The 430,695-nt window shown below is 38.4% G+C and overlaps 5 protein-coding genes, 1 non-coding gene and 4 pseudogenes across 13 annotated transcripts; 3 read left to right on the top strand and 7 right to left on the bottom strand.

Annotated features, from left to right (window-relative positions):
* Nucleotides 1-19,879: 19,879 nt before the first annotated feature.
* Nucleotides 19,880-24,626, bottom strand: TCF24 (transcription factor 24). The gene is made up of 2 exons (XM_036263687.1): nt 24,237-24,626; nt 19,880-19,993 (listed from the first exon to the last, which is right to left on the bottom strand). The coding sequence occupies exons 1-2, from the start codon at nt 24,624-24,626 to the stop codon at nt 19,880-19,882; spliced, it is 504 nt and encodes a 167-aa protein (XP_036119580.1).
* Nucleotides 24,627-26,652: 2,026 nt separating this feature from the next.
* PPP1R42 (protein phosphatase 1 regulatory subunit 42) lies at nt 26,653-75,340 on the bottom strand. 2 transcript variants are annotated; one of them, XM_036264221.1, is made up of 8 exons: nt 75,142-75,340; nt 71,989-72,155; nt 68,828-68,966; nt 66,773-66,889; nt 44,491-44,608; nt 39,257-39,388; nt 32,709-32,868; nt 26,653-26,855 (listed from the first exon to the last, which is right to left on the bottom strand). In XM_036264221.1, exons 1-8 carry the CDS (start codon nt 75,268-75,270, stop codon nt 26,822-26,824), a joined length of 996 nt encoding a protein of 331 aa, XP_036120114.1. In that variant the 5' UTR covers nt 75,271-75,340; the 3' UTR covers nt 26,653-26,821. The 2 variants fall into 2 exon arrangements, with proteins under 2 accessions (XP_036120114.1, XP_036120115.1); XM_036264222.1 differs by lacking the exon at nt 26,653-26,855 and adding an exon at nt 31,944-31,992.
* Nucleotides 75,341-91,495: 16,155 nt separating this feature from the next.
* COPS5 (COP9 signalosome subunit 5) lies at nt 91,496-111,607 on the bottom strand. 2 transcript variants are annotated; one of them, XM_036263954.1, is made up of 10 exons: nt 111,591-111,607; nt 111,233-111,507; nt 108,877-109,111; nt 106,107-106,235; nt 105,411-105,476; nt 104,131-104,216; nt 98,842-98,953; nt 93,871-94,019; nt 92,485-92,527; nt 91,496-91,543 (listed from the first exon to the last, which is right to left on the bottom strand). In XM_036263954.1, the coding sequence occupies exons 2-10, from the start codon at nt 111,373-111,375 to the stop codon at nt 91,514-91,516; spliced, it is 993 nt and encodes a 330-aa protein (XP_036119847.1). In that variant the 5' UTR covers nt 111,376-111,507; nt 111,591-111,607; the 3' UTR covers nt 91,496-91,513. The 2 variants fall into 2 exon arrangements, with proteins under 2 accessions (XP_036119847.1, XP_036119846.1); XM_036263953.1 differs by lacking the exon at nt 91,496-91,543 and having other exon boundaries at nt 92,286-92,527.
* A 3,176-nt stretch (nt 111,608-114,783) lies between these two features.
* Nucleotides 114,784-235,062, top strand: CSPP1 (centrosome and spindle pole associated protein 1). 6 transcript variants are annotated; one of them, XM_036263916.1, is made up of 30 exons: nt 114,784-114,859; nt 124,527-124,635; nt 126,672-126,771; nt 148,152-148,255; nt 152,146-152,226; nt 153,255-153,356; nt 154,536-154,972; nt 161,757-161,855; nt 163,391-163,458; nt 168,224-168,317; nt 169,345-169,402; nt 171,056-171,264; nt 173,763-173,884; nt 174,241-174,319; nt 185,676-185,805; nt 189,218-189,365; nt 194,543-194,695; nt 198,089-198,201; nt 201,658-201,807; nt 202,656-202,802; nt 206,277-206,381; nt 208,103-208,169; nt 209,060-209,177; nt 214,365-214,504; nt 217,317-217,457; nt 219,704-219,750; nt 222,259-222,322; nt 230,872-230,981; nt 232,476-232,614; nt 234,795-235,062. In XM_036263916.1, the coding sequence occupies exons 2-30, from the start codon at nt 124,537-124,539 to the stop codon at nt 235,004-235,006; spliced, it is 3,636 nt and encodes a 1,211-aa protein (XP_036119809.1). In that variant the 5' UTR covers nt 114,784-114,859; nt 124,527-124,536; the 3' UTR covers nt 235,007-235,062. The 6 variants fall into 6 exon arrangements, with proteins under 6 accessions (XP_036119809.1, XP_036119813.1, XP_036119810.1 ...); XM_036263919.1 differs by lacking the exon at nt 114,784-114,859 and adding an exon at nt 125,988-126,029 and having other exon boundaries at nt 124,535-124,635; nt 234,795-235,006; XM_036263920.1 differs by lacking the exon at nt 194,543-194,695 and having other exon boundaries at nt 234,795-235,006.
* Nucleotides 142,505-142,638, top strand: LOC118631915. The gene has a single exon (XR_004959917.1). It is a non-coding gene; the product is annotated as a small nucleolar RNA SNORA31 (small nucleolar RNA).
* Nucleotides 182,372-183,546, top strand: LOC118631831 (annotated as a pseudogene).
* Nucleotides 235,063-236,874: 1,812 nt separating the features above from the next.
* Nucleotides 236,875-371,095, bottom strand: ARFGEF1 (ADP ribosylation factor guanine nucleotide exchange factor 1). The gene is made up of 39 exons (XM_036264377.1): nt 370,503-371,095; nt 318,355-318,385; nt 317,653-317,809; nt 315,421-315,567; nt 313,081-313,260; nt 304,703-304,979; nt 301,506-301,616; nt 297,415-297,587; nt 296,321-296,454; nt 291,476-291,710; nt 287,422-287,521; nt 287,173-287,312; nt 286,963-287,071; nt 286,130-286,331; nt 281,982-282,093; nt 281,420-281,625; nt 281,056-281,140; nt 278,103-278,274; nt 275,730-275,881; nt 270,135-270,263; nt 268,988-269,146; nt 268,602-268,752; nt 264,447-264,537; nt 259,480-259,520; nt 259,216-259,385; nt 258,508-258,659; nt 258,195-258,367; nt 256,948-257,108; nt 255,878-256,008; nt 252,939-253,068; nt 251,559-251,694; nt 251,338-251,476; nt 249,395-249,467; nt 247,672-247,804; nt 243,120-243,259; nt 241,521-241,689; nt 239,888-240,026; nt 238,804-238,921; nt 236,875-238,285 (listed from the first exon to the last, which is right to left on the bottom strand). The coding sequence occupies exons 1-39, from the start codon at nt 370,624-370,626 to the stop codon at nt 238,121-238,123; spliced, it is 5,547 nt and encodes a 1,848-aa protein (XP_036120270.1). The 5' UTR covers nt 370,627-371,095; the 3' UTR covers nt 236,875-238,120.
* Nucleotides 257,957-258,084, bottom strand: LOC118631970 (annotated as a pseudogene).
* LOC118631920 lies at nt 290,838-290,963 on the bottom strand (annotated as a pseudogene).
* Nucleotides 371,096-399,286: 28,191 nt separating the features above from the next.
* LOC118631881 lies at nt 399,287-414,654 on the bottom strand (annotated as a pseudogene).
* Nucleotides 414,655-430,695: the final 16,041 nt, after the last annotated feature.

Raw genomic sequence — 430,695 nt, forward strand, 5'->3', positions numbered from 1 at the left:
CCCGCTAAGGGCACGTACCTTGGTTGCAGTTTGTCCCTGGCCTTGGTTGGGTTGTGCGGGTGGCAACCACTCGATGTGTCCCTTTCACGTCGATATTTCTCTCTCTCTCTCCCTCCCTCCCACACTCTATCTGAACAAAAAATAGAAAAATGTCCTCGGATGAGGATTATATATATATATATATTCAAACTGCTTTCCAAGTGGTGGTACCACATCCTTGTCAACACTTGCTCTTTTCAACCCTGGCTAGTATGTCTTGGTTGGTTGGAGCATTGTCCCTTATGCTGGAAGGTTGTGGTCAGGGCACATACCTAGGTTGTGTGGGTTTGATCCCCCATTTCGGGGCATGTACCAGAGGCAATCAATTGATGTTTCTCTCTCTCTCCCACTTCCTCTCTCTCTAAAAAAATTAAAAAAACAACAAACATATCCTCGAATGAGGATTAAAAAATCAAAATAAAACTTGCTCTTTTCAGAATTTAAATATTTTGCCAGTCTGATAAATACAAGATGGTATTTACTGCTGTTTTAATTTGTATTTGCCATGAGGTTGAAAAGATAACTTTACTTTCTTTTTTCTCTTAAAATATTTTCATGTTTTTAATCATTTGTATTTTCACTTTTGTAAATATAGCTTTGCTTAATTTTTTTATTGGAGTATTTATAATTTAAATTTTTGATTTATTGGATATTATTTATTCTTTTAATCCTTCCCTGAAGATATGTTTTTCCTTGACTCTAGAAAGAGAAGAAGGAGAAAGAGGGAGAGAGAATCATCAATGTGATTGGTTGCCTCATACATGTGCCCCAATCAGGGATGAACCCACAACCTGGGTATGTGCCCTGACTGGGAATTGAACCCCCAAAAGGGTAGAGCAATTTATAGGACTTCTTTACATATTCTGTTTGCTAATCTTTAGTCAATCACTAGTTGCATGCATTGCAAATAACTTTTCTCAGTATGTTTTATTTTTCATTATATTTATGGTATTTTATGTTGTTTGGAATTCTATACTCTTCTCTCTGCTTACCAATAGTTCCTCAACCCCCAACACTTCTGCATTTCTATGTAAGATTTCTGGCTAAAGCCAAATCCTTTAATATGCTTTTAAAGGCCTTCCTTGATTTAAAAATTGGGAATGATATAGTATTTATTCCTAGGATTTTTGTGAAGATTAAATGAAATAATATATGTGAAGTACTCATCCCCTTCCCCATGCACTGTCTTTCAAAGCAGCATATTTTTCTCACTTGCTTTTCCCTGTGCCTAATATGCTCTTCTTGTCCCTCTTCTCCTTCTCAGGGAAGTCTTCCTTGATCTTTTAAGACTGGGTCAGGTTCCCATGGCAGATACTCTTGTTGCTGTCCCTGTAGCCATCTCCAGCCCTCTTCTCTGACAGTATAACCCTGAGTTTGTGTTATGGGTGTAGCTTAGTGCTGAGCCAGTGTGTATGCCAGCTTCCCCTGCCTCCTGTGGGAGATGATGGGGGCTGGCTCGCTCAGTAGCTATTCCAGTCTCCTTTTATCTGCATTTCTGTACTTCAGAGGCTGAAAAGCTGAGATTTTTATATTTCAAGACTCTCTTACAGATAGGATTTTGGATATGAATTGGGTCCTGACAAGCAAATACATTGGTGCAAAGTTCTGAATCCTAATTGAGTTATGTTGGGAGAAAAGCAAGCCAGGAGGGATCCATTTTGCTGACATATGTGCAGCAAAGACGTTGTGCTTCTGTAGTCAGCCACTGTCAGGGCAGCTTCGCATTTGACAGAATGCAGACCAGGGCAGAAGTATCAGCTGACGTGGCAGCCCAGGTTTGTGGAATGACTTTGGAAATTCTTCCTATAAATTCAGCTCCAATTTATTTTATCCCGATTATTCTGTAAGTCACTAATAACCTATAATAAGTCTCTTTCTTTTTAAACCAGCTGGAGATGATACCTTAACCAAACCCAGACATCCATACCTTCCTTACACCGAGGGTGACCCTGTGACCCAGTTCTGACCAATGAGAAAAAAGTAGAAGCCTTGGACCCTGATAACTTTATGAAGCCATCTTACCTCTTGTGGATTTCTTTTACATGAGAAAATAAACTCCTAATTTTTTTAGGCCACTATAGTTGGGTCTTTCTTATTAGCAGCTGAATGCAATTCCTAACTGATATACTAAGCAATAAACAATGTGTGCCATAGCATTAAAACAATATTTGTGAATCAACTGGTGATTGATGAACAAAAGCACTGAAGCATGAAATAGGAGTGTGTGTGTATGTGTGTGTGTGTGTGTGTGTGTGTGTTTTATAACTTAAAGTACATATAAAGTAGTAAGTGATAGAGAGTAAGGGTAGTGATATAGATAGGGGTTTTATAGGCGGTTAGGCATCACTATTAGATGCTAGTGAACCCTTGAAGGAATTTGAGAAGGTGTGTTACATTCTCAGATTTTCAATTTTGATATGTTAGTTGGGTGCGGCCAATAATGAAGGCAGGGAAAACTTTTAAATCTACAAACTGTGAGGTAAAAAATGATGAATACCTGTAATAATTATTCTGATATACATTTGTCAATGTAAGTGTATCTTAAGAGAAGTTTTTAAATATGAAATTACTAAGTCAATGTACACACTTAAAATATTGAAAGATATTGCCTAATTGTATTTCAGAGAGCTTATACAATGTAATACTATGCAAAAGAAAGATCTATTACCATTTGAGACAGCATGGAGGGACCTGGAGATGATTATGCTAAGTGAAATAAGCCACTCAGAGAAAGACAAATATTACCTGATCTCACTTATATGTGGAATCTAATGAACAAAATAAACTAATGAATAAAAGAAAACCAGAGGAGTAAAAACATGAAACAGACTGACAAATCTCAGAGGAAAGAGGGGATGGCATGAAGAGATTAACCAAAGAACTTATATGTAAATATGCATTGCCCATGGACACAGACAGTAGGATGGTGAAGGCCTGGGGTGGGGCAGGAACCGGTGGAGGGGAGCAATGGGGGAAAACTCCAACAGTGCAACAGTCCTCATTTCCCCATTGTACCCAATAATGGGTATTTTTTAAATTCATTATTTTATTTTTGTTACAGATATTTCTCCTTTTTTCCCTCACTGATTCCCCCCCTTCCCGCCCTGTCTCCAGCTTTGTTATCTATGTCCATTGTTCATGCATATAAGTTCTGTGGTTTATCGCTTCCCCACCACCCCCTCTTCTGGGGATTGTCAGTCTGTACCCCACTTCTACGTCTCTGGGACTACCCCATTCCTCAGACGGTTATGTTCATTATATTCCACAAATAAGTGAGATCATATGATACTTGTCTTTCTCTGTTTGGCCTGTTTCGCTTAGGATGATACTTTCCAGGTTCCTCCATGTCATCTCGAAGGATAAGAGATCTTTCTTTCTTACAGCTGCATAGTTCTCCATTGTGTATATGTACCACTGCTTTCTTATCCATTCATCTACTGATGGACATTTGGGCTGTTTCCAGATCTTAGCTCTTGTAAATAGTGCTGCTACAAACATGGGGTACAGATATTCTTTCTGATTGGTGTTTCAGGCTTCTTAGGGTATCTTTCTAGAAGTGGGATCACTGGGTCAAATGGCAGTTCAATTTTTAATTTTTTGAGGTAACACCATATTGTTTTCCATAGTGGCTGCACCAGTCTGCATTCCCACCAGCAGTGTACTAGAGTCCCCTTTTCTCCACACCCTTGCCAACACTTGTTGTTTGATGATTTGTTGATGGCAGCCATTCTGACAGGTGTGAGGTGATACCTCATTGTTGTTTTAATTTGCATCTCTCTGCTGATTAGTGATGTTGAGCATTTCTTCATATGTCTCTTAGCCATTTGTATGTCCTGTTTGGAGAGGTGTCTATCTGGTTCTTCTGCCCATTTTTAATTGGGTTCTTTGTCTTCCTTTTGTTGAGTTGTATGAGCACTCTATATATATTGGAAATTAACCCCTTATATGATATATCATTGGCAATTATGTTCTCCCATACAGTGGGTTACCTTTCCATTTTGATTATTCTATCTTTTGCTGTGCAGAAGCTTTTTTAGTTTGATGTAGTCCCATGTGTTCATTTTCTGCTTTGTTTCTGTTGCCTTTGCTGACATATCAGTGAAAATTCCGCTGCGTATGATGTTTGAAATTTTGTTGCCTACATTTTCTTCTAGGATTTTTATGGATTCATGAGTCACATTTCAGTCTTTTATTCATTTTGAGTTAATTCTTGTGTAAGTTGATGGTCTAGTTTCATTTTTTGCATGTAACTGTCCAATTTTCCCAACACCATTTATTAAAGAGGCTGTCTTTACTCCACTGTATGCTCTTGCCACCTTTGTCAAATATTAATTGAGCATATTGCCTTGGGTCCATTTCTGGGTTCTCTGTTCTGTTCCACTGGTCTATATGCCTGTTCTTGTGCCAGTACCAGGCTGCTTCGATTACAGTGGCTTTGTAGTATAACCTGAAATCATGTAATGTGATCCTTCCAACTTCGTTCTTCTTTTTCAAGATTGCTGTGGCTATTTGGGGTCTTTTTTGGTTCCATATGAACTTTTGAAGTATTTGTTCTAGTTCTGTGAAGTATATCGTTGGTATTTTGGTGGGAATTGCATTGAATTTATAGATTGCTTTGGGTAGTATGGACATTTTAATGATGTTAATTCCTCCAATCCATGAACAAGGTATGTGCTTCCACTTTTTAATATCTTCCTCTATTTCTTTTTTCAGTGACCTGTAGTTTTCTGCAAATAGGTCCTTTATTTCTTTGGTTAAGTTTATTCCTAGGTATCTTAATTTATTTGCCACGATGGTAAATGGGATTGTTTTTGTTTTTTTTTTAGTTTCTCTTTCTGTGAGTTCATTATTCATGTATAAGAATGCCATAAATTTCTTTTTTTTTTTTATCCTCACCCGAGGACTTTTTTTGGTTTTCTGTTTAGATAGAGTGGGAGGGAGGGGGAAAGAGAGAGAGAGAGAGAGAGAAACATCAACATGAAAGGGACACATCGAGTGGTTGCCACCCACATGACCCCACCAGGGCCAGGGACAAACTGCAGCCAAGGTACATGCCCTTAGCAGAAACCGAACCTGGGTCTCACTGGACTGCAGGCCAATGCTCTGACCGCTGAGCCAAACCGGCCAGGGCGGAATGCCATCAATTTCTTGACATTATTTTTGTATCCTGTTACTTTGCCAAATTCATTTATTAGGCCTAGTAAATTTTTGATGGAGTCTTTGGGGTTTTCTATGTATAGCATCATGTCATCTGCAAATAATGACAGTTTCACTTCCTCCTTTCTAGTTTGGATCCCTTTTATTTTTTCTTTCAGTCTGCTGTGTCTAAGTCTTCCAGTACCATGTTAAATAGGAGTGGCAAAAGTGGGCATCCTTGTCTTGTTCCTGTTCTGAAGGGAAATGCTTTTAATTTTTGCCCTTTCAGTATGATGTTGGCAGTAGGTCTTTCATATATGGCCTTTATTATGTCGAGATATGAACCCTCTATTCCCACATTGCTGAGCCTTTTTATCAGAAATGGATACTGGATTTTGTCAAATGCTATTTCAGCGTCTATGAAGATGATCATATAATTTTTTTTTAATCTTTATTGTTGGATGTAAAATGTATTACAGATGTTCCACATTTTTCCCCCATTGACCCCCTCCTCACCACTCCCGTCCTCCTCCCACCTTTTCCCACACTATTGTCTGTGTCCATTGGTTATGCATATAAGTTCTTTGGTTTATTTCTTCCCACCCCCTCAACCCCTTTCCCTTTGAGGTTTGTCAGTCTAGCAATGAATTTGTACTTCTTAATCTCTTCACCTTTTTCACCCATTCCCCAACCTCCCTCCCAACTGGCAACCAACAAAATGTTCTCTGTATCTATGGGAATGTTTCTGTTCTACCTGTTCATTTTGTTTGTAGATTCCATTGTCGATAGATATGTATTCATTGCCATTTTGTTTGTTCATATATTTTATCTCTTTCTTCAAAAAGACCCTTCATCATTTCATATAATAACGGTTTGGTGGTGATGAACTCCTTTAACTTTTTCTTATCTGGGAAAGTTTTTATATGGCCATCGATTCTAAATGACAGCTTTGCAGGATAGAGTAATCTTGGTTGTAGGTTCTTGCTTTTCATCACTCTGAATATTTCTTGCCACTCCCTTCTGGCCTGCAGTTTCTTTTGAGAAATCAGCTGACAGCCTAATGGGAACTCCCTTATAGGTAACTAGCTGCCTTTCTCTTGCTGCTTTTAAGAGTCTCTCTTTGTCTTGAACCTTTTGCATTTTGATGATGATGTGTCTTGGTGTGGGCCTCTTGGGGTTCATCTTGTTTGGCACTCTCTGTGCTTCCTGGACTTGTATGTCTGTTTCCTTCACCAAGTTAGGAAAATTTTCTGCCATTGTTGTTTCAAACAGGTTTTCGATTTCTTGTTCTCACTCTTCTCCTTCTGGCACCCACAAGATGTGAATGTTGGCATGCTTGATGTTGTCCCAGAGGCTCCTTACACTAGCCTCATTTTTTTGGATTCTTTTTTCTTTTTGCTGTTCTGATTGGGTGTTTTTTCCTTCCTTATATTCCAAATCGGTGGTTTGCTCCTTGGGATCATATGATTTTTATCTTTCATTTTGTTTATGTGGTGTATTACATTTACTGATTTGTGAATATTGTACCAGCCTTGCATCCTTTGGATGAATCCCACTTGGTCATGGTGAATAGTTTTTTTGATGTATCGCTGGATTCGATTTGCTAGTATTTTCTTCAGGATTTTGGCATCTATGTTAATCAGGGATATTGGTCTGTTTTCTTTCTTTGTAGTGTCTTTTTCTGGTTTTGGAATTAGAATTATGCTGGCCTCATAAAACAAGTTTGGAAGTCTTCCTTCTTGAATTTTTTGAAATAGTGTGAGGAAAATGGATATTAGTTCTTTGAATGTTTAGTAAAATTCCCTTGTGAAGCTGTCCGGGCCTGGGCTTTTGTTTGCTGGGAGAGTCTTGATTACATCTTTAATTTCTTTTGTTGTTATTGGTTTGTTCAAGTATCCTATCTTTTCCTGGTTCAGTTTTGGGGGACTATGTGTTTCTAGAAATTTGTCCATTTCACTTAGATTGTTGAATATGTTGCCATATAATTGTTCATAATATTTGTTAACAATCCTTTGTATTTCTGTGGTGTCAGTTATTATTTCTCCTCTTTCATTTTTGATTTTGTGTATTTGGGTTCTCTCTCTTTGTTTCTTGGTGAGTCTAGCTAAGGGTCCATCAATCTTGTTTATCTTTTCAAAGAACCAGCTCTTTGTTTCATTGATCCTTTGAATTGTTTTTTTGGTCTCCATGTCATTGATTTTTGCTCTGATCTTTACTATTTCCTTCCTTCTACTTGTTCTGTGGTTTTCTTTTTGTTTGCTTTCTAGTTCTTTAAGTTATGAGGTTAGATAGTCTATTAAAAATTTTTCTTGCTTCTTGAGGTAGGCCTGTAGTGCTATGAACTTCCCTCTCAGAACTGCTTTTTCTGCATCCCATAGATTTTGTGTTGTTGTTTGTTCATTTTCATTGGTTTCCAGGAAGTTTTTAATTTCTCCCTTGATCTCCATGGTAACCCATTCCTTGTTCAATAACATGTTATTTAGCTTCCATGTTTTCAAATGTCTTTACATGTTCTTGTTGCAATTGATTTCTAGTTGCATGCTATTGTGATCTGAGAAGATGCTTGATATTTCAGTCTTCTTGAACTTGTAGAGATTTAGTTTGTGCCCTAACATGTAGTCTATCTTTGAGAATGCCCCATGTGCACGTGAGAAGAATGTGAATTCTGCAATTTTGGGGTGTAATTCTCTGTAGGTATCTATGAAATCCATTCGATCTAGCACTTCATTTAGAATCTGTGTTTCCTTGTTAATTTTTTTGTCTAGAAGATCTATCCAGTGATGTCAACGGGGTTTTGAAGTCCCCTGCTATGATTGTATTACTGTTGATTTCTCCTTTGAAGTCCTCCCAAAGATTTTTAATATATGTTGGTGCTCCTATATTGGGTGCATATATGTTTACCAAGGTTTTATCTTCCTGTTGGATAGATCCTTTCAATATTATGTAGTGGCCTTCTTTGTCTCTAGTTATGACCTTCATTTTGAAATCCACTTTATCAGATATGAGTATTGCTTCCCCAGCCTTTTTTGCTTTCCCTTTGCTTGAAAGATTTTTTCCCATCCTTTCACTTTCAACGTATGTGAGTCTTTTGTTGTGAGGTGGGTCTCTTGTAAACAACATATATGTGAGTCATGCTTTCTTATCCAATCAGCTACTCTGTGTCTTTTTATCAGAGCATTCAAACCATTCACATTTAAGGTGATAATTGATATGTACTTATTTATTTCATTTTTGTTTAGTGTGGTTCTATTTTTCTTCCCATTTCTTCTACTAATTACAGCAGTCCTTTTAGCATATCTTGCAGTGCTGGTTTGGTGTTAATATATTCCCTTAGCCTTTTTTTTCCTCCCTGGAATGCTCTTTATTTGACCTTCTATTTTGAATGATAGCCTTGCTGGATAGAGTAGTTTTGGATTCAGATCCTTGTTTTTCATGACCTTGATTACTTCATGCCACTCCTTTCTGGCCTGTAGTGTTTCTGTTGAGAAGTCAGCTGAGAGCCCTGGCCGGTTTGGCTCAGCGGTTAGAGCGTCGGCCTGTGGTCCTGAGAAGTCAGCTGTGAGCATTATGGGGTTTCCTTTGTAGGTAACCTGTTGCTTATCTCCTGCTGCCTTTAGGATTATCTCTTTGTCTTTAATTGTTGGCATTTTAATTACTATGTGTCTTGGTGTGGACCTGTTTGGGTTCTTCTTACTTGGGGCTCTCTGTGCTTCTTGAACTTGAATACCTTCTTCCTTTGTCAAGTTAGGAAAGTTTTCTGTCACTATTTCTTCAAATATATTCTCTAACCCTTGCCTATTTTCTTCCTCTTTGGGGACTCCTATGATGCGAATGTTATTACGTTTCCAGTTGTCCCACAGTTCTCTTAAACTGTCTTCCTGTTTTTTAATTGTTTTTTTCCTTTTGGTTTTCTGATTGATTGATTTTTTTCTACCCTGTCTTCTAATTCCCTGATCCGGTCCTCAGCTTCCTCTATTCTGCTGGTTAGTCCTTCCAATGTGTTCTTAATTTCTGCTACATCATTCTTCATTTCCACTTGGTTGGTGTTCAGTGTTTCTATATCTTTACTCATGGTGCTGATGTCCTTACTCATGCTATTGAGCTTCCAAAAGATCATGGCTCTGACCTCTACCTCTGATAATGTGCTTAGCTGTATTTCATTGATCTCATCTTTGATAGAGTTCTCTTGTTCTTGCATTTGGGATTTGTTTCTTTATTTCACCATTTTGGCTATCTCAGTGGGTTTTGGAGCCTGCCAAATTTTTCCTGTGGGTGTTGGTGTTCTGCTGTTTGTGGCTCTCTCTACTGGGTTTGAATGAGCCTGGGTGGGCCCACGTTAAACACCACTCTCAAGTCTTACTTTCTTGGGTAGATTTGCAAGCCCAGGAAAGGTTCAGTTACCCTCTAGCTATTTCCTGGTGGCTAGTAACCTCAGTTACTTAGTGCCTTGGAATGTAGCCCTGGTTTTCTGCATAAGAGAATTTCCAGAGTGTGGGATAGATGCTGGTTGTTAATGAGCCTCAATTTGCATTCTTTTGCCTCACCTGGGAAAGGCTGAATCTCTGAGGAGGGGGGCTGTTGCTTTTCCTCACAGCTCTGGGAAGGAGCACACTGACCACTGTCCTTTGTGGACACATCTCAGCAAAAACTCTGAGTGCCCTCCAAATGCCGGGTGTCCCCACAGAGTTCCAGCCCAGTCTGCCTTCCCTTTGCTGTAGCCCCCAGGTGAGTGGCTGTGGCTATTTTATCACTCTGTCCTGGCTCTCTGTGCTATGGAGCCGGCTTGGTCTTTATTTCCCAAGGGCACTGCTCAAAGCTAAGACTGCTGCTGTCTGTGGGCTCCCAGCTCATCACCCTCTTACGCCTCCACAGATCCTACCAGTGTCCCTGGTTATATGGTCCTGTCCTGCTGCTTTTCTGTTGCTTTTTTCTGAGGATTTGTCTTTATTTTAGTTGTAATTCCCATTTGGTCCTGGGAGATCATCTGCGTAGCTTCTATTCACTCCGCCTCCATTTTCACATTCTCTATGCCTATCTTGTGCCCAGCTGGGTCACATTGCATGGACCTTTCTGGTGCCCCCACACCCTGCAGGTCCGGTGGGTAACTAAATTGCACAGTCCCTGCTGGGTCACGCAGGCCTCTCTGGTGCCCTCGCACCTAACAGTTCCTGCGGGTGAGCAGCTGGATCGCACCAGTCTCTCTTGGGCTCTGGCTTCCCACGGCTCTTGTGGGCTACTGGACCACACAGGCCTCTGTGCAGCCCCAGGTCCCGCAGCTGGTGGCTGGGGAGTGCTGCTGCCCAGTGGGACTCAACTCCTGCTCAGCTTTTGCTGTAGTTTTTGGGAATGGATCTCAGCTGCTGGTCTGTGCTTCTGTTGCCTGGGGATGAATGTCTGCTCCCCAGCCTCTGTTGCTGGGGGTATATCTGGACTCTGATCAGGCTGGTACTATGGGGGATGGTGCTGGGCTCCCGGCTGTCCGTGGCTTCTGTGACCGGCACCTTGGGAGCTCCACTACTGTGCACTGGTCTGTGTTGACACAGAGTGCCCACTGGTCCGATGGTGCCAGGTGAACTGGTGGGCTCAGGTTGCTGGGTTCTATCTGCTCCCACTGCCTCCTCCCAGGGAAGACCTGGGATCTTCCAAAATGGTGGGACCTCCCCTCGGCGCAGGAAGAAGTGCCCTGAAGGGCTGCTCACCGCGGTAGCCGGCTGCTCCGTCCACAGCACAGGAACCTTCTGCTCCATGGCTCTGCACTGCTCGGGTTTGGTTGTCTACCTTCATGTCCACTCACACTCTCATACACTCGCTCACTCTCTCACACACTCACCCTCCCTCTGGTCCTGTCCACCGCCATCTTCTCCTATATTCTAAATACCAATAATGAGTATTTTTAATTTGTATTCTTTTTTCCCCACATTCCTCCATTTAATATTATGTAAGGGTAGGGGAGGCATGAGGATAAAAATTAGAGATTTATTTTCATCAAAGACATACATGCTCAAACATTATGGGCCTCATTAAAAGAATTTAACTCTAGTATGCCAGAAAATAGTCATCATTACTTAGCTTTTAAGTCCAATTAGCCATTCCCTTCTACCCCATCTTATTGAGATATAATTGACATATAACATTGCTTAAGGACTACAACATAATGTTTTTTATATCTACGTGTTGGAAAATGATTACCACAATAAGGTCAGTTAAAATCCAACACCTCACGTGGTTACAATGTTTTTCTTATGATGAGAACTTTTAATATCGACTTTTCATACCAACTTTTAGTATTATTCACTGTAGTCACTATGTTGTACATTACATCCCCAAACTTATTTATCTCATAACTGGATAGCTTACATCATTCTGATAGGTAAAATATCTTATTTCATTGTTGTTTAAATTTTTATTTCTTTTTTTTTATTATCCTCACCCGAGGACATTTTTCCATTTTTTGTTCATGTAGAGTGGGAGGGAGAGAGAGGAACAGAGAGAGAGAAAGAAACATCGATGTGAAAGAAACACATCAAGTGGCTGCCACCCGCACGGCTGACCAGAGCCGGGGACAAACTGCAACCGAGGTACGTGCCCTTAGCGGGAACCAAACCCGGGTCTCTCAGGACCACAGGCCGACGCTCTAACCGCTGAGCCAAACCGGCCAGGGCTAAATTTTTATTTCTTAATAATGAGTGAGTTTGGGTATCTTTTCATAAAGATATTGACTGTTCAATTTCTTTCTATAAATTACTTATTCATACCATATGCAGAATTTTCTACTGAGTTGCTCTTCGTTTTCTTTTTAAATCATGAAAGCTTATTTTGTATAAAGGAAATTACTGCTGCGACTATCTTATAGGCTTTTTCACTGTTTTTCTCTTTATCTTTCAAATTGCTTATGGCTTTTTCCTTTCCTTTTCTTTTTTTTTTTTTTATCCTCACCCGAGGACATTTTTCTATTTTTTGTTCAGATAGAGTGGGAGGGAGAGAGAGGGAGGGAGGAAGAGAAAGAGAGAGAGAGAAACATTGACGTGAAAGGGACACATCTAGTGGCTGCCTCCAGCATGACCCAACCAGGGCCGGGGACAAATTGCAACTGAGGTATGTGCCCTTAGCGGGAACCAAACCTCGGTCTCTCTGGACCGCAGGCCGACGCTCTAACCGCTGAGCCAAACTGGCCAGGGCTCCTTTTGTTTCTGAACTTACTTTTATGTAGTCAAAACAACCCATCTTTTCCTTAATGGCTTTTTGGATTTTTTGTGTCACGCTTCACCTTGTTATCTTGAACCCTTCATCTTATAGAGCTCACTGGCCGGAGAAGACATGCTTGACTTGCTCTGAGCTGCCTACGTGCACTGTCTCAGCTATGATTCATATCAACCTTGTGAGATGAGAATAGGATGGCAAAAGGCAAGGGAATTTGTCGAGGCAATCACTAAGCCAAATGGTTATACAGTGAGAGACCTGCAGTAAAGATGGATGTTTTCCAACCAGACCGAGGGGCAGCAAACTAGAGTGCCTGAAGCACCCAGACAGCGAACAGGGCAGGAGGCCTACAGAGCAGGTAAGAGCCAGACTGCTTGAATCTGAATCCTGGCTCTGCCCTGATGAGGTGGGCCACCCTGGGCAAGCTTCTCATGCTCTGTGAGTTTTCTTAATCCATTTGCAAGTTCCATGACTATCCTGGATATCATCACAATCACCCACTTAGGTGTGTTCGAAACTATAGGTCAAACAAATGGAATACTGAACAATTAAGTTATAAAGTGTCAATGCAGGTAGTCATAAGATACATAATATATGAATAAGTGTGTTAAAATGTCCACACCATGACTTGTATGTGAGGAAAATAAAGCAGCTTTCTTCATGCCCTGTATCCAAGTCTCTCCTTGGTCAGGAATCCCTCCCTTAAAGAGGAAAATCATCTGTCAAACAGGCACACTGTTAAATATACAGTCAAGTAGAAGCTGAAACCAACGGGGCTGTTTTCCCCTCTCAGTGGGTTTCCTACCTGCCCTTCCTCTTCCATCCCTGGTTAGCTGTAGGGGGAAATACGCATCTAAGGAGGTGGAGAGAGGGACAGGCTTTCATGCCTCCTGTCGTCTGGGTCTAGACTTGACTGCCTGTGTCTGTTACTGCCCTGTGGTGCTGGTGTTACTGCTGTGGCCCTGACTCTTAACAACCTACTGTTTTGAGCGGCTCCCTATTCTACCATCTCCGATTCCCAGTTTCCTGGCCTGGGTACTCAGCATCTACGGCCCCTGGCTGCCCGGTCCAGCTGCCCTCAGGCCCTGCCCTCTCAGCCATCACCTCTCACCCTCTGCCCCTTGCGGGTGTCCCACAGACCATACCCCTTTAACTGGTATGGCTCTAGGCAGAATCCAGGGCTTCTCCAAGGGTCTGTATTCTCCCAGGCTTTGCCTAGAGACCTGAGGCCAGCCCTTGTCTCCATTTGCTTGCTGCCCCCATGCTTCCCCACTTTGCCCAAGGCGGATGACAGCAATGTCTGCACTGTGGCTGCTCCTTGCCTACACCTTGGCCTGACTTTCCCCAATCTCTGTTACCACTTAGGGTAAATCTCTATTTCCAGACATAGAGGGCAACTTTTGGAATTTAGAATTCTATTTTCTCTCTTAATGAAGTTGGAATTTCAGGTCCACTATCTTGCTAGAGATTCTGGGTCAGTGTCGTAACCTCAAAGGTGTATAATGACTTAATTCTAGAAGTCATTATACACACTTAATTCTACCCTTAACCAGAGACCCTTAGTTCAGTGAGTAGGGAAAACTGTGTGCTACCATGTAAGTTTAAGAATTAAAAATGTAGGATTCCCTCCTCTCCTTAGTAAAGGACTGGGTGCCCCAAGGAAATCTACTCACACGACTGTTCCCCAACTCATCCCCTATAAGGAAGTGAGATTTAGGTCTCTATGTCTTTTTCCACCTCTTCTTACCTCCCCATTCTTCACATCCTCAATTTGACTAAAGGTGGATCTTGAGAAACAGTTATTACCTTCCACCATTCACCTCCCATTCATTTTCATATATATATATATATATATATATATATATATATTTTTATATATATAATTATGTTTTTATTTATTTTTTAGAGAGAGAGGAAGGGAAAGAGATAGAAACATTGATGTGAAGAAGAAACATTGATCGGCTGCCTCCTGCATGTCCCCTTACTGGGGAGTGAGCCTGTAACCCAGGTATGTGCCCTGACTGGGAATCGAACCAGGACCTCTCTCAGTCCATGGGATGATGCTCAATCCACTGAAACACACTGGCTGGGCTATATATTTTAATTTTAGAGAGAGAAAGGGAGAGGGCTAAAATCAATTCTTATTTAGAATTCACATTGTTTTAAATGGCCTCCACTTTCCAATGGCCATAAAAATGGACACAAGTGATTTAAGTCCACCCCCAGAGCTCCCCATGGACATACTGCTTGGTCCTGAGAGGGCAGGAATGCGTGAGTTTCTTCAGTAACATTCATATGCACAGGAAATGACTATTGACATAATCTGTAAGCCTAATAGTTAAGATTATTCTTCAGTTTATAATTTAAAAACTTCTGACAGCTAAATGCTATGGTGTAATTTATAATGAAAGAGTTTGAGTGATTGAGGTGTATTTCACTGAGTTGGTTTCTCTTATGATTTGAAACTAAGACTTGTGTAAACATAGGAAGGGAAGCCCTTCCCAGGTTTATGTAGTCAGGCAAGAATACTTAATGTCCCTCATTCCCAACTGTGCTGCAGTACCATCTGGGCTGTACTCCAAGTTCACAGGAAGCAAATCTATAAGATTTAAGGGGCATTAATATTTTTCTCAGTAAAACAGCCACATACAAGACCACCATCTACCAGTATGTAATAAAAGTACACATTAATTTCTTTGAGATATACAATTTTACAATATTTCCCTAGTGCTCCTTTTAAAAGGTTGGAATCTTAGCTTTTGGATATATTTTTTTTTCTTTTTTGACCGTGACCTCTTGGTGCATGGGATGATGCTCAACCAACTGAGCCATACTGACCATGATAGCTTTTGGATATTTTTAAAGTTACAATAACAACAAAACTAATAAATTAAAAGTGTGTACCGTGGAGAAAGACAGTGATAGTATACTACTAATTGTAAGTAATTTGGGAAACTGTAGATATCGCATCTTCCAGCAATGATTAAGAGAAAAAGAATTTGTCACCAAATTAAGACAGAATTTACAGTGCTGGAAGAGTCAATGTTCATAGCTTTTCAAATAAAATACACAATTGACATAATCTGCAATAATCTGTATGTAGTTAGGAAAGAGCGTTTAGATTAAGGCATCTCCTCAAAATAAGACATCTAATGTGTAAATTCATATCAAAGCAATCTGTTTGATTTATAATTTCTTCTCCTTGACAGCTAAGAACAATAAAATTATTTTTTTTATTTTTTGGTATCCTCACCTGAGGACACCTCCGCATTCATCTTCAGATAGAGCGGGAGGGAGAACGGGAGGAAGAGAGAGAGAAACATCAATGTGAGAGAGACACATCGAGGGTCCGCCACCCACACAACCCCAACCAGGGCTGGGGACAAACCACAACTGAGGTATGTGCCTCTAGTGAGAACCGAACCCAGGCCTCTCTGGTCCATGGGCCAGTGCTCTAACTGCTGAGCCAAACTGGCCAAGGCTAATGTTTTTTTTGTTAGTTCTCACCAGAGGATATTTTTCCTATTGATTTTTAGAAAGGAGAGGGGGGGGGAGAGAGAGAGAGAGAGAGAGAGACCGATGTGAGAGAGACACTTCATTTGGTTGCCTCCCACATGTGCCCCCACTGGATATTGAACCCAGGTACGTGCCTTCTTTTTTTTTTTATCTTCACCCGAGAACATTTTTTCATTTTTTGTTTAGATAGAGTACGAGGGAGAGAGAGGAAGAGAGAGAGAAAGAAACATCCACGTGAAAGGGACACATCAAGTGGCTGCCTCCCGCATGACCCAACCAGGGCCGGGGACAAACTGCAACTGAGGTACGTGTCCTTAGCGGTAACCAAACCTGGGTCTCTCTGGACCACAGGCTGATGCTCTAACCACTAAGCCAAACCGGCCAGGGCACATGCCCTTGACCGGGAATCGAACCCAAGACCCTTCAGTTCAAGGGCTGATGCTCTAACCACTTAGCAAGGGCTAGAACAATATACTTTTATGCAATACCAACAAGCAACTTGTCTTATAATTATGCCAAATACAATTCATGAGTTGATTTCTAAGGTAATCATGTTGGCCACTGAGGTGATGTCTTTATTGGCTTATATCCTCAGAATGGCACTATGATACACCAAGGTCAGAAGAAAAAAATTAAATAATGTTCTGGAAAATACAGAATTACCTCCGCTTACTCCAGAGAGAAAGAGTCAGACAAACAGACCAAGAGAGAACGAGAGACCTACGGACTTTACTGGAACCTCAATACTTTCTCTTTAATTGATAATAACTGGTTAGTTGCTTTCATGAATATAAAATGAGGTCTTTTGAAAGAAAAATAAATTATTGGAATAATTTAACCTAAAAAGCAATTTCAAATAAAATAATTACTGTGCATTTCAGTAAGGTCAACAGCATTTATTTTCTTTTCCCACAGTTTCTTCTAAGTTTAAACAGTCTCCATGAATAGATAAAATCAATGTTAAGGATATCTGTAACTGTAGATAGAAGTTGTTGGGTCCAAAAAGCCTTATAAAAATGCAGAACTACTCTTTTTATTACCAAGTAACATGTGAACAGACATCCCCAACTTTATCCCAAACACCTACCTCCATTGTAGGACTTTTATTTTCCACTTCATTACTTTTATTATTAATTTTATTTTTAAAAAGGGGTATGTATATATTTTTAAGATAGATTATTGATGTATAATTGCTGTACAATAAACTGCACTGTTTCTGTAATCAGAAAAAGAAATAATATTTTTAAAGTCTGTTGGAATTCAGGCCTCTAAAAAGGCATTTCCTTCTCCCTCAAAATTATCATTATAGAGGAATTTAAATGTATCTCATATCATTGAGAGATCTGAGTGAACTGATGAGTGAACTGACAGAAATTTAACTTGCAGATTATAGAATAATATTGTGATCCAAATATAACCCCTCCCCAGTCTTAATATATACTCCACTAAGGAGAGCATGGTGATGAAGCTAATGCCAAGTATATATCTACTAGAAAGACTTTCAAATGTATCTTCAGTATTTGTTAAATAGCCACAGAGACATATGCAAAAAAATTGTTTTTAATCCTCACCTGAGGTTATTTTTTCCACTGATTTTTAGAGAGGTGGGGGTGAAGAGAAAGACCAATGTGAAACACTTCAATTGGTTGCCTCCCACATGTGCCCAGACTGGATATCAAACCTGCAACCCAGGTACATGCCCTTGACCGGGAATCGAACCCATGATCATTTGGCGACACTCTAACCACTGAGCCACACTGGCCAGGGCAAGATCGATGCAAATTTAACAGACTAAATTAATTTCAAATTAGTGCTTTATTTTATTTCAGTAATATCTCTTACCTGGACCATGCATCATTAATTAAAACAGCATGCTCCCTTGAACCTTTGGGTGAAAACATGCAATTTCTCCTCTGGTATTTTCCAACCTACCAAAATCTGTTAGTATATTTAGCAATTTACTAAAAAGTTATGAAAACATAGGACAGAAATATACTTCTTTGGCATTAAAACATTTATAACTGGACAAGAAGAAATAAAAAGTAATACTGTAAAAGGCAAAGTAACTGACAGGATGATTTGGAAAATTCTGACAATTCAGCAAAAGTCATACCCCCCCACCACCAATTAAATGCTTTTACAACTGTAACCAAATAGATTATAAGCAAGAAAGCCATTTTGCTGAAATTCCTGCTATCAAATTTAGTGTTTATAGTTCATTTTCAGGTAACTTTAAAGAAGTTTTTATTTCATTCCTTAAGGTAAAATATTATTCTTAGCACTTTTTATGATAGTGAATGGCTGAATCCATATCTCATTTTACTTTTTATCCCTTTCAATGTTACATGAGTAAATATATTCACAAATATTTAAATATACAAACACTTTTGCTACATATTAATATGTACAAAGCTTTGATTGTGTATATTTTCTTTTAAAGACATGCTTCCATTACATTATAAGGAGATATTCACATTAAAATAATAAAAGTTACAAACTATCAGATATGAGCAAAATATGCTCATGTTCGGTTGAATCAAATGAATGGTAGTTTTTGCCTTCAACTGATGTTTTACTTCATTTCACTGCCAAAAGCTTAAAGAAAACTGAGGTGAGAAGAAAATAAAGTGGTGTTTCAACTGCAATATTAATTCAACCAAGCCCATTAATGTGCCTTTGTATTTGCTAATCTTGGATCAAATTCAGCAACTTTAAAACAGGGTCACTGAGAAATAAATGAACTTTACAGTTGGAAAGTGGAATAATAAAAGACTGAGGGAAAAAACAAGAAAAGGAAATAGGAAATCTAAGTCAGCAAAGATATGACAAAAGAGACTGGAGATTTTTTTTCAGGTGTTTCTTTTGTACCTGGTTTTGAGATTCAGTATGTTCCCTGACCAACAGCTCTACTTCATAGCACCTGATGTGCAGTGTGGTGGGAGAGGCCCAGAGCAGAGGGCCTTCCCTGGTTGTAGGTTCAAATCAGGGCAGGTTCAGGAGGGCCTGCGCTGGCCTGATGTACCTCAGGATGGTCACTCGGTGTCCTCAGACCCCCTTGAGACAGAGATCAGTGACAGAATTCCCAAATCATACAGGATTTCTCCCATTTCTTGATGACCAAATAGGTAGACTGTGAACAGCGATTGATGAGGGGAGGAGCCTGGCCAAAGCTGTGACTGTGAGGGTAAAGGGAGCTCACTCTCTGTAGGGTGGCTGCAGCCACACCTGCTCAGCTAGTCCAGGACCAGAAAGAGAGTGGGCGGATATGGAATGAACAGGGAGGAGGGTAATGAACCCTGCTGCCCAGTGACACCCATCTGCTGTTTTGTACACTGGGCTGCAGGGATTTCCAATGCCTTCCACAATTTGGAAATATAATTAGATATTTAGTAATCTTCTAGGATGGGGGACAAGCCCTGTCCTATGAAGCAAACCATTTCTAATATTTCAAACAAGTTTTCTAAGAGGAAAAAATAACTAGTTATAGAAGTTACTGCATCATCATATTACCTCCGCAGTCTTTTCACACATATTCAACTGAAACTGAATAATGACATCACACCTTGCAACTGAAATGGCTTCTTAGACAAACTTTAAGCATAGACTGGTTTTTACAAAAATGAAATACTAGTGTATTTCAAATACAGCGTTTTTTTAAAACTAGAATACACTATAGGAAAATGTGTGCATTCTATAGATATATGTAGTTTTCAGCTTTTGTGTATCTTTTTTGTTTCAATAGTTTCTCCTGCATTATATAGTAGTGACCACTTCTCACACTGAATAGATAAACTGTGTGTTTTATACAAGACTATTTCATTCCACATTTATTTAGATCAGACAGATAAGTTTGAAAACTCAACGATGGATTCTTATGTAAACTTTCAGAAATGATGTTCGTTATGTCTGATGTAATAAATATAGAATTATTTCATACTATTTAAAAACAATAGAAATCACTTTCTTTCAGCACCCATCAGGGGACAGCCTAAGGCGGTGAGTCTGTTGGAATATTGCCATGATTTGCTTTTTCTCCAGAGACAGAATGCTTCAGAAACTGACCAGTAGCACCAATGTATAATCTTGATCGCATGGGCCATTTCTGAAAAAGAATATTTAAACAAGAACCTAAAAGTTAGTATCTATGACAGATATAATCTGTAACAACAATAAGAATAATTATTATAATAATAATAGTTCCAAATACTTCAATGCAAATGCAATCTTATGTAGCTAATAACAATTGTAATTATGAAGTCTAAGGGACATGAAAAAATATTTATTAATGTTAACCATAACAATAAAAATACAGCCCTGGCCAATTTGGCTTAGCAGTTATATCATCTGCCTGCAGACCGATTCCCTGTCAAGGGCATGTACCTGGGTTGCAGGTTCCATCCTGGCCCCAGTTGGGGTTGTGCGGGAGGCAACCAATCGATGTGTTTCTCTCACATCAATGTTTCTCTCTCTCTCTCTCCCTCCCTTCCACTCTATCTAAAAATCAATAGAAAAATATCCTTGGGTGAGGATTAACCAAAACAAACAAAAAAACAAATAAATAAAAATATACCCAAACTTTGATTATAACTGTATAAAATAGTATGTGTACATGCAGCCAACAAATCATCGAAAATGAATATAGTTAAGTGTAGGAAAATATATCTACCCACAATCTTTTAATTTCAAATGAAGCCTAAAACAAGATCCTTGGCTTTAAAGATATTTTTAAAAATTACGCTCGGCCTGGTGTGGCTCACTGGTTGAGTGTCGACCCATGCACCAAGAGGTTGCCGGTTCAATTCCCAGTCAGGGCACATGCCCAGGTTGTGGGCCCGATCCCCCATTGTAGGCATACAGGAGGTGGCCAATCGATGTTCTCTCTCATCAATGTTTCAATCTCCCTCTTCCTCTCTCTCTAAAATCAATAAAGAAAAAAATATTTTTAAAAAATTATACATTATGCCCAGCCGGTGTGGCTCAGTGAATTGAGCATTGTCCCAGCATCGTCCCATAGACTGAGAGGTCTGGGTTTGATTCCCAGTCAGGGCACGTGCCCAGTTTGTGGGCTCAATCCCCAGTAGCAGGTGTGCAGGAGGCAGCCAATCGATGTTTCTCTCTCATATTGATGTTTCTAACTCTCTCTCCCTTCCTCTCTCAAAAAAAAATCAATAAAAAAATATATATGTATGTATACACACACACACACACACACACACACACACACATATTTTATCCTCACCAGAGGACATTTTTTGTTCAGATAGAGTAGGAGGGAGAGAGGAATAGAGAGAGAGAGAAACATCGAAGTGAAAGGGACACATCGAGTGGCTGCCACCCACACAATCCAACCAGGGCCGGGGACAAACTGCAACTGTGGTACATGCCATTAGCGGGAACCAAACCCGGGTCTCTCTGGACCACAGGCCGATGCTCCAACTGCTGAGCCAAACCAGCCAGGGCAATAAAATATATTTTTAAAAAGTTATACGTGGTAAGTGACTTGCTTCAGCAGCATATATACCAAAATTGGAATGATACAGAGATTAGCATGGCCCCAAATTCCTTAAGGGTTGCATATTAAAAAAAAAAAAAATGTTATACATGGTAAGTATTATGTGTCTACACTTATCAAAGAACTATAGCAAAAGTGACTAATTTGACTATCTAAACATTTTATCTAGCTAAAAAGCAGTATCTGGAAATTATAAATATTAGAATGTTTGATGTTATATAGCTAGAACATACAAATTAAATGTCTGGTTATACTGGGATCAAACAGCTCTAATCTTTCAGTAATCATCACATTTGTATTCTAATTGTGACTTTTTAAAAATTCACCTTTAAAATGAACAACCTCTTTTTTTTTTTTTTATCCTCACCCGAGGACATTTTTCCATTTTTCGGATAGAGTGGGAGGGAGAGAGAAGAAGAGAGAGAGAGAGAGAAACATCGATGTGAAAGGGACACAGTGAGTGGCTGCCACCTGCATGACCAACCAGAGCCGGGCACAAACTGCAACTGAGGTACGCTCCCTTGCGGGAACCAAACCCAGGTCTCTCTGGACCACAGGCCGACTCTCTAACCGCTGAGCCAAACCATCCAGGGCAAAAAATGAACAACCTCTTAAACAATATAATTTATTGCCAAATAATCATGATAATGAAAAAAATATATTACATAAGTAGCCCTTTCAGATGGACCTTTTCTTTTTTAGAGGGTGGTATCATATAACCAGTTTAATTCTAAGGTCTTTGGAATGCTAAGGGTTAAAATACCTTTAGTTAACCAAAAAATACAAATAGTCAGAACATTTTTGTTTGTATTAGTTTAGTCAAAGATAGATTTCATATTTAAGCCTTTTTGGTAGTACCTGTAAAATAATTAATAAATAATAATATAAGAATAAACTCATTTTTGTCTTTGTCACTATTATGAACGAATACGTTCATTCAGGGCAGGGACTGAGTCTTATCCTTAACTGCATTCACTCTGCTCACACAATGACTTGCACATAGTAGGCACTCACAAATGATTTTAAAACACTCTAGTCATGTGTTCAATTGTAACCAATTTCATTAGGAGATAATCTTTGACCTTGTTTCATTATCCCTAGAGTTGTCTTTTAAAATCAAAATAATCAATCCAGAGGACAAATGAGATTTAATTATTCTTAAAAGTGTTATAGGACTACAAAAACATTTGGTACATGAATCAAGTTAAAAAAACCTCTTGTTAAGCTTATTGTTACCTGAAAATTATGGTTCTAACGCCATTCAAAAACGCACTGCAAGACACTAAGGTGCAAAACAACTTGATTTCTCATCTGAATTATACCTCTCACAAAGAGGCATTTAACAGATGCTTTTTGTAGTGAAGTCTACTTAATGTTTAAAATGTCAAGTCAAACAAATCTTATATTAATATCTTTGAATAGCAATCTAATGTACACTGTAATACAAACCCTTAATTAATAATGAATGGCTTTTCAGCTGACATTGTTAAACAGGATGGGGCATAGGTTTACAGATGAGAGTATGCAAAACAGTTTATTCTTATATTATTATTTATTAATTATTGTATTATTTTCCATATGAACAACTGTAAACCTACTTTTGCTCCACCCTATATATAACACATGACTGGAATAATAACTTTCATAATTATAAATAAATAATATTTAAGTTTTTATATTTAATATTTAAAATAGTATAAGCCTTTAATCATATTGATTATGTTTGCAAAATAAATTTTGCTAAACCTTACCACAGCATTTTAAGTTCAGTTAATATTAGAGGGCATACTTTTTAACCACATTTCAATAATGATTATTCAATAATTGATTGAACACTGATATAGGTAAGACTAACTTATAATTTTGTATTTTTGTGTGTGTGTGCATGTGTGTGTGTGTGACCAAATGCTTCAGAATGGTGGAACCAAAAATGTGAAAATTTAGGTTTAGGAAATATAGAGGATATATAGGGAATATGACATATTTTGAACAGAAAGCCAGATTAATGTAGAATTTCAAAACAATTCTAGGAGAAAAGGACAATGCAGAGACTAAATACTGAGTCTAAATATGAAATGTAAAAAAAATTATACAGATTCTCTTGGCTAACTTTATGCATTACAAAAATTGAATACAATATTTAATCAGCTCAACGTATATACCAATTTATTGTGTATAAATTACATAAACACATTATTATTTTTCTAACACTCTTGGTGGCTGTCTAATCCATGATGGTTAACCTTTATTAAAAGGTACTAAAATTTACTCCGTGGGGATGCAAAACGGTCTCATTTTGTTCTTACCAGTTTTACAAAAAATTTTCAACATTGGTTTCCTAGGATTACTACGGGTCAGATAATTCCATTACCCCATAGTTCATAAATATTTAATTCGTGAAACTTTTCAAACAGCTGATAAAAACGACAATGGAAATGTAATTATGTAAATTAAAAACACAAACAAAAAGGATCATAAATATAACTCTGATACTAAAAATTACCTGGACGTGCAACCAAGCACCTCACCAGGCGCCCCAGAGAAATCTCTCACCTGGACAGGGCATCCTGTAGGATGCATCCTCTAAGGAGCGTGAGACACACGTACCCAGCCACCCCCAGTTTAAACCTGCTAAATGGTTAGGTAGTAAGTTAAAAAAGTAAGCCTTTTGCAGTGGGGACCTCACGGCCGAGTTCCCTCGGCGGATCTGTTCCCCGCCTCACCCCGAGGGAGGGGTGAGAGTTCGGTAGCATCTGCCCAGGTGCTGGCAGACCCGGTATGTCAAAGTGCCTCGCTGCCCGCCCCAGTTCCGCAGTGCGTCCTGCCCCCCTACCTTGACGGGGTGCAGGTAGCCGTCGCCGCGAAGGGTACCCAATCCGGGGTCCGCCGGCGCCTCGGCGTCGTCCTGCAGGCTGCGGGTGAGGTGCGCGATGTAGGTGGTGGCCAGCAGCAGCACGTCCAGCTTGGACAGCTTGGTGTCCGGCGGCACCGACGGCAGCGTGCGCTGCAGCTCCAGGAAGGCGTGCCTCAGAGTCTGCACCCGGCTGCGCTCCCGCGCTGCGTTAGCTGCGGCGGGCCGCCCGCCGGCAGAGCGCACGCCGCCGCCTGTGCCGGTCAGCCCTGGCCCGGTCGGCACCGGGCTCGAGTCTCGAATGGTGGCAGCAGGGGGCGCGGGCTCGTTGCTGGCGATCAGGGGGCTGCCTGCGGGGCCGCGGCGGTCCATTGCGAAGTCCCGCGCCGCGCGCCCTGCAAAGGACACAAAACGCAGTGAGGCTGAGGCCCCAGTCGGGCTTAACCCGGGGAGGAGCAGCCCTCTTGCTATGCCTGCGCGCCCGCCCGGCCGCCCAAAGTCCTCGGTGCGTTCCTCGAGAGGAGGCTGTTCGGCTGGAGCGCGCTTGCCTCCCCGTCTGGGGAAGGCTTTGGTGTCAGAGTTCCTGGGCTCCTTAGAAGACCGAGGAGGGGCGCGGTGCGGGCTTTATTTTTCACCGACAAATTAAGCGAAAGTGCTACTCTACCAGGGAAGGAAGCTCTGGTTCGGAACTTGTTCGCGCTTCTGGAACGTTATCCTGCCAGCCCCACAGGAAAGACAGTGCTGATTATTTTCGCGGAGCCCGGCACCCACGCCCGCCACCCTCGTGCCATTCGTCCCAAGGTAGGGGCGGCGGAGGGAGCCGAGGGTAATTTCTGCCGGAGGAGTGGAGGACCGCTGGCCACACCTCGGACCAAGGCACCCGCTACCCTCCGGCCCGGGGCCGGCGCGGCCAGGGTCGGACTGGGGTCCTCACCTCTCCCGAAGCGGCGGTGAGGGGCTTTGATCCGCTGTGTGAGCGGGCCGGGAGCGTCGAGCCGGGTCTTCGTGGCCAGGGCCGCGCCGGTCACTCCATCTTCAGCCAGCCGAAGTTGACCGCCGCTTCCAGCCTCGGGGGGGCACGCCTTTTATGCAGGCGTCCCGGAGGCCAGACGTGCCTGCCGGCCAAGCTCGGTGTCGGGCCTCAACAGCAGGACCTGCGGAGGTCCGCGCCCACCTGAGGGCTTGTCCCCAGGGTTGTGCCCTGGCGGAGCCACCTTCTCAGCCGCGGGGAAAGTCATTAATCAAACCACCCGGCGGGGCGGGGCCAGAGGGGGTGGGTGTTCGGCTGGTCCCGCCCCCGCGCGTCCAGGATCTCCCAGGTCTCGCGCTTGCGGGGTGGGAGGCGAGAGGGGCCCGAGCCGGAGTCTGGGCTCTGGGACCCCAGCGCGGTGTCGCGAGCCCCCAGAGTGAGTCCGGGAGCCTTCCGGGAACGCTGCCGCTAAAGTGAGGCAGCGTGGAGTTGCCGGATCGCTGCGCTAGCCTTTTATTTCACCACAAGGTAAATGTTTCACGCCGTCCTAAGTGCTTAAAGCACGAGTGCCCCACCTCGGCGCGCCGTGACTAGTTTAAGAGCCGCGCAGAGGTGAACCGCACTCCCCTCGAATGCTCCCACAGCCGGCGAAGCTTAAGGAAATTCCCGAAACCTGAGTGAACGACCCTGGGGTGGCGGTCGCTTCTCCCCTGGGAGCGGACCCTTGGCAGGCCATCCGACGCCCCCGCGGGGCGCCGCTTATGTCCTTATTTGGACATAAAATTCGTCCTGGCCCCGTCCCCCCCGGGGAACTCGCTGAGGAGCCTTGCACTTGGGGACCCTCGGGAAGCGCGGCCGGCTCGGTGCAGTGCGGGGCTCCCCCGGGGCGCGGTCCGGGCTCCGTCAGGCCCGCGGCGCCCCGGCCCTCCGCGGCCTCCGCACGTCGGACCCCTCGCCTTCAGAGGCAGTCTGAGTGGACGCACAGCATTTTCTAGCAACTAATTCGTATATCCTCGAAATAGTGCCTACAAGTTATTCGAAGAGCGGGACATTTAAAAATCTTTGGGGTCAAGACAGAATTACAAGTTTACGATACCATTCATAAAATTGCTCTTGTATACGCGACATCACTTCATACTTTACAACAGATATTCACATTGCAACTACCAGGTTCTACACTAGTATATTCGTGAATCAGAATAATCCTCACTTTGTCAATTCCCGTTCAGTAACTGTAATTAGATGTACACTTTAGACAGAAGCACCCCAAAACACCATTGGTTCAAAAGAAGGATTACTTAGTAATGAAGGAGAAAGCACATCTTTATTTTTCCAATAAATGATATATAATGAGGAATAAAGCAATTGGGAGGCAATGTTTCTGATTCAATAAAGAAACAAATCTTAAAGGTTTTTCTCACATAAGATGATACCATGAAGATACAAACCACAAAAGATGATGTTGCCTAGTTCTATAAAGGTAAAGAAATCAAACGTTTCAGACCTCTTTAAGGCTGAATTGACTCGTTTTTTACAAATAAATTTTCTTTTATTTTTGCGTTATGTTGACAATGATGTTCATGTTCATCACTTTTTGTCACAACCTTTCAGATTCCTTCAAAGAGAGATTCCTGTAAATAAGGGAGGGGGGCATCATTAAATTATTTCAAAAATGAACGTTATTCAAAACAGGTAGCAAACAGAATCTAGGGCACAGTAGCAATGATTAGTCACAGTAGGCTAATGATTAGTCACCAAACTATGTAAATCTTTTCAGAATGTAAAGAAAGCAGAAACAAAGATTCCCATTCCCCTCTTCCTTCCTCCCCACCTTCCTTCATAGCCTGGATAGAGAAGAACAGGAAAGCCTGGGCTGGGAGAGGTGTGAAAATAAGAACATTGGAGGGGAGCTGAGGTAAATTAGGTGCCTAGGTCTCCCTAGCCCACCTTATGAGGTGGAGTGGAAGAGGGGCCACAACAGAGGCCAACAATGACTGGCCCATGGCCAGCTGTGTTGCCCAAGTCAGGTTCCAAAGACAGGGCTGATGTAGCAACTACAGCCACTGCCAGCCACCCCCTTGCCCTGTCTGCTGCCACTCCAAGTAGGCTCTCTGAATGATTCTAGATTACTCCTAATTCCTGCAAGAAACCAGTGTTTTTAGTTAAATTAAAAATAGAAGATGAAAGTCTTCACATTTTCAACATTATGTAAATGAGTAAGATAACTTATTTAACTCTTTATAAGTGCTTTTTAAAAAAGCATATTTTCCATTTAGTCTTTACAAAAATGCTTTGAGGATTTTACATTTTACAGTTGAGAAAATAAAGCTCAGAGGGATTAAGTAATTTGTCCAAGGTCACACACTAATAAGTGGTAGAGACAGGATTTAAATCAAGCAGATTGACCCTGATGCTTGTGCTTTTTACCACACCATTCTATTTAATATTTGTAGAGTTCTTCAAAATCTGCAAAACACTTTTTGAATCTATTATCTCAATAAAGGGCATACTTTAACCGGACTCCTTATTAATAATCTAGATACTATTTTCATAGTATACCAGTCTCTGAAGTTCTTGTCTAGGATCCCAGAAAGTACAAGGCTTTAGAGTGCTATAAATTTTATTTCACAGAGTGAAATAGGTCTTAAAATTATACTTGTCTTTTTTCTAAATATGTCAGATTACTTGCCATCTTAACTCACTGTCTGTACAATGTAAAATAATCACACAGCAGAGAAGAAAATATACTGCTTAGTTACATATAAGCATGCATATTATATCACAAAAGGTTTTATATAATTGGTGCTTTTTTCACCTTTCAACTATTTTCCTCATTATTTAAGATATAATTTACACAGTTAAATTCATTCTTTTGAGTATATAGTTCACCAAGTCTTGATAAACATGTACAGTCATGTAATCACTACCACAATAAAGATTTGCAGTATTTCCTCCCACCAATTACCTTGTGCTTACTCTTTGTAGTTAACCCCTAGTCCTTGGCAACTACTGATCTGTTTTCTGTCTCTATAGTTTTGCCTTTGCCAGAATGTCTTAGAGTTATACAGTATGTAGCCTTTAAGTCTGGCTTCTTGTGTGAATATAGGTCCATTTCACTTCAGAAAATACCTAGGAGTAGGACTGTTAGATGTGGTAAGTATATGTTTAACTTTATAAGAATATGTCAAACTATTTTCCAAAGTGGCCATACTATTTTTGCATTCCCACCAGTAGTGCTTGAGAGTTCTACTTGTTCCATATCCTCGTTAGCATTACTAGATTTTTAAAATAATCTATTTTAATAGATATTTTTTAAGAAAAAAATTGATACAATATTTTAAAGTCACATGATTTCACAATCTAAATATCTTGCTTGCCAGCTAGTCTGATTTCTCGAGTTCAGCATATATGCTTGACTACATAGTTTTGGAACCAAGTACCTGCAGCTGCCTTTAGTTGAACAGGTACTCTCCAATTCACCTCAGTCACACCATTACTGGCTCCCCTCACTTTACCTGCCTATACCTGAGGGTGTTTTTTGAGACTCCCTTGCCGAGTAGTTGAGAGCTTGGCTTTTGGAGTCAGTGACCTGGATTCAAGTCCCAGCCCTGCCTCATGGCAATAATGTGACTTGGGGCTCCTTTGACTGATCCTCTCCACAGCAAATTCACTTATTTCTGTATCTATAATATGGGGCTGATAATATTCTCATCTCAAAGGGTTCTACTGTATTTTAAATTTTTTTAGGTAATGAAGATTCAGCTTTCAAAATGGACATTTTAGAATGGAAAATAACTAATATAATTCTCATAAATTAGATCTTACATAAAACTCTTTTTCACAGAGTAAGCCATTGACAGAGTTGAGACTAGAAATCACAAAAGCTACCTTAGACTGTTTTTAAAAACTTTGTTATCACAATTGCCTTTTTTTTTTTTTTTTTTTTGAGGTGGGTTGTGTCTTCATTTCAAAAGAGTTCTTTGAGAACTGCAAATCAAAATCTTGACATTATACCTACATTACACATATTATATAAGTTTATTTTGCCTGTAAAACCAATTGAATTGAGGTTAAGTTTAACACAGCAGAAATTAAAAGCATTTAGATAAGATCATCCCAGAGTTTTGTGACTGAAAATATTTTGTTTTAAAAATTCTTCCTGAAGCACATAGGAGATCTGTTGTTACAACTGTTCAAACATAACTTAACAGTGGTGAAAGCAAATTAACTTTTACTGTTTTGAAGTTCACTTTTAACTCAAAGAAATCTAATGCTTCCATATTCTAATTAAAGATAATAGGTATTTTATAAATAGTTAAATAACATTCAGTTAACATTTCCTGAGAATTATAGGTCCCAGAGATTCACATTCCTTAAAGGTGTCTGAAACTAAGGGCATTCTAACCTAGCCAGAAAGTTACTATTTTTGCATTAAAAAGATGATTTGACTCTATTGACATTGCTTAGGCTTGAAAAATAGTTAAATAACCAAATACCAATTTGCTTTTTTCATTGCACAGTTCTGTGCAGTATTCTCATTGGATCTTATTTACAATATATAAATGCATTTAATGTCTATTTTAAAATTACTAAGGCTCAGGCACCTCCTAACGTGTTTGAAAAGAGAGGAAACATCTGTGACAAAACAGAAAGAAGCAATGTGTACATTTTTTGTTTAATACCATGTATTATTTTTAATTGAACCGTGAAGGCATTTGTTCAGAATCAGCCTTTAAATAAAAAATAGTTTTGAACTAATCTTTAATTAAAGTGTACATTGATAGTATCAAGTTCAGTTTGAGGGTCAAAAGCAACGTCAATGAGTCTGACTTTTTCCTCCCTGTAGGGAAAGCAGGCTTGTGTAAATATACACGAGCACAGACTGCACGCATTTATAAAGGAGGTGGAAAACATTCCCTTGTCATTGCACAGATGTTGCTTCACTGGGTTCCACAAGGATAACAGACTCAGCTCCGAATGTCTGGAACCTTAAAGGAGTGTGGGGCACACACTTTTAGCATTTTGGAAGAAGTGTTCTAAGTTCCTTTCCACCTCTGAGTAGGCTCCCCACGGAAATTAAATGTGGAACGTAGGCCATTTGGTCTGCAGATTCTACCCCTTAAGGTAATTAAGGGCAGGAGTTGCTTTAGTCAACTTTTTAGAAACTGAAAATCTAATCTTTGTGTCTGGGCTGGGTATTTTGTTTTTAACATTTTACTAACATTCTAGTTTCATTCTCATCTCTCAGCTTTACACTATATTAATAAAATGTTAGCAATAGGCTCACCCTAAAAATCTATATCAAGATCTTAATGAAATTCCATCATATATTTGGTCACCTTTTATGTTAAAGAGAGGTAGAACTGATAGTCCCAATTAAATAAGACAAATCTTTTGTGGTAACAAAACAGTATTTTGGCATATCCTTAGTAAAAATGCCACCTGAGGGAATAAACATTTAAAATATTTGTGTAATATTTTTACACATTATAAAACTGAAAACTCATGATTGAAAATAATCAACCTCACTGACAGCAGCAACAGAAGGACATTATGTTCTTCTCATAGGAATCCCTCTATTCTGCTGGCTTCTTTTAGGATAGCCTGTTTTAGCAGTACATAGTAGTTAAAAATGCATTTAGCTTGGTGTTGAGTGTTCCTGGTTAGGAAATGAGGATAGAATGATTTATTTGCTGTTTTTGTCAATGCATTCCTAGTGACTACAGATTTGCCTGGGCTGTAGAATATGGGGTGTGTGTCACAGTTCACAATTGATCTTAGTGTGTGTGGCAGTGTATAGAATTTACCAACATTGTTTTCTGAGTCTGTGTCCATTATATTGTTTTCTTTTCCATCTTGATGATATACTAGCAAGACCTTTCAAAATGCTTGGCAAGAAACAAAACTCAAGAACACTGTTATGGAATTTACATCAGTTGTGTAAATCTTTTTTTATCCTCACCTGAGGACATTTTTCTATTTTTTGTTCAGATAGAGTGGGAGGGAGAGAGAGAAAGAGAGAGAAACATCGATGTGAAAGGAACACATCGAGTGGCTGCCACCCTCACGACCAACCAGGGCCAGGGATGAACTGCTACTGAGGTACAAGCCCTTAGTGGGAACCGAACCCAGGTCTCCCTGGACTGCAGGCCGACGTTCTAACCGCTGAGCCAAACCAGCCAAGGCAGTTGTGTAAATCTTTAAGAAACTATTGGGGTTGCCCGGGCTGGTTTGGCTTAGCGGTTAGAGTGTCAGCTCGTGGACCCAAGAGTTGCATGTTTGATTCTGGTCAAGGGCATATATCTTGGTTGTGGTTGGTCCCTGGCCCTGGTGGGGGTTGTGCATGAGGCAACCAGTCAATGTGTCCCTCTCACATCAATGTTCTCTCGTTCTCTCTCTCTCTCTCTCCCTCCCTCCCTCCCACTCTATCTGAAGATAAATAGAAGAATATCCTCTGGTGAGGATTAAAAAAAAGAAGAAGAAATAACTTTTTTTAAAAAGTAACTATTGGAGTGCTATGGACAGACTGGCTAAGGTTATGATAGTAATCACTATGGACATAAGCAGTAAAGCAAATTTCACGCAGCTTCTAGTTTTGTGAATAAAGCATTTTCCAGACTGAAAGGACCCTTTCTCCCTTAGGCCTCCATCCTGGCAAGCCCAAGCAAGTCTTCAGGGAATGGAGGTCGGACTGCAGCAGTGTTGTTCGTGGGTCTTCTTCAGGTGGTTCTATTAAGGAATGCTAGGTCGTCATCCCTTGATTGGACCCTACAAAGGTCTCATGACAGACCCACCTGACCTTTAGCAGATAATTCTTGAAAGAGGAAATCTATTCCAAAAATTGTCCACTGTCTCCAATTACAGAAAACAATACCATCTTTTAAAACCCTGAAAGTAATTTTCTTCTCATCAGGAGACTTACAGATGATTCAAATAGAGCTAAATTATTTATATACTCAAGGTTTAGAACAGTGATTCTTAAACTATTTTTGGATCATAGGCTCCTTTGAGGATCTGATGAAATTCTAATGTCTCCTTCAGGGACACCAGATAAGAATCTTTGGTTTGGAGAAGTGGTGAAAGTAGCCAGCCTCTCCCCTCCTTTCTGCCACCAGATGCTCTTGTTGTAGTCATCTACTCACTTAGTGGACCACCCTTCATCAACTGGGCCTCAGGCTCCTTTGATACGATCTCTGCTCATTCAGACATCTTTTCTTGATGCTTCTGGGACTTTCCTGAGTCACCTGCCCTACCTCAGTGTCTAGTCTAGTGACTCCCAGCTCTTCTTGAACCAACTCTTCCACCTCAACTTTGACCAAGAATGAACTTTTTTGAGGGGGTTGTGGGAGGCAGTGTGTGGCCAAGAAGAATTGAGAACAGTGAACTAGGAGAAACAGCTGAAGGGTCTCTCTTTCTCTGTGTTGTTGACAGAGTGTCTCATCCTCTCCAAAAAGATAAATCACACAAAATTTGAAAGAACCTACCTGGTCTCTTCAATAATTTTAGGGTTATCATCTCGGGAGCTTTCTGGAGATGCATTTTCATTAGCAAGGTATCTCTGTGCATCAGAGAAAAAGACTAATTTTGGCTTACCCACCTGGGGGTAATAAACAGGAACTATGTGATGCATTGTTTCAAAGTTACCTGTAGCATACAAAGAATTAAAAACATTCTGCTTTAAAACTAATAAAGTGTAGATACAGCATTAAACTATCTAAAATTCTATTTTATGAAATGGAATTAAAATTAAATATGCTCAACCGGTGTGGCTCAGTGGTGGAGCGTTGGTCCATGCACCAAGAGGTTGCCAGTTCGATTCCCAGTCAGGGCACATGCCCAGGTTGTGGGCTTGATCCCCAGTGGGGACCATGCAGGAGGCGGCCAATCGATATTCTCTCTTATCGATGTTTCTATCTCTCTCTCTCCTTTCCTCTCTCTCTAATATCAATAAAAAAATTTAAATTAAATAGATCCACAGTATAAAAAATTAATATCCAAGATAAATGCCATAGATTTTCATACATAAAATCCTACACAGGAAAGTTTATAGTCAACTCTGAGACAAAACGGGTACACCAACATTAATATGAATATTAACTGCCCTTGCATTTGCTTCTTTGAGTTTATTTTTTCAGAGTGTTAACTTTAGGGAGTAGATTAGTCACATATAGTTTTAGGAATATGTTCATGCTTTTATTCTGGCACTTAATATTCCACACCATTATAGGTCCTTCTCCCTTTCTAGCAGTGATTTCCATTTAAGTGGGGTCTGCCTTAATTGTTTAATTCCCAGGGGCTAGCATTGTCTGGGACACATCCAAGATTCTCAATAAATGTTTATTGAATAATAATGTTTCCACCGAATCACTACAAAAGTAAATACTAAAAGATGTGCATATGTTTTGGATTTTGTTAAAGTGCTTTTGTTTTCAATTTTGAGTTATGTAGTTATATTTAGGACAAGATTTTTATTGTAGGATCCTTGAAGTCTGAGGTGACAGTCCTTATAATCTTAGCATGTCTCTCTAATATGGAACTTCAGATTTACAAGGCTATCAAAAATATGTACTAAAATGCCCTGGCCAGTTTTGCTGAGCAGTTAGAGCATCAACCTGCGGACCAAAGAATCTCGGGTTCGATTTCCACATGTACCTCAATTTCAGGTTCGATCCCCAGCCCTGGTTGGGGTGGTGCAGGAGGTGGCCAATTGATATGTCTCTCTCACATCGATGTTTCTCTCTCTCCTCTGCCCCCTACTCTATCTAAAAAATCGGGTAAGGATTTAAAAATAAAAAATATGTACTGAAGATCAGAGGGTACAAAAATTACTCTCTTCCTAAGAATCCCTGTTCACTTACAATGTATTTGGTTATACTGAGGTGTCTTTAATAGGTTCATCTTAGCTCATCTAAAGATCTGAAAGTATACTGTAGATTTTATTTAATTAAATTAATTTATTTTTTTTATTGATTATAGAGAGAGAGAGAGGAAGGGAGAGTTAGAGAGAGATAGAAACATCAATGAGAGAGAACATTAACTGGCCATCTCCTACATGCCCTCCAGTGGCGTTTTGGCCCACAACCTGGGCATGTGCCCTGACCGGGAATCGAACTGGTGACCTCTTGGTGCATGGGTCGATGCTTCACCACTGAGCCACACTGGCCGGGCTATTGTAGATTTTAGAAACATATCTTCTAGACTTTAATTCATGCTCTCCGCTTCTCTTGAGCAGTAATAACAGAGCCTTTGCATAAAGACCATGGTGTAAGCTATTGGCCACATACCTAAGGATAGAGCTGTTGTGTGTTATATACGTGTATTCAGGGATGTCACTGTTTTTAAGTCTAAGAACCTCAGAACTGTATCTTTTTTTTTTTTTTGGATGGAGATGGCAAATGTATAGGAGGCCAGAGAGAAGGAAGGGTATCTGTAACTGGCTAAGGGAGAATAAGTATTACTGAGGAACACTCAGATAATTTTCTATCAGTGTTTCTAACAGCTAGTCAGTGTTCAGTTTTAATTTCAGTTTTATTTTAATGGATCTTACAGTCTGTTTTTCAATATAGTAAATCATATACTCTATTTAGATATTTAAAAATTTTCTAAGTTCTTGCATAATTTAGTATCCCATTTTATCCCTAGCTTTTTATTTATTTATAGAATGTTTGTTTACTTGGTAGGGGATGTTGATGGTTAGGGGGGTGTACATGTGTGTGGGGGCAGCAGGTATATGGAAGATTTCTATACCTTCCTCTTAATGTTGCTGTGAACTTTAGCACTGCACTGTTACTCTCCCTCTCTTCACCCCATCTATCTCTCTTCCATATGTATGAAGAATAAATATGTAAAAATAAAAACATTATCGTCCGGCTGGTGGCTCAGTGGTTGAGCATCAACCCATGCACCAAGAGGTCGCCAGTTTGATTCCCAGTCAGGATACATGCCCAGGTTGTGGGCCCAATCCCCAGTGGAGAGCATGCAGGAGGTGGCCAGTCGATGTTCTCTCTCATCAATGTTTTTATCTCTCTCTCCTTCTCCCCTCCTCTCTCTTTACAATCAATAAACATAAAAATAATAAAAACATTGTTTGTTTACATATCACATGTTTACACATCTGCAGATTTTCCTAAATTCCCACCAAACTGAAGAGAATTCCTAAGTATAGCAAACATTATTGTCTTTCTGTCTAAGCACAATTCAGCCAGCCATCGTGAGTGGTCACTAGATGCCAAAGATGCTTCATGAAGTTAGATAACTTTGATTAATCACTGTGCTACCTGCTGTCTTTATGATCTTAGTTAAGTTATTTCATCTTTCTAAAACTCAGCCTTTTCATCTGCAAAATGGATATAATTGTCTGTCCACAGGTTATAATGATTAAATGCAAATAACGTGTATAAATATCTGAAATATTTGGCACAAGTAAGTATTAGCTCTCTTTTCTTCCTTTGCCTTCTATTCTTTGCCTCCTAGACTGGATTACTTTCCATTTTGAATTATTAATGATTCTCATAATAGGAACTACAACAGGGTATGAAATAATGTTCTGTACTATATAATATTCCATGTGGCTTTTTAAAAAAAACAAATTGTGGTAAGAACACTTAACATGAGATCGACCCTGTTAACAAAATTTTAAGTGTACAATACATTATTGTTGACTGTAGGTACAAATTTGTACAGCAGATCTCTAGAGCTTTTTCTTTTTGTTGCTGTTTCGTTTTCATCCTGCCTGACTGAAACTTTAGGCTCATTGGTTAGTAACTCCCCATTTTCCCCTCCTTCCAGCCTCTGGCAACCACCATTCCACTCTTTGGTTCTATACATTTGACTATTTTAGATACCTTATGTAAATAGAATTATTCAGTATTTGTCTTTCTGCAAATGTCTTACTTCACTTAGCTTAATGTCCTCAAGTTTTATTCATGTTGTCACATATTGCAGAATTTCTTTCTTTTTGAAGGCTGAATAATTGTACTCCATTGTATGTATATACCACATTTTCTTTAACCATTCATCTGTCAATGGACATTTAGATTGTTTTCACATCTTGGCTATTGTGAATAGTGCTACAGTGAATATGGGAGTGCTAATATCTCTTTGAGATACTCGATTCTTTTGGAAAAATACCCAGAAGTGGGATTGCTGGATCATATGGTAGTTCTATTTTAAAATGTTGAGGCACTGCCATAGTTTTTCATAGTAGCTGCACCATTTTGCATTCCCACCAATCATGTGTAAGGGTTCCAATTTCTCTACATTGTTGCCAACATTTTTCTTTCTTTTTTTTTTTTTTGATGATAGTCATCCTGGCAGGTGTGAGGTGATAGGTCATTGTGGTATTTGATTTGCATTTTCCTGTTGAATACTAACATTGAGCATTTTTTATATACCTGTTGGTCATTTGTAGGTCTTCTTTGGAGTTATGTCTATTCAAGTGCATAGCCCATTTTTTAAGTTGGGTTGTTAGTTTTTTTTGTTATTGAGTTGTAGGAGTTCCTTTTTAATTTTGGAACTTAATGTATATCAGATATACGCTTTGCAAATATTTTCTCTCATTCTTTAGATTTCCTTTGCATTCTGTTGTTTCCTTTGCTGTTCAGAAACTTTTTAGTTTTCCCACTTGTTTATTTTGGTTTTGTTGTTTGTGCTTTTGGTGTCATATCAATGAAATTATTGGCAAGACTAATATCATGAAGCTTTCCCCCTATGTTTTTTTGTAGGAGTTTTATAGTTTCAGGTCTTATGTTTCAGCCTTTGAGTTAATTTTTTGTATGGTGTTAAAATAAGATTGCAATTTCATTCTTTTGCATGAGGTTATCCAGTTTTTGAAACATTTGTTAAAGAGAATATCCTTTACCCATTGTGCATCCTTGACCCCCTTGCTGAAGATCAGTTGACCATTACTGTGTGGATTTACTTTTGAGCTCTCTATTCTGTTCCATATGTCTATATGTCTATCTTATGCCAGTACCATCTGTTTTGATATTTGTAGCTTTGTAACATATTTTGAAATCAGGAAATGTGATGCCTTTAGTTTCATTCTTTTTCAGTGTTGATTTGGCTATTTTGTGTTTTCTTGTGGTTCCATATGAATTTTAGAATTTGCTCTTATTTCTGTGAAAAATGCTATTGGGATTTTGATAGGGATTGCATTGAATCTGTAGACCACTTTAGGCATTATGAACATTTTAACAATAATAAATCTTCCTATCCATGAACACAGGATGTCTTTCCATTAGTTTTCTGTCTTAATTTCTTTCATCAATGTTTTATAGTTTTCCATACAATTCTTTCATCTTTTTAATTAAGTTTATTCCTAGGTATTTTATTCTTTTTGGTGCTGTTGTAAGTGGAATTATTTTCCTAATTTCCTTTTCAGATAGTTGTTTAGTGTATCTATATTACTTTAACAATTGTTTTTGTTAAGTTGGGGGTCTCATGAGATTATAAAGAAATTAATTAGAATTTTATTGAAAAAGTTAAATGACAGTATAATTTTTTAAATTGTAAACTTTAAGGCACATTGTATTATTTTGTTGAATTTCATTGGAGAACTTAAAAATGAATTAATCTAATTGTTACTGAATTAGGAAGAATTTTTAAAATCTAATTAAGATGAAGGGAATTACGTTATTTTTAGAATAGGCTTAATTTTGGGGTGAGGGCTGGTGTTGAATTCTATGAGTACTTCAATATTAATAAGGTACTTTGACCTGCTTGGTGCAATCCTGAAAATATATAAAACACTGGAATCCTTACCCTGGTTCTAGTTCTACCCTTCACAGACAGACAGAGATAAACAGAGGAGGAAAATGCCTCCTGTCCGTATTATAGGTTTCAGATCTTGAGAAATTCATATTGCCAATATAGTATCATTATTTATGAGCATACTGTCAGCTCAGAAAGTCCCATTTTTGAAATGATTTCCCATAGTTCATATTCAATAGACATGATATGGGAAAATGATCAGAGCTTCATCTGTGCTTTTCCTTACTTCAACTTCCTTGTCCTAGACTGATATGCTTATTCTAGGATATGCTATTCATACATAAAGCCTCTCTACACTGTTCCAGTTTTTCTTTCCCTATTTCCCTGGCCTAATGCCTTTCTATATTCCCATCCCCTCTTAGCTGTGGAACAAGAAGACTTTCAGCATTCAAACATTATCATGAAATGGAGGAAGGTGTTCATTCCAATGTATGTACTATAGAATCTGTGAAGAGTGAATTCTAGGATGCTCCCCAACCTGATAAAGGTAATTGTTACCCATTACACTTAGTACATTTAGTTGAATATCTTCAGTTAGGGAGGTTGGCATGTCCTTTGTAAAACAACCTTAGACATATTATAATAAAAATATGCAGTTTGGGGGTATGTACATAAGGGAACAGGCCACAGATGTGGTTGTGATATATTTTTATTTTCTATCCTGATGAAAAATGTAATTTTTTGCACTGTTGCTAAACAAACATACTAGTGACTTAGGTTTCATCTCATTTAAATAGCTGATTGTTGTTTCACCATCTATGTAACTGATACCATGAACTTTTGCCAGATATAAAAGTACACATATTCCCTCACCCTTATGGTTCTCTGTTTACATAGCTGACACAGTCATACTCGGTAGGAACTACACACAGTTTTAGCTGATAGTGGCTACCGTTTTCAGATATAAACATTACAGGTTAAATTTCCTAGGAATTGTAAATAAGTTAAGAAATAAGCCCAGCCAGCGTGGCTTGGTTAGTTTAGCTTTGTCCCTTGTACTAAAAAGTTGCCAGTTGGATTCCTGGTCAGGGCACAAGCCCAGCTTTCAGGCTCAATCCCCCGTAAGGGGCGCGCAGGAGGCAGCCGGCTAATATTTCTCCCTTCCTTTCTCTGAAATCATAAAAACATATTTAAAAAAACAAAAACAAAAAACCTTAAACAAAATCTAAACAAAACTTCCTCATTTCATGGCACTTTTTTTTGTTGAAAATATTCCCTTTGCTAGTAAAAGTGGTCAACTAATGAATGACAGCCTACTTACTTATGTATGAGTTACTGGAATCCTCTTTTTTACTGTTCTTTTTCTTGCTGATTTTCTTGGCATCTTTTGATGCTTTCCAATTTATTAGAAATTGTCTTTCCATATTTTTAATTTCTTTTCCATCAAGGCAGTCTAGACAAAAATATTTATGTTAAAAATACAATATATAAATGTCACTGTATAGGTAAATATATTTTTCTTTTTCAGGGCACACAAATTTGTTACACTATATGCTGAAATAAATTTCTTTTAAAATATCTTATTTACACAATTTCTATATTGTTTAGATTTTATTTTTAATACTTTTTTTCTGATTTCAAAAAGAATATGTGCTTATTATAAACAACTGAAACATGATGGAGAACACATGAAAATTACTATCTATACCTCTCCTTCCCATCACTGACAAAGATAATCACTGTAAACAAAATTTGATGTATGGTCACCCTTCTAGGGTCATATGTAAGTTATATTGTTATTTTAAAAACCAAAAATGTCATACATAACAAAAATTAAATATCTATTTATTTAAATAATATTATGATTATTATTAGGAAGTAAGCAAAATATTTTTATCTTAAAGTGAATAAGAAGTTTTATATATGTAACAATATTTTAAAAGCACATACATTAATAATGCTTATGCCAGGCCAGTGTGGCTCAATGGTTGAGCTGACCCATGCACCAAGAGACCGCCAGTTCCATCCCTGGTCAGGGCACATGCCCAGGTTGTGGGCCCAATCCCCAATGGGGGGCATGCAGGAGGAGGCCAATCCATGTTCTCTCTCATCGGTGTTTCTATCTCTCTTTCCCTCTCCCTTCCTCTCTCTAAAAATCAATAAAGAAAAAATATTTATTTAAAAAACAACAGGGGCCCAAGTCCTTCTGATCAAGGCCCCACCAAACAAGAAAATAAATAAAATAAAATAAAACAACAACAATGCTTATTATATTCTAGGACATAAGCTATAATATGAACAATTCATATAACTGGCCTCTTGGTTCTATGAAGTGAGATTTCAGCTATTTTTACATTTTATTCCTTTAAAAAAAGTTTTGAAAATCTTAACTCACGCAAATAATTTTTGTATGTTGTAAGATATTTGGAGAATACCAAAAAAAAAAAAAAAAGAGAGAAAAGAAAAAAATTAACATGGTCTACATTCTACAACCAGAAATAATCACTAAAAATCACTGATAACACTTTAGTATATTTCTTAGCATTTTTTGTTTTCTTTGTATGTATGTATATGTGTATATGTATTGTAAAAAATTGGAATTCTCTGGTTATACAGCATTGCACCCTACTTTTTAATATTGTATTGTGAGCATTTTACTATGTTTTTCTTCAAATACAACTTCTAATAATTTTATAGTATTCTATTGTATATGGATATACTGTAAAATTATAGGATATTTTATATGACCTTTTAATCACATGAATACAGCTGGCCTTCATTTAATGTAAAGACTGTCTCTTCTTGGAAAAATTGCTTATGTAGCAGTTTTTAAAATTAAAGATATATATATATATATATTTTATCATTGATGTAATATCTTCTGCTAGATTCCAGAATGTAGAAAGGGTGTAGTAACATTTTTGGGTCATATTCTTACAGGGAAAAATGACAATATTCTGATAAAATATTAATTGTACTATTGAAAGTATTAACTTTGCCACTTCAATATGATTTATAATATTGTGATACCCAAAATCAAGTGATGAAACTGGAAATGTAGAACCATAAACTCTAGAAGTATAATTGTTCTTTTGTACTTATTTTAACTGAATAATAGCACTTTCCAAATTGCAATGTAAGAAATTGGCTAAATGTTTTATCAGCATACATCCTACTACTTATAACTTTACATTAAAGACCATTCGTCTATGCTCAGTTTTCCCAACCACTTGTATTTATTGATGTCTTTCAAGATCTCTTTTTATTAATAACTGTATAATTTATTAATATATTTTTGGATGTGATATGTGTAAATCAGTACATGTTTTTAAAATATCTGTTATAAGGATAAGGAATGAAAAACCCAAGTCTTTTACCAAAATTCCATTGTTAATGTTCCAGACAAAACTGAGTAATGACTAGGAGACTATGCCTCAGTAAATCTGATTCCATTTCACTTTTAGCAAATTATCTCATTTGAGGTTATTAGGTATAGAGGTGGTTCAGGAGGGGAAGCCAGGTAATGGGCACAAGATCAGAGACCTATGAGATCTGTTTTAATGAGTTGCTTTCAACACAAAATTTGCTTCCACTCATACTAAGTAAATCAAGTGTATGGATTATCATTCTATTTGGTAAGGACTGGGTTACTTACTTACAAAACAGAAAATGGCTCCCTATAGTTCTTTTTACTGGAACATAGCAAACCAGGCCCTCAATTAATTTTCAGGGTTTTTTTTGTTTTGTATTTAGGAAAAAGAAGGAAATTAAAATAAGACAAAGCTAAAATCAAAGAGAATTTGTTATATATATATATATGCATAGAAAAAAGACTTTAAGGAGATATACTGAAGTCTAAACAACAGATTTATGGCTCATAAATTATATGATATGTTATAGAAAAGAAGATTTATTCTTTAAAAACTTTGATTAAATCCTCTTTATTTGGAAATCAGTACACTTATCTCCATATCTTTTTTTATTTTATTATTTTATTTTTTTCCTCACCCAAGGACATTTTTCCTTTTTTTTTTTTTTTTTTGATCAGCTAGAGCTGGAGGGAGAGAGAGGAAGAGAGAGAGAGAGAAACATCAACGTGAAAGGGACACATCGAGTGGCTGCCACCCTCACAACCCAACCAAGGCTGGGGACAAACTGCAACCAAGGTACGTGCCCCCAGTGGGAACCGAACCTGGGTCTCTCTGACTGCAGGCCGACGCTCTAACCGCTGAGCCAAACTGGCCAGGGCTTATTTTATTTATTTTTAATCCTTAGCCGAGGATATTTTTCTGTTTATCTTCAGGTAGAGAGAGAGGGAGAGAAGGGGAGAAGAGAGAAACATCAACGTGAAAGGGACACATCGACTGGCTGCCTCCTGCACGACCCTGGGCACAACCTTGACCAGGGCTAAGGACAAACTGAACCGAGGTACGTGTCCTTGGCTGGAATCGAACCCGGGACTTATTGGTCTGGGGGCCGATGCTCTACCACTGAGCCAAACAGGCCTGGGCTCTTCCGTATCTTTTTTTTTTTATCCTCATCCGAGGATATTTTTCCATTATTCAGACAGAGCCAGAGAGGGAGAGAGGAAGAGAGAGACAGAGATAAACATCGACGTGAAAGGGACACATCGAGTGGCTGCTGCATCTGCACAACCCAACTGCAACCGAAGTCCAACTGCAACAGAAGTACATGCCCTTAGTGAGAACTGAACTCAGGTCTCTCTGGACCGCAGGCTGACACTCTAACCGCTGAGCCAAACCAGCCAGGGCTCTTCCATATCTTACAGAACTGCTTATGGTATTGTATCATGAGAATGCTTCCAGAAATGGTTCATGAACATTGGAAGATTCTTAATTATCAAATATTAATTGCATTTACTTTACTCTGCTTCCTAAGGAAAGTGGACTAATACAATTGTGTTCAGTGGGCAGAGAGGGAAGGAGACAGACAGTTGGGGGTGGTGCATGGCAGAATCTTCTGTAGAGCTTTAAAAAGTATACGTGACTGTTCTCTGTTCCCTAATCTGAGCTGGTGGAATAAGGAGTGGACAGGGTATGACCCTCACATATGTATTGTGAAAAATCATCTTGGATTTTTCTGACATGCCTTCTCTTAATCCCTTCCCTCCCCAAGAGAATCACTGTACTAGCATTATGATTAATCAAGGCTTACTACAGCTATGAACTTTTTATTATTTATTTTTTTAAATGTTTTTATTGAATTTTTAGAGAGCGAGCTAGAAATATCCATGTGAGAAACATTGACCAGCTGCCTCCTGCACAACCCCCCAACTGGGGACCGAGCCTACAACCCTGCATGTGCCCTGACGAGGAAATGGAACCAGGACCTCTCAGTCCATGGGATGAGGCTCAATCCACTGGGCCACACCAGCTGGGCCCGCTATGAGCTTTGAAAGAGTCTTGCTATACATTAGTTTTCATACCCATGTCATAGAAGTTATGATATAGGGATTCGGCTCACAAATCTCTTTTGTGAGAGGGCCGGATTTGTCTCTCTGATGCTATATAACTTGGTCCCTATAAACTGGTCCATTTCCCCCTTATAGTGCATATTAAGGAATGTTTTTATTTGTAAGGGTCTCATAAAGGACTCCCCACCCTGCTCCACTTTCCAATGAAAGAAACTCCTGTATGCTTTTAGAGTACCATTTGACAAGTGTCAGCAGTGAAAACCTTGATCAACTTTATCTACAAAACCAAGAACTAAAGAGGCTCGGGATCTTCAGAAGATTTGTGCCTGTGGAAACTTGGGAAAAGTTGAGTAAGTTCTACATATTTATGATTAACATTTTTGTTGATAACAGCCACATTTTCTGTTTTGAAAGAAAGAGTATCTTGTACCTCTATTAATTATTTCTGAACAGCAGATATTTTATACTTTATTTCTTAATTTTAACTTGTGCTGTTATTAAAAAATATATCAATGATTTTAAAGCTGACTTTTTTTTTTGAACTGCCTTTTTGAATTGAATTTATTGGAGTGACATTGGTTAATAAAATAGTATAGGTTAAGGAATGTTTTTATTTGTAAGGGTCTCAGCCCTGGCCAGTTTGGCTCAGCGGTTAGAGTGTCGGCCCGTGGACCAAAGAGTCGTGGGTTCAATTCCAGTCAAGGGCATGTACCTTGATTGCAGTTCATTCCTGGCCCTGGTCGGGTTATGCAGGAGGCAACCAGTCGATATATCTCTCACATCGATGTTTTTCTCTCTTTCCCTCCCTTCCATTCTATGTGAAGATAAACAGAAAAATGTCCTTGAGTGAGGGTTAAAAAAAGTATATGGGTTTCAGGTATATAATTCTATAATACATCAACTGTATATAGAATATAGTGTGTTCACCACCCCAAGTCAAGTTTCTTCCCATCACCATTTATCCCCCATACCCACTTCTACCTCCCCCCAATAAAGTTAACTATTTTTGTAGATCCAGATGCCATATATTATATTTCTGAAGGCTTGCTGATAAATTAACTAGAAAGTGAACCAGATTTCTTTTGCTAAGAAAATTATATTAACATAATATAAACGTGTACCCAGTGATTTGGAGACCAATATCAATCTGTCTCTGTATTTTGGTTTGAGACAAACAGGATTTCCTTTTAGATCCATTTTCCACAGCTTTATCAACTTGCTCAGTAAAAATTCCAAATCCTATAATTGTAGAAGAAAAAGACAAAATATTTCATAATTATCAGTATTTTTTTAAATGTAGTTAACTGTTTATAAAGGTAGTTACTGCTTTTTGTGGAGTTCTAGCTCAGTGCCAGTTACTTAGGTGTACTCATTTTTGGATAAAATGGTCTATACTAATCATAGAGAGGGGGGCTAAAGAGAAGGCAAAAAGTGAGGTCCTGAGTTGGGGGCAATGGAACGGTTCTTTTTCATAGTCCCTTAAATGGACCCAACCTGCATGTCAGAGAAATCTTTTGCCCCTCTGGCCATGTATCCTGCAGAAGATGCCTTATTCTTACTGGGAGTTTCTAGATTAAGGCAATTAAATAGTAGTGAGTAAGCAGTCTATTGGCATTGCAGGCAATATATATTTGCCTTTTATTTTATAAAGAATACATATTCATTTTTTTTAAACCCTCACCCGGGATATTTTTCCATTGATTTTTTTTCAGATAGAGTGGGTGGAATGGAGGGGAGGGGGGAAAGAGAGAGAGAGAGAGAGAAACATCAATGTGGGAGAGAGACACATCCACTGGATGCCTCCCGCTGGGTACATGCCCTTGATGGGAACTTGAACCCGAGACTCTTTGAGTTCGTATTCATTTGGGCTGCGTATTCATTTTAGAAATCTGTAAAGAGGCCCTGGCCGGTTTGGCTCAGCGGTTAGAGCATCCGCCTGCGGTCCGGAGAGACCTGGGTTCGGTTCCCGCTAAGGGCATGTACCTTGGTTGCAGTTTGTCCCCGGACCTGGTTGGTTGTGCAGGTGGCAGCCACTCGATGTGTCCCTTTCACATCGATGTTTCCCTCTCTCTCTCCTCCTCTCTCTCCCTCCCACTCTGTCTGTACAAAAAATGGAAAAATGTCCTCGGGTGAGGATAAAAAAAAAAAATCTGTAAAGAGGACTTCTGGTTAAGATGGCGGCATAGGTAAACGCGGTATCGCGTCCTCCCACAACCACATCAAAGTTACAACTGAACTACAGAACAACCATCATTCAAAACCGCCTGAAATCAAGCGGAATGGAAGTTCTACAACTACGGAATTAAAGTAGCAGCCACATTGAGACTGGTAGGAGGGGCGGAGGTGGGACAAGCTGGTCCCACATGTGTGGTGAATAAAAATCAGGAGGCCACCTCGGCTGGGAAGATCCTCCCTGAGGACTGAGGGGTCCCCGTCCCACACCAGACACCCCACTCAGGGTTCCAGTGCCAGAAAGAGAAGTCCCATAACTTCTGGCTGGAAAAACCAGTGGGAACTGAGGCTCAGGGAAGGTGTCGCGGCTGGAGCCCCAGGCAGCTCCTTAAAGGGCCCACACACAAACTTATCGGACTCTCTCCCTCTAAGCTTTGAGGGGAGGCAGCTTGAGGGGCATCAGAGACATACAGGGAAGAACTGAGCTGTTTGGCACTAGAGCAAGGACTGGAGAGGGGCTTTTACCGGGACAGGTGTGCTGTCAGAGGCCTTTGTTCCTTTGGTGAGCCCTTCCCTGGGGCGGCAGACAGCCACCATATCTGGGACTCCAGCAACCTGGCTCACACTGGTAGCCCCACCCTGGTGATTCCCTGAGGCCCCGCCCTGCCCCACCCGACTTTCAGGCCCACCCAAGCTGTTGCCACTTGCTTAACCATAGGATTGGCCTGTCTTGGATCCTGCTTCAGGTTTTCATAAATTCTTTCAAAGAACCAGCATCTGGTCTCAGATAGCCCCATACCTCTCGTTAAGTAATACACTGAAACAAACACAGGGAGGCAGCCAAAATGAGGAGACAAAGAAACAGGTCCCAAATGAAAGAACAGAACAAAACGCCAAGAAAAGAACTAAGCAAAATGGAGATAAGCAACCTAACAGATGCTGAGTTCAAAATACTGCTTATAAGGATGCTCAATGAACTTAGTGAGAACCTCAGTGAACTTAGTGAGGGCCTTAAGAGCATAAAAAAGGACCAGTCAGAAATGAAGGATGCACAGTCAGAAATGAAGGAGGCATTAACTGAAATAAAGAATAATTTACACAGATTCAATAGTAGAGTACGTAAATCCAAGGAGCAAACCATCGATTTGGAATATAAGGAAGCAAAAAACACCCAATCAGAACAGCAAAAAGAAAAAAGAATCCAAAAAAATGAGGCTAGTGTAAGGAGCCTCTGGGACAACTTCAAGCGTGCCAACATTCGCATCTTGGGGGTGCCAGAAGGAGAACAGCAAGAACAAGAAATTGAAAACCTGTTTGAAACAATAATGGCAGAAAACTTTCCTAACTTGGTGAAGGAAACAGACATACAAGTCCAGGAAGCACAGAGAGTCCCAAACGAGATGAACCCCAAGAGGCCCACACCAAGACACATCATCATCAAAATGCAAAAGGTTCAAGACAAAGAGAGACTCTTAAAAGCAGCAAGAGAAAGGCATCTAGTTACCTACAAGGGAGTTTCCATAAGACTGTCAGCTGATTTCTCAAAAGAAACTTCGCAGGCCAGAAGGGAGTGGCAAGAAATATTCAGAGTGATGAAAAGCAAGAACCTTCAACCAAAATTACTCTATCCTGCAAAGCTGTCATTTACAATCGATGGCCATATAAAGAGTTTCCCAGACAAGAAAAAGTTAAAGGAGTTCATCACCACCAAACCGTTATTATATGAAATGATGAAGGGTCTTTTTGAAGAAAAAGATAAAATGTATGAACAAACAAAATGGCAATGAATATATATCTATCGACAATGGAATCTACAAACAAAATGAACAGGTAGAACAGAAACATTCTCATAGATACAGAGAACATTTTGTTGGTTGCCAGATGGGAGGGGGGTTGGGGGAATGGGTGAAAAAGGTGAAGGGATTAAGAAGTACAAATTCATTGCTGGACTGACAAACCTCAAAGGGAAATGGGTTGGGGGGTGGGAAGAAATAAACCAAAGAACTTATATGCATAGCCAATGAACACAGACAATAGTGTGGGAAAAGGCGGGAGGGGGAGGGAGTGGGGAGGAGGGTATCAATGGGGGAAAAAATTGAGGAACATCTTTAATACATTCAACAATAAAGATTTAAAAATAAAAAAAAAGTAAAAGTAAAAATCTGTAAAGAAGTCAGTTAAGGGGAAAATAGGAGGAAAAAAATCACTTGCATATTATCACCTGAAGATCATTTTCAATACAATATGTTGTCATATATCCTTATAGTCTTCTTTTTTGAGCATAGGGATTTCTTTCTTTTAAAATATATTTTTATTGATTTTTTTAGAGAGAGAGAGGAAGGTAGAGAGAGAGATAGAAACATTGATGTGAGAGAGATACATACTCCCTCCTGGGGATTGAGCCCAAAACCAGGGCATGTGCTCTGACCGGGAATCAAACTGGGACCTCATTCCATGGGTCGAGGTTCAATCCACTGAGCCCCACCGGTCAGGCGGGATTTATTTTTTAATTGTCATGTGGGTACAGTTTTGTTTCATGTATATCATAAATATTTGTGTGCTTTATAGTTACAAGAAAAACAGCTAATTGATATTTAAAGGAATAATGGTCTACAATCCAAATGAATGTGAGAAAAACAGATTAATAGCATTTAAGAACCAGTCTCTCAGTTTGCGCTCTTTACCTCCTCTTTCTCCCTTATTTGGGTTTCTTTTTCCATTGTCACTATCCTTTTATCCAGTGCCTTTTTTTTTTGAGTCATTCCTTTCCTTGCTTTCTCCCCTTCCTCATTTTGAAACATGTATATTTTATTTTAGCTATTTAATGGAAATAAAATATACTTGAAGGATTTCTTCTGTGTGCCCCAAAGTTCTGTTTTTAATTTAAAAATCAGATAAATTTAATCTGTAATGAATTACTCAAAACAAGCAATGCTAAAACTGTTTTACTACTCTGTAGCCTTCAGTTGATTTTTAAAAATTCAATGGCCATGGGCAAAAAATGAAGAAAAACCACCTTAAAAAAAAAAGTTCTTATTGATTTTTTAGAGAGAGGAAGGGAGAGAGATAAACATTGATGTGAGAGAGAAACATCGATCGGCTGCCTCGGGCACAACCCCCACTGGGGATCGGGCCTGCAACCCAGGCATGTGCCCCAACCAGGAATCCAACCAGGACCTCTCAGTACATGGGAGGATGCTCAATCCACTGAGCCACACAGGCTGGGCAAGGAAAACTACCTTTATTAGGGCAAAAACATTAAAGCAAATATTTTGCTGCTAATAAAAACAAATGTTGATAGTTAGTTCTGTGGAGAGCTTTCTGATTTTCTTGTACATGTCTAGGGAGATTGCTCCTTAGAGCATGGAGGTGAGCATTGCAAAGTTAATTCCAGAGAGTAGCAGCAGGCAAGTACCTGAGTCTTCCATTTGTTTTTTTTTTTAAGCCAAGACTGAAATTATCATAGGGTAGAAGGGAAAATTAGGGAATACAAATTATAGATTAATTTATACATGCTCTTAATTGCAAAGCTGAAAGTAAGTGACAGTACATTGCCTGGTATTTTTACTCCCTATATCATTTCTTCACCTTCAAAAGCTTGATACCTCTCTATTTAACCCATTTGTACCTTCCATCTTATTTTTTGCTTAATCCATGTTTATTGTTGCTCAGACACTTGATTTTTTCATTTTTTGGAAAAATTTATTATAATAAGACTGCACTTATTCTTTAGATTTTAGAAATTTTTTTTTTTTTTTTTTTTTTTTACTATGAAGCTTCGATATCCTTTCCCTTCCACATATCAAAAATTTCCACAAAACTTTCTCATATCATGAAGGTAACAAATTTGGGACACGCAGATATGCGCCTGCATCTACATGAAGAAATGCTATCTTTGGGAAATAATTTTAAAGACAGCTGGGTGTCTGGGGCCCACTGCAGAGTACCTGGTAGTCCCTTAATCTTCCTGAGACTAATGTCTTCCTACATAAAGTGGTAAAAATGCCCTGGCCAGTTTGGCTCAGCGGTTAGAGCGTCCGCCTGTGGTCCGAAGAGACCTGGGTTCGGTTCCTGCTAAGGGCACGTACTTCGGTTGCAGTTTGTCCCCGGCCCTGGTTGATTGTGCGGGTGGCAGTCACTCGATGTGTCCCTTCACGTCGATGTTTCTCTCTCTTTCTCCCTTCCTCTCTCTCCCTCCCACTCTATCTGTACAAAAAAAAAAAGTGGAAAAATATCCTCGGGTGAGGATAAAAAAATAAATAAATAAATAAATAAAAAACATAAAGTGGTAAAAGTATTTCTAATTCTGCCTGCTTCATTATTCAACAAAAAACTTATTGAATTATGGGCTGCTGCTTACTGTTTGACCTTAGGCCAGCCTGAGTCCTCATTTATAGTGAGTATAATTAGGATTAGTTGACACAGCATATAAATGCCTGGAACAAAGCAGGTAATAATAAATGTGTTAATTCTTTGCCTCTTTGCCTATCTTTCCTTCCCTCAGCTAATTTTCTTTCTTTTTTTTTTCCTTTATTGATTTTAGAGAGAGAGAGAAACATCGATGAGAGAGACCATCAGTTGGCCGCCTCCTGCATGCCCCCCACTGGGGCCGGGCCCACAACCTGGGCATGTATCCTGACCAGGAATCTAACCGGTGACTTCTTGGTGCATGAGTTGATGCTCAACCACTGAGCCACACCGGCCAGACTGATTTTTTCTCTTGATTTTGGTCAACAGAAAACAAAAATTGTTTAAGAAAGAATAAGCTTCTGATTTACTGTCATGTAGTTACAAGAAAGCTCTCTTCAAAAATTTTAACTTCATCCTTCAGTCCCAAGCCCTGCATTATGCTCCCTCTACAAGCATTTGATACAGCCATAATTATTTTATGTGAGAGTTTCTCTGTATTTCTCTTAGTCTAAAAACCTCTAAGGAAGGAATTGTGCATTGCATTTTTTAGTGTTGAACACGATGCCCCATCATCCATAAGTTAAGTAATAATAACAATAAGAGAACTTTGCATTTATATAGATAAAAGAGTCCTGTAGAGTTTTGTTAATTGTTCCTTACTTGATAAATGACCCTCGAAATACTCCCTCCAGTGCATGTTTATTTAAGACTAAACTAATCCTGTGCTGAAATACGATTACCCTTTGGATATGCTCTGGTTGTTCATTGCCTTCCTGTCTTTAATAAAATGCTTTCCCTTTCCTGCTCTTCAATAAGTTACTAAAGGGAGCAGACACTTTTCTGGGCAGTCTCTGTTTGATAAATGATCATGTCATGCCATCACTTAGAGGAGTGCTGCAAAATTCTGAGGAGCCAATTCTGTTTCCCATGCAGGACTGGCGCTAAGCTCCTGTACAGGCGCCTGCGGCATGCCAGTGCTCCCTCTACAATTAATGATGGCCACTGATGAACCTGTATTTGAACAGCATGCTCCAATCTTTATCGGAAATGTCTGGCCCAACTGTCCTCACTAAATCTAAAGACAGCCATTTGTCATCCCCCTGACTGCCTGTCATCATCTGCCTGGGAAAATCTATAATTTTTGGCTTGTTTCTGACTAAATTGTGGAGTAAATAAATTTATCTTCGGGTTACTCTGCTTGTCAGGATCAATATTGAGCAGAGGTTGTATAAATTAGAAACTGGAAAAACATGACAGGTCATATTGGTTTGTTCGTTTGTGTCTTATAAATCAAATATTTAGTTTATATAAGAGGCAAACATGTCAAAATTTCTATTTCCACCATCCATTCTGAAGACGTTTTACCTTATGATAAATGGTCATCAGAAAACCAATGAAGTAAGTCACTAATATATCTGACTGTGAGATGAACTTTTCAGATCATTTTATTTATTTAGCAAATTTTGCAGACATAAAAACTAGGCATAAATTAAAAGTATTTTTTGTTTTCCTGTCCAGTGTGGCTCAGTGGTTACAGTGCCAGCCACTTTGCACCAAAGTGTCACAGGTTCGAATCCCGGTCAAGGGCACGTACCTGAGTTGCAGGTTCAATCCCTGTTCTGGTCCTGGGAGTGTGGGAGACAGCCAATCAATATGTCTCTCTCACATTGATGTCTCTCTCTCTCTCTCTCTCTCTCCCCCTCCCCCTCTCCCTCTCTCCCTCTTTCCCTCCCTCCCTTCCACTCTCTGTAAAAATCAATGGAAAAATACCCGCAGGTGAGGATTAACAAACAAACAAAAAAATAAATAAATAAATAAAGTTTGTGTTCTTTCATGTTTCTAAACATTTTTGTGACCATGATATTTATTTTGACTTAATGGTGTCAGCAAGCTTTATAATGTTGGCCCTATTGGAGTTCATGGCTCATCCAACTACTTGGAGATATGCAAAGATTTTATTGTAAATGGTCATTAAATTATTTATTATTTTAACACATTGATGCATACCTATTTAAAGGAGCTACAGAAAAAAATGCAAAGAAATTTTAACTGAAAGTAAATGTCATTTAAACGAGAGTGCTGTGAGTTTCTAAACTATGAAATATTGTTTGGCCTAACCTCTCTTTCTCCTCCTCCTCAGGGGTTGACTTTGCCACCAATTTTATTGGGGTGAACTGGGTCCTTTGCCCACAGAGTTTGCTCATTTATCTGCCTTTGGTCTCACTTTTCCTCTTCTTTTCCTCTTTCCCATTTTTCTCAACCAAGAAAGAGTCCCACCTCTTTTCCCAAATTAATCGGTTCTTTCCATCCCCCTCTTCCACAGGCCTTCTTCTCTTGGGATTTTCTTTCTTTCTTTCTTTCTTTCTTTCTTTCTTTCTTTCTTTCTTTCTTTCTTTCTTTCTTTCTTTCTTTTTCTTCTTCTTCTTCTTCTTCTTCTTCTTCTTCTTCTTCTTCTTCTTCTCTCTCTCTCTCTCTCTCTCTCTCTCTCTCTCTCTCTCTCTTTCTTTCTTTTTTTGGTATGTGCCCCTTGCAGGAACCGAACTGGGGACTCTCTGGTCCACAGGCTGACGCTCCAACCGCTGAGCCAAACTGGCCAGGGAGTGAATTTCCATTTTCAATCTCTCCCTCTCCTCTGGCTTATATCCTGTGTTACCCACCATCAGTATACTTCTTGAAAGAGTAGTCCACACCAGTGCTTCTCAGACTTTATGTGCTTAAGAATCATCTAGGAATCTTGTTTAAATGCTGGTTTTAATTTGTTGGGTCTGGAGCAGAAGCTGAGATTCCGCATTTCTGAGGCTGATGGCTCTGGTCCTAGGGCCACATTTGGAGTAATAAGAGTCTTTGTCACTGCCTCTGCTTTCTCAGTCACTGGGCAACTCTGCTTCCTGAGACTTCTTCTGAACAGGCATTTCTAATCTTGTCGTTTATCACCTTATCACATTGCCAATCTCACTTTCTCAGTCTCAATTCTTTGGAATCCTTACCCTACTGACCGCTTCCTTCATAGCTTTGTGATTCCACATTTGTCTTTTTTTTAAATATGTTTTTATTGAATTTTAGGGGTGGGGGGAGAGAGAGAGAATCATTGATGTGAGAGAAACATCGATCAGCTGCCTCCTGCATGTCCTATACTGGGGATCAAGCCTGAAACCTGGACCTGTGCCCTGACTGAGAATTGAACCAGAACCTCTCAGTCCATGGGATGAGGCTCAATCCACTGAGCCACACTGGCAGAGCTGATTACACATTCTTTTTTTTATCCTCCCTTGAGGACCTTTTTGCATTTATCTTTAGATAGAGTGGGAAGGAGAAAGAAAGGAAGAGAGAGAGAAACATCGATGTGAGAGAGACACATCCACTGGTTGCCACCCACACGACCCCAACCAGGGCTGGGGACAAACCGCAACCGAGGTACGTGCCCTTAGCAGAACCGAACCCCAGGCTCTCTGGTCCGCGGGCAAACGCTCTAACCGCTGAGCCAAACTGGCCAGGGCATTTTTTCTAAAAAATTTTTTTTCTTTATTGATTTTCGAGAGAAAGGAAGGGAGAAGGAGAGAGAAACACCGATGAGAGAAAACAGCGATTGGCCACCTCCCGCATGCCCCCCACTGGGGATCAGGCCCACAACCCAGGCATGTGCCCTGACTGGGAATCGAAATGGTGACCTCTTGGTGCATGGGTCGACGCTCAACCACTAAGCCCCACCGGACAGGCTGATTGCACATTCTTTAGGCTCCCTGTGTCTTGCATGAACCTCTGACGCCACAAGTAACAAACTTTTGACCATAGGAATCCCTACTGTTTTTAGAAGTTGTTTTTGAGAATGGAGAATATATCTCATAACAAACAGTGCTATACCTGGTGGACTGTTGCCTGAATAGGGCATAAAAAATAACCTATTTAACAGAGGACAAAGTCCAAAGACTATGTGGTGATGGTGCTATAAAATCTCCCCATTATGCATCATCTTGTTTCTCAAGCACTAGCATTCTCTCTGGGGAGCAGGGAGCAGTTGTGGGATCAATTAACTTTTGTCCTTTTCTGTAGTCTACATTTATTCCTTTCAGTGTTTTTTAATTTATTTTTTCTTTTCCCTGGACCACAGCAGAATGTAAAATCATGCTTAGAAAAATGTTTTTCTCCTATAACCTACTATATTCTTCATTTATATGCAGACACTTTACAAAAAAAGAACGTCCATGTTGATGACAATAGTAAAACATCTATTACATCAAGGAAGGAAGGGTCATCTGTGCTTGGGGAGAAGGACCAGATTTTGTGGGACGCCACATTGAGCATCTATCATGCTCCTCCCATATCTAGGCAGTCTCATCCGCGCTGGCAGTTTCAGTGACCACTTAACCAATTTGCTGAATAATCCTACATTCTACTGTTCACTAGCCTCTGGCCTCTATATCCAACTGTCCACCTGATCTTTTCTGTAGAACATTTTAAAGGAACCTCAACATTGACCAAAACTCATGATCTCCTTCTTTCCCAAACCTGACTTGAGTTCCCTACTATCCACTGTGCAAGGCAAAAACCTGACTGTTGACCTCTACCCCTATTATATTCCTTATATCACCACCGAGTCCTGGCTACTTTACTTCCTAAACAGCTCTCCAGTCTGTTCATTCACATCATTTTAATTCCAACCCTATTCAAGTTTTCACCATCTCTCACTTCCTAATTAGCCAAGCCTCTTCCAATCTGTTCTCCACACTAGCTATGCTGATGCTGATCTTTTAAGAATTCTAATCTATAATTACTTCACCCCTGGCTTAAACACCTTTAGTGGCTCCCTACTGTTCTTACGATAAAGACAGCCCTCTCTATCATGACCTATGCAACTTCTACTCACCAATTTATTTGAACTGTGGTTCACCTTTGCTATCTCTGCTTCCTGTCCCTCAATTTTGCCATGCTCTCACCTGCCTCAGGGTGCTTACACATGCTATTCTGTTTACTTGGTAAGCCCTTTACTTCTCTCAGAGAGCAGCTCAGCAATCCCTTCCTAGGGGAAGCTGTCACTGAGCTCCCTAACTAAGGCAAACTCTCCTATCATAGGCTCTCAGCCAATACTTCCACTTTGTACTACTTGCCACATTGCATTTTTACATTTGTTTCTGCCTGATTATGTGCGTAATGTTTCTCTTCCCCTCAATGCTAAGAACTGTTCAGGACCAGGGACTGTGTCCATTTTTGCTCATTATTGTCTCCCCAATTGTCTAGCAAGAGTTGCCACATGGTAGGTGTTTTGAATGGATGGATAAGAAGAAATGAAGGAATGCATGGGCAAATGTATCTGAGGTTAAGAGTGGGACAGGAATTATAAAGAAGTAATTATACAGAACCATTTTGAAAAATTTGCTTAGAGGGATTGCATACATGGAAAGAGAAAGAATTTTTATTCTCTTCTTTCATTTCCTCCTCTATTCCTCCACTATCCTCACTTCCCCCTCTGCTGCCCCAAGTCTCTGCTGGAGACCAGCTTTGGACTAGGGAATAAGAGAGATGAGGGTGGGGCTAGAGGATCTTGGGGGAAGTTGTCCTTGGCAGCTGTGGGTCTGTAGAAGTGAGAGGGAAGGGAATGAAATCCAAAACAGCAGGAAGAACAAAAGCCATGTGGCCACCCAACTTTTTCCAGGTCCTTATCCAGGTGCCTCCACCTCCAATGTAGCCCCCCGCCCCGCCCTGCAGTTCTAGGCTAGGACATGGGCATTGTTTGGAAACATCTGTGTTTCTCAGTGACCCATTTCTCTCTCCTTTTTCCTTCCATAGAGCTCCAGTATTTCAGTTTGTCATGGCAGTACTTTTCCTTCTTATTTGTGTTCCCTTTAATTTTTCTTGAATATCTTTCTCACTGCTCAAACCAGAATCTTTATTGGATGATTCAAAGTTATTTAACCACCCAGGGGACCATTAATTTTTCATTTATCTTATTTCATGTATTTTCTGTAGATGCATTTGAGGAACTTATGGTTGTTCATATCAAAGCCACTGCTCCAATACTAAAATCCTTGGGTAATTATAGTGGTTTTGTGAGGATTCTCTAATGATGTTCATTTCTTTTTCCCCATGGCACAAAGCTGTCTGTTGCTGAAGTCTCTTAGGATGGATGTCAGTGACCTTATGCATGGGAATTGAGCTTTCTCTCCTATGGCACAGGGTTTGATGTCGAGCAACTTCTGGGCAACTTCAATCAATGAGCATAAAAATGGAAAAATTAAAGCCAAAAAATGGAGATCTGGCCCAGGAATACATACAGAGAAATAAGTTAATATGATAATGCTAAACTTCAACATGTCCTTTGATTAAACCTTCAGAAGATGATGTAAAATGGACCACATGGGTAAGTCTGTATTCAGACTTCCAAGAAGCTGTGTCTAGGCATTTTTAATTGCTTGTGTCTTCTTGATAGAAATAAAAGAACACCTTGACATTTTATCCTCACTCCCTATATATCTTCTCTGATGGGAGGCAAAAGCAACTTTTGGCATATGCCAGCCTCTGGAACGTGCTGAATGGTTTGCATTCCTTCTCCAAATAGTTGAATATTTTCATTATTCCTGTATTCATTCATTTTAAAACATGTAGTAGGTGCCTACTATGTACCAGGCACTGGGTTGAGCTTTAGGGAATTCTGAAATCAAGAACAATTTCTTTACTCTTAAAGGCTCTCAGACTAATGGGGAATATGGTGATATATGATAAAAGAATTATATTAACCAGTTCCATACCAACCAGTCAATCTTTTTTAAAATAGACTTTTTAAAAGCAAAGCAACAACACAATTTAAAAAATTTAATAAGACCATAGGGTTTATAACAAAACTTAAAGAGTAGAGCTTATAACAAGACCACTTTCAACTTTTTCAGCTTTTTTGTACAGATTTACTTCTACAATGCTAGATAACAACTGTTATCTAATGATTTTTAAATCTTAGATATTTATCTATTGAATTCCTGCTATGGAAGATGATGATTTAATTCTCATAAGTACTACTACAATCTCTATACTTCTCTTCCCCTATTTTGTCAATAGAGTTGTACTAAAATTGTTCATCAGATTAATATTCACTGACTATTATTAATATTCACTACTAATAGTCACTGACTAATTATCACTTACATATTGTTCAGGGCTATCCTACATAATACATTGTGATTGCTTTTTATTTTCCCTAGAGTTAAAAATTGGTTGGGCCCTAGCCGGTTTGGCTTATTGGTTCGAGTGTCAGCCCGCGGACCAGAGAGGCCCGGGTTTGGTTCCCACTAAGGGCACGTACCTTGGTTGCAGTTTGTCTCCGATCCGTTGGGGTTGTATGAGTGGCAACCAGTGGATGTGTCTCTCTCACGTTGATGTTTTTCTCTCTTGCTTCCTCCCTCTCTCCCTCCCCGTCTATCTGAAGATACATGCAAAAATGTCCTTGGGTGAAGATAAAACAAACAAAACAAAATTGGTTGGTTATTTATTTGCTTGGTTTTCTACGTATTTATCACCAACTCAGCCTGCAGCAACCTGGGCTGGTAGATGCTATCCCAGGACATTCCTTCACTTCAAATTCTTTCCAAATTCATTCTGGGAATTTTCTTAGTCTTTTTCCTATTTCCTAGATGCCATGTCTTCTCTTTTCACAGTTTTCTCTGCTATTAGGAGGAACACATTTTCTAAGAGCTGCCTTACATTTTCTTGAAAGAACATGGGGGTGTAAAATTTTTGAGAGCTTGTATGTTTAAAAATTGAAAATTTTACGATGTATGTAATTCTAGATTCAGAATATTTTTACCTTGAAATTTTGAAGACATTATTTTATTGCCTTCCAGATTGAAAAGTCTGATAATTCTCATTCCATTTTGAATCCTGATTCTTTGTATCCACTTTTTTCTCAGAAAAAAGGGCACTAGGAGCTCTTTACTCCTAGTGCCCTAAAATTTTTAAGGATGGACCTGGATGAGGGTCAGTTTTCACCCACTGTACTGGCAACTGGGAGACAGTTTAAATCAGGAAACTGTTCCTTTGGCTCTGAAAATTTTTCTAATATTATTTTGAAATTAACTTTATTGAGTTATAATTTATATGCAACAAAATGTAACCATTTAAATGACTAAACCAGCCTGGCTGGTGTGGCTCAGTGGTTGAATGTCGACCATGCACCAAGAGGTCGCTAGTCCGATTCCTGGTTGTGGGCCAAATCCCCAGTGGGGGGCATGCAGGAGGCGGTCAATCAATGTTCTCTCTCATCAGTGTTTCTATCTCTCTCTCCCTTCCTCTCTCTCTAAAATCAATATAAAATTTAAAAAAATAAATAAATGACTAAACCATATACATCCACATAAACACCATAATCAAGACAGAATGTTTTCATTATTCATTCATGGCCTTTTTCAGCCAGCCTCCCATCTAGCAATCATTAATCTGCTGTTACTATATACATTTGTTTTTTATTTTTCAAGAGTTTTATATAAATGGAGTCATATAGTACATACTCATTTTTGTCTGGCCTATTTTGCTCAATATATTGTTGTTGTTTTTTACTTGTTCATGCTGTTGTATTCATCAATAGTTCATTTCTTCTGGTTGCTGAGTGATAATTCCATTGTATGGAATATAGTTTACTTATCCATTCCCCATTTTTGTTGTTATTGCTAATTCTCACCTGAGGATATTGTTTCCATTGATTTTTTAGAGAAAGTGGAAGGGAGGGAGGGTAAGAAGAAGGGAGGGGGGCAGAGAGAGAGAGAGAGAGAGAGAGAGAGAGAGAGAGAGAGAGAAACAGAAACATCGATTGATTGACTCACACAGGCACCCCAACAGGGCCAGGGATTGAACCTGCAGCCCAGGATGTGCTCTTGACCAGGAATTAAATCTGCAATATTTGGAGATCTTAAAGATATTTTTCCTTTATTTCTTTCTAATTTAATTTCATGGTCAACAACATACTCTGTATAATTCCAGTTTCTTAAAGATTTTAAGGCTTGCTTCAGGGCACAGTATATGGACTACTTTGGTGAATATTCCAACTGCTGTTGTTAGGTGGAATGTTCTTTAAGAGTCAATTAGATTATGATTGGCTATGTTGTACCAATATTTTATATCATTACAAATTTATCATCTACTTGACTTATCAACTAACAAAAGAGTGTTGAAATTTTTGTTATAATTATGGATTTGTCTATTTCTTCTTTTACCTCTGTCAACTTTTGTTTCATGTATTTTGAAATTTTGTTGTTAGGAGCATAACTATTGAGGATTCTTACATTTTCTTGATGAATTGGCACTTTTTTATCATTATAAAATTTTCTTATTTATCTTTGGTAATATTTCTTGTATGAAGTCTGTTTTGTCTTTTATTAATACAGTTTCCTCAGCTTTCTTATTTTATTATTTGTGTGTGATTTGTATATATTTCCCTATAATTTTACTTGTAACCTTTAGATATCTTTATATTTAAAGTGTATTGCTTACATGCCCAGATGGTAATAAAACATATTTTAAAAAAAAGAAATAGCTATTGGACATTGACATGGATATGTCAAGTAGGCATTTGGAATTCAGAGAAGAAGTAAGATTGGAAAGTTTGGAGTCAACAGTATTTATATTATATTTAGAACCATGCAATTGGGTAAAAGACAGTAGAGATAAAGAATAAATGAGGCCAAGATCAAGAACAGAAATACTCCAATACTGAGACCTCATTTAGATGAGAAGGCACCAGGAGTCAAAGACACAAGAGAAGACAAGAGAAAAAGGAACACCGAGCCCTGGCCGGTTTGGCTCAGCGGTTAGAGCATCAGCTCGCAGTCTGGAGAAACCTGGGTTTGGTTCCCGCTAAGGGCACATACCTTGGTTGCAGTTTGTCCCCGGCCCTGGTGGGGTCGTGTGGGTGGCAACCACTCCATGTGTCCCTTTCACGTTGATGTTTCTCTCTCTGTCTCTCTCTCTCCCTCCCACTCTCTCTGAACAAAATATCGAAAAATGTCCTTGGATGAGGATAAAAAATAAAATAAAATAAAAATAAGAAAAAGGAGCACCGAGAAAGAGGGAGTGGCCACTCACACTGAAAGCTGTTGAGTGGTTCACATGAGGGCAAGTAAGATGTTAACAGAAATGCACTGGATTTAACAATAGTCAGACTATGTCTGGTCAAGTATGTATTATTCATGTTTCAGAACAGAGTGCCTTGGCAAAGGTTTGCATTGTTTTTCTTCTACCCAAAGCCACATGAAACCTCCTTCCTTGTTACGGTTTGAGCAACTTCAGGCTTTTCATGAAATATTTCCCCATACCTGAAATTTCAGTATATAAACTCAAAACAAGAGAAAGAAAAATTAAAAGTATATGGATATAGTGCCTTAAAAACAAAGTTGCAGGGGACTGGTTTAATTTGTGAAGAAGTAGAACCAGAGTAGCTGTGGTACAAAAATCACAGCAAAGGACAATGCTGAAAATGGGGATTTAGTGCAAGACAATATTAAAATATTAGAGGGCCTATGTTTTCCTCCCTCTTGTGCACACAAACCAGGCTTTACTTCTAAAACTCTCCCTCTGTGGCTTAAAAACTTTGGGCATGAGATTGGAGAAATCTTCTCTCGGTAAACTGACCGGCCCAAGAGAAAAAAATCTCCCATTTCAGACATTTAAGGGTTCCACAGGGAAAATGCTGGCAGCATACCCAATTGCCCTATAGTGAGACCAACCAGTCAGGAAGCCTGTCCTTCACACACAGCTCTCATTTACTTTCACGAATGAAAAGGGATCTCAGGATTACTAGTCATCCGAAAGCTTCCAAAATCAAAGAAAGAAAAACTCTGAAGAAACATAATGTGGAAGCAAACAAAAACAAAAACTTTTATAAATCTCACTGTAATGTCTTAAGAGAAATAAAAATGGATTCTGTAACCATGAAATAAAAACAGGATTCTCTCTCTCTCTCTCTCTCTTTTTTTTTTAAAGAAACAGGTGAATGAGAACACATAAAAATTTAAACTGGAATAGGGCCCTCGCCAGCGTAGCTCAGTTGGTTGGAGCGTCATCCAGTACATTGAAAGGTGGTGGGTTCAATTCCTGGTCAGGGCACATACCCAGGTTGCAGTTTTGATCCTGGTAGGGGCACATGCAGGAGGCAACCAATCGATCAATGTTTCTCTCTTTCTATCTCTCTCTCACACACACATATACTCTCTCTCCCCCTCTAAAAATCAATTTTAAAAATATTAGAATAGGTAAAGTTAAATATTCAATATAAAGCTTAAATGATTAAATTGGGGAAGTCTTCCAGAAAGAATAAAAAGAGAAAGAATGGAAAATAAGCAAGTAAAAAAGAAATAGAACGTTATTTCATGATAACCAATATATAACTAATAAGAATACAAGAATCAGAAAATAGGGAAATAAAATTATACTTTAAAATAATATAATGGGCCATGATGTATTAACCAAGACAATAATCATCCCCCCCACCAAAAATATAGAAAATTAGACAAAATATGCAAAACAACATTTTCAGGTATTGTATAGGACAGTGATCCCTAGGAGAAGGAAAACAAACAAGGTGAGCTCTCCAATTATTCCAGCTTTCTGCCTGAAGGCACTTTCCAGACCACAGTGCAGGAAAGGGAACAGCAAATAAGAGTCATAAAAATGTAAATCATAACTGGAGAAAGTCAAGAAAAAACATCCAGAAATGACATGGAGGATGGACTCTGAAGACAGGACTTCTAAAAAGCTGTTATATTCTCTAGTATTTAAAGAAAGCATCAACACAAACAGAAAAGGAATGGAGGATGTGAAAAAAGTAACTTCTGGAGCTTAAAAGTATATCTAAAATTAAATTTAGCTGGATGGGATTAAAAGATTAGCCATTGCAGAAGAAAAGATCAGAGAACTCAAAGATATAGCATTAAAATGATCAAAACTTCCCCGCCAGTGTGGCTCTGTGGTTGAGCGTCAACCCCATGCACCAAGAGGTTACCAGTTCAATTCCTGGTCAGGGCACGTGCCCAGGTTGTGGGCCTGATCCCCAGTGGGGGGCATGCAGGAGGTGGCCAATTGATATTCTGTCTCATCAATGTTTCTATCTCTCTCTCCCTCTCCCATCCTCTCTAAAATAAATAAAGAAAAAAATGATCAAAACTGAGGTACAGAAAGAAAAAAAAGCACTAAAAAATGAGCAGAGCCTCAGTGGCTATGGGATACTACAAGCATTAAAACGTATTTAAATGAAGTCCTAGGAGTAGTAGAGGAAATGCTAGGGACTGAATGTTTGTGTCTCTCCACAATTTATAAGTTGAAACCTATTCCCAATGTGATATTTGTAGGTGGGCATTTGGGAAATAATTAGTTCACGAGAGTCCTTGTAAGAAGAGAAAGAGACTAGAGATCTCTCACTTTTCGCCATGTGAGGAGAAAATGAGAAGATAGGTATCTGTAAACCAGGGAGAGTGTTCTCAGCAGACCACAGTATCTACCAGCACTTTGATCTTAGACTTCACAGCCTCCAAAATGTTAAGAAATAAATGTTTGTTTTTTAAGCCATCCAGTCCATGATATTCTGTTATAGCAGCCTGAACTGACTAAGAAAGGGGTAGATCATATCCTTGAAGAAATAGTGGCCTTGAGGTACCCAGGGTAGTCAAAACATTCTTAAAAAAGAACAAAGTTGGAGCACTCACACTTTCTTATTTCAAAAGTTACTACAAATCTACAGCAATCAAGACAGTAGCACTGTCATAAGTGTAGACATATAGGTCAATGGAATGAGACTGGGAATCAAGAAATAAACCCTCACATTTATAGCCAATTGATTTTTTTAAACCTTATCTGATCATATGTTTTTTGGGGGGGGAGGGGAAAATGTGCCCCTAGTGGGAACCGAACCCGGGACTCTCTGGTCAGCAGGCTGACCCTCCAGTCGCTGAGCCAAACCTGTCAGGGCTGAGCATATGTTTTTATTGCTTTTTTAGAGAGAGAGGAAGGGAGAGAGAGAAACATCGATCAGTTGCCTGCAGTATGCTCTCCAATTGGGGATTGAACCTGCAACCTTGGTATGTGCTGTGACCGGAAATTGAACCCGCAACCTTTTGTTGTACCAGACAACACTCCAACCAACTGAACCACCCGGCCAGGGCTATAGTCAATTGATTTTTTTTTATTTTTTCCTCACCCGAGGATATTTTTCCATTTTTTTGTACAGATAGAATGGGAGGGAGAGAGAGGAAGGGAGAGAGAGAGAGAAACATCGACGTGAAGGGACACATCGAGTGGCTGCCACCCACACGACCAACCAGGGCCGGGGACAAACTGCAACCGAAGTACGTGCCCTTAGCGGGAACCGAACCCGGGTCTCTCTGGACCGCAGGCCGACGCTCTAACCGCTGAGCCAAACTGGCCAGGGCTAGTCAATTGATTTTTAACAAGGGTGCCAAGACAAGACAATAGTTTTTCCAATAAATGATGCTGAGATATTTGGATAGTTGCATGCAAAAGAATCAAGTTTATCTATAACATAAACAAAATTAATTCAAAATAGATCAAAGACTTAAATGTAAAAAGTTAAAACTATAAAACTGTTATAGAGGAAAACGGGAATAAATATTTATGATCTTGAATTAGGCAAAGCCTCCTTAGATATGACACCAAGAAAAAAAAAAAAAGATAAATTTCAACAAAATTAAAAACCTTTGTACTTCAAAGAATACCATTAAGAAAATGAAAACAAACAAACAAACAAACAAGCCATAGACTGGTAAAAAAAATACAAGGTGGGGCAAAGGTAGACTTACAGTTCATATGGAAAATAATTCAATAATAAATAATAATACAAGAATAAACTGTGTTTCACGTACTCACAACTGTAAAAACCTACCTTTACCCCACCCAGTATTTGCAAATCCTGTATCTGATAATAGATTCATGTCCAGAATATATAAAGAACTCTTGCAACTCAATAGCAAAGACAACAGCAACAACAACAAAAAAACAATCCAATCCAATTTACTAATGGTCAAAGGATTTGAATAGATATTTTTATCAAGAAGATATACAAGTGGCTAATATGCATGTGAAAAGATACTCAACATAACTAGTCATTAGGGAAATGCAAATGAAAACCACAGTTATATACCACTTCACACCCAATGAGATAGCTATAATTTTATTTATTTTCTATCCTCACCTGAGGAAAATTTTTTTTTGTTCAGATAGAGTGGGAGGGAGAGAGAGAGAGAAACATCGACGTGAAAGGGACACATCGAGTGGCTGCCACCCACACGACCCAACCAGGGCTGGGGACAAACTGCAACCGAGGTATGTGCCCTTAGCAGGAACCGAACTCAGGTCTCTCCAGACCACAGGCAAATGCTCTAACCACTGAGCCAAACTGACCAGGGTGAGATAGCTATAATTTTAAAAGACAGATAATAACAAGTGTTGACAATGATGCAGAAAATTAGAATCCTCACACTTTCTGAGGTGAATGTAAAATAGTGCAGCTGCTTTCGAAACAGTTCCTCAAAATGTTAAAGACAAACTTTATCATGTGACACAAAATTCCACTCATAAGTAGGAATTTTGGAATTACAACATAGGAATGACAACATACGTCCACACAAAAACTTTACAAGAATGTTCATAGCAACATTATTCATAATAGCCAAAAAGTAGAAATAACTTAAGTGTCCATCAACAAATGGAAGGATAAAAGAGTATGTATGTCTATGCACATAGAATATTATTTAGCACTAAAAAGGAATCAAGTACTAAGTATTATACGGTTGCATTTGTATGAAATGTCCAGAATAGGTTAATCTATAGAATCAGAAATAGATTTTTGATTGCTTAGGGCTATGGGTTGATGGAAAATAGGAAGTGATATTAATGGGTACAGGGTTTCTTTCGGGGGGGGGGGTAATGAAAGTATTCTAAAATTCTGCTGATGATCACACAACTCTAAATATACTAAAATAGTGAAATTTTATACAGTGATACCTCGGTTCTCGAACATAATTCGTTCCAGGAGGACGGTCGAGAACCAAATTGTTCGAGAACCGAAGCAATGAAACCCAATAGGAAATAATGGAAACTGGATTAATTCGTTCCAAGCCCCAGAAAATGCCTATTTACTGGCCTAATTTGTATATAATATGTAGAAAAACATAAGTCTCAACAAGAAATAAAAGTGTACAGTATGTCTAAGGGTTAAATTCAGTGTAAAGCGTGACTCTCTCCACAAAGCGTGACTCTCTCTGCACTCACACTGATGACGCAAGCAAGGCGCGCTGGGCCGAATGAACGCCATTCGGCTCAACTCGGCTCATCTCGGAAGTTCGAGTTCCAAATATTTGTTCGGATTCCAAGACAAAAGTTTCTCGAATCTCCTGGTCGAATACCGATTTGGTCGAAAGTCAAGGCGTTCGAGAACCGAGGTATCACTGTACTTTATGTGTGAATGTATAGTATATGAATTATATCTCAATAAAGCTGTTTTTAAAAAAAAGAACTAAAACCAAAAATATAGTGACCCAGAACTCCCATCTTTGATGTAAATTATAAACCTATAGATCCATGAAAGTCAATAAAACCACAAAGAAAATTACACCACGGTACAATAATAAAATGCTGGAACCTAATGATATTACCTTGAAAGCAACTAGAGAAAAAGGCATATATACAAAGAAAGATAAGAATCATCATAGGTCATAGACCTATTAAAAGCAATGCAAGCCAGAAGACAATGGAATTACTTTTAAGATGTTGTAAGTTGAAACAATTAATTGTCATGCTTTCTTATTGGTCTTTTTATTTTAAACCTCTACCATGATTGTTCAATGGCATTTGAGGAATTCCTTTATAGTTGAATGCATTAATGCTTATTTTCATAATTATCTACTGCTTACAGTAGTTATGGGATGAGCCAGGTATAGGTCTGAATTTGTAAAGGCCAGGGTAACATTTAAGGTCAGCAGGAAGCTGTCTGGAAATAAGTTAGAAAACAACAGTGCTGTTTATGGAGGAAATAAGCCATTCTTTCTTTTGTGTTTCCATGTAAAGAAATTATACCACAGCCCACCAATTGCCAAGCCTGAAACTGAGATCATGGCAATGGCTCAGTTCACAGATGACTGTTTCCAGGAAGCCTTCCTTGGCCCCAGGCTGAGTTAGTATACCACCACAGTACTTGTGAAAACATTGTAGTCTTGTTATTTGCTGCCTGTGGGATTTTGAACCCTGGGATTGTATCCTCCCTTCCTCTGTTCTACACAAAGTAGTACAGTGCCTAAAAAATATGTAGGTGCTCAATACATATAAGCACCTATATATTGAATAAGTAATTGAATGAATATACCAAAATATGCTATAACATGCTATGAATATAGCTAGTACGAATTAGGATAAGTTCAAGATCCAGGTGCTTCCCCAAGAAGGAGTAGGCAGGAAAGAGTTCAAGTCTAGTCACAGATACTAGAAACTCATTCACTGGGGGATCAGAGGTAAGGGGCAAGAAATCTAGTCTCTAGAGGGGAATATTTGATGGAAAATAAAACAGAGGGAAAAAGCATAACTTCCTTCTCAGAGAAACTTTTTTCTGTTGATGAGAGATAGAGGCATTGGATATAGAAGAGAAAACCAGATAAGAGGGCAGAATTATGCTAATAAATACATTAAATAGTAGAGGTTCATAACCTAGTTTTAGAACAAATCCAGAATAATTTATATATATATATATGTGTGTGTGTGTGTGTGTGTGTGTGTGTGTGTGTGTATGCTATTTAAATCCAATTTCATGTAAATATTTTAAAATTAATTTTTTTACACTACCTTCACATGCAGAAGTTGATTGTCAACAGCTATGAGCTGATTAAGATTCTCCAATATTTCTAAGTCTCTTATGTCATCAATATTATTATTGCTGATATTCAATATAGACAGGGATTTCTGTAAGAAAATAATTAAATTAGCATTAGTTAATAGCCTAATTAAGTGCTATATATAGGAACCAGAAATCCTAATCCATGAAAATTTTAAGATTGATCAGTTTTGTTTTGTTCTTTAGGCAAGAAAATAAAAACTCATCAAGATTTTGTTTCTTTATTATATATTATTTTCAGATGGAATGTTCAGAACTATAGATATAACTTACTGTTTTTCATAAGTTTGATCAAGACATAAGAGAAACTTATGGAAAAAAAGAAGCTAAGAATCAAGAAGCAAAGAAAGAAAAACGATGTCCCAAAGAACAAATGGTAACAATGTAGAAAATATGCTTATTTTAGTTTAAGCAAATTATCATTTTATGTTAAAGGTTACTAAAACTTGTACTTACATAGAAATCATTTTTGTCTTTATTTTTCTAAATAGAAAACATTGATCAAGAATTAAAGTATATCTGGTCTTTATTTTTATCTTTATCTCTCTGTATAGTTTTCTCTTGATAGTCCACATGTTCAGAAGCCTCTTTGAATAATAATTAGCTAATTAACTAGAATTTTAACATCAGCTATTAATGAAGACACAAATATACAACAGGGCAACACTAAATCAAATATATCTTAAAATTTAAGGCCCAGGAATCTCTACAAAGATGAGTCTACCCACCCAGGCATCCACACACAGCTGACAAAAGGAGAAGATACTTCCTGATGTTTTTTAAGACCTGGAATATAACTTTAAAAATTAGGCCATAACCCTGGCTTGCTTGCTCAGTGGTTTGAGCGTTGGCATGTGGTCCAAAGGGTCTTGGGTTTGATCCCCTGTCAAGGGCACGTGCCTGGGTTACAGGTTTGATTCCTGGCCCCAGTCGGGGTTGTGAGGGAGGCATCCAGTCAATGTGTCTCATATCGATGTTTCTCTCTCCCTCCTTCCCTTCCACTCTATCTAAAAGTCAATGGGAAGGCACCCTCAGGTGAGGGTTAACAACAACCACAAAAATTATGCCTTATGGTTGGAATTTCAGAATGTGCTTGAATATATGCAAAAATTGAGTAAGCAAAAATATTTTCAGTGGCAAGTGGCACTTTATAGTAAAACTATCTGTCCCCACAGTGGGGTCAGTCTACTTGGGTCAGTTGAGGTTGAGCTGAGATACAGTTGATTCTATGTGAAGGAGAGACAGGGTAGGATAGAAACCAAGTTGCTTCTTTCTTTTCCAATTTAAAGCACTATCCCTTCGTGGTTATATATTTGGTTTGAAACCTCCATTTCTTGGTCCTCTAAAATAAAACCAACAAAATATGTAAATATAACAACCATATCCAATTTCCAACCTTTGCCCAGAACTGAAGGTAAGTTTATCCTTAACAAATCGTGCTTTAAGGATTAGCAAAAGCCTCTGTGGTACCCTCCGGCTTCTCAACTCATTGTGACACCTCCATGTGATGTCAAGTGACAGCTAGAGCATCAAACCCAGTGCTCCCAAACTATCTGCTTCTGGTGAGTCAGAGCCATAGGTAGTGCAACGTACAATCAAATCAGAATCCAGTGAAAAAATGACTTATTATAATGCTTGTCTAGATCGTTTAAATTTTGCCAAATGTGCACTCCTCTTTCCATAGGCTTTTTGAGATATGATAATCACCAAGGTCCAAATTACGAGTGAGTTAACATCTGTTAGAACTTCATCCTTTACATAACCTTTTAGCAGCCTTCTTTTGATCCTTCCAGGAGCCCTAGAAGCAGGTATTATCCCCACTCTATAGATGCTGAGTCTCTGAGGAATTATATGGGAAAAATTAGTTTTAACCCTCAAATAAAGTCTCAGTTAGCCTATAAATACTCATAGTATCTACATGTCCAAAAAAACCTTCACCACCTTCCTAGTCCATTATAACTGTTAATCATTACGTGCTTTGTTAAAATACTCCAATGTGGCCTTACTGCCAGAGAATGAAGAGTTCTTGGATCAAACAGAAGCTTTTCTCCAAGGGGAAGCCTCTGATTCTCAACATGAAGCTCTCTTAGTTTTTCTAATCCTTCTAGACCTTCGATAACAGCAATGTAATTGCTTCCAAGATACCTGCAAAATATAAGACATAATTGTAAATAGACATTCTGTGAACATCATGGTCTATGAACATGATAAAAACATAAAATCGAGACTTCCGGTCAAGATGGCGGCATAGGTAAACGTGGTATCGCATCCTCCCACTTCAAAGTTACAACTAAACTACAGAACAACCATCATTCAAAACCGCCTAAAATCAAGCTGAATGGAAGTCCTACAACTACAGAATTAAAGCAGCAGCCACATCCAGATTGGTAGGAGGGGCGGCGGGGGCGCGAGGGGCTGGTCCCACACCCACGTGTGGCGGATAAAAATCAGGAGGCTCCCGCGCTGGGAAGGTCCTTCCTGAGGACTGAGGGGTCCCCATCCCACACCAGGTGCCCCGCTCAGGGTTCCAGTGCCAGGAAGAGAAGTCCCCATAACTTCTGGCTGGAAAAACCAGCGGGAACTGAGGCTCAGGGAAGCTGAAGCGGCTGGAGCCCCAGGCAGCTCCCTAAAGGGCCCGCGCACGGATTTATCGAACTCTCTCCCTCTAAGCTTGGAGGGGAGGCAGCTCAAGGGGCGCCAGAGACATACAGGGAAGAACTGAGCTGTTTGGCACTGCAGCGAGGGCTGGAGAGGGGGCTTTCTCGGGGACAAACGTGCTGTAAGAGGCCTTTGTTCTTTGGTGATCCCTTCCCTGGGGCGGCAGACAGTCTCCATATCTGGGACTCCAGCAACCTGGCTCACACTGGTAGCCCCGCCCTGCTGACTCCCTGAGGCCCCGCCCCACCCCACACAACTTTCAAGCCAACCCAAGCTGTTGCCACTTGCTTAACCATAGGATTGGCCAGTCTTGGATCCTACTTCAGGTTTTTCCTAAATTCTTTCAAACGAGCAGCATCTGGTCTCAGCTAGCCCCATACCTCTCATTAAGTAATACACTGAAACAAACACAGGAAGGCAGCCAAAATGAGGAGACAAAGAAACAGGTCCCAAATGAAAGAACAGAACAAAACGCCAAGAAAAGAACTAAGTGAAATGGAGATAAGCAACCTAACAGATACTGAGTTCAAAATACTGCTTATAAGGATGCTCAATGAACTTAGTGAGAACCTCAGTGAACTTAGGGAGGGCCTCAAGAGCATAAAAAAGGACCAGTTAGAAATCATGGATACACAGTTAGAATTGAAGGAGGCATTAACTGAAATAAAGAATAATTTACACAGATTCAATAGTAGAGTACGTAAATCCAAGGAGCAAACCATCGATTTGGAATATAAGGAAGCAAAAAATCCCCAATCAGAACAGCAAAAAGAAAAAAGAATCCAAAAAAATGAGGCTAGTGTAAGGAGCCTCTGGGACAACTTCAAGCGTGCCAACATTCGCATCTTGGGGGTGCCAGAAGGAGAAGAGAGAGAACAAGAAATCGAAAACCTGTTTGAAACAATAATGGCAGAAAACTTTCCTAACTTGGTGAAGGAAACAGACATACAAGTCCAGGAAGCACAGAGAGTGCCAAACAAGATGAATCCCAAGAGGCCCACACCAAGACACATCATCATCAAAATGCAAAAGGTTCAAGACAAAGAGAGACTCTTAAAAGCAGCAAGGGAAAGGCAGCTAGTTACCTACAAGGGAGTTCCCATTAGGCTGTCAGCTGATTTCTCAAAAGAAACTTTGCAGGCCAGAAGGGAGTGGCAAGAAATATTCAGAGTGATGAAAAGCAAGAACCTACAACCAAGATTACTCTATCCTGCAAAGCTGTCATTTAGAATTGATGGACATATAAAAACTTCCCCAGACAAGAAAAAGTTAAAGGAGTTCATCACTACCAAACCGTTATTGTATGAAATGATGAAGGTTCTTTTTGAAGAAAAAGATAAAATGTATGAACAAACAAAATGGCAATGAATACATATCTATCAGCAATGGAATCTACAAACAAAATGAACAGGTAGAACAGAAACATTTTCATAGATACAGAGAACATTTTGTTGGTTGCCAGTTGGGAGGGGGGTTGGAGGAATGGGTGAAAAAGGTGAAGGGATTAAGAAGCACAAATTCATTGCTAGACTGACAAACCTCAAAGGTAAAGGGGTTAGGGGGGTGGGAAGAAATAAACCAAAGAACTTATATGCATAACCAATGGACACAGACAATAGTGTGGGAAAAGGTGGGAGGGAGGCGGGAGTGGGGAGGAGGGGGTCAATGGGGGAAAAATGTGGAACATCTGTAATACATTTTACATCTAACAATAAAGATTTGAGAAAAAAAAAAGGAAAAAAAACACAAAAACATAAAATCATTGAGCAATATGAAAATTATACATATAGAATGTTCTTTTTATATTGAATCAATGAAAGTTTTATCTGTATGATTCTTACATGTAATTTAGTCTAAGTGAGTTTATTTTAAGTGAGAGAATTGGAATAGTACTAAACTATCTACCTCATATGTAGGGTACAGAAGAATTACCTAAGCTGTAGGTTTATAAAGGAAAATTTCTGGGCCGAACTCCCAGAGGTTCTGATTTGGCTATCCAAGGAACCCAGAATTTCCCACCCAGCTCTTATCTGCCCATTCTAAGGCCCCTGGCTCACTTTTTGAGAACTACTGGTAGTTCTTTCAGTCTGGGGAAATTGGATCCACCAGTCTTCGTTGTAGGCACAATAAATGCCTTTTTACAATCAAATCTATATCAACATTAATTCTGTGACCCAACCCTCTTCAGATATGTGATTCTGAAAGGCGCAGAACTCGTTTGAGTTCCATGGAAACTTTTTTCTCACCATTTGAGCCTACATAAGGATGTTTTTAGGTATTCCTACAAGCCCTTAAGACAGCTCAACCTCCTACAAAAAAAAACTATACCAGGCTTAATAAAACACAATTGTCTGGTATTACACTTGAAACAGTTTATTTTGTATTAATAATACTAAAAGAATAAAAACTGTGGCCTGTTTCACAAAACTACTGATAATGGAAATACCTGCATGCAAAAATATTGCTGTAATGATGACAAACAATTACATTACTTAAAAAAAACACTTACAGTTTTTCCAGATTCTTTAACGACCTGAGGTTTTCTATACATGAAATGCAGTTGTTTTGTAGGTACAGGTGGGTCAGATTTGTGGCAAAATTCAAGTTAGTTATTTGACTAATACGGTTATCATACAAATATAAAACACTAAGATTTTTGCAAAGAGAGAGGTCTTCCTAAAAGAAAAACAAAAGCAGGTCATACTTAATTTCTCCTGAAAACTTACAAGTTTGTTTTTAAGAAAGTTTTTCACTTAATCATTCTGTAATTTTCTTAATGTTTTAATAAAAGAACAGTATTTCTTTCTTTCTTAGCACAGTCAAAACAAGACTAGAATAATTACAAAATTAGTTCTAGGTTTTAGTATTCTGTAACCATATCAATAAAATTGTATTTGTTAAGAAAGATTTTCTCAGTGTAAGCAGTATTTCTTGGAAGCAATTAAGCTCCTCTGAAGTTGAAGCATTTAACGAATTATTACTCCAACATTATAAATCAGGTCTTCTTAGTATATCTCCAGGATTGGAAGTAAACTGTTGTGATTTATAATACTGAAAATTGGAAGTCATCTATATATTTAAGAATAATGGGTTAATAAAAAAACTATAATACTACCATTGAAGGGAATACCGTATAACCATTAAATATCCTTTAGTTTCTTTAATATCTTGTAGATTTCATAATAAATGAGAACAGTATACTCATTGAACCACTGTTATAAAGTTATATGAATATATGCCTAGAAAAAAGACTGCAAGGACATTACCTAAATGTTAATAGTGATTTTCTCTGCGCGGTAGAATTACAAATCAGTTTCTTTCTTTTTTAAATTTATCTTTATTGTTGAAAGTATTAACAGATGTCCTCCTATTTTCCCCCATTGACACTCTCCTCCTGGCTCCCATCCCCCCTGCCTTCACTGTTGTCTGTGACTACTGGTTATGTATATATGCATATAAGTTCTTTGGTTTATCTCCCCCCCCCCCCCATCTCCCTTTCTCTCTGAGGTTCATCAAGTTTATTTTGCTTAGCGTAAATGCAGATCTTTCTTTTTTTTTTTTTTTAATCCTCACTCGAGGACAGTTTTGCACTCATCTTCAGATAGAGCGGGAGGGAGAGAGGGAGAAAGAGAGAGAGAGAGAGAGATCAATATGAGAGAGACACACATCAACTGGTTGCCACCCACACAACCCCAACTGGGGCTGGGGACAAACTGCAACCGAGGTATGAACCGAAACCGGTCTCTCTGGACCGCAGGCTGACACTCTAACTGCTGAGCCGCAGAGCCAGATCTTTCTTTTTATATATATTTTATACAAATATCCCCGGACTGTATGTGCCTTGACCAGGAATCGAACCTGTGACTCTCTGGTTTGCAGGCAGACACTTTAACCACTGAGCCAAACCGGCCAGAGCAATTAAAGGTATTTGAAAAGGCTGTCATTACTTGTGTGCTGGTAGAGTCAGCCTAGATTAAGTAGGCAAGAGATAGAACAGTTTTGCTCAAAAATGTCTCAGCTTTCATTAAGATCGTTTTTTTTGTTTTTTGTTTTTATCCTCACCCCAGGACATTCTCCCATTTTTTGTTCAGATAGAGTGGGAGGGAGAGAGAGGATGAGAGAGAGAAAGAGAGAGAGAGAAACATCGACGTGAAAAGGACACATCGAGTGGCTGTCTCCTGCACGACCCAACCAAGGCCGGGGAGAAACTGCAACCAAGGTACATGCCCTTAGCAGGAACCGAACCTGGGTCACTCTGGACCACAGGCCAATGCTCTAATGGCTGAGCCAAACTGGCCAGGGCTCATTAAGATCTTTTAAAATACAACCACATTGGGATCTTTAAGTTTACAAATTATTCTTATCTCAGAGTAAATTACTTTACATCAGTTTGCTTTCCTCCTAACAAAGGTCATCCACATGAAGGAACATTGATTGGGTGGCCAAAGAACTTGAAAGGGAAGCTTTGGAGAAAGCAGCCTGTATATAGTATGGTGAGGTAGAGAGCTTTGGGCAACAAAAGAGAAACATGAGGTTTGGGCAACTGGATTCATGGGTCCAGAGGCATGGATGCATTAAAAGACTGACAGATCTCAGAGGGGAGCAGGTGGCAGAGGTGGGAAGAGATTGACCAAATTACATATTTGCATGGCCCATGGACACAGAAAATAGTTTGGTGAAGGCCTGGGGTGGGGCAGGAGCTGTGTGGAGGGGGAAGTAGGGGTAAAATAGGGGACATCTGTAATAGTGTCAACAATAAAAAATAAACTAAAAAAAGAAAACTGCGAAGGGATATAGAACTGGAGCTGAGTAGGGTCTCTGAAAAAAAGACTTCAATTGTCTTAGTTGACAATTTTGCCTTGGGCTTTGGTGTTTTTCATTCATTCATTCATTCATTCATTCAATAAATATTTATTAAGTACTTAATATGAATCAGGCACAGTGTTAGATGGGGAATTTAGAGTGAGTGAATAAAATAGACATGATCCCTTTCTTCATGTAGGCTATATGTTTCCAAGAAATGGCCCCTCAACTGTAGTCTGGCATTTTATTATAGACAATGGATATCAACACAAATGACCTAAATGGATTATTGCTGCCTTTAAAATTTCCCAATTACAGTCAAGAATTGGCTTAACACAGAGAAAATGTAGTTTCAGAGTATATCCAAGTAAACATAATATTGTTTGATGTAACTAAAAGAGTATAATCTACATGTATATAACCATTAAATTATGTGCAACAAAGATTTCCCTGTTAAAGTTTTGAAATATGGTACTCACATAGTTAATTCTTAATATTTTGATATGTTAAAATTCATATTCCAAGATTCTGGAATTATATATGAGTAATTATCTTTCAAATTATATTCCAACATACACTTTCAAATCTAGTTTGCTGTACTGTAGAGTATTTTAGGGGAACATATATATTTAGCAAATATATGTAATAATCACAATGGTATATTTTATAGAAACTTAATTTTAATAAGTTTAACATCACAAGCAAGAAATTAAATGATAACACAATATAAAGCTGACTAATGAAAATATAGTTAATGAGTATAATCAAAATTAAAGTTAAGAAGGTATGCCCTGATAACAATTTCTAAACTTTACACTGCTAGTTATATAAAAATAGAAAATAATTTCAGAGTTCTTACAATTGCATCTATATTTTTGCCTGAAAAATTTATATGAGTTATTTTCTTCAGGTATTGTAAAGTGGTTTCTTCTTTTCTGGGTTTAAGGTTGCTGTTTTTGGCAATGAGATCCAAGGTCAGTCGAACCATGATTTCTCTATAAATCAAACTCTCATTTTAGCTCTGTTCTGATGCCATGTTAAGAAGCAGGTTTAAGTATTGTTTTATGCCCAACTTTCTAAAAATTAAAGAAGAACAAGGAGTATTAAATACATAACAATTTAGGAAAAATCATTTTTACTTTTCTGGTTTCTTATATAAAACTCTGATTAGCTAGTTCATAGACATTTCTAGGGGCATTTAGGTATTTCTAAGTTTATAGAACTAATTCTTTTTACTAAAAATTTTAAAACACCAAAATTAATTAAATATATAAGGCTCATTTACTTTTAAGTCTTTTCCTCTCCTTAGTATTAAATTTTTATTATGGGCATCTGTTAAAATATTATTTTTCTTTCTTAGAGTAGAAAAGGATCTCAAGGATTATCATCTAGTGTTCTCATGTGAAGAAACTAAGGTCCAAAGATTTGTCTAAAACTACTCAAGCTAGTGGCATGTAAGAATGAGATAGGTCTCCTCGCTCCTTTTTCCATAATATATGTGATCATCATATTTATTAAACCCCTAAATCAGAACAAATGGTGTGAAAACCTTGGATATATACATAGGACAAGAATGCACAATACTTGAAAATGGGGCTGGCTTTGAAATTTCGTTATGTTACTACAACTATAATCCATATAGAGGTAACATAATGCAGTGTTTCTCAGTCCAGACTGCCTAGTTTCAGATTTTCACTTCACTGCTCACTAGTTAGGCAATCTTGGGCATGTTACTTCAGTTTCTTATAAAATTAGGACAATATCCAAGGAATAGTATGAGGATTAATGAGGTAGTCATGTATAAGAGTGTTCTGCACAATGCTTGATACATAGGTCGATAAATGTTTGTTATCATCATTATTGTTCTACTGTTTTGTTCATGGAGAAGACAAACACTGTTCATTTCACTGTTTCTTCTGGAATATATTAGGGCTGTTAAATAAGGGGAACATGCTATTAGTCAAATATTGCTCTATGTAAGATATGCATATATGGTCCATGGTTTGAGATAACCCATTTTTTTGTAACATCTTGGAGGTTAGCTATTTAAGTGATACATATCCCAGTTTTCCCAATTTTGCAAGCAAAAATAGAGTTTAAAATTTAGCATTATAATTCTAATATATCTGGGAATTCATCAACCAAACACCTCAATTTGTGTGGTATTCTGTGCATGAAAAGATTATTGTTTATAAATCATATTTCAAACACGACAATATTATAAACAAAGTTTCTAATTAACTTTTGTTAACCTTGCTTTAAATACTTTATAAAAATATAAAGTATTTTATCATAAAAATATAAAGAATAACAACACACCCATGGATCCACAGTTCAGCTTAACATCTAAAACATTACAAGTACATTTGGAACCTTTCTCCCTCTCCATTCTTTTGAATTTAGAGTTTATCATAAACTTAGACATTCCTCTTCATGTCTTTATACTTCTACTACATATGTGCAAATACCTAAACAACATATAGTATTGTTTTTCACTTGTCATAAATGGTATTATTCTGAATCTAATATTCTTGTTTAATTTTTTGTTTGTGAGACTCATCAGAGTTTGTGTGTAGCTCTAGAATATTTGCACTGCTGTATAATATTCCATTGTAAGAAATTTCTTCTGATGATAGATCTTTGGGCTTTTTAATTTTTTTGCTTTTACAATGTTGCTCTTATGGTTTTTGTACATGTATATGTCATTTTACTAGTGATGGCCACTTCAGGGTTGCACATGTTGAAAATATGATATCTTTGACCACTATTTAAAAAATTTAGAACTTTTCCTGGAAATTTCAAATATGTTTTTTACACTAATAACTGGTGAAATGCAGATCTTAAAGAGATTATACATAACAGGGTTTCTCCCTTACAGCTGAAGCAGGAGACTGCTGTGCAAGTGGCCATGAAGGAGTGACCCTGTATAGGAAGGATGTGATGCCCTGTGGGGGTAACTTTGACCAATGGGACACTAGAGCCACGAATGATTTATTCTTCCTTCTTTCCCCCAAAGACTTTCAGGAGACACAACCATTTCATAAGGTCCCTCTGAAAACATGTTTAGAACTTTTTGCTCTCTCCATCTCTGTCTCATTCTTTTATTTTCCCTTTCTCCTGCTTCCCTGAGATAACAACCCCCAAAAGGTCTTATCATAGAGTTTTTGCTTCAGGCTCTGATTTCTAACCTAGGCTAAAACAGACATTTTGGATCATCTGAATCATGCTGTAAATGGATTTTGTCTCTAGGTTCCATTGCACTTTTTTTTTTTTTTTATCCTCATCCAAGGACATTTTTGCATTTCAGATAGAGCAGAAGGGAGAGAGGGAGGAAGAGAGAGCAGAGAAACTTCCATGCGAGAGAGACACATTGGCTGGTTGCCACCCACACCACCCCCACTGGGGCCGGGGACAAACTACAACCGAGGTACGAGGTACGTGTGCTCTTAGCGGAACCGAACCCGGGCCTCTGGACCGCAGGCCGTCGCTCCAACCGCTGAGCCAAACCGGCCAGGGCCCATTGCACTATTTGATGTTTAGAAATAAATTTAATTATTTTATAATTAGAAAAGGAAAGAGGTAAATGTAATATATAAATGACTTATTTATTAAACCAAGAGAAGGCCAATGGACATCCTCAACAAACTATAGGAAAACTTTCCAGGGGCTTGAATGTGGAAAGGGAGAGAATTGAATCAACCCATAGCATACGATAGTAGAGACTGTTAAATCAAAAGAACCTGCATCGTAGTCAGATCCACAAAAGATAATTTAGTTTCACCAAAACACCACCATTTATCTTGTTAATATCATACTTTAAACTTCATATAATAATTTAAACTTCTTTGGTATTACTGATTATTTTAGAGAAATTATAAGCTTCAGGAGTTTAAACTAAATCTAGTCTGGATTTCGATACATTTTCGAGCATTATAATAAAAATAATTATGCCAACACTTTGGGGGGAGGGTCCCTGGCTTTCTTTTAAAAGAGGTTTATTATTTTCCAAAGTTTGAGAAACTGCTTTTTCATATATTTTTTTTCCTACCAGATATCCTTGCTAGGATACCTCTTCAAATCACCAGTGGGGGACAGTTGCAGTGCTTTGGGAATCCATGTTGGGGGACCTCTTGGTTTTCCTCATCCTGGGGCTCCTACTGGCTAGATGCAGTGGACATTTCAAATTGAGTTTGTATATTTCCCTTAGCTAGCCCCAGGCTCAGTGGCTTCCAGATGCTCTAAATCGCCCTTGCTCTCAGACTTTCCCCTTTTCAAACTCAGATCCGCAACCGCAGATCCCGCTCCCTCCAGCTTCGCGGCCCCTCCTCCACCCGTGTTCTCATCCTCTAGAGCTGTTTCCCAATCTTGCCGGAGGGAAGCCATTTGTGTAAAATACAGACTTCCAGACTTTTTCTAGAAATTCTAGATGTCAAGAGAGAGGGCTCAGGGATCTGCATTTCAACAAGTTCTCCGGGAAAGTCTTACTGGCAGGCAAGTTTGAGAAACCTGGCTCTAGGGTTTCCTCGGTCCCCCGCTTGTTCCCTGAATGCATCTCACCGGTGTGGGACGAGCCGGGTTAGTGACTCCGGGTTGGTGAATTTCGCAAGTGCGAGTTCCTCAGCCGCTCCCCAGTGGTTGCCAGGCGACTAGACGCTCCCGTCTGTCCGCAGCTTACAGAGAAATCTCGCGAGGTTTCTGGAACCGCCCTCCGTTGTGGCGTCGCTGGGGTCCTGCTCTCTGACGCCGAGGCTGGAGGGTGGACCCTGGACAGTGTCTGAGTGAAGGCAGTTAGCGTGATGAGGCCGTAGGGAATCGGTCATATTGGCGTTGTAGTGGACCAGCCTTCCTGCCAGAACAGTGTTTGGCAATCCATCCTTTCCCCCTTCTGGATTCCTTGCTATCAGTTTTGAAGTTTTCAGTGCCCCCAAACGGACCACCTTTTCCCAATAACAGGCCAGGAAACAAATGGCCTAAATCCAGGTACAGCCCATACGTCACCCTTTACTCAGATAAAATTCAGATTCTTTAGGGAGACAGTGCAGTGTGTTCATCATGACCAGCCTCCCTGCTTGCTGCTTCGCCCCCCACCGCGATACTCCAGTAGTCCAGTCTGGCACTTGGCCCAACATGCCCTGTCCTAATAAACTTCACCCTCTTTCCACTCCTCAATGTACGCAATCGGACACTCTTTCTTTCCTCCTCAATTCTTAGTTTCCCTTTTAAGATTGAAGGACTCAGCTTGAAATGAGCACATCCTTTCTGAAGCCTTTCTAGGTACTGGGTCTTGTTAAGCAATGCTACTTTCTGCCCCCCAACAACTAGGATACATATATGAAATTGTTTAACACTTTACTTACCACACTACTATATGTTTGTTACCCATATCGTTAATAAAATGGTAAATTCTTTAAGGGCAGGGATTATGTCTTTTACCTCGTTATTCCCAGGACCTGACAAAGTGCTTTGTAGATGAGCAGTCATTCCATAAGTGTTTGTTAAAATAATAATTTATAAATGAAGGAGGAGAACAACACTAGAACAAAGAGCTGACATCTACATTAGAGATATGGTAAAGTGAGCAATCTGGATGTAAGGGACGGTGAAAACTGGAAAACAGTGGGTGACAGCTGAGGTCTCGGGGCAGGAGCATGCTGGAAAAGTTGATACTGCTGTTCCTTGAGCCGAGGGTCAGAGCAGAAGGTTGTTAGTGTTAAAAGGCAGCTTAGAGCCCATGTGGACAGTCCAGCTTGCCATTTTGCAGATAAGGAAACTCCCAGGCCTAGAGATAGGAAAGAAATATGCTGAAGGTCACATCTGAGGTGGCAGAGAGGGAATTTACCCTTGGGCTCCTGAAGCTTAGGTCCTCTTTCTTTATATCTCACTGACTCTTACAGTAAGAATAGCCTAGAAAGAGGGACAGAAGGATGGGGACAGGTGAATCCTAACTTCATTCAGGACACTGCTGATAAGTCCAGGTATAGGCAGTTTGGGCCTGGATTAGTGTGAAGGCAAAGAAAGTGGCAAGGAATGACACATTTAGGAGGCATCTTGAAGCAGGATTTAATAGAGATCAGATAGGATAAAGGGAAGGAGAAGTTGAAGATTTTTAATTCCCAGGTGTTCACTAGAATAAAAACACAAGACTGGAGAAAGAGGAGAGGTGGCAAGTAACTTGAGGGGAAGTGGATGAGTTTGGTTAGTACATGTAAGTGTGAGGTCAGATAGGTTTAATAGTTTCCAGAATAGAACTATAATCATTGAATCCAAGAGGCCATAAATAGTAAAGAGGGAGAAAGTAGGGAAAAGAGAAATATAACAAGTCAGTAACTATGCCAAAAAGTTTGGGTAGAGGGAAACAAAGATGGTTAAGATGTCAGAGAAAGATTAATCAGAAATGAGATATGTTCTGATAGCAAATAATAATTCTGATTGAGAAACTCATTATTCAGATTCAGACACTGGGGAAAGGGTTTAAGGAGAGAATTACCTAACAGAATAAAAGGCTACAGAAGGATATGAATAAGTACAAGTACAAGTATGACCAAAATAGTGGCTAAAACACTACGGCACAAATCAGATGCCCCTCTTACTGGATTTATAGGTCATTGGTTTGGAACAACAGCTTTAGCAACGTATGCAGGGCTGTCTCATTGCTTTGTGTAGTGCCCACTCAACCTGCTTCTAACATTACTTTGCTAGAAACATGTTTAACAATGCCTCATTGAAAATCAGTTGCTCTGCCTTGGCCGGTTTTGCTCAGTGGTTAGAGCGTTGGCCTGTGGTCTGGAGAGACCTGGGTTCAGTTCCCGCTAAGGGCACATACCTCGGTTGCAGTTTGTCCCCCGGCCCTGGTTGGGTCGTGTGTATGGCAATGACTTGATGTGTCCCTTTCACGTCGATGCCTCTCTCTCTCTCTCTCTCTCTCTCTCTCTCCCTCCCACTCTATCTGAACAACAACAACAACAACAACAAAAATGTCCTCGGGTGAGGATAAAAAAAGAAAATCAGTTGCTCTGCTAATCTTTGTTTTGTAATGATTTCATATGTCATAAAAAGGAGTATGATCTACTTTGTTACGACACACATTTAAATGTCTAAAAAAATATATATCTATATCTAGTAGTACAGACTTAGATGTTGAGCTATACATCTATACCTATACCTATAGCTATATACCAATAGCTATATACCAATATTTAATAGTGGTTATTTCTTAGTGGTGGGATAATGACTTTATTTCTCTTCATTTAGTAATCAGGTTTTTTTAACAATAATAAAATTATATTCTGAAAATCTATTTTTAGCTTATGCTCTTTGTGGAATTGAAAATCTCTTTGTGACTATTGGTATTTAAAATAGTTTAAAATAGTTAAATTATGAATTAATTTTTTAATGCAACAACTTAAGTTTAAGAGAAAGTATTTTCTCATTAACATGTGAAATATAATTCCTGTCTTGTGGTATATGGTGTTAAACAATCATCTGTGTATTTTCCAATGTGGCAGAAATTTGGCAGACTACAAGAAATACTTGTTTTCAGTGCCACATTTGTAAGTTCAGTGTAAAGTATTCTAAGAGTTACACTTTGACAGATGTTGGGAAATTTGTATTTATATATATAAAAAAGGAGACTTGAGAATCATTTTAAAAGGAGTCTCAGAAGAATTGGGCTAAAAGGCACATTTAAAAAGTCTCCACTAGAGTTTCCAAGTAACTTTAGACAGAAACACACTTTTTATTTCAAAAATTGTTCTATATATCTTTGTATATTTTTTATTTCTTGATCTTCTTGAGTACTAAGCAAACACTTTAATGATTAGTTATTTTCATTGAGACACCAACATTCTAAAGGGCCTATACAAGTACATCATCGCATAAATCTATACAGAAAAATTAGCTTTTATTGGAGTTAACTCCTCTTTTTTGTGTTGACCTTGTAGATTGGTAAAATATTAGTGAGTATGGCAGGCAGACTTCCAAAATGGTCTAAATGATCTCACTTTCTGGTATTCATGTCCTTGTGTTATCACCTTTCCTTGAGTGTGGGCTGGACCTAATGACTTGTCCCAACCAATAGATTAAAAAAAGGTTGATGAGATACCATTTCTGCAATTAGGTTACAAAAGACCGTGAGTTCTGTCTTGCTAACAGACTCTATTGTATTTTTAGCTTGCACAGGTTGATAGGGCAAGCTGTCATTTAGGAGAGCATCATGTGGCAAGGAACTGAGGATGGCCTCTAGCCAAAAAGTAGTGAGGATCTGAGAACCTCAGTCCCACAAGAAACTAAATGCCAAAAACTACTGTTTAAGCTTGGAATTTGATCCATCCCCAATTGAACTTTCTGATGAGACCACATCCTTGGCCAACACCTTGATTGCAGCCTTATGAGAAACCATGAAGCAGAAGACTGAAATTCCTGGCCCACAAAATCTATGAAATAATAAATGTTGTTTTAAACCACTAAGTTTTGAGGTAATTTGTTATGCAGCAATAAATAACCAATAAAGAGAACAGTGGAAACTTCTTTTCAGGAGGGAAGATTTACTTAGAAATTTGGGACATGATTCCCATTTTCATTTTACATTCTGAGTAGAAGGTATAGGAAGTTGTTGCTTAGCTGAAGTGAAAGATTTCTTTGCCAGGGTCTATTTATGAAAGCTGCAAGTTGAAGCATCGAGACAAAGGAAGTTTTTTGGTTTAGGATGAGGAAGTTTCTTTTCAAGGTATTAATCTTGATTTCTGTATCCTGGAATAATCATTTAATTGAGAGCTTCATGACCTTCTAATGCTATGGTATACACCAATAATAAATAATTTTTGAAAAACTTAACTTAGTAACTAATTTATGTCATTTATTAAACACAGTAATGTTATTACATGGGTTATACACAAAACAAACCAAAGTATTTTTCCTGACTTAGAAACATATCCATCCAGCTGGCTGCTTGCATGCCATCTGGATATGAATTCCTAGAGGCAACGGAAAGTGAACTTGTCAAAAACTGAACTCATTTCTAGCCTGCACAAATCTGATCTACCTCCTCTAGTTTCTGTCTTTCCCATGGTCCACCTCGCTATCCAAAGTAGAGCCCAAAGTCCATCTCCAGTACTCTCTCACATACTAGTACCCTCACTCAGTCACCAAATCAAGTCCACTTAACCTCAGAAACTTTCAAACCCAGCTGTCCCTCCACACTGCCCCCTTCACTACCTAAAAATGGATGTGAAGGACTTTGTCAAGTTCTATTTTTTTAACGTGCTATTAACTTAAAAATTTTTTTTTTAAGTTTTTGCTTTATTGATTTTAGAGAACATCGATTGGCCACCTCCTGCATGCCCCCAGTCAGCTACACCAGCTGGGCTGTTCTATTAACTTTAATGTATAAACTTTCTCAAGTTCTATTTTTAAAATTCTATTATATTTAATATACAAAAACTTTTTTCTAAAATGTTTCACATCCACCCTGTACTAGGGAGTCAAATTGTAATAAATACAACATGTATGAGATGTGACTATAAATTAAGAGATCTAAGCTGAAAAATCAGTTTCATTACCATTAAGTCACATTTATTTCATATAGTTAATATATCTGAAAAATATTTTTGCAAACATTGCCACTGATTTGCTAATTTAAATAATGTTTTTATATTTATTTCTGAAACATCTATTGTCAATAGAGTCTAACACTTTATTTTGAGTTTGAATTTTTCATGGAGCATTTTCAAGAAAGGGACTTATAATTTTAGAAAAAGTGCAGATTAGGTTTCAGGAACAGTTCATTGCTTAATTGTCTTAGGAACCAGGGGTGGGGAACCTCTGTCTTCTAATAAAGATCCAAGACTTTGCTTAAGTTTATCAGGCCAATAATAAGTTCAGCAAAAGTTTAATTAGTTGGTGATGGATTGAGGCTAAGAGTGAAACTCAACAATGTAATATACTCTATTCTCACATCTTTCAAAATAATTTGTTAAAATTAGTGAAAACATCTTGTGTATCTGTATACCTGTATTTAATTGCTTTATTTTTTTTGGCTCTTGTCAGCTTTTTATGGCCAGCTTGTTTGAAAAGAGTTTCACTCCCTCATGTTTTTTGAAAATGGCTGGTGTGCCCGGCCGGTGTGGCTCATGGATTTAATGTTGTCCCATAGACTGAAAGATCCTGGTTCAATTCCTGGTCAGGGCACATGCCTGAGTTGCGGGCGCAAGCCCCAGTAGTGGGTATGCAGGAGGCAGCTGATGTCGATGTTTCTATCTCTTTCTTCCTTCTTCTCTCTCTAAAAAATAAATAAAAACATATTAAAAAAAAAAAAAAAAAGGAAAATGGCTGGTGCATTTTTACAAGTGTGTGGCCTTTCGCATATTTCTGCAATAGTGACCCATGACTGAAAAAAAATTTATAAAAACTTTTTTTCACTCTTCTTTCAAATCTATTAAGATGTTTGGGAAAAGACATTCATTTTATAAGGATCTTATAATGCAACAAAAGTCAGTTTCCCATACAAAGACATGAACATATTTAATCTTGCCATTCTAAAAATACATATTGTTAATGTTTCTAAAAAAAAAAATTGAGCCCTGGCCAGTGTTGCTTAGTAGTTAGAGCACTGACCCATGCACTAAAGGGTCTCAGGTTTGATTCCTAGTCAAGGGCATTTACCTGGGTTGCAGGTTCCATCCCTGGCCTAGTCAGGGGCACATGTGGGAGGCAACCAATGGATGTGTCTCTCTCTTAAATCTATCTTTCTTTCTTTCTCTCTCTCCCCCTCCTTCCCTCCCTTCCACTCCCTCTAAAAAAAAAAAAAAATCGCCCTGGCCGGTTTGGCTCAGCCGTTAGAGCATCGGCCTGCGGTCCAGAGAGACCCGGGTTCGGTTCCCGCTAAGGGCGCGTACCTCAGTTGCAGTTAGTCCCCGGCCCTGGTTGGTTGTGCAGTTGGCAGCCATTCGATGTGTCCCTTTCACTTCGATGTTTCTCTCTCTCTCTCTTCCTCTCTCTCCCTCCCACTCTATCTGTACAAAAAATGGAAAAATGTCCTCGGGTGAGGAAGAAAAAAAAAGTAAAATCAATGAAAGAAATACCTCCGGTGAGGATTAATAACAACAAAAATGAAATGTCCGTTGCATTTATTCTTCATTGAACAAATATTTACCAAGTGCCTAGTATGCATTGTTCAAGGAGCTGGGAATGCAGAAGTTAGTTAGATCAAGTCCCCACACCACATGGAGCTTATGTTCTAGTAAGAGAAGACAGTGAAAAAGTAAATATATCAATCTGATTAAGGAAAATAGAGTGAAAGGAAATAGAGTGAAACTGGGTGTTGAAGTGGGGAGGAAGGAGGGAAAGGTGTTTCCTTGAGGTGAGGGAGACAGGCAAGGCCTCTGTGAGGAGCAGAACTTGAGCTGAGACTTGAAGAATGAGCCAGGTTTGAGAGCCTGTGAGTAGTGTGCCAGGCCCATGAGGCAGCCAGTGTGAGGGCTTGGCGAGGGGACAGAGCTGGTTGAGCAGAAGGACCCAGGTGACAGTGTGCCTGGAGCATAGTGAGGAGGGGAGAATAGAATCAGAGGCCAGCAGAAGCCAGATCAGCCCTTAGGCTACAGAGAGAAATCTGGATTTGATATGTAGCAGTATTTAACTCTTTTTTTTTTTTTATCCTCACCCGAGGACATTTTTCCATTTTTTACTCAGAGCGGGAAGGAGAGAGAGGAAGAGAGAGAAACATCGATGTGAAAGGGACACATCGAGTGGCCGCCACCCACACGAACCAACCAGGGCCGGGGACAAACTGCAGCCAAGGCACATGCCCTTAGCAGGAACCGAACCCAGGTCTCTGTGGACCGCAGGCTGACGCTCTAACCGCTGAGCCAAACCGGCCAGGGCGCAGTATTTAACTCTTAATGCAGAATGTAAATTTTTCCTTTTGTTAATAGGAAAAATGAACTTTATTATATTTATTAGAAGTTAAAATTCAAAATCTTGATTAAATGTAATGCTAGATTATTGTGATGAATATAGCATTTTCAAAGATGCTCTTAGAAATCTGGTAGCAGGAGCCTGAGAATTAGAAAATATAACTTCTACTTGTACTTTAAAACCTCATATTTAATATAACTTTTCTTTCAGTTTTGCTCTTTACTGAAATAGGTAAAGCACTTATTAATAAATTAATTTTAGATCTTGATATAATTAAAAGTCCATAGAGTTGATGTCTGTCTAAATGAATTACCATTTCAACAGTTCATAGTTCCTTAGTTTTTTTTGTTTTTTTTTTGGATCCTCACCCGAGGACATTTTTCCATTTTTTGTTCAGATAGAGCAAAAGGGAGGGAGAGAGAGGAAGAGAGAGAGAGAGAAACATCGATGTGAAGGGACACATCGAGTGGCTGCCACCAGCACGACCAACCAGGGCCGGGGACAAACTGCAACCGAGGTACGTGCCCTTAGCGGGAACCGAACCCGGGTCTCTCTGGACCGCAGGCCGACGCTCCAACCGCTGAGCCAAACCGGCCAGGGCCATAGTTCCTTAGTTTTAAGTGGTATGTTTTACTTTAAATATTAAGACCAGTTAGAAAGTTTAAAAATAATCTTCTCTAAAACGTGGTGTTCATGTATAATTCTCACACCAGTGGCATAGCAAGTTAACGTCTCTGAAACTATAGAACATTTCAGATGGTTGCAGTTATTCAGCATGGTGTGTCCTCAAATATAAGAACATAAATTAATTTCTTATTTAGTCTATTTTTGTTACTTTATTTAAGTCCTGAATCTTCAGATAATAGCCTCAAATATACTGGAAACACATGCAAGAAATGATGATAGATTACACAGGAGTTGAAGTAAAAGATTAAAGTTAAACACATACATGTTTTAAGGGAAGTATTTACTATCATCAATAATTCAAATAATGAATTGAATAAAATATGAGGATGGAGTATGAAGTAGCAAATTCTAGGAATAAAAATGAGTAATTTAAATTAAACATTTATTTGGAGATGAGCTTATACCAACTAATTTTTTGGAAGTTAAGTAGTTTAAAGTAATGACTATTAATGGTAAATATCTTCATAGTTCTATGGTAGATATTTGTAATCCTCTAAAATCTAACATAATGGTCACAGAGCTCTAGTCTAGACAATATACTTCTTTTTGCATAGGCCTCTTAAGTTATGAAAAGTACAACTGTAGTTCATCAAAATGTACCCCAAGGCACAATACCATTTTACTCAGTCATTAGAAAGTTTAGCATAATTGCTTAGCATAATCCAAAGAAAATATGAGTACTGACATCAGGGACTCTCCAGTTTGTTAGGCAATTGTTCCAAAATTTTTGGCACCAAGATAATCCACATGTTGAAAAAGCAATTAATCATTGGTGTTAGTTATCAAGCTATGATTTTAGCTGTTTCCTCCCCAAATTGACCCCAAATGACAGAGTTCCTTATTTCATTTTTGTAATATTCTGATTTCTGAGATCAAAAGTTTAAGTTGACCTGAGTTTTGTGTTACTAGTTTTCTAAAATAAGTATATCATAACTTGATATTTACAAAGATGAATGGTCTTTCTTCCACTAATATTTGAATTAAAGGTTTAGTAACCTTTAGAAACTTACAGACTGATACCTCAGAAGTTACTTGAAATCCTTAAACTAGTAATTTTGGCCCAAGAAGGTAAATGTATTTGCTGTTGGAACTTGTGTTGAAAAATAGAACAAAATGAGAGAACACATAGATTTTCAATTTTCTAACTACTATTTTGTAAACACAATGATGTAGCCATTTCAATTCTTAAACAGTGAGTGAAATAATTACCTCACCACAATTTGAACATAATCATCTTTTTCTTATTTTATATTGTAAGGATGAGATAAATCAGAGCCATCATTCTGTGTAGTATGTTATCCTATCTTTAAAAACCATCCCCAGAACAAAAAAGCCCCCCACATTGCTCAACAATGCATGTGTCTTTGGAATTCATAGTTAAAGCAGTCCAGAAATATAGAAACCTTGGAACTCAGCAGTCTGTGTTCAGTTCAGTTTATTCAGCTACGTGTGGATACAGTGCAGACTTAGCAATATAAATGAAGTCTTCTCTGCATGCATGACTTATGCATCTGTACCTCATCACTCACAGAAGTTTTTGGAAACCCTGAGCCTCTGCAGTATGTAGCACTCCAACTCCCAAACAGTTTCTCTGATTCATTGTAAAGTTACTATGCTCCTTCCCTTCTGTGTTTATTTTCAAGTGGCTGCACTATTGGCCAGTTTATTATTCTATTGTGCAATGCAGTGATTTTTTTCAAAATCCTGAATACTAACTAGGTAGTCATACTAATTTGTGACAACAATCTTCAGACTAGATCCCTTAAGTGGAGCATGTGTTGTTTGTCTCAGAGGTTATTTTGCACATTCAGAAACAATGGAGCACAAACAGCTTCTTCCCATTGGCTTTTTGTTTTTGGCAGTATTGATTTCAGAATAACAGCTTGTGCGGTGTTGTTAACCAATAAATAATAGAATAAAGTGCTCAATGGACAATGTAACCTAAAAAATGGTACTAAATGCATACATTCTCAACAATATACATAAGTTAATGTTGTTGAATTGTTTGGAACTGACTCCTCTCTCCATCTCTTCTCCAGCCTGTGCTTCTGGCTCCAGTTTTATTGTTTGGACATTGGGATTACGTTTTTGATAACGATTGACATTTCCTGTATATTATCACCAAAGAGTTTGAGAAATTATCTCTGAAAAAAGTTGAAACTGAACAAAAAACAGACATAACTTAGAAAATGGCCTATTCAGCTCCTGAATAGCTCAAGGCTGTAAGATAATACTTTGCAGGAAAAGGTAACCTCAATTTATTAGATCCTGAATGATGGCTGCAAACTGAAGCCTGATTTCCTAAAAGCTCACTAAGATAGACTGGAGCACTTATACAAAAAGTGGTCATGACAGTACATTAAAATGTAAAGATACATTCTCTAGCCAGTTTTGCTCAGTGGTTAGAGCGTGGGCTGCACACCAAAAAGGTGCGAGTTTGATTCCGGTCAAGGGTATGTAACTTGGTTGTGGTTGGATCCCCAGCCCTGGTCCGGGTTGTGTGGGAGGCAACCAATAGATGTAGCTCTCTCACATCCATGTTTCTCTCTCTTTCTCTCCCTCCCTCCCACTATATCTGAATATCAATGGAAAAATATCCTTGGGTGAGGATTTAAAAAAAAAAAATTAAAGATATTTGTAAAGGATCTTGCTTTTTAATAAAGTAACTACATTTACAGCCCTGGCTGGTTTGGCTCAGCGGTTAGAGCATCAGACTACGGACCAATGAGTCCCGGGTTTGATTCCATCCAAGGGCACGTACCTCAGTTGCGGTTCGCCCCAGTTGGAGTCATGCGGGTGGCAGCCAGTTGATGTAGCTATATCACATCAACGTCTTTCTCTCTCCCTCCCACTCTGTCTAAAGATAAATGTAATAAAAAAAATAAATAAATAAAGTAACTAATTTACAGTAAAATGCAAATATGCCCTGGCCAGTGTGGCTCTGTTAGTTGGGAGTTGTCAAATGCTCCCAAGGGTTTCAGGAGGCAGCAGATCAATGTTTCTCTCTCTCTCTCTCTCTTAAAAAAAAAAATTTAAAAAAAGCAAATGCTCCTTTTTGCTATTTTTGCCTGGGCTGAGCCAATGAGTAGAGGAGACATAGATGTCTCTGTAATATCCATTTAACCTCTCAATGTGTAGTAGTTATGCATTCTGCGTATTATCCCAGCTCCAGGGGCGGGCTTAATTGTCTAAAGCAGTCACTATATATAATCTCAGGGATGGGCTTATGACTCAAGTTAGACTAATAAGAGTGAAGCTCTTTCCCCCTAACTGCATGGTGTAGTATGCAGCCAGTTTGGTAAAATTAGCTTTAGGTTTAGGTCAACATGTCTCCGGAGAGCAGAGCTGAAAACCATTACCAGGAAGCCTAATTCCATTATGCATAAACCAAATTTGATTCTTGACTCTGGGGTTAGGTGAGCCTACACATTTTTATTGTTTAAGCAACTGGTTGTGTTACTTTTGTTATTATAGGCATTTTTCATCATACTAAGATGTCTTAATTGATTAGGTCACCAATGTCAAATTAAATGTGGGTAATTGTATTCTAGTCTTGGAATGAAAACTGCCAGTATGTTTTCATGGTGACTTCAATTATTTCTCTTTCATGTCAGAATGTTAACTATTCACTCATGTCTGTCAGAGAAACCTCAACAAGCTTGTGAGTGTTCCTAACTGAATGGCCCAGTATGGTGTTGTTGGTGTGGCTGAAGGCTGTAGCAGAAAATACAGATTTTGGCTGCTTGTTGGGAGCAAATTTCTTTTAAAATGGCACAAAAATGGAGGTCAGGTTGAGCCATCTGAAACTGGGGGTGCCTGCTTTTACTTAAAAGGGATATAAAACGAGACAAATATATCATGAGGTAATATATCAACTGAGCAAGTATTTGGACACTAATGGTAACTGGCTTCTTTATCTTGCCCAAGTCCATCTCATTGCTAAATCTAATGGAAGGAAAACTTTTAGGCTTTGCTTTCCTTGATTTCTTGACAGCATATAAAGTCATTGGTAAATTCCTTCTGAAAGTATTACTTCTGAGTTCTACTTCTCTGCTCCAGTGATCTCGTCCTCTGCCATTTTAAAATTTGATGTTTCCTTGATTCGGCTTAGGTCCTCGTCTTACTCTTTGCCACAGGCCAGCTCACCTGCTTTCACCCAGCCATCACCCCCAAATCTCTTAACAGAATGCACTTGGAAACATCAATCTGGCACATTTCTGCTCTCATGACTCTAACTCCCCACTGCTGTTAGGGTAGTCCAAAAGGCCCCTGAAGGATCTTACCCTCATCTTACCTATTCAAGTCATCTCTTGCCACTCTTCGACATTCAAGTCTAATGAATTTCAGTTCTTGAAGGTTCTAAAGTTCCTGCTCTCTGCCTCTGGCTCTGCACACATTGCTGTACCCTCTGCCTGAGGAAGTGATTGCCTCCCCATTATGCTTTTTCTGGCTAGTCTTCCTACCTTTCAGATTTCAGCCTGTCAGACACTTCCTCCAAGAAGCCTGCTTCGGTAACTCCACTCTGGGGTTTTTTCCCAAGAGTTCCCCTGCGCAGTTTATTTTCCCCTTCATAGAAATATACTTCGGTTCTTGTTAACTTAGTTCTGCAAGGACAGTGGTCGTGTCTATCTTGCTTAGAATATCTCCAGAGGGCGAAACTGGGCCTGGTTCAGTAAAAGCACTTGGTAAATATTTGAATGACTCAATACCCTGTGCTGGGCTCTGTCTCAAATAAGTTATTTGATTTTCAGGAAAATAATTTATGGTGTGACTTGGTTAATGTTTTATAGGAACACAAAAACACCATATTAAATGATATATTTTTACTAATGGGCTGTCAGAATGGAGATCTCAACAGTTTTATTCAGTGTCATTTCATTATAATGTTGATGAGATGCTCTAGGAACTTACTCTTGTTTGTATCAATTATCCTATGGTAAAATGGGTTATGCTGCAGGTCCAAGAACTACTGATGACCTTCAGTGAGGACTTAATATATAGTCAAATTGAAAAGTGGCTCTGATAATCAGTATGGCAAGTAAAATGCTGAAATTCTTTGACAAATTTAGAAAGGCAAGACTCTTCAAAAAATAGAAAGGTTCTAAAATAAAAATAAAAAGAAAGGTTCTGCCCTGGCCAATGTGGCTTAGTTGGTTGAGCGTTGTCCCGTGCACCAAAGGTTGTGGCTTGACTCCTGGTCAGGTAAAGGAGGCAACTGATCGATGTTTATCTGTGACATTCATGTTTCTCTCTCTCTCTCCCTCCCCCTTCTCCTCTCTCTAAAAAAAACAATAACAATATATTTAAAAAATAGAAAGGTTCTAATATTTCTGTCTCTCTATTCAAGAATATTAAAGGACACTAGAGAAATAATGTAACCCCTCCCACAAAACAATGAAAGAACAATTTCATTTTAAGGACTTTTATTACAGGATGTTAACATATTCAGGACACTTCAGAGCACCTTATACTTCTAATCAGATTTTTGGTAACTGGTTTAAAAGTGTTACTTGAATATTTTTCTCATACTGGCTTTCAGGCAAAAGTACTACTTAGTGATTGTTTAAGAGATGTTAATTTGATTAAACAGTTTATCCTTAATAACCTGAGACATCAATCCATGGATAGCTTCTATGGTCGTTTTACAGCTGGAAAGAAAAAACACATCACATAATGTCACAAGACCTGAAAACTGTTTCAAATATACAAGTCCCCCCATTACATCCTTGTACCCCCAATAATGATTTCAGCTCTATTCAGATTCCCCAAACCATACCAATTTATAGTTTACTCTCATTATTTTTAGCCTCCTGCAAGTCTTTTGACCATTTCACTACTTATGAGCACCTTCATAAGGAATGACAAAGTAAAATTTGACATAATTCATAATAGTTAATTTTGTTACTTGTCAGTAGCTTTGGTAAAAGTTCTGTTTTAGGAGGTGACTAACTTATATATAATTCATATTATATTGGCCCCAGTATTTATTATATTAAAATCTGTTATTCCTTTTGTTGTTGTTTATTACTTAAAATAATTTAAAAAATGATTTAGTGGGTGAAGTCTACAAATCATATAGACTTCTAGAAATGGAAGAGAAAAACACACATTTGGAGAAGTACCAAAACTGATAACTAATGTCAAAGGAAAATGTAATTTTTATCCAGTCTACTAGCTCTATCTATACCTTCTGAAAACCTATGGAAAAGAAAGAAGTGAGGTAATTCTAACCCAAGAGGGCTTCTGCTCCTGATACACTCTGTCTTCCCTTCTCCTTTCCACCCACCAGTCCAGTTTTAAAAAAACATGAACACCAAGGTTTTGGTTTATACAGATGTCAACATACTTCCCCCTTCCTTTCTGTCCCAAATTATCATATTAAAATTTGAATTTTTGTGAAAGTAAATGTTGTTTAAGGTAGTCTTCCCAATCCTGTATACATCTGACAGCCCACATAATTGTTTCCTAAGTTATCAGAGAACATATACCAAATTTGTTCCTAATGAATCTTGGTTGTGAAATCTGGGATACTAAACAAAAGATAATTTCAGAAGAATAACAAGAGAGATGCAATCATTACTGTGCTATTTAGGGGTTTAAAACTTTATAAAAATGTGAAAATATGACAAATTTAAGAAATCCTACTTTAATTCCTCAGAAAATAATTAGGTTAGAATGGATTAGGACATCCTTTAGTTAAAGCTTTTTTTTTTTTTAAGATTCAGTGATTGATTGGTTTTCTTTGTTACACTATCTAGCTGAACCTAGAAAAGGTGACTGGGAGTTTTTTATAACATTACCTAGATCTTTAAGCTTTTAATGTTCTTATATAATGTCTCCTAAATTTTCAAAGTTAAAATCTGCCTTTGACAACTCTTAAAGGTCCCAAGAAGTTAATATTCAGGCACTATTCTAAGTCATAAGTAAGTTAAATCATAAGGAATTTGAATTCTACTATTATTTACAAGTCTTGGAATAGATTTGCTCTTACCTGTCTCGTGTAGCTTTGGCAAGTTTGTCTTCTGACTTTCTGTCATGTGTTTCTAAACCCAACATGAAACTCCCTCGTCCCAGCTGGGCTTCTGACTGTTCTAATTTTTCAGACAAATCAAAGACCTGGCCGGTGGTATAGTCTGCATTCTGTGTAGAAAACGATACCGTGTCAGTACACAATACAAATCTACCATTAGACAATTTTAATGTAAATTAATTTTCCTATATAGAACATTTCATTTACAAGGAATTCCACTATGAAATCTAAGAGGAAAGTCAATGAATTAACAAGTCAAATGAAACTTGCAGATCTGACTCCAAAGTTCAAGCAGTGCAAATGTAGAGTTTTTTCCTCTTTTACAATTTCAAGTTTAAATTTAAAATTTTTCTTTTTGACAGTTGAAATCTAATATTTGTTATAATGAGAAGCTTTCACAGATCTGAGCCCAGGCTCTGGTTCTGCTGCAGATTAGTTGGGAGGCCTTGAGAGAGTGCCTTTAAGTCTTCTCCTAAAAATGGGGGAGGAAGGTGATAATTTCTACCTTAAGGCTAATATGAAGATTGAATTCAGTAACATATATAAAGCTATTTGGACAGTCCATGGCACCTGGCAAGACCTTAGCAATTGTTAGCTAATTTTGTTTGTTCTTTTCTTTTTTTTAAATCCTCACCCAAGGATATTTTCCCATTTATCTTCAAATAGTGTGGGAGGGAGGGAAGGAGAGAGGGAGAGAGGGAGAGAGTGGGGGAGAGAGAGAGTGAGAGCATGAGAGCAAAACAGAAACATGGATGTGAGAGGGATACACTGACTGGCTGCCTCCTGCACGACCCTGACCAGGGCCCCGGGAGAACTGCAACCGAGGTATGTGCCCTTGACTGGAATCAAACCCCTGACTCTGGTCCTCGGGCTGACGCTCTAGCTGCTGAGCAAAACCGGCCAGGGCTTGTTATTTGTTCTTGATGAACTTCTAGGATTACGTAGTACTTACGGCAACATTTAAAACATAACATTGTTTTTGCTTTTCTGATTATAAAATAGCTATTGCAGAAAATTTGGAAAATGTGGGGAATATAAAGAAGAAAAGAAACACATATAATCCCTGCCGGTTTGCCTCAGTGGGTAGAGCATCAGTCCGTGGACCAGAGTCCTGGGTTTGGTTCCCACTTGGGGCACGTACCTCGGTTGCAGTTTGTCCCTGGCCGGGGTTGTGTGGGTGGCGACCACTCTATGTGTCTCTCTCACATGGATAATTCTCTCTCTCTCTTTCTTCCTCTCTCCCTCCTGCTCTATGTGAAGATAAATGCAAAAAAAAAAGTCCTCAGGTGATTAAAAAAAAAGAAACATATATAATTCCTCTACCTAGCTATAACCACAGTTATATTTTAGAGTATTGCTATATTCTCACATGCACAACTATATTTGGTAAGCTGAAATATATACATAGTGGGGTAAAAGTAGGAGCAAAAGTAGGTTTACAGTTGTTTGTATGGAAAAAGACATACAGGTTGATTATTACAATAGTGAATCAACTCTGTTTTGTGTTCTCACAACTGTAAAACTACTTTGCCTAGTCTTGTATATATCACTTTTCCCTTTAATATTTCATACTTTTCAAAAATAAAAATTTTTATAGTTACATAAATACACTTAACTATTTTTTTTCCCAAATTGTTTCTTTATTGATTTTTAGAGAGAGAGGAAGGGAGAGGGAGAGAGAGAGAGAAACATTGATGAGAGAGAACATCGACTGGCCTCCTCCTGCATGCCTCCCCAGTGGGGATTTGGCCCACAACCTGGGCATGTGCCCTGACTGAGAATTCAACCGGCAACCTCTTGGTGCATGGGTCGATGCTCAATCACTGAGCCACACTGGCCGGGCTTAACTGTAATATTTTTAAAAAGGTTTTTGTGGGACATCTTTCTGAAAATGTGTCTACAATACAAAACAAATTTTCATAAAGATGAGTTGTGAAGTACATAGTTCCTTTTCTATATTTTCAATAGAAAAGCAGGAAGATTTAATAAACAACTTGGCAACAATTAGCATGTTATCTTATTTGCTCAGCTGATAAGACCGTGTACAGGATATACAGTCTAATCAGCAAACATGAAAAGTTATTTGCTGTCACCATAGTTACTACAGAGGGCCCTTGAAAATGCTATTAGTTCTTCAATGATTTTACAAACTTATATTTCTAAAAGATGCAATTATATTCACTTTGTCTGGATCTAAGTGACTTAGGACACCACCACCACCACCACCACCACTTTCCCCTGCCCCAAGTTTGGAGAAAACCCTAATGTTTATAGACCACTTCATATTTGGATGATTTAGTTCAAGCCATAAAAATGTAGGAAGGTAGAAACAGTGCTAGTATTAAAATGACATCAATTACATTTCAGACACACAGAAAACAAACACAGGGAAGTAATTTCTTAAATTACTTGTTTTTCCTGGTAGCCTTTAGGTTACATGCTTTAGTTTGGAAAAGAGATGATGTGAACATATATTTATATATTTTTTCTTGCTTCAATGTACAATATATATAAAACTACAAGAAAGGAAAAAACACAATTTAACCTTTTCTTGATGATTAATGTCAATACATGCAGTGCTGTAATATAGGGACAGCCATAGGCTGAGAAGGCAGATTTGCCTTCCACACAGGTTCGGGCTGCTCTTAGTGTTTTCTCCCCTTGCCATCATGTGTCACTTCTGGCTGCTATTAGTATACTTGCCTCTAAGGAAATAACACATATAAAGCATTTAGGAGTGTCTGGCGTATAGGAAGCTCTTAATAAATGTTTGCTGTTATGATCCCTCTCCTTCCTTCTAATATGCTACTTTTGACTGTTGAGGATAAAAAATAAGAACAGAAAACTTGTCAGAATTGTGTTTATTGTTTTTTTGTTGTTGTTGTTTTTTTATCCTCACCTGAGGACATTTTTCCATTTTCTACTCAGATAGAGCGGGAAGGAGAGAGAGGAAGAGAGAGAAACATCGATGTGAAAGGGACACATCGAGCGGCCGCCACCCACACAACCCAACCAGGGCTGGGGACAAACTGCAGCCAAGGTATATGCCCTTAGCGGGAACCGAACCCAGGTCTCTGTGGACCGCAGGCTGACGCTCTAACTGCTGAGCCAAACCGGACAGGGCCAGAATTGTGTTTAAAGTGATAGTAACTATGCTCAAGTGAGGTCTGTTCCCCTGAGTGTAATGAACCAAACAAAGACAAAAATAAATTATTGAGGCTTTATTATGTGCCAGGCACTTTATTAACTGCTTTATATAAAGAATTTCATTAATTCTTTTTTTTTTTAATTTTTTTTCTTTATTGATCTTCAGAGAGAGAGGAAGGGAAAGGGAGAGATAGAAACATCGATGAGAGAGAACATCGACTGGCCGCCTCCTACATGCCCAACACTGGGGATCTGGCCCACAACTTGGGCAAGTGCCCTGACCGGGAATTGAACCGGCAACCTCTTGGTGCATGGGTCGATGCTCAACCAGTGTGCCACACCAGCCGGGCAAGAATTTCATTAATTCTTAATGTATTTAATGATGTAGGTACTAATATCATTGAACCCAAGAAAGGCTCAATCACATTAAGTAACTTTCTAAAGGTCATACACAGTTAGTAAAGTCGCAGAGTTGTTTGAATTAATTTTACTCCAAATTTTGTGGTTCTAACCATTATACTAAATCGTACTATATGAAGTGGCCTACTTTTTTTTTTTTTTTTAAGTAAGAAACAAAATAAAACAAAACAAAAAACAAACAGTTCCTGGCTAAGCTATAGATAGAATCGCTAGAAGCTTGTTAAATAAATATCCTCTAAATATATTAGGTTTTAATGACGTATTGGAAAGTATTCAGCTATTTTCCCTCCTCTTTTATGGGCCTAGCATCTGCTGCTTTAAGGTGATAATATCCTGCCCTGGTCAGTGTGGTTCAGTTGGTTGAGCGTTGTCTGGTGCACTGAATGTTCAATGGTTTGATTCCTGATCAGGGTACATACCCAGTTTGCCAGTTTGGTCCCCGGTAGATGGATGTACAGGAGGCAACAATTGATGTTTCTCTCTCTCTCTACCTCTCTACCTTCCTCTCTCTAGAAACAATAAAGACATATTAAAAAAAAAGATAGTGATATCCTGATTTTCTTCTGGGACAACCCTTTTCCCATTCTTTGTCCATGTGCTCCTGAAACAGTTTCTTCTACTTCAGCCCAGTGGCAAAACACTTGCCTTGGCTCAGATCAGTCACATGGGTATGAGACTTAAGCAAAGCTCAGACACAGTGAGGCTTTGCCTGGGGGAGAGAGGGAGAGAGGCAGAGAGGGGGACAGAGAGGGAGGCAGAGAGGGGGAGGGGGAGGGAGAGGGAGAATATGTGTGTATAGTGACCTTCTCTTTTGAATGTGAACCTGAGGCTAGGAGGTCTGAAGCTAACGCTGCCATCTTTCTTTCACACGAAGCCTGAAACTGAAGCCAACTGACATGAAATTAAAGCTGACAGAGAAGGATCAAGACCTCATAATACTGTTTGAATGCAAACTTAGTTGAAATTGAACTAAGCCTCACTCCTGAACTTCGCAGCTTACATGATTCTCTTTTTGGTTTAAGCCAGTTTGGTTGGGTCTTCTGTCACTTGTAACTAGAGTCCTACCTGAAATACCTTACAGAGCAAAAACTATTATTTGTCTTTTTCTCTCTGTAAGTCTCTTTAAGGAAGGGGCAGCTTTCACCCTCATTTAGGCACTATATTTGCCATTTAGACTTGGTCTCAACAGTACATGACACAGACCTTTGCTTGGCCCATTATCCTAATGCAGCTCTGGTCATGCAGCCTGCTGTCTTGGCCAAGTGAGGTATAGCCAGCCATTCCATGGAAAAGAGTTTCAGATATTAAACATCTTATGTAGCTTAGATAAAATTCAAACGCATCTCCTAAAAGTATAGTACTTACAGTAAGCAAGCTAGAGGAACTCAGAGTATTCACCCAGTATTTATTCCACAAAAGCTCAAGCAATTTGCGATCCAAAGAGGACTTGAAATATGAGACTTCTAAGGCATAATATCTATGAAACAAAAGCACACATTTAGTAAATTTAAGTGAATTACATTTTATATCCAAATAGTCACGTTTTAGTTTTCAGTCCAATTAGAATATCAGGTAACCATGGTTTCTTTACTCTTCAGGGGTATGGTTTCAAAATCTTCTGCTTAGTAAACTTTATGTGTTATATTTTTTCCCCTTCCGTAGAGCCCAGAAATTCCCAAGAATTTATTAACAACCAATCAGAACTTCTGAACGACATATGTTCATTCATGATATTGAGTTTATTAGTTCCAGACAATACCACATAAGCTTAAGGAACTGCCTATCTAGGGTCAAGTATAATTTTTGTTAGGCTTTTAAAAATACTGAAAATGACTTGTGGATTCCCCATTCTTCCCATTCTAATCCCCTAATTAAGACCTACTGCTTTTTGGAAAGTAAACTATAAAGCAGGTCCTTAAATTACCTAAAATAATTACTATTGCTTCCAAGGGTACCTAATTTATAATCAAGGATAGCAAGGAAAATTTGCTTAAATGTCTTAAAAACATATTTTTCAAGTAATAAATAAATATTTAGATTCTGTGCCTCAATGGATACAAAGAAACACAAGGTACTTCTTATCTTAAGGAGCTTACCATTTATACAGAAGATGTGGTATGAATCCACAAGAAGTTAAATGACATACACTGAATAACAATAAGTGATACTATAGTGCATATATAAAATCAATCACCGACCAATTAACTGTTAGAGTTCATGAGCACTCTCAGTGTTGACAAACTGCCTGAGAAACTCCAGGGAGAAAGCAGGATTTAGAGTAACCCTTACATGAGTCTATGGTGTGGACATGTGGACAGCAAGGAGGGCATTAGGCAGAGAGCATCCACTCACAGAAAGGAAAGCATGAAAGGAATAAGTAAATCGGTTTGCCTGGACAATAGCAAAAACAAAAGAATTATGTGCGGGAAACCTAGAAAGCTTTGTTGAGCTCTAGTTGGTGGAGGATATTACATAAAAGGCTAAGAAATTCAACCTTTATCTTTTTAGGTACTTGGGACTCACAAAAAGTGTTTGAACAAAAGAATTATGTGCAGGAAACCTAGAAAGCTTTGTTGAGCTCTAGTTGGTGGAGGATATTACATAAAAGGCTAAGAAATTCAACCTTTATCTTTTTAGGTAGTTGGGACTCACGAAAAGTGTTTGAACAAAGCAGTGACATGGCCAAAGAGGTGTTAGAAAGCTGGCTGTGGCAGGACATGTTAGAGGAGAGAAACTGGAGGCAAGGCTACCACAAAGGATGCAGGTGCAGTGGGGTAGGTGTGAAGAGATGAAGGCTTAGGCTCAAATTAGTGATGTGAAAGACACATGGACACAACAAAAATGCTTGTTGATTAAGTCCAGGAGTGAAGAAATAAAAAAGAATAAGAATGTAAAGACATCAGAATTAAGCGAAGGTGTTTTCACAATTAAGACACTTGTACATTTCTGAAGATGGAAAGGGCAGAGCTAGTGAAATGTGGAACAGTGTATCTCTTGAGCACCTATTAAGTCCCAGGTGCTTTACATACATTCTCTTTTATTTTCCCTCCTATCATACAGGAAAGATTTATTTTCCCCATTCTACAGACAAAGGAACAAATTTAGAGAATAAAGGCCTTTCTCACAGCCACATAGCTAGGAAGTAGCAGAGAAAGGATACAAAAATTTATGGCTATTACCAAGAACCTCACAGTTTTTATTTTTACATTCAGAGTGTAGACATTTAAGAGAATATTTATAAGTGAAGCTCCAGGGGTGGGGGGTTAGGTACTTGAAGGGGAGGCAAGGGCTCAAGTGGGAGGATCAGCTTTAGAAAGGAGGAGTTGTACTTCTGATACCTGATAGAAAAAGAGATTAGAGGATGGGCACAGCAGCAGATATTTAGGTTTATAAAGGGTGGAAAATAAGGAACTCAAACTCAAGGGACTAGAATAGATTTTCATGTTTTTAAATGTATGGACTACTTTAATTTCATAGGTTTATACAATGAAATTTTTGGTCTAATATGTAATTAGCTGTAAATATGAGCAGTAGAGTTGAAAACAAGAATATGTAAAATTACTCGTGGAGCTAAATCCTTATCTTCTATATGAGAAGTCAATAACAGATCCCGCTCAGAACTGAAAATCAAGAAGCAGCACTATCAGCATGTTGTTTCAAGGTATTGGGGTAAATACTTAAAGTAATAACTGTAATAGTTTGAGTGACCGACCTCTAGGGGATAGGAAAGGGAAAAGTACAAGACTGATGTTTTTCATAAGTTTCCTGGAACCATTTTACTCATTAAACTATGTGTTTGTAGAACACTGATAACATACAAGCTAATTTATTTATTTATTTAAAAAAATTCTTTTTCCTTTATTGATTTTAGAGAGAGAGGAAGGGAGAGGGAGAGACAGAAACATCGATGAGAGAGAACATTGACTGGCCGCCTCCAATATGCCCCCAACTGGGGATCGCGCCCACAACCTGGGCATGTGCCCTGACCGGGAATCAAACCGGAGGCCTCTTGGTGCAGGGTCGACGCTCCACCACTGAGCCACACCGGCTGGGCCATACAAGCTAATTTAAAAAACATTTATTTTCACTAAGGTTCTTCAAAGTTAAAAATAAGACCTACATTAAATTCTAGATTTTAAAAAAACTGAGTGTGCATTATGATCTGGGATTTAAGGTAGGAAAGAAGAAAAAAAAAGTCAATATAAACTGTAGATAATGGCTCATCAGCAAACACTTTTGGAAGTAGTTCTATAACCAGCTTGCACAAAACCCCTGCTCTTTCAACTTGGCAGTATTTAAAATCATTAAACATTTGAAATAAGAATAAATTAAGCTATTTATTTGCCTTGTGACAAAGTTTTCTCTTTCTTATTTAGGAACTGATCCTAAGAGTACATCTTTGAATATGCTAGCAACTCCATGTTTAAAATTCTAGGCTGTAGCAATGTAGGCAGCTAGAAAGCGGCCACTCCTCTCTGTTAGCCTCATATTTTAGAAAAACAGGAAATGTACATTTGTTTGGATACAGAATGCAGAGACTGCATCAGTCTTTTTAGTTTGTTTCAAAAGCTGCTGGTGATGGTTAAAAAAACAGTAGAGGAGGTATTAAAAGTATAAGCTTTTGACCACTACAACTCAATATAAATGGAAGAAAAAATAATGATTACTCTGAAAATGAAATGATCACAGCAAAAGTGTTTCCATGCTCAGGAGCAATTCTCTCAAGCAAGAATGGCTTAAATTAAGTGATTTTATCTGAAACCTCTAACTGAAAAATAAAACAGAATCTTTTTCTTAAGAAGTATCTCAAGGATGACAGAAATCACATATATTTAAAAACTTAATTTTAGAAATTCTGGAATTTTCTAAGAATTTCTAAACAGAAAAATAAGAGCAGTAGTAGTAGCACATGGGTAGTACAGGTAGTCCTTGAAGTTGGGATAGGAGGCGTGGAGAAAAGGGGACACTGGATAATCATTTAAGCAACTTTTTTGGGTGGGGTGGGAAGTTGCTCACCCTTCTATGTGCCGTGCTGTTTTAAATGTTAGCATACAACAGTGAATCAATTCTACTTTCATGAAGTTCACATTCTAATGGAACCGATAACAAGGAAGCAAAAACAGATAGTGTCAAGTGCTAAGAAAAATAAAGCAGGGAAAGGGAACACAGAATGATAGGAAGATGTTATTTAAGATAGGGTGACCAATGAAGCTTCTCAGTTAGGATGACCTTTACACAGAAGCTCAATGACTGAAGTAGTTAGTGAGCCACACAGAAATAAGAAAGAATGTCCCAGGCAGAGGAAACAGCAAGTGCAAAGGGCCTAGGGCAGGATTCTGCCTGGCATGTCTGACACACCATAAGGAGGCCACTATGGCTGGTTTGGAGAGAGCAAAGGTTCAGGGAGAGGAGATGAGCTCAGAGAGGTTGCAGGAGCCAGACCACACAAGGTTGTGAGGGCCGTGGTAAGGACTAAGGATCGTATTCCTGGTGAGAAGGGAAGTCATTCTCGGAAGGAGGAATATGATTTACATTTTAACGAATCAGGAAAACTAGTTAGAAGGCTGGCACTTTGGTTCAGGCTCCAGATGGCTTGGGCAAGATGATAAGAGAGGTGCCAAGATACCTTTTAGAAAATGGAGAAAACTGTCCTTGTTAGTTTCTTTAACACTTTTAAAAATTGAGATGTAACTCACATACTATAAGATTCACTATTTTAAAGAAGTATATAATTCAGTGTTTTTTAGTATGGCTTCTTTAACTTTTGGAGTAAACATATTTTGGAAGAATTTTTGCTAAGTGGAACCTGGGTACTTTGAAGTTGCAGATAGGCTAGTGTCAGGCTGGCCCTAAATACTTCTTTTAACTGTTAGTTTCATTAACAGACCAAGTATCCTGTACACTGATAAAATGTTTATGGTTGTGTGAAAGACAAATAATATGTTAAATTAAAACAATTATTAATAAAAATTCAAATATTATCCTAAATTTGTACATTCTTACTATTATTTTATTATATTATTATTTTTTATCCTCACCCAAAGACATTTTTCCATTTTTTTGTTCAGATAGAATGGGAGGGAAAGAGAGGAAGAGAGAGAGAGAGAGAGAGAGAGAGAGAGAAACATCGATGTGAAAGGGACACATCGAGTGGCTGCCTCTGGCACGACCCAACCAGGGTGGGGACAAGCTGCAACCAAGGTATGTGCGCTTAGGGGAACTGAACCCAGGTCTCTGTGGACCGCAGGCCGATGCTCTAACCGCTGAGCCAAACCGGCCAGGGCATACATTATTACTATTATTTTAAAAGGTATTATGAAATGCATTTTGTCTGAACCTTTATTCTCATCTGTAAGGGGCTCAGACTGTATGATCTCTAAGGTTTCTTATGGTAACTCTAGCATCAGATAAATTAAAAAAAAATGTTTTCATTGATTTTTTTAGAGAGAGGAAGGGAGATAGAGAGAAAAACATCAATGTGAGAGAGAAACATCGATCAGCTGCCTCCTGCATGCCCTCTATTGGGGATCGAGCCTGCAACTTGTGCATATGCCCTGGCTGGGAATCAAACCAGAACTTCTCAGTCCATGGGACAATGCTCAATCCATTGAGCCTCACCAGCTGGCACATCAGATACATTTTTAAATTACTCACTGTTTGCAGTGTACACCAAAGTCTTCTATTTTATTAAGTGGGATAGTCTGGTACTCAGAAGGTCCTTCATCAGGAGGTTTGTAGCCCTAAACAAAAATGAAGAAAATAGACGATTTAAAAAGAAAAGGCAAACCAGAGGAAAAACATGTTTTATAGGCAGCTTTTTACTTACAGAAACATTAATTTTGGGGAGCCAAATACTGAACATAAACATTTTATGTTCTAGTCCTTTGGTGATGTGATGTACACTTGTGCTAATATCTATTTTAGATTGCAGGGAAATAGATGTATTTAGCTTGTTTTTCTACTACCTGTCAGGATGCCATGGGCATACAAATACTTATTAACAAATAAGACTGCTGCCCTGGCCGGTTTTGCTCAGTGGTTAGAGCATCCGCCCGTGGTCCGGAGAGACCCGGGTTTGGTTCCCGCTAAGGGCATGTACCTCGGTTGCAGTTTGTCCCCGGCCCTGCTTGGTCGTGCGGGTGGCAGCCACTCGATGTGTCCCTTCACGTCGATGTTTCCCTCTCTCTCTCTCTTCCTCTCTCTCCCTCCCACTCTTATCTGTGCAAAAAATGGAAAAATGTCCTCGGGTGAGGATAAAACAAACAAAACAAACAAGACTGCTTTTTTTTTCTTTATTGATTTTTTCGAGAGAGAGGAAGGGAGAGGGAGAGATAGAAACAGTGATGAGAGAAAACACTGATTGGCCGCCTTCTGCATGCTCCCCATTGGGGATTGGGCCCACAACCTTGGCATGTGTCCTGACCGGGAATTGAACCAGCAACTCTTGGTGCCTGGGTCAATGCTCAACCACTGAGCCACAACGAGCAAGCAAGACTGCTTTTCTAATAAAATTAACTATATTAAGCACAAATGTACTATCTTCTGCTAAGGACAATTAGTTCTAAGGACAAGTTGACTGCTATTTTGTAAATATTATTAAATTGTTTTAGGACAAAACAAGATACTAACCATAATACATCTTTAAAAATAGGTCAAATATTTGGAATTTAAAAAGTTATACAGACTTATAATTAAAAAAAAAATCTTTTTTCTTTATTGATTTTAGAGAGATAGGAAGGGAGAGGGAGAGAGAGAAACATTGATGAGAGAGAATATTGACTGGCTACTTTCTGCATGCCCCCCACTGGGGATTAGGCCCACAACCTGGGCATGTGCCATGACCGGGAGTTGCACTGGTGACCTTTTGGTGCATGGGCTGACGCTCAACCAGTAAGCCACACTGGCTGGGCTAGATTTATAATTTTAAAAATTACCTTTGGGTATGTCCTAAAGGCTCCAAGATTCACTTTTCCTGCAGATATTGTTCTTGTTGGATCAATCTACGAGAAAGATATATTTAATATCTGATTATAAAGTCATTATATACTTCCATTTGTTTACATATTATAAACCTAGAAATATATACATATATGTAACATTATATATACACCCACAAAATAGTTAAAATAACCAAATAGGAAAAAAACTAAAAATCCATAAAAGTTCAATAAAGTGGTAATAGAAATGTCTCATAGCTAACGATTAGATCTCATTATTATATAAGAATATTATTTGATAAGCTCCTCTTTTTCAAAAAATCTTTTTTCTTTTAAAAGATGAACAATTTCAGCCTTCCTCAGTAGCCTGGGTTGCGTCTAGAACACTGAACACAGCAAGAGCTGCTCTAGCAATTCCTGATTTACTCAATTCAGTCAGCACTGACTGAATACCTACCATGTGCTGGGAACTGAGACCCAGGTGCTGTGATCACCCTCACATTACAGAGTGGAGGAAGAGACACAGAGAGGTTAAGTAACTTGTTCAAAGTCCCAGTTTCTAAGAGGTGGAATTCAGATTCAAATCTAGGCAGGCTGATATTTGATTTTACCACACTAGTTTTATTTTTTGGTATATTTGCTTTAGTAATCCTTGTGAAGAACTTAATTAAAATGTGTTGTAAAAATACTTACCACCACTGCAACAAATGGCTCCTGGAACTGCTGATTGAGCATCTGAGTACTAACATCAATCCCAGAAAGCCAGCAGCCATAGCCAGGGTGGCTATGATACCAGCCAATTGCATTTTCAAGACGGCCAACCTAACAAATGAAGAGGGCAAGGGTGCTTGAGTTCCTGTTTAATCTGAGAGACACTTATTTGTTTACATGGCATTATGGTAAAATAATAGTAGGCAGAATAGTTCATAGAATATGCCTTCAAGTTAAAAAAAAAAAAAAAAGATGTTTTGAATAGATAATACATGCCAAAGCACAAAATTAACAAGATACGAAGGTTATTCAATCTCCTTCCTACCTCTTTTCCCTCAACTATCCAGTTTCTCAGCCCAGATGTTACCACTATACCCAGGTGCTTACACACCTATCTTCCAGAGATACTCTTTGCATATATGTAGGTTAATAAACACACATGATGGCATACCACATACAGTGTTCTACACTTTGCTTTTGCACTTAAAATATTCTGGAGTTTGTTTCATAAGAGTAAATATATAACTACTTTTTTATTTTTAGTTTTTTAAAAGCTGATTAACAGTTCATTCTATGACTCTACCATAATTTAATCAGTTTTCTACTCAGTAACATTTAGATTATTTCCAAAGTTTTGGTTTTACTTATGTATTTTAAAATGTTTTTATTTTATTTTTTTTTTAGAGAGAAATAGAAACATCTATGTGAGAGAAACATTGATCGGCTGCCTCCTACATGCCTCCTACTATGGATCAAGCCCACAAGCTGGGTATGGATTGCCCTGACTGGGAATCAAACCAGGACCTCTCAGTCCATGGGATTGGCGCTCAACCACTGAGCCACACTGGCTGGGCAAAAGTTTTGGTTTTATTTTTATTATTATTATTTTTTATCCTCACCAGAGGACTTTTTTCCATTCTTTATTCAGACAGAACGGGAGGGAGAGTGAGAGAGAGAAACATCGACGTGAAAGGGACACATCGAGTGGCTGCCACCCGCACGACCAACCAGGGCCGGGGACAAACTGCAACCGAGGTACATGCCCTTAGCGGGAACCGAACCCAGGTCTCTCTGGACCGCTGGTTGGTGCTCTAACCGCTGAGCCAAACTGGCCAGGGCAAAGTTTTGGTTTTAAACACACATCTGATGAGTGTGAGAATTAAAAAAAAATTTTATTGACATATAACACTATATTAGGTTAGGTGGACAATGTCATCGATGATTCAATATATTTTACGAAATGATCACAGTAAGTTAATTAACAGCCATCACCACACCTAGTTACAATTTTTTTCTTGTGATCAGAACTTTTAAGATGTACTCTCTGGAATGTGAGTTTATTTTTTAAAAAATTCATGCTAATCTCATGTACATTTTATATGGAGATTGTTGAAAATAACTTAAAATATAAACTTTAATGCAAAGAGGATAGCTTTAAGTTTAAAAAGTCGGAAGTCACCATGAGACTCTTTAACTTGCAGTAACAAGCTTTAAGGAACAAACAACAAGTGCTGGTGAGGGTGTGGAGAAAAAGGAACCCTAGTACACTGCTGCTGGGAATGCAGACTGATGCAGCCACTATGGAAACAAGTATGGAGTTTTGTCAAAAAATTAAAAATGGCCCTGCAATTTGACTTCATGATTCCAATTCTAGGACTATATCCTAAGAATCACAAAAAATCAACCATAAAGAATATATGCACCCCTATGTTCATAGCAGTGTTATTTACAATAGCTAAGATCTGGAAACAGCCCAAGTGCCCATCAGTAGATGAGTGGATAAAAAAGTTGTGGTACGTCCTGGCCAGTTTGGCTCAGTGATCAGAGCATCAGCCTGCAAACCAGAGTCGCGGGTTTGATTCTTATCAAGGGCATATATTTTGGTTGCAGTTCATCCTGGGCCCTGGTTGGGGTCGTTCAGGAGGCAGCCAGTCAATGTGTTGCTCTCACGTTGATGTCTCTCCATCTCTCCCACTCTATCTGAAGATAAATAGAGCCCTGCTGGTTTGGCTCAGTGCTTGGAGTGTCGGCCCGCAGTCCAGAGAGACCCGGGTTCAGTTCCCGTTAAGGGCACGTACCTTGGTTGCAGTTTGTCCCCAGCCCTGGTTGGGGTCGTGTGGGTGGCAGCCAGTTGATGTGTCTCTTTCACATTGATGTTTCTCTCTCTCTCTCTCTCTTCCACTCTCTCTCCCTCTTGCTCTATCTGAAGATAAATGCAAAAATGTCGAGCGAGGATAAAAAAAAAAGCTGTGGTACATTTACACAATGAAATACTATGGAGCTATTAAAAAAAAAGAAGACTCTGTGACCCTTTGAGACAGCATGGAGGGACCTGGAGATTATTATGCTAAGTGAAATAAGCCAGTCCACAAAAGAAAAATATCACGTGATCTCTTATATATGGAATCTAATGAACAAAATAAATTGATGAATAAAAGAGAACCAGAGGCATGGAAACATGGAATAGACTGACAGATCTCAGAGGGAAGGGGGCGGGGGGGTGAAGATGAGATTAACCAAAGAACTTATATGCATTGTCCACGGACACAGACAATACGGTGGTGAATGCCTGGGGTGAGGAGGGAACCAGGTAGAGAGGGGAGATGGGGGAATAAATAAGAGAACATCTGTAATACTCTCAACAATGAAGACTAAAAAAATGAATAGGAGGCAATCATGTAAAGAAAATATTCTATTAAAAAGAAACTGTATGGACACACACACACAAAACTTTAAGGAACAACATTTTTACCTGCTTGGCATTTTCTATATATGCGGCCATGTACTCATATGCAGCAGCCTGAGCATTTACTCGGGTTTCAGTGCCCTCTACAGGCAAAGCAAAACTGTCCATAATGATCATGGTTTCACCATCGACCTTTCCCAGCATCAAACCCATCACTTCCAAGTTGCCTCCTGATCTGGCATGCATCACCATTTTCAGTAGAGCCAACGCTGAGATTTTGCAGTACTTGAAGTAATGGTGACTATAAAACAAAAGCATGGTGTAATTAACTTCCTTATATAAAGTACAGTTTCAAAAGAATTTGTGTGAAGCTAATGAGTAAGTACTGAAGGAATTTAGTGGTACAAGGGGGAGAAAGTGTAGAATGTGGAAAAGAAAAAAGATGTAGAAAAGAACAGAGATTCTGAAGGGGGATGGAAATGATAAACATGTCAAAGACTTGCCAAATATTTCCCCTTGGGGCAAGGGAAGAGTATGAAATAGTTTTTTAGAATATACTACTCAAGTAGAAAAGAGCTAACTACATGACCAGTTCAAAAGACTTTTTCTCCATTAATTTTGAAATAACCAAATCTCTGATTGTGATTCTAGTTGGATGGTTGTGCCTAACTATTCTCAGGCCTAATCTCTGACCTCATGGTTGAGAATGTGGGCTCTGATATCCGTTTGCCTAGGTCTGAATCCTTGCACTGCCAAGTCCTAGCTGTGGCCTTGAGATAACCACTTAATATCTGTGTCTCAGTTTCCTCATCTGTAAATAGGGATATTTCATGCAGTTGTTAGGAAGAAACTAAATTAAATAATATATATAATGTGTTAGCTTAGTGCCCACCACATACTAAACTTCTCTCTGGTTTCAGCCTCAAAGGTAAAAATGCAGCTCCAATATCTCGAATTCTACTATAATCACCATTACAGAGTTTCTTATCTGTGGATGTGACTAAACTACTCTTGAATAATATACATTTGCCATCTAAGTGATGTAGCCCAAGACAGTTAAAATGAATGCAATTAGAGCCACAATCAGGCAGTAAGGCAAGCTGATAGTTTTCAAATATTTAATAGGCTACATCAACCTAAAATGTATAGGAGCAAGCAGACAACTAACCAGGCAAACTAACCAGTCTATATAGAATGGTCAGTCAATGTCACTGAGAAGCCTTTTTAAGGTGTCTGCCCATAGATTTCAATCACAAATCGAAGACATGGAGACCTGGTCTTGGGAGTCAAGACATGAATTATAATCTTGGTTCCTCCATTTACTGGGGAAAAGAAAAAAAAAAATGTATTGTGCTCCTATTACATAAATTCTAGGCCCTTTTTATATATTACCTCATCTAATCTTAATGACACCACCAACAGATCTTATTTCTATTTTACAGATTAAAAAAAAGAAAGATGTATAAGTAAATTTCCTAGGGTCAATCAACTAATTAGTGACAGTAGTGAGATTTGATTTTAGGTCTGACTATTGCTCATTTATGAGTTTTTTGCCTCTGTGATCATGAAATAAGTTAACGTACTGTATTTGCTTGGGTTGTCATGATAAGTAAATGACATGGAAATTTATAACTCAGTGCTCAGCTCATATTAATTACTCAATAAACACTGCTGGATCTGAACACTAACAGTTAAAAGCTTGCCTTGCAAAGAACTGAAAGACAGATGAAGTATGGTTTTTGTTGTTGACTACCACTCTCCTTTCTATCTCTCCATTAGAGAGACTGTGCTTTTACTCCCTCCCTAACAAAATCTGCTCTCAGGTAAAGAATCCTCAACTTTTCATCACTCCCAGGGACACAGGGGTTTTGGTAAGGGGCAAAAAGCCTTTAGCTTTTTAGATACAATTTCTAGTTTATGTGAACTCGTGGAGTAACATTTTGGGAGAACTTCGTGTGTTTCTGACATAACTACCAGCAACCAAAAAACAATTATAGATCTCTAAAAGATGCCTCATAGAGACCCTTGGCCTAGCTCAATTTCTGACGACAGCTGCACAATGTGGGATCAGGTGAAGGTCCCAACAAAGTGTATATCGACATAGGGTTCAAGGTAGAGTGGGTGGCATGTATTACAACGCGGTGTTGAGAAGTAACACCCCAAATCACCGCTTGTCCGTTTTCCTTTTCCATCCTCCGGAGGCAAACACGTTAAACAGAAAGGGGAGACGAAGAAAGCCATAGTGGAGGGGCTTAGGCTCTACTTGCGGGGATAAAAGACCAAAATTACCCAGGTGCATTTTCTTTCCTCTCCCTGCTCATGAAAAACCAAGCTCCCCACCCCCTTCAACTCCCACTCTCTCTGGGACTCCTTAACTCCCACCACCCGTCCCTCCCCTGCGTCTCGCCAGGGACCTCCTCACTCCTTAGTCCAGGGCTTCGCCGCCAGGATTTCTTGCTGCTGTTTCTTGTCGTATTTGTAGATTTCATCGATGCTCTGGGCTTCCTGCATGTTGTTGGCCAATTCCCAGGTTTTCTGGGCCATACAACTCCCGGATGCCGCCATCTCCAGGAATCCGAGAAGCTGTCGCCTCCACAATCAAGACACAGCTTTACCTCGCTGGGCCTCCAGGTGTGGGCTTCGGACCCCGCACCACGGGTGCAAACTCGTACTAGCTTCTCGAGGCAGCCATGACACCTAGAACCGGAGGTGAAGTTGGTGCAGACCACTAGGGGGTGGCGGGGGCCCTTCAGAGACGCTACGGTACAAACAGCACTTACAGAATAGTTGGAGACAGAGGAACCTTCTTGTGGCTTAGGGGAGAACATACTACCTTGGAAAACTATATGTGTGAATTAGGACAAGCAGCGATTAGGTATGAGAATGGTACAGCCTTCCGCACCGGAAGAAGGGCATGTTAATGTTGTGCCAGAAACCGGGAGCGTCCTTTTTCGTACTGCGCAGGCTCAGCCTCCGCCATATTGGAGTGGGTAGATCTTTAACTTGAGGTTGGGGAAAAGACTGTTTTTACGTGGGTGTAGATGCCTTAAATAAAGTAAGTTTGCTGAGAGACTAAAAATTAAGGATGTCTGCTGAAAAACTGACATGTAAGTAGTTCTGGATGTTGGCTGAAAGATAAACACGGCATCCTCATTTATTTACGGACTAACCGCTACACGTGCGTGAAATCCGACGGGCCGGTGGTGGTTTGGCGCGTTTCCCCAGCCTTCCGTCGAGGCCACGGAAACTCGTGCACGGGTTCACATGTACAGGACTTGTTCGTATTCTGAAAATGTCCAGTGCCTGGTTCTTACAGTAGCTTACAGTTAGTTTTCAGCATCGCTTCGTGAAACCACTTCTGTCCCCGAGACCGAATTAATCTCAACAGCCCATTTGTTTTCTTCCAACAGTAAATACAACGCTTAATCATTTTTTTTTTGCTTATTTTATGTATTCTTCCTCCCCCCCCCCCCCACCGCTCCGTACTAGATTCTAAATTCTAAATCACGGGGATCAGGTTTGTGTTCCTTGTTTTATCCTTAACATCGAGATGTTCAGTAAATATTTTTGCTTGGCTAGGGGGTGGAAGAAAGGGAGAGATGGGGAATAGCATCATAGCTCACCTCTCTCCCCAGTTTCTTTAGTCACCCTTAAAATTTTGCGTGTACGGTTAGCATTGCCTAAAATGCAGCCCCCTGACTTTTCTACCTGGGAGCTCCCATTGTTCAAAAAAGATAGCTCAGAGATCTCTACCATATTTTTCTCCTCTCCAGTAATCATTCCTTCCATATGGTCTGTATGTAAGTGCTTCTGTAACTGTTACATTGCATTGTAATGTATTGTTTATCTCGAACTTTTTTTACTGTAAGTTTCAGAGTGCGAGACATTCCACTCCGAATACAGTGTGGCATATAGTTAAAATAACATTAGAAGAGTCGAATTCGCACCCCGCCCGCGGCTTTGACACACTTCGAATTAAAGAAAAACTGCAGACCCTCTTACAAAGTAGTTTAGGATAAAGGACTCTTCTGCTTTCCGTGGAAGCTAGAGAGAGGGGTATTTTTTCTAGTGATAGCATATGGCCACTCACTCAGTAAAGGGGTGAACTGATTATGTTGAAATTGTTAGTAAAAGCCTAGGACAAAACGCCGACTAGACTCCAGGAAGAAGAGTAATTAATGCCCTGGAGAGATGTCAACAGTTTTTCTCTCACTGCCACCCCTCTCTTTTTTTCTTACCAGACTCTGACTCAGTTCCCAGGCCAGCTGGGACTTGGAGGTTTGGAGGGGTTGGAATCGATTTAGCCTGGGAAATGGTTCCCGCTGTTTAACAGCCCCCAGGAGCAGAGGAACCAGGCGACGAGGTACCCAGCCTGGCTGTGGGAGAGCCCTGCGAACAGCTGGGAGGTTTGTGCGGCCTCCGGGCCGGTAGGGGGCGCCCGCAGCCACGCGGCCTTTCCCCGCGTTCCCACTGGGGGCGGGGCCGCACTTGGCGGTTGGCGAAAGGCGGGCGGAGGGCTCGGCCTAAGAGGCGGAGCCCGCGACAAGCGGTCGCCGCCACCTCTTCCGACCGCGAAGAGCCCAGCTAGAGTACTGTGCGTCTCCGCGAACGAGACCCCGTTCTCCCGAGTAAGCGTTAGCCGGCCTCGGGCCGGGAACGGGACTGTCGGGGTGTGGCGGAGGAGGTGTCCCGGGACGGGGGCTCCGGGGGCCCGAGGTCTCGTGGCTGCCAGCGGTGTTGGTGTAGGGGGTTTGGTGGGCCGGGTTCCCTGCGGGGGGAGGTCTCGCGGCCGCCGGGGTAGGGGCGGTGGCCAAGCTACGGGGTTCGTGGTCTCGCAGTAGGTCCGGAGGCAGTGCCTGGCTTCCGGGCTCAGGGTTTCATGTGAGTGGGGGTCTCGCCGGGGGCCGGTGCTCTGGTTCTGTGGTCCCGACTCGCGGGGCCGCTGCAGGCGCCGCCGCCTGCGGTGCCGTAGAGACCCGGTTGCCTGACAACGCGGTGACGCTGCCGTAGAAGGCCGCCACCCACGGCGCCCAGAGACAAGCTGCGCCTTTGCTCGCAGGCGCTGTCCCTGCCCGCTAGCCCGGTCTCCACTGTTCCGCTAAGCCTGCCTAAGCACTTTCCCTCTTCCCTCGTGCTGGTTAAATGTTAACCTGTAAGGAGTAGTTGTGCGCCCGGCGCCGATCCCAGCGCTTTGTTTTGCAAGTAAAATTTATTTAATCACCACGGCCCTGTGAGGTCGTTGCTATAACGGTCCTAGATCCACCTGGCTCCTTGAGTTTGAATCTTTTCCAGCTGCCTTGATTTTAGGATTGCTATCTGGGATTTGAATCCACTTTTCAGGGACAGCCATGGGACTAATGGCTGTTTGTAAAAAGACATGGGAGTTTGTAAAAAGACAACTGTTCTCAGAGATGTCCTATTTTAAATGAAAGAATGACTTGTCATGTTGACAAGCTAAAAGAAATCCCATGGAAACCATTATGATGCTGTTTTTTTCCCTGCATATCATTCTTTTCCCTAGGAGGACACTGACTTTCTGGTGGTAGGATATCTGCTGAAATGCTTCCCAGGATGAAATTTTGGGTCTCCTGGTACAGGTGACCTTCTGGAAGGGAGCAGGTGCTGTTAGGGTGAATTGAAACATGCTTTCAGTACAGTTTTTCTCAAATGAAGTTTTCAGACAAATGTGATTTAACTGTTACAAACTTTGAGCAGATTTTGGCTTATCTTTTTAACACCATTCTGACTGCTTTCCTGAGTGGGAGACAAAGGTGTTTGAGCAACTGTTTTGGTAATTTTGCATTACCCAAAGGCTATCTAATTTATGCGTCTGTCTTTGGTCATCACTAATGATTTATTATTAACAGCTGGTAACAGACCTAATAGTACTTTTATGTACAGGCATATCATAGAGATATTGTGGGTTCAGTCCCAGACCACCACAACAAAGCTAGTCCTAATTTTTTTTTGCAGGTGGAGGGTCTTGCCTTCAATTTGTAAAAAATGCAATATCTGTGAAGTGCAATCAAGTGAAGCACAATACAACCAGGTATGTCTGTACAGTCGTCCCTCGTTTATCGTGGTCAATCAGTTCCAGACTAGCAGTTGCACCTGGCATTGAAGGATTCCTGGGGTGCTCCAATACATAGACCTACAGTCCATATGTACAGTAATTGTAATTGTAATTGTAATACAGGGATGTATAATTGATTCAGACAACCGAGTGCACACTGTATTATTTGCACTGTCTCGATCAACTTTTTAATGAATATATTTGAAAAATCTGCGATAGAGTGAGGCCGTGGAAGTCGAAGCGCGAAGTGGCGAGGGACGACTGTATTCACTTCCTGAAAACTGTTTATCATCTACATACTGTGTACACAGCTGGTGGGGGAAAAAAAATAAACCAGTTAATATCTTGAAAACACGTTATGAATGATTTAACAATGTAAAGAAAGATAAAGAATCACATTTAGGTTTCTTTCAACGGATCTTGTAACTTCATCTTTAAATTACAAATATTCTTACTCTATTTTGTACTTAGGCTGTACACATTAACTCAATCTCTGAATCACTAAGTAATTCATGTATAATTTTGTAGTTGAAACTGTTTTGTGTAAGTTGTCACATGCTTTTAGGAGTAAAGAAAGAGAAAGTCATGACTGCTAGAAGCTGGCTGTACTATCACCAAGGCCTTGGTGTTGCTAGGAACTGTTGCTAAACAATACTGTTTAGGCTTTGTGTTCTTCTGTTGAAGATAAACAATTGCATAGAACATTAACATCAGACTGAGGCTGCTTTGTGTCAATGATGGATCAAGACAAAAATGCCATGGCTCCATAATCATATCCAAACACAGACAAAACATGAATGTTGTCCAAGCCACAAAGTGCCAGACATTCCCCTCTCCCACCTAATATGACTGACTGGTGCCTCTACCAGTTATAGCTTTAGCCTCACCTGGTAGATAAGATTTTACTAAGAGGTCCCATCATAGAATTACCCTCACTTAAATCCAGAGCAAAGCTTCACTTTCCTTAAACCCTCTTCCAAATCACCTAACACAATCCCAAATCCTGTAAATCTTTTCCAATACCCTCTTATTAAAGTACTTCAGAGTCTTCCATGGTAGGCATCAAGGATGCTCTCTAGATGCAGTGAGTAATAAACCCAACTGTTTAACTACAGTAGTGTTCCTGTGTTCTTTGTCTGGAGGGCATTGCCAGGAGAAAGCTTATTAGCACTAACTTTGACTCTTCAGTTTAATAGTAGAGATATACTCTAATCAAATTAGACAGTAGAACAGAATTAGAAATGATTAAACATAAACATCTGATAAATCTTATGTTTTAGCTATTGCTTATATTATACTCACTACCATTGTTTACAAATGTGTTTTATTACTATTGTTACTGTTGTATAAAATCAGTTCTAAAATTTATAATTGATGTTAAATGATTATAGTAAAGGGAAATTTAAGTATGTATAAATTCAAGAGAGATCTTTCAAAGTCTGGTTAAACATGAACACGTTATATTAATAACAGAACTGTGTGGAGGCCTTAGTTCAGAGTTGAAAGAGGCTTGTTTTGTAAAATTAATGATGTGTTTGTGTGAATTATGTATAAAGTCCTATGGCAAAGCATTTGTGCATACATATATATAATCCAATCATTGTTTTATTTCTACCGGACATAAAATATTTAGGGACATTTAGGGATTTTAAGAGTTTTTTTTAGCATGAAAACTATTTGCTGTTGAGCTGTTTTGAATTTTTTTAGTAGGAAAAATCTTTTGTGAAAAATGGCAAATTAAAAATGGCTAAGCCTGGCTGGCATGGCTCAGTGGTTGAGTGTTGACCCATGCACCAAGAGGTCGCTGGTTCAATTCCCTGTCAGGGCACATGCCCAGGTTGTGGGCCCGATCTCCAGTGAGGGGCATGCAGGAGGTGGCCAATCGATGTCTCTCTCATTGATGTTTCTCTCTCTCTTCCTCTCCTTCCTCTCTCAAATCAAAGAAAAAAATTTTAAAAAATGGCTAAATATATTGATTTTTGTTGGCTTAGAATATATTTTCTGTAGCCATATTTTAAAAACAGTATTATTTTTGGAAGTAAGTAATAGAATGAAGTTCATATTATGTACTACTTAACTGATGCAAGTTTAAATATGTTTCTTTTGGGTAAAGCTTGCTCTTTGCATTTTTACAAAGTAGTATTTCCCAAACATTAAATTCAGTGGATGCTTATTTTAAATCTCTTATTTTTGATATTGCTGACTGCTTCTTTCTATTTATTTTTCTCCACAAATTATATGGACTTGGTTTTATTTATACCCTTCTTTATTTTATTATCTTTCTTTTTCTTAAAAATTTTTAATGTTGACATTATCAGGTGTCCCCTTGCCTTCTTTTAGTTATTCTAGTTCAGTTCTTCTGTTACCCCCTCAGGGGAACATTACCCAGAATTTAGTTCTGGTCCATTGCTTATTTCCCCTTGGCTGTGCTCATTTACCATAGCTTCAACTATTATCTTTAAAATAGTTAACTGTTAAATAAACATATCCAGTGTGGTCCATTTCCTTGAATTTGAGTCTTGAATTTCTAATCATCTGCTGGAAATTTCCATTAGCATGTCTTACTAGCTCCAGCTTAACATATCTAAACCAAACCTTTGCAAACCAGCCAGCTTCTTCTGACTTCTGTCCAGGATTCTACCCACATTTAGTTTCTAGGACTTAAAATTTTGGTCATTAGTGGTTCCTTCTTTCTTGCTACATACCGGATAGTCACTGAGTTCCATGGATTTTTGAAAAATGTATTTCTAAAAAAAAGTTGCAGGTTAAATGAGGAAAGGATAGTTAAAAAAAAAAAATGGTGCTGGAATAATTTTACATCCATAAGCAAAACAAAACACCAAAGAAACTGAGCCTTGATGGCCCTCACCTTACACCATTTGCAAAAATTGACTCAGAACAGATCATAGATTTAGGTGTAAGAGATAAAACTATGAAACTTTTAATTTTTTTTTTTTTATTTTTATCCTCACCCGAGGACACTTTTTCATTCCTTGTTCAGATAGAGCAGGAGGGAGAGAGAGAGAGAAACATCAATGCGAAAGGGACACATCGAGTGGCTGCCACCCGCACGACCAACCAGGGCCGGGGACAAACTGCAACCGAGGTACATGCCCTTAGCGGGAACCGAACCCGGGTCTCTCAGGACTGCAGGCCGACGCTCCAACCGCTGAGCCAAACCGGCCAGGGCAAAACTATGAAACTTTTAGAAGAAAATATTTGTGACATTGGGCTGGACAAAAATTTCTTACAAATGTCACAAAAACAAACAATTGATTAAAAGTTGATGAAATATGGATAAATTGGATTTGAAAAAATTAAAAACTTTTGCTCTTAAGAGATCACACAGATGTTTATAGCAGCTTTATTTATAATTGCCCAAACCTGGAAGCAACCATGATGATCTTCAGTTGGTAAAAGAATAGAAAAATAAACTGGTACGTTCAGACAATGCAATATTATTCAGCACCAAAAAGAAATGAGCACTCACACCATGAAAAGACGATGAAAAGCCTTAGTAATGCATACTGGTCAGTGAAAGAAGCCAATACTGTATGATAACTATATGACATTCTGGAAAATACAAAACTATAGACAGTAAAAAAAAAAAAAAAAAAAAATCAGTGGTTGGCAGGGATTAGAATGGAGGGTGGAGGGAGGGATGAATAGGTGGAGTACAGAGGACTTTTAGGGCAGTAAAATTACTCTGGACTTCCGGTCAAGATGGCGGCGTAGGTAAATGCACTATTGCGTCCTCCCACAACCATATCAAAGTTACAACTAAACTACAGAACAACCATCATTCAAAACCGCCTGAAATCAAGCTGAATGGAAGTCCTACAACTACGGAATTAAAGCAGCAGCCGCATCCAGACGGGTAGGAGGGGTTGGTCCCACACCCACGTGTGGCGGATAAAAATCAGGAGGATACCTTGGCTGAGAAGGTCCTTCCTGAGGACTGAGGGGTCCCCATCTCACACCAGGTGCCCCGCTCAGGGTTCCAGTGCCAGGAAGAGAAGTCCCCATAACTTCTGGCTGTAAAAACCAGCGGGAACTGAGGCTCAGGGAGGCTGAGGCGGCTGGAGCCCCAGGCAGCTCCTTAAAGGGCCCGCACACGGACTTATCGGACTCACTCCCTCTAAGCTTGGAGGGGAGGCAGCTCGAGGGGCACCAGATACACACAGGGAAGAACTTGTGTGGCCCTGGAGTGAGGCCTGGAGAGGGGGCTTTCTCTGGAACAAACGTGCTGTCAGAGGCCTTTGTTCCTTTGGTGAGCCCTTCCCTGGGACAGCAGACGAGTCATATCTGGGACTCTAGCAACCTGGCTCACACTGGTTGCTCTGCCCTGGTGATTCCCTGAGGCCCTGCCCCACCCAACTTTCAGGCCCACCCCAGCTGTTGCCAGTTGCTTAACCATAGGATTGGCCTGTCTTGGATCCTGCTTCAGGTTTTTCCTAGATTCTTTCAAACAAGCAGTATCTGGTCTCAGCTATCCCCATACCGCCCGTTGAGTAATACACAGAAACAAACACAGGGAGGCAGCCCAAATGAGGAGACAAAGAAACAGGTCCCAAATGAAAGAACAGAACAAAACCCCAAGAAAAGAACTAAGCAAAATGGAGATAAGCAACCTAACAGATGCTGAGTTCAAAATACTGCTTATAAGGATGCTCAGTGAACTTAGTGAGAACCTCAGTGAACTTAGTGAGGGCCTCAAGAGCATAAAAAAGGACCTGTCAGAAATGATGGATGCACAGTCAGAAATGAAAGAGGCATTAACTGAAATAAAGAATAATTTACACAGATTCAATAGTAGAGTACGTAAATTCAAGAAGCAAACCATCGATTTGGAATATAAAGAAGCAAAAAACACCCAATCAGAACAGCAAAAAGAAAAAAGAATCCAAAAAAATAAGGCTAGTGTAAGGAGCCTCTGGGACAACTTCAAGCGTGCCAACATTCGCATCTTGGGGGTGCCAGAAGGAGAAGAGCGAGAACAAGAAATTGAAAACCTGTTTGAAACATTAATGGCAGAAAACTTTCCCAACTTGGTGAAGGAAACAGACATACAAGTCCAGGAAGCACAGAGAGTCCCAAACAAGATGAACCCCAAGAGGCCCACACCAAGACACATCATCATCAAAATGCAAAAGATTCAAGACAAAGAGAGACTCTTAAAAGCAGCAAGAGAAAGGCAGCTACTTACCTACAAGGTAGTTCCCGTAAGGCTGTCAGCTGATTTCTCAAAAGAAACTTTGCAGGCCAGAAGGGAGTGGCAAGAAATATTCAGAGTGATGAAAAGCAAGAACCTACAACCAAGATTACTCTATCCTGCAAAGCTGTCATTTAGAATCGATGGCCACATAAAGAGTTTCCCAGACAAGAAAAAGTTAAAGGAGTTCATCACCACCAAACTGTTATTATATGAAATGATGAAGGGTCTTTTTGAAGAAAAAGATAAAATATATGAACAAACAAAATGGCAGTGAATACATATCTATCAACAATGGAATCTACAAACAAAATGAACAGGCAGAGCAGAAACATTCTCATAGATACAGAGAACATTTTGTTGGTTGCTAGTTGGGAGGGGGGTTGGGGGAATAGGTGAAAAAGGTGAAGGGATTAAGAAGTACAAATTCATTGCTAGACTGACAAACCTCAAAGGGAAAGGGGGTTGGGGGAATAGGTGAAAAAGGTGAAGGGATTAAGAAGTACAAATTCATTGCTAGACTGACAAACCTCAAAGGGAAAGGGGGTTGGGGGAATAGGTGAAAAAGGTGAAGGGATTAAGAAGTACAAATTCATTGCTAGACTGACAAACCTCAAAGGGAAAGGGGGTTGGGGGTTGGGAAGAAATAAACCAAAGAGCTTATATGCATAACCAATGGACACAGACAATAGTGTGGGAAAAGGCAGGAGGGGGGTGGGAGTGGGGAGGAGGGTGTCAATGGGGGAAAAATGAGGAACATCTGTAATACATTCTACATTCAACAATAAAGATTTAAAAAATAAAAAAATAAAAGCACTGAATAAAAAAAAGTTTATAGAAAAAAGAAAAAAAACTGTATGATTCTACAATGGTGGATACATGTCATTATACATATCTCCAAACTCATAGAATATACATCACCAAGAATGACCTCTAATGTAAATTGGATGTGTCAATGTGGGTTCATTGATTGTAACAAATGGTGGCAGATGTTTATAATGGAGGAGGCTATGTGTGAGTGAGGCAGGGGATATATGGTAAATCTGTACCTTCCACTCAATTTTGCTGTGAGTTTAAAACTGGTCTAAGAAATAAAGTCTTAAAAAGAAACCATGATCAAGAAAACTTAAGAAGAAACCACAGACTATGAGAAAATATCTACATAGTCCTTTGCTTGACAAAGGACTTATATCCAGTATACATAAAAAATAATCTTAATGCTCAATTATAAGAAAACAATTTAATTTTAAAAATGGGCAGAAGATTTGAAGACACTTTATCAGAGGTTATATATGGATATACAAATGGTAAATAAGTGCATGAAAAAATGTGTAGCATCATAGTCATTGTAGAAATGCAAGTTAAAACCACAATAAAATACACCTGCATACCTAATAGAATAACTAGGATAAAGAATACTGAAAATAACCATTGGTCAGGATGTATAGAAATTACAACCCTCATTCAAGGGTTTATTCATTTTTCATCAATTTTTAATCAGTTGTTTGTACTTTTTAATCACGTTTTGTGTCATATGTAAGAAACTTTTGCCTAGCCCAAGATCACAGGTATTTTCTTCTAGAAATTTTATAGTTTTCTTTTGTTCATGTAAGTTTATGATCTGTTTTGAGTTAATTTTTGCAACACTGTTGGTTAGAATGTAAATGATCCAGCCACTTTACATTTAGAGGAACTGTTTATAGTTCCTCAAAATGTTAAAGAGTTACAGAGGACTCATTAGTTTCACTCCTAGGCTTGTATAGAAGAGAATTAAAAACATATCCCCACAAATACCTGTATGTGAATGTTCATAGCAGAATTATTCATAAATAGCCAAAAAATGGAAACAAGTGTCTAGCAATGGGTGAATAGATCAACAAAATTTGGTATTTCCACATAATGCAGTAGCACCTAACAAAAACAAAACAAAACAAAACAAAACAAAACAAACTACTTATTGATGGATGCAACTATAAGGATACTTTCAAAAACCTTATGGCAAGTGAAAGAACCCAGACATAAAAGACAACGTATTATATGATTTGCTTATATGAAATTTCCAGATCAGGCAAAACTATAGAGACAGAAACAGATTGATGGTTTTCTGAGTTGGGGGTGAGAGGGAGGATTGACTACAAAAGGACATGAGAAACTTTTGGGATGATGGAAGCCTTATAAAGAGTGATTGTTATGATAATTGCATAAATATGAATTTACTAAAACTTATGGAACTGTTCACTAAGATGGGTAAATTTTATGGTATATAAGTTTTCCCTCAATAAGACAACAGCTTATGAATTTAAAAATGTTTCCAGATCTTACTGGAAAAAGTATGAATTCATGAGTCCATACTGATGATAAGTCAAGAAATAAATGCAGATGAAGGGTTGTTAGAATAAAGTAAGTGTCAGTGGGTAAATATGTATGGAGTGATGGAATTGGAAAATTTGCATTTTGCAGCCATCTAGAATCAGAGATTGGATCCGTTAAGAATCACCAGTTGATGTTAAAGCTCAGACATTTTGATCAGGAGCAGGATAGTTTCATGGTCTGCTTATTAGTTTCAAGGAAACTAATAGACTGATTATTAGTTTCAAGGAAAAGTAGTGCAGACATCAGATAGCATCTTGACCAGATGATCAAAAATAGCATCGTTAATAAAGGGCACATGGACATCATGTGTCACTAATTGTTGACACTTTGAGAAGGACACACCACCATCTAAGTAGTATTTTTCCTGAGAATGCGTACATAACCTGAATTTCATCATAAAGAAATATTAGGCAAACCTCAAATGACTGTTTTATTAAAAAGGGTGGGTGGTGGGTAGGCTGTATTAAAAAATACCAATGTCATAAAAGATGAAGGTGTGGGGAAATGTTTCAAATTAAAGAAGGCTAAAGAGACATAACAATGAAATGCAATACCTAACTTAGAATGGATCCTGAACTCTAGAGAGAAAAATATGTTACAAAGGACACTGTTAGGTCAGTTGACAACATTGGAATGTGGACAGTAGATTAAAGAAAAAATCAGCAGAGCACATAAATAGACACCTCTCCAAACAGGACATATAAATGGCCAACAGACATATGAAAAAATGCTCAACGTCATTAATCATCAGAGAGATGCAAAATAAAACAACTATGAGGTATCACTTCACACCTGTCAGAATGGCCACCATCAAATCATCAGACAAGTGCTAGTACACTGCTGGTGGGAATGCGGGCTGGTGTAGCCACTATGGAAAACACTATGGTGTTACCTCAAAAAGTTAAAAATTGAACTGCCATTTGACCTAGTGATCCCACTTTTAGGAATATACCCTAAGAAGCCTGAAACACCAATCAGAAAGAATGTATGTACCCCTATGTTCACAGCAGCACTATTTACAATAGTTAAGATCTGGAAACAGCCCAAGTGTCCATCAGTAGACGAATGAATAAAAAAGCAGTGGTACATATACACAATGGAGTACTGTGCAGCTGTAAGAAAGAAAGATCTCTTATCCTTTGAGATGACATGGAGGACCTGGGGAGTATTATGCTAAGTGAAACAAGCCAAGCAGAGAAAGACAAATATCACGTGATCTCACTTATTTGTGGAATATAATGAACTAAACGAACTGATGAACAAAATTGACCCAGAGACATAGAAGTAGGGTACAGATTGACAAACCTCAGAAGAGGGGCGGTTGGGGGGGGGAGATAAACCACAGAACTTATATGCATGTATGCATAACCAATGGACATAGACAGCAAAGCTGGGGATGGGACATGGGGGATGGGGAGGAGGGTATCAATGGGGGAAAAGGGAGAAACATCTATAACAAAAACAAATGAAAAATAATTTAAAAAAATTGGTGTTACTAAGTTGGTAATTGCATTGAGGTTATATAAGAGAATAACCTAATCCTTAATACACATTGGAACATTTAGGGGTAAAAGACCATGATATGTGTAATTTACCTTCTGAATAATTTTAGAAAAAAATTGTTTGTAAAGAGAGAACTTGTGTGAATACCACAAGAAAGAACAAGTGATGCAAAATCTTAACAATAGGTAAAAAGTGTACAGCTATTCTTTGTACTTATTGTAACATTTATGTAAATTCAAATTGTTAAAGAAAAAAGTGCTTTGACTTAAGGTTCAGAGATTTTTTTGGGGTGTGTGTGTGTGGTTGGGATGGTGGTGGTTTTTTGTTTTCTTTTTTCTTTTCAGATATGTTAAAGTACATAGTAGTTTTTTGCGGGAGTTGCGAGAGAAAGCAGGCAGGCATATTTCAGTCATGCTTGTTTGAAGTTCTTAATTTGATAAGTGAGGTTGAAAACTAAATATGTAGACTAAGCTTGCATATTAATAATCAGCCCCAAAATACTCTGATATAGCTGTAGCTGTGCTCACTGCCATGTTTTCTTTTTTCTTGTTACAGTATCTACCAAATGGCTGATAATTTGGATAAATTTATTGAGGAGCGTAAAGCCAAATTGGCCCAAGACAAAGCAGAATTGGAAAATGATCCACCTTACCTGGAAATGAAGGTAAAGTTAATCATTTTCTTCCAACATGTTTCATTGAAGTTATTTCTGAAGATTAGCTGTGTAAATACAAGCATCCTCTTCTCTGAGTCAGAATCTTCAGTTTCGTACTGTAGTTTGGTTGTGCTGTGAGAGCCCGACTCTGGACAAGATTTCAGAGGCAGTGTTTTGTTTGATGTTTTATATCTCACAGTTTCTCCTCTCTCTCATTTGAGTTTTAATTAATACTTCATGTGTTTCATAAAATTATTAGGAGAGTAGCTCTAGTACAAGGAACTTTCAGAATAGAAACAGAATACATGTGAAGCAAGTTCTCATTCTATGTGGAAAAGTTCAATATGTTAATGAATCATTATCTTAACATTTTTTGGAAGCCTACAAAAGTGAATTTATTACAGTTGTTTCTGTTACTTTATACTCTTGCTTTCCACATTATAAATTTGTTAAAATGTTTCTGAGAGCAGTTCTGAAAAAGTCTTTTGTTTTGGTTAATCTTCACCCAAGGATATTTTTCCATTGATTTTAAGATAGAATGGGAGGGAGTGGGAGAGAGGGAGGGAGAGAAACAAACCTAGACGTGATTGGTTGCCTCCCACATGACCCTGACCAGGAATAAATCCTGTGACCCTTAAGTCCATGGGCTGATGGTCTGACCACTAACAAACCTGTCAGGGCTGAAAAGCTTTCTTATTTTTGTTCAAAGCGATTTATCCATTTTAGCAAATACTTATTGAGGCTGTGGTAGGGTACTGTACTAGGCTCTGACAATACACCACTAATCTAGACAGATGTGACACCTTGTCTCATGGGCTCAGTATATGTAATAAGATACAGGATATAGATTAATCTGTGCCATATGGTTCATTGTAATGAGGGTAACCACATATATTGGGTTTCCCAAGACAGTCCTGGTTTACGTGTTGTCCGTATCTTATCTGGTTTTTAGCATTTGTCCTGGACAAATGTATCCTAGTTGAAATAAATAATATGGGCATCCTAATTATAAAAAAACTTACATAGCTAACACTTATTGTGTGCAAAATATGGATGAGTCACATTGATATTTCACATGAATCTATGAGATAAATATTGTTATAATTTTCCAAATGAGTAAACTGTGGCATGGATAAGTTAAGTAATGTGGCTACAGTGATACTTAGCAGAACGAGGCTTTGTTCCTTGGCAACCTGAATCCTATGCTTGTTCTCTTAACCACCACACTAGGTTGTCTTTTTGCCATAACACCTGACACATATAAGGAATGGTATATGGAGGATATTAGGTATATTTTCTCATTTAATCATAATATCCCTGTGAAGTAGACAGAATTTTTTGTTTTTGTTTTTGTTTTACAGATCAAGAAAGCGAGACTTAAAGGGGTTAAGTAATTTGTCCAGGTACACACAGTAGTGTATTCAGGACCTGAACCTTCATGTGTCCAGCTCCAAAGTCCATGCTGTTAACCATTCTCTAGTACTTAAGATTAGCTTTCAGTGTTTGGAGTTATTGCATAGTTTTAAATACAGCCTTATGATGATTTCTAATATTAAATAGTGCATAAATAATAATCTTTAAGTCTTAGTTCAAGTATCACCTGCTCAGTGAGGCCTTACAGTCTGTCCCCCATCATTTTTGGGCCTCCATACTCTCCTGTATTTTTCCCCATTGTCCCTCCCTACCACTCTCCACATTTTACATAGTTTAATTTTGTATTATGTTTATTGTTTGTCTCCACAATAGTTTATAAGCTCCCTGATGGCACAGATTCTTGTGTGGTTTTTTCACTCATATATTTCCAATGCCTGGGACAGTGCCTGGCAGGAACTCAGAGACTATTTGTTAATAAGTGAATGAGCTAAATATTAGAACATTTATTATAGTATTAAATGCTTTTGGTTTATTCCCCAAACCTTAAACTTAAATTTCTTCTATGATGTATCATGTTATTTTGTCAAGTTGTTTAATAAAAATACTGAAACTAAATGTATATTTTGTAGGGTTTTCCCCCTCTGATTTTGTAAATATTGCATCTCTTTCAGGGAAAGGCATCAGAGAAGCTTTCTGAAAACAGTAAAATATTAATCTCCATGGCTAAGGAAAACATACCACCAAACAGTCAACAGACCAGGGGTTCCTTAGGTATGTCATTAAGTGTGCTAAATTGATTTAAAGATATTTTTAGCAGGCTTTTGTGAAAGAGCTTTGTTTTGTCAGAAAAAAAAAAAAAGGTATTTTGGGAATCCTGGTAATGTTTTCCTTTCTGAAATCTTACATGTGACAGATGGACTACATGTGAAATATAACACATACTGAGAACTTTGTACCTTTTAAAAAATGTTACTGCCTTGGTTATGATTTCTGGAAATTATAGCAGTAAGGATAACTGACCCAAAATGAATTGAAACATTTGAATGGGGTGCATTAATTGTTGAATAAAAATGATGAACTTGCTTTTATTTAAAAATCAAAGAAATGTGCTTAATGGATACAAAATGCTATTTGGTGAAAGACCATTTTCGTTGTTGATGACTGTATTGGAATTGTAAAAAAATTAGTGCTGCAGCTAAACTAATTCTTTGATTATGGTTTGGTATGACAATATTTGGAAACTTTTTACTACATTTTTGGCTTGTTGGGAGGTATACATCTTTTTAGAAAAGAAAATGTGTGATATTTTAAAAGTGAATCTTGTGAATTATTGATGACTGAAACTTTTTCAGATAAAGAAAGTGAAATATAATGAGTTCATTTGGTTAAAATATTATTCTCCTGTGGTCTGTTTTTCATGGCCACTGGTATACTCCTAAATTGTTAACTGCTTTGCATTTGAATACAGGGGAATGTTGGCCAAGAGACTGAATAGTGGGCTTTGTCTCTGCTAGAAAACCAGCTCAAAGTGAATGCTATACTTTTAGTATTGGGTATATAGATAACACTTTCAATGTTGATTCTCAAATTATTGGCTAGTGTACAGCTTTGGTGAACTTAAGTATTATACATATTTTGGTTAAGTTCCTTAACCTCTAAGGCCCTCAACTTCTTAACTAAAGAACTCGGGCGATCTTTTAGCCCTAAATTTTTCTGAATCTGATTATTCTTAGACATAACATTTTTTTTTTCCTTCATTGATTTTAGAGAGAGGAAGTGAAAGGGAGAGAGAGAGAGAAACATTGACTGGCCTCCTCCTGCATGCCCCCCACAGGGGATGAGGCCCACAACCTGGGCATGTGTCCTGACTGAGAATTGAACTGGCGACCTCCTGGTGCATGGGTTGACGCTCAGCCGCTGAGCCACACCGGCTGGACGCTAGACATAACATTGTAAAAGCGAAATGGCAGGTTTTCTCAAGCACTAAGGTCAGACAGAAGTACTTCGAAGTTCTGGGGTTACAGGTTGCTTTGGACTGTAGCTGTTGTGGCGTTGTGACCTAGCATAAGTTATTTAAGTCGTTTGTTTCCTGGTCTTAAGAATTTGCGTCTAACTTAAAAGGTTATTGTGACAGTAATTGAATACACATGAAAAGATGACTGCACATAATTGGTGGACAATAAATATTAATTTCTTGACCTTTTGTATCTTTTTAAAAGTAGGTATTTTATTTTTGAGAATTACGTTAAGAATTATTCTTTGATTATTACATTTACAAATGTTGGAGAGTTTAAAATCTAACATCCAATGACCTCTGCCTATTCATTAGGGCTCTCTCCTAGGCCCTCTTTTCATTTTATATGTTCCCTGAGTGACCTCAAGCACTTAAAAGTCTTAGTTTACCATAAGTGTGTTAGTGACTCCCAAATCTCTATCCCATTCCCAGATTCTTTTGTGAACTCCAGACCTTTATATCTGATTTTCTACCGGACATCTGTATTTAGATGTCATGACCTGAAAATCAACATGTGCAGCATTGATTTTATTCCTCTCAATCTTTTGGTATTCCAGTGAGCTGGTTGCCTCGTCATCCTTTACTCCTCTCTTCCCTTTAGAACTCACAGCAAGTAATTCTACAAGTCTAGTTGATTCTAATGCCTAAATCTCAGTAAGTTTACTTTTCTTTAAGCCCATAGACGTTATTTTTTGTGTGGGCCTCCATTGTTTCTCACTTAGATTTTTTTCTTCCTAGTATTCTTTTGTTTTACAGTCTACTCTTTCTACTCAGTCCCTTCCAAAAACCAAATCTGATCATTAGTAAGTAGTTCTGCTTTAAACCCTTCAATGGCTTTTTGTGGCCTGTATGATGATTTTACCTTTGTATTACTTTTACCACATTGTGTTTATCATTGCTGGCTTGTGCTCCTGTGGTTTTCCCTTTGAAGAATAGTTTTGAACTTGTTGAGCTTTCTGTTGTACTGTAATGGTCACCAGCTTGCCTGATATTCACTGCCTAGCACCGTGCCTGGTACTTCAGTCTTCAGTGTTTAGAGAAGATATTTTGAATGGAGTGAAGTTCTCCATTGCAAAAATAAGCAGTTCTCTTGGGTGTGTAGGGTTTACTTTTCATGGCATTTTTTTTTATTGCCAACTGAAGCAGTAGTTGTTTTTGATGCTTATTGAGTCTTATTAAAGAATAATATGTAATTTGACTTATTTTATACCTTATCAGCATTCAGTTACTGACCTCTTGCCTGAATAATTGTGGCCTTAAAATTAGATTAAATACATAATAGTTGATACTGGGAAAATAGAAAATAATTTGACAATAGGGAGTGTTCTTAGGTGGTCTTATCTAAGAATTATAAAACAAACTGGAAGTAAAAGATCAGGTTTGGAAAGGATATATTGAATTAAAACGGTGACACCATACTTTGAGTAATTAAGCTATTAGGAATATATAATTGGCAATATTCACTTTAGCTAGTGAAAGTAATCTATTGATAACTCAGTACAACTCTCATGTAACAGTACATTTTTGACCCGTCCCGCAGGTCGAGCAACGAGGACTCTAGAGGGGGAGTGAGGATGAGGAGGGACAAGAGACACGAGAAATGGAGACAAGACAGGATTCTGATCAAGTCTCGTTTATTCAGGGGGAGTTCACATAATATATAGGGGAAAAACAGGTGAAACAGTTAATGAGTATCCCACCTGAAGCAAATTCCAGTAAATACCCCAAGTGGAACAAATGATAAGCAAAGAATGGAGTAAACAATTATCTAGAAGAATGCAGACACTGTATGCAGAGAGATCCCGCCCTGGGACCGGAGACAGCAGAGCAGACTAACAAGATGGATGCCATGCAAATGGTCTCCCACACATTTTTATGATTTTATAAATTCATCTGTTAGATATTGAAGCTATTCATGGATAATGCTTACTTATGTGGCTCATTTTCCCACTATTATACCTCTCACAAAAGGATTTGAGGAGCATTTCAGTGACCTCTGACACCAACTACCCAGAGTCTAGACTTTACAGATTAAGGGCACAGTCCTCCTTAATTCTACCCTAACATTAAGCACCAGCTGCAAGTTCAGGGGTCCACAGGCCATCCTTACATCTATCCAGCTGGCTAGAATAGGGGGCGGTTTACATGACCTCAAGTTTGGTAATTCACTAGAATGACTCACAGTATTCAGGAAAGTACTATAGTTATTATTACAGTCTTATTAGAGTAAAAGGATATAAATCAGAACCAGCCAAAGGGATAGATGCATAGGCCATGGCTTGAGAGAGTTCAAACACGGAGCTTTTGTCAGGCTCAGGGATGCGTCACCCTCCTAGCATATCAATATGTGACAATGTAAAGACTATTGCCAACTGGGATGCTATCTGAGATTTGGTGTCCAGTATTTTTGTGGGATTTCATTGTGTTGTCATGATTGATTGAATCATGGCCCATGTGTCTTAGTCTCCAGATTCACTATTTTCACCTGAGGTCAGGCTGATGTTTGATGGCTCAAAGGTCTAATGGTCTAATCATGTGGTTGGTCTTTTCTGGTGTGACCATCTCTTTAGCACAAACTGTCTAGGGGCTTACCATGAGTCACCTTATTTTAGTATAACCTACTAGGTATGGTCATAGGAACCTACTAACAAAGACCCTCCTATCATTTGGAAAATTCCAAGGATTTGAAGTTGCCTCCCAGGGACCAGAGACAAAGGCTAGTCAAATTCTTTGTTATACATAGTATGTACATGGTTTGGTCCATATAAGATCATGAAATGAGCCCTGGCCGGTTTGGCTCAAGTGGTTAGAACATTGGCCTGCAGTCGAGAGAGACCCAGGTTTGATTCCCGCTAAGGGCACGTGCCTCGATTGCAGTTTGTCCCTGGCTCTGGTTGGGTTGTGTGGGTGGTAGCCACTCAATGTATCTCTTTTGTGTCAATGTTTCTCTCTCTCTCCCCCTCTCCCTCCCACTCTATCTGAACAGAAAATGGAAAAATGTCCTCGGGTAAGGATTAAAAAAAAAAGATCATGAAATGATGTCCTTGGTAAGGAATGTATTAGAGTAACTCAGGTTTAAAGAAGTTATGAGAGGTTGCAGTTTGTCCCCGGCCCTGGTTGGTCGTGTGGGTGCCAGCCACTCGATGTGTCCGTTTCACGTCGATGTTTCTCTCTTTCTCTCTCTTCCTCTCTCTCCCTCCCACTCTATCTGAACAAAAAATGGAAAAAATGTCCGCGGGTGAGGATAAAAAAAAGAAGTTATGAGAGAGTCAGCTGAAAATGACCTGTAAAAGCAAATGGTATCTTCTATCTAGGCATAATATTTGTGATTATTTATTTAAAATTTCTTTGACTTACTCATTTTCATGTTTAATAACCATTGCTATTGAGAAATACTTTTATTAATTTTTTAAAATTTGGGACTGTCATACCTCAGTTAGAGATCATCTCCTAATCCTTTTTCTTTGAGTAAGTTGAGCATGTTCCCTTAGAAAGGTTGAGCATTAGCCCTTTGATTTTGATATTATATATCCTGCAAGATTTTTTAAAAAAACGTTTTTATTGATTTTAGAGAGAGAGGGAGGGAGAGAAACATCAGTGAGAGAGAACCATGAATCCGTTTGCCTCTTGCATGACCCTTAGACACCAGCTGGTGTCTTACAATTCAACTCAACACAAACCCACAATCTGGGCATGTGCCCTGACTGGGAATTGAATTGGTGACCTCTCAGTGCATGGGATGATGCTCAACCAACTGAGCCAAACTGGCCAGGGCTTCTGTAAGACATTTTGTCTTTTTTTTAGCTTTATTTATTTATTTTTAATTTATTTATTTTTGTTACAGATGTTTCTCTTTTTCCCCCACTGATTTCCTCCTTTCCCTCCCTCCCCGCCCTGTCCCCAACTTTGTTGTCCATGTCCATTGTTCATGCATTCATGCATATAAGTTCTGTGGTTTATCTCTCCCTGCAAGACATTTTTAATAAGTGAAATAACATAATCATTACTTTCAACATTTTTTTATGTACACATATATTTTGACCCAGCACTTTTGAAATGTAGTTCCTGAGTCAATGAGGATAAAAACATTGCTTTGTTTGAGGGCTTTTTGTTTTGTATTTTTCATTAAAGAAGTAAGGAAAGATATGCACACAGCAAAAACAATTATGAAGAGAACAGAAGTCTATAGCATGAAATTTTGAGATTCTCTGAAAAGGAAAAACTCAGCAGTTTTTCTTTCCTATGTGGGTAGGAAAAAACCCCAGTTCTTTCCTACTACATCTTTCTATCCTGTGTGTTTTCTTTCTTTAAACAAGGAACACTACTTCTGACACTTCAGGTCACCAAATGTGTGGATGTTTTTCCCCACAAAAATAAGCAATTCTGGGACACGAGCTGGTGTTTTATAATTCAACTCAATTCTGACACTATCTACTCAGAGATAACATCAGATCCCACAGTTTGAGTTCATTCCTACAAGACTACCCACCCCCTCTTAAGACCCAAGTCGCAAGCCCAGACTGTCACCTGTGCTTCTGACTAACCAGCTGTAGATTTGGGGTTCTAATGACTCCCTCCTTGAGTGTGGTTAATTTGCTAGAGTGCCTCACAGAACTCAGGGAAACACATTTACCAGTTTATTATAAAAGGATATGATGAAGGATGCAGATGAATATCCAGATGGAAGAGATATATATAGGGCAAGGTATGTGGGAAGGGGTGCAGAGCTCCCATGCCCTCTCCTGATTCATCATTTTCCCAGCACCACCAGGTCCTCATCAACCTGGGACCTCTCCAAACCCGTATTTTGGGAATTTTGTGGAGGCTTAATCATGTAGGCATCATTGATCATTAATCCATTTCCATCATTGATTCATTTTTAGTCCTTCTCCCTTCTCAAGAGAAGGGGAGCTGGGGCTGAAAATGCCATGCTTCTAATTATAGTTTGGTCTGTTCAGTGACTGGTGCTGAACCAGGAGCCCACCCAGAGTCACTTCATTAGAATAAAAGATGCTCCTCGTGCTCTTTAAAATTTTTAAAAAATCGTTCAGTTATAGTTGATATACAATATTAGTTTTTTGGTGTAAAGCATAGTAATTAGACATTTATATAACTTACAAAGCAATCACCCTGATAAGTCTAGTACCCATCTGATACCATGACTATTTTTCTTATGTTGTACTTTTTATAACTGCCAGTTTGTACTATTTAATTCCTTCAGCTTTTTCACCCATCTCCCCAACCCTGCTTCCATCTGGCAACCATCAATTTGTTCTCTGTATCTATGAGTTTGTTTTGTTTATTTTGTTACTTAGATTCCACATATAAGTGAAATCATATGGGATTTGTCTTTCTCTGACTGACTTATTTCACTTAGCATAAAACCTATAGGTCCATGCGTTGTCACAAATAGCAAGATGTCATTCTTTTTTATGGCTGAGTAATATTTCATTGTGTTTATGTACCACATCTTCTTTATTCATTCTAGTGATGGACACTTAAGTTCCTTCCATGTCTTGGCTATGGTAAATAATGCTGTAATGAACATAGGGGTGTATATATCTTTTCAAATTAGTATTTTTGATTTCTTCAGAGAAATATCTAGGAGCAGAATTATTGGGTCATATGGTAGTTCCATTTTGGATATGTCTCCTCCAGCAAGGGAAACAAAAGAAAAAAAAATAGTCAAATGGGACTACATCAAACTTAAAAGTTTTTCCACGGCAAAGGAAACCATCAACCAAACAAAAAACAACCTACAGAATGGGATAAGATACCCACCAATGATTCATATTTTCTACAGTGGCTGCACCAATTTACAATTTCACCACCAGTGTGTGAATGTTCTCTTTTCTCAACATCCTTACTAACACTTGTTGCTTGTTGATTTATTGATGATAGCCATTCTGACAGGTGTGAGGTAATGTCTTATTGTGGTTTTTCATTTGCATTTCTCTAATGATTAGTGATGTTTAGCATCTTTTCATATATCTATGGGCCATCTGTGCATCCTCTTTGATGGAATGTGCATTCAATCCTCTGCTCATTTTTTAATAGGATTGTTTGTCTTTTTGGTGTTAAGTTGTATGAGTTTTTAAATATGTTTTAGATGACAACCCCTTATCAGATGTATCATAGATTTGTAAATATCTTCTTCCATTTAGTAGGTTGTGTTTTTTGTTGATGGATTCCTTTGCTGTGCAAAAACTTTAATTTGATGTCCCATTAGTTGTGTTTTTTTCCCCTTGCCCAAGGAGACATATCCAAAAAATATTACTAACAACAATGTCAGAGAGTGTACTGTCTATGTTTCTTCTAGGACTTTTTATGGTTTCATGTCTTACATTTAAGTCTTTAATTCACTTAGGGTTTATTCTTATATATGATGTAAGAAAGTGGTCAAGTTTCATTTTTTTTTAATGTATTTGTCAATATCATTTATTGAAGAGACTGTCTTTACTATCTTTGCCGTATTATGTAGTCTTATCTCCTTTGTCGTAGATTAATTGACCATGTAGGCATGGGTTTATTTCTAGGCTCCCTATTTCTGTTCCATTGATCTATATGTCTGTTTTTATGCCAGTACCATGAGGTTTTGATTGATTTAGCCTTGTAGTATAGTTTGATGTGAGGTATCATGATACCTCCCAACTTTGTTGTTCTTCATTAAGATTGCTTTGGGTATTTGGAGTCTTTTGTGGTTCCATATAAATTTTAGGATTATTCTAGTTATGTGAAAAATGCCATATGTATATTGATAGGGATTGCTTTGAATCTATAGATTGCTTTGGGTAGTATGGACATTTTAACAGTGTTAATTCTTCCTGTCCACGAGCATGGTATATGCTTCCATTTATTTGTATCTTCATTTTCTTTCTTTGGTGTCTTATAGTTTTCTGAATCCAGTTGTTTTATCTCCTTGGTTAAATTTATTTCTAGGTATTTTATTTTATTTTTTGATGCAATTGTAAATGGGGTTGTATTTAAAACATTTTCTCTTTCTGATTGTTATTAATATATTGAAATACAACTGATTCTGAATACTAATTTTGTATCCTGCTACTTTACTGAATTTATCAGTTCAAATATTTATTTTTATCCTCACCCAAGGACATTTTTTCATTTTTTGTTCAGATAGAGTGGGAAGGAGAGAGAGAGAAACATCAATGTGAAAGGGACACATCGAGTGGCTGCCACCCGCATGACCCAACCAGGGCTGGGGACAAACTGCAACCGAGAAACGTGCCCTTAGTGGGAACCGAACCCGGGTCTCTCTGGACCACAGACCGACACTCTAACTGCTGAGCCAAATTGGCCAAGGCCAGTTCTAATATTTTTTTGGTGGAATCTTTAGCATTCTTTCTATATAGTATCATGTCATTTACAAATAATGACAGTTTTACTTCTTCCTTTCCAATTCGGATGCCTTTATTTATTTTTCTTGTGTGATTGCTGTGGTTAGGTCTTGAAATACAGTGTTTAATAAGGGTGGTGAAAGTAGACATCTTTGCCTTGTTCCTGATCTTAAGGAAATACAGTGTTTAATAAGGGTGGTGAAAGTAGACATCTTTGCCTTGTTCCTGATCTTAGATTTTTGCTGTTGAGTATAATGTTAGCTGTAGGTATGTCGTATATGGCCTTTATTATGTTGAGATATATTTCCTCTATTTCCACTTTGCTGAGAGTTTTTATAAATGGGTTCTGGATTTTGTCATATGCTTTTTCTGCACCTATTGATATGATCATGTGATTTTTATCCTTCATTTTGTTTATGTGGTGTATCATGTTAATTGATTTGTGGTATTGAACCAACCTTGGATCCTTTCACTTTTTTTTTTGCTTGTGTGCAGGAATAATCCCTCTTGATCATGGTGTGTGATGATTTTAATGTATTGCAGAATTTGATTTGCTAATATTTTGTTGAGGATTATTGCATCTACGTTCAGCAGAGATAATGACCTATAATTTTTTTTTTTTTGTAATGTCTCTGTCTAATTTTTGAATCAGAGTAATGCTGTCCTCGTAAAAGGTGCTTGGGAGACTTCTCTCTTCAGTTTTTTGGGATAGCTTAAGGAGGAAAGTTGTTAATTCTTCTTTGAAGAATTATATTCTGTGGCAGTTTAGTAAAATTCACCTGTTAAGCCAGAACTTTTGTTTGTTGGGAGTTTGTTGATACTGATTGGATTTTATTAGTTACTGTTGGTCTGTTCAGATGTTTTCGTCGTTGTTGTGATTGGTGGTGGTTTGTTTTACTTGTCTGAAAGTGACTGACAGCAATGGCTAAGGTTTGTTTAACATCACAAATGTCTTTTCTCTTGACAGAAAGAAAAAAAAGACAAATGTGCACTGCAAGATTGTATGTTTCTAGGAGTTTACCCATTCCAGGATTTTCAATTTGTTGGCATATAATTGTTCATAGTATTTCCTTATAATCCTTTGTATTTCTGTGGTGTTAGTTGTCACTTCTTTTTGATTTCTGATTTTATCTATCTGACTTTTTTGCTAATGAGTCTTGCTAAAGGTTTATGAATTTTTTTGGTTTGTTTGTTTTAATCCTCACCCAAAGATATTTTTCCATTGATTTTTAGACAGAGTGGGAGGGAGGGAGAGTGGGGGGGGCGGGGAAACATTGATGTGAGAGAGATACATCAATTGGTTGCCTCCTGCAAGACCCCAATCAGGGCTGGGACAGAACCTGCAAGTTACGTGCCCTTGACCAGGAATTGAACCTGGGACTCTTCTGTCCTCAGGCCAGTGCTCTAACTGCTGAGCCAAACTGGCCAGGGCTATCAATTTTGTTTATCTTTTCAAAGAACCAGCTCTTGCTTTTATTGATCTTTTCTATTATATTTTTAGATTCTCTTTTATTTCTGCTGTGATCTTTATTATTTTCTTCGTTGTACTCACTTTGCACTTTGTTCTTTTTCTAGTTCCTTTAGGTTTAAGGTTAGGTTGTTTATTTATTTATTTTTTTTATCCTCACCCGAGGACATTTTTCCATTTTTTGTTCAGGTAGAGTGGGAGGGAGAGAGAGGAACAGAGAGAGAGAGAAACATCGATGTGAAAGGAACACATTGAGTGGCTGCCACCTGCACGACCAACCAGGGCCGGGGACAAACTGCAACCGAGGCACGTGCCCTTAGCGGGAACCGAACCCGGGTCTCTCCATACCGCAGGCCGACGCTCTAACCGCTGAGCCAAACCGGCCAGGGGAAGGTTAGATTGTTTATTTGAGATTTTTCTTGTTTGTTGAGGTAGACCTGTATTGCTATGAATTTTCTTCTTAGAACTGCTTTGTCTGTGTCCCATAGATTGTTGGGTCATTTTTTTTTTTTTCTCAAGGTATGTTTTTTTTAAATCCTCACCCAAGGATATTTTTTCAGATATCTTCATATAGAGTGGGAGGGGGAGAGAGAGAGACAGACAGAGAGAGAGAAATATTGATATGAGAGAGATGCATTGATTGGCTGCCTCCTGCACAACCCCAGCCAGGGCCAGGGACGAACTGCATCCAAACCCATGACTCATTGGTCTGTGGGCCGATGCTCTAACTGCTGAGCCATAACGGCCAGGGCTCAAGGTATCTTTTGATTTCCTCCTTGATCTCACTGTTAACACATTTATTGTTTAGTAGCAAGTTGATTAGCCTGCACAAGCGTGTATGTTTTTCATTTTCCTTGTAATTCATTTCTACTTTCATACCATTGTGATTGGAGAAGATACTTCATATGATTTCACTCTTCTTACATTTATTGAGATTTGTTTTGTGGTCTAACATGTGGGCTGTCCTGGTAAATGGTCCATTGGCGCTTGAAAAGAATGTATAGTGTTTTGCTTTTGGGTGAAATGTCCTAAAAATATCATTTAAGTCATTTAAGGCCACTGTGTCCTTGTTCCACTTGTCTGGATGATCTATCCACTGATGTCAGTGGGGTATTCAAGTCCTCTACTATGATGTGTTATTGTCAATCTTTCCCTTTATGTTTGTCAATATTTGCTTTATACATACCGGTGCTCTTATGTTGGGTGCATAGATGTTTATAAGAGTTATATCCTATTCCCTGGCCAGTCTTGCTCAGCGGTTAGAGCATCGGCCTGTGGACCGGAGAGTTCCGGGTTCAGTTTCTGCTAAGGGCACGTACCTCCGTTGCAGTTTGACGCTGGCCCCGGTTGGGGTTGTATGGGTGGCAACCACTCGCACATCGATGTTTCTCTCTCTCTCCCTCCCGCTCTATCTGAAGATAAATGCAAAAAAAAAAAAAAAAAAATTCTGTTATTGGATTGATCCTTTTAGCATTATGAAATGTCCTTCTTTGTCTTTTGTTACAGTCTATTTTGTCTGATATTAGTGTTGCTTCTCAAGCCTTTGTTTTGTTTCTCTTTGTATGAAGTATCTTTTTCTGTTCCATTACTTTCAGTCTGTGTGTGTCTTTTGATCTAAGATGGGTATCCTGTAGGCAGCATATGTATGGGTCCTGTTTTTATTTTTTTAAATCTTTTCAGCCATCTTACATATTTTGATTAGAGCATTTAGTCCATTTCCATTTAAGTAATTACTGATAGACATGTAATTGTTGCCTTTTTATTGTTTTTAAATTGTTTTGTAGTTCCCTGTTCCTTTCTTATTTTCTTGCTCTCTTCTCTGTGTGTTGATGACTTTCTGTAATGTTTGGATTTCTTTCTCTTTATTTCTTATCTATCTCTTGTAGATTTTTAACTTGTTGTTACCATGTGTTTCATATATACCAAACTCTGTTTTATAACAGCCTATTTTAAATCGACAGTTCCTTAAGTTAGAATGCATTCTAAAATCAGTACAGTTTTTACCAACTTCCTTAAAAAATATCACCTGAGGATATTTTTTTTTTCCCCATTGATTTTTAGAGGGAGTGGAAGGGGGAGAGAGGTGAGGGAGGGAGGGAGGGAGAGAGCGAGAGCAAGAGTGAGTGAGCGCTCGAGCAGGTACGTGCCCTTGACTAGGAATGTAACCCATGACTTTTGGTGCACAGGCCAACACTCTAACCACTGAGCTGCACCGGCCAGAGTCCTCCCAAGTTGCTTTTAAAATATATATATATATTTTTCTATTGATTTTTAGAGAGAGAGGTAGGAAGGGGGAAAGGGAGAAACATCAATGTGAGAGGGAAGCATTGATTCGCTGCCTCCTACATGCCCCTCACCGGTGATCGAGCCCTTCAACCCAGGTATGTGCCCTGACCTGGAATTGAACCAGCAACCTTTCTGTGCAGGGGATGACACCTAACCAACTGAATCACACTGGCCAGGGCCCAAGTTTATTTTTGTCATTATTTTTGCTGCTTTTGTAAGTATGTTTCTGTGTATTCCTAGATTTATTGTTATGCATATGATGTAATATGTAATCCTACTTTTGTCTTTTAGCATTTATACTAGCTTTATAGTTGGTTAATCTGCTGCTTTACTAAGTGTTTGCCTTTGTCAGTGAGCATTTTTTTTCTATATTTTATTATTAATATTTTTGATCATTTCTTTAAAAAAATTTTTTTTTCTTTATGGATTTTAGAGAGAGAGGAAGGGAGAGGGAGAGAGAGATAGAAACATCGATGAGAGAGAACATCGATTGGCTGCCTCCTGCATGCCCCCCACTGGAGATTTGGCCCAACCTGAGCATGTGCCCTGACTGGGAATCGATGCATGAGTTGACACTCAACCACTGAGCCAACGTCAGCTGGGCTGATCATTTTTTTCTACTTAAAAAGGTACCTTTAATATTTCTTGTAATACTGGTTTGGTGCTGATTAACTTCGTTAGCTTTTTTTTTTGTCTGGGAAGCTCTTCTTTCTCTATAGATTCTAAATGATAGCCTTTCCGGGTAGAGGAAACTTTGTTGTAGGTGTTTTCTTTTCATCAGTTGAACATTTCGAGCCTTTCAAGCCTGCAAAATTTCTTAGAAGTCAAGCTGACAATCTTATGGGAAGCTCCCTTGTACGCAACTAAATGATTTTCCTTCTCTACTTTTAAGATTGTTTTTGTCTTGAACCTTTAGCATTTTAATTATGATGTGTCATTATTTCTTCAGAAAGGTTTTCAATCCCTTGTACTCTCTCTTCTCTTTCTGGTAACCCTATGATGCAAATATTGATATGCTTCTTATTGCCCAAGAGATCCCTAAACTATCCTAAATTTTTGGAATTCTTTTTTCTTTTAGCTGTTCTTAGTGGGTGTTTTGTGATACCTTATCTTCTAGATTGCTGAGTCAGTCCTCTGCTTCATCTAATCCTCAATTGATTCCCTGTAATGTATTTTTCATTTCAGTTCTTGTATTCTTATCTGACTGATTTGTTTTTATGGTTTTAATCTCTTTGTTGAGGTTTCTACCGAGTCCATCTATTTTTTCCTTAGGTTAATTGAGAAAATCCCTATAACCAGTGTTTTGAACTCTGTATCTGGTAGATTGCTTGTGTCCATTTTATTTAGTTCTTTTTCTGGAGTTTTGCCCTACTGTTTCATTTGGGACATGTTTCTTTGTTTCTTCATTTGGCTGACTCCTGTGTTTGTTTCTGTATATTAGGTAGATCTGCTATGTCTCTCAGTCTTGGCAGAGTGGCCTTATGTAATAGGTATTTACTGGTGGCACAATCTCCTTATTCACCTGAGCTGGATACCTTCCTGTTGTAGTTGAGCCCTGATTGCTGTTGGCACATCAGTGTGTGGGACTGACCCTCAGCTTAAGTGGCTGTGAGGGCTGGCTGTGACTATAGCAGACAAGCTCTTGTGTGGGGGCTGACTCTGTGGAGCAGAAGTTCCTTAGTGGGTCGGGCTCTGGTGCCAGCTGAGTCTGCCCTTTGGGTGTGTTGTTTGTGGAACTTTATGGGTGATGCTCTGGTATGATCTGAAGCCAGCCATCAGGTGTGTTAGTTCTGGAGCTTCTTAGGAGGGACTCTAATGCAGGCCAAGGTCCACTGCCATTTGTACCCAGATTTGGGCCACCTAGTGGGAGCTACAAAGTGATCTGCAATTGGTTGTTGTTGTTTGTGCTTGTTTTGGAGTTACTTGGGAGAGGCTATCCTGTGAATCGAGGCTGTCTGCTACTAGTGCTGGGCTTGGGTCCATCTAGTGGGTATCATGATGTGAGCGGAGGCCAGCTGCCACTTGTGCTGAGTTTGTGACCACTTAGTTGAAACTATGTTCCAAGCCAACACTGGCCACAGTTTATCCCAGGCTTGGGGCCACATGACAGGAGTTATAGTGCAAATTGAAACAGGTTGTCCCTTGTGCCATGCTTGGGGCCACTTAGCAAGAGATATACAGCACACCAAGACAAGTAACTGCTTATTTGGGATTGTGGACCTTTGCAAGATTTTAGGAAAGTCCACAGCATAAACCAAGGCAGGGCAATTGTGTGAAGCCACTGGAGGCCACTCAGATCAGGCATGCTATTTGTGTTGAGGAGGGGTCTCAGGTAATCACCAGGGCAGGGTGAATGGTGTTAGCCAAGTTAATGGAGAGCTTACATTTGGAGCCTTTCTGTCCACTTTCCAGATGGGTAAGGGGAATATTCAACAAAGGATCAGTGGCACCTGCCAGCGATTCTGTCTCAGAGATAACTGCCCTGACCTCTGCCCCTTTATTCCTTGCCCTGAAGCCTGTCAATTTAGTTCCTCTCGCACATCCCTTGACTTGCTGCCCCAGCACTGGAGCCCAGTCTGAGCATGGGCTCCTCAAAAAGAACACCTGGGACTCCAGCAGCCCTCCAACTCACTCGGACATAAACCATGCTAGTTTTCACAGCCAGATGTTATGGGGACTCCTTGGACGTTTTACCCTGGGCTGGGGAGCCTGATATGAAGCTGGGGACCCCTTGCCCTTCACAGGGGGACTTCTGTAACTAAGATATCCCTTCTCATTCTTAATTGTCACACTGTTGGTGCAGGCCTCCCCATTCTGCATTTTTGCCTCTCCATCAGTCTTCTTGTGTCTACTTCTGTGAATTGTGTTTAGCTAGTCTTCAGGTGGTTCTCAGTGATGGTTGTTTGGTTGTTCTATAATTTAATTTTAATTTTGATACTGTTGTGGGAGGAGATGAGCACAGTGTTTACCTACTTTACCATCTTGACCAGTGCTCTTATCACTTAGGAATTTATAAGGGTTTTAGGAGCCTGTGTCAGGAATGGGGTCAAAGATAAATATTAGAGCAAGAGATGCTCCCAATATTCTTATCACTTAGGAAATTGCAAGGGTTGTAGGTATTCTGTGCTAGGAACTGGGGGTGGAGACCAATATATATTTTTTCTATTACTTAACATTCTCCCAGTCCTGTCCTTCAGTTTCTCTTATTAAAGCAGTTTTTCATATATAATTTCATGACTAGACTGTGCACACATGTATATAGCCCTCTCTTCTTTTTTTATATGTGGTAGTATAGATCCTCATCTGCATTTATAGATACTGCTTTTATGATTAATAGTATAGGGACATGATCATGACCTCTGACGAATAAGAAGCAACCTAATGCATCTATTGACAGACCTGGAGCAGTTACTGTCTGCTGTTAAGGTTTCCACTACAGATGCGAGAAAAAAAGTGTCCTTGCCCTTTCTGTCTGTCTGATTATGGCAGACAAGATTGAATGGGGGAATACAGGAGGAAAAAATGGTAACACGGGAATAAAACTGGAGAGATAATTTTTGCAACTGAGAAATAATGGTGTAAACAGTGAAAAGCCTGTTGTTGTTTTTTCCAAAAAAGAATCTAAAATTTGAGTAAAAAAAGTCAGCCTACTCTGGAATAAAACTGTTAATAACCCACCTTATCTCTGGGTGAAAGGAAAGTTCATTGTGTAGCAAACTGATTGGTACTTGCAGTAGGTTATAGAAGGTGTCAAATAGCACTTACTGTATTATATTGAAGTTATCGACTTCCTTGTTTTTGGTCTACGTGCTGTGCCTTTGGGCAAGGACTTACCCTTCTATTTTTTTTTTTTTTTTATCCTTACCTGAGGACATTTTTTTGCATTTATCTTCAGATGTGGGAGAGGGAGGGAGAGGGGGAAAGAGAGAGAGAGAAACATCGACGTGAGAGAGACACATTGGCTTGTTGCCACCCACATGACCCCAACCAGGGCCAGGGACAAACTGCATCCAAGGTACGTGCCCTTAGCGGGAACCGAACCCAGGACTCTCTAGTCCGTGGGCCAACGCTCTAACCGTTGAGCCAAACTGGCCAGGGCAAGGACTTACACTTCTTAACAGAGCAGCCCTGCCTATCCTTAGAAAGGCCTGCCTATAAGGCCCTGGCTCTTGGCTATTATCTGAAACCTAGCTAGTAAACAGTTTTCTATACTGATATAAAACTTTCCTTAAATGATAACAGTAGTTCATTGTGCCCAAACTGTTTTGTATAAACCATGTGATTTATGCAGAATAACTTCTTTCCTTTTGGGAAGTCTTGGTAGTGCTAGGCAGAAGGTGCCTATGTGACCACCTGCTAATAAAAGCCTAGGGCACTGAGTCTGTAATGAGCTACCCTGGTAGGCAACACTTCACGTGGGTTGTCACAACTTCTTGCTGGAGGAATTAGGCTCAACCTAGGTGATTCCACTGGGAAAAACTCTTGGAAGTTTGCTCTTAGTTTTCTCTGGGTTTTGCCCTCTGTGCCTTTTTCCTTTGCTAATTTTGCTTTGTACTGTTTCACTGTAATAAGCTGTAATTGTGAATATAATGACTTCTGCATTCTGTGAGTCTTTCTGGTTTTTGAGGACTCCCAACACACTTCAGTCTTTTCTGGTTCCTTTTCAGCACCCTCACCTCTAAACTTTGGGTACTCTAGGACTTTGTTTTCAGTGTCTGTAGTCCTGAGGTGTTTTTGCCCACCATTTCTGGGCAGTGTCTCTCACTGTTACGTCAAAATGCCATTGATCATCATTTCAGACTCCAAAATGCACCAGATTTATTTTATCTTTCATGCTGTGAAGTCATTTTGGATATTTGCAAGGAAAAAGATTATAGATTACTGAAGTAAGATAAGAGATTTTACTCTTGTTACTAGAAATTATTTGATATGATTTTAAAAAATTAATTTTGCCCTGGCCAGTTTGGCTCAGCGGTTAGAGCCTTGGCCTGCGGTCTGGAGAGACCGGGGTTCAGTTCCCTCTAAGGGCACGTACCTTGGTTGCAGTTTGTCCCCGGCCCTGATTGGGTTGCGTGGGTGGCAGCCACTCGATGTGTCCCGTTCACGTCGATGTTTCTCTCTCTTCCCCTCCCACTCTATCTGAACAAAATATCAAAAAATGTCCTCGAGTGAGGATAAAAAAAATAAATAAATAAAAAAAAATAAAAAAAAATAAAAATAAAAAATTAATTTTAAATATAGTTAATGGAAATTTGGAAAGGAAATAATTATAAAGAAGAAAATAATTACGTTGTAATTTAAAAATAAAATCAGAAAGGAGCAATAGCAGAATTTTACATTTGCAGAGAAGCTCTAGAGTTGAGACTAAGCCAAAAAATGAATATAAAGACTTTTGAAAATAGACAAAAGGAAATAGTTGATTTTTTACTAATTTTTACTTGTACTTTTTAATTATTTTTTTTAAGCATATGTAGTCTTAGGTTTCTCTTATTACACACTAAATCCCAGACATTCTGCCTCTTTTGTTCAGTTTGCACAAGTGGGTGATTTGTAATACCGTTCAGCTATGAATACAGTGTTCTACTCAATTAATGTATTGATATCTCTTTTTTTACAGAAAGAATGATTTTAGTAACTTTTTTATTTTATTCATATCTCTTGATAAGTCACCTGCTTGTGGAAAGGCCTATTATTATTTCTTATAATTTGCTCTTTATTCTATATAATGCTTTTTCATGATAATATAATAATGAGAAAAGGAAACTAAATGTCCCGTGGTAATTTGTTTTATTAAGTGTTTATTATGAGTGCTATGTTGGGAGGTATATGGATTTTTAAAAGATTGTTTTAAATATTTTATCTAACTCACAAACACTAGAGAAACCAAATACTTGTAATTGATGTAGTTCTGAAACATAATGTTAACTATCTTAGAGTCATTTGTGTTATACTTGGTGAGGTGACATCACTTCAAATGACTCTAAGATGACATTTAAGGCCTTACTTGCCAACAGAACCATCAGAAGACAGCTGCTCTGAATAATTAAGTCACACCGTGTTTCTTAGCTCTTTAAGTTCACTGACATGCCATTGTTAATGCATAGCTTTAAGTGAACAGAAATATTTAAATTGTTCCCATATAGTTCTTAATTTTATTTTGATGACTTACCTTTAATGCCATAAAATGTTGGTACTGGATGACAAAAATAAGAATTAAAAAGCTATGCCCTGGCCAGTTTGGCTCAGCGGTTAGAGCGTCGGCCTGTGGTCCGGAGAGACCCGGGTTCGGTTCCCGCTGAGGGCACGTACTTCGGTTGCAGTTTGTCCCCGGCCCTGGTTGGTCGTGCGGGTGGCAGCCACTCGATGTGTCCCTTTCACGTCGATGTTTCTCTCTCTCTCTCCCTTCCTCTCTCTCCCTCCCACTCTATCTGTACAAAAATGGAAAAATATCCTCGGGTGAGGATAAAAAAAAAAAAAAAAAAAAAGCTAGTATTTTCTGTTGACTAAATCTTACATTAATAAAATTATAAATCAGAAGACCTACATTCTTTTTAAAAGACAATTATTACAGTACTATTTGAATGAATGGTAAAAAGCAAATACTCTTGATAAATAAAAGTAAACTTAGTATGAACAGTAATTTATAAATGAAAATGAATCACTTTTTTTTTTTTATTCTTTCATATAAGTCTGCCAAGCAAAATTGAAAAACAGTAGTAAAATCCACCTTAAACATAATGACTTTTTAGAAAGCTGTAAATTACTTGTTGTTCCTAAGAGGAAAGCCTGGCACATTGGGAGGCATCATCCTCACTGCATGTTTTTTTCTCTTTGACAGAGTAGAGCATCCTTTGTGACTTTGTAACTAGAGATAGGAACTGTGGTTACTAGTTATTATGCTTCCTCTCTCTGTGCAGTTAGACTAAAAGCAAAAATAAATACTAAAAATAGTGTGTCCTTCCTTTCTCTCGTTCCTTCCTCATACTCAGGCATTCATTCATATATTCATTCTACCTTTAGTCAGGGAACATTTCTGGGGTGCAAGTTGTGTGCCAGGCATTATAAAATTGTATACAGCATGGACTTGGCTTTAATGGATTTTATAGTTAGTTTCTTTTGTGGTACTCCATTCTCAAAGTAAGAATTAAAGCTTTCTCTCTTTAGGCTTAAATTCTGTATCTTTAAAAATAAGGTTTAGATTCCTTTGTGAGGAAAGAATGCCTGTCTAGGATGAGTTAAAATTCCAAGCATATGGAATGCTTTAGATTCTTTTGGAAAGAGATCTGGGAGCCTGAGTGAGAGGTGTCCTAAGGAATCCTCTGTTATACCTTCATCAAGAGTTAAGTAGGCTAGAAGTGTTTATAAAGAGAATTCCACAGTGTTTATAGTGGAATGTGGAATTTAGTATTACAGAAAAATCAATAGACATTCATACAACTTTGGCCTTTTGCCCCTGAAATATTTCAGTGATGTAATAATGCAGTGATATGACACACTCATAAGTTCCCATCATTTAGCTGCATTATGAAGAATAAGGCACAAAAATGGCAACATCCTTATCAGTTCATAAACTGCAGCCACTTACTTTATGTGCATTGGTTGTAGCTGACTCTCTAAGGAAAATTTTTATTTTGTTTAGAAATAATAATTTTTTATACTATAGTATTATATAGTAGGACTAAAAAAGGTAGAGCAGCTTCAGAAATCAAATACTTATCTGATATCGATGCTTCTTGACATAGTATTTTAGTATTTAAAATATTTGAAAAGTAATGTGATTATAGCAGCTTTATTGAGATATCATTGATAGCGTAAAATTTACTCATTAAATTATACAATTTAGTGTTTTTTAGCATATTTATAAGTTATGCAGGCATTACTATTGTCACTGTCCAAAATGTAATTTTATTTTTGAACTCTATGTAAGGAAACACGGCTTGAAATTGAAGTTTTTTTTAAAAATTATCCTTTCACAGAGCTTTTTTTTGGGATGATGAAAACATTTTGGAAATGAACAGTGATGATGATTGTACATTTTCAGTGAACCTAATGGCACTGAATTGTACACCTATAATAAAGTGGTAAATTTTATATTACGTATATTTTAGCACAGTAAAAATTAATATCCATATATGTGAAATCAAAATTGGTAGCTTAGCTTGAAAAGTTTTTGGAAATTTCAATCTGAGCCATGCGTTGTCCTAATTTTTCTCAAAAATGTCATAGAAAGGATATTTTTATAGGTTAAAAATCATGTTAATTTTCAGATTGAAAACAGGCATTAAATTGTTGTAGGTATTTTTATAGACATTTCAGTAGAATTAACTGACGTAAATATTTTTATCCTCACCCGAGGATATTTTTCAATTGATTTTTTTTTTTTTTTTTTAGATAGAGTGGGAGGAAGAGAGGACGGGAGAAAGAGAGAGCGAGAGAGAGAAACATTGATGTAAGAGAGACACACTTGACTGGTTGCCTCCCACATAATCCCAACTAGGACCAGAGATCGAACCCACAACTGAGGTACGTGTCCTTGACTGGATATTGAACCCACGACTCTTTGGTCCATGGGCCGATGGCTCCAACCACTGAGCCAAACCGGCCAGCCCTAAATATTTTCTATGCTTTAATTTCTCTGTTTTTGGAAAAGCAAGGTGCCAAACAATGCAGAACCATTATCTAAGGGGGGAATAAGTAAATATAATACACAAACATGTGTGCGCACACACATATGCAAACAAACAAGATAATATATGTAGTATCTGTTTATATAGATGTGTAAAAAGTCTCTGGAAGGAGTCAGAAAGAAACAATAATGGTGGTAGTTCTGGGCAGGAGGAGAGCTGGGGGGCTGCGGTTCATGGGGTGGGAGCAATATTTTCCAATAAAAAATTTATTATCTAGATCCCAGTCTCAGAATCAACATGACTTTGTTCCTTCCTACTGTGCTTTGTTACAGGAGATTGTATTGAAATTGAGATTGGTTTCAAATGAGCTACATTGCTTTAAGAAGTTATTTTCTTTCTAGGACTTGATTATGGATTGAGTTTACCACTTGGGGAAGACTATGAACGGAAGAAACATAAACTTAAAGAAGAATTGCGGCAAGATTACAGACGCTATCTTACTCAGGTAAATAGTTCTGTTAACTAGTTGAGTCTTATGCTTCAAAAGTTATCTGTTTTCCTAAGGTTTTATATGTGTTAAGTTTTAGGTTTTCAGTGGCATCCAGCAGTGGGATGTTACAGAGAGAGTTGAGTGACATGAATGACACTAACAGAAAGAATTGGTGCTGAGAACTGGTGCCGTGGAAGAGCAGACTCTCGATTTTTTGAAGTAGGGCAGTGGGTTCTAATTTTAAATGGAATCATAAATTCTGGTTGGTAATATCTGTAAAGTTATCATGGGTTAAGGTAGCCTAACCATGTATTAAAATAACAAATGAAGTTTTAGTTGCTAATTACTTTTCTTTTTTTTTTTTATTTTTTATCCTCATCCAAGGATATTTTTCCTTTTTTTGTACAGATAGAGTGGGAGGGAGAGAGAGGAAGGGAGAGAGAGAAACATCGACGTGAAGGGACACATCGAGTGGCTGCCACCCGCACGACCAACCAGGGCCGGGGACAAACTGCAACCGAAGTACGTGCCCCCAGCGGGAACCGAACCCGGGTCTCTCCAGACCGCAGGCTGACGCTCTAACCGCTGAGCCAAACTGGCCAGGGCTAGTTGCTAATTACTTTTCTATGAGAGCTAAGTTTAACATATTTACCCACCAAAGTCTTTGCTTTATGATTTAATCTGTATATTTAGCAGAACTCTTGTTTTTAGTACATTTTGTTCAATTATATAATAGCTAAACTGAAGATTTATTATAAGGTTTAAAACGCAGTTTACTTTTTAGGTTATAAAATTACTTTAAATATGCATGATGTTTGTAGTCATCCTAAGATAGTCTTTAGTTTTTTAACTACTTTATAATGTTTGTTCCAAATTTATAAATGCTCTCTTATTTATTCTGATCTGCACATGGAGAGAAAGGACTTTGAATACATTTTTTCAATGGTTTGTTTCCCTTGACTTTAGGGTATTACAGAAGCAAAGAGAAAGGTAGGGTTACCTGCAAAATGTTTTCCTTTAGATTCATTTTAGATCTAGTAGCTTGCCATCATTGGCACCTGTGATAGTGCTGCTCTCCCATGAAAAAAATAGCTTCATTTGTGATTTTGAGACTATAGAATGGTACCATTTTATGATTTTGCTTTGAGCAAGATGACATTATAATTTTCCATTAATCCAGTTAAGCATTATTTTTGATTTCTGCTTTGCCTTTGTTTTTGTTGCTTTCTTATGCATCCTTTAGAAATATTCTACATCTATTGTAGTCCATTTGTTTTCATCATGCCAGTTTTGTTTTTCAAATATTGCTGTAGTCACATTAAGATTCATAAAATAATAGGATATTCAAGATACTCTAAGATGTTTTTGAACTATGTGTTGTCAGAATTTGGATCACTTCATATTTTTGCATCCAAACCTGTGGATTGCATTTGTAAATTTATATTGGAAAACAAAGACAGTTTTATAAAACTTCTTAAAAAGAATCTCACGACATCCATTCATTGTTCAACAAACACTTTTTAAAGATTTACCATGAAGATGAATCAGGTATGAATACTGTCTTCAAGGGGCTTAGAATATAGCTGTGGAGTTAACATTTATGCAATTCAGAAAGTGATCACTCTAAATAAGAAAGATAGAATGATTAGGAAAAGCCTCAAAGTGTTATTTTGTAAGAATTGTAGGATAGAATTTGTATGTTCTAGAGGGTGAATCGAGGGAGGAGGGGAAGTTTTTCTGATATAGAGTTTAGAATAAAGGAGGACTTGGGGGTAGACTTTAGCTTTTTATGAACGAGGCATATTAGGTTTACCAGCCTGATTGAGTTAGATTCTTCTTTTTTATTTTTTTATACTTCACCTGAGGATATTTTTCTGTTTATCATTAGATAGAGTGGGAGGGAGGGGGAGAGAGAGAGAGACGGAGAGAAACATCAATGTGATAGAGCCACATCGACTGGTTGCCTCCTGCATGACCCGACCAGGGTGTAGGACAAACCGCAACCGAGGTACATGTCTTTGACTGGAATTGAACCCGTGACTCATTGGTTCATGGGCCAACCCTCTAACCGTTGAGCCAAACCAGCCAGGGTGAATTTGATTCTTCTTTAGAGTAATAAGAAGTAATGATGTGGATAGAATAGGATCTGGTTAGAAGGCAGTTGATTTTTAACTTGGTGTATGATAGGCAGTGGTGAAACATTGTGCTTAAGCAGCCTGTGAGGAGCTTGATAACTGTTTTAGGACAGTTCTGTATGTTAGAGACTTTTATCTTCTTGTCTTAAATTAATACTGCAGATTTTTAACTGATCTCCTTCCATTAATTGTTATTCCACTCTCCATGCTGCTTTCCAGAATGATTCTGCCCTTTACCTATTTAAATACCTCAATGTCTTTTCACTCTCTCTCTCCAGGATAAAAATTAGAATCCTGTAGGATGGCATGCAAGGTCTTTCATGTTCCAGCCTGCCTCCCTGGCCTTGTATCTCCTTATCGTCCCCACCCCACTCTTTATTGGGTGGGGTTTTCCTTGGATATCTATCATTTTCACTTGTGGATTTTACATTACTTCATAGATACATAATTTTTTAAAAAAAGTATGGTAGTGGGAGGCATAAGAAGAAATTGCCTTTACAAAAGGGAAGATCAAGGAGTACAAATATTTAAATTTAAAGGGCTGCCCTGGCCAGTTTGGCTCAGCGGTTAGAGCGTTGGCCTGCGGTCCGGAGAGACCCGGGTTCGGTTCCCGCTAAGGGCACGTACTTCGGTTGCAGTTTGTCCCCGGCCCTGGTTGGTCGTATGGGTGGCAGCCACTCGATGTGTCCCTTCACATCGATGTTTCTCTCTCTCTCTCCCTCCCACTCTATCTGTACAAAAAATGGAAAAATATCCTCGGGTGAGGATAAAAAACAAAAACAACAAAATTTAAAGGGCTGTGAAGGAGTTTTTGATGTTGGATTATCAGGAATGTAGTTGTGGTAAAGGAACAGTAGTTCCTTAATATGAAAGACACAGTTTTGGTTGACATCTCAGAAAATGGTAGTGGAAAGGAAAGCAAAGGACGAAGAAAATTACATAGGATATGGGGAGGTGGCTGCAGTGGTTTCCTCAGCTCCTGGGTCATGCACACTTTCCAAGTCCTATTCTTTCTGTATTTCTTGTGGCTTCTGGAAGCCAGGCTTGTAGATAGTAAGGTTATTTCTAAAAAAAATCAGATCTTTAAATTTTGGCAATGAGAAACATTAAAAAACAATTACCATCTCCATCATCTTTCTTGTTTTCAGAATGAAAGACACTTGACCATGTAACAGGAAGGATGTATTCTCAGAAGAGCAGTTGTTAAATTGAATCAGTAAATTTATAATTTCAGCCCAGTCTTCTTTCCTGAACTTCTGCCTATTTGACATTTTCACTTAGAAATCTAATGAGTATCTTATGTCGAACATATCTAAAAAAGGAAATTCTAGATTTCTGTTTTTCCCAGTCCCATTACTTGGAAACCTGGACTACCTGTAGTCAGTTCTTTTTATATATTTATTTTGTCATAGCACTTATCACCTTCTAAAGAACATTAACAAAAGACTAATAGGTCATTGAGAATGAAGAATATCTTCTTAGAAGAGGAATATGAATTAAGAAACAGTTTTTTTTCTTATGCTTTATAAAATTATCTTGAATCAATAGATACATATGTACTGCAAATAAAAATTAAGACCTGATTCTTCTCTTCAGGGATTTGTTGATTGGAAGAAAATTCTCTTTTTTCTAATTGTGATCTGTCTTCATCTCCATTTTATTTTTTTGCTCTGCATAATATAATAGCTTAGAATACTGAACTTAAAGACACATTTATGAAACATTTTATGAAGGCAATTAAATGATATCCTTTTATGTGTATATATACAGAAAAATTTTCTATCCACATGTGAAACAGATGCATCCACTCTGGGAGTTTCTCTTCCTATTGGTGACAGATTATCTGCCAAGGTAGGTGGATGGGAGTAGTTATTCTGGGTAACAGTTTTATGAGGGTTCAAAATCATGAAAGAACATATTCTAAATTTAAATGCATACAGAAGATTACATCATTTTCTGTACTTGAATATATATATATTCCCCCCCCAAAAAAAATCTGTAGAGTCTCTAGTTATGCTGTTTAAAAATATATTTTGAACATTACATTTGTAAGCATGTAATATATATTTCTTTAATATGTTGATCAATTAAATATTCAGAATTCACATTATTCAGTGTTGGTCCCTGAGCTATAAAGTTTATGCTCTGTAACACAGTGAGATGAGTGGATAGGAGGGTATACTGAGCTTTTCTGTAGGGTGATCTGAATGTCTCTTTCTGTTATTCCACAAATACCTGTACATACTCTTTAGAGGTTTCACTAGAACATTTACATTATAATATTTTACTGTCTATGATAGCTTAACCTTTTTATGTTTTCAGTGGGTACTAGCAGGTCTTTTGGGAAGGGGTGGAGGTTGGAGTAGGAGATAGCTCTGAGAAGGAAAGTAACCTGGTTGGATCTTCTTGGGAACATGTTATTGACAGACTTCCTGGCAAACACATTGTGTATTTATTAGTGGAAAAGATTTGTTTATGGTGCTTTTGACATAGTGCATGTGGATTGTCTCAGATTGCTGTTGATAAATCACAAATCCATGGATTTATGGGGCATGGCCACTTGGAAAATGTCATCTGAGCTATGCAACTACTGAAGTGTAAAATGCAGTTCTTTCACAAGTGAAGCAGCTCCCTTCTATTAGTGACCTTGTGTTAATTTGGACCTAAGCATGGCATAATGTGTATTTTAACATGACAAGAAAGGGGACCTGCACTGGTCTATAACCTCCTGCTTCTCTGGTGCTTTGCTGCTATTACTATTCTTGAAATTATTAGTAAAATTTGATTCTGGGTAAGATCTCTGATTTGTGTGTCTGATTTAACATTAAGGTACTGTTTCCTGAAGTTGAAGTTAATATTGTTTTTTGGTGTCTTTTAAGGAAAGGTTGAAACTTGAACGCAACAAAGAATACAATCAGTTTCTCAGGGGTAAGGAAGAATCCACTGAAAAGTTTAGACAGGTAGAAAAGACAGGTTTAGAGGTAGGTATTGTGCTTATAAAGTAAATCTTTAACACTACAAGATGAATATTTTATGCTTACTTGAAATATTTTTGTTAGATATTTCACTTGGTTTTTAATGTAATATTTAAAAAAGCCAAATTGAACCAAACACGGGACATTTAAATATTCAGTTTTGCTAATGGTTTTATCTCATATTGAAGAACTTACCTTACTTTTTAACATGAACTGCATGGGGGAGATTTAATTTTAGCGAATGGTTTTAAGTGATTTTTGTTTAAGTGTTTTGTTTTTTTTTTGTTTGTTTTTTTAATGTTGACAATTTATAAGTATATATCTTCCAAATTTAAGAATGGTTGATGTTACAAGGGCCAAAAATTTACTACCTTCTGAATTCTTTGTGTTGAGATTTTTTTTTTTTTGTTAACCCTCACTCGATATTTGTCCATTGGTTTTTTTTTCTTTCTTTTAGACTGGTAGGTAGGGAGGGAGGAGGGAGGAGGGAGGAGGGAGGAGAGAGAGAGAGAAACCTCAATATGAGAGAGACACATGATTGGTTGCCGCCTGCACAACCCTGACCCAGGCCAGTGCTCAAACCTGCAACCCAGGTATGTGCCCTTGACTGAACTGGCCAGGGCTGTGTTGAGAAGAATTTAACTTGAAATATTTTGAAGCAATATTTAACTGCCAAAGTATGATGAAGGATAGCAATTTGCATTTAGTTTATCTTCTCTTTTTGTAGCCACTTTATCCATATTACTGGTGCCTGTATATTTAATATTTATTAAGTGTTATTAAAGGATAAGTTTTCTGCCCTGTCCGGTGTTGCTCAGTGGTTAGAGAGGTGGCCCGTATACTGAAGGGTCTTGGATTTGATTTCCAGGCAAGGGTGTGTACCTCGGTTGCAGGTTCGATCCCTGGACCCAGTTGGGGTGCTTTCGGGAAGCAACCAATCAGTGATTCTCCCTATCTCCCTCCCTTCCACTCTCTCTAAAAAAAAAGTCAGTGGAAAAATATATCCTCTGGTGAGGATTAACAACATAAAAATAAAGATAAATTTTCTAATGTTAGATATTTCTTATGGGTGATTAAGCCTTAAAGTCGAGATGATAAATAGACTAAGCATCATTTGCGTGTTTAATTACCTCTTAAGACATAGCACCTCATTAAGATGTTTCTTTTTTTTTTTTAATTGACCAGCACAAAAATCAAAGAAATAAAAAACCTATTAGTCAAGTTAAACCTGATTTACCTTCACAAATACAAACATCTTGCCAAAATTCAGAAGATCCTAGGAGAGATGTCTTAACGCCTTCAGAGACATATGAAGAGCTTCTAAACCAAAGACGACTAGAGGAGGACAGATACCGACAACTAGATGATGAAATTGAATTGAGGAATAGAAGAGTCATTAAAAAAACAAATGAAGTGGACATTTCCAATAAAAAACATCAAAGGTTTGCCAGCAAGATTGACATTCCAGATAGAAGATTTGACAGGTTTAATGAGGATCGTGTCTTCGACAGACAGTATTATAGACCAGACCAAGATCCTGAAGTAAGTGAAGAAATGGACGAGAGGTTTAGATATGAAAGTGATTTTGATAGAAGACCTTTGAGAGTGTATACAAATGACAGGTATTTACAACTTCATTTTTATTTTATTAACTTGCTCAATGTTATTGTTACTTTTTATCAATATATTAGGAAGTTTCATTCGATTTACATATTCTAAGATGCTGTCAGCTTTAAGTTACACCATTATGTTATGTGCCACTGAGGTAACAAAGAAAACAACCAAGATGGGGAGAAAAGGACCCTGTTATAAAGCTGGAACACTGAAAAGCTACAGCCTTTATGTAAAATTAAATAGGAGATAAACTTTCCCACAGAAATGGACAGACAAGAAACTTTCATGTCTCAAACTTGGCACTGAGTAGAGGGAGTGAAAAAATAACTTCATGAGAATTGAATGGTCAGCCAGTACTGATTCAGATTTGCAGTCTGAATTCATGCTGCCAGTATTGTCCAAAAAACCTCGAGGCGAGAATTCAGTTGTCTCACATTCACAGTGCCCCTAGATGACTGACTGGACAGTAAATCCTCTCTGCAAGAACTTGACCTAAGACCAGGTTCATGGCTAGTTTCACATATTAGAATGTGGGATGAAAACGACACCTTAAAATTCATAGAATACAGTTTATTCCTTTCATTTTCCTATGCTCTAAATCCTTTTATTAATATATTTCTTTGTTTTTAAGTTACTTACTGAATATTTAAGTGAAATGGCGCTAATTTTATTGATCAGATTTTCACATGCTTTTTACTTTCTTTGGATGATTGTTTTCGTAATACTATTTGTAATTTCTTATTTTTGTTTAGTCATTTATCTTAATACTTAAAACTTGTTATACTTCAACCTAACCTTTGATTTGGAGATAGAGATATGGCAGGCTCCCATATTTGTCATTGATTTGTTAAGGGTTGAATCTAAATTTGGAGCAGTTAAGGGGGCCTGTTTCATTTGTTCAAATAGATTACTTTTTTTTAGTATTTTAGGAAATTTTCTGAGCTGTAATGCTGCACATTCAGTATTCTAATTATTAATAACACAAAGCCTTTATGCTTTTTTGTGTTCTCTTTATTCTGTAGCTATTATGTTCTGCTCACCCAGTTTTTAAAAATATTCACCTGGATTTAGGTAACTTGAGGAAGGATTAGAATTTTGCAATGCCAACAGTAGTTATCTCTGATTTGAATCCAATTATTTATACTTTAGAAAATGCTCCAAATCCTATAATGTGTTATATTTGAAAATGTTTATATCCGAAGGTAGTCAAAGGCAGCTTAGCCTAAAAAGCTCAACTGGGAAACTACAGGTAATCTTGGACTCTTGGTGCTCCCTTCTTTGTACATGGTACTTTTTTTCTTTATCGTGTTTGTTCACCTTTAGAGTGTAATGTAATGCACACTTTTTAAGTTTGGAATTTCAGGAAACTTATTATGAGGTTGTTGCTTTGTTTTTCATGTATTTAATCTACTCTGTAATTATGTGCTGTGATCATTTTATACATAAACTAACAAATGAATTTCAACTTAATTATTTGAGCACTATCTTAGTTTCTTATGTAGCCCATAAAGGAAATGAACCTTTTCTGTATTATCTTTCCAAAGCAGTATTTTCAGATTCATTTAAACTTAAGAATGAGTGAGAATAATTCCTGTCACACATTTCAAAATTTCTAAAAGTATTTCTTCAAAACGTAAATTATTATTATATGTTATTTCCATTTTGTTAATGCGTATATCTCTAAATGTAAGGTTTGTCACATATGTCTGCATGGCGATTGATGTTAAAATTGAATTTCTGTATATCAGTTTTGTGGACTTCTTATTTCCAGAAAAAAAAAATCACATTGATCATTCAGTACGTTTTATTTAATAGGCAGAGTGGTTGACAGGAAAATGACTTTCTTGTTAATGAAGTTTTTTAAACTAAAGGAATGTGTAACTGCATTTGGTCTCTTGATCTAGCCATTTATTCTTAATATACTATAATCTTAACCAGAAATTCTTGACAAAAAATTATTATAAATGATTGTGAGAAATGCAAAATTAAATTTTCCTTTGTTCTAAGTTTTCCCTCTTTTTTCCTTCTAAAAGTCAGCATGTGATAAATTCTAGTTATGATTTTTAATAATTTTTTATTTATATTTTTTGGTTTTAGTTTTTTTTAATCATCCTATAAACTTTTTCAAATACCATAAATGTATTTATTAATGATACGTTTTCCCACTTTAAATATGGGAAAGAAAGCTAAAGCCCAGAGATGATTTTACTTTTCTAAACTAATCATTGATCACTGGTAGTGTTTTTAATAGTTAACAAGGTAGTTGACTTTGCTTGATAGTTGCATTCTGTATGTGTGTGTATTATTTATTTATACATATTTACCAACTTAATTAAAATTTCTGTTTTAGGAGCTTTTTGAAGTTGAATGTAATAGTGTATCTAATAATACTTAGAAATGTGTAGGCTTTTAAAATATAGTCATCCTAGTCTTTATTATTTATTAACTTGAGTTACAGAAGTTAATATATTACTATCTTATATTTTACTTTATAACCAGAGTTAATGACTAAAGGACATTTTTAGCATTAAAAATGCTGGTTTTTTTGTTTGTTTAGTTTTTATATGATTAATGCAGTTTGCACTTCAGTTTAACTCTTGATATTTGTTAGTTTGTAATCTTAAGTCATTTAATAAAGTTCTGAGATAACACTCCATCTGAAATTAGAATCTGTGTGTTAGCCACATAGGTTTTTAGTGGAGGACATTTTGAGAAGTGCATGCTTAATATGAAAACATAAATGAAGAGAAATGGTTTATTAGAATATGAGTTACTTAAACTGGTATTATTTTTAAAAAAAATATATATAGTCGTTAATTTTCATATATTTTTGGAAGGAACATTTTAAATATTGTCCCCACTTTAAAGATGGGGTTGATATTAGAAAAATCCTGTTATGGAAATAAAATAAATGTAAAAATTGGGAAATCACTGCAAACAATGAGACAAAAACAGTTAATATCTCAGTATTTTTCTTCAAACTTCTGTGGTCTTGCAGAATTCATTCACATTAGAGACATTCTTGATATGAAAACAAGGTGGTATAACCATTATAAATTAGGTGAATTCTTTTAAGTAAGGAGACAGTAGATTCTTCCTCTCTATGAGCTGTATCAATCTAGGACCAACAGATGGTAAATATTTTGTTTTTATAATATATTAATCTGGATAGCAAAAACATTGTAAATTTATTTTTGAAGTAGTTTGTTTGATTCTGTGGCTTATTAAGAAAAAAAGATGGTTATTCATTATCATTTAGGAGTTATTTATTCACATGTAAGTTAGCTGAAAATACCTTTGGTTTTAAACAATTCACTTTTCTTCTGTAAGAGACTAATGTTTTTTATAAGATAAATGTGTTAATTTTTAGAGTAAACTTAGCCTCTAACCTATACCTGGTTTCTTTGGGCTTTGAGATTTGAACCTAATTCAAGGACATAGAGAAAAAAGATTTTTCCATTTAATGTAACCTTTAACTTTTTTTTTGATAGTGGTAGGATGGTGAAACTATTTTATTCCCTCCTGCAAATTTCATTTGCTATGTCAAAGTAGGCAAAGTTTTTTTTTTTGGTAAAGGTCTGTCCCTTGCTGACAAAACCCAATGGATTGAGGTGTGGTAAGTGAACCTATGCATTTAAAGTCATAGACTATTTAGTTAGTTCTGGGTCACAGGGATGGTTTTAATCTGGTACTGGCATTAAAGCCACAGCTAAACCTGAAGGACTTCTTAGTGACAAACTGGACCTAAACTGAACTGCGCTATGACTAGAATCAAGCTGTTCTTAAACATTGAGTTCATTGCTTCTGGAGATCACCATCTGTCATTCGCCCTCAACGTTGAAAAGATTGAAGAGAGAGAGCGAGCGAGCAGTGGTCAAACCAATGCTGACTCTCACCAGCTCCCATCTGTAGAGAGGACTTTATTTGCCTTCGTAAAGGTTTCTAAAATACATTGTAAGACCACCATAAAAGCTGTTAAAGTGAACTAACAGGGATAATTAAGAGTGATTAAATGTTAAATTTATTAGAAATATAAAGAAACTTTAATAAATGAAGGAAATTCCATTACAATTATACAGATATTTTAATAGATAGTAAGTTCGCTAACTTTTGAAACTATAATTTGTCTTCATAGCTTGTTAGGTTCCTTTCGAATTTTTTTTTAAGGTCTTATATTAGTAACTTATGATTTTACTAGTCATTTTATAAAATTGAATAGGATGCTTTAAGATTTTATTTTATCCTTTTTAGTGAAATACATATCTCTGCTCTCTTTTAGACTCAAACACTTATCCAGTTTTGACTTTATTGTCATTGTCAGAGATGGGGGACTTTTATTATTTGTTAATACATTTTTTTCACTAGTGAAAGGACCCACCTTCACCTGCCTTTCATATGTACTATTCATGAGGAATTCTTTGTAATTTTACTGTAGAATTTTGCAGAGACCTTGACCTTATACGAAAATAAAATTGTTTCTTAACTTTCTTTAATTTAGAGTGAACTTTGGAAATGACCTTGGTGCTTATGGTGTTTGCTTTATTAAGATGTCTATATATACTGAAGAACCCACAAAACATCTTTGTGTAGATGCTTTAGGTATTTGGGTACAGCTTATAAAGATAAACTAGAAATGCAAGTTCAAATTTAACTGAAAATACAGGAAGCCACAAGCTCTTTGATAAATTTTAGAAAGCATTTTTGTATGTGTAAATAGCCTGCAGTTCTTCTAAAAGTGATTTTTTTAAAAATTCATAATTTAAAACTTTTGTATATCTGAGAACATGGTCTAGGTACCACTGTAGCACACCAGCAAATTTACTTTTGTCTGTTATATTTTGGGTTCGAAAGGCCACCCCCAACTCAGAGATTCAGGACTTTGTGTATACAGTTATGTTCCTGGCTATGATTTATTATAGTTGAAAGGATATAAAGCAAAATCAGCAAAGGAGAAAGGTTCATGGGAAAAAGTCTAAAGGAAACAAGGCCAAGCTTCCAAGAGTTTTCTCCCAGTAGAGTCTCACAGGACATGTTTAATTCTTCCCGTATCAAACTGTGACAACATGAGTGAAATGTTGTCTACCATGAAAGGTCATTAGAGACTCAGTGCCCAATGTTTTTACTGCGGGCTGGTCACATATGCACCCTTTTCCTAGTTGTACCAAAGTTCCAGACTTTCTGAAGGAAAGCAGATGTTAGCATAAACTATGTTGTTTGTACAAATAATTGAGGCACAGTGAGCCAATCTTAAGAGATCTGGGAATGGTGGGACCCTCCCTAAATCTATGTTCCCAGGTGCCAGCCATGGGCCAGCCTTGCTAATAGACCTTTCTAAGGATAGGCATTCTCAGGCCTGCTCTATTAACTCTTTTCTGCACGTGTGTGTTTATATAGATCTAGTATAACTAAATCTGGTTGCCTACTGTTGTTCATTACAAATTTGAATTGGAGTTTATATTTACCTGTTCTTTTAAACGTAGAGAATAACACTAAACTAATGTTGTCAGTTTAAAAGAGATTCAAGCACTTAGACTTTAGATATAAAACCAGCCATGTTTTGATAAATTGAAGTGAATTTTAAATTCTTATTTGAAAGGGCTTTTGGAAGGTTCTGTTGTTTTATATATGGATAAAAAAATGGGAGGCATTTATGTCATTCCAGGCCATATATTAGTAAGGTTACAATTCTGTAAAGTCTTTTCCCCTATACATAGATGATATTGACAATGACTTGTGTGATGGAAATAAATGAAGAATTTTATATGCTGGCTCTGGAGAGTGAGAAGTTTCTTTTTTTCTAAAAATTGCTATTTTTCTTAATGTGATAATGAAATTCACCTAAAATATTGAACAGTACTTTAACAGCCATATTTTTTCCTAATAGTCCTCTTGAGAGACAATGTAGTTTAATTGCCATATAAAGAAATATGACTTAGGAAATAGTGATTTTCATGAATGCTGATAAATGTTGGTATAAATAGTCGTGTTTTTCTGATATGAGAAATTAAGCTAAAGAAATCAATGTTTGCCAAATGGAAAAAAATATTAATTGGAAAACATTAAAAAAATTATTTTCTGAGAAGGATAAAGAAAGAAATAAAAACCATTTTAATCTTTTTTTGTTGTTATGACTTCGTAAGTAAACTGATCATTTTCTAGCCGTGCATCAGTCTGTTTATGATGTTTTCTATGCACCTATTGCTAATTTTTATTCTTTCATGTGATTTACACTGTTAGCAAATGTTGTGGGTTGCTGCATTTGATTTAATTAAATGGTAAGTCCACTGCTATATTTTTAACTTATAAAGGTTAGTATATGCAGCAAAATAATTCCCAGAATCTATGAATTTTGATTAAGAAAATGATCTTATTTTGAAATTAGACTGTAATCTTCATGAGGGCAAGGACCATGTTCATATATCCTGTACCTAAAATTGAACTTGGCATGTAGTAGGTGCTCAATAAATAGTCTTTGAATAAAGGAATGATAAATAAGTATGCTATATGCATACTTTTCAAGTTAAAAATTTCTAGATGTTATATTGAAATAAATTTATAATGATTTTCTTTTGTTTTAAAGACAAATCTAAACTCTTAGTGTCTCTTACTAACCAGCAGATCATACTTAAATCAAATCTCATTCAAATGAATTTTAGAATGTGTTTACAGTAAAATTTTATTATAACATTTTGTTCCCTTTAATGTTTCCAACATCACATGCAAAAACACCAAAGACATATAAGAAGGTCCACTGTATGTGGAACAAGCTCTATAAGCTAATGTGTTTTTAAGGGTGTACGGGAACAGACAAGGGAATGTGCCTCCTGTGGAGTATGGTGGCGATGTCACAGAACATTCAGATATACGAATTTCATCTGCTGGAAATAAAAGGTATAGTGTGTACTGTAAATTCTGTTTAGTCATTATGTACACTGAAACAGCACCTGCTAACACTGGCTTGCCGAGAAGTAGAAAGATGGTATATTTTAATAGCCTTCCTTATTAGAAAGAAAGGAATTAAAGGGAGAGTTGTATTAAATGAAAAACTTCAGTACTTTACAGCATTCTTTTAAAGAGCTAGGCTTTTTTTTTTTTTTTAGTGTGGAAGGGAGGGAGGGAAGGAAAGAGGAAGAAAGAGAGAGAAACATCGTTGTGAGAGGGACACATCGATTGGCTGCCTCCTGAACCACCCCAACCTGGGTATGTGTCCTTGACTGGGAATCAAACCCTTGACCCTTTGGTCTGCGGCCCAACGCTGAAGAGCAAGTTCTGATTATAAAGTGTGCCAAGGTGTTCTGAATAAGTTCCTATCATTTTAAAGTATAAATTTGAAGTAATGAAAGGAGAAATAAACATAATATAATGGACTAAAAAATCAATTAAAAATACCTTGAAGTAATGGTGGTGTAACTTAACTGGAAATAAATTGAAAATGTTCCTGCAATGAGTTTTCCTTTCAAAACTTTGTTTTTGATTTTCCGCTTATTGAGTAGATAACTTTTAAGCTTACATTGTAAAATGGGTGCTCATACATAATCCTGTCATGTAGAAAAGAAAGGAAATTATATGCATTTTATATTAGTGTTCTCGTTCTATTTGTAGTTTTTAAAAAAACCATTTTGGTGGCTTTTTGTATCATTCATAAGGATAAATGCTACTGAATCTTTAGTGTATAGTGAAGATAATATTGTCATGTGTCAGGAACAGTGTATTTTCTTTGAAGAAAAGTAATTCATAAACGTGCTTGAGATGAGAGAATTTGCTGTTTAGGTCTAGTTAATGAAGGTTTCTGTGAGGGACTGTCTTTCTAGGAAGGAGCCTTTTAGGGATGATCTTTTTCAAGATCACGTGTGTAGGTATCATCATTTTTCTTTTTTTAAAGGTGTATGTGTACTTATATTCACTTTCTTTACTGGGGTAACTGTTCTTATAAAAATAAAAGAAAGGTTTTATTGGGAATCTATAGAGCCAGTGAAGCAGGCTGAAGAAAAATTTATGTATTTATAGAACCTGAATACATTGGGGTCTCACCATATAAAGGTATAAAATGCCATGATTTTACCCTAGCTTTAAAAATATGTAACTATGCCCAGGCCGGTTTGGCTCAGTGGTTAGAGTGTGGGCCCGCAGACCAGAGAGGCCTGAGTTTGGTTTCTGCTAAGGGCATGTACCTTGGTTGTGGTTTGTCCCTGGCCCTGTTTGGGGTCATGGGGGTGGCAGCCAGTTGATGTCTCTCTCTCTCTTTTCTTCCCTCTTTCCCTCCCGCTCTATCTGAAGATAGGTGCAAAAATGTTCTTGGGTGAGGATTAAAAAAAAAAAAAAAGTAATTATAGTATTCAGAGTACTTTAACTCATACCTACATTTTACTCTAATTTCTGTCTCCTGAAAATTATTTGGGTTTTAATTATTTTGTTTTTTGTTTTAGTGCTCGAGACAATGAAGCATCCAAATCTACCCGAGAGATCTGTAGTCCTTTTGCTGGGATGCTCTTTGGTATGTACCAACTTCAGTCGGTTACACTTGGAGTGTTTCATAAAAGGTCTTCAGTGAGAACGCAGTGTTGTGATTATTGTTACTCATACTGATAGTAGAAAACATTGTCTAGTGCTTACTCTATGATAGGTGGTACATAGCTCTGTGTAATTTTATTTATTTTAGAGAAAGAGAAAGGGAGAGGGAAAGATAGAAACATTGATGAGAAAGAAACATCAGTTAGCTGCCTCCTGCACATCCCCTATTGAGGATAGAGCCCGCAACCCAGGCATGTGCCTTGACCAGGAATCAAACCAGACACTTCTTGGTGCATGGGATGATGCGCAGTCCACTGAACCACACCGGCTGGGCAGCTCTATAATTTTATTTTATTTTATTTAGCTCTGTATAATTTTAAAGCGAAATAACGTATTTAGTGATGAGTTTTCTATTGATGGTAAATGAAATATTAATTTTAATAATAAGCTTTTAATTTCATACTTTATGAGTACTTTGTTGTAGTGTGGTTGTTTATTATATTCCGTTCTATATGGGATAGTTTTTTTCTTCATTCTTTTCTTTGTTTTTTTTAGCACAGACTGCCTTACATTTTAATTCAATTCCTAAGAACTAAACGTTTTTATTTTTTTGATAAACACCCTTTCCCGTGTTCTTTCTATGTAGTTTCTGAGAAGGTATTTTGTTCCAGTCATGATCATCCACACTTTCTCTTTATAGAAATGAAGGACATAGCTTAATATAAGTGTGTTGATTTGCTATATTAACTTGTCATGATAAAGAGAGCCTTATTTCTGGTGTGTAAACTTTAAATAAAAAATAACTCTGTTCTTTGTAAGAATTATTAGAAAATTACCTGAAATTTGGTTTCAGTGAAGTATATTAGAAAATTGGATTAACAGTTAGGTTCATTCCCCTGAAAACCATCAGTAATTTAAATCTTGGCTTCTTTTAGAGAGATATAATTGCTTGATATTCTCAAACCTTTGTTTCTTTGAAATGGCTATTGTGAGAAAAATCTAGAGTTGTATTATAGTGTAATGTCTTTTTTAAAAAAAAAAAATTGTTGTTAATCCTCACCTGAGGATATTTTTTTCTATTGATTTTTAGAGAGTGGAAGGGAAGGAAGGATGGGAAGAGAGAGAGAGAGAGACAGACAGACAGACATTGATGTGAGACATTGATTTCCTTCTGAACACGCTTTATTTTAAAAAATTAAGGCAGTTGACTGCTTAGAGCAAAAATAATATATTGTGGGGTTTACAACAGAATCATGGGTTATTTAGAATTGTACTTTAAAATGTTCAAATATTTGGGGTTTTTCCTGTTGCCTTTTGTTATTGACTGCTTGTTTAATCCCCTGTGGCCCGAGAAAATAATTTGTATAATTCCAGTTATTTCAGATTTGAATTTCTTAATAAAAGGTTTTTAATGGTTTAAAATATAGTCTCCCTTGGTGCATGTTCAGTCTGTACTTGAAAGAATGTGTAATAGATATTTGTTGAGTGTCGTGGTTTATAGTAATGTTCATGTCTTATACATCCTTAATGATTTTTAACTGTTCTTTGTACCAGTTACTTCGAGAGAAGTGTTAAATCCTCTGACTACCTTACTCTCAGTGTGAGGCCTGGAGTGCTGGAGGGGTTTTCTGTGTTCCTGCACCTCCCTCAGTTTTCAGCTAGGCCTTAATGCCCCTGACAGAGAGGCTGTCTTAGTCCACACTCCTCTCTCCTCAGCTTAGATTCCTGTTTCTTGTTCCTTGGTGCAAAGCTGGCCATGTGCATGTGATTCTCAGAAATGACACTTTCTTTGAGTTCCTGCCCCTCCCCAGAGGGTAGCCAAACTCCTTGATGTCTTGGAGCGTCTTGCTTGAAAATTTCCTGACCTTCCTCCCACAGTAACAGGTCTTTGCTTTGTATGTAGTGCAGATGGGTGTGAGCAGGTTTTCTGCCCTTCAACCAGTTGATTACTTTGTATGAAAGAAGAATCTGGAAAACAGGCAGTGGTATTTGTTTTGCTTCTGAATAGTTTCTCTCAGGTCTCCCATGTTGCCCCATGTCTATTCTCTTTTGAGAACATCCTCTTGTATCTGAAATTCCAGGAATCTACATCATCTTGCAGTACACACAGAGCCTTTAAGAAATAATTAATATTTCAGCTATTTTTTTCTTACCTGCTTGTAAGGCAGCTGCCTGTTTCTCCATATTCTAATAAAGGCAAAACATTTGGATTGTCCCATCTCTGGATTGGCTTAACTGCTTATAACCTCAGCTCTCTGATGGGCTGAAGTTTGTAGATGATTGATTTTGTAGATGATTGAACTGTTTCTCATTGTAGGGTCTGAGCAAAATTGTGGGCTTCTAGTTTCTATGCAGAAGCAGAACTCTCCATTTGGTTCTTTATTCTTGCTTCCATTTCCTCCTCATAATGTTGCTATTTTCACTTAAATACTTGGGTATAGTTATGGGAGCTATTTAAACATCCTTGTTTGTTGTTCCATCATCTCTGTTTATGTTTTTTTCTATTGACAAACTTTTCTGATGGTTACAGGTCACTGTGTTAATTTTCTATTATTACATCACAGGTTAGCACACATTTAGTGGCTCAGAATATCCCACATTATTTCACAGTTTCTCTGTGTTAGGAATTTAGTTGGGTCCTCTGCTGAGGGTCTCAACAACACTACAGTCCAGGTTTCAGCCAGGTTGAAGGCCCATTTGGAATGTTGGTAGAGGTCAGTTCTTTGTGACTGTATTACCAAGGGCCCTGACTTCTTACTGGATGTCAGCTAGAGACCTCCCACATTTCCTGGAGGATGACCACTGTTTCTTGCAACATGGGCTTCCTCACCCTGTCTGCTCACTTTATCATGCCACAGAGGAGATTTCTAAACTCAGGGAAGGCTTTTTACCTGATTAGATCCAGCCCACCCAAGATAATCTCCCTTTTGATATACTCGGAATTGATTTGGTACCTTAAATGCAGCTGCAAATTCCTTTCACCTTTGTCATGCACTGTAACCTGGAAGGAAGTCATGCCCACACTTAAGGGGAGTAATTTATACAGAGTCATCTCCAGAGGGCAGAGAACATAGGATCTGTCTTAGAATTTTGCCTACCACAGTCACATTTCTCTGTTACTTAAGGACCAATCTTTTTGAGGCCTTACTTTAAACTTAGCTAAGAACATTTAGAGTAGCCTTCCTTCCAGGAGTAGTTCATTCACTAAAGAGTGACCTTTCTGGAGTCTTCCCTGAAGACCCTAGGGGATCCCTAAGAACTCCACTCTAGCCTGCTGGAGCTTGAATTTCTCTCTACTTGGAGGTTTGAGAATTGTTTAGCTAATGTGTCCTCCATAGTTTTTGGCCGAGCCTCATGGAATTTTACTCTGTGCGTGCACAGACCAGTGCACAGGAAGTTGGAAGGAACCCCTGTACAGATTTCTGAAACTCTTTTTATGCTTCTTTTTGGATCTTTGCCCTAAACTTCCAGCCATGTTAGCCTTCCCGAGTTTTGATCTTGATCTGCTCAATTCCGCTCAGTTTCCAGCTTGGTTTGGGTTCTCCCTCCCTGTACCCGCAGCCTGGGACTTGCATTCAGGCACAAACAGCTGCTGAAAGGGCTCACCTCATTTATTTGTCTTCCCTCAGGTATCAGTCTTGTGCTGCCTGGTGTCCAGTGTCATATTTTGCCTAGTTTTATTTATTTATTTTTTTATGGTGGGAGGGTAAGTTCTTGTCACTTATGATCAGCAGCAGACTGAATATTTGAGTATAAAGCATTATTTATTAACCTTAATGTAATTTATGTTCCCTTTGTGGGAGCTCCACTGTTGTTGACATCCATGCTTAATGGACAGACTCAGATGCTGTTTGTCTAATTAATTATTAATTGGGAGACAATTAAGGTAGAGGGCTTGCTGGTTCAGTTGCATCTTTGATATTCTGAGATTTTTGTAGTGCTCTGATCATATCTCAAGAGGTGATTTTTTGTGTCAGTAACATATACAATAATAATAATCTTCAGTGGATCCAAAATGTTTGCACAACAGGATATTCACATAAATGATACCAGAGTGAAAGGTTTATAGTTTTTTTTTCTGTAGAATTGAGATTACCATTAATATTTTTGAGTAGGGTGCCAGTGTGATTAGTGTTGTATTTTAAGGTAGTTGGTCTTACATAAATGTGCTGGATGTACTGAAGGAGGGAGAGGGAGAGTTCAGGAGACTGGTTAGAGGTTATTGCTGCAATCCAGGTGAAATGTGGAGGACCTATCCGAGGTTAATGGCTGGGAGAGTAGAAAAGAAGGTCCTCATGTGGAGTGAATAGGAGAGGATGAGCAATCAAAGTTACAGTGAGGTTTTGAGGCTCAATTATCAGGCCATTAACAGAAAACAAAGAGTGGCAGTTACTTTTGAGTTGTTCAGCTTGGACACACTTATTAAATTTAAGGGGCTTGTGGGAGATATTAGTAGAGCTATTATTCCAATTATTGGAAATGAGGATGAGGGTTAGAGTATTCTCTTATTTAAGAAGGTTTTTGACTAAAAGGAAATATTATTGTGTCTTTGATACATAGCAGATATTCCTTATGAAATTGTTGATTATATGAGAACTTTGTATGATAAATGTGATTTTACTTTTCGTACTTCCATCTTATGCAATGATTACTCTTAGATCCAATAATTAAAAATGGAGATTTTTAAAACTTAGGGTTTTTAGTTGCATATGTGCTCAAGATTGCATTTTTTTCTTACCACTTTCTAGGAGGTGAAGATCGAGAACTTATTCAGAGAAGGAAAGAAAAATATAGACTAGAACTGTTGGAACAAATGGCTGAACAAGAGAAGAACAAGAGACGGTAATGAAAGGTTTGCACTTAAAAAAGATGGTTTGAATTTAAAATGCATTTGTGTAAAATGACATGGTGATAACTATTACATAGTAAAACGAGGATAATTTTACTAATATGCTTTTGTATTTGTATGTCACTCAATTTCTACCTACACATTGTAAATCAGCAAGGTAATAAATGCTGTCAGTGTTTCTTTTCTTTGTCATAGGTAACAATTGAGACTGTATGCAGTATACTAGAACAGGCCTTTTCCATACCCGAATTATTTCTCCAATTATTGATGTAGGGTAGCATTTAATGTTATCTATGTGCCCACTTATATTATCCCATATATAGTAAGAAATGTAACATAAAATTATTTTATCTTCTAACTGTAAAATGGTACATATGTATATATATATGCAGTATAAAAATAATCATTGATGAATCCACAGATATTTATATTGTATACAAGTTTCAGTTTGCAATTTTTCTTGTAGAAATACCTGTGAAATACTAATTACAGTTTAAAATTAGGAATAGGTATCTTGGTTCTAGAGTATTTGAAACCTATTATCTTGCAGTTTTGTCATTTTTCCTTCTATTTTAGAGGAAGCCAGTATCTACTGGTGTGATCTTAGTCATCATAAACATTTTCTTAAAAACCTTTATTAGAAAGTATGGTATTAATTTTTAATTTTTTCCCTTTTTTTTGGCGAACTGAAAATATACATATGTACCCTAAAAGAAGTAAAGATTTTGTTTTACTTCTATACTTTATTCTGTGTAAATTGCTTAGGCTTTAAAGTACCTCAGGCACTGGTTTAGAGATACTTGTTCAAGTCATTCTACATGTGAATTTTAGTTTACTTGACACCAAATCAGAAAGATTTAGTTTTCAGAACTATTTAAGGCTTTATTGCCAATTAAATGAATTACTTGTATTTTGAGATGTTTTGCATGGACTTTGTGTATATGTTTGTTTCAGTAATGATTATGATTTTGATAGTGTTTACTATGACTTTTTAATATATAAAACTTTGATTTTGTTTAGAGAAAAAGATTTGGAACTCAGGGTTGCAGCTTCTGGAGCCCAAGACCCTGAGAAATCGGTAAGGGTTCCAGGCATCTTCTCATGTTTAATCGTTCAGTCAGATAAGCCTCAAATGTGCCTCAAGTGGAGATGGAAGATACGGGGGAAATGTAGGAATAGATGAATTTGAACACTAGTAAACTAAGCTTGTTTATTTTGCTAAGCTAATTTTTCCTTTTGCATACATGCATTCTTTTTTTAGTTTGTTTCAAATTAGTTCTTTGTACTTTGTTTGCCTGTACTGTTCCATAGAAGAGTTATCTCAGTTTAATTTACAACAGATACTAATTTTGTTCTTGAGTATATCTTGCTCACTTTTCTTATATTTGAGTGATTTTCAAAGAAGGTAAAATCTTTAATTCTAGACTGTAAGCACTTTAGTAATTTTTATTTAATGCAAAACTAGAGTGATAACCTTATTTTTACTTTAGTTTTGTAATTTTCATCATTAAGTAGAATGAATTACATCATTACAATTAAGTAAGGAGAAGGTAATAATTTATTGTTCTTTCTCACAGTGTACTTTTTCTGTATTTGGATATGTAGAATTTACTTGCTAAGGTGACTTTTAGTTTCATCTTTGAATGATTAAGAAACTAATTTTTATTAAAAAGTTCATTCTTAAAAAGAATGCAGCAACTTAAAATTATTCAACTGTAGGCAACTTTTGATTCTACTTATGCTATATCCTGGGGGTTATCTGTTTAAGAAAGTTAAGTATTTTACCAGCTCCACTCATTCCCATTGTGCTTTTTGACTGCTCATAGAACAAAACTTTTTAGGTTAATCTGAGAAATCATTCCTGGGGAAGATAAACATGCTGGAAAAAAGAGGTTAAATTCCAAAGCTAAATATATATATATATTTCCATCAGTAAATACCTTTGAAATAGTTTTCACAATCAAAAAGTTCCTTTTAAAATCTTGAACTTTTAAGGTAATATGGTAGCATATTAAACCTTGGATTTATAGTTCCATTAATATTTGATGGACCCTCTTAATTGTATTTGAATGAAACAACCAAGAGTGTCAAGTAGCTTCACTAGAATACATTAAAAATATTATACATAGTAGTTAACCAATTCTTTTAGGCTTACTTTTGATGTGCAAATCTTAGAAAAGGACATATACATGATGTTCTAGAGAAGGGGTTAACAAAATACAGCCTTTGGCCAAGTCCAGTTGCTGCCGATTTTTGTAAATAATGTTTTATTGCAGCATGCCTTTGCTTACTTGTTTACATAATGTTTTGGGCTACTTTAGCACTATGCTTGGGTCAAGTAGTATGACCTGATATATTTACTATCTGGCTCTTCACAGAAAATGTTTACTGATTAGAGAATACTTTGATGTCAGAAATGGTAATTGGATAGAGAAGCAGCATAGCATTGTGGTATAATAGAGTTTTATATTTAGAATTAATGTCTTGCTCTAGCCTTTGCTTGGTTATTTATTAACTGTGCGACATTAGGTGTTTGTGTACTTTCAGGGGAGTCTCAGTTATCCCATGTATGCAGTAAGGATTAGATCTTCAGAATCTTTTAGCTCTTAAATTGTATTATTCTATGACTAACTTTGGTGTCTGCTAGCTGTCGGGGATAGAGGGTCTTTTGAAGTCCCTTTCATCTTTAAATGAATGATTATATGTAACAGATTTTTTTTCTTTATTTTAGCCCGATAGATTAAAGCAGTTCAGTGTGGCACCAAGACACTGGGAAGAGACAATCCCACCTGAAAGACCCAGAGTAGCTTTCCAGACGCCTCTTCCTCCTTTATCTGCCCCCCCTGTCCCACCCTTCCCACCAGTTCACTCCATGCCATCACACAGTGAAGATCTGTACAGTGGACTCAGCAGCGCTCTTGGTGAAATGGTGCCTCCCAGGTGCTTGTTTAAAATGTTTTATGTTTGGGAATTGGGTAAGATATCATTATATTTTATGTTTAGAATGATTTGCTGAAGCAGGTAACGTTAACCATTAGAGATTTTTATGTAAATGACTTTTGTCATATAATTTCTCTTGAAATGTTTTCATCATTGTACAGTACTTTTCTCTGTTGTTATAAAAACAAGGGAGATTCTTGTAACATTCTTGCTGAAAGATGCTTTAGAATTTTTAGAATGCATAAGTACATTTAATGCTTAGATTTAGGTCATACTTTTGAATATTTTTAATATCTTTTAACATATAAAAGATATGCATTTTCTTCAGTTTTGTAATTCCACTTGGCAAACATTGAATACTTCCTTCAGTTTATACAGAAGAAGTTTCTAATGTGGCTTTTATATATATACATATTACTTTATTTTATAAACTTCTGTTTCATTCAACTCTTTCTCTGTGATTACTTACAGGCTATGCAACTCAAATACCTGAAATGAAATTGTTGAGATTATAAAACCTGTAATTTAGGTATTATGGAAAAGATATGATTTCAGTTGGTAAAAGGCACCATGCTATACTAGACAATACATACAGAAAATCCTTTTGTTCATGTTGATGTTGTATAGGTTATACTTTCTTCTCTAAGGAGGACTTGAACTGGTTTTTTGTGTTTTTTTTCCCACTTATTATTATAAGGGTGTGTTTAATCAGTTTTTCTTATTTAACAGTGATTCATTCTTTCAGTAGTACTTGATCTTATCTTTTATTTAATACCAACAAGTTGTAGGACTGTGTCTGCTGTATTTATCAGGTGTTTTGTTTCATCCAGCGGCTTCCTTTCTGAAAAGACTAGGTGGGATTGGAATTACAGAGCATGGTATGATGGTCTCAGCATTGGGTGAGGGGTTACAGTGATTGGATTCACTGTATGGATTTGGGGCAGACCACACCTTTATTGAACTTCAGTTTTCTCATTTGTAAAAGTGCAATAGTAGTATTCCTTGTCTACAGTTAAGAGTTGCTTTGAGGATTAAATCTGAAATAAATCTCCATAAAAATGTAAAATTTAATGGTGACAGGTTTTCATTGCAGTTTTCAGCTACTTTGTTGATGCATATGGAGTGAGGACAGTAAGGTTAGACACACTGAGTGACTAGTAAATGAAAAATATTCATGACTGAGGAGAACTATAAATGCTGCCTTAGCTCTTCAGAATTATTTTGAAGTATTCAGCAGGGAGATCATGTTAGGATAAACTTAAAAGTGCAAATATTGTAGGATGCCCTTTTCTCCTGTCCATCTAAAGGGGTTTGCCTTTTCCATTTTCACTCTTGGAAAAGATTGCTTTGGGGGAAATACAGCTACATTTCCTAGTCAGTAGTGAAGTGCTGAGGTAGAAGTTTTTTTCCCCTCCTTTCTTTATTGATTTTAGACAGAGGAAGGGAGAGGGATAGAGAGATAGAAACATTGATGAGAGAGAACATCGATTGGCTGCCTCCTGCATGCCCCCCACTGGGGATTTGTCCCACAATTTGGGCACGTGCCCTGATTGGGAATTGAACCGGCGACCTCTTTGTGCATGGGTCGATGCTAATCCACTGAGCCACATTGACCAGGCTAGGTGGAAGTTTTAACTTTATGAAATACTAAAAATTCTTCATTGGTGGTATATATGTGGTATCTGTTTCACGTAATGGTTAACTTCCTTTGAGAGAACAATACATTTTTTTATTTTTATTTTTTTTATTCTCACCCGAGGACATTTTTTCCATTTTTTGTTCAGGTAGAGTGGGAGGGAGGGGGGCAGGGGGGAGAGAGAGAGAGAGAGAGAGAGAGAAACATCGATGTGAAAGGGACATATCCAGTGGTTGCCACCCGCGCCACCCAACCAGGGCTGGGAACAAACTGCAACCGAGGTACATGCCCTTAGCGGGAACCGAACCCGGGTCTCACTGGACTGCAGGCCAACGCTCTAACCGCTGAGCCAAACCGGCCAGGGCAGAACAATACATTTTTATAGCTAAAAAATGCATCTCTTCCCTGAATCAAAAGGAATCATTTTGAATCCCATTTTGTACCTCTTTTCCTTTTCTTCCTCTCTGTGGCTTGCTCATTCTGGCACCATGGCTGAAGCACCGCCTTTTGTAGAAAGCTCCCTTATGCTTCCCTCTTATCTCCTAGATGATTTCAGTGACCGTGCCCCATGTTCCTATAGCACCCTCGTCTACTTGTACGGCTTCATATACTACACTTTGCTGCAATTGTCTGTTTATTTCTGTATTATTTCTAAGGACCAGAGACCATGTTTATTCAATACTGGCATACAGTGACTAATTAGATATTGATTGAATAAAAGCTGAAGTTTTTGTCTTAAATAAGTGTTTCATTTTCAAAAGCAACAATCAGATTTTCAGTAACATTTTTGCAAAATAATACCTTCATTTAAAAAAATGACAATGAAATATAAGAAGAATTTTCCAATTTTCTTTTGATGTAGGATTGCACCTCTGCCTCCACCTCCCCTACTACCATCTTTGGCTAATAACTATCGAACTCCTTATGATGATGCGTATTATTTTTATGGAGCCAGGAATACTATGGACCCTAGTCTTCCTTATTGTAAGTATAAGTAATTGTATAAACATTTTCCCCCACTGGTTCAGTTAGGAAAATTGGTTTTTGTGCAAGCAAAAATATATAAATGAGAAAAGTAGCATTACTTAATATAAATATATTTATTGATTTAATAAGTGCCCTATTTGAAAACTCAGTTAGTCCTTATAGTTATTTCCATTTTATCTAGATTTCAGAAACAACTATATTGTTTTTTCTTATATTGTTCTTTGCTAACTCCTAACCCAGAGGAAATATGGAATTTTTTCCTTAGGTAACATTTTCAGTATGCAACTTTTATTTTAGGGGTAAAGTGTTATTAAACGGGTACTCTAGAATAAATGTGTATGTGTTTTTTTAAGATGGTTCAGGAGTGATGGGAGTGCAGCCTGCAGCTCATGTTGGTGCTCCTGCCACCCACTGGCCAGCACAGCCCGTTGTGTAAGTCATTGTCTAAAAAATAATTTCTTTTAGGATTAATTCGTCTTCCATAGAACATATTACTCAACTTACTCTTTTTTTCTTCAGAATAGATAAAACTTAATTTCTAATTGTTGCATAACCAGTATGTTCAAAGTATTGCTTATAAGTCAGTGTTTTACAGAAAGCACATTTAAAATGAAGACTAACCTCATTTTCTCCTTAGAAAAGTCTTACATGCATATTATTGATAAATAAGAGTACAAACATCTGCAAAAAATTGCAATCACCTAAAATCTCACTTATACAGAAATAGATATATCTAAATATGCATTCAGGAAGTCTTTCTGTGTACGCATACAAACTCACAAAACTGTACACATAACACACACCAAAATGTATATATTGCTCTATAGCCTGCTTGTAAGATTAACAGTATATAATAAACATTTTCCATGTCAATAAATCTACTTTTATAGCATAATTTATTTATTTTTTTCCTCACCTGAGGACATTTTTTCATTTTTTTGTTCAGATAGAGTGGGAGGGAGAGAGAGGAAGCGAGAAAGAGAAACATCGACGTGAAAGGGACACATTGATTGGTTGCCACCCACACGACCCAACCAGGGCCGGGGACAAACTGTAACCGAGGTACGTGTCCTTAGCAGGAACTGAACCTGGGTCTCTCTGGACCGCAGGCTGACGCTCTAACCACTGAGCAAAACCGGCCAGGGCTATAGCATAATTTTTTTAAATTGAACTTTTTATTTAGAGATTATTGTAGACTCCCATGGTGGAATTGTTAGAAATGACATAGAGATATCTTGTGTACCCTTTATCCAGATTCTGTCAATGCTAATAACATCTTGCAAAAGATGGAGTATATTACATATCATAACCCAGATATATGACACAGGATCTAGTCAAGATAGAGGACACTTCCATCATCACAATAATTCCCTTATGGTGCCCTTTCATAGCCATACCTAGTTCCCTCTTGCTCCTACTCCTTCCTTAACCACTGGCAACAACTGTCCTGTAATATCATTTTAAGAATATGCTGTAAACGGAAAGATTAATTATGTAACATTTTGGATTTGACTTTTCACTTTTATTTTTTATTTGTTGATTTGTTTTTTTATTAATTAATTAATTTTTGTTACAGATGTTCCTCCCTTTTTCCCTCATTGACAACCTCCTCTCCCCTCCCATGATACCCCTTCACAGTATTGTTGTCTTATGACCATTGATTATGCATATATGCATATACATTCTTTGGTTTATCTTTTCCCGCCCTATTTAGTTTGTTTTTATTTATTTAATTAATTAATTTATTTTTGTTACAGATGTTTCTCCTTTTCTCCCCATTGACAACCTTCTCCTGATCCCCCTGCCCTCCCCAGCATTGTTATATATGTCCAGTGGTTGTGCATATATGCATATAAATTCTTTAGTTTATCTCTTCTCTGTGCCCCACCGTCCTCCTCTGAGGTTTGTCAGTCTGAACCCTGCTTCTATATCTCTGGGTCTGTTTTGTTCATCAGCTTTTTCTGTTCATTATATTCCACAACTAAGTGAGATAATGAGATATTTGTTTTTCTCTGACTGGCTTATTTTGCTTAACTTAATACTCTCCAGGTCCCTCCATGTCATATCAAAGGATAAGAGATCTTTCACAGCTGCATAGTACTCCATTGTGTTTATCTACCACAGCTTTTTTATCCACTCATCTACTGATGGACACTTAGGTGGTTTCCGGATCTTTGCAATTGTAAATAGTGCTGCTCTGAACATAGGGGAACATACATTCTTTCTGATTGGTGTTTCAGGCTTCTTAGGGTATATTCCTAGAAGGGGATCACTGGGTCAAATGGCAGTTCAATTTCTAATTCTTTGAGGCAACACCATATTGTTTGCCATAGTGGCTGCACCAGTCTGTATTCCCACCAGCAGTGTGCTGGAGTCCCCTCTTCTCCACACCCTCACCAGCACTGGTTTCATGATTTGTTGGTGGCAGCCATACTGGCAGGTGGGAAGTGATACCTCATAGTCTTTTTAAATTTGCATCTCTCTGATGGTTAGTGACGTTGAGCTGTTTTTCATGTCTCTTGGCCATTTGTGTGTCCTGTTTGGAGAGGTGTCTATTTAAATCCTCTGCCCATTTTTCATTTGGATTTTTTGTCTTCCTTTTGTTGAGCGGTATGAGTACTCTTTATATTTTGGAAATTAACTCCTTATCTGATGTATTGTTGGCAGTTATGCTCTCCCATATAGTGGGTTTCCTTTCCATTTTGATGCTTGTTTGTTTTGCTGTGCAGAAGCGTTTTAGTTTCATGTAGTCCCATGTTTTAATTTTTTTCTTTGTTTCTATTACCTTAGGCATTGTATCAGTGAAAGTACTGCTGCGTGTGATGTCTGAAATTTTGTTGCCTACATTTTCTTCTAGGATTTTTATGGATTCATGAGTCACATTTAAGTCTTTTATCCATTTTGAGTTTACTCTTGTGCATGGTGTAAGTTGGTGGTCTAGTTTCATTTTTTTGCATGTAGCTGTCCAATTTTCCCAACACCATTTATTAAAGAGGCTGCTTTATTCAATTGTATGTTCTTGCCACATTTGTCAAATATTAATTGAGCATAATGTCCTTGGGTCAAGTTCTGGGTTCTCTGTTCTGTTCCATTGATCTATATGCCTGTTCATGTGCCAGTACCAGGCTATTTTGATTACAGTGACTTTGTAGTATAACCTGATATCTGGTATTGTGATCCCTCCTACGTTGTTCTTCTCTTACAAGATTGCTGTGGCTATTTGAGGTCTTTTTGATTCCATGTGACCTTTTTGCAGTATTTGTTCTAGTTGTGTGAAATGTGTGTGTGTGTGTATGTATATATATGGGCATTGCATTGAATCTATAAGTTCCTTTGGGTAATATGGACATTTTAATGATGTTAATTTTTCCAATCCATAAACAAGGTATATTTTTCTATTTTTTAATATTTTCCTCTTTTTCTTTTATTAATGTCCTGTAGTTTTCTATGAATAGGTCCTTTACTTCTTTGGTTAAGTTTATTTCTGGGTATCTTAGTTTGTTTGCTGCAGTGGTAAATGGGATTGTAGTTTCTTTTTCTGTGAGTCATTGGTTTATAAGAATGCCATCGATTTCTTGATGTTAATTTAACTTTGTATTCTGCTACTTCGTCAAATTCATTTATTAGCTCTAGTAGATTTTAGAAGGAGCCTTTAGGGTTTTTTATGTACAAAATTATGTCATCTGCAAATGATAACAGCTTTACTTCCTCCTTTCCAGTTTGGATTTCTTTTGTCTTTTCTTCTTGTCTATTTGCTGTGGCTAAGACTTCCAGTACTATGTTAAATAAGAATGATGAAAATGGAAATCCAGTCTTGTTCCTGTTCTGAAGGGAAATGCTTTTAGATTTTGCCCATTGAGTCTGATATTGGCTGTAAGTTTTTCATATATGGCCTTTGTTATGCCAGGATATGATCCCTTTATTCCCACATTACTGAGTGGGTGCTGGATGTAGCCCTGGCTGATGTGGTTCAGTGGTTGAGCATCAACCTATGCACCAAGAGGTCGCTGGTTCAATTTCCAGTCAGGGTGCATGCCCAGGTTGTGGGCAGGTCCTCAGTGGGGGGCATGCAGGAGGTGGCCAATCAATATTTCCATCTCTCTCTCTTCCTCTCCCTTCCTTTCTCTCAAAAAAATCAAAGAAGAAGTAGAAAAAAATAAATGGGTGCTGGATTTTGTTGAATGCTTTTTCAGCATCTAATGATATGATTATATGGTTTTTATCTTTCATTTTGTTTATGTGGTGTATCACATTTATTGATTTGCAAATATTGTACCAACCTTGTAGCCCTGGGATGAATCCCACTTGGTCATGGTGAATACTTTTTAAAAATATATTGCTGGATCCGATTTGCCAATATTTTGTTTATTAGGGATATTGGCCTGCAGTTTTTTTTCTTTGTAGTGTTTTTATCTGGTTTTGGAATTAGAATTATGCTGGCCTCATAAAACGAGTTTGGAAGTCTTCCTTCTTGAATTTTTGGAATTGTTTGAGGAGAATGGGTGTTATTTATTTGAATGTTCGGTAAAACTTCCCCGTGAAGCCAGCTGGGCCTGGGCTTTTGTTTACTGGGAGTTTTCTTGATTACATCTTCAATTTCCTTAGTTGTTATTGGTCTGTTCACTGTATCTCTTTCTGGTTCAGTTTGGGGAGACTGTGTGTTTCTAGAAATTTGTCCATTTTACCTACATTGTCCAATTTGGTGCCCTATAATTCTTCATAGTTATTTTTTAATCATCCTTTGTATTTCTGTGGTGTCAGTTGTTACTTCTCCTCTTTTGTTTCTGATTTTGTTTATTTGGGTCCTTTCTCTTTGTGGTGAGTCTGGCTAAGGGTCCATCAATCTTGTTTATCTTTTCAAAGAAGCAACTCTTTCTTTCATTGATCTTTTGCATTGTCTTTTTAGTCTCTGTCGTTTATTTCTTTCCTTCTACTTGCTCTGGGTTTTTCTTTTTGTTTACTTTATAGTTCTTTAAGTTGTGAGGTTAGGTAGTAAATTAGGAATTTTTCTTGTTTTTTGAGGTAGGCCATTAGTGCTATGAACTTCCCTCTCAGGACTGCTTTCACTATATCCCATAGATTTTGTGTTCATTTTCATTGGTTTCCAGGAAGTTTTTAATTTCTTCCTTGGTCTCCTTGGTAACCCATTCATTGTTTAATAACATGCTATTTAGCCCTCATGTGTTTGAATGTGTTTGATTGTTTTTATTGCAATTGATTTCTAGTTTCATGCCTTTGTGATTTGAGAAGATGCTTGATATGATTTCAGTCTTGTTGAACTTGTAGAGACTTAGTTTGTGTCCTAACATGGGGTTTGTCTTTGAGAATGTCCCATGTGCACTTGAGAAGAATGTGAATTCTGCAATTTTGGGGTGTAAGTCCATTTGATCTATTGCAACCTTTAGAGTCTCTGTTTCCTTGTTAATTTTTTATCTAGAGGATCTATCCAGTGATGTCAGCGGGGTATTGAAGTCCCCTGCTATGACTGTATTGTTGTTGATTTCTCCTTTGAAGTCCTCCAAAAGTTTTTTAATGTATTTTGGGACTCCTTTATTGGGTGTATATATGTTTACCAAGGTTATGTTTTCCTTTTGGATAGATCCTTTCAGTATTGTCTAGTGGCCTTTGTCTTTAGTTATGACCTTTATTTTGAAATCTACTTTATCAGGTATGAGTATTGCTACCCCAGCTTTCTTTTCCTTTCCATTTGCTTGGAAGATTTTTTTTCCATCCCTTCACTTTCAACCTATGGGAGTCTTTTGTTGTGAAGTGGATCTCTTGTAAACTATATATGTGAGTCATGCTTTCTTATCCAATCAGCTACTGTGTGTCTTCTGATTTGAGTGTTTAATCTATTTATAATTAAGGTTTTTACTGATATGTACTTATTTATTGCCATTTTTGTTTATTATGGTTATGTTTCTCTTTCTATTTCTTCTGCTTATTACAGAAGTCCTTTTAACATTTCTTGGAGTGCTGGTTTGATGCTAATATATTCCCTTAGTTTCATTTTGTCTTAGAAGCCCTTATTTCAACTTCCAGTTTGGATGATAGCCTTGCTGGATACAGTAGTCTTGGATTCAGATCCTTGTTTTTTATTACCTTGATTACTTCATGTCATTCCTTTCTGGCCTGTAGTGTTTCTGTTGAGAAGTCAGCTGAGAGAGCCTTATGGGGTTCCTTTGTAGGTAACCTGTTGCTTATCTCTTGCTGCCTTTAGGATTATCTCTTTGTCTTTAATTTTTGGCATTTTAATCATTATGTGTCTTGGTGTGGGCCTCTTTGGGTTCCTCTTGTTTGGGACTCTATATTTTCTTGAACTTGTATGCCTTTTTTTCTCCCCAGCAATTTAGGAAAGTTTTCTGTCACTGTTTATTCAAATATATTCTCTAACCCTTGCTCATTTTCTTCTTCTTCTGGAACTCCTAGGATGTGGATGTTGTTATGTTTCATGTTGTCTCACAGTTCTCTCATGCTGTCTTCCTGTTTTTTAATTGTTTTTTTTTTTGGTTTTCTGATTGGGGAATTTTTTGTACCCTGTCTTCTAATTCATTGGTCTGGTCCTTAGCTTCCTCTATTTTGCTGGTTATTTTTTCCAGTGTGTTCTTTATTTCTCCTATGTCATTCTTTATTTTCACTTGGTGGTTTTTAATTTCCATTTGGTTCATTTTCAGTGTTTCTGTGTCTTGACTCTTCTGTGTTGAGCTTCCTCGTAATCATTACTCTGAACTGTGCCTCTGATATTGTGCTTAATTTCATTTCATTTCTTTTTCTGTAGAAATCTCTTTTAATATTTCATTTGGGATTTTTTTTTTTTCTCACCATTTTGGCTGTCTTAGTGGGTTTTGGAGCCTGCCAAATTTTCCCTGTGTGGGTCTTGGTATTTCGCTGATTGTTGCCCCCTCTACTAGGTTTGGATGAGTGTGGGAGGACCCATGTTAAACACTACTGACAAGATTTACTTTCCTGGGCAGATTTGAAGGCCAAGCAAAGGTTCAGTTATCCCCTGGCTTTTGCCTGCAGGCTACTAGTTTTAGTTATTTGATAAGCCTTGGGTTGTAGCCCTTAGCTGAATGAAAAATCTCTCAGGAGTGCAAGGTAAGAGGATTTCCAGTGGGTGGGGCACTTGCTTGCTGGTAGTCTCTAGCTGTTAATGAGCCCCACATTACATTTCTTTGCCTGGCCTGGTGGTATAATATTCCTGAGGGAGGGGCCGTTTCTTCTTCTGGGAGCCCTGAGGGCCCCTGGCAGCCACTCTTCTACTTTCTGTGTCTGATGATTTTGACATCTTTAGGCAACCCACAAAAGTGGAAGCATACAATATTTGTCTTTTATGTCTGTATTGTTTTACTTAATGTTTTCAAGGTTCATCCATGTTGTAGTGTAGTATGTGCCAGGATTTCCTTCTTTTTATACAATTTATTAAATAATTTTTTATTTTTCAATTATAGTTGACATACAGTATTATATTAGTTTTAGGTGTACAGCCCAGTGATTAGACATTTATATAATTTACAAAGTGACCACCCTGATAAATGTGGTATCCATCTCATACCCTACATAGTAATTATAATATTATTGACAGGAGCTCAGAGAGTTTTAGTTCACCGAATGTTGAACACCTTGTTAAGTATTTGGTATACAAAGAGAATTGAGCCACAGATTCTACTACCCTCAATGAATTTCAAATAGAGTCCAGTGGATATATATTCTAATACAAGTGAATATGTACGTTTTAGAAAGAACACAGAGGAAGGAATGACTCAGTCTGGTGGCAGGTAGAGGACCAGGAATGAATGAGTGAAAGGGAGATGAATAATGGTTTTCAAGGATAGATAAGAATTGCCTTGTAAACAGAATGGTAGTGAATAACATTTCCTAGGGCACATTAACGTGAAGCAGCATGTATGTAGGAAGCTTTAAACAGTTAATATTGCTAGTAAAATGTAAGAGAAGAATGGCAGGACCTGAAGCCAGAGCAGTAGGAAGGGGTCCAAATCAGAGAGCATCTTGGGCTTTTATATTGTCAGCAGTGGGAGTATTGAAGGGTTCTAGGCAGAGAAAGGACATGATTGATTTAGCTTTAAAAGCACTATTCTGATAGCACTGTGCAAAATAGATAGGAGGGTGAGGCAAGAGACCAGATCTTATTTAGTAGGAGGCTTTTGTGGAAGTCCAGACATGAGATGATGAGGGCCTGAACCAAAGTCTGACTGTAGGTAAGAATAGAGAGGAGAGCTCTGGTCGGTGTTGCTCAGTGGTTAGAAATTGGCCCCATACACCAAAGGGTCACAGGTTTGACTCATGGTCAGGGGCACATACCTGGGTTGCAGTTTGATCCCTGGCCCCGATCAGGGCTTGTGCAGGAGGCAACTAATTAATGTGTCTCTCTCACGTCAAATTTTTCTCCCTTTCTCTCCCTTCCTCCCTTTCTGTCTCTCTGAAAATCAATTGCAAAAATACTCTCGGGTGAGATCTGAGAGATTGGAGTGATCTGTGAGGTGTAAAATCAGTAAAGACTTGCTTTTTGGCTCTCTGAGCAGCACCATGGCGATGGGCAAGAACAAGCACCTTATGAAAGGCATCAAAGAGGGAACCAAGAAGAAAGTGGTTGATCCATTTTCTGAGAAAGATCGGTGTGATATGAAAGCATCAGCTACGTTCAATATAAGAAATATTGGAAAAACGCTTGTCACTAGAAATCAAGGAACCAAAATTGCATCTGATGGTCTCAAGGGTCGTGTTTTTGGAGTGAGCCTAGCTACTTTGAAAAATAATGAACTTGCATTTCAAAAATCAGGATCATTACTGAGGATGTTGAGGGAAAAACTGCCTAATTTCCATGGCATGGATCTTCTAACCTGTGACAAAATGTGCTCTGTGGTGAAAAAATGGCAGAGCATGATTGAAGCTCATGTTAGTGTCAAGACTACTGACAATTTACTTTAGTCTGTTCTATGTTGGTTTTACTAAAAAGCACAACAGTGAGATTCAGAAGAACTCTTTTGTTCAACATCAAGAGGTCCACCAGCCCTGGCTGGTTTTGCTCAGTGGTTAGAACATCGGCCTGTGGTCCAGGGAGACCCGGGTTCGGTTCCCGCTAAGGGCACGTGCCTCGGTTGCAGTTTGTCCCCGGCCCTGGTTGGGTGGTGCGGGTGGCAGCCACTCGATGTGTCCCTTTCACATCGACGTTTCTCTCTCTCTCTCTCCCTCTCACTCTATCTGAACAAAAAATGGAAAAATGTTCTTGGGTGAGGATAAAAAAAAAAAAGAGGTCCACCAAATTCAGAGGAAGATGATGGAAATCATGACCCGACAGGTGCAGACAAATGACTTGAAAGAAGTGGTCAATACATTGATTCCAGATAGCATTGGAAAAGACATGAAAAAAGACTTGCTAATCTCCCCACTCTATGATGTCTTTGTTAGGAAAGTCAAAATGCTGGAGAATCCAAAGTTTGAATTGAGAAAACTCATGGAGCTTCACAGTAAAGATAGTAGTTTTGGAAAGGCTACTGGAAATAAGACATATTAAAGTTGAACATGCTGATGGATATGAGCCCCCCAGTCCAAGAATCTGTTTAAAATTCAGACATTTAGTAGTGATAAATAAAAATCCTATTTGTGATATTAAAAAAAATAGCAGTTGCAGAAAATGATAGTTTTTTAGAAAGTTAAACATTCTTACTATACAACACTAATTTCACTGTTAGGCACATACTTAATTGAAATGAAAATATATGTACACAAAAAGACTTGTATGTGAATGTTCATAACAGTGTTATTCATGATAGCCAAAAAGTATAATTCAGATGTCCATTGACTAGTAAATAGATAAACAAAATGTGTTATATTCATACAATGAAATATATTCAATAAAAAGGAATGAACTACTGATGTGTGCTGTACCTAAAAAATATAAGTGAAAGACTCCATTTCTTTTGTATGTGTTCATTTATACGAAATGTCCAGAAAGAGCAAATCTATGAAAACAGAAAGCAGGCCACTTAGTGATTGCTTATGACTGGGGAGGGAGCAGAGATTGGTTGCTTATGGGAATGAGGCATAGTTATTTGGTTATGGAAGTGTTCTGAAATTGTGGAGATGGTTGCACAACTCCATAAATTAACTGAGTTATTGAGTTGTGTAATTACTACCATATTATTTCTCTCCTTCCTCCCATCCCTATCTGACTGTACATACAGAGTTAAATTCTCACTTTTTTGGGGCCTGGGAGATGTTACTCGATAAAGGCCAAGAATTTGGATCCTTGAGTGAGAGGTAAGAGACAAACAAGAAATGAGTGCAGTAGATACTGAAAGAATCTGTCCACCACGTAATTTATAGCCAGTTTGTTTTGAGAGATTGTTTACTCAGATAAGCCCTCTCAATCTTTTTTTTTTTTTTTTTTTAAATCTTTACCCAAGGATATTTTTCCACTTATTTTCAGGTAGAGTGGGAGGGGGAGGGAGAGAGACAGACATCTTTGTTTGAGAGACATTTCGATTGGTTGCCTCCTGCAGGACCCCACTGGGACCCGAGACCAAACTGCAATGGAGGTACATGCCCTTGGCCAGAATCGAACCTGCAGTTCTTCGGTCTGCAGGCCGATGCTCTAACAGCTGAGCCAAACTGGCCAGGGCAAGCCCTCTCAATCTTTATTCAATAACACACCTAGAGCCCCCTTGATCTGAAATAGTATGAGGTCTGTTGGGAACCATTTACTCTGGTTCTCATCTTTTTTTTATTTTTTATTCTCACCCGAGGACTTTTTCTTTTTCTTTTTTAAAAATATTTTGTTCAGATAGAGTGGGAGGGAGAGAGAGAGAAAAAACAAACATCGACGTGAAAGGGACACATCGAGTGGTTGCCACCCACACGACCCAACCAGGGCCGGGGACAAACTGCAAGCGAGGTATGTGCCCTTAGCGGGAACCGAACCCGGGTCTCTCTGGACTGCAAGCCAATGCTCTAACCGCTGAGCCAAACCGGCCAGGGCTGGTTCTCATCTTTTCTTTTACGCATTCATTATCCATTGTAACAGTATGTACACAGACATGTCTATTTATCCTAATAAAAGATTGTAAGTTAATTGGATAAGTTTAATCCACTAAGGGAAATCAAATTTAAAGTATTGTGATATTTCTGGGGATGAGATGGCTCTTGTAGTTTCTTCTTTATAATTATAATTTTATTGTAAAACTCATATTTATCTTTTATAATTCATATTTTTAAAATACATTGTTTTCTTCAAAGTGGCTGCATTCCTGTACTTGAGTATGTGTTGTATTTAAGGCAATAGCACTGCTTGAGATTTATAAAATTGTGATGTTTTAAATTTTTCTTCTTGATTCTTTTAAATTTTTAAAATTTTTATTTGTGACAGACTTTTTACTGTAAGTATATTTTCTTGAAGTGTCTAGGAAGTTATTTTATATTGGTATGTATTAAATAAATCATTAGTTATATGATTTGAGGGACTTCCACTGTAATAATAATATTACTGTGCATTCAGAGAAGTATGTAAGCCATATGTATATTGCTTGATGAATTATCAGTGTTTTCACCCCCATGTAACTACCCTTAGGTCAAGAAATAGGTCCAGTAAATTTGAAAGTTTTATGACTTGTGAAAGCAGAGACTGGGGAATTGCTTAGGAAGGAGTAATTTATTTAGGATTACTCTTTGATCTGTTTTTAAATGTACTATCATGCTGTTTCAAAGGAGTGGTACATTTTTTTCTTGCTTAGTCATAAACAGATTCAAATGATTAATTTTGTATTTGTAGGAACACAGTTGGACAGAACGAATTGAAAATGACAAGTGATCGAACAATAAATTCAGGATTATTTTTTGAAGATAAACCAAAGCCTTCAAAGCAGTCCCTTCAGTCTTATCAAGAAGCTTTGCAGCAGCAGGTATTTATTGATTGATTCATTCACTCATTTGTTTATTCATTTAATGTTAAACATTTTATGTGTTAGTACAATGGTCCCTTAGAGCTCAGAGTGTGGCAGAGGAGAAAGCAAGATGCCAGTTATTTATAATTCACTATCATACGTTTTGATGTAGGTAGGCAAGAGTGCTATTGGAAGCATAGGATGGAAATAGTAATTGCCTAGGCAGTTAGGAGGGCCTCACGTGGTTGTTGATATTTGAACTGCATATTATATATAGAATAGATTTGAAATTTCTGGTATATTCATGGAATGGAATTAACTTGGGAGAAAGGGCTGGAGTATTAGATTGTATTGGACTGTGAAGGACTAGCTATAAGGGGTTTTTAGTTTCTGTTATGGATAGCAAAAGGGAGGATTTTTTTTCTTTTTTATCCTCATTCGAGGACATTTTTCCAGTTTTTGTTTAGACAGAGTGGGGGGGGGGGTGGTGAGAGGGAGAGAGACAGAGAGTCCTTAAACTTTTTTTTTTTTTTTTTTGTGGTGTGTGCCCCTAGTGGGAACCAAACTGAGGACTCTCTGATCCGCAGGCCAACGCTCAGCCGCTGAGCCAAACTGGCCAGGGCGAGAGACAGAGAGAAAGAGACAGAGACATCAACATGAAAGGGGCACATCGAGTGGCTGCCTCCTGCACGACCCAACCAGGGCCGGGGACAAACTGCAATCGAGGTTCGAGCCCTTAGCGGGAACCGAACCGGGGTCTCTCTGGACCGCAGGCCGGTGCTCCAACCGCTGAGTCAAACCGGCCAGGGCAAGGAGGGATGTTTTAAGCCATAGAGTGAAAGGAGTAGTTGATGTGAGCAGATTGGGCTTTTAGAAAGATACCTGGATGTGATGTGGATGATTGGGAAAGAGATATAGCAGAGAAACCTTTTAGTAAATAATTTCATTAGTCAGGAGTAATGAAACCCTGAACCTAATGGGGGAGATGGGGAGGACACCCAAGAGACAAGTCTGAGGTTTCAGTGATAGGACTTAGGTACTGGGAATGAGAACGACTGGAGAGTTTGAAGGTGATTCTGAATGTTGTAATCCAGGAGAATAATGAGGCAATGAACTAAGGGGAAAAAGAGGTAGGGCACTTCTAGGGAGGAGGAGAATGAGGGGCTCTGTTGTAGTTTGTAATGTTTGAACAGAATTTACTGAAAAGTAACTGTATCAGATGTTTGGGTTTTTGGTGGAGGTGGGGAAATACCCATTCTCTCTGAGAGGACCCTGGAACTCTTGGTAGGTGTATGTCCACCTGAGGTACTTTTCTGTAAAGCTCCACTTGGAACTTTACAGCTCCTTTTGTTCACCTTTCTTTACAGTTCCTTTTGTTCACCTTTTACATAGCAGCTTCGTTGAAAAATGGATTTTTAAAGTTATAAAATTACCAACATTATTTTTTGTATTTTAGGATTCTACGAAATAAAAAACTGAATTTATCTTCTGTTTTTAAATGAGCATATGAAAAACACCCCAACAAAACTAGATTTTCTGACTCTGGAATTTTATTTTATATATGTGATGACTCCTTGCCGGAATGGTTACTTAAATTTACTATGCATGTGGTTTTAATTTTAAAAGTAACTTTCCAAAATGTGGATACTTGTTCCTGGCCTGCCTGTTTATATCTCTCTAAAGAACAAACCTGTACTTGTACTTGATGATGATAAGACTGTATTTTAAGTAGCCCAGCATTTGAACCTTCAACCTTTTTGAATTCTGGAATAGAGCTTGCCCAGGATAGAGTACATCTGGTGAGGTGTGGAGAGTAGTTGTGGCTGGCCAGGTCCCATGAAAGGGTAGATGAAAAAAGAAAGTAGGGAGACCCTATTGGCTGCCATGAAACTGGTGAACTCAGACAGGGAATGGCTCAGGTAGACATCGGGGGTGGGAGGGAGGAGTTGGCTTAGTCCAAAGTGGCTCAGTGGCTGGAAAGGACTCCAGTGGCATGATGTGAGGCAGCAGCGGCTGGAATGTACATCAGCTAGAATATTCCAGCCATCGAAGTGTTGTAAAATTGGATATTACCCATATTTGTGATTGTAAATTATATAGTAAACACACTAAAAATCCATTTTTTCTTTAGTAAGAAAAATGAAATGTATTATTTATTTATTTTTTTAACTTTTACTTTCTTTATTGAGTTTAGAGAGAGGAAGGGAAAGGGAGAGAGAGATAGAAACATTGATGAGAGAGAATATCAATTGGCTGTCTCTTGCATGCCCCCCACTGGGGATCTGGACCACAACCTGGGCATGTGCCCTGACCAGGAATCCAGCCGGTGAGCTCTTGGTGCCTGGGTCAATGCTCAACCACTGAGACACACTGACCAGGCGAAATGTGTTATTGAAACTAATTTTTTTCCCATCAGAATTCTTTTTTTTTGCATTTTAGGATTTTATTATTTATTTATTTATTTATTTATTTATTTATTTATTTTTTATCCTCACCTGAGGACATTTTTTCCATTTTTTGTTCAGATAGAGTGGGAGGGGGAGAGAGAGAGAGAGAGAGAGAGAGAGAGAGAGAGAGAGAGAGGGAGAGGGAGAGAAAGAGAAACATTGACGTGAAAGGGACACGTTGAGTGGTTGGCACCCACATTACCCAACCAGGGCCCGGGGACAAACTGCAACTGAGGTACATGCCCTTAGCGGGAACCGAACCCGGGTCTCTCAGGACCGTAGGCCAACGCTCTAACTGCTGAGCCAAACCGGCCAGGGCAGGACTTTATTATTTTTATTAATTTATTTATTTTTGTTATAGATGTTTCTTTTTTTTCCCCCTAGACACCCTCCTTCTGTCTCCCCTCCCCCCCCCCCCCAGTATTCTTGTCTATGTGTATTGCTTAGGCATATAAATTCTTTGGTTTATCTCTCCCCCTCCCCCCCCAACATAAACCGTACCTCTATATTTCTGGGTTTGTTTTGTTCATGAGCTAATTTTGTTTGTTATATTCCACAAATAAGTGAGATCATGTGGTATTTGTCTTTCTCTGATTGGCTTATTTCACATAGCATAATGCTCTCCAGTTCCCTCCATGTCGTCTTAAAGGATAAGACATCTTTCTTTCTTACAGCTGCATAGTACTCCATTGTGTATATGTACCACAGTTTTATTGCAGAAATTTTTAAAAATATTTTTATTGAGTTTTAGAGAGGGGAAGAGAGAGAGAGATAGAAACATTGATGTGAGAAACATTGATTGGCTGCCTCCTGCACCCCCCTTACTGGGGATCAAGCCCACAACCTGGGCATGTGCCCTGACTGGGAATCAAACCAGGACCTCTCAGTCCATGGGACAGCACTCCAATCCACTGAGTGACACCGGCTGGGCTGTATCAGAATTCTTGTCATCACTTACTGGGAATATTTCTTATGTTGTCAAGATCCGGGAAAGAGAAGAAAGAAGGAAGAAAGAACGTGAAGAAAAGGAAGAATATGAAGCTAAGCTAGAAGCTGAAATGAGAAGTTACAACCCCTGGGGGAAAGGTGGAGGTGGTGCTCCTCTCAGGGACCCAGAGGGAAATCTGATAAGTATGTTATTTCCATTGATTTGTTGTTTTTAAAAGAAACTAAATTATTTTTAACTTTTGAAAAAATTGGGGAGTAGAAAGAAGTGGGACTCATAGCCTTTAAGGCAAGGAGGTCTCTTTTCATGAAGCTTAATGCAAAAGAGGTATTTTGATAAACATCTGTATAACAGGTTGGGAAGCCTTTCTTCTTTGGAGTACTATTTATTTATATTATAAATTGTCTTATTTTCTTATAATAATACAATTGCAGAGAAAAACTCATGTTAGTAAGTTTTTACCTAAACTAGTAAGAATTTTAAAAAGTTTCCTAGTAAAAAGAATAAAACCCTTATTACAAGGTTTTAAAAAAAAACTAGTAAGATATCTTTAAAGTAAGTGATCTGGAATAGAGTGCAATATAAAAATAAAGAATGAAAAAATTAAGTACTATTTGTGTATTATTTACCTGTAGGTATCATAATTTAGCTGTGGCTTTAATAAATTGTTCAAGGAGTAGAACTGTTTTCCCACTTGTGAATTTGTGATATTTTTTTTGTTATTCTGTTTGTTGTGGAATTATTCTCGTAATGCTAGCAATTTTATATTAAATGATATGATTTACACTTGAAGTAAAGGCACCTTTTCAATGACATCTTTTTAGTTGGCATAAAATTACACTCTTGACAAATGTGCCTTTTTTATTTTTATTTTTTAGCTGATTTGAATCAAACCTTTTATTACCTCACAGAAGGATAGACAAAGAGTGACAGTTGATGGCCAAATAATTTTTTCCAGTGAAAATCAATATAGATTTGTTTTGATTGCTAAATCTGATAGTTTTAACTGTGTTTTTAAATTAATTTTATTAGAGAGAGCGGGGGAGGAGGAGAGAGAAAGAGAGAGACATCCATGTAGGAAATATCAATTGGCTGCCTCCTGCACGCCCCCTACTGGGGATCGAGTCTACAACCTGGGCATGTGCCCTGACCTGGAATTGAACTGGGACCTCTTAGTCCATGGGACGATGCTCAGTCCACTGAGCCACACTGGCTGGGCTTAATCTGATAGTTTTAAATCTTAAATAATAATTATATACTCTGCTGAAACTTATTTTATTTTTATATAAATACATTGACTATTCTAATTGAGAGGGTCATATGTAATCACAACAATAAATTATGTTACTGATTTTGAAACTTGCTGTGTTTGTTACTTATAGGTTATTTATGTCTTAATTTATGTTTTGTGAGAGAATGTCAAAATGAGGTTACATTCCCTAAGCACTCACTAGTAGGTTACAGCCATGGCTGTGAATATCATCTGGAAGGAGTGAGCTTGATATACTGTGTCTTATGATAGAACATAGAAGAATACTACATGTTTTATTAATACCACATGTGACTTCTCATTTGTGTAGACTGGTCTTAGCTACAGTGAATTGGATGAGATTATTGATTTCACATTTAAATTTTTCCATTTTTGTGACTTTTTTAGGAACCCCAATTTTCCCATCATTTTTCTATTTTCATTTTTATCCCATATCCAGATAGAGCTCAGTATTTGGTGATGATTTTAGGAGCATCTAGCTAATTCTTGTTTTACCTGTCCTTGGCATGTGACAATTTCCTTTAATCTGCTCTTCTGTGTGCTTTCACCCAGTCCCTTCTTCTTACATTTTCAGTTATTCTACTCATTTCTTTCCTTCCACTTCTGAACACACTCAGGTTACTTGTTTTTTTGTTGTTGTTGTTAATCGTCACCTGAGGGTATTTTTTCTCATTGATTTTTAGAGAGAGCGGAAGGGAAGGAGGGACACAGAGAGGGGGAGAGAGAGATAGAGAGAAAGAGAGAAACATTGATTGGTTGTGTCCCACATGTGCCCCAGCCAGGGCCAGGGCCAGGGATAGAGCCTGCAACCCAGGCACGTGCCCTTGACTAGGAATTGAACCCTTACCACTGAGCCATACTGGTTGGGCAGGTTACTTGTATTCTTTTTTTTTTTTTTTTATCCTCAAGGACATTTTTCCATTTTTTGTTCAGATAGAGTAGGAGGGAGAGAGAGGAAGAGAGAGAGAGAGAAACATTGATGTGAAAGGCACACATTGAGTGGCTGCCACCCACATGACCCATCCAGGGCTGGGGACAAACTGCAACCGAGGTACGTGCCCTTAGCGGGAACCAAACCCAGGTCTCTCTGGACTGCAGGCCGATGCTCTAACTGCTGAGCCAAACCGGCCAGGGTGTTACTTGTATTCTTAAACACAACTCTTGACCTTGTTATATTTCCCTTGTAATATAAATCACAGTGAAAGAGTAGTCTGTGCTTGTTGCTGCCAGTTTTGCCTCTTACTGCTTCATATTCCATAATATGACTTCTAGCTCCCACTGCTTACTGATGCTATATTTTCAGAAATAATTAATGTTATGATTTTAACCATTATCAGTCCTCCTCCTCTTTTTTTTTTCTTTTAATGTTATTCCTCATCTGAGGATATTTTTCCATTGATTTTTAATTAGAATGGCAGGAGGGGGGGAAGGAGGGAAGGAGAAAGAAATATTGATGTGAGAGGGACACACTGACCAGTTGCCTCCTGCACGACCCCAGTGGGGCCGAGGATGGAACCTGCAACCCAGATACATGCCTTTGACCGGGAATTAAACTCGCAACCCTTTGGTCTGTGGGCTGAAGCTTTAATTGCTGAGCCAAACTGGCTAGGGCAGTCCTCCTTCTCTTTGTATTGGGTTGCAGTTTCTTTCTTTATATCCTGTGCACCTCCCAGGTACTTTCCTCTTTTCAGCAGACATATTCAAATGATGCATGTTATGAATCAGGTTAAACACTTCTAGGTCTGAACATGGTCTTGTTCTAGGACTGTCTTCTGATATTGTATGTTCCTTGGATTAGATATGTTCTTCATCCATTTTCTCCCACCTCTCCTCTTCTACTCCTATGTTTCTCTTTAGGTCTACTCCGTGGATGATCCTCATAACTCTTTCTTTGCCCTTGGCCACTTCCAAAACTCTCTTCTTCACTTTCGACCTGTCTTCTGAATCTCTGCACCTCAGGCTTGGTGGATTATGTACATATAGCATGCAAAACCAAACTTCAGTTTGTAAATCAAGCTAATCATTGCCTTTTTCTCTAAATGCATCATAATTCTGATCATTCAAACTAAAAAATGTTGAGTTTTTTTTGACTCCTCATATTCAGTCAGTTAATAAGACTGATGTATAGGTTCTGCCTCTTCAGTGTTCTTTGAATTCTTTTCATCTTTTTTTTTTTGGTACGTGCCCCTGGTGGGAACCGAACCCAGGACTCTCTGTTCCACAGGCCGATATCGGCTCCAACTGCTGAGCCAAACCAGCCAGGGCTTCTTTTCATTTTTATTCATGCTACCAGCATAATTGAGCTTTATAATATCTGGTTTGAGCTTTTGCCATTTCCTCATTACTTCTTCATTCTTTCTCCTTTGTTTTCTACATCCGAACTGTATGTATCAAAAGTATACTCAATTGTATTATTCCGTATGTAAATATCATTAAGAATTCTGGAATCTCACTCGCTGAATTAATATTCTTGCTGTGCCATTTACTGGCTTTGTGGTCTTTGAGCAAATTAATTTAATTTTCTGATCTTACCACTGGGGTGAAAGTAATAGTGCGAGGTCATATAAGTTATGTAGAATATAAAAATAGTGAATATTAAATGTTAACTGCCATTATTACTAGTACTGCTTCTGTAACTACCAAAGCTATTTCCACTACCATGTGCAGAACAGAATTGAGAATCATCAGCTTCTGTTTCAGAATATTCCAGAATAGGCATCCAGCCTATTTTCCTATTTCTCATGGCTCTGTTACCTGTGTTTTGTGCTCTAGTCAAGCTGGACTACTTTAATGTTGTCAGAACACTCTTCATGTTTACCCCTTTGGAGCTGTTTCCCACACTGTTTCTGTGTCTTTATTACATTTCTCCACCCACCTTCATCTGGGAAGCTCTAGGTCCATCCTGCCCTAAATGTTGCTACAGGATATGAACTTTCCTGCTTCTAAACTCTCATTCTCTTTGGTAACATTCACATGTTATTTGCCATGTTCTGTCTGGTATTCTAATTGTAATTCATGTTCAGAGCACATCCTTGAACCTAACAGGCTTCCTGCTAAATACTTCTTATATCCAGGTTTAAGTTTGCTTTCATTGCTGTAACAGTGTCCAAATTATTTGTGGAGAACTACTTTTTATTTGTTAAAGCTTTTCAGTTCTTCAGTCATTCAGGTCTGTTTTTTGGTTGTTTGACCCAGTCCTACATGCTCAGATTTTGGCTATGTGTCTCTGCTATCTTTTGCTGTGTAACAAATCACCCCAACCAACATTTATTATCTTGCAGTTCTGTGGGTCAGTAATTTGTGAGTGGTTTAGCTGGATGATTCTGTCTAAGGATTTCTCACAGGTTGCAGTCCAAGGTAATCAGAATGTGGGGCTGTAGTGGTCTAAAGCCTTGACTGGTCTAGAGAGTCCATTTCCAATCTGGCTCCCTCCCATGGTTCCTGAGGCCTCAGTTTCTGGTCCCGTGGGCCCCTCCCTAGGACTCCTTCAGTGTCCTGGTGATAAGACAGCTGGTTTTCTTCAGAGTGAGTGAGGTGGTAGATCAAGCAAGATGGAAACTATAATGACTTTTATGAAGTAGTCTTGGAAGTTATATACCTTTATTCCACAATATCCTGTTCATGAGAGTGAATTACCATGGCCCACACTCAAGGGGCAGGGAATTGAGCTCTATCTTTAAGGGAGATTTGTCAGAGAATTTGTGGATATGTTTTTAAACTGCACAAGATATATATTTTTTCCATTAGGAACACTGATGATCTTGGGTAAATTTCCTTACGACTTGTTTTGAATTGTTGCTGTATTTTCTATATTAAAGAGAACACAGGTTCTGAAGTAACACATATAAATACGGTTTTTATGGGTTGTCAAAGGTCTATAAAGTTTTCTACTAATTTTGAAGGTTATTTGAAAAAAAGTCTTCTTCTAAGTTTTGATAATTTTGTGTCTGTTTTCAGTGCACCAGGATATCTTTGAATTATTCCAGCTCTGTCTTGTTGTTCTCTCACATTCTCTACTTTGAGAAAATGTATTAAGCATACTAGTTACAGAAATGTATTTATTGAAATAAATGGCTTATTTTTTCCTCTCAGCTGATTTGAATAGGATGCACAGACAAAATATAGATGCCTACCATAACCCAGATGCAAGACCATATGAAGATAAAAGGGCTGTTGTATCTCTAAACCAAAATTTAGCCACTTCAGATGCTGAAAACCTAGAAGATTCTGCAAATAAAAACTCAGGTGTTTAATCACATTCTATCTTTTCTTTTACATTTCTAAAGTTGTTCAGTAAATTTCTGTTCTCTGATAAAGTCTTCTTATAATTTTGAGTATTTGTTACTCTGAGTCAGGAAGCATAACATATTATTTGTGCTTTTTTAATACCTTTTCTTCATAGGTATTTTGAAAAAAGTGAATAGGGAAATATAGTTTGCTTAATACTGTGTATTCTGAGCTTTGTAATTCACTTATGTATATTTTAGCTGCTGCTAACATTTTATTTTGCTAGGAGGAGGAGGACATTGGTTACAATCAAATAGTCTTTTTACACATACAGTTGCTTCTTATACCCATAACTATTTAACTTGATGAGAGATAGTAGATTTGGTATGACAAATGATACAGTGAAATTCATTTCTGTTGCTTGTTTTGTAATAATCATTTGCCCTCTCTTATAAAAGCACAATGTAAAAAGGATTGAATAATTAGAAGTTTAATTTGATGTCTGGTCACATCACCCTTTTTCTAAGCAAATATCTTTGGTTTGATTTTAAGCAACACCCTTCAATTAAAAGTTTTATAAACTGGAAATTACTCATGTTTCTTTATGGCTTGCCTGGAAAAATTGGCATCATTTTTCTTTATCAAGTATATATGAAAATACATTACATATATAAAAATCAAAGGAAGTTGATGCCTATAAGAGTAATAATTTATTTGCTACAAATTCTGCTTTTATACTTTCACAAAAGTTTTGATTTTCGACTAGAAAAGAGCTTTACATAGGAAGTTCTTCTAAAATATCTCATACTTAAAAAAAATATTTTTTTAACCCACATGACATTGGCCAAACTGTGATTAGAATAATTGGCCTTGCATCATTCAGGCCTTAGGTGGTAGCGTTACTTTGTGCAGCCTTTCTGAACACTCAGGAGACGCTAAGGAGATGGAGTATTTGTTGTTTTCATGGGCAGTCTGTGCCACTGTTTGATCCCTAATTACTGGAAATACTTTCTTACTTTGAGCCACAAGAGATTTTACCTAGTGGATCCACTTTTATTTTGGAAGCACTGAAATTGGAACTTTTGATTTTGATGAAATTGTTAATTTGGCTCTCACTCTGGGTCTCTAATAATTCTATGAGCAATAGGAGTATCAAAACACCTTTTCATATTATTGCTGCTAAGAGAATTTGGCTTCTTTCTGATTATCATTATTTTTCTCTTCATTTGCCTTTTCTTCTAGTAGTCTGTATTAACAATCTCTGTGCTAAAGACTTCATTCTCTGCCCTTTTCTTTTATACCCAGTATTGTTTATAGTTCTGTCTCAGCCTTGCACTTTGTCTTAGTAATAAGCATTTAGCTCTGCTTACCAGCAAACCCTGATCCACAACCCCTTGCCAAGAAAGAACACAAGCGTAATGATTGAATATGCTCAGCAGAATATGTTGTCCATAGCCTTTCTGCACACCACCAGGGTTTCTCTCTCTCTTGTGAGTTGAAGTTTCCTAAATTAATTTTCATTTCTTACTGACCCAAAATAGGCTTTCTGAATTTAAGAAATGATTCAAAATTACCTAACTTGTTGCTATGTCATCATATATGTGTATGAGTGTATATGGATACATATGTGTATATATGTGTGTTTGCATATACACATGTGTGCACACATACACATGTGGTATTTAATATTTTAAAGGCCTTAGGGAACTTGAATATATCTGAAAATTGAGTGTTATAATGTGTGCTTAAGGTTTATTATCCTCTAATGTTTTGTCTTTATTAAGTCTGTTTCATTTTCCCTCTTACTTTGTGGTTCTTGGATGAAGAACCATATTTATGAAGTCCAACTAATTTGGCTTAAATTTATTTTTTGGCTTATTATGATGCCTAGATATATTTTCATTTACTTTGTGTAGAATAAGTGTTTCCTTGTGGTTTTATTTTTATAATTTATTTTTAGAAGAATTCGTCTTTGTCTTTAATAATATTTCTTTTCTAATTGCTCCAAAGGCTTAGATTTTGAGTGATCATTAAAGTGAAACATACCATTCAGTTTTGTTTTGCTAACCAGCTTTTCCAGCATAAGATAAGATTATGATGTATAAATATTGATTTGGTTTTCTGCTGATGTATTTAAATAAGCATTAATAAATTTAAATACAGAGGCCAAGCGACTCAAATAGCAGCTCAACTCTCAAATGGTCAGCCTACACAAATTGCAAGAGTGAGAGAAATAAATGTTTTCGATTGATGTTATAAATAATGAGTCAGTAAATAAAAAATAATACAAAAATTTACATGAAACTTAAATTTATGTAGCATTTTTTCTTTCTACATTCATAGAGACTACCAGGGTATAATTATATTTCAACTTGTTTTTAAAAATAATAAATAATATTTTTATTATTCATGTTTATATCTCATTAATTCAGTAGACCTTTTTATTTTTATTTTTATTTTTATTTTTATTTTTATTTTTATTTTTATTTTTTTATCCTCACCCGAGGACATTTTTCCATTTTTTGTTCAGGTAGAGTGGGAGGGAGAGAGAGGAACAGAGAGAGAGAGAGAAACATCGACGTGAAAGGGACACATCGAGTGGCTGCCACCCGCACGACCGACCAGGGCCGGGGACAAACTGCAACCGAGGTACGCGCCCTCAGCGGGAACCGAACCCGGGTCTCTCCGGACCGCAGGCCGACGCTCTAACCGCTGAGCCAAACTGGCCAGGGCCAGTAGACCTTTTTAAATAAAAATTATTATGATGATTAAAAGTCATTTTAGTTAAAAAACCATGTTTTAGATCTTTCTTATTTTTTGTTTTAACCATGGATGGGGAAGACTTTTGGAATTACTGATTTTTTAAAACAATTTAGGTATTTTTTAATACGTGTGTACATATTGCATTTTAATATATAAGCAGTATTCTTTTTTGGGGGTACGTGCCTCTAGCGGGAACCAAACCTGGGACTCTGGTCCTCAGGCCAACGCTCCAGCCCTTGAGCCAAACTGGCCAGGGCTAAGCAAGTATTCTTAAGAAAAGGATATTTACATACATAAAAACTTAAATGTATATTTTTCTGTTCATAAATTTTACTTTAAAGCCTTTGCTGTAGTCAGAATTGTTTAGCTATTAGCTTTGGTTTTTCTTGGTGTCTTTCAGGTATAGATATATTATAATTTTTTAACTATTAATTTTATTTTAGTTTCACCATTTTTCTTTCTTTTATTATTTATCACCTGGTCTTCAGATTCTAATCTCAGCCATCCTTTTTTGAGCGTAACCTCTGGATTTCCGTATTTAGTACACTTTTTCAAAATATGAATTTAGTATCTAACTCTTCATTCTTTAGTGTTTACATTTTCTAAGCATTGGCTAATGGTATGTTTTGGCAAAATTTCTCTTTCAAGGTCATATGCAAACACAGAGCTCTCCTTTTGCTCGGGGAAATGTATTTGGTGAGCCCCCAACTGCACTTCAGATTAAACAGCAAGAATTATACAAGAATTTTCTTCGGTTTCAGGTGAAATTTTGTTTGATCATAGTTTCAAAGTTTTATAAAGTTTTTAATGAACTAAATTTGCAGAGATTTTATCCACAGGATCGAGAATAAATTCTAAAATACCATGTAGTTATCTACACTGTCTCATTTATATCAGATATAGATAATACTAAAATTATGTCACTTGTGTCTGAAAAAGGAATAAGGAGACAGGTATACCAGTTGACTTAATCTTTTCTAAACTTTATTAAATCACTAATTGTTAAAGAGTGCTGAAATTTCTAAAACTGAAAGACTTAATTAAATATTCACCTATTAGACATAGAATTTGTTGTTCTAGGGGCTTATGTGTTAGTAGAAAGTCAGTTTTTCCCCCAAAAGATTTGATATTCTTGACTCTAGTATAGATTGTAAATAAATAAAAAATCGATGTAATGACGATTGCATTTATTTGCTGCATTTATGTATGTAAAGCAGTAGCATTTAAAATGGTAGAAATTCCCAAAGGAAAGGTACGTGAGCATCCAGTGTTTATTAAGCAAACATACTTAGTGAACTCCTATATTGTGCCTGCCCTTGTGCTGGATACTAGGGAGGGCACCTGCAGTGGATGAGAGACTCAAAGATTCTTCTCTCCTCCTCCCCCACTGCCTCCTTCCCACCCACACTGACATTCTAGTGTCAGATTAATACTGTGGCCTGCTTAGTCTCCCTTTCATATGACTTCACATGCTACCCTTTTGTACTCACAACCTGGTAGTAGCTTTCTTATTCTGCAGGAATTTCCAAATCCTAGTCTGACATTTAAGGCCCTCCAATCTAATCCCAACCTCTTAAATTTCTCTTAAAGAGTGTCTCATCCTGATTTTGTGAACTCTTACATAGGGCAATGACATAAGAGATGAAGTCTTAAGGATGATTGATCTGGCATTAGTGTTGAGGATGTATCATTAGGAGGTTTAAAACATTGGAAGCAGGAGTATTTTACTGGAGCAGTGACAGTGGAAATGATGGAAGGCCTTTCTAAGGATTGACAATGAATAGAGATATTGAATATCAAAGAGTAGCATTCACAGCCCCTTCCCCCCAGTGGTATTGGCTACTCAAGTTAGGCAGCAGCATTTAGAGGGTTATGGAGTTACCTGTTGAACTTGAAAGACACCCCTAGTATTTTGTCCATAATGGCAGCAAATCAAAATTAAAGTAGCTTCTATTATACTTAGCAAGTGTTGAATTGTTCTACAGTGGAATTCAGGAAATAAACAAAGTCTTACAATTGTATACCTTGTTGTTGTTTAAGATACTTTTACATAGAGTATCTCATTAAACCCCAAAACTCTCTGAGAAAGGTATTTTATGACATGCAATTAAAATACAGGCAGAGACTCATCCATGGTGGCAGAGCTAGTGTTTGTGAGGCCAGTGCTGGAACCCAATCTTCTGACTTAAGCATCACGTCTGTAGGTACAGAACTTACATTTCTAGGGAGCTCTAGGAAGTCTTTCCCTCTGGGAAAACCTAGTAATGAGAAGCTTTGATAATACTAGTTTCAGAGTAAGTCCATCTTTCAGTTCTTCCACCTATAAACCGTCAGTGTCCCCGTGAATGGTTCTCAAGTGGTGGTTTACATATTTTTCTTTTACTTGTCTCTCTTTTTTTGTTGTTACTACTCGAGCAAGGATATTTTTTCATTGATTTTTAGATAGAGTGGAAGGGAGGGAAGGAAGGAGGGGGAGAAAGAGAGAGAGAGAGAGAGAGAGAGAAATCGACGTGAGAGAGATATATTGATTGATTGTCTCCTGCCCAACCCCTACTGGGGCCAGGGATCAAACCTGCAACCCAAGTATGTGCCCTTGACCAGAAATCGAACCCAAGACTCTTTGGTCCGAGGGCCCATGCTTTAACCACTGAGCCAAACCAGCCAGGGCTTACCAGTCTCTTAACCGTCCCCATTTTTTCCCCTTAAAGACTAACACAGAACTAGCTAAATGGTATTTATTATTACTATCAACAATATAGTCAGACAAGAAATTACCAAACATAAAAGAGATGTTATAAAATGTTCAGATCTTTGCACAAGGAATTCAAGAGAAGCCTTGGCTCTATGTACTAAAAATGTAAGTGATACAGCAGAAGTCTTCATGTGATTAAACTTTGGTAAACAACATGTGTGAGTGTTTGGATATCATTTTTAATTAGAACTTTAAAAGTAAAACATTTACTAAAATATTTGCAGGACCCTTGAAGCACTTTTGTATTATACAGTTTTGAAACCACTCATCTAGAAGCTAGCTTTCCTCTTTCCATTGAATGACTGCGTAGCATTTCTGTTGGAAAGGACATTTCTGTGGATTCATTAGGTGTGTGATCCACTTATGATTGTGACTCTTAATGGAGAAGTGATCCTGATTGTAATTGTTTTTTCGTGGAGTAGAAAGAAGTGGGGAACTGAGTGTTAAATGTAAGGTTTTGTTATATAGATCATAAATGATGTTTTCTCTAGGTATATGGTACTTGGAAAAATGATTACATGCATACTATGTAGTACTAAATGTTAAGATTGTGCATATTTATTAGTGTTGTGAAAAAGAAGGGCTGGAAAAAGCCCTAGCATGTAAAAATCAGGGATATGTAAGAAGATTAAACTTGCTATAGCTCAAAAGATTAACAGCACTAGATATAACAGTCTTGAAGCTAGAGGCAGTGCAGATAAGAACAATAAAATAATAGGAATAGCCATAATCAATGTGTACGTGAGAGTAACTGAAATCTACTGAGTACCCAGTATGCATGCTTCCCTACTTCACTGGTGGAGGATGCAGACTCTCTGAGGGTTCCCTTCCTTCAGCTCTTGGACACTCTGTCTTAGAATATTCCCCCCGAGTGTTATTCAGCACTGCACCCCACAAGGGGCATTCAAGATGAAACTTAGTTATACTGAGATCTTGCCAAAAGAAGAAAGGGTGCTCTGAGGGAGGGATTCTTGCATAAAGAATGAGTGAATGCTGAAATACTGATTTACTGTTGTTTCAGGATACTAATCAAGACAGGGAACTGAGACATCTAGTTACCAATATCAGTCGTTACAGAATAATATAAGCATGGGTTATTTCCTAAGTACCTTTTGGATAGGAAGAACTTCTACGTTTTCCATATGTTTTCTTTATTTCCATTCCTTGAGCACTTCCTTTGAGATTGTAGGCATTATTATCTCTCTTTACAAGAGGAGAAAACTGAACAGGAAAGTTTCTCAAGGTAACAGTTTTAAAGTATTTGGTGAAGCTGGAATGTTACTCATAGCTCTTAATATTACATAATGTAGCTTTCCTGATAAAATACAGGAAATGAAAAATGTAGGAAGTTATTTTAACTTGCAGAAAGGATATAAATGTTGAATTCATAGGCTACTAGGAAAAATTAAGCATTATTCCAACTTTTCAGTAGTTCACAAAGAAATAACTAAGTTTAATTCTTTAGATTGAAGAGAAGAAACAAAGAGAGGAAGCTGAGCGGGAGAGACTGAGGATTGCAGAAGAAAAAGAAGAGAAACGGCTTGCAGAACAGAGGGCCCGGATCCAGCAAGAATATGAAGAGGAACAGGAGAGGAAAAGGGAGAAAGAGGAGGAGGTGCATTTTTTTCCTACTGTAGTTTTCTCCTTAGTTTGAAAATTGAATTTTTATTCTGACTTGAAAAGATACTTATTATTGCACTGGTTTGGCTCAGCGGTTAGAGTATTGGACCAAAGAGTCTCAGGTTCGATTCTGGTCAAGGGCACGTACCTCAATTGTGGTTAGATCCCCTGCCCTGGTTGGGGTTGTGCGGGAGGCAACCAATCAATGTGTCTCACATCGATGTTTCTCTCTCTTCCTCCCTCCCTCCCACTCTATCTGAAAATCAGTGGGAAAATATCCTCAGGTGACAATTTAAAAAAAAAAAGATATCTATTACTTATTGAGGAGTCCAGTTTTGGAGTACATTTAGAAAATATCAGATAAATATCTGCCCCTTGGATATTATTTTATTAAAGTGAAAGACAAAGTTAAGAGATAAATGTTGACTTTTCAAGTCAAAAAATAGTTTAGCCTAAGAATGGTATAAAAGATGCCTAATATTGTATTGTTAAGCCGACAACTTCTTGATATTAAAGAACACTGTATTTTCTATATCTTCAGTTTTACATCTCTGTTTCAGACAAATGAGGCAGCACACCTTTAATATGTTTGTATTGATTTTTTTTAGAGAGAGAGGAAGGGAGAGGGAGGTAGAAACAATTATTGGTTGCCTCCTGCACACTCCCCACTGGGTATCAAGCCCGCAACCCAGGCATGTGCCTGAACCGGGAATCGAACCAGGACCTCTCAGTCCATGGGGCAGTGCTCAGTCTACGCTGACTGGGTGAGGCAGCACATTTTTGAATGGACTATAATAATGTATATATGTATGGAGTGTATATATTTTTATCTTTATTTTAAAGCAAAGGCTAAAAAATGAAGAGCTTATTCGGTTAGCTGAAGAAAGACGAAAGGAAGCAGAAAAAAAGAAGAAAGAAGAAGAAGAAAAACATAACCAACAACTTCAACACTACTATGAGAGAGAAAATATAATTGGAGGAGAAACAAAGGTAAGCTTCAGACAGAAACGTCAATTAAACCTGTAGCTTATCCCACTTTCAGTGCGAGTGTTGTAGAGTTTAGCATAAAGGAGAGAGTAGAGGCGGGGCGTTTGCCCCTTTTATTCTACAGTGGCCTCTGGGTGCGTGCACTGAGATCCCTGTCCCAGGTGATGTCACTGGGCTTTGTTGCTACCCCCCAGTGAATATACTAGGTTATTTAGCTCTTAGTCTTGTTCTCACAGTCTATGGGCCATCACCCTCCAAACTGTTCAAGACAAGTACAGAAATCGAGAAGTGTTTGGAAATTTATGTAGCAGTTTGTCAAAGTAATTTGATGTCTGTTGAATCTACTAATACAGAGTTAGGCTTGAATTATGTAATGTCTTTAAAATTTTTTTTCATTTATCTGGTTCTGACTCTCTTCACACATTTGTCCACAATGGATTGGAAATTAAAGAAGAAAAACTGGTGGCTTACCACAGAATTGTTTGAAGTCTGTACTCTTAGATAGAGGGTTGAAGTTCAATTAGGTGCAGTTATTAGACAGAGGTTTTCTCTCTAGAAAGCTAATTGCCCCTTAGAGGATCTACTTTATACCCATGCTCATATTTCAAAGCTGTATTTAAAATTCTGTATGCCTAAGTATCACAGGGCACTTGTTTAAAATGTATGTTCCTGGGTCTCATTTACGAAGTACCTGATTTACTGAGGCGGAGGTTAGCCCAGGAGCCTGCATTTTGTGGACTACACTTTTTTTTTATCCTCACCCAAGGACATTTTGCATTTATCTTCAGACAGAGCAAGAGGGAGAGAGGGAGGAAGAGAGAGGGAAACATCCATGTGAGAGAGACACATCGAGTGGTTGCCACTCAGACTACCCCAACCGGGCCCGGGGACAAACCGCAACCGAGGTACATGCCCTTAGTGGGAACTGAACCCAGGACACTCCGGGCCTGCAGCTCTAACGGCTGAGCCAAACTGACCAGGGCTGGACCACACTTTTTTTGTTGTTGTTGTTGTTAATCCTCACCCGGGGATATTTTTACATTGATTTTTTTTTTTTTTTAGATTGGAAGGAGGGGAGGTAGAAGGAGAGAGAGGGAGAGAGAGGGAGAGAGGGAAGCATTGATTTGAGAGAAACACATTTGATTGGTTGCCTCCCACACGACCCCTACTGGGACCAGGGATCGAACCTGCAACACTGATACCCGCCCTTTATCGGGAATTGAATCTGAGACCCTTCAGTCCTGGGGCCGACACTCCAACAGCCAGGGCTGGACCACACTTTTGTTTGTTTTTAATTTTTTTTTTCTTTATTGATAATAGAGAGAGATGGAGGAAGGGAGAAGAGGAAGGGAGAGGGAGAGAAAAATAGAAATATCGATGAGAGAGAACATCAGTTGGCTGCCTCCTGCAGGGGATCGGGCCCACAACCTGGGCATATATCCTGACCAGGAATTGAACTGGCGATCTCTTGGTGCGTGAGTCGATACTCAACTACTGAGCTGCACTGGCTGGGCTGGACCACGCTTTTGAAACCTCTGTATGTTTTGTAGATTTAGACCAATTTAAGAAACTTGTTTTTAGCCTGGCCAGTGCGGTTCAGTGGTTGAGTGTTGACCCATGCATCAAGAGGTCACTGGTTCTATTCCTGGTCAGGGCACATGCCCAGGTTGTGGGCCCAATCTCCAGTAGGGGGAATGCAGGAGGCGGTCAGTCTATGTTCTCTCTCATTGAAGTTTCTATCTTCCTCTCCCTCTCCCTTTCTCTCTCTCTAAAATCAATAAAGAAAAAAAAATTAAAAAAGAAAATTGTTTTTAGACATTTAGATTTATACAAACATTATTTCTTCTAATCAGGATTCACAGAAAGATCACTTTACCATTGGGTTCCTCTGGTGTATGAATAATGTGGTTTACCTTGTGCAGTATGTAACCCACTGTAGCTAACATGAGCCATTACTGATTGGTTCAAACACACTATCTGATTTCTCATCTCAGGATTTATGGTGGTAGAAATGGTGAATATTCACAGTTAGAATTTGCTAAAGCATTGTTTAAGAAATTTATAAGTAAAATCTATATTTTTGTTTTGTTTATTTTCAGTGTTCTAGGAATGTTAGTATAAAATGTTGGATACATTTTTTTCAGCCTTTTAAAGCATATTCAAATGTTTTATTTTTTAAATTAATAGCTTATTTTTTAGAGTAGTGTTAGGCTTACAACAAAATTGAGTGGGAAACAGAATATTTTATTATAAAATTATATTACATTCTAAATAATGTTATTTGTTAGTTTCCTGCTATTTCTTAGGAATATATAATTTAATGGCTGTTGGTTTTAATTGTGAAGTACCATCAAATTTTAAACCAGCTTTGATCCGCTGAATGCATTATGCCCTTAATTCTGAATTTATCATTGCTAGACACCAATTTTTCTTATTTATATATGCCTGATACATATTTTCATCTACTTTTTTAGTTTTTACTTGTCACCATTTTTTATTTTTTTAGTTTGTAAATTTATTTAGTATTTTGAATTTGTTTTTTTTTAACCCTAATCTGCAAGTTAAGTCTTTTAGATAGGATGTCCATATCTGTTTATGTTTATCATAACCAATATATTTGATCATATTAATGGAATTTCTTACTTTTTGTTTCGCTTCCTTAATAATTACTTGTTTCCTTATTATGTGGGATATGCTTTGTTTACTTCATTCTTTACAGATTATATTGTCTTTATGATTCTGCTTGTGGTCACCTAGAAGTTTTTAAAAAATGTCTCTTTCATGTATTTCTAATTTTATTGAAGTCACCAGTGAATGTAATATTTGATTTTCTACTGTGCAAAGTGAACAATTTATCATCTACACATATACTTTTCTTTGGAGAGGTTTATTTACCCAAATTATTATTGCGTTTTGTTGAGAGTTTTTATATTTTTAGTGTTTTGATTTTAATGTGAAGTTGGGAGCTGATAACTTTATAACACTGTAGATTGAAATCCTGTTTTATTTTTATATGGAGACATAGAACCCTATTGTGATCTGGAAAATTCTTTCCCATGATGCTTTTGGTGACAAGGGATCGAGATTTTAGATGTTGATTTCTATTGTCTTCTAGAAAAGGGGTTTTGTTTTCTATATTGTTCTGTTTCTTTTTATTAAGATTATTTTTTACTTTGGCTATGCTTTTTTTGTGTTGCTTTCCTAATACTCAGTATGTTAAGTTTGTTGAATATTTTTCTGATCTGACAGTCATATTTTTAATAAGGATATCTAAATCTATTCATGTTTATCATAACCTACGTATTTGATCTTATGTAATTATTTTTCTGACTCTTTTGGTAAAAGTATTTTATTAAATAAAAGCAACATTCTGAACTTCTTAGATGGTCAAGTATTAAGGTATGTATATGTGTGTGTATACACATACGTTCATTGGTATGTGTGTGTGGGTATGTATACATTTTTGTCCTTTTCCAGCGCTTGAGACAGCCTTCTCCTGTGGTTCCTGCTCTTCAGAACAAAATGGCAAGCAAACTCCGAAGACCTCCTTCAGTGGACAGCATTATAAATTCCGTTATTCAAGTATATACGTTTTCTTCTGATTTGTTCATCTCAGCCAAGTTATTCTGGGTTGGGGGAATTGAATGAGATTTTCTTATTCGTTATATTTAGTTAGGTTAAATTTTTTCAGATCTGAAATATAGATAATGTCTACATTAATTTGTCTGCTGTATCTGTTGTAACTGATAGAACTTGGTGTCCTAAAGTTTAAATTTAATAATTTAGCACATGGTTCTTTTCCAGGCTTTCACGAAGGCCCTTTCTTTGATAATTTGTCTCCTAGCTAGCTGTAGTTATGCTAATAAAGTCCCCTATACTTTAGACTGAGCTACAATCAAAAGAGCCAGGAAAATATTCCAGAAGGGTTGATCTTTGAGTTGACTCTTGAAGAATGAGTAGGAATTTGCCACAAAGAGGAGGAGGGTGAGGGACTTCTAATGTGCCAAGTCATGAAGGGAAGTGTAAGCTGCACGGCACATGTGGAGAATACACAGTGGTTTGGTCTGGGTCTGGTAATGCCCAAGCAAGGTGGCAGAGGAGGTGGAGTTCAGAACACATGCTGGGTGTCATGTGGAGTGGTAAGGGGTTTGACTTTATTCCATAGACCAGTGGCTACCAAACAGGTTAGTGACAAGAATAGACAAACATTACAAGAACATCTTCTTGAGTCCCACCCCCTGAGATTCTGTTAGTATTTCTGTGGGAGATAATGTATGAGAATTCATTATAATATTTAAATAGGAGAGGAACATGGTCAAACTTGTCCTGCATAATGTTCTCTTAGGCAGTGATGTAAAGACACATTTTGGAGGCCAGGATGCTTTTGCAGAAGTCCAGATGTGAGACTTAGATTGTGAGACTTAGATTAAAGGCAGTGACACTAAGAACTGAGAAGGGGTGACGGCGTCAAGATATGTTTATGAGAGACAGATAGTGGTATTTACTGACTGTGGTGGGTAGGAGTCAGTGACACCTGTCAGGTTTTTGGTAAGGTTACATAGAGCAGGCGGTTGAAAGTAGAGGTGGCTAAGAAGGAGGTCTGGACTGGATTTGTCATTTTGGAAGTTGTGGACTTTGTTGCTTGTCAAGTGAGTGCGACTGTCTATATGAGCTTGGGGACAGTAAAAGCTGAATACTGGGGAATTATTGACATTTAGGAAGCAGAGGAAGGAGATCGAGATAGAAAAAGTGACGAGAGTGGCAATGATGTCAGTTGCTACTGGCCAAGTAAAATGGGCTTGAAGTGTGTCACTTGGTGACTGGTGAGAGCAGGGTTAGTGTCGTGATGACTGCAGAGCAAAGGCAGTAGCTGTGTGGTTACTACACACCATACACCATACACGCTGCATTTACTACTCTTTAAAGAAGCATGGATCTGGGGAAGGAGGGAATGGACCAGGGAGAGTGGTGAAGGGTGAGATGAGAATTTTTTTAAAGAAGGGAAGATTTATTTTGAAACATAGTTTAGATTTAGGAGAGAGGAAAAAGGTGGAGAAAAGGGACTAATGGGTGGAGGAGGTGGGAGTCACTTACCGACTGCAGAGTACAGGTAAAGGGGTTCTCTGGATGGGGCAAGGACTCGACTGTTACAATGGGAAGGACAAATGGATGTAGGTAAGTTTATAGGTAGGACAGTGGGGATTTGGTTTTTTTTTTTTAACATATAATTACTTTAAAAAAGTATTCTTTTCAAACTCGGAGTAGGGAAGACGTACTGAGTATATCTTATGATTGTTGAACAGGAACGTTCCATGTCCAGGGCACAGTCTCCTCCGGTACCTGCCAGGAAAAATCAGCTTCGTGCAGAAGGTAGAGTTAACTATTAAACCTGTAATCTGGAACATTTTTTATTGACTCATAGAACATTGCAAAAACAATATAGAGCTAGAGAGGTCCTGGATACCCTTCTAAGCTTCCCCTTTGGTAACATCTTACCTAGTACAGTATCACCACCAGGAAATGGACATTGTTGTGCCCTACAGACCTTCACCAGTTTCACACGTGCTCATTATGTGTATTTGTGTGGTGTGTCTAGTTCTTTGCATTAAAAAAATTTTTTTTTTTCTTTATTTGAGAGAGAGAGAAATATCCATGAGAGAGAACATTGATTGGCCACCTCCCTGCATGCCCCCCACTGGGAATCGGGCCCACAACCTGGGCATGTGCCCCATCTGGGAATTGAACCAGTGACCTCTTTGGTACATTGGTCAGTGCTCAACCAGTGAGCTACACTGGCCAGGCACTGTGTTTAAGTTTTATTTTTATTATTTTTTTAATCCTCACCCGAGGATATTTTTACATTTATCTTCAGACAGAGGGGTGGGGGTGGGGGGAAAAGGAAGGGACGGAGGGAGGGAGAGAGAGAGAAACATTGATGTGAAAGAGACACATCGGTTGGTTGCTACCCACACGGCCCAACCAGGGCTGGGGACAAACTGCAACTGAGGTACGTGCCCTTAGCGGGACCCGAACCTGGGTCTCTCTGGACCGCAGGCCAATGCTCTAACTGCTGAGCCAAACCAGCCAGGGCTGTTTGTGAGTCTTAATGTTCATAAATGTGATCTGTTATATAAAACATTAAAAATAACTTTCATGAAAAGGTGTCTCTCAGAGTTTTAGCTTTATAAGTAAGGTTATATTTTAATGCTTAATCTTTTGTTTTTATACCTGTCTTATTTTTTATCAATGGGAATTTGCAGAGGAGAAAAAGAATGTAATTATGGAATTATCAGAAATGAGAAAACAGCTTCGTAGTGAAGAGCGGCGTCTACAAGGGCGGTTGCTACACATGGATAGTGATGAGGAAGTTCATATGAGGCAAGTTTCAAGTTACATTTGTATTTGTTCCTGAATTCTTTTGTGACAAGGATTGAGGAATCATATGTCAGTAGAACCTATCCAGCAGTTTTTGTGTGGGAACAGGGCTAATTTTTATTGTAAAGACTCCTTTATTAGAATGGATAGTTTGCATACTTGCCAAAGTTTTTAACAGATTGTTAGTGAAATTTTAATGACTGAAATAGCCTTTTCTCCCCAAAGAAATCTAGCTAAATAATTATATTCTAATGGAGGGATTCAGTGCAACTAATACAAAAATAGTGTATGATTTTTTTGGTCTATTTGTGTTTACAGTATATGATAGGTTTTCGCTCCTTTTTATATTTTGGTAAAACAACTCTTTTTAAAATTAATATGCTTATGATTCACTTTCTTCAGTTTTATGTAAAGTTGCCTTCATAAAATTTTTATTCACAATTGTTGAATTTATTAACTGAAAATATGGACTATTTAATAGATACTTAACCTTATATAAAATATTTAAATTGGGCATTGTAACTGACCTTTTGTATTGCCAATAACATATTTATGGTGGTGGTATTGACAGAGAAGTTGGGAGAAGTAAGAAAGAAAAAGGAGGAAGAAGAAAGAAGTAGCATTTCTTGAAGAAAAACCAAAAATACTATCCTTAACCATGAACTATTTAATTGGATTAGAACCAGTATTGATTGGGAGTAGGCATTCTTCAAGCTCTGTCATCAGGATGGATTGTCTCACTGCAGAAATCAGTGAATGAAAAACAGTTGACTAATTGGGACTTCGTGTACCCCAGGCAGATGGATGGCTAAGTGCTTTGTAAGCTAACCTAGGTGGTAAGGAAGCACAAGGCAGGAGAGAGTTGAAACAGACTAGACAGCTATAGAAATAGTCTCCTTACATTCCTTTATTGGCTACAGAATCAGAAATGGAAATTGTCCTTGTGAGGATAATGATACAGTAATGGAAAATTTCAGAGTTGGAATTATCACAATAATATGAAGGCTATTTTTTTTTTACATTTTCCTTAACAATGTATTGTTTTCTGAAATACTCATTTTCCAGCAGAGTAACTTATGACCAACTATTTCCAATTTTTGCCAAAGGATTCACGAATTTTCTAAAGCAGGATTCTTCAAATTGTAGTTGCAGTCTTTTAGTAGGTTGTAAAATCAGTTAATGGGTAACTACCTTACTTTATTTAAAGGGTGTTTACTTATTTATTTCTATTTTTTATTTTTTGTTAATCCTCACCTGAAGATATTTTTTTCCAGTGATTTTTAGATAGAGTGGAAGGGAGGGAGGGAGGAAGGAAGAGAGAGAGCGAAAGAAACAGAAACACTGATGTGAGACAGACACATTGATTGGTTGCCTCTTACATGTGCCCCAACTGGTGCCGGGGATCGAATCTGCATCCCAGGTATGTGCTCTTGACTGGGACTTGAACCCGTGACCCTTGGTGCATGGGCCAGCACTTTAACCACTGAACCACGTCGGCCCGTTTGGGTGATTATTTTAAAGGAAAAAAAAAAGTCTATTTTGGCATAGTTTTAGATTATAGAAACTTGTAAACAGTGCAGTTTCCATGTGCCCCTCATCCAGTTTGTCATCTTGCGTGACCAGAGCACATGCATCACAACTAAGAACCTGATACTGGAATGTTACGACTAACTAAATTTCAGATCTTTTCGATTTCTCTAGTTTTTCTGTTAATGTCCTCTTTCTGTTTCAGGATCCAGTCAATCCAGGGACCATGCTGCATTAAGTTGTCATGTCTCCTAGTGTCCTTTGCTCTGTTTCTCAGTCTTGTTTTTCATGACTGGTGACAGTTTAGAGCAGGACTGGCCAGGTGGCTTGAACAGTGACTGCCAATCTGGGTTTCTCTGACATTTTCTCATGATAAGACTGGAGTTAAGGGTTTTTGGAAAGAATAGTGCAGAGTGCCCCTCTCATCACATCATATCGGGGGGTACACAGCATACATGTGACATCCCTGGAATGGGAACCCTCCTTGTTTGGTTACAGTTCCTGTTTTTTCAGACACGAATCATTAAGAGTGGGGAGGGGGTGGGACTAATCTCCATGAAGGTGTTATCTTACCTAGAATACTATTTAGAATTCCTCTGTAAGATTTGTTTCTTCTTCCTTCTATGTTAATCTATTCAGTCATTTATTCACATCACTGTTGTCTCAGGTATATTTTTGTGCTTTGGTTATAATTCAGTACTACATTATCTATGTTGTTGCTCTGACTGTTGCAGCTTTGGCCATTGGGACTCTTTCACGGTGGCTCCTGGGTCCCTTTGATATGTCCCCATCCTTTTGTTTTTTTGAGCATTTCTTCACTTTCTGGTACTACAAGATGTTTGAAGATCACCTTGTGTTAAGATCATCTTGTGGCCCTGGCCGGTTTGGCTCAGCGGTTAGAGCGTCGGCCTGCGGTCCGAAGAGACCCGGGTTCGGTTCCCGCTAAGGGCACGTACTTCGGTTGCAGTTTGTCCCCGGCCCTGGTTGGTCGTGCGGGTGGCAGCCACTCGATGTGTCCCTTTCACGTCAATGTTTCTCTCTCTCTCTCTCCCTCTCACTCTATCTGTACAAAAATTGGAAAAATGTCCTCGGGTGAGGATAAAAATAAAAAAAATAAAAAATAAAAAAAAAGATCATCTTGTGTTTCTCTTGCTCCAACCCTAGAATCAACCATTTCTCCAAAGGGCCCTGGTTCTTCTTGGGGAATGGTATTTAGATACCAAGCTCTGGATGCTGGGTGTGCTTGTTGCTGCTGGGTGTCTGTCATTGCTTCTAGGCCCTGGACAGAGCTGGATAATACATGCACATAAACTAAGTCATAAGCATATCTATAATTGTCCCTGTGTCTATCAGTTTGTATATGAGTTCATACTGATGCCTTTGACTCCAATCTCCTATGTGGTAGGATTTTAATGTAGCATTAATTATGCCTAATTATGCTTTGCTTAGATTTTTGTTGGCATTTTCCAACCAAAAAAGTAAACAAGGGGAAGAAATTTCAAGATCTAGCCTGGCTAGATAATGAAATGTTAAGCTAAGGTGGCAATTTTCACTACTACTAAGTAATTGAGAGGTCAGTATAGTTTTTTATATTTACTTTTATATTACAAATGCTTTAACTCTTGTTTTCTATATTCTAAACAAGCATATGTGATTCAGTCAGTGGTTGGTTGACATTTTATTTATTTTAATTCATGAATTGAAGGCTCTGCTTTCTTTTGGTGAAACAATATGGTTTAAGAAAAAGAAACCAGACAGCTTTTCAGTTCTCTGATTTGCAAATCATACATTGTGATTTCTACACCATGAGATTCTAGTGAAGAATTAAATGTATGTATTTGAAAGTACCTTGGAAATTCTGCATTCTAACTTGTTAGATATGTTAGAATTACAATCATTTAGCAAGAATTGGTTAAATACATTTACTTTGGTATAATTTTAAGTATGTATTTTGATCAGAGACACCTCAGGGTTGGTTCTTTATTCCAATTTTATAGTAGTTTCACAAAATGAAACTTATTAATTCGCTATTATTGAGCTTCTACTATGTGCCAGGCACAATACAAACATGAGCCAGCTCACATGCACAGTTCTAATAACCTTCCTATTTCTAGTTTGGCAGCCTATTTAACTATTAGCATTAATGAAACTAGATAGGACTTCTGTGTATTAATGGCCTTCTAGAAGCCTGTTTAGTATTCTTTTTACATTTTAATGAACCTCCATTGCAGTTCCTATCACCCTAAGGTAGTTCACTATTAGAGGTCTGTGTCAGTCTTGACCAGGTAGTTTTGTGGCCCTGGTGAGTCCATCCCCTGAAAGGAAACTCCAGGAGAGCAGGGGCATTGCCTGTTGGGATCCCACTTTTCCCGTTTAGATGCCCAGGAACAATATAGTGAATCAAGAAATGAAGGCAGGAGTCTGGCCAACTGTCTTATAGCTGTAGCTTAGAGCCACATTTTCAAAACTAGAGGGGGGCCTACCTAGTGCTGAGGGAAGCAGCAGGAAGTATTTGGTTTTATTTTATTTTCAGGTCTATAGTACCATCCCCATCCCTGTTCTCTCTTAATGTCACTCCTGGAAAGCCCTCGCAGAAAACTCCCTTACTGAGCTACCTGCCTATTATATCAGTTCCCTAGGAATAGGGAATTAACTGATTAGGTATAAAGTTTCCCGAAAGCCTATTGTAAAATTTGTGTTGTGGACTATGGATAATAATCCATTATAGTGGGCAGCATATTAATACAGTAAACCCTCAATTTTGCAGACCTCAATTTAACTTTGTGAAATTAAAATTCTTATACATAATTTTAATTACACAAACATGTCTACACAAATAAAAACAGGTAAATTAACTAATTTGTCAATTTTTTAACATAACACATTCAGAAAACCTAGTTAATTACATAACGGACTTGGGGCTTGAACCGACACTGCCTCGCCCAAATAGTCTGTTACATGGAGGTTTTACTGTACCATCTTTTTCTTTATAATGTCTATTTTAGGCTTGGGGGAAGGGAACATTTATTGAGTACCTAATACATGCTGGATACTTTACAGTATATAATTTCACTTAATTTTCATACTCATAAGATTAGATGGGGTAAGTATTATCTGCATCTTACAGGCGCTGAAATCAAGGTCAAACTGCTAATAAGTAGCAAAGCAGGTCTTTGAATCTTGGTTTCTCTAACCTCAAAGACTGACCTTTCTGCTACATGAACATTTTAAGGTAAAGCTAAATCATTTTACTCTTAAAATAAAGTGCTTTGCATCTGAGCATTTTGAAAAATCAACAATGACCTTATAAAAATCCTTTTTTAACGTTTTTATTTATGTTTTGCATTTTTTAATTTATTTTTGTTACAGATGTTTCTTCTTTGTCCCCCATTGATACTTCCTCCTGCCTCTTCAACACTGTTGTCAGTGTCCATTGGTTATGCTTATATGCATAAGTTATTTGGTTTATCTGTCCCCCCCCCCAAGTTTGTCATTCTGAACCCTACTTCTACGTCTCTGGGTCTAGAGCTTGAAGTAATAACAGATATTAGAATAAATGCTTATAATATACTCTGACGACAAATGTCACATTTCTTGAGTGAAATGTGAACTCAGATGTTTCTTCCCATAAAACACACATTTAACATAGTTTGTCACTTACAGGAAAAGAGAGAGGAGCCCCATGGATATATTTGACATGGCTCGACATCGATTGCAGGCTCCTGTTAGAAGACAGTCACTAAAGGGCTTAGACCCAGCTACTTTTCAGAATATTCAAGACTTTAATGAGCTGAAAGACAGAGGTGAGTAGAATGCTGTATTTAAAGATACAGCAAGAGTGTTCTAACCATATTCAGGGATCCTTAAACATGTTTGTAACCTTTTTCTAAAATCAAGTTTTATTTCTCATATATTTTTAGTGAGTAATACTTCCTTCTACTTAGTGCTCCAGCTGACCAGCCGGAAGGAAAGGCCTCGGCTAACTGTGTTCGAGCCCCGGCAGTGGATCAGATCATGTGGCAGGTGTGAGGAAGGGTGTTTAATGGAGGGTGGACGAGCAAGACGAGCATAGTAGAGAGACTGAGAAGGAACAGCCAGACTGATTGGAGGACAAGCGGAAGCATGTGGCATCTAGAGAGCTGAGGGAAGAGAGTGTATCAGAAAAGGCATTGCCTATGATGAATGTTGGAAAGTGTCTGTTGGATCAGAGGCCATTGGTGTTTCATCTAGATCTTTTCTGTGGATTATGGGATAGGAGGTAACGTGTTGGAAGCAGTTATCAAATAGTCTTTGGAATAAGCTTGGCTGGGAAGGGAGAGAGAGAAGGGTCCAGAGCTGGAGGACCTTTAGTTCAGTGGATGCTAAAGTTTAGAGCTGTTATAGGAGGAAGGGGTTTGGACACAGGAGTGATTATTGTGAGCAGGGTCCCTGAGTACACAGGAGGAAATGGAGGATGTTTGAAGGAAGAGAGTAGAGAAGCTTGGATATAGTAGTAGGAGGAGAGAAAGTTTATTAGGGAAATAGCATGGCCAAGGTACAGAGAGGTCTGGGGATTGAAAATGTGTAGAGAAACCGAAATGTGTGTTATATCTGACATTTCTTTGGGAGCATTCAACAGAGTAAGGATTGGAGTGGAGGAGGCACATTGTTGGATGTGTGTTCTGATGACCTATTCCAGATAACCAGAATGTAAAATTTTCTTTTTCTTATTTTTAAAAGTAGTATCTATTATAGCAAGTTTTGAATATAGAAAGATCAAAGGGGGAATAATCACTTTATAGATGTTTTCTAGTTTTCTTTCTGAACCCAATTAAAAGAAAAAAGTAAGATAAAATAAAAAGATATAATCAGTTTCTCTCTTGTTTTTTACTTAGATCTACAAGTGTCATCAATTACATATACCATAGTTATGTTTTATGCTGTCATTCATTGCTTGCTTACTATATTCCAGGCATTGTGTAAGTCATTGGGTCTCATAGTTTGGTCAGGGAACCTTTGAGGTCAAAACTGTTTTTATTACAACTGAAATATTACTTGTCTATTTCATTTTTATTCTCTCATGTGTATAGGTTTTCCAGAATTACATGTGATGACTTCATTGTTGTGGAGCTAACAGAATGTTAGTTTGTGTATACCCATGTTGTAAAAACTTAGTGGTAATTTCTAAGATGGTGTGTGTGAGTGTGAGAGACAGAGAGAGATATTGGGGTCCTCAGATTTTTAAATTTTTTTATCCTCACCTGAGGACATTTTTACATTTATCTTCAGATAGAGCGAGAGGGAGAGAAAGAAACATTGTTATGAGAGAGACACATTGATTGGTTGCCACCCACATGACCCCATACAGGGCCAGTGACAAACTGCAACTGAGGTACATGCCCCTAGCGGGAACTGAACCCAGGTCTCTCTGGACCACTGGCTGAGGCTCTAACTGCTGAGCCAAACAGGCCAGGGCTAGGGTCCTCATTTTTTAAAAGTATAAAGAGGTATTGAGACCGAAAAGGTTTAAACCATAAAATTAAGCCATTTATTTCCCTATATTACCATATCTAGTTCTCATCTGTCGTGTTACTTAGTTGTTACCTCGTTTTTAGAGATAAAACTGAGTCCAAAGTTGGTGAAGTCAGCGTCCAATCCGACCAAGATTGTGTATCCAGGGTCTCTTCTGTTAACTTTGAGCTTAACCATTTTTTAATTCGCCGATATTCAATGTGTTTTCCGTTTTTCACTATTATTTTGACAATTCAGATCATGAAGCTTTTTACATACTTAAGATAATTTCTTTAAATTGTATCCTAGTTGTATATTTAGTAGCCCAAAGGGAGTATTTATTTTGTGTGTGAATTCTCACCTGAGGATATTTTTCCATTGATTTTTAGGTGGGAGTGAGAGAAGGGAGAGAGAGATACACACACACACACATCAATTGGTTGCCTCCTGCTAGGGCCAGGGAATCGAACCCTTGACCCCTTGGTCTGTGGGTCAACACTCTAACCACTGAACCAAACCAGCCAGAGCTATCAAGGCTTTTAAAGTATATGAACTATTTTTAGCCTCAAGATTTAAAAAATTGTTTAACATTTTCATTCTCATAAATTGATACTCTTGAATTTGTGGCATGAATTCTTAGACTGTTGTTTCTTCCAGTAATGACATCCCTCCTAAAGTTCTAGCCAGTCTGTTTTTATCTTGCTTTTTTCATATTTGCAAGGGTTAAAATACTGACTGACCAATAACATTGTCTTTCCAGTGTATTACAGGGATCGGCTGTGATTGCACTGTCTCACAGCTGCCTGAATTTCAGCCACAGGACTAGCTGTGGGTTGTATCTGCACAGTTGCCCTGCTGTCTGCTCTGGGGAGCATCTGGAGGGAGTGGGACGGGAGGGAAGGGAATGCATCAATACGCTGTTTCTTGTTCTGGGGGCTCCTTTATAATGGTGCTAGGTTTGTGAAAGGCATGTACTTATTATTAATTTTGTGTTCTTTAGTTTTATGATTTTCATGTTCTTTGACTTTGGTGATGTCCCATTATTTATATTGTTCCTTGATTTTGAAAGTAAGGTTACTCATATGTTACTTAGAGTAACGTTTTATAACTTATTTTTTGGACCAGATTCAGAAACACGAGTGGATCTGAAATTTATGTACCCGGATCCTCCAAGAGATCATTACACCTTAGAGATTCAGCAGCAAGCCCTGCTGAGAGCGCAGCAGAAGAGACTGAACAGAATGAAAATGCAGGAAGGTGCTGAAGGTAAGAAATAATCATTACTGTTTCCAGTAGGATCAACAGGTTTTATTGACGGCTTTCTTTCTCATCTTTTGTGTTGATTTCATCCTAGGCCGGCTCCTTTTACTGGCAGCTCCATGATCACAGGCCTTTTTGGCCTTTAGACCCATAAAAGGCTCTGATTGACTTGGCTGGGGTCAGGTATCCATGCATGAGCAGGGCCTAGGCAAGGTCACATGACACCAGGAACTAGGATCCAAAGGGAGGAGTGCTGGGCAGATACATCAGTGCCCTCCCTTTAGGGCATGTCTCTACTGTGTGTCTGCTTTAAGTTTTGATAAGGCATTAAGTCTAAAACATCAGTTTATACTCTGTTGGAGAGGTTAGATGCTAAAAAGGGTGAGGGTGATGAATGCTGCAAGGGAGACATCTAGGGTCCCTTGGGCGCGTAGCTGGGGATGGGGGTAGTTGGTCCAGCACCTGGAGGTAGAGTGGAGCTTGTTGCCTCCGAGGTCCCTGTTGACGGGCGGGTGACTGCGTGACCCTCACATGTATTTCACCAGCTTTGCCAGCCTCCAGGCCTTTGAAAGTGGCCCTGGAAAATGAGTCATAAAAATGCAGCAGTCAGGTAACAAAAAGAGGAGGAGATGGTCCTATCAGTTATATTTAAGAAAATTTCAGACGTTACCTTGTCAGGCTGGTATGGCCTCCACACCTGTGGAACCTTTCCCGTCCGTGTGAGACAATCACAGGAGTACGAGGTATGGCGCTTCAGGCCCATGTCGCAGGTCAGCACTTGGCAGAAAGACTCCCCTTATATTAATCATTACCCATCTGGTGCAGAATTTTAAACAGTGGTTAATAGATTACCCTCTGATAGAATAACCTGAATTCTGTGATAAATAGTGGGCCTGTTGTCAGGGGAGAAGAGAGGACAAAGTACATTTTTCAACGTTTATATCCAATTTAGTGGAATTTTCCTGTAGGAGACCCAAAAGTAGTTCCCAGAGGGATACCCATCCCCTACAGCAACCACCCCTCAGCTGTGACAGACACTGTGATGACTTAATTCATAAGGATATGGTTTGACTATAAAACAGCCACAAACACAGCTTTAAAATATACTAAGAAGGAATACAGGCTGTCTTTGGCAGCCTATTTATTTCCAAAGACCAGTACCTAAAAGAAAATTACTATTCGGAGAGACAGAGGCAGCTGGTCAAATTGGAGCGGGACCTTGGGGATACCTGATCCAGACGTCTTTTCCCTGGAACCAGGTGCCTAGAATTGGGTTAGCTTCCTCCAGTTGAAGTGAGGAAGGCCCCTGCTGAACTCCACTCAGCAAATTTCCGCACAGACTGTAGAACTATGGGACGATGGTGAGGAATCCTGCATTATTTTCTTTAGGCATTAGCTCTGAGTTCACAATGATTTTACTTTTTATATTAATGTGAATGGGAGAATTTTATCCAACTAGAATGAATGCTGGTTTACATTTATTTTATTTTTTTCTCCTTCAGCATTATTGTCCATGTCCATTGGTTACACATACATGCATATAAGTTCTTTGGTTTATTCCCCCACCCCCACCCCACCCCCCTCTTCTGAGCTTTGTCAGTCTGAACCATATTCCTCTCTATGTCTCTGGATCTATTTTGTTTATTATATTCCACAAATAAGTGAGATCATGTGGTGTTTGTCTTTCTCTTATTGGCTTATGAGTGGATAAAAAACCTGTGGTACAGCCCTGGCCAGTTTGGCTCAGCGGTTGGAGTATTGGCCCGTGGACCAGAGTGTCCTGGGTTTGGTTCCTGCTAAAGGAATGTATCTTGGTTGCAGTTCGTCCCCAGCCCCAGTTGAGGTAGTGTGAGTGGCAACCAATCAGTGTGTCTCTCTCACATCTATGTTTCTCTCTCTCTTCCCTCCTCTATCTGAAGATAAATGCAAAAATGTCCTCGGGTGAGGATTGAAAAAACACAAAAGCTGTGGTACATGTACACAATGGAGTACTATGCAGCTGTAAGAAACAAAGATCTCTTATCCTTTGAGGTAACATAGAGGGACCTGGAGAGTATTATGCTAAGCGAAACAAGCCAAGCAGAGAAAGACAAATACCACATGGTTTATATTTATTGATAAGTAATATCTTAAAAACAGTCTGTAATGTGATGGTTGAAAAGTAATTTCCGATAGAGAGCTAGTCACAAAAGATATTCTAAAATTTATTTTACTTTTTAAATGTTTTCTAACCTTTTGTTTTTGTTCTACAGTGGACTTGGATACCATCCCAAGTGCTAAAGAACGAGACCACAGAATGGTAAAGGACCAGTTCTTATTTTTCAAGTTAGTTTTGGGGGGATAAAATTTTTAGGACTATGGCAAGTGAGCGTTCCAATTTTGAATTTTCAGTCTTGTCTCATCAGTGCAGTGGGTAGCTAGAGTTGTATTAGTAGAGAAAGTACATTGTAATAGCTAAGAACAAGACGCTATAGCTTGTTCAAGTTAGGTTTTAGCTGTGTGACTTCAGGAAAATTTTACCGAATCTTTCTGTGACTCAGCTTCCTAATCTGTGAAATGGGATAATAGTACTTGTCTCTGAGGGTAGCTGTAAGGATTAAATTCATTAATATTTGCACGCATGAAGGGACAGGCCTGGCATGTAATAATTTAATTAAATTTTTATTAAATAAGTAAAATATGCTCAAGGATTGTAAGAATTGAGATAGCACTAGAATAGGGCCTGGTCCATAATGAGTGTAATAGGGAGGCCTGGGAAGGAAACAAGCAAGCTAAGGGGATCACACTTATCCCAAGGAGGTGCCATCTGTGCAAAGACTGAAAAGGATGAGCCATTTCACTCAACAAATATTTACTGAATACTTACTGTGGACCAGATACCATTCTAGGCTTTGGAAGTACAGGAGTGAATGAAAAGAACAAAAATCTCCCTCCCTCTGAGGGCTTACTTTCTGGTATGAGGGAGAGACAATAAACAAATATATAACATATATAGTATCTGAAATTGTGGGGTTCTGGGAGTACCAGGGTAAGACCGTTTACAATCTGAAGTACAGTGGTCATGGAAGGTGTCAGGTGAGTGGGGCGCATTTGCAGAGAGCCTCGGGCTAGGCTGCAGGGCCTCACGGGGTTTGCCTTTTACAAGGTGAATGGGTTGAGAAGCTTCCAAAGTTTTTGAGCAAAGGAGCAATGTGGTTTATTTCATGTTTTACCATGATCACTGCAATTCACTGAGATAGACCGAGGGGGACAGGAAGCCACGGCTGTGGTTCAGGCGAAACAGGTGGCGAAGCCCGGGCTGGAGCAGTGGGAGGGGTCGGCCTTGCTCTGAAAGGAGGTCCGGGGGAGTTTTGACTTCGGATGTGTGGGGTGTGAGAGGATGAGGAGCTTCAAGGTTTTTGGTTGGGAATTGCTATTTACAGAGGTCGAGAAATAGGAGGGAAAAAACTTAGGAGTGGGGAGAAAATAAAGAACTTAGTTTAGAGAGAGAGTTGGAGCTTGCAAGTAGACAGATAAGAGAGTGTTCAGGGGAAAAGATCAGGGTTGGAAATAAACGTAATCTTCACACACAGTAGTGGTACTTGGTAGTAGTATCCTCATTTTCAGGTTATCAAAGTAAAGCCTTGCTAGGTTGATAGCTGCCCAGGTAGTAGCTGTGGGTGCTTGGTTTTAAATTGGTGATGACAATGTTGTTAATAGCTACTACAGCACACACTGTACCTGTGTGAGGTAACTGACATCTATTTCTCTTAAGTTCAAATCAAGGCTTGCTTACCCTTGTTTACACAGAGGAAACTGCTAGCCCATAGTCGCAGTAAAGCCCAGATCTGAACCCAGGCTGGACTCGAGAGTTCCTTGTCCCCACACTATGTGGCCTACAATGTAGTAACACCTATTCCTGGATACTCTGTAGGTCTGTTGGTTTTCCTATATGGGACAATTGCCTTTCTCAGTGAAAAGATACTGAAATTTTGATTTTTGGTTGAAATGGTAATACCATATTTTGTTGTGTAGAAACACAGTATAAGCTAACAGTTTATCTTGGCTTTCACAAAAAAAAGCTCACACATTTTGGTCCTCATTTTCCTAGAAACTGGGTGATAGGGCCTACGTGGACTCCAGCACTCTGTTCAGTTATGGGAAGGTCTGCGATGCAGAGGAGAGGTTGGGCTATATCTGTACAGTGTTAAGAACAGCTGGTTCAGACCATTTGGTAAATATTAGATGCCATTATCATCACAATTATTCAGCTAGAAAGCAGAAGTAGAATCAGTGGGTGTTAAGATATTTGAATTCAGTGAAACAGAACTTTCTGATAGTCTGTGCTATGTATCAGTGGAATGTGTTTCCTTAAAAAATGACAGCTCTTCACTGGAGTGTTCCAGCACAGCCTAGAAATCTGGGGGAGGTGCCTCTCAATTTGAGAGCTCGTTACAAGCTCAACCCTAGCATTTTTTTTTTTATACCCTATTGTATATCCCTCTATATTTGTGCTATGTCTTTGTGGTAACTGGAATCATACAGGGTTGTCATCAGAGGGCATGCTCCAGAGCAGGAAGTCTTACTCACCTTGCACCTCCAGTTCCTAGCATGAAGGAAATTGTGTACTCTACAGATTTGTTTAAAGATTTATAATGTTTAATTGGGTTCATTAATTCATACTCTATTTTCATCAGCAGTAATACAACCCTCAATAAAAGTTTTTTTCTATGTATTTTCTGAGCATTGGAATGGAGTCCTCCCCTCTCCTGTTTTGGGGACAGTGTGGAAACTTATGCCTCTTAGTACAAATGTTTGTTTCTTTTAGCCCAGAGATGATCCTGATGATTTTTTGAAAAATTCATTATTGGAATCTGATAGTGCTTTTATTGGTGAGTATATTTATTTTACTAAACTATTTAACATTTATATTTCCTTTAAATGTTTTTCATACTTACAAAATTACTCTTAGTAAATAATCATCAAACGTGATTTACAATGTTTTCCAAATCAGAATAATGAACTTTAGACGTCATAGGGAGGGCTTGCGGTCAGCATGGTGGAGTAGGTCATCGTGCTTCCTTCCACATCAAAAACCACTTGAGGACTCGCTGGACAGGAGTCCTAGAACTAACGATATAAAGCGGTAGCCACGACAAGACTGGTAGGAGAGGCCTCACACATACAGGGGTAACTAAGAAATCCAGAGGGACATCTTGGCTGCAGAGGTCCTCCTGAGAGCAAGGGGACCCAGCCCAGGACACCGGTGTTGGGAAGAGGAGTCCCCATAATATGTGGCTGCTGGGGTCCCAGGCGTACCTTTTGAGGGGCCTAGACTCAAAGCTTGAAAAGTGCCAGGGGTATATGGGGTGGAACTGACTTCACTAGCTTTAGGGTGAGGGCTGGAGGGACAGAGGTCAAGGCAGTGTGGGCAAGCGCCATTGTTCCTTTGTTGAGTAGTCTTCCTACCTTGTTGGCAGGCACCAATCTATGCTCTCCATCAACCTGGCTAATACCACTCACTCTACCCTGGTGCATGTTGGGTGAGGTCTCAGGGATTCATGTCTTGCTGGAGCCTCTAACACAGCTGCTCCACACAAGCGACCTGTCTCAGCTCACACTGTCGTTTCTCCTATATCATAGGTACATGTGCCCCCAAGGCTCACACAAGCAGTAACTGGTCTCAGCTTGCATTGTAACAACTGTCAGGTAGCCCCGCGCTTGGCATAAGCTGCAGCCATAGGCCTAACACAAGTGGTGGCTGGCCTCAGCTCACATCATGGTGCCCACAAAGGGTCCCAAGCCTGGTACTAGTGCCAGCCTTGATTTATGGCATAGCCTCTCCCAAGCACAAGTAGCACCTTACAGCAGATCATTTGGTAGCTCCCACCAGATGGCCCCAAGCCAGGAACAAACAGTGGCTGAACATGGCTTGCAGCAGAGCCGTTTTAGGGCTCCAGAACCCACAAACCCAGTGTACCTTTAGACCATGCGAAAGTACCACCCAACCAGCTCCACAAGTGACATACGTGAAGGGCAGACTTGGCTGGCACCAGAGCCCTGCACAACAGCTTGTCCACTGTAGTCAGTCCCATACACTAACATACCAACAGCAATCAAAACAACTACAACAGGAGGGTACACACAAGGGAAACCCTTGGAATACCCAGCTCGGTAAACAGGGAGGCATAGCCATTCTACCTAATACATAGAAACATCTGGCGGACTCCCTGTGTTGAAACATGTTTCAAATGAAACAGCAGGACAACACTTCAGAAAAAGAACTAAACAAAATGGAGACAAGCAATCTACTACCAGAACAGAGCTCTAAACACTGGTAATGAGTCTCAGGGAACTTAGGGGAAGAATAGATTAACTCAGTGAGAACCTCAGCAAAGAGATAAAACCATTAAAAAAAAACAACAAAAAAAAAAACCTGTCAGAAATGAAGAATATAGGAACTGAAATGAAGACTATATTAGAGGGAATAAACAGCAGAATTAGATAAAGCAGAGGATTAAATCCCTAATCTGCAGACAAGGTAGTGGAAAACGGAACAGCAAAAAGAAAAAATAGGATAGTTTAAAAAATAGTTCTGGGATGATATCAAGCAGGCCAACATTTGTGTCATGGGGCAACAGAAGGAGAGGGCAAAGATTGAAAACTTCCCTAACCAAGGAATTACGGACATTATGTCCAGAGAGTCCCAAACAAGGGGAACCCAAAACAGTCCACACCGAGACACATCATAATGAAAAGGTGTAAAAGAGAATCTTAAAAGCAGCAAGAGAAAGACCATTAATTACCTACAAGGGAGCTCCCATAGACTGTCAGCTGACTTCTCAACAGAGGAATTGGCATGAAATACTCAGTGTTGAGAAGCACAGACCTATGACCAAGATTACTCTGCCCAGCAAGTCTATTTAGAATCAAAGGAGAAAGTTTCCCAGACAAGACAAATCTAAAGAATGTCGGCCCACAGACCGGAGAGACCCAGGTTCGGTTCCCACTAAGGGCACATACTCCAGTTGCAGTTTGCTCCTGGCCCCAGTTGGGGTCGTGTGGGTGGCAGCCAATCACTGTGTCCCTCCCTCCCACTCGTATCTGAAGATAAATGCAAAAATGTGAATCCAATAATGTATAAAACAAATTATACACCACATCCAAGTATGATGTATACCAGGTTTACAAAGTTGGTTTATATTCAAGTAATATAATTCATCTAAATATAATTTATTGCATCAACAGTCTAAAAAAGAAAAATCACATGATCATTTTCAGTAGATGCAGAAAGGCACTGAACACAATTTATGCATTATAACACTCAGCAAACTAAGAAAAAGGAACTTTCTCAACTTGATAGAGAATATCTACATAAAGCCTACAGTTAACATATTTATCTTCATATATAGTAGGAGAGAGAGCTACAGATAACATTTAATGATGAGAAACTAGAAATTTTCCTGCTAAGATCAGAAATAAGGCAAAGCTGTCACCTCATACCTTTCTCAACATCATTATGGAAGTTCTAGCTAATGCAATAGGCAAAAAAGGGAAATAAAAGGTATGTGGGTTTGGAAGGGGAGAAATAATACTGTTGTTGTGCACAGATGACATGATTGTAGAAAATCTGAATCAACAGTAACAATCAGAAAAACAAAAATACCCAGGTACTTAGAAGCACGAGGTTGCAGTATACCAGGTTGATACACAAAAATCAGTCTCTTTCCCATATACTAGCAATGAACAAATGAACTTTGACACTTAGAACACAATATCAAGGAATGACATCAGACTCATGGTGGAGTGAGAAGAGCTCTTTGTATCTGCCCTTAAATGTACAACTAGTCAGACACCTATAATCCAACAAAGGTTCCTCTGCACATCAGCACGCCAGAGAGATTCCACACAGGACTATCTGCAAGTGGGCACCTTGCAACGTGTAGTGGAGGCAGGTGGGGGAAGGACAGGGATGGTGCTCACAGGTGGTGGCCCAGCTACCATGGTAGGGTGGAGGAGGTGAGGTGTGGATCAACACTATGGTCTGGAGAGGGCAAGAGGGGCAGAAGCAGCATTAGTGCCTGAGTATCCTGCTTTCGTCCCTGGTTGTGGCAGAGCCTGGCAGCAGTGGAGATCTATAGCCTCCTGATTACAACACAGCGGTGCCAGCTTGCCAGAGGGAACCAGGTAACAGTGCATTGGGCTTGTGAACCTGGCTCTCAGACACCAGCCACATCCCCCTGCCATGGTGGAGATTCTGGCATCCTGGTGGTGACTGCCACTATCAAAGCAATGCCCACCCCCCCTGGTCGCTACCCTAGAGGTGCAAGGAGAGCACATAAGAGAAAACAAAAATTTACTATAGCACTGTTTACTGAATACAAAAGAGAGACCTCTATCAACTTACTGAATGATATTTATAAAACTTTTCATACAAAAGCAACATAATACACATTTCTTCAAGTACACATGAAACATTCTCAAGAATAGACCATATGTTGAGATGCAGAATGAGTCTCAGTAAATGGATGACTGAGATCATACCAAGCATTCCTTCAGCCACAGTGGTATGAAACTAAAATTCAACTAAATAAATTGCAGGACAGAAAAATCAATATATGAAAGTTTGTGCTGTTTATATATACAGACAGTGAACTATCAGAGAGATGAAAATTCCATTTACAATTATTAAAATGTCCATATTACCTAAAGCAATCTACAGAGTCAGTGCCATCCCTATTAAAATCCTAGTGGCCTTATTCACAGAAATAGAACAAATAATATTTGTGTAGAACCACAAAAGACATCAAATAGCCAAAGCAAGAGATATCACACTCTTTGATTTCAAGTAATAATACAAAGCTACAGTAATCAAAACAGTATGTTATTGGCAGAAAAAGACACAGAGCAATGGAACAGAATTTAGAGCCCAGGAATAAACCTACACATATGTGGGTAACTAAATTATGGCAAAGGAGCCAAGAATATACAATGGAGAAAGGAAAGTCTCCTAAATAAATGCTGTTGGGAAAACTGGAAAGCTACATGCAAAAGAATGAAGCTGGACCACTGTCTTACACTATACACAAATATTAACTCAAAATAGATTAAAACTTCAACGTAAGACTTGAAACAGTAAACTGCACAGAAGAAAACACAGGTACTACTAAGCTTCTAGATATTTTTCTTTGTGGTGTTTTGGGGAATTTGATTCTAAAGGCAAGAGAAACAAAAGCAAAAACAAGTGGGACTGCAGCAAACCAAAAATTTCTGTACAGCAAAGGAAACCATCAACAAAACAAAAAGGCAACCAACTGAATAGGGGAAGTTATTTGAAAATGATACTTCAGATAAGGAAGTACCAAAAAAGATAAATGTATTCCCATGTTAACTGCAGCATTATTTATGATCGACAACATGTGGAAATAATTTTAATGTCTACTGATGGATGAGTGGATAAAGGTGATATATATATAGCATAAACACAGTGGAATACTACTGAGCTATAAAAAAAAAGATGAAGTGTTGCTATTTGGAACAACATGGATGGAATCTTGAGGGATTATCTTAAGTGAACTAAGAGGGAAAGGAACAAATTTCATATGATTTCACTCATGTGAAATAGAAAACAAAAAGTAACATATGAACTAACAAAAGAAAAACTAACCTCACAGATACAGACAACTGAATGGTGGTTACCATAGGGGAACGGGGTAGGGGAGGGTGAAATGTGTAAAGCAGGTCAAATATATAGTAATGGAAGAAACTAGACTTTTGGTAATGAGCATGCAGTAGAGTATGCAGGTTTCTTAATTATGTTATACACCTGAAGGTTATATGTGTTATTAACCAAGGCTACACCTCATTAAAAAATAAAAACCAAACAACCCAGACTATCATTTACATTAGCACTCCCTAAAAAAGAAATACTGAATATAAATTTTATCCCCCCAAAAAGATTAATATGAAGACAACTACAAACCCTCTTGAAAGAAATAACTAAATAAATGGAAGGATATTCCATGGTCATGGATTGGGAGACTTGATATTATCTATATGTCAGTTCTTCCCAACTTGATCTATAGATTTAATGCAATCTCAGTAAGTTATTTTGTGGATAACTGCCTCTAAAGTTTATATGGAAAGGAAAAAGAGCCAATACAATTTTTTTGTCGTTGTTAACCCTCACCTGAGTGTTTTTTTCCACTGACTTTTAGAGAGTGGAAGGGAGGGAGAGAGAGAGACATCAGTTGGTTGCCTCCCACACTCGGACTGGGGCTGGAGATTGAACCTGTGACCCTGTGGTGCATAGGCCCATACTCTAATTACTAAGCCACACTGGCCAGGGTGCCAGTACAATATCGAAGAAGGACAGAACTGGGAGACTAACACTACCTGATTTCAGGACTTACTATAAAGTTAGAGTAGTCAAGACAGTGTGGTACTGCCCTGGCCGGTTTTGCTCAGCGGTTAGAGCGTCGGCCTGTGGTCCAGAGAGACTTGGGTTCGGTTCCCGCTAAGGGCACGTACCTCAGTTGCAGTTTGTCCCTGGCCCTGGTTGGGTTGTGCAGGTGACAACCACTCGATGTATCCCTTTCACACTGATGTTTTTTCTCTCGCTCTCTCTTCCTCTCTCTCCTTCCCACTCTATGTGAACAAAAAAAGAGAAAAAATGTCCTCGGGTGAGGATAAAAAAAAAAAAAAAAGACAGTGTGGTACTGGCAAAATAATAGATGAATAGATGAGTGGATCAGAACTGAGTGTCCAGAAACAGACCCCTACAAGTAGAGTGCACTGATCCTTGACGAAGGGGCAGAGGCAGTGTAACTGAGGAAAGGGTGTCTTGGCAACAAGTGGTGCTAGAACTGGGCACCTGCATATCAAAGCTATATAAATGCAGACCTAACACCCTTCACAAAAAATCAACTAAAATGGACCTTTGACGTAAATGCAAAACTAAAAACTCGTAGAAGACAACATAGGAGAAAAACCTATAAGAATCTTGAGTTTTTAGATACAGTGATACCTCGGTTCTCGAACATAATTCGTTCCAGGAGGACGGTCGAGAACCAAATTGTTCGAGAACCGAAGCAATGAAACCCAATAGGAAATAATGGAAACTGGATTAATTCGTTCCAAGCCCCAGAAAATGCCTATTTACTGGCCTAATTTGTATATAATATGTAGAAAAACATAAGTCTCAACAAGAAATAAAAGTGTACAGTATGTCTAAGGGTTAAATTCAGTGTAGAGCGTGACTCTCTCCACAAAGCGTGACTCTCTCTCTGCACTCACACTGATGACGCAAGCAAGGCGCGCTGGGCCGAATGAACGCCATTCGGCTCAACTCGGCTCATCTCGGAAGTTCGAGTTCCAAATATTTGTTCGGATTCCGAGACAAAAGTTTCTCGAATCTCCTGGTCGAATACCGATTTGGTCGAAAGTCAAGGCGTTCGAGAACCGAGGTATCACTGTATAACAATAGTACAATCCTTAAAAGAAATAGTTGATAACTATACCTCATTCAAAATTAATGTTCTGTAAAAGACAATGTCAAGAAAAGGAAAAGACAAACCACAGACTGGGAAAAAATATTTGGAAAAGACACATCTGATACAGAACTATCCAAAATATCCAAAGCACTCTTAAAACTCATCAGTAAGGATAAGAATAACTCAATTAAAAGATGGGCAAAAGATCCAGACACTTCATTAAATCAGCGTATAAATAGATGCTCCACATCATGTCATCAGGGAAATGCAAATTAACACAACAGTGAGATACTACTACACACCTATTAGAATGGCCAGAATCTAAAACACACACCACCGAATGCTGGTGGGAGTGCACCGTGGGACAGATACTGGGGGTTCTGTACCAAACCCAGTGTACTCTTAACCACTCACACTCCTTGTGTAACTGTTGAACCACTATGCTGTATGCCTGAAACTAACATAATACTGAATGTCAACTGTAATTGAAACATTTTTTTAAAAATTAAAAAAGACTGACAGTACCAAAAGTTGGTGAAGACAATGGGGAAACTAATACTTTCTTATAATGTAAAATGGGTAGAACCTTTTTTTTTTTAATTTTTAATTTTTATCCTCACCCAAGGACATTTTTGCATTTATCTTCAGATAGAGCGGGAGGGAGGAAGAGAGAGAGAGAGACATTGAGTGGCTGCCACCCACCTGACCCCAGTCAGGGCCGGGGACAAACTGCAACCGAGGTATGTGCCCCTAGTGGGAACCGAACCCAGGACTCTCTGGTCCGCAGGCCAACACTGTAACTACTGAGCCAAACCGGCCAGGGCTAGAATCTCCCCCCACCCCCTTTTTTTTGGCATTTATCTTCAGATAGAGTGGGAGGGAGAGAGGAGAAACATCAATGCGAGAGAGATACATTGAGCGGCCGCCACCCACACGACACGAACCGGGGCTGGGGACAAACCGCAACCAAGGCATGCGCCTCCAGCAGAAACCGAACCTGGGTCTCTCTGGACTGTGTGCTGACGCTCCAACCGCTGAGCCAAGCCGCCCAGGGCTAGAACCACTTTTGAAAATGGTTTGGCAGTTCCTCAAAAAGGCTCAATGTAGAATTACCCAGCAATTTGCCCTGGCCGGTTTGGCTCAGCGGTTAGAGTGTCGGCCTGTGGTCCAGAGAGACCTGGGTTCGGTTCCCGCTAAGGGCGCGTACCTCGGTTGCAGTTTGTCCCCGGCCCTGGTCGGTTGTGCAGGTGGCAGCCACTCGATGTTTCTCTCTTTCTCTTTTCCTCTCTCCCCCTCCTACTCTACCTGAACAAAAAATGGGAGAATGTCCTCAGGTGAGGATTAAGAAAAAAAAGAATTACCCAGCAATTTTACTTCTAGGAATTTACTCCAAGAAATGAAATAAACACATGTATGTGAACAAAAAGACATACACGAATGTTCATAACAGCATTGTTAATAATTGCCAAATAGAAACATTTCAAATGTCCACCAGCTGGTGAAAACTGAGGCGAAATGGGACATACACACATGATAGAGTACAATCCAACCATGAACAAATAATAAGCTACTGATACATGTTTCGGCTTAGATGAAGCTCAAACACAGGCGAAGTGAATGAGAACTATTAGATTGTATAATCGCAATCTCAGGAAAGGTACATCTATTGAGAATGAGAGCAGATCACTATGTCCGGCTGGGCAGGTGGGGGTGAGGAGTGATTGCCAGCAAGCAAAAGGGAACTTTCTGAGGTGATAGAAATGTTCTAAACCTAGATTATAATAATGATTGCACAATTCTATTAAAAGCACTGAACTATGTATAATTATAGTGAGTGGGTTTATTATATGTAAATAACATCTTAAAGCTAATAAACAGTCTTGGATTGGCGCAGTAAAAGGGTTTGAAATGGGGATGTTTAAGACTTCTCCCTCACGTGGTCCTTCCAGGTGCATATGGCGAGACGTACCCGGCCTTCGAGGAGGACGCGCTCCTCCCCCCAGCACAGCTGCGCTCTGCGAGGGAGCGCAGGAGGAGCAGACGGAAGGGACTGGCCTCTGTATGTATGATGAAATGTCCTCTCTTTTTCAGTTTAGAAGTGGGGTCTGGGGTCTGTGACCCATATAAATTGGGGTGGTTCGATGATAAATAGAGTACTACTTCCTCTGTAGTAGGGTAGTATGAATCTAGGCTGTACCACCAAATAGCCGAATGACCTTGAGCAAGTCATTGAACTCAGTGCCTTGGCTTCTTCGAAGTAATATTTTCCTATTTGCTGTAGCTATAGTAAGCCTACTTGGCATAGATTTGCTGCCCTATAAATATTAATTCCTTACCCTGGCTTCCCTCCTTCCACCTCTAGAATATATGGATTTTATAGAAGGCACAAGAAGCAAGTGATACCATTTATTGGAAAGCCTGCTGTATTCTCACAGTCCCTAAGCCTATTATATAGATGATATCTCAGTCTGGGTCAGATAACTTGCCTAAGGTCACAGACAGGAAGGCTGATCCTCAAACCCATGTTATTTTCACAGTACATGTGTAAATGTTTTTATAGTATAGCCAATAAAACATGCAGACTTTGGAGCCCTTGGTACGTCCCAAAAATGTCATTTCTTTGCTGGGTAAACAACTTTGGGCAATTTGGATTTTTTTGTTTAATCCTCACCTGAGGATATTTTTCCATTGATTTTTTAGGTAGAGTGGGAGGGAGGAGAGGGAAAGAGAGAGAGAGATTGGTTGCCTGCCTCCTGCACAACCCTGACTGTAGCTAGGGATTGAACCTGCAGCCCAGTTGTGTGCCCTTGATCAGGAATTGAACCCAAGACCCTTTGGTCCGAGGGCCAACACTCTTAACTGCTGAGCCAAAGTGGCCAGAGCAGGGCAGTTTCTTAAACTCTGTATTTCCTTATATATCATAGAAACAGTTTGTAATACATGTGAACATTTAGCCCTGTGTCAAGTATCAGGGAACTGCCACCAAATGATCAATGCTGTTATCAGATTATATGTACAGCTTTATCAGGTGGCAATAACTTGTTTTCCTAGCAACCACTAGCCTACTTTCTGTCTATAGATTTTCTGGACACATAAAAGAGCATACAGTATATGATCATTTGTGACTAGCTTTTTTCTTTCAAAGGTCATTTAAGTTATAGCATATCAGGACTTGATTCCTTTTTACTGGTGAATAATATTTTATTTATGGATATTCCACCTTTTTTAATCCATTCAGCACCTGATGGCATTTAGGTTGCTTCTACATTTTGTCTGTTATGAATACTGCTTTTAACATCCGTGCATACCTAGTCAAGTTGACTTACATGGTAACTATGTTCCACCTTTATCCAGTTTGGTAGTGTTTCTGTGTTATCACAAATGGAGTATCTTCATCTGAGCCTGCACGGACAAGCACCAGGAATTAAGAATATAAATGCTCTACATTTTCATTTGTTTTATTTTGTTCATTACACTGTGTACTTATTATCAAGGGCAAGAACATGTTTTGATTCACCTATTTTGAAAATACTTTGTTGTTTTCTGACTACAGGATAATAGTCGTCCTAATGTACCATCAGATGGTCTCTCTTTAAAATCTGTATCCAGTGTAAATCTTGATCAGATTAGAATGAGAAATGAGGAACGAATGCGAAGATTGAATGAACTCCAGAATAAACCTATTAATACAGGTAAATGGCTTAGTTTAATGGCCTATAACAACTTCTGCAAGGTCTCTTACCTGCGTTACATGGCAATTTTCACTTATGGCTGGGGGACCAATGCAAGGAGTTTTGCAATCCTTTGAATGGTAGGGCCTTTAACAGCTAGCTATCCAGCAAAAGTAGGACTAAAGATTAATTTTGCATCAGATTCTATTAGAGAGGGTACCCTTTTCTGGGTGGATTCTAAACAAAGCTTTTGCTTATAAAGATGCACTGGCTTTGCCTTCAGCAGGGAAAATGCTAATTTATATCAGCATCACCTTCCCTTACTGAAGTGAGATTATCAGGAATTAACTTCAAATTTGAAGTTTTATTAAATAACACATACATTGTACATTGTAGTACAATAAAATTGTTTTACCTTTTTACTTGGCTTTCAGTACTGTGGACACAAAAGTAACCTCAAGTTAATTATTTTCTTTTTATAAGTCCAAATTTAATGGGCTGTCACTGCTTTGGTGACAAGCAGGTTACAGCTTGTTCATCGAGCCCAGGAGCTCTTCTGCCAGCCTGGACCACCTTTTCATGTTGATGCGATCAGTCCTTAGGATAACGGGACAACTTTATAGTACACAAGCCCCATTGTATTATTTTAGCAAATAGTGATTTGGACAATTTTTTTTATTCCTCACCCGAGGACATTTTTCCATTTTTTGTTCAGATAGAGTAGGAGGGGGAGAGAGGAAGAGAAAGAAACATCAACGTGAAAAGAGACACATCGAGTGGCTGCCACCCACACGACCCAACTGCAACCGAGGTACATGCCCTTAGCAGGAACCGAAATCGGGTCTCTCTGGACTGTAGGCCGACGCTCTAACCACTGAGCCAAACCGGCCAGGGCGATTTGGACAATTTTTTAAATTATTTTTTTCTTTACTGATTTTAGATGAAGAGGGAGAGATAGAAACATCGATGAGAGAGACCATTGATTGGCCGCCTCCTACACGCCTACACCCTGGGCATGTGCCCTGACTGGGAATTGAACTGGTGACCTCTTGGTGACCCTCCACCACTGAGCCACACTGACCAGGATGGACAATTTTCTTTAGTCTCTTAAGCTACAGTACAATAATTTCCTTAAGGTATTTTTAGATCTTACCTTCAGTACTGTGTTAATTTAAAACTGTACTCATACACTCTCTCTAGGAGTCAAGGTGTCATGTGTTCTGATGGTAATTCCATAACATATACCAGCAGACGTGGTAAACTGATGGAGCACTTTTCATATCATTCCTGGAAAAATATGGAACAGTGGGAAAGCAGTGCTTTCTTTTTAGCTAAAAAGCATTTTCTTTTAATTTGTATTATGAGTTTCCTATTCTTCAATTTCTTTTACAAGCAATAAGTTGAATATTTATTTAACAGGGATATTTTTAAGTTGAGAAGACAAAGTATTTTAAGAATTTACTTTTTAAGAAGGTATTCCACTTCTAAACCTTTTTTTAACATTGTCCTTTCACACAGGAGCTTTTTGGTGCGATGTGGATTGATTGCTCATTAAATCGATCGCACAGTCCCTTTGCTGGGCCAGTCCTTCACTGACCAGGAGGTGTAATTTAAAAACAAAAAAGAAATTGACATCACAGGGTAGGAAGACAGATTTTCCTATTATTATATCTATAAGTAAAATACAGATACAGAAGTTGAGTAAAATCAATTCAGTTAAAGAAGGGAACAGATTAAGAGCTCTTAATGGAGTAGACACTACCTCTGCTCTTAGATTAGGTTAAGAAAGAAATTTCATCTCATCTAGTGCTTTCCTGAAATGACTTTTAATTTCCTTATAGCAGTAATGTAGGTTGGGAGTATTTCCAAACCCTTGTAAAATCAAAAACAGTTGTGCATGGTGTTCATGGAGTTTCTCCTGAAGGTGACACAGAGATGGCTGACGCTCCTGCGGTCAACTTCACGTTGGCTGCGGCCTCCTGCTGTCCTGGTACCATGGAGTCACTTTCAGATGCGTTTTCTGTTTCATAAAATTAGCTCCCCTCTTGTGTTTGCTTTCCTACCTCTAAGTGAAGGGTGTCTGGACAAAACCATACGGTTTAGAACGTACATTGTGGAGAAATGCAGAGCTGCATAGGAGATCTGTGTTCACATCACCTGCCTGCCACCCACCCGAGTCCTGTCTCTCTTGCCTCCTTTAGATGATGAAAATTCACTGGTTGACCTTGATGACATCATGAAGAATGTGGGTGACGATGGATCAAACTCTGTAGCAACTGAACCCTGGCTCCGTCCAGGCACCTCAGAAACACTGAAACAATTCATGGCAGAGCAGTTGGACCAAGAGCAGCAGCAGGTTCCTGGGAAACCAGGCACTTTCAGCTGGCAGGGCCTGTCTACTGCACACGGTTAATAAATGTGTTGGACCCAGCAGTGCCTTTAAGGTGAAAAATGTTTACTCTAACAGTATGTGCTACTTCAACCCCTACCTGGAAGTTACTTCGTTCCATCTGTGTATAAGGTGTTATTTTTCCCCCCATGATGTATATAATGTAATTATGTACATAAATAAAAGGCCATGATTAATTTATATACTGTAAAATTGTACAGAATTATTTTTGCATAGTTTTGCCATAAATCATATGTGCATTATTATAAATTCTACTTGTTGGTAACGTAAGAGGAATAAAACACAAGTGTCTTTTTAACAGTCCTGTAAAACCAGAAAACCTTGTTACATGTACACTTGTTACTGCTATTGAAAATAATTCATTAGTAAATACATTTGCTGTAGCCATCACTGTTCCAGCTGCTATATAAAGAGAACAAAATTATTTCCATTTTACTTATAGCTGATTCAGTATAAATGGGAATCATCATTGATTTTGTTCCCTTGAGCCATGCATTAAATGTTATATCTTTATGCCTCTATTTTTGTGCCAATGAAGGGATTAGATTTACTAATTTATATGATTTAACTACTTCTTGGTAGAAATAAATTATTTTCATTACCAATGTTGATTTCTTATTTTAATTGGAATTGAGGTTTTCTAGACAAGGTGTTCTGGAAGTTGAAGAGAGGCTAGAAGACCCAGGATCAAGAATGGACTGGAACCCTCACTTTGCCACCATGAGCCCTTGCATAAGTGACTCAGTCTTTTTAATAACTTCGTAAGAGGTACCTTTAAAAAAGATTAATTTAGCCCTGACCGGTAGGTCTCAGCTCGGTTGGAGCGTCAACCCAAGCACAGAAGGGTCTTGGGTTCGATTGCCGGTCAGGGCACATATGCAGATTGTGGGTACGAGAGGCAACTGATATTTTTCTCTTCCTCTACCTTCCACACTCTCTTTAATCCTCACCTGAGGATATGTTTTCATTGATTTTAAACAAAAACATCTAAATTCTGGGAAATAAGTGCTTACTTAGGACCTTTGTTACCAAACAGCCAAGAAAACCTATGGGCACTGCTGCTTCACATTCCCTTCCGCTGACACCCGAGGGGCGGAGGGCAGGTATGTCTGCCTCAAGGGTAAAACTCGGTACTTTGTACATTTTAGCTGCATGTAAATTTATAACTAGATTTGTAATCTAACCATTGTTTATTCTACTGCCAAGATTTTTTTTTATTTCTTCATCTGTAAGTTAGATGAAAGCCTCTGTCTCCTCTAGGGAAAGTCCTGATACTCTACCATGAAATAACAAAGTGCCAGGTTATTTGAAATACCTGTCAGACAGACCAGGAGGTGACTCCCAGACGAGTGTCTAGGCTAGAACAGGGCTCCCATTTTAGGGTAATAAATACGGCTGACTTATAATAATGCACAGTTCAGTAACTACTCATCATCTAAGAGGTGTGACAGCAAAAATTGAACACTTACCTGACTTTTAACACAACCTTAAAAAGAAGTGATCTTGACCTGTTAAATTTTCCTCGTACATGTCACTGCACCACACAACTTGAGCTGGCTCCTAGGATACATGCCCTACTGCCCCGAGGGAACTTGTCTGCTTCTTCTCACTAGTCAAATAGTACAGTGTTATTCTGGGTTAATAAACACACAAAACATTAAATTATGAATCTCCTACAGTTGAGAAAGCAGGGTGTGGGGGAGAATTGAATGCCAGAAGCTGGAAAGAAAACTTCAGAACTAAAGAATGCTGGGTTTGTAGTTCTGGCAGAAAAGATCCTTTCCCTAGTTGTTTGATTTTAATTAAAAAACTCAAAAAGAATAAACAATGCAACATGGGGCCATGGATTACACAGGTTTGCATTGCACTGATGAAATAATCCAAAAACTTTATTGACTTATAACCTGATTAGAATATGCCAGATGAGAATCAATATTGTACAGAAAGTTGTACAGGATTTTTACATAGAAAACTTTACATCTGTACCATATACATTTTATCCATCTGAAAAAATTTTCTACATCCACTGTTAATACGGAATGCTTGACAATCTTGTTATTTTTAACCATCAGAGCACAATTCACAGTATGAATACATCTCCAGTAAATCTAACCTCCCCAAACCATGCCAGAGTTATTTTAATATATTCAACATTAAATTCTGTACATAGAGTAAAATCTACATCAAGCCCCACCACCCAAAAGAAAAGAAAGTGACAGCAACCTAGATTCATTTTGCAGTGATTCAAGTTCGGTCCATGAAGGATCATTCTATTTTAATGGCTCATCTTTAAAAGCCCTAAGAGAAGTCTATTACAGGTAGTTATGTCAGTAGGGATATTTTTTACCCTTTTTTTTGTTGTTGATCATGACAAGTGTCGGCCACAACAGCTTCTGGGCATGTTAAACCTTCAAAATTACCAACCCCCCCCTCCCCAAAAAGGGGCAAAACCAAAATCCCCACAAAATAAAAAAGACAAAAAGTTCAACCCAAATTTTTAGTGCATTTGACAAAATATAGGTATTTAGCAAAAGAATAAGAAAATAAAGAAATAAAACAGTGCAAGAAGAATTATATAATGTTTAAGGTTTTTATATTACAGACCTGTGTCTCTGTACAGTTTTCACAGAAGGGTGATTACCAGTTTCTCAGATAGCCTGAGTGTGCAAAAATTTCAGAATAATTACCATGAACAATAATTTCTTCCCCCACTCCCCAATTATAAACATTTTATCCTTCAAAATACAGCTCTCCTGAGTTGTACTTCCTGCAGAAGTTCAAATCTTTACATCTATAGTTCTTTGGATAAGTTTCACTTCCACACCTGCCAAAAACCTGTGGGGCTCTCCCTGCCACTGAGGACAGGGAAGGACACACGAGCTTGAGCGGACACTGGAAACGGGCTTTCTGCTCCACTCGAGCCCAGCATGACAAGCAGGATCCATCACTGAGAGGGACTGGAGTGCTGAAAGGCAGTTCTAGTTCTAAGCATCTTTACCAGGAACCCTTAGACACTGAAATTCAGAGAAACCATTTTTCAGGTAGGAAACCTCAGCTCCAGCGTCCTTTTAAAGAGCAGAGGGATGTAAACGCCAAGAGAAAAATATTAAGTTCCCATCATTGCTTGTTTATTCCGAGTTCCTGTTCAGGCGGTTGTGATATCTGAAAAACTACTCCGATTCGCAGAAAAAATCTTCTAAGAACAGCACGAAGTTCAGGAATCAAGTCGAATTGCATAATTTCACATAAGAGAGGGTAGTAGAATGATGCATGAGCTTTAAACTGGGAGGGAAAATGAATTTCTCCATTAGTAGTGCTTGCATTCCAAACCACTATATAAAACTCCCCCGAGAGTCAAACCACCGCGGGTGAAGCACTAACCACTGGACGGGAGAGCCAGCATGAAGCAGCGATGTTCTGATTATAGAACTTGAAAGACCAGAGATTTTCAAAAGACTCATTTCATATTAACATTATTCACTCCGTTTCTACCTAATTTTGAAAAACCATTTTCCACTACATTTCCTTGACAAACTTTTACTATTCATCATTGTTTTTTTCCAGGTAATAAAAGGCCCAACAGGAACCACAGCTGAGTTTTTATAAACTACATATGGGTTACTGAAACTATCTTTAATCTGTTGAATAAAATTTTAATTTTCACGGGAAATTCTACCTAACCTAGCATTATAAACTAGTCTCCAGGCAAAGAATGTATGTTCCATATTGAGTTTGCAACCGATATACTTTGACTCTGTCAAGCTAGAAATGCTGGGCTGGATACTATGTTTCATACTCACCCTATTATCACTTATCTTCAGAACTTTAGTCAGAAACAGAAGCAGTAAGTTAGTCCAGGCCTCCCGATGGCTCTCTGACGTCAGAGTAAGGAAGTAACTCAGCGCTTCACGGCACACACTGTAACAGAAAGGTTCACTCTTTCTTGTGGCTGGTACACCCACCACATGTAGGGACAGTCACTGAGCGAGAGCGACTAAGACATGGAGGGTAGTGAATATTAATTATTAGGAACCTGTTTATAGTAAAAAGTATCAGCATAAACTTTTATGTTTTCAAATGAGGAAGAAACCAGATATTAAAAGAAGCCGTTCCAACATCAGGAAACCCACATTCTGTAATTTTCTAAGCGTCACTGAACTCAGAGTCCGCGTGCAGGAGCACGTGTGCAGCGCTCAGGGCCCGGCTGGCATCTGGGTCGCTCTTCCCTTCCCTGGCTGTGCAGAGCTAGACTCTCCTGGGGCCGTAACAGTCTCATCAATAAAATGGGAAAACGGAGACAAGGAAATCTCTTAAAGTTCACAAATGCATTTAACTGGTCTCTGAGACCATCTGTTCCCCGTTCAGATGACAGTAGTCTTTCTGAATGGTATGTTTCAGCCTCAGTGTGAGTTTAAATGTTAAAAGACAGAATATGAAGTTGTCATTAAGTAAAAATAGAAGGCAAAATAAAAGTTAACACCAATAAAAAAAATACTCCAAATATTTTTCAAACTAAATACAGGCAGGCAGGCTCTCCCTTTCACAATGATTGGTTTGTAAAAGTTGAGCTGTATGGCAAAAAAAAAAAAAAAAAGCCTCAAAACTGTAATATTAAGTTTAAACATTTTTGAGAGAGAAAACTTGCTCCTCTGTCCTATAACAGCAACAAGAGACATGACTGGTTCATTAGTCACCAACTGTGGAAAAGCACATTCCTCTCTCAGACTGTTGAATTATCACCTCTTCCTCAGGCCCCAGGCTACCTGCGTGGCCCTAATCCTGGGCTGTCTGTGGGCTCTGCCCACGTGCACCCCTAGTGGTCCCTTCCAGCTCTGTACAGGCAGCCGCGTGAGTGAAAGGCAGAAACTGAGCCAGGAGTCTTACTTTAAAAGCCTTTGCTGGACCTCCTCCCAGGCACTGACCCGGCTCTCGTCCATGTACATCCGGAAGAGAATGCGCAGCCCACAGGCCAAGCTGCTCGTCTCCTGCTTCAGAAGGTTGGGCTTGGACTTGCCCTTAAAGCCTGCAGAAAGGGGAGGTTCAGGATGAGTTTGGAAAGGCATCTTCCATGGAGTGTCCCAGCCTATGGCAGCACACCCTGTGCTTCAGCCACCACATCTGTGTACAAAGCAGAGATGCCCTGAGCCACAGCAGCCTGTGCCCAGGGCCTTGGTGCCCTCGCAGTGGCCCACAAGGACAGGAGTCACACTGAGAAGTTTGCCCCAAGACTGCAGGGGAGACCAAGTTGGGCTGAAGGCCCAACGTGAAGATAACTACTATGTTTAAAATGTCCTCCCTTTTCAAGCTGGGGATGTAAGATACAAAAGTTCAGGCCTGGGAAAGTGGAATTCTTCAAATGAAGCTGCACCGGAAAGGCCATGCAGCTGGGCTCCCGAGGGGCAGCAGACCACACGGCAGTGAGGCTGTTCTCCAGGCCGGCAGTACCACGGCCAAGTGCGTGAGAAACAGGGGTCTGGGGACCTCACAGAGCAGTCCCAGTAGAATGGTGGCAACAAGTTAGGTTGAAGGGGAAAAAATAAGGTCAGACTACTCCTCCCTGAAGTTAGGTTGTAAAGGGAAGAGGACAGACAGAGCCATGGGCTTAATCAGGAGTTTAATAGCCCAGCCCGTGTGACTCAGTGGTTGAGCATCGCCCCAGGCACCAAGAGGTCACTGGTTCCATTCCTGGTCAGGGCACATGCCCAGGTTGTGGGCCTGATCCCCAGTGGGGGGCATGCAGGAGGCGGCCGATCGATGTTCTCTCTCATCAATGTTTCCATCTCTCTCCCTCTCCCTCCCTCTCTAAAAATCAATAAAGGAAAAAAAATTGAACACACAAAAAACAAAAACAGACATTCTAGATGACATTAAAAAACTCAAACATAAAGCAACCAAACGTCAGCTCCTTTCTTTTTCTGCCTGATTCTGCTGCCTCCCTTCTCCCAGCAGCAGTTTTGCACCAAATAGGCTCTAAGTAACTATTTCTTAAATAAAAAATTAACAATGTCAGTAAATTAGAAAGGTTGTTTTTTATTTAAAATTTCCAACATGTTCTAAAACAAATATACCTCCCACTTCAAACCATTCACTTTCACTCTGAGACAGGGCCATGCCCGGGGCAACACGGAGAAGTCATTTGAATACATATGGCAGGCTGTGTGTTTGGGACCCTCACACCCACTGTTTCTCATAGAACAGCAGCTTTCTGTATGCTGACAGTATCAATAGGAAGGCCCAGGCTGGGAAACAAGATGAAAAGATGATTGGGCAAATCAGTCAAATAACAGGTTGATTACACAAGGAGGAAATGAATATACCTGGTATTTACTCAGTTTATTGAAGAGTCAAGAAAAACCTGGTTGGTAGATTGCCTTCCTATTATAATTGTTAAGGTAAAAGTTTCAACAGTGACATGCACAGACTTTGAAGAACACAATCAATGAATTCTGAACAATGTAAGTATCTGTTGTACACTCATTAACGGTGAACATTAAAACGTGGGATCTGGGCAGTTTACCTGCTTTCCATAGAGCAGTCCTTTGTTCATTGTTGGAATTAAATGCTTTTGCAAATCGATGTGACTCTAATAAGCAGTCCAGTAGCTTAAAAAGCTGTTGTGATGTTAAAAAGCGGTACATTCCTTGGTCTTGAGTATCAACTCGAACATCGAAGTCCACGGCATCTCGCTTTGAGAAACAAACCACCACAGCACACGTACATGAACGCGCACACACACACGAGTCACAGGTTTTAGTACATGTATAACTCAATGCTCCCCAAAGGCCAGATTTACGAGCAAGGCATAGTACCTAATCTGTTCTGTCTCAATAGAAAATTCGGAAAGGTCCCTTTTTGTTCTCTCATTTCCAGAATCTTCACTGCGTGCATGCTAGTCCCCACGCACTACCTGCTTTTCCAGCTCCCGCCTCGCAGTCCTGGGCTCCCGGAGCTCCGCCCCGCCAGACCCTCAGCCATCCTCCCACTGGTCCCTGTTCCTCACCTCAGCCCTCACTTCTCTTCACCAGACTGGAGTCCATGTGACGATAACCATTCCCTTGCACAACTCTCATCTCTTCCTCTTTACAGTAACTGTTTGGCAAAGCTGCCTACTCCATGTCTGCACCCATTCGCTGAACATGACCAGAGAAAAACGGACTGATTTCTCTTTAAATCTGGTGAGCTCTGGGTGCTGCCCAGCAACCTTCCTGCGCTTCCCCTGTCCACTTCCTGGGCCACTAGCTCCTGTTTTCACTTCTCTCAAGTACTAAAACTTTCTACCCAATCTCACTTGGTAGATGACTTTTCTTTCCACCTAAATGAGAAACCAGAGCTATCAGATCTCCCACAAACTCCCACCAGCCTTCCTACATTGATAGATAACCATCCACGTTTGCATTGTAACGCGTGAAATGTCTGTGCTCCTAATCAAGACAACCCCCGGGACTTTGCACCAGGTTCCACCTCCAGTCTCTCAAGAAGACTGCTCTAGCAACTGTTCTTCTCACTTCTGCATTTGGTTTCTCTCTCCTGGAGATTTCTCCTCAGGGAACATGCTGCAACACTGCTAATCTTGAAGACAAACCAACACACACCCTTCTCTTGACCCTGCATCCTCCTACAGCCATCACCCTATTTCTCTGTACCCCTTTGCAGCAAAACTTGAGACAGAGTCACCAATATCTGCTGTCTTCAATTGCTCTCTTCTCTTGTACCCAGTATGATAATTAACATTACAATTAAATCCAATGTCAGGATCACTAAAGTCCACCACATTGCTAGAGGGCAATTCTCAGACAGAATTATCACTTGACCTACTGAGCGCTGGACAGAGTGGGCCCTACCCTTCTTCTTAAAACATCCTCTTCACTCGGCCTCCAGGAGCACCCTGTCTCGTGGTCTCAAGCTCTTCACCAGGAGCTCGAAACCATGGGGGCCTCAGGGTGCAGTCTCTGACCCTCCTCTCTCAGTTCTGTTCACGATCATTACCTTGGTAATATCATCGAGTCCCATGGTTTAAAATGAGATCAATGTGATAAAGACCCCCCCCCCCCCCTCCAAATTAAATCTCTAGCTTGACCTCAGCCCTGAATCCCAGACTGTCTTCCCTGCTCCTCACCTGGGCTGCAGCAAGGTTTTCTGCGTCCTCCTTCCTGCTTGTGGCTGGGAAGAACACGATGTTGTCGATAGTCTGGATGAGTTCCAGCTGCACAACACATTTAATCAACAGGGCGGCAAACAGTTTTTGTTCTGGATATTCTGTGAGGAAACCCACCCCAATGCACATGCAAACACAAATTATTTTGAATCCTTGATCATTTCTATGACAATACAATGCTAAAGGGAATATAACATGTATGAAGGTAACCTGCACAGATCACACTGAGAAGGATGCACTTCCTACTTTTGCACATAAGCACTACTCAGCTAATTTAATTAAATCAATATTTAGAAAAGCCACAGAAAATTAATTTTTAAAATAAAATTATTCCAAATCACTCAGAACAGTGAATATGTTTAAGAAGTTTCCACTACACATTTTAAAATAAGATTTAGGTTATTCTCTAATAAAATGTAACAATTTAATTAAAAGTTAAAATGTAAACATTTACTGTAAACTCAAGTTTGACCTTTGAATATAGGCAATATAAAAACCTATACCAAAAGAGAAAAACAGAAACTAGATCTGTAACACAGGAAGTGAGAGCTAGCCAAGAATTCTGACAAATGGGGCAACACTGTGGATGAACCATAGGTGTTTGATTTGAAGACAGGTTAGAAGTTGTAGCTAATAACCTTATATCTTTAATGGATCCATAATCAAAGATGTCTATAAAAAGTAATCAAACAGTAAATAACAAAAGTGCTCTCCACCTTGCCCAGGTGAGCTGAAACAGCCACTTCCCTCTAGCTTGCACAGATTTGCTTGACACGATGTTCCTAACACACATTCATAAAAGAATTTTCCATTTCACTGACCATGTCAGTTAAGCAAATGCAGAAGTGCAAGGTTTGGAAAGATGACTTGACCACGGAAATGCTGCAAGAGCTTGGCAGCCCTGCCTCAAGGCCACAGCTCAACCCTGGCTCTCGGAGCGGCTTGTCCAGGGAGCTCCCCAGGAGGCAGAGGGCTGCTCCGGGGCCGTCAGCTTCCATCTCAGGGCAATGCTCCAGCACTGAAGACTTATAACCCTTCAGTTTCTTTCTAATTTTAATACCAAATCCCCTTTTCTGGACACTAATTTGTGGACATTAAATTAATGTTTTAGGGATTTGGGGTGGTAGCAAAAATACTGCTTAAGTTTCTTATTCAGGTCATTAACTAAGGCTCTTTTCCAGGTAGTTTCCAGAAATGCTGTAGTTAACACTTAGTACTAGATCTCAAGTCAGAAAAAAGGAAACCCACAAATCCCATGGTTGTCTCTCTCTCTCTCTTTTTTTAATCCAAGAAACAGAAACATCAATGAGACACAGCAATTGGTTGCCTCCTGAATGACCCTGACAGGGGCTGGGGATTGAACCTGCAACCCAGGTACATGCTCTTGACCAGAAATTGAACCCACGACCCTTTGGTCTGCAGGCTGATGCTGTAACTGCTGAGCCAAACCAGCCAGAGTATGTCTCTTTCCTCTCAAATGTCTCCTTCACCACAGTCACAGCCTTATGTGTACCACGCACTCACTCCCCTCCCTCATTCAAGTCATAAGACCATTCTCAGCGACTGAAGCAGGAGACTCCGGGCAGCACACCTGGGACTGCTGGAGGGACCTGCTAGTGGGCTGCTGTCTAAGGAGACGCGTTCTCCTCAGCTCAGGCATCAGGCACCCGAGGGTGTTAAGCACCTCCCGCAGGGTGACCGAGTTCGGCCGGGAGGCTCCACTCTGACTGAACCAGGGAAGCGGGGGCTCGCCTTTCAGAGCTGGAGGGTGAGGATCCCAACTCCAGTCTCACTAGCAAGGACCAGCAGCATGTATGGGGACAATATCTATTTGGACAAATTTTACTCATGACAAGGGCTGCCCTGCCAGGGCTGTGACAGGTACTATTTCACTGAGTCACCCAACGACAGGGAGCAACTCTGTGCGATGGCAGCTCAGAACCAAGGTGAGAACCGGGTGAGAACGGAGACCAGCTGGGGCAGCGGTGTGTTCTCAGTGGGCGGGGAGTACGAGACACCACCCTGGCGACAGGGTGAGGCACCTCCGGTCTGTGCGGTGCCTCTGTCGGTGGAGCAGGGGACAGAGAGCAGGCGGGCTCATCACACAGGAGCCAGCAGCTGCCCACCAGGGAGCAGGCTCATGGGAGCTGGTGGCGCCTGCTCTTCCTCCAGTCCCAACTCTTCTGGGTCAGCAGCTCCCGGGAGAACTTTCCTGAAGCAATTCCAGGGGCAGAGCCCTCGGCTCGGGGGGCAGCGGAGCGAGGACGCCCCAGTGTGAGCAGGCCAGACCCTCTCTCTACACAGCTCAGTGTATTCGGTTCAGTCCTGGGGCTGAGAGAGAAAAGCCACTCACTCTCTGTCCTCAGGCATTTTCCAGTGCAGACTGAAGGGACGGGAAGTCTTTCATGAGCCATGCTGTTCTCCAGAGAACAGGAGTGAGAAATGAAAACGGGCCGCTCACCACCACCTCTCTCTCTCTTAAGAAGTTAGCAAGACAGTGGCTGAAGCTAGAAGCTCCTTTCAAGTAGGATAGCAAATCTGTCTTCTCTCAAGAACAGATGTAAGCACCTAGGATTAATTAAAAATTCCCTGAAAAAAATTAACTCAAAATGGATCAGTAACCTAAATATAAGAGCTAAAAGGTATAAAACTCTTAGAAGAAAACATTGGGGAAAATCTTCATGACCTGTTAGGATTCTTAGCTATGACACTAAAAACATGAGCAACAAAAGAAAAAAAATAAATTAGACTTCATCAAAATTAAAAACTTTTGTGCAACAGAAGACAGTATCAAAGAAGTAAAAAATGACCTACAGAATGGGAAAAAATGCAAATCATGTATCTGATATGGGTGTAGTATCCAGAGTATGTAACAAACTCCTACAATTTAACAACAAAAAGACAAACAGCCCAACTAAAATGAGCAAAGGACATAAATAGATATTTCTCTAAGAAGATAAACAAATGGCTAATAAGCACATCAAAAGATACTCAACATTATTATTCATTAAGGAAATGCAAAATCCACAATAAGATACCACTTCATACCCACTAGGATGGCTATCACTAAAAAAAGAAGCACTAATGTTGATGAAGATGAGGAAAAACTGGAATTGCTGGTAGGAATGCAAAATGGTGCAGCCACTGTGGAACACATTTCAGTGGCTCCTCATATGACCCAGCAGTCCCACTCCTAGGTATATACCCAAAAGAATTAAAAACAGGCACTAAATAATACCTGTAATCTGACAGTCATAGCAGCCTTATTCATGATAACCAAAAGGTAGAATACTCTCAAATGTCCATCAACAGATGAATGGATAAAAAACATGTGGCATATCCATATAAACAACAATTACTCCATCATAAAAAGGAATTACTGATCCACTTTACATTGTGGTCAGTTGGACCTTGAAACATTATGCTAGATAAAAGCCAGACATAAAGGGTCACACTGTATGATTTCATTTATAAGAAATGAGCAGAATAGCAAATCCATAGACACAGAAATCAGACTGGTGGTTGCTAGGGGCTGGGGAACAGGAGAAGAAGAAGAGAAAGCATAATGGTTATGGGGTGATAAAAATGTCGAACTAGATAAAAGTGGCAACTGCACAACTGTGCATTTACTAAATGTCACTGAATCGTTCACTGTGAAATGGTTACTTTTGCCCTGGCTGGTTTGGCTCAGCAGTTAGAGCCTCGGCCTATAGACCAAAGGGTCTCGGGTTTGATTCTGGTCAAGGGCACATACCTGGGTTGCAGGTTTGGTCCCCAGCCCTGGTCGGTGTCGTGCGGGAGTCAACCAATCAAAAAAATCCAAGTTTTTTTATCCTTCTCTCTCCCTCCCACCCTCCCATTCTATCTAAAAATAAATAGATAAATAAAATAAAATGGTTACTTTTGTTATGTGAATTTTACCTCAATTTTAAAAAGAAATCAAAGCTGTTCTGTTTTCCTCTAGGGAGGAGGCAGTATTTCCTCACTGTTATAATTTTCCTTCAGTAAACAAAATTAACCCAATTCAGTAAAAATCAGAAGGGGCTCCCCTTCTCTGTACACAGAACCGAGGAGGTGAGGGGCGGGGCGGAGACGTGGGTGTGGGGCAGAGGGTGAAGAAGGCCTCTCCTCAGAGCGGGAGCTCCTGCTTGGAGAGCACTGGTCCTTCCCTTTCCCCTCGGACAGAGATAGAGGAGGGCCCATCAGGCTCCACTTTTGCAGGAAAAATATGGGGTTGACATGAAGGAGGAGTAGGGAAGCCTCACACGTTCAACACAAACACTAGCTGACAGCCTTGTGGGAAAAGCTGGTATTGCAGGTGTGAGCAGAGTTCCTGACCATCTTCAAGGGAGCATCTATCTACCCTGGGATGTTCAGGTTGGAACAAACACAGTAACAAAGTGACCACATGATCAATTATGGTATATCTGTTAATAATAAAAGTAAAAGCAAAGATTCATCCATTTCCTACATAGAACAAAATACACAATTTTTACTTAAAGAAATAACTCACTTGCTGATGGTTTAATTTTGTTGACTTCTTCATTCACAGTAGAGACAGAAGCCAATGCAGCTTGCTGTCTATTATCTGCAGATCTTGGTTGAATAGAATCATGGATATCTACCGATTTCTGTGATATTGTATCCTAATAAAATAAAAAAATTCATTGTAAGTACACTGAATAAAACTTAAGAATAAAAATAGTTTCTATTACGCTTTTTAAAAATATATTGTGTCCCTATACATTACAATTGTAGACACAATGAGAAAATCATTTCAAATTACCGATACATGGATAGAGCTAATAAACAGTGTTTAAGAGAAAAGTTTCCTTTCTGACACCTAGGCTTGGGCCTGACACTACCCAAGAGCAATAGATAAAAATGCTAAGTTTCTCTGTCTGGGAAAAGCAGTCACCTATAGCCACGAACTGTCATGGAATCTACACAGAGCACTCATGTGGCAGAGATGGCAGAGACTTCAGCAAGCTTTGTGCAGGCTGAGCTCTGGGAAGCTTTTAAGGATTGAGCTTAGGCAGGATGTTCTGTCACCCAAGGAATCAGCAACCAGAAAGGCCAGCAAGAAGGTGACCAACTAGAAGTATGGTGTCATGAAAGAGAAGCTGAATATTCAGGTCCAACAGAGCTACACGGGAATTCCGCCCAACAGTTAACAAGTGTAACCTTGAAAAGGCAATGAATCTTCCTGAACTGAGGATTTCTGATCACTTTCCACATGAGTTGCTATTGTCTAAGGACTGGACAATAAATAAAAAGCACTAGCACAGTGTCAGACAATATATGGTAGCTGACATTATGATTCTAGCTTTATACGGTTACAACAGTACAGTACACTCAGCAAGAAGCCAGACTGTGGTTCAAGAGGAACTGAAACTTTTGGCCTAACAGTTCTAGCCCAAAGCTATCTCACCTGGGTTTCCGAAAGGAGCACAGGGGCCTGAGTTCCCCAAAACAGTGCTAATCAAAATAATATTTTAACTTGGACTTAAAATACTGAAGTTCATATTTTATTCCCTGTTCTGTATAAAACGGGGATAATATGTAGCAAACCTGGTTCAAAACACTGTTGGAAGGACTGGAGTGATGTGTGTACAAGCCAAGGAATGCCAAGGGTTGCCAGCAGCCACTAGAAGCTGAGAGAAGCAAAGGAGGATTCTCCCTTAAAGGCTTTGAAGGGAAGTGGCTCTGCTGATGCCTGGACTTTGGACCTTTTGCATCCAGGACTATGAGAGAATAAATTTCTGTTTTAATCCACTAAGTTTGTGGTAATTTGTTATGACAGACCTAGACCTACAAATACAACGGATGAAGAATATATTACAATTCTTTGTACTGGTCTTGTAGCTTTTCTCTAAGGTCCAATTATATCAAAATTTAAAGTTTAAATGAAATAATATCTAATAATATCTTCAGCTTGGCATGGAAATCCATGCATAACCTGATGCCTGCCCCTTACAATTCTTGAAATTATTTTACTCTATGTCTCAGACCATTTATATTATAAAATAATTTGAAATACAGCCTTCATGGCACTTAGAGATAAATTTCAGCTACCTGTGAAATTGACCATCATGAAATTTAACCTGAGAATTCTGGACAGTACATTTATGCTTTCTTTTTAAAAGAGCTGGGGTCATATGAAACAGTTTGGCCCATGGTAAAATTATTTATCACTAATAGTTAATTTAAAATACGCTTTATTTATAAGAACTTACCAACTGTTTTTCACTCACAGGAGATGAAGGTGGGGGAACAGTTTCTCCAGAGGTGGGACGCCAGGTCAAAAGCCTTTACAATACCAAAATCCAATCATTCAGAGTGTGAAACATGTCACATCCAACATATTTTGAAAGGGGCACAAAAAAGTCACATGAATATACCAAAAACAACATGTTCCTTCTTTGACTACTGCTAAGAGCAATTTGCTGAAAAAAAATCTAGAGGGAAGTTTAAAATATGTACTTCCAGAAAACAATTAGCATTTAATATAATTAAAAGGGTACTCTGGTCATCAGTATTAGAAACTTTAAACTCAGTTTTTCTAAGTATTATGAGTCATTAAGTACTGTCCAAAGTGAGATTTTATAAAAGTTTGAGTTGTTTCAAAAAAATTCATAGAACTCTTCAGATTCTGTTTTTTAATGTATAAAAATAGATGAAATAAAATTTGGCTCAAAAGAGGACAGTAACTTGATTAGCTGCTTGAGACAGAAAGATGATGAAAGCTTGAGTTCTGGCTTCTGAGAAGCAGGAGCTCCTGGAGAATGGGGCAGACAGACAGTAAACGCATCCTCTCATTTCAGGATGGGAAGAGCTCTAGAACAGATACATGCTATCAGGAGATGATTATTAGATGATCTCTAAGATCATGTATCTTATATCATGAGTGTGTACATTCAATGAATAAAATAGAAGCAGTTCTTAAAAAACAAAAACAAAAAAAAACCAGCCTGTTTTTTAGACTTCACAGGGACAATAGCTAGGCAAGAATTCATACAGTAGTGGCCATAGAGAAACTGTGACAAAAAACAATCATTTGTCAGTTACATCGATCCAACAAAATGTGCACAAAAAATATGAACTGTCAAATAATTATAAATAGGCCAAGGGAGTTATGGTGTGTCCTACCTAGATTCTCTTTCCTAGGGGTGTGTTCCTCTTGTTTGACTTCATATTTCCTATTGGTGAGGATATTTACAAGATCACACCAGTACAAACATATTTAATTCATATCAAGAAAAGGTTTATGATGCTTAAGAATGTGGACTGATAGTTTTTATATATAGTTTTATGCTAGTGAAGTAATATTTAAAATAGCTTATTAAGTAGATTTAAAAATCGTAGATGTAAGGTAAAACTCTGTGCAGGTCAAAGAGCCTACAAAGTAGAGCTGGGAAGTATGTACAAGTCTGTTCTGCAAAAAATCCAGACACCGCAAGTCATTTAGCCAGACTATATTTTGTTTCCCCATCAAAAAAACTCCTTCACTACAAGTCAATGTCAAATTAAACCCTTAGAAAAGATAATAAAAAAGATGTGATAGGTGCAAATACATTTTTCTAGGATTAAATCTATAGTAATAAAAATACATGTTGAGGTGTTTTTTTGTTTTGTTTCTTAAATCCTCGCCCAAGGATATTTTTCTACTTATCTTCAGATAGAGTGGGAGGTGGGGAGAGAGAAACATCAATGTGAGAGAGAGATACTGACTGGCTGCCTCCCGCATGACCCCGACCAGGGCTGGGGACAGAACTGCAACCCAGGTATGTGCCCCTGACCGGAATCAAACCTGTAACTCTTTGGTCCATGAGCTAATGCTCCAACCACTGAGCAAAAGTGACCAGGGCTGTTGAGGTACTTTTTGTTGTTTGTTTGTTTGTTTAAGGCCACAGCTTGGTTTAGTCTGGATAAATAAAACCTTGTAAAAGTGGAATCACTTCATTATAAGCCCTATTTTGGATGATCAGACTAAAGGTTTTGGTTTATAAAGAATTTAATTAATGTATTTGTTATGGTTAATAGAAGTTTGATTTGTAATACATATACATTCATGAAACATTGAGATATTTTTTAAAAGACTGTTTTGAGAAATCACTAGTTACTAATAAACATTTTGTGTCCATCATTCGATATATAAAGTTGTATAAAATCATCTTACGCATGTGGGATTGTAGTTTTGAAGATATCCAGTGTGCAGTTGCAAGTTTTATCCCAGATTTCTAGGGTGAATTTTTCACCATTCAGGATAACAACATTCTCTAAGCAGTTGGTACCAGATCGTGCTAACTGCTCATTGTCTACAAAAGAACAGAGCAATTCATTTACATACAACCAGGGTCACATTTAAAACTTTGTGTCACTTATCTGGAACAGACATACCTTGCTGCACACACCAGTATAACTGGGCAAAAATATCATCCAAAAGCACATCGCTGAGAACTTCTAAATACTGGGTGAAAACATCGCAGATGGCATAAAGGGCATGATTACAGGTCGTTGTCATCCATTCAGCTTTCTGGAGGGGAGAAAGTCAGACCATTTATCAACTCTAGAATTAAAGAAATATGTTTGCATGTGTAAAATGTAAGCCTGTCCCTGTACCTCTGAGATCCCTACTTCCCTCTAGAACATTATATTCACCTCATTTAATACCCACTATTTATTTTTCTTCATTATCTCATAACCACCTATGTATAAAATAATTTAACTATTTTTTACACTGTTTGCTTTAATTGTAAAGAACTACACTGCTATTATATTAGCATTATGACTTCCCAAAGAGTGTGCATGAAGAACAGCTGGCCTTGCTAGAATATGACCGAACAGGAAAGAGAAATAGGAGGAAGAAAAGGATAAGAATATGAATCCAGGGAGGGGGAATCAGTGGGGGAAAAAGGAGAAACATCTGTAACAAAAATAAATAAATAAATTAAAAAAAAAAAAAAAAAAGAATATGTATCCAAGCGGGATCAACCTATCTTTAAAATTAAACTGATTTTCATAAAATACAGCTACTTAAAAATACCATATAAGGCAAACAGGGCCATACAAAGAAGTGCAAATAATTTCTCTGTTTTCCTCAAATGCATAATAGACTAACCTGAATGGACAGTTTTCATACATAATTTTGTGCTAGTGCATACTTATGTCTACTTATTACCATGTAGTTTTTTTTTTGTTTGTTTGTTTTTTAACATCCTCACCCGAGGACATTTTTCCATTTTTTGTTCAGGTAGAGTGGGAGGGAGAGAGAGGAAGGGAGAGAGAGAGAAACATTGATGTGAAAGGGACACATCGCGTGGTCGCCACCCGCACAACCAACCAGGGCCGGGGACAAACTGCAACCTCGGTACGTGCCCTTAGCGGGAACCGAACCCGGGTCTCTCCGGACCGCAGGCCGATGCTCTAACCGCTGAGCCAAACCGGCCAGGGCCCATGTAGTTTTTATACAATTCAGAATCAAATGTCACTATGAATACTGAAGAAAGCGACTGGTGTTTACAGTTGTGACAATATTAAAAAGAGGAAAAGAAAGGAAGTTCAACAAAAACATTGAAAACAAAAAGCAATTCATTAACTCGGTTCTATCCCCAAATAGTGTTCTTGTTTATAAAGATATACAATTTATTATAATGCCTTATGGAAAATTTTTCTAGTAATTTTTTTCTGTGCTTAATCTGAAATACTAAAATGTATTAGGAAAAATATTAAGAGCCTCTTAACTTGACTACATTAAATGAACATATTGTGTCTTCTTACCTCTGTCTGCTGTTCCGGTAATTTCATGTTATCAAAGATTCTGAAGACAATTCTAAACAAATCCTGCCACCAGTGTTTTTCGTAAGTGTGGCCATACGTTTTCATTATTTCAAACATTACTGTTAAACCCCTAAAGTGATATAACATAATTAGTAAAACCATAATACAAAAAAGCATCGCACATCAGAATTTCTGTCTTAAAATAAGTGTTACAGTTCACAAAGCTACACAGAAAACAAAGTTTAAAACTGGTTTTAAGAATTCTAAGTTGTTACACAGCTTTCTTTAGAATGCATCATTCAGGAAAAACTTCAAAGGCCTTAACTTAAAATTTTTTCTTTATTTTACTTTTCCTCCAGTCCCACCCCATCACTAGCATTTAAAAATAGTACATGAAATTACAGACTGAGAGATCATCGTACTGGTGATTATTAATTTTCTGGCATTGTGACCAGGAAGGAAACACATCAATAACAGTCTAAGAAATACAAAATGGATTTTAGAAAATCTTTTTCAAAGAGCTATAGAAATTTTTAGCTAATACTATAATTGTTTATATAATGTCCTCAAACAAAGAATTTGTAAAACTAATCCACTAAGACATTCATGTGGGCAAGGTCTGTTCCCTGTTACATCCCAGGCACAGAGCAATGCTTGTCACCTAGAAGGCACTTGGTAAGTATTTGCTGAATAAATAAAGTGCTTAGGATCACATTCACTATCTTTGAATAAGTGTTAAAACTAAAATTTAAAATTGCCTTCCGGATTCCTCATTATCTTTCTCGCAACTGGAGGAGGTAGTACACAGGGGCTAAAGGGTGATAGATGGAGACTTGACCTGGAGTGGTAAACACACAATACAGTATATAGATGATGTGTTGTAGAATTGTGCACTTAAACCTGTATAATTTTGTTAATCAGTGTCACTTCTATAAATTCCATTTAAAAAAAAACACCTTCATGTAACCAGTAAAAAGCTTGATATTTCCTCTATATGTTACTTTCTATTAGCAAAATATAGATAACCTTCAATTTAGAAAAGGTTTATATTTCCAAAAGTCTGATGGTAAGCCAGAACAAAATTTTCTTTGAAGGCTCCATAAAGATGGTACATGGTCTAGCTCATTTGCTGCTATGCAACCCCCAGGCTTACTACATGCCTGGCACATAACAGGATCAAAACAAGTATTTGTTAAATGTGTAAAAACAATATTATTGTAGTCTGGCCCTAAGCAGGTTCACAACCGTTTGTTTGATTCACAAGATATCTAACATGTAATGAGCAGCAGTAAGGAAACTAGTCCACGTTTCTCCCCAACAATGAAAAGAGGCTCCCCCTCCCTCTTCCTCCATGTCCTGAGCTGGAAATCCATTTCCTTTCTCTCCAAGGAACTGGATGCTAACTCCCATGCCTGGGGAGAAGGGGATGTGGGGACCCTGTTTTTTCTAGGCCCCCAAAGCAAACACATATCTATAGAGGTTTCCAAGAATTTTTACTGTTGAAGAAGTCTTTTTAAAAGTAATACTTAAGTTGCTAGTGTAGGGAAAAAGAATATTTGGGACTCTGGGTTAATTGTTTAATCATAAATTTACAGAATTTTGAGGGAGTCAATGAGAACACATCTGAAAGTATTTTGTAATGAATGTGTTATAAATCACAATGTTCCATTTTTACATGTAATCTAAATTATCAGCCCTTAAAGATCCTGGGATGAGATAAAAAAATGAAAGCCATCACGGAAGTTTATTCATATTTTCTCTCTCCTTTACTAGCTAGGATACATATTTTCTCTTCCCTTTAACAACCAGAACCCATCCGTAATCTGAATATAATATGGTGAGAAGTAAGGTAGTGTGATCCCACACAAGGAGAGGCTAACAGGCTAAGAAAGCAGACAGGTCCCTCATAAGATAAAATGTTGTCCACTGTTCTCATGATTACAAAACTCTGAGAAATTCCCAAGGTTTGAGTCAACGTTTGAGTCCTGCTTTGGATGACTTACCTATGTCATAACATTTTTTTGTTATAACAAGTAATGATATAAAAGTGAAAAGTTTCTTAGAAAATAAATCAGACTTAACCTTGAATGGGAATGGGTGTGGTTCTGGCATAAGGGGAGGAAAGATTCATTCTTTCATTACATTTCTATCATTGATTTGTTACAAGTCTGACCACCTTTGTGAAATTAAAAAGTTCAGTAAACTGTCCAAATGACTAATGATTCTCCCTAAAAAGAAGACAAGATAATTAAAAGAGGGATTTTAACATAAAACAATTCATAATGCACTTGAGCACTTTTGACAGATAATGAAATACAAATTGGCCATTTCAATTTGTCACCAGAGTGAGAAAAATTATCCTATGGGATTGACCTGAGCTGTAACACAAAAGTGTATACTAAGCACTTGTCTGGTTACATTATAGCCACAATACTTTCCTTACAAATTGATTATATCTTCATTACAGATCTTTTATTAGGAATATACTTTGGAAAGAGTTCTTTTGAATAGACCTGTATCGTTCAAAACTATGTTATTGACCAGTCTTCAGAGAAAGAGTTCTTTACCTAAAATCCATCAAAAATGTGCATTTAGAAATTTCCATCATTCATCGGGAAGTAAATTTTGCCACTAACTTCTATTTCTAGTTGGAAACAAATGTATGAAAAGACAGAATGGGTAAAGTACTAAAGTAACATAGAAGCTAAAACAGAATGTGGGCTATAATAAAATTTTAAGGAAAAGTAATGTATTTCCATTTTTTATCACTGCTCTAGTTTAACATTTTAAAATCTGCCTATCTAATAACTGGTATATATTTGATAAAACACATGATTTATGGCCTTTCACTACTAAACTTGTGTTCACATAAGAAAAGTTAATCTGATTAAGGTCAAAAGAAGCCTTACAAAATTTTAATTACAAATACTGATTGTTACCTGGTTCTTACATCTAATTTGCATCTATTGATGATGCAGGACAACTCAAAGAGGATGGGGAACCACCCTCTCACCCACACCCTGTCTTCAGGAGCCACATTCATGTCGTCGCTTGTGTATTCTTTAAAAGCCTTCAAGAGGAAAGGGAGGGTTATTAAAGGCAAAACATAAAACCAACATTAAGCACATTTCTCTAAAACTTTAAAAGATACTTTACAAATCAAAGTAAACAATGTGGTAAGACATAATAATTCATTTAAAAAAAAAAAAAAGATGATTATAACTGCCTATAAAGAGCACTGGACCAGAACCCAAAAGTTGGTTTCAGCTTCAACTCTGATACCAGCTTTCTGCATTATTAACTAGGTTAAATCAGGTTTTTGTTTTTACCATTTAAATGATTATCACACCATGCAGCCACACTAACCATACTGGGGAGGTGAGGTCAAATGTTTCGATGCATGTACTTTTTACATAAAAAGTACTAAGTACTTCATAGTTCTTTGTCAGTGTATAGTAAAACTTTTACTACCAAGTCTAACATGTATCACTTCTCCTTATGGTAGTTACAAAGACAGATTCAAATATGTGAGTTAAAGTTGGCAGGCAGGTTGCCAATTCAGCCTTTTACTCCAGTGCTGAAGCCCACACTCATCCACTGACAGTCGACTTCAGCACTGCAGACAGAGCACGACAGGGGAAACACAGCACAGGGAATGGCTAAAATTGTAGGCTTGGGTTCAAACCCTAGCCCTGCAATTACAGACATGGTTTTTAACTTCTTTGTGCCTCAGATTCCTTATCTGTATGGGACTATGGCTCTACCTATTCCATAAAGCTGTTAGGAAAATGAAACAAGTTAATACAGGTGAAACACTCAGAAAAATACCCAATACCTTCAATAAATGTTAGCTATCAGTATTACCCATTATAACTCAGAATCAAGTTCAGATAATTTTGGGGTTTACTGAAAAAGAAATGTTTCATATCCTCTTAATTTCCAAATAAACATAGTTCTCAGACTGGGAATAAATATTCAGTAAAATTTTGTTTACTAAATGACACTATACCTGAGGCCTGTCAGACACATATTTTGCACAATGGCGAATGAGTCGAATTGCTTCCATACTTGTGTCTGGGAAAGCTGCATTGCATGCAAATTCAGACAAACACTTCACTGCATCCTGGAAAGAATCAATGGTCGCTGGGAAGTGTTTTTCAAACACAAGGGCTAAAAAAGGGGGAAATATATCAAAATAGTTATATTTTTTTCAATTATTCTTAATTATACCAAAAAATATTATCAACTTTTGGATGTAATGTATGCTTCTTAAAGGTGAAAGCCTTGGATGTCTAACAAACAAGACTTCAAGTCTATGGTGCCCACCTTGAGTAAAGACAGGGAAACAGGTCTGTGTTTTATTTACACTACAAACTCAGCAGCTACCACAGTGACTGGTACAGAGTAAGCACTGTATCAACAGTTGTTAAGTGAATATACAAAATTATGTTCAATCTCCCTGTATCTCAGTTTCTTAATCTATAAAATGAGAACACTACTACCCACAGGATAGCACTAAATACAATAATGCAAGTAAAAAGTGCTTAGCACAATACTTAATTCAAGCAAGCATTCAGATGATAGCTATGATAATGTCATTATTCCTGAAGTTGATGGTGGTCATCATTATAATCTTCTAGACAGGTTTAACTTACATCTTTAATATTTTATTCTCCCTCAAAGTCAAAGGAGGCTTTGAAGTGTAGTGGTTAAAAACAAAGGCTTTGCCCGTAGGTAAATTACTTAACCTTACTGGGCCTGAAGTTCCTAATCTATTGGTTAAAAAAGGGGGATACTAAAGATACTTATCTCATAGAGTAGTTGTGAAGACTGAACAAAATACATGCAAAGTGTTTACAGTGCTTGTCATATAGTAAATGTTCAATAACTGTTAACTATAACAATATATCATTATTTACTCTGCTTATGTAGGTAAAACTTGGTAAACTTAAAAACCATAATAGGCCCATAACCTTATATTTGAATTATCTTCTGAACACATTGTAGTTTTTTTCTTTTTTTGTGCAGTTAAGTTTCCTACATTTGAGGAAATCGTAGGGGTCAGCACATCCAGAGTGTAATGGATAAGCCTTGCCCTGGAAAAATCACCTTTGTGATCATGGTATTTCCCCTACCAGGTAAACATTTTATATATATATATAATATATATATATTTTATATTATATCTATATATAAATATATATTATATATATATGTAGTTTTTTTTTCTTAAATATAGCTAAAAGAAATACTCACTGACAATGTGCCCTGTGGTTTGGAATGCAAGTTCCACTATGCTTTCATCTTGATCGGACGCAGCGAGATGAAATACAGAGAAAATGTTCTTCCATCCAGACCGAATGTTAGCAGCTTGAGAATTCACCATCTGTGCTATACACCGTACAACCATATCTCGAATGGTTGGAGACCTAAAACATTAATATAAATTTCTTGGATATGCACACAGATAAAACTTATCAGTTTTCTTTCTATTTTTTGCTCCCTGCTATAAAAAAAAAAGAAAAAAAAAAAGGTATTTTTCTGATATTAAACAATTTAATAAATATACCTGTTTCGTTTCATTATATGCTCAAAAGGTCTTAAGAAATCCTTCTGGAATCTGAAATTAGCAAGCTCCCCTTTCTCTAAGAACTTCATTGACAACTGCCTCAAGGAGTCAACTGCAAAAATAGCTACATCTTCATTAGGATTACAGCCAACCTGCAATGACAATAGAAATACAGGGTGCAAATAGCAGTGAAAATCTGTGATTTTTAATTTTTGTTTAAAAAATATGTATCACGTCCTGGCCAGTTTGGCTCAGCAGTTAGAGTGCCAGCCTGCAGACTGAAGGGTCACAGGTTCAACCCCCTGGTCAGGGTCATGCAGGGGAGGGGGTAGGAAGGAAACCAATCAATGTGTTTTTCTCACATCAATGTCCCCTCCCCCCACTTCCACTCTATCTAAAAATCAATGGAAAATGTCCTCGAGGATTAACAAAAAAATAAAAAGTATACCATTAATAGCATATATAAATACATTCTAAGGTTCTCCATAAAAGCACTAGGTGCTAATATTTCTCAACAGAAAAACATTATTTTAACTAAATCCTTAAAATCTAGAGCTAAAGAAAAAACAGGATTCAAAAGATTTTCTAAATTTAGTCACAAAAACAATTTAAAAATTGCTTGGAAAGAAAAATTCTCAACTAGATAAGAAAATTTTACACAATGAAAAATAATATAACTGTAAGCAAGTCCTATAGTTATTCAAATACCTTATTAAAATGATCTCCAATAACTTCCCAAATTCGAGACCACTGCAATCTTATTCTTCCCATGTTGTAATATGATATTTCTACTATTTTTTGTAGACTAAACATTCTTGGATGTGTAGCGGAAAGTAATTCATCCATAGACACAGCACAGAGCCAACGAACAAAATCCACTATAATATAAATAGATTTACAATTTTTTAGCTTAATGTTCAGGTCTTTTAGCCAAACCACCAGCTGATAAGAGAAATAAATGTACATACTTACCAATAGCATTTCCATCTAGTCTTGTAGACCCTGTAAATATTCTAAAGGGGAAAAAAAATTATGACTCAAATGTATAATCTGACAAAAACATGTATAAGTTTCACATCTATTACATTAATTCAAATGCAGCTACTTTTATCTGTTTTAAAGGAACAACAATAACAAAAAAATCAGGTAGTCAAATAAATAATTCTTATTATACAATTTAGTAACTACAGTTTGATGTTCCTCCCTCCCACCTTTGCATTCAACAATATATAAAGTAATATATGGTTCCAATTTTATTAGTAAATTTACAAATACTGGATATTTATCTTATGAGATTGGGAATAAGAAACATTAATTTGTAAAACTAATAATTTGCACACTATAAAACAAAGTTTTTCAATCTTTTCTACATTATCTACTAACAACAAATTTTTAAAATGAGAAAATTCTACTTCATTTCTACAAGTAATGTATGTTTGATCATTTATGTTAAGTTACAAGCAATTTAATAGAACCTTGCAAACAGTTCCAACAATTTAACCAAGAAGTAGCAAACCTACTTTTCTTAGGGCATTCAAATACTTAGTGCTAAGCTATGCTGTCCAGCTTTGCCCAGCCTTCTTCACTGAGCTCTGTTTCTGTATTTTAAAGTTTAATGAAAGATTTCAGCATAAACATATTAGTCCTCTTTTTCAAAGTTTGCATTCTTATCCATGCACTGGGTTTGTAACCAAGAGTTTGAATGTGACTTCCAGCATGAACTGATATTCCTCAATTTAAAATAAACATCATAAAATCAGCATGGTAGAAAATAAATCATTTAAAGGCAGGAACAGGTCAAATATTAAACTTAAAAACAGAAGTAATCACAGTAACAGAAATAGCTACCAATAATTGCAATGTGGGTATTATTTTAACTGCTTCATATATATCCCCTGAAAACAGTAACAAATACCCTGGGAAGTAGGTACCAATATACTTCCAATTTAAAAACAAAGAAATTTCCTTAAAGTAACAGAACTAGTCAGCGCTGGAGCCAAGATTCAAACCCGGACAGGCTAACTCCAGAGTCTACCTTCTTAACCACTGTGCATACTGCCCCACACTCACCTGAGCAAAGCATAATTTAAACATTTTAAGAATATTCTCGTTTTCTCCTGCTACTATAATCTAAATGTTCTCAGTATACCACATTGTTTTAATTGTAGTGCCCTTGAATGTCTATCTATATGTTCTGGCCATGAGAAACAAAAACAAGACAGGAAAAACAGCTTAGAAACTGCCAACATGGCAACTCGGAATCTGACCTCCTGATAAAGGAATATCTTGAGTTTTCCCATACAGCAAAACAAAACAATTCAAAGATCTGGCTAAAAACACAATCTGGGAGAAAAAAAAATAAGAGTAATAAGGCCCCATTTAATCCAGTGGTTCGAATGGATCCAGAAATCAAAACATGCAAAGCCTCTGTATAAAGCTCTCACATGAATAAAAAATGAAAACTGTGACTATGCATTATTAGTGTCATTAGCCGAGAGGTATTCCCATAAGGCAATATAAAAAAAACAAAAACAGTGAAAACCAAATAGTATAGGAGAAACAACAGGAAGAGAAACAAAAGAAACATTTTTTTTTTTTAACTGAGAAGGAAGCAAATGGTAAAGAACAGAAGCAGAGATGGAGATTATACGCAACTACAGGGGAGATACACAACACATTTCTCTGAATGATGTAAAATAACAGAGAACAAAGGTCACAAAACAGAGAAGCTGCAGCAGCAATCAGACAGATGGGTCCTTTAGAATCAGGTGATGGTGGAAGGCAGTGGAAGCATGCATCCTGGGAAAGGGCATTCAGATTCCCACTCACTTTGGTAGCCTCTGAGGGGTGCTCTATTTCTAGTAATGCTCCACTAAACATAAGTCATATGAGAGCACAGCAGTCTGTGGAAGCATTTAACATTAAGCCTTAATATACTAAGGCAGGAGAACAGAGCTATGTTTCACAAAATCAGTCTATGAAATGGATTTTACAGTCTCTGTATGAAAAGCAAAGGACAGTAGCATGAGAATCTTGTGTGCTAATATTAAAAGACATGTCCTGGGAAGCATGAGTAAAAAAATAAATTTCACAGATTACTGTTTCATCCATATTATGATAGTAATGTAGCAATGCCAAAAACAGAAGATTGACAAAACTTTTAGATTCTAGATCAAAGAAACTTTAAACTGTACACAACACACAGGCAAAGTAAATTATTATATATGTAAAAAGTTTTCACAGTGAAATATCGGAGCTAACTTTTATTTCTCAGACCTAACTGAAAGCTATTTATGAGCAAATAAATAGCTCATAAATAGAGAGAGGGAGCTGTATGTATTTTCTGAAAGGTGACTGAATGTTCAAAAGTGTGAGATGGGCCAGTTTTACAAAGCTAGATCTGATGTGCTGAAAAAACAATACAAACAAAAACTATGGCACTAAATAACTGTTTTCTTAGCTTTTAGATAATCCATTCTGGAACAAACTCAATCCCCTACGCAGGTTAGTAATACTTGTAAAATTGGTCTAGTTTAGCAATGCCTAGCAAATTCTACCCTAGCAAATCCTAGAGGATCAGGTACTCCAGATTAAAGTGCCCAATATTCTCAATTCTAATGGATTCCTAATACAAAAGTGGAGATAATTAGAAAATGTTATCATTGTCAAGTTTTTAATGGAACTGGATATTTTTCTATTAAGAAACAGAAGCTATAAATAAGAATTATTTTTACTTTTCATGTTCAGTTCCTATACTTGTCATAAGAGATTTTTCAGAATAGGCCAAAGGACAGGAAAATGATTTTTTTTTTTTTTTTCTGAACAAGTACAGAACTTTCCAGTATGATACCTGATAATATTCTCACCACTGTCTTAAATACCAGGGCAATCTCACTGAATTAGCTTATAGACTAGAGTCAGAATATTTCATATGAAGCCCTGGCTCAGTGGCTGGAGCGTCTGTCTGTGGACCAGAGAATCCCGGGTTTGGTTCACACTAGTGGAACGCACCAAAAAAAGAGAACATTTCATATAAAAATAAGCTCAGATATTTGAGAAGAAATCTAACAAAAATGTGAAATGTACCACACAAGAACAATATCTTATAATAAATCAAAGATGTAACTTTTGTTTTTATTATAAGCTAAAATTTAAATACTGAGGTTTTGTGTAAAATTGGACATTAAATTTATGTTTGTAGCCTGGCTGGTGTGGTTCAGTGGTTGAGCGTTGACCCTAGCACCAAGAGGTCACTGTTTCAATTCTCAGTCAGGGCACATGCCAATCGATGTTCTCTCTCATCGATGTTTCTTTCTCTCTCTCCCCCTCTCCCTTCCTCTAAAATCAATGAAGAAAAAAAAATTTTTTTTTTTTAAATTTATGTTTGTAGAAGTCTCTGGTGATGATGACTAGATGATGAAGTACTAATAATACTTAAGCTAGGACAACTCTGAAACAGTATAAATTATTAAAACAGGCATATTATCTGTTCAAATGAGTGACAGGTTTACCTGTAACAAATAGTGGGAGTTGGATAAATCAGAACTAGGTATGGTCATATAAAGTATATTACAGAAACGAAATAGTAGGTATAATGTTGACTCTTGTCTGAAGAGATTCCCATAATGACAGTGAAGACACTTTTCTGGAAAGCAAGATCACTCGAAAGCAAGCTATCCTGATAGCAGAAGGGCAGACACCACACTGCTCTGGAGTTGTACATGCATGTAGAGAGGCTAAGAGTGCACACTCAAGATATGCTGCCTGAGTGTACACTCTGGTTCCACTCCTCAAAATTTTCTTTGAGTGAAATCGTTATCAAAATAATCAAGATCACCTTGGTCGGTCTGGTTCAGCGGTTAGAGCATCTGCCCTTGGACTGAATGGTGGAGGCTTTGATACCTGGTCAAGGGCACGTACCTGGGTTGCAGGTTCATTCAGGAAGCAACCAATCAATGTCTCTTTCTCACATCAATGTCCACACCCCCCGGCAACTCTATCTAAAAAAATTAATGGAAAAATATCCTCAGGTGAGGATTAAACAAAAAGATAATTATTTTCAAGGAAAATTCCCAGGGAGAACTTCCAGGGTCAGTAACCTGGAATACTCTAGTTCTGTCTATACTTAGAGAAGACGTTTTTTTCTGATACAAAGTAAAATAATGGATCAGCATGAGCCCCCAAGCACCAAAAACAGAAAAAAAGAAAAAAAAAACACAACCAAAACACAAAACACAGTACATATTATATTTACATTTTTGAAAGTTTCCATAGAAGTGGTAAAGAAAAAAATTTTAATGGCAGAGTTGTAAAATGTTAAGTTTCGATTTTGGGGGCATTCATCTGGAAAAACAAATCTTCAAAAAAAACACTAATGTTGTTCTGCAAACTGGGAATTTAAAAAATCTGAAATAAACTATTTGAATAGTAAAATAAACCAGAGTATGGGTTTTCTTTTAGAAAACAACCTAAAAATGAGGAATAGGTACTGTCTGTAATATACCAATTTCCAAGTCTTTTCCAAAGAAGCTTATAATGAGAATTGCCAGCAAATCCCTTCATTTTACTGCTAATGCAGTCCTGTCACAGGAAGACAAGGTGTATTGTTTTCTAATTGGGATAACAAGGGGAATGTTTTCTATAAAGGAAATAAAACCTATGTGTTCTCTTTCATTTTTTACTATTTCCCTAATGCCCACTAATATCTACTGTAACGTACATTACCATACTGTTTCTCTCCTCCTTATATTCTATAATCTAAAATGTAAAATTATAGGTGCTTCATCATCCAAATCACATATCACAATACAGTCTTACATTACTTAAGGAGAGTTATTTTGGCAATAAATTTTTTCTGTTTACTACTGAGCAAAATATATCTAAATGCTATAGGGTTAAAAGAGTATTCATCTGAAAAGGGAATAAAATGAATACCTTACCTATCTACAGCAACCACAACACTCTGAGAACTGGTTTCGCCAATGGATTCCTGAATACTTGCTATCTGCTTCCAGTCCACATTTCCTCCAACTACCACACATAAAAGAGAGTCATTTCAGTTTGAAAATAATTCTGTGGAAGAATATACTTACAGTTCTAAAACACATTTCTGATATTAGTTATTTTCCTAATGAAAGAAATAATGCTTTGGGTAAACAGTTCTTTTGGTATCAGTGACCTTTATCAAGGCCAAAAGTGCTTAATGAGTTGTACTAATTGGTATACAGACACGGTTATAAAGACACAAACTATGTTTGCAATGATTACACATATTAGAGCCACTGAGAATTTAGACCACAAAATTAATAACATTAGGCATAATCACTCTTAATGTTTAAGAAACACAGCACTAACCCAGGTTCCAATGACACCTTCTTAGGATGACTTCAGATTCCACATAATTAGATTTCCCCTGCCATTTAATCCCCAGTCTCCTGCTTACAAATGTTTATTGGAAATTCTATCTATGCTCTAACATCTTCTTATTCAGAAGAATCATTTATTTTTTTCTCTTCAAACTGGTTCCATATGTTAGACAGCAGAACAATAGTTTCCCCAAGTTTTCCAACTCTTAATCTTACATTCATCTTTGAGAACTTTCCCCTCCCTCCGCTAGTCATACATCTTTCTTTTGACCTGTTTTTATATCATTCATTCATTTTCATTCCTACTCAGTTTGGACACTTATAACTTCAGGCCCAGATAACTGAAAGTTTCCAAACTGCTTTTCTTGCTGCTGATTTCCCCCTCTTAAATCTCTTCTTCATTCTCCTGCCAGATTAATTTTCCTAAATCATTAGCTTCATTTTGCTTACTATTACTTTCAGGATAAAGTATAAACTTTTCAGCACAGCATTTAAGGCAGTTCCCTTCAACATTCTAGCCAGTATTCAGGCCATTTCCTCAACTATCTAAAACCTATCTACCAAGACCCAATTTGAGTTCTCAATGAAGGATTTCTCTCTACTCTTCTCATCTTCCTCTGAACTAAGCATTTAACTTAAAGAAGTAGTACTCAATCAGAATTCTGTTCATACAGCAGTTTCATATACATTACTTTGGATGTGGTAATGTTGCCTTCTCAGCCAGATAAAAAGTTCCCTAAGGTTAGGAACCAAGTCATACATTTGTTTTGTATTCCCCTAGACCTTATTCAATATTAAGTCCAAAGCAGATGCTCAACAAACACTTGAATGACTGACCAGACACTCAATGCCTTTAAGAAAGCAAACACAGCCCGGCCGGTGTGGCTCAGTGAATTGAGCATCGTCCCATGGACTGAGAGGTCCCAGTTCGATTCCCAGTCAGGGCACACGCCCAGTTATCAGGCTTGATCCCCAGTAGGAGGCAGCCAATCGATGTCTCTTTCTCACATCCATGTTTCTATCTCTCTCTCCCTTTAAAAAAAAAAAAATCAAAAATATTTTTAAAAATTAAGAATGCAAAAATTGATGTTATTTAAACCAGCTGGACTCAAATTCTAATCCAGCAACTGAACAATGTGAAAAAGAAGTCCTGTCCTTGTATAGTTAATAATTTACTAGGACGACATGACTTACAAAAAACTTTAACACAATGTAATGATTACTTCATTGCCGAAATGAACTAATTACATGGAACACAAGTTTTCCTAAACAGAACTAATTTAGATAGAATAAAAGAGAATGGGGGTGTTAACTTATGGAAAGGCTTCAAATATGATGAAATATTAATTTAAGTTAGCCCAGAAGGATGATCATGTGGGAAAGGAGGCAGAAGGAAAAGCAATTCAGGTAGAAGGAGCAGCATATATAAAGCACTGCAAGTATGTGAGTGGATCAGTCAGAAAATCAGACAACTATATAGCCAGCCCTATGAACTCAGTTACATGGAATACTTGGTACATTAATAAATTAATTATGCATAATTTATACTGGTCCATAAATTAACACTTGGTATATTAATACTTGGTGCATTAAATGCTGTTAATAAAGGATAGCAATTTATCAAAAATATATACACACACACACACAGATTAAACCAAGATTGTCTGTTCCACATCCTCTTCTAGCCTTAATTATGACTACAGTGTCCTGCTGAAGAAAGCATCTGTTGTCTGAGTAGGTGATAGGGCACAGATGTACAGGGGTGAACATCTGTTACGTTGGGTTAACCAATGACGCAGCCTGAAGAGAGGGTCTGCCCAACAGGGGCCAAGTCAACAGACTGGCTCCCTCTTGGAGGTACACTCAAAAATGAGAGACGTGATCAATCAGGAGTGAGCGGAGAATGGAGCAGGCCAGAAAGAGTGGTAGATGACATAAGAGAAAGCCTATAAGCATGAAAGAGAGATAGAAGAGTGTGGCTGGTAGCTTGAATGGCTTGGAAGCTTAAAATTTTAATTTTATTTCTAGATCCAAAATGCGCATATTTTTCTGTAAATCCCCTTCTCTTGAAAGGATAAGGCAGATCATCGCATATCCCTGCAACCTAAGTGGCACAACAGCACAGTGATCAAATTAATTTTAATTCACTTTTAAATATATTAGGAAATGTTATCAGCATGTATCATTATTTCTTGTTTGATTAAACTTTTAGGAGATAAAATACTTCACTGGTGTTTTATTTTTAGTATAACCTACTTCTGTTGCTTGGCAAAATTGAACCCTGGCAATTTGTACTTGTCATTATTTTGGCCTTCTCACTTTCCGTACGTCTTAATAAAAATAAAAATAAAAAGTCTTTCAAAAACTATTGAAATCATTGCACATTCATTTTACTTGCCTGTAAACATTTTTCATTTGTATCTCATGCTACCTTCTGGAGTAATTACAGTTCTAATGTTCCAAGTCAGAGTTCCAGGTTACATAAGTCACCATGCAGGTGCTCAGGCAGTTCTAAATCCTGCTGCTGGGTCACCAAGTTATTAGGTCTACACCTGCACCTCTCAGAACCACAGCCTCTAAAATACAACTGAGGTACAGACTACACTGCTGGCTGATACAGTTGGATAACCACTGGGAACTGTCTCCAGTCCAACTTGAAGCTACAACATGGTCCTGGTCTTCATTTCTTTCTCTATGGATCGTTTTTCAAGCTTGAAATTCTTTTGGATTTCCTAAGAATTTTTACTGCAAGCAACAACAGAGAAATCACTAAAAGATAAAAAGACAGAAAATGTCCAGAAATATAATGTTATAGTATAAAGCCTTAAAAGGTAAATACTCCTAGATCTCAGGTGTATTCCTTCTTGCTCTCTAAGTCATGTCCCTAGATTTCTTGGTTAAAGTGGGGTAAGGAAAAAGGATGAAGAATAATCCAGAAACCATTAATATACTAGACATTGTACTAAATCCATTTGTGTGTGTGTGTGTGTGTATATTTTTTTAATCCTAACAACTCTGTAAGTAGATACTACCATTAGTTTGCAAAAGCCAAAAACCAAAGCTCAGAGAATTAAAGTTATTTGAACACGGTATGAAAAAAATATTTAAACCCGAAAGTCTAGTATTCAAAGTATGGTAAAGGCAGTCTAAACAAGTCAAAGACAGTCTAAACTTTGCCTTCCCAGATGGAACTTTTTTCCATTTATGACTAACAATGTATTGTCTTTGGTTCTTCTGTATCCATTTTTGCTAATATTTTCCTTTGTTCTATCATGTTAAGTCTGGAAATCCCTGGTCAGATTGAGCACACAGGGAACCATGAGAAAGTTTCCATACTGGCAGAAGAGTTTAGTTAGTCAGGTCTGCATAGTACCTTTAAAAAATCTGAATGTGAATGCTTTCTCCAGTTGCCCCAACTATGTATCATCTTATACAAGCCTTCACTCATTTAAGTTACCTACTTAGTCTTAAAAGCAGATAACTACAAATTGTACCTTTCTTTACCCCCGACTATGAGATTAAGACTAAGGGTCATTTAATAATTAGAAACTATTCCAGGTAAAAAGACTTAGTTCTCTACACAGTCATCTTGCTTTTTCTCATAATATTAGCCAAAGGGCATTTTATTGTATCCTTCCAATTATATTTAATTTCTGTAAGAAAGTTACTTACACTGAGCAAGTTAAACAATTTTTGATACTTCATAAAAATAATTTTAAAAATGCTCACCCAGCCCCAGACCCACAAATTCATCAGGAGCCTGATCTTTTGTTCCAGTAAGAGATCCTTCTCTGCCTCGCACTGTTCCAGAAATATATCGAGGTTTCACTCCAGTTCCTATAAGTTGTGCAAGCTCCAACTGACTGATGCACTTCAGAATCTTAATTTTTTAAAAAAGGAGAAAAAAATTCCATGTTTAAAATGTTTGCAAAAATATTTAAATGTATGCAGCCAAGATTTAAACCTAGGCTACAGTATAAATCATTATAAAAAGCTAAATGTGCTTATCCTCAATGTACTAAATTAATTTTCTCCCCAAATACTTAAGCATGAGTTAGAATTAGCTCATTTTTTAAACCAAATTGCAAAATTGAAAATAAAAAAAGTGCTTATACCTCATGCCATGAATTTCCTAAGTAATTTCCATCCGTATGAGCCACTGTGATAAGTGTTTTTATTGTGTCAATGTTCTTCTGTTTCATTTCAGTAATACCAGAACTCACTGTAAGTAAGGTAAATCTTGCTAGCGCCTGGACATATGCATCTCTTTCCAGCTATAACAAAGAGAAAAGTACACTTGACATGGTTGTAAACACAACAGAGTGATCCCTAATTCCCCAATGACAAAATGTTTACTAACTGACAAGTCATGATTTACATACCATACCTCAAACTATAGTGTTTTTTTTTTTTTTAATTTTAAGATAAATGAAACAGAAAACAATGAATTTCTGAAATACAAAGGGGATGAAAGTGTCAAATCAAGATGAGATTTTATTAACAAATAAATTCATATAGTAAAAAACATTCATTGAGTACTTCTATTTCAAGTACTGTATGAACTAGCAGAAACCTGATTTACAAATTTGTTCATTTTTTTTCACTATAACTAGACTGTGCTTTTTAAGCTCTAACATTCATAATCAAATATAAAATGGGTTTTAAAAAAAGAAAGCAAGCTTTGGCTAAATTTATTATCAGACAATGCATATAAATTACTAGAAGAAACTGTCTTCATGAAAATTATGTATTACATACCTGGTTCTTTTAAACCTGTTCTTAGGTTAAGTGAGATATATGTATATATAAATACAGGGTGGGATAAAAGTAGGTTTAGAGTATGAGTACGCAAAACAGAGGTCGTTCTTTTATTATTATTTATTATTATATTAGTTTCTACACAAACAATTGTTAACCTGCTTTCGTTCTACCCTGTATATAAAATATGAAAAAATATATTACTCAGTAAGTATAAACATGCAACATACTTAAATAAGCTATTGAAACTAACATGTAAAAATTCAAAGTCTTGGGAAAAAAATTGCAAACCAAAGTTATCATGATAAATTTTAGACATATCAGTATAGAACTGCCCTATCTGTCACAGCTTCTCAGATACTTAAACATTAAGATTCATTTAAATTGTATCATAAACTTGAAATTAATTTCTCATAAGTCAGACATAAAAAAAAATAATTCAAATTATAGAATGGCATAATTTACGTTTTCCAGACTGGGTACAAAGACAAAATTCTTCATTACCTGAATGCTGAAAATGCATGCAATTCTGATCGCACATCTTATACCTTCCAAGCAAAGAGAGGCTACTTCAGTATCATCACAGTCTTGTAGACCCACACTGAATGCAGCCAGAAAAGGTGTCCAAGCCAACTAGAAAAATTTAAATTTAAAAATATAATGGACATCAAGTGCTAATTAAAAATTATAATACTACATTAATATTTGTTAAGGCTTTCAGACAAATGATTTGAGGAAGTTCTGAAAAGAAGCAATAAATTTTTTAGCATAACTCTTTGGAAAGCTTTCTCAGATAAAAGGAAAAAAAGTATATAATACTGCCTGGGCTTAAATAAATGAAAGAACAGATTATAAATTCAGTAGGAGGCCTTGGGCATATTTTAAGTACAGCATTTATAAATTATTCACATCAATAAAAAATGGGATAGTCAATATTCGTAAGTGATATTACTTTTACTCCTAACTTGAGAATTTATCTCTCTGCAAGCTTTGTCCCTTGCAATATCATGGACTTTTTACTTCCAAGGAAATCCTTTAGCATTTTCTACTCGTAGCAGTTCTATCACTTAAAAAAATTTTTTTTTTCTTTATTGATTTCAGAGAGAGAGGAAGGGAGAGGGAGAGAGAAACAGAAACATTAATGAGAGAACATCGATTGGCCACCTCCTATACGCCCTCCACAGGGGATTGGGCCTACAACCTGGGCCTGTCTTAGCTTTGCCACTTATCTAACCTCTCTGAACCACACATTTCTTCTTGTTTAATACCTGGACTATGACTTCAGAGAGATGCTGTGGGCAGCAATATGAAGTGCAGAACTTTAAAAATACAAAGTACTACATGAAAGTAATAAATTATATGATCTATTATAAGTAAAGAAATAGCACATCTATTTGAAACCCTGTATAACATTCTGTATGAAAAGTATAAATGGTCCAAAAGCCAGGGAAAAATGTTTAGCTCCATTAGAAATTAAAGGCAATGATTTCTCCAAATTACATTGAATAATATCCAGGGACAGTGAAATTAAATTGATCACTCATAACTGTATAAACCTGTATAGAATACAATTGGGCAATATGCAGAAAGAGTCCAAGTGACATGTATATCCCTTCATAGTATAACACATTCTAGGAATCCCTCATTTATTCCCGTACCCAGTCAATGCTTCTTACTGAACGCTTACTACAAGCCAGCAACTGTGCTCTAGATATTGGGAAAAATGAACAGAACAGATGTAGTCCCTTGCCTCATGGAGCTTAAAGAGAGATACTAGACATATATTTTAATACACATACTAAAATAAATAAAAGTATAAATACAAATGGTTATAAATACAACTAAGGAAAAGAATATCATGTTATGAAAAGGGCCCTAATTTGAATTAGAGGGGACAGGGCAGAACTCTCTGAGAAGGTAACATTTAAAGTGGAAACTACTCAGGCAAAAAAGAAAAGAGCATTCTAGATACAGGACACAGCTTCTAAGAGTGCTCTGAAAAGAAAATGATTTAGGACATTTGAGAAACTTAAAGGATGCCAGTGGGACTGCAGCCTAGGAGGAGACAGAAGAATTCTAGCAATGAGTTTGGAAAGGCAGGTGGTCTACAGACTCTCTAGGGTGTGTTAGTTTCATCATAGTGTCAGGCAAAGTCAGTGAAGGGCCTTAAGAAAGAAGGTGACATTGCCAGCATAATTCTAATTCCAAAACCAGAAAAAGACACAACAAAGAAAGAAACTACAGGCCAATATCCCTGATGAACATAGATGCAAAAATCCTGAACAAAATACTAGCAAATCGAATCCAGCAATACACCAAAAAAAATTATCCACCATGACCAAGTGGGATTCATCCCAGCGATGCAAGGTTGGTACAATATTCACAAATCCATAAATGTGATACACCACATAAATAAAATGAAGAATAAAAACCACATAAGATCAATAGATGCTGAAAAAGCCTTCAACAAAATCCAGCATCCATTTCTGATAAAAACGCTCAGCAGTGTGGGAATAGAGGGATCATATCTAGACATAATAAAGGCCATATATGAAAGACCTACAGCCAACATCATACTCAATGGGCAAAAACTAAAAGCATTTCCCTTAAGAACAGGAACAAGGCAAGGATGCCCACTTTCGCCACTCCTATTTAACATAGTACTGGAAGTCTTAGCCACAGCAATCAGACAGGAAGAAAAAATAAAAGGGATCCAAATTGGAAAGAAGTGAAATTGTCATTATTTGCAGATGACATGATACTGTACATAGAAAACCCCAAAGACTCCACCAAAAGTTTACTAGACTTAATAAATGAATTTGGCAAAGTAGCAGGATTCAAAATTAACGTCAAGAAATCGATGGCATTCTTATACACCAATGATGAACTCACAGAAAGAGAAACTAAGAAAACAATCCCATTTACCATTGCGGCAAAAAAATTAAGATACCTAGGAATAAACTTAACCAAAGAAAAAAAGGACCTATTCGCAGAAAACTACAGGTCATTGAAAAAAGAAATAGAGCAGATATAAAAAAGTGGAAGCACATACCCTGTTCATGGATTGGGAGAATTAACATCATTAAAATGTCCATATTACCCAAAGCAATATATAGATTCAACGCAATCCCCATCAAAATACCAACGGCATACTTCACAGAATTAGAACAATTACTTCAAAAGTTCATATGGAAACAAAAAAGGCCTCGAATAGCCACAGCAATCTTGAAAAGGAAGAACAAAGTTGGAGGGATCACAATACCAGATTTCAGGTTATACTACAAAGCCACTATAATCAAAACAGCCTGGTACTGGCACAAGAACAGGTATATAGATCAGTGGAACAGAATAGAGAACCCAGAAATGGACCCAAGGCAATATGCTCAATTAATATTTGACAAAGGTGGCAAAAGCATACAGTGGAGTAAGGACAGCCTCTTTAATAAATGGTGCTGGGAAAATTGGACAGCTACTTGCAGAAAAATGAAACTAGACCATCAACTTACACCCTACACCAGAATAAACTCAAAATGGATAAAAGACTTAAATGTAACTCATGAATCCATAAAAATCCTAGAAGAGACTGTAGGCAACAAAATTTCAGACATCATACACAGCAGAATTTTTACTGACACATCACCTAAGGCAATAGAAACAAAGGAGAAAATGAACACATGGGACTACATCAAACTCAAAAGCTTCTGCACAGCGAAAGATACAATCATCAAAACGGAAAGGCTACCCACTGTATGGGAGAGCATAATTGCCAATGATATATCAGATGAGGGGTTAATTTCCAATACATATAGAGTGCTCATACAACTCAACAAAAGGAAGACAAAGAATCCAATTAAAAAATGGGCAGAGGAACTAAATAGACACCTCTCCAAACAGGACATACAAATGGCTAAGAAACATATGAAGAAATGCTCATAATCACTAATCATCAGAGAGATGCAAATCAAAACAACAATGAGGTATCACCTCACACCTGTCAGAATGGCCGCCATCAACAAATCATCAAACAACAAGTGTTGGCGAGGGTGTGGAGAAAAGGGGACTCTAGTGCACTGCTGGTGGGAATGCAGACTGGTGCAGCCACTATGGAAAACAATATGGTGTCAGCTCAAAAAATTAAAAATTGATCTTCCATTTGACCCAGTGATCCCACTTCTAGGAATATACCCTAAGAAGCATAAAACACCAATCAGAAAGAATATATGTACCCCCATCTTTGTAGCAGCATTATTTACAATCGCTAAGATCTGGAAACAGCCCAAGTGTCCATCAGTAGACGAATGGATCAAAAAGCTGTGGTACATATACACAATGGAGTACTAAGCAGCGGTAAGAAAGAAAGATCTCTTATCCTTTGAGACTACATGGAGGGACCTTTAAAGTATCATCCTAAGTGAAAGAAGCCAAACAGAGAAAGACAAGTTTCACATGATCTCACTTATTTGTGGAATATAATGAACATACCAGTTTGAGGAATGGGGTAGTCCCAGAGACGCGGAAGCGGGGTACAGACTGACAATCCCCTAAAGAGGGGGGGAGGTGGGGGAGGGATGAACCACAGAACTTATATGCATGTATGCATGAACAGTGGACATGGACAACAATCTGGGGACAGGGCAGGGAGGGAGGGGGAGGGGGGAATCAGTGGGGGGAAAAGGAGAAACATCTGTAACTAACTAACTAACTAACTAACTAAATAAATAAATAAGAAAGATCACTCTGGCCTCTGTAAATAGTTAAGAGAAACACATAAGGACACCCTTAAGGAGTTGCTACAGTAATAAATGAGGGTGTCTGAAGAGAATCATAGTAGTGCTTAGAGGATATTTAAATAAACTATAACTAATACAGACCATAAAAGCTATTGATCAATTTTTAGTGATATGGGGAAACACGTATGTGAGAAACAGCAAGATACAAAATTCTATATATAGTATGATCACAACTGTTTAATTAAGATTAAAAAGTAGTACATAAATATAGTAACAAGTTTTTTCTGAGTGGCTGAATTATGGCTGAATCCTTACTCTTTTTGTTTTTTCTACCTGCCCCTTTATAAATACATTAAAAAAAACAAAATAAGAATATAATATTATTCAAAACAAAACAAAACGTTGATTTATAAAATTTATTTTATAATAAAGAAAAAATTTGTTTCTTATATTTCAAACTCATTTTCTATATTACTCCAAAAGATAAGGTCAGTTATACTCCACAATTCCTTCTAATATTACCTCCCTAGCTGTCCCTCCCATCCTATAATTCTTCATCAACTTTTAGAAATATAATTCTCACACAGGCCTTGAAATAGGGGTAAAAGTAATTATAAGATTTTATAGCTAAAACAAAGCACAGACATCTTGTAGTCATTTTTACTACCCATACATATGCACAGTGAATTTCTGCACTAGAACTTGAATTATAATCTTTAGTCTCCACAGACCATCTTAACCACACTGTCTCACTAACTGAAATATAATTCATCCATTTTTCCTTTTCAAACTTAACTAGACTCCCCTCCACTTCCCTACAGTCCTTATGATGCTGTTTATTCATTCTAGAATTTTGAGAAATGACAGGAAAAAAGAATAGGAAATGAAAAAGGAATAAGAAGTCAAATTTTAATGAACCAGTATCTTTAAATATTATCTTCTTAGTAGATCAACCTATAAAAATCATGATCCCCTCTATTCCTTACTCTACTTTCTGGGCTCCAGGCACTCTCAGAACCCTCCTATTAGTTCCTGGGCCAGAAGCACTGAAAGAGAGCAAGACGCTCAATTAAGATCCTTGGAATTTTAGGTAACTCCAAAGGTTTAAATAAAACTCATTTAGAGAAAACCAAAGAATTAATGATCATTCTCTGAACTCTATTCTTAAGATCACACAGCTATTAGTTGCTAATAGTGTATACATTTGTCATTCTTGTCTTTATTTGCCATGTCCTAAATAACATGGCTTTTGTTTCCAGGTCTACACTAATAACAGGCTATGTCACTATATTTCCTTAACTGAAAAATATGCTGTAACAAAATTATTTGTAAATGTATATTGCCACCAAAAGTGACTAGTAGCTCTTACCTTAAACATGGGTCTTACATGCTCCAAATGGGTTGCACTTGTAAAAGGTGCTTGAACATGACTCACAGCTTCCATGAGGGCTTTAGCTGTCTTAGCCATCTGTTCCATTTCTAAGTTATAAAGAAGTCTTCTTTGTTTTTCACTGGCTACATCTGAAACAACAAACACCTTAGCATTTAAAATAGAAAACATTTAAAAATGTGATTTTGATGTTCTACTATAAAATAGTAAACACATCAATTAACAATAATCCTAAGAAGCCAGACACAAATGGTCACATAATGTATGATTCAATTTATATGAAATATCCAGAGTAGGTAAATCCATAGAATCAGAAAGCAGACTAGTGCTACCAGGGGCTGGGGTGGGAAGGAACCTGGAGTAACTGTTTATTGGAAAGAGGGTTTTATTTTGGGGTCATGAAAATATTTCAGAACTAGACAGAGGTGGTGGTTGCACAACACTGTGAATGTATGAAATGCCACTGAATCATTCACTTCAAAATGGTTAATTTTTAAAAACATTTTGAAATTGATTTTAGAGGGAGGAAGAGGGAGGGAGGGAGAGAAAAAGAGGGGAACATCAATGTGAGAGAGAAACATTGATCAGCTGCCTCTTGCACATACCTCGACTGGGGATTGAACCCCCAACCTGGTTATGTGCCTGGACTGGGAATCTAACCTGACACGTTTTTATATACAGGATGATGCTCCAATCAATGGAGCCACACCCGGCTAGGGCAAAATGGTTAATTTTATATTATATGAATTTCACCTCAATAATGAAAAGTACAAAAATCCCAAACTAGGAGTTGGGGATAAGTGGAAAAACCTATAAAGAGGGAAGAGAGTAGATACTGATCTAACACAATGGAAGTATCAGGGAAACAATGCAAACCTGGGACAGGAAAAGAGATGTAAGACGAAATTGCATCTTTGAATGCATCTCCTGAGTTAACAAGAAAATAGTGGCCCTGACACTCCAGGATAATTTTAGTATTTCAGAACATCACCATCTCCCTCCCATATCCAGCTTCTCTGATTTATACCACCACATACAAAAGAGTGCAGAGAGAGATGGATTTGAAGATGAACAATATAGGTATAAAAAAACTGAATCAGAACTGGCATTGACTCAGGTGTAAAATGAACTCCTCATCAATATACTTAATGTTACCAGCAGAAGAACTTAAATGAACACTCCCAAGTAAACTGCTGTTTGGTACTGGACTATAGTAAGAGTCAAAGATGCCTAGTAAATATCTGGCTTTGCCACTGTTTGGGTTTTAGGTGTAGAGATTTAATAAAAGTGTTTACTCAGCTCATGAATTCTTTAATTCTAAGTTTCCTAACCTCTGTACTTCAGTTTCATCATCTATAAAATGAGGAAAAACTTACTAAAATTCTGTAAGATCATTCCCTTTATTACTCCAAAAGGTAAGGCCAGTTACGCTCCACTCTTCCTTTTAATATTATCATTTCTAAGTGGAAGTGCTCAGAAAAGAAGGGGTCTCCTCTTTCCATATTACTGTTATATTCTTTATTTTAAAAATAAGTTTTTATTGATTTTTTAAGAAAGAGATAGAGACAGAAACATTGATGTGAGAAACACTGATCGGCTGCCTCCTGCATGCCACCTACTGGGGACTGAGCCCGCAACCCTGGCATGTGCCATGACTTCTCAGTCCAGGGGACAATGCTCAACCCACTGAGCCACACTGGCAGGGCTACTGTTATATTCTTAAGCCATGACCCTCACCTCATTCCTGTAGTCAGATTTTAGCTCTAAATTATTCATCATTGTCTACATGTACAGAAAGTCTAGAATGGAGCCAGGCCCACAGATGGCTCTTAATGCTGGTTAGATCTAGGAACTCTACAGAGATACAAATTGTGGTGCATCTGAAGGAGTGATTTCCGACTCCACAAGCTACCCCACAGTCCTAACTTTCCCATCCTCCTTGAATCATGCCTACTTCCAGCTTTCGTTATCTATAATGATATATGAAGAGATACAAGTATGTTGCTTGTAGATGATAAGGAGGCAGAAATAATGACTGAGAGTTGAAGTCTGACTACTGGAGTTGCCTGACCAATCTCTCTGACCTCCAAATCTGTGCTGAGATTGACTGCTAAATAAACAAGCATAGACTAAACACATACTAATCCATGCATATTATGTAGCATTTTCCATTAACCACTGGTCAGATCTACCTTTCTTCAGCATATGAGAAAAAACAAAATCATATCAGCAAACACTATAGTATTATAATACTTATCATTAGAATAAATACTCTAACCCAAGTAAAATACTCTTTTAAGAACCCATACTTCTACTCCTGAACGATCAGGATTCAATTGATTGGATACCTACTTTGTTTACTTGATTTTGTAGGGATTGTTAGTTCTTTTGTTTCTTTCATTGATATCTTTTTTCCAGCTATTTCATTGTAGATGGCTGACAGATACTCTTCAGGAAGGTCTTTACTGTCATTGATACCTCTATTCATCTTAATGTACTGTTCTTTTGTCATTTTATTTTTAACCTAGAAATGAAAAGCCATTATAATTCCTAAAAATTAACATAAAAATTTCACTTGTATTTTAAGAATTTAAACACTCTATGAGACAATGTATAAATACTTTGAGAACAAGCAGTGAAAAACACTCAATAAAACACATTAAAATAGAAAGTTACAGTGATGTAGAAAAGAGCCACCGTGGCATATACAAATTCATCTTGCTCTAATATGCACATGAATCAAAGCCAGTTGTTACTAATGATGATGGTTATGACAAAAAAAGTGTTCTAAAGAAATATATCTCAAATTTTTAAAAAAATTCATTGATTCACACTATATATAAAAAGTAGTTTAGTCCTGGCCAGTTGGGCTCAGCAGTTAGTGTTGGCCCTCAGACCGAAGGGTTGTGGGTTTGGTTTCTAGTCAAGAGCAAGTACCTGGGTTGCAGGTTCAATCCTGAACCCCAGTCGGGGTTGTGGGGGAGGCAACCAATCAATGTCTCTCACATCAATGTTTTTCTCTCTCTCTCTCTCTCTTTCCCTCCCTTCGCCCCCTTCTACTCTATCTAAAAATCCACGGAAAAATATCCTCAGGTGAGGATTAAAGACAGACAAACAAAAAAAGGTAATTTAACTATAAATATTCTAAGTGAAAAAGAAACATAAATGACTTATTAAAATTCACCTATATTTTAACTTTGAAAACAACTAAGAATGAGAATTCATTTTCAGGCACTCTTTTAGAGTGTTCTTTAAAAATGGTGTCATTTGTTACAGTTCATATGGTCCTGGCACACATATAATATGGGGTCATACTTATGGGTTCAATTTCCTAACTGGCCACTTAGCTTAGCTTCACAGGAACCCATAAGCTGTTCTACAGCTGCACCCAGCAGGCTGATGGGGGGCCATATGACAATAAGGTGCTACTGCCAGACTGGAACCCTAACCACATGTTCTACAGACAGAAACTAGTGCAATAAAGACAGGACCCTGTTTTCCAGATAATGCTCCCTAATTGATATGTGTTCAGAAACTTTTTAACAATCTAGATACTATGAAAGGACATTAAAAAAAGTTTTAATATTTCTTCAAAATAATTTACATAAATTAGATATGTATAGAAAAATATAACACCAATGCACATAACATTGATAATTTGGTTCTATAAATGAGTTCTTTAAAAATACAACATTCTATGCCCTGGCCGGTTTTGCTCAGCGGTTAGAACGTCGGCCTGCGGTCCGGAGAGACCCGGGTTTGGTTCCCGCTAAGGGCATGTACCTCAGTTGCAGTTTTTCCCCGGCCCTGGTTGGGTCATGCGGGTGGCAACCACTCGATGTGTCCCTTTCACGTCGATGTTTCTCTCTCTCTCTCTCTCTCTCTCTCTCTCTCTCTCTCTCTCTCTCTCTCTCTCCCCCCCTCCCTCCCACTCTATCTGAACAAAATATGGAAAAATGTCCTCGGGTGAGGATTAAAAAAAAAATACAACATTCTAAAAACAAAGGGAGGTAGTATAAAACATAATTCTACTTTGATTTAGACTGAAAAACCAGACAAAAAATTCTGAAATAGATATCCAAGTAAATCGTTAAATGCAGACTGCCTTATAAACCCATGGAAAAAGTACTCTGCTAGACAATGAAACCCTAAAAGTGAGTTGCTTTTACTACACTGTCAGTAATATGACAAAGAAAAATTTTAAATGAGTCCACTTTTAAGTGATTAAAAAAAAAAAGTCTAAAAAAAATCAAGTAACCCCTAGTAAATGCATAGTTGTTGAACTCAATTTAAAACGAGAAACAATTCTGTATGCAAACCTCAAACATTTGGTATATATTTTCCATATCAACCCTGCTTTAAACATCTTAAAATACACACACACACACAAATCCCTATATCGCCAAGTTTAATCTCAAACTAAATAGGTTTTAATTTTTCCAATATACCTCAGATTAGTAATAAGTATATAGTTTATTTCACATCCTAAAAATGGTAAATATCATATGTTGCCTACCCCTAAGAAGAACACAGAAATTCTTGTAAATAGGTTGATTTACAAAGGTAATTTTCCCCAAGGTTACCAAAGCAAGTTTTTGGAAACTAAGCATGAAGTATCTAAGATGTTTAAAATAAGTGTTTTGCTAGTGGGTATCAGAAATCAAGTAATAGTCCTTAACATTTACAAATAAATTATATATTTTATAAGGAAAATAAAATTTGAACACTTCCTGGATATATTTTAAAACTGTTAATTTTCCTGTGCAATGGTATCTTTCAGATATACAATGAAATAAATACAGATGAAATAATATGATACCTAGGATTTGCTTTGAAATGATCTGTGGCAGAGGGGGGATATAAATAGAACAAAACTGGCCATAAGTTGATTACTGTGGAAACTGGGTGATAGGCACAGGAAGAATCACTATGCTAATCAGTCTAATGTTTAAGTTTGAAATGTAAAAAAGAAGACAGTATGTGTATGTGTATATATATACACACACACACACTGTTTTCTTCATGTTGCTATAAATATAGGCAGAACTACAGCATATTCTTAGATTAAAATTTATCTTTATACAGCTGTCAACCTTGAGACAGACAGATTTACTTTACAGATATCTGAAAGTCTAATTAGAATTATTACCAGAAACTGCATTTGTAAAATGTATACTATACCAAATTAAACCAATCACCAAATTGGGGTATTTAACTAAATAAGATTAAAATTACAATTATTATTTCTTCAATTCGAAAGAACTTATGGTATTTAATTTGTACTATTGCTTGGAAAAAAACATACCTGTGGACTATGAAGATCTGTGGTCAGCATGATAATTGAGTAAGCCAAAACATAAGCAGTATCTGCACTAGCAAAAAGGGTTTGTCTGGAAAAATAAATGCATCATGTTTAAACTTTTATTGTTTTACAGTTTCAATAAATTAGTCATTGCAAACCCCAAAGCACTTTCAATTTACTTTTTCAGGATTTATGTTCTATTTCATACTCCAATCTTTTTTTTTAATGGAACTATCTTATTACCTCCAAATCATAAACAATCTAAGTTTCCTAGGGGTAGGAAATTATGACTCTCTTGATGCTTCCTAGCAAAGTGTCTTAGATATAGTTGGCAACCAATCAGTACTTGAATTTGAATCGTGCTTACCCTTGGTTGCATTCTAGGTATCTTGCAGCAAATTTTTCCATCAACCGATCAATTTTCTGAGCTTCCCCTGGAAGACGAAATCCTTCCAGGAACATGCGAAGGGCTGAAACAAAGTCCTTTCCTGAAAAGTCATGTTGGTCCACATATGCATACATGACTTCTTTATTAAATTTGTCATTATCTCCCAGGAACTCACCCACTTGAGTCTAAAGAACAAAAGACAAATTGATATCCTAATGGAATGTTATTTGCCACTCAACCGTTTAAAAAGCAGAAAAATTCGTAAGACCCACAGGCTTTTACTACAGGCTTAACTATTTCAAACATTAAGCTAAAAGTTAAACATACTAAATGTGTTTATAAAAAAACAAAATAAACGAAAAAACCCAAGATATTTCTTTGAGTTTACAAAATTAAAAAGCAAAATTAAGAATACCTAAGGTTCTTCTCTCAGATTTACTTACTGAGGAGGGCATTTTAAAGGGGCAACAATAAATATCATTATTAACTTAAAAAGTAATTTTATAGAAGAGGTTAGAATGAACTAAAATAGTACTCTTACAGAGTCTAATCTTTCCTCTTGATGTAAGAATTGGGCGATATCTTCAGGTGTAGTGCCAAGCATCCCTTGCTCTTGGAGGTACTGTATTCCTCTCTTTGGTTTCTTATTAAATCTAGATGATGTTAAAGTTAATAGGGTCATTAGAAATAGAAAACCATTTGTATTCCCTGAATACAAATTAACATTAGTAAATTAACATTCTAATAGCACTTAGAAAATAGAAAATTATTTAATATAATCAATGCATAAATGTATAAAATATTCTATGTAAAGTTTTCTTTTTAGAAAAGAGTTTCAAATGGAAGGGCTTCTTCGCCATTGATACGGATCATTTCAGACTATGTGAGAAAATGTCATGTAGTAAACAAACTTTGAGTAAGGACACGAATACTTTATCGCATACATTTAACTAACTCTCTCTCTCTCTCTCTCTCTCTCTCTCTCTCTCTCTCTCTCCAATGCGCTAGTAATTTTGGCTCATTTTACATACACCTATTAATTTTAAGTTTCCTGATTTGAAAGTACAGAACTTGAATTCCGGTGACTATTTTAGTTATAATCGGAAAGCATTATTTCCTTTGTTAAAAAAACCTCTAGCCCTGGCTGGTTTGGCTCAGTGGTAGAGAGTTGGTCCCTGGACCAAAGAGTTGTGGGTTCCATTCTGGTCAAGGGCATGTACCTCGGTTGCGGTTCGTCCCCGGGCCTTGGTCAGGGTCCTATGAGAGGCAGCTAGTCGATGTGTCTCTCTCATATTAATGTATTTCTCTTTCTCTCTCCCTCCCTCCCTCCCCCCTTCTTCCCTCTCATTCTATCTGAAGATAAATAGAAAAATATCCTCAGGTGAGGATTAAAAAAACAAAAACCTCTAGATACTCAATGTTTTCAAAATAAAGTCCAAACTCATTATTAGACTGCCACATAAACCCTTTCTCAATGAACTCCAGTTCATTTCTCCTCCCCTCTCTCATCTGCTCCAGCACACCCTGTCTCAATTCCCTCAATACCAGGCATTTGCAGCCCATTTCCTCTATACGCTTCACCGGTCACTCACTGGGGAACTCTCCTTCATGCTTGAAGATCCAACTTAAACTCACCTCTTCCTTTCAAAATCATTTACTTTCTACTTTTATTGTATCAATAATTACTTTGGTACTTCATCACCTGTCACCTGGGTATTGTAAGTATTCTTAAATGGTCTCTCCCTCTCTTGTTTTGTTCACATTCTAGTCCATCCTGCTGGAAAGTCATCTTTCCAAAACAGAAATCTGCTGCTGCTGCTCCTGTGTGTAAAGTCCTTCAATGATATGCCAATGCCAAGAGGTATGAGACAAAACTCCTTCACACGGAGAATAAGGCCTCTGTAATCTGGACCCAACTCAATGCTTTCATCTCACCTCTTGCTACTACCCGCCCCACCTGCCCTGCCATGCTTAATAGTAGTCCTCAAATGGTCTCCCTTTTCTCTATGCTGCAGCATGTCATTCTGTCTGAAATGTTCTTCCCTGTTCTACCCTCCTAATGATTCCTAATTCAACCATCACTATATACATAAATTAAAATCAAACATTTTTCACTGAGATAAACAATCTCTGCTCTCTAGAAGCTCTCATTCTAAAGTAAGAAATGTGATTTTTAAAAATTACAATAGTAAAAATGCAACAAATAAGGCAAGAAGAGAGCGCAGAAGAGGAATTGACTAATTTAGAGATAGTCATGATTTACTTCCAGGGAAAGGTTATTGTGGAACTGAGCTTTTAAGATTAATTACATCTTTTATAAACAGTAAGAAAAAAATCCCAGAGTGAAAAATGTCCTATCACTACATGAAAGCATAAAAGAGCATATTCTAATAAATAGCTCTGCACAGGTGGAGCAATGAGGTGAGATAAATAAATAGCAGGTAATGAAGCTTAGAGTTTGGCAGATCCAAGTTGTGGCCTTATTCTCTAAGAGCAAGAGAAGGGAGAAACAGAAGTAAGACTTTCATTCAAATGAATTAAGTAAATGTGAGAAAAGACTAGAGAATAAATAAAGGTAAACCAATTAGATTATACTAGCCAAGGCAAGAAATGATGATGGTCTGACTTAAGAGAATAACTGTAGGAGATAAAGAGAAGAGAATAAATTGCAGAGATATTTAGGAAGAATCACCAGGATTTAGTGACAGATCCAAGGGGGAAATCTATGGTAACTCCCAGGATTCTAGTTTATAAGTTTAGTAACATGCTAGGGTTACTAGGCTCAATAAGAAATACAGAAAATGTGGGTTTTCTGTTTGTGTTTTGGGTAGGAGTATTGGGGAGTTGATTATGGAGCAAATGGAGACTGATTAAATTTGGTTATGGACCTGCTGAAGTGTAAGAAGCTATGCACTATCCAGTAGAGATGTCCAACAAGCAATTACAGATATAATCTGGACTTCAGTGGAGGTATTCATGTTAGCACTTGGGAGTAGTGAGATGTATGTAAATAGATAGTAGCTGAAGCCATGAAAAAAGAACTCAGGGAAGGGGAATGTCTGGCCCTTGGGCCATATAAAGCCCTCAAAATCAATACCAAATAATATCACACGCCTCACCAAATTAGCCTGACAAAATATAACAAGGTAATTTTTTCTTCTTTATTGACTTTAGAGAGGAAGGGAGAGGGAGAGATAGAAACATCGATGAAAGCGAACATTGACTGACCGCCTCCTGCATGCCCCCTACTGGGGATCTGGCCCACAACCTGGGCATGTGCCCTGATCAGGAATCGAACCGGCAACCTCTTGGTGCATGGGTCGATGCTCAACCACTGAGCCACACCGGCCAGGCTAGTGGATAATTTTTTAAGTTGATAATTTTGCATGGCCCTCAAACGATGTTATAAATATCCAAAAGGTCCTTAGCAGAAAGAAGGTTCCCACTCCTGAAAGAAGTTACAAAGTAAGCAAAGGGCTGAGAGACAGAACCCTGGAAATGCTAAGAGGTGTGCAGGAGATAAATCCATACCGAGACTGAGATAGCATGACCAAATTGGAAGAAGGGACAGGACAGAGTGGCGTCATGGAAGAAACAGCTGTGAAAGAGTGTACTGAGCACAGTTACACACAAGCATTCTCATGGAAGTCTGAAGCAGAAGGCAAGCTAAGTGGCTGAAAGGAAGACTGGAGGCTAGGCGGACCTCCACTTTGAAGCCCTGTGATGACTCTCTCTCTCACCCCTAAGTACTTTATGAGAGTTATACCTTGGCAGTACTTGGTACAACACGCTATTATGGACTTTACAGAGCACCATTTTAAAAATGTTTTGCTCGGATTTAGACTGTAATCTTGAATACAAAATCCAGTGTCTCCATGGTTCTTGGCACACAGTCCCAACTACCGAATATGTGTTTGCTGAGAGACCAGCGGAACTTCTGTATGAGTATCTGCGTACACGACTAGACCTTGAGCCCCTGGTAAGGGATGTTTCATTCATCATTCATTCCAGGACCTTGCATAATGTCTGGAACACATAACACTTTGTAAATTATGACTGAAAAATTAGAATAAATTACTAATGGCAATTTCTTGAGCAATTTTGTGAGGTTTTACAATTTTTTTTTATCCTCACCCAAGGACATTTTTGCATTTTATCTTCAGATAGAGCAGGAGGGAGAGAGGAAGGAAGAGAGAGAGAGAAACATTGATGAGAGATAGAGAGACACTGACTGGCTGCCACCCACACGACCCCAACAGGGGCCGGGGACAAACTGCAAATGAGGTATGTGCCCTTTGCGGGAACTGAACCCGGGTCTCTCTGGACCACAGGCCGACGCTCTAACTGCTGAGTCAAACCGGCCAGAGCAAGATAAAACCTATAAAGGAGCAACACTAGTTATTCGAAGTTTCACACTTAAAAGTTTTTTTAGTTGTCACCTGCTTAGGGAGTATAATGGAGACCTTTATAACTGAATTAATAAACACGAAAGTGAAGCTGCAATGAAAAGTAGGAACTGATTAAGGAGCCAGTAGGAGTCAGGAGAATTTTGCCCTGCTTTACTCATTAGAAGTAGTGATAAGAAGGAAATAAAAATAACCCAAAGATGTAGAGAAACCCAGGGCAATGGTGGCACAGTACGAGCAGAGGGATATCCAAGAATATTTCTCTTTAAAATCAGACACTCACAAATCTATCCCTTGTTCTATTATTTCTTTTTGTTGCTTTAGGACTTCAAATTGTTCTGGATTATCAGTGCCAGACATCTGTGTACTGTAACTGCCTATTCCTGATGATGATGTTGACTCCAGGGAATTTAAACTTCCATATCTGTTTATTGTCTCAGGGTGTTTGATATCACTTGTTTCTTGTTCTGAGGGCTTTTCCTGACCTGTAAGTAGAAAAACTGATACAGTAAATTATTTTATCAAAGAAAAAAATTGTAAAGATAAAAAAAACTTCAAATTCAGCAAGATATTTCACTGTTGCTTAGATATGTTTAATACAAATAAAATATTAGGTGCCATTAATACATGTACAGTTTACACTGTTAAAAGGAATTCCTTTTGCAGGCACAGCGCTGAGTATCCACTGGGTTTCTGCCCTCAGCTCATGACCACCAGTTTTTGACTTGACTAACATAACACTTGATAGCCCTGAAGTTATGAGATTTTTCTGAGTAAGGATAAATGTCAAACATGCATTAATAATTCCATCTTTTCATAACATACTGTTTTTACATTATTTCTTCTATAGCTATACTTTAACAAAATTGTATAAATATGCTTCACTTTTATATAATATTCAAAATACTTCTAGGAAGGTTTAGAAAGAAAACAGTTTGGATAACTAAGTTGAGAAATTCATCATTTTAAAGCTCATTATTTAACTTACAGACAATGCTTCTTTATCAGTTAAATGAATACAGACATCATGAAACTGGCTTAATGGCATCTGCAACTATCCTCCAAAGTATCATTTACTAAAAATGATGAAGAATTATACTCAAAATGTCACCTTACCAAGAGTTGTCTGAGAGTTGGGATTCACATACTGATCCTTACTCCATTCAACCATGCATTTCAAAATCGACACTAAGCATTCTAAACCTTTTTTCCTCAGGCTCAATTCCTACAAAATAATTCAGAATAATAAAAACAAGATGTTTTAAGCAAAACACATAGCACTTCCTTAGCAAAGTTTAAATTTGAAAATGTTTTTAAAGTTCTTACCTGAACATTACTCATACCAAGTTCTTGACTGCCTCGTCCTTGAGCTATTTTTGATAGATCATTTACTAGTCTTTCAAATATATTTGCTGCATTTAAGTCACAGTCATAGTTTACATAAATATCCACTACACTCTGAGCATCTGTAACAATACAATATATTAATTTACAAAGGGTACCCAGTATATGAATATATTTAACCTTTTAAATATCTCATTATAAGAAAGAGATAATATGGACAATTTCATATACCTGCACAAATCCTTGTCAATGTCTGAATAACCATCCATTTGTGGTCAAACGAGCTGGTAGAAGTTTCCAAAATGTATAGAAAAATTTCTTTAAAGAACACCTGTGATTAGGGGAAAACGTCTGCTTAAAATATTGTTTATAATTCATAAATGTGATCACTTTTTAAATATCCAAAGCTGCAGAGCAGAGATTAGGATCCAGGTTCCTCTGGAGTTCAATCCTTTTGAGTCCATCTCTGAAACATCAGAACTGAAATAACTTGATGAGTGACTGAAAGTAGCCCTTGCAGTAGGAGCACTGCACTTCACAGTAATTGGTTTGCTATCACACAGCCACAACAAAAGAAATCTACAAAGATTTGGAATTCCTCTGAATAATTTATTGAACATATATACAAAACTAACATAAATTGTAATTCACTTTTAACATTCCAGAGAGCATAAACAATATTCTGTTCATCTGTCATACAAGGTGGGCAAAAGCAGGTTTACAGCTGTATGTGAAACACAGTTTATTCTTGTATTACTATTTATTAAGTATTGTATTATTTTCCATACGAACAACTGTAAGCCTACTTTTGCCCCACCCTATATTTTTCAGACACTGTAGTACTGGGCAAGCCTAATTATTTCTAGATTTAAAAGTAACTAATGTTGTAATCCACACAATAAAAAGGATCTAACTATCTAATTCTCATGGAATATTTTTATCATTACTCACACAAGTGAAAATCTCTATTATCTGAAAACTACAAACTATTTCTTATTATTCTTTTATACCAAATAATGTCAAGCACAAAGGAGTTAACTTAATTAAATAAATTTACTTTAAGAGCTAAAAATTTTCAGATTCAAGTTTATTTTGGAAAAGTGACGGTAACTTAAGAGGGGATGACTGAAAAAGAAAACCAGAAACAACATAGTGTATTAACCCTTGTAGAACATATGTATTATGAACCTAGAAATTCATACATATAATGTATGATGATTAACAACTTGTCTCCCCAAATTGGATGAGGTACCCTTGTAATGTGCTTTCCTTTCACAAAAATCAACAAAATTGCTAGCACTTGCTTCATGTCAGTATTTCCTGTTAAGACTGTAAACTCTAAGAGGGTAGGAGCCAGGTCTATCTTGCTAAGCATCGTGTCCGCACTTCATGGCATGTAGTAGGCATTCAATAAATATTCATGGCCACAGTTCCCAAACTCTGCACCAGGGTGCCCCAGAATGCTAGAGCAAACTCAGAGGGATATCATGAGAATTTTTAAGGTAAAAATTCAGAGGGAAATACATCTGTTAGATACCTCGCAAGACTGTTCAGTTAGGTCACACTAGATTCCTTTCAATGGCAGCATTCATTTTACAAACCTGGGTTCTAGTGGTTGCTATGATAAAAAAGCAGGTACTAAATGAAAATTAATAAAGAATAGGAGATGAGGGTGGCAGCATTCAACTTGATTCTAAGGTAAGAGCAGTTGTACGGTACCCAATAGCCACATACATTCCAGTGGTCAGTAACTGATTATTTAAAACTGTACTTTCAGAAACAGACATATAAGTTAATGCCCATGGAAAATCCACAATTTAGAAATTCTGAAGTGAATGTTCTCATAAAACAAATCTTCATTTGACAACAATCTTAATTTTGTTTTGCAATTTATGTTTTCAAATGCTAGGTTTTCTCCAACTGCAACATAGCTCATCTTGCATTTAAATATTTCATATTTTCAAAAGCATATTAATATTCATCTTGTACTACCCTCACAATTTCCCTATAAGAGACAATGCAGAGAGAAATAAACTTCATATCTTTGTACAAAATTATTAGAACAATTTTTTAATAAGAGTCTACCATCTATGAACAGACAATTTCTTGGAAGCATTTCTTTTTAAATTTGTGCTTAACAAAAATTTTGTGTAACAAATTTACTCTACAAAAATAGTAATCCTTCCCTGGCAGGTTTGGCTCGGCAGTTGCAGTGTCGGCTGCAGTCCAGAGACCTGGGTTCCGTTCCCACTAGGGGCATGTACCTTGTTGCAGTTTGTCCCCGGCCCTGGTTGGGTCGTGCGGGTGGCAGCCACTCGATGTGTCCCTTTCACGTCGATGTTTCTCTCTCTCTCTTCCTCTCTCTCCCTCCCACTCTATCTGAACAAAAAATGAAAAAATGTCCTCGGGTGAGGATAAAGAAAAAAAAATAGTAATCCTAACTTATTTTTAAAATATTGATTCCACAAGAATTTATATTTCACACAGTCTACTAAATACTGAACAAAATAGAGTCTCAGTATCCAAAAATCTGTAACAGGATGCACAATTTTCCAAAATTTTCTAATGGCAATTTAAAAACCTCATCATCAAATGACAGACTTTTAGCTGGTTACATAAAAGTACTTCTAACTAGTTAGCAAAAGTTTTTTTTAAAGTCTCTTTTATTTTTAGTTCTTGAAGATAATGAGAAAAAAACTGTAAAAACTGAAAAAAACTGTAGTTGGTTAAGTGTCCTGTGTTATTTTCATAGACATATTAAAATATGACACCATTTATGGACCAGAAATTGTTTCCTGTCCAAAAATATGGTCCAAATTGAAAAACTTTTCGCTTAAAATACCAAGGTCTTATTCTGTCTCATTCCCATAATGTTCTACATGAATTTAATAGATACTATAGGAAATTAATAAAAGATATGATTATCTTAACCATCTAAAAATTCTGGGAAAGTAATCATTTATCCTTTCCTATGAGCTAATGAATTATCAGTCTTGAGTTATGATTAAATATAAAATTAATAAAAATTATAATGTAAACTGTGTATCATACCAAACATAGTATGAGGTGAAAGATAACCAGTATAAACTGAGTATTTGTAAAATATACACTGTCCCAACCAAAACAGTATTTTAACAAATGACAAGCTGAAAAAGGTACCTGTTAAATCAGCAAAAAAAAAGTACTACTCTATTTGAAGGTGAAAACAAAAGATCAAGAATTGGAGCCCAGCCAGTGTAGCTCACTGGTTGAGCATTGACCTATGCATCAAGAGGTTGCTGGTTCAACTCCCAGTCGGGGTACATGCCCAGGTTATGGGCCCAATCCCCAGTGAGGGCTTGCAGGCAGTGGTCAATCAATGTTCTTTCTCATTGATGTTTCTCTCTCTCTCCCTCTCCCTTCCTCCCTCTCTAAAATCAATAAAGAAAAAATACTTTTTAATTAACGGGGTGGGGTGGGAGGAGGGTGTCAATGGGGGGGGGGGGAGAGAAACATCTCTAACAAAAATAAATTTTAAAAAATAAATAAATAAAAACATCAAGAATTGCTGTACCTGCATGACATGCAGACATAGTTGGAAGAGTCCCTAATTCAGTTTTGCTAAGTCTCTGGAAATATTTTATTATTTATTTACTTTCCCCAGTAATCCATGTGTCCAGAGCATGAAACAGGCATGGACACAGACCGAAAGCCATGATGGGGTAAACAAGGAGTTATGTTGTCCCTGGCTGATACAAGTACCACCAGGTGCAATTCTATCCAGGGCAGGGAAATCTGGAAATATTTTAGAACCACATGACAGTTATTCTATTTCCAAATATCTTTAGGAATATAATATATACATTAGAAAAAATATACAAAACAAAGAATTTTCAAATGTACTAAAATATAAGCCAAAAAATATAACCCTTCTCAATCACCTCTTTAAAGTGCTTAAAAACATGTATACAAAGTACATATTTTGAGCTTTCTTTTAAGATAACCAAAATCACTTACATTCTATAAATACAATGGCAAAGTTATTGTGAGGAGCAAGTTAATTCAAGAGAACTAGAACCATTAATACATCTAGTATAATAAATTCCTGAAGGCAGGGGCTGTGTCTTAATTTGATTTTGCATTCTTAGTGCTTACCTAGAGCTTAGTATTTTGTAGGTACGTGTTAGTTGAGTAAGTGAATAAAAAAAATACATAATATAACAAATATTATTTCACATTCTTAAAAACTTTCCAGTGGATTAATAATCTGACTTAGCATGAAACAATGCCAAAATGCAAAACATACCTCAATTTGCATCTTCAGATGCGTCTTGAAGTTTGACAACAAAGTAAGAAATATGGAAAGAGAAAGCTCAAAAACCTCTGGAACAGATGAGACTCCATTTTTTGAGAGTGCAACACACAGATACTGCTTAATAGCATTAATAAACATCTCATTTGTCCTGAAAACAGGTCCTGCATTCTGCAGAATGGATAGAAGTAACTGCAATGAAAGAATCTTGGATCGTAACTCATGAGACCTAAAATGTAAAAAAGAAGGCACAGTATATAGACAAGTTTAGCATTATGGTAATAATAGGTTGTTCCTAAGATATTTCCTGGTACCATATAATTTCACAAACTTTTAAATGGAGAGGCACAGAAAACTCTACAATATAAAAAAAAAGTACAGTACATGAATAAGCTTAAACACTAATAATGAGTAGTTCCACTGAGGTTCTCCTATACTACAAAATTTCACAAACTTCCAAAATGAAAAAACAATCATTCACACATATTTAACATCAACCTACTGTTACTTTGAACAAAAAAATAATTTCAAAATTTATGATATTCCTTTTTTTCAAAAGCATACTTCACTTTTTAGAAATCACAATAAACTTCTCAGATTAAGTGCTATACGTAGTGTATGATAGGTACAATGTACTTTGTTCCTAGTTAAGCTACTCAAAAATCCTAAACACTAATAAGTTTCGGTTGCATTAACCAGTTATAGCACAACTTCAAGATTACTTTTTCAGGAATCATTTAAGTTGTTTTTTTTTTTTTTTTTATCCTCAGCTGAGGACATTTTTTCCCATTTTTTGTTTAGATAGAGTGGGAAGGAGAGAGAAGAAAAGAGAGAGAAACATCAATGTGAAAGGGACACATCAAGTGGCTGCCACCTGCACGACCAACCAGGGCTGGGGACAAACTGCAACTAAGGTACGCGCCCTTAGCAGGAACAGAACCCGGGTCTCTCTGGACCGCAGGCCGACGCTCTAACCATTGAACCAAACTGGCCAGGGCAAAGTTTTTTCTTTTTTAAAATACATACAAAGAGCCCTGGCCGCTTTGGCTCAGCAGTTAGAGCATTGCTGGTGGACCAGAGTCCTGGGTTTGGTTCCTGCAAAGGGCACCTATCTCAGTTGCAGTTTGTCCCCAGCCCCTGTTGGGGTGCTGTGGGTGGCAACCAGTTGATGTGTCTCTCCCACATCGATGTTTCTCTCTCTCTCTCTCTCTCTCTCTCTCTCTCTCTCTCTCTCTTTCTCTCCCTCTCTGAGGATAAATGCAAAAATGTCCTCGAGTGAGGATAACAAAATAAAATACATACAAAGAAGCTTCTTGAACATTTATATCCCTTAATAACTTACCAACTTATTCCAAATATTTTATAGTAAAAAACTAAAAGACACATTTCAACTTAAATTTAAATTAATTCTGATCACTATCCAGAATTTTAATGATCAGATTTCACAAATACAAGTTTTCTCCCATTGAAGCAGATCTCTTAAGCCCAACAAACCAGGGAAGATCTATACCAGGCAACTTTTCAAATGCAGGATACACTTAAATGCTCTAGCAGCTGGTTCTTTTTTTCATTTCAAATGCTATATTCAGTCATATTTAAACCATGTAGTCAACTTAATTGCTCCTGATCTACCTTAAAAATTTCATGATTAGGAGTGTCAAGTGATTAAAAAACCTAAGAAACTCTAACAAAGAATATTTAATTTCATGTAAATGGGAATCATAAAAAATATTACCATCTTGAAAATAAAACTGGAACCAATAATATAATGGCTCTTTATGACATAATGTTTCCAAGACAGCGATGCCTCTGATTCTAAGAATATACACAGCAAATACAGTATTACCACCACCACCTTCAAAAGGCTCAGATAAATCAAGTTAGAAACAGCTAGAGGTAAGATTTAGAATAGCTATAGAAAAATATGGGGTGGGCCAAAATGTCTCCCATTCATAATGAAGCCTTCCAAGGTTCATACACTCCTCCTCCTAGTCTAGCTCACATTTATCACCCTTTTTGTTCAATTCCATTAGTAACTAAAACCTACAGTTCTAACATGATTTTTGTTATAAGAATGTTTTCTCTTGACCTGGCCAGGTATCTCAGTTGGTTACAGCATCCACCTGACACACCAAGGTTATGGGTTCAATCTGTGGTCAAGGCACATACAGGAATCAACTAATGAATGCTTAGATGGGTGAAGCAACAAATCGATTATTTCTCTCTCAAATCAATCAATAAATTAAAAAAATAAAGGATGTTTTCTCTTTGTATTCCCAGCATCTAGCAAAATGCCTTGTATATAATATGTACTCAAAGTAATTAATAAATGTATTCATGCACTCATCTAAACATTTATTAAATCTCTATGTATAAGGCATTAATTAATAAAGCAATGATCAAATGATTGTCCTATGATACAATAGCATATGATTTTGATAGGCAAAAGAGGCTAAAAATTTCAGGTCTGTGGTTTTTCATGGGATAGTTTCAAATTATAATTTAACTTAAAAGAACACTTCTTGTATCAACATCTTAGCAAGTACACAAAGCAGAGAGAGAAGCAAAGACCAAACAAAATTATATAAATATAAAAGCTCATTAATATTGGCAAAACAAAATAATAATTTAAGCTAGAAATCTTCTGAAAACAGAATAGTTTCAAGGGGGTAAAAATGTGATCTCTCTCAGTATTCAATTCCAATGTTTAATGACCCTGATGGTCAAAAAAGTCTTCTTAAATGTATGAACAATATTTCCTAATATTTAGTTTAAGATCATTAAGTAAAAGGGTAGTTAATTTACATTATTCCTCATAAGAGCAGCTCTCAAAAAACTAAATTACTCTTTTTTCAGGGCTAAATGAACACCCTCCCCCCACATAGTATTCCTCAAAACTCACATACTTCCTTTTGTGTTCTTTTCATTATTAGAATTTTAAACAATTCCCTCTTTTCTGTTTCTAGTTTTTTTTCAAATCTTTTTTTTTTATATTTGAGAAAACTACACATCTGAGACTTTTCAAGTCAATAATATTTTTAAATCATGGTAAAAATGGACTTTAGCAATAACACCAAATTCTTAAGTTATATCATCCTTAAGGTAGGTTTTCATCAATTCAGAATGAGACCTCAAAATTGTCAGTTTTTGCCCTGGCCAGTTTGGCTCAGAGGTTAGAGCGTCGGCCTGCGGTCCGGAGAGACCCGGGTTCGGTTCCCGCTGAGGGCGCGTACTTCGGTTGCAGTTTGTCCCCGGCCCTGGTTGGTCGTGCGGGTGGCAGCCACTCGATGTGTCCCTTCACGTCGATGTTTCTCTCTCCCTCTCTCTGTTCCTCTCTCTCCCTCCCACTCTATCTGTACAAAAAATGGAAAAATATCCTCGGGTGAGGATAAAAAAATAAAAATAAATAAATAAATAAATAGTCAGTTTTTGAAAAAGAAAGTTACTTTTCCCCTCATAGTGAGAATAAGAAATTTAAAATAAATTTAAAATTTAAATTTTATATTCTTATAAAATATATAGGATATAAAATCAAATTTATACTGCAATCTAAAGAACCTTCATCCTTTCTCTGTAGAATTCATATTTTCAAAATATAGAAGAATCAATAAATTATATTTCTGACTCTCAGGAGATGGACCTAAAAAGATTTTAGAATTTTAGACTTCTGGGACTAAAAGGTGTTTCCCACTGATTCCATACAATGTGACAAAATAAAATAAAACTATAGAAATTTTAGTTTTTGTTGTAACTGTCTCGTCTTTCTTCTTAGTGGACACAGAAACTGAAATGCTCTAGTTTTTCAAGGAAGTAGCATTGCTTACATTTCCCTCATTTCAATATCCCTTTCTCAATGTCACTCAGGCCTTCTCCAAGGGTTCTTTCTCCAGAAAGTTCTCCTCAACTCATCACGCTATAATACATCAGGCTGTAACATTAGAAAGGCATGCCTCACTGATATCTCCCAAACTCAATCTCAAGCAGAAATTAGTTACACTTGGACCAGATGAAATGAAAGATACTTGATGATTTCTGAGTTTAAGTTTAAAATACTGTTTCATAAGAATCAGACAATAGGCTCCTATTGCAAAGTACTTCCTGTTCCCCATGGAGAAAGTATCATCTCAGGGCATTTTTCAGACCTTAATGAATATATATTATCACTTTTAAGATTTATCTTAATGAATCAACTGGTAGCTTTCAGAACCTAGCATGAGGCTACATACATGTAACAGGGCTACATTAGCTGCAAAGTTACTTACAAATTGAAATAGGAATTCATTCAATCATTCAATATTTACTGGGCACCTACTACGTATCAGACACAATTCTATAATGCTAATGGTATGTTTTGGGAAACAGTGTAAGGTATCTATTCTAATAGTTTTGGAACTCACTTTTTCAACATATTAAAAATATATATATATCCTCACCCTGGCCAATTTGCTCAGCGGTGAGAGCGCTGGCCGGAGCACAGAAGGGTCACAATTCAATTCCTGGTCAAGGGCATGAATCTGGGTTGCAGGTTTTCGATCCCGGCCCTGGCCGGGGCCTGTGAGGGAAGCAACCAATCAATGTGTCTCTCTTTCACATCGATGTTTCTCTCTCTCAATATCCACCTCCCTCCGTCCCTCCCTCCCTCCTCTCTCTCTGAAAAAAAAAAAAAAGTCAATGGAAAAAATAACCTCGGGTGAGGATTAACAATAAAAAAAATAACGCTAAAACATATATTTTAGGGTCCTACAGGACAAGAGGAACATAAGAAAACCCAAAGACTATCTTAGAGTATGTTCTGAGCTTTAAGACTGTATTTGTCAGGCAAAACAGCTAATGACTTACTTTGGATCTGGTGGTCCGTCTGACAGCGGTTTCATTGACAGTTTACACAATGACCTGAATACTAGAAAGGCATCCTTTTGTAAAATGTGGGAAAACTTAGCACCAGGTGAAGGTCCTGAAGAATTTCCAGATTCCTAAACAAGTTAACATACTATGTAAATAAAGATATTTGCCAGTGCAAAATCATTTCAGCCTTTTATACATTTTATTCAATTCAGTAGTAGATGAGGTTCTACTGGAAGGGAAACCAGATGAGGAATTTGTCACATTGTTTTTTTTTTATTCTGACATCCCACCCCTATCCCCAACAATTAATACCTTACAAAAATACATTCTTTAAAAAAAAATTCTCTCTTAGTCAGCAAATAAACTCTTAAAATTTACCCAGTTCATACTATTACTAACAAAAACTAGCACATCATGCTCTGACAAGATACTTCATACACAGCCTAAACTATGCTTTCCATTACCTTGGTGTTTTATGTTTTGTCCTATTTTGTTTTTTATCTACTCTTTGCAGATACATTAAGACAATGGAGATGGTCAAGGCAGAGCTTAAAAGTTGTTAACTGATTGATGAAGGTCAGCAAGGCCAAGAATGCTTCCCTCTATGGATGGGGGCAATGATTTAAGGTAAGACTCCCTTATCTAAAAAGATAAGGATAAAAACACAAAATATAGGATAGAAAAGACAGAGGAACCATAACTACCACAGTATGAATTTCATTGTAGCCCTGAACAAAGGTGAGATGAAGTTCCTTAGATTTCTAAAAGTTCTTTCCTGTCTTATGATACTAGAATTATCCTATGAATATGTGATAAGAATTTTTTCTTTATAAAAGTAATTTCAAATGAAAGAGGGTAGGGAAGAAGTAAACATCTATGACAAATACTGTAGAGCTAAAAATTTAGCTACTAATTTATTAAGGAAATAAATTCCTTTGATTTATATCTATGAGAAAGAAAACCCAAGTTTTTATTTTCCCAAAGTGAAATCAGCCAGCATTATCAACTAGATATATTTACCACAAGGTGTTGGTGATCTATAAATGTGTTAGATTAATCTAACGGAAATTTCCCACTCCCATTTATACCTGAGTATCATTGGAAGAGACAGACAGTCTGTCGTCAGGTAAGGATGGTGTATATGCAACAGAAATTGGTGTTCCTGGAATTCCATTTGCTTGAATATTTTCACTGTCGCTACCATCTTCTGTAGTTCCAATGTTGCCATCTGCACTTGCATTTATAGACCTTTCTCCCATATCTAAAATGGTAAGAATAAAAAACAGGCAAATATGTCTGGCTTAACTGATATAAAAGCATGGAGTATTTAAAATTAAACAGTGGCAGAAAAGTGACATGAAGTAACATGTACTGGCACCATTTAAAGGTTAGCATACTTACAAGTAAATATGCATTTGGCATACATCCAAAAGTGATCCTTAAGAAGCTCTAGCAATAAAATATAGCTGATGAAAGGCTAATTAAGATGTGCCAAAACAGAAGTTTACTTTTGGTCTATATCAGCATTTACTAAACTGGGTTCTAATGAATGCTAATGTCTTAAGATGGTAATAGAAATTCCTCAAAAAAGATATCCTATTATCAAACAAGATGGAAATACTGGGAAGTGGATTTATTATAGCCTTTAATTTGCTAATATGTATTGAGCTTTCCAAAAGGGATATGAAATATGCAGTATTTTCTAATTTATTTTATCATGAGCCCTCTCCCCTCCACTTTTTTTTAGACTACCTGTTAATACCTCTAATAACATATTCTCTGGAACATTACTATGGAAATAATAGCCTACACCCTGGAATATTTTTCAGTATTTTACTCTAAATCATCCTACTTGTAATTAATATAAACAGAAATAAATGTCTTATAATAGAACAAACATAGATGATGCAAATAACATCAAGTTTCAGAACTACTCCAAGGTGTGATGTATATTTCTTTTAAGAAGTAACACATTCATATCTGTGGCCATAACTCAGTAGCTATCTAGCAGGAAACTGCTCCTTTCATGCTATCAATAAAAAGAAAACTATAAGCTAGCATGAGGGAAACACACTGTACTATAAGGAGCACAGATTTTGGAAAATGAAAGACCTATGTTTTAATCATGTCTACACCATTTAACTGGGTAAGTTATTTCATCTTTCTTTGCCTTGGTTTCTTCATCAACAACAAAAATAATGTCTATGAAGAATCATCTGCTTGGCCAGTGTGGCTCAGAGGTTGAGTGTCGACCCATGCACCAAGAGGTCACTGGTTCAATTCCCAGTCAGGGCACATGCCTAGATTGTAGGCCTGATCCCCAGTGGGGGGCATGGTGGAGGCAGCCAATCAATGTTCTCTCTCATCAATATTTCTTTTTCTCTCTCCCTCTCCCTTCCCCTTTCTAATATCAATTAAAAAAAAAAAAATCACCAACACACACACACACACACACACACACACACACACAGAGACAATACATAAAGAACACAATTGATTCTCCATAAATGGTACCTACTGCCTTGGCTGGTTTGGCTCAGTGGTTAGAGCGTTGGCCTGTGGACCAATGACTTGCGAGTTCGATTCCAGTCAAGGGCATGTACCTCAGTTGCAGTTCATCCCTGGCCCTGGTCGGGGTCATGCAGGAGGCAACCAGTTGATATGTCCCTCTCACATCGATGTTTCTCTCTCTCCCCATCTCTTTCCTTCTCTCTCCTTTCCTCCTATTCTGTCTGAAGATAAACAGAAACTATCCTTGGGTGAGGATTAAATAAATAAATAAATACAAAATGATGCCTATTATTTAATCTGGTTGATAACTGATAACATGTACCCAATTTTTGATTGATTCAAGTAATGAAAGAATAGTTTTTGGTCACCCACTCTGAAACTGATTTCTGCTCTCCAAATTAGAACACCCTGGGTAGATTAAACTGTATAGATAATTCCAAAGTATGTTTTTCAATTAACAAGTGATACATGAAAAAGATATTCATTGATAAAATATATTTTGGTAACTCTGTGTTACACAAACAAAGCAGCTGCTTCTCCAGTGAACCTTTAGGAGCTTTAATATGCTAATACCTGACATGCTAATATGATTATAGATACAGATATATATCTTACATATATAAAGTATACTTATGTATATGCAAAAAATTCCCTGGGAGAAGTCATAAAAATGTAATAATGATGATCAGAAATTGATAATCATTCCCCAAAGCACTTATTCCAAATCTTTTTCTCTCTGCACCCAATTACATTTCCTCCCACCACCCCTCCTCCACCTTCCCTTAACTAAAGGACTTCCACCTTCCACTGAGCTAAGAGTTAGGTAATTTAGCATAGTCTTTGATCACTCTCCCTTGCCCCACCATAAAGGTCCTTGACATCAACTATAATCTTTTTCTTCCTTCTCATTTCAGACGAAAAAATATATTCCTTTGAATTTCTAAGGTGAACCATTCATTCACCCTCAAATCCATCTCTTCTTGCCTTCAGTAGTTTCCTTTCCTAAGTATTTTCTTGTAATATGACATTTGCAATTTCAAGCACATGAAACATACTCTTCCCCACAAACATACTCAAAGCTTTTCATGCTAAAAAAAAAAGAGAAAGTCTTCCTTCAACTCTTGCTACACCTCAGCTACTGCCCATTTCTCTCCCACTTTTTATCAAATTTCTGAAAGGAATAATCAATATTTATTGATAATACTTTCCTCCTTCTCTTGTTAGAAAATTACTCAAAGGAATTAAAAACATATTCTGATTTTATTTTCAGGCTTTAAATCTAGACATTCTTGAGTTGAAATCTTTTTACTACTTCCTACAAGTTAATTTCTCAGTGCCTCAATTTTCTCATTTGTAAAAAATGGAACAGTACCTATATGATCTTGTTAATAGTGTCACCCCAATAAATTTAATTAAAAAAAAAAAAAGAAAAAAGTAACAGTAACTAAACATCCTAGCATTTGGGAAGGACCAAATGAGTAAATGCAAATAAAGCACATAAAATCATTTGGGATACACAAAAAGTACTTAATAGAGTTAGGTACTATTATTCTCCATGTTTTCTCCTCAAACACACCCTAACTGTCCCCTACACATAAGTGCAAACTTGTTTTCAAGGTGGTGAATGGAACTCACTATTTTACCTTCTCCTTTGACAAATCCCACTGAAATGACTAAGAAAAATATAAACAAGAGACAAAATCTTTAATGGCACTGGAAAACTAAAAAGAACATGTTCAATGGACCAAAATCTTAGAGAAAATCCTAGAGAATACAATAGGTTCAGGTCATTTAATCATATATCTAGGAAGTATATGTTGCAAGGTACTAAGCTTAGTCCTATGCAAGAAATCATAAATTACGTACGCTTCAGTAGACTGGTCTCAAATCTAATCCTACCTATAATAATAGTATTTATGAAAATGCGAGTGAAGCCCTGGCTGGTCTGGCTCAGCGGTTAGTGTTGGCCTGCGGACCAGAGAGTACCAGGTTCGGTTCCCGCTAAGGGAATGTATCTTGGCTGCAGTTTGTCCCCACCATGGTTGGGGTCGTGTAGGTGGCAACCAGTTGATGTGTGTGTGTGTCTCTCTCCCCACCCCCCCGCCTCCTGCTCTGTCTGAAGATGAATGTAAAAATGTCCTTGGGTGAGGATAAAAAAAAAAGAAAATGTGAGTGAAATTCCTAACAAACTTTAAAACATTTTAATACAGGGAACTGGCCCTATATCAACTATGATTTGGTCATGATAATGAAGGTGTAAGAAATCACAATTTTTCCAACAAAGATATAAAATACTAAAAACCAATGTGAACATTTTCTAATTTATAGATTAGCACATTAAGGAGGAAGGAGACCATACCCCCAACCCCTCTCCCACCAAATACAAAATAAAAAAATGAAATGGCATTAACATTTTTTAATCGGGCAAGGAATAAGGAAATAGTGGGTTTTATAAAAGACTGTAACTGCAGCTAGAGGAAAACAAGGAGTCTTCTTCTATAATCAAAAATATTTAAATACATTTTCTATACACACACTCACTCACTCACTAGTGTGAGAAAGAACTTATATTTTTGCCCTTTTTAATCCACGCATTATGAAAATAGTCTCCACAGTCAGATGAAATACCATAAGACAGAATAAACTAATTTCTAGTGGAATACACTACCTCCAACAACGATGTTCACCATTTCTTCTACAATGCTCTGCACAATGTCTTGTGCCTTTTCCTCACAGTCATGGTTTTCTCCATCATATAACATATCATTTTTAGATAATGCTTTAAAAATAAAAAATTTAAGAAAACATTTTAGAAACTTTTATGAAACATTTATAATGAAAAGCTTTCTTTTAAAAATTAATAAAAGAAAAAATCAAATAGATAAACTAAAAGCACATTACATGGTAAACCTTCAAACCAAATCAAATTTTAAAATATAAATTAAAGTCACTTTCAACAATGATTCATTTGACAAACTATTAAATGATTACATAACTTAAGTGAATTTTCTAGATTATTCCTTTAAGAACCAAAACTTTAAAAAGTATTTTAAATGAAATAAGGCAACTTAATAATTTCAGCAGGATTTGTCAAAGGAAAAGGTAAATTAGCGGGCTCCATTTACCACTAATTAGAGGAGAAAACAATGGAGAATAATAGTATTTAATTCTATTAAGTACTTTCTGTGTATCCCAAATAACATTAAATATAATTAAACCTTGTTTTGATTAATTAGATTCATCAATAATAACAAGCTCATCACTGTGCTCCAATATGGTGAGCTCCTTGAAGAAGCAGATAGGGCCATCTTGTCCTCCACTAGTGATTTCCAGCCCTTCCTTATTATTTGTTCCCCCAACAGAATCTACATACTCAATGTAAAATTAAATTTAGTAAGTAAAAAGAAACTCACTCTCCAATTTAACATTAATTAAAAACACAGAACTGCCAACCAGAACTTCTGAACAGCATAAGGGAAAATGTTAAAACAAACTTGACATTACAGTTAGCTTGTATGGACTATTATAAGTAAAAAAGGATTTCTACTGTTTTTGTTTTGTTTTCTTTTTTGAAATGTTCAAGGTACATAAAAAAGACTTGTTTAGTAATTTAGGATGCTTTGAGAACCAGGACCCTGGTCTGGGAGCCACTGCCCTACACCAATGGCTTCAGACTGCACATTAGCCTTAGTGCTGCTGTCTACACCTCCACCTCCACTGACACCACTATAAAGAACCACTACTTAATAATTGTGGCCTCCAGAAGCCTGTCCTCCCTATTGTTCACTGATCCTAGCCTATTGTTTGCTGCATTCTACAAAATATTGAACGCCACAAGGGGAAACTTGGTAAGTTATCTCATTTCATTTAGAGTTTTCTGTAGACTAAAAACATAAATGTCTTGACAGATATTTTTTCTACTATTCCTAAGCTTTGTACTTCTGTGATCTTGTTGGCTAAAATTAGCCAGTCTGAAAATTAGAGTTTCAATGTAACTGAATATACAGTCACTAAAATGTCCACAAAATGACTAGTGAATCAAGAGTCAATTCTTATATAAATCATCTGACAAAAGTAGATTAGAGTAACAGTAACATATTACACATAGAAAATGATGAGAGAAGTTAATTATTATGTCCAAAGTCACATAGCTAGTAAGTGATTCAAAGCAGGTAATCTAACTCCAGAGCATGCATTCTTAACCAATGGCTCTCAGGCAGAATTTTCATTTTTATCAGTTGTTGAGAGAAAAACACTTTTAGAGCCAAAATAATCATGACTGTGCCACAGGGAATTATGTCTTATTTGTAATTCGGCATCCTACAAAGTATCCACAGTGGTACCTTACACACAGTACAGTAGATGCTTTCATTCTTTAGGTCTCAGTCCATGTTGTTTCATCTGCTGAAAATTTCTTAAATTTTCTAGTTAGCCAATACCTACCCCTATACAAGAAGGTTCAGCTAAAACATCATCACTTTCTCTGAAAAGGTATGTTCTAACTCTCAACAGAATTACATTGTGCATGCTAATTTCAAGATATTTATCACACTATGTCTCTTTTAAACATGCCAGACCATCCTGACAGACCATGAGCACCCTAAGAGCAATGGCTATACCTCCATCAGCTTTTTAAACCCCAAGTCCTAGTACAATGCCTAGGACAGTGTATGCTAAATAAATGCTGAATGCATAGATAAAGAAATAAATGAATAAATAACATCTCAGCTTCATTAGAGATTAGCCTTTTGAAACAGCCCCTTTATAAGCTCACAGTGAAAGTACAGGAAATTTTGACAAGGGCTGGCTAGAAAAATGTAACATGTATGAGCAGAATAGATTCCCTATTAGCTTGAGTACTGAATGCATACTGGTATATCAAAATTATTCCTTTCAAAATAAATAATTAAGTACTATTAAAAAGAGTAAAGCATCTATCCGTGCCAGGGCTGATGTTCATGCCACTATTAGGGTATGAGAAACATGTGGTAAAGAACAAAAAATTAAAAGCTGAAAATATATCACAAAAGTATTTCCTCAAGGTAAAGTAAAAACAGAACTCAGATAAACTGTGACTGAGCCCTAACCTAGTTCTATACACCACATTGCAGAGGAACAGAGAACTGCCATCATTTTCTGATACCAACCTAAGAAGGAACAAAGGGAACAACCAAACTCCCAGGTAGTTTTACAGAACAGTTAGAACTAAAGACAATGTTTGAACAGAAAAATGACTTCATGTGACTATTTTTAGAGAAACAAACTTGTAAAATGAATATAATTTAACTTCTGTAATCTTGTAACCTTTTCCTTATAAATTTACTTAGAAAAACTGTCAGAAAACATCTCAATATAAAAATAAATGAAATATTTTTGTATGTCAGATTACTAAAAAAATTTCTTTTAATATTTAATTTCACTACTTTTTGGACCATAACATTTTCTAAATATAATCATTTCCTAAAATTTTCAGTCACATTCCAGAAAACCTTACTAAATAAACGAGTCTCTTTTGTTTGCTGTAAAACTAATTTTAATAAGAAAACTGCAGTTCCTATATAACATGCTAAGAGATATTTATAACCCTCTTTAGTAAGACATATCACCTCCAAAACAAGTCTATAACTTATACTGTTCATGAGATGCTAATAAATGCATAGTGTCATTAACAGATGTCTTGTGGGTTGAAGTGAAATTAACTAGACCACCTAGGATGGAGAAAAGTCCACAATTACCACAATGTGTCTGATACCTATTAACTTGCATATCCTTTCCACATTTCTTTACCAAAAATGCATTCCTACACTCTTCCCTTCACACACACACCACCCACCACCCACCACAACCCCTTCTCAAAAAGTTTACTTTCAGCTGCAGTTGCCTGATCAGCTTCAGTCTGTTCATTTTCTGCACTGGAAATATCAGATCCATTTTCAAGTTCTGTGTCATCCTGAAGGCTTTTATCCACATCATTTGTATGGGGATCAAGGTCTCCTTCATGTTCTTGGGATATATGATCAACAGCCTGAGGTGGCAGATATCTAAGGTGAGGTGATTCAGGCTCATGATGGCTTACTGGAGACTGCAACAGATGATGCTGCTGCCGGTGCCTCTCTTTTTCCATTTGTTTGGCTTCCTGCAACTGGGAAGAAATACAATAATTTCTAATATTTGTAAAATAAATTGTTTAAAATTTTGAGGAATAATGTTACACTCATTACAAAGCACATAAAATACACTGAAATAAAATATATAACAGTGGTCACTTCTTATGGGATACACAAGAACAGTGATGGAAGTCTTTCACTATATATCTTCTTTTCATTCTATTTGGTGTTTGAATGATGCAAATGTATTACCTAAAAACAAACAAACAAATAATATTTAGTAGCCTCAGAAAAATAACTGGATTGTTGCCAATAGTGGATTTACCTAAATCCAAATGAGTTTCATTAAAAGAGGAGGAAAAGTGGATGGGAGAATAAAATACACACACATTCATTTTTACTTATACATACAGAACAAGTCTAGAAAGATACATAAGAAACTAGTAATAATGGTTACCTATAGGGGTTGGGGATTAGGAAGGAAACTTTTTAGTGTATATCCTTTCTGTAGCATGTTTTTATGTCATCTTATCAAATGTCTTTTAATTAAAATAAAATTACATTTAATGAATAAAATTGCATTAGAAGTACTTAAATGCCTCTGTCCAGTCACCTAATGAGAATTTTAAAATCCTATCTATAAATATTAGTTTTCTTTTAGGTGACCAGTGACTGTCTATAACCACCTGTAAAATTGGCCCACTTATAAGAGGCTAAAAACAGTAACAATCAAGATCACACAGGGTTCCATTTTTTAGCATTTTATTGCTTTTAGACATATCTTTTTTGGTCCTAATTACCTAATAAGAATGATTCTCACAGAATTAATTTCCACTAAATGTATATTTTACGGTGTCAAATATTAACATTTCATATTCCCTAGTAATATTCCAGGTTATGTGGAAATACAAAAACTAATTTTATAAATTTACAAAATAAATTTAACTTAACAGATTTTAATACCCCAAAGACAGACAGAGTCCTATAGATTACATGGTCTGAATCACTTATTTACAGATAAGGAAACTGATGGGCATGACTAATTACACAGTTGGAATCAGAACAAAATTCTCAGACCAATTCTTCAGCCCATTCATGAGGAAGTCAACTTCCAAATTAACAGTGAGGAATCTATGACTTGCACTCTAATCCCACACTCTACCTAACTTCAGCCAATCTGCACCATGGTGGGGGCAAGAACAGGCTTTGGAATCACAGATAAGCAAGGTGTTGAAACTCCAGAAATATCCTTGCAGAAAAGAGAAATGTTATTGTATGAAAAACATTTTCTATATATTCCTATCTTCTAGAGTAGAGATTTTCAACATTGGTATTACTGATATTTTGAACTGGGCAATTCTTTGTGAAGGAACTGTCCTATGTACTGCAGTTGTTTAGCGACATTCCTATCTTCTACCCGATACATGGTTCCCATCCCAGTCATGATAACCAAAAGTATCTCAAATGTGGTTTCAGGGACAAACATCACTCCAGTTGGGAACCACTGTTCTAGAGAGAGAAGTTAGCATTTTCTCCATCGAAATAATTTTAGAACTGTATATTTTATAGAGAGTTTTATTGGGGGGCCAGGGGAAAGGATATATCAGTAGTATATATAAATGAATTAAGATATCTAGCTTACAATTTTAGCAATTGTAGCCCTGGCCAGTTTGGCTCAGAGGTTGGAGCATCGGCCCGTGAACCAGAGAGACCCCGGTTCAGTTCCCCCTAAGGGTACATACCTCGGTTGCAGTTTGTCCCCGGCCCCAGTTGGGGTCGTGTGGGTGGAACCAGTCAATGTTTCTTTCTCTCTCTTCCTCCCTCACCCCCTCTTGCTCTATCTGAAGATAAATGTAAAAGTGTGAAGATAAAAAAAGAAAAAGAATTTTAGCAAATGTAGAAGTTAAATCAGTCTGTCCACCCTTTAATTTTCTCTCTTCCTTCTTGTACTTTTCTATAACTACCTAGGAGCAAAGAACTACATATCCTTTGTGACATGAAATAAGTTCAGAACCTTTATCACAATTGTTATATATTCACGTGTGATACTTTGTTTAAGGTTCATCTTCCCCCTCTACATCCCACAATTTGGAAGATTTTTGAAGGTAGTGGCCAAGTTGGTTTTACTCAGCAACATACAACTGAGACCTAAAATAGTACCAGGAACATATGAGGAATATAATAAAAATTTGTTGGAAACGTCAAATAAAACTTATATTTCTGCCATTAAAGTGATAAAATTATTTTCATTCACTTCTTCAAAAATGCAACAAAACTATCACTTAAGGATGCAAAATAGAAATTATTCAATGTTAACACATAAGAGAAACTGAATAGACTATAGTTGTCCTATAGTACTATGAATCTCTAAAAAAGAATGAGGAAGATCTCTCAGGACTAATATAGAATGCTTTCCAAGACATACTGCTAAATGAAAAGAGCAAAGTACAAAAGAGTATCTTTTGTATGTGTGGTAGCCAGCCTTTAAGATGGCCAACAATGATCATCTCTCTCTCTCTTTACTTTTACATCCTAGTCGAGTCCTCTGCCAGGGATGGTCTGGGTGACCATTGCTGATCATAAAAAGTAGATATTGCAGCTTCTGTCTTGTTGCTCTCCCTGATCATCTTCATCCTGGGGAAAGCCAGCTGCCATGTCCTTAGAAGCCCTATGAGATTCACATGTTAAGAAACTCAGGCCTTTTTGGCCAGATGACAGTGAAGAATGAGGCCTTTCACCAATAGCCAATTGAGTGAGCTTGAAAGCATTATTCTCCAGCCCAATAAAGCCTTTAAAAGACTGCAGCCCCAGCCAACACTGTGATACACTCAGTCAACTGCAAATTCATGTGAAAATAAGCCACAACCACCCAGCATCCAGCTGAGGTAATATGTTACACAGTGATAGATAACTAATGCAGTATACTACCTTTTATATAAGAAAGGTGATAAATGAAACCACACATATATCTGCTCATTTGTGCTAAAGAAATGCAGGAAAGATAAAGTAGAAACAAAAAAGATTAGCTAGAGGACTTCAAGATGGCGGCGTAGGTAAACACGGTATCGCGTCCTCCCACAACCACATCAAAGTTACAACTAAACTACAGAACAATCAAGCTGAATGGAAAGTCCTACAACTACGGAATTAAAGCAGCAGCCACATCCAGACTGGTAGGAGGGGTGGAGGCACGAGGGCCAGTGGCGAGATGGGCTGGTCCCACACCCACGTGGGGCGGATAAAAATCAGGAGGATACTTTGGCTGGGAAGGTCTTTCCTGAGGACTGAGGGGTCCCCGTCCCACACCAGATGCCCTGTTCAGGGTTCCAGTGCCAGGAAGAGAAGTCCCCATAACTTCTGGCTGGAAAAACCAGTGGGAACTGAGGCTCAGGGAAGGTGTCGCGGCTGGAGCCCCAGGCAGCTCCTTAAAGGGCTCGCGCACGGACTTATTGGACTCACTCCCTCTAAGCTTGGAGGGGAGGCAGCTAGAGGGGCACCAGAGACATACAGGGAAGAACTGAGCTGTTTGGCACTGGAGCGAGGGCTGGAGAGGGGGCTTTCTCCGGGACAAACATGCTGTCAGAGGCCTTTGTTCCTTTGGTGAGCCCTGCCCTGGGGCGGCAGACAGCCACCATATCTGGGGCTCCAGCAACTTGGCTCACACTGGTAGCCCTGCCCTGGTGACTCCCTGAGGCCCCGCCCCACCCCACCCAACTTTCAGGCCCACTCAAGCTGTTGCCAGTTGCTTAACCATAGGATTGGCCTGCTTGGATCCTGCTTCAGGTTTTTAAAAATTCTTTCAAACGAGCAGCATCTGGTCTCAGCTAGCCCCATACCGCTTGTTAAGTAATACACAGAAACAAACACAGGGAGGCAAACAGATCCCAAATGAAAGAACAGAACAAAACCCCAAGAAAAGAACTAAGCGGCCCTGGCCGGTTTGGCTCAGTGGTTAGAGCGTCGGCCTGCGGTCCGGAGAGACCTGGGTTCGGTTCCTGCTAAGGGCGCGTACCTCAGCTGTAGTTTGTCCCCGGCCCTGGTTGGTCGTGCGGGTGGCAGCCACTTGATGTGTCCCTTCACGTCGATGTTTCTCTCACTCTCTCTCTCTTCTCTCTCTCCCTCCCACTCTATCTGTACAAAAAATGGAAAAATATCCTCGGGTGAGAATAAAAAAAAAAAAGAACTAAGCGAAATGGAGATAAGCAACCTAACAGAGGCTGAGTTCAAAATACTGCTTATAAGGATACTCAATGAACTCAGTGAGAACCTCAGTGAACTTAGTGAGGGCCTCAAGAGCATAAAAAAGGACCAGTCAGAATTGAAGGAGGCATTAACTGAAATAAAGAATAATTTACACAGCTTCAATACTAGAGTACGTAAATCCAAGAAGCAAACCATCGATTTGGAATATAAGGAAGCAAAAAACACCCAATCAGAACAGCAAAAAGAAAAAAGAATCCAAAAAAATGAGGATAGTGTAAGGAGCCTCTGGGACAACTTCAAGCGTGCCAACATTCGCATCTTGGGGGTGCCAGAAGGAGAAGCGAGAACAAGAAATTGAAAACCTGTTTGAAACATAATGGCAGAAAACTTTCCTAACTTGGTGAAGGAAACAGACATACAAGTCCAGGAAGCACAGAGAGTCCCAAACAAGATGAGCCACAAGAGGCCCACACCAAGACACATCATCATCAAAATGCAAAAGGTTCAAGACAAAGAGGGAATCTTAAAAGCAGCAAGAGAAAGGCATCTAGTTACCTACAAGGGAGTTCCCATAAGACTGTTGGCTGATTTCTCAAAAGAAACTTTGCAGGCCAGAAGGGAGTGGCAAGAAATATTCAGAGTGATGAAAAGCAAGAACCTACAACCAAGATTACTCTAACCTGCAAAGCTGTCATTTAGAATCGATGGCCATATAAAGACTTTCCCAGACAAGAAAAAGTTAAAGGAGTTCATCACCACCAAACCGTTATTATATGAAATGATGAAGGGTCTTTTTGAAGAAAAAGATAAAATGTATGAACAAACAAAATGGCAATGAATACATATCTATCAACAATGGAATCTACAAACAAAATGAACAGGTAGATCAGAAACATTCTCATAGATACAGAGAACATTTTGTTGGTTGCCAGAGAGGGGTTTGGGAGAATGGGTGAAAATGGTGAAGGGATTAAGAAGTACAAATTCACTGCTAGACTGACAAACCTCAAAGGGAAAGGGGTTGGGGGGATGGGAAGAAATAAACCAAAGAACTTATATGCACAACCAATGGACACAGACAATATTGGGGGAAAAGGCGGGAGGGGGGTGGGAGTAGGGAGGAGGGGATCAATGGGGGAAAAATGTGGAACATCTGTAATACATTCTACATTTCAACAATAAAGATTAAAAAAAAGATTAGCTACATCTAAGGGGTAGAAAGAGGACTAAAGTGGTAGAAAGGAGGAAGGGGTGATACTTGTGAGTGTACCTTTTATGTGGCTCTGACTCAAGTCACAGTAATGTTTAACATACTCAAAAAATAAATAAGCAATTGAAAATAAGGATGTGAGGAGGAAATGAAATGGAAAACAGGCATTAATAAATGAACTTAATTATATTATAAAGCAATAACATTATTCCATTAAAGAGTATGGAAAACTAACCTAAATAACTTTCGAAAATAATATTTTGAGTGGGTACTATGAGGATAAAGACAAAAAGAACTACATATAAAACATTGTAGTCTACTTAGTAAATTTGCTTCTCACAGTGGTATGGGTTAGTAATTCTAAAACTATTTTGTGTGTAAAATAGGACTGAAGAAAACAGTATAGCACAGAAAATTAAAGCCATAGTTCTCACTGTTTAGACAGAGAAATGTACAAATAAATAAAAGGAGAAGTCTGAAATGAACCCTGTAGTGTTGGACTGGAATCAGAACTATCAGTATAAACACATATTTTAAAAATATATTCAGATAGACAGTCACAGACAGATGTGTGGGGAGTAGGGAGTAAAGAGGTGGGATGAGTATACAGATATGCATTTCCTAGCTCTAACTGCTGAAAGAGCCTAGAAACAATAAAATCTCAGTGGCAATGAACACACCTAGCACTCAGTGTTTGGTTTCTAATCACCATTCTCCAATCAAGGGAGCTAATGCTCCCTGATGAAGTGGTTTGACTCCACTGCTAAAACGGAGAAAATTCAAAATGAACCTGCAACACCTTGAGATTCCAGAAAGTAGGGAGGTGCTCAGAAAAGCACGGGAGCTTGTCAAAAGGACACAGGCCAAAGCTGGAATAATTTGGGCAACAAAATAATGACAGTATTGGATTATAACCAAGCAAAATAAAATAAATACCCATGAATACAGACTTATATAAACAAAAGATGAATAAATAGAAAAGAAGGAACATATTCTGATTAATAAATACAGAAGGAGAGAGAAATAGAAAATCACCATTAGGAAACACCACAGTAAAATCTGTTGCCAACATGATCCACTCATGTATACTTAAATTGGGATGAGGGAGTATGAGCAGGAAACAGGATATTTTAATAGATTGAAAATATCTCTCCTAAGATATATATTAACTACAAAAGAATAACTAGTGACTTTACAGTAGAAGAATCTGGCAGATGCCTTAACCAAATCATCAAAATTAACATCACCAGTAATAAGACATATCGACATCATACATTCCTGACATGATGCATTGAGGAGGACACAATATTGCTTCAGAGGTATTCTAGCAAAAAAATGAACAAACTTATTCTAATCATGAGAAAATATCAGACAAATTAAGAGACATTCAACAAAATAACTGGTCAGTATCCTTCAAAAGCATCAAGGTGATGACTGGTAAGACTGAAAAACTGTCAACAACTGGAGATGACTAAGTCATAACAACTCAATTGATATTAAATGCAAGGTGGGATCCTGAATTGGATGCTAAAATAGAAAAAAAAGGACATTAGTGGGAAAACTGGTGAAATTCAAGTAAAATCTATAATTGACTTAATAGTATACCAGTGTTAATTCTTGCTTCTGATCACTACAAAATGATTATGTAAGATGGTTGCATTAAGGAAAGCAGGGTTGAGGAAATCTCTCTTGTATTTTTGCAACTTTCTCTCACTTTAAAATCAGTTAAATATAAGAAGTTAAAAGTTGATTTTTAATTGTAAAGACCTAGACAATTAAAAAAAATAAGTGATTCTTTAGCTGCTGATCTCTTATCTGTATTTTTTTTTTTTTAAGGCTCAGGGAATAATAAATACTTTTATACCAGAATAGATCAAATTAGGTAGGTTTTTTTTAAAAAAAAATCCTCACCCAAGGATATTTTTTCCATTTATCTTCAGATAGAGCAGGAGGGAGGGAGAGAGAGGGGGAGAGAAAGGGGAAGGGGGGGGGGGGGAGACATCGACATGAGAGAGACATATTGACTGGTTGCCTCCCACATGACCCTGACCAGGGCAGGGAACAAACCTCAACTGAGGTCTGTGCCCTTAACCAGAAATAAACCTGCGACTCATTGGTCCATGGGCTGACACTCTCACTGCTGAGCCAAACTGGCCAGGGCAATCGGTAGTTTTATATCTACATTACAGTCATCTACTAAGCAATAAAAATATCATTTCATAAACACTTCCATGAGGATAATGGTAATCACTATCATTCAAATTCTATTTGTGAACAATTAAAAATATACTTTATCCCAGAGACATAGAAGTAGGATTCAGACTGACAAACCTCAGAGGAGGGGGGTTGGGGAGGAAGAAAGAGATAAGCCAAAGAACTTATTTGCATATAGGCATAACCAATGGACACAGACAACAATGTTGTGGCAGGGGGCTGGGGGTGGCAGGCTTGGGAAAAGGGTGTCAATGGGGGAAAAAGGAGAAACATCTATAACAAAAATAAATTAATAAAATAAAATAAAGTAAAAATAACAAATTTTATCCAAAGTCAGTAAACCTTAAAATAAAACAGTACCACAGATCTCTGGCCACAGCAAAAGGACTATAAATGAGTTATTCTTCTCTAGACACACAAAAGATTTCATTATAAATTTCTGTAAACTCTTCTGTATTTGATGCCTGTGGTGTTCTATACAATCTCTCTCTCTCTTTTTTAATACTTACTGCTTGGTTTTCCATGCGTGCAAAGATAACATTTAGCATCTGAGTAAGAGTTGCTTTGGCTGTTGTCTGATTGATGAGATTTTTGCTTGCTAGATAGATATTGTAACATGTTCTCACAGCTTGCAGTACAGTTCCTTCATGAATTTCTATGTGTTGAGATGTTACTGCAGTAAGTAAAGCCTTAATAAAAACAAAAAAAGACAAAGTTAAAGCAATTTTCTTCATCTAGAGTTTCAGCACAAAAATGTATTTTTATATTAAAATTGAAACTTTCAGGTATACACTAACAGAATTTTCAGTATGCACTAATAAATTTCTACCTACTTTGAATTCATTATCAATTGTTAAAGTCTTTTATTTTTCCTCTTTCTGGTAATAAATACTTCCCACATAATCCTCCAAACCTAGAACATTAGAAAGCCGTTCAAGCCCTGGCCGGTTTGGCTCAGTGGTTAGAGCATCCGCCTGCGGTCCGGAGAGACCCGGGTTCGGTTCCCGCTAAGGGCATGTACCTCGGTTGCAGTTTGTCCCCGGCCCTGGTTGGTCGTGCGGGTGGCAGCCACTCGATGTGTCCCTTTCACATCGATGTTTCCCTCTCTCTCTCTTCCTCTCTCTCCCTCCCACTCTGTCTGTACAAAAAATGGAAAAATGTCCTCAGATGAGGATTAAAAAAAAAAAAAGCCGTTCAATTCATTTGTTCCAATCCAAGTTTCACTTTAATATAATTTAGTTTATTAAAATGTACAACATTAAAACCCTGTCACCGTGGAGCACAGATATGCTTTATGCATTATAGCTGTTGAACTAGATTGTCAACTTTGGAGGATACACACTCTGTGTCCTATTCACTTACAAATTTTTCTGTGAACTTTCTTATAGACTAAACTCAATAACCATGCTACTATTGTTGAAGATGTTCCCAAGTGTTTTACAATAAAGCATTTAAAATAAGTTGCGGGTTAGATTCTGGCCAACGGCTTGTATCTCGGTTGTGGTTTGTCCCTGGTCCTGGTAGGGGTCGTGCAGGAGGCAACCAGTTGATGTGTCCCTCTCACATATATATTTCTCTCTCCCCTTTCTCTGCCTCTCTCTCCCTCTCACTCTATCTGAAGATAAATAGAAAAAAAATATCCTCGGGTGAGGATTAAAAATAATAATAATCTTTTTTAAAAATTTTGTATCCTCACCCGAGGACATTTTTTCCATTTTTTATTTAGATAGAGTGGGAGGGAGAGAGAGGAAGAGAGAGAGAGAGAAACACCGATGTGAAAGGGATACATCGAGTGGCTGCCACCCGCATGACCAACCAGGGCCGGGGACAAACTGCAACCGAGGTACGCGCCCTTAGTGGGAACCAAACCCGGGTCTCTCTGGACCGCAGGCCGACACTCTAACCACTAAGCCAAACCAGCCAGGGCAATAAAAATAATCTTAAAGTGAATCCTGCATAAAGTGAATAATTTTATGCGCATTTTCTTACATCAGTTTACCTTCAATTTCTCAAAAGCAAGAACTTGTTCTTTTGTATAATGCTATGCACAGACAGCATAGAGAATATGCTAGATAAATCATGACTGACTGACATGAAATTGCAAATGACAGGCCAAACAGATTGGACAGGTTTTTACAATAAAGATATTATATGACTCGTGAAGTAAATACATCTATAAAACTGAAAGACTCAGAAGAAACTATATTCACACATGAAGGAACACTTTACACATGTAAACAATTTCAAAGTACTATTAGTATAAGAAAATGTTACTGGTGTATTAACATACCACCACTACCATGAGCCGTAACATGAAGAATTCAATATTTATAACAGACTAAAAACATAACTGACTGATTTTCTTTAAAGGAGTTTAATCATCCAGGAATATAGCACAAACCCAGGACAAGGTTTAGCTGAGCAGGTTTAGCAGATGGATAGGTGCAAGGGAATCAGGAAAGTTGGTAAATAAGGAGTCCACATGATGAAGCAGGGGAGGGCAGGCTACAAGGGGTCTGGCAACACAGAAGAAACTACAGGGGTCATGGGACACTAAAGCTAAAAAAATGCAGTATGTATGGTAACCATGCCAGAAACTAAAACACTCTGGAGTTCCAAGCCTAAATGGAGACCTTTAAATAAAATATTTGAAAATACAGTCTTGTTCTAATGAACTCTTGGCATTCAATGACAAAATCCCCTGATATGGAGTCTAAAAAACCACCCAAATGATCTCTATATTATAGGTGGAAAGGACATAAAATGAAATTTCCAAATATTTTCTAAGGTAAAAGGCTTTTGAAAAATATAGATTAAAATGAACAAATTCACTTTATATAATTCTTTACCTTTATTATTTGCAACTGAACTCCTTCATCTGTTTGAGGGCCTTGGAAACAGCCACAAATTGTTTCGATAATTCTATCAATTAATTTTTTGCCTGGTGTTGTACTATCTGGAGCATTGCCAGTCAAGTGCCCATAAGCAATAAGTTTCTGAAATTTAAAAAGAAAAGATTCTAATTAAGCTAATATGTACACTAATAGAATGTACATTAAAATTACAATATATGAAATAAATATGTATTAAAATTTTTACATTAAAACATTAAGGTATAATAAAGGCCAAGGCTATACCAACTTTTCATGAAGAAAGCTTTATTAGCTATAAACATGTACAATTATTTATGCTGCAATAACCACAAAAACAGAACAATAACTACAACAAAACCATCAGATGAAACTTTGAGAAAGCCTTAGTCTAATTCTGATTAATTAAAATAGCTTGCTGCGAGTCTTCGCGGAGAGTTGCCATGGTTTCCTGCTTCAACAGCGCTTGGACAGAACCGGCGCTCGACCCATTCCCCCCAGCCACCTGATCCAGCCTTCGGGCACCTCCTCACAGTGCCTTGGACATCCCCAAGGCCCCCACTCCAGCGCCGCACAGCCGGACTCTCCTTCACCACCCACCATGACGTCCAACCTCACAGGTGCTCCAGAACTATCATCAAGACTCAGAGGCCATCAACCCCAGATCAACTTGGAGCTCTACGCTTCCTACGTCTACCTGTCCATGTCTTACTACTTTGACCGCGATGATGTGGCTTTGAAGAACTGACAAATATTTTCTTCATCAATCTCATGAAGACAGGGAACATACTGAAAAACTGATGAAACTGCAGAACCAATGAAGTGGCCGAATCTTCCTCTAGGATATCAAGAAACCAGACCGTGACGACTGGGAGAATGGGCTGAATGCGATGGAGTGTGCATTACACTTGGAAAAAAGTGTGAATCAGTCACTACTGGATTTGCACAAACTAGCCACTGACGAAAGTGACCCTCACTTGTGTGACTTCCTTGGATTTCACCTGCTCATTCGGGTAATGAGTTTCATCAAAGAACTGGGTGACCACGTAACCAACTTGCACAGATTGGGGGCCCCTGAAACTACATGGCAGAGTATCTCTTTGACAAGCACGCCCTGGGAGACAGTGACGAGAGCTAAGCCTTAGGCTGGCTTCCCATAGCTAGGGGGGTGACTTCCTGGTCACCAAAGCAGTACGTGCATGTTGGAGTTACCTTTACCTCTTCTATAACTTGTACCAAATCATCCACTTCCATCTTTTCATTTGTACCATTCCTTCAAATAAAGTAATTTGGTACCCCCCCCCCCCCCCCCGCCCAAGATAAATGAATAGCTTGCCGCTTTCTAACTAAACACTAATAGGGCTTTTATGAAAGCTATCTTCACTCATTTAAATGACCCAAAATCTCTTTCCAAATTACATTTGTGAATATGCAGAAAATCCAAGTTCCATACACTGGCTGCAATAAATCACAGATTTTGTTTATTCAACATTATCAGTACAGCCCTGAAAAGAAGGCCTCAGATATTATAGTTTTAATTTTTCAAGAAAAACGAGGTCACAAGTTAAACAAACTTATCTTAACCTTTCTTAAGAACTAATCAAAAGGATATTGTCTTTTCCTCGTCACTGAATTAATTAAATAGGTATAAATTGGTATAATCTACCAACAGTGAAAACACCTGAAAAGGGTAGGACTTCTCTATCTGGAGATTTGTCTTACAAACATATAAGGGAATCCATGTGTGTAAGTTAAAACAGAATAAAAGATTTAAAAAATTTTCCTGACATAAATGAAGGTCAGAGCTAAAGTCCAACAGTGAAATATTAAGCTGTTAACATTTACCTATTGTTTTATATAAAATAGCAGGCACTTAGTAAAATCATATGCAAATAATGATGTAATGTCAGCAGCAGGTTAAAAGTATGGTCCTTGCATTTCACTGATGAAAAAACAGACCAAATCAACATTTTCATTATTGACAACTTCAGTAAAGATTTTGTGATTCACTAAACTAATGATTTTTGTTACCCTTAAACTAAAAATATTTTTGCAATTATTATTCTCTCTCTTGAATATAAGCAACCATTTGCTTTCTTACCAAAAAAGCATATTAAAGGCTATCATGGAAAATGTCTGAATTAACAATTTTGAGTAATATTTAGAAACACCCAACTAGTTGGCTTTTAGCTTAAGTCATTTTATAGATACCTGTAAACAATCTAGAGATGTATTAACTATGCGAGGACACTTGGACTGGCAGGCCAATTCAAATGGTAAGAAGTACTTGTCTGCTTCGATAAAATTTGCCTTTGACTTCACTGGTGGAAGGGTGCTCGATCCAGCTTTTGCTTCTCCATGAGGAGGACTAAAGGAAAAAGAAGGGTCTGATTAGAATGCTACATTTGTCATATTGATGACCAACTCACATAAAAACACAGAATTTCAGTTCTAAAAGGAACCTTGCTAAACCAGTCTTCATCTTCCTTATTATTTCTTGAAAAAACTACACCTAGAAATTAACTGATTTGCTACAGGTCAAAAACTAGTGGCCAGAGCTGTGACTAAATGCAATAAAGAAATTAATCACTTACTTTAAATAAAATAATTATTTAGGTTACTAAATAAATATTTAGTAATCTTTCTAAATGTGAATCAGCGTCTAAGCAAAGACTTTAAAATGTACCTACAGCAGTTCAGAAATTCCCTTATATACTTATTTCTAAGATCGTTTTATATTTATAGATATGCTTACAATTATATTTCTTAAAAACCGTATTTAAAATTGATTTTATTTTAAAGATTACATGAAAAAAAATTGCCACACTAAAATATAGATAACTGTATTATTATTTTGGCCAAGAATGACAAATTTGCAAATTATTTTTACTAAAGAAAAGAAACCCCACTAACCTCTGTTTTTCAGTTTCCAATTTTATTTCCTCTGGCGGGGGGGAAAAAGCATACATTAGAAAACTTGACAACAAAAGATCATTCAGTAATTTGATTATAGGTTACATAAACTAATTTTTAATTTCTGTAACAAATTGGGAAGCATACACATTCAAAAAACAATTAAATACTAAAATTCTACTGCAGCTACATGTATTTATTTACACAAATAATTTTATAAAACAATGTGAAGAATACACATTAACAACAATAATAGGTATAATCACAGATTACTAATACCCAGAGCATTTCCTTTTCTCAAAGCAGTTTTTTTACTTTTTGTCAAGGAACTATTTACATTAACCAGAAGCATTAATATTAAGAACAGATTATGTATGCTGTATTCAAGTCACAAAATATAAGGGACAGGTTGAGTGAGAGGAAAAATGCTCAATGTACCACTCCTGTGACCACCTCAAGGAAGTTATTAGGCCAAAACTATAACTTTCTGACCATGTACAAACGCACTGACTTAACCCAGTTTTTCTACATATGACTATACAAGACACTGTGAAATACAGATGTCCAATTTAATGAGAAAATGTCCCTTCATAGTTTATGAGATAAGGTAGATAAATCCTACCTATAATAGAAGAGCCTTACGCTTAATTGACAGATTTCAGAAATTGGTTAATTAAATTTGTTTGAAATATGGAATAAAGCATTTAAATATAACAATTTCTATTGTTGCAGCCAACGATTGTTGAGAATTTACTATGTGCCAAGCACTACTACATTTTACATGTACTAACATAGTTAAGCCTCATAACAACCCTTTGAGGTCTGTGCTATCATATCTTCATTTTAAAGGTTAGAAAACTGAGGCACAGAGAGGTTAAATAACTTGCTTAAGGGCTGCCTGGTGTGAGTGTGTGGCTAATAAGATTTTAACAGGTTTCGAAACTAAATAATCTAATTCTAGAACCTGTTTTTTTTTAGCCATTCTACTACATAGTAATATCTATGAATATTGAGAAAACTGTGTTAAATTTGGGTATTATAAACAGTCTATAAAATTAAATATTATTAAAAACTATCATGTACTGAGCATCTTCCATGTACCGGATTATATTAAGCCCTTTATAAAATGACTGTGTCAAATCACTTTGTCATAGATACACAATTTATTCATTACCTATTCTATGCCAAGCACTTGATATCTGGTATTTCAGTCTATTTCTCCGTGGACCAAAGCTCTTTCCATTTTACCCGTGGTAGAAGTGGAAGAACAATATAAAAATATTATCTGTCACTATTTAAAATACTATTTAATAAATGTTCACGTCTGAAGATCTGCATATGGTTACTAAACTTGCACAGCTCACCAATATATGCAATTTAAATAACTTTTAAAAATACAGTACAAATGAAGGATAAATGGTGTACTTACTATCTAACCCAAATCTTCACAGAAATTTTTAAAACAGTATTTTTCATTTAAAAATATTATCCATTGCCCTGGCCGGTTTGACTCAGCAGTTAGAGCATGGGCCCGCAGACCACAGAGTCCCGGGTTTGGTTCCGGCTAAGGGCACACCTCAGTTGCAGTTTGTCCCCAGCCCCTGTTGGGGTTGCGTGGGTGGCGATCAGTCAATGTGTTCCCTCTGACATCGATGTTTCTCCCTCTCTTTCCCCTCTCTACCTCCTGCTCTATCTGAAGATAAATGCAAAAAATTGTCCTCGGGTGAGGATAAAAAATAAATAAAAATAATATCACTTTTTTAAAAAGCTGAGTTATTTCTAAAAATCAAATTAAGGTAGAAAAAAAGGTGTAAAGGGGGAGGTGACAGTGTTTGTATAAGGTGAATGTCCATTTATGAAAAAGAGAAGAGGGTATTCTGGTCAAGTAAATAATACATTAATTAAGAATATCAGAGATAATATAATATATTAAAGAGCACTGTTTTAACATCACCTGTCACGAAATAACTTGAGACTTTAAGAAACAACCCTCACTTCACTAAACTAGATTACTGCAAAGGTCCCTTATACAGGAGTACTCAGAGATAGTGCAGGTTTGGCTCCAGCCCACCACCACAAACAAAGCAAGTATCGCAACAAAGCCAGTCAATCTTTTTGCTGGTGGAGGGTCTTTCCTGCAATTTGTAAAAAAAAAAAAAAAAAAAAAAAAAAAAAGCAACATTTGTGAAGTGCAATAAAATGACATATGCCTGTATTCTAAAACATGGGTCAACAACCACCACTAATATACCAAAGCAGCCTACTATCTGTTTTTGTATAGCCCTTGACTTGAATAGTTTTTGCAGCCAGACATTTTCAATAAATTTGATGATGGGGAACACTAACTTTGAAGTCCAATGAAGAGGAATGTTATACCCTCCCCCACAAAGAATTCCCTCCTTCTCATTAGCAGAACAGAATTACAACTTTATACTCTATTTAATTATTTTGAATTTCATAATTAAAAATTTGTGTAAATTTGTTTTCTCTTGGTATATAAATACTTATATAATATCCTTGATGTTTTTCTCTTGGTCTACAATGCCCTTTACAGAACAGGTTTGCTGACCTTTGCTCTAAAACATTATAGTTCAAAGGATCCTATAGATTCTATGATTCCATTATTTTTTACATGTTCATATTTAAATAGTCTAATAAACCATACACAAGTTATAATGAATATATTCTCTGCTAATTCAGATGGTACTACATTTTCTCCCCCCCACTCTCTCTAATCTACCTATCTACCTCCCTATCTTATCTATGTCCATATTGTAAGTTATAGAATAAGGCAAACACTATTCAAACTGATCTTGGTTTAAGTTTCTTTTTGTTTTTTTATCCTCATCCGAGGACATTTTTCATTTTTTTGTTCAGATAGAGTGGGAGGGAGAGAGAGGAAGAGAGAAGGGAGAGAGAAACATCGATGTGAAAGGGACACATCAAGTGGCTGCCACCCACACGACCAACCAGGGCTGGGGACAAACTGCAACCGAGGTACACGCCCTTAGCGGGAACTGAACCCGGGTCTCTGGACTGCAGGCTGATGCTCTAAGCGCTGAGCAAAACTGGCCAGGGCTAAGTTTGTTTGTTTGTTTTTTATTTTAACAAAGGCCGGTTTGGCTCAGCAGTTGGAGCGTCGGCCTGCAGACCAGTGAGTCCTGGGTTCAGTTCCCGGTAGGAGCATATACCAAAAAAAAAAAAAAAACACTAACTCTCAATGTTTCTAATGTTTTAACTTACTGTGTACTAAACATGAGTTCTATTGTTTTCATTTCATTTCCCTACATATTTATAACCCACAGTAAGAGTTTTTTAAATTTTTTATTTATTAATTTGCTTTTGAAGATGTTTCTCATTTTTCCCCCATTGACACCTTCCTTCCCTCTCCCCCTCCCCATCCTCAGTCTTGTTGTCTATGTTCTTTGGTCACACATACATGCATGTAAGTTTTGTGGTTTACCTCTTCCTCCACAAACTCCTCCTTCTCTGAGGCTTGTAATAATCAGTGGGGAAAAATTGTGATCTGTGATGTTTAAAGATTCTGTCAAAACATTAAAAACTCTCACTTCACTTATTTGTGGAATATAATGAAGAGTATAGTTTGCAGAGCAACAGCATTCACTAAATGCAAACTAAACTGGTAATCTAATGAAAGACCTTAAAGTCAAATGAATAGTTCTTTTTGAAAAATTTTTTTTATTGATTTTTAGAGAGAGCGGACGGGAGAGAGAGACAGAAACATCAATGAGAGAGACCATCAACTGGCTGCCTCCTGCATGCCCCCAACTAGGGGGATCAGGCCCACAACCTGGGCAGGTACCCTGACCAGGAATTGAACCGGTGACCTCTTGGTGCATTAGTTGATGCTCAACCACTGAGCCACACCAGCTGGGCCAAATGAAGTTTTTAATAAACACATTAGAACTTATACATCCCAAGTGTTATCTCCTTCAAAATAGTAACTTGGGAGGTCATGCTTCAATTATCATAATACTACCACTATTCAAAATACTGTATTTGTGGAATTAACTGTTTGCAGTTCCTTCCTGCCCACTTCCTTCTTTGATGTGAATAATCTCAGAATCCTTTTCTACAGAAGGAAAAATCTGTAGAAAGGGAATCAGATTCTAACCACCAATTAATCCCAAGTGGCACGGAGCCAAGTATGAAGAATGGTAGGATACTACGAAAGTTCTTATCTTCAGTGCTTCTGTGAACTATCTCAAATTGTGTGTGTACTAGCCCTGTTCTATAAAAAGAGTGCATTAACTCTCATTAGATTCTCAAAGAAGCTTGTAACCCAGGCTATACAGATGACATAAGATCAATTAAGAATAGTGATTTGGTCCTGACCGGTTTGGCTCAGCTGTTAGAGCATTGGCCCACAGACCAATGAGTTGCGGGTTTGATTCTAGTCAAGAGCACGTGCCTGGGTTGCAGTTTGTCCCCAGCCCTTTTTGGGTCGTGCAGGAGGCAACCAGTTGATGTGGCTCTATCACATCAATGTTTCTCTCTGTTTCCCTCCCTCCCTCTGTCCCTCCCACTCTGTCTGATAATAAGTAGAGGAATAAAAAAAAGAATAGTGATTTGGATCAACTATGACAGTGTGTGTGTGTGTGTGTGTGTGTGTGTGTGTGTGTGTATGAAAGCAATTTTAAACAAAACAATTATAAAATATTTCATAAATATAAGGGATTGCTTTGAAAAATAACATTCCTTTGGATTCATATATTCTACTAGGTTTACTTTTTCAAATTCAATCATGTGACTTTAGAATCATGTTTCATATAGTTAAGGATTAAATAAAAATACAGAAGTTAAACAGAATGTTACAGTAATCTAAGGAAGAGATAATAACTTAAACCATAGAACAAGGAGATGTAAATTCCATGGACATCTGGAAGGAAAAACAATGAACTCTCGTTTACTTAGGGGAACAGAAGAGGGCGTCAGCAAGAAGAGGAGATCTGGCTCGCATAACTGGATAACAGAAGTATCTTTAACTTGGAAGCAAAATGCAGTTTTCTCATTGTACAAGGGGCAGGGGTGAAAAGGCAAGGTGAAGAACAGGTAAGTTTGGGTCATGTTTTATTTTAAGTGACTGGGATGTTCAGGTGGCAATATTCAGCAAACACTAAGACATAAATTTGAAGATCGGGAGACAGAGTGGAAGACTGTATTTTACAAAATGGTTACTATATTATCTCCCATTCCACTTGACCTTCTGCAAGTGACCCTGCCACAACTCTACAAAGAGACAGAGTCTAATTCCCCGTCCCCTGAATCTGGGCTGTCCTTAGAGATTCATTATAACTAAGAGAATTCAGTAGTAGTGACAGTGGACAACTGCCAAGATAGGGTCAGAAAAGGCCAAGCAGCTCCTGCCTGATTTTCTTGGAATACTAGGTCTCCAGATATGTGCTCTTGGAACCCAATGGTCCTGATGTGAGAAGCCCCAAGCCACATGGAGACCACATGTAAGTGGTTCAGTCAACAATCACAGCTGAGCACAGCTTTCAAGTCATCACAGCCCAGGTGTCAGATATGTGAGTGAAGAAACCTCTAGAGGATTCCAGTTCCCAGACATTCACATCCTGCCCCCCCCCCACACACACATCACCTAAGTCTTCCCAGCTGAAGCTCCAGACACTGAAACAGCAACATACCCCATCTGAATTCCTGACACACATAGAATCTGTGAGCATAATAAAATAATCACTGTGTTACACCACTGAATCATAGGTGGTTTATTATGCAGCAATAGATAATTGGAACAGAAAGAGTCAAGGAGGCTTAAAGAGGTTTGAAAAAACTCCAAGGCAAATGGGAACGAGATCTAACTGAGAAGCACAAAAGCACAGCCAGGAACATGGCAAGTTATTCTAACGTTTTGAGAATTTGGATAAGGAAACCAGATGGTTAAGAGGTATCATGCAGCCCTGGCCAGTCTGGCTCAGCGGTTAGAGCGTCGGCCTGCGGTCCAGAGATACCTGGGTTCGGTTCCCACTAAGGGCACGTACCTCAGTTGCAGTTTGTCCCCAGCCCTGGTTGGGTCGTGTGGGTGGCAACCACTCAATGTGTCCCTTTCACATCGATGTTTCTCTCTCTCTCCCTCCCTCCCGCTCTATCTGAACAAAAAATGGAAAACAAACAAAAAAAGGTATCATGCATAAAATGCAGCTAGAACTTGTCCTCAAACCGCCCCCTGCCCCTGCCCCCGCCCCCACCCCCACCCCATAACATACTTAGCTCAGAATCTGGAGGTCCTATGCAACATCAGTTTGCAAAATTATGACTAAATCATATATAAACAATTGATTTCTATTGAAGTAGAAAGTAATTTAAAACAAAATACCAGAGGGTTCCAGTCAAGATGGTGGAGTAGGTGGAAGCTGAATTCATGTCCTCCTATGACCACATCAAAATTACAACTAAACAAAAAAATCAACCTGGATAATCATCTGAACACTAGCTGAACAGAAGTCCCTATAACAAAGGATATACAGAAGAAACCAGGTCAAACTAGTAGGAGAGGTAGAGACACAAAACAGGCTGGCCCTGTACCACATATGGCAGTTGAAAATCCAGAGGGGTATCTCAGCTGTAAAGGCTCCCCCAGAGGAGAAAGATCTCAACCCCACACCAGGCTCCCCAGCCTGGAACACCAGTGCTGGGAAGAAGAGCCCACATAACATCTGCCATGAAAATCAGCAGGGATTCCGTCTGCCTGGGTGAGAGGAAGGCTACTGGAAATCCAGGCAGCCTCTTAAAGGCACATAAACTCTTGCTTGTAGGCACTCACCCTGGACAATAATGGAGGGACAGTGGCTCTGGTGGCGCCAGAGTCATACAGAGATTGAGTTGTGTGGCTTCAGAGTGGGGCTAAAGAAATAGCTGCCAATATCCCTGTGTTGAGTCCTCCTACCTCAAGGACCACAGGCACCACCTTTCCTGGTTTGGGCCCTTCTCCCACAAGACACTAACTAGCCTGTGAACACTACTAGCTCCACTCTGAGGACCCACCTTACCCAATGTTCCCAAGGCCTGAGGCTCTGTTGGCAGCAACTAGAATGAGCCTGCGGTGTGGTCCATCTTTAAAAAAAAAAAAATCTCTCTAGGCCTTCTGGTCAAGTTTGGGATGGAGGTGGGGGGAGGAGGGATGCCAGAGATACACAGGGAGAAACTGAGTTGTGTGGATCCAGGGCGAGGGCCATCTTCCCACACAGATGACAAACACCACCTTTCCTGTATTTCTTCCACATGGCCAAATCTTAATCTGTATTAGCCTAGTGAACTCTATCAGCTCCACCCTGTCAACTCCCTAAAACCTCTTCCCACTGCAAAGGTCCACAGGTCCCAGGCAGGTGGTGGCAGGCCTCAGTGCACCCTGAGACTTTGTTGAATGGGCTCAGACCCAGCACTGGCACCAAGTTTACATATATATTCATCTGATGAACACCACTCACTCCACCCTAATGGCTCCCCGAGGACCTCCCTCATGTTACTTTCTACTACCTGAGGCTCTTTCAGTGGCTGAACCCTGTAGGCAGCGAGCAGACTGTGGCAGGTCTCAGGGTGGCAAGCCTCAGTTCCCAGCTTGGTCTCTCCCACAAGTACCCAGGTCTAGCACAGGAAGCTACCAACCACAAACTGCTTTGTAGGTAGCCCCAGATGGGTTACAGGGAGCATCTGACATTGACCTGAACCAGAGTTCCTCCCTAAAAGTCCCAGAACCAACATACCAGGTGGGTGACTTCAGACCACAGAACACTACAGGATTAACTACACAAGAGGCACACACCCACAGGGAGGTTTCAGCACGCACCAGACCTTGATGGGACAAATTCCACTTTGGAGGGGGTGAGCCCCAGTAGAGCAGCTTGCACACTATGTTTGTGGCCAATCCTCATAGCCAGCCAGTTTGCCTGACTGAGGGTCAACCACACTCACAGATGTGTCGACAGCAATCAAGGCTCAACTACAAAAGAAGGGCATACATAACCCACACAAGGGAAGTCTGAAGCACCCAACTCAGGTGGATCAGGACAATGCACTAATGAACCCTACAGAATACCTACTACATAAGGCAACCCTACAAAGACTGGGAGATATAGCAGACCTACCTAATAGGTAGAAACAAACAGAAAGATAGATGAAATGGGGAGACAAAGAAACATGTCCCAAATGAAAGAACAGAAGAAATCTCCGGGGGAAAATAAACTAAATAAAATGGAGGCAGCAATCCACCAGATACAGAATTCAAAACAATTGTTATAAAAGTGCTCAAGAAACTTAGTGAGAACTTCATACGGACATAGAGTCCTGGCCCATGTTGCTAAGTGGTTAGAGCACTGGCCTGCCTACTGAAGGGTCTCTGGTTAGATTTCTGGTGAAGGGCATGTACATGGGTCACAGGTTCGATCCCCAGCTCCAGTCAGGACACCTGTGGAATGCAACCAATCAATGTGTCTCTCTAATATGGATGTTTTTTCTCTCTCCCCTCAGTCCCCCTCCCATTCTCTCTAAAAATCAATGGAAAAAATATCCTTGGGTGAGATTTAACAACAAGACATAGGAACCATAATATAAAACCAGTCTAACGAAGAATACAATCATAGAAACGAAGAATACACTAGAAGAAATAAACAGCAGACTAGAGGAATTTGGAAGACAAGGTAGTAGAAAACAACCAATCAGAGCAACAAAAAGAAAAAGAATTTTAAAAAATGAGGGTCGTTTAAGGGACCTCTGGAACAACATCAAGCATAATAACATCTGCATCATAGGGGTAGGAAAAACCATAAGAGAGAACGGGATTGAGAACCTATTTGAATAAGAAAAAAAAAGAAAAAAAAAACTTCCCTAACCTGGTGAAGGATGAAAACAGAAACAAACAAAAAAATCTCTAGAACTTTAGGAAGTATAGAGTCCCGAACAACATGAACCCAAAGAGACCTGCACAAAGACACATCATAATTAAAATAGCAAAGGTTAAAACCAAAGGAAGAATTTTAAAAGCAGCAAGAGAAAGACAGTTACCTACATGAGAGTTCCCATAAGACTGTCAGTTGATCCCTCAACAGAATTTTTCAGGCTAGAAGGGACAGGCACAAAAAAATATTCAGTGATGAAAAGCAAGGACTTAACAACCACCCAGCAAGGCTATCATTTAAAACTGAAGGAAAGCCGTGGTCGGTTTGACTCAGTGGTTAGAGTGTTGGCCTGCGGTCCAGAGAGACCTGGGTTTGGTTCCCGCTAAGGGCACGAGGCTCTGGTTGGGTCGTGTGGGAGGCAGCCATTCCATGTGCCCCTTTCTCATCGATGTTTCTATCTCTCTGTTCCTCTCTCTCCCTCCCACTCTACCTGAACATAAAAATGGAAAAATGTCCTCGGATGAGGATAAAAAAAAACAAAACGGAAGGAAAATAAAAAGCGAAAAAGCTAAAGGAGTTCATTACCACCAAACCAGCATTACATGAAATGCTAAAGGTTCTTCTTTAAGAAAAAGAAGGGAAAAGAAAAACATAAATATGAATAAAATGAAAATAACTACGTACCTATTAATAGTCACTGTAAATGTAAATGGATTAAATGATCCAATCAAAAGACACAGGGTAACTGAATAAGAAAATAACCCCAAACATATACTGCCTAAAAAAAAAAACAAAAAAAACAACTCAGATCAAAATACACACACAGAATGGAAGTCAAGGGATGGAAAAAGATATCTCATGCAAATAAAAATGAAACAAACAAAAAAGCTGGTATAGCAATAGTATATCAGACAAAATAAACTTTAAAACCTGTGGCCACAGACAACAGTGTGGTGAAGGCAGGGAGAGATGGGAGTGAGGAGGAGGGTGTCAGTGAGGGAAAAAGAAAGGACATTTGTAGTACTTTCAACAATAAAGATAAATTTTAAAAAATAAAAATAAAAGGCAAAGACTATAAGAGATAAAAATGGATATTACACAATGATAAAGGAATCAATCCAACAAGAGGATATAGCTCTTGTAAACATTTATGAACCCAACACTGGAGCACTTAAATATATAAAGCAAATACTGATAAATATAAAGGCAGAGAGAGACTGCAATACAGCCATAGTAGGGAACTTTAACAACCCATTGATATTAATGGATAGATCTTCCAGACAGAAAATCAACAAGGAAACAACAGCTTTGATTGAAAAATTGGACCAGATAAATTTATATTTTTAGAGTATTTAACAGTAGCAGAATATACATTCTCTTCAAGTGCACAAGGAACACTTTCCAGGACAGACCACATGTGGAGTCACAAACAAGTCTCAATAAATTTATGAAGATTGAAACAATGTCCAGCATCTTTCCTAACTTCAGTTATATGAAACTGGAAATCAATTACAAGAAAAAACTGAAAAACACACAAACACATGGAGGCTAAATAACACGGTACTAAATAATGAATGGTTTGACAATGAGATCAAGGAAGAAATCAAAAGATACCTTAATACAAATGAAAATGAAAACACAACCACCCAAAATCTGTGGACACAGTGAAAGCACTGCTAGGAGGGAAATTCACAGTAATATAGGCTTACCTCAACAAACAAGAAAAATTTTAAATAAGCAATCTAACCTTATATCTAAAGAAACTAGGAAAATACAAACAAACAGCAAACAAGCCCCAATGTAAGGGAAAGGAACTAACAGAAATCAGAGCAGAAATAAACAAAATAGTCTAATAAAAAATAAAACCCCAAAATGAATAAAACCAAGAAATGATTCTTTGAAAAGATAAAGACTGATAAACCTTTAACTAGTCTCATCAAGAAGAGAGAGGACCCGCTCTGGCTCGTTTGGCTCAACAGTAAAGCATCAGCCAGCAGACCAATGAGTCCAGGGTTCAATTCCAGTCAAGCGCATGTACATTGGCTGTGGTTCGTCCCTGGGCCTGGTCGGGGTGGTGCAGGAGGCAACCAGTTGATGTGTCCCTCTCACATTGCTGTTTCTCTCCCTCCCCATCTCTCCCTCTACCTGAAAATAAATACACATACACACAAAAAATTAATAAAAACATAAAAAAAATAGAGGAGAGTGAGGACCCAAATAAATAAAATCAGAAAAGAAAGAGTAACAACTGACTCCACAGAAATACAAAGGATTATAAAAACATACCACAATCAATTATATGTCAACAAACTGGCCATCTGGAAGAAATGAATTAATTCTTAGAAACATACAATCTTCCAAGACTGAGTAAAGAAGAAATGGAAAAGCTGGACAGACCAATGACGACCAATGAAATCAAATCAGTAATAAAAAAAAAACACCAACAAACAAAAGTCCTGGACCAGCCCTGGCCGGTTTGACTCAGCGGTTAGAGCGTCGACCTGTGGTCCAGAGAGACCCAGGTTCAGTTCCTGCTAATAGCACATACCTTGGTTGCAGTTTGTCCCCAGCCCTGCTTGGGTTTAGCGGGAGGCAACCACTAGATGTGTCCCTTTCAAGTCGATATTTCTCTCTCTCTTCTTCTTCTCTCTTCCTCCCACTTTATCTGCACAAAAAATGAAAAAATGTCCTTGGGCGAAGATTAAAAAAAAAGTGCTGGACCAGATAGTTTCACCAAACATTCAAAAAAGTAACACCTATCCTTCTCAAATTAGTCCAAAAAAATTCAGGAAGAGGAAGACTCCTAAAGAGCATTATCCTTTATCCTGATTCCGAAACCAGAGAAATTACAATACATAAAAAAGAAAATTATGGGCCAATATCCCTGATGAACATAGATGCAAAAATCCTCAACAAAATATTAGCAAACCAAGGTCAGCAATATATTTTAAAAAATCACACACCATGACCAAGTGGGATTTATTCCTGGGATGCAAAGTTGGCACAATATCCACAAACTGATTAATGTGATAGACCATAAACGAAATGAAGGATAAGAATCATATAGAGAATTCAATAGATGCAGAAAAACCATGTGACAAAATTCAGTACCCATTTATGATTAAGAAAAAAAAAAACTCTCATAAAAGTAGGAAGAGGGGGAATATACCTCAAAATAATAAAATCCATATATGACAAACCCACAGCCAGCATCATACTCAACAAAGAAAAGCTAAAAGTGTTTTCCTTAAGATCAGGAACAAGACAGGGATGTCCATCCACATTCACCACTTTTTTTAATTCCTCACCCAAGTATATGCTTTTTAAAAATTTTTTTTCGTTTATTGATTTTAGAGAGAAAGGAAGTGAGAGGGAGAGAGAACATCGATTGGCAGCCTCCTACATGCCCCCCACTGGGGATAGGGCCCACAACCTGGGCATGTGTCCTGACCCGGAAAATAACCGGCAACTTCTTGGTGCATGGGTCCACGCTCAACCACTGAGCCACACCAGGCAGAACCCAAGTATATGTTTTGTTTTGTTTTGTAGAGAAAGGGAGGGAGATAGAGTGTGTGTATGTGAGAGACAGAGAGAGAAAAACATTGATGTGAGAGAGAAACATCGATCAGCTGCCTCCTGAAGGCGCCCCTGACTATGGATTGAACCCACAACCCAGGTATGCCCCCTGACCAGAAATGGAACCTGAAACCCCTTGGTGCACAGAACGATGCTCCAACCAACTGAGCAACCTGGTCAAGGCACACTTTCACCATTTTTATTCAACCTAGTATCAGAAGATTGGAAGTCACAGCCAAAGCAATCAGGAAAGAAAAAGAAATAAAAGGCATCCAAATTGGAAAAAAGGTAAACAAGGACATACAAATGGCCAAGAGACATATGAAGAAATGTTCAACATCACTAATCATCAAAGAGATGCAAATTAAAACAATGAGGTATCACCTCACACCTGTCAGAGTGGCCGCCATCAACAAATCATCAAACAACAAATGTTGGCGTGGGTGTGGAGAAATGGGGACTCTAGTACACTGCTGGTGGGAATGCAGACTGGTGCAGCCACTATGGAAAACAATATGGTGTTACCTCAAAAAATTAAAAATTGAACTGCCATTTGACCCAGTGATCCCACTTCTAGAAAGATACCCTAAGAAGCCTGAAACACCAATCAGAAAGAATATCTGTACCCCATGTTTGTAGCAGCACTATTTACAAGAGCTAAGATCTGGAAACAGCCCAAATGTCCATCAGTAGATGAATGGATAAGAAAGCAGTGGTACATGTACACAATGGAATACTATGCAGCTGTAAGAAAGATCTCTTATCCTTTGAGATTGCATGGAAGGACCTGGAGAGTATTATGCTAAGCGAAACAAGCCAAGTAGAGAAAGACAAATATCACATGATCTCACTTATTTGTGGAATATAATGAACTAAACAAACTGCTGAACAAAATTAACCCAGAGACATAGAGGTGGGGTACAGACTGACAAGCCTCAGAGGAGGGGGATTTTGTGGGGGAAGAGATAAACCACAGAACTTACATGTATGTATGCATGACCAATGAACATAGACAACAAAGCTGGGGATGGGGGAGGGGCAGGGGAGGAGAGTGTCAATGGGGGAAAAATGAGAAACATCTGTAACAAAAACAAATTCATAAATAAAAAATTTTAAAAAAAGAAAAAGGTAAATAATCATTTGCAGATGAAATGATACTGTATATAGAGAAAATCTTAAAGATTCCACCAAAAAAACTACTAGAACTGATAAATGATTTCAGTAACATAGCAGGATACAAAACAAACACTCAAATCGGTTGCATATTATTTTGTTAATTCTCACCCGAGGATATTTTTTCCATTGATTTTTTTCTGTTGTTTTTTGGAGAGAGTGGGGGGTGGGGGAGAGAAAGAACCAGCAATGGGAGAGAGACACACTGATTGGCTATCTCCCACAGGCACCCTGACCATGGCTGGGGATCAAAACGGCAACTCATGTATGTGCCCTTGACCATGAATGGAACCTGTGGACCTTTGGTTTGTGGGCTGATGCTCTAACCACTTAGCAATACTTGCCAGGGCTCAGATGCATCTTTGCACACAAATAAATGTCAGAAAATATGACACTGAAGAATGAAACTAAAGAAGAAACAAATAAATGGAAAGTATATATTGTACTTATGGACAGGAAGAATGAACATCATTAAAATGTCCATACTACTCAAAATAATCTATAGATTCAATGCAATCCCTATCAAAATACCAATGGAATATTTCACAGAACTAAAACAAGTAAAAAAAAAAAAAATTTATATGGAACTACTCAAGACCCCCAGATAGCCACAGCAACCTTGAGAAAAGGTATCATGCTAGCTGATATCAAACTATACAAGGCTTCAGTAATCAAAACAGCATGGTACTGGCATAAAAACAGACACATAGCTCAGCTGGGTGGCTCATCTGGTTGAAGCACTGTCCGGTAAACCAAGGGGTTGTAGGTTCAATTTTGGTCCAGGCACAAATCTAGGTGGGGGGTTTGATTCCTGATTGGGGCGTGTACAGGAGGCAACCCACTGATGTTTCTCTTTCAGGTTGATGTCTGTCTGTCTGTCTCTCTCTCTCTCTCCCCCCCTCTTCCCCTTCCCCTCTCTCTAAAACCATAAGCATATCCTTGGTGAGGATTTTTTAAAAAAACTGCATTAAAAAACAATCAACAGAGTGAAAAAGCAATCTAAGAAATGGGAAAAAATATCTGCAAATCACGTATCTGATAAGGGGTTAATACCCAGAATATATAAAGAACACCTACAAAAAATTAACATACATGATTTTAAAATGAAAAAGAAACTTGAATAAATATTTCTTTAAAGATAAACTAATGGGTAACAAGCACATGAAAAGATGCTCAACATCACTAATCATTGGTGAAATGCAAATCAAAGCCACAATGAAAAACCACTTCACAACCATTGGGATGGCAAATATCAAAAACCAGAAAGTAAAAGTCCTGATAAGGATGTATAGAAGTTTGAACCCACCCTGGCTGGTTTGGCTCAGCGGTTAGAGCGTCAGCCTGCGGTCCAGAGAGACCCAGGTTCGGTTCCTGCTAAGGGCGCGTACCTCGGTTGCAGTTTGTCCCCGGACCTGGTTGGTCATGCAAGTGGCAGCCACTCGATGTGTCCCTTTCACATAGATGTTTCGCTCTCTCTCTCTCCCTCCCACTCTATCTGAACAAAAAATGTCCTTGGGTGAGGATAAAAAAAAAGTTGGAAACCCTGTGCATTTTTTGTGGGGACGTAAAAATGATTCAGCTGCTATTGAAAACGGTATGGCAGGCCCTCAAAAAATTAAAAATATAATATGATCCAATAATTCTACTTCTGAGTATATACCTAAAAGAATTAAAAGCAGAGTCTTGAAGAGATGTTTGTACACTCATGCTCATAGTAGCATTATTCACAATAGCTAAAAGGTGGAAGCAACCCAAGTTCCCATCAACAGATGAATGGATAAACAAAATGTGGTATATCTATACAATGAACTATTAGGAAGGACATTTTGACATATACTATAACATGACTAAACCTTGACAAATACTGTATGATTCCATTTATATGAAGTACCTGGAGTAATCAAAACCATACAGACAAAAAGTAGAATGAATGGTGGTTGCAGAGGGGAGGGTGTCTGGAGAATTGTATGATGGGTAATGAGTTTTTGTTTTGAAAGATAAAGAGAAATCTGGAGATGGGTTGCACAACAACGTGAATATACTTAACACCACTGAGAGGCACACTTAAAAATACTTAAAATGGAAAATTTTATGGTACGTGTGATTTATCACAATTAAAAGGAAAAACAAGACACACAGATAATTTGTTTTGGCCAAGATGGAGCAAGCCCCATTCTTCACAAGTTCTCCCTCTTACAATTAAGAAGTTCTGGGACACGTAATATAACAAACAGAGGAAGAACTGAATGGTGAGACCATGGGATCTGAGGTATAACTGAATGGTGAATGAAATTCTCTGGGTTTTTTTTGTGCCTCCTATATCTCCAGGATGTATGCTAGAAAGGCCTCCAACTGATAACTATCCAACAAGCACAAAGAAAAAAAGCTTTAAGAAAAGCCATCTCCCTCTAGCCAAAGGGCAGGGAAAATTGGAGAAAGAAAAATTATCTGCCGGACTTTAGCTAAAGACTAAAGAAAAACTGCACCTGCAGTGTCAGTGGATCTGGGGGGCAGGGGGATTGGACTTATGGTCCCATCTGGTGGCAATATTAGGACAAATGACCCTGAGCTTTCCCCACTAAGGTGATGTCAGTGGTGCTGAATGGGCAGTTAAACTTCCAACCCGATGAGGCATCAAAGAAGAAAAAGGAAGTGGCACAAAGTGGTGCTAGTAAGCAGACCTTTTTCTTTCACCACAGGGATGGTGTCTGCAGGGCCCAGCCAGGAGGAACTAAACTTCAACCTCCAGCCCAGAAGCAACTAGGCCCTTTGCTTTCACCTACCTTGATGTCATCAGGGCCTAGCAAGAATCCGAATATTCACCCCTGCCTGGACCAGTGCACAACATCAAAACAGGGTGACTGCAAAATGAATATGAAGTAGGGTTCAAAAAACCACCACCACCAAAATATCCAGAATACAACTGAAAATCATATGAGGAAAATCTCAACTTCAGTGAGCAAAAATAATCAGCAAATGCCAACTCCAAGCTGACACAAAGAACTACCTAACAAGGATTTTAAAGCAGCCACCATTTAAAAAAAAAAAAAAAAAAAAAAAAATGCTAAAGAAGAACCAAATGGAAATTTTCATACAAAATAAAAAATTTTAAAAAATCACTGCATGAACTCAATAGCAAAATTAATATGATGGAGGAAAGAGATTATTCAACTTGGAGACAGAACAATAAAAATTAACCAAACTGCCCCGGCCGGTTTGGCTCAGCAGTAGAGCGTCGGCCCTCGGACCAATGAGTTGTGGGGTTTAATTCTGGCCAAGGGTATGTATGTACCTCGGTTGCAGTGCATCCCAAGCCCTGGTCGGGGTACTGCTTAAGGCAATTAATCGATGTGTCCCTCTCACGTCGATGTTTCTCTCTTTCTCCCTTTCTCTCCTTCCCACTCTATCTGAAGATAAATAGAAAAATATCCTCAAATGAGGATTAAAAAAATAAATAAAAATAAAAATTAACCAGCCTGGCCCATGGACTGAGTGTCCTCCCATGGACAAAGAGGTCCCGGTTTGATTTCTGGTCAGGGTACATGCCTGGGTTGCAGGCTTGATCCCCAGTAGAGGGCATGCAAAAGGCAGCTGATAAATGTGTCTCCCTCAAATTGATGTTTCTATCTCTCCCTCCCTTCCTCTCTCTAAAAAAATCAATAAAAACATGTTAACAAAACAAAAAACCAACCAACCTGAATAACAGGTAGAAAACATACTGAAAAAAATGCAAAGCCTCAGGAACCTGATAACAAAAAGACGTATCATTCATATTATCAGAGTCCCAGAAGGAGAAGAAAAAAAAAAGTAGGGATGAAAGAGTATATGAATAAATATTGGCTGAACACTTCCCAAATTTGGCAAAATACACAAACATACAGATGAAGCTGAGTGAACCCAAAAAGAACAGGAATCCAAAGAAACATGCCACTACACATCGTAATCAAACTCCAGAAAATGAAAGACAAAAAAATATTTTTTCTATTTATTTTTTTAATTAATTAATTTATATTTGTTACAGATGTTTCTCTCCCCTCCCCCTCACCGCCCTGTCTGTGGCTTTGTTGTCCATGTGCATTGTTCATGCATACATGCATATAAGTTCTGTGGTTTATCTCTCCCCCACCACCCCCTCTTCTGGGGATTGTCAGTCTGTACCCCACTTCCATGTCTCTAGGACTGCCCCATTCCTCAGACTGTTATGTTCATTATATTCCACAGATAACTGAGATCATATGATACATGTCTTTCACTGTTTGACTTGTTTTGCTTAGGATAAAACTTTCCAGGTCCCTCCATGTCGTCTCAAAGGATAAGAGATCTTTCTTTCTTACAACTGCATAGTAGTACTCCATTGTGTATATATACCACTGCTTTTTTATTCATTCGTCTATTGATGGACATTTGGACTGTTTCCAGATCTTAGCTATTGTAAACAGTGCTGCTACAAACATGGGGGTACAGATATTCTTTCTGATTGGTGTTTCAGGCTTCTTAGGGTATATTCCTAGAAGTGGAATCACTGGGTCAAATGACAGTTCAATTTTTAATTTTCTGAGGTAACACTATATTGTTTCGATAGTGGCTGCACCAGTCTGCATTCCCACCAGCAATGTACTAGAATCCCTTTTTCTCCACACCCTCGCCAACACTTGTTGTTTGATGATTTGTTGATGGTGGCCATTCTGACAGGTGTGAGGTGATACTTCATTGTTGTTTTAATTTGCATCTCTCTGATGATTAGTGATGTTGAGCATTTCTTCGTATGTCTCCTAGCCATTTGTATGTCCTGTTTGGAGAGGAGTCTATTTAATTCCTCTTCCCATTTTTCAATTGGGTTCTTTGTCTTCCTTTTGTTGAGTTGTATGAGCACTCTATATATATTGGAAATTAACCCCTTACCTGCTATATCATTGGTAATTATGCTCTCCCACACAGTGGGTTACCTTTCCACTTTGGTGGTTGTTTCTTTTGCTCTGCAAAGCTTTTGAGTTTGATGTAGTCCCATGTGTTCATTTTCTCCTTTGTTTCTGTTGCCTTAGGTGATGTATCAGTGAAAATTTTGCTGCATATGATGTCTGAAATTTTGTTGCCCACATTTTCTTTTAGGAGTTTTATGGATTCATGAGTCACATTTAAGTCTTTTATCCATTTTGAGTTTATTCTTATGTATGGTGTAGGTTGATGGTCTAGTTTGATTTTTTTGCATGTAGCTGTCCAATTTTCCCAACACCATTTATTAAAGAAGCTGTCTTTACTCCACTGTATGCTCTTGCCACCTTTGTCTAATATTAATTGAGCCTATTGTCTTGAGTTCATTTCTGGGTTCTCTATTCTGTTCCATTGATCTATCTGCCTGTTCTTGTGCCAGTACCAGGCTGTTTTGATTACAGTGGCTTTGTAGTATAACCTGAAATCTGGTAATGTGATCCCTCCAACTTTGTTCTTCTTTTTCAAGACTGCTGTGGCTATTCGAGGTCTTTTTTTGGTTCCATGTGAATTTTTGAAATACTTGTTCTAGTTCTGTGAAGTATGTCGTTGGTATTTTGATGGGGATTGCACTGACTCTATAGATTGCTTTGGGTAGTATGGACATTTTAATGATGTTAATTCTCCCAATCCATGAACAAGGTATGTGCTTCCACTTTTTTATATCTTCTCTATTTCCTTTTTCAATGACCTGTATGTAGTTTTTTGCAAATAGGTCCTTTACTTCTTTGGTTAAGTTTATTCCTAGGTATCTTAACTTTTTTGCCACGATGGTAAATGGGATTGTTTTTTTAGTTTCTCTTTCTGTGAGTTCATCATTGGTGTATAAGAATGCCGTTGATTTCTTGACGTTAATTTTGTGTCCTGCTATTTGGCCAAATACCTTTATTAAGTCTAGTAAATTTTTGATGGAGTCTTTGGGGTTTTCTATGTATAGTATCATGTCATCTGCGAAGGACAAAAAAATCTTGAAAGCAGTTAGGAAAAAGACATTATCTGTAGAAGAACAATGATTCACATGACAGTGGATTTCTCATCAGAAACTATGAAGGCCAACATTTGGAGGCAGTAGCACACTACCAAGAGCTGAAGAAAAGAACTATCACTCAGAATTCTCTATCCAATGAAATAGCTTGAAAGAATAAAGGTAAAATCAAGACCTTCTCAGAAAAAGGAAAACAAAACAAAAAATTGTCACCACTTGATCTACCCTGAAAGAAGTTCTTCAGACTGAAAGGAAATGATAAAATCTGAAACACCAAGAGTGAAGAATAAAAAGTATAAAAAGGTGGGAAAATGTAACACTATTCTCTCTCCTTTTTTAAAAAAATCCTCACCCAAGGATATGCTTATTGATTTTAGAGAGATGGGAAGGGGGGGGAAGAGGAGGAAGGGGGGAGGGGGAGGAGAAACACTGCTAAGAGAGAGAACATGGTTTGGTTGTCTTCCATAGGTGCCCCAACCAGGAATCAAACCTGCAACCCAGGTATGTGCCCTGACACAGAATCTAACCCCAAACTTTTGGTATATGCGATGACACTCTAACCAACTGAGCCACACTAGCCAGGGGTTATTATCCTTTCTTCAAATCTTGAGTCTTCTATTTTATATTAGACATTTGAAGTAGAAATAAAACACTGTCTTATGTGGTTCCTACTGTATGTAGGGGAAATATTTAAGACAATAATAAAATAAAGGGACCCTAATGGAGCTAAGATTTCTAAAGGTTACTCAAACTGGTAAAACGTTGACCTCAGTATACTCTAACAAGTCACATATAGATGATGTAACTGCACAATTACTAAAATAATCAGATATAGAGATACACTTTAAACCCTAGAAAAACCAAACCAAAATGGAATTCTAAAAATTGTTTAAGTAACCCACATAAAAGTAGAAAAAGGGACACACAGAAAGAAAAACAGAAGGAACAACTAAAAGTAAAATGGCACAATTAAGCTCTAACATATCAATATGACATTAAATGTATAAGGTCTAAACATAACAATTAATAGACACAGGTTGGCAGACCAAATTTAAAAATATGAACCAACTATATGCTATCTACATAAAACTAACTTTAAATGTAATCATATAGGTAGATTGGAAGTAAATGAATGGAAAAAGATATACCACATAAACATCAATCAAAAGAAAGCAGAAACGGCTGTTATCAATATCAGATAAAGTAGAACAAAGAATAAAGCCAGCAACAAAGGACATTACATAATGATAAAAGGGTCAATACACCAAGAACACATAGCAATCCTGTATGTGTATACAACAAACTTCAAAACACATGAAGCAGAAACAGACAGAACTAAAAGAGAAAACAAATTTACAATTTACAAAACTGGACTTCAGACTCCTTTCATGACAATTAACAGAACTACTAGACAAAAATATCACCTAACAATGTAACTGGATTAAGCAAAACAAACAAAAATAAAAAAAACCTCATGGACAGACAACAAATAGTATGGTGATTACCAGAAGGAAAAAGGGGTGGGAGAGGGTGAAGAGAGGGCAAATGGAGATGGAAGGAGACTTGGCTTGGGGTGGTGAACATAAAATACAATAATATAGGTGATGTATTATAGAATTGTAGAAACCTATAATTTTATTAACCAATGTCACCCCAATAAATTCAATAAAAATAAAAAAATACATAAAAAATATACCACTGAACTAAAGAAATGAACATTATCATCAATCAACAGGATCTAAATTTATAGAACACTCAATTCAATAACAGAACACCATACATTATTTTCAAATGACCATGAATATTCACAAAGACAGTCAATATCCTAGACTACAAAATAAATTTCAACAAATTAAAATAACTAAAATCATATAGCGTGTACTCTCTGGCCACACTGGAATAGAACAAATAGGAAACTGTAGGTGAGAATGTAAACTGGTACAGCCACCATGGCAAATAGTATAGAGGTTCCTCGAGAAATTAAAAATTGAATTGCCATATGTGATCCAGCAATTCCACTTCTGAGTATATATCCAAAGGAAACAAAACCATTATCTCAGAGAGTTATCTGTACTTCCATGTTCATATTATCCACAATAGCCAAGATATGCAAACAACCTAAGTATTAATAGATGAATGAAAAAAGGAGATGTGTGTGTGTGTGTGTATTTTGAAGTTTTCCTCAGCCTTGTGACAGCATGCATGAACCTAGAGGGCATTACACTAAATGAAATAAGTCAAAGAGAGAAAAACAATTACTGCATGATATTACTTTTTTTGTAGACTCTAAAATACTGAACACACAGGAAGAGAGAGGAGAATGGCAGCTGCCAGGGGCTGGGGAGGGGGTGTGTGTATAAGGGTAATAGGGAGAGGTAGGTAAAAGGGTACAATCTTTCGGTTATAAGACAAAGTTTGGGATTTGATACATAATGTGGTGACTATAGCTGATAGCACTGTATTGTATAAATGAAATATGCTAAGAGTAGAACTTAAGTGTTTTCACCAATCAATTTCATAATGTTATTTTTTAAAAGAGAAAAGTTCTCAAATCTAAGCTCTCACCTTAAGAAGTAGAAGGGTAGCATAACCCTATAGCAAGCAGAAAGAAATAATAAAGCCATGAAAAGAAATGAAACTGAAAACAGAAAAATAATAGAAAAAACTGACTGGAAAAAAAAAAAGCTGGTTCTTTAGAAAGATTAAAAAAAAATGACAAACCTCTAGCAAGACTGATGAAGAAAAGGAAGACACAAATTACCAATATCTAAAATAAAATACAGTATCACTTCAAACACTAGACATAAAAGGAGTAATGCAAACAACACTATACATATAAAATTGACAACTGAGATGAAATGGACCAATTCCTTAAAAAAGTACAAAGTACCACAATTTGTCCAATAATAGTTCTCCAACTATTAAAGACACTGAATTCCTACTTTTAAAACAACCAAAAATGAAATCTCCAGGGCCAGATGGTTTGTAGAAAAATTAACACCATTTGCATACAATGTCTTTAAAATATGCAACAGGACAGAACAACCATCTTCCAGTAATTCACCAAAATGACTAACACAAAGGAAAAGAAGAGGGGCACTTGCTTGCTATCTGTTCTCTAGGCCTTTTAGAAATCATGGAGTTTTTCCTATGGCCATATACATGAGCATTTACAAGAAAGGTGATATTGTAGATATCAAGGGAATGAATATAGACTCTTCCTGTTTTGCCATGGTAACGTTTGTGCGGCATTTCTTTTCTAACAATGCCCATGTAACCCAGCATGAGGTGGGCATGGTTGTAAACAAACAAGGGCAAGATTCTTGCCAAGAGAATTAATGTACATACTGAACATATTAAGAGCTGAGATAGCTTCCTGAAACATGTGAGGGAAAATGATGAGGAAAAAAACAAAGCCATAGAGAAAGGTACCTGGTTTCAACTGAAGCACCAGCCTAATCCACTCAAAGAAGCACACTTCGTGAGAACCAATGGAAAAAAAGCCTGAGCTGCTATGGAATCCATTCCCCATAAATTCATGGTGTAAGTATAAAAAAATAAAAGACCTCTCTCTACTGCTTAAAAAAAAGGAAGCAAATACACCACTTTTCAACTCATTTTTTTATGAAGCCAATTATTATCCTGATTACATAATTGGACTGTTGTATAATTAAGAATTTGTTTGGCCTTTGTACCTGGTCTTGGGAAGGAGTCTCTAAGCCCTTGGAATTTCCCAAATTATAGGACTGTCTTTGTTATTGATGCTAGGATTCCAGGGTAGTTTCAGGACAGGGGCTAGCCTTGCTGGAAAGACCATCTATGTTGAGCCATATGATCTCAGACTGACCTCCAGAGAGTGAATGGTTGCTGACTGGGTTCAATCATGTGGCCAATGATTCAATCAATCAAGCTTGTGTAATGAAACGGCAACAAAAACTCTGGACGCCTGAAGCTGAGGTGAGTTTACCTGGTTGGTGATATACACTGATTTGGCAGGAAGGTGATGCATCCTTAGAAGCTTTGAATTTGGGCTCTTCCAGACCTTGCCCTATGGGTCTCTTAGATAGTTCTGATTTATACTCTTTATAATAAAACTAAAATCCAAAGTAAAGCACTTTTCTGATTTCTGTGAATTATTCTAGCAAACCTGAGGAGGTAGTGGGAACCATAAATTCATAGCAAGTTGGTTAGATAGAACTGTGGATAGCCTTAGGACTCTGGAGCTTGAGGCTGGTGTCTGAGGTGAGGGCAGTTTCGTGGAGGACTATGCCCTAAAACTGTCAATTCGACTGGACCCTGGGTAGTTAAGTGTCAGAATTGCATTGCACAAACAAGGACAGTATAGAAAAAGAAAATACAGATGAATAACACTTATGAATATAAATGTAAAAATCCTCAACAAAATATTAGCAAATAGAATCCAGCAACCTATAAAAAGAATCATAAACCATGACCAACTGGGATTTATTCCAAGGATCCAAGGCTAATTCAATATTTTTAAAAATCGACCAATGTAATCCACAATGTAAACAGGCTAAAGAAGAAAAACCACATGATAGTATCAACTAATGCAGAAGAAAATGCATCTGACAAAATTCAACATCCATTCACGATAAAAACTCTCAGCAATCTAGCAATAGAAAGGAACTTTCTCACTCTTAAGAGTAGCTACAGACAACCTACAGTTAACACCAAACTTAATGGTGAAAAACAATGCTTTTCTCCAAGATCTGGAAGAACTAAAGAATAGGAGAGACATAGTATGTTCACGAATTGGAAGACTCAATACAATCAAGATGTCAAGTCTCCCCAAATCAATCTCCAAATTTACCCTACTGCAAATCACAATTTCAGCATAATTTTCTGCACATAGATAAGGGGATTCTAAAATTTATAAGGAAAAGCAATGTAACTATAATAGACAAAATAATTATAAAAAATAAAGCAGGCTCTGGCTGGTTTGGCTCAGTGGTTTGAGTGTCAGCCCTCCAACAAAAGAGTTTTGGGTTCGATTCTGGCCAGAGCATGGTTGGGGTAGTGTGGGAGGCAACCAATCGATGTGTCTCTCTCACATTGATGTTTCTCTCTCTCTCTTCCTCTCTCCCTCCCTCTCACTCTACGGACATCTGCAATAGTATCAACAATAAAAAATTTAAATCGGTTTCCGGTCAAGATGGCAACATAGGTAAATGTGGTATCGGGTCCTCCCACAACCACATCAAAGTTATAACTAAACTACAGAATAACCATCATTCAAAACCACCTGAAATCAAGCTGAATGGAAGTCCTAGAACTACGAAATTAAAGAAGCCACATCGAGACTGGTAGAAGGAGCAGAGGCTTGACGGACTGGTGCCACACCCACATGTGGTGGATAAAAATCAGGAGGGACACCTCGGCTGGGAAGGTCCTCTTTGAGGACTGAGGTGTCCCTGTCCCACACCAGGCACCCAGCTCAGGGTTCCAGTGCCAGGAAGAGAAGTCCCCATAACTTCTGGCTGGAAAAACCAGAGGGAACTGAGACTGAGGGAGGCTGAAGCAGCTGGAGCCCCAGGCAGCTCCTCTTAAAGGGCCCACGCACAGACTTACTCAACTCGCACCCTCCAGGCTCCAGCGTGGGGGAGGCAGCTTGAAAGGCACTAGACACTTACAGGGGAAGAACTGAGTTGTTTGACATTGGAGCGAGGGCTAGAGAGGCAGTTTTCTCCTGGACAGACGTGCTGTCAGAGGCGTTTGTTCCTTTGGTGAGCCCTTCCCTGGAGCGGCAGACAGCTGCCATATCTGGGACTCCAGCAACTTGGCTCACACTGTTTGCCCCGTCCTGGTGATTCCCTGAGGCCTTGCCCCACCCAACTTTCAGGCCCTCCCAAGCTGTTGCCAGTTGCTTTACCATAGGATTGGCCTGTCTTGGATCCTGCTTCAGGTTTTCCTAAATTCTTTCAAACAAGCAGCATCTGGTCTCAGCTAGCCTCATATCTCTCATTAAGTAATACACAGAAACAAATACAGGGAGGCAGCCAAAATGAGGAGACAAACAGGTCCCAAATGAAAGAACAGAACAAAGCTCCAAGAAAAGAGCTAATCGAAATGAGATAAGCAACCTAACAGATGTAGACTTCAAAACACTGCTTATAAGGATGCTCAATGAACTTAGTGAGAACCTCAGTGAACTTAGTGAGGGCCTCAAGAGCATAAAAAAGGACCAGTCAGAAATGAAGGGTGCACAGTCAGAAATGAAGGAGGCACTAACTGAAATAAATAATAATTTACACAGATTTAATAGAGTAGGTAAAGCCAAAAAGCAAACCATTGATTTGGAATATAAGGAAGCAAAACACACCCAATCAGAACAGTAAAAAGAAAAAAGAATCCAAAAAATGAGGATAGTGTAAGGAGCCTCTGGGATAACTTCAAGTGTGCCAACATTTGCATCTTGGGGGTGCCAGAAGGAGAAGAGAGAGAACAAGAAAGCAAAAACCTGTTTGAAACAATAATGGCAGAAAACTTCCCTAACTTGGTGAAGGAAACAGACATACAAGTCCAGGAAGCACAGAGTCCCAAACAAGATGAACCCCAAGAGGCCCACACCAAGACACATCATCATCAAAATGCAAAAGGTTCAAGACAAAGAGAATCTTAAAAGCAGCAAGAGAAAAGCAGTTAGTTACTTACAAGGGAGTTCCCATTAAGACTGTTGGCTGGTTTCTCAAAAGAAACTTTGCAGGCCAGAAGGGAGTGGCAAGAAATATTCAGAGTGATGAAAACCAAGAACCTACAACCAAGATTACTCTAACCTGCAAAGCTGTCATTTAGAATCTATGGACAAATAGTTTCCCAGACAAAGAAAAGCTAAAGAAGTTCATCATCACCAAACCATTATTATATAAAATGCTGAAGGGTGTTCTTGAAGATAAAAAATATGAACAAACAAAATGGCAATGAATACATATCTATCGACAACTGAATCTACAAACAAAATGAACTAAGTAGAACAGAAACATTTTCATAGATAGAAAACATTTTGTTCGTTGCCAGATGGGAGGGGGGATCGGGAGAATGGGTAAAAAAGGTGAAGGGATTAAGAAGTACAAATTGGTTGTTAGACTGACAAACCTCAAAGGGAAGGGGGGGGGGTTGCAGGGATGGGAAGAAATAAATGGAAGAACTTATATGCATATATGCATAACCAATGGACACAGATAACACTGTGGGGAAAAGCTGGAGGGGGGCGGGAGTGGGGAGGAGGGGGTCAATAGGGGAAAAAATGAAGAACATCTGCAACACATTCAACAATAAAGTTTAAAAAAAATTAAATAGAAAATAAGTGGCTGTACCATTCTACATTTTCACCACCAGTTTCTCCACATCCTTACCAACTCCTGCTGATCTCTATATTTTAACTATTTTAAAAGATGTGTAGTGGTATCCCATAGTGGTTTTCATTTGCATTTCCTTAATGGTTAATGGTGTTGAATACATTTTCAGGTATTTATTTGCCACGTATATATGCATTTGGTGAAGTGTCTTAAGTCTTTGGCTCATTTTTAAATTGGGTAATTACTTGTTTTTATACTGTTGAATTTTAAGAATTTTAAAATATACATATTGTATATATTTAATTTTTTGCATTTATCTTCAGATAGAGTGGGAAGGGGAGAGGGGGTAAGAGAGAGAGAAACATCGATTCAAGAGAGACATACGGAGTGATCGCCACCCACACGACCCAAACTGGGGCAGGGACAAACTGCAACTGAGGTACGTACCCTTAGCAGGAACCGAACCTGGGACTCTCTGGTCCCCACAGGCTGATGCTCTAACCACTGAGTCAAATTAGCCAGGGCCATATTGTATATATTTAAAACATATATACACAAAGTCTTTTGTCAGATATGTGATTTGCAAATTTCTTCTGTACCTTACCTTTTCATTTTAACAGTGCCTTTTCCAGAACAAGTTTTAACCTTGATAGACATTTTTTGAATGTCCAATTGTTCCAACCACATTAGTTGAAAAGATTATCCATTTTTCCATTGAATTGCCTTTGCACCTTTGTAAATATCAACTGGCTATATTTCTGTGGGTTTGTATGTGGACTCTATTCTGTTTAATGGTTTCTGTGTCTGTTCTTGCTCCAATACCACATTGTTTTAATGACTGTAACTTTAAAGTCTTAAAATGGGATATTGTGTTTCCTCCCACTTTTATTTTATTTAGTCCTCACCGGAGGATATTTTTCCATTTATCTTCCTCCCACCCACCCCCACTCCCACTTTGTCCACCTTCACTCAGCCCCCTCCTCCCTTCCTTGGCCCTCCCTATACTACTGTCTGTGTCCATGGGCTACGCATATATGTTCTTTTTAAAAAAGTTTTTTCTGTTATTGATTTTGAGAGAGAGAAAGGGAGAGGGAGATAGAAACATCGATGAGAGAAAACATCAACTGGCCACCTCCTGCATGCCCCCCACTGGGGATCAGGCCCACAACTTGGGCATGTGCCCTGACCGGGAATCGAACTGGTGACCTCTTGGTGCATGGATCAATGCTCAACCACTGAGCCACACTGGCCAGGCAGCATATATGTTCTTTAGCTAATCCCTTCAACTTCCTTTATCCAGTCCTCTCCAACACTCCCTCTGATATTTGTCAGTCTGTTCTATGTATTCCTGCTTCTGGTTCTATTTTGCTCATCAGTTTATTCTGTTCATTAGACTACACATAGAGCACATGGTGTTTGTCTTTATCTTATTTTGCTTTGCATAATACTCTCCAGGTCCCTCCATGCTGACAAAAGGTTAGGAGTTCCTTCTTTTTTACAGCCTCTTGATATTCCATTGTGTAAATGTATCACAGCTCTTTTATCCACTCATCTACTGATGGGCACTTGGGCTGTTTCCAGATCTTGGCTATCGTAAATAACAGTGCTATGAACATAGGGGTGCATATATTCTTTCTGACTGGTGTTTCAGGATTCTTAGGATATATAGCCAGAAGTGGGATTGCTGGGTCAAAAGGCACTTCTTTTTAATTTTTTGAGGAAATTCCATATTGTTTTCCACAGTGGCTGCACCAGTCTGCATCCACACCAGCAGCACACTACGGTTCCCTTTTCTCCACATCCTCGCCAGCATTTGTTTATTGATTTATTGATAGCCATTCTTATAGGTGTGAGGTGATACCTCACTGTGGTTTTAATTTGCATCTTCCTGATGATTAGTGACCTTGAGCATTTTTTCATATGTCTATTGGGTACAGCCACTTTGAATGTTTCTTATAAAGTTAAACATGTACTTACTATATGCCCAGCAATGCCACTCCTCAGTTATCTACCCTAGGGAAATAAAAACTTACCCTCAAATAAAAGTCTATGCATGAATGTTTACAGTAGCTCTTATCATACTGCCCCAAACTGAAACAACTCAAATGTCCTTCAATGGCTGACAGAAAAACTGCAGTACATACATATAATAGAGTATTATTCAGCAATAAAAAGGAACAGACTATTGATACACGCAACAACTTTCATGAATTTCAAAAATGTGCTGAGTCAGAGAAGCCTGGTTCAAATGCTTACATAATATACGATTCAATGTATATGACCTTCTCAAAAAGATAAAACTATAGTGACAGAGAACAAAGTAGTGATTGCCAGGGGTTAGAAATAGTGAGGAAAGGTGTGACTACAAAGAGTTATTAAGAGCCCGGCTAGCCCAGTTGGTGTGGCTCAGTGGTTGAGAGTTGACCTATGCACCAAGGCAGCTGGTTCAATTTCTGGACAGGGCACATGCCCAGGCTGTGGGCCTGATCCCCAGTGGGGGGGCATGCAGGAGGTGGCCAATTGATGTTCTCTCTCATTGATGTTTCTCTCTCTTCCTTCCTCTCTCTAAAATCAATAAAGGGGGGAAAAGTTATTAAGAGTTTTTTGAGGTGCTAGAACTGTTCTGTATCCCAATTATGGTAGAAATCACAAATCTTGATGTTAAAATTCATGAAACTGTCCACCAAAAAAAAGGTCAATTTTCTTATTTTTAAATATAAAATTTAAAAGCAAAATAAGATACTGAGGCCCATGCCCAGACTTAGCAAATCAGGAATTCCAGTAATGTGATGCAACTAGTTGCATTTTTAAGATGCTCAACAGATAATCTTGATATATAGCCAAGAATGAGAACAGTTAAAACTCCTTTAATTTGATTTCTCCATTCCTTCTGATGCTTCATTAGGTCAGATCCTCATCTCTCAACAGGCCTAGTGACTCTTCATCTCCATTCTTGAGCTCTACATTAGTGCCAGAGTGATCGTGTCGTGACAAAGTTCGAGCTCTTCAACAAGGCGTAAAAGACCCACCAAGATATGGTCCCTGTCTACACTTTTATCTCTCTTCATGCTGTTCCTTGCATTCCACAATAATAATTTTAAAACACTAAATCCCCTATAAAGTGACGTGCTATTTCACACCTGTAGTTTTTTGTTCAAGTATATCCTCTGCCTGGAATTCCACCCCCACCACCAAGTGGCCTGGCTGGTACTTTTCAGGACTGCTTTAGGAACATTTTCAGTCACTTCCAACTAAAATTTTTTGGTGTTTCTCTGCCCATGCTCACCATCACCTACCTATAATACCATCCAAAAGCCAATCTCTTACCAATCCTGCCTCACACTTAAGATTCAAAATGTCACTCTTCTGGGTAACTACCACATTTCATGGTTTTTTCCCCAGCTATTCATGTCTTAGCTAATGATGCTTCCCCCTTCCCAGAATACTTTTCCTACCCATGTTTTCCTGACTCAAACACTTCCAGAATAAACAACTGTTATTTCCAAGACATTTTCCCTTGCCGTTCCAGACTAAGATAATTACACTTCTCTATTTCCATAGCCGCTTCTACTTATCATTGCACAACACTTATCTTATTATATTGATATTATGTCCCTCTATTTGCCCCTTAAAAGCAAAGGCCATCCTTTCTAGCTTTATATTCCTCAGGCTTAGCATAAAATCCAGAACAAATAGATACTTAAAATTAATGACAGTAAATTTACTGGGCACTTAATATACATATCCCTTTCTCCAGAAGGACCTAAGTGACTGTATGCTGATAACACCTAAACCTTTATCTACAGCTCAGTTCCCTCTCCCTCCCTCCCTGCTAAGCTTTTATGTTATAAACAAATGCCAACTAAGCATCTTTACTTAGATGTTCCACATGTATCTCAGAATCAATTTAACCCTAACTGATTCCATTTTCTTCCTCAACTCCTTTCAAATATGCTCATTTTCTTGTATCACCATTTTTGGCAAATGGATTAACAACCCCAAATCACCCCATTAGAGAAACCTCAGAATCATCCTAAAATACTTTCCTTTCCCTTATTTCTCACATTAAAACAGTTATGAAGTCCTCTTAATTTACCAAGATCTAAGCTATCTGTCTTGAGTCTCATTTTCAAGCTTTTGCTTCTTCAAAACTGGGCTATGGCAACAGTTTAATACAACGGTCTTACTGCCTCCAGAACAGAATCCTAGCAATCTATTTTTCATAACGCCAACAGTGGTCTTTATGAAATGCAACATCATCATTCCACTCCTGTATTTGGCACCCTACTATCTTTTTTTTTTTTTTTTTTATCCTCACCCAAGGATATTTTTCCATTTTTTGTACAGATAGAGTGGGAGGGAGAGAGAGGAAGGGAGAGAGAGAGAGAAACATCGACGTGAAGGGACACATCGAGTGGCTGCCACCCACACAACCAACCAGGGCCGGGGACAAACTGCAACCGAAGGTACCCTACTATCTTAAGAAAAAGTCTAAACTCCTTAGCATGGCATAAAAAGTCTTCAATGATCTAGCCTCAGCTGTTCTTCCCCAGACTCATTTCTCTCCTAATCCACTATGAACTTGCTGCAGTTCCCTAAGGGTAGACATACTATTTCATACATCTATGCTCAAGCAACTCGATCTTCCTATAGTGTTTCACAGCAGCGATTTTAAACCTTTTCATTTCATGGCACCCATGAACTAATTATTAAAATTCTGCAGCACACCAAAAAAAGTAGGTATAATTTTGATTCATTCACACCAGATGGCTATTGTTGGGTTGAATGTCGTCATTTTTTTATTTGACAATCTAAGGCAGTGGTTCTCAACCTTCCTAATGCCACAACCCTTTAATACAGTTCCTCATGTTGTGGTGACCCCCAACCATAAAATTATTTTTGTTGCTACTTTATAACTGTAATTTTGCTACTGTTATGTCTTAGGCAACCCCTGTGAAAGTGTCATTCAACCTCCCAAAGGGTCATGACCCACAGGTTGAGAACCGCTGATCTAAAGGAAAAGAGATTAGTGTTCCTGACTACATAGTCAGGTACTGCATGTTTTAAAAATTCTTGCGGCACACAGGCTGAAAATCATTGTTTTATAGCATAGTCATCTGGTGACCTGAGGTCTATAAAGCTGTACCTGACCCATGCCCATACCCAACCACTACTCCTGGAAAAAAAACTGATCAGTTCTTCCTTTGGGTTTCCATTAATTTCATCTTTCTACTTCAGAATCTGTTTTTCACTTATAACATCTATTTATTGCAATCTATTTCCCTTGAGAAGATTATAAGATCCTTGAAGGAAAGCACCAGACATGCTCTCTAGCATCCACAGTATCTCATACAATTATGACACACATTGAAGATGTTCAATAAATGTCTGTTAATGAAGACTAAAAAGTCTTTATATTAGCTTTTAACCCTGTGGTAAAATCAGAGTTCACGATAACAAATTTTAATATATAAAACATTGGGTTGTCCCAAATAGCCACATACAAGCAAAATCCACTAATTTGCTTTTTTAACAGAAAAATGGTAAAATTTACATTATCTCCCAAATACACAATACAAGCTATCACTGAAAAATTGTAACAATACTTACACTTTAATTTTTTTTTTATTCCTCACCAGAGCATACTTTTCTATTTATCATCAGATAGAGTGGGAGGGAGGAAGATAGAGAGAGAGAGACAGAGAGAAACACTGATGTGATAGAGTCACATCGACTGGTTGCCTCCCGCACAATCCGACCAAGGCCGGGGACAAACTGCAACCAACGTACATGCCCTTGACCAGAATCAAACCCGCGACTCATTAGTCTCTGGGCCGACACTCTAACTGCTGAGTCAAACCAGCCAGGGCAGTACTTACATTTTAAATAGTGTGCACTGTTCCTACATGCAAAGTAAAGAAGCTTGTTTTCAATACTTTCTCACCTCACCATTCTCACTTTCCTATCTATTCATTCTTGCCCACCATCTCATGCTATTCTTAGGTTATATAAAAGATTTTCTTTAAGGGCTATCCTGCTCCTGCCATGCCCTGTTAATATCCCATGTTCCAATAGTAATCCATTCTCTCCCATTATTCAGTCAAATCTCTAATTCTCTCAATGGGGCAAGACTCAGGTAAAATGTTGACGCCAAGAAAGCACTTTTCAGAAACCTAAGGATATCATCAACATATGAGTAACTAATATTGAGATAGAGGCAGGTTAGGCAGTAAGGGACGAGACCACAGGAACAGAAGGCTGAGACATGCAGGAAGTTTGAAATGATATGGAGCTCAGCACACAGGCAGGCAACCAGTATCAGCATATCTGGAGGTTTATTTGGACTCTATACCTCAAAATAAAACTAAAATCAACAAGGGCATTGTGCTCCCAGGCCATAGACTCCCAGCCCCATTTATAGAAATGCAAAGCTCCTCGAAGGAGCACAGGTCAATCTCATAACCGAATAACCCAAAAAGGCTGGTTTCAAGCAAGATGACAGGATTGCTGAATGAGTTCTTCGAAACTATAGTGTGTTCCTATTGCCTAAAGTCAGGTCACATTAAAAAGGATTATATAAAACCAAAACTGGACTTAGAAAAGAAACCAACAGCAAGCATAGGGTTGCTCCAAGGGCGTTTCCCCTCCTACTCACTAAAAGTCTGGGAGAAATCGAAATTATCAAAAAAGGAAAGCTACTAAGACCCCTCTAGATGACCTAGGGCTGAACCCAATCAGGCAGGAAACACTAAACTTTAAAATGTATGAATGTTGCTAAGGCAAAATTCCTTGAAATGACCAGTCAAGAGGCTAACAAGACATATATCTACCCCTAGACAACGGAGCATCACCAGCAACCCACTTGGGTCCCCTCCCCACTGTGGGGAGTCTATTTTTCAAATGAACTTTCCTATCACTTAACTCTTGGTTGGTGAACTCATTCTTAGATTTCCCGAGACAACAAACCCGATCTCTTGGTTTCAATATTTTTAATATTCCTAAAGATTACTTGCATTTTAAAAGATGTAGTTATAAATGCAAATAAATATTGAATTGGTATAATATGAGGAAGACTTTTTTTTTTCTTTATTAATTTTTAGAGCGAGAAGACGGAAGAGGGAGAGACAGAAACATAGATGAGAGAGAACATCGACAGGCCGCTTCCTGCATGCCCCCACTGGGGATTTGGCACACAACCTGGGCATGTGCCCTGACTGGGAATCGAACCAGTGACTTCTTGGTGCATGGGTGGACACTCAACCACTGAGCCACACCGGCCGAGCTATGAGGAAGACTTTTGAGGAGAAATTTCCCAATAAGTGAGGACGGTAAGGAAAACAGTTCATCTAACTCAAAACTAACAAAGCTGTAATCATTATAATGGAATGACTACAAAGTCTGGCTCACTGTGAGAACAGTATCTACAACTCACAGTATTATTTTGTGACTCAAATGAAATATACAGAAAAACAGTTGATAAATGGCAGATTCTATGTAACTGAAAAGACTAGGTATCAAAATCTGGAAAGGATGCAGACCCATGAATTTATAAGGCTAAGTCTTTACCACTTAACACTACTGGACTTTCTATAGACATCAAGAAAACCTGTACTCTTCAACCAATTTTTCATACCTTTCTAAATCTGTTGAGGACACATGGATATGTACATGGAAATAAGATCTTCTGAACATATATACTTTTCTTTGCTTAGGCTTCATTTGTGGTGAAAACTAAGGCTTCCTTTGTTTTGGAAGATACAGCAATCAATGAATTTCTCTCAAAAATATTTTTTAACTTTTATATAATATTTGAATAGATTACCAGAGACATAAATTACAAATATATCCTAATAAAAAGTTTGGTTGAGACCAGTTATTTATTCTCTCTCCCACTGTGAGGAATAAAAATAAGGGCATGAGAGTGTATCTGAAAAACAAAACAATTTCTTTCCTATTATCACAAGCTAATGAGTGATAAAGCACAGAGTACAATCAAGTTCTAACTGATCTTTGGGTATACTTTAAGCAATATTGGACACATTTAAATTTGTTCCTATTGTTCATTTACAGGCTATCATTCAATCATACATCTTTGACGTCAGCATTCTTCTTTCTTGGTTTTATTTTCTACTCAGTCAGAAGTCCAGTACTTATCTTTGCAGGGGTAATTATTTCTCTTACTCTACATTCAGATACCAGAGGCTTGGGGAAGAAAATGGATAATGTTTTTGCATTATAGAAGAGTTCTTTAGAAGCATATAGATTCTTCAATAAACATTATATTGTACTTCTACCACAAAACAATGAAATACATCTCTCAATATATGTCAAAATTTTCTTATATTTGTAATACTTTTTCTATGTATACTTGTATATATTGTCCTAAAAAAAATCTCTCTCTCTCTCTCTCTCTCTCTCTTAAAGCCCTGGCCCATGTGGCTCAGTTTGTTGGGCATCATCCCATGCACAGAAAGGTTGCCAGTTGGATTCCTCAGGGCACCTGCCCAGGTTGTGGGTTCCATCCCTGGTCTGGGTGCACGCAGGAGGCAACCAATGAATGTTTCTCTCTCACATGGATGTTTCCTCTCTCTCTCTCTCTCTCTCTCCTTCTCCCTTCCTCTCTCTCTAAAAAATAAAAATACTATTGCATAATCTGCTTTTCCACTCAGTCATCTACACACACACACACACACACACACACACACACACACACACTCCTAGCACATCACTACTCAGTGCTTTGTAGTATTCCACAGCAGCATGGACAATTATTTAACCAATCCCATATTGCTGATGTCTTCTAACTTTTAACAACTATAAACAGCAAAATGATGAATAAACTTGTGCATATTTATCTTCACAATATGTCTATTTTCTAACAATTTTTTTGGAAGAATTTAAAATAAAGGGAATAAGAGAAAGTAGTGAATAAATGACGGAGACAAGAAAAGAAAAAAGAAATAAGGGAAAAAGAAGACAGAAAGAGGTGAGATATGACAGGTTATTTAAGAGATGTAAAACAGTATGTCTGAGTTTATTAGCAAAGTTGCTATTTTATTATTTTCAGCAAATTCCTATTATTTAAGTTTACTTAAGCTGAAACTCTTCATTGCCATCTTAAACTGAACTCTTACAATTCCTTCTTTGGAATTTATTTTTTCTGCCTAGATATTTACGGGATATTTTTATCCTTAATTTTAAATAAAACTGTCAGACTAAAACTTGAAAGAGTCTCTTTACACCAAGTGTTTTTCTTCCTGGAATATGGCAGTTTGCATACACAGGCGTTTTTAGTGCAGAAGTTTTCTTCTCTATGTCTTTGATTATTGCTTTATTTGCAATTTCAAATTTTTAATTTGTTTTGTGTTTAGGAAAACGAACTGTCCCTATGTTAGATAGCTTTGGGGTTTTTTGGTCCTCCATATCTAGCTCTTCCTTCTCTTCCTTTCAGCTTCTTCTCATTCCTCCCGGTCTGCCATCAGTAGACAGCCATCAGTCTGGTTTTCCACAATACAGTGACTTTTCCTCCCCATTTAGTGGTCATTTGGAGGTCTCATCAAGTGCTGTTAACCAAGTAACACGTTACCCTCTGATCATTTTTAACTTGTCTCAATTGCTTTACAATATGTCTTTATGAATCAAGAATGTTGTCATATACACATCAATGCTGATAGATTCTGAAGGTTTGAAAAAGAAGAATTGAGAAGGAGTTTAAGTCGGCAGATTCACTGACTTTTAAGGGCAGCAAACGCTATATATTATTATCAAAAGTATCTTTCCTTCTAATTTGCCTTCAAGAGTCTTTTCCAATAGCCATAAAAATGGGGGTTATGGGTGGGAACAGAATAAAAACACTTTCACTTTATATGCAAACACACAGATTCATCATTGCATTCAGAAAAAATACATTTTGATAATGTAGGTTTAATTTCTGTACATGTATTTTTTACCAAAATAGGTGCAGACATATAGTATTCACTATACATCTCCCATCTCTAATCATTATAAAATACCTATTTGGATAAGTATATATTTTAAAAGTTTAATTATTAACTATTAATTGTTAATTATTAATTTTTATCAAACATGTTATACCTTATTCCTATTCTTCACTATTACTAGAAGATGCACGTAGTTCCATTTTCACTTCTAAAGATAGCAGCACGTTAGAAATGACACACAAGCTTTTGCTTGTCACTGCATTAAACACATTCTGAATTATCACATAAGAATTAACACTTAGGCAATAAAAGTATGAGGATCCAACAAAATAATTAACTTCTCCCCAACTATAACACTTTTCTCTGATATATAAAAATAAAAAAATAAGAAATTATGACTAATTGTTATGTTAATAAGATGCTAACAGTAAGCATTAAAGAACATAAAACATTAAAATTACTTGGGAAAAGAATCAAGCAACATTATAAAATAGTGAATTAGGGGCAATGAGGACTAATCAATCCTATCAGATACCACATTAGGCACTATGCTATTATGATTAAGAATGACAGATGGGCCCTGGCCAGTTTGGCTCAGCGGTTAGAGCGTCGGCCTGCGGTCCGGAGAGACCCGGGTTCGGTTCCCGCTAAGGGCACGTACTTCGGTTGCAGTTTGTCCCCGGCCCTGGTTGGTCGTGCGGGTGGCAGCCATTCGATGTGTCCCTTCACGTCGATGTTTCTCTCTCTCTCTCCCTTCCTCTCTCTCCCTCCCACTCTATCTGTACAAAAAATGGAAAAATATACTCGGGTGAGGATAAAAAAAAAAAAAAAAAGAATGACAGATGGCACCTGGCCAGTGTGGCTCACAGGTGGAGCATGGACCCATGCTCCAAGAGGTCTCCGGTTAGATTCCCAGTCAAGGCACATGCCCAAGTTGTGGGCCTGATCCCCAGTGGGGGCATGCAGGAGGCAGCCTATGATGTTCTCTCTCATTGATGTTTCTATCTCTATCTTCCTCTACCTTCCTCTCTAAAAATAAAGAAAAAAAGTTGAAAAAAAAAAAAAAGGAATGACAGACAGAATAAGATGTGACAAAATGCTTTTTAACTTAGTAACTGCTTTTCAACACCCATCAATTCAAAGGTAGAAAATGAACTTATTAAATACATACTTCATATTATACCCTATAAATATAAAATATTTAAAAATCTCAAAACTTATGGAAAACAAAAACATAACTATCTTAACTATAAATAAGAGTTTTTATATCTTTTGTTTTCTACTTTTTTTTTTCTTTATTAATTTGAGAGAGAGGGGAAGGGAGAGGGAGAGAGATATAGAAACACTGCTGAGAGAGAACATCAATCGACCACCTCCTGCATGCTCCCCACTGGGGATTGGGCCCACAACCTGAGCATGTACCCTGACCGGAAATGTGACCTCTTGGTGCATGGGTCAATGCTCAACCACTGACCCACACCGGCCTGGCTTGTTTTCTACTTTTAAAACAGAAAAGAATTGGATGAAAAGGAATAGTCACATAAAAGCATATCAAAACCAATACACATAAAGACAGCAAATACCCAGTCATGTTTTCCTCAGTATTCTACTGTACATTGCACCTGGCACAGGTAGGGTATATTTCTGGCAAATTTGCCTAAGAAACAAAAGCCATAAATGACCATACTCTAACCCAGTAAGCTCAATCTTAAAGAGTTTTTAAAAAATAATTCTGCATGCATAAACACCCAATATTGCAGGGATTAATAAAAAATAAAAGAAAATCTGCCCTGACCGATTTGGCTCAGCGGTTAGAACACCAGCCCGTGGACCAGAGTCCTGGGTTTTGTTCCCACTAAGGGCACATACCTTGGTTGCAGTTTGTCCCTGGCCCTGGTTGGGGTTGTGTGAGTGGCAATCAGTTGATGTGTCTCTCTTACATCGATGTTTCTCCCTCTCCCTCCCTTTCTCCCTCCCACTCTGTCTGAAGATAAGTACAAAAATGTCCTCGAGTGAGGATAAAAAAAAAAGAAAATCTGTGCAGCAAAATTTAAATGTAAATGCTCCCAAACTCAAAAATATTTAAACAAATGACACATTTAAAAATTAATATGCTAGATAGGAAGACAGATATAGAAAATGCATATTACACAGTAAGAGACTATAAAACTGGAAATTATGACAATTACACAATTACATGTACATACTTATTTTAAAAATCATTGAGATATACAACCACTATTTTTAGATAAGAGTTTTATTTGTAATTTCCCGTGACATTTTAATAAGATTGTTTTTATTTCAATTCTTAAAATGATTTGAAAATGCGATTAAAACGTTGAGATAAAAAGCAAGTGAGAGGTCCTGCCAGTGTGGCTCAGTGGTTGAGTGTCGACCCGTGCACCAAGAGGTCACCAGTTCAATTTCTGGTCATGGCACATGCCCAGGTTGTGTGCCAAATACCCAGTGGGGGGCATGCAGGAGGTGGCCAATCAATGTCCTCTCTCATCAATATTTCTCTCTCTCTCCCCTTCTCCTTTCCTCTCTCCATAAAATCAATAAACAACAAAAAAAAGCAAGTGAGAGTATTTTTTGTTTTTATTGATTTCAGAGAGAAAGGGCGAGAAAGGGCGAGAAAAGGGCAAAAGAGAGAGAGAGAGAGAAAGAGAGAGAGAGAGAGAGAGAGAGAGAGAGAGAGAGAAACACTGATGTGAGAAAGAAACATTGATAGGTTGCCTCCCAGCAACCTGAGTATGTGCTTTGACCTAGAATCAAACCAGTGACCTATTGGTGCATGGGACACGCTCAACCAACTGAGCCATACCAGCCAGGGCACAAGCAAAAGTATTTTTGAAAGGTTAGGAATTCAAGTACAATAAAAATCAATCAGCCTATCCAGATTACTCAGGAGAGTCACAGGGTAGTTGAATTTACAAATGACTTAAATTATTAAAACCTTAAATTTTTGTCGAAAATCTTAGATACCAGAGAACTATACATGAACCTGCCTGATTTTTTGCATGATGGACTTAGGGGTGCCATTATGAACACACAGTACATAAATACTCTCAGAAGTCACTGAAATGTACAGAGCAGTATTTTTCTGTACTGCTGTTGGATTTTTTTTTTTTTTCTGTATTTTGCCCTTTTACTCTTTTTAAAAGATTTTTATTGAATTTATTGGGGTGACATTGGTTAATAAAATTATAAGGTTTCAGGTGTACAAATCTATAATACATCATCTGTATATTGTATTGTGTGTTCACTACCCCAAGTCAAGTCTCCTTTCATCACCATTTATCCCTCCTTTACACTCTTCCAACTTCCACCACCTCCCTTTCCCTCTGGTAATCACCATATTGTTGCCTGTGTCAATGAATTTTTCTTTGCTTAATCCCTTTACCTTTTTCACCCATCATTCCTCCCTTCTTACAGTTGTCAGTCTGTTCTCTGTAACTATGAGTCTGTTTTGTTCATTAGATTCCACATACAATATAAGTGAAATCATATGGCACTTGTCTTTCTCCAACTGGCTTATTTCACTAACATAATACTCTCCAGTTCCATCTATGCTGTCAAAAGGGTAAGATTTCCTATTCTTTTACAGCTTAGTAGTATTCCATTGTGTAAATGTACCACAGCTCTTTTATCCACTCATCTACTTGTGGGCACTTGGGCTACTTCCGAATCTTGACTATTGAGAATAACGCTGCGATGAACATTGGGGTGCATATGTTCTTTCAAATTAGTGTTTCGGGTTTCTTTGGCTATATTCCCAGAAATGGAATTGCTGGGTCATAAGGCAATTCTATTTTTAACTTTTTTTTTTTATCCTCATCTGAGGACATTTTTCCATTTTTTGTTTAGATAGAGTGGAAAGGAGAGAGAGGAAGATAGAAACATCGATGTGAAAGGGACACATTGAGTGGCCTCCACCCGCACGACCAACCAAGGCCAGGGAAAAACTGCAACCGAGGCATGCGCCCTTAGTGGGAACCAAACCGGGGTCTCTCTGGACCACAGGCCGATACTCCAACTGCTGAGCCAAACCAACCAGGGCTATTTTTAATTTTTTGAAGTAACTCCATACTACTTTCCACAGTGGCTGCACCAACCTGTATTCCCACAAACAGTGCACAAGCATTCCCTTTTCTGCACATCCTCACCAGCACTTGTTTGTTGATTTACTGATAGCCACCCTGACAGGTGTGAGGTGGTATCTTATTGTGGTTTTAATTTGCATTTCTCTGATTGAATTTATTGATTAGTGATGTTGAGCATCTTTTCATGTCTATTGTTCATCTTCATGTCCTCTTTGGAGAAGTGTCTATTCAGGTGCTTTGCTCATTTTTTAATTGGATCTTTTTTTTTTTTTTTTTTGGTGTTGAGTTGTACAAGTTCTTTATAAATTTTGGATATTAACCCCTTATCAGATGTAGCATTGGTGAATATGTTCTCCTATTCTGGGGGTTGTCTTTTCATTTTGCTGATGGTTTTCTTTGCTGTGCAAAAACTTTTTAGTTTTTTTTTTTATCCTCACCCAAGGAAATTTTTGCATTTATCTTCAGAGAGAGTGGGAGGGAGAGAGGGAGGGAGAGAGGGAGAGAGGGAGAGAGGGAGAGAGGGAGAGAGGGAGAGAGGGAGAGAGGGAGAGAGGGAGAGAGGGAGAGAGGGAGAGAGGGAGAGAAATGTCAATGTAAGAGAGACACACAATGACCCCAACCGGGGCCGAGGACAAAATGCAACCAAGGTACATGCCTTGGTGGGAACTGAACCGGGACTCTGGTCCACAGGCCGATGCTCTAACCGCTGAGCTAAACTGGCCAGGGCAAAAACTTTTTAGTTTTATGTAGTCTCATTTGTTTATTTTTTCCTTTGTTTCCCTTGCCCAAACAAGTATATCAGAAAAAATATTGCTATTAATAAACATCCAAGATTTTACAGCCTATATTTTCTTCTAGTCATTTTATGGTTCTGAGCCTAACATTTAGGACTTTAATCCTTTTTTAGTTTACTCTTGTTTATGGTGTGAGACGCTGGTCTAATTTTTCTTTTTTTCCTTTTTGCATGTATCTGTCTAATCTTCCCAACACCATTTATTGAATAGACGATCTTAACCACATTGTATGTTTTTGCCTCCTTTGTCAAATAGTAACTAACCATAAGGCATGGGTTTTTTTCTGGGCCCTCTATTCTGTTGCACTGATATGTCTGTTTTTATGCCAGTACTCTGCTGTTTTGATTACTACAGCCTTATAGTATAGTTAGATATCAGAGAGGATTCCTCCAACTTTGTTATTCTTTCTCAAGATTGCCGTGACTCTTCTGGGTCTTTTGTGGTTCCATATAAATTTTTGGAATGTTTTGTTCTAGTTCTGTGAAATATGCCATTGATATCTTGATAGGAATTGTGCTGAATTTTGCTTTGGGTAGTATGAACATTTTAATGTTAATTCTTCCTATCCATGAATATGATATATGCTTGCACTTATTTTTATCTCCTTCAATTTCTTTCTTCAGTGTCTTACAATTTTCTGAGAACAGGTCTTTTACATCCTTGGTTAAATTTATTCCTAGGTATTTTATTTTTGTTTGATGCAATTGCAAAAAGGGCTGGCCCCACCCTCATGGGTGGAGGCTGAGCTTCTGGTTTCCCCTTTTGACAGTTCACTATTGGTATATAAAAATGAAACTGATTTCTGGACATTTATTGGTATCCTGATATTTTACTGAATTCATTTATCAATTGTAACATCTTTAGGGTTCTCTACAGTATTATGTCATCAGCAAATGACAGTTTTACTTCTTCCCTTCCAATTTGAATGCCTTTTATTTCCTTTTTGTGTCTGATTGTTGTGGCTAAGACTTCCAGTACTATGTTGAATAAGAGTGGGGCAAGTGGGATCTCCCATGACAGGGAGGCACCAGATTCATGGGAAGCTGGGGGAATGGCCCCTGCCACAAAGCCATACAACCCAGTCACTGACACCCCTCAAGTCTGTCCAGACCTCTATACTGCAGCCCAGGTAGCTGACTCCTCAGCAGGGCAAATGCTCCCCAGAGTGGGACTACACAGAGCCCAGAGGGTGGGCTATTGCATCCCCCCTGGCTGATGCTGCAAGGGAGGGAGTGCTCCACCCAAGAAAGATGGCTGTCTATACTGTGGGAGAATGACTCAACACAGGTATCCTGGCAGCTGTCCCTTCAGCTCTTTCCTCAGGCCACAAACCCATCTCTCCTCACAGGACTTGTCTGCTTTACCCTCCCTCTACTGGAGACAGAAACGGGGGAGACAGACACGGGTCTCCTCCTGGCGGACAGAATCCCTGCTGGTTTTCATAGCCAGATGTTATGTGGGAGACTCTTCCCGGCTCTGGTTCTCTGGACTGGGGAGCCCAGCATGGGCTTGAGACCCCACACTTCTCAGAGGGAACCTTTCCAGGTGAGATATGTCTCCAGAAATCTCAGCCTCCATCCACAAGAGTGAGGCCAGCCCTTTTTGAGTCTCTGCTCTTCCTACCAGTCTCCATGTGGTTTCTTCTGTAAGTCCTTGGTTATAAGAATTCTCTTCAGCTAGTCTTCAGATGGTTATTCAGGGAAATTGTTTCATATTTTAGTTTAATTCCAGTTTTTTTCTGGGAGGAGGCGAGTGTAACATGTACCTACTCCAATGCCATCTTGGATCCTCGCCCTTTTTCGTTTCTTAACAATGTTTTCCTTTCTATGGACATCCTTCTTTCCCTTTTTGAAATTTGTTACTTGTAAACAAAAAGTTTTGTACAGGTTAGAATGGTTGCATTTAGTCAAAAGGTGTTCATATTCCAACTCTGACAAACACAAGCTCTAAATCTCAATTTCCTCATTTGAAAAATGCAGATAATAATGAGATAATAATAGCACCTAAGCACATAGGGTTGTTTTAAGGACCAATTGAGATAAAGGCGATAAAGTATTTCATTGGCACAGAACTTGACATACAGTAAAAACTGAATAAATATTAACTACTTTTTACCTCCTACTACTGCCTTAGAAATTAAATAGCTCAATTTTTTTGAAGAATACATCTGTTTGTGTATGTGTATATGTGTAGAATAAAGTCTGAAAGTATGTCAAGAAGTTAACAATGTCTCAATGAAATAACACTTCATATCAACCAAGATGCCTAAAATAAAAAAAGTTAGACAATAACAAATATTGCCTGGAAAGGATGTATGGGAAATCCTAATATATTGCTGGTGGGCCACTTTGGAAAACAACTTAGTGTCTTAAAAATTTAAATGTAAATTTATCACATGACCCAGTAATTCCACTCCTAGGTATCTATACAGATTATAAATATTTAGGTATACATAAAGACAAATATTTATAGCAGCATTATTCATTCAGCCCAAATGTCCATCAACTGGTGAATAGGTAAGCAAAATGTGGTACCTCCACCCTACAGAATACTGTTTAGCAATACAAAATAAATATTGACAGATGAACCTTAAAAACATCATGCTGAGTGCAAAGAGCCAGACAAAAAAGCAACATATGTATGACTGCACTTATAGAAAAGGAAATGTCCAGAAAAAGGCAAATCTAGACACAAAGCAGATTACTGGATGCCTAGAGCTAAGGGTGGTGACTTGGGATCTTCCTGGGGTGATGGAAATGTAAAATTAGATTATGATGATGGTTGCCATAACTCATTGAATTTAGTAAAAATTACTACAATTAAGCCCTGGCTGAGTGGCTCAGTTGGTTGGAGCACTGTCCATATATCAAAAAAATTGCGGGTTCAAATCATGGTCAGGGCACATACCTAGGTTACGGATTTGATCTGCGGCATGTATGGGAGGCAACTGATGGATGTTTCTCTCTCAGATTGATCTATCTTCCTTTCTCTCTCCCTGCCCCCACCACTCTCTAAAATCAAAACATATCCCAGATAAGGATTAAAAAAAAATTATTACACTTAAAATGGGCAAATGTTATAGTATGTATATTATACTTCAACTAAGTTTTTTTTGTTTTTTGTTTTTTAAATAAAGTTAACAATGATTATATCTAGTTAACAGTGTCATGGGTGATTTCTACCCGTTTTTCTTTTGAAATAGTCTGAAAAAAAGGAAAATGACACAACAAATGAATGTTTCTTGCTTTCTTCCTTTCTCTCTCTACAATCAATTTTTAAAAGTAAATAGACTGAGTAATGGCATAGGGACTCTTCTCTGAATAAAGTGCTTGACCTTCACTATATCTCCTTTGTCAGCTTATATTTTTATTGATTATTTCATTTCTTAGCAAGGTTCTGAATAGATGAGGGTTATTAACAGTTGATTAAGTAAAGCCTCATTGTATACCTTTTCAGATTCAAAGTTGAGAGAAAAAAATTAATAGTCCCACATGGAGTTTTCTAAAGATAACTGCCAGAGGCATTGATATGAAGTATTTTAAAGATTTGTTTTTGACAGCCTTTCCTGAATGAGAAGATAACACAGGCTACATAAATTAATGTAGTTATATCAAGTCTAAATCTAAGCAAAACAAAAATATCAAAAGTAGAACACAAAACTTCCAAATATTTGGACTCAGGACTCTTTTTTACAGAAGTTTTTCTAGAGACTTAATGTGCACTAAAGTTTCAGAATAACTGCTTTCGAAAATTATGAAACAGACAAGCCAAAGATAGCATTTGATTGTTTAAACATATACAAGCACACCTTGTAGACACTGTGGGCTTGGTACCAGACCTCCATGATGTAAAGTGAGTATTTCAGTGAGTCACACAAAGGTTTTGGTTCCCCAATGCATATGAAATTTATGTTTACACTGTACTGTATACAGTCTATTAAGTGATCAACAGCATTTCGTCTAAAAAACAATGTATACACTTTAGTTGAAAATACTGTATTGCTAAAAAACAAAAAACGCTAACCTTCATCTGGGCCTTCAACAAGTCATAATCTTTTTGGCACCATTAACTTGCTTGACAAAGGGCTGCCACAAACCTTCAATTTGTAAAAAAGAAAAAAACAACAACAAGAAACAAAATGCAGTATTTGCGCAGTGCAATAAAGCAAAGCCCAGCAAAATTGTACACTTTATTAATGAAAGCTCAAATAGATCATACTGGTTCTGAAAAGTTAAGGAACTTTTATTAGTTTTCTAAGGCTGCCTTAACAAATTATCACAAACTTGGTAGCTTAAAACAACAGAAATTCACTCTCAGTTCTGGAGGCTAGAAGTCTGAATTCAAGGTGTCAGCTGGGCTATACTACTACTTCCAAAGGCTCCACAGAAGAATCCTTCCTTGCCTCCTTCTAGTTTCTGGGGACTCTTGGAGTTCCTTGGCTTATGGCAGCATAACTCTAATCTCTGCCCACACTTTCACAAGGCCTTTTTCACGTGTGTGTCTCTGTGTTCCTTTTTCTATTTGTAAAGACACCAGTCTTTGGATTTGATTTCACCTTGAGATTCTTAGTAATTACATTTGCCAAGATCCTACCCCAACAAGGGACCAGGACAGTTATGGACTATAATTCAAACTATGTGAAAGGCTTTTTCTCTGAGGAAAAAGAGAACCTCAATAATAAAATCCTGCTAACTCAAATTTGAAATTATTTTGTGTATTCTCAGTGGAAATATCCTATATCATGATCAGGAAATTCCATCATTAAAAAATTCTAAAATACATGTAAAGAGTGGATGAAAATATAAACTTATTTCGCAAAGACCTGTTTCCTCTCCTGGTGTTCTCATCATCAAGTTGAATGCACTTTCCAACAACCCTGTATAGCTCTGGCTACAAAATGGTGTTGTCACACAACTGACCCATCAGCACATCCTGTAGACTCCTTCAAAATGCATTCCAAATGCAACCAATTCTCACTCTCACCCCCCGGAAGCCTAGTCTAAATCCCTACCATCTCTGATCAAAGTAAGCCTTTTAGAATGTAAATATGCTGTGTCACTGTACAAAACTCTCCAGTGGCTTCCATCACAGATACAGTAAAATCCAAAGCCGTCCTCTTCTCACTCTCCCCCAGCCACACAGGTCTCCTTTCATCCTGGAAAGTACCAAGCACACACTCATTGTGCTGTTTCCTCTATTTCTCTTTCATCCAGGTATCTGAAAGGCTGAATCTTTCTTCTGTCACTTCTCTTCTAAAAATGACCACCGTATCTAGAGTTGCATTCGTCTTCTCCCTTTACTCTTCTGACCTTTCTTTTTAGATTATAACAATAACAATGTATTAGTTTGTTTTTTACTGTCAGCCTTAACCCACTAGAAAGTTCCTTAAAGCATGTTTGGTTCCCTGCTATATGCCCAGTACTGAAGCAGTATCTGGCACAAACTGTTCAGTTCAACAACTATCTGAATGAAGAATACACCTAATTTTGAATGGCAACAATAATTTATTCACATATTTTCCCTTTTCAAATATCCCCTTCTCCATTTTGTAAAGAATATGATAAATATTTCCCCAATTATTTCCCATTTACAATATACTTTTATTCTGCTTTGAAAAAACAATTACCAACAGAAGTCTCTCTATAAGTTAAACATCATCAGGAGAGACAACCAGTTGCCTGCCATAGATGGGATAGGAAAAAGCTAGCAAGCTAACAGTCCTCTGGTCTTGATACTCCTCTTTCCAACTGCTCCTTATTTCTGACTTTCTCTTTCTCACACTGTCAACACTGCTTTCCCAAAACAGAGTAACCTCTTCTAGAGAATCCTCTCATCATCACTTAGGGCTGTTTTATCTACTTTGCCTTTCTTTCCCTTGAACAGTAAGTGTCCCATAGTGAATTCCAAGAAGCAATGTTTCCTAGGGATGCTAACAGTATTGACAGACACTGAAAAGGGTCAAATAAATGTAGGAAAGATTTCATTAAGCAGAATTGAGCAGGTTTCTTTCTTAAAGCACTGCTCAGACTCCTAACTATTGTTAATGTGCATTATAAATCTCCACAGAGTATACACTGTAACCAAAACTAATTTTTCCCCCCACTCAAACTGAATAGAATTTTCCTTTCAGTCATTTCAATCATTACACTCTTATTTCCTAGCTATCTCAAAAATTCTGGCAGCTCAGCTTACACCTTTTACTTTAAATATCAAGGAAGCCTTAAAAGACTTGCTAATGGATTTAAGTTGTAATTAAAATGTTCACAGTGTGCAGGGTATTTGGGAGTAAGTCATAGTTTTTTTTTTATAAATGGTGAATAGTGACAAAAATTAGTAAAATTACCAAAAGTAGTATAAAACTGGGGCCACAAGCACTCAAGTAATTCCTCCTTCATCCATATTATCCCTTTTTAACATCCTCACTAACTAAAATAAGAGTGGTATTGGAGGGGCAGAAGGAAGCAACTTCTATAAATTTTTAGCCCATATGTTATATTTACATTTCTGGGGGTGACTTGGAGGTAACATCCTCATATATAAGAAAACTAAATCAGCAAGATCCCTTTAGAATACAATGAACAACACTTTCACTCTGTTGGACACAAACATTACTTATCTAACAATTCCTCTTTTTCTCCATCATTCTCCCGTATCTCTGCGGGGAATCGACTTGTTTTGCTGCCCCTGCATGCCTCTCTTGCCTCTAAAACCTTCTTCTGGTCACCCCTTTCACTCCTATTCTGTACCAGTACGTTTCCAATCATGAACTTGTTCATCCTAACATTTGCAGAATATCTTCACAGATATGTTAGAAGCATAAACTGAACTAGTCATATTTCTAACATCAGAGAAACTCTAAAAACTTAGAGGCCTGATTGGCATATGGTCCATATGCACCCCTCCTCCTCATGAGACAAACAATACTACCTTCAAGCTGATCTCTCAACATCCTAAATTCTTTGAAACTAAAAATAGCTCAGCTGTTGTCTCATCTGCCAGCAGATGGCCAGACTATTTTTAATTTGGGATTCTAGAGAGCAGGAATGGATCAGGCTAAGCTAGGGCAGCCCAGAAGGCCTCACTCTGCAGAGTTCATTCAGTGATCACTGCAGAGCTGTAGTAGCAGGTTCCAAGAGAGGGCAACCTGGAGCTGTTCTTGGGCCTGTGGGCTTCACCTTGATTGCAACAATGCAGATGTGAGGGTTTCTTTCTTTCCTTTATTTTTTCTTAACCATTGCTTAAAATGACATCTGAAATGTAAGACAATTTGATAAAAGTTTTAAATAGTTTGCATACCCTTTAAAGCTTTCATTTTTTTTCTTTTTGTGAAAATAAAAGTTACTTTATTTAGTGTATTTGAGAATGGATTTTGATTTAATGAGTAAAATCTCCCCTTATCTAGATAAAATTACCTAAAAGCTATACTTTAACAACAACAAAAGTTTTCTTAAGAATATGCAATGAACTGTAATTTCATGAGTATTATTCAGAGAAAACCTTTTATAATTGGCCCTTACATTAAAGATAACTAAATTAATTTAGACTATCATTGCTCTGAAATCTAATGGCACATCAATAAAAATGATTTTAAAACACAGCGGATTAAAAGCTTGACGTACCATATACTCCCTTGTTTACTGGCCATCTCCCTTCAGCTCCATGGTAGGTGCTCAATAAATATTTGGGAGGGAGGGAAGATGAACGCAGGCAAGTGATTTTAAAAGGGTTATTAACAGCCATGGTCAGTTTAGCTCAGCGGTTAGAGAGTCAGCCTGCAGAAAGAAGAGTCGTGGGTTCGATTCTGGTCAAGGGCATGTACCTGGGTTGAGGTTTGGTTCCCCCCCTCGGTTGGGGTCATGCAGGAGGCAGCCAATCAATGTTTCTCTCTCTGTCCCCCTCCCACTCTATCTGAAAATTAATGGAAAGTGTCCTTGGGTAAGGATAAAAAACAAAAAAAAACAGAACAATACAAGGGTTATAACAATATCCACCTCTGTAATTCCACCATCTAACTCCTACCCACTCACAACCTAGAGATCAGGAAAGACCAAACCAGTTCACTTTCCCATCCTGCTAGATGGCCAAATTATCAAGAGACCACAGTAGGCCTGATACAGGTCTCAATAATGAAAAGAAAAGAGGAGGTCTATAATAGTTTCCAGGGACAAAACATATTTAGGGATACCTTTTTATTGCAAGACAGTAAACTTTCTGCAAGGATGAAATGGATGATATGTAGATATGGATGACTATAAGGGAAGAAAAGTCCACCAGGCATTAACTACTAAGAGGTTGCTCAATGGGTTTTGTAGGAGGTTAAATGTAACTGTTATGAAATGTGAGAAGATGTCTTAAATATCTCAAGCAAAGAAAGTACTCTGGTGCCTGGCCCCTGCCTGGGTAGTCAGAATCCTCATAATAAGCTTCTGCCAACTACATGAAGGGGTAAAAAAGTAAAAACTGGCAAAATCTGGAATAGACTATCCTGGTTTTAGCTGGTACACGAACTACCAAGTGGTTCCTATGTCTAGAAATGGCAAGGACCAAACTATAAGCCCTCTGGAGATGCCAGTCAAGAGTGGCAGGAATACTCCTGCACAAGTTAACAGAACAGTGCACCCACATTCATGGTTCACTGGAGGGGATGTAACCTTGCAATCATTAAGTTAATTATTCTAATTTTAAAAAGAAGTTAAGGCCCAGGGATGTGACTACTTTACAATGCAACATCACTAGGATAAACCCAGGGTCCCAGATTCTACTTCTATGAACTCCCCATTAAAATACACTTAACTTATATTAGCACTTTGGAGAGGAAAAATATATCTATATACACACACACAACACACTCCATTTCTTCAGTGTAATACTTACAATTTAGTATATTAAAAATATATTCTAATATGCAAATTTGGTCTCAAAAAAACAAAAACTTTAATTTGAACCTCAAGTGCTTTAAACTGCAAGATAGTCACAAACAATTCTTTTAATTCTAAAAACCACTCCTTCCCTCATCACATCTGAATTTAATAATTATTCAAGACTCAGATATAAATTCAACTTTTATCACTGTACAATGTCTTCTCATACACCTCAGTTTTTCCTAAGCTACAAGAATAACAAAAGGTGAAGTTCTGATCCATGAGGGGCCAAAAAACTAAACATAAGTCCACTATACTACAGATTCAAAAATTTTTTTCCATAGCACCACTTTAAAGGATCCAAAAAGGAAGGGGGAAAAAACAAAACAAAAAACAGTAAGACTTACTACAGCAAGTTAAGAATTTGTCTTCTATTTATTTAATAAGTAAAAGGTAAAGTTGCTTTTAAGCTACTTTGACCCTTTAATTTAGCATACATTTAAGTCATTCTGGATTTCTTCCCCTTCAAGAATGTTTTTTTCCCCAAAGCCCATTTAACAAGCTTAATTTTCTCGTCAGTTTGATCTAGTCTATTTCAAGTGCTATCAAATAAAGCATAAGCATTAGGAATTCATTTTTGTGTTAAATGTCCTGGTCCGTCTTCAAACGATTTCATCTTTGATGGATGCAACAGATCTATCAATCAGTGTCCCCCCTATAACAATTGTGTATCTGCCGATTTTCGCTCTAAGTATTGTTAGGATTTACGCTGCTATGGGTTTCATTACACCAGAGCTCTGTGAATTGAACTATAAATCACAATTCAAGCTTGAGAGCAGCTGCCAGTGTCCAGACATGTGGCTGGTGGGTGTCATTGTCTTTTTGGTCGTCTTCATTTCAAACCTTCCCTTCCTTGTCATTAAATCCAACTTACTTACCTAAAGGTCCTTCCCTTCCCTGCTCGTATATCGCCACCCCCACCCCTTAACCTCTGGTCTTGTTCTTCCAGGTCAGCCCAGTCAGCTACAACATTACTGCTTTTCCTGTGGCGGAGGCGGAGAAATGTCAGAACAGGCTGCATCTCTTGCAAGCCCCTTCTCCAGACTGTCAACAAGGGAACAACTTCAGCCTCTCTTCCCAAAGTGTCACGCCGAACGACAAAGTTACTGAAACGTACGATACGGAACCCTTCCCACGCCCGGTCTTGACAAATCAGCTCCACCTGCATTTCCCAGCTAATAAACAACAGCTCTTCTGCTTCATCACAAAGGGTGATAATCCCGGCCGCACTGCACGGTCCGCCCACAAAATCTTATGTTCTCAAGTGGGGGTCAAGCCCTGCCGCGTTGCCGGAGCCCAGCACACTGCCCTTCCTCCTGCCCCTGCCCCTGCCCCACACCGGGCTGAGTTGCCGTCAACTCCAGCCCGGCAGCCAAGAGCTCCGCCAGGGCTCGGAGGGGCCAGAGGCTCCGGCTGGGCGAGCCCCGGACCGGCTCCGCAGCCCACCCCGCCCCCAGGCCTCCTCCCGGCTCACCTAAGGCCACCTCGCAGGCTTTGCGCAGCTGGGAGTGATGCGCCTTCTTCACTTCCTTGTCGGCCAAAATCTTCTCCAGGGCCCGCGTCAGGAACATGTTCTTGGTCTTTTTCCCCTCATACATGGACGCAGAGAAGGAGGCGGCGGCTGTCCGACCCGCGGCTCCCGGCGGCTGGACGCGAGGAGCAGGGGGAGGAAGAGAAGAGAAAGGAGAGGGGGTGGAGGTGGGGGCGAGGAGGCGTGGAGGGCAGCGGCTGGAGCAGGAAGGGGCGGGCGGGACCGCCGCCGTGCGGCCCGGGGGCGCGGAGGTCTTCGCCACTCCGAGGCCGCCCCCGGAGAGCGGAGCTGGGGGACCTCGGCTTCTCCCGGCAGGGGGGGTCGCTTCCCCGCCACCCCCTCACTCGCCCCTCTGGCCCGAGCAGCGAGGGAGCCCAGTCCGGGTGGCCGACCGCTGGGGACCCAGACGCGAGCCTGCAAAGCCTCAGAGGCCCGGCAAGCGCAGGGCTGCCCTGGCTACTGTGGGGATGAGTGCCCGCCGCGGCCGAGGACTGGCCTCCATCACCGCCGGCCTGCCCCGGCCGCCATGTTGGGAGGAAACGACGCGTCACGCAGCGTCCGAACGGCTGCAGAAGAGGAAGCAGCGGCGGTGGCTGGTGCTGCCCGCCCTGAGCGGCCGGCGCAGGAGGCAGGGGGCGGAGGGCTGCGCGGGAGGAGCGGAGCTGCAGCTCTACGGCGGCCCGGCGGGGCCTCGCCGCCTCCCGCGTTCTCCTGCAGGGCGGCGTGGGGTGTGGCGTGCGGCCGGCCTCTTGCTGCGGTGCAGGGGCGCTTTGGCCCCTGCGGTGGGACTGTGGCCCCCGAGGGACCCCTGCTCTCACCCGCGGACAAGACTCCTGGCTACGCTGCACCCCCTTCTCCGACTTTCTAGAGATCCCGTTGGTGGGAGCGCAGCCTCTTCAGCTCCAGGAGTCGCGGAAATACCCGCGGAGCCCAGTCTAAGCGGCACTATCCTCCTGCCACGCTCGATGCTGTGCCCAGGTGCACAGGACTGCCAATCCCGAGCTGTGCCCTCCAACTGTGTCAGGAAGGATTCTCTCGGGAAGAGCAAGCTAAAATCAATTTGACAAGGATTCACTTTTTCAATTTGACATTTCGCTTTTTCATTCTGTGGAATAAATTGGTACTTTCTAGGTTTCAGATCCCTTCTGAACTGAGCCTAAAGTTAAGCGAACTGGCAAATACTCCTGATTGATGAGGTCCCTTTGGGTTCTGTGTCACTGTGCCTTAATACTGCCATTCTGTCCAGGGTGTGAAAACCAGTTTCAGAATGGGAAAAGCTTTAAGTGCAAATAGATATTCACAGACACACACGTGACCATGTGTCTGCTTTTAGTATCAAAGAATCATTAAAATTTCTGTTTCACTCAGAGCAGAAAAGAATCAAGAATGCTATAAAATATATGCAAAGAATTTACTTGGTAATCTAGGTGCACTAAAGTTCAAAGCTACTGTGTGGCTCTATCAATACTGGGTCCCAAATTGTTAGAAAATGCCTCTCACTGTTCTATCCATTCAATTGCCCTGACTGTAGACTTGTCCTAATGTAACCATTCAAACCCAAGAATGGAGAAGCGGAGCTGGGGGATTTTGTCAGCCAAAATCTTCTCCAGGGCCACACGATTTGGGACTGGCAGAAAAACCATGGGAAATAAAAATGTAAACTTTGAAGCTGACTCTGAATTAAAGTAGACAATTAGATTGATGTTTTAAACCTTGTTGTCCTGAGAAACAACTTCATTAATTTCATTTTAGAGACTATTTCTAGATTACGGGAAGTTAGAGATTCAGTATACTACAGCAGTCATGATATTGATTTCTGTGTATACATAGATTATAAAATTTTTGAGAGCAAGTGCCATTTCTAACTTATCTTCATTTCTTCATAATGCCAGTGTCAGTACAGAGATACATCGTGTTCCCCAGGCTCCATTGCAGTTAGGTATTGTATAAGTCATTCATATTTAGCCCATTAGAAAAAAAATCCAGAAGAATTTTCCATGCTCTTTTCCCTTCTATGGCCACATAATGAAGAAGGCAAAGCTCCAAGTTAGAAGGATCCTGGGTCCTACCACTTAGAGGAGAGCCATCCACCCATTAGGAATATTTGTTTGGACTACAGAGCAAACTCTTCATTTATGTTTAGCAGCTAGCTTTATCCTAAATAATACAAGGTATTCGTTAATGAATACAGAAACCTCTGTGCTTAAAGAGCTCAGAGTCTACTGCATAGCACATAATGCAGTCCAATCATCTTGTCTGCGTACTTGTTTATTGGTCGGTTATATGTTTCCCTCATTAAATCAAGGATTTTGTTTGTATATTCACTTCCAGAATCTAGAACAGTCACTGGCATAGAGAAGCACTTTGGTATAAACTTGAGTAAAAACTTGGATAAATGAAAGACACTGAGGTAAGTCAAGCATTCTTCTCATCCTTGTGGAGTTTATAGTATATAATAGGGAAAAGGATATTAAACAACTAAATCACTAATGAATTAATATATGATTATAAATGGGTTAAGTATGATTTAAGAAAAGAATAGAGGCCTGGCCGGTTTGGCTCAGCAGTTAGAACGTCGGCCCATGGACTGGAGGGACCCGAGTTCGGTTCCCCCTAAGGGCACGTACCTAGTTTGCAGTTTGTCCCCTGCCCCAGTTGGGGTCATGTGGGTGGCAACCAGTCGATGTTTCTCGCTCTCTCTCTCTCTCTCTCTCTCTCCCTCCACTCTCTCTCTCTCTCCCTCCCTCCACTCTATCTGAAGATAAATGCAAAAAAAAAAAAAAAATGTCCTTGGGTGAGGATAAAAAAAAAAAAAGAATAAAGTGCTATGAGAAGATCTACTTTAGATTTAGGATTTAGGAATGGCTTCCCTAAAAAAGTAACATATGAACTGAGACCTGAGGAAGAGTAGAAATTAGCCAAACTAAATCAAGGAAGAACTTTTCAGGCAGTCTCTCGGGTTGGGGAGGAAGCTGGGCAAGTTTCAGGACCCAAAACAAGGCAGTGTGGCTAGTTGTTGCCACGGTAAAATGGTGCCAGTAAGGATAAAGAGGGAACTAGTAAGCACATCAGACAGAATTTTATAGGCCATGTTAAGGGATTTGGGATTTTATCCCGATACTAATTGAAATCTATTGAAGGATTAAGTAGGGAGTGAGTGATCAAATTGGTGATTTAAGAGTAGCCCCACTGTTGTATGGAGAGTGGATTGGAAGGGGACAAGAGTGGATGTGGACAGAACAGGGAGGAGGTGATTACAACAGTGCAGCATTGCTTGGGCTGGGGTCCAGGACCACCATGCAAGGTTTTGGAGGTCATCCACTACACAGATGGCAAATGAGGCTGAAATCCAGCCCCAGCATCTGCCCAGGGGAAGGAGTCTCCTTTTTCCAATTTCCATAAGTGTTAGCCAATTGGTGTCTAAATGATGGCAGTGGAGATGGAGCAAAATGGAGATCTGAGGTATATTACAGTGGCAGAATGGACAGATTTTGTAATGAATTGTGAAGATAGGAGAAAGGAAGAGGTCTCAAACAAATGCCATTTTTCCAATCACAACCAGTGAATGAATAGAAATGCTGTTTGTGGAAGATGGCTTGGGGCTCTTTGTGGGTTAGGAATAAATTTGAGGGTGAGAGTGCAGTTTTCAGTTTTAGAAGAATCATCTCTTCTGAGATATGATCTAACCCTCTCAGAAGGAATGGACTCCTTTCTCACAAGGGACAATGTATCCCCCTCCATTGTTGAATCCAAGACTTCACCCAAAAGGTGGTTGTGATGGGGAGCAGGGGTGTGTACAGCCTTGGGAGGTAGGCACTCTCACCCAACTTGAAACTCAAGATGTTAACTCCGACCCTCCTGGAGAAAAAGATAGGGTAAGACTAAAATAAAGCTGATGTCCTTGAAAGATAAAGGAAAAGGTAATATTCTTGTCATTTATTCACAAGTGAAGGGGAAGGGTTTGGTGGTACCAGAATTAGGCAATTTTTACACAAAATTTTGAGTATATTTCCCTTTACGTGTTTCCATATTGTTGTTATTGTTCTTGGTGCTTATCCAATGTATTTAAAGAAGAAACTTAATCTCAGTATTCACCTGCATTTGATTCATTGCTGTTTTTGAAACATTCAAGTTCTATATTTCTGAAATGCCTGTCATCCTCTAAATTTTAAAATATATATTTTTAATACATGATTGCTCTGAGTCCATTTTTGCCTCTTAGTCTGCAATCTCACCTTCCTATCACTTAATTACCCCTAATCATTTTCCCTTTCATCTATAACTTTGCTATATGTTAGCTGCCTTGACTTTTCTCCTTGGATAATATTACCACTTTGATTTTAATATCAAACAATAAAAGACTTTAACCTGGATTTTAGGAGCTTGGTTGGTGTGCTTTATCATCATCCTTTAAAATATAGAAATAAGTTCGCTGTAGTAAATATAGATATACGTTCAGTATAACATGAAAATGATATAAAATCTAAAAATTTTAATTAATGCTGAGTAGATCTGATGGATGTTACAAGCCAATATTAGTTGACATAAAAAATAGCATCAGCCCTGGCCGGTTTGGCTCAGCTGTTAAAGCATCGGCCCACAGACCAATGAGTCATGGGTTCAATTCCGGTCAAGGGCACGTACCTCAGTTTCGGTTCATCCCTGGCCCTGATTGGGTCATGCAGGAGGCAACCAGTTGATGTGGCTCTATCACAGCGATGTTTCTCTCTGTCTCTCTCTCTCTCCCTCCCTCCCTCCCATTCTATCTGATAATAAGTAGAAAAATATCCTCAGGTGAATAAACAAACAAACAAACAAAAAATAGCATCATGTTCACTTGACTAAGATAAAATACCTGAAGGTTCCAGTAGTCTTTCACATTATGTCTCAATTCTATTAGCTTTCCAAACATTCCAAAATCTGACCCTTCCCTAAACTAATTTCTCAGTAATGGTAATAATAATCGTAATTTATATAGAGCTTGTAATGAGCCAGCCTCAATAACCCAAATAAAGACATTTCCATTGTTATCCCTGATTTATAGATGAAGAAACAGAATTTAGGTAACTTGCCCAAGTCATACAATTAATAAGTGGTGGAGCCAGGATTACAGTTTGGAAAATCTGGCTCCAGAGCCCATACTTTAAGCAACTAAGCTATTGTGCCTCTCTAAGTAGTCTTTTCTTATAACCTCCTTCCCTGCTCACTTCATCCTCCCTTGAAATTCACAAGTAGGTACTCAAGTTCATACCCATTCTCCTCCTCTCTTTTCTCCACATATCCAAACAAACACCAAGCTTTTCTGCTTCTGCATGCCTTTATCTTTCAGCAATCCAGAGCACCCATCACCACCTTTATTTGTTTGTTTTCCCCAAAGGATTCCCAAACTTTAAAGCCTCCTTGAAATTCATCCCCTCCTATGTTTTCTTCTACCTCCAACAGCAACAGTTCCTCCCTTCTCTATACTTTAATAGCATCAGCTACCTTACACTTTACACCTAATTATAAATCCATGGTAGTGCTTAGTCAGACTGCAGATTTTTTAAGACCAGGGATATAAGAGAAGATAAAGCAGGCAATTTAGGGAAAGATGGGAAGCATTGATTAAATAGAAACATCAATTTTGCTGAGATCACAATAATGACATGACTAATATAAGAAAGGCAATCTCCAAAGTAAGTTGTCTGCTTTCTTGCTTTTCATGTGAAGAGGCTTGTAAGCTAATTTGATATTCCTGCTTTATCAAGTCTGCTTGTTTTCATCTTGTTTATTAAGGAAATAAGTGAATAAAGTGTGTCTTCAAACTCAGGGTCCTGTTCATTGTTTGGTAGGGAAAGTATCAATACACTGGACAGGCAGACGGAAGGGAGCATGATAGATTAAATAATTTCATTAAAAAAGAAAACATAAGAGGAGTAAGCAATTTTTATTGAATAAGAGATAATTGATAATTAAAGTGATTTTAAAAAAAAATTAGAGTGTTGCAGAAAAAAAAAATTACAAATTTAAAGCCAGAAGTTGGAGGTAATAGATTTTTCATGAATTTTAAATCAAGTGCTAATATTTTGCAGAATAATAAAACAAAATATAAGCACTTAAATTTCATTAGAATATCTAAGTTATATAATTTTCTAAGGTGGTAGAAAATAGTCCATGGCACTATTCTCTTCTTTACTGTGTACATTGTTATAATTTCTTGTATATAGTTACACTAATGATAGCTATTACTTACTAGGTGCTTCCTTTGTATGATACCTTTCACAAGCATTAATTCATTTAATCCTTAAAAACAACTCAGCCATATATGTTATTAGTCCTCTTTTTAACAAATGAGGGGGAAAAGGTTAGGGAAGTTAATTGCCCAAGTTTACAGAACAAAAGATAAAAATAAGTTTGTCACTTGCCAAAGTTCATGCGTGCTTGTAACCATTGTTCTATCCTGCCTTTCTTAGTCACATATCCACTTGAAAATGCCTTTTCACTGATATTGTACCAAAATTATTTTATTTTAAAAATATTTTTAATTGATATATATTTTTTTTTAGAGAGAGAGGAAGGGAGAAAGAGATAGAAACCTCAACGTGAGAGAGAAACATCGATTGGCTGCCTCCTGCAAACCCCCTACTGGGGATTGAGTCTGAAACTCTGGGCATGTACCCTGACCAGGAATCAAACCCGGACCTCTCAGTCCATGGGACAATGCTAAATCCACTGAGCCACACTGGCCAGGTGTACCATAATTATTTTACTTTTTTTTGTTGTTGTTGTTCAGGTAGAGTGGGAGGGAGAGAAAGGAACGGAGAGAGAGAGAGAGAAACATCGATGTGAAAGGAACACATCGAGTGGCTGCCACCCACACAACCGACCAGGACCGGGGACAAACTGCAACCGAGGTACGCGCCCTTAGCGGGAACCGAACCCGGGTCTCTCAGGACCGCAGGCCGACACTCTAACCGCTGAACCAAACCAGCCAGGGCTGTACCATAATTATTTTAAACTATTCTCAACAACTAGCACACTGAACTGAATGTTAAATATTAATGGTTATATGGGCATTAATTTTCTGGAAGTCAGGTTTTTTTTAAAAAAAATTAAAAATGGGAATTTTTGTTCAAAGCCTGCCTTTTAAAAAATTGAATTGTAGTTTGAAACCTCCAGAAAAATAATTACTAGGTCCAGGTGGTTTTGCTAGTGAATTTTATCAAACATTTAAAGAAAAACACCAACACCATCTCTCAGAAAATAGAAGAGAAGGGAACACTTGTCAACTTGTTTTATGAGACCAGTATAACTCTAAAACCAAAACTGGATTCATACAGTACAAGAAATAACTATAGACCAATATCCCCTATGAACATAGATGTAAAAATCCTCAACAAAATATTGGCATATAAAATTCAGCAAAATATAAAAGAATACATCACAACAAAAGGGAAAGGGGCTCGTCTGGGAATGCAGGCTGGCTCAATATTAGAAAATCAAGCAATGTAACTGACCACACTGACAGACTAAGAAATAAACACTACACAATCATATCAATTGAAGAGGACAAAACACTGGATAATATTCAATGTTTATTCAAGATATTCTCAGCAAACATCCCCGATCTAATTAAAGGCATCTTCAAAAGAACCAACATCATAATTTTAAAAAATTAAATAGTGAAAAACTGGATGCTAAGATGAGAAACAAGGCAAGACTGTCCCTCCTCACTACTCCCATTCAGTATCACACTGGAGGTCTTGGCCAGTGCAATAAAACAAGAGAAAGAAATGGCACAGAGATTAGAATGCCATCCCAATATGCCAAGGTTGCAGGGCACATACAAGGATTAAGCAATGAATGCATAAAGAAGTGGAACAACAAAAATCAATCTCTCTCTCTATCTCTCATCAATCAATAAAAAATTAAATAAAAAAAACTCCACAAAATCAAACCCAAAACTTCTAGAACTTATGATTGAGTTTAGCAAAATCATTAGGATACAAAGTCACTGCATAAAAATTTTTTGTAGTTGTATAAATTATGAATGTACAATCAGAAGCCAAAAATTTTAAAATGCTGCTTAGATTCGAGTTCAAAATAAAATGCTTTATTATAAATCTAACAAAACATCTGTAGAATCCTATGCTGAAAACAATAAAATGCTAATGAAAGAACTCAAAGAAGACCTAAATAAATGGAGAAACATATCATGTTCATGGATTGGAAGACATTGTAAAAATGTCAACTAATCTTACAGATTTAGCACAGTTCTAATTCTGTAGTTAGAGAGCAGCTTATTCTAAAATTTATATTGAAAGGTAATGTAACTAGAATAGTTATAACAGGTTTTATAAAAGAGAATAAAATTGGATGAATCACTACCCAATATTAGCTTTAATGTAAATTGTGATCATCAAGACACTTGTACTGGCTAAGGGATAGTCAAATAGATTACAGAAAAGAATAGAAAGTCCAGACAGACCCATATAAATGTAGCTAATTGATGTTTGACAAGGATTCAAAAGCAATTTAAGGAAAGAAAGGATAGTGATTTCAGGAAATAGAATTGAAATAATTGGACATCCATATGTTAAAACAACAACCCAGCTTCAACCTAAAGGAAATACTTTATATAAAAATGAACTCAAAACAGGCCATAGATCTAAGTATAAAATGTAAAGCTAGAAAACTTTCAGAAATAAACATAGGCTAAAATTTTTATGAGCTGGGGTTAGGTAGAAGTTCTTAGTCATGATATCAAACGCATGATCCATGAAAGAAAAATGTTGATTAATTGGACTTCACCAAACTTAAAACTTTTGCTCTGTGAAAGACACTGTTAAGAGAATAAAAAGGCAAGCTACAAAATGAGAGAAAATATTTGAAAATCACATTATCTGACAAATGGCTTGTATTCCGAATACATATCTTTTAAATTCTCAAAACTTTTGTTCACATGCTTATGGAAATTCTATTCATACTAAAAACTGGGAACTTGTATGTCTTTCATTGAGTAAATGAATTAACAAACAGTGGTGCATTAGAATAATATTCAGCAAACCAAAATATAAATTATTGATAAACACAACTTGGATAAATCTCAAAGACATTATGCTGAATGAAACAAGCCTGTCTCAAAGGTTTCATACTGTATGATCTATTTCTATGACATTCTCAAAAAGGCAAAAGTATAGGAACAAATCCATCAGTTGTCATCAGCTGCTGCATGTGGAGGTAGAAGGTGTGTATAAAGAACTTTTTTTTTTTTTGATGGAGGGAATGGTGGAAATGTTCTGTATCCTGATTATGGTGGTAGTTACATGAATCTGTACATATGTGTTCAAATTCATAGATCTGCTCACAAGAAAATGTAAATTTTACTTTATGATGCTTTTTTTAAAACCTTCTACTTTTAACACCACCATCTATCAATTTTATCTCTATGAGACTACTAAATCAGAACCCACTGGATATAAGGTAGAGATGACTAATTCTGAAGATTTTTAGATAATTGAGAGAAATACAGATTTGCTATATCAAGCAGTAGAAAAATATCAGAGTACTGGGGGAAAGAGGGTCTGGTTAGTAAAGAACCTAAATCATCCAAATTGGCCATGAGTGGAATTTTCTAGGTAATTACACGAGATTTCACTCAGCAATAAGCAAGCAAGACTCTTGAAATGCCTAAATAATTCCACTTTAGTAATTTTCATTTTTGAAACTCTCCATGAACATTTATACACTTTCAGAGTTCTTTTTAGTGATTTACCACTGTTTCAACCTGAAAGAGTTTCTGCATTTTCCTGACACATCATTCATAATCCCAAGGGAATCCCTTACATGCTGGAAAATGTAAACATTGTTTAAAATATCATCTGATATATAGTTAAGTCAAGTCTTAATTTATAAAAATATTTAAGAAAAATTTGAAGTTATTAGAGCAATATTAACAATTAAGACTTTATCTTGTGTATAAATACATTTTTCTCCCAGTGGCTGGAAAACTGGATTATAATTTGTTTTCATCTGCAGTTTTAAGAGTTGTCAGTTCCAGTTACATTAATTCATTAATTTAAAAGTACCTTAAACTATGGTACATCCATTTAATGGCATACTTTGTAGCCATAATAAAGAATGAGGGTGCTTTTTTTTTTAAATCCTCACCAGGGGACATTGTTAGAGGAAGAGATAGAGAGAGAGAGAAACATTAATTGGTTGCCTTCCATTAAGTGCACTGATCAGGGATTGAACCACAATACTAGAGAACCCACAATGTTCTCTGACCAGGAATCGAACTGCAACCTTTCAGTGCACAGGACCACTCTCATTCAACTGAGCTACTCCACCTGGGCGAGGATGCTTTTAATATACTGATATGCAGTGATCTCTAATATGTATTGGGTGTAAAAAAAAAAAAAGAACCAAACTTTCAATAGTAGGCATAATATACTATCATTTGTGCAGAAATGGGGGAAAGTAAATACAGTGTATTTACTTTAATTTGCTTGGATTATCTCTACAGAGGAGGGTATTGGGTGTTCCTGGGTGACATTGGATATATTACTGGTAACCATTTATATTTTGAAACCTGTGAATGCATTCCCTTTAAGAAAAATAAAATCATTCCCTATTCTTTTCAAAGAAAGAGCATCTATATAATTTTTTTTTTTAATTGTCTGGAAAAAGAAGAAACCAATTCAATTTGCTTCTTGGGGCTAACATTTTCATTTAATAGAAATGTACTAAAGAACAAATTTCTCATGTCTGATTTTTTTCTAAAAAATATATCTAAAGTATATCTAAAGTGTGTATGTTTCTTTGAATACTCTAATACCATGCTTTTCAAAGTATTGTTCGAGGACCAGTAGCAGTGGAAGCTGGCTAGAAATGCAGAATCCTTCTGCCCTACCCCAGACATCCCAAACCAGAATCAGTACTTTAGCAAGATCCCACACAGGGATTTATGTGCACCTTAAAGTGTGAGAAGTACTGCCCCAACAGGCACGATAGAGCTGGATGAAGACAGTGCCAATAGCCCTGAGATATTAAGAAAATTGATGTTCTATCAGGGTACAGAGAGAAAGGTCACTGAGCAGGCTTTGGTGAAGTTTGTTAAAGAACCAAAGGAAATCTTAGAAAAATCTTAGAACATCGAGTCAAAAGGGTAATCCTAGCTCCTATGGGTAAATAAAATTGCAATACATTTTCTACTTAATCTATGAATAACCCAAGAATACAAGCAAAAATCATCATTGGAGATCCCCCAAAAGATGCATTCATCAGCCGTTTCAAAAGTTAAGCCCAATTAAAATAAAACTCTTGATAAGCATCTATCCACTTTCAATCAAGTCTCCTCATCTCTGGCCTTTTCCCCCATCCCACCACCATTTATCCAACAGTAAGAATGTTTCTTCTGAAACAAAAGTCAAATCATGCCATTGCTGCACCAGACACCCTTCAGTGGCTGCCCATTTTACTGAGTAAAAGCTACAGTCCTAACACCGACCTAGAAGACTGTGCAAGGCACCTGTCTCCACAGACACTCAACTACTCTCTCCTTGGCTTGCTCAGCTCCAGGCACTGTGGCCTCCTTGTCATTTTCTGAACTTGTCAAGCGTGCTCTGCTTCCATATCTTTGCATTTGTTCCTTCTGCCTAAGATCCTCTTCCTTTAAGTCTCTGCTCAAGGGTCATCTGATAAGCAAAGGCCTTCCCTGACCACACTAGGTAAAAGGCCTTGCCCCACTCCTCTCTCTGCTTTTACCCCATGGTGCTGATCACTTCTCATACCATTTACTTATTTTATCGGGGGGGGGGGGGGGGTGTGTGTGTCATTTTCCCCTTCCTCTAAAATATAAGCTCTTCAAAGTTTGAGACTTTATTTTGATTGTCGTTATAGCTCCAGTGCCTAAAAGAGGGATAATTGTTGAGTGAATGAGTAAATGATTTTATCTCAGTCTACTCAGGCTAATATAACAAAATGCCATAGATTGGGTGGCTTAAACAACAGAACTCTATTTCTCACAGTTCTTTCTGGAAGCTGGAAGTCCAAAATCATGGTGCTGGTTGATATGGTTTCTTGTGAGGACCCTCTTCTTGGCTTGTAGATTTATCTCCTAAGACTCACACTGGGAGTTAGGGCTTCAAAATATGAATTTGGGGAGGGGGGGCAATTCAGTCCATAGCAGATCCCATAACCAACTCACTCATATTATCATCATGGAAATTGCCCCCTTAGGCTGCATTAAAAAAAAATCTTATCCCATTCAAGGCTGCATTTTAGAATGTATTCGTATGTAATTTCCCCTGAACAAAAATGCTGGAGCCATGTTATTTGATATGATTTTCCCTGTGTATGTATAGGGGTGGCTCTAGACATGGAGAGGTCTCTCACAGTCAACAGTCAGATGTCCTTGAACACATATTTTTAAATATTAAGAAAGGAAAAAAAAAAGAATTTAGGGTATTTGTTGTAGTTCCTTCTCAGTTCTTTATCTTCCTTGACCTGTAACTTGAATGAAATATTACTTTATAAAATAAAGTAATTGCAGCTGCTCTGAAATGCTACATGTCTACACCACATAGTACAGAAATCTTTCCTGTTTGCCAATTGCTTCTGCAGTTGTGAAAGTATTAGGAACAACTTATAAAACAAATACATTTAAGCAAATGTTGCCCCTCTTCTAGTATTGTAAATCTATTTACTATAGGAACTGGTTTTCCACTGGTCACTAGAATTATCTATGGACAAGTTTCATTCAACACAGAGTGCCCAGACTGACAAGACTTTCCTTGACCAAATTCTAGTCTGACTCCTCCAAGTGCTCTTCTCAACTAGGCCTCAACCTTGTCCTGTAAAACCCACAGACTCAGCATGAATAATTTTACCCATCCTCTGCCTCCTCACCCCATCTTCCACACACACACACACACACACACACACACACTAAGAGACTTCAAAGAACACTAGCATGGTGTCTAACAGCTGAAGTCTGTGTCCCTAGGACACCACCAGCCCCCTTAAATTCCTGCCTGAGAAAGCTCAAGGCTTCCAGGAGAGTTTACTGTTTGTTCCAGCCAAAACTTGGTGACAGGCAGGCCCCTAAACTGCCTCTTGGAAGAGTTACTTCAGAAACTTTGCAATTATAAATACTTTCTCTGCTTCTTTGAGATGCAAATCTCTACCACCCAGACTGGCTTCTCAAGAATCTCAAGGATCTTTCTTTAAAATGCAAACATTCAAGGAGTTAGCTCTCCCTCCAGGTCCCAGTGGGAGGGGAGTAGAGGGCCTAACCTTGGTGGGTGTAGTTCTCTAACTTGCACCGCTGCCTGTTTTAAAGACAGGAGAAATTTGTTCCTCCTTAAAATAAATGTCAATTAATAAACACAGATGGTCTAGTCACATGGACCCTAAACACCTCTCAGTGCCTTTTCCTTGGCATACCAACTTTAAGAAGTCTCTTGTTGCCCTGGCTGGTTTGGCTCAGTGGTTAGAGCGTGGGCCAGCCGTCCAGAGAGACCTGTGTTCCGTTTCCTAGTGCTAAGGGCAAGTACCTCGGTTGCAGTTTGTCCCCGGCCCCAGTTGGAGCTGTGTGGGAGCCAGCCACTCGATGTGTCCCTTTGATGTGGATGTTTCTCTCTCTCTCTCCCTCTCACTCTATCTGAATAAAAATGGAAAAATGTCCTCAGGTGAGGATAAAAAAAGAAAAAAGAAGTCTCTTGTCTTTTGTTCAGACAAAGTTGACTTCACACAGGGCCCTCTAACCTACTGCAATAGTAATTGCTAAATAAAATCTACCATTACTGCTTTAACTAGAGTCCAGATTTATTTGTCTTTGACTAGACCAGGCTCAGAGATTCAGTTTCAGTAAATCTATGGTGAGGCCTAGGTATCAGGATTTTATAAAACCTCCAAAAGAGAGTCTTGCAAATAACTTCTCTACAACAATGGTTCTTAAAAAGAGACCTCTGGACCAACAGTACTATCACGACCCAGGAATGTGTTAGAAAAGCACCTGAAGGGGTCCACAGGAAGCTTTCCCAAAATGTGCCACTTTGAGTTGAGGCAATCAAGACCAGCAGACTAAGAAAAAAAAAAAAAGGAAGAAGAAAAACCTTTCACTTATTCCTTAACTGCCTAAAAGAATTTAGTTGAGGGCCTAGCCCCAAAAGAGAGCTATGCCCAGAGATAACTATAGAGTGGGGGCCAGATGTGGGTAGCCTGGGGGAGCTTAGCAGCTCCTGGAGTTCAAAAATCCTATCAGTGCCCCACTGTCTCTGTAAATATTTGCTCTTCTTATTTTTTTGGAAATTATCTTTCTCCACAGGGAAGTCCTAGACTCCTCTTTTTTCCTTAGCTCAGGACGGCATATAAGCCTCAATTTCCTGACTGCCTGTAGATCTCCCATTCTTATGGAAGCCTCATATGTACATAATTTATTTTTCTCTCCCATTAACCTGCTTATGTCAATTTAATTGTTTGACCAGCCAAAAGAAGCTAGAAGGACAGAAGCCCTGCTCCAAACCTACTGAATGTGGACTCCGGGGGGTAGGCCCAGCCGCCTGTGTTTCAACAAGAGCTCATGGTGATTCTGATGGACTCAAGTTTGAGTATTTCTGCTGAAGGGGGTTAAATTGGCTCCAGGAACAGTAATTAGAACCTGGTTAGTTAACTGACTCAGAGCCTGGTTATGTCAATAAACATTAACCTGAAGAATGTCTGTAAAATTTCCTACTCTTGCTCCATTTCTTTCTTCTCCTTTCCCCACTCTTTTCTCTAAAATGAGTTAGAAGGACCCCTGTCCACCAACACTCTTGGAAAACATCATTAATCTTAAAGTTATAACACAATTTCTAAATGACAATGACAAAATAGACCACTGAAAATGGTAAGTAGAATGTAGCTCTCATAAAATGGATTCTCATCCTCCTCCCTTTAAAAATTGCTACATATCCGCCCCTGGCCGGTTTGGCTCAGCGGTTAGAGCATTGGCCTGCGGTCCAGAGAGACCCGGGTTTGGTTCATGCTAAGGGCATGTACCTCAGTTACAGTTTGTCCCCAGCCCTGGTTGCATTGTGCAGGTGGCAGCCACTTGATGTGTTCCTTTCACATCGACGTTTCTCTCTCTCTCTCTCTCCCTCCTGCTCTATCTGAACAAAAAAATGGAAAAATGTCCTCGGGTGAGGATAAAAAAATAAAATAAAATGATAGTATTAAAATATGGTGTGTAATTTAAATAAATAAAAAAAAATTGCTACATATCCCACCCTGGCCAGTTTGGCTCAGTGGTAGAGTGTCGGCCCACAGACCAATGAGTCTCGGGTTTGATTCCAGCCAAGGGAATGTATCTCGGTTGCAGTTTGTCCCCAGCCCTGGTAAGGGTTGTGTGGGAGGCAACCAGTCGATGTGTCCCTCTCATGTCGATGTTGCGCTCTCTCTCTCTCTCTCTCCCACTCTATCTGAGGATGAATAGAGGAATATACTCGGGTGAGGATTAAAAAAATAAAATAAAAATTGCTACATATCCCAAAATGTGCCTTTTGGCCAACATTTTTGTAACTGAATATATGTTTTAGAGAGAAAAACTAGAAAAGAAAAACGATGGTGTTTTTATGTGATGGTATTTATATATTGCCTCTCCTTTCTACTTTTATAGTTAAGGATTAAGTATGTCTGATTCCAGAATATATAGTGCCAGGTCTTTGTAAGCCTCTTCCTTCTCACTACCAGAGAGGAGGAGGTATTTTTAGGGGCAGGAGGGAGAAATAGAATAGTGGGAACTAGCTACAGTTATAAGACATATTAATCATGCTCTGTTAACTGTGATTGCTTTGTTGTGATTAAAGAAAGCACATTCTGACCTGGCTGGGAATTTTACATCCTGGGACCCAGGAATTAATCTAGAATGCAGCTCATTCTCTTTACCAGAGAACTGCCCCTTCATCATGGAAAGACTACAAACCTTGGAGCCCTGGAGGGGTACCCTGGAGACAACCCTTTGTAACCCGAGCCCACATTCCCCAGCCTGAATTACTTCCCCATGCCTGTAATCTGTAACTGGTTTACTCATTGTTATTCCTTTTGTCTACTTCCCCACGTAGTCTTTATCCTTCTACCCAATATAACCCAATATAAGCAGTTGGCTTATGGGGGTGGGGGGCAGACTTTTCAGGGATGACCTGCTGCTTTCTCTCATACTGTTGGCAATATTGGAATAAATGCTTATATATGATTCATCCTTGTCTCTGCTTAACTGGTTCAAGTAGTGACAGGCAGCCCAGACCCATTCATCATCTGGTTTCATTATGGAGGGATGCTGACAATCATTTCTTCTTGATGGAGAAGAGAAGGTCCTTGAGAGAGGGAAGCAGAAATTTTTTTCTATTTTTTGCTCAAGCCAGTGACAGACAGTTATGGCTCGTTTAAGCACTTTATCTCATTTGCAAATGGAAAAACACATTCCACAAAAAGAAGTCTCTGCTTCTGGAAATACTTGTTTCAGGGGGAAAAAATGGTTTGAGAAATATTTACTTGGGGCAAATATATTCTCTTGTTTTTCTTTTTTTTTTATCCTCACCCGAGGACATTTTTCCATATTTTGTTCAGATAGAGTGGGAGTGAGAGAGAGAGAGAGAGAGAGAGAGAGAGAGAGAAACATCGACGTGAAAGGGACACATCGAGTGGTTGCCACGCACACGACCCAACCAGGGCCGGGGACAAACTGCAACCAAGTTACGTGCCTTTAGTGGGAACCGAACTCTGGTCTCTCTGGACCACAGGTCGACGCTCTAATCACTGAGCAAGACCGGCCAGGACATTCTCTTGTTTTTCTAAGTTAAATAGTTATTGCAAAATACAGGATATGGTAAAAGACAAAAAAAATGTACTGAGTAAGTGCGACTTTCAAAGCATAGAAAATAACCCTTAACTATAGAAACAAATTTTGGCAAAAGGGATATATATCTCTTTGTATTTCTTACATCAGGATTTTTATTTTGTAAACATGTACTAGTTTCTAGAGACTTGCTTCAGTTAGTGGCAAATTGGCAATATAATTTGGGGAGATCCATTTCTGAAGGGTGTCAACAATTTCTTTCCTCAAAGAATTATCAGTTCCACTTCCTCTTCAAACAACCAACATTATTTGAGTGGAATTTTAATTTTTACTTAAAAACTGCTTTTAAGTGGCTTTGAAACTCTTCAACAACTGCCTGCAACTCTCCAGTCTGAACCGCCATTGCCTTGTTTGCCTGAGCATTACGGCCAACAGGTTAAACCAGTCTCCAAGTCTGTCCCATCTGCCCTCCTCTCCTACCCTTTAACATGTTTTATGTGACAAAGGTGAGTTCAGTTTGAAGGGGCGGGGTGGTTTTGAGTCATTTCTCTGTACTTCCTCTCCAGTGATATTATCTGCTACTCCACCTTGAAATCCTACAGCCATTTCTACAAGATTCATTACTCCACTTCATTGAGCAACTGCTCCTGTTAGCGAAAGCCTTAGAACAAAAAGCAAAAACCAAAAAAAACAGTGACAGCAAGCAACAACTTCAGTTGCAATTGTTAAATTCCAGTCTGAGATACACCTGTGAACTTACTATATTAAGTATGGAGGGAAATCTCTCAACTTTGAAACCTTGTGATTCTGTCAAAATTCTTGGGTAGAAGAAGCTGGAGAAGAAATCTCTGACCTATAACTTAATATATGTATATGTTTTATTTTTACACACTGCTGGCTTACTGTCTTTCATAAAACCCTATATGCTACCCTTCGAGGATGCAAGGGGATAATAAGACAAGGTACCAGTCTTCAAAAAACTGACAGTGGTGTTAGAAGGGAGGATGCAAACATGTAAAACAGTAACTAACTGTGAAGCAGTTGAAATATGTAATAATACAGAGATTTATGCACAGAACGAAGGGAGCAAAGAGACAAGAGTGACCAACTATGGTCCCTGCTTGAAGGGAGTTTTATGTAGCAGTCTAGGAGTGAACAGATCTCAGGTTCAAATAAACTCATTAAGATGAGAAAGACTTCAATGGAATGGATTCAATAATATAATATATATGAAAGTCCTTGGCACATGGCTTCAATTATTGTTGCAAGAAGCAGTTGGCGTTTGAGTTGAACCCTGAAAGATAAAACAAATTTAAAGCAAGGAGAAAAGTATTCCAGGCTGAGGGAACAGTCTGGGTATGGAGCGGTGACCATTTGAGGCTCAGGAGGAAAATGGGGAACAAAGGGTTGATGATATGCTTCCAGCAACAGGTGCCTGGAGAGAGAAAAAACAGAATGTGGAAGTCCTGTTAGACAGTCTTGAGAGCTATGTGTAACATGCCACAGAGTTTGGAAAAAGTGAAGAAAGTGTGGGTTTTTTTTTTTTTTTTTTTGTATCCTCACCCAAGAACATTTCTGCATTTATCTTCAGATAGAGTGGAAGGGAGAGAGGGAGGAAAAGAGAGAGAAACATCAATGTGAGAGAGCCACATCAACTGGTTGCCACCCACACAACCCCAACCATGGCTGGGGACAAACTGCCACTGAGGTTGTGCCCTTAGTGGGAACTGAACCCGGTCTCTCTGGTCTGCAGCCAGACACTCCAAATGCTGAGCCAAAGCAGCCAGGGCAAGAAGTGGTTATTTTACCTCTCCCTTCAGACATATCATCAGCTTTTTTCTAGTCCACCTCTGATAAAATTAACAGAGGAGAGTAAAGAGATTTACATGTTGCAACAAACAAGGACCTGCCTATAGTGCCCTCTTGTCCTAATTAAGGAATTGCTTGTCCTTATCAAGGAACTGTGAAATATTAGTCCATTCCCTCTCCCACCACGACCCCTCTCCCACCCAGGCCGCCACGTCTCTTCCACGGGTACCAACACCATCAACAGGTACCTCACCGTGTCTGACAACCTCCCTCCCCCATCTCTGAATGCGAGGCACCACCACAGCCACAAACACAGCAGAGAGAGGCGGCAGACGGCACTGCACACTGTCCTGCGTGTGAATGCCACGCTTTGTTCCTGGGAAGGATACGTGTCAGCTGAGGGAACCAGGTGGTGCCTGGTACTCAATAACTACCTAGTGAATGGAGTCTTAATTGTTTAGGAGCTCTCGATTAAAATAAACTGCCACTTTGTGCGGCGTGAATCTTCCTACGTCAATTTTCTCAATAAATGACATTAAGAACGTTAAGGAGCAATTTTGGCATTGTCAGTTTTGAGCCTGAATGCTGAATAATTTTTACCACAGCCCTTGTTACTATTTTATTATTATTTGAAAAAAAATGACAAACATGAAATTTTCCTAGTTATAAAGGTAATATATATTTCTATGAAACTCAGAAAGTATCAAACACCCTCCCTTTCAAAGCTACGCCACCCCCCCCATCCCAATAAACAGAACCATCCATCAGTTTCCAATTTTGCTGTAATAAATTACCACAAACTTGAGCCTTAAAAATTTTTGGTATCTTACAGTTCTGGAGCTCAGAAGTCTGACCCAGGTCTCGATGGGCTAAAATAAGGTGTCAACAGGCTGCGTTGATTCTGGGGGTTCTAGGAGAGAACGTGTTTCCTTGCCTTTTCCAGCTAACTGAGGCAGCCCACGTTCTTTGGCCTGTCCCCTTCTTCCATCTTCAAAGCCAGCACTTTTGCCCTTCTCTGACCATCCCACCATAGTCACATCAACCCCTGACTCGGTTTTAGTGCTTCCCTCTTCCACTTTTAAGGACCCTGTGATTACATTGGGCCCACCTGGATAGCCCAGGATAATCGATTTGCTAATCAGCATCTACAACCTGAATTACTCTTGCCACCTAATGTAACATATTCACAGGTTCTGGGGATTAGACGTGGATATCTGGGAAGGGAGGTGGTTATCATTCTATCACACCCATAATCTCCACACTCAGAAACAGTAATAAGAAACATTTTACTATATGACTTTCTAATCTTTTTTCAGTTCACATAAATGCAAATATACACTAAATGTAAAAGTGTTTCCCACTCTAAAGTGGGATAATAACTGTGGGGAATGGAGTTTTCTGTGTAACTAGACAGTTTTTTCAGTTTTCTGAAAAACATGTAGGTCAGTCTCTACTTTGAGTTCAGTTTATAATCCATAAAGCTACTTTGAATATAAGTAAATATTGAAGAGTCAATAAACGTGGCCCCACCTGTCCCCTTTCCCCCATCCATTAGTGCGTGCTGATTTAAGAGTTGGCTGAATTGGGCAAGAAAGTTTTAAACTTCCCTTCTGGGAAGAATCAGGGTTATTCCAATGAAAACAGGAGCCATTGGCAGTAGTGAAACCTGTTGTGTTCACACTTGTAACACAGCCTTGTATTAATCATCCTTCAGCCTACTGAGTTCTGTGAAAAAGAGATCTTGCTTATGCATATATTCTAATAATTTGTATCTGGGCAACTATTTCCTTCTTCCTGCAGTGTCCTAAGATTACACAAATAAGAGTAGTACTCTTCATATCAGATATTTTTCTCCTGGCAGGTCACTCATGAGTCACCACCAAAGATTTTTATAGGATTGTCCTCACAGACCAGTCTCTAGGCAGGGAGTTGAAAACAACATAGCAATTCTTGTGCTGAAGAAATTTCAAAATGGCAAAATGTGTTTGAGTAACCAAGTGAAATCAAGAAAACCATGTGGAGTTTTCTTTGAGTAACTTAATTACAACTGCAAAGGATGTGCTGTTTATTTATAGAGTATCTTTCCCCAAAAGACAGTAAATTGCCAAATTACTATGTTCTCTCTCCCTCTCTTTTTAAAAAAACCCTCACCCAATTTTCTATTTATCATCAGATAGGGTGGGAGCGAGGGAGAGAGAGAAACATTCATGTGAGAGAGACATATCAGCTGGTTGCCTCCCACACAACCCAACCAGGGCTGGGGATGAACTGCAACCCAAGTATGTATTCTTGACTGGAATCGAACCCGAGACTCATCGGTCCACCGGGCGACACTAACCGCTGAACCAAACTGGTTAGGGCATCATGTTATCTCTTAAAAGACAGGAAGGAAGAGGCATTTTGGTAAAGTTTATCTTTTCTGGTGATAAGGTAGAAGAGTCTTTCATTTCAACTTTCCCTCCCTTTTCTTTTCCCATTTTTCTCATCCCTTTAGAACCCCAATTCCAAATGGTGAAAGGATGAGCAGCAACTAAGTCCAGAGATGGGGTAACGAGTAACAGCAGTCAATCACTGTTCTAATCCAGGTGTGACCTGCTTCTCTCCCTGTCCCGTAAGGTCTCAATAAAATGAAACCAGTCCCCCAATTCCAAGGCTTGTGACTGATTTCTAGAAATTACTAAGCAGTTTATAGTCTCAAAGTCACCTCTGGCTCCCAGCTTTTGTTTTCTCAATTTATGGACTGCTTTATTGTTTCACATGATTTGCTTCTGTTCAGCAATGCATTGACTCAGATGTCACATTGAGGCTCTTTCTCAGTTTTTACACACACACACACACACACACACACACACACGCACACACGCACACACACACACATGCACGTCATGCCCATAGGTTGTCTGCATGGTAAGTAGACTTTACTAAAGATTCTCTATTTCCATTTCTTTCTCTTCCTCACCTGGTGCCCGAGTTTAAAGTAATCACCAACCCAGTTCCTCCTTCCTCTTGGAGGCAAACAAAATTCTTCTAGTTTTGTCATGCAGAACCAGTCATTGCTTTTGTTGCCTCACTGACTTCCCACAATCCTCGGTGCTCACCGACTCCAAAGAGCTTATCAAGGTATTTCCCCAGGCACCGGTCCCTTCCTAGGAGGAATTCTGGTGCCTTCTGTTAAGATAAAGATTTCAACCCTGTATAACTTATTTTTAAACTCCAGTGTTTTCAGCCCAGAGAAGACTATTATTTCATTTATTCATCAAGTATATTTTGCCTGCTTATTGTATGCCAGGCATTACTGCTGGAGCTGGGGACCCAGCAGGGAATAAGTCATAGCCCTGACCCTCACGGAGTTTCAGTCTCCTACAGGAGAAATGTTCTAAACAAATAGTGATGTGAATTATTATTAACAATGATGGTAATTGCCACAAAGGAAAATTTCTGAGTATTATCTGGAGGGGCTTGGCAGTGACAGAAAGAGGTAATAGGTGAGGGATAAGGGAAGGTTTTTCTGATAATGTTTAATTTGCCCAGGATTAGAAAAGGCTGGTTTACTCCTAGGTCAATTGTTCTTTTCTCTGCAAATGCTGCCTCTGAAGAAACAATTAAAATAGGAAGGATGACATTTGTTGAGTTTCAGTCTTGAATTTACTGGTAATTCAAGGAACTATTATTGAGGAGCTTCTATGTGCCTGGTACTGTGCTAAGAGCACATGGAGTTTATATATAGCTAGAGTGGGTGACAGAAAATATATAGACAATAAAGAAGTATGATTTTCAGGCAGTATAAAGTGAAGTAAATGGAAAAAGGTGGCAGGGTAGGTGGTCAGGAAAGACCTATCAGGTTCAGAGTTCTGGACAATGAGGCGCTTGCTGAAGAATGTGTCCAGCTAAAGGAAAAGTGTGTTTAAAGGCCCGGAGGCAGAAATGACATTGTTGACTTGTCTGACAACAGAGAAAGGTATGTGGGGCTAGAGCAAGTGATAGGAGGAGAGGTTGGAGGATCTTGGTGTGTAGCTAGGGCCCTGCTGAGGTAGGGTTTTGTAGGCCATGGAAGGAGTTAGGGTCTCCCTTTTTAAAAAATTTCCACCTCTTTCTTCCCCTTTGGCCACCATCAATTTGTTCTCTATATCTATAAGTCTGTTTCTGTTCTGTTTATTCATTTGTTTTGTGTATGTGTGTGTGTGTTTTTAGGTTCCACATACAAGTGAACTCATATGGTATTTGTTTTTCTCTGACTTATTTAACTTAGTATAATGCCCTCTAGGTCCATTCATGTTGTTTCAAATGTCAAGGTTTCATTATTTTTAATTGCTGAATAATATTCCATTGCATATTTATACCACATCTTTTTTTTTTTTTTATCCTCACCTGAGGACATTTTTCCATTTTTTGTTCAGATAGAGTGGGAGAGAGAGAGAAGAAGAGAGAGAGAGAGAGAAACATGGACATGAAAGGGACACATCGAGTGGTTACCACTTGCATGATCCAACCAGGGCTGGGGACAAACTGCAACTGCGGTATGTGTCCTTATTGGGAACCGAACCTGGTCTCTCTGGACCATAGGCTGATGCTCTAACCGCTGAGCCATACCGGCCAGGGCATACCACATCTTCTTTATCCATTCATCTCTTGATGGACATCTAGGTTGCTTCCATGTACTGGCTATTACTAGTAATGCTGTAATGAACATAGAGGTGCATATATCTTTTCAAATTAGTGATTTTGTTTTCTTCTGATAAATACACATAAGTAGAATTGTTGGCCCATATGGCAGCTCTGTTTTTATTATTTTTCATTATTATAATTATTTTCTTAATAAAAAAAATTATTTATTGATTTTCAGAGAGAGAGAGAGAGAGAGAGAGAGAGAGAGAGGATGGTAGAGAGAAGGAGAGAAACTGATTAGTTGTTCCACTTACTTATGCATTCACTTGTTGCTTCTTATATGTGCTCTGACTAGAGATTGAACCCACAACCTTGGCATATTGGGACAATGCTTTTATCAACTGAGATACCTGGCCAGAGCAAAGCTCTATTTTTTTTTTTTAATTTTTTTAATTTTTTTTTTTTTATCCTCACCCGAGGACATTTTTCCATTTTTTACTCAGATAGAGCGGGAAGGAGAGAGAGGAAGAGAGAGAAACATCGATGTGAAAGGGACACATTGAGTGGCCGCCACCCACACGACCCAACCAGGGCTGGGGACAAACTGCAGCCAAGGTACATGCCCTTAGCGGGAACCGAACCCGGGTCTCTGTGGACCGCAGGCTGACGCTCAACCGCTGAGCCAAACTGGCCAGGGCACAAAGCTCTATTTTTAATGTTTTGAGGAATTTTGATACTGTTTTCCATAGTGGCCACACTAATTTACAATCCTATCAATAGTATATGAGGGTTACCTTTTCTCCACATCCTTGCCAGCACTTGTTATTTTGGGTCTTTTTCCTGAGAGTAAAGTGAAATCATCAATAGGGGAGTTACTTATTCGATTTATGTTTTTAAAAATTATTCAAGGGTGCAGGATAGAATTTAGGTTGTTTATCGCGGTGTTTTGTAATAAACAACCTAAGTATCTATTGATGCAGAATTGGTTAAAGTAGATCATAGTATATGCACACAATGGAATACTATGAAGCCATTAAAAAAGGTGGCATGTCTATATGTTGACATGGAAAGATGTCTACAATATAGTAATTGGAGGAAAAAACAGCTTACACTATAATAAATATACTGAGCTTTAATAAGTCGGAAAAGACATAAATAAAATTTGTATTGTTTATCTCTGGGTGGTAACAATATAGAATTACTTTTGTTTCTTTTTTGTTTATACCAATATTTTCTAGTTTATCCACTTGAGGAATAAAAAAGGCATATAAAATAATATAAAAATAAGTTCATGAGACATAAGATTAGAATATCGCCTGACAGTAATGTGGCATTTTCATTTACTGAGAATTATATTTACAGCTTACTTCAAAACATGAACACAGCACATTTCAGATTTTATAATGAAAAACTGAAAGTGTGATTACTTTAGCTATTATTCTTTAAAATTAATATTCACAGTATTTCTTTTTTCTGCATGTGTTATTTATTGTCTTTGCTCATACATTTTCTCAGATCCAATGTCAAGTTCTTTCCCAAGTGCCAATTTTTGGGAATGCTTCTGTGTTGCCTTCCTTTATTTTTTGAATTAGGATTAGAAAAATATTTTTATTATTGTGTCATTTGAAATTTCCAATAAAAACAATGTGAAGAAAGAGACATTAAGACTCAGTGGTATGTATATATCTGAGCTCCTGGTACCTTTTATGAGTTATTGTTCTGTTTGTTGATCCTATATTTTTGCTCTGAGAGCATTGTGTAATTCTAGATTTTCACTTAATTTTTCCTGTTCAACAGTTTGACCATTGAGTGATGTTTTAAGTCCATCATATATTAGTTATTCAGTAACAGTAGCACATCTGACCAAATGTTAACAGGCCAGTACCTATGACTTTCTGACTATAGCAGTGTGGGGTTAAGGTCCCTGCAATCTTGGTCTTTCTGAACTCCCTTTGTTAATTTCAAAGGCATCCTTTGAATTTTGAACATCATGGAATGTTTTAGAAAAGTAGATTGCTGCAAATGTAATCAGCTTTTGGATTTATATTCTTGCAAAAACTGAAGGTCGCCCTGGCCAGTGTGGCTCAGTGTTTAGAATGTCGCCCCTCGAATCCAAGGGTCGAGGGTTTGATTCCTGATAAAGGTCAAACAAAATCTACCAGAATTATCCTTCAAAGAGATCTGCTTGGGAGGCTGTATTCTCATTTCAGTGACATGATAAGCAATCAAAATATTTTAGAAGTTGCCTTTAGATTCTATTTCTGAGTCACAGGATGATCAATTCCATTTCACAGTTTGCTTTTTAGTAGGCTGCTTGCCAAGTCAGCTCAAGCAGATAGCCTTTCTCCCTTCAGAGGACTTGATGCTTGCCTGGAGCCCAGGCCACCTGGCTTCTCCTTTCATTTCTTTGTGACTTGTGGAGAGCAGCAGAGGGGAGGAATGTTTCTGGCAATTTATGAACCTTTATCTAAGGGAGCTCTTTTTGTCTGCCATTGAGCCTAGTGACCTAAAGAAAGATGTTTAATAACAGTTGGCATGGAGAAGGCAGGCCTGTCTCAAGTATAAATATTTAGTCCTGGATAAAATATGATAAGAATCTTCACTGGGTCAAATGGCAGTTCCTTTTTTAATTTTTTGAGGAAACACCAAGTTGTTTTCCATAGTGATAGCACTAGTCTGCATTCCCACCAGCGGTGTACTAGAGTCCCCTTTTCTCCACCTCCTCATTAGCACGTGTTGTTTGATGATTTGTTGATGGCAGCCATTCTGGCAGGTGTCAGGTGACACCTCACCGTCATTCTAATTTGCCCAAAGAACTCATATGCATATAGGCATAACCAATGAACACAGAAAACAATTTAGTGAAGGCGGGAGAGGAGAGGAATGTCAATATGTCAATGGGAGGGAAAAGGAGGAAATTTGTAATACTTCCAGATCAGATGTCTTTTATATATATATACAATATATGTATTTTATACCATATATGTATATATGGTATAAAATCTTCAGTAACATGTAAATGAAAATTTTAGTCATTTTCTCTAAATATTTCTTCAGGGAAAAGACAAAAGAAAGCATCTGCTATCATTTTGTGTACAATTAAAACAAGCTGGTCTCAGAGAAGCATTCGTTGAAACTGGGGGCAGAATTTAGTGCCCTCCCAACCTTGATGTGCATCTCGCAACGTCACCAGAGATGGGAAAGTTTCGTTTTTTTGTTTTTTTGTGTGACTACTAATCCATAGAAGACCAATCAAAGGTAAAGGGCACATTTAAAATAACGTGGAAATATACTTTAATTTCATGGAACGTCCAGTAAGAAGAGTGAAAAGAGGAAGTAGGTAAAGTAAAAAAAAAAGGGTGGGTGGAAGAGAGAAGAAAACATAAACAAGTGGGTAAATAAAGCAGGAAGGATGAGTTAGGCAGTGGAGGAAGAGAGGAGAGAGAGAAACAATAGTAAATGGAAGAAACTGGCTCTTGTTGAAGCTGCTACATGTTTATTTATTTTTAAATTTTATTTTCTTTATTGATTTCAGAGAGAGAGAGGAAGGAAGAAGGAGAGAGAGATAGAAACCTCAGTGAGAGATAACATTGTTGGCCGCCTCCTGCATGCCCCCCAATGGGAATCGGGCCTACAACCTGGGCATGTGCCCTGACCAGGAATCGAACCAGCGACCTCTTGGTGCATGGGTCGACGCTCAACCACTGAGCCACACTGGCTGGGCCACTGCTTTTAAAAGTGGTAACTTACACAGGACCTTCAAGGTTCCTTATACTATTGTAAATGGGATTTCAACAGAACCCACATGGGGGAAAGTTATTTCCCGGGATAATGTTTGTTCGACTGGGCTTTTGAATCCTATATTCTTGAGTAAGGTGGGTCCTTGGGTTAAAGTTGATGGTTTCTATTTGATCATCATCTTCTAAAATGTTAACATAAGCATATAATAAAATCACTGGGATGACCACTTTATAACAGAATACTGTCTAATAATTTCATGGCAATATTTACTTTTATATTCATTTGGGTATTTGTAAAGTAGCACTAAGTTACTCTAATTCTTATGGGCTAATAATAAAAGAGTAGTGGTTAACCTAATAAGTGATGTATTTGTTCTAAGTAAAGGCCAAATGAGCTGTGCAAGAAGAATGACATTTGAATGGGGAAATGTAGTGGGAGACGAGTGATCTCTGAGGAAAGACACATTTAGAGAGCAAGGACGCAAGGATCCAAAGAGAGCCCACCTTAGGCATGGTTACCACCTTCCTACTGCCAATGGCAATTTAGTTCCAGCAAAAGAGTGTATTCTATCACGTTAATGTTGTTAATTTGAATTTAACTCATTTTTCTTTTTTCGAACTATACCAAAAACAAGCACTTTAACTGAATATAAACATACACAGAGGCTGTATCAATATTAATATTTCAAATGTTCAATATTTGAGCTACTTTAGTAGTAGCAATAGGTGAATTTCAAAATGTTCTTTGAAATAAGCAGAAAAAAATGAAATTTCAAGACCTTCTAATTATATTAATTTAACCTAGTTTATTTTAAAATATTTTCTCCTACAGTTTAAAGAATGATATTTCCTCTCCTGCATTACTAACAAAACAACTGTATTTCTTTCTCTAATTTACAGCTTTGCTCAGTTGAATTAAACATTTTAAAAATTTTTACATTGATTTTTAGAGAAAGAGGAAGGGAGAGGGAGAGAAAGCTAGAAACATGGATGAGAGGGACACATCGTTTGGCTGCCTTTTGCACACCCCTCAATGGGAATCAAACCCACAATCCGAGCATGTGCCCTAACTGGGAATTGAACCGGTGACCTCTTGGTCCATGGGTCAATAGTCAATCACTGAGCTACACTGGCTGGGCTGAATTAAACATTTCTTAAGCTTTTTTATTTCTTATCCTTACCTGAGGACATTTTTTGCATTTATCTTCAGATAGTGCAGGAGGGAGAGAGGGAGAAGAGAGGGAGAGAGAAACATTGATGTGAGAGAGACATATCGAGTGGTTGCCACCCACATGACCCCAACTGGGGCCAGGGACAAACCACAACCAAGGTACGTGCCCTTAACAGGAACCGAACCCAGGACTCTGTGGTCCGCGGGCCAACACTCTAACTGCTGAGCCAAATCGGCCAGGGCTAAAGCTTTTTTCTTTACTATTAAACCAGTATCTTCAATTCTTAACTGGTCCAAGAGCAGACTTCCTTACATGACAGCAATACATACACATAAAATATAATACAAAAAAGAATTCTGCCAGCAAATACCATGTTCAATACCAACAATAAAGACACAGTCTTAAAAATCAGTTATGTATTTATTTACATAGGTTCAAAGGAAAGATCTGAAAATCCAACATAGTATCATATGAAGCTTACAATGTAATTACTAATCCACTTTAAAAATAAGTTTTCCTCCACTAACTTGAGCATGACACTATTTTATATGCTTCAGTTATGAGTGCTGAAACACCAGACACCTACACATTTTCAGTTTTTGTAGAGTTACTATTAAGTCCAAAAAAGTCTTTTTTGATGATGTACTGAATACACTGCAAAATCACATTTCTTTCATGTCGAATGACTAGAGCTAAAAACATTTCCAGGAGATATGGATGATGTGTTCTTGGTTCAAATAATGTACAATACTTGTGATCATCTTCTTTCCTTTTAGGATTTCTTTTTGAAACTTTTCTTTTGGCTCTCATACTTAGCTTCTGAGAACTTTCTAACAGTTGCTTTAAGAGTATCTCTATGAAGAACCTGGTCTTCCACCAGAACATCTGCTTCAGTCTTAATGGGAGCTGCTTCTGGCTCACTCTCTGACCCTGAGATGGCCATAGCTGTTCATTACTGTACACAGGGCTCATGTCACTTCCTTGGGCATGACAATATTTTGTGGTTTTTTCCTCTTTATCAGACTCAGAATCAGTATTTACCAAAACACTCAGAGGGTTTGCATTTCCCTCAGGTGGACCTTCAGGCTTCAAATCACATAAGCAATTGCCCAATCCAATGGCTGTTCTCTGTCCAGCAGGTCATTTTTCCATTTATGATGTCTGCCAGGACTTCTGATCTTTGCCGTTGTGAATGTCTGGACGTTCCCTTCGTCTTAGCATACTGTGTCGTTGTCAATACTGCACCTCTCTTCTCCTTTTCAAGTTTTAACTTTTCCTTCCTTTCAATAGTAGCCAAAGTTGGGTAGTTTTTTTCTTCTTTCTTTTTCCATACAATTTTTATTTTATTTTATTTTTAAACTCATCTTTATTGTTGAATTTATTACAGTTGTCCCCCTTTTCCCCCATTGACCCCCTCCTCCCCAATCCCGCCCCCCTCTTGCCTTCCCCAAACTATGGTTATGCATATATGCATAGAAGTTCTTTGGTTTATCTCATGCCGCCCTCCCTTCCACCTTCCCTTTGAGGTTCATCAGCCAACCAATTTGTACTTCTTAATTCCTTCATCTTTTCCACTCATCTCTCCAGTCCCCACCCATCTGGCAAGTAACAAAAAGTTCTCTGTATCTATGAATCTGTTTCTGTTCTGCTTGTTCATTTTGCTTGTAAATTCAATTGTTGATAAACCTGTATTAATTGCCATTTTATTGTTCATATTTCTGTTCTTATCCTTCAAGAAGACCCTTCAACATTTCATATAATACTGGTTTGGTGGTGATGAACTCCTTTAGCTTTTTCTTGTCTGGGAAACTCTTGATATGTCCACTGATTCTAAACAATAGCTTTGCAGGCTAGAGTAATCTTGGTTGTAGGTCGTTGCTTTTCATCACCTTGAATATTTCTTGCCACTCCTTTCTGGCCTGAAACGTTTCTTTTGAGAAATCAGCTGACAGTATTATGGGAGCTCCTTTGTAGGTAACAAACTGCTTTTCTCTTGCTGCTTTTAAGATTCTCTCTTTGTATTTAACCTTTGGCATTTTGATGATGATGTGTCTTGGTGTGGACTTCTTTGAGTTCATCTTGTTTGGGACTCTCTGAGCTTCCTGGACTAGTATGTCTTTTTCCTTCACTAAGTTAGGGAAGTTTTCTGTCATTATTGTTGGAAATAGGTTTTCAATTTCTTGCACTCTTACTTCTCCTTTTGGCACCCCTATGATGCGAATGTTGGCACGCTAGAAGTTGTCCCAGAGGCTCCTTACACTATCCTCATTTTTTTTGGATTCTTTTTTCTTTTTGCTGTTCTGATTGGGTGTTTTTTGCTGCCTTATATTCCAAACTGATGGTTTGCTTCTTGGCTTTACCTATTCTACTATTGATTCCCTCTAAATTATTCTTTATTTCAGTTAGTGCAGCCTTCATTTTTGACTGGTCCTTTTTGACAATGTTGACATTGAAGTTCCTTGGAGGTCTCCTTACGTTTCTTTTTATTTTTGGTATGTGCCCCTCACGGGAACTGAATCCAGGACTCTCTGGTCCATAGGCCGACGCTCCAACTGCTGAGCCAAACCGGCCAGGGCTCCCCTTAAGTTTCTTGAAGGTCTCACTAAGTTCCTTGAATGTCTCTCCTAGTTTCTTGAGCAACCTTATAACCAGTGTTTTGAACTCTGCATCTGATTGATTGCTTATCTCCATTTTGTTTAGTTCTTTTCCTGGAGTTTTGTTCTTTTCTTTCATTTGGGGCATGTTTCTTTGTCTCCTCATTTTGGCTGCCTCCCTGTGATTATTTCTATGTATTAGGTGGAGTTGCTATGTCTCGTAGGCTTCGTATGGTGGCCTATTGTTATAGGCGTCCTGTAGGATCCAGTGGCACAGCCTCCCTGGTCACTCCAGCTGGGCCCTCGAGGTGCACCCTAGTGAGGACTGTACACTCTTCTGTTGTAATTGAGTCTTGATTGCTGTTGGCACGTCAGTGGGAGGGATTTACTCAGGCTGATCAGCTTCAAGGACTGACTGTGCCCACTGACCACTGGCCTTGACTCCCTTGGAGGATCAGCGGTGTAGAGGCCCAGCACACAGAGCAAGACTTATTTCAGCAGGGCTCTAGTACCCACTGAGTCTGCTCACTGAGTGTTTCACTTGTGGAGGTGGTTGTATGATGGTGCTTCAATGTGGTCTGAAGCTGTCCACTGGGTGTGCTGGCTCTGGGGCAAGGTCAGCCTCTGCCTGTGTTCTATCTAGGGCCACTCGGCATAAGCTATGGAGTGATCTGTAGATGGCTGCTTCTTGGGCTGGGCTTGGAGATGCCCAGGAAAAGTCAAGTTATGAACTAAGGCTGGCTGTTTTTAGAGGGTCACTTAATGAGAGGTATGGTGCTCACTGTAACCAGGTCCTGCTTGCTTGAGAGATTTTAGGAAACTGAAGCAGGATCTAAGACAGGCCAGTCCTACTGTAAAACCTTTGAAAACAGCTTGGGTGGGTCCAAAATGTGGGTGGGGTAGGGCCTCAGGGAATCACCAGGGTTGGGCAAACAGTGTGAGCCAGGGTGCTGGAGGCTGTCTGCAGCCTCAGGGAAGGGCTCACCAAAGGAACATCAGTCTCTGCCAGCAGGTCTGTTCAGGAGGATGCTGCCGCTCTAGCCCTTGTCCCGAGGCCAAATAGCTCAGTTCTTCCCTATATATTTCTGGTGTCCCTCAAGCTGCCTCCCCTCCAAGCTTACAGGGAACAAGTCTGAGTAAGTCCGTGCTTGGGCCCTTTAAGAGGAATTGCCTAAGACTCCAGTAGCCTCAGCCTCCCTCAGCCTAAGTTCCCCCTGGTTTTTACAGGCAGAAGTTATGGGGACTTTTCTTCCTGGCACTGGAACCCTGAGCTGGGCGCCTGGTGTGGGACAGGGACCCCCTCTCTCCTCAGGGAGGACCTTCATAGCTGAGGTGTCCTCCTGATTTTTATCCATCACACATGGGTGTGGGACAAGCCCATCTGTGCCTCTGACCCTCCTACCAGTGTTGGTGTGGCTACTTCTTTAATTTCGTAGTTGTAGGATTTCCATTCAGCTCGCTTTCAGGTGGTTCTGAATTATGGTTGTGTCATAGTTTAGTTGTAATTTTGATGTGTAATTTTGAGGAGGCGAGACCGTGTTTACCTACGTGGTCATCTTGACCGGAAGTTCTTTTCTTTTTCTCTCGATCTTGCAATCTCATCTGGAGTGTCTAACTTATCTTCTTCATACCAGGGGCATGTGTATTTCTCCAATGGAATTGGACAATCTCCTGTGCACTAAAAGAGCAATCTACTACTGGACTCTTCCTATGTTCGGACATGTGTTTATCACACTTCTCTTGATTTTTAAAGCCACGATCACAGGTATCATAAAAATAGTGAACAACTGGTTCTTTTCTTTTCTTTTTCTTATTTTTTCTACTGGGAGGGAAGTTGAAGTCAGTTAACTTTGTACCATATTTTTTTGGAAAAAAAGAATGTTTAACCGAAGTGTTGTGGGATTTCTGATGCAGAGGAAAACTACCAGGACACTGTCTCCAGTGCCGCGGCATCGCAGTGTGGAACCTCCAGGAAGTCTGGTGGTGGATTTAAGGAGCACCTGGGTCTCCAGGGGGGCTGTGCCAGGGACTAAGGCTCTGAGCCTGCTGTGGGAGGCGACGAGGGAGGCGGTGGTGGTCGAAACATTGCCCAGAGCATCCATTTATGCGGCAGCGGGGCTGTGCCATTCAGAGGTCCCAACGTAGGGACCAGCTTGGAGCGGAAAAGCATCCTGTGCATGTCAGGAAACTACCAGCTGGCTCAGCCACGCTGTCCCGCCCGCTAGGGAACCCAGTGTGTGAATGTGTCTCATTTTTCTAGTTTTGTTGGAATTTAATTTGCAAATGTATTTATTTACTAACCCTTACCGAAGGATTAATATGTTTATTAATTTTTTAGAGAGAGAGAGATACATCAACGTGAGAGAGAAACATTGATTTTCCACCTCCCACCTGTGCCTCAGCCAGGGTGTGTCCTGACTGAGAACCCACCCGAAACCTATCTGGTGAGTGGGATGACACTCCAATCAACTGAGCCACCCTGCCAGAGAGCAAATTTATTTTTTTATTTTACATTGTACGCAGTTCACAAGTATGTTTGTAACTTGTTTTATGTTTTTACATATTTAAATAATAACAGAGGAAACACATATTATTGCAAGTTTGTGAGTTTGGAGGATTCTTATATTTTAAAAGGGGCTGTTCATTATTCAAGTTTGAGAGACACGGCTGTAAACTTCAGTGGAAGATTAATATTACCTCAGTGGCTAAATAATACCAAACCAATAATATCAAACTATGAAGTTCTATGAAAATTGAATCATGTTTGACTATTGGCTTTTATTATTACGTCAGGTATTTTGTATTCATATCCAATTACTATTTTGAGGGCAATGGGTGTTAGTATCTTTGCTTTAACTTTTTTTCTCCTTTTAGTAGATCTGAAAACAAATTATTAGTGATAATAAGTATTGATCATTTAAAATGTCCACTCATGCCCGGCTAGTGTGGCTGAGTAGATTGAACATCATCCCATGGACTGAAAGGTCCCGGTTCAATTCCCAGTCAGGCACATACCAGGGTTGCAGGCTTGATCCCCAGTGTTGCAGGCTTGATCCCCAGTGTTGCAGGCTTGATCCCCAGTGAGGGGGTGTGCAGGAGGCAGCCGATTAGTGTTTCTCACATTGATATTTCTCTCCAAAAAATCAATAAAAACATTTAAAAAATAAAAAAATAAATTGTCCATTATTTCAATAATATTTATTGAATCAAAAATATGGCCAGGCAAAAAAATATATATCTTATTATATATAAAAATATGAAGTATTTATTTACATATTTATATATAAATAAAAAATAAAGTAAATACATGTATACATATATTTTTATATAAACTAGTTATTATATCCTGATCAATAGATAGATAGAGATAGATAAGACATGGTTCTTTGCCTTGAAAAGCTCAAAAAATATATCTGGGAGATAAATGTAAAAACATAACAAAGCAATGGAGATAATTTTTATAATAATTGATATGTGCACTGAAGCAAAGATAAGGAAAAAAATTAATTTGAATTAGGACTTACTACTTTGCATTATAAATTAAGATTTTCACATTCCAGAGTAAGAGATGAATGTCCAAGTAGGGTTTTTCCTTCTACTTTATTGAGATCTTATTGACATATAACATATGTAAGTTTAAGGTGGACAACATTACGATTTGATACACATATGTATTGCAAAATGATTACCACAATAAGGTTAGTTAATACTTCCATCCTGTGTAGGGTTTTAAAATTTACCTCATTTAGCAAACAGACCTGCAATAATGTTGAGAATGTGGTAGGAGAATTTGCTACATACAATAACAATTGCAAAATGTACCAAGGGAATGTTGAAATATCTCCTATTACATGAACTATAATTTAATTGTATGACAGCATATATAAATAGAATATAGTGAATGGTATAATGCATTAGACATATGCATCATTTCATTCATTCATGCATTTAAAAACTACCTTCTATGTGCAAGATAATATATAGGTACTAATGAGAAAACATAAATTGATAAGGCATTTTTTATTGCTTCAAGGAGATTATACCCTAGTAAGGGAGGTAAAATACACTCAAGTGTCTACAATTCAGAGTAGTTGGTGCTAAGTGTCCTAAGGACCATATAACCAAATATAAAAAAGTTCAGAGAAAATTTAGTCTGGGTATCAGGGTTGACTTTATGGGAGAACATAGATTTAAATTTGGTCGAAAGAGGGTGAGTGTTCCAAAGGTAAGAATCCTTTGAATCCTATGAACTCATTTGCAGAGGTGGGAAAGGGTAAGTCATATTTCAGAAACAGTAAGTCTTCTAGCTTGGTTTGAGTATACAGTACACGTAGCACATTTGTGGGAGATAACTTTTGAAAGACTAATTAGCAATAGGTCATAGGTGACCTGAACCTCAGGAAAAAAACAATTGTGCAAATATTTATTGAGGGTTTGTAATATCTCAAGAGTTGGGAATTGAAAGATGAATGAGGTGAAGCCTGTGCCTTTGGGAACTCAGACACGCAATCCCTGAGGCGTTGGAAACAGACATGGTTCAGAGATTATAAAATGTGAGGTTGTATGCTGTGATAAAAAATAAGTGCAAAAGACAATGGAAACAATTACTAGGGGAGTCAGAGAAAACTCCTGGGTGGAGATAGTATTGTAACTGGGTCTTGATAAGTGAATGCAGAACAAAGAACATAACCTTTCTTCTCTGTCCCAGAAACATGAAAGAGTTGATTTAGTCAAAGAGCAAAGTGTAGTCCCAGGTGACTTAAGGGCAAATCTTGGAAGTTGAGGTTGGAAAGAAGGTTGGGGTCAAAATCAGAAGGGCTTTGTAGGTTGTGATAAAGAATTTGGACTTAAGTCTCAACAACCAGTGATTTTCCATCTTTTGGGTTTGTGGCTCACCCTCAAAGGGAAGGATTAAAGGTCTGGAAACACTAAACAAGCCGGCAGCAATTATAGCACAATCAATTGCTCAATGTACAATTATTGTGTGCAGTTATTGTCTCACAGTGTCTACAGAATCATCGGTTGTTATTTTACTATTCACATGGCTGAACTTCAGCATGTTTCTTTGGATCAGAGTCTTATAGTCCCAGACAGTGCCCTCCTGAAAACTCCAAGGTGATGTTCTCACAAGTTCTAGTTTGAACAAGATAACTGGATGTTACTGTAAGACCCTTCCCACTTACTTGTAGCAAGCTGCACTCTTAACACCCACATGTTGTTCAAATCAGCATTCTGTTTGACAGAAATTACTGTTAAAAATACGAATACTGGCAAGACCAAAACTTATCTATTCATCCAAAAGTGGTAGGATGTTTGCAAAGTGTGTACTGTATAGCGGCAGAGTGCTTTGTCTTACCAGATGAAAACCATTGCTATAGGAAACAGAGTTGTGAAAGACTTTCAGCCAGATAGATCCTACAACCAAAGTGATGATATGGGCAAATTAATTGAACTGACACATGCAAAATGGGCTGGAGGGAGAGGCTAGGAGCTAGGAGACCATTTCAGGTCAGAACTAGGATCAGAACTCGAGTTTCAGTAGAAAGGGAGATTTAGGGTTACTTCATTAAGGAAATACAGGATTTGACAATCGATTGGGTGGAAGAGTGTCATGATGGATCTGACATTTTACACTTGAGTGAATAGAAGATTAGTACTATTAATAGAAATAGGATAGTCAGGAATAATAGCTATTTGGGATTACATGAGAAATCTGGCTCAGGGTAATTGAGTTTTAAATGGTAGTTATAAATTAGCCAGGATTAGTGATGTCTTTAGAATATTCACATTATTCTAGTAAATACCTGGGGAGAGTAAATATTGCTCAATATAGCACTTTGGTGTATTCTGGTTTTTAACTTTTAGTGTTTCACATATAATTCCCTTTAAATGCAATTTTGTTTTTTAAAAACTGATTAACCTGCAGTTTTTGTGGAACCTACTAATATAAAAATGAGGCCAACCCTTATAGGTCTTAAGAAGAAGTATTCTGGGGGAATCTACCTCTGGGGAGTGGGCGTGGCTCTAAACTACTATTTACCAATCTAGGGATTCTAGTAAGTCTACTTCTGAGAAATATGTCTGTAAGGTTGTTTCCACGGTTCTCACCTTTCCACTCTGGGGTGGTGCATATGGAGACATGCGAAGCACAGAACCTGGAAAAGTACCAGCCTCTAGCAGGCAAACTTGAAGCAGAGCGGTAACTAGGGGACTCTAATTTTTGAGTCTTATTATTCCTCTTACTACAAATGAGGAAGTTAAAAATAACTTTCACTAGTTAGTTATTTCCTCAACTTAAAAAGACGGAAGTAAAAGCCCCAGAAGAACCCAACACCATGATTTAGTGAACCTGAAACTTGAGTGGCTGGATAAGAAAAGGCTTCCTATGGTGCATAAGAAAACTCCACAGTCAGGAGCTCCAGATTTCCTTGGGTGCTGTGACGGTGTCTATGCCAGTGGCCCTCATCTGATTACCCACGTATACAATATAGTACAGGGGATGATTTCATTGACATTCATGCAGCACAAAACATGAAAACACATATCCTTGACAGTCTGGAGCTATAACCATATTCTCTGCAGAAACTGGCAGTGGGAAAAGGACTAGAGACTTCTTTCTTTCTCCTGAGTTGTTTTATTTTCAACAGTATTCCCACCTCCCCTTTTTTCCACTGCTGAACCTGAAGTTCTCTAAATAAACTATCTAATTATTAAAGGCTAATGGTTCAACGCAATTTCATTTCCTCCTGGCCCCTGAGCTATCATGCAGGTGTTGGTGGAGTGAGAGTTATAATTGGCACATAAAACTTTAAAGTAGAAGGCACCATGCTGCTCCAGCTTTGCAGTCGAAAGGGCAGATGCATGCCATTGGCAATGGCCAATGTAAAGACCTGGCCTTGGTCATTTCTACATTTCCCACTCCTTTGTGTCAGCAGCAGAAGCAGCACTGAACTCCTGAGTCAAGCCCCTGGGGCTTTATTTTCTTCCCAGAGCCCAAGATACAGATCAAGCATTCTGGTTTGAGGCACAATAAGGGCGATACTACACAGCTGACAAGTATGAGGATCTAAATTATTGTTTTCTCCAAAAGTCAGGAGTCTTATCTCTCTTCTCTACTAATGTACTTTGATTAATGGTACTGATGGTATTTCCATAAGGCCAGTTTCTTACTTTTCAAACGTAGGGTAAAATTAAAGAAAGCAGATTAAGATAGAATGAAATGTGGAATGTTGTCTATAGCCATTCCAAATCTTGGAATGTTTTGGCAAAACATCTAGATTGTTTTTTAACTTTCCATGCAGACTGAGCCCTGAGGCCAGGGTGTGAGGAGAATGATCCTGCTTGGGGCACAAACCTGTAACCTTGGTGTGTCCTCACAGGTCACTGTTCCATCAGAGACCAAGGGATTGGATCTGTCCCTTTCATTTCACAAAGGTCCATTTCTAGCAGGAACTCAAGCCTGCCCACAGGCTACCTGAAAAATAAGATGCACATTTCATCAATATAAATCTGATTTTGAATATTAGAGTCTTAGTGTTCAGTTCTTAATTTAAATACAAATGTTTGACTTGTTTTGAATTAGGCAAAATAAGCAATTACTCCTCTCCCTACCACTTGGACAGGAGGAAGGATGTGTTTCTTGTGTAGCTCATTAGTGGGGTAACTCTGGCTTTCATCTTGTAAGCCAGCAGGTTGCCTTTGGCTGGAGGGATGTCTATTGTTTTTTAACATCCTCACTTCAGGGGTTTCCAACAGCTGCTTCTGTTTGCTACTTTGCATTTTCTCAATTTATCTTTGTGATCTCATAACCAAGTAAGATTTTACGTATTCATTTATTTCTGTCAGCTTATTAATGTACTGCCATGCCTCCTGGCTGAAAAAATATGATAAAATTACTAGGAAAAAAATTTAATAATTAATGAAAGTTTTATTCCCCCAGCTTATAAGAGTCAGAAAAAAAATCTTATTCAAAATCTTGAAATGTGGACTTAACTTTCAATTCTTAAGAACAGAAAACAGCCCTGGTCAGTTTGGCTCAGCGGTTAGAGCGTCGGCCTGTGGTCCGGAGAGACCGGGTTCGGTTCCCGCTAAGGGCACGTCCTTCGGTTGCAGTTTGTCCCCAGCCCTGGTTGGTCGTGCGGGTGGCAGCCACTCGATGTGTCCCTTCACGTCGATGTTTCTCTCTCTCTCTCTGTTCCTCTCTCTCCCTCCCACTCTATCTGTACAAAAAATGGAAAAATATCCTCGGGTGAGGATAAAAAAAAAAAAAAAGAACAGAAAACATATACTGTGCGCCTGGCTGGTGTGGCTCAGTGGTTGAGCACAGACTCATGGACCAAGAGGTTGCTGGTTTGATTCCCAGTCAGGGCACATGCCTAGGTTGTGGGCCCGATCCCCAGTAGAGGGCATGCAGGAGGCGGCCAATTGATGTTGTCTTTCATTGATGTTTCTATCTCTCTCTTTCCCCCTTCCTCTCTCTCCCAAATCAATAAAAAGAAAAAAGAAAGAAAACATATACTGTGGACTAGAGAAAGAATGCTTTAAAAATGGATTTTTCTTGAAGTCTAGGAATTAGCAGGATGATGCCATCCATATTTAATTGAAGGAAGATCGAAAGAGTCTAATCCAGTCACTCTTAGATTCTCTAAGGTCTTCAGAACATTAGTTATTGAAGCAACACCCTCCTCTGACAATAAAAGTACAGTCTCATTTTGTCTGTTTTATTTAGATGGGCCCAGCTTTAGTTAGGGGGAAATGAAGCAGTTATCAGAGCAGACACCTTTACCGAACTGGAAATATTTTATTTATTTGACTAACATTTTTTCTGAACATGTGCCATAATGCATATCCTCATATAATAACATTACATTTTACTTGAGCAAATATTATAAGATCACAGATATAACCTTGTCTAGAGAGATGGGGAAATATCAAGGTCTATGAAGAATCTGGGATTTTACCCTACTTGCAAGCTAACAAGCTAGCCTGGTACTGTTTCATGGATGCTGATGGAAGACATGAGAGTCCTAGGTCAGAGACAAATGACTTGATTACTGACAGCACAGTGAGCAAGACTAGCAAAATGTCAGCACCAGGTCCCCCCCCACCTCCCCGCCAGGTCCCATGATGCACTCAGACCCCATGCTGGTACATGTCAGGGGTTGTGTTACAGAAGAGGAACACTAAGATTAAGGAATTTACCATTTTTATAGTGAGTGGCAAGTAAGATGCCACTTCAGCCCTCAAGATTGCTCTCCATGAGCATGACTCTCAGAAATGGCCAGGGCAAAGAACAGTCAGGGCTCTGTGTTCTTGGCATCCCTGGCAAGAATGTGCAGGGAGGGATGATCAAGGCCCATGATGAATTGCTTCTAGCAGAAACTTCACTGAGAAGATAATTAGGATGGGATGAATCAGTATGTGATGAGAACAGGAAAGACAAGTTCCAATCAGAGGAAACAGAATTTGCCAAAGCCCTGAGGTTGGAGAGATACTGAGATGTTTCAGGAACAGTAAAGAGTCTGGCATGATTGGCATGGTGTTGATAAGGTTGAACAAGTAGGTTGGCATTCAGTCATCAAGGGCTTTGCATGCCATTGGGATTATGGTGTGTGGCTTTTTGTTTTATTTTTTACCTTACAAAACTTAGAGCATATTGATATGATATGACTGGATTTTATTTTCTGTATCTGGTGATAATGTGGAGAATAGGCAGGCGTCAGAGATAAGGTATCTGAGCCTTTATAGGTATCCCTGGAACACCTCACTTATTTTATGTCCTTTAAACCTCGGTCCTCCCCCCGCCCCACCATTTTTCTAAGACTTCCTACCTTATCTTACCCCATGTCCCATTCTCAGCTTCAAGAACCTCACATACTCACTTTCATGCCTGGCAGCCTTCGCCCTTTAACCCACATTGAAAACGCTCAGATATTTGCTGCTATACAGTAGAAATGTTTCTATATAATTTACTGAATTTCCCAGTATTTTTAGAGTTGTATACGTTATTTTCTGGGAATTTATCCACTGATTTTTGTTTTTCATATGTCACTATTCTAGTAAGAATTTTTACTTGGCATGATATAATTTATAAATCCAAAGTCTAAAAAAGGTAAATTGTAACATTCAGTTTATTAAAATGAAAAACACACAACTATTCTATTTCAAATAGTATATAATTATTCTAAAAAGAAATCATATGAACACAAGTATAATATTTTAAAAGGTTTTAAAAAATGGACTATGTTGAACATAATGTCAAGAATCAAAATGTTTTCTTCTTTGTGATTTTAAGACCCTTCCAAATTTTGCATTGTATTCTGGGGAAGAAGTGATGGTGATTTAAAAAAAATCCTCACCCGAGCATATGTTTTTGTTGATTTTTGGAGAGAGGAAAAAAGAGGGGAGGAGGAGAGAAATATCTATCAGTTGCCTCCCCTTTGCAGGGACTAGGAATTGAACCTGCGATCTTTTGGTGAAAAGGATGATGCTCCAACCAACTGAGCCGCACCAGCCAGGATGATGGTGACTATTTTTAAAATCCTTTCTGGAAAATGGCTCTCAATCCTTGTATTAGTTTCCTGTTACCACTGTAACAAGTTACCAGAAGTTTAGTGGCGTAAAACAACAGAGTTGCAGAGGTCAGAAGTTTGCAATCGTTGTTTTTATTTGTCAATTACAGTTGACAGTCAATATTATTTTATATTAGTTTAAGGTGTACAACATAGTGGTTAGACATTTATATAATTTACAGAGTGATCCCCTGTTAAGTCTAATACCTGACACCATACATAGTTATTACAATATTATTGACCATATTCCTAAGCTGTTCTTTACATTCCTGTGACTATTTCATAATCATTTATACTTGGCAATCATTTTTACTGGGCTAAAGTCAAGATGTAAGTAGGATTGGTTCCTTCTGGAAGCTCTAAGGGGGAGGATCTGTGTTGTTACCATTTTGCCTTTTAGTGGCACCTGTATTCCTTAGCTCGTGACTCCTCTCTCCATCTTTAAAGTGTGTCACTTTGACCTTGGTTTCTGTTGTTACCTCTCCTCTGCCTCTGATCATCTTTCGTCCTTCTTACAAAAACTGTGTAATTACATTGGGCCCATGTAGGTAATTTAGGATATTTTCCCATCTCAAAATATTTAACCTAACCACATCTGCAAAGTCCCTTTACCCTTAAAAGGTAACATTCACGGGTGTGAGGACTAGAATGTGGAATTTTTTTTGGTACGTGCCCTTTGTGGATACCAAACCTGGGACTCTCTGGTCTGCAGGCCAACGCTCCAACCACTGAGCCAAACTGGCCAGGGCTCCACAGCTGTACTTGATTTGGGGTTACAGCTGAGATAATTGGGCTCCCTAAACATGTCATCCATGTATTGATCTGCCTTAGAATAGGTTTAGAAAAATATGTTCTTGGAGTTGGAAGTTTCTGAGTAAATCCTCCTTCTCCACAGAATGGCTTATCTTTGAATATGCCAGGTGGGTTTGCTAGGTCTGTCTCTCACTCAGTGCCCTATGTGTCAGTACCCTACCTGTACCCCTCATCCTTCCTGTTTCAGGTATCATGCCTCCAAACTGCAAAGTGCTGGTATCTACATCTCTTTGCCTGTTCTGTCAGTGCTGGGATAGGCTGGGCATGCTGTAGAAATTAACCCCCCAGCCCTGACTAATAACCGCAGCTAGTGTATAAAGATCCCAGCTCCTTCATTTGTTTATTGTAATTTGTTTTTGTGTTTTTTTTTGTTTGTGTTTCCTCACCAGAGGATATGTTTATTGATTTTTAGAGAGAGAGAGAGAAAAACAAATTGATGTGAGAGAGAAACATTGATCGATTGCCTCCTGTACTGGGGATCAAACCTGCAACCTAGGTATGTGCCCTGACTGAGAATCAAACTTGCAACCTTTTGATATACTGGATGACATTCCAACAAACTGAGCTATCCAGCCAGAGCTATTTATTGTAATTTGTTTTATTGAGATATAATTTACATAATATAAACTTCATATTAAAGTATAAAATTCAGTGACTTTTAGTATATTTGAACGTTGTTCAATCATCACCATCATCAACATTTTTATTCCTCCCCCACAAAAACTCCCATACCTGTTATGAGGTTACTTCCAGTTCTCCCTCCCTCATCCCCTGGCAACCACTAATCCACGTGCTGTCTCCATGAATTGGCCGATTATGGACATTTCATATAAATGGAATCATACTCATTTTTGGATGAAAAACTTCAAGGCACATGTTCAGTTCTGCTTTTCAGATTTCCCTGGCAGGATTCAGCTCATTGCCCACAGTGGTAATGGGCAATTTATTGGCTGCCTTTCCTTTTTGTCTCAATTTCCTACTTACCCACCAATGTTTCTGTGAATCACCTCTCAAATAAAGGGCTTGCACTCAAATCCTTGCTTTAGGGTCTGCTTCTGGGGGAACTAAAATACCAGGTATATCAAGTTAACTATCCACTCATCAAGTATACCCTGAATATTTACTCTGTGCCTGGCACATTGCTCAGCACCGAAGAGACAGCACAAACAAGCCCGGTATCGTCCCTGCCGTCTCAGAGGGTGTTTAGGCAGGAAGAAAGGCATCGGGCGCCTTACAAGTGAGATGAGTGTTCTAAAGGAGTGGGGGAGATCTGAGGAACTTGAAGGAGTTTCCCAGGTGGAAAGGGCAGGGAAAATGTTCCTAGCACATGGGCCTACCCATGTTCTGAAGAACTGAGAGAAATCCTGTGGCTCTTGCAGAAAGAGTTGGAGAACAGTTGTGTAAGGTACTTACACCTCCCTTCACAGAAGGATTTGGTGTCCAGCTGTGGAGCAGACAGTAGTCAGCAAAAATGGTCTACAGCTGTCCGCTGTTTCAGGCCTGCTGTGTCTCCCAGGGCCACCTCACCCAGGTCATCCCCTTCCTGGAGCTGCCTGTGTCTGGTGACTGAATGAGACAGGGATATAGAGGCACAGCCATCCGGCCTGGTGGGGGACATTATCCAGGGCCATACTCACCCCGTAGCTCCTGGGTATATTTGTTGGGTCTGCACTGCAGTTCGATTGCTTACTCAGTCCAACCTGCTGCTGCCCCCTTACTTTCAGAGGTGTTGATCCTTAATAAACATCGTTCTCAAACTGCATCAGAACCAGCTCCTGGAGGACCCACTTTCGACAGTGAAGAAACAGGAAGCCTTTGTGTCATGAGGGATAATACTTCGAGGTTTCTCCTCAGACACGGAGGGGGTGAGGATCTTTGGAACCCGACAGGGATGGACTCCACATCTAATGAGGTGAGCGAGAGTTCGGAGTCTTCTCTGATAGATTTGCAAGTGAGTTTGCCTTTGAGACATCCTGGATGTTCAAGAACAGCTTGGAGAAGTGAGGATTTGTGATAAACATTGACATTTTGGGGGTGCATTTAAAATGCATTTTAGCCCTGGCCGGTTTGGCTCAGTGGTTAGAGTGTCTGCCCGCAGACCAGAGAGTCCTGGGTTCAGTTCCCTCTAAGGGCACGTACCTCGGTTGCAGTTTGTCCCCGGCCCCTGTTGGGGTCATGTGGGTGGCAACTAGTCAATGTGTCTCTCTCACATCAATGTTTCTCTCTCTCTCTCTTCCTCCCTCTCTCTCTCCCACTCTATCTGAAGATAAATGCAAAAATGCCCTCGGGTGAGGATAAAAAAATGCATTTTATTCTTTGTATGTAGTTTTCTAAATTTGTCTCAAATGATAACATTTGTATATGTCTATGTAAATTAACCATACTATTAATAGGTCTGTCTGGATTTATATGGCCTTCCATCCCTAAATCCTCCAGGAATGTGAACAAAACATTAACATCATAGAAATTATTTCCATGGAGGAGGATATTAGATTATATACTGCTAGTATTTTAAATTTTATGTTCTGTCTGGGTTGCAGACTTTTAAAATGATAATTAGATGCTACTCCAGTGGGTACTTTAAAAAGCACTAAAATATTAAATAACTTGAATGTTTAACTTACATTAGCTGGAACAGGGATATCTAGGTTCCTCTGCCCTTACCTTAAGGTAATAGTTCTCAACCTTCCTAATGCTGCGACCCTTTAATACAGTTCCTCATGTACCACAACCATAAAATTATTTATGTTGCTACTTTATAACTATAATTTTGCTACTGTTATGAATAGCCATCAGAAATATGTTTTCCGATGGTCTTAGGTGACCCCTGTGAAAGGGTCGTTTGACCCCCAAAGGGGTTGCAAGCCACAGGTTGAGAACCGCTGCCTTAGGGTATACCAGTATGGTCTAGTTTGTCTCCAGAGTACAGATGCAGGAGCCCCACCCACCCTAAAGACTCTGGGATGTTACAGAGATCTGTCTTCATGCAGGTATCTTTGAGCACACAGGCAATGACTGACTCCAGCCACCCACAGTGACTAGCAGTGTAGGCGTGGGTGTTGCTATGGGCAATGGCACAGCCTGTTGAGGTGCTGTAGTTGTTCTCTATCTGGCACAGCACCTGGGTACCCTTTGGTGCCCCATTACAGCCATCCCTTCCTGGGTCCCCTGGCCTGAGTGCATCTTGATTTGGGAACCCATCACAGGAGGCCTTTGGGGATCCCAGATCTAAAGCCACCCTTTCATGTCCCTCTAGTCCAGCGGTTCTCAACCTGTGGGTCATGACCCCTTTGGGGGTCAAATGACCCTTTCACAGGGGTTGCCTAAGACCATCGGAAAACATATTTCCGATGGTCTTAGGAACCGAGACACCGCTCCTCTATCAGTCTCCAGGAGGGCCCACCCCCATGCAGATAGGCCCACACACAGCATGAGGAACTGTATTAAAGGGTCACGGCATTAGGAAGGTTGAGAACCACTGCCTGAGTCTAGTTCCTTTCTTAGGTTTTGATGCCTTCCCTTAGATGAGGTAAATGTCCTTGAAGGAGGGGAATGGGTGCTATCTTTAGAGCTTTTCATGCGATTTCAGGTGAAAGAAATAAGTAAATATACTTATAGATTCTCTATCATATAGCAAAATGTTTTGAATATATGAAAATGAAAGCAATTTCAGTGAAGTTCTAGAATAAATAAAATTAATTTATGGTGATAAAATGCAGAACAATGGTTGCTTCTGGATGGGGGGATTGAACTAGAAAGGGGTTACGTTAGAGGATCTTTTCAGAGTGAAATAAATGTTTTACACCTGAGGGTGTATGCTTGTCAAAACTCAATAAAGCGTGTATTTAAAAATCTATGCATTTTATTTCATGTAAATTTAAAAGTAAAATAAGATGACAGCTCAAATATGAAAAATAAATGACTATATAGAACTAATTCAGGAAAGATTTAGATTTCAAAATTGTTTGGATTTAATTTCTGACTTAAAGACAGAGGAAAGGACCCACCATCAGCACGCAGCTCTGCTAAAGGATATTGAAACATTTAACCCATAGTTAATCATTTGTGTTAGAAACCAGGAATCTCATGAAACAGAAACATATTGTCTTCACATTTCATAATTAAAGTTAGCTAGATGAGATTTGATATACATTTCTTTAGCTTTTGTTTTCAGTTGACACAATACAGCAGGTCCTTGAATGAAGTCATTTCAGTCAACGTGGTTTCCTTATAAGGCTGATGAGAAAAACAAGATTGCTCAGCCAGGGCCACTGTCTGTGTGGAGTTTGCATGTTCTCCCCAAGTCTGTGTGGGTTTTCTTCAGGACTCTGGCTTCCTTCCACATCCCAAAGATGTGCACATGTGCTGGATGGGAGGGTCCACATGTTCCCTTCCGAGGGAGTGTGGGTGGCCCTGAGATGGAAGGGTGTCCTGTCCAGGGTGGGTTCCCGCCTTGCACCCTGAGCTGCTGGAACAGGCTTCTGTCACCATGATCATAAACTGCCATGGTAGGTAGGAAAATAATTACCTTACTTGTTTTTATTCATCTTTCATTTTTAAAAATATTTACTTATAAAAACTACTTTTTATTTTAAAAAATCTTTATTGTTGAGAGTATTACAGATGTCTCCCCGGTTTTACCTCCCATTATCCCTCTCCTCCTGGTTCCCATCCTGCCCAGGCCTTCACCACCCTATAGTCTGTGTCCATGGCTAATGAACCTATACATGCAAGTTCTTTGGTTAATCTCTTCCCACCCACCACCCCCCTTCCCTCTGAGATTTTTCATCTTTCTTAAATGTATGTCTAACTCACATTGATTTTAGTGTTTAATACTAGAAGTGTTTGGGTCTTTATTTAGAGGTTTTGTAATGTTTTGTGACTAGAAATATACAGTAGAAACTTAGCTCTTGTTCATATCAATTAGCCTATAATCAAATAGGTTTCATGATATGTTACTTGCTTAAAGTTCCAGTTTCTAAGAATCATTGAGGATGTTAAGTGAAGACTTAACAATACTTTTACCTACACAGTGGCCACAAAGTTTGGAAAAATAGATGCCTCTACCCTGTTCAACCATGTTATGTGACCGCCAACTGGTATATACTCTTGACAGGCAAGGGAAGGTCACTCAGAGACTGACCACCATATTCCACCGGAGTATAGGATAATTTCTCAGACTGGATTGGATGATGCAGTTCTGTGGAGTATGCCAACTGTTGGCTAGATCAGAACACCCTTGGGTGTGGATGCCAGAAAAACTCAGGACACAGGATGAAAAGTTCAACTTGAATATCAGATAAGCAAAAAATAATTTGTTAGTATAAATATGCATGAAGATATTAATATATCCTTTGCATAAGTAGGACATATACATGGGACATACCTTCAAGGGATATAATTATATTAAATAGTTATTTATTTATTTACCTGAAATTCAAATTTAACTATTGTTCTCCTTTTTATTTACTAAATCTAGCAACTCCATGCTTGGAATATGCAGAAAGCACAGGGTTTTTTTTTTCTTTACTGAAAATCAGAGACAAATCATCTGAGCCTGTGGTTCTCAAACTTTAGCTTGCATGAGAATCACCTGCAGAGCCTGTTGAAATGGAGTTTCTGATTCAGTAGGTCTGAGATGAGGCCCCCAAATTTGCATTTTTACCATTCCCAGGCATTACTGATTCTGCCGATTGCAGGGATCTCATCTGTGAACTGCTGATGGGAGGCGATGCATTACAAAGGTATGTGCAAGGATTGCTAGAAATCCTGTGTTGATATATTCTGTTCATTGCCATTTTGCCCAGCTCACTAAGCTATGCATCACTAATAGGAACAACACATCAAACATCATGTACTGTCATGTAATATCAATAAGCCACTTATTAGATATAGTTACCTCTGTTTCTGGACTTTATGGATACTCTATAGGTAAGTTATTTGTCTCTGTAGTAAATGGATTGCCTTTTAATTAGTGTGAACTTAAAATTTCATATTAAAATTAGAGTAGAATGAAAATTTCCATAAACCCATTAAAATAGTAATAGCAGAAAACTTTTGTTAAATTATATGCCAAATAAATATTTAATAAGGTGGGACACTCAGGAATATTATTTATATTTTATTAAACACCATCACAATTTCCATAGCAAATTATATGTATATGTATATCTATCTAGCTATTGATCAATTGATCTATCGATCTATCTATCACAGCATCCATACAACCTCAAGATTTTTGGAGTACTCAGAATTGAATTTCTACACCATGACTTTTCCCAGGGATTTGATTTTCTTGGAGAAAGATAAAAGAGGAATTTACTTGTACTTATGATAGAACTGGAACATACTAGAATTTTTAAAGTAACTCTAAAGCTGATATTTTCTATTTCTACTTTCAAGATTATTGGTTTTGGGTTTTCACTTTTCTATTTATTGGCTTATTAATTGATTTGGATTTCCTTTTTTGAGGGAGAGAAGTACATAGGAAAAAAAATGAAAGAAGGCTACTAGAATATTTTGCTGGGTGTCTGAGTCCTTTGGCTATTGCTTGATCTACCATAGATATATATTAAAAATCTAAGGACTATCTTATTAGAGATAAATACTAAAATATGGATGAAATAATATCTAAGTTTGCTTAAAAATGCTGCAATAAGAAAAGAATTGGAGGAATAAAGATGAAATAAGTTTGGTAAAATAAAATATTGATCATTGTTGGAACTGGATGGGAACATAGGGTTTATTATAATATAATACCTTTGTGTATTTAAAATTTCTGTTAGTTTAAGAAAATCTAAGGATTTGCTTTATATTCTCAGTTTTGCCACTAATTGGACCAAAAAAACCATACTCAAATCATTGAAATATGATGTGCCTCAATTTTTAAAAGTGATCATATCACAATTAATCAATCATTAAGTAATTTTTGAGCAAGTCTTATGTGTTGGGAGCATTCTGATGGTACTAGCCAAATTCCAGGGATGTTGTCAGATTACTGGAAAGTATAACATCGTTTACAAAACTAAGTCTACATGTCCACAAAATCCATTGTTGAAATTCCTTGAGCACAGAGCTTTGGTAAATGAAGCTTCCTGACAACTCTGTGTGTGTGTGTGTGTGTGTGTGTGTAAGAAGTGTTATTCAGGTTAGATATCTGCTAAGAGAACAGCTGCTCAGATTCCTACGTGAGAATAGGCCAGAAAAAAATGTTACAGTTCTTGGCTCCTTCTGTGTTTTTGAGGAAAAAGCAAAGCAACCTTTAAGATTTCTAAATAACACCTGTATCAGCTATATAATTTAATTTGGAAACTTTTGCGGTCAATTCACTAAATGGCAGGTAAATGTACAAGGACAACTTAAAGGCTAAGGCTATGCAAGCTTGTGTGTCTGTTGCTGGGTATGCACAGCGTAAACAGTTTAGAAAATGTGGAATACAGCCCAGGCATGGCTGTGTGGCACACTGCCAGAACAGGGGAGATGATGTCCCCCTTCTTGTTTGTGGACCTGAAGCTATGGCATCATGGGTCAGGTCCAGAAATGACTGGTGGTTTGAAGGTCTGGGAACTGGAGAGTGTGACTACATCGCTGGCTGTCAGCGGAGTGGTTTCCTGCACACCCTGGCTGGTGCTAAAGAAGTGGGAACAAGGAACAACTATAAACTAGGATGAGGATGTGCCTTGTGCCCAGTGGAGTTGGGTGGACACGGGTACCATATGACAAGTGGACGGTGTACTTAGCCCCCTGAATCATTAGAAATTCTTTCCTGTGGTTGTTAAGCAATCATTCCCTGCCTACAAAGGTGTATTCTGGGCAAAGAGGGTTGCAATTCTTTCATAAAGTGGTGTGTTTGAGTTCAGGGTATCCCTCCGTAATGGACTGAGTGTCCACAGTCCAGTTAATATTTCGAAGCCCTAACAGATGTATTTGGAGACGGGTCCTCTGAAGCAGCAGTGACGATGAAATGAGCTCATAAGGGTGGGTCCTAGTCTCCCTCTCTCCTCCTCCCCTCTCTATCTCCCTCTCTCCCCTTTTCCCTCCTCTCTCATCTATCTTTCCCTTCTTCTCTCTCTGCCACCCCCTTTCTCCATCCCCCGCCCCACCCCTTCATACACATGAAAGAAAGAGGGCTTTCCAGGAACTGGATTTGTTGGAACCTGGACCTTGGACTTTCAGGCTGCAGAACCGTGAGGAAATGAATGTTGTTTAAGCCGCCCAATCTGTGATATTTTGTTTTGGCCACTTGAGCAAACCCATACACCCTCAGATAGACAGCTGGAAGCACTTCCTTCTGGGGTGCCCCAGAGAGGTCAGTTTTTGTAGGAAGTGTGGAGAGAAGTCTGGAGTGTGAGAACTACCTGGAAAGCAGGCCAGCGGGAGGCAATGGAGGGTAATAGTTATCCAGAGGACACAGAAGTTGCCAAGAGAGAAGGCACTGATGCAAACTTCACTTTCTTGACAGTTTTGCTTGTGTATTACCTTGGCAGGAGACAGTATCAGTCACACAGTAAACGCTCAATAAACCTCTGGATAAATGCACAGTTCCCTTGGGACGTGAATTTTCTCTGGCAGGATTGCTTGTCTGCCATATACACAAAATGGTTAATGTATCCAAGAACTTTTAGTCTCGTTAGTTTAGGTGTTTTGTTTTGTTTTTTATCCTCACCCGAGGACATTTTTGCATTTATCTTCAGATAGAGCAGGAGGGAGAGAGGGGGGAAGAGAGAGAGAGAGAAACATCGACATGAGAGAGACACATCGAGTGGGTTGCCACCTACACGGGGACAAACTGCAACCGAGGTATGTGCCCTTAGTGGGAACTAAACCTGGGCCTCTCTGGTCTACAGGCTGATGCTCTAACCGCTGAGCCAAACAGGCCAGGGCTAGTTTAGGTTTTTAAAAATAATATCTTTATTACCTCAGAGCACCGAATACGGATATTTCATCCTACATTAAAGTCTGTATTTAAGTGATCTCCTCCTTTTAGATGAGATAGTTATTGATATTTTTTTTCTAAGCTGACTTTATCAACAGTGTTACAGGAGACAAAAAAAAAAAGAAAAAAGAAAAAAGAATGTCTCTCAGTTAAACAAGATACCTAGTAGCTTGAGTGTGAGAAAAGTGTGAGTAGATCAAGATGGAATCCTAATGATCATTTACCCATAATCGATGAAGATCTCTGCATGCTTTGCTGGTATTAACATTTCTTCTGCAAGTAAAAAAATGCGCCTGCATTCCCTACCCTATGTTGTTTCATACTGTAAAATTTAGGAGACTTTGTTTGGTATGGATGGTGAGGGCCTCAGGCCCTTCGCTTATATTTTTCATGTTACCTCCATTAATCCATACAATATACCTGTGATACAGGTCTTGTTATCCCTATTTTGCAGTTAAAAACTAAGGAGTATCTCCTCTAGAGCATGACTTGGAGACTCAGCACTGCTAATCAGAACCTTTTTCTCTTTTCTAAATATAGAAACAAATATACTTCTTGTCTCATTGTGCAATTACATTTGGAATTTTGAAAACACCTTATTCCTTGGTCTGCTCATGCTGTTTTCATTAATATTTTGGAAACAAAACCTTACTTTGAACTAAAAGCCAGTGTTTAAAATGTACAAGTAACATTATTCAGCAAATAATGCCTGGGCTAAATATAGAGGTAGAGTAGGCCTGGAAAACGAAGCCATTATTCTCATTTGCAACCCAGTAAAAGTTTTAATACAATGTATGGTGTGGCACCAGAAACTGGTGCTAGCTGATTAAGCAAGAAAGGAGTTTATTATATAGATGTTAATGGGAGAGTCAGCTCAGAGCTGTGAGTCTCAAAATGCTGTCCAACTACAGGCTGCGGAACTGGCCCGATGAGTTTCACCGTGGTCTCCACTACGCCCAACAAGCATTGGGGACACAGCTGCTGCCCCCACCCCGCCACTGCCATTTCTGCAGCATGAACTTGGCTGACATTTTTGCTACCATGTAGATTCTGTGTGGTGCCTCCTTTTTCAAGTCTCTGTTTTCTTTTTTTGTTTTGAAATTTATATTACATTATATAATTATATTAAATGTCCAGTACAGATTTTAATGTTTATGAAACTGGGATCCAAGTGGTTTATTCTCAAATAATGATGTATTTAAAAAAATATGGCCCAGCAATTTCAAAGTCTTTGTTGAACACCACAAAAAAACCTTCAGCAATGATTCTTAAAATTCCTTCTTTACTCTCCTACCCATTGCTCGTGCCTCCTGTCCTCAAAGCCCCGGGAAAGTTCCCCTTCCTTATCTAAGGATCCTTTTGCCTTCCTTCTGTTCCCTACCTTTCCTTCCAATTCCCCATGAAAAAGCACAAGGACTGGTCTAGAAAGGAGGAACATGCCTTGGATGGAAGCAGAAGAAAGAGATTAAAACAAGAAAACCAGGAATTCTCTCTGGCCCGAAGGGAAGGAGAAAGAGAGGGGAAAGACAGTGGGTGCACTAAAAATTTGTATCCAGTCATAGGGACACTTTTAAAATATGTTTTTATTGATTTTTTAAATTTTGTTTCAGAGAGAGAAGGAGGGAAAAAGAGATCATTGATCGGCTACCTGCACAACCCCTACTGGGGATCAAGCCCGCAACCCAGGCATGTGCCCTGACTGGGACCTCTCAGTCCACGGGAGGATGCTCAATCCACTAAGCCACACTGGCTAGGTCCTAGGGACACTTTTAATAGTAATTAAAAATTTTTTTCTTTATTGATTTTTTTTTTTAAGAAAGAGAGGAATGGAGAGGGAGAGAGATAGAAACATCGATGAGAGAGAACATCAGTTGGCCGCCTCCTGCATGCCCCCTACTGGGGATCGGGCCCACAACCTGGGCATGTGTCCTGACCAGGAATCAAAGTGGCGACCTCTTGGTGCATGGGTCAACGCTCAACCACTGAGCCACCCAGCTGGGCTTAATAGTAATTTTAAGAACTACTTGGAGCCCTGGCTGGTGAGGCTGCACCTGAGAGGTTACTGGTTCGATTCTCTTTCAGGGCATAAGCATGTGTTGTGGGCTTGATCCCCTGTAGGGAGTGTGCAGAAGGCAGCCGATTGATGTTTTTTCTCTCTACCCCTCTTCCACTCTCTCTAAAAAAAATCAATAAAAACGTGTTAAAAAAAAAGAACTACTTGGAATAATGAACTAATCTTAACCAAACATACACATTACTGTAAGATATGTGGTTAAAATGTTGATTGTGATTCAAAATGTCTTCTATATGAAAGCAACTGGGCTAAAGATAATAAATACATAAAAAAGAATGGACACCCAAGTATTTTAAAAGAAATTTAAAAGCTAGTGTTCATATTTATGAGTCTAAAAATGTCATTAATTTAGTTTTAAGTTCCCAGTACAGAATTAATCCTTTAAGGGTAAACTCTACTCAGAGTTATATTATTATCACAAATAATTAGTTGATTCTTGGACACCCTTAGCTCAGTGCTACCTCTTTAGGATATCATCATGTATCTTCCCTGATAGATGTGACAGCTGCAGTGACACTCACTTCAAATATTCATTCTTTTATGAAATTCTGTTGACCCTGGCACAGAGCCGTTAAGCTGTCTATTCCTATTTGCTGCTCTACCAAAAGAAAACCTTACATGGTATTTCAGCCCAGTATTACTTGAGACAGACAGCTGAATCTGAACGCATCTAGCAGCACAATTTCTGCTTAGCAGATATCAGATAGTCTCAGAATACTGAATACAGCTTTAAATTACTGAAGAATGCTACCTAGGATAGCAGGGATCTGTGCTTCTGCCAAAGGATAGCTATAATAGAAATTCAGTGACTGAACCTAACACCCGTCATTGGGTCATACATTTTCCCTCTCTGAGCATGTACACTGGGCTGCTGGCTCACTTTCTGGAGGGCCTGGGTGTTCCTATTGCTTTTAATTCTTCCCAAATGGGGATGTATTTCTTCTTGAGTCAGTATGAAACTTAGAACACATTGTTTCAGTGCTATGTGGGAAGCTATCATTTTCACTTAACTTATAACTAAATTATGAGGTGAACAGTACTCTGGAGTAAACACTATGAAGTCTAGACTTATCATTCAATGTGCTTCCTTTGCCTTGCCTGGGCTGGAACAAGGATGGATGCCCTGGGTAGAAACTCCCACAGGACATCCACAGGGGAAAGAGGAAGTCATCCTAGAAGTTGTAACTGGAGAAACATAGTAGGGGAATTGAGGACACATTGGAAACGAGGAGTTTGAGTCTGCTTTAGAAGGTCTTCAAGTTGCCATTACTTTTCATGCGCATTATTCAAATATCTTAGCACTTCTCAGTGTCATTTGTTTTTTGAAATATTTTAGGTATTCAGTATAGATGTTTTCAGTTTATAATGCAATATTCTGATTCATGAAAATATTCTATTAAATGCAATCGCTCATGTAATTACTTTGCTTAATCTACAGCATACTTTAATTAACATTGCGCAGAATTCTGATTTAATCAATTAGATTTGATCTAGTATAACTTAGCTGTAAATACTTTTTTTTTTATCCTTACCCGAGGACAATTTTTCATTTTTTGTTCAGATAGAGCAGGAGGGAGAGAGAGGAAGAGAGAGAGAGAAACATCGACATGAAAGGGACACATCGAGTGACCACCATCCGCACGACCCAACCAGTGCTGGGGACAAACTGCAACTGAGGTATGCGCCCTTAGCAGGAACTGAACCTGGGTCTCTCTGGGCTGCAGGCCAATGCTCTAACCATTGAGTCAAACTGGTCAGGGCTGCTGTAAATACTTTTATGATGCAGCAGACCAAAATAATGTTCGAGAGCTAAGGTAATACATGACACCACCCAAAACTAACAAATTTCCCATCTTAAGAGAAATAAATCATAATTTGAATATAATTTTAAGACAGTAAACTATAAGGAGTAGTTTTCACTAATAGTCTATTAAAAACAACCTCATAGGGAGTGTTAGAACTTAAAAAATATGCTTTATTTTTGCAGCTGTTTCCCAACAGTTAGCCTTGAGAAAAAACAATTAAGCAAGATTCTTCACCTTTTGGCCTTATTAATAGACTCAGTATCAATATCTCATGACATTTGTTTACTGTTATGGGTTGACTTTTGTCCCATTCCCCAAAAAGTTATGTTGAAGTTGTAACTCCCCAGTACCTGCAGATGTAATTAGTTAAAATGAGGTCATACTGAAATAGGGTGGGTCCCTAGCCCACTATGGCTGATTTCTTTATAAGAACACTGACATGTGACAACACAGAGACACACAGGGAGAAGCCAAGTAAAAGGAAAGCCAAGTTTAAAGTGATTCCTGCAAACCAAGGAACCAAAAAATAGCTGGCAACCGGCCAGAAACTAGGAAGAGGCAAGGAAGGATTCCCCTGCAGGTTTCAGAGGGAGCCTGTCCCTGCTGGCACCTTGATTTTGGAATTGTAGTTTCTAGAACTGTGAGATACGTTTTTGTTGTCTTAAACCACCAATTTGTGGTACTTCATTATGGCAGTCCTAGGAAACTAATACATTCACTGAAACTAAGTTGAGAGCTATTACTCAGCATAACCAGAATCTATAAAATTACTTTTGATAATAGTGTCTATGTGGGAAATAGCTTGCTAAACTAATTTTTAAAATGCATGTACTGTTTTTAGTTTGGTTAACTAATATTCCTAAGCAATTGTCAACATAAATATACACCTTTTGTTCCTAGCACCTTTCCTCACACACAGCACAGAGCAGAGTGCCTTGAACCTAAATCATCCAGCAGTACATTTTGTAGTTTTGTTGAAAAAGATTAGCCTATAAATATTGAAATACCCACTTATAGAACTTGAGCCCTAAATATATACAGTGTTACTGAAATGTGGGAGTAATTATCGAAAAGAATTTACATGAGTTTCATCAAGGCATATTTTATCTTGAAATTAACTATATGTAGAGAATAAAGAAATGTCCCCTGGCTGGTTTTTCCCAGTGGTTAGAGTCTCAGCCTGAGGACTGAAGAGTCTTGGGTTCAACTCCTGGTCAAGGGCGAGTACCTGGGTTGCAGGTTCCATTCCTGACCCTGGTCTGGGTCATGTGGGAGGCAATTATTGGTGTGTCTCTCTCATATCAATATTTCTCTCTCTCTCTCTCTCTCTCTCTTTCTTTTTCTCCCTCCTCTCCTCCCTTCCACTCTATCTGAAATCAATGGGAGCATATCCTTGGGTGAGGATTAAAAAAAAAAAAAAAACCAATGAAAATATATGCCCAGCTAATTTGTGGATTATTCAGATTCTATATTTTTTGTTGTCCTCATTTTGACTTTGAAAAATGCGGTTTCGCCTCCTCCCACAACCATATCAAAATTACAACTAAACTACAGCACAACCATCATTTAGAACCACCTGAAATCGAGCTGAATGGAGGTCCTACAACTACAGAATTAAAGCAGCAGCCACATCGAGACTGGTAGGAGGGGCAGAGGGACAAATGGGCTGGTCCCACATCCACATGTGGCAGATAAAAATCAGGAGGACACCTCGGCTATGAAGGTCCTCCCTGAAGAGTGAAGGGTCCCTGTTTCACACTAGGTGCCCAGATCAGGGTTCCAGTGCCAGGAAGAGAAGTCCCCATAACTTCTGGCTATAAAAACCACAGGGAACTGAGGCTGAGGGAGGCTGAAGCTGCTAGAACCCCAGGCAATTCCTCTTAAAGGGCCCAAGCATGGACTTACTCAGACTTGCTCTCTCTAAGCTTGGAGGGGAGGCAGCTTGAAAGGCACCAGAGACGTACAGGGAAGAACTGAGCTGCTTGGCCTTGGAACTGGGGCTGGAGAGGCACTTTTCTCCTGGGAAGACATGCTGGGGGAGGCCATTGTTCCATTGGTGAGCCCTTCTCTGGGGTGGCAGACGGGCACCATATCTGGGATTCCAGCAACCTGGCTCACACTTTGCCCAACCCTGGCGATTCCCTGAGGCCCTGCCCCAGCCAACTTTCAGGCCCACTCAAGCTATTTCCAAAGGCTTTACCATAGAATTAGCCTATCTTGGATCCTGCTTCAGAGTTTCCTAAAATCTCCCAAACAAGCAGCACTTGGTTGCAGTGAGCACCATACCTCTCATTAAGTGGCCCCAGGCTTTACTCTAAAAACAGCCAGCCTTAGTTCATAACTTGGCTTTTCCCGGGCATCTCCAAGCCCAGCCCAAGAAGCAGCCATCTACAGATCACTTTGTAGCTTATGCTGAGTGGCCCCAGGTAGAACACAGGCAGAAGCTGACCTTGCCCCAGAGCCAGCACACCCAGTGGACAGCTTCAGATCACATTGAAGCACCACCACCCAACCACCTCCACAAGTGACACACTCAGTGAGTGCACTCAGTGGGTACTAGAGCCCTGCTGAAATAAGTCTTGCTCTGTGTGCTTGGCTCCTACACTGCTGATCTTCCAAGGGAGTCAGAGGCCAGTGGTCAGTGGGCACAGCCAGTCCATAAAGCTGATCAGCCTGAGTAAATCCCTCCCATTGATGTGCCAACAGCAATCAAGACTCAATTACAACAGAAGGGTATACAGTCCACACTAGGGTGCACCTTGAGGGCCCAGCTGAGGTGATCAGGGAGGCTGTGCCACTGGACCCTATAGGACACCTACAATGATAGGCCACCATACAAAGTCTGGGAGACATAGAGACTCCACCTAACACATAGAAACAATCACAGAAAAGCAGCCAAAATGAACACAAAGAAACCTCTCCCAAATGAAAGAAAAGAACAAAACTCCAGGAAAAGAACTGAACAAAATGGAGATAAGCAATCAATCAGATGCAGAGTTCAAAACACTGGTTATAGGGTTGCTCAAGGAACTTGGAGAGACGTTCAGGGTACTTAGTGAAACCTTCAAGGAACTTAAGGAGCCCAGCCGATGTGGCTCAGTGGTTGAGCATTGACCCATGCAACAAGATTCCTGGTCAGGGCACAAGCCATATCCCCAGTGGGAACAGGTAGGAGGCGGCCAATTGATGTTCTCTCTCATTGATGTTTCTATCTCTCTCCCTCTCCCTTTCTAAAATCAATAAAGAAAAAGAAATTAAAAAAAAAAAAGAGTTTTCAGTTTACTCCCCAGTAGGGGGTGTGTGCAGGAGGCAGCAAATGGAGTTCTGCTTTCACATTGATGTCTCTCTCCTTCTCCCTCTCCCTCTCCTCCCTCCACCCTCCACCCTCTCCCTCTCCCTCTCCCTCTCCCTCTCCCTCTCCTTCCCCTTTACCTCTCCCTCTCCCTCTTAAGGAGACTCAAAGGAACTTATTGAAAACATCAACAACGTCAAAAAGGACCAGTTAGAAATGAAGGATGCATTAACTGAAATAAAGAATAATTTATAAGGAATCAATAGTAGAGTAGGTAAAGCCAAGAAGCAAATCATCAATTTGGAATATAAGGAAGCAAAAAACACCTAATCAGAACAACAAAAAGAAAAAAGAATCCAAAATAATGAGGATAGTGTAAGGAGTCTCTGGGACAACTTCAAGTGTGCCAGCATTCATATCATAGGGGTGCCAGAAGGAAAAGTAAGAGTGCAAGAAATTTAAAACCTATTTGCAACAATAATGACAGAAAACTTCCCTAACTTGGTGAAGGAAACAGATATACAAATCCAGGAAGCTCAGAGAGTCCCAAACAAGATGAACTCAAAGAAGTCCACACCAAGACACATCATCATCAAAATGCCAAAGGTTAAATACAAAGAGAGAATCTTAAAAGCAGCAAGAGAAAAGCAGTTAATTACCTGCAAAGGAGCTCCCATAATACTGTCAGCTGATTTCTCAAAAGAAACTTTGCAGGTCAGAAATCAGTAGCAAGAGATATTCAAGGTGATGAAAAACAATGACCTACAACCAAGATTACTCTAGCCTGCAAAGCTATTGTTTAGAATCAGTGGACATATCAAGAGTTTCCCAGACAAGAAAAGCTAAAGGAGTTTATCAAACCAGTATTATATGAAATGTTGAAGGGTCTTCTTGAAGGAGAAGAACAACAAAAATATGAACAATAAATTGGCAATTAATACATATCTCTCAACAATTGAATCTATAAACAAAATGAACAAGTAGAACAGAAATGGATTCATAGATACAGAGAACATTTTGTTGCTTGCCAGATGGGCGGGGTGAAGAGATGGGTGAAAAAGATGAAGGAATTAAGTAGTACAAATTGGTTGTTAGGTTGATGAACCTCAAAGGAAAGGTGGGAGGGAGGGTGGGATGAGATAAACCAAAGAACTTCTATGCATATATTCATAACCAATGGACATAAACAATAGGGTGGGGGAGGTGGGAGGGAGGTGGCATTGGGGAAGAGGGAAGCCAATGGGGAATAAAAGGGGGGAACATCTATAATACATTCAACAATAAAGATGAGTTAAAGAAAAAGAAAAATACATTCTTAAAATCTACACTATATGAGGGGCACACACACACAAAAATAATATAAATTTAAGTTATTGGTGGTGACTTGTTAACAGATCTTATTACCTAGGGTATAGAATGGATGAAAATTAAAAATATAAAAAATGAGAATGGATGGAAGGTGGCTGCGGGCAGCACCGGAGGAAGAGTGAGTGAGTGAGCGAGTGTGTGAGACAGTGTGAATAGACTTGAAGGTGGATGACCAAACCCGAGCAGTGTAGAGCCATGGAGCAGAAGGTTCCTGTGCTGTGGATCAGAGCAGCCCGCTACCTCTGTAAGCGGCCCTTCAGGGCGCCTCTTTCTGCACCATGGGGAGGTCCCACCATTTTGGAAGATCCAGGGTCTTCCCTGGGAGGAGGCAGTGGGAGCAGCTAGGGCCAAGCAACATGAGCCCACCAGCACACCTGGCACCATCGGACCAGTGGACACTCTGTGTCAACACAGACCGGTGCACAGTAGTGGAGCTCCCAAGGTGCCTGTCGCAGAAGCCGCAGACATCCTGGAGCCCACCACCATCCCCCATAGTAGCAGCCCTATCAGAGTCAAGATATACCCCCAGAAACAGAGGC

This window comes from Molossus molossus, unplaced genomic scaffold (genome assembly GCF_014108415.1).
Source record: "Molossus molossus isolate mMolMol1 unplaced genomic scaffold, mMolMol1.p scaffold_m16_p_16, whole genome shotgun sequence".
In the NCBI taxonomy this organism is placed as follows: Eukaryota; Metazoa; Chordata; class Mammalia; order Chiroptera; family Molossidae; genus Molossus; species Molossus molossus.

Excerpts from the sequence above, each read along its gene's own strand:
- CSPP1 (XM_036263916.1), top strand. The coding sequence starts at position 124,537 with ATGGCTGATAATTTGGATAAATTTATTGAGGAGCGTAAAGCCAAATTG. Across the intron at positions 163,459-168,223 it reads TTTTGCTGGGATGCTCTTTG|GAGGTGAAGATCGAGAACTT; the intron begins GTATGTACCAAC and ends ACCACTTTCTAG. Across the intron at positions 217,458-219,703 it reads AATGCAGGAAGGTGCTGAAG|TGGACTTGGATACCATCCCA; the intron begins GTAAGAAATAAT and ends TTTGTTCTACAG.
- TCF24 (XM_036263687.1), bottom strand. The coding sequence starts at position 24,626 with ATGGACCGCCGCGGCCCCGCAGGCAGCCCCCTGATCGCCAGCAACGAG. Across the intron at positions 19,994-24,236 it reads GCTACCTGCACCCCGTCAAG|AAATGGCCCATGCGATCAAG; the intron begins GTAGGGGGGCAG and ends ATTCTTTTTCAG.
- COPS5 (XM_036263953.1), bottom strand. The coding sequence starts at position 111,375 with ATGGCGGCATCCGGGAGTTGTATGGCCCAGAAAACCTGGGAATTGGCC. Across the intron at positions 109,112-111,232 it reads GCGAAGCCCTGGACTAAGGA|TCACCATTACTTCAAGTACT; the intron begins GTGAGGAGGTCC and ends TTTGTTTTATAG. Across the intron at positions 94,020-98,841 it reads GTTCCTCTAGCTTGCTTACT|AATGCAGACTATACCACCGG; the intron begins GTAAGTACTATA and ends TTTTCTACACAG.
- PPP1R42 (XM_036264222.1), bottom strand. The coding sequence starts at position 75,270 with ATGGTTCGACTGACCTTGGATCTCATTGCCAAAAACAGCAACCTTAAA. Across the intron at positions 44,609-66,772 it reads ATCAACTTCTGCATGTGAAG|GATTTGGAATTTTTACTGAG; the intron begins GTAGTGTAAAAA and ends CTACAATTATAG. Across the intron at positions 39,389-44,490 it reads ATTGGTCTCCAAATCACTGG|ACTGCCTTGATGGAAAAGAA; the intron begins GTACACGTTTAT and ends ATTTTTGTCTAG.
- ARFGEF1 (XM_036264377.1), bottom strand. The coding sequence starts at position 370,626 with ATGTATGAGGGGAAAAAGACCAAGAACATGTTCCTGACGCGGGCCCTG. Across the intron at positions 268,753-268,987 it reads TAGGAAATTCATGGCATGAG|ATTCTGAAGTGCATCAGTCA; the intron begins GTATAAGCACTT and ends TAAAAAATTAAG. Across the intron at positions 238,922-239,887 it reads GTCCAGCAAAGGCTTTTAAA|TGTGTGCCGTGAAGCGCTGA; the intron begins GTAAGACTCCTG and ends TTTCTGTTACAG.